The sequence below is a fragment of the Pleurodeles waltl genome, chromosome 1_2 (assembly GCF_031143425.1).
Source record: "Pleurodeles waltl isolate 20211129_DDA chromosome 1_2, aPleWal1.hap1.20221129, whole genome shotgun sequence".
NCBI classification, from domain to species: Eukaryota; Metazoa; Chordata; class Amphibia; order Caudata; family Salamandridae; genus Pleurodeles; species Pleurodeles waltl.
Window position 1 is genome coordinate 794846562 of NC_090437.1, and position 576716 is coordinate 795423277.

Here is a 576716-nt window from a genome sequence, read left to right on the forward strand (position 1 = left end):
CAGTCGCATAAGCTTTGGAAAGACCTTTTAAAGGCAATTTATTCACAGAACTCAAAGATATTTGGGGAAATTATTAGATGGGGCTATGAAGGCCCCCTAAGGAACATGGTGCTGAACATTAGTCCTCAACACTGGATAGATAATTTTACCACCTTATATCAGAGTCAAGGAGACATTGTTGCTTGAGGTAAACAACTTATCAGCCCAACACCAGGAGGTTGGAAGGTGTAATCTCAATTCAATCACAATATCTCCGCTAGAATATTGCAGCAGGAAAATTGAGTAAAGGGCAATGACGAATGAGCAGCTTGTCTCAAAACAGCACATTTTAAAACATATGCTAGATGCCACAGCTTCCACAATTCCTGGCATTTCTTTGCTTTTGGGGCAACCATACAAATTCAGTGAAATGGAAGTCTCCCAGGCGATTATGGCTCAAAACCTTAAAAGGCCACTGGCCCATTAGATGTTTTTCGTAACAATCTAACAATATGGCTACCAATCCTGACGCAATTCTACTATAATATCTGGATCTTAGATGACATACCTACATCATGTAGAAAATCAATAATTGTACCGCTACACAAAAAAGTTCCTGTGACCTTATGTCCAATTATCAGCCAATTTCCCCGCTCAGTGGTGTGAGCAACAGTTTTGGAAAACTGCTGCTATCCCGCTTGGACCAGTGGCTGGAAGAAAGAGATTTAATATCACCATACCAAGCTGGCTTCAGGAGAGGACAGAGTACAGTAGATCAAGTGCTCAGGGGAAAGTTAATCTGCTTAAAATATGGCTCTCTAAAAAATTGACCGCAATATTTGATATTTGTCGATCTCTACACAGCATTCAACAGCATTGACCGTGCCACACTATGACAAATTCTAAGGGTAATGGGAGTCCCAGAAAAGTTATTAATCCAGCTGCACTCTGGCAACACCACTAGGGTCAGATAAAGCACTATAGGTGAATATACAACAGAGATCCCAAATCAGCGAGGCAACAAGGTTGTGTCCTAGCATTGATCCTCTTCAACTGTTACTTGTATGTAAATTACATCATAAATGTCTTGAAGCATCTCATCCTCGCTTTTCCTAGGTTGCATATGTTGAGCAACAAGGGTATACCAAGATTGCTCTTTCCCAGTGATGCAGTACTGTTGGACAGAACAGAGAGATTGATGCACCATTTGCTGAAAGGTTTTGAGTTCTTTTGTACTGCAGAAGATTACCTATCAACACTGGGAAAACAAGATATATGGTTCTTAATCAAAAGCAGAAACTGCAAGCTACCTTCAAGCTTTATAATACATCTTTGGATTCAGTGCCTACATATGATTATCTGGGTACCCTTTTTGATGATACATTTTCATGTACCCCTCATTTATCCAAAAGCAACATTATCTTGACTCAGCAAGCTGGAGCAGTGCTGAGATTTGGAAAATCCTGTGGCAATCACTCAGTGGGGTCAGTAATCCTGGCCTACAAAATGAAAGCAAGGGCAACAAACAGAAATGGCACTGAGATTTGGGGGCACAAAAAGTCTTCAGTATTACAAATTACTGAAAATATCTTCATAAGACGGCTACTTCGCCTGGGCAGTGAAACACCAATGGATTCTGTGAGAATAGACTTAGACATTGCAAAAATCGAGGATTACATCATATTGTCACCACTAAAGTATTGTTTTTGCAGCTGGTCCAAGGCGGACCTTGTGTCATACTGATCTACACTAATATACATCATGAAGTCATGCAACTACTATCAAGTACTGTGGTTTGCACATTTGTCAAATGCCTTTGATAATATTGTCCTAAAAGGTTTCTGGCTTCATCCTGGAACAATAACAAAGGCCAATCTTGACTTGGCCATAAAGGTATATTGGGATCACAGAAATCAAGCGCTGTATAATCATCCAGGTCATCTGTTAAAACATTATTTTTCATGGAATCATAAGTGGGCTCCTACTGCTTTCGTTAATGACATAGACAGTAGAAAAACGATCCCTCTATTTAAAATTTCATTTGGGAACATTACCTGTGGCCTCAGTTACCAAAAGGTGGTGTTCAAATTTTGACGAGGAGTCGGATTACTGTCTGTTTTTCTGGAAGGCCACAAACATTATCTCACTTCCTCTTGTTGTGTCATCACACACTTTACCTTCCTAAGCAATACCTAAGTCCACTCTTCTTCAAGTTCAAAGTTAGAAAGTTCAACGAGGCTGAGTCTCTGTGTATTGGATCAGAGGATAGAGGCATTGTGCAAATCGTTTTATGTTACATCTATGCCGCATGGAAACAAAGAGCAGAAGTGCTCAAGATGTTACATGACGACAGTTAAAGCTGAACAGTGATGGCTTTTAAATCTTTTCAGCGGTCCGAATATCAAAGATTGATTTGTTTTTCCCAACTACATCCTCAACACGACTGCAACACTAAAATGGACTGCACCTTGGCACTTTCATAACACTTTTTTTTCATGGATTGGAAGGACCAGACTGATGGGGTGCTATCAGTGGATATGCTGTGTTTGCTGTAGTGTTACAACTTGGTTGTTTGAGATGGACGCTATGGCCTCTTTAATGCCCTATTGTGCATATAGGGTGCACCGTTAAGTAGATTCTCACTGTTGAAAACATTCTCTTCCTGTGGTTCTTTACAATGCCAGGTGGGCTAAAATTTGTTTTTTTTGGCAGCTGATGTTGGGTTGAGTTCTGGAGGGCAGGTAAACATACCAGTATTTTATGCCCACTACACACTAATTTTATGTTTTGTGTCAACTGCCTCTGGGTCCACTGTTAGACTGGCAAAATGCACTAGCACTTTAAGCTTAGCGCACTCTGGAATGACAGTCAGTCATATTTATCGGATTGTTTTTAGCTACACTTGCACTTCTTGTCTAGTGCCTTTATTAATGATAGCCAGTCATATCCTTTCACCTTTGATTGCGCCGCAAGACTATCAGCATAAATATTTAACTTGTGCTAGCCAAGACCTATTTGCCCGATCTAGGCTCAATATTTTTGTATGTTGAGCAAATGTTTGGTCACATGACAGAAAAGTGATAGTTTCTAATGAATTCTTGATAGCGCTGTGAACATTTTAATCGAGTAATTTTGAGATTTACCTGCAGTTTTTGTAATGACATTTGTTTTAAATTGTATAATGTAGTACTTTTAATTGTTATGGCCAGTTTGGTTGAAACAATAAAGATCTGATTTGGTTTTATTTGATTTGACATACGGATCTAGAGTCTATTTTGTACACTGCCATCAAATCCAATTTTGTACTTAGAATCTCATTTGAATTATAGATGATCTGACTCTTAAGGAGTTCTGGGACAGTGCACTGTGGTATAGATCCTTGAAGAATTTTTTTTAATTTATGGAGAACATAAAGCAACTATCTAACCTAAAAAGAGAGGAAGTTCAGTTAGGACTGCCCTACCTTTTTCCATGCTGAGACTCCACAGTCATAAAAATACTACTAGGAAAATACTTCAGTGATTAGCAAACAATCATGAACTTACACAAAGTTTCCCTTTGTAAATCAGGCCAATAATATCCAAATATAAAATCCTGCTTTTCATTTCCCACCCTTGAACCTGTATTGCTATTGCCGAACAGAATGTCCTAATAGATGGCGCAAAGGAGAGTTCTGCCTTCTCCACTACAGAGGAACATCACTGCTTTCAGCCTGCAAGAGACAGGGCTCCACTTCTGCGATCTTAGATGCATTTGCCTTAGCTGTGCCAGTGAGTGTGGCCATTCTCCTAGGGGAGGTACTACAGCCATCAAAGCGACTGACAAGAGGACTACTGGGGTGTGTGCTGTGGAAGCCCAAACGGCCAAATCAGCTCCTTTCCTACCTCCCAGTTGAGGTTCATGCACAAACACTAGGGCTCCAACTCTATGGTATGAGTTGTATAGAATCAACTTATTGAGACCGGCCAGGGTTTCAATTCTGCTTGAGCTTCTTCCCATTCAGGCTGCATTGTTCTATGGATTAGAATCCCTGCCCGGGTTTGAGGGGACAGCGATAGGTGTCGATGTTGCAACAAAAAGACAACACAGACCCAGCTCAGGGCAGTGCTGAGATTAGGTCCTCCAGACTATGGAAGGTGAGCTTCGCTGAAGATAGCTCTTTTTCGACTCATGTGGTTCCCAGGGCTTGACCACACTTTGCAACTAGGGTCCCTGTCAAATGACATTTGCCAGAAAACTGCTATGTTTCTAAAATATTTCCTGATTAGAGCCATTGATGGGTAGCCTCACTGTGATTTCAGTGCTTGTTGGTTTGGTACTTCAGGGCAGGATCCACTGATGTCTAGTCCATGTCTAATCATGCCTGCCATGGACTGCAATGGTCCACAAGGTTGGCCCAGACACTGTGGCTTGCTCCATCTAAAAAACTGCCAATGTGAGTTACTTTTCATAACTCAGGCATCACTGCTGAAACCTTGATATGTATGTTACTTCTCCCACATTGTCAAGTCACCAGAGCCATTATAGAATCTTAACAGGGCCAATTGGAAGACGTCATTAAACTCTAATTGCTAGTGTTGACCAGTGGTGTGTACCAACGACTTAATCAAAGCAAGCTTATGATACATATTTATTGGGAAATCTTTAATCTTGGGAAAAAGTGCAATTCATGGTCCATATCATGAATGTATTTCAGCAGGTTATCTGCATCTGTTAACTTAGGGTAGACACATATTGACCCATTGAGTGTAATATACATGCATTCACCCTCGGATATTTAAGGGTGTCACATTTCTGTTTTTGCTTGGTCTGTCCTGTGGTGATGAACTCCACTTGTCTCTGTAGGAGGGTGAACATCAACGTCTGGGGTCCATATGACTAGTTAGCTTGGAAAAATTAACCAGACAAATTACTTCCTCAAGTAAAGTCGGTCATGCACCACAACACGAAGCATGAGGAACAGCCACCAATCCGTCAATCCCACTCTGTGTATGGGCTGGATGAGCTTTTCCTTGTTGGTGTTCAATTGTGCCACAGGCTTTACAATAGGTAGTAAACTTTTTCTCAATTCTTTTAAGAACCAGTTTTGCAAACATGCCACCTCCCCAAAACCTGAAGACTTAGATTTCTCAAAGCTGCTCAGTGGGTCATGTGAACAGCACTGCCAGACCTCTAGTGGATATTGCTTATTGTTGATAATGTAAAATAATCTATTATTACTTGAACGTCCAAATTTCATTCTTGATTAAAGAAACCATTGGTAGAAAAACATTTTCAGTCATGTTTATTTTGCACCAGTCAAAGAATTTCAAGTCCAGCAGCATAATAGGAATATTCTAGGCACCCCACGTAACACCCAGAATCTAAGTCTATTTAAAGGCTCTAATCTTTTAAAGGTAAACACGTTGGCTTCCCAAAACACTTCACAGAGAACAGACAAGACCTAGTAGAATGGGGAACAATATCTTGCCTCACATCAGAAGGCTAACTTTAGTCTAGTGTATTGGAGATAGAATTACTACATCTGCTAACACTAGACCTGCCCTCAAATAGCTCTTTGGTAAAGCATGTAAAGTGTACTAATCCCATTAACATGCCCTAAAATAAAGTCCAGAATTGTTATTTTTTATCATTATCGCTCAGAGTCAAAAATTGATAATTTGTGTGCTTGCTGCTTCCCTTCGATGTGGTAGGCCAGTGCTTCCCAAACTTTTTAGATTCACGACCCAATTTTTAGAACAACAAATGTTTGCTACCCACGTACATTTAATGAACATGAGGTGTGCAATTGTTTAATTTAACTAAAGCATCATTTGGTAGACCTTTGTGATTTACAAGAAGCTCATTTTGCATTGAAAGACCCACTAAATTTGCAGAAAGATAAAGTTTTACTGACAAAACTATATTGCACACAAATGTGTCAAAATAGGGTTTCAGTGAATATTTATTATCTGTGCATCACCAAGTAAAGTGTCTTGAGTTATTCTGATCATATTAAAATCTTTGTTTCCATCACACTTCAGAATTACAAAAAAAGTGCTTCATGTGTGCTTACTTCACTGCTGAATGTGCACAGTTCATGTACAGTATTTACAATTTGTTGTGTGTTTCACACTATGAGTATAACAGCAAGATTGTCACATAATTCACTTTACTTGTCTTCCACTGACTGCAAAGTGGGAGGAGTTTGTAAACACCAGTCCCCATGCCAAAAAAAAACTAATCAGCAATTTGTCAGAACACAAAGCATGACACTTGACCTCTTTCTTTTAAGCGCAGCAAATGTGGCAAGATAAAAGCAGAATTTAAAAGCATCTTTACTTATTGCTTGGACTTTCGTAACCCACCAAAAATCTCCTCACAACCCCCTAGAAGGTCACGACCCACAGTTTGAAAAACACTGTAGTAGGCATCCCTCAGTGTTTTCAGGAATTAACCTTTAATCCCCAGTTACGCAGGATTGCCACCATCACATGATTGGCCCAAGGTTATCTAGTGTCACCACAAGGGCTGGTTAGGAGGTTAGCGTATTCTCAGGAACTCACCCTTAATCCCCAGATACCCAGGGTTACCACCATCCCATGATTAGCCCAAGGTTATCTAGTGTCACCTCAAGGGCTGGTTGGGAGGTTAGCGGTAATCATTATGTACTATTTTATAATTCTTACTTCTCCAAATAACAGATTGAGCAATCAAAAAAATATAACTGGTTCAATTGCCTCTTTGGCCTCACAAAACATTTTCCAATTGATCAATTTATGGGTCAGTGTATTTGTATACATCCTATGGGTTACATAAAGTTTGATTCATTCTGCTGCCAATGGGATCTGTTATGCCCAGGTTAAACACTACAGGAGGTGCAGCAATCCACTGAACCACCACACATTAATGAATATAGGTTGCATTTGTTTAGATTTAGATGTCAATTAAAACATCTAAATATAAATTTAGATTCTGAAAAAATGTTTTATTTGAGAAGTCAGTCAGCATTTTAAAAGTAATACACTTCTTTATGTGTCACAAAATATGTTTGTGAAAAATAAGGGCAAGTTATGGAATGCAACATGTTTGAAAACGTTATTGGGAGGACAGCGGGAGGGAGTGGGAGTAGATAAACTGTTCCTGTGTTCATCTGGAATCTAGCATGCAGTATTAGGTTTGATGTGCAAAATGACAGTACAATATTGTTACAATCCTTCTTCATATGGGTGAGAAGTCCATCTGCTGTTACAAGGTTTGATTCACAAACATATAGGAACATTACCTGAACAAATAAAGGCATTTAGAAAGTCAAAATTCCCTTCCTTTTTGAAGGAGCAATGAATGGATTATACCTTCATGAATGGAACATGCTCTTCCAGATATTTGTAAGAGTTTCTAAGCATAGGTGCACTCCAATTCTTTAATAGTTGCAGGGATCGTGACGTCTAAACCTTTGATGTGTTCCCTTTACTCCCCAACCTTTTAGCCTTAAGCTTAATTAAGATATTGGCATACACACACAGCTTTTATAGCCAAAAGCATCAATGTGGGAGCACTCAAAACAAAACTGGATCTCACCAATAGGCTAGGGAGGATGAGGGGGACCAAAAAAAAAAAAAAAATTACAAATCAAACGTACCCTTTTCCATGCCAATCCATCCGCTCTGCTCTGTCGCTCCAGGCTGCAGGCACAGGCTGCAGCAACACAGGCTGGAGAGAGCCTACTGTGCATGTGTGTTTGGCCGGCCCAAGACAGCCGGACAAACACACACGCGCTCTGAGGGGTGTGCTCTGTGCACTCCCCATAAGTGCTCGTCACCCCCCAATGCCCACCTCTTGAAAATCTTTTGCAGATGCTGCTGCTAGCAGGGGGGCAACGCTCCTCCACCCTAGCGGAGGAGTCGCCCCTGCAGCTCAGTTCAGTTTATAATCTTTAACAGTGTAATAATAAGGAAAGCGACTGTGCCTAAATTTTTCCAAAACCATTGAGTAACCAGGAAGATGATGTTCCCCAAATAAAAACCCAAGTAAAGAATATTATGCGGCAGTCATTCAAAGATGTAAGTCCATGCAAATAATTTGTGAAGAATGCTAAGACAACAACAACATAACTAATTATATCACAATGACACACCAATAAGAGCGCATTATCAAATAACACAACTATTTATGTAATAACATTTTATAATGGCTTTGGAGCACAAACACAAACAAAGCTACAGCAAGAAAATTATAAAAGAAGACGTGCAACACATAGGTACACACACATGAATGATGTGAACCAAAACTGATGTTGTCAAAATAATACAAATCAAGCACTGGTACACTCCATCAAAGAATTTAACTACGAAATCAAATGACTACATCGTGGGAGGCATGGCTTGAGGAGCCAACATGGTGGATGCAAGTTAGAAGAGCTCCGCTACATCGCCAACTTATCCTGTAACAAGCGTCTGCAACACGGGTGATAATCACCGGCATCAGCACGCATGACTTTCTGAGAGTCTGTGGCACTGGGTGCCGTCTCTTTTTCAGCAGCTGAGGAGTCCCAAAATGGCTGCAAGGCCCAGGAAACAAAATGGTGCACTAACCTAAGAGCCACCCGGAGGCTAACTTGGGCCTGCCCTGCAATCGGATGGCTGAATGGAGCCAGACAGTGTGGTGAACCAAGTGCACGGCTGTGGGGGCATATCTGACTAGTGGAGTGACGCAGTGGTGTGAATGGTGAAGCCTTCACGGAACAGGCCTCATTCATGCACGTGAGGCTGCTCAGAGACTGGGAGCGCGCTGATAATAAAGCATGGACTCCCTGATGTGTTTGGCACCAGGGGATCGGACTCTCTGGCACTTGGGGCAGTTCCAGCTGTGACCTGCTACCAAGCCTACTGCAGCGGTGCCCTGGAAGTGGAGCTGCTGGCACAGGCTGCGTTTCATGCACTTCAGGCCTGTGCCCTCCGGTACTATAGCTAGCCTGGCTTTCCCTATCGGTGGTACAATGATGGATGAGTGCGATGTCGCGGCATTGGATACCACCGTTGCAACCACTGGACATGACCCACTATGCAGAATCATTTTGCAAACTGCATGTTCTGACCTACCTGACGCCACCAATGCCATAACGCACGATCTGGTGGAGCAACGAATGTGATGGACTAGGGACACTGTGCTGCGGTAAATAGAGTGACCTCTGACACTCCTGGATGTGAGACACACCATCCCTAGTAAGTGAAGCGCATACGTGACAGGTCAGCCTACTTGTTCTGTGCCCCAGTAAGAACTATACGCTGCATTGCAAGCCACCTAGGTGCTGAACTGCTAGGCATAAGTCATCCTATCTCACTTAATTGCTCCTTCAAAAGTGATACACCGCAAGCCATGGGTTGCCAGTGAGTTCTGGGCCAGCAGACCGCATCCCAGTCTCGACTGTCTACGTCACAATCAACGACTGCTATGACCAATGCGGCACACCCCAGCATGTTGGAGGACAAATTGGATGCTATATATAACACGCATGCCTTGCTAGAGTCCAAAATAGAAACAGTTGCCTAGGATATGGGCTTGTTACATGGGGATTACAGAAAACTGACAGATAGGGTGGCACTGGTGGAACAAACTGTCGCAACACTGCAGCCCAGAACAAACAAACTGAAAGCTTCCTGGAAGCAACTAACGGACAGAGTATGAATAATGGAACAACACGCGGAGGATGCAGAGGGCATGCCGTAGAAATAATGTTCGACTGGTGGGTCTACCAGAGGGTAGTGAGGGACAGGACTTAGTGAAGTATATTGAGGATTGGCTGGGCACTGTTCTCTACCTACTTTCCCAATTTTTCTCCATCGAATGGGCACATCGGGTCCCAGCCAGGCGGCCCCCGGCAGGTGCCAACCCGCAACCAATGGTGATACGATTCCTCCATTACCGCGACAGAGATATAGTGCTAAAAGAGATGCGCTCACTAACGGATATGCAGGTGAGCAACGCCAAAGTGTTGTTCTTTCCAGACTACATGATTGCCATTCAGACACAGCATAATACCTTCCTAGCAGTGAAGTGGCGACTCCGTGAAATGGAATTTACTTTGTATAATAGCCAAAAACACCACTCATTTCTTTACCACTTCTGAGGAAGCATGGCACTAGATTGAAAACACTAATGCTCGAACTGCCCGCTCAGGGTGGCTGGAGCCAGCAAGGGAGGACAGCTCTCGGCGGACTCATAGGGTGCAACGTAGGATGAAGCGACAAATGGACAGAGACCTTTCTGCAGTCCCAGATTTGGAACAGAGAATCCAGGAGCAGCGCAACGTCCTACAACAGGCAGTCGCACTCTCGACCGCAAGGTATTGCTCCAGTCCAGACGTCCTGGGATCCCCTTCCTCAGATGAAGAGAGTTCCATTGCTACATGGCCGTCTGTGCAAAGCTCACATATCCTCCCTGACATAACCCCGCAGACATCAGACACTAATAATTGAGTACAATTATTTTTATTTCGACAATTACTCCCATGAGACTACAGCCACTGGTAGTGTATAATGCTCCTCATGTGTTCGCGAATACTGTATCCTCAGTAAGGTGGTGCACAATGTTGTCCCTCTATCGCTATATACTGTAGACCTCATCCGGTCACCCCTGCTGTAAGGCCAACTGTCTTTCTGTTTTAGTTAACACTACTTGATTTGGGGGGCCACTTGTTCTAGTGTGCTACTCTTTTGGTATTCACTATGTTACTGTTCAATCAAATCAATCAATCAATAAAGTATTTGTAAAGCGTGGCTATTCACCCGATAGGGTCGCACGGCACAGGGGGGGGGAGCAGTAAGTGAAGGTCAGAGGGGCTGAGGTGAAGAGCCAAGTTTTGAGGTCCTTTCTGAATTGTGAAAGCATGGGAGATCTTCTGAGGTGGATAGGGAGGGAGTTGCAGGTCTGTTACAATATGCTGCTTGCTGTTACCCTCCCAATAACCTATTCCCCGGTAAGCAACCCATGATGTTACTTACTACAAATCACTCTGCTCCCCCGCGCGCACCATTGGCACTGGCAGTTGTGTGGCAATTATGTGCACCACCTTCCTTCACTAACTCTGCACAAGATGGCGCACATTAACGTAATGACATGGAATATTTGGTGCATGCACACTCCAGCGTGCAGATACGCCATATATACCTATCTGAAGCGGCACAATTCTCATATCACCATATTGCAGGAGTCTCACCTAACGAGTTCAGAGGCAGACGCACTTAGAAGAAAATGGCGAGGCCAGGTATACTTCACAAATTACTCATCATATGAACGGGGTGTTGATATGGGTCCGACCAGGGGTCCCGTTTGACCTGATGGAACAGGTTGTAGACGCTGATGGCCGGTACGTGTTTATCCGAGGATGGCTAAGTGGTTGTCACATTCTCATTGGTCATATATATGCCCCTACCATAGACCAGGCTCCCTTTTTGAACGCACTCAATAGGTTACTGGCACAATGGAGTGATGTTCCTTGGTTGATTGGAGTGGATTTTAACTGTGTATTAGATACACACCTAGACAAGTCCTTGCCTCCTTTGGAGCGCACCACTGCCACCTCCAGTGCCCACTCTTTAGCAACCTGGCTACACCATTGGCAGCTGACAGACATCCTGTGCCATTATAACGCTACCACCAGGCTGTATTAATTTTATTCGGCCGCTCATGATTTACATGTCTGTCTCGATAGACTACTCTGCACGACCAGCTTGATTCCAGGGGTTGTGCAGACAGATTACCTGGGATGTACTCATTCCGACCACAACCCTCAATTCTTTAAACTTGACTAGGGTGTGACCGCCCAACCTCCTGGTCTCACATGGAGGCTGCAGCCTGCAATGCTGGAGGACTCCATGAGTCAACCAGTCAACAGATCGTTAATTACTTTGAACTTAACGCTGACACAGCTTCGTCTCGTTCAGTGGAATGGCACGCATTTAAGGCTGCCCTGCGTGGTCACTGTCTCAGGCTAAGTTTAGCATGTGCAAGCAGCTGGACAAGGAGGTGTCCGCTGTGGAAGCGGCAACTATTGCAACATGAGTCGGAGGTGGTACAGGATCCCAGTACTCTGCCTCAATTGCAGTCCATGCGTAAAACTCATTCAGAACTCCTCGAGTGATTGAGATGCCTAAATTATGCAGCACACTCAGCTAACATGCAAATGCAGACAGAGCGGGGACTCTACTTGCCTGTTTAATACGACAAGAGATTTCCCCCAGCTTGGTAATGTCTATTCGTACACAGTTGGGTGATTTGCTGTATACGCAGGATACAATTCATAAAACATTGTACACGCATTATGAGTCCTTTTACAGCGCCATCTCACATCCTTCCCTAAATGATATTTACTGATTCCTTGCAGAATTGCCTCTACCCCAAATCACGGCCGAGCAGTGTTCAGAACTCAACGGACCTCTATTACTATCCGAGATACAAGAAGCCATCCATTCCCTTGCTAATGGTAAAACATCTGGACTTGACAGGCTACCGACCGAATTCTATAAGACATACTCAACCCATCTTGCACATAAACTGCTTACTTTGTATGAGGAAGCCCTAGGTCTGGAGTGATTACTTCCTCCACTACATGAAATCACGCTGGTCTTGCTTCTAAAGCCACATTAGAGATCCCACTAGTCTACACTCCTACAGACCGTTAGCACTTCTAAACATGGATTATAAGATACTGGCCAAAGTTGTTGCAAAGCGAGTGGCCCCACTAGTGCCTGCATTAGTGAATGCAGATCAGAATGGATTTGTGTCTTGCCACACAACATCCCTTAACATACATCGTTTTTAAGGTAGACTGCGATATGCCCCCTGTCACTGGCCGTGAGTGGGTTGTCTTGTGATAGACTTAGAGAAATCGTTTGACTTACTGGCAAGGCCTTTTCTCTTTCAAGTTCTGCCAAAATGTGGTTTTCGGTTCTCATTTTGTACAGCTGGTGAAATTATTATATACGCTCCTACAGCCTGAACCTAAACCGTGCGCCTTATATCGCCCCCAATTCATATTAAGAGGGGCACACAGCAGGGATGCCCTTTGCCCCTCCTGCTTTTTGCTCTTGCAGTGGAACTGCTGGCAGTTGTGCTCCACAAGGCTAGGCATGCTTGAGGAATACCGCAGGGGGATCGAAATCATGCAGCCTCTTTATATACAGATGACTTTCTAGTGTATATTAGAGACCTAGCGGACTTCTCCAGCAATATAATACCATTGTTTAATGCACATGCGAAGGTCTCTGGTTTGCGAGTTAATTGAACCAAGTCCTTTTTTTCTGTGCCTCAACCTTTACTTCTTGTCTATGCCTCAACCTTTACTCTTGGTTTTTGGACCCCAATTGGGGTCTAATTTTCCAGGGTCTTGCCCTCCTATCCTTAGGGGCCTCCATCCCTTCTCACCCCCGTTTTCCCTCTCATGTGGCTTCTTCCCTTGTCTTCTTCTCCCTGAACCTTAGAGTCTGACTATAAAGGGACGCCCCCTCTCCTGGACACCGGAGGCCAGTAGCCTCTTGTGATAGGGTAAGAATGTCTTCCCTTTCTTATTGTCCTCCACGCAATGACGTGCCATACCATTATTCATGTGATTTAAGCCTTATGTACCCAGAACTGCTGCGTCTTGCATGAATCCTTGCACGTGTGTTGTGGATTGCTGTGTATTGCTGTGTCACCTTGTCACCCACAGTACCGGTCTGATTTGTTTTATTTTCCTTTAGGTCCTCCCCAGGTATTTCCTTGGCAAGGTAGGCCCCTCCGCCCACTCGGGTATCACCCACTTATTATTTCCTACACTATTGTTATTTAATGATTCAGCGCTCACTGAGCATGAATAGCAGGGATCCTTCGCCCTGATGAATGCCCTAAGACCTTCCTTAGCTCATTTTTTGAGGGCAGAAACATGTCGGCTTCTTCCTTTTAGATAGGCGACCCAGTGAGTCATTGCTCTCACATTGGTGTCCCAGTCTTCTTTTTAATCACGCCAAACAGAACCTCCTATTAAAAAACTCACATGGGTATCTGTTTAGGTGTTTTTATTTCTTAGTCTAGCTGGATCCCTTTTCCAGAACCAGAATTTATTTACGGACTCCCGCCTGTTCCTTTAACAGTGAGGTTGAATCCGCCCAGGTGGCATTGTCCTACCTGGGTGGGGCTAGGTGGTCATATGATGAAGCATGACACCATAGAGTGTGTGAGACCACCTAGTCCGTAAAGGAAATTCCCCTCCCAGACCATACACTACAGTCCACCCATGTCTCGCCTCTAGTTGAGGATTACGAGGGGCCTAGTGTTATAATTGATATACTATTGATTCGCCCCCGTTACAAGAACCCCGTACTCCCAGTTGTGTTTTTGTAACAACAGAAATCTCCAGCAATGACCATCCGCGACGCCCAACAGGATTCCTGCGATACAGAAACAACCATCAGCGATGCTCGGCCAGCTCCTCACGGCTCCGTCCACTGTGAACAGACATTTTTGTGCGGGATTTTAGAAGGTAACTCTTTAATCAGGACTAACCTTATCCCTGTAACGAGAACATGCTCCGTGGCAGTCAGCCTGAATTTGTGGCTTTCAACCGGTCTTGCACGACCTGATAACCACAAGTGGTACTTTGTGTTTGTAGGTGCTATTCTTACCTGAAACCTTTGAAATTGCACATCTCTGGTTTTACTGGTTGGATTTTTGTTATTTTGGTCTCAAATATTTTATCAAAGTTTACACTATTGTTCTAAATTGTTGTGGGTCGTTCTTGTGTTGTGTTTTCTCCTTATTGATTGAAGTGTTGCATAAATAGTTTACACATTGCCTCTAAGTTCAGCCTGACTGCTTTTCTGCCAAGCTACCAGGGGGTTAAGCCCAGGTGCAAGAAATTGGGTTACTGGTTGAGGGGGGTGAAACCCTACCCAAGCAGGAACCCACAATCTTTGTCAGGATGAAGTCACAAGCAAACCCTAAATTAGCCTGTGCTCAGCCCTCAGGTAGCTTGGCACAGAGCACTCAGGCTTAACTCAAAGGCAATGTGTAAAGTATTTGTGCAACACTTCAAACATTTTCATAGTGAAAACAGACCACAAAAAGAAACACCAGATTAGTTAAATAAAGTCAATTTTAATAAAAAATACAAGATGGGAAAGACAAAAATACAATCAGTAGATCCAGAGATATGCAGGTTTGAAGACTTCAGTGCAATAGCACCAAAAAGCACAAAGCACCAACTGCGGGTATCTGGAAGTACCAGACTGGGACAAAGTCCCAAGTTCAGGCTAACTGCGATGTAGTGGTGGCCAGCTACAGGAACTCGGTTAGGCAACCTGAATAAGAGTACTTTCAATCCTGCTTGCAGAGCATTGCAAGGTCCCATGTGGAGAAGGCATCATGCAGCTGAGGCGATGCAATATCTGGATTAGAGATGCATCGTGTAACGTTGGTTCTGGGGAGCAGCAATTCTTTGAGGTGAGGTCCTGCATCGTCATCAAGGAGGCCATCAATGAGGAAAGCTTTTGACACAAAGTCATGCATCGAAGATGTAATGGATGCCAACTGGTTTAGAAGTGACTGTGGGGCTTACAAGAGGCATTGCAATGGGAGAATATTGTCACCGTTAAAGAAACATATAATATATCTGTTGCAAGCCACTCACGTGAACTCCAGGTGTTTCCGATGGGACAACGATAATCCCCGAATCCCAATAAGAACTGACAGGGCAGCAATGAAGGACACACTGCAATCCTAGGATTTCCATTGGGAAGGGGGTTGAGATGAAAGAGAAAGAGTGAAATACCAGGACTTTTGTGTGTTCGGAATTCTCTACTCCGGGCACTGCTGGACTCAAGGACATCCATCTGGATTCTGGTTCTGGATTCAGGATACTGGCAATCATGATTATTCAGAAACAAGTGTCTGGACTCAAATTTCCCTGTAATGAAACCACACTTTAAAACAGGAACAACTAAACAGATCTTAGGCAATTATTTACTTCAAATCAGCTTACCAATGATTCACACTAGAAACATTCCCTAGTGTGATTCCAAAATTATCCAGGAATTATCATGAACAGGAATTATCATGTACAAGGATTTCCACAGAGAGAAAATAACTGGGTTAATCACAACAAAACTACTTCAAGTTCTTCAGTACTTCGCGAGTTTCAAGAATTCAAGGTTCATATGCAAATGTGCAATGGAAATCAGAATATAGTTCTCAATTGTCCCAAAATTCTTTAGACACCAACATCAGATTCTGATCCATTTTGATCTCGGATTGAAAAGCAACTATGAGCACAAGATCCAGGAAGGCACAGCTATTACAAGAAATATGACTTTTCTCTAAAGTCTTTTTAGTCACAAGATTGATACGAATATTATTGTTGGCTTTAGATAAGTTTCATTAATCAGCGCTGATCAAGATCCCAAATTAAACAGAAAAACCTTATTTGGTGTGACTCGTGTTTTTTTGCCAGCGAAAGAAAGCACGATGCGAGAGATGAATTGCAAGCTGCCCGCCTTTTACAGGTACTGTGGTAACTGCGGAGAAGATCGGAAATACTTGGTCGGAACTCAGGAAGCACGCCTCTGCAAGGAGAAGTCTGTCACCATGAAGGTATGGATGCCGCTGCAAAAAGAGGACTGCCACTGCAAAAGGAAGGCTGCCAAAGAGAGGAGACAGGTAAGCGTTGCTTCCAAGTTAAATGAGGCTAAGCAGGATTTAGTATGAATTGCCGGCTTCTATAACTGGCCAAAACCAGGTGCAAGGAAAGACATGGGAAAAACAGAGGAACTCGTTAGTCATTATTGTAACTGCACTTGTTTCTCAACTATCTTTTTTCCATTAGGACGATCAATTAAAGAACCAGCAGTTGTTGACAGTTGAAATGTGCTTCCTGGATTACCTGGCAGAAGCTCAGGTGGTTTAAGACAGTTGGCATGTGCTTCCTGGAAACCCTGGATGAGGCCCAAGTGTTCAGAAGTTATATTGACAGGAAGCATTGGTCTAGATCTGCTTTAAACATTGCCAATAAGTTGATAGCTGAATTGCCAAGTTACACAGGGTTTCAAAAGCATAACATGATTCAAACTGGTACTGTGATGAAAGAAATAACATCTCTGATGTCACTCATAAGGGGGGAATAAGGCATGTCTAAGACATGACTAGCCCTGCTCACAGCTGAGACCATGACAGTTGCCCCTCCCATAGGCTGAGGTTTAGTGCTGTTCAGAGCATAAAAACGTTGGATCAGATGAGGAGCTTGGACAGAGGAAGCTAGGGCCAGATGTAGCAATTTCCGAATCGCAAAATCGGATGCAGAACGGTGTCTCAGACACCGTCTGCGAAGCGCAATGGGGTCGCAAAGACCCACCTCATTAATATTAATGAGGTGGGTCGCATTTTGCGACCCCATTGCGATTCCCTGCACTCACAGGGATGGTGGCCTGCTGGAGACAGCAGACCTCCATGTCTGTGACTGCTTCTTAAATAAAGCAGTTTTTTTTTTGTATTACAGACAGTTTTCCTTAAAGGAAAACGAGTTGCAATACAAAAAAATAACGAAACCATTTGGGACACCCCTTCCTATTTGCGAGTTGCATTCCCATTTTGCGAGTCGGTACCGACTCGCAAAATGGGAATGAGCATCGCAATGCGCGTTTTGCATGGCGCAAACTGCGATTTCCGCAGTTTGCGCCATGCAAAACGCTACCTACATCTGGCCCCTAGTTCCCAAGAGCATTCAGAGGAAGGTAACCCTACCAATCAATCAAAAAATATGTTTTTCCTCGAATGCGATTTGCAGCTAAGATACAATGTACTTCATATTCTTCGGTATATCTTTTCATGTGTCTGGATGTCTTGGTTTGATTAAGAAATGTCAAACACTAAGGCGTTCATTCTGACCCTGGCGGTCGGTGATAAAGCGGCAGCCAACCCGCAAACAGGCCGGCGGTCAAAAAAATGGTATTCTAACTCTGGCGGGAACCGCCAACACAGGCCGCCACATTAACACTCCGACCGCCACAGCGGGACCGACAAACAGCGCGGCGGTCACCGCCAACAGGCAGGCGGCAGACAATGTACCGCCCACCCTATCACAACTCACCAATCCGCCACCTTTTCCGGGGCGGGAGCCCCGCCGATAAAAACACGGCGGAAACAGACTACGAACGGGAAAACGCTCACCTATACACACTCCACAAGGAAGGAGGACAGCATGGAGCCCGAATTACACATCCTACCAGCTATTGTCTACCTGCTCATCTACCAGGAGTACGAACGCCGGCGCAGACGACAACGGTGAGTACTGCACCTACGACACAGGGGAGGGGGGAGGAGAAAAGCTTACGGGCACACACATGCGCCATTCACTCACCCCCCCACCACAAATACCTACTCCCCAATGCCGAGCAACAAGTCAGAGTGACACCACACAAACCCCCCGGAATAATGCAAAGACACAATTGAAATGTTCGATAAAATATATGTATAAATAGCTCCATTGAAGGAATGGCAAATATGCCATATAAAAGATACAAAAATAAGGAATGAACATAGTCAACAAGATATCCATAAGCAAAAAGTCCGGCACATTCCGTCAAAGTTCCATAGTCCGTGGGCCAATGTGCACAAACACATGGGCAAAGCCCACACAGGAGACCAGATACCATTGGAGAGAACACTGCAGGGGCATCAGATGATAAAACTACAGGCACCTCAGGGGGAAGGGAAGGGGGGGCACCACAGCCACATGAGTCCACGACGCCAGATCCACGAGGGGCCTCCATGCCCACTGTCCCATCCTGGGGGGCGCAAAGCCACAGTCCATCAGATGGATTACCGACTCCACTGTTATTGGAGGAGGCATGGTGCCCCGAGTGCTTCCTGAAGCCCTGCTCGACACAGAACCGGCACTGTCAATGGGCCAGCAGTGCTTGAGATGAAGGGCCCAGCGGAGCGGTGCTTGAGACGGCGGGGCCCAGCGGAGCGGTGCTTGACAGGAAGGGCCCAGCGGAGCTTGACAGGAAGGGCCCAGCGGAGCGGTGCTTGAGACGGCGGGGCCCAGCGGAGCGGTGCTTGAGATGAAGGGCCCAGTGGAGCGGTGCTTGAGATGAAGGGCCCAGCGGAGCGGTGCTTCAGATGAAGGGCCCAGCGGAGCGGTGCTTGACAGGAAGGGCCCAGCGGAGCGGTGCTTGACAGGAAGGGCCCAGCGGAGCGGTGCTTGAGACGGCGGGGCCCAGCGGAGCGGTGCTTGAGATGAAGGGCCCAGTGGAGCGGTGCTTGAGATGAAGGGCCCATAGAGCGGTGCTTCAGATGAAGGGCCCAGCGGAGCGGTGCTTGACAGGAAGGGCCCAGCGGAGCGGTGCTTGACAGGAAGGGCCCAGCGGAGCGGTGCTTGAGACGACGGGGCCCAGCGGAGCGGTGCTTGACAGGAAGGGCCCAGCGGAGCGGTGCTTGACAGGAAGGGCCCAGCGGAGCGGTGCTTGAGACGGCGGGGCCCAGCGGAGCGGTGCTTGACAGGAAGGGCCCAGCGGAGCGGTGCTTGACAGGAAGGGCCCAGCGGAGCGGTGCTTGAGACGGCGGGGCCCAGCGGAGCGGTGCTTGACAGGAAGGGCCCAGTGGAGCGGTGCTTGACAGGAAGGGCCCAGTGGAGCGGTGCTTGAGATGAAGGGCCCAGTGGAGCGGTGCTTCAGATGAAGGGCCCAGCGGAGCGGTGCTTGAGATGGCGGGGCCCTGTTCAGCGGTTCTTGTCCCGGCGGCGCCCGTTCAGCGGTTCTTGCACTGGCGGGGCCCCTGTTCAGCAGTGCTCCTCCCGGCGGGGCCCGTTCAGCGGTTCTTGCCCCGGCGGGCCCCTGTTCAGCAGTGCTCCTCCCGGCGGGGCCCGTTCAGCGGTTCTTGCCCCGGCGGGGCCCTGTTCAGCGGTGCTCCTTCCGGCGGGGCCCGTTCGGCGGATCTTGCCCCGGCGGGCCCGTTCAGCGGTTCTTGTCCCGGCTGGGCCCGTTCAGCGGTGCTCCTCCCGGCGGGGCCCGTTCAGCGGTTCTTGCCCCGGCGGGCCCCTGTTCAGCGGTGCTCCTCCCAGCGGGGCCCGTTCAGCAGTTCTTGCCCCGGCGGGGCCCTGTTCAGTGGTGCTCCTCCCGGCGGGGCCCGTTCAGCGGATCTTGCCCCGGCGGGGCACGTTCAGCGGTTCTTGTCCCGGCAGGGCCTGTTCAGCGGTTCTTGTCCCGGCGGGGCCCGTTCAGCGGTTCTTGCCCCGGCGGGGCCCTGTTCAGCGGTGCTCCTCCCGGCGGGGCCCTGTTCAGCGGTGCTCCTCCCGGCGGGGCCCGTTCAGCGGTGCTTGTCCTGTGTGTCTAGGGAGCCAGACCTGGGCAAGACTTCCCGCTCATTCACCATCTGAACTTGCGGTCGCGGCGCCCTCCTGTGATGGAGTCCTGGGCCCGTGGGTGTCGTCCGTCACACCCGGGATGGGGCTGGTGGGGCCCTCCTGGGCAGCTCGCCTGCTGCCTGACTTCTCCGCCCTGCTGCCCTTGCCCTCCTTCGCTGGAGCTCTGTGGCCCTTGCCTCCCTTGGATGATGTGGCAGGTGACGGGGCAAGGCTACTGTCCTTGGTGGCAGCCGTCTCAGGCTTGTCGCGCCGGGCCTTTTTCTTCTTTGTCCTCTTCCCAGGGGGGGGGCTGGCTGTCCCCTTGCTGCTGGCTGATGTTCCTGCCCTAGGATCTGGTGGACTCCAATAGCCCTGCACTATGGTCAGGAGTAGATGCAGGGCTGGTGGTGGCTGAGGTGCTTTTTTTGGTCTTACCAGATGGAGGGGGTGGGTCGGTAATTGGAACGAGTTCAAGGTTGGAAAGGAAAAGGACTTGGGGAGGACAGGGACGGGTAGGTGTAGTGGGTTTGGGAGTGGAGGAAGAGGATGTGGTTGTAGGAGAGTCAAGTGTGCTGTCTTTGGGTGCAGGTGCTTGTGACGGAGGCTGTCGTGAGGTGGATGGCTGTTGGGTGGGTGGCTGCCTGCGTTTGTGTGCTTTGGAAGAGGGGGTGACAGACACGCTGGGAGAGGACACAGGGGACGTGTAAATGGCAGTGGGGGTGGTGACTGCACGTGTGCGGACTGTAATGGAGGGTGTGCTGGTGATGGAAGTACTGGCTGATGGTGGTGTGCATGCAGGTGTGAGTGGAGACGTCACAGGGAGGGAGGAGGGAGATGAGGAGGTGGGGGACACAGAGGTGGTAGTGACTGTTGGCATGTCTGCATCTGGATGTTGCTTGGGTGAATGCTTGTGGGATCTGTGGTGCTTATGTCTGGATGAGCTGCCCTTGGGTGTAGAGGTGTGTGCAGGCTGGTCTGATGGTGTGGATGGGATAGGCAGAGGAACAGGAGACTGGGACTGGGTGGAGGGAGTCAGAAGAGGGAGGCTGGAGACAGGGACAATGGCTGCCGTCAGTGCTGAGGCCAGAGCGTTGAACGATCGCTGATGGGCAGCCTGACCCGAATGAATGCCCTCCAGGTATGCATTGCTCCGATGCACCTCCCTTTCTACACCCTGGATGGCATTCAAGAGGGTAGACTGCCCAACAATGAGTGTCCTGAGGAGGTCAATGACCTCCTCACTGAGGGCAGCAGGGGTAACTGGGGCAGGGCCTGAGGTGCCTGGGGCGAAGGAGATGCCCGCCTTCCTGGGCGAGCGGGCACGGAGCGAAGGCTGAGGGGCTGCTGGGAGGGCGGGGCTGGTGCGCTGGGTGGTGGCTGTACCTGTTGTGGCGGTGGGCACGGATGTTACCGCCACCGCTAGGGAGCTCCCTTCCGAGGACGTGTCGGTGTCGCTGACGTCTCCACGGGTCCCCGTTGTGGAGCTCCACTCGCCCTCCGTCTCACTGGTGTACTCGGAGTCTGTCGCATGGCCCTCCGGGGCCATGTGAGATGCAGCTCCCTCGTGCTCCAATGCCACTTCTCCTCCGCCAGATGATGCTAATGCACACATGAACAGGAAGACAAAGAAAATGGAGGGGGGTGTGGAGAAACGAAGACAGGTTGAGTGCATGCATTGGCAACACCGTTGTCGGAGAGGACAGACACAGAAGCCCCCTGAACTAGGCCGCGCAATGGGGGTACACTACTCTGTTATTGTGACTAGTCCTACGGGTCTATGGACGACAAATGCACACATGGGTGAGGCCGGACCATGGGTAGCTGTACTTGGCACCCTACAGAGGTGGGAGGCGGGGGCACAGGGCCGTGTCTAAAGGAGGGGCCTAGCCTACAGAATGCGCCCTGGCCTGGAGATAGCCACAGCCCTCCTCCCCCACCCAGACACCTTCCCTGCACGCAAAGATAGCAGAATGTGCTGATACTCACCCCCTTGTGTCTGCTGTGATGTCCTCACGCGCCCATCCAAATCGGGGTAGGCCACCGCCAGGATCCGGGACATCAGGGGGGTCAATTGGCGGCTGGCACCCCTCCTACGTTGGGAGGCCATCCCCAGCAGAGACTCAGCGGTCTTTCTGGTTCCGCGGCAGATGTCCTCCCACCTCTTTCGGCAGTGGGTGCCCCGTCTGTTGTTGATCCCCAGAGCCCGGACGTCCTTGGCGATGGCACGCCAAATGTCGACCTTCTGATGGGCGCTGACCTATGTGACATGTACAGGGTGGTAAAAGAGATCGCATCAGTTTTCTGCCTGGTCAATGTGAGTGGCCCCCCCTCCCCAACCTTGCCATGTGGCACATGCTCTCATCTTTCGTGCGTTGCAGTCCTCATTCGCTCCCCTCCCCACCATCTTACATACACCCCACTCAACACAGGCATAGCCCATTCAACGTGCATCCTGTGTACTAACCTGTTGGTCTGGAGGACCGTAGAGTAGCGCATACTGGGGGAGGACCCCATCAACAAGTTCCTCCAATTCTTCGGCAGTGAAGGCAGGGGCCCTTTCCCCAGTCGCAGCAGCCATTGTATCTCCCAGACCGAGATCACAGCAGCACTTGCAGTATAGGTCCTCTCCTGTGGATGATCAGGTCTCGAGTGATTAATCAGATAGAAAATGGCGGTCACGCCCGCGGCGGTGCGTACCGCGGCGGTGCGTAACGCGACCGCCGGCGCACATCGTCATTGGCTCCTGAGACCCATAGGGTTCAATGTTAACCAATGCTGCTTTGCGCCGCGGTCTTCGACCGCCTACCGCCACGGTGTGCCACACCAGCGCAGTGACCTCACATCCCACTGTCACACTTCACAGGTCAGGCAGCCGCCATTTCAAGGGCCCACATGACATGATTTCTACTGCGTCACACAGGCCTAGGCCTTGCATAGCCACTCATACAAGCCGTTCCATGCATAGCGATTCGTGTACTGTGCAAGCTGTGTGAATTAACCTGTGGGTTGCTTGACTCTGTGCTCCATGTTGTCCTTCCTAGGCACCGTCCGCTGGGACTTGCGAGGAGAAGGATGAATCCTCCCGTGTACCGACCGCTGGTGGACCTGTCGACAATGGAAGAACGACATATCATACTTACATACCGGCTTGACAGAGCAACTATACATGAACTATGTGCCCAGCTGGAGCCAGACCTGATGTCCCCCATCCGCCAACCCACGGGGATTCCCCCTCTGGTGCAGGTTCTGTCAGTACTCCATTTTTTGGCAAGTGGGTCTTTTCAGACAACAGTGGCCATGTCATCTGGGATGTCTCAGCCTATGTTTTCTAAGGTTTTGTCCAGAGTGTTGTCTGCCCTGATGAAATACATGCGGAGCTACATTATTTTCCCTGAGGTGGGCGAATTGGCTACAGTGAAGGGTGATTTCTATGCCCTTGGACATATCCCCAACATCATTGGTGCCATTGATGGGACCCATGTGGCTTTGGTTCCCCCCAAAGACAGTGAGCAGGTGTACAGAAACAGAAAAAGTTATCATTCGATGAATGTCCAGGTGATCTGTTTGGCTGACCAGTACATCTCCCATGTAAATGCCAAGTTCCCTGGGTCAGTGCATGACGCGTATGTCATGCGAAATAGCAGCATCCCTTATGTGATGGAACAGCTACAGAGACACCGTGTGTGGCTAATTGGTGACTCTGGTTACCCCAACCTGTCGTGGCTACTGACCCCAGTGAGGAATCTCCGGACCAGGGCAGAGGAACGGTACAATGAGGCCCATGGGCGATCTAGGAGGATCATAGAAAGGACCTTCGGGGTCCTGAAGGCCAGGTTTAGGTGCCTGCATATGACAGGGGGATCCCTCATGTACTCACCAAAGAAGGTGTGCCAGATCATCGTGGCCTGCTGTATGCTTCACAATCTTGCATTGCGACGTCAGGTGCCTTTTCTGCAGGAGGATGGTCCAGATGGTGGTGTTGTTGCAGCTGTGGAGCCTGTGGAGAGTGAAGAGGAGGAAGACGACGGGGACAACACAGACAACAGGGATACAGTCATACAACAATACTTTCAGTAGCACAGAGGTAAGGAACAGCCACCCCAATTTACATTTACTTGAGGCCTCATGCGTCTCCACTGTCTGTGTTTCCCCCCAGTTCCTGTTCACTGATTTGTGACTTTCCCTTCCCTTTTCAGAGCTGTATGACCCACTGCCTGACATCAGCTTTGTTTGCCCATGGACTAAAGCTTATTGAAATTGGTATGTTGTCATCACAAAGTAACTGGACATTATTGCACTGTTATGTGTAATACATTTGTTAAGAATACAAGCAGACTCCTGTTTTTTTAAGTGGAATAAGTGATTTATTTTAAGTGCTACATATAGGTAAATGATTGGGAAGCGGGGATGGGTGTGGGTGGAGTAATGTCCATGGCAGAGTCCAGTTCTCAGTCGCACAGGTGCATTGTCCATATGCCTGTGGAAGGATGGAGCAAGGGCAGTTCAAGGTTGGACAGGGTGACAATGTGGGACAGTGGGATGACATCAGGGGGTATCTTAGGCTGGCGGGGGTCTTGCAATCCTACTCTGTCTTCTTGTGAGATCTCAGGTTCCGCTTGCGGGGTGGTTCTTCTTCTGCAGGAGGTGGGATTCTGGTGGCCTGTCGTTGTGTGGGGGCCTCCTGTCCACTAGCGCCGGCGGAGGTGGTAGGCTGTTCCTGGCCTGGGCTAGTGACAGGGGCCCTTTGGGGTGCCACATGGTCCCGCAATGTGGTGACGATCTGGGTAAGGGCCAGGGCGATGGTCCCCATTGCGGAACTGATGTTCCTCAGTTCCTCCCTGAACCCCATGTACCGTTCCTCCTGCAGTTCCTGGATCTCCTAGAACCGGGGCAGTACCGTCGCCATCGTCTCCTGGGAGAGGTGGTATGCTCCCATGATGGTGGAGAGGGCCTCTTGGAGAGTCGGTTCCCCGAGCCTGTCCCCCCGTCGCAGAGCAGCCCTCCCAGTTCCCCTGTGTTCCTGGGCCTCTGACCCCTGGACGGTGTGTCCACTACCACTGCCCCCAGGTCCCTGTTGTTGTTGGGGTGGTGGGTCAACCTGGGTGCCCTGTAGTGGTGGACACACCGCTGATTTATGTGTCCTGGAGACAGAGGCATGGGCCCGCTGGGTGGGAGCTGTGCTGGTGTTCCCAGAGGGGGTTGGGTCTGGTGTAGCCTGTGGCTGTCTGTGGGGAACCGACTGTCCATAGGTCCCCGATGGGCCGGGCTGGTCGTCTGGCTCCAGGGAGACAGAGCTGCTGTCATCGCTGAGGGCCTCTTCTGGGGGTGGGATGGACATCTCTGGACCCTCCGTGGCGGTGTGGTGGCGTTCGGGTATAAAGGTATGGTTATTGCTTCTGTGTGTGGCATTTTGTGTGATGGGTGGGTGTCCGTGTACCCATGTGCAGGCATTTCCTTGTGGGGGCTTTTGTGAGGGTGGCTTGTGGGGGTGATGTGTGTGTGCAGTGGGCATGCTTTGGTGATGGGTGTCCATGCTTTGTGGTCGCATGCAGGGCTTGGTGTTGGGATGGGTGGGTTGTGATGGTGAGCCTTTTGCTAGGGGTTGGTGTGATGGGGGAGGGGGCGAGGGTGGGGGTATGATTTGGCATGCAGGTGGGGTGGGGGTGGGAAGCAGTAGTGAAGATTTACCTTACCAGAGTCCATTCCTCCGCCTACTCCTGCGAGGCCCTCAGGATGCAGGATGTGCAAGACTTCCTCCTCCCACGCGGTAAATTCTGGGGGAGTAGGTGGGGGTCCGCCGCCAGTCTTCTGCACCGCAATGTTGTGCCTTGATACCATGGAACGCACCTTCCCCCGTAGGTCGTTCCATCTCTTCCTGATGTCCTCCCGATTGCGTGGATGCTGTCCCACCGCGTTAACCCTGTCCACTATCCTTTGCCATAGCTCCATCTTCCTGGCAATTGTGGTGTGCTGCACCTGTGCCCCGAAGAGCTGGGGCTCTACACGGACTATTTCCTCCACCATGACCCTGAGTTCGGCGTCACTGAACCTGGGGTGTCTTTGGGGTGCCATGGGGTGGTGTGGTTGAGGTGTGGGGTGGCGTTTGTGGTGCTGGGTGTGGTGCGTGTGGTGGTGTGTGGTGTTTGGTGCGTGGATTCTGTGTGGGTGATGGTGTTGTGTGCCTCTGTGTTGTGGGATTCTCTATTCTGTGCTCTGTCTCTCGCCTTCATCAATGTTTCGGGTTGTAGGGGCTTGTGGGTGATGTGGGTGTGTGCTTTATGTTGTGTTGGGTGTGTGGGAGTGGTATTAGTATGTGTATCAGGTGTGCGTATTCTGAACTGACCAATGTTGCTGAGTTTTCTATGTGTGTGTGTATTTTGACCGCGGCGGTGTGTACCGCCAATGGAATACCGCGTTTGAAAGACCGCCGCGTGGATTTGTGGGTCGGAATGGTATGGGCGTTTTTCTGTTGGCGTGACGGTGGAGGTTTGGTCAGCGCCATTTTTTCGCTGTCCTTTGGTGTGGCGGATTTTTGTGGATGTCGGGTTTTTGGCGGTTTGCCAGTTGCGGGTCAGAATGACCGTGGCGGTTTACCGCGGCCGCAGCGGTGTTATGGTGGCCTTCTGGCCGGCGGTAAGCGCCTTTTCCCGCCGAGGTCAGAATGACCCCCTAAATGTATAGCATAATCATCTGGCAAGTGTTAATGTACTGTGACAGGTGTCAGAATATCATAATCGGAAAAGGACGTATGAATTATGGTTGATGTTTCCTTGGCCCCTCAAGTTTGATGTTGTGAGTGGATAACCACACCATGTTTCCTTTCTTATATTTAGGTTCAGGAGTTCTATGTTTATTGGCCTGTGCTTTCATGGTTAGTTTGCTTTGGGCTAAACATTTATGGGCTTGTCTTGTGTGTCTTGTAATGTCAGAAACCTTTCAGAGACTGAATGCATTAGCTCTAGTGTGTATATGAGAACTCGGCCAGTGGTAGGGCCTGGTCCCATTGACTAGTAAGAGTGGAGGCTAAACACCTAAGGGTCTGTTCTAAAGACCCTTTCTATTTGACGATCTGTTTGGGGATGATAGGATGTTGAAAGAGTCAACTCAATTCCTAATGTAGCACATAGGACTTTCTAGAATTTTGATGTGAACTGTGAACAAAGATATGAAATAATCTTGGTTGGTAATCCAAGTAACCTAACAATTTGTTGTAAGAATATATCACTAAAGTCCACTGCTGCGGGTATCTTTCAGAGAGGAATGAAGTGGGCCATTTAGGATAATATATCTATCACTACTAGAATAGTGGTACATTTGTTACATTCTGGTAAATCAGTGACAAAATCCAAACTGATTGTATGTCTAGGAGCTGATGGAATGGGTAATGGCTTTAGAAGACCCCAGGGTGCTATGTGTTGAGTCTTATCACAAGCACATAAAGGGCAAGAATTTATGTAAGTCTGAACCTCTTTTCGAATTCATTTTCCCACCAGAAATGTCTTGAGATTTTCTTCTCAAGGGTGTTCTGGATACCTGGGTGCCCAGCTAAGGCTGAGTCATGGTGCCATTCTAGAAATTTTGTGTCTCCATTCTCCTTGTGGTATGAAAATCTTTTGGTCATGAAAAATGTAACCTTCTTTTATCCTGTGTTTTGGGTTTAGCAACCAATCCTGGGTCGTAACTGTTTTCCCTTATTGTGAGGCCATTTTAGTGATGTTTGCGGGCATGTTATTTTAGCAACTAGACTGCTGCCTCTGCCCTTTAGCTTAGTAACCTTTCATTTTATTTCATTTATATTATTTTAGAAATGATCACATTTGTGGTGATATTTGTTTTCCTCTTTCTTGCTGTCCTTTCAGTTAAGAAAGCATTTACCTTACTTAGAACACCATTCTTTCACTCTGTGCTTTCTTCAAGGCTGCGATAAGATCGGATTGCCGGCACAAGTAGTCCACCACGTCTCTAACATTTCACAGAAACCTATGTATTTCACATGGGGACACTTTTCTCAGAAAACTATCTTTTTCTTTAATAAAAAATATCTTGCTTTTCCCTGCATGTTAGAGGAAGGTTCCAGCCAGATGACTGCCACTGCATGCTGTCTGACTTCGCTACAGATGCTTGCTGAGACCACCAGTTCCCTGGCCTATATGGGGATGGTGTCTTAATAGACAATAGGCTCTTTCAATACTGTCATACTCAGGTATGGTGGATGATGTCTTCCCGGGGGGTCCTGAAGGGCAGATTAGGGCTTATCCCGCTGTGCTTTAACATAGAAAATTAGTGGTATAGGTATGACTCACACAACCTCTATAGTGACAGTATGGTTAGACTTTTCTTGTGTTTCAATTTTCTTGTCACCATTCTGCTTCTAGTATGTTTCATCATCTTACTCATTGCATTTCATGTAATTATATCTAGGAAACAGCTGATTCAATAAATCTTATTGAACCATTCACTGCTTCTGTTTGTCTTTACATGTGTGAGACAAATGTAACTGAGAAAAAGGATGAGATCTGATTCACCTTGATTTCCCTGAGAAGTCACAATGTCATGCGCCCAGTTGTCACAAAGCATCCCTGCTCTTGGGCAGAGGTGAGGCTCAGCTAGCTGACCAGAAACGGATTAGGCCGACAGTTGTCTCAAGGTGTGGGATCGAACTCAGTTCCCGACAATTCATGTGATGCTGCCAGCTAAATCCAGCAGCCTCATTAGTATAACAAGAGCCAACACAACATAGCCCTGCCAACGTTCGGTCAGGCACTGATTTTCAGATCCTCCTGAGTATCTCTGTCTCACTACGTGCTAAAGGCACCTCAATATTATATATATATGGCGGCGTCTGTGGTATTGAGGATTTCCTCCTCAGTAAGATAGGCAGTACCTATTTGATGCTGTAGGTTGTTTAAGCTTGAGTCTTAACAGGATCAATCCCCATTAGGTGTCCTTATCTCTGAACAGGTACATTAACCATGGCAAACCCACAACAGGCGGTAATTGTAGTAAACATGCTACCTCCCCTCACTACTCATTTATTGGCTAATGGCCTTACAACCCACGGGGGTCCTGTTACCTTTGTCGCTGAGGCTCATCCAGCCTATAGAACAGAAACAATTATGGCCCATATTTATGAAAAAGGAAGCACAACTGAGCTAGGGCAGTTGTGCATCCGTTTTTTTAACGCAAGCTAGCGTCATACCTTAGTGTCATCCATGAGTCATATTTAAGAAATAACGCATGATGCCCTAAGGAATGGTTAACGTAAAAACATAACGTTAACCATTGCGTCATGCCGTAAGGAAATATGACGCTAATGCTGCAAAAGTGGTGCTAGACTGTTTTGCTGCACATGTATATGTCACAAAACGGTTAAAACCATTTTTTTACCGCATTAGCATCAAAACAAAATGCACAAGAAGGAAAAGGTGCAAATTGAAGAGAAGATGGAGTTTTCAGGCCAGGAGAGACCCCGAGGACACCCCGATCACCCAAGTACAAGCCAGGAGGGACCAGAAAAGTCCCAGGAGAAGGAGAAGAGAAAGTGCAAGTGTTGCTTTACTGAGGAGGAGCATGACATCCTGGTCAGAGAGGTGACAGAGCACCAATACCAGCTCTTCATCACATCTAAATTGCCAGCTGGTAGTAGAGACGTAATATGGCAGCAAATAGTAGACAAAGTCAACAGAGGTGAAGAGGACTGTCACTGAGTGCAAGAAGCGCTGGTACAATTGCAATCCACGACTAAGGAGAAACTGACCAGGAAGCGAAAGGCGGCACTACAGACTGGAGGTGGAAGTCCCGCACCACAGGAGGACCTGGATGAGCTGGAGGGGATGATTGCAGCCGTCATCCTGGAGGAGCTCCTCACTGGAATTGCAGGGCAGTGCAGACTACCAAGAACCACCACAAATGGAGGGTAAGTTGCAGGTGGGGACTATCTGGAATTTGGTGCAGGGAGAACAAATCTGTGCAGGCGCAGGGGGATTGCAGGACTGTACCCTATTCAAGTAAATATGGCACATCCCTGCATATCTAAACTGCTGAAGTGTACTGCAACACATATTGTAGCTGGCCTGAGCCGTGCCGCATGAGAAAAATCTGCCCTAAAGCTTGCAACCTGTGGAACACAACACATACAGGGTGAACCCACAACAACTGAGAGACAACCACATGCGCCATATGGAAATGGCCACAAAATAAAACACATACAACACATGGAGCATGTCTGTGAACATCATGTGTGCAACTGTATAAGTGACTGCAATCTCACCATCTGGCAAGAAAGAGGCCCAGATCAAACAGAAAATGATGGTGGGTGCTGCCACGGTAAATTAGCTTCCTGCAAAACAACAAACGTAAATGGCAATTTTCTCTTTCTATGTGTGCTGCAAAAGCAAAAAATCTAGTAGAAATATAAGCATTGCTCCAAGTTTTGCCATGCTAACGCCACCCCTGTGCTGGTGTTAGATTTTGGCACGGCCTCTGGTTTATGAGAAGTCGTAAATCTGAGGCAGTAGCAAAACGCAATGGGTGATGCTGTGGCATGCCCACAGCAATACCCATTGCACACACCTTCCACGCAAAGTGATGCGTGTGAAGGGGCCATACATACAAGGTGGTGTTAAGGCACAAAAAGTAGCTTTATGCCACCTTATAATTATGGTGCAGGGCATTGCGCCACCGGACCCTCACCAAACATGACACTCAGGTGGTGGTCAGGGCACCTAAATATGCCCCAAAATACCTTGTGAGCTTGACCCATGTGTGATGCACAATGCAACACATGAGTAGAACTACAACCTTGGGTCAGTAATATGTCACTGAGACTCCACTGGCAAATAAATGATGTACAATGTCAACAGCCAAAACAATCTAAGATTGATTTTACACTATCTCATTGCAGAGGATGATGGCTTAGCTCCTGCCGAGCATCCTGTTCCGGATTTTACAGATGACATGGATGACCAGCTACCAACCACCAAAGAACAGACTCTCCAGGATGTCTTAGGATCCCTCCAAATACCACCTCAAGTCACAGAGAGGACCCAAATTGTTAGAGGGTCTCCACGTGAACCGCCCAGCTACCAACACACACCACCAGCCAGTTGTCACACAGCCCTGGACTCGGAGGACCCAGAGACCACCTTTCAGAGGACAGTAATAGGAGTTCAGCGGGAGCTGGTCAAGCAGGTGAGGATGGAGACCATGTCAGGCAGCCTAGAGGGAGTGCGGACATGCCTCAGTCCAAATAAGGACAACTGAGCTGCCATCAGAGGCATCCACTCCCCGCTACTTAGACTTCAGCAGTCTCTGGCTGACATAGCTGCTGTCAAGAGACAGAGGCTACAACAATTGCCCTCCCAAACTGGCAGCAGCATGATAGACAACAGGCTGGGGGCTATGCAGAATACCGTGGAGTCCATACAGCGGGAAGTGGTCTCCCTCATGGTAAACATGGCTGCCTACCACGTGATGTTGCTGTGGTGTTAAAAAATCAGCAATTCCTATTTGCTGCAGTGATGCCTTATGTGTTCCCACAAATGGCAACTGCTAGGACCTTTAACTCCACATACCTATCCCCTGAAGTGGGTGTGGCCCCCTCTATCTCTACAAGAGCACCAGCCATGGTACAGGAGGTACTACACACTTAAGAGGATGAAGATGTGGAAGGAATAACATTCACAAGGAAAAGCTCCCAGTGACACCAGTCTGTGCCACATGCACAGTTTCTCCTTAGTTCTGGGCTTAAGATCATGTCAGTGTTGTGACAGTAGGAAATGTGCCTTCTTCATGCAACACCTGTTGAATTGTCTGCTGTGTACTGTCATTGTCTCTTTCTTACCAATTGGCAATTTTTTAAACTCCTCACTAATGCACACTACTCCTAACCATGTCTCATGACATGTCCCTCAACCCTGAACTCTGATTGTGCTACATATGACTTACATTCACTCATGGGGTCAGTGAACTGGACATTGTAAAGAATTCATAAATACACTTGCACCTGTAAATAAAGCATCTTGTATATATGTAGCATTTCAACATTTACTGTGCCCCATCTGCCTAGCTAAATGATTGCATTGTGTGAATCCATGTCAATGAGTACAGAATATCAGTATATGAGTACATGACTGTCAGACACAAAGCCACTCACTTGGATCATAACATGAGAAACGTGAATGATGGTGTTGTTGGCTACAACCAACTTACTGAGTATTGTCTAAAAATAATGAACTGATATCCTTTGAAGATGACATACGGCATGTATGGCTCTGAACCAAGTCAATGGTACAAGAGAAGCTAACTGTATTAGTGACAGACACCTGTTAGTGTTTCAGGATACAGTTCCAATTTTGCCTGTTGTCAGATGTCCCACACTCGCCAACCATGAAAATGCAGGGCCCCACCAATAACAGTTGAAGTTCAATGCTTACCTGTCCAAGATAAATTATACATACACATTGTGAATGGCTGGAACAATGGGGGGAACATGTATGGACTAGTTGACGTTATTTAGTAGCCAATCTGACTGCTCCTTGGTCATAGGGGATGCACATGGTAATCCATGGAAATCAAGACAGTAAGCTTACCCTAGGCCATTCCTCCAACTTGGACAGTGGACTCATGAGAACCCCCAGACACTCAATAAAAACAAATAGTCTAATAGGAACTGGGTTTATTGTAAAATTTCTAACAATCATATACCTAATACTAACCTGAAAACTAACCTATACTAAACTAACCTATATTAACGTAACTTAAGTAACAACTACACCTATCTAACCTATTCTAAACTTATCTTACACATGTAATAACACACTACAAACATTGTTCCCCCCACCTCGCTTAAGAGACAAGATACAAGTAGGGCAACTTAAACTATGACTACATATATACTAACCTAACCTATGGCCTAAACAAATATATATATATATATATATATTAATTATACGCAAATACCCCATGACCCCCCACCAATAAAAAAATGCAGGAAAACCCACCCCCAACTATACTTATACTAACCTATGCATACCCTACACTAACCTAATACTACCCATCTAAATCCCAATCTAATACTATGTACAACAGTAAAGGGGAGGGAAAGGAACTGGGAGGCTGTTGAACAAGCACATTTCATTTCTTAATTTTTTCGTTTTTTTCTTTATGTACTTCAACATCTTCCTGTTGTCCTCCTCCAATTTGTCCAGTCTGGCTATTATCTTGGCCATGTCCCATTTCATTTCAATTTCAAATTGGTTACTTACTACTGCAGCAAGTGGCTAAACCAGTGCCTGGCTCCTAATTGGTGCAGCTAACGTGGAGGAGCTTGGGCCTTCAGAGGCCCCCTGCACCCCTGATGTTTTCCCAATACTGTCCTTCTTTTGCTGCGGCTGCTGTGGAGGTCCCTATGAGCAAAAGCATGCCATTCCCCAGTTGTCTTTTCCTTGTGGAACCTCCTTTGCATCCTGCGGTATCCACCTCCATAATGTGCCGGTAGCGTTCCGCCCTTTTGTGAAATGCATGCCTTTGGTCAGGTGTCATTTTGGCAGCTGAAAAATGAGGAGAATCCAGCATCACATTCAGCATTGTGTGGATCTTGAACATACATATAATGTACACTGTAACTGCCGATGACACACACAGTCCACCACACATTCCTCAGTAATGACTTACTCCTCATCTATGGCTGTTTCCTACCAGCTATCTATGGTCTCATGTACATGTCACTGGGATGATGGCTATCCATTGTTGACCATCAAGGCCCAGAAATGAGTGGACTAAATTGTCCATGATTAACATTTGTGTCATCAAAGTCTGAATTTCCTGTGCCCTTGTCCATAAGGCCACAGGAAATCCACCTGTGCATGCAATCCACCTCCTTGACACACCAGGTGAAACATCAAGGCTTGTCCAGCCATCATGGATGCAAGGTGTGGACCATATGATGGGGGTCTGTAAACTTCCCACCAGCTATTATAAGGTTTGATAAATTCATTTGTCCTGGTGTAAGACCTAGCCTGAGCATACATTACAAGGGAGCACACCATTGCCCATGATGTGCCCACATGTACAACTAATCAATGTCCCCAGAATGTTTGGCCAAAGCCTGACCTGCACATCAAATATGTCTACACATTACAGAACTAAGTCCCCCTACCCTGTGCTATGTTGTGCTACATGTGTAAAACGGCACACATATGGTGGCTGTATGGGTGCCCTTAGACCCACAGTGAGTTTGGCACTGCACTGGGTGTTGCAACAGTATCCTGACATATTGAACATCATGTGCACGTGCATGTCAGACATCATCAAAGTACTAGGAATGCACTCAGCATCACTCACAAATATCATGCTGGCTGGACCATGTTGTGAATACTTCTGATATCTGGCTTGGGAAAATGTATAGACTTTTCCCATAGCCATCTGGAGCTGAGTTGTCTCCTAATTGTGTACACTACTGACTGCTGCCCAGCACAACATGGGTCCTTGCAGTACTACAGCCTCAATATATAACTGAAGGGTAGTGGGGCACCTGTGGTACATGCGTCTCCTACATAAGCCCCCTATAGACCTCTATCCTGTGTACCGTTTTGTGAGTAAGTGTAAGCTATGTGTGGCACACAGTGCTGTCAATAGTGCTGTGACAAAGTAGTTGTCAACAGGTATGCCATTTACATAAACATCTGCTCTAACACCTATCATGATAGAAATCAATAAATATGTGGCCAGCCATTCCATTTCTAATACCCACAATTCCATGCCACCACACTTTGTCCCTTGTGCTACAAGCAAGCCATTCTCAATGCTCCAACAGACATGATGTCACAATCCATACTCCAATGATATCATATAATTGGTCAGGCAAAACCATTATTCATTGCATTCCACACATCAGACTGACTCACACCAAACCCTGGATTGGCATCCATGACGCACAAGATGACACCTACTGGCTTCTTTGGGGTCTTCAAATCGGGCCACCTCCACAACGGTGTAGGGTAGAGGTTCACCTGCAACACATGAATGGAAAACATTGCTTAGTGAAATCTGTACATATTTTTTAATGGACGACATTGTTCCCGATCAACTTGTTAGGCTGAGTGAGCAAGTCATCCTAGTGGTAGATTAGAGCAACTGCCAAAACATCTATGATCAGTCAATCACAAACAGTCTCAGATAATGGAGACCTACGCACCTACAAACAATCACTTTCCCAGACACTTCTGGGGTGTTTTTCACTGCACCATTTATACATGACATTATCATGCAGGTGTTTGTTAGCTCTACACATCCACTACCACATGGGACTGCATGACATTGTATACTGCATTTGAGGGCCATGCAATGGTTGTTGCAGTAGCTATCCCATTGTGACACCAATAGCATTTGAGCCTGCCCCATATGTTGTAGACATCTACCTCATTGTCTCGGCAAACTGACAAACAACTGCCCATGGGTTATGTGGGTATTCCGAAGTGTTGAGGAATGCCATGATACATCCTTGTGTGAAGTAACTAATATGTGTCGCCATCACAAGGCACACACACAAGCAATAATGAAATGGAAGTTTAATCATGTGAAAATAGTTGTACCGACCTGCACATTGACTGATTGAAATTATGGATGTATTGCCAATAGTGTGTGGCAAGCCATTGTTGGCACGGTATACAATTATTTGTCAAGGGAGGGATAAGAACATGCGCATAGACATATGCCTCAACAGAGAAACACTTGCTCTGTAGTCAAAGGATGAATCTGTTGGTGCAGGTTACTGAGTAATGTGCCTGTGATGGAGCAGATGCAGGGCAGTCCCATGCTGTCAGTAAGATGCGGCAGGCCTGTGGAACTAAATCAGCACATGTGTGTGTGGTAATAGACATAGGTTAGGGTGTATGTGATACAGAATGTACAGGAAGAGGAAAGTGCTAGTGGTCTGGACCCAGTGCATAGTCAAGCTCCCTTACATGGCCTTGGCCATTGACACAAAGGGGGAGATTGAATGACAGTGGTGCAGTACCAAGTGCCTCACTGCAGTCCTTGTGGCCCTTAGTGCGCCCCTTACCCCCCCATGTGTGCGCCTCATGAAAATTAGGGCACATCATGATGCAGGTAGGGTCCAACTGCATCTATTTATGTGTAGGTAAATGCTGTACTCAGCAGGAGTTGCAACACAACAGATCATCATAACTTTGCTTATGAGTACATTGCGGCCCATCAAATATATTTATATGCCACCATATAACAGCAGCTATTCAAAGTGCATGAAATATGGAATGTAGGTATTTCTCATTTTCCCAGAGGCTTTTACATTTGCCCCCCAAACAGGTTTTGGGCCCCTCTCCCTTACACGATGCATGGTGCAGGCCTCATGCTGTACTGCTCAAAACCAAGTTGCCCTATGCATGCATCACAATACTTTGTAATGGTTGTTCAGGGAAGATGGGACATCTGCTGTGCTTCGGCCTCATTATTGTACATTGGAATGGCAGCCCCAAGGTGGTGCTGGGGCTCTTCATACAGGTAGTATACGACCTGTCCCAATCCATAACCATGACATGCTGCTCTCAACCATATCAGCACCTTTCATGCACATGCAAATAATGGACTTTGTATGAAAATGGGATACTTACCAACTGCACCACCAATCTCGATGCCCTGGTGATCTAGCAGATATTGCTCCCTTGTGATGAGGTCAGCCCACCAGTGTTTTAATTGGTGGTCATTTCTTCCTGTGGCAAAAACTCTTGTCAGGTGGTGGAGCACCTAGCCCCACCGCAGCTTCCTAGCTTCTGTGGGGTAGCCCTGTATGATATGGCCACCCAGTACCAGCATGATGGGGAGGTAATGCTAGAACAGCCATATGAAGCTCCCCAGCTAATTGGCCGACATCCTGGCCATCCTCCCTTTCCCTGACATAATGAACTGCAAGTGCAGTTGACCCAAAAGAAAATATCCCTAAGACTACCTCAACTACCCCAAATACCCAAACAACTTTACTACCCCAGACAAACACCCCACAACACAGTGACAGATACAGACCACTTACAATGCAAAAGACAGATTAAATGACAAATAAAACACAGCAGCTACAGGACACAGCACAAAGAACATTCCAAATACTCCAGATCTCCAGCAGCACCACACACATCCTCACACAGTCTCAGAAAATACTGTAAGACTATTAAGTGAAAGTGAAAGTGGACTCAGTACCATGTATGCAGGCAGGATGTCCTGTTTCATCACTTCCTGGGCCTGTGTGTCACATTTCCAGTCATGCATCTTTTTTTTGATGCATGACAGCCATGAGTCTATTTTTTTCCATTGTGCATGAAAAGGTTTGTGGACGTGTGATAGAAGTTCAGAGTCTAGGCATCTTTTAGCTTAGGGGAAAAATATGGTATATGCATATGGCTCTAAACCTTTGACGAATGATGGTCATGCATCGAATTTTTCCTCATTGTGCGTGAAAAGTCCTATGGATGTGCAATAGAAACTCAGGGTCCAGGCGTCTTTTACCTGTGGAGAAAAGTATGAGATTTAGGCGTTTGCTCCTAAATGTTTAACGCACGATGGTCATGCGTCAATTTTTCACTATGGTGCGTGAATAGGCCTGTGAACATGTGGTAGACGCTCATGGGCCAGGCGTCATTTGTCTGACATTGCAGAGTGTAAATTTGAGCCGTTTGCATATTTTTTTTTTACACATGATGGGACTGCATGGAATTTTGCAATATAGGCTTTGAGTGCACCCAGATTCACTTACCATGTCACATCGGCTATGCAACAATTTTGTAATTAAGGTATGGCTACATGTGTGTAACTATGCAGTCATATCTTTACAGTGACATTGGCATGTTGAACCTATAGGTTTGTTTATGAGTCTGCTGCATGTAATTACTCATACCTTGTGCATATGTGCATGTGTAGCTACACTGTCATACATGTTAGCACATGTGTACTATGAGGGTACATATGTGTTTTAATACAATTTTTTGGGAATACTGCATTGTTATTTCTGATATACAAATGTACACATACCAACAACGCAAAAAATATGATGGCCTACGTCCAACACATGGTAAAGCATGTGACAACCATGGCAATTTGTACTCAGAGTATGCAGTGGACTAGGACTATGTTGACATCACATTACCCCTGCCATTTTGCGTGTGCATGTGTGTCCATTCTGTGGTGTGTTGGTTTTGCCTTCATGATGCTCTGCTACACGTGTAACATATAGCTCCCCATGTATCTTAGTAGCAGGAGATGGTATGTACACATATGTCACTGAAGGTTGGTATATTCAGTGTGTGTAAAGAAATGTGTAGTGTCATTTCAGTAACATATGACCACAGTGGTGTGTTCAGGGGATGTGAAACCTCACATTACTATCTTCCTGCATGGACACATGTTGGAGTTTGACAAATGCATGTGTATCATATCAGTGCCACTGATATTTCTGTATGTCGGAACACATGTGAAGGTCATCTCTTCTAGTCACTGATCTTGTGATACACATGCCCTTACTTTTGTGCTAGGTTGCCTTTTGTTCAGAATCCTATACACATTACCATGCATGAGCCATTGCAGTGGTACATGTGTGCTGAGATATCTGGTATATGTATGCATGCCACCAACTAGGCACTCACATTTGTCCACACCATGTTTGTAATGACTGTCACATACAATGGCATACCACTGTGTAGCAGTGTTGTAGTCTTGCATACATGGCAGCCTCCTCCTCATCACTACTGTGGGAGTTTGTATGGCAACACAAAACCATGGTTGCATGTGAAGTGGCAGGTTTACGGAACTCCAGTTTACTCAGCCCACTGTACACATGCATCGGGCCCCTGACAATGTCATACATTTATGTAGCCAGAACAGTGGTGTTAGGGTGTTTTGAGTGGGGTCCTAGACTCTTCATGATTGCTACTCAGCAGAACAATGCACACTCCCCTGCAGACAGGCACATGCTCAATTATGATCACACAAACCAGGATATCACATTTCCCTTTGTGGTACTTGATATCAGCCTTCCCCTTTCATATAAAGAGGACTGGGTACTTCCACGTGTAGGACATGTCTCATTACTTGATGTCCTTGGTAATTTCCATGGGCAGCTTGGTTAGGAGTTGTATATCTGTTGTGACTTCTATTTTGGGAACGTGCCAGGGTACAGATGGTATTGTCTTTCACTGCCTCCTGTTGTGTTACCATGCGATGGGCAACTACTGGGTTACGTAGTAGCAAACATGACTGGGTTAAGTACTGACCTGACCACCTCTCTGTGCATATGTTGAATGTTGACATGTGGACATTGATGTGTTACACAGTCAGTATTGGTCTATGTGTGTTCCTCCTCCATGTTTTCCTGCATCACTTGTAAGGTATGTATTGTCTCCTACATTGCTCCCATTCTTTAAGCTGCTTGCACTTTGTACACATCTTCTATAGCAACTATGTCTGGTCATAAATGGTCAGGATGCAACATGTGACTTGTGTAAATTATAGATGTACACATCTTCTACTACTGGATACATGATAGTTAACGTCCCATTGAGGGTATTTGTGATATATAATAAGTGTCACTCACACATGACATTACACGTGCCACAGCCCTTGTGTTGTTCCCAAGGGACTTCCCATGTTATATTTGCAAGTATCTGTGGGTATCTCTCAGCTGTTCATCCACATCCTCCGTTGAACATGGGTATGCATTTCTTCCAACATTCCACAACCTAGGTAACTCTTACCATGACTGAATGATGTTGAGGTGTGAAATCATTTCAGTGCTGTTTTTTTTCATTTTCCAATTTCAACATATATGGGCTTCTACTCCCATTCATTTTTTTGATGAGTCTCTTACATTTTTGAACATATATGGGCTTCTACTCCCATTCATTTTTTTGATGAGTCTCTTACATTTTTTAACATTGCTGGACATAGTTGCACATCCCACACCTGATTGCCATGTTGGAGCCCAAAACATGTATGGAATAATTTGTAACTGTTGTTACCTTGCACTTTTTCTGGCATGTGAGTGACAATGAGCGGTGTGTATTGCTATGTGCTGGGTGATGTTGTTATATAGAGCATACTAGGTAACCATGCTGAGACATGTAATGCATTGTTGGTACTAGCAAACCCTTTGCTACCTAGGACGTACACCGGCACATCAGTCTTCACATGTTTATTTGGAATTGCTGTAGGCATCTGTCAAGACAGCAGATTTGTGTGAAGAGTGTGCCACTTATGTACATATGGAGAGTGTAACACACTCTGCCTAAGTTCCACCCAGACAATTATTTGGTGGTACATTGTCCCACTTAATTATCAGATCCTGGCAATGGGTCATGTGTTTGGATAGTGATTCAGCACCCAAAGCAGCTTAATTTGTCTGGCAACCCATAGCACACTCCACAACCAACGTGTGTGTGCCATAAGTGAGGTACAGTCTACCATATGTAAGGGTTGTGCCCAATGGCAGTGCCAGGACGTAATCCCATGAATACACTGTGGAGGCTCTGCCTCTAACATTGGTTACAATCCCTGTACAGTTACTGAAGGTCCATAGTTACCAATGATTCCCCCCCCTCATTGTCACACATGCACCGTGCAGGCAGAGCAGCATTCACCCTGAGATGTGACAGTGTTCAGTTCCTACATTACTTAAACACGATTTGATCATAACCTCTACCTTATGTGTGCCCCCTTGCATGCATCCTGGTATGCATGGTGTTGATGTTGGGAAAGGGCTAGGAATTATCACCTTGCCCTCTTGACGGGGCAATATATGTAGTGGTGCATGGATTCAGGCCTTCAGGAGTCAAATGCCCATGAACTGCGTGTCACTGATATGTGAAAAGGAGGCAGTAGATCCTCTTACATCACAAATAATGTTGCTGCCATACTTGTAACTATTGTGTTTCTTACCTGCTCCCTGAGTTTTGAGTTACACTCCAGTGGTATATGTAGTGGAAAATGAGTAGACCAATGAGATTTCGGGGCAGAGTATTTTATTTGTGCTATTTACAATGTGATGATGATAGTCCAGTCACTATGTATAAAAGTTCTCTACTATGTGGAGTCTCCTGCAAACGCTTGCAGCAGTGTTCTGTTGTTGCCCCTCCAAATTAGATGCTCAATCATCATCTTCCTCCTCGTTGGAGATGTTCTTATACATATGTTGTTGAGGATTACACATGCCAGTATGATTTTGCATACCAGTGGTGGAGCATATAACAGGCTTCCTCTGTCAGTGCCAGGCACCTGAACCTTGACTTCAGAAGCCCAAATGTCCTCTACACCACATTGAGTGTTCTTCTGTGCCCATCATTGTATGCACACTCTTCCACTGCTGTGGGGTTTTCAAATGAAGTCATTGCCCATGGCTGTATGCTGTAACCTTGATCAGCTGCAAAGGAATGAGAAGATGTGTCAATAAAGCTTGATAGTGGTTTGGAGTATACAATGGCAGTTGTTAGTTGTAGGTGGAGTGGTGGCTCTGACTTGCTTGTGGCACAGTGTATGTTCCAGTTCTTGTGAAATGGTTTCCTAGGTCTGCGTTGACAGACATAACAATCTTGGGTAGTGGCTCAGGGACCTGGGAATTTTCATATTGATTCCAAACTGATGGTTATACCATGGCAAAAATGTGTTGTGTAGTCCATATTTGAGGCAGTGTCCTATTGTTGGATGGAACCTACCACCTCCTTGCACCACAATGATGTCAGATGTAGAGACACCATGGTAGCCCTACAAAGCCAAACTGTGCCGTCCATCTTACCATGTGGCACTACGCATGCAGTGCGACACTTAGTTACTCTTTGTGGCAGATTATGTTGTGTCAGCCATCAGGTGTATGAGTGTGTATATCACACATTTGTAGGATGATCTAATTTGGGGCAGAAGTATCTACTAGCTTCTAATATATGATTTATCACAGATACTTTTAACACATGCACAGTGCAGGCTTTGGTAGAGGGCACACCTATTTTTCACATTGGTCCCTATGTACGGTGCATGTAAGGTCAGGTATGTTCTCTATACTCCTGCCAAGTCCTACTATGGCATCCATGATCTTTACAGTTTTGCACAAACTCTGCACCATGGTGGACCGTTTCTAGTATGCGGAACAGACATGGTGGTGTTAGGGAGCGCTAAAGGGTGCATGTGAGGTGGCACTGGAGCAGGTGCTGCCCCATTTCTCATGATTCTGACCCATGGTCGTTCATGGCAGGTTGATTTCTATTCATATGTGTGCGACACAATGAGGCAGACAGGTGTATGTGCACACTACATGTATGTCTTATATGTAGTTGGTAATGGCACCACTTGGGTGGCATTGGTATAGGTGCTGTCAAAGGATTGCACACCATGGTTTACGTGGGGCTGTGCCTATATGTGACTTTCTTTGAAAGGCCATGGCCTATGCCATTGACATAGCTGACCTATTCTCTGTTTGGTGCGATGTGTGTGGGATCTGGATTTAGTTGTCAATCTGTGGACACTTGTAGTGGTTTGTGGGCATCTTCTGTATGCAAAGGGGACATTGCTCCACCTGTCCATACGTGGTGTGCCAGTCAGGATGTGGCTGTTTTCTGTACATGTGGGTGTATGTGTTTGTGATGTGCAATGATTGGGGTGCAGTATGGTATGTTGCATATGTGTTGTTGCCTATACATTTGTGTTCCCCTGCCCATGTGTATTTTGTGTAGTGTATGTCTTGTTTGTCCTACATGGTTGGTGTGTTGTGTATGTAATGATTGGTATTGTGGCTTACCTACGAGTAGGCCATTGCCATATTGCCCATCCTGGAACTGCTCAATGATAGTGGAATGGCAGAATATGTAGGCACCATGAACGCTTCTGGGATATTTTGCTAGGATGTTAGTGAAGAGCCCACCGTGATCCACAATTGCCTGCACATTGATTGAATGGGTGTGCTTGTGGTTCCTATATAGATGTACGGTTGCTGCTGGTGGCACCAGTTGCACATAGGTGCAGTCCATTGCACCCAGCACATGCGGGAACCCATCAATTTGGTAGAAACCTTGCTTGGTCTCCTGCTGCAGCTGCTGGGTGTTTTTGATGCAGATGTGGTGAGGTGTGAAGCGTATGATTGCGTCCAGGGACTTAGGTAGGTGGACAGGGAAGGATGGCGGGGACATACCAGCAACTTGTGTGCCCATTATCTGAAAACATCCAGTGATCTTCATATGAAGGACAACAAGGAGTTTTGTCATACATTAATAAAATAATGTACAAAAATCCAAATGACAAATTAGTGTAAAACACTAACAGCAGTTAATCTAGATATACCAAAATCTCGAAAACAACACTATAACAATTCTTAAAAAAGGACTTACATGTTCCAACGAACATCAGCACCTTACTGCAACCTGGTTCTGGGAAGATTGACTCAAAATAACACAAATAGATTACAAAATAGAAGAAAACAGTAAAAAAGTGGCTGCTAAATGAAGCTAAAGAAAAGACTCTCCTCTCATAGAAATGAATTGGAAATAATATACAAATGTTTGATAGATAATTAACCCCTTAGCTGCTGCCGCCTCACCCCCAGAGTGCTGAGCCCTTTTTTGGCTATTTGGGGTAGTTCACACTTAGGCCTTCATAACTTTTTGTCCACATAAGCTATCCCCACCAAATTTGTGTCCTTTTTTTCCAACATCCTAGGGTTCTAGAGGTACCCACAGTTTGTGGGTTTCCCTGGAGGAGACCAAGAAATTAACTAAAATACAGCAAAAACTTAGTTTACAAATTTTTTTTAAAAAGGGCTGCTGAAGAAGGCTTGTGGTTTTTTCCCTAAAAATGGCATCAACAAAGGGTTTGTGAAGCTAAAAATTCCATCTTCCCAGCTTTCAGGATCTAGCAGACTTGAATCAGAAAACCACATTTTTCAACACAATGTTGGCATTTTACTGGGACATACCCCATTTTTACTATTTTTCGTGCTGTCAGTCTCTTTTCAGTTAGTGACAGGAATGGGTGTGAAACCAATGCTGGATCCCAGAAAGCTAACATTTATGAAAAGTAGATAAAATTCTGAATTCACCAGGGGGTCATTTGTGTAGATCCTACACGGTTTTCCTACAGAAAATAACAGCTGAAATAAAAAATATTGAAATTGAGCTAAAAAAACAACCTTTTTTCTCCATGTTTTACTCTGTAACTTTTTCCTGCGATGTCAGATTTTTTAAAAACAATATACTGTTACGTCTGCTGGTCTCTTCTGGTTGCGGGGATATATAGGGCTTGTAGGTTCATCAAGATCCCTAGGTACCCAGAGCCAATAAATGAGCTTCACCTTGCAATGGGTTTTCATTCTATACTGGGTATACAGCAATTAATTTGCTGAAATATAAAGAGTGAAAAATAGGTATCAAGAAAACCTTTGTATTTCTAAAATGGGCACAAGATAAGGTGTTAAGAAGCAGTGGTTGTTTGCACATCTCTGAATTCCGGGGTGCCCATACTAGCATGTGAATTACAGGGCATTTTTCAAATACACGTCTTTTTTACAAACTGGCTTACATTTGGAAGAAAAAAATGTAGAGAAAGACCAGGGGCAATAACACTTGTTCTGCTATTCTGTCTTCCCCCGAGTCTCCCCATACAAATGGTACCTCACTTGCGTGGAGAGGCCTAAATCACACGACAGGAAACGCAACATGGACACATCACATTTTTACATTGAAAACCGACGTGTTTTTTGGAAAGTGCCTAGCTGTGGATTTTGGCCTCTAGCTCAGCCGGCACCTAAGAAAACCTGCCAAACCTGTGCATTTTTTAAAACTAGACACCTAGGGGAATCTAAGATGGGATGACTTGTGGGGCTCTCACCAGGTTCTGTTACCCAGAATCCTTTGCAAACCTCAATATTTGGCAAAATAAAACACCTTTTCCTCACATTTCGATGACAGAAAGTTCTGGAATCTGAGAGGCGCCACGAATTTCCTTCCACCCAGCATTCCCCCAAGCCTCCCAATAAAAATGGTGCCTCACTTGTGTGGGTAGGCATAGTGCCCGCAACAGGAAATGCCCCAAAACACAACATGGACACATCACATTTTCCCAAAGACAACAGCTGTTTTTTGCAAAGTGCCTAGCTGTGGATTTTGGCCTCTAGCTCATCCGGCACCTAAGGAAACCTACCAAACCTGTACATTTTTGAAAACTTGACACCTAGTGGAATCCAAGATGGGGTGACTTGTGGGGCTCGCACCAGCTTCTGTTACCCAGAATCCTTTGCAAACCTCAATATTTGGCAAAAAAAAACTTTTTCCTCACATAGGTGCCTGCCTTACAAAACCATTTTGTTTTGTGATTGATAATTTTGAGGTCTCCACAATACGAATTGGGCGGTGAAATTTGGGGCTGAACTAAATTGGGGACTTTCCAAAAGAGCACTCTCTTTGTGCTTGCCATCGCATGCACCTGTTCTCTGGGTTGGGCTAACCCGCTATTGTTCGGTTGCACAGACTGTGCTTGCGAAGGGACAGCAGGACTGTCCTTATCACCTCCCTCATAATCACTGGAAGAGGAGTTATCGAATGGGACTCCTCCGACTGAAAAATCACTTCCAGAGTCTGCACCATTGTCCTATCCTTCAGATTCTGTCTCGGTATCTGCTGTCTCAGTCTCTAATTCTACTTCATAGCTGTCCTCTATAACCAGAGTGAGGGCTTGAGCAGCAGTCATTCAATGAGATGCCATCTCTGCTACTGGCTAAACTGTTGCTATAAAACACTAGCTTACGTAGACTGCCAAAAAATTGCTGGTGGGTGTGTGTGTTTGATACGTGCAACAGTAGAGGTCACCTTACCTTTGCTTCGTCCCTCAATCAGCATGTTCCTTCAAGACACTAAAAAAAAGACACACTATTACTTCACCTTGTCACATACCAATCGTCACAGTCTTTAACACCTCTAGCGCCCAGTCCAACCATCATTATTGGGACTCCCACTCCCATGACCTCCTCCTCGGATTCCCTCACTACCACCCAGCAAAAGTGCCATTCATCTCTCCATAGCCCCCCGCACATACATTTCATTTGTATTATAGCATAGGTAATGGCTGACATTACTAATGTACTCAGTTATTTACATAAAATACAGATTTGATCTTTGCAGTAGGCATATAAACCTTTTGCGCTACTTTATGGCATCAAAACTGCCACTAGACAAACGTCTGATCCTTTTGTAGCAGAAACATAATCACAAGACTTACTTGACTTTTTTATTGCTGCCTAAAAGCTACAGCAGTTGAAACGCGTCAGTTGAAGTATGTGCATTGCTTTGAAGACGCTAACTGCAACTGCAAGACAACTGGTGGTGACTATATATAGATACATGTGTGTATATATATATATATATATATATATATATATATATATATATATACATATATATATATATATATATATATATATATATATATATATATATATATAGGTAAACAAGGAGGTGGCAATGCACTCCATCAAGATGTTCAAAGTCCTTGTTTTATTCCATTTCAGAACTGCAAACAAACAAACGACGCGTTTCGACCTTGCGGTCTTTTTCGAGTTCATGCGTCCATATTCTCATTCCACATTTTTATAGTCGTCAGGATATAACTACAATACCAATGCATGCTGGGATCTATAGTTCATGTTGCAATAAAAATACGATCATTATAAACCACTAATAATCGGTGGGACTGTCTAAGGTAAAGTACAATTACTTTTAACCACAGTGTATTATTTCATGGGGGATAACACACACGTACATGAACAACATTTTTCTATGTTATGCCCGTCTTTACATCACAAAATATTTCCACCAATTTAATTGAAACAGTGAGGTCGCTTATATAATCAACCTCAACACTTTTTCAAGCTGAAACTCAAATATCATTTTTCACTTCTCTAATTAATGAGTATCAATACAACCGCAATGCATACTGGGTTTTGTAGTACATATGTACAAATATACAATTTTGACATCGTTAGACCCAAATGTTGTGCGTAGGATTACATAAAACTAAGTTACCTTACAAACACTTGCCAAATGGTCGCAAAGTGCAAATATATGAGGAATTATCAAAATATCTAAAGAATAAAAAATATAAAATATATAATGCCCAATACATACTGTAAACAGAATTATCCTATATATCAATTCATTATTCAGAAAAATAGACAGTTTTGTCATTTAGTCCATATATCTTATATCCATTACCCATAAAAATCCTCTGCTCAAGCTCATGATGTCATAATATGTTCCTTCTAAAAAATCATCTACTCATATTATTACTCACTCACAAAGACAACACATATGCAACAGCCAGACATTTACAGACACATACAATGAATGACTGGAGAACCTTGAGATACTATGGTATTGATCACATTCCAGATCATGAGAGGGGAGGTGATTGAGTTAAAAGGTTAAGACAACTTGAATCAAAATATATAATTCAGATGAAAACTAAGGCCCCATTAGGGATGAACAATGATGAAGAACTTTATGTGCACCTATAGGTATAAAATATCTGCCTAGAGATGGTAAATAATGTTAACCTGAGTAATAATATTATGAGTAGACGATTCTTTTATATGTATACATAAGGGGAGCAGCCCCTTGGGCAAGGGCCGCTCCCCAGGGGGGCAAATAAGTTTACGGCAGTTTCTGCCCCCCCCTGGGGGCAGATCGGCCTAGCCTAAAATTATTAGGCCGATCTGCCCCCAGGGGGGGCAGAAATCCACTAGACACCAGGGAAAATGTTCTTTATTGGGTTTTTTTTAAAAATGTTTGGGAAGCGACCTCTTGGGCAAGGGTCGCTACAGGGGGGGGCAAATTATTATTAGGCCATTTCTTCCCCACTAGACACCAGGGAATATATATTTTTGTGGGCTATTTGAAGTAAGGGGAGCAGCCCCTTGGGCAAGGGCTGCTCCTCGGGGGGACAAATTATTTCTAGGCCATTTCTGCCCCCCCGGGGGCATATTGGCCTAATATCATTAGGCCGATCTGCCCCCGGGGGGCAGAAATCTACTAGACACCAGAAATACGTTTTTTTTATTGTTTTGTTTATTTTTTTATGTTTGGGGAGCGACCCCTTAGGCAAGGGTCGCTCCCAGGGGGGGAAATATTTTTAGGCCTTTTCTGCCCCCCCCCCCCCCCGGAGGCAGAAACCTCTAGACACCAGGGATATATATATTTTTTTATTTACTTTATGTTTTTATGTATGGGGAGCGACCCCTTAGGCAAGGGTCGCTCCCCTAGGGGACACATTGTACTTAGGCCATTTCTGCCCCCCTTGGGGGCAGATCAGCCTATTTGTGTTAGGCCAATCTGCCCCCAAAGGGGGCAGAAACCTCTAGACACCATGGATTGGTGTGTGTGTATGTGTGTGTTTTGTTTGGAGGGTCAGCCCCTTGGGCAAGGGTCCCTCCCCATGGGGGCACATTACTGTTGGCCATAACTGCCCCCCATGGGGGCAGACTGGCCTCTTTTGGAAGGCCCATCTGCCCCCAAGGGGGGCAGAAAGCCCACCAGAGACCAGGGAAGATTTTTTTTTCAAAATAAGAGGTTGGGGGTATGGCCATACCCCCACCCCAAATAAATGGGGCCAAAGTTGTTCTGCCCACCAGTGGGCAGATTGGGCAATTACCCCCGATCCACAACCCCGAGGGGACAGAAAGTCTACTAGATGCCAGGGAATACAAAAAATAAAAGAAAATAGTGGGGTGGTGGCCACCAACCAGTATGAGCCTGGTTATGCCCCCTCCCGAACTGAAGGGGCTAACAGTCTTTCAGCTCTCCCCCGCACACTAAAACATCTTATCCCATGGCAAGCAAGAGGACATTTGATTATTTTGGGTTTTTGTTTTACATTTGGGCCATGAGAGCTTGGTAACTCTCAAAATCGTCCCACTTGAAATGGTGAGGGCTGCACTTTTTTTCACTTTGGGGCGCTGCCATGTACAAAAATCCACAAGACCTAGACACATCTGAAAACTAAACATCTAGTTGATTCCAGGGTGGTGTGCCTGACATGCACCCCGCACCATTTCCTTACCCAAAATGCCTTGCAAACCTGCAACTTTGCTGGAAAGCACACATTTTTCCCACCTTTTTGTGATGGAACCTTCCGGAATCTGCAGTAATCCACAAAATTCCTACCACCCAGCATTGTCTCATCTATACCGATAAAATTTCTGCTGCACTTGTCAGCCTAAAAATGTATTTTTTCAAACTGCCCTTTTGGACCCACTTTGGTTCCCCCTCAATTTTGACGTGTTTTGGCTCTTCCCTGTCACAAACACTTGTCCCACCTACACAAGTGAGGTATCATTTTTACCGGGAGACTGAGAGGAACGTTGGGTGGTAGAAAATCTGTCCCAGTGCAGTGATCCCACACAGAAATGTGGGAAAAATTTGATTTTTTTAGCGGTTTGCTGAGGATTCTGGGTAAGAAAATATTGGGGGATCCACGCAAGTCACACCTCCCTGGACTCCCTCGAGTGTCTAGTTTTCAGAAATGTCTGGGTTTGGTAGGTTTCCCTAGATGGCTGCTGAGCCCAGGACCAAAAACGCAGGTGCCCCCCGCAAAAACAGGTAGTTTTCTATTTGCTAATTTCGATGTGTCCAGATAGTGTTTTGGGGCACTTCCTGTTGCAAGCACAAGGCCTAACCAAACAATTGATGTACCATTTTTATTGGGAGACTTGGGGGAACGCTGGGTTGAAGGAAATTTGTGGCTCCTCTCAGATTTCAAAACTTTCTTTCACCGAAATGTGAGGAAAAAGTGTATTTTTAGCCACATTTTCAGGTTTGCAAAGAATTCTGGTTAACAGAACCTGGTGAGAGCCCGACAAGTCACCCCGTCTTGGATTCCCTAGGTCTCTAGTTTTCAAAAATGCACAGGTTTGGTAGGTTTCCCTAGGTGGCAGCTGAGCTAGAGGCCAAAATCCACAGGTAGGCACTTTGCAAAAAACACCTCTGTTTTCTTTGAGAAAATGTGATGTGTCCGCTTTGTGTTTTGGGGCATTTCCTGTCGCGGGCACTAGGCCTACCCACACAAGTGAGGTACCATTTTTATCGGAAGACTTGGGGGAACACTGGGTGGAAGGACATTTGTGGCTCCCTTCAGATTTCAAAACTTTCTTTCACCGAAATGTGAGGAAAAAGTGTATTTTTAACCACATTTTCAGGTTTGCAAAGAATTCTGGTTAACAGAACCTGGTGAGAGCCCGACAAGTCACCCCGTCTTGGATTCCCTAGGTCTCTAGTTTTAAAAAATGCACAGGTTTGGTAGGTTTCCCTAGGTGGCAGCTGAGCTAGAGGCCAAAATCCACAGGTAGGCACTTTGCAAAAAACACCTCTGTGTTCTGTAGAAAAATGTGATGTGTCCACGTTGTGTTTTGGAGCAGTTCCTGTCGCGGGCACTAGGTCTACCCACACAAGTGAGGTACCATTTTTATCGGAAGACTTGGGGGAACACTGGGTGGAAGGACATTTGTGGCTCCCTTCAGATTCCAGAACTTTCTGTCACAGAAATGTGAGTAAAAGGTGTTTTTTAGCCAAATTTTGAGGTTTGCAAAGGATTCTGGGTAACAGAACCTGGTGAGAGCCCCACAAGTCACCCCGTCTTGGATTCCCCTAGGTCGCTAGTTTTCAAAAATGTGCAGGTTTGGTAGATTTCCCTAGGTGCCGGCTGAGCTAGAGGCCAAAATCCACAGGTAGGCACTTTGCAAAAAACACCTCTGTGTTCTGTAGAAAAATGTGATGTGTCCACGTTGTGTTTTGGAGCATTTCCTGTCGCGGTCACTATGCCTACCCACACAAGTGAGGTACCATTTTTATCGGGAGACTGGGGGGAACGTTGGGTGGAAGGAAATTTGTGGCTCCTCTCAGATTCCAGAACTCTCTGTCACCGAAATGTGAGGAAAAAATGTTTTTTTAGCCAAATTTTGAGGTTTGCAAAGGATTCTGGGTAACAGAACCTGGTGAGAGCCCCACAAATCACCCCGTCTTGGATTTCCCTAGGTCTCTAGTTTTAAAAAATGTGCAGGTTTGGTAGGTTTCCCTAGGTGCCGGCTGAGCTAGAGGCCAAAATCCACAGGTAGGCACTTTGCAAAAAACACCTCTGTTTTCTTTGAGAAAATTTGATGTGTCCACTTTGTGTTTTGGGGCGTTTCCTGTCGCGGGCACTAAGCCTACCCACACAAGTGAGGTACCATTTGTATCGGGAGACTTCGGGGAACATAGAATAACAAGTGTAATTGCCCCTTGTCTTTCTCTACATTTTTTCCTTCCAAATATAAGACAGTGTGTAAAAAAGACGTCTATTTGAGAAATGCCCTGTAATTCACATGCTAGTATGGGCACCCCAGAATTCATAGATGTGCAAATAACCACTGCTCCTCAACATCTTATCTTGTGCCCATTTTGGAAATACAAAGGTTTTCTTGATACCTATTTTTGACTCTTTATATTTCAGCAAATGAATTGCTGTATACCCGGTATAGAATGAAAACCCACTGCAAGGTGCAGCTCATTTATTGGCTCTGGGTGCCTAGGGTTCTTCATGAACTTACACGCCCTATATATCCCCGCAACCAGAATAGTCCAGCGGATGTAACAGTATATTGCTTTCAAAAATCTGACATTGCAGGAAAAGGTTACAGAGTAAAACGTAGAGAAAAATGGCTGTTTTTTTCACCTCAATTTCAATATTTTTTTATTTCAGTTGTTATTTTCTGCAGGAAACTCTTGTAGGATCTACACAAATTACCCATTGCTGGATTCAGAATTTTGTCTACTTTTCAGAAATGCTTAGGTTTCTGGGATCCAGCATTGGTTTCACACTGATGTCTGTCACTGACTGGAAGGAGGCTGAAAGCACAAAAAATCATAAAAATGGGGTATGTCCCAGTAAAATGCCGAAATTGTGTTGAAAAATTGGGTTTTCTGATTCAAGTCTGCCTGTTCCTGAAAGCTGGGAAGCTAGTGATTTTAGCACCTCAAACCCTTTGTTGATGCCATTTTCAGGGAAAAAAACACAAGCCTTCTTCTCCAGCCCTTTTTCCCATTTCTTTTTTAAAAACAAAATTTTCACTGTATTCTGCCTACTTTCTTGGCCTCCTTCAGGGGAACCCACAAAGTCTGGGTACCTCTAGAATCCCTAGGATGTTGGAAAGAAAGGACGCAAATTTGGCGTGGGTAGCTTATGTGGACAAAAAGTTATGAGGGCCTAAGCGAGAACTATTCCAAATAGGCAAAAAAATGCCTGGCACAGGAGGGCGAAAAGGCCTGGCAGCGAAGGGGTTAAATGATTAGAAATGTAAATAATCTCAAACAATGTTATTAAAAGTTATGAAAACATTGTAAAGTATAAATTTAAAAATAGTACAAAATATATACACATATCTAATATATACTAATAAAATATATGTTGAAATAATGTTAAAATCATGTATATAAAAAGTTAAGGCATGTAAAAAAATAATTGTTAACAATGGAAAATAATAGCTGAAAATCATCATACAAATGTGTATAAAATATGATTTCCATTTTGTATTATTAAAAACCAATGTTAAATCTCCCCACCTTTATCCCCTAAAAACCCTATATCCCGCTACAAAAAAAAACACACGGGCCAATAGAAGTGGGCAACAACCCTGGCAAAGATCTTGTTTCCCCCACATGTCCTGTCAGGGGGATATAATGAAACAACCCCAGTAGGATACTCCTATTACACTGAGGGGCCACCCTGGGCCCACCTTTCCCAGGTCCAGAAACCTTAGACTCACTGTAAAAGAGGTAATTCTCCCAGTAGATAAGGTAATTTCCAGAGGTATCACTTGCTTCCTAGCCTTAGAGAGCCTTAGTGGGGCACTCTTTCTGTGCCTTGCAGAAATCCTCCTTGGTAGGCCTGCCCTCAACTTGACATCCAGCAAGTTCAGGCAGGTCACCCACAGCGGCAATGTTCTACCCAGTAGACTCAGGAGCATTCTCCTCAGGACCCTTGGTAACTGCAAGAACATCAGGGGCTGGTTTCCTATGCCCCTTACCTTTACTGTTCTTGCCAGCTGACTGGGCCATTTTCTCAGACTCCCTTGACTCCCTTCTTGGGCATCCATGGACCTTGTGATCATACAGACCCGTACAGGCAATCCCAACATCTCCAAGTGTGACCAGAGTTCTGCTTCTATACAGATAGTATATTGAAAGTTATTGCCAACAGATATTTTACAAGCATGGCAGGGTTCACAATTATTTTTAGAGAACCTGAGACACCCCGACCCACTCATAGGGTACAAAGGCCCGCATTTGGTGACTCTTGCAGTTGTCTGCAACTATGACTTGGTAGAATGTGTTAGGGAGGACCGCTCTGAGGTCACCAGCTGATACCTCACAGTAGTCATGCTGGCCCCTGTGTCCCTCAAAGCCTCCACTTGTTGGCCATTGATGGTGACCAACTGCCTATACTTAGAAGTATTGATGGGGTATATGGGATTTTGGCACCATCTTCTTACCTCCCTCTGTCTGTTCCCCAAGACTAACTGGGGCCTCCTCTTCCCCTAAGCACTCACTGACCCAGGTGTCTGCCCACCGGTGGGAGGCTGTGCCCTTTCGGGACATTTGGTGTCTACCTTGGAGTGCCCATACTTGCACTACTCAGGACAACCTCTGTGGCTCCCTTTCTTCTTTGGCTCAGGTGGGGACTGGTCACTACTGTTCTCTTAGGAATTATTTTGGGGGCTCTAATTTCTCTATTGTGTGTGGCTGTCTAGGAGAAATACACAAAGACCAACTGCCAATTACACCCAGTCATGTGACCAAAAGACAGCCTGCAAGCACTAAAAGCTAAGCCAGGAAAAAGGCAACTTTCTAAAAGTGACATTTTCAAAATTGTAATCGATAATCTGATGTCACAAAAAAAACACATTTTTCATTGCATTTCCAAAGACACCAAACACAAACTGTTTACCTGTTCCCATTTCTAAGATACAGCTTCTTAAATGTAAAAAAGTAATTCCAATATTATCCCATGGGAAAGGTAGGCCTTGCAATAGTGAAACATGAATGTAAGTGTTTTTCACTATCAGGGCATGTAAAACTGTGTCCTACTTTTTAAACACATTACACCCTGCACTATGGCCTTTTTAGAGTCTACACTAAGGATGCCTTAAATGTAATAAAAAATAAGGTTTTGGCCTGGCCAAAGGTTCATTTTGCAAGGTTGAAAGGGGAGTTTAAAACTGCACACAGTGGCTGCAATGGCAGATCTGAGACATGTTTAAAGAGCTACTTAAGTGGGTGGCACAATCAGTGCTGCAGGCCCACTAATAACATTTAATTTCCTGGCCCTGGGCACATGTGTCACCACTTTATTAGGAACTAATAAGTAAATTAAATATGGCAGTTGGAAGCATGCAAATGGTACCATGGTGGTCATTGTGAACACAGTGGTAAAGACCGCCACACCAGCAGTGGTGGTCATTACCGCAAACAGCATGGCGGTTCAGACAGTTGCAGCCAGTTCACTACTACCTACTGCCAGGCCAGATTCGACCTCCGGGCTGATGGTAGGCACTTTCGACCCGGCAGTGGAGTCCAGCCCAGAATGTGGGATAATCATCCCATTTCCACCAGGGATTTCCTGGTGGGAGACCCCACCAGGTAATCCCTGGCAGAAAGCATACGGGTGACAGGAATTCTCATTCCTGTCACTTGTATGTGACACGCCAGCCCCCCCTTGTCACAACCCCCACCCAACCTCCAAAGACTATAGAACCACCGCCACCCCCCCCGAACCCTGAAAAGCAACCTCACCATCCCTCCACCCTCCAATTTCCCTGTAGGCCTCCCAAAACCCCCTCTCACCATCTCCCACCCCCCACCTCCATACAGGTCCCCCCAAACCCCCACCCTCCACATCCACATGCACCCATATCCTTACATCCACACACGCATTAATACATGCAGTCACACATCCCCCTTCACAAACACACACCCACATGCACTCACACACTCAACATGCACACACCCACCTCCCTTTCCTTCCCTTCCGGACAGCACTTACCTGTTCCGTGGTGCTGCTCTGGGAGGGAACGGGCTTCTTGGATGCTGCTCCACCTGCATTGCCGCGCCTCCACACACCGCCACGCCTATGACTGCATCATTATAGGTGTTGTGGTGTCTGGACTGATGTGGCGGTGAGGGTGGAGCAGCATCCACCCGACACCATGGCGCATGGCAAGCCTCACCGTCATCAATGGCGGTGAGGCTCCATCGTCAGAATATGGCGGGATTCCTGCTACCGCCACTGGCAGTCTTCCGTCGACCGCCAGCATGGTCAGCGGGGGGCTATCCCGCCATGTTCGTATTGAGTGCCCATGTTTTAAGGAGGGAGCACACACACAGTGCTTAGAGTCCTAAGGACAGCAAAAACAAGATCAGCAGAAATGGAGGGGAAAGGCAATATGTTTGGGGAAGAACACCATAATGCTGACAGTGGGGTTTGCTTGCGTATCACCCTGACAAGAATTGTGGTTGCTGCTTTAGTAGGGTTTCCCTCCCCTCACCCCCCCAAACCAGTAACTCAACTTCCTACACTACGTTTTTTTCGATGTGATTGCGATTTGATCTCATGGTGTATATCAGTCTACTTTCTAATGGTGCAATAAAAAATGAATGAACCTGTGCTTCTCAGCCTCTGGAAATATACTCTTGGAACAACACACCAACTTTATTAGCTGATTAGTTCACTGATCTCTTTACAAATTAACGTGAAATAAATACATGTAATTCACAACATCTGCATGTTCTTTCTGCTGCTTATGTAGCATCCCAGCAGTCAGCTGGCTGCTTCAGAGAGCTGACAAACACAAACCATCACTAATCTCGAATACCATCTCAGAACCCCTGACATTAACTGCATGACTTTGAAACATACATTATAACAACACCAATGCAAACATTCTTAAATTAATTTCTTCATTCCTTAATTTGTGTTACATCATTCCTTGATAGGTGTACCCGTGCTCATTATATGCGCTTTACATTATCCTACTTAAATATTTTTTTATAAACGCACACATTATATTTTAAATATATGCTCATATCTTGCCTCACACCGTAACTGCTGTGCAGTGACAAGACAATCAAAAGCATACATTTGAAAGTGCTACTTACATAGGAAAACAGCACTGTTACTTTAGGACTTTTTTAGCTTGAGAAGTCCACATAGGTACACGTTTGAACCTAGCAATGACGTTTAAAAGTAACTTGTAATTACAAGAGGGCAAGTCTAAATAAGTGACTTCACTTGTTCAGGTTTGTGTGTGGGCATGAGTGTGCATATGTGTGTGTGCGCAAACGCATGCTTGTTTGTATCTGTGTGTATGCGCATCATTAATATGCGCACAAGGAAGGGGTCACAAGGAACACTTGGGCATTTTTAGCTAAGTAGCAAATACTCTAGGGCCTGCCTTAGCCAGGGATGTCCATTGTCAGTCCATGAATAAAACACCAATGCCAGATTGTTAAAATATCCATGTTGCATAATCTTACATGCAATGAGTTGCTGTGGCATATTTTGGCTCATCTCAAAATCTGGCACGATATAATATTGGACCTCTCTGCTGTATGTGAACTCTGATTTAGGGAACCCCTATTTCCCTTTTCTAATTCACTGCAGCTCAAATTCGAACTATAAATGCACACTTACGCACCTTTTGTGATGACCTGTAGTTTTCCAATACCTGCACAAACTCCTATGTGCACAGGGATTATAATTACCAGTTTTACTGTAATTACCGCACCCCCTGCATTTTTTCCAGGAAAATGTCACAGGCGAAAGCTGCCGTAATCTACCAGGGGAAATGTCCAGTAAAGACTGGGAACGTTAAATGTTGGTGTGCATACCGGAAAAGTCCACATGCTTGCCACGGACTTGTAACAGAATGTTCTTATTTCATCTGTCAAATTCAGATCCCAGCTGTATCGAATTTTAAAAGGTTCGATAATTATCACATCTTCCATATCCCCTTCGTAATGAAGCCATTAGAACAACCACAGTATTCATCCTTAGAAATGTATCTTTCAAATACATAGCACTGATCGCTGCTGTGAATTTTACAAAAAAGTGAAATTAGAATCCTTTATATATGTTTAAATAAAAGGTTTTCATTTTTAATGAGCTCTGTAGATTTTATTTAAACTAATGTTCTACATAACTGTTTAATGATTGAAAGTAAAATGAAAATTAATTTAGAAAAAAAGGTCAGTCCTGTTCCTTCAGTAACTTTCCTGTGCTAATTAAACACACACAATACATTGAAAAGCCATTATCTCCAGAGACTTTGATTAATGAAAACGTTAGTTTCTCATCGGTTTCATGTGCATAAGAAATTGAGTAGTTGTGCAGAAACCAAGTCATGATTGTTTTAGTTAAGAGTTTTAAAAAGGCTTTTTTCTAAAGTTAAATGTAATGCTTCTTTTTCGTCCTCCTGCAAACTGCTATTTTTCCCGTCAAAGTATATGGAAGAGTTTACAACCTTGCTGGACATTCTGGGGCTTATTCACAAGGGTAAAATAGGTAACAAGTCTACATTATGATGGAATCATATCAGTTTTACACCTCCCAGGAATCCTCAAAGATTTTTCTCATAGACATAGGGACTGATTATGAGTTTGGCGAACAGGAACATCCGTCCGCCAAACTCCCGATGGGGTGGTTGCCGCCATCCTGGTGACCTCTCCGCCGGCTCCATTAGCACTTTCCCACTGGGCTGACCAAGGTTTCTGCCGGTCAGCCCAGTGGGAAAGCAGCGACAGCATTGTCATTTCAGGGGTGCTGGGCAGGGGGGCCCCCTGCACTTGCTGCCATGAAAAGGCTGGCAGAGAACACAGTTGTAATCAGCAGGGCGGCGCTGAGTTCACCACCACCCTGGCTAATTGCAACCTGCATTACCATCAGCTCCTCATGATCCATGATCGTGGCGGGGACAGAAGTAGGTTGGCGGCTATGCCCACCAACCTTGTAATGTGGTGGTCGGACTGCCACAAACATGGCAGTCTGACAGCCACCACAGCATTGGTGGTCCTGAGACCACCAGTGTCATAATCTGGCCCATAATCCCATTTACAAAGGTAGAGCTCTTTGCCAAGAGTTAAAGAGTGGAAGTCTCAAGGTTTGCTTTGAAAGTTTAAGATCAATCACAAATGTACATTTGTGAGCATACCCAAACTACAATCCATCCTCTTTCCACACTGTAAAGGGCCATAACTTTACTAAAGTATGGGGCTGGTGCAGTTGCTCTTTCACTTAAAGCAGGGGATCAGAGCACCCTCAGATTTGCTAGCACTGCACGGGAAGAGTTTTCTCAATGGGGAAAAATCTTTCCCCATTGAGATATAACATGTGTGCAAACATGCAGGATCCTATTTCCACTGTGTGGAGTTCTCTACTACTTATCACTTGATAAATCAGGACTAGGAGCCCATATGGAAAGTGACAGGTCAGTTTCCAGACATGCTACTGGGAATGTTTTTGTAAACAGAAAAAATGGAAAAGTACTTTCAGACAGTGTGTATTTTTCCTACTTATTAGGTATATCAGGCCCTCTTTTGGGAACACCTGACTAGTTGGTAAGAAAGGGATTCTTGGAATGTACAAGGAGTGAAGACAGAGGCCCTCATTACAACCCTGGTGGTAAATGCCGCCTACCGCCGTGCTGACGGCCGCCAACATACTGTGACCACAGCAGTAATCCGCCACGGGCATTATGATCCACACATAGAATACCGCCACAATACAGACACCCACTCAAGTCCGCCAGACCAAAGGTCAGTGATAAACTGACTATAGCAAACCCCACACCGTACGCCAACAGGAATATGCCTACAGTATCACGACCCACGACTGAAAGCGGCGGTCTTTTAACCGCGGTTAACCATAGGCGGTACACACCGCTGCGCTCAAAATACACACACCCAAACAAAACCACACCACATTGGACAATTCAAACTATACACACATGACACACATACACACACCACACCCACACACTCACACCACTATAAAAAACACACCCACATTACCCACAACCCCTTGCAACAAAAAAAAAAGATAGCCAACTGAGAGAGAGACAAGCCAGGAGCGCCCACTATATCAGAGGCACAGACCACCATCACCCATACACCATTCATGCACATCACAGCATACACCACAACACATCACCCCACACATCACCTACACAGCCTCACACATATCACTCACACCACATCCATGGCACCCCAAAGACACCCCAGGTTTTCTGAGGAGGAGCTAAGGGTCATGGTGGAGGAAATCATCTGGGTAGTGCCACAGCTATTCGGATCACAGGTGCAGCAGACCTTCATTGCTAGGAAGATGGAGCTATGGTGGAGAATCGTGGACAGGGTCAACGTCGTGGGATAGCACCCAAGGACCAGGGATGACATCAGGAAGAGATGGAACAAATTATGAGGGAAGGTGTGTTCCGTGGTTTCAAGACACCAGATTGCTGTACAGAGGACTGGCGGTGGACCCCCACCTCCACCCCCACAACTAACAACATGGGAGGAGCAAGTCTTGGCAATCATGCATCCTGAGGGCCTCGCAGGATTAGCAGGAGGACTGGTCTCTGGTAAGTCAAATCTTTACTATTATATCCCCCACCCTACCTGCATGCCATCACAAACTCCTACCCCTACCCTCCCCCCATCACTCCACCAACTCACACATACCCCACCCATCACAATACCAAGCCCTGCATGCAACAACAATGCATGGACACCCATCCCAAACCTGCATGGGCACCCATCACCCCTGCATGCCCAATGGAGAGAATCACCCAGCCCACAAAATCACCACTCACACAAGGCCAAGCCGACAGGGAAAGCAGAATCATAGAGGGAAACACACCCATGCACAAGATGGCACACACAGACATATTAACAATGCATTTGCATCCCAACAGGACCCCTACCCAACGTCACCGGAGTGAAGGTGCCAGCTAAATTCAGCCCCCCGAAGAGGCCCACAGTGTTGACAGCAGCTCTGCACACCTGGAACTGGATGACCAACCTGGCCCATCAGGGAACTCTGGACAGTCGGTTGCCCTGCCACAGTCCCAACCCACTACAGACCCTCCCCCCTCAGGAAACACCAGCACAGCACCCACCCAGCGGGCCCAAACCACTGTACCCAGGACACGTCAATCAGCACTGTGTCCACCAATACAGGGACCCCAGGCAACCCCACAAACACAGGACGACCAAGGACCTGGGGTCAGTGGCAGTGGGCACACGGTTCAGGGGACAGAGGCACAGCACAACAGGGAAGCTGGGAGGACTGCTGTGAGACAGGGGGAGGACAGGCCAAGGGAACCGACCCTCCACGAGGCACTATCAAAGATCCTGGGAGCATACCACCATTCCCATGAGACCATGGGCCAAGTACTGGCCAAGTTGCAGGAGATCCAGCAGAGGGACAGTACCTGGTGATCAGGGAGGACCTAACCAAAATCTTCACCATCCTGGTCACCATTGCAGGGATGTTAGCTGACATGGGCAAGACCATGAGGGAGGCAGTGGCACATCACCGGGCCCCTGACACTAGCCACACCAAGGAACAGCCTTCCACCTCCGCCGGAGCAAGTGGACAGGAGGCCCCACCACAGGAACAATAGGCCACCCGCACCCCACCCCCTGCAGAAGGAGAACCACCCCTCAAATGGTCCCTGCGATCCAGGTTGAAGACAGAGAACATTGCCAACACCCCCGCCAGGAAATAAAACTGTCCTGATTGTCACCCTTCTGTCCCCCTCTGGCACCATGTCCACCTTGAACTGCCATTATTCCCATTCCTATGCCCCATTGGACAATGCACCTGTGATACCAAGACACTGGACTCTAACTGGACAATCCTCCACCATCACACCAGCCCTTGCACATACCCCCATACTTATTGGCACAAAAATAAACACCCTTTAAACAAATACCATACTGGAGTCAGTGTAATGATTCAAAAAATGTGTTAGTACAACATTATCAAAGCATTGCAACATATATGTTCAGTGAAATATACTACAGGATGACCTTTGGTGGGCAGCAGTACATATAGCAGGAGCCAAATGGGGCACACATATCTGAAAATAGAGAATCCAAAGGGTACAGTCAGTGTCCATAGACAGAAGGTAAGAGGCTGCCATGTACAATGTCCAAAAGATTACTGAAAAGTAAAGTTGAGTTACAGTCTCCTACCTGTGTGTCACTGGAAGTACTGCTGTATAATGTTTGTTCTGTTGTCCACATCTTTTTCATCTGCCTCCTCTTCCTCACTGTCCACAGGCTCCACTGCTGCCACAATACCATCTCCAGGCTCATCCTCCTGCAGAAAAAGGCACCTGACATCTCAAGGCCAGGTTATGCAACATACAGCATGCCACGATGATCTGGAAAACCTTCTTCGGTGAGTAGTACAGGCTGTCAGATGGAGGCACCGAAACCTGGCCTTCAAGAGGCCGAAGGTCCTTTCAATAATCCTCCTTGTGTGCCCATGTGCCTCATTGTAACATTCCTCTGCCCTTGTCCTGGCATTCCTCACTGGGTCAGGAGCCATGAGAGGTTGGGGTAACCTGAGTCACCTGTAAATATCGAGGGACAACTGTTAGACACACACTAACCCTTAGGGACAACCCCATACCCAGACACCTACTGGGTGGGGACCTTGGGCTCACCTAATAGCCATACCCGGTGCCTCTGGAGTTGGCCTATCACATAAGGGATGCTGCTATTCCTCAAGATATAGGCATCATGCACAGAGCCAGGGTATTTGGCATTCACATGGGAGATGTACTGGTCCGCCAAACACACCATCTGCACATTCATGGAGTCATAACTTTTTCTATTCCTGTAAACCTGTTCATTTCTCCGGGGGGAAACAAATGCCACATGTGTACCATCAATGGCACCAATGACGTTGGGGATATGTCCCAGGGCATAGAAGTCAGCTTTCAATGTGGCCAAATCATCCACCTGGGGGAACACGATGTAGCTGCGCATGTGTTTCAGCAGGGCAGACAACACTCTGGACAACACGCTGGAGAACATTTACTGAGACATTCCTGATGCCATAGCCACTGTCGTTTGAAAGGGACCGCTTGCCAAGAAATGCAGCACTGACAGAACCTGCACTAGAGGGGGCATTCCTGTGGGCTGGCGGATAGCTGACATCAGGTCTGGCTCCAATTGGGCACACAGTTCTTGAATTGTGCCATTACCAAGTCTGTATGTGGTGATAATGGGGGTCATTCTGACCCTGGCGGCCGGTGGCCGCCAGGGCCACCGACCACAGGAGCACCGCCAACAGGCTGGCGGTGCTCCCACGAGCATTCTGACCGCGGCGGTTCAGCCGCGGTCAGAAGCGGAAAGTCGGCGGTCTCCCGACGACTTTCTGCTGCTCGGGGGAATCCTCCATGGCGGCGGAGCGCGCTCCGCCGCCATGAGGATTCAGACACCCCCTACCGCCATCCTGTTCATGGCGGGAAACCCGCCATGAACAGGATGGCGGTAGGGGGTGCCGCGGGGCCCCTGGGGGCCCCTGCAGTGCCCATGCCAATGGCATGGGCACTGCAAGGGGCCCCCGTAAGAGGGCCCCAAAAAGTATTTCAGTGTCTGCTTTGCAGACACTGAAATACGCGACAGGTGCAACTGCACCCGTCGCACCCCTGCAACTACGCCGGCTCAATTCTGAGCCGGCGTCCTCGTTGCAGGGGCATTTCCTCTGGGCCGGCGGGCGCTCTTTTGGAGAGCGCCCGCCGGCCCAGAGGAAATGTGTGAATGGCCGCCGCGGTCTTTTGACCGCGGTGCGGTCATTTGGCGGCGGGACTATGGCGGACGGCCTCCGCCGTCCGCCATAGTCAGAATCAGGCCCAATGTGTCTGTCCTCCCTTGTCGACAGGTCCACCAGGGGTCTGCACACTGGAGGGTGCCGCCATCTCATCATCTGCCTCAGCGGTTGTAGCCTATGGAGGAGAACGGTGAGCAGAAGGTCATATTTCCACATAGAATGCACAACTGTTGCTGAATTTAGGTCACACAAGCAGTATGTGAAGTCTGTGGTAGGCGGTCGATGACCGCCGTGCAGATTCGCATTGGTTATGATTGGACCCTATGGGTTCTAGGAGCCAATGGCGATGTATGCCGGTGGTGACGGTACGCACCGCCGGCGTACATCACTATTTTCTAACTATTCACTCAGTTGCTACCTGACCATCAACAGGAGAGGACCTACACTGCAAGTGCTGCTGTGACCTGAGTCTGGAAGTGACAATGGCAAGAGTGTCTGGGGAAAGGGCCCCTGCCTTCACTGTGGAGGAGTTGAAGAAACTGGTGGATGATGTCCTACCACAGTACACGTTACTCTACGGTCCTCCAGACAAACAGGTGAGTACACTGTGAGCATGATGTGTGGGCAATGCATGTTTGGAGTGGTGTGTATGTAAGCCACATGTTGGAGGGAGCTGATGCGTCCTGGCCTGAGTGCTGCATGAGAGGTGGTCAGTGTATGTGCATTAGGGCATGGGTGGGAACTGGGGGGCAATGAGTATGTCGGTCCGGACGGGTGAGTAATTTCCTTTTCTGCTGTACTTTTCTTCTAGGTCAGCGCCCACCAGAAAAAGGGTATTTGGTGTGCCATCGCCAAGGAGGTGCGGACCCTGGGGGTCTGCCATAGGCGGTGCACCCACTGCTGCAAGAGATGGGAGGACCTGCACCGCTAGACCAAGAAAACAGCGGAGGCCCAGCTGGGGCTGGCCCCCCAATGTGGAAGGGGTGCCCGTCGCACCATGACCCCCCTGATGTTCCGCATCATGGCGGTGGCCTATCCGGAGTTGGATGCTCGCTTGAGGGCATCACAGCAGCCACAGGGGGTGAGTACAGATTCTAAATCCTGACTTTGCACGCTTTATTAGCTAGCTGGGTGGGGGATGTGGGCTGTAGGCCAGGGCGGACATGGCAGGGTAGGTCCCTTGTGTGCAGCCTCTAAAGCACTGCATACCCAATGGTCTTAGTGGGCATCTACTACTGGGCAGGGTCCTGTGGGTGTCAGGTGTGCAGATGCTGGCGTTAGACATTGTACCCCATGGGCTTGTGACTACCTTAGTGACTGGTTGGGCATGGCCTAGTGCATAGGGCAGCTCTCTCTGTGTTGTGTACGCCAACGGTGGTGTTGTTGCTGGCATTGACCAGGTGTATCCTCCATCTCTCCCCCCACTTTTTGTTTTGTCACCCTGTCCTTGTGTGCACAATCATCATCTGGTGAAGGAGCAGAGGCACCGGAGACAGAGGGAGCTCCATCCCACCTGGCCCATGAGGCTGAATCCACTGAGGATGAAGGCACCAGTGGGACGGAGGGCGAGGGAAGCACCTCGACAGGGACAGGAGGGAAGACCAGTGACAGCAGCTCCTCCTCCGATGAAAGCTCTCTGGCAGTGGCGGACACCTCTGTGGCCACCCCAACAACAGGTACAGCTGCCACCCCCCCACCAAGCACCGCCCTCCCAGCAGCCCCTCAGCATGGAGGGTGGGCATCTCCTTCGTCCCAGGCACCTCAGGCCCTGCCCCAGTCAGCCCTGCTGCCCTCAGTTAGGAGGCTATTGACCTCCTGAGATCCCTCACTGTTGGGCAGTCAACCATTCTGAATGCCATCCAGGGTGTCGAGAGGCATTAGCAACAAACAAATGCATACCTGGAGGGCATTCATTCTGGCGTGGCGGCCCAACAGAGAACATTTCAGGCTCTGGCCTCAGCACTGATGGCAGCCATTGTCCCTGTGTCTAGCCTTTTTCCTCCAACTTCCTCCACCCAGTCCCAATCCCCTCAAACCCAGCCTATCCCAAGCACACCCTGAGACCAGCATGCACCCAAATCAATACACAGAAGTGGTTCAGGCAAACACTAGAACCACACTTCATCACACAGGCACTCACACAAGCAGCATCCCCATGCAGACACACCAACATCCACTGCCTCCACTGTCCACCTCCTCCTCCTCGTCCACCCCCTCCCAGTATCGTCTCCACTCACACCTGCATGCACTACATCTTTATCCACTACATCCATCACCAGCTCGCCCATCACAAGACAGCCCTCACTAGCAGTTACCACCCCCACAACCATGCACATGTCCCCTGTGTCCTCTCCCAGTGTGTCTGTGACCCCTCCTCTCAAAGTACACAAACGCAAGCACCCACCCACCCAACAGCCATCCACCTCACAACAGCATCCAGCCCATGCACCTTCACCCAAACTCAGCAGACGTACACCTCCTACAACCACTCCCACTTCCTCCACTCCCAAACCCTCTCCATCTTCCAATCCTAGTGGGTCAAAAAACGTTTCCAGGCAAACATTGACCTCTTCCCTACGCTTCCCCCCCATCCTTCCCCTTGGGCCAGGGTGTCAAGATCCCAGGCCAGCACCTCAGCCACCAAGTCGGCGTCCGCTTTCACCAAAAAGTCCCAGAAGATTAAAGGGCACACCCGTCATGGCTGCCAGTGTGCCACCGACCACTGCAAAGGACCAACCCATTCCACCACCTGCAAAGTTGAAGAAGGTACCAGCATGCAGCACGGCCAAGAAGCACGACCCACTCAGCAAGGCCTCCTCCAAAACTGCATCTGCCAGTGCCAAGGTCCCAGCAGCGTCTGCTGAGGTTGGGAGGGGAAGAAAACCCAAGGAAAGGCACTTCAGGCCTCAGAGCCTCCAGGTGAGGGACTGGCGCCCACCATCAGTACAGACAGCCCAGCAACCTGTACCGCGGAAAGCACCGCCGCAGGCACCCCCACCTGCACCGCCATCTGCACTGCCACCTGCACCTCTCCCTGCACCGCCACTGCCACAACAGCAGCATCATCCCCACTGCGCAGCCGTCCGAGGCTGCAGGAGATGGCCTGGTGTCTCCCTCCACTACTACCAGCACCTGCACCACGGCCAGCACCGGCAGTATCTCCGCCGCAGACACTGCAGCAAGCACTACCACCTGCACCGCCATCTGCACCGCCACATGCCCAGTCTGTGCCACTAAATCTGTCATCAGCAGCATCCCCAGTGGGCAGCCATCCGGGGATGCAGGAGGCGGCCTGGACCCTCCACCCACCACTTGAAGTACCACCACCAGCACCGGAAATACCAGCATTTTGGAGCCTTAGTCTCCGCAGGATGGAGTCTGCCTCTGCCTCCATGGAGTATCATGCTACCTGTTTCCTGCACATCTCGCGCCTCAGACACCCAGCTGCCGGAATGGGAACTGCCACACCCCAGGTGCAGCATCACTGGGCACAAGGCCCCCTCCAGAACCAGTAGAGATATGCATCCACTATCACTTTCCTTGACAGGATGAAGCACACTGGGTACAAGGCCCCCTCCAGAACCAGTGGAAGAAGGCATCCATTTGAGAGACTGTGGCTTTGCACTCCCCAGGAGCAAGCAGTGGGCAAACCAGCCACTTGAGAGACTTGAGAGACTGGGGCTTTGCACTCCCCAGGAGCAAGCAGTGGGCAAACCACCCACTTGAGAGACTTGAGAGACTTGAGAGACTGTGACTTTGCACTCCCCAGGAGCAAGCAGTGGGAAAACCACCCACTTGAGAGACTTGAGAGACTGTGGCTTTGCACTCCCCAGGAGCAAGCAGTGGGCAAACCACCCACTTGAGAGACTTGAGAGACTGTGGCCTTGCACTCCCCAAGACCAAGCAGTAGGCATGTTGCCCCCTCCAGGAGCTGTGGCATAGTACCATTTTCCGGCTGAGGTGCCCCCCCCCCTTCCCCCTGAGGTGCCTGTGTGTTTTCGACCTGATGCCCCTGCAGTGTTCTCTCCGTTTTGAGGCAGGAGTCAAGTGTGGGCTTTGTCCATGTTTTTTCCCCACTGGGCCATGAACTTTTACAAAGGACAGTGTACGGTCTTCTGTACATATTGTAAAAATTTGTATATACTGTTGTTTACAATCGTTAACTTTATCTGCATATTTCTAAATGTCACTATTTGCACTCAATTCCTTTTGTCCTTGCGTTCTTCCTGGGGGTTATGGGGTGTAAATGAACTGTTTCTGCATGTGTTTGTGTGTATGGTGTTGTGGGTGAGGGTGGGGGTGGGGGTGTTGTGCGTGTGTGTCACTCTCTTTTTCCTCCCCCCCTCCCCTGTGTGCTAGGTGCAGTACTCACCGTGGTCGTTGCCACCGCCTTCTTTGGTGTTCCTGGTGTATTAGCAGATTCACCAGCATCTGTAGTTCGGGCTCCATGGCGTCCTGGTTCTTCGTTGCGTGTCGAAAGGTGAGTGGTTCCCCGTCCGGGTACTGTTTCCGCCATGCTTTTAATGGGTGGGCGGTACATTGTCTTCCGCCTGTCTGTTGGCGGTTACCGCCGAGGTGTTTGTTGCTACCGCCATGGTGGTCAGAGTGTTAAAGTGGCTGTCTGTGTTGCCAGTTTCCACTGTGGTCGTGATCCCATTTGTTTTACCGCTGGCCTGTTGGCGGTATTACCACCGCTTTATCACCGACCCCCAGGGTTGTAATGAGGGCCAGAGTGTCTCTGTTCTCATTTGATGTAGCAAACAAAACCAAAATGTCCCTCTGATATAGGTGTAGACAGTAACTAGGATAACCTTTTAACAAAAGGTAAAACCCCCATGAGAAGGCATATTTTTGTGAGCCAACTAACTTGGTCATAGACTGCTGTCTCACCACTTTCTCAAACTAAACTCCACAAAAAGTATGTTTTTCTCCTTTGTACACCTCCTTCTATGTCTCATAGTCTGGACTGGATTTCGGTGCTCTTGTCTGTGAGGATAATTTCTACACAAGTCAACCTCTTTAAATGCACACTAAACCTCAAACATTTGGTAAAAGAAGCTCAATGTTAACTTTCATATTTTATTTATTTATTTAAAGTATATATTTTCGGGCAGTCCTGCCCACAGGACAGTTGAGTTGAGAGCTTTAAAAATAACAGTGAATTTAGCAGTTATGAAAGAAACTGGGAGGGATTAGCATTGCAAATACAGAGGGTGGAGTATATTTCTTAGACCTGACATTCTTGGTGTGGTATGCCCCAAACGTTTGCCTTCACTCCCTAATTTGTGCTGAATTTTTTTATGTTGGCTTTAGGACTTTACCATTGCTAACCAATAGTGAGGTGCTTGTGTTCTCTTCTTCAAAAATTGTAAAATTGGGCTACACCTAATTGGAATGTTTAATTTACACCTAATTCCCTATTAAATGGAACTACACATACCCAGGGCCTGTAAATTAAATGCTACTAGTGGAAAGCAGAACTCATTGTGCCACCCACCCAAGTAGCCTTTTAAAACATGTCTGCTATTTCGGCCCAGCCAAGTAAATCTTTGCCTAGGACTAAACCTTCCTTTTTAATGTTTATAAGTCACGCCTAGGGTTGGCCCTAAGCTCACAGGGTGCTTGGTATTTAAAAAGCAGGACATGTGTGCTTAAGTTTTACATGTCCTGAAAGTAAACGCTCCTAAACTTGTTTTTCACTGTTGTAAGGTCTATCTCTCCTATAGGATAACATTGGGTTATCATACTATTATATTTAATAAGTGCTAACTTCAGGATGAGGTCAGATAAAGAAATTATGTTTACACTCAAAGGGATTGTAATTTAAAATCCTCTTTAATGGTAAAATCGGATTTTAGATTATAATTTTGAAAATTAAATTTTTAGAAAGTTGTCATTTTCTTGTCTGAAGTTTCTGAGGCTTTCCCAGAGGTTCCAGCTGTCTCAGCCTGTAAATTCTGCCCCCATCGAGGATGTGTATTGGGACTGGACAGTGAACAATGGGACCAGGGTACAACTGTGAGGATAGCTAAGAAAAAGCTGTAACCCTGCCTGATTATATTTCAATTTGATTTTGCCCGCAGCACACACAAAGGAACCTGACACCAGGCCTGCCCTTGCCCTTGGCCCCCTAGACATTTTGTAGCCAGGGCTAGGGGAAGGGGAACAACTGATCAAGATCTGTTTTGGGGGTAGGTCAGGGAATTCCCTGACACAAAGGATGGCAATAGGTATAAAAAGAGGATGTTCAGACCACTCATCAGAACACTCCTGGACCTGTGGTAGATAGAAGGCCTGTCAGAACGGCTGCCTTGCTTCCTGAAGGAGTGCCTTGCTGTCTGAATGAAGATTAGACCTGTTTGCCTTCCTCCCAGGCTACCAAGAGCGACTCCAAGGGTCAGTTGTTTGCCCTGTGTGACCACAATAAGTTTCCAGAGGCCTCCCTGAAACTGCCCAGCTAACCAGCTGCAGCTTGACTTGCCTGAGCCCTGCTGCTGATCTCTTTTGGTATGAGTCCTGAAGGGGTACTTCCAAGGTCCTGGATTCTTGGCTGGCATCAGTGAGAGCTCATCATTAAGAAAAAGGTGAATATCTTGAAGTTTGGGCTTCCCACAACTGCAAATGAGCCAGTTCGCACCAAGACTTTGCGGCCCACGATGACTGCAATTGTAAAGTTCCAGTGAGACCTGCTCATCCTGCAGACATTAACCATCCACAGCAACAAGCAACATAAGACATAAACTTTGAACTGACTGCAAGCGTTAGAGATGATCTACCATCAGGAAGCTCCAGTGACAATCAGGTCTTTGGGCTAAAGTTAAGACACGTTGTTGAGCTCAACCTGATCTTCATGCCTAAAATGTCAGACTTAAGAAAGGAACTGTCCACCAAAACTAACCTGGTCCCTACTTCAGGCTCACACTCCAGAACTTGTGATAGTACCCCAGGTCCAGCATAACCAGATAACCATGTGTAATGCTTTCTACCTTTTGATGCAATTTTCTGTAAAAACCTTGAAATTGAATATCTCTGGTTCTACTGATTGGATCTTTGGTGTTTTGGTATCATTTTCTTTATTAAAATATACTCTATTGTTCTAAATATAATTGGTATTTTTTTGTTCTGCTTTCACTTTATTACTGTTTGAGTGCTGCATCAGTATATTACACATTGCCTCTTAGTTAAGCCTGACTGCTTTTGAGCCAAGCTACTAGCGGGTTAAGCACAGGTTAATTAGTGACTTTTTGGATCACCCAGATGAGGACTGTGATTGTTGACTTAGTAGAGCTTCCACTCTCTCAATGAACAACCCTTTTTCTTACTATCATGATTTACATTAACAGTAAACAGCCCTGGCAGGAATTATCCTCGAATCAATCAAGGAAATATGTGGCCAGATGTATCAAAGTATTCTGCATTCTCAAATGGAGCAAATCACAAAATTCCACTGTTCGCAAACGCAAAATAGCCTTTCTGAATGTATGAAAGGCATTGGCAGTCCCATTTTAGGGAATCACAATTTTTTGCGATTCCCTAAAATTGCGACTCCAATTAGTGAATCGCAATTTGTGATTGCTAAATATGAAATCGCAAATAGGGATTACCTATTTGCGGTTTCATAAGCACATGTATCAAGCATTTCCAAAATGCAAAATGGACATTTAGGAAATGCTATTACCATCAACTGCAAGTTGATGGTAACCATATGCAGTTTTTAAAGTGCCATGTAGCGCACACGTGACCCTAGGACATGTGTGCATTTCACATGTGCACAATTAATTTATGGGGTGCATTAAAGGGATCCTTAGGCCCTTGGCACCCTTGGTTTTGCATTTCCTAATTAGCGATTCCCTAATAAGAAATCGCAAATTAGGAAATGCAAAACCATTCACACTTATGGGACTCAAAGCCCATAGGAACGAATCGAGTTGCATTTCTTAATAGCGATTCCCTAATAGAGATTGCGACTCTGTAGGAATCGCTATTAGGGAATCACTATTTTGTTACATTCCATTTTGCATTTCCTAAATAGTGATTACTTAAAATTCACTATTTAGGAAATGCAAAATGGAACTTTGATACATCTCGCCCATAGTCTGAACAGAAGTGGTTTCAGTTTTTCAGTATCAGCAGCCGCTTTATTCGGATATAAAACCATGAACAAATAAATATAAAATAGGATGTAACAATTCAATACAGACTAACAACATCATTAAAATACTACAATAAACATTAAAATCAATAAATAGATATATCTTTCACCGTGGGACCCTTCAACAAACTTACAGAAACTTACAATTGACATGTGTATATACACATGAGAGATTATAAATTAGGAACAGAACATACTTTCTGAATAATAATAGCGAGAGAAACAAATCGGCTCATCAAAACACAGACCAAAGGGGAGTCAAGCATCTTTAAATATAGAGATGCCGATCTACATTGAACAAAGTTAGCTCTTTTTAAAACAGGAATAAGATATTTTCTTCATGGATGCCATATAAATTTAACAGAAAAACATACATTGCATAATATATTGTGTAGGTACATTGTCACAGGGACAGGGAATATCCTAAGAAGTTCGGCCCAGAGGGAAGAACAACTAATAGAGCTCTATCTCAAACCCAAACTGTATTAACTTATAAAAGTCCCAATTATCATATACATTTAACAGGCACAGTTCTAATGTACATGTCACTTTTACCATTAGATGTGAATTGACCATAGGTTTGGTCAGCTCATGGTTTTCTTTGCCCTTTCAAATTAATTGTAGAACAGTTTCCTTTGCCCAGAGCTTATCCTTGTTAGTTAATAACTCTGGCGAGTTAAACAAATCATATCTACCTAAGTAGATAGTGCATAATAGAGGACGGCTTAAAAGGAGTGGGCAAATTATCTCTTTTTGCTTCTTTACAGCTCCTTCCATGACAAGCGACTGTCAAATGCCAGGCCTAAGTAAGAGAAGGCCTTAACCTTTTCAAGATGATAACCATTTATCATAAAATCTCTAGACTTTACCAGCTTATTTCCACACACCATGATGAATGTCTTGTTAAGGTTTTAAGGGTTGTGCTGAGATCCATTTTGTCCCTATAAGAGACCATCAGGAAGCTTGTAAGAGCATTGACTGTCCTACCCAATAAAACAGCGTCATATGCATATAATAAAATTGGCAAGAGACGGCCACTGATTTGGGACAAATCTTCATACCTAGATGCTAGAAGACATTCTAAGTATACATATTTATATATAAAATTAATAATATTGCAGATAAAACACACAATTGTCTGACTCCATGAGCTAATTTAAATGAATCAGTATAATTTTATTTGGTGTTGTATAAGACTTTTGCCTTCAGGTCACAGTGTAAATGTTGCAAAAAGGATATTATGCTACAGTCAACCCCCATATTGGCAAGCGCTAACCACAGCTTTGGCCTGTTGACACAATGCCAAATGTAATGAGATACTATGAACAACAGTATACTTCTCAAGTAAAAGAAGAAGGTTAAGGCACTCTCAACAGTGCCCAAACTGGATGTAAAGCCATAATGAGCTTCACATATTACTCCCTTTCCCGCTGCTCATCTAGTGATATGTTCCATTATAACCCTGCCTGCATTCTTTGCAACAGAGTTAGTCAACAATATTGGGTGATAGCAACGAGGAGCTCCTCTGTGGCCCTTTAAAAAACTGGGACAATGATTGGTTGTGCAAAGGAATCCGGAACCCCTCAAGCACATGCAGTATTCAGCACCCGAGTTACCTGTGGCACCAGGATCTAAACATTGTGTTTAAATAAATCCAAGGGGATACCAACTGGGCCAGGAGCCTTCCTGGACAGCTGTTAATAATGACACCTATAACTTCTAAATAAGTAAGGCCCTGAGTAAGAGTACAGCGGTCTTAGAACCACTGTACCCACTATGGCAGTCCAATCGCTGCATCCTTGGCGGTCCGACCGCCAGATTATGATGGCGGTTGGACTGCTACAAGACCACTGCCACTGCCAGGATCATGGATTCCAATGCATTGGCGGTGGGGATAGCTGTGGTCAAGCATGGTGGTGCCTATGTCAGCACCACCATGCTGATCAAGACTTGCCTTTCCACCAGCCTTTTCATGGTGGGGACAGTGCCATGAAAAGGCCGGTGGGAAGGCAGAGTTGGGGCCACCATCTTTCCCTGTATAGTTTCCTGCAGTTTGCCACTTGAAACATTGAGAAGATCCTATCTCAGGTTTCTATTAGTCTTTAACTCAGTGGATAAACTATAGTTCTGGCTTAGCATAGAGTTAAATGAACTAGTAATCCTGCTTTAAGAGTCAAGAGCTAGGTCATCATTGAGTTTATGAAAATCCAAACAGTTATAAAAATAATTCCTACTAGACACAACTACACAATTTAATATTTCACTAGAATTGATCTTGTCCCATTTTAATAGGTGATCACCATCTTGAATATTCGCTTCCAAAGGAACTAGATCAGATACCTGAGCAGGTCCATCAGGTAGTTACAGTGACAACAGAAGTGGATTGGGGTCACTAAAAGGCATAGATTTCACATGAGGTCAGGCATATCTATCTTAAAGATTATTTGATATAAAAATATAGTCAATCATAGACAGGTGGCCTGCCCAATAAATGTAGTGATTGTCATAAATGTGCTAAACATGGGTCCATGAACATCCACAGGAGTCCACTCAGTATGATAGTTTAAAATAATATTCCCCTGCTTCTTAAAACAACCAGAAGTAATTGGAAAGCTCCTCTGGAAGTGCCTAACAGGATAGCAATCATCCCCCACACTGATTCACGTCCATTTTAACATTAAAGACTCCTGAAATAATTAACTGATCGCTGGCATGCAAGATATTGGGCTCACAGTTTATGTAAGTGTTTACCTGTTTAAAGAGGATAGATACGTTCTCAGTGTACTTATTATTGAAAATATTATTGTATAAATTGTAAATAATAACACTGAGACTGTCCTTTAAAATTACACCTTGTGAAGTCTATATCAAGACGCCTGTCATTGCAATTCAGCATTGTGTTCACCTAGGTAATCAAACCCCAGTCTGCTCTACCTGACCTTGAAGATACAGCCAGGTAAAGAACATCATATTGCCATCTATATGAAGAGGGGCTGTAGACCAAGGGCCTTATCTACAAGGCCCAGTGGTGCAGGGCGGTGCAGAAAGTGCTGCACCACCCTGCGTCACTGGGAAAGGGCAGAAATGCGCCAAATCTACATGATATGGCGCATTCTGACCTCTCCCCCTGTGCTGGTGCAGAAATTGCTGCCATGCGCCAGCGCAGGCACCCTTGTACCATGGTTCAAGGGTGCCTGCGTTTTGGGGATGATTGTTTTTGTGCAGGCAGGCATACCTTCCAACATAAAAACAATCAATGGAGGCATTTTCCTCCTTCTGTGTGCGTCATAATTCATCACACATAGAAAGTGTAAAAAAGGGGGAAAAATAAAGATATTTCTTCCCGTTGTGTCACCCTAACGCCACCCGTAGGGTGGTGTAGGCTTTTGACACATTCACAGGTTTCCAAATCTTTGAAAATATGGGAATGTGTCAAATTCCATGGATGTTGGATGGGAACATACATGCAACACCCATGGAAATGCCTCCCTGACGCAAAGTAAGGCAACACAGCAGCTTGCAATGTGTTGCCCTACTCTATATCTACAAGGCCATAAAAAGCCATGCATAGTGTCTTTACGTGGCCTTCTAGATGTGAGTCAGGAGCCTGCGCCGCCGATGCATCACTAAAAGTGATACACCGGCAGTGCAGGATGCTTGTAAATATGGGCCCAAGTATCCTGCATAAGGATAACATTACAATTATTTTTAAAATCCACCTAACCAGGTTCAGATAACTTCAGGAATAGCTCAGCAATATTCCATGACAGAATATTAATATTTTAATGAAATGGACAGATAATTGAAAAGGTTCAACACATGGAAGGTAAGGGTCCTTGTCTCAGATTTCCCTCTCAGTCCTACAATTATCAAGAAGAATTGAATCATGATCCAATCCTGTTAACAATGGTGGCTCCCTTGCTTTATATTCATTATTTATAGATGTGTTGGTGCAAATGCGGTCTGTAGCAGCATAGTTCTGATAGAATAAACATTGACCAGTCAAGTCTAATGTGTCCATACCTTATAAAGGAGAAAAGTGATTCTGAGAAAGTCTTCTTTTTGGCTCTGATCACCCCAATGTTTTGACTGATACTGGTGTTTACTGACTATGACTGAGCCCTGGGCTCTGCTGGCCAGGGCCAGGGCCAGTGCTCTGTTCAAAGGGTATATTGTAATTAGGTGTAATTATAATTGGCTCTGACAAAATACTTGTGAGTCCCTAGAATATGGTAGGGTATGTAGGTTTATGGGCTCCAGTGGAGTTAAGGCACCTATAGGTGCACTGATGTGGTGTCTGAGGTCATTTTAAAGGCAGCCCTCACTTGCTGGCTACTTTGAAAATAAAATTAAGCCAAAATTCGACTTTAGAATTAAAGTACTTCCAAAGTCTTAAACTACCTTTTGTTTACATAAAAGTCACACCTAAGGTCTACCCTAGATGCCCCAAGGGTAGGGTACAGTGTAAATATTAGCAGGGATATTATAAAAGTTATTTTATAAGCCCTGGTGTGGGGAAAAACTACAAATTTCGGTTTTTCCCATTGTAGTCATTAGATCCTTAGGCTAACATGGGAGAGCTTCATTTTAAATTAATAAAGTCTTACTTTTGATAGGAGTGAGCTAGAAATATCATTCAAGATATTAAATTAATAGTTAGAATAAATCCAACATCTTGCCATTGTCAAATTTAGTATAACTATCACTGTTGTGTTTGGCTCTCATTATACTAAATCAGACTTAGATTTGGGAGGCAGCAGCACTAGGCTGTGGAGAACTGAGTCCAATTCCACACCATGTGAAAACTGTCAGCCTAACCCTTCTAGGCAGCTAGCAGTACCTCACTAGCACCTAAAAGTGGTGGTGTTTGTGGAAGCAGTGCGCATGACATTCTGATTCCTCAGGGAAATCATGGTGCAACAGATCTCATCCTTTTCTCTCAGTTACATTAGTCTCACACATGCAAAGACAAACAGAAGCAGAAATCTGTTTAATATATTTTATTGAATCAACCGCATTCTAGATATAACAGCATGTACTGCAAGAATTAGGATGATAAACAGAATAATAGTAATATGGAAAGGGAAACACAAGAAAAGTCCCACCATAGCATCAGAGTGTTAAGTGTCAGGATTCCTACCTATGCCACTATGTACTACTAGGGCACAGCACTGTTCACCCTAATCCGCCCTTCAGGTTCCCTAGAAAGACACCATCCTCCATAGCTAAATATGATAGTATTGAAGAGATCTGTTGGTCTACTGAGAGTCCACTCTCATGTGAATGTAAAGACGAGAAGTCTAAGCAGACAGCTGCAGTGAAGCTCCAGCATGCAGTGGCAATTTTCTGGCTGGAACTCTCCCTCTAACATATAGGGGCAGAGGTGTGTTTTATAATAAAACAGCTGGTGTTCTGAGAAACTTGCCCTAATGTAAGAACATGTATGTTTCTCGTGAAGTGACAAAGATTACGGTGTTCCACTTTGCACTGACAACATATTGGAGACAACCCTGAGCAAAGCACAGAACAAGAATGTCTCAGTAAAAGAAAAAATGTCTGTGCTAAAAGCATATGAGATAAAAGAAAATAAAACTCACCACAGAAGAGATCGTCTGCTCAGAAAATTAAATTAATTGTTACTAGGCTAAAGGGCACAAGCTGCGGGCCTATGGCTAAAATAATGTGCTCATAAAAGCTACTAAAATAACCTCATGACACCTTCCCCTTGTCAGTTCAAAGTGCTAGAGAAAGACTCAATCTAAAGTACCTTAAAATGACTTTAAAATATATATATATATATATATATATATATCAAACCAAAACCCTTTCAGGGATAGAGCGACGCATAAATTATGCAAAAAACAAAGGAGAACTCTGGGAAGTTCCCAATTTTAGGTGGAGAGCTGCTCTAGTAAGAAGCACCCTGCAACACCAGCGACACTCTAGATTTGCTCACCTCAAATGTCTGCTTATCTAGCAAAGTCTTTAAGCATAGGATCAGCACAGTGCTATCCTCGCCGAGCTAGATAGTGACAAAGTCTTTTGCCATTTGTACAGCAAAATCTTTAAGCATAGGATTGACATAGTGTCATCCTTGCCGAGCTGTAAAATGACAAAGTTTTTTGCATATATATATATATATATATATATATATATATATATATATATATATATATATATATGTCCAAGTTGACAAGCAAGCATACTCAAAACAGGCCATATAAAAAAAATGGTCAGTTTCAAATATAATAATGTTATTATAAGCCAAATCTCATCTTTAAAAGTCATTGTCATTTTGAAAAGTGCCAATTATATCCAGGACAATCGAATCAAGGAACGATCCCACTTCGGCAGGTGTTAAAGCAACCAAATCGGTGCCAAGGAAAACCAAAGAGTACCTGTGTTCCAAAACCTTAGCTCCAGCCGAGGTGGCAGTATTCCGTGCAGTGCCAGATGTTGAAGTGCCAAGAGTCACTTGACCCACAAAGGGAGGCTCATAGGAAGCTTCCCGTGGCAAATGCACCCTCAATCAACATGTCTGGTAATGAGCCCTCATCGAGAACATCAACAGATCAGCATCCAGTGAAAGTAAGAGCCATGTAGAAAGACACAGTTGTAGTGCACATTCGAAAAGGCACCAAAGGCAACAAAACACAGGCTGCACACAGTTCAGTACCAGTCTGAATGACAAAGACCATTTGCACTCCAGTTCCTTAAGGAGTGGTGCTCAAAATACTGCATCATGCATTCACGATACAGTTGTGCTGCTGGAAGAGCGATCAGTTCTCCTTGTTGAGATGGGGCAGCCATTGTGAATTAAAAACATCAACAGCAAAATGCACTCAATTAAGGCCAAAGTAATTGGGAATCCCCCAAAAAGCCCAAAAATATTGAGCGTATGTCTGACGGCATTATGCCAAATATAGATGAAAAGGTGCTGACAAACTCAGAACCAACAGCCTTAAAAAAGTGGGCAATCCCAGCTTTATTGGACACATAAATATTTGTCCCACAAGTTCATCAAAGTGTCTTTGAAAGTTTGTATTTAAAAGGGACTGTATTTCCACGAATGACCTGGCTACTTGGAGTGTGTAGGTCTTGCCTGCAGATGTCAGTGCTACATGTTTCTGAAACAATAGAGCTTTTAGTCACTCAGCCTGTCAAAGTTTACATTAGAAGTAGCAATATGAGGTCAGATGTCTGCTACTTTCGTCTGCTGCGTAGAGGGAAAAAGGGCGTTATCACAACAATTTACAATTTGGGAGATCAAAACTATGTAGTCAATTTCGGCTGGCATTCCACAACAGCTCTCACTGTTTAGAAGTACATAAGTTCCATTTGAGAATACCTGAAACTCCTGGTCGAATTAAGGGGACAGTAATGCCCTTCAAACAACAGGCGAAATTCTCTGCTGAAGAATTTCATGCTCCATGCAAAGAAAGCTGTTTACAAACCACTGAATGGCTTACAGAAGTCTCACATTCGCATCCGCAAAGAAATACCTTTTTCATGCCATTGTATGAAAAGGGACACCTCATGAATGTAACTATCTCACAGCCTTTCATACCTGCCTACAGGAATGTGTTTCAAGCAGGATGTGAATTGAAGTTTTGAAATAGGAAGATTGAAAACCCCATTAATTAGTCGATGTTCAGCATAATATAAGCAGTCTCTTTCTTAGCCATTATTTGTTGTTGTCCTGTCAAATTAAATGCTGCAATTGGGTCCTTAACCTTGACATAATGCCACGGAACATGAACATTTTTCAATGTTTGTAGTGTCCAACCTAACTGCATAAGGGACCTAAGCTGATTCTGTCCATGTTGTAGAGATGACATGTAAGTTTGCATAATGTCAATTGCAGAAGAAATTATGTTGTTGAGAGTGTAGATGTGGCCAGACAAGTGTTAATCCCATTATATACAACAACCAATGCTTTCTCTAAGTTTTCTTGCTCTATTTGCCTTAACCGGGCTGCGGCTTCCTGGTAGTAAAGTTTCCAAATTTCATTGTAAATTGCATATAAGAGGCGCTTTTTACGTTGTCTTCTGGGGCCCAACAGAAAGTCTTGTAAGTCTGTGTTCTTAGACAGGAGACTGGGGTGTTCTTTTACAGCATCTAGTAAGGAACTTTTCAACTATTGCTGGCATAATTTTCCCACACTGTATGCTGTCACAATGCTAGAATGTTCTGATGACACATAGGACCTCATTACAACCTTGGCGGGCGGCCACCGCTGCCCGCCAAGGTTTAACCGCTGTGCGGCCCCCTATGCGGGCACACTCCCGCTGTGCCCATTTTGACATACCCCCTGGGCCGACGGGGATGTCGGGCACAACATAGGAGCCGGCTCCTAATGGAGCCGGCGGTGTTGCGGCCGTGCGACGGGTGCAGTTGCACCCGTCGTGCTTTTCACTGTCTGCTATGCAGACAGTGAAAAGCAGTATGGGGCTGTGCCTGGGGGCCTATGCACTGCCCATGCCAAGTGCATGGCCAGTGCAGGGGCCCCTAGGGGCCCCGCAACTCCCAGTCCCCCCAGCCTTTCCATGGCGGTCTCTACTGCCATGGACAGGCTGGCGGGAAAGGGACTCGTAATCCCCTGGGCAGCGCTGCAAGCAGCACTGCCCTGGCGGATTAAAACCGCCGGGAAAACCATGGCGGTAAACCGCCGGTCCCCGCGGTGTGACCACGGTTATTGCACCGCGGTCGTAATCCGCGAGATTGTACCGCCAGCCTGTTGGCGGTACAATCTCCAAAACAGCCCTGGCGGTCTTTGACCGCCAGAGTTGTAACGAGGCCCTAAGTGAGGATCTGGTTTGTTCGCTCTAAAACCCCTAGTGGAGTTTACAAAATGCACATGACAACCATTTCTGTCCATTGGCCACAATAACCACCCACCAGGACGTGAAAGTGTTGTGTTGAAAGTTCCATTTCGGACCCACTCATCAAGCTGTTCTTCTGTTGCATTAAGGTAATTTTGCCATTTGTAAAATGTTGCGGGGGTAGGGATACTCTGCACATTCAATTCTTGAATTTTCACCAACCCTAAACAACTTGTCTGCTGCACTGTGTCATTTAAAAATATAATTTGTATAGGTATTGGGCATGCTCTAAATAAAGCTTCCCTTCCATGTATTTGCCAACGTTTAGTTCCTCAAACACTCTTTAGGTCAATCAGTGTCTTCCAATATACACAGCCTTCTATAGCCAACTGGGAAACAAAGGAATAAGAATAGATACATTTTTGTATCAGTCAAGAATACATTGTGCATTTCCATTGCAGCTAATTTAAAGTAATAGGACACAGCATCTTTAACATTATGCCCAGAAAAATATGTAAACTTATTCATATATTCTTTAAAACTCCCTATTGGCGGGGAAGGATAATGTTTCCGTTGTGTATAATTAAAAATAGTATTTCTGGCACTTGCTCTATGAATGAAATGATGTCCAGAATATTTGTAACAGAACATATAGCCATGATTTTCTTTTGTTTGGTAAATGACTTCACTTTCAAATACAGTAAAGTACTCTAATCCAGATAACTTTGAATCAACAGCTTTTACCTCTGAGTCCTCAGAAACAAGTCCAGATATTACAACATAATTTAAAGAAGGTTTAAAAACATATGGTAATTGCAGAACTTCATTGGACCAAATATATAAAATTATATTTTTTCCCAAACAATCCCATCAGGAATTGGTATAGCTAGGGACAAGTCTTGACGGGCCTTATGAGAAGAAAAATGTGGTTTTACGACCTTATCCCCCAGTTTGACTGCAGAGTGTTCAAGAAAGTAATCAGCATGTATCAGTAAGAAAAAGATGATGACAAACCCAATCCAAATAAGAAAAGCAAGTACAGTTAATCAATGACAAAGCTAGCTCATGGATGAATAAAATAATTTTGTTTAAGCCAATTTATCAGCTTTCATGTTCTTGACGATGGTTTCGCAGAAGAAGTGGATGAGTCAAAAGAGGAATCATCTTGATCGGCAAAATATCCAGAAGGAGTAAGTGCAATAGCTGGAGCCATGTTCGGAAGTGGAGAACTAAGAGAAGTCTCCCTCTGTGGTTTGTAGTAGATGATGCCATCCGTTTTTAGTTGCATTTGAGTAGTAGCCCTCATTATCTCTGTTGTTTCTTGTTGCAGATAAAGATAGTGGTACTACTAAAAGATAATTTTCCACCCTCCCCAAGCTTAGGGAAGTGTCAGCATTGCTGCTCAAAACCTGTAGCAGAACATCCTAGTCTGAAGTGAGTGTGATTTGGGAACTACCCAGAAGTCCTTTAAGTCTGCTGTGGAGGATGGGCCATATGGTGTAGATTGACATTATCAATGGAGACAAAGGGGGTCATTCTGACCCTGGCGGTCGGTGATAAAGCGGCGGCCAACCCGCCAACAGGCCGGCGGTCAAAAAAATGCAATTCTGACCCTGGCGGGAACCGCCAACACAGCCCGCCGCATTAACACTCCGACCGCCACGGCGGAACAAACAAACAGCGCGGCGGTCACCGCCAACAGCCAGGCGGCAGACAATGTACCGCCCACCCTATCACGACCCACCAATGCGCCACCTTTTCCGGGGCGGGAGCACCGCCGATAAAAACACGGCGGAAACAGACATTTCCAATGGAAAACGCTCACCATGAGACACTCCACGCGGAATCCGGACAGCATGGAACCCGAATTGAACATCATACCTGCTCTTGTCTACCTGCTCATCTACCACGAGTACGAACTCCGGCGCAGACGTCAACGGTGAGTACTGCACCTACGACACACGGGAGGGGGGAGGAAGAAAGGTTATGGGCATACACATATGCGACCCCCCCAATATGTACACACCAATGCAGAGCAGGAATTCACAGTGACACCACACAAAGACCCTTTAAAAATACAATGACACAACCAAATTTGGAATAAATTTTCATGTACAAAAAAAGCACCTGGAAATAATTGAGCAACCGTGAAAAATATTTACAAAAACCAAAAAGATATACACATCAGTGTATCACTGAAGTAACAAGTCCTGCACATCCTACGAATCTAACATGTCCGTGGGCCAAGGTTCTGCGAAACAAGGGCAAAGCCCACACACGAGACCTGAGTCCTTTGGAGAGAACACTGCAGGGGCATGCGATGTCAAAACTACAGGCACCTCAGGGGGAAGGGAAGGGGGGGCCACCACAGCCACATGAGTCCACGACGCCAGATCCACGAGGAGCCACCATGCCCACTGTACCATCCTGGGGAGTGCAAAGCCACAGTCTCTCAAGTCTCTGCAGTGGGTGGCTTGCCCACTGGACCATCCTGGGGAGTGCAAAGCCACAGTCTCTCAATGTCTCTACAGTGGGTGGGTTGCCCACTGTACCATCCTGGGGAGTGCAAAGCCACAGTCTCTCAAGTCTCTGCAGTGGGTGGGTTGCCCACTGGACCATTCTGGGGAGTGCAAAGCCACAGTCTCTCAATGTCTCTACAGTGGGTGGGTTGCCCACTGTACCATCCTGGGGAGTGCAAAGCCACAGTCTCTCAAGTCCCTGCAGTGGGTGGGTTGCCCACTGTACCATCCTGGGGAGTGCAAAGCCACAGTCTCTCAGGTGGATTACAGAGTCCACTGGTCAAGGAGGAGGCATGGTGGGCACAGTGAACCATAAACAGTGCCTGAGACGGCGGGACCCAGCGCAGCGGTGCATGACATGGCGATGTCCAGCGGAGCGGTGCTTGACAGGAAGGGTCCAGCGGAGCGGTGCTTGACAGGAAGGGCCCAGCGGAGCGGTGCTTGACAGGAAGGGCCCAGCGGAGCGGTGCTTGACAGGAAGGGCCCAGCGGAGCGGTGCTTGACAGGAAGGGTCCAGCGGAGCGGTGCTTGACAGGAAGGGCCCAGCGGAGCGGTGCTTGACAGGAAGGGTCCAGCGGAGCGGTGCTTGACAGGAAGGGCCCAGCGGAGCGGTGCTTGACAGGAAGGGTCCAGCGGAGCGGTGCTTGACAGGAAGGGCCCAGCGGAGCGGTGCTTGACAGGAAGGGCACAGCGGAGCGGTGCTTGACAGGAAGGGCCCAGCGGAGCGGTGCTTGACAGGAAGGGTCCAGCGGAGCGGTGCTTGACAGGAAGGGCCCAGCGGAGCGGTGCTTGACAGGAAGGGTCCAGCGGAGCGGTGCTTGACAGGAAGGGCCCAGCGGAGCGGTGCTTGACAGGAAGGGTCCAGCGGAGCGGTGCTTGACAGGAAGGGCCCAGCGGAGCGGTGCTTGACAGGAAGGGCCCAGCGGAGCGGTGCTTGAGACGGCGGGGCCCTGTTCAGCGGTACCTGTCTTCACGGCGGGGCCCTGTTCAGCGGTGCTCTTCTGCACGGCGGGGCCCTGTTCAGCGGTGCTCTTCTGCACGGCGGGGCCCTGTCAGCGGTGCTCTTCTGCACGGCGGGGCCCTGTTCAGCGGTACCTGTCTTCACGGCGGGGCCCTGTTCAGCGGTGCTCTTCTGCACGGCGGGGCCCTGTTCAGCGGTGCTCTTCTGCACGGCGGGGCCCTGTTCAGCGGTACCTGTCTTCACGGCGGGGCCCTGTTCAGCGGTACCTGTCTTCACGGCGGGGCCCTGTTCAGCGGTGCTCTTGCAGTATGTCAAGGGAGTCATACCTGGCCTGGACACCCTGCTCAGTCGCCCTCCGACCGTGCTGTGTCAGGCCCCTTCGGGGAGTGAGTCCTGGGCCCTTTGGTGTCGTCCCTTGCAGCCGGGATGGGGCTTGTGGGGCCAAATCTCCTCCGCCTGATGATGCTAAAACACAAGAAGACAAAGATTTAGGGTGGGGGGAGAAATTAAACAAAGTTGAGTGCATGCCTTAGCAATACCCTTTGCGGAGAGGACAGACACAGGTGCCTCGTGCACTAAGTCGCGAACTTGGGGTACACTACTCAGTACTTCTGACTAGGCAAACAGGTCTAGGGACAACACACGCGCACATGTGTGATGCTGGAGCATGGGTAGCTGCACTTGGCACCCTACAGAGGTGGGGGGCGGGGGCACAGGGCCATGCCTAAGGGAGCGGACTACACTACAGAGAGCGCCCTGGCCTAATGTCACCCACAGCCCTCCTCCCCCACCCAGACGCCTCCAATGCGCATACAGATAGGAGAATGTGCGGATACTCACCCCCTTGTGTCTGCTGTGCTGTCCTCAAGCGCCCATCCAAATTAGGGTAGGCCACCACCAGGATCCGGGACATCAGGGGGGTCATGGTGCGACTGGCACCCCTCCTAGGTCGGGAGGCCATCCCCAGCAGTGTTTCTGCGGTCTTCCTCGTTCCGCGGCGGATGTCCTCCCACCTCTTGCGGCAGTGGGTGCCCCGTCTGTTGTGGACCCCCAAGTTCCGGACTTCCTCGGCGATGGCACGCCAAATATCGATTTTCTGGTGGGCGCTCACCTGTTTGACATGTACAGGGTGGGAAAGAGAAACCGTCACATATCTGCATGTTTGGAGTACATGCCCCCCCTCCCCAACCTTGTCATGGTTCCCATTCTCTCATCTGTCGTGCGTTGCACTCCCCATTCCCTCCACACCCCACCAACTTACATCCCCCCCCTCCACACAGGCATAACCCATTCAATGTGCACTGAGTGTACTCACCTGTTGGTCTGGAGGACCGTAGAGTTGCGCATACTGGGGGAGGACCCCGTCCACGAGCTTCTCCAACTCTTCTGAACTGAAGGCGGGGGCCCTTTCACCAGTAGCAGCATCCATTGTCACTTCCAGACCGAGTTCACAGCAGCACTTGCAGTATAGGTCCTCTCCTGTGGATGATCAGGTCTCGAATGATTGAGCAGATAGAAAATGGCGGTCACGCCCGCGGCGGTGCGTACCGCGGCGGTGCGTCCCGCGACCGCCGGCGCACATCGTCATTGGCTCCTGAAACCCATAGGCTTCAATGTTAACCAATGCGTCTTCGCACAGCGGTCTTTGACCGCCTACCGCCACGGTGTGCCCCGCCAGCGCAGTGACCTCACATCCCATTGTCCCACTTCACAGGTCAGGCATCGGCCATTTCAAGGGCCCACATGGCTTAATTTCGAATGCGTCACACAGGCCTAGGCCTTGCAATGGCACACATACAAACATATCAAACCATACATTTACCTGTACTGTGCAAGCTGTGTTGTACGTACCTGTGAGTGGATTGACTCTGTACTCCATATTCTCCTTCCTAGGCACCGTCCGCTGGGACTAGCAATGAGAAGGAGGAATCCTCGCGTGTACCTGCCGCTGGTGGACCTGTCCACAATGGAAGAACGCAACATAATACTACGATACCGACTTGACCGAGCCTCCATCCATGAACTGTGTGCCCAGCTGGAGCCAGCCCTGATGTCCCCCATCCGCCAACCCACAGGAATTCCCCCTCTAGTGCAGGTTCTGTCTGTCCTCCATTTCTTTGCAACTGGCTCATTCCAGACAACAGTGGCCATGTCAACTGGGATGTCTCAGCCTATGTTTTCCAAGATCTTATCCAGAGTGTTGTCTGCCCTGATGAAACTCATGCGGAGCTACATCATTTTCCCAGAGGAGGGTGATTTGCCTACAGTGAAAGCTGATTTCTATGCCCTTGGACACATCCCCAACATCATTGGTGCAATTGATGGGACCCATGTGGCTTTAGTCCCCCCAAATGACGATGAACAGGTGTACAGGAACAGGAAGAATTACCATTCAATGAATATCCAGGTGGTCTGTTTGGCTGACCAGTACATCTCCCATGTAAATGCCAAGTTCCCAGGGTCAGTGCATGACGCGTATGTTATGCGAAATAGCAGCATTCCCTATGTGATGGAACAGCTACAGAGACAGCGTGTGTGGCTAATAGGTGACTCTGGTTACCCCAACCTGCCGTGGCTATTGACCCCAGTGAGGAATCCCAGGACCAGGGCAGAGGAACGGTACAATGAGGCCCATGGGCGTACTAGGAGGGTGATTGAGAGAACCTTTGGGCTCCTGAAGGCCAGGTTTAGGTGCCTGCATATGACAGGTGGATCCCTAATGTACTCACCAAAGAAGGTGTGCCATATCATCGTGGCGTGCTGTATGCTCCACAACCTGGCTTTGCGACGCCAGGTGCCTTTCCTGCAGGAGGATGGTCCAGATGGTGGTGTTGTAGAAGCCGTGGAGCCTGTGGAGAGTGAAGAGGAGGAAGACTCTGAGGACGATACAGACAATAGGGACAGAGTGATACAACAGTATTTCCAGTGACACACAGGTAAGAATCACCCACGCCATTTCACAATTGCTTATAGCCTCCTGCATCTGTACTTTCTGTAGTTCCCCACAGATGTTTTACATTAATTTTTGTCTTTCCCTTCCCTTCTCAGTGCTGTCTGACTCAGTACCTGACTTCTGCTTGGTTCGCCCATGAAATACAGCGTATTGACATTGGTATGTTGTCATGACTAATTGACAGAACAGAAATTGAACAGTAATATGTAATACATTTGTTAATAATACAGCATGACTCAAAACAGATTTGTGTGCAAAATGTGATTTATTTACAGTGCTAGATATCGGTACATGTGATTCTAAGGGTGATGGGTGGGGGTGGAGGAATATCCATGGCAGAGTCCAGTTCTCAGTCTCACAGGTGCATTGTCCTTTTGCCTGTGGAAGGATGGAGCATAGGCAGTTCATGGTTGGACAGGGTGGCTATGTGGGACAGTGGGAAGACTTGAGGGGGTATGTCCTGCTGGCGGGGGTCTTGACATCCTACTCTGTCTTTTTTTTTGGTCTCAGGCTCCTCTTACGGGGTGGTTGTTCTTCAGCAGGAGGTGGGGTTCTGGGGGGCTGTCGAGGTGTTGGGACCTCCTGTCCACTAGCGCCGGCGGAGGTGGTAGGCTGTTCCTGGTCCGGGCTAGTGACAGGGGCCCTGTGTGGTGCACCATGGTCCCGCAACGCGTCCTCTATCCTGTGGAGGGCCAGGACGATGGTCCCCATTGCGGTCCCGATGATTCTCAGCTCCTCCCTGAACCCCATGTAGCGTTCCTCCTGCTGTGCCTGGATCTCAGTGAACCTGGCCAGTACCGTCGCCATCGTTTCTTGGGAGTGGTGGTATGCCCCCATGAGGGTGGTGAGGGCCTCTTGGAGAGTGGGTTCCCTGGGCCTCTCCTCCCCCCCCTGTCGCACAGCAGCCCTCTGAGCTGCCCGGTTTCCCCCGGCCTCTGTCCCCTGGACGGTGTGCCTGCTACCACTGCCCCCAGGTCCCTGTTGGTGTTGGGGTGTTGGGTTAGCCTGGGTGCCCTGTAGTGGCAGACACACCGCTGATTGAGCTGTCCTAGAGACAGAGGCATGGGCCCGCTGGGTGGGAGCTGTGCTGGTGTTGGCAGAGGGGGCCGGGTCTGGTGTGGCCTGTGGCTGCCTGAGGGGAACCGACTGCCCAGAGGTCCCCGATGGTCCGGGCTGGTCATCAGGTTCACTGTCGACAGAGCTGCTATCCTCAGTGTGGGCCTGTTCCGGTGGTGGGATGGACACTTCTGGACCCTCCTGGCTGGTGTGTTGTCGTTCGGGTCCTGCATGGGGTAAGAGAGTTTGGTTATTGTTTCTGTGTGTGCAATAGCGTGCGTGTTATGGGTGCCCTTGTCCCCCAGTGCAGGCATTCCCTTGAGGGAGGTGTTGTGAGGGTAGTTAGGGGGGGGGGGGTTAGTGCAGTGGTCATGCTTAGGTGATGGGTGCCCATGATTTGTGTTGGCATGCAGGAGTTGGTGTTGGGATGGGTGGGTTGTGCTGGTGAGACATTGTCAGGGAGGATGTGTGCTGGGGGGTTGGGGGTGAGGGTGGGGGTGTGTGTTGGCATGCTGGTATTGTGGGGGGGATCTAGTAGTTGAGATTGGACTTACCAGAGTCCATTCCTCTGGCTACTCCTGCGAGGCCCTGAGGATGCAGGATGTTCAAGACGTCTTGCTCCCACGATGTGAATTCGGGAGGGGTGGGTGGGGGTCCGCCGCCAGTCTTCTGGACCGCGATGTTGTGCCTGGAGACCATCGATCGGACCTTCCCCCGTAGGTCGTTCCATCTTTTGCGTATGTCCTCCCTATTCCTGGGATGCTGTCCCACCGCGTTGACCCTGTGTACGATCCGCTGCCATAGCTCCGCCTTCCTAGCTATACTGGTGTGCTGCACCTGCGAGCCGAAGAGCTGGGGTTCCACTCTTAGGATTTCCTCCACCATGACCCGGAGTTCTTGGTCCGAAAAGCGTGGGTGCCTTTGGGGTGCCATGGGGTGGTGTGGGTGAGGTGTGGGGTGGTGTATGTGATGATAAGTATGTTGGTGAGTGGTGCTTTGTGCTACTATGTGGTGTGTGTGATGGTGTAGTGTGCCTCAGTGTGTCTTGCTTTGGATTGTCTGCTGTGTCTCTCTCTCCTTCTCTCAGTAATTATGGTCGCAGGGGTTTGTGGGTGATGTGGGTGTGTGTTTTATAGTTGGTTGATTGTGTGGGAGTGGTGTGTGTATGTGTATCAGGTGTGTGTATTTCAAATTGTCCAATGTGGCTGTGTTTTGGTGATGTGTGTGTATTCTGACCGCGGCGGTGTGTAGCGCCAATGGAATACCGCGTTTGAATGACCGCCGTGTGGATTCGTGGGTCGTAATGGCATGGGCGTATTTCTGTTGGCGTGACGGTGGAGGTTTGGTCATCTCCAGTTTATCGCTGCCCGCTGATGTGGCGGCCTGCAGTGGAGGACGGAATTTTGGAGGTTTGGCCGTTGTGGGCCAGAATGACCGTGGCGGTTAACCGCGGCCGCGGCGGTGTTATGGCGGTCTTCTGACCGGCGGTAAGGGCCTTTTACCGCCGAGGTCAGAATAACCCCCAAAGTGTTTTTCTTTTGATCCAGGCAGCGGTGGTAGAATAAAAGTTCAGGTACTGTGTATTCCCAGGACTGGAACCGGTGCACAATATGATGGACTAAACTCCTTCTTCACAGCAATCTTTTCTCGTACTAGATCCCCAACTTTCAGAATCCAGCCAGTAGATGTTATTGGTGCATCCCTTAGCCCCAAGGAGGCGGCACAGGCAGATGCTTTTTCGTCCAGAACTGTTGTAATTCCTGCAAGACAGTGACATGTTCGTTTATGTCAAAAGGTGTGTCTGCCTCCTCCGCGTCAGAGCCATCAAGAACATCTGTATCCCAAATAGCATCTCATATGAGGTGCGCCCTCCCATGGACCTTCTGGGCAGATTATTAAGTGCTTTCTGGACTCCATACTGGTGACTAGGTCAACTATCACCCGTGCCTAATACTCTCTCTGTTAAAGATTGCTTTAAGTCTTGATTCTTCCACTCCACTCCACTGTTACCCTTGGGTTAGTAGGGATATGAATAATGTAGTTGGACCCCTAACAAAACCATGGAGTACCTAATGGCCTTGAGGAGAAAGCAAGGCCCTGGTTCAAGTAGAAAGCCACAACTGCATGTGTACCGATAAAGACTTGCAAATCTTTAATAACAGTTTGAGCATCAGCTGATTGTTGTGACCAGACCCATAGAAATCTGGAGTACTTTTATGCACCATCAGGTGTCAGGGGACCACAATGGTCCAGGTACACACATTGTAATGGTTTGTATGAAATTAGAAGGGGTGTCTGTGGTGAGCATTTAAGGGTGGACCCTTTTATTTGCTAGCAAATGTCACAGCAAAGGACATGTTGTTTTGTCCGTTTGTATAGACTTGGCCACCAATAGTATTTCTGCAGTAAGGAAATAGTAGCAGCCACACCTGCATGGGCAGAAGCAACTCCCTCATGTGCCACTTTTATCAACTCAGATCTTTGATCTTGGTTGGGGATCGCACAATCACACACCCTTGGTATTATTACTAGGGCAGTGTTTAGGCTAGTTATGTGATAGGAATATTTGGCAGGATATGCCTTTGGTAATGGTTTGTCATTAGCCAAAGCTTTCACAGCAGCAAGTATTTCATCATCCAACCTCATTTGTGAACGAGTTATTGCAGCAACAGAAGCCATAGCTACTGCTTACTTGGCAGCTTCATCAACCAAGGTATTTCCCGCAACGTGTACTCCTACACATTGATGTCCCAATGTATGCACTACATGGGCATTGGGTAGCGTTTCCTTCAGGTTCTCTACTTTTCCCCACAGTGACCTATGTTTTATGGTGTTGCCTTTAGAATCTCAGAACCCATTCTGACGCCAGTAATGCAGATATTTATTAAAGGACTGGACACAGTAATATGAATCACAGACTATCAGCATAAGCTGTTCTCGATCCCTGTGTTCCAGTGCCATGACCAGAGCCTTGAGCTCTTCTAGTTGTGCAGTGCAGCCCCCTAAGGTCCTCATGTAAGTGTTTTGTGGATGGAATTCACCATCTTTCATGTAGCCACTCACAGCCGCAAAAGTGGTGGAATATTGATTGTTTTTTGTACCTATAGCTGGTTGGGCTGATCCATCAGTGTAAATAATCATTTGATATTGGTCAATTGGCAAAGTGTTTGCCGGAATTGGATATTTAATTTCGTAATGAAGGAATGCTTGAGTTTGTAATTTTGGATCAAAGATGTAGTCTACATCAGTGACTGTCAGAGACGTTGCCAATTGAATCCAAAATGGATGTAATGCTTTTGCAATAGGAACGCTAATCTTTGTGACAGCTTTGTGGGCTGGGATCGGAGAGACAACAGTAATGCGTTTCCCCTGAGCCAGAGGTCTCTCTTTAATGACCGCCATACGAACAGCAGTCAGAATCGTTTCTCTGGGAGAAAAGCATTGTTCAGCTGTGGAGTACAAGTGTGATTTGTATGCAATGGGGATGTTATCACCCTCATTAAATGTTACATAGGTGAAACCGATGCCACAATTACTCTGATGACCAAATGTGTCTTGTTGTCCCCTGTGTGTAACTGTTTTTCTGCAAGTATGTCTTGTTGTAATGCCCTGAGAACACGTGTGTGTTCGACTGTCCAATATTTACTTGAAAAGTTGGGGTGTATTACATCATGTAATGGTTTAATGCGTTGTGCACAATCTGGAATGTAAGTTCTGCCAACGTTTAAAAAACCCAATAAAGACAGGAGCTTTTTTATGGTGGTTGCAATTGTGAGAACAGTTTTAAAAAGTGGGGTTCTAGGCTCTTGCCTTCATTTGACAACTCATATCCCAAAAATAGGACACTGATATTTTTGTTTTCTTAAAATTGAATTTGTAGCCGCTTTGGCAAATCCCACAACAATGCGGGCCACCCACTTCAGGTGGTGATTGAGATCATCATCTGTTAGGTAGATGTCATCAATATAGCAAAACGCCTCAGTGTCAATATCATATAAAATAGAAATTACACGAGCTGAAACCAGCCCAGGACTGTTTTTATACCCCTGTGGAAGCCTTGAATTTTTTTTTCTGCAAGCCTAAAACGCTAAATGCTGTTAGATTCCTCATTTCAGGTGCTACATTCTGGCAGAAGAAGCCATTGTAAATATCCATCATCATTTTGTATTTTTTGCTCACTACATTGTTAATGGGCACTGTGCTGTGTGAGTTTTGAATAGCAAATGTGTGTGTATGACTGTTTAAATGTCTATAGTCTAAGACTATTCTATATGAATGGTCCAGTTTGGCAAAAGAAACTAAAGGATTGTACATTGGTGAGACACAGGGCTCAATTACAACCTGGTACTCTAGCAGTGAGAGAATCTCTCTCACAGTAGCTTTAGCATCATGCTTAATATTGAGGTTAATGGTGTGGTTGGGACCTCATTGGTATTATGTGGTAGGGAGAATCTTTATCCCACCCAACATGGTTGTGTTACAGTGTGGTGGCCTTTGCCAATGCCCTATTGAATAAGTATGACTCAACTAATTCTCTAGGAACTACGGGCGAGAAGGAAGGCTTAATGATCTTTTCCCCTCGCTGGACTTCACAAACAAATTCTGGCGGCCAATCCTTTTCGGCCAGAAAAATGTCACAAATGGTAGTTAATCATTTCCAAAATATTATATCAATTGCAAGCTCAATGTCTCCCTCTAATTGTATTTTCATCTTATACACCCTATTGGGGGGGAGAGACCATGTTCGCAGTCTTGACTTCAATTAAGTCACCAGTTGCTTTCACCTCAAGATGCTCAAGATTAATCTGGCGAACTATTGTGGCCTCTGCTGCTCTGTCTAGCAGAGCCAATGCCCAGTTCCTGTTCTTCAATAAAACTCTCATCCTTCATAGCATATTGTGCAGAAATAGCTGCCACCTTTCTCTTTTTGAATTGGGGCTTTTGTTGTGGAAGTTTCTCTTCTTTTTAAACTGAAAATTCTGCTGAGTGTTGTGAATCTTTTTTCAGGTTGACGTACTCCGCTTGTTGTTCTGATTGCCCACCTCTCTCACTATATGTATCCAGCGAGTCCAGAACGGAACATGATTGGCATGTATCAGTATATTGATATTGATCAGGAGTTTTCATCTTATCCCTATTTCTTAAATTGTAACATTTCTCAGTGGTCTCCGATTGTGGAGATTCTCCCCTGCCTTTTTTAAATGTTTGTGTTTGTTTATCCCTGTGTTTTTTAGAACCCCCAATTGCTTGCATGATAGAATTTACCTTGGAACTGTGGTTTACTTGGTCTGACTCCCAAAACTATCCTGACCTATACTTGAATAGGTTTCAGCAATAATTTTAGGCAGCTATCATTTTTGTGGTCTTGAAAAGATGGAAGTATCTCTATGTATGCTCTGTATTGTGCAGGTGCAGTAGCATGTGTATAATGATGAAATGTATTAGTGTTCCCATCAACTGCTGGAAAATTGACCCAAGAGTTTAAAAAAATCTGTTTTATAGGCAGGATGAGCCTCTACCACAAATGCGACAGCACCCCCTTGGGCTGTAAACGTATAATTTAATACATGATTAGTGAGGGAGGCCTCATATGTACTGCAATTACCACCTGTTGCGGGTTTGCCATGGTAAATATAATGGTCCAGAGATAAGGACACCAATTGAGGACTAATCCTTTTAAGATTCAAGCTTGAATAACATTCTGGCGGTCATTCCAATCTTGGCGGGCGGCGGGAGCCGCCCCCCAAGCGGGAACCGCCAGAAGACCGTACCGCGGTCAAAAGACTGTGGCGGTCATTCTGAGTTTCTCGCTGGGCTGGCGGGTGAATCGCCAGAAGGCCGCCCGCCCGCCCAGCGGGAAACCCCCTTCCACGGCTATGCAGACACTGAAAATCTTTGTGGGGCCCTGTTAGGGGGCCCCTGCAGTGCCCATGCCATTGGCATGGGCACTGCAGGGGCCCCCAGGGGCCCCATGACACCCGTTCCCTCCAGCCAGGTTCTGGCGGTCAAAACCGCCAGAACCAGGCTGGCGGGAATGGGGTCGGAATCCCCATGGCGGCGCTGCCTGCAGCGCCGCCATGGAGGATTCTTCAGGCCAGGGGAAAACCAGCGGGAAACCGCCGGTTTCCCTTTTCTGACCGCGGCTTTACCGCCGCGGTCAGAATTGGCCTGGATGCACCGCAAGCCTGTTGGCGGTGCATCCGCGGTCCCCGGCCCTGGCGGTCTATGACCGCCAGGGTCGGAATGACCCCCTCTGTCTAAAATAGGTGCTACCTAGCTAGCTGAGGAGGAAATCCTCAATACCACGGACATCTCTTTATACAGTATTTGAATGCCTTTAGCACATAGTGAGGTAGAGCTACTCAGGGAGCACTTTTGAAAAAAAGCTCATAATGTGACCGATCTGTCGTCAAGAGTCAAGCCATTGACTTCGAACGGTGGCCCGGCCTGAATTTTTGGGTTCATCCTACTGAAGCTTTGGAGCTTTTTCCCATTAGTGAGACCTCTAGGACTTCATCAGGGCATCGCACTGCGCCGAGCCACTGCCATCGAATCACAAGCTGGCCTGAAGAGGAGACCTGCTCAACAGCAAGGCAAAAAGCTCTGAAATGAAGATTAAGGGCCTCATTACACTCACGGTGGCAGTCGGACCGCCACACTCCAGGCGGTCTGACCGTCAGATTACAACCCTGGTGGGCAGACCCACCTAAAGACTGCCATCCCCACCAGGAACATGGTTTCCAACATGGTGGTGGCAGCCTGAGGTGTACTCAACCAGGGCAGCGCTGAACTCAGCACCGCTTGGTTGATTACAACTCAGCTTTCCGCCAGCCTTTCCAAGGCAGGGACCCCACCATGGAAAGGCTGGCAGAAAGCCAGTGCCGAGGTACACAGGGGGCCAATGCACTGCTCAGCACCATCGGAATGCACATTGTCTGCTTTGCAGAAGGTGCGCATTCCGATGGTGCTGGAGTGCTACAATATTGGCTTTGGCTCACTTAAGGGAGCCAAGACCAATATCATAGAACTATTTCTGCCAGGCAGCAGGAACCACGTACTACATTGTTCCCAGGGGGAACATTGTAATATGCTCGGGGAGGATGTCACCGCCATGGCGGTGGCATCCTTCCCAGGGCTTTCATGGTCCCACGGTGGGACCGCCAAACTCATAATGAGGCCCTTAGTCTGAAGGTAAAATTTTGACCAAGGCCTACCACAGAGTGCATCCAACTTAGGATCCACAGGGGTGCATCTCAAACTTTGACTTTGACCCGGTCAGGCACGACTAGATGTCCCAGTTTATGCTTTTTGCTTTTAAACACTAGAAATCACATTTAAAAATGTATATCTCTGGTTCCCTACATTGAATTATTGTTGTTTTGGTGTCATTTTAAAGATAGAAATATTTTCTACTTTCATATTTTTGTGTGTTGTGTCTTTCTTACTTACTGTTTTGTTGCTATTAAATGCTTTACACACCTCTCTCCTAAGTTAAGCCTAACTGCTCGTGGGCCAAGCTACCAAGGGTTGAACAACAATTAATTTATTAAGACGTTGACTGGATCTTATTTGTGATTGTGGCCTTATTACTAAGTGCAGGTCCTTTCCTGCCCTTACTAATAAGCTACATTCCAACAGTGGTTAAAGGTTGGAACTGATGACCACATATTCTCAGAAACAGTCCCATTATTCAGATTAGGTCTACTAGATTCTAGTAAAAGCAAAAACAGTGGAACCACCATAATGGTATTTCCCATGTAATTAGTGTGCTCCAAATTTTTGAATAACACAAACACCATTGGAGGAGCACAAAAATGAATTATTACAGAGAACCCCAGACTTTTGTTGGTAGATCCCCATATCTAGCAAGCCCTTCTTACTAACACAATTTCATTTGCAAGATTTTAATGTACCCCCAATTTCCTCTGAGGCCAATGGAGTGCCTAATGTCTCAACTGCTCATGTGATTCGGTTTTGCCAGTGTTAAAACTAAGGGCATTAATTAAAACCATAACAAAGGGGGTTGCTTCTGGAAGGAGATTCAGGGTCACCAGTGATCTATTATTTACCTGCGTGGCTGGGGGTAAAGTATTACTGGTTGATGTGGAAACATGCAAAAGCGTTACCCCTTCTGAGCAACAATTATCTTATATAACTACATGATCTGCACTAGATTTGCCAGTGTGATTTTTATGATTACATATAGACGCATGTAGTGCAGCAGCTCCTGACAGAGGTTCACAATTACTTTCAGCATCAGAAACTATCCTATTGGATTTCAACATAAGAGTAGGTTTACTAAGAACTTCGCTGTTGGCTTCAATACAGTCTAGACACACAGACATAACCAATTAAACATGGGTTCTAGAACAGCAATAATCTTTGGAGTTTAAATGGCAAACATTCCCTTGTTGGGCATTAGAATGTAAGCGAGGTTCCTGTGGGTATTCGTATTCAGGATATGTTTGTTAGTGATTTTTGTGTAGACTTCGGTTATCATGCCACCCCTTTGCAGCATGCCTCTATCCAATTCTCCTGAGTCAATTGTTCGATGATCATCAGAAACCCAGGAAAAACAAGCAATTATGCTCTTCTTGCTGGCCAAACAATCCATTTTAATTATCTTCCCATAAAGTGCAGTGGGAATTACATATACAATTTATCTGGATGATCATTTAGAATGTTTTCTTTCTCTGGAATGCAAGCCTCAAGTACCACAACTGCTTGAGTAAAATAATTATCAATTGAGTTCAAGGAACATGTTTTTTACTACTACTGTCATCAGACGAATTACATACAGCTTTCCTTTTGCACATGGCAGGGAACCTTTGCCACCAGATCTCAAGTGGAAGGTCAAGAGAGGTGGTCCAGTCCAGCCTTTTCCAGGCTTTGACGGGTGTAGACAGGTCGGTTCTTGGCCTGGTCTTCACCTGGTCACCACCCAGATGTACCCTGTGCTCCGGGGTTGTGTTGGATCCTTTTTAGTGCTGAGAAAGCAGCCCCCCTCCCTCCTGGAGCAAGGGATCACTAGCTATGCAGTCCCAAGGACCATCTGCATCATAGTGTCCCTCACTGTGGAGTTGCGTTGGTGCCTTTGTAGGTAGAGAAATCATCCCCCCTCACCTCCAGGAGTAAAGGGAACATGGACTGTATTATCCCAAGAACCAACTGCTTTAAAGCATACCACACTGCAGGGTCGCTTTGGTGCCTTTGTAGTGCAGAGAAAGCAGCCCCTGTCGCTCATGGTGCAAGGGATCATGGACTATGAAGAATAAAAGGGCCAGCTGCTTCAAAGTATCAAGTCACTAATGAAGTCATAAATTAAGGCATTCCTGAAAGCAAGAAGATTAGGATTTAATATTATGTTATCTGGAATAGAAATGCTCAGACTAGGAGCTAGACAGGAGAATGCTTGTATTGAAGTTTTGGTTATCTAGTTTTTGAGGATTTCAGAAGTTAGACAATTCCTGCCTTTCATTTTTCATTAACTCACTCTCAGCTTGAATGTATTGTTCAGATAGGCAAGTAAACTTGAGTCAATTGCTTTATGTATAATGCATATAACCAAGAAATCAACTCAAGCTTCTAGAGTTATTATGTTATCTGGAATAGAAATGCTCAGACTAGGAGCTAGACAGAAGGTGGAGTTGATAGGATGCTGATTTGGTTAGCTTGGCAATGTGATTACTTAGGGAGTGGTTCTTGTCTAAGTAGTAGCAAACAGATTTTACATGTTGAGCCAGGGTTGGATAGATAGCTAAATACATGGAGTTGTCAGACATTTCTGGATGTCCAGTCAAGACTAGGAAAAGGAATTTGGGGACAGATTTACTAAAAAGTGGCACACCACGGTTCTGTGCCAAAATTGTCAGTGCTGCGCTGCGTCACTTTAGAAACGTAGGGATGTGCTGTATTTATTACAGTGTTTCCCCCTGCTCTGGCGCTAAATTGAGCTGCCTAGCGCTAATGGAGGCATCCTTGCACCCCGTCAAGGATGTCTGCGTTGAAGGGTTTGATTGTTTATATGCACATAAACAATCACTAATGGTGATTAGGCACTTCTGTGTGTGCTGCAAAATTCAGCATACACAGAAGTGCCTAAGTGTCATTGTGAAATGATTGTTTATGTGCAGGAAGGGACAATTTCAAGCACATAAACAATCATTTCTGACATTTTGTTCTTTCTATGCGTGCTGCATAATGCAGCACACATAGAAAAAGCAAAAAAACGAGGAGGAATAAAATTATTCCTCCTAGTTGCGCTGTGCTAATGCCGCCTCTGGGGTGGTGTTAGATTTTGGTACTACCTCAGATTTACATAAACTCATAAATCTGAGGCAGCATCAAAATGCAATGGGTGTTGCTGTGGCACACCCACAGCAACACCCATTGCACACCCCTTCTACGCAAAGGGCTGTGTGTGAAGGGGCCATATTTACAAGGTGGCGTTGAGCCACAAAAGTGGCTTAACGCCACCTTGTAATTAAGTCACAGGGCATTGCGCCACCTGAGCGTCACAAAAATTGATGCTCCAGTGGTGCTAGGGGCTCTTAAATGTGCCCTTTGGTCTTTAAAGGGTTCCATTTAAAGAAAGTGATTGCACCCAGTTTGTTGGATTACATAGGAAAGACTTCTAAGTTAGCATGTTTGATAGCTCAGACACTCAGATGTATAGCCCTGGTTGTCAGTATAAAGATGAATGGAAGTATAACTTATTGAAGAATTGCTGCTAGAGGTTGCATATATACGATGCATAGGTGGAGTGTTAGGAGGGATCCTTGCAGAACACTTTGGGACATTTCCTTAAGCTCATAAAAGATTCATCCCAAACTCTAACTTGTGCCACTTCCTTGAGTTTAATAATTCTAGAGGTGACCCATTCGGAACAGGGGATTTTTGTTTTTGGGGGGTGGGAGTTTGCACCACATAGAGGGTGAAATCAACAGTTTTGGCAAAGGTACTGACGTGCTCACACTCAAATAATTATTGAAGTATGGAATATCATTAACAGACAGTGGTTTACATTGGCCCATACATTTGTCAGCAGAAATAACCCCTTCTTGAGACTGTTAACATATTTTGCTGTGCATAGCTGTAAGGTGGCATGTGATCCCACTCAACCAGGTGCTGGTGCCTACCTCCTGCATACAGAGGGACCTTCCTAAAATGCCACTGCCCAAATCTGCCATTTGATGCTGCGTCTCAGTTGCAGTGGTCTCAGGTCAAACCCTGTATGATGCCACGGTTGTTACAGCAGTATGTTTTGTTTAGTTTAGAAGCTGACACATAAAAGCGCAGGTGTTTTAATGAAAATTATTAATGAGTGTTCATGTATTTTGAGTAATGGATTTGCATAGAAAATATAATAACGTAGAAAACTAATGCACGCATTTGAAATGTGATCACAATGAATGGCTACCTGTGTTCACAAAGTGTACTAATCAATGGTTTATTAATATGAAATGCTGAGCATATGTTAGATTAATGCAGTAGTGCATCATATTAAGGGTTAAGTATTATGTGTTAGTTTTATTAATTGTAGGCCTTAACTTAGCGAATGCCTTGGCCTAGTTGCCAGGCCTCATGTCAAGCTGTAATTCTTAACGTTTAATAAAATGCCTGTCCTAGAGAGTTAAACTGTGATTTTCCACTGCATTGTGTAAATGTTCTCTTCGCTGAATCTTTCTCATGAGAACCCATTGCTAGAAGATGCTGTTCTTGCTAAATGTAACAAGTGTATGTAATGTGTGTGAGACTGACTTTCCCAGGAGGAGAACAATGAAGACACTGACTGGAGTATAAGTTGCAACAACATTGTTACCTGACGAGTCAGACGATGAAGACGTCAAAGGAGAAACCAATCAAAGACATGTGAATGGAGTAATGGTAGAATTCTTAGATTTGAAGTTTTAGTTTTATTGGACAAAGTGTGAACATACGATTTCTTGACCAATGGGGATTTTGAGAGATAGTTTTAGGAGATCTAACGTAAGCCGGACTTTCGAGTTGCTTAAAGACTTTGCATTTTCTGAACTTTGATGCTGAATCCTGATGCATTGCTGACAAACTGATGTCCTGTGGATGAAGACTATCATGACTTGCAGATCCAATTGAGGAGAGGTATTACTGAACTTATGTGTGTGATATGCATATTTGCCTTTTCTTTCTAGGTACCAACTGCATTGTTTTGATAGAGCCATAGTTAGATGTTTTCCAAATTTGTGTTTCTAAATTGTTTTGCATGAAGCTCAACATGTTGATGCTAATCTGATGGTAGTTGAGGATAATCACTAATGAAAATCTTGCTAACAGGGACTAATGCTTGATGTATTTCTTTACTGAATCTAATGTATCTGATATCTTTCATGCAATTGTTTTTGTTAGTTCTCTGTATCGTAATCTTAGAATGTGTAGTAGCTCAAGTCTTGATTGGATTGCACTTCTTCCATAGATTTGGATAGCCAGTGTTGTTTCTGTACATGTATCATTTGATTTTGAGATCAATTTATGTGACCTTAGCATTGTTAATATAGGGAAATAAACATTCTTACTTTTACTGAGAGGTGTGGTAATTCATGACTGAGAGGTCATGGTGTGTGACAATTACTGAGTCCAATTGATTATTAATGCTATTGATTGTCATTGATTATTGATGTTGTTGATGGGCCATTGGTTATTGATTCACATGTTCTGGGATTATGTTGAGAACATCTTAATTGCGAGTCAAAAGGTCCATCGGCCTATTCGTGTCTCCTTGTAAGTTTACTTATCAAGATCTGACACGCTAACACACGTTTCCTCTGGCAGGGACCCACTAATAAAAGATAGACTGGTACGCAGAGACCCATAACGAGTGAATCACACAAAGGGGAAGGGTGTAGCTCCCTTTTATAGGATTATTGACAGTGTTGAATCACCCTCACATTTCACCAATAGGAAAGGACAAGAAACGAAAAGGGGATGAATTGCACAGAAAATATCCTCCCTGATTGGAACCTAATGAAAGCTGGGCAGGGCTATCTACCAATAAACCTTATATCAAATAGAGTGTACAGTGTTAGACATAGGAGTTCAAGACAGTTCTTTTAGGAATGCTCTTTATTCAATTGGGGACTAAAAATTGGGAGGACTTTTTGGATAAACTCATAGTAGGGATGGGGATATGAGGTAGTCCAAGTTGTTTTTATCATGACATTTCTCTCATCTTCTCAGGGAATTGACCTATATTAAAAGGAGCTCTTAGATGGATGACAATCTGTCAGTAAGCATGATTTCTACCTTCCATCCACTAAGGTCCATCATATAAGAGGCACATAAATCAATCTGCATGTCTCAGACTGTGCATAAAATCCACCCACTTAGTGGCTTGGCATGATATCCAGGATACTTTCTACAAGGCCTGAATAAAGATGTTAACTTAAACCTTTGTATCTCACCTACCATGAGCGATCATATGGTAACTGAAGTCATGACATTCAAAGGAGTCACTGTGGTTGGAACTTGTGGAAACAATCTCACGATCCACATAGGTTATTTGCCCCTCAACTTGGACTTGCCCAACAACGTTTCTCTGCCATATTCTTCAGATAATTAGTATTCTTAGACAGAGCTTTTCTCAGATGTGTATGTAATGTATTAAATTCTGTGTGGTTCTCTTTTATTTGCACAGTTACTTAAAACCATTGCAATAAAACACCCAACATTTAAGACTTAAATATAAAAAATATCACACTGCCTGTAAGCGTAAAATGTAAATTTTATCCTGAATAAGTTTTAAAATTTCCAGAAACACAACACATTGCATACTTTACCTGTTCATAAAATCAACTCTTAGTCGCCTCCCTAGGCCGAGGCAGAATCTATGAGCGGTGCAGAGAGTCATAGTCCGGTCAAGTGCTGTATGACAAATGGGTTTGAGGACCTTACAGGCCTAGTTAGGGTCAGGTTTGCTTGAAATAAAAAAAAAAACAAAGGTGCATATATACACATTACCTAAATCAAGTTATTGTGGTGGCCCTTGAAGCTTCCTGCTTGCAGAGTAAAATATTTTACCAACCAACAATTTAGATGTAGGTCACTAGAGGCAAAGCAGGCCAGCACAGCCTGTCTCCTTGATCGGACTCCCCTTTCATTGAATGATTTTTTCAAAAGTGATGTCCTTTCCGTTAACAGCTTTTTACAAATGCATAGTAAATGCAGTAAGTCTTCTATGTTGGTGCAACGGCGGGCGGCAGATCATGTTTGTCGGATCTCTCAGCCAGGGAGGTAGATTTAAGGCATAGGATAACAAACCCAAATGATATGCCAGAAACGTCTCTTTAATGTGTCTCCAGAAGCCCAGGCCGAGATAGGTCTGAGGTGCCAAAGCAGTGTAGGAGTTTAGTATCATCCAGGCATGGGCTCTCACTGAGAAAGTCACCTTGCCCTCTAGTAAAGATAGGAGCTGGATGGATTTCCAGACCACTTTTTTAAAGATGATGTGACTAGTGGGAGTCTCCTATAGTTGAGTAAGCCCTGTCCTAACCAGGGACTCGTTAATCATTAAGACATGCACTCGTGGGCAAGAGGTCCTTCTCCAGGAGCTCCTGCCATAGGTAGTAGTTAAGGCTGTCAGATGCTGCTGCCCTGATTTTGCTCCAAAAATTAATATAGACACCTCGTCTCGCCAGGGATTGTTTTAGCTGGCCAAATTTCAATCTAATTTGCGCAGGTGAAGTGTGTTGCAGGAGACTAAAAATGATCCTGTATGCTTTTACTACTGTACAATCTAAAAATTTCACATTCCTGCCTCTTAGGATCCCACTGCCATACATTATTGTGGGCAGAAGTTTGGCTTGTAATACCTGTAGAATAGGGATGAGTGATGGCCTGTTAGGTTGGGTTTTTAAACTTGTTATAGTGTCAACACCAGAGCAGTACGCGCTCTATTGGCGACAAAAATGCAAAAACCCAGCACTCTCAAAACAACATAATTTATGCATTGTGCTGATATGTTGTGGTTTAACCTTTTGCATTGCAGAGTTCAATCCTGAAAACTTATTTTTAATATGCTTACAAATACTGTTCCTTTGCAATGTATTGCTGCAGGTTTTCAGAGTGTGTTAGGGTGTGACCCCTTTCCAGGGCCTTCCAGAGACTTTCCCTGCAACATGCCTGGGCGTGGTTCTGGGCTGGGCCAAGACTCTATAAAAGAGAGCCAGCCCATCCCCCAGTGCTCACTATTCAGAGGTCCCGGTGCAGAGCAGCAGCTTCTTCCTGAGCTCCTGTCCCGGCGGCCTATTTGGATCTTCCAGTCTTCTGCTCTTCATCCTTCATTGGTGATCATTTTTCCAGGTGGTAAGACGGTGGTTGGACTGTTCCGACACCGTTATTGAGAATTTTCATATTCTTGGTTTCATTCTTAAATGAGTAACAGATTACTTGCGCGCTACAATTTCTTGACATTTATATGGTAGTTTACAAATAGGCAAGACGCGTGATTTGTTTCAGAAAGGTTTGACTTTGTTATTCATTGCGTGCTACCATTTCTTGACATTGGCATGGTGGCTTAAGAATCGGCAAAAGAAGCGCGATTCGTTTCATTGTACTTTGATCTTGTTATTTATTGTGAGCTGTTATTTTTTGACATTTACATCGTGTTTTACGAATCGGCAAGACGCGCGATTCGATTAATGATGATTTGACTTTGATATTCATTGCGTGCTACCATTTCTTGGTATTTTACATGGTGACACTCGAATCGGCAAGACGCACGATTCTCTCCTCGAGTTTATTTCATGTTGTTTATTGTATGCCACTATTCTAAGATATTTATTATGTAATATTCGAGTTGACAATTTATGTGAATTGTTTCCTGAATCCATATTGTCTTATTCATGGTGCACAATCCTTTTATGGTGTTTACTATATATATTTATATATATATCTGCAATATGCGCAATTTGTGTTGAAACATTTTAAGAGTACACAGAAGGCCAGAGTTTCTAGATGCAATAATGTATGGTCCTAGTATACATTCTCAAAGCAGGATTTATATGACTGGTTTAAAATTTTGTCAGAATGCTTTTTCTGATTCTCATGTAAAGGAAAGTACTTGAATAAGAAAGTTTTCATTTAATTCATCTTGATTCCCTTACAGGTATCCGATCATCTTGAAACTTAGTCATTTTAAACTTAACTCTTAGACTGCTCATGTTTTCAGAGTGACTAGGCTTAGAATCATAGTCTAGTATTGATTTCAGGAGATATAATTTTCATATTGTGTGTTCTAACCTTTTTCTTACTACAGGTCTCCTTCACAGCTGTTCCCTTCCTAATCCCCTCTTCCCCTCTTGAACTCTCTCAGTCTCTGTGATTTATCTATCAGAGTCTTGGAGCTGTTCAGTGGTGGACGTGTTGGGAATGTGCACAGACCCCGAGGATCTGATGACTCTGACATATAGATACACACCTTTCCCTGTTATTGAGCTCCTTTGTTGCACAAAATTGCCTGATTTATCAGCAATCACTCCTAGATATATGTATTCCTTAATTTGCTGAAGCCATGCCTCACCCCAGTACCATGCCTGAGGATCCTTCCTTCTGTTGTTGATTGTCATAGTGCATGTTTTATCAACATTAACGCTCAAAGCGTTTTTGTCCGAGTATTCCTGCGTCGCGTTGATAAGTAGCTGAAGGCCTACCTTGGTGTAACTAGTTAGCACTAAATCGTCCGCATTCATGAGGCTAGAAAGCGACTGGACCCTAAGCCTTGGGACCTGTGAATTGCAGGTATCCTGGCCCCCGCTAGGTCAGCTAAGTACAAATTGAACAGTGTGGGGACCAGGACGCACCCTTGCTTCAGCCCTTTGCTGGTTTTGTATCCTCCTGGAGAGGCGTGTGCCTGCTCCCAACTTTACCTGCACACAAGTATCAGTGTGGAGAGCTATTATCAGGTTCAGGAGGGGCCGAGGAAAGCCCCATAGTGATAGTTGTTTCCAGAGCTTGGCCCTCTCCACATAGTTAAAGGCTGCCCGGAGTCAAAAAAAGCACAAATGCATTGGTTATTTTGAGGCCTTCACCTTGTCAATAAGAAGTGAGGTGGCCATGATGTTGGCTGTTGTGCTGAGGTTTTTAAAAACTGGTTTGGTTGAGGGGTATCGTACCCTTTTCTACAGCCCAGGCAGACAGGTCTTCCAGTAAAGTTCCTGCAAAATACTTTGCCTCATTATCAATGAGGATGATTCAACAATAGTTTTTTGGCAAGAATTTATCCCAACTTTTAAAAATAGGTGAGATTATAGCTCACATCCAGGAGGGCGTGATTTTGCCAGTGAGGCCAATTTCGATATAAAAGGGTTCTAACGCTTCAGCCCAGAAGGCCATGTTGTGTTTAAATTTTGCAGGAGGTATACCATTTGGTCCCAGGATCCTTCTCTCGCAATCTGACATCTGATTAAATTTATCCTATGAGGGCCCAAGCTGTTTATAGTTGTTGAAGGCGGTAACTGCTGATGGATACTCTTCAAAAAGGGAGTTGTGCAAGTGTAGGAGGCTGGCCTGGCTTATAGCGGGTACCTGATGGTACTTACACCTTGTGCCAGGTCCAGTTACCCCTTATCAGTAGATTAGTAGTGTCCTAGCAGCTTAGGTTGATAGTAGTAGCTATAGCAGAGCAGCTTAGGCTGAACTAGGAGACATGCAAGCTCCTACTATACCACTTATATCATATAGCACTATATCATAAGAAACACAATACTCAGAGTTACTAAAAATAAAGGTACTTTATTTTAGTGACAATATGCCAAAAGTATCTCAGAGGATATACTACCTTAGGAGGTAAGTAAAATACACAAAATATACACACAAACCAAAATCAGGTAAGTAAAACACTTAGAAAAGTAGTGCAAACACTGTAGAACACAATGGAATGTAATAGGAGACAATAGGCCTAGGGGCAACACAAACGATATACTACAAAAGTGGAATGCGGACCACGAGTGGACCCCAGGCCTAGTGTAGTGTGTAGAGGGTCACTGGGAGTGTAAGGAAACACTAAGGGTGTCCAAGATACCCCACCCCAAGACCCTGAAAAGTAGAAGTAAATTTACCCTACTACCCCATAAAGACAGTAGAGTTGAGATAGGGGATTCTGCAAAGACAACAACTGACTGCAAAGCACTGAAAACGGATTTCTGGACCTGAGGACCTGCAAAGGAAGGGGATTAAGTCCAAGAGTCACACAAGTGTCGAAGGGGGGGGGGAAGGAGCCCACTAAACCCCAGATGAAGGTGTAAAAGGGCTGCCTCTGGGTGGAAGAAGCCAAGGATTCTGCAACAATGCAAGGTGTCAGGAACTTCTCCTTTGGTCAGAAGATGTCCCACGGTGTTCTAGAGGATGCAGAGTTGTTTCCTTGCAGAAAGACTGCAAACAAGCCTTGCTAGCTGCAAGAGTCACAGTTGAAGGTGTTGGGTGCTGCCAGGGCCCAGGAAGGACCACGAGGTCCCCCCTTGGAGTAGGAGACAGAGGGGGCACTCAGCAACACAGAGAGCCCATGCAGAAGCAGGCAACACCCGGAGAAGCACCTGAACACGCATTCAGGAAATCTAAGGAGGTGATGATGATGTCGTGCTTGCGTACCCCAAGGCTCATCACTCAGCCCGACACTCTTCAATGTCTACATGAGCCCCCTCGCCAACATCGTACGCAAGCACGACATCATCATCACCTCCTACGCCGACGACACCCAACTTATACTCTCCCTCACCAAGGACCCCGCCAGCGCCAAGACCAACCTACAAGAGGGTATGAAGGACGTCGCAGATTGGATGAGGCTCAGCCGCCTAAAGCTGAACTCTGAAAAAACGGAAGTCCTCATCCTCAGCAACACCCCGTCCGCCTGGGACAAATCCTGGTGGCCCACGGCCCTCGGCACCGCACCGACCCCCACAGTCCACGCCCGCAACCTCGGCTTCATCTTGGACCCTCTTCTCACCATGACCAAGCAAGTCAACACCGTGTCCTCCGCCTGCTTCCTCACCCTCCGCATGCTCCGCAAGATCTTCCGCTGGATCCCCGCCGACACCAGAAAAACCGTGACCCACGCCCTCGTCACGAGCCGCCTGGACTACGGCAACACCCTCTACGCCGGGACCACAGCCAAACTCCAAAATCGCCTGCAACGCATTCAAAACGCCTCGGCCCGCCTCATCCTCGACATACCCTGCAGCAGCCACATCTCCGCACACCTGAGACACCTGCACTGGCTCCCAGTCAGCAAAAGGATCACCTTCCGACTTCTCACCCACGCACACAAAGCCCTCCACGACAAGGGACCGGAATACCTCAACAGACGCCTTAGCTTCTACGTCCCCACCCGCCTCCTCCGCTCCTCTGGCCTCGCACTCGCTGCTGTCCCTCGCATCCGCCGCTCCACGGCGGGTGGGAGATCTTTCTCCTTCCTGGCGGCCAAGACCTGGAACTCCCCCCCACCAGCCTCAGGACCACCCAGGACCACTCCGCTTTCCGGAGACTCCTAAAGACCTGGCTGTTCGAGCAGCGATAACCCCTCCTTTTTCCCCTAGCGCCTTGAGACCCGCACGGGTGAGTAGCGCGCTTTATAAATGTTAACGATTTGATTTGATTTAAGCATGGCGGTCGTCTCAGCACAACAAAAGAGGGTCCCACGAAGTCGAAGATCAACTCAGCGAGTTGGGCAATGCAGGACGGAGTGCTGGGTACCTGGGCTGTGCTGTGCCTGAAGGAGGTCTTGCAAAAGGGCACAGAAGCCCTAGCAGCTGCAGATCACACAATACACAGGATTACTGTCTGGCACGGGGAGGCAAGGACTTACCTCCACCAAATTTGGACAGAAGGACCACTGGACTGTCGGGGTTACGTGGATCCAGCTCCTGTGTTCCAGGGATCACGCTTGTCAAGATGAGAAGGGACCCAGAGGACCGGTGATGCAGAAGTTTGGTGCCTGCGTTGGCAGGGGGAAGATTCCGTCGACCCACAAGAGATTTCTTCTTGGCTTCCAGTGCAGAGTGAAGGCAGACAGCCTTCAGAGCATGCACCACCAGGAAACAGTTGAGAAAGCTGGCAGGATTAGGTGCTACAATGTTGTTGGTAGTCTTCTTGCTACTTTGTTGTGGTTTTGCGGGCGTCCTGGAGCAGTCAGCGGTCGATCTTTGGCAGAAGTCGAAGAGAGAAGTGCAGAGGAACTCTGGTGAGCTCTTGCGTTCATTATCTGATGAGAAACCCACAGGAGAGATCCTAAATAGCCCTCAGAGGAGGATTGGCTACCTAACTAGGTAAGAGCCTATCAGGAGGGGTCTCTGACGTCACCTGCTAGCACTGGCCACTCATTCAAGATGGCAGAGGTCTGGGACACACTGGAGGAGCTCTGGGCACCACCCCTGGGGTTGGGATGGACAGGGTGGTGGTCACTCCCCTTTCCTTTGTCCAGTTTTGTGCCAGAACAGGGGCTGGGGGATCCCTGAACCGGTGTAGACTGGTTTATGCAAGGAGGGCACCATCTGTGCCCTTCAAAGCATTTCCAGAGGCCAGAAGAGGCCACTCCTCTCAGGCCCTTAACACCTATTTCCAAAGGGAGAGGGTGTAACACCCTCTCTCAGAGGAAATCCTTTGTTCTGCCTTCCTGAGACTGGGCTGCCCAGGCCCCAGGGGGGCAGAAACCTGTCTGAGGGTTGGCAGCATTGGTAGCTGCAGAGAAAACCCCAGAGAGCTAGTTTGGCAGTACCCGGGGTCCATGCTGGAGCCCCGGGGATGCATGGGATTGTCCCCCCAATACCAGAATGGTATTGGGGGAACAATTCCATGATCCTAGACATGTTACATGGCCATGTTCGGAGTTATCATTGTGATGCTACACATAGGTATTGACCTATATGTAGTTCACACGTGTAATGGTGTCCCCGCACTCACAAAGTCCTGGGAAATTGCCCTGAACAATGTGGGGGCACAATGGCTAGTGCCAGGGTGCCCTCACACTTAGTAGCTTTGCACCTAAGCTTCACTAAGTGAGGGTTAGACATATAGATGACATATAAGTTACTTAAGTGCAGTGTAAAATGGCTGTGAAATAACTTGGACGTTATTTCACTCAGGCTGCAGTGGCAGTCCTGTGTACGAATTGTCTGAGCTCCCTATGGGTGGCAAAAGAAATGCTGCAGCCCATAGGGATCTCCTGGAACCCCAATACCCTGGGTACCTAGGTACCATATGCTAGGGAATTATAAGGGTGTTCCAGTGTGCCAATCAGAATTGGTAAAATTAGTCACTAGCCTGCAGTGACAATTTTAAAAGCAGAGAGAGCATAAACACGGAGGTTCTGGTTAGCAGTCCCTCTAAGATACAGTTAGGCACCACCCAGGGAACACATACAGGGCACAACTTATGAGCACTGTGGTCCTGGATAGCAGGATCCCAGTGACACAGGCAAAAGCAAACACACACACAAGTAAAAATGGGGGTAACATGCCAGGCAAGATGCTACTTTCCTACATCAAGTGATTATCGATGTGATATGGAGTGGTGTTTATGCCCTAGTTCTCAAAGACTGGTCTTTCTGCATGGATTTTCTGGCGAATCTAGTTTGTCTCTCAAGTGGCCTGGGTGACTTCACTTAATGACAGTACTTCCAGGTAAATGAACTCCATTGCCAGAAGGTACAACGTACACAAACCTGCAGTGGCTGGGATGTGAGAGAGCACTGAAGGATGTTTCCCCTATTCAGAATGTCTCCCTTGCCTCTTGATTTGTAGATTGGCCTAAACATAAGGGCATTACCAAGCAGCACCTCCTGAGTTTGAGGGAACTGGGCTTCCATGCTGTCTTGTTTGAGCCTTGCTCTGTCACAGTCGATAGGATTCTGAACTTCCATACTGTCTTGCTTGACCTCAATTCTCTCGCAGTTGTAGGTATTCTGTCCATATGTTCTTATGTTAAGAAAGTTGGGTAAAGCTTGAGCATGAGAGGCCTGGACGCCCTTGCTGTCCTGCTTGGGCCTTATTCTGTCGCAGTCAACACGCTTTTTTCCATTGCCCTATGGCATAGGTGTTGGGTGCAATTTGAGTCTGGTGAAGCGCACATCCATGTGCTGGACAAAGAAGCTATCATGGACAGACTAACTGTGTGTACCTAGGGGATCTTGATTGGTCTTTGTTCTGTCGTGATTGACAATGTTCTGTCCCCTTTCCCTTATGTTGAAAGAATTGGTTGCGGTTTGAGATGTGTAACATGCCCCGTCTATGTGCTGGGGGGCCAGGAAACTGCATCGCCCATCGTGCAGTGTCCATAGGTTTGTTGGTAGTGGCTGTCTACAATTCTGCTTCTACTGTGGTGTGCGTTGTTTCCTATCTGCTAGTCGCCAGTTGGAAAATCCTGCGGCCCTGCAATGAGTTCTCTCTGTTCACTTACCATGGTAAAGGTGTCAGCACCCACTAAAGTTGGTATTCGAATTGTTGCTGAAACTGGAAGGTGGGGCGATGTGGCCATATTCCCAGATAGTGTTGCTTTACATTCTGGCTCAGTTCCTATGCTTGTTTGTTCTGTTGAAAGGTCCACTGTTGTACGAGTGTGTGGTGTGTGAGTAGAGCGGTAACACCGATGTAGATGTTGATTGAGTTTGGCTGCTGATCTCTAGTAGCTGTTTGCTCATATGGCATTCCTTCAATTTGTGGTCCCCCAGGGCCCCTGTGGCCATTGGTATTTGGCTGACCTTTATTGTTGCGGTGCCTAATTTCAGGGCAGTTACTGACCTAAAGATTGAGGCGATGTCTGCTGAGGTTTCAGGGGATTTTTTGTTCCGCCCTTTCCTCCTTTGGGCCCGTCTTTGCCTTGCATTTGTTTTTGGTTCAACAATGCCTCCTGGAGACTGCTTAATTCCAAACCTGGGGTCATTGTGGGCTCTAAGCCAACCATGACAAATGAGTTGCCCATTTGCAGACCTTGATCTCTTGCTCCTCTGTCGTGCACTGTTCTTATTGGTGCTTCTTCTGTATTTTCATCTCAGGGTTGAGAAGGATGCTTGCTCTTCTTGAGAAGATGTGCTCTGATTGTTAGGAGACATGGGAAAACTTTTTGAAATCCCAAGTTTCAGATCCTTGCATTATCCACTGAGCATGGAGAGGAGCGAAGATAATCTGTCCGTGGCTGGACCGCATCCGTAGCTGAATTGTGCGCTAAGCAAATCAGATTGTGCCTGTATGAAGAGTAGCTTCAAGTCACCTGGCTTCCTGTCAATTCCCACAACAAAGACTGGCAGGGTACTGAGTAGTGTGAGTTGAACATCCATTTTGTCTGATTGATATTGAAAAGTCTCTGCCAAAAGCTGCATAGTTTTTAACAGGGTTGCCTAGGTGCTATCCGTGTTTTATTTTTCTGAGTTTAATCAGTTCCCCCTTTCTGAGTTGTTCTCTTCTCTTCTAGCTGCACTGGGAGACTTCGCCACTCCCTTCTTCAAGCTGTTATGTTGGGCACTGAGGAGGTGTCCTGGGAGTAGGCTGTTAACATATCCTCCCACTCTTGCATGCCAAAGTACAATAGTATTCTTTCTTCTGCTTCAGGGCATCGCACTGCCTCCCGGCGCACTAACAGTGCAGACGATGAGTGGTGTGGTTTGTCACCAATTAATTGTGGGGATTGAGAAGTAAGGTTTACCTGCGATGTCCTTTTAATGGTATCTGAAGATGGTGAGTTTCCATACTCAGTGGGGAGATGCTTAGTGATTCATTGAGCTGGCAGTTCTGCGTCTTGATGTTAAGTCTTTAGCCTTTTTGAGCATCGTGTGTATCTTTGGTCCTTCCTTGCAACCCTAGTGCAGTAGAGACTGATGGATTATGGCTTTGCCCCCTCAACTGAAAGATTCTGCCCCCATGACCTGCTCATGGGTTGCGATGGCATCCACCCAGACAGTTAGCCCATGTTGTACCGGCGAGCATGTGGCCGCACCTTGGCGGATTCTTGGCCCTCCTTCTGCTGTGTCACTGAGTTGTCAATGGGGGCTTTCTATCCATGAGTAGCTGTTACTAACAGTTGTAACAGGGTCTGTAACAGGGTCTGCAGACCTTGGATCTTACTGTTACAAGAAAAAAGGACAGAGCCAGCATCTTAGAAAAAGCTGAACTTTGTACATATTTTGGGCTGGCATGCATCAGTGCAGCATTTCTTTGCTTGAGCTGTTATTTCACCTGTTCTGTTGCTTATTTTATCTTCTTTGCCTGGCTCTATGAGTAGAGGACCAGGCTAGATGTTCATGTGCTTTGCAGCTGAATAAGGGTTCCTCTTACACTTTCCTCCAACAGGCTCAATGAGGGGGGAATCTTCTTACTCTTCTAGACTTCATGGTTTCTTTCCCAGCCTTTCCCAGCTGACTGCCGGGGTTGAGACCCGTCTTACCGGGATTGGATGCTGCTTGTGTTGGAATATGATATGTCCTGGCCTTGTCCAGGTGGGTTGTACGTATGACCGGCGGTGCTGCCACACTTCCTCCCACTCTATTGCATTGCTAGTGGGTGGGGGGGCATGGGCACACTCACCAACCATCCAGGGGATATGCTTCGTAGGTTCCGTAGACTCCAGCGCTGCCATGCTCCCTCCCACTCTAGTGCATCATTAGTGGGTGGGGAGGCATGAGCATGCTTACCTGCTGTCCAAGGGGTATGCTTCGTAGGCTTCGGAGGTGACTCTGTAGGTGGGCACCTCGAGGCCCTTTTTCCAAGGCAGGCTTGTTGATTGTCCTGTAAGTAAGTACTGCACTTCCAGCTGGGTCTGCACATCCTGCAATTAGGAGTGCTTAGGCCCTGGGCACGGGCTGTTATGCAGCAGTTCAGAGGGAGGGAGAGGATGGAGACAGAGGCAAGCAAGGCTCACCAGGTCCCTGCAAGCCCCACCCTGCCCTAGCTGGGCCACTTCTGCTAGGGCCCGGGGCACACTCTTAGCAGTGAAGGCCTACAGCCACTGCACTAGCCTGCCAATGCCTTCAATGTCACAAAAACTCCAAGAGCTCTCCCTGGGGCCTAGATGCCAATTAACAGTCTGTTTGGCTGGGCAATCTATTACAGTCTCATGCTCCGGTGCTCCAGTACTTCAGTGGCTGCACTGGTTCCGGTGATTTCTGTAGCTTCAACAGCCTAGAATAGGGCCCCCACTTGTCTCACCTTGTTCCTGTCACTTTTTACCCCCACTTCTGCTTTCTGCCCTACCCCTTGTTGCCTTTCTCCTGCCTTCCTCCTGCTTGTGCCTGCTTAAACCTGGTACCTGGAGCTTGATACTTTCTTGGTGCCGCATTGTTGCTTTGTTTACCTCTTGAAATCCTACTGCTTATGATTATGCTTATGTTTCTGCTTCTAACATACTGGCATGCTACTGCCGGCATACTCCTTGTCTGGCTTGGAAAGGTCTCACCCCCCTTTCTCTGCTTGCACCTTCCTCCCTTGCACTTTCCTCCCTCTCACCTCACCTTCCTCTTGCCATGCTCTTCAACCACCGTCTCGGGCAAAGATGTGATGGCGGTGTAGTGGTGCCGAAGTTGGCATAGGTACAGGTAGTGGTGGTGGCAGGGGTGTTAGGGAGGGCAAGAGGGGGCAGTGACCAGTGCTGTAACATTCTCTAGGCTGCCCCTCTGGTGCATTCCTTCCTATTCAGGTCACTTTTCAGGTCACTTTCCAGGAATGCCCTGATGCAGTGGGGAAGCTGGTAGGAGAGCTGAGGGGAGCGATGGGGGCCCAGCCCAGCCGACTTATGGCCAACTTGTGGCCGCCAATCGCAACTGCAACCATGACTGGAGAAAGTTGTGGAGAGGCGCTCCAGAGTCCACCTCCAAGGGCCTTTGCCCAGCCCGGCCTGGCTGCTGCGTAATGGAGGATGGCGGTGGGGGAGTGGAGAGTGAGGAATGAAGGGGCAGAAGGGAACCACCGATACTCTGCCGATGAATTCCAGGCCTTGACCCCTGCACCCCTCCCACTCTTTAACCTACTTAATGGCTGTTGCTGTGCAACCACACAGCAAGCGCACCGCTGGCACGCTAAAGGCAAGCCCATTTGCGCCTGTCTGCACCTGGACTGCATCCAGCACCAGAAAACCTGGATCTCCCTCCACCCACCAATACTCTGCTGTTGAGCTCCAGGCCTTGGCCCCCAGAAGGCAAAGCAAGAACTGGGAAAACAACTGCTACATCTCCTCCTCTGGACCACGGTCAGACCCTTCACCTGACACCACTGCCACTTCACCTGCAGCACCCAAACCGACAATGCACCAGCATAGCCTCCCTCCAAGCCTGCAAAGCATCTGCAATGCCTGATGATCAATGCCTCTCACTCTGCAAACATGACACCGTATCCACGCTCCTGCTGGACCTGAGGTTCATCACCGAGACCTGGCTCACACCCGCCTCAGCACCCAACATCGCCTGTGCCACTCCGAAAGGATACAAACTGATCTACAACAAGCACGGAGGAGGCATTGAAATCAGGCATAAGAACAATCTCCTTTGCACCACCTTTGAAGGAACAACTGAACTTCAGAATCAAAACAAATGCTAGAACAGCCATCAGAGGAACGCTACTATACAGACTACCTGAACCTTGACCCACATTCTGATAAGCCATTGCTTTACTCATCGTCTCTCTAACCATCAACTCAACAGACTACACATTCCTAGGAGATTTCAACTTCCATCTGGATGGCCACAACATCACCAATCTTTTAGACAACCTAAACAACATGCGACTCAAACAACTAGTCACCATACCCACTCACACTGCAGAACACACCCTGGACCCCATCTTCACAGCCAGCAAGAAAATCAAGTTCACCCACACAAACGGAGCTTACTTGGACCGACTACCATCTGGTTCCTTTAACCAAAGCCAGCAGACCAGAACCGTCCACCACACCTCTGCCTCACCCTCTCTGCAGATGAGGCAAGGTCACAGAGGCAGGCACAATAGATGACAGCCCTCCAATCCAATGAACCCAGCATCTCTGGCAACCTCAAACAATACGCCAGCAGCCTTTCCTAATGGATCATCAACAGCGCCAACAAAATCGCCCCCGCAAGGAGCTCTGCCTTCAGAAGATCCACTCCACTAGGTGATTTAACCCCAAACTATGCGCACACAAGAGAGCATGCAAAAGACTAAAACGACAATGGCATTGCACGAGGGACCTCACAGAATGCACCACCTTCAAAGATGCACTGAACAAGTACCATCTCTGTCTCGCAGCCATAGCAGAGGTCGCTCCTTCTCCTACCTTGCTGCAAAGTCCTGGAATGACCCCCACCCCCACCTGCGCACATTGCACACCCTCCTCGACTTCAGGAAAAAGCTCAAGATATGAGTGTTTGATGAGAAGCCACCAGCGCACAACAAACCTCCCAAAGCGCCTGTTACCCCCCAGGGTGATAACCGCGCTTTACACATCTATTGATTGACTGATTAGTTGATCTAGCAAAATCAAAACAGAACAATGAAAAGCTATTAAACAGCATTTAAATAGCAGCTTTTTAAGCTCTGTGTCTTTTCTTCAGCCATGGCCACTGGCTCTGTCAAAAGGCACTGTGACATCAGAACTCAACTCTAATAATTTATTCACGTTGGACGGCTATGTCATTTCTTTATTACCAATGACTAGAAATATCACAAGTTGCCTGTCATAAGGAAATTACATGCAGGCTTTTATACAAATAATCCAGGGTCCCATAAATTATATATAGGATAAAGTACCCCCTGCCATACAATATAAGCATATCACAAGTCATTGAAGAGTTCAGCAACCATAAAACGGAACGAGGCAACAGGTCAAGTTCCTTGATAAGGTCATGAAACTTAATAATAAAATGACTCATTAATTATAGAGTTTACTATATGCTGCCATGTGCTAAACATTGTGAAAAAATGAATAATGCTTTTCAAATGCAATCATGTTAGTTCGCCACTCCTTGGCACTGAAGGGGACTGTTCTCACTGTGGATGTCAACATTCTGCTTGGGCAGAATACCATCACTCACACAAAGGGTACCATTGGCTGATGCGGGCTAACCCTTGCCCTGTCTTACATGCTGTGGTGGGCAGAAGCTAAATATGAATGACACAGGCCAATTATTAAAGCGGTCTGACTGAAAACCCCTGAATGACTGCTTTTACATGTATTTATTTTTACAATGTTATTTTTAAACATAAGGTCTATGCTAACGCCAGACATAAGAAGTGAATGCATTGTGATCACTCTCCATCCTTGTATAGATCAGACACAACGTAAAAACTTCAAATGTGTTTGCCGTGTTTCCAATGACACAAAATAATCAGTAATGCTATGATACCCCCTTGTAAACAAAGGCCGGGTGAGTAGTGCATTTCTACACAAACGTTTGGTTAGGGCGGGTAAATTTAACAATCATAGCTGAAAATTGTATTTAAGGGGCATTTTTTTCTATTTGTTACCCAGGAGGAGGCCCAAGTGCTTTTGCAGAGAGTCTTAAAAGAAGGTGCTTCTTAGTGGGATTCGAAATGATGTTGAAAAATGACTCGAGTAATTCTATAGCAACTTTATAGTGTTGTTTTTCCTTCAGCCATTTTACATTTTTATGGATTATATTTACATGTAACATGGTGTAGTACGCATTGTTTTGCACTTAGCACTTAAATCACTTTTATATTTAGAAGGGAAGAGTTGATACTCACACTTTTCAGGAAAGAGGAGGAAAAGAAAAGTGGGTGTTGTAGGTCGTATTATTATCTTTTGTTCTCTCAATACACAAGCGCTTGAAGCATTTTCTTGTTAGAAAGGAAAAGCTGTTGCTTTATTTTTTGCACTCGGGATTTTTCACAAAGCATGTGGCACTTTTCCACTAACATAACACAGGGTTAGGGTTTGGGGGGCGGGGTCTACCAGCGTGATCAGGAGCCATGTCAGGGCACCACGCTTCAGAAGGTGGGTTTGAGGAGAAGGACACAGGCTTTTCTCTTCCTCTAATGGGATTGGGGAGAAGGGAGGCAGCTTGATGGGTCCAGTGGTGGGGGCCCTCAAGGGGGGACATGTTTAGGACCACAATAACATTTAAAAAATTTCAGGTATAGACAAGAAAAGGTTGCTGCTAGGAAAAACTGGTTTAGCAATGTCTACTCTATTGGGTTAGTATTGGCAGTTTCTATTTACAGGTGTGCAGGTGAAAAGAGAAAGGTAGAGACTATGTTAGCTATATTTTTGCAAAGGTAGAGCTTAAGAATATTTCCTGCAATGCTAATGAAATTGCACATTGACAGAAATATGGGGAGATGATAAAGTGGCTTCCATCATTTAGTCCTGAAATGATCTTTTTTCAAGAAACTCATTTTAAAAGTAACAATCCCAAAGTGTATATTCCAAAGCAGTACACATTAGCGTTATGTGCATCTTCTGGGTTGGTGTTGAGGGGGTGGCAAATATTCTGAGCAACAGAATCGATTCAGTTAGAAAAGGGGTCATTAGAGATCCCAAAGGGATGTGGCTGTGGTTAAAGGTAACAGTAGAAGGAATCCCGGTAAATCTAGTAAATTATTATGGGCCTATTACTGATGAAGTGGAGTCATTAATACAGCTACATAATATAGTGATGAGTGCAGCTGGCACTTTTATTTTTGGAGGAGATTTTAATTACATTCAGGATATCTCCTTAAACACCTCAAATTGGGGAAAGAGGTAACTTAAATCTAAAATCAAGAATTTCATTAATATGAGAGTAGGCGACTTTCAGTTGATAGATCCTTGGCAAGAAGACCATCCGCGGTCACTCAATGCAGCTACTTTTCTTACTGCTATAAAACAGCTTCACAACTAGACTTTTTCTTGGTGTCCTGCGTATTGAAGCAGCATGGATCATATATTTGGAAAAACGCTTTTTCAGATCACTCAGTATTCATGGTAACAACAAAGCTCGATGCTGCTATCAAGGAGAGGCCCAGATGGCAGCTCGATAGGTCCCTACTTAATAACCAGGAGTGGATTTTAAATATGAAGGAATTAATAAAAGCATTCATTCAGGTGAACTGGAATACAGCATCCTTGTTTGTAATATGGGAGGCTTGTAAAGCTACAGCCTGTGGTCGTATTATCTCATTCAAGGTATCCCAGAAGAAGCGGGAGAGGCTTGTATAAAGGAGCTTCAATTGGCATTTGATCAGGCTACAGAGGCCTCTATTAGAGTAGAGGGCCTGGATTTTGTGCAACAAGAGCTGGAAAAGGCCAGGCAAAATCTTAAAGAATTTCTTATGTTGGAGGGAATAAATAGCGAAAGGGGATACCAACAACAGATGCATGAGGAAAATCAGCAGATAGGAAAACATCTTGCAGGCCCACTCGATTAAAACTGGGCAAACAGGCAATTCGGCAAATTGAAGATCCTGAGACAAACTCAGTGGTTCTTCGGGAAGAGGTCATCGCGCAGGTATATATGCAGCACTATGGCGGAGTATATGAGAATAATTATTCAGTTCCACTCTCTCAATACTACAGTTTTATTCCTTTACTCAAGTTGACATCAAAATATCAAGAGGCCAGAGTGGTTTTGTGGCCAATAGATTAATGTTGTCAAATACTAACTTTTTAATCTAGGCAGTGAATTTTTTGTGTCTGATGACACTTCTGCAGTAATGATAATGATGGACGCAGAGATATTTTCGATATTGTCATTTGGAATGCTCTGCTATAGAGCTTAAGGCAATTTGGATTCCCGTTACAGTTTACATCGATGATAAGAGCATTGAATCGGGGAGCCCAGGCCAAAATAGTAATCAATTCAAAAGTCAGAGGGTCAATTACACTTAGGAGCGGGACTCTGCAGGGTTGCCCTCTCTCTCCCATTTTATTTGCCCCTAAAAATCCACAACATGAAGGAGATTATGCCAGCTTTAATATGCATGCCTAAAATAAAACGCTTTGCTGATGACATTATTCTCTATCTAAAACCAGAATATTGCAATATACAAGGAGTATAGGGTCTAATCGAGTAGTTTACTAAATTATGAGGGTACAAGATGAATTAAAGTAAAACTGAGATTGTCCTATTTAATGCAATAGTGGAGAATCTTCCTGTCTGCTTAAAGCAGCAAGAAAGCTCATTCCGGACAATTAGATATTTGGGAATATTTGTTACAAAAATTATAGTCAGCTGTTTTAGTTAAATTATGTAAGGATGTTAAAAAAAAGCACAAGCACTTTTGGAAAGATGGTCGCTTCTCCCATTGACTGTGATAGGGAAGGTCTCTCTAATCAAGATGTCCATATTGTCACTGTTTCATTTTTTATTTAATAATGTCCTGATAAGAATCAACAGCTCTTACTTTAGGGAGCTGGACTCTCTGGTGCGAAATTGTATCTGGAGAAACAAGGCCTCAAGGGTGAAACTTTCAACTCTACAATTTGATAAAACCCAAGGGGGCTTGACGCTCCCTAAATTTCAAATATACTATCAGGCAACATTGCAATATATGTTAGCTCGCTATCTGGATGGTAAAGAAATGCTCGAAATGTCTTTCTTGGACAGGAAGATTGGTGAGATAGTAATAAATCTCCCAGCTTTTATCAAAACTGCAAAATTGCCTAAAAAGGTCACTGTAAATGCATTCATGTGCTCAGGAAAGAGTGTTTTTTCAGAATTCGTCAGCTACCACTAGGTTATGGCTTTCTCAAATAGCAGGAGTGAAATATTTTTGGTCTCAGCCTTTCAGGTTCATTGATAGGGCTGTGGTACACTAAAGGTTTCAGTGAGTTGAGTGATTTTTATAGTCAGAGACATACCTACATAACATGGGATGAGATGATAATACGTCTCGAGGGACTGGGACCTAGACTTTCTTGAGTTTAGTTTATGAATTGACTACAGATTTTAGGGAACAAATCTTCGAGAAAACACAATGCAGAATCACAATAGAAGATTGGCAGCTAATCTCTGAATTAGGGCATACATTCTTGATGGCAGCCAAGTACAAAAGAATGTCATTTTTGTCTCAATGGTCGGCACGTTACACTCCTGAGGTCCTACACAAAATGTTCCCATCAGTTTTGGATCAATGTTAATGCTGTCATCAGGCAGTGAAGGGGCATTAGCTACATATTTTTTAGGACTGCCCCAGATTGATTCCGTTTTGGGGAACTAATTAAGGCAATAAATAGTATCTTAAACTCAGATTGAGGTTGAGGCAAGGCTAGAGTTGTTTGGGATTTCTAAAAAAGCATGAGAATTAAGTACGTATGAGCAATATTGTATTGCTATCTCATTTAAGGTAGCACAATCTTTCATACTGCAAAATTGGAGGACCCACTTAGCTCTAAAATTTCAAAACTGGTGGAAAAAGATGTTGAGAACTAAAAGGTTTGATGAAGCATACGTAAAGAGAGTAGGGAGTGTAAAGAGGCCCACAGCCATTTGGCAGCATTTCAGAACATCTTAATTTGGGCATTGGGCAAAATACATGTTTTTATTTTAGAAATAGTTAAGTGCTTAAATGTAATAGAGAAAGAACTTATTTCATTGTATACTACATTTATATCTTCTATCACAATCCTTTTACTTTGATAAATGGGATGGGGATATGCCGCAGGGCATGGCCTATCAAGATGGATGGTGTCTTATTTGTGATCATGTTTCACTTTGAAGTATTATTTATGTGCATGTCTTGATTTTGATGTCTATACCTGTTCAATTAAAAAAAAGAAGGGAGGACATGTAAAATACTTCCAACAGAGAGAGACCTTTTTGGTTACGCAAACACCTCCACTTTAGACACATGCGTAAATAAACGATTAAAAATGATGTTACTCTGAGGTTTGGCAGGGCAGGTAGGGTATAGAAATGCCACATATTTCCTGTGGGTGTTTGGAAGGATGTTTTTCCGACACAGAAAATATTTTAGACATGGAAATTAAAAGCAACAAAATGACTTGGTAACCCAGGTATCTATTATTCTTTCTCCTCCATTTTTTGCTGCATGGATCTACTAGATGCACAGATTTCACAAACACTGCTGGAGGTTTGTGTGAATCCCCTTGAAGTCAGAAAATCACACAATCCCTACGGAGGAACTTACCATAAGGTCATGCCTGTTGTTTAATAAAGGTTATTTGTATGTATTCTGCATGGCTGTAAGGAATTTCCCATTCCCCTGAAGAGGTTTCTATTGTTGGGTGGCGTGGTCTGGCCACGGGCGAAGCTGGCCGCCTGAGAGGAGAGCTCCGCAGGACGGCGGGACTGGAGCCGGGGGGGGAGCGATGCGAGGGCCCGGGACCTTTTTGCCGACGACAGAGGAGTGAGCGGAGGACGCCGCTGCAGGGGGTACGAACCCCGGGGACGAAGCAGGTCTGTAGACCCATGAACTCCGGCACTAAAGAGTTGCGGCCTGCGGCGCAACCCCGGACCGCGGTCTCCCGCACTCAATGACCCCGGCGCCGCCCTCGAAGGGGCCTGGAGCAGAGTCAGCACTGATTTATCTGGCTGCGGCCCCCTCCCCCTTCACCGGCTTGCTACTCTGCCGTTAATACGCGGCCCACAGCGGGAGTTGGAGCGGCACCCTCCCGTATAATCTGCGCCATTTTACCTGGTGCTGCCCCAGAGTGCTTGAGGTGGGGTCAGCACTGGGAGCCACAATACTTTTGTGCCCGGTGGAGATTGCGCAGCGCGGAGAGACTGGAGGCTGGTCGCGCCACCACCTGGGGCCTCACCCTCGTCTTCCTTCACTCGTCCTCCCCTCCACTGCTGGGAGGGCTCCTTCCTTCCCCCCCTGGCAGTGACGAAGACCTTTGAGCTTCCCTGCACCACACAGGACAGGCCCGCCTGAGGAGGAGAGGGGTGGCGGCCGGGTTGAGGGGACGACCCTTCTTCTTTCTTCCCCTTCCAGCACGGAGGGGCCCATCTACTCTAATCAGAGGCAGCACGTCTGTCAAAGGGAGCACCCCTACACACCATCAGCGTTGCCATAGGGACCTTGGTCGCATGGTCCCCATCGGAGCGGGATATGACATCGGGGATAAGGGCTGAGAGTCATTATCAGGGCCAGAGCCTACTACCACGGGCGGAGAATGGTTGGCCTACTGTGAGGACACTCCCTTGTCTGACCCTCTGCCCTCCCCCATTTGCCACCTTGACCCTTGGAGGGCATGCCGGCCTTATTGGACCCCCTGCCTTTCTCCCTCCCCCCCTCACTGAGCGCAACAGGCGGAGAGGGGTGCAACAATAACAGCCAGGAATCGACCCACGACAGACTGGGCGACAAGTGAGCTCCGCCCCATGGGGTTCTCATACCCCCGAGCACAGAGGAAGGAACTCCCTTTGCCGGCATACCCCACTGAAGCAGACAGACGCATACTTTTCACCGGGTTGAAACCTATTTTTTCTCTGTGAGCACAGACTATGCTGCGCGTTCCACCTGAGATGTGACAACCACTAGGTGTCAGGCTGATAGGGCGGAGACCCTTCATCTCCTCTCCTCTTCATCTTGGTACACAGACTCTGCCCTACTTTACCCATGGAGGAGGCCAGCTTGCGTCCCTGGCTTTGTTCAACACAGCACCTAGGCTCATCGGGGGCCAAAGATGCCAGGCTGCAGGTCGTCGGCCAAGAACCCAGGCAAACCAGCGAGGCAGGTGCTCTTTTCTGAGGCCTTACTTCACTCAAAGACATCATCCCCCACCCCGGAGGCCCACAGCCAGCCCGGACCCATACCATGTTGGACTGAGCTCAGGAGTCCACCTTGGATTGTATCCTCCAGGAGATATCAGCGGTGGGTTGTAGGCTGGAGGGGATCGACAATGCAATGACCTCATTAACGGCAGAAACAAAATCCATCCGTCTGGACATTGCAGGCTCTCAGTCCCGTGTGATGGGGCTGGAACAAAGGGTGACAATGGTGGAAGCCCAAGCTGCCACCTCCCAGGACCGGGACCAGGAACTCCTATACCTTCGCAGCAAGCTGACCGACTTAGAAAACAGGAGCCGGAGAGATAACGTTCGATTCCTAGGGTTTCCTGAAGCAATTGAAGGCGAGGAAATGCACTCGTTCTTGAGGGAGATGCTGCTCAAACTCACGGGCATAACCTTCGGCCCTCCCCTGGAGTTCCAAAGGGCTCACAGGCTTGGTCCCAAGAGACCCGATGCGACCGTTCACCCCCGCCCAATCATAGCCTGCCTCCTCCGTCACATGCAAGCCCGACAGCTCATACAACGAGCACGCACACACGTGCCCTGTCAGACGGCCAGGAGATCCGGATATCAGCGGACTTCTCCAAGGAAACCAGTGAGTGCAGGAGGGCATTTTTGGCCCTCTGACCCAGGTCATGCCTGATGGAGGTGAAATATGGCCTGTTCGAACCGGCAAGAATGTGGGTTACGAAAAAGGGTGTGTCCCAAGACTTCTACGATCCGGAGGACCTATGATCTTTCCTGGATGGCCTGCTACCTGTGGACACATCTACCCCGATCCCACCTCGAGACTCACCTGTGATGGACCAGAATACACTGGCTCAAGGCCCCGTCCCAGGAGGGTCGGGGTCAGACCGCCATCGTACAGTCCCCCACCCCAGAAGACGAGGCTTGGAGCGACTCATGAACAGCCATGATGACAGAGGGCAGGTGCTACATGCGGTGGCACTCCACACACAAGTGGTGGACAGGGACAAGTCTCGCTCCCCTCTGAAGCCCCCTGCGGACACACCTTGACCTAGCTATTCTCTGCTGGACTACAGGATGGTACGGGGACGGAGGCTCCTGTCACCCCCGGACTTGGACCAACAGACTCTTCGCTGCACTGATGGCTGGATGAGTATCGATTCACTTTGCTGTATTATGATGGTTGTGTAATTGTAATTGTGCTGCAGCTCTCTTTTGTGAGCCTCATAGACACACCAAATACGTTTATAGGGTTGCTCAGTCCCAGTCGGGACAGTTGATACACTAGACCATGTGACCTCTGTGGTTTTGGCAACCCCTCAGTTTGTTAGTTAATCTGTCACCCTATATTGTATTAATAATTGGTTGCTTGTTTGATTGTTTGCCATCTACATGTACCTTTAGTGATTAAGTGATGCGTGATAATGTAGCAATGCTTATCTGGTCGTGCTATGTACTTCTCCTTTGCCTCCTCTCTACGCACGAACTTCGCTTCACTCCACCCCACCCCTTTTCCCACCCCCTGTGCGCATGCAGCGACGTTGCCGCCATAGTGGCCCTCGGCGCTCCTTTTTCCCTTCTCCCCCTTGCCCCCCCCAGGCCTGCTGGGCTCGCCGCGGTGCTATCCGACACGCTAGCCCTTCCGTGGCACCAAGCGGTACTGGCCCCTATCGGAGACTATCATGTGGAATGACTGGCCCCATGGCCCTGGGACATTTACGTTCACGGGCGGGGATGGTTCCGTGCTGTGCTCCCTCCTCCCCCGGCTGGGGTCCCGCTGGTCAGGTGTCGGGGCTCTTAGGGTTCAGGCGTAGACCCGCAGATTACAGTTTAGGACCTCTGGGGCTCTTATTTTGCTCCAACCTTTTCCTCCTCTTTCCCTTTGCCCACTTTCCTCCACTTTCCTCCACTCTCCCCCTACACTGAGACTAGCTCTGCTATTACTGTTATATTAGCTTCTTCTTGCTTGCCTCCCATCCTCTGTACTTTTTCTTCTTCTTTCCTTCCTTCTTTTTCCTCCTGCTTTTTTCCCTTTCTCTTATTCTTTGTCTCCCACCCTCTTGTTTCCCTCCTTCCTGGTGTCTTCCTAAACCTCAACCCCTTCTTCCCTTCCACCTCTGTCCCCTCTCCTTTCCTCTCTATTTCCCTCTCTCTTCTCGCCTTTCCTACTCCTCCATACTAACTCTCCCTTTCCCCTCTCTTTTCGACGGCTGGAACCCCTTGGACACTATATCCCCTTCCCGTCTCCCACCGCCTGCATCTCCCCCATCCGTTACTTCTTCGGCCTTTTAGTACATAGGTCTCAATCCCCCCCTTCATGGACCCCTCCCTTTCCTACACACCACCTACCCTTGCTGCAGTCTCTAGCTCTCCTTCATGGCTGGACACTCGCTCTCCTCCCCCACCCCGCTAAGGGTTGTCTCTTGGAACATCCACAGTCTCACCCATTTCATTAAAAGGATGAAAATACTCTCATACCTCAACACTAGGCAGGCTGACATCGCTCTCCTCCAAGAGACCCATTTGAACAGAATTGAATCAGACAAACTACTGCGGGATTGGGTGGGGACAGTGTTGTCTAGTTGTAGCCCTCCCCCACAGGATGCTGAAGGCAATGTGACACGAAAATGCGGTGTTACGATCTTTTAACGGAAAAGTCTACCTCTTACTATCATCAAATCATGGGTCGACCCGGAGGGACAATATGAGCTCTCTAAACTAAAACTGGGGAACTCTTCGATTTGTGTGGGCTCTGTGTATGCCCCAATCGGTTCGTATAGGCACTGCTTTCTCCGTCTCAACCGCATCCTGACGGAGGTAGGGGCTACCCGATACATAATTGGGGGAGACTGAAACCTAACTAGGGACGCGGTGTTAGATAGAACCGGACCTTTGAACATCATTAATAATGGAGACAGGGCCTTACAGTCTGATGTTATGCAAGATAGCGGTCTAGTAGACTTCTGGAGGCTGACACATCCGGCAGATAGGGAATATACCTTTTTATCCCCAGTCCACGGTACTCAATCCCGACTGGATTATTTTCTTATCTCACATAGCATTGTGGCACTTGCGCAGGATGCTCGCATATTAGACGGAGGTCTGTCGGACTACTCCACGATCCCTTTAGCTATCCAGATGGGCCTGATGTCCCCTGGGCGTAAGCCATGGTGATTCGCTGTCCACCGCTACCGAACCCCTCAGGGAAAGGCGCAACTGCAGGCGCACGCATCCACCTACATCCGTGACAAAATCGGCTCAGTGTCGTCCAAGAGGGTTATGTGGGCGGCGGCGAAGGCGACTATATGAGGTCACATGATGCATGATGCCGCGCTGGTGAATAAGGGCAGGAAAGCACGACAAACGACCCTAGAAACTGAGATCAGGAACCTGACGCGACAATATACAGACCACCCCTCCCTATCCATCCGTAGACAACTGAAGAGAGCCCGAATGACTTTGAATGAACTCTTTACTTCTCAGGCCGAATATGCACCGCAACACCTACGGGGTGACATTATGAGCGGGGGAAGGCTGGACGTCTGCTGACAGCCCAGCTCCGCCAGAGGGCGGCAACCCTGGCTGTACTGGCCATTAAGGCATGTACGGGGGAGATCCTTACACACCTTCAAGAGTTAGTTGACGAATTTGTGACCTTTTACCGACACCTCTACGTGCCAGAATCACAGTCCTCTCCTACCCAGATAGGGGCTTTTCTTGACAACATCGCTGTCCCCTCGCTCTCCGAGGAAGGCCGCGGATTTCTAGAGGGGGAGGTCACTCGGCAGGAGCTCTTGCAGGCTGTCTCCGATCTCCCCTATCACAAATCGCTTGGAGAGGATGGATTTCCTGCTGAGTTTTATAAATGGGTGGGGGAAGTAGCACTAGATGTCCTTCAAGAAGCGCTAACTAAGGCGTGTCAGAAGGACTCTTTAGGTGTGATCTCCAATACCGCCATCATTGCTGTTATACCCAAACCCGGCCGAGACTTATGCTTTGTGACAGCTACCAACCAATATCTCTCCTGAACAGAGACATCAAGATTCTGGAAAGTATTCTGGCGAACCGCCTGCGTAAAGTCATACCATCTCTTATACACCAGACGCAGGTGGGGTTCGTACCGGGCCGCAACTCACGTAATCATCTCTGTACCCTCTGCCATACTCTTTGGAGGGTTCAGGCCATGCTGGAGGCTGCGCTAGCATTGTCCTTAGACGCGGAAAGGGCGTTTGACCGCATAGAATGGCCGTACCTGTTTGCAACATTGAAGAAATTCGGATTGGGTGACCAATTCATATCCAAAGTCCGATTGTTGTATGAGCACCCTACGCCACGGGTCACCTGCGGGGGCTTTCTTTCGGATCCATTCCCCATCTGCAGGAGAACCTGGCACGGATGTCCTCTATCCCCCTTTTTGTTCCTCTTAGCGTTGAAGGCGCTGGCGGCTGCCATTCGCGCCTCCCCACTGATAGCGGGTCTCCCTCTGCCGAAAGGCACTTCCAAGCTCTATCTGTATGCTGACGACATCTTGCTGACACTAACCGACCTTGAACACCTCTTACCAGCCCTGATGGGGATTATAGATGGCTTTGCACCCCTCTCCGGATATCGGGTGAATTGGGCCAAAAGCGAGGCCCTCCCACTTTCGCAGGTGACAATGAAAGCAGCACTCTTCGGCTTCCCGTTCCGTTGGACCCCGAAGCACCTCCAATACCTAGGAGTCCTAGTCAATCGTGGCCTAGAACGTATGATGGCAGACAATCTGGACCCCCTCATTGCACGTATGTGACTGGACTTCGACAAATGGACCCAACTGGGCCTACCCATGTGGGGCAGGTTGCAGGCGGTACGGATGGTCACAGTGCTGCGATTCACCTATGTTCTGGGTCTTCTGCCCCTTCAGATACCTCTCACCATTTTGAGATCGATTGATGCTGCAATCAGATCCTTTGTATGGGGCTCCATGTGCCCACGGCTGGCGCCAGCCAAGCTAATACCACTCAGATCCCATAGTGGAATGGGGCTCCCCTCGGTGGAGCATTATGCCCTAGTTCTCCACCTGACCCCACTAGCTGCAACCCTACCTGGCCTCACAGAATCGCCGCTGTGGGTTCCAGTAGAGATGGCACTACACTTCCATAATGAAGGCCTTGATGGACTTTATCACATGACCCCCGCATCCTCTAGTGACTTGAATCTGATCTTGAAGGCGACACATGTTGCATGGCAGAGGGCCCATCGTCTTCTGGGGATCCACCCCTTCCTCCACACCCAGGCCCCCTTATGGTACAATGACAGTCTACGCATAGGTGGAAAGGCTTTTCACTGGCCAGAATGGAGGGAAGCTGGTATAGACCGCCTAGCACAGGTGCTAGAGGACGGTAAGCTTAAACCCTTTGCAAGGTTACGGGAGGAATTCTGCCTTCATCCCAAACAAGAATGGAGATACCCACAACTCCAGCAATGTATGCGCCAACACACTGACACTATTCGACGGGCTGCAGCCCTCGCCCATAGTAGCTTACCTGAAGGGCTGGGGGAAACACAAAGGAGTAATGGCTGGCCTATAAGAAGTCATCACAAGCCACCTATACTCACACCCTACACTGGACACCGTGCGCCTCCAATGGCAAACCCACCTTCAGCAGGTCTTTGACGTAGAGGACTGGGCGAACATGGTGGACGCGCTGGACAGAGGTACACGAGAAGCCCGCTTAAAATTCTGTCTCTTCAAGGTACTACACAATTGGTACTGGACTCCGGCAAAACTACACAAGTCCGGCCTCCTCCCACACGCAATATGCTGGTGTTGCACAGAAACACACTGTGATCTGCTCCACGTCCTCAGTGGCTGCCCATCGGTCCCACCTATGTGGACAGTTGTAGAACACACCTTGATGGAATCCATGTTGCTCCCAACTCCCTTACCCCCCTCTCTTATCATGCTACATGACATGAACTCCGTTCGACCTTAACACGACCGCACAAAAGGCTATTACATCCAGCCCTAGCAACGGCGAAAATATGTATCCTACGGCACTGGAGATCTGTCACCTCCCCCACGCCTGAAAAATGGATAGTGGCGATGACTACCATAGCTAAACACGAAAGAATCATTTATAATCTTCAAGACCAGGCTGCCATCTTTACTCAGGTGTGGGTCCCCTTCTTCTCAAACGTCCTGGACATACCGCCACCATCACTGGTCCCCAGCTAACTCCCTGCACATTTCACTCCCTTCCTCTCCCCCATTCTGACTTTCTTCTCTTCTCTTCTCTTCTCTTCTCTTCTCTTCTCTTCTCTTCTCTTCTCTTCCTTTCTCACACCCCCTCCCCCTTTTTCCCTTTTTTTTCCCCCTTTCTCTCATCCCAGAGACACTGCAATTGCTTACCTGACCTCCTCTCCCCCATCCCCCCTCTCTCCCTCACTCTCCCCTCCCATATTTTACCCATACCCTCTTCTGTCTCCACGACGCCAGGCCCCCCATTTCCCCCCCCTCGTCTCTCCCTCTCTTCCTGTTCCTTTCTCTCACCTCTACTCCTCCCCCTCCCACTTCCCCCAACCCTTGAACAAACTGGAGACATATCACTTTTCCCTGCAGAGGCCTCCGTAGATTTTTCTCTTGGGGCAACCGAGAGTCAGCTCACTGTCTCCCCTTTCCTTTGAATATACCTAACCTGGCAGGCTCAGACATGGGATAGCTCACACTTGCTAACGTTCTGCAGAGCCTTCACCCATATAGACTCCTACCAGCGGGAGAGATGATGCACAGGAGTTCAATGGTCATGCACGGCGCGCTCATCTCAGACCGTGATCCAATCATGTGGGCTGATATACCCCCTAGCGGCAAACTGGCCTAAAGCCTGCGCTCCCTATCTGCCCTTTTTTCCCTCCCCCTCCCTACCGCTTTGATCTCTTTATCATTATTATTGCTACTATTTACCCTGCTTTTGCCACCTTCTCCCTATGTCTCCTCTGCCACCGTTCAAATGCGCTGTTGAGCATGATTATGTTTTTGTTTATCTGGATTGCCTTGGGTAGAATTCTCCAGTTTCTATGCCCTGTGGATAACAATCTGGGGAACTTGTGACCTTGCCCTTTGTTTATCTTTATCTTTATCTTTGTTTATTGCTGCTATGTAACGATATACGCGCACTGACATTCTTAAACAATAAAAAATTGCAACACAAACAAAAAAAGATGTTTCTATTGTGAAGAAGTTCTACAAACAGCAGCAATGATTTTCTGTGTCAAAGTTGGCCTCCTCTCTGAACTCAAAAGGTTATACATAGTTTAACTCTCCCTTTTCCATTTAGAGCTTTTTTACATTTAGTTTATATTTTGGTATGTCACAGATTATAGTTTCCTATTAATTTATCAGAAAAAGTTTGCATTCAACATGTTTCAATTTAAGCAATGTTTTTTAAAAAATGAAACAGAAATATGTATTTGTTCTCCATAGGTACAAGGAACAATTTTTCCAAACCCAAACTGCAACCCTCCCATGGATGCACAATTGCTTGAAGGAGCACTGCAGGGATTTGGTATGTACATTTCGTGATACTTTCAAAACGCAATTTTGTCAATTCATATTTCTAAATTGGTCCCAATGAAAAGAGTAATGAAGGGGAAAAACCCACAAGACTAATACACTACTCTATGAACATATTCAACAACACGCTTAAGAAATCATTAGCTTCTTTACACATTGGTCTGTAAAATAAAACACTAACTACTAAATTGCAGTAATGGTTGCCAAAATGCTCTTAACAATTTAACAACCCAAAGCTGTAATGTTTACGAAGGTTTGTCAAGGTTTATTGTGTATTTTTGTTTATGGCTTAAGAAACTGGCCACTTTGTCACTCTTTGAATCAGCTTCTCCTTTTGATTTCAGTTATACATTTGATCCACATGCAAACGTTTAGAAAGGACTAAGCTGGGTACATGATTTAGGACGGGATCTAAGAAAAGGCATCTTGAGGCCGTTGCGAAGGTGACTTCATCAGGGGATGCCACCTCAAAGGCCATAAAAGGCGCAACTATTGACCTATTGCCTGGAGAGGAGAAGCTACATAGTGGCCTCATTAGGAGTTTGGGGGTCATGCTGGTGGTGTCTCCCCCCAAGCGTATTACTGCTGACTGGGAGGAACATTGTATTACGTGTTCCTGCTGGACTAACCGGTGGGAACAGTGCTATGACATTGGTCTCGACTCCCTTAAGCGAGCTGATGGCAACACCTTAGCAAACCAGCACCATCTGCTAAGCAGACAGTGCGCATTCCGATGGTGCTGGGCAGTGCTGGGCTGGGCATAGGCAGTGCAGGCCCTCCCCCCCCATGGGCCCGCACTGGCTTTCCACTAGCCTTTCGATGGAGGGGACCCCGCCATGGAAAGGCTGGCGGAAAGCTGAGTTGTAATCAGCACTGCGATGCTGAATTAAGCGCCGCCGTTGCTGAGTATGACTGAGACCCCGATCAGACCATCAGGAATTAATGTCCTGGCTGGAATGGCGGTCCTCTGGCAGGTCCGCCCACCAGGGTTCTAATGTTGTGGTTGGAATGCCTCCAGTGGAGGGGTCCTTGGTCCACCACACTCGTAATAAGGCCAATAGGTCTTCAAAAACCATAACAGCGGCACTCCAACAACAAAATACAAGCGATTTTGAAATTAGACCATTGGGTGCTAATATTGTAAAGAATGAAGAAGGCACTGATTATTTATTAAGTGTTTTTAAATGTTAAAAGCTAGTGTCTGTGCGATCTCTATGGCAGAATGCCAGCTACAGCCAAGGAAGTAGCACTTCTTCGTACCTTTATCTCAAATACTCCAGTGTGACAATTTAAAAGAGAAAGTGTACAAACAAGTACAATCTGCTAAAATGTCCAATCGCATTTTGATTTAAAATGTAAAATGTTAATTTAGTAGAGTTAGAACAAATTGCTTTAATGGCAACTCCACAGGATAAAATTAAGGAGCATATTTACATATAGAGATCAGTCGTACTGAACATTCGTAAATGCGCAAAATCATAAAGCGTATCTATTACAAATAGGAATCACTATTTTCTAGAACAAAAGCGGTTGTCCCGAGTTTTTTTCTAAATTTCTACTTCTCAACAGCATTACGTCAAAATATTTACTTCACTTTTTCTACTTCTTCTAGTCTTTAGCTGATTTTTCTAGACTTTAAAACTATGATTTTTTTTTACTTCCTCTCTCTTTACTTTCAAGGTAAACCTGGTACTCTGCTTTTTCTTTTGCGTTTCGTTTTCCTTTTTTCACCTAGTTCCAACCTATTGGGGTTTTTTTTGTTGTTATTTTCCCTTTATCTTTTTGGTTTTGCAGTCTCACTACAGTCTATCGTGGACAGAATTGCATACAATTATACAGAAAGTCAACCACGTCTGATTATTATATGGTTTTCTTGTCAATTTCAGTTCCCTGTTTTTTATTGGTGACTTTCCTTCCTATTCTGTGGTTGTCCCTTCCGTGGAGCATAACTCTTTTGCACTTGCTTTTGAGTGTCTACGGTGTTGTTGCCCACTGCTAACAACATGGTACTACCTTTTCTTTCTCTTTTAACCTCATTACTTGTTTAGCACTCCATGGTTGTGGAGTGTTTTGTTGTTCTTTTCCGAGTGGCTACTTCGCAGTTCACTTCTCCCCGCCCTCCTGTCGCTCTTCATGTTGCTTCCCCTTCTCTCTCTCCCAGCTCATCCGTTTCTTCCTCCACCTATGCTCTAGTATTATTTTTATATTTTCCCTGCCTATCCCTCCAGCTTCTTTGATGCCCCCTGCTCTTTCCCGCTTGGCACACACTTCCCTGATACACCTCTCCCACTCTTTTTTGGTATCTTGGGCTTAACTTGTTTTTCTATCAGAGCATCTTTGAGGGACTAACCATTTATTTTCGGCATAGGTCCGCCTAATCACCATTCACTAACACACACAGTTCACCAAGGAGATGGGAGTGTGGCAACTGACTCTTGCAAGCCAGGAGCACTGCACTACTGGCTAAACTGCTTTCACTCACCTCTACACGTCCTGCTTATTAGCTGCTTTATGAGACCTGTTGGACTTTTTTGCTTTTGCAGGGTCATCCCCAATCTTTTTGCCTCCTGCCTCCTATTGTTTCTGACCTGTTACTGTTGGCTTTTGAATTCTGAGCACTTTACCACTGCTAACCAGTGCTAAAGTGCATATGCTCTCTGTGTAAATTTCTATGTAATTGGTTTATCCATGATTGGCATATTTGATTTACTAGTAAGTCCCTAGTAAAGTGCACTAGAGGTGCTAGGGCCTGTAAACCAAATGCTACTAGTGGGCCTGCAGCACTGGTTGTGCCACCCACACGAGCAGCTCTGTAATCATGTCTCAGACCTGCCGTTGCAGTGTCTGTGTGTGCAGGTTTAACTGTAAATTTGACTTGGCAGGTGTACCCACTTGCTAGGCCTAAACGTTCCCTTTTCTTACATGTCAGACACCCCTAAGATATGCCCTAGGTAGCCCCAAGGGCAGGGTGCAGTGTATGGTTAAGGTAGGACATATAGTAATGTTTTTTATATGTCCTGACAGTGAAATATTGCTAAATTCATTTTTCACTGTTGCAAGGCCTGTCCCTCTCGTAGGTTGACATGGGGGCTACCTTTAAATCTGATTAAAGTGTAGATTCCCATTGGGAGCGGATGGACATGTGGAGTTTGGGGCCTTTGAGCTCACAATTTAAAAAATACATCTTTTAGTAAAGTTGATTTTGAGATTGTGTGTTTGAAAATGCCACTTTTAGAAAGTGAGCATTTTATTGCTGACTCTGCCTGTTTGTGGATTCCCTGTCTCGGTTAGTTTGACAGTTGGGCAGGTTGCACCTTACACTAGACAGTGACACAAAGGGAGCTGGGGTGTAGCCTGCATATCCTGATGAGCCATCTGTGCTAGGAGGGAGGGGAGTAGTGGTCACACCTGAAAGGGCTGTGCCTGACCTCACACAATGCAGTCTCCAACCCCCTGGTGAGTGTCTGGGGCCTGGCCTGGGCAAGGCAGGATCTTGAAAACAACAGAGACTTTCCTTTGAAGTAGGCCTACTTCAAAGGCAGAAAGGGGTATAAGAAGAGCACCCCAAAACCCCTGAAAATCTGATTACTTCAGGAACCAAGAGGAACCTCTGCCCAGGGGAAGAGCTGGAGAAGTTGGAGGAGGAGTGCTGCCCCTTTGCCTGTGACTGTGCTTTGCTGGGTTGGTCTGCAGTAGCTGCTTCTACCTGAGAGCGGACAAAGACTGACTTTTGTGTGACTTTCCTCTGGTGAAGAGTCTCCAAGGGCTTGAAACTGAGCTTGCCTCCTGATTTTGAAGTCTCAGGGGCAGCAAAGACTTCTCTGTGCCAGCACTTGGGCTTTCTGCTGAGAGTCCTGCCTGCCAAGTGGTGCCCTAACCTGCCTCTGGGCCCTTGCAAGGTGCAGCTGGTGGTAAGGACAGAAATCCACACAAAGACCGCCGTGCGGGGAATCTTTTAGATGCACCACCCACTTTGCTGCTGAAAAACAACGCACCGCCGGCCTCACGGCTAATATCGACGATCCACCTGCATCGCGGCTGGGAGATCGACGCAACGTGGGTGGAGAAATGGCGCACAACACCCGCAGCGGCTGCTGTTAACGACACAAGCCCCCACGCAGCGCGGTTTCTTGACACCGTGCAACTGGATTTCAACGTAACATCGTTGGGCGCAGAAAAGCAATGCAAAGCCTGCTCGGACCCAAGGTGTCTGTCGGGTTCGACACATCACTCTCTTGCGGGAAAGAAGAAAAGATGCAAGCCGACCCAACCGGAGGAGGAACGATGCACGCTCTCTCTTGCAAGTGAGAAATCAACGCAATGCTGGCCTTTTTCAATGCACGCTCACCCGTGAGGCTTTATTTTGACACTACCCAAGTACTTTTGTACGTTAACAATGTTCTCACTTTTTTCTAAAGGATTTAAGTCTCTTTTGCTTTTTAAATTCATAACTTCACTTGTGTATGTTGGATTTTTGTTGTTTTGGTCTTGTTTTGTTTAGATACATATTATCTATTTATCTAAACCTGTGTTGTGTCATTTTGTAGCATTTTCACTGAGTTTCTGTGTGTGTTGGTACAAATACTTTACACCTTGCTTCTGAAGGTAAGCCTGCCTGTTCATGCCAAGCTACCGGGGGGAGTGGGAGTTAACTGAGAGTAATTCCCCTTTACCCTGACTAGAGTGAGGGTCCTTGCTTGGACAGGAGGTAACCTGACTGCCAACCAAAGCCCCCATTTCTAACATGGTTCATTCAATGAGGCGCTGACGACATAGGTATTGTAACCCTAAAGGAGCAAGAGAAGGGGATACCTCCAGCAGGACTCTGACTGGATGGGCATTAATAATCACAAACTCCAAGGAATCCATTAATTTCCTTCACTGATCATTAGGAGGCTGAGCAGACGGAGGCAGTGCTTTGAAATGGCCGTAATATTGAAGGGCTTATTTGAATGAGATAGGAGTCCTTCCCTGAAAATAACTGTCAGAGAATCATTGCTCCTAAATGACACAACATGTTTACATAACTGAATTAAATACTGTATAATACAGTTGTCACCTTGAAGGTATAGAAATCTTTCTTTCTCTTTGCTCTCTGTGCTTTTAACATGGGTTAATCGGCCACAGGCAAAGTTGATTGCCTTGGTCACAAACCATTGACAAGTGAGACCATTTGGCTGTGTCAATGCTTGTTCATACAGTTGTGGCGGAAATCCTACATACCCCCTTCAAAGTCTGACTACCACAGAGTTAGCTACCTGACAAAGGGCACGTCAACAAAACACATACTGCAGACAGTAAACATTGTGAGGGTGCAGATGCAACCTGTGGGCTACAGTATTGCCGCCGGCTCGATTACGAGTCAGAGACAATGCTGTAGCCTGTTGTCTGCTAGGCCAGCGGCCAGACACTGAAGTATCTGCCCGCCAACCTAGCGGGAAAGTCCTAATAGGTCCAGCGGGATGGTCACCACTTCGACAAAGGCCACCCTGTTGGGAGTTTGGTGGACGGGCTTTCCTGTCCACCAAACTCAAAATGAGGGCCATAGTCTTTGACTCTACCTCTGTCTGGAAGGATAAGGCGGCTCAACAATAAATGTTGATCAGCCCAGATGAGGAGTTGGATGGTCAAATAGTTCAGTGTCAAGTGTGAGAACCAAACTTAATATGTGGCCTTTAAAATGTTCATCTGTTGTTGGATCTCCATTTACCCACAGATTTGGGGAAGAAGGAGCTAGCTGATGCTTCACTGAGAACCAAGGCATTTAAACATGACATACATTTGCTTCGGTGAAGCTGCAGTGATTACGCTTTTTTTTGTATGGCAATGAAAAAGCTGCCAGTTTCTTCTTAATAGCCCCTGCCCAGCTGTATATTACTACATCAGCAAATTGGTGCTATACCAGTCAAAGACAACGGGTGGATAAGTACCTTGAACTAAGTTATGGGTCTGTTGGCGCACTTCAAATTTAAACCATATTATTATCACTGAATATAAAGCAAAAATGAATGTCCTGAAACTCTCTAGATGCCAATGTTCTGGGAAGATGTTGAGGGGAATCAGTGTCCCACTGAATGGATAATCCAGGTTTGTTTTCTGGTGCATCAAATCAGCAAGATAGAGGAAGGAAGAAACTCAACTGATGTAGCAATAGTGCATCAGAGGCAAGGAAACTTAGACACAGGGGTGGAAGTAGGAAAGTAGGGAGGATGAGAGGCAAGAAGAAGCAAAATGAAAAGGATGGGCAGAAGAGGAGGGTAGATGCTGCAGAATGACAAGGATCAATACTGAATGACCGCTGGAAGTCATAGAATACTCTTACAGAGATAATTGGGTACACAGATGAAACCCCTGTCTCCTCAAACTCCCAAAAGAGCTATAATAAAGCCTTTCATGCAGCTTATCTGATATACCAGTGGTACAGCAGCTGGGAAGAGAGACATCTTCTTGGCGCTCCCTCTTGATTTCCCTAGGAGCTCAGGCTTCTGGAAAGACTGAAGCTTCTTGGTTCCATGGGGATGTGATCATCTGGACTGCATTTGAGTTGCAGTATAAAACCATAGAAAGAAAACATTCCAGGCCATGCAGGTCTTCGCACTATGGGCCTCATTATGACCCTAACGGTCATGACACCGCCAGGGCTGAAATGGTGGTCGGACCACTACCAAAGCAGCGGTCTGGCCTCTACATTACGACCATCGCAGAGCCGCCATGGTCGGACTGCTGACACCGCCAGGTTGCCAGCAGCCGATAGCCCGGCGGTCTCAGCAGTCTCAATCCGCCAGGACAGCACTGCTTGGAGGCGCTCCCCTGGGGAGTCCCCTTTCTGCCAGCCTTACATGGCAGTAGACCAGCCATGCATAAGCTGGCGGAAAAGGGCGTGCCGGGATCCCCATGGGGGCCCCTGCACTGCCCATGCACTTAGCATGGGCCCCATGGACAGACCCGTTGCGCTTTCTACTGCCCGAATTACAAGCAGTGGAATGCCCGACTGGTGCTGCTGCACCTGCCGCACCGACACATTGCCACCGGCATGATTACGAGCCAGCTTCAAAGGCCCTGCGGTGAACTCAATAATAGGGCCGGCGGTGTTCTAACCGCACTGGTGGTCAGGTGGTGGTACCAGTTTGGCAAGCGGCCTTCGGCACCTGACAAACTCGTAATGAGGGTCTATATTTGTGATCAATCTCGAGATTTTTCCAAAATATAGTTACTGTCAGTGTTTGCAGTTTGCAGTGCACGCCGGGACAGAAAAGTGACTGCTGGTAACTTAACAAGCAGCTTCCACCCCCTTCCGGACCGAAGGAAACGATATTAGCATACTCACAATAACCATAATCATGTTTTCAATCGGAACCATTTCTGTTTTCACACCCAGATGAGTAAATACATTGTTTGCATGCTTCATACAACACGTGTGAGGAATTATTATGTTCTCACCCAGATGATGATCTCTCCACTGCCCCGTGAAAAACTCATCAAGATATTGTTAGAGCGATTTTCAGGAACAGCTGCACCGAACAGCTGTATATGTTACTAACAACAGGAAATTAAAGAGTGGTCTTGTAAAAAGAACTGCTTCACCTCGTGCAGGGATTTGCCCCAGGGCATATAATCCTGTCGGAGTACGTCATTAAGAGCTTCAGAGCCTTGTTCTCTCCTAAGAAAGCTCGATTTTAAGCTTTGAATTGGCACAACTAGAGGCCACCGTGCTTTAGGTGCTACCCAGTTCTCTGGAATGGTCATTCTGGAGCTACATTAACCTCTTTCAAAGTTTCTAATAAAACGTGTGTTCCTGGACAGATCATTACTTGATGGTGCTGAAATTCGACTTCAGACAGTTGTTTCCTCAGTTTCATTATTTGCAAGGCAACATTGTTCATAAATGTCTTTATTCCATTTATTCTCTCGTCTTTTTTTGGACAAAAGTGTGTTTCGCATACGTCTGCTATCAAACGCTCTGTGAGAAGCATGTTTCTGCGGATACGGCCTCTATATATGTCCTCTGTTCCATTTGTAGTATTGGTTGTAGGATGAGTGGCGACTGAACTTTGCAATAATGAAATTCTGAAGTTCGTGTGAAAGAGACAGCAGTCCTCATGGACTGGCAGACAGGCATCTGTTTCGATTTTAGTGCTCAGAAGCACGTTTCTTAAATGCATTCATAGATTTTATGTTTTCTCGCTCCAACGCTGTATATGCTGTTCACTTTTCTATTGACACAATATCCGTTGCTGACTGGCTTGTATGAAGGAAACATCCTTGTTAGTTATTAGCATGCGAGAAAATAAAAATCATACATTGTCCATGATTCAGTACCAACCCTCTGGCTAATGATGCGTTTGGCAGGAAGAGAGGGCACTCTCTAACTTTTCTAACGGATCACGTATTCTAGGTCACCTTAACTCTCCACCTTCATAGAGGCTTCCCTGTGCACTAACCTACTCAATACTAGAAAACAACCTATAAATAATACAATCACCTTGCAATAAGGAAGCAAAGAATGTGGCAGTGAAAGAAATGATCTCTTGCATTTACATAAACTTTCAGATACATAGGTGGGCAAATATTAATTTCAGAAAAACATGGTCCACCAATTGATTACAGCGAATGGATAGAAAAGGCTCCAAACATCTTGGACAGTCCTAGATCCTTGAACATTGTGATAAACATGTCCAGATAGCCCAAATCCAAAACCTGGGTCTTAGAAGATTTTCTGCCAAAAAGTGCTCTGAAAACCGGGGGAAGGCTAGGACCTAACTGCTTGCTGATCTGCCCAGCTGGTCAGCCTGACTTTGTGGCAGCTCCTGCTATGTTCTTTTCCGGAGCTATGTCCCACTGGAGATTTTCATCTTCCACAAAAGAGACTAGTCTGAATGTTGAAATCTTCACTGCAAGTTCGTCCAGCAGATTCCTGAAGACGCCTCCTCCTCGGACACCCTTGGTTGACTTGCCCCATGCACGTTATCTTCTCAGACGTTTTTCTTCAGAATTTTTTTTAAGACTGTGGATGTGAGAAAACTGGGCTGATTGCAGAAGCCCCGTAAATGTTTGCCCCCATTTTTCACTTTTTGCTTATGTTTTCCTGACTCAGATGGCACCCTGGATACTGCTAACCTCTGATTAAAATGAGTATGCAAATGTATCAACCTACCTATAAGTCCCTAGTGTGTGGTAGGACATCTAGGTTTAAGGACCCCAGCATAGGTAGTGCCCCCATAGGTACACTGCTGAGGTGCTCAGGGTCATTTTAAAGGCAGATCTGTTACATGCAAAATCGACTATGGAATTAAAAGTACTTTCAAAGTCTTAAACTACCCTATTTTTACATATGTCACCCCTAAGATGTGCCCTAGGTGCCCCCAGAAGTGGGTGCAGTGTAAATATAAGTAGGGACCTTATAAAATATGTTTGATAAGCCCTCGTGCAGAAAAATAGCCGAATTTGTTTTACCTCATTGTGGTGAATAGGCTCCATAGGCTGAAATGGTGACATTTTATTCTAATTAATAAAGTCTCTAAAGGAGCCAGACCTGTCAAGTTTGGTATCAAACTTAATGTTATAATAAATATAACACCTCACCACTTTTGAATGTAATATAACTTTCACCTAGAAAGAGTTTTGGAACTCTACCTAAAAGTCACCAGTTTTAGCTCTGCAGTGCCATTCTCTAATGGCCAGCCACTGGTGGGATGTTGCCTGGGCTGAACACAAAGAATGTGCCAGGTGGAGGAAATCTGCCTCAGCAGATGGTGAAACACAATAGGGGGAGAGCAGCCAAACTGGTCTTCAAAGGAGGGAAGGATATTTGGAGCAGCTCAGGACCTCCCCCATTTCCTGGAAACTAAGACAAACAGGTGCCCTCTTGATTAGATTAGGAGAGGGCAGGAGAGTGGTGTGTTAAGGATTTTTAGCCACACCCGTGGGTGGCCTCAGCCACACCTAACCTCCAAAGTTCAGTTTCTGATATTTTAGGTTTTTAAGGAATCTTGCTCTCTAGGATTGATTTTTGCCACACTTCACAGGAAGTGGTCATCCAAGAGGGTAGTGGCCTGCCTGTGATGGGAAGTTGCCCCCCCTGCTTTTCAGCCTAGGAGCAAGGATAAATTGGGCAGAGTTGCACCCACACCTCAGATCCCTATAAGGAACAACAACAAAAGAAGAAGGACTGCCCTGATCGACCCCTGGCCTGCACCTGGACACTGCACTCTGAAGAACTGCACCAGTTGCACATTTCACCACTAAAAGGACTTTGTCTATCTTCAACTACTTCAAGAAGGGACTCCCTGCTTGCTACAGGTGGAAAATAGTGAACCAGAGTCCCCTGCATCAAACCCTGAAGGAACTGACCAGCTGACCAGTGGCTAGTGGTCATTTTTGGATTTGAACCAGGTGCATTCTGGAGTTAGAGTCCTAAACCTCACAGAGCAACTCAGAGCTTCTGGAACCTTGGGGTGGGCTGTGGACTCCTAAACGACCTTCAAAGACCTTGTGGAAGAAAATCCTGAAGTTTGTAGAAGTTTAGAGAACTATTGGAAAAAAAGGCTCCATAAAGGGAGTGACCCGCCGTGGTGAGCCATGCTGGCTTACCTCAACCACAACCTGGCCTGACTTGCAGGTTCATCCTGTTGAAAATATCTGGAGCTCCAGACTTCCAGAATTTCACCAGGGGCTCCTGGAAAGGTTATCCGATGACCTCTCTTCGGCATCAGCTTCCTGTCGGAAGGAAAAAGCTCCAAAAAAGTGATAAAGTCTGAACATGAAAAGTTAACCCAGGGCTTCCCGCACAGCATATCCGAGGGAGGCTCCAGGGACATCAGATCAGGATTCAGCTTTGGCCTGGATAAAGATTTCCATCCTAAAAAATCATCTAAGTCAGAAGGTAGAACTCTTCACTGAGGTCTTCTGCGAAGCGTATCCGAAGAGGGCTCCAGGGAGATCCAATCAGATTGGTGACTTCATCCCACTCAAGAAAAAGACTAAGGCCCTCATTATGAACACAGCAGGAAAGACCGCAACGCCAGTGGTGGCGGTAACTACCGCTAACAGGCTGGTGGTCTGGACCGTCAAATAATGAAGCCCATGAAAAACAGGCAGCATGAAAACTACTCACTGCCGGCAGAGGAGTGCCGACAACGACAGAAGAGGCCGCCCACAGGCTGAAGGAAAGGCCCTACCCACCCAACAAATAATGAAGCACAAGACCACCGTCAGTTCCGGGGCGGGAACCACCGCCACTCACAGCCTGGTTGAAACAAACCAAATAAAAGGAAACACTCACCAGAGGCACACACAACACGCCGAAGCAGACATGGAGAGAGAATTGGAAATCATGCCAGTGCTGCTCCTTGCCATATACCTCCGCAACCGTGACCGCCGACGAAGACGACGACGGTAAGTACCGCAACCTACCAAACATGGGAAGAAAGGGCACAGTTACATACCCACTCACTCCACCCACCCCGCAATGCACCCACAACCCCTCACAACATCACAAGGCATACACATTTGAGCAAGAGGTACTTACCCGACACAAGGCCAAGACAACCTGCCCAAAGTACACACTTGTGTACAACATCCCCCCCACAATGAAATGATTAACCACGTATCCAGAGTGTGCCAGATGTAGAAATAGCAGATTGTCCAAATTAGGCCATTGGCTAGTCCAACACAAAAAGGCTGATGGGCCCAAATGGCCCAAACTTGACTCCCACATGTGTACATGGTACTCCACCATAAAAGGACATCAATGGGGCAGCCAGAGCACTTCAGAGAACAGGGGCAGACTTACATCTGGGAGGGGAGGGCTTGGGCTTACGTTTGGGAGGTGGAGGGGGTTTGGGTTTGGGTTTAGCCTTGGAAGGTGGGGAAGCGGGCTTGGACCGGGGGTGGCAGATGGACCAGGGCCAGCACGTGGGTTCTTGCTCACTGGAGAAGGAGCACAGGAATGGGAAGGGCAGACAGGGGAGGACCTGGATGTGGAAGGAGTGGACAGGGCAAGGAGGTGGGCACGTTTATGGACGAGACAGGTTGGGCCAGTGGGTTCAAAAAAGTCAACACAGGACAGGAAAGGTTTTTTAGGGGCAGTCGGGGTGGACGTGGAGGAAGGTGTGGAGGGAGAGGGAGTGGTTGTAACAGGTGTAGGTGTGCGTGACATGGATGCAGGTGCTTGTACAGTATGCTGACGTGTGGCAGATGTGTGTTGGTTGGGTGTCTGGGAACATTTGAGTGTCTTGGGAGGACGGGGTGGACACAGTGGGACAAGAAAGGCTGCCAGTGTAAATGGATGTTGTCTGGGTGTCTGCACGTTTGGTGAGTGTGCTGCAAGTGTCACTCAAAGTCGTTGTGGTGAGTGGAGGTGTGGTGTCTGGGAAGCATGACTGGATGTCTGATGTTGTGGTGACTGCAATAATGGGGACAGCAGCAGTGACTGAGGGTGCAGTGCTTGTGAGTGTGCATGTAGAAGTGACAGACAAGGATTCAGGAGAGGTGGACACACTGGGGAAGTGGATGTTGTTGTGTGCCTTTGTATGTTGGCTTTGTGTATGCCTGTGGTGGGAAGTGTGGTGCTTGTGTTTCTCTGTATGTTTTTTGTATGTTGAGGTGTATGCATGGCTGTCTGAACGTGTGCTTGGGATGGGTGAAGGGAGTGGGGTGCTGGAAGGGGTAGAGGTGGTTGGACGGGGGACGGAAAGACCAGGGACACTGGCTGCCATCAAAGAGTAGGCCAGAGACTGAAAAGATCTTTTTAGGCCAGACATGGCACCGTGAATTCCTTTCAGGTATGCATTGCACTGCTGCATCTGGGATGCTAGCCCCTGGATGGCATTCACAATGGTTCTCTGCTCTCCAGAGATGATCCTCAGGAGGTCAATAGCCTCCTCAGTGAGGGCAGCAGGGCTGACTTGGGCCGGGGATGAGGTACCTGGTGTGAAGGAAACGCCCACCCTTCTGAGTGAGCGGGCACAGGCAACTGGGTGGGAAGCAACTGGGAAGGCGGTGATGGTATGGGGGTGGCGGAAGATGTCAAAGATTGGGTGGGCCCACTAGGGTCCGCCACCACCAGGGAGCTCCCATCAGAGGAGGTATCAGAGTCACTACCTCCAGTGGTAGTAGCCTCCCCAGTGATATTCCCCTCGCCCTCCAACCCACTGGTCCCCTTTACATCGGTAGACTCTGCCTCCTTGGAACCGTGGGCTGCTGCATCCCCACGCGCTGGTGCCACTGCTCCCTCGCCAGATGATGATGCTGATATACACAGACAACACAAGAGTACAGAGGTGGGGAGACAGAACAGGAGAGAAATATGTTAACACCTGAATGGATGTACACATACTCCCACCTAGCTAATACACCAACATGCAGCACCTACAGCTATGGACATGCTTATTCCCCTGACTAGTGGCCACAACCCTAGCATACAACCATCTCACACATTACAGAAGGACCTGAGGAACTGCAGACCTGCCCCTAATCATCTAATTGCCCATGGGGGCCATATTGCTGTAAGACACCAGTCAGAGTCCCTGCCACTAGACAGTATACATACTACAGCACCCTCAGACATCCATCAAGGAGGCAGAAGATGGTCTCGGTACTCACCCCTTGTGTCTGCTGTGCAGCCTTCAAGCGCCCATCCAAGTCTGGACATGCCACCACCAGAATGCGGTGCATTAGGGGGGTCAGGGCCCGACGGGCACCCCTTCCTCGTTAGGAGGACTTCCCTAGCTGGGCATAGCAGGTCTTCCTGGCCCAGTGCCACAGGTCCTCCTACTGCTTCCTGGAGTGGGTGCTCCGCCAGTTGTAGACCCCCAGGGTCCGCACTTCCCTGGCGATGGCCTGCTAGAGTCCCCTCTTCTGATGGATGCTGACCTGTAGGGGACACACAGAAAAGTAACACACTTAACAACACCATTCTACCACCTCACTCACGCTGATTGTCAAACATTCAACGCCTGTGCAGTTACAAATCATGCACACGTGCATACAGGCATCCACCATCATCACACACATCCATGCACTCCATCTGCCTCCTCACCTGCACCTCTGGTTGCCCATATAAATTGGCATACAAGGGTAGGACCCCATCCACCAGCTTCACCTGCTCCTCCATGGTGAAGGTCGGCGTCCTTTCCCATGTGACTCATGCCATTTGAGTAACCAGAGACAGGACACAGCAGCACACTCAGTGGAGTACTTCCATGCATGGAATCCAGGAGTCAAGTGACGAAATGGCGTATGCTCCGCGGCGGTGTGCACCATCACGATCATGATAGGCCCATATTCCCCATTGACAACCATGTTAACCATGTTAACCAATGAATGGGTGCACAGCAGTGAACATCGCCTTACGCCATTACAAGAACCGCTAGCGGTATGAGGTCACTTCCACTGCTACATATCTGGATGCAGGGGGCTGCCATTTTGCAAGTACTACGCAGATATTTCATGTTCATGGGCACCATGCAGGCCCTATGGACGCCAGCCCTCATTTGCATACCCAAATGACAATTTACTTTCCACAACAGTCCAGACGTATCAGTTAAAACATGTCACTCCAGTTGTACATCCTACAATGCTTACGTGTAACCTACATATTAGACAGCAGTGTTTTATACACAACAGGTTGTGCAAATGAATGTGTTCCCTCACATGTGTTCTCCACTCCTCCTAGGTACAGATCCATGTGGCGAGGAAAGGCCTCATCTGTGGACAGACCTCTTGTTGATTTGGAGACCATGGTGGAATGTCACATCATTATCAAATACAGACTCACTCATGCTACTATCCATGAACTTTGTGCATTACTGGATCCTGTACTGAGACCGACAAATTGGAATCAGCATGCCATCCCTACTTAAGTGCAAGTGCTCTCTGTACACATTTCCTGGCCACGGGCTCATTTCAGGTGACAGTGGGCATGGGTGCAGGGTTCTCACAGCCAGTGTTTTGCCTTATCCTGTCCAAATTCCTGGATGCATTTGTACAACACCTGCAGACATATGTGAAGTTTCCCCAAAGTGCTGAACTCCCTGCCATCAAGTCAGACTTTTATGCCTTTGCCAACATTCCCCAAGTGATAGGTGCCATCGATGGCACCCACATAGCTCTCATCCCCCCAAGAGTAAGTGAACAGGTGTACAGAAACAGGAAGAACTTCCACTCAATGAACATACAATTTGTGTGTACAGCAGACCAGTACATTTCACATGTGAGTGCCATGTTCCCTGGATCAGTCCATGATTCATTTGTCCTGAGGAACAGCAGTGTGCCACACATGATGGAACAACTACAAGAGGACAGAGGATGGATCGTAGGTGAGTGTGTTTGACACTTTTTCTGTACATAGCTGACAGCCAGGCTGTCTGCAACTGATGGTAGTTTTTTACAGTCCTATTTTGCCCACTTTTGCAGGTGCTTCTGGCTACCCCAACATGCATTGGCTCTTGACACCAGTGAGGAATCCTAGGTACAATGCAGAGAGGAATTACAATGAGACCCATGGACATACTAGGAGGGTGATAGAGCACGCTATAGGTCTCCTGAAGGTTAGATTCTGTTGCTTCCATCTCTCTGGGGCATCCCTGTGCTATGGCCCTGAGAAGGTGTGTAGAATAGTGCTGGCCTGCTGCATGCTGCACAACGTGGCTGTGAGGAAATGTATCCCCCTACTGGAGGAGGAGGGTGCTGTACATCTGTATATACCAGAATGAGGAATCACCATAGTACACAGAAGTTCCATCAGGATCCCCACCAACACCAACGACACCCTGGATGCCGCAGAGCACCTACACTTTCAGATACACATCAATGCCAACACCACCTTGAGAGGATCCCTCGTCTACAGACCGCCTGGCCCCCACCCCCAATTCTGTGACGCCATCGCCGACACTATCAGCTCCCACGCCCTCACCTCCCCGGACCACCTGCTCCTCGGTGACTTAAATTTTCACCCGGAGAGCACCAGCGACTGCAACTCTACTGCCCTGCTGGACAACCTCGCAAACCTCAGCCTCAAGCAACTGGTCACCTCGCCCACCCTCTCAGCCAGACACACGCTTGACGCCATATTCTCCTCCAGCAGCCACACCACCTTCACTCAGACCACCGAACTCCATTGGACTGACCACCACTGCGTTCACTTCTCCTTCCTGAAGCCCACCACCCACCACCAATAACATCCGATCCCTCACTGTAAGTGGAACAAGATCTCCAAGGAACAGCTGATCTCCAACCTCGCCCAATCTACTCCATCCATAACCAACGACCCCAACACCGCCGCCCTTAACCTCAAACAATGGCTCAGCGACTGCACAAACACCCTCGTTCCACTAAAAAAAAACATCAACACCCGCATCAACAAGATAGCTCCCTGGTTCTCCACAGAACTCCAGGCTTCCAAACGAGAATGCCGGAAAACTGAGAAAGCCTGGCGCCAAGAACAATCAGTGAGCAACTTCACCACCCTCAAATCAGCCATGCGCAAACACCACCAGCTCATCAGGACCACCAAAAGAACCTTCTACAAAGAGCGAATAGACAACTAGGCACACAACAGCAAGGAACTATTCAACATCATCAAGGAACTCACCAAACCCAAATCCTGCGCCATTGACCCTCCCCACTCGTAAGACCTCTGCGACTCCCTCTCCAGCTACTTCCACTGCAAGATTGCAGACATACATGAAAGCTTCATAACGCTGTCCCCCACCACCACCGACAAGGTCAACCCCACCTCACCCTGCTGCACCAACGTACTGAGCTCCTGGACCCCCGCCAAAGATGAAGAAACCACCAAACCCATGAGCACCATCCACTCAGACTCTCCAACAGACCCCTGTTTCCACCACATCTTCAACAAGGCCAGCCAAATCATCTCTCCCCAGCTCCGGTCCGTCATCAACAGCTCCCTCGAGACCGCCACCTTTCCGGATATTTGGAAACACACCGAAGTCAAAGCCTTGCTCAAAAAACCCAAAGCAGGCCCGAAGACCTCACAAACTACCGACCTATCTCCCTACTCCCTTTCCCCACCAAGGTCATAGAGAAGATAGTCAACAACCAACTTTCCCGCTTCTTGGAGGACAACAACATACTCAATGTCTCCCAGTCTGGATTCCGCAAAAACCACAGCACCGAGACCGCCCTCATCACCTGCACCGACGACATCAGGACCAGACTTGACAAGGGTGAAACCGTTGCCCTCATCCTTCTCGACCTTTTCGCAGCCTTCGACACCGTATGCCACCAAACCGTTCGCACACGCCTCTTCAACGCCGGAATTTGCCACAAAGCCCTGGACTGAAAGAACCCAAAGAGTTTGCCTCCCTCCATTCTGGTCTAAAGCCACCAAGACCATATGTGGAGTCCCCCAGGGATCCTTACTCATCCCCACCCTCTTCAATATCTACATGGCTCAGCTCGCCAGCATCGTCCAACCCCCACGGCCTCAACATCTTTACCTACGCCGACGACACCCAGCTCATCCTCTCCCTCACGAAGAACCCCTCAACTGCCAAGAACAACCTCCACACCGGACTTCTCGCCATCGCTAATTGGATGACACCAAGCCACCTCAAGCTGAACTCAGGAAAAACCGAGATCATCATCTTCGGACTCAACAAGTCAGCATGGAAAGACTCATGGTGGCCGGCCACCCTGGGACCACCCCGACACCCACTACCCACGCACGCAATCTCGGCTTCATACTAGACTTGTTTCTCTCCATGACCCAGCAAGTCAACGCCATATCGTCCTCATGCTCCGCAAGACCTTCAAGTGGATTCCAGTAGAAACCAGAAGAACAGTCACCCACGCCCTCGTCAGCAGCAGACTGGACTACAACAACGCCTTCCATGGGGGGACCATGGCCAAGCTCCATAGATAACTCCAGCGCATCCAGAACGCCTCAGCACGTCTCATCCTCAGCCTCCCTCGCCACGAGCACATCTCCACCCACCTCAGAACCCTACACTGGCTACCCATCAACAAAAGGATCATCTTCAAAATCCTATTCCACGCTCACAAAGCCCTCCACGACACCGGACCGCCCTACCTCAACGAGCGACTGAATTTCCACATCCCGACATGCCAGCTCTGCTCCGCTGACCTCGCCCTCGCAACAGTCCCTTGCATTCAACGCACCACATCCGGCGGCAGGTCTTTCTCCCACCTCGCTGCCAAAACCTGGAACTCCCTCCCCACCAACCTATGCAAGACTGAGGACCTCCTAGCCTTCAGAAAGCTCCTCAAAACATGGCTTTTCGAGCAGTAGCACCCACTCCCCACCCAGACCCTAACGGGTGAGTAGCGCACTTAACAAATTATTGATTGATTGATTGATTGTATATCTAGACCTGCTTCCTCTAAGAGAGAATGAGAGTGAAGGTGATGATGAAGAGGGGGAAGATGCTTACTCCAGGAACCAGCTGATCCAACTATACTTCCTATGGGGGCGTGGGGTCTGTAGTCATTGACACTGTTACATGAATTTCAGGTGCCATGTGCCATGATAACCAGCATGGTGTACATTTCTGTTTACTCCACACAATGTTGTGCGTGGGGTGCCATTCCTGCAATAAAGGTCTGATTTTTAATTTAACTGCAAATGCATTCACACTTACAATTGATTCAACATGATGACAGGGGACATAGAAATTGGTGTACATGTGTTTTAATTGTTGTCAGGGATGCATTGATGCTCTTTACAGTGATAGGGAGTGGGCTGATGGTGGATGTCCATACTGGCTACATGGTCTCAGCGATTGGTGTCAGTGGGTATAGGTCCATCTGTACCTTGCAAGTTGTTGATTTGCTATTGGCCGGTGAGGATGGTAGCACAGTAGCACACTTGGGAGACTGTTTGTGTCAAAGTCACTTCTTTGAGGGTGCCTTGGTCTTGGCAGGTGTTCCAGTGCCATACCTGGGTCTGAGGGACCATTTGAGTGTCTGGTGCTGGGCTGTACGGGTAGGGGTGCTGGTCTCCTGTGTGTCCTTAGACAGTGACACCAGTCCAGTTGCTGCTGCTGATGTTGATGGCTGGTCTGTGTCGTGGTCAGAGGTAGTGGCTTCCTGGTTTGTGGGGGTCTCAGGTTGGGTTGGGTTGTGGTGCTGCAGCACCCCTGCAATAGTGGCCATGGTGGCATTGAGTTGTTTCCACTGCTCAATGGTCTCTAGATATCGGGCTATCTGTAGCCTTTGGCTCCAGGGTGGCCAGGATCTGGCCTATCCTGTTTTGGGTATGGTGGTATGCTCCCAGGACCTCAGGATCACCACCTGGGCTGCAGAACCATCCTTTGCACCCCCCCCGGGCCACTGATACCCTCCCACTGGGCCTAGCCCCCTGTGCCTGTGTCCCCTGCACAGGTCTGTCGGTACCACTTGTACTGGGGCCATCGGCATCCTGCCTGGTGGTAGGTGGAGATTGTGGCCTCTGTAGTTGTTTTCCACCAGTCTGTGGCCTGGATACACTGGTGTGGGGTCGTTTGGCATGTGCAGATGTTGGTGGCTGGGTGGTAGGAGTGTCAGTGGTATCCTGGGTGGGGCTGCTTGAGGATGACAGTCCAGGACTGTGTGACAGACCAGGGTATTCCTTAGTGTCCACAGTTCCCTCTGCAGTGTCCTGAGTGGTGCCTCTGTCTCCACATGGGGCGCTGGCACTCCTTGTCCTTTCCGTCAGGGTGGCATGGGTTGTGGTGCCTGTGGGGGGGAATGGACATGTAAGTTACATTTACTAATTCGGATGAGGGTGCACAGCTCTGGCCTATTTTGTGCAGTTTCTTCCCCTGTTGGGCCACGCAAGGACCTTTTGTGGGGTTACAATTGCATTTTGCATGGGATGTGGTGGTGCATTGTGGGTGGGGTAGTGCCATTGTGATACCTTGCAGAGGTGGGTGGCTGTGCACAGGGGGAGGGATCAAATCAAATCATAAACATTTATAAAGCGCGCTACTCACCCGTGCGGGTCTCAAGGCGCTAGGGGGAAGGGGTTACTGCTGCTCGAAGAGCCAGGTCTTGAGTTGCCTCCGGAATGCGGAGTGGTCCTGGGTGGTCCTGAGGTTGGTGAGGAGGGAATTCCATGTTTTGGCCGCCAGGTAGGAGAAGGATTTACCACCTGCCGTGGTGCGGCAGATGCGAGGGACGGCGGCGAGAGCGAGGTTGGCGGAGCGAAGTTGACGGGTGGGTGTGTAGAAACTGAGGTGACGGTTGAGGTATTCGGGTCCCTTGTTGTGGAGAGCTTTGTGTGCGTGGGTGAGGAGTCGGAAGGTGATCCTTATGTTGACGGGAAGCCAGTGCAGGTGTCTCAGGTGGGCGGAGATGTGGCTGTTGCGGGGTATGTCGAGGATGAGGCGGGTGGAGGCGTTTTGAATTCGTTGAAGACGTTTCTGTGGTTTAGCAGTGGTTCTTGCGTATAGGGTGTTGCCGTAGTCCAGGCGGCTCGTGACGAGGGCGTGGGTCACGGTCTTTCTGGTGTCGGCGGGGATCCAACGGAAGATCTTTCAGAGCATGCGGAGGGTGAGGAAGGAGGAGGATGATACGGCGTTGACTTGTTTGGTCATGGTGAGAAGTGGGTCTAGGATGAAACCGAGGTTGCGTGCGTGGTCTGATGGGGTTGGTGCGGTGCCAAGGGCCGTGGGCCACCAGGAGACGTCCCAGGCGGTCGGGGTGTTTCCGAGGATGAGGACTTCCGTTTTGTCTGAGTTCAGTTTCAAACGGCTGAGTTTCATCCAATCTGCGACGTCTTTCATTCCATCTTGCAGGTTGGTCTTGGCACTGGTGGGGTCCTTGGTGAGGGAAAGTATCAGCTGAGTGTCGTCGGCGTAGGAGGTGATGATGATGTTGTGTTTGCATACGATGTCGGCGAGGGGGCTCATGTAGACATTGAAGAGAGTCGGGCTGAGCGAGGAGCCTTGTGGGACGCCGCAGATGATCTCGGTGGGGTCTGAGCGGAGGGGTGGGAGGTAGACTCTTTGGGAGCGGTTGGAGAGGAAGGAAGTGATCCAGTCCAGGGCCAGTCCTTGGATCCCAGTGGAGCGGAGGCCGGATATTAGGGTTCGGTGGCAGACGGTGTCGAAGGCAGCCGAGAGGTCGAGGAGGATGAGGGCGACTGTTTCTCCGTTGTCCATCAAATTTCTGATGTCGTCAGTGACTGAGATGAGGGCGGTTTCTGTGCTGTGGTTGGCTCGGAATCCGGACTGCGAGGGGTCGAGAAGGTTGTTGTCTTCAAGGAAGTTGGTAAGTTGATTGTTGACGGTCTTCTCTATGACTTTGGCAGGGAAGGAGCGAGATGGGGCGGAAGTTCTTCAGGTCCCTGGGGTCCGCCGTAGGTTTCTTCAGTAGGGCGTTGACTTCAGCGTGTTTCCAGCTCTCGGGGAAGGTGGCAGAAGAAAACGAGCTGTTGATGATGGTCTGGAGATGCGGGGCGATGATGTCGTCGGCTTTGTTGAAGATGAAGTGTGGGCAGGGGTCCGATGGGGCACCGGAGTGGATGGAGTTCATGGTGGCTTTGGTCTCTTCCGTGTTGATGTGAGTCCAGGCGTTGAGATTGATGGCTGGGGTTGTAGGTTCTGTGGTGGTTGGCTGGGTCTGGTGTCCGAAGCTGTCGTGTAGGTCGGTGATCTTACGATGGAGAAAGGTGGCGAGGGAGTTGCAGACGTCTTGTGAGGGCGTGATGGCGTTGGTGTTGGCGTCGGGGTTGGAGAGCTCTTTGACGATGTTGAAGAGTTCTTTGCTGTTGTGAGTGTTTTTGTCCAGTCTGTCTGTGAAGAAATTTCTTTTGGTGGCGCATATCAGTTGGTGGTGATCGCGGGTAGCGTTCTTGAGGGCAGTCAAGTTATCTGCGGTGTGGTCCTTGCGCCAGGCTTTCTCGAGGGTGCAGCAGTTTTTTTTTTATTCCTTGAGGGTATCAGTGAACCAGAGAGGTTTTTTGGTGTTTGTCTGACTTGGGAGGCGTCTGAGGGGAGCGAGGTTGTCTGCGCAGTTGGTGATCCAATGCGTGAGGCTGAGGGCTGCGTCGTTGGGGTCGGTGGAGAAGGTGGGTTGGTTGTCGCTGAGAGTGGAGAGAAGCTGTTCCGCAGGGATTTTGTTCCAATGTCGGCGTGGGATGGGTAGAGTGCGGAGGTGGCGAGTCTCGCGTCTGAAGGTGAAGTGGACACATCTGTGGTCTATCCAGTATATAGTGGAGGAGTGGCTGAAGGTTACGTGGTTGCTGGCGGAGAAGATGGGGTCGAGTGTGTGTCCGGCGATGTGGGTGGGGGTGATCACCAGTTGCTTGAGACCGAGGTTGGCGAGGTTGTCGAGCAGGGCGGTGGTGTTGGGGTCATTGTTCTGCTCCAGGTGGAAGTTGAGGTCACCGAGGAGGATGTAGTCCGGCGAGGCAAGGGCGTGCAGGGAGATGAAGTCAGTGATAGAGTCGCTGAAGAGGGCGCGTGGTCCAGGGGGTCTGTAGATGAGAGTTCCTCTGAGGGTGGTCCTGAGGTCGGTTTGGATCTGGAAGTGCAGGTGTTCGGTGGCGAGGGGGGTGTCTTCGGTGGAGGTGGTGACGTTGATGGAGTCCTTGAAGACGATGGCGATTCCTCCCCCTACTTGGTTGGTGCGGTCTCTCCTGGAAATCTTGGAGCCGTTGGGGATGGCTATGGCGATGTCGGGGGCCGAGGAGGCATTCATCCAGGTCTCAGTGATGAAGGCGACGTCCGGTGCGGTGGAGTCCAGGAGGCCCCAAAGTTCAACGGCGTGCTTGTGGACGGAGCGTGCGTTGATCAGGATGCATTTGAGGTGGTTGTTGGCGCGTGGGCTGGCGGGCGTGGTGGTTTCGTGGTGGAAGGTGAGTTTGCAGGTGTGACATACGAAGGGTCCGTGGGTACGTTTCGGGTTGGCTTGGAAGCAGGTGCTGGAGCGCCCCGGGTTGAGGGCATGGAGGGTGATGGGGTCGTAGCGGTGCTGCAGGGTTTGGGAGTGCTGGGGGCCAGGGGTCGTGGCGTGGCCGCACAGCGGCCGCCATAAGAGGGAGGAGGGGGGGAGGAGGGGTCAGCTGGGAGCGGGGGGCAGGAGGGGGGCGACGAATGGGAGCAGGGGGGGTGGGGGCGAGCAGGAGGTGGCGGCGGGAAAACGGAGGGTGGGGGGTCAGGTAGAGGGGATGGGAGAAAAGATAGGGAAGGGGGGGTTAAAGGTGGAGGGGAGTAAGGAAGAAAGATAGGAAGATAGGGGAGGGGGGGTTACAGAGGTGGAGGGGAGTAAGGAAGGACAGAGAGAAGAGCCAGGAGCAGAAGAACAGAGGAGAGAAGAGCCAAGAAGAAGGTAAAGAAGAAGAGGAGCGAGGAGTCAGGAACAGAAGACACAGAAGAAGAACACAGATGAAGTACACAGAAGAAGAACACAGAAGAAGGACAAAGAAGAAGAGAGAACACGCAGGACGGGGTGCAGGGAAGAAAGAAGAACACAGATGAAGAACACAGATGAAGAAAGAAGAAAGAACACGCAGGACGGGGTGCAGGGAAGAAAGAAGAACACAGATGAAGAATACAGATGAAGAACACAGAAGAAGACCAAAGATGGGGAAAGAAGCAGGAAGAGAACGCGGTGAGGAAGAGGAGCGGGGCAGAGGAAGAGCAGAACACGCAGCAAGAGGGCTGCAGAAGAGGAGCAGAGAGCGAAGGGAAGAAGGACGGCGGAGGAGCGGAGAGAGGTAGGAGGGGAGAGCGGAAGGCAGAAGACAGAGGCACAGGAGAAGAGGTGAGTAGCGCGGGGCAGGGCGAGGGGCTGGGCAGGGGGGAGTACTTACTGTATTTTCGCAGGACTTGCTTGGAGGTTTCAGGAGCCTGGGCCGGTGGAGCTGCAGCGGCAGGGGGAGCGACCTACCCTTGGGTCTGTTGGTGGGTTTGAGGGCATGCAAGGTGGCTGGATGTGGTTACTGAGGCCAGGGTGGGGTGTGATCCAGGTGGTAGTTGGAGGGGTGAGCTGGTGCATGCATTACAGGTGTGATGGATGAAGTAATTGTAGATGACTTACCCGAGTCCATTCCTCCAGTGAGTCCAGTGAGGCCCTCATGGTGCAGGATGGCCAGTACCTTTTCCTCCCTGTCGGTGTATTTGGGGGGTGTAGGTGGGAGACCTCCCCCAGTCTTCTGTACTGCAATGTGGTGCCTGGATGCCATGCATGTCACCTTCCCACGCAGGTTGTTCCATCTCTTGCGGATGTCGTCCCTCATGTGTGGATGGTTTCCCACTGCGTTGACAATGTTCACTATTGTCTGCCATAACTCATCTTCCTGGCGATGGGTGTGTGCTGGACCTGTGCCCCAAAGATTTGTGGCTCGACCTTGAGTATCTCATCCACCATTGTTCTTAGCTCCCTTTCTGTGAAGCATGGGTGCTTAGGGGGTGCCATGCTGTGTGTTGTGGATGCTGTGTTGTGTGGATATTGGGGAGGGAGCTGTTGTGTGGTTGGGTGTGTGAGGTGTGTGATTTTGCGTTCAGTGTCTACGTGTAGTGTTGTCAGTCTGGCTTATCCTATTGGCGATGCAAAGGATTGTGGGGTGAGTCTGTGCGCGTTTTATAGTGTTGTGGATGTGTGTGTTTCAAACTTGCCAATGTGTGCTTTTCTTGCTGTTGGGTACCATTGCTGGCCGTGGCGGTCTATACCGCCAATGGTTGTTCGGCATCTACTAACCGCCATGGTGATTTGTGCATCATTATTTGGAGGGCAGGGGATTTGTGTGCTTTGCAGTGGCGGGGTGGGATGTGCAGCCTTTCCGCCGACAAGGCCCTGGTGGTGGCTGGTGGTAGCAGAAATTTTGGCGGATTCTGTTTTTGGCATATTTATATGGCGGGTTTCTGTTCACCGCCAATGGCGGTCTTCTGTTCACCGTCGCCACGGCGGCCGACAATGTTTACCACCATGTTCATAATGACCCCCTAAGTCTGAAGGTAAACTTTTGACGAAGGCCTCCCACTTGCTGTAGCCAAGAAGGGCTCCATCGCGGTCAGCCTCAAGCTTTGACTTTGCTCTGGTCTAGTGTGACCAGATGACCAGATTGGCGCTTTTAGTTTTTTTGTGCTAGAAAATACTAATTCTTTAAAAATTCATCTCCTTATCCGATTTTAATTGTTTTGGTGTCATTTTAAAGATAAAAATATAGGGGGTCATTCTGACCTCGGCGGTAAAAGGCGCCTACCGCCGGTCAGAAATCCTCCATAATCCCGCCGCGGTCGCGGAAACCCGCCACGGTCATTCTGACCCGCAGAAGGCAAACCTCCGAAAATCCGACCGCCACAACAGACCGCCAGACCAGCGGTCGGCGGAAAGGTGGAGGTGACCAAACCTCCACCGCCACGCCAACAGAAATACGCCCATCCCATTACGACCCACGAATCCACGCGGCGGTCATTCAAACGCGGTATTCCATTGGCGGGACACACCGCCGCGGTCAGAATACACACAAACGAACAAAACTCAGCCACATTGGACGATTTGAATCCCACACACCTGATACACATACACACACCACTCCCACACACACAATACAATATAAAACACACACCCACATCACCCACAAACCCCTACGCTAAAAAATTCGTCAAGAAGGCAAGAGCGAGACACCAGCATCCAAAAAATAACAGCCACAGCCACTCAACACCATCACCCACACACTATCCACACACAAAACAACACACACCACCACACTCAACTCACTTAAATACACATACTCCACCCCACACATCATACACACCACCCCATGGCACCCCAAAGACAACCCCGCTTCACAGACGAAGAACTCAGGGTCATGGTGGAGGAAATCGTTCGGGTAGAGCCCTAGCTGTTCGGCACACAGATACAATACACCAGCATTGCCCGGAGGACGGAGCTATGGCAGAGGATTGTCGACAGGGTGAACGCAGTGGGACAGCACCCCAGAAATCGGGAAGACATCAGGAAGCGATGGAACGACCTACGGGGGAAGGTGCGTTCCATGGTATCCAGGCACAACATCGCCGTGCAGAAGACTGGCGGAGGACCCCCACCTCAACCCCCACAATTCACATCATGGGAGGAGGAAGTCTTGAACATCCTGCATCCTGACGGCCTCGCAGGAGTCGGCGGAGGAATGGATACTGGTAAGTTGAAGCTTCAATACTGCTTCCCCCCCACCTGCATGCCAAATCATACCCCAACCCTCACCCCCATCCTCGAACCCCACCCTCACCCCCATCCTCGAACCCCACCCTCACCCCCACCCCCACCACCATCCTCACCCCCACCACCATCCTCACCCCCACCCCCAGCACACCTATTCCCCGCCAATGTCTCACCATCACAACCCACACATCCCAAAACCTAGGCCTGCATGCGTCCACTAAGCATGGACACCCATCACCAAAGCATGCCCAATGCATATACACATCCCCCCCACAAGCCACCCTCACCAAAGCCCCCACACACGAATGCCAGCACTTGGGGACACGAGAACCCACAGATACACCCATATGCGACACATTGAAACTATAACCATACCTCTATACCCCTGCAGGACCCGACCGTCAACACACCGCGGCGGAGGGGCCAGAATTCTCCACACCCCCCACCCAAGAGGCCGTCAGCGATGAAAGCAGCTCTGTCGACCTGGACACCGATGACCAGCCCGGACCATCGGGGACCTCTGGACAGTCGGTTCCCCTCACACAGGCCCAGGCCACTACAGACCCAAACCCCTCTGGGAACACCAGCACAGCTCCCACCCAGCGGGTCCATGCCTCTGTCTCCAGGGCGCGTCAATCTGCGGTGTGTCTACCACTACAGGGCACCCAGGATAACCCACCACCCCAACAACAACAGGGACCTGGGGGCAGTGGTAGTGGGCACACCGGCCAGGGGGCAGAGGCCCAGGGAAACAGGGGAACTCGGAGGGCAGCTGTGCGACAGGGGGGGGAGGAGAGGCCCAGGGAACCCACTCTCCACGAGGTCCTCACCACCATCATGGGAGCATACAACCGCTCCCAGGAGACGATGGCGACGGTACTGGCCCGGTTCCAGGAGATCCAGGTGCTGCAGGAGGAACACTATCGGGGGTACAGGGAGGACATCAGAGCCATCAACACCACCCTGGTTACCATGGTAGGGCTGCTGCAGGACCTCGTCAACAACAGGGCGGACACTGAACAACACCCAAGGGCCCCTGCCACTAGCCTGGACCAAGAACAGCCAACCACCTCCGCCGGCGCTAGTGGACAGGAGGCCCCCGCACAGCAGCAGCCCACCAGACCCCCACCTCCTGCAGGAGAAGAACCACCCCGCAAGAGGGCCCTGAGATCTCGCAAGAAGACAGAGTAGGATGTCAAGACCCCCGCAGCAAAGGATACCACCTGATGTCATCCCACTGTCCCACATTGTCACCCTGTCCATCCTTGAACTGCCCATGCTCCATCTCTCCACAGGCCTCTGGACAATGCACCTGTGTGACTGTTACTCTGGACTCTGCCATGGACATTCCTTCACCATAGCCCCCACCCACTTGAAACCACCCATCCCATTTTGAGCACTTAAATAAACACCTATTTTGCACCAAAATATCAGGAGTCTGGCTGTGATTTCCATAGATTGTAATTGACATGACAGTGCAAATATGTCCTTGTACATGGTGAAGTCAACAAACAGCTGCCACAAAGCTGTAGTCCATGGGGAAACGAAGCACAGGACTCGTAGTGGGGACCCCAGATCTGAAATAGGGAGGGAAAAGCCAAAACTCAGTCATCATACACTGGGGCAAATAGACAGGCAGCAGAGATGCTGGAGAGTAGTTAACATTTACTAAATTATCTTTGAAATGTTACCTGTGTCCTATTGGAAGTACTGTTCAATGATTCTGTCCCTGTTGTCTGTTTCAGCCCCGTCGTCTTCCTCCTCGTCACTCTCCTCAGGTTCCACCGCTGCCACAACACCACCGTCTCGACCATCCTCCTGCAGGAAAGGCACCTGGCGGCGCAAAGCCAGGTTGTGAAGTATGCAGCAGGCCACGATGATGTGACACACCTTCTTAGGTGAGTACATTAGGGATCCACCTGTCATATGCAGGCAGCGAAACCTGGCCTTTAGGAGGCCAAAGGTGCGTTCGATCACCCTCCTAGTACGCCCATGGGCCTCATTGTACCGTTCCTCTGCCCTGGTCCGGGGATTCCTTACTGGGGTCAGTAGCCACGACAGGTTGGGGTACCCAGAGTCCCCCACTAGCCATACACGGTGTCTCTGTAGCTGTTCCATCACGTAAGGGATGCTGCTATTCCTGAGGATGTAGGCGTCATGCACTGACCCTGGGAATTTGGCATTTACATGCGAGATGTACTGGTCAGCCAAACACACCACCTGGATGTTCATTGAATGGTAATTTTTTCTGTTCCTGTACACCTGCTCCCTGTCTCTTGGGGGAACCAAAGCCACATGGGTCCCATCAATGGCACCAATTACGTTGGGAATATGTCCAAGGGCGTAGAAATCACCCTTCACTGTAGCCAATTCGCCCACCTCAGGGAAAATGATGTAGTTCCTCACGGATTTCATCAGGGCAGACAACACTCTGGATAACACCTTCGAAAACATGGGCTGAGACATCCCGGAAGCAATTCCCACGGTTGTCTGAAATGACCCACTTGCCAAGAAATGGAGTACTGACATGACCTGCACCAGAGGGGGAATCCCTGTGGGTTGGCGGATGGGGGACATCAGGTCGGGCTCCAGCTGGGCACACAGTTCATGGATAGTGGCACGGTTAAGACGGTAGGTCAGGATAATGTGGCGTTCTTCCATTGTCGACAGGTCCACCAGCGGTCGGTACACGGGAGGATTCATCCGTCTCCTCGCCCAACCCAGCGGACGGTGCCTAGGAAGGACAACATGGAGCACACAGTCAAGCAACCCACAGGTACGTACTCACAGCTAGCACAGTATACGATTCTCTATGCAGTGAATGGCGTGTCTGAGTGGCTATGCAAGGCCTAGGCCTGTGTGACGCAGTTGAAATTGAGCCATGTGGGCCCTGGAAATGGCGGCTGCCTGACCTGTGAAGTGTGACAATGGGATGTGAGGTCAATGCGCTGGCGTGGCACACCGCGGCGGGCGGCGGGCGAAGACCGCGGCGCGAAGCCGCATTGGTTAACATTGAAGCCTATGGGTTTCAGGAGCCAATGGCGAAGGGCGCCGGCGGTGGCGGGACGCACCGCCGCGGTACGCACCGCCGCGGACGTGACCGCCATTTTCTATCTACTTATCCACTTGCGACTTGAACTTTCACAGGAGAGGACCTATACTGCAAGTGTTGCTGTGACCTCGGTCTGGAAGGGACAATGGCTGCTGCGACTGGGGAAAGGGCCCCTGCCTTCACTGGAGAGGAGTTGGAGAAACTTGTGGATGGGGTCCTCCCCCAGTATGCGCTACTCTACGGTCCTCCAGACCAACAAGTGAGTTTAATTCAATATGGATCATACACTGGGGCAAATAGACAGGCAGCAGAGATGCTGGAGAGTAGTTAACATTTACTAAATTATCTTTGAAATGTTACCTGTGTCCTATTGGAAGTACTGTTCAATGATTCTGTCCCTGTTGTCTGTTTCAGCCCCGTCGTCTTCCTCCTCGTCACTCTCCTCAGGTTCCACCGCTGCCACAACACCACCGTCTCGACCATCCTCCTGCAGGAAAGGCACCTGGCGGCGCAAAGCCAGGTTGTGAAGTATGCAGCAGGCCACGATGATGTGACACACCTTCTTAGGTGAGTACATTAGGGATCCACCTGTCATATGCAGGCAGCGAAACCTGGCCTTTAGGAGGCCAAAGGTGCGTTCGATCACCCTCCTAGTACGCCCATGGGCCTCATTGTACCGTTCCTCTGCCCTGGTCCGGGGATTCCTTACTGGGGTCAGTAGCCACGACAGGTTGGGGTACCCAGAGTCCCCCACTAGCCATACACGGTGTCTCTGTAGCTGTTCCATCACGTAAGGGATGCTGCTATTCCTGAGGATGTAGGCGTCATGCACTGACCCTGGGAATTTGGCATTTACATGCGAGATGTACTGGTCAGCCAAACACACCACCTGGATGTTCATTGAATGGTAATTTTTTCTGTTCCTGTACACCTGCTCCCTGTCTCTTGGGGGAACCAAAGCCACATGGGTCCCATCAATGGCACCAATTACGTTGGGAATATGTCCAAGGGCGTAGAAATCACCCTTCACTGTAGCCAATTCGCCCACCTCAGGGAAAATGATGTAGTTCCTCACGGATTTCATCAGGGCAGACAACACTCTGGATAACACCTTCGAAAACATGGGCTGAGACATCCCGGAAGCAATTCCCACGGTTGTCTGAAATGACCCACTTGCCAAGAAATGGAGTACTGACATGACCTGCACCAGAGGGGGAATCCCTGTGGGTTGGCGGATGGGGGACATCAGGTCGGGCTCCAGCTGGGCACACAGTTCATGGATAGTGGCACGGTTAAGACGGTAGGTCAGGATAATGTGGCGTTCTTCCATTGTCGACAGGTCCACCAGCGGTCGGTACACGGGAGGATTCATCCGTCTCCTCGCCCAACCCAGCGGACGGTGCCTAGGAAGGACAACATGGAGCACACAGTCAAGCAACCCACAGGTACGTACTCACAGCTAGCACAGTATACGATTCTCTATGCAGTGAATGGCGTGTCTGAGTGGCTATGCAAGGCCTAGGCCTGTGTGACGCAGTTGAAATTGAGCCATGTGGGCCCTGGAAATGGCGGCTGCCTGACCTGTGAAGTGTGACAATGGGATGTGAGGTCAATGCGCTGGCGTGGCACACCGCGGCGGGCGGCGGGCGAAGACCGCGGCGCGAAGCCGCATTGGTTAACATTGAAGCCTATGGGTTTCAGGAGCCAATGGCGAAGGGCGCCGGCGGTGGCGGGACGCACCGCCGCGGTACGCACCGCCGCGGACGTGACCGCCATTTTCTATCTACTTATCCACTTGCGACTTGAACTTTCACAGGAGAGGACCTATACTGCAAGTGTTGCTGTGACCTCGGTCTGGAAGGGACAATGGCTGCTGCGACTGGGGAAAGGGCCCCTGCCTTCACTGGAGAGGAGTTGGAGAAACTTGTGGATGGGGTCCTCCCCCAGTATGCGCTACTCTACGGTCCTCCAGACCAACAAGTGAGTTTAATTCAATATGGATCATACACTGGGGCAAATAGACAGGCAGCAGAGATGCTGGAGAGTAGTTAACATTTACTAAATTATCTTTGAAATGTTACCTGTGTCCTATTGGAAGTACTGTTCAATGATTCTGTCCCTGTTGTCTGTTTCAGCCCCGTCGTCTTCCTCCTCGTCACTCTCCTCAGGTTCCACCGCTGCCACAACACCACCGTCTCGACCATCCTCCTGCAGGAAAGGCACCTGGCGGCGCAAAGCCAGGTTGTGAAGTATGCAGCAGGCCACGATGATGTGACACACCTTCTTAGGTGAGTACATTAGGGATCCACCTGTCATATGCAGGCAGCGAAACCTGGCCTTTAGGAGGCCAAAGGTGCGTTCGATCACCCTCCTAGTACGCCCATGGGCCTCATTGTACCGTTCCTCTGCCCTGGTCCGGGGATTCCTTACTGGGGTCAGTAGCCACGACAGGTTGGGGTACCCAGAGTCCCCCACTAGCCATACACGGTGTCTCTGTAGCTGTTCCATCACGTAAGGGATGCTGCTATTCCTGAGGATGTAGGCGTCATGCACTGACCCTGGGAATTTGGCATTTACATGCGAGATGTACTGGTCAGCCAAACACACCACCTGGATGTTCATTGAATGGTAATTTTTTCTGTTCCTGTACACCTGCTCCCTGTCTCTTGGGGGAACCAAAGCCACATGGGTCCCATCAATGGCACCAATTACGTTGGGAATATGTCCAAGGGCGTAGAAATCACCCTTCACTGTAGCCAATTCGCCCACCTCAGGGAAAATGATGTAGTTCCTCACGGATTTCATCAGGGCAGACAACACTCTGGATAACACCTTCGAAAACATGGGCTGAGACATCCCGGAAGCAATTCCCACGGTTGTCTGAAATGACCCACTTGCCAAGAAATGGAGTACTGACATGACCTGCACCAGAGGGGGAATCCCTGTGGGTTGGCGGATGGGGGACATCAGGTCGGGCTCCAGCTGGGCACACAGTTCATGGATAGTGGCACGGTTAAGACGGTAGGTCAGGATAATGTGGCGTTCTTCCATTGTCGACAGGTCCACCAGCGGTCGGTACACGGGAGGATTCATCCGTCTCCTCGCCCAACCCAGCGGACGGTGCCTAGGAAGGACAACATGGAGCACACAGTCAAGCAACCCACAGGTACGTACTCACAGCTAGCACAGTATACGATTCTCTATGCAGTGAATGGCGTGTCTGAGTGGCTATGCAAGGCCTAGGCCTGTGTGACGCAGTTGAAATTGAGCCATGTGGGCCCTGGAAATGGCGGCTGCCTGACCTGTGAAGTGTGACAATGGGATGTGAGGTCAATGCGCTGGCGTGGCACACCGCGGCGGGCGGCGGGCGAAGACCGCGGCGCGAAGCCGCATTGGTTAACATTGAAGCCTATGGGTTTCAGGAGCCAATGGCGAAGGGCGCCGGCGGTGGCGGGACGCACCGCCGCGGTACGCACCGCCGCGGACGTGACCGCCATTTTCTATCTACTTATCCACTTGCGACTTGAACTTTCACAGGAGAGGACCTATACTGCAAGTGTTGCTGTGACCTCGGTCTGGAAGGGACAATGGCTGCTGCGACTGGGGAAAGGGCCCCTGCCTTCACTGGAGAGGAGTTGGAGAAACTTGTGGATGGGGTCCTCCCCCAGTATGCGCTACTCTACGGTCCTCCAGACCAACAAGTGAGTTTAATTCAATATGGATTTGGGGCCACTGGCTGGCTTGGGGGCCTGGCGGGGATGGGGGGCATGTTGGGGCTGGCGGGGGGCCTGGCGGGGATGGGGGGCATGTTGGGCATGGCGGGGGCATGGCGGGGGGCCTGGCGGGGATGGGGGGCATGTTGGGCATGGCGGGGGGCCTGGCAGGGATGGGGGGCATGTTGGGCCTGGCGGGGGGCCTGGCGGGGATGGGGGGCATGTTGGGCATGGCGGGGGGCCTGGCGGGGATGGGGGGCATGTTGGGCATGGCGGGGGGCATGGCGGGGATGGGGGGCATGTTGGGGCTGGCGGGGGGCCTGGCGGGGGGCCTGGCGGGGATGGGGGGCATGTTGGGCATGGCGGGGGGGCATGGCGGGGGGCCTGGCGGGGATGGGGGGCATGTTGGGCATGGCGGGGGGCCTGGCGGGGATGGGGGGCATGTTGGGCCTGGCGGGGGGCCTGGCGGGGATGGGGGGCATGTTGGGCATGGGGGGGGCATGGCGGGGGGCCTGGCGGGGATGGGGGGCATATTGGGCATGGCAGGGGGCCTGGCGGGGATGGGGGGCATGTTGGGCATGGCGGGGGCATGGCGGGGATGGGGGGCATGTTGGGCATGGCGGGGGGCATGGCGGGGGGCCTGGCGGGGATGGGGGGCATGTTGGGCATGGTGGGGGGCCTAGCAGGGATGGGGGGCATGTTGGGCCTGGCGGGGGGCCTGGCGGGGATGGGGGGCATGTTGGGCATGGCGGGGGGCATGGCGGGGGTCCTGGCGGGGATGGGGGGCATGTTGGGCATGGCGGGGGGCATGGCGGGGATGGGGGGCATGTTGGGGCTGGCGGGGGGCCTGGCGGGGATGGGGGGCATGTTGGGCATGGCGGGGGGGCATGGCGGGGGGCCTGGCGGGGATGGGGGGCATGTTGGGCCTGGCGGGGGGCCTGGCGGGGATGGGGGGCATGTTGGGCATGGCGGGGGCATGGCGGGGGGCCTGGCGGGGATGGGGGGCATGTTGGGCATGGCGGGGGGCCTGGCGGGGATGGGGGGCATGTTGGGCATGGCGGGGGCATGGCGGGGATGGGGGGCATGTTGGGCATGGCGGGGGGCATGGCGGGGGGCCTGGCGGGGATGGGGGGCATGTTGGGCATGGTGGGGGGCATGGCGGGGATGGGGGGCATGTTGGGCATGGCGGGGGGCATGGCGGGGGGCCTGGCGGGGATGGGGGGCGTTGGGCCACTGGAAAGGAAAATGCTGAGACACTTGAACGTGGTATTTCTCCCTCCCTGTACGTGTCACATAGGTCCGCGCCCATGAGAAGATCGGGATTTGGCGTGCCATCGCCAAGGAAGTCCGGGCCCTGGGGGTCCACCATCGACGGGGCACCCACTGCCGCAAGAGGTGGGAGGACATCCGCCGCGGGACCAAGAAGACCGCCGAGTCTCTGCTGGGGATGGCCTCCCAACGTAGGCGGGGTGCCTGCCGTCAACTGAGCCCCCTGATGTTCCGGATCCTGGCGGTGGCCTACCCTGAATTGGATGGGCGCGTGAGGGCAGCACAGCAGACACAAGGGGGTGAGTACAAGCATTATCTACTCTGTTGTCGCGCAGTGGAGGTGTCTGGGTGGGGGAGGAGGGCTGGGGGTCCCCCTAGGCCAGGGCAATATCTGTAGGCTGGGCACCCCCGTAAGCCCCTGTGTCCCCAGCCACCACCCTCAGTAGTTTGTCAGTACAGCCATCCCTGGGCCGTGTCATCCATGGGTGCAGTTGTCAACTCTAGGTGTGTAGGGCATGTTCCACGGAATGCGTAGCGTACCCCAAGTGCGCAACTTAGTGCAGGGGGCATCTGTGTCTGTCATGTCCGCTAACTGTACCGGAGATCCATGTACTCAATATCCCTTTATTTCTCTCTCCCCCCCCTTTTTGTTTGTCTTTCTGTGCTTGTGTGCATCAGCATCATCAGGCGGAGGAGAAGTGGCATCGGGGCAGGAGGGAGCTGCATCTCACATGGCCCAGGAGGGCCATGCCACAGAGTCAGACTGGACCAGTGAGACGGAGGGCGAGGGGAGCTCCACGACGGGGACGACTGGACCCTGCAGCGACACGGACACGTCCTCGGAAGGGGGCTCCCTTGCGGGGGTGGCACCATCCGTGCCCCCCGCCATTACAGGTACAGCCGCCACCCAGCGCACCATCTCCGCCCTCCCAGCAGCCCCTCAGCGTTCGCCCCGTGCCCGCTCTGCCAGGAAGCCGGGCATCTCCTTCGCCCCAGGCACCTCAGGCCCTGCCCCTGTTACCCCCGCTGCCCTCAGTGAGGAGATCATTGACCTCCTCCGAACGCTCATTGTTGGGCAGACTACCCTTTTGAATGCCATCCAGGGGGTGGAGAGGGAGGTTCATCGCAGCAATGCGTACCTGGAGGGCATTCATTCGGGTCAGGCTGCCCATCAGCGATCGTTCCAGGCTCTGGCCTCAGCACTGACGGCAGCCATTGTCCCTGTCTCCTGCCTGCCTCTACTAACTCCCTCCTCCCAGTCTCCTGTTCCTCTGCCTGTCCCACCCACACCATCAGACCAGCCTGCACACACCTCAACACCCAAGAGAAGCTCATCCAAACATAAGCACCACAGATCACGCAGACATTCACACACGCAACATTCCGATGCAGACATGCCAACAGTCACTACCACCTCTGTGACCCCCACCTCCTCGTCTCCCTCCTCCCTCCCTGTGACGTCTACACTCACACCTCCATTCACCTCACCATCAGCCAATGTTTCCATCACCAGCACACCCTCCACTCCAGTCCGCACACGTGCAGTCACCACCCCCACTGCCATTTACACGTCCCCTGTGTCCTCTCCCACTGTGTCTGTCACCCCCTCTTCCACACCACACAAACGCAGCCACCCACCCACCCAACAGCCATCCACCTCACGACAGCCTATCCCTCCTGCACCTGCACCCAAAGACAGCAAACGTGACTCACCTACAACCACATCCTCTCCCTCCACTCCCATTCCCACTGTACCTACCACTCTCCATTGTCCCAAGAAGCTCTTCCTCGCCACTACTAACTTCTTTCCTGACCCTGAGGCCCCCCTCCTTCTCGTCGGGGTAAGAAGAGCACCTCAGCCACCACCAGCCCTGCAGCCCCCTTGACAAGGGTGCAGGGGTATTGGAGCCCGCCAGCCCGCATGTCTGGATCTTCGCCCAGCAGCAAGGGGACAGCCAGCCCACCCCCTGGGAAGAGGAGCAGAAGGCGGAAGGGTCGCCGCAGGAGCCCGCCTTCTACATCCCCCCCGGACACCACCCAGAGACAGTCACCAGCCACAGCTCCAAAGGGAGGAAAGGGCCACAGGCCCACGACTAAGGAGGGCAAGGGCAGCAAGTCGGAGAGGTCAGGCAGCAGGCCTGCTGCCCAGGAGGAGCCCACAACCCCCATAGCCGCTGCCCCGGGAGGAACCGGCACAGCTGCCCCGGGAGAGCCCACCACCCCCATAGCCGCTGCCCAGGGAGGACCCAGCCCAGCTGGCCAGGAGGGCCCCACCACCCACAGCCCAGGTGGGCAGTGAAGGAGCACCATCCCCGCTGCCCAGGAGGGCACCACCAGGCAATTAGCAGTTGGCCATAGACCGGCCGCCGTCTCAAGAACCGCTGAACTGGGCCCCGCCGTCTCAAGAACCGCTGAACTGGGCCCTTCAGGGCAAGAACCGCTGAACTGGGCCCCGCCGTTTCAAGAACCGCTGAACTGGGCCCCGCCGTCTCAAGAACCGCTGAACTGGGCCCCGCTGTCTCAAGAACCGCTGAACTGGGCCCTTCAGGGCAAGAACCGCTGAACTGGGCCCCGCCGTCTCAAGAACCGCTGAACTGGGCCCTTCAAGGCAAGGAGCGCTGAACTGGGCCCCGCCGTCTCAAGAACCGCTGAACTGGGCCCTTCAGGGCAAGAACCGCTGAACTGGGCCCCGCCGTCTCAAGAACCGCTGAACTGGGCCCTTCAGGGCAAGAACCGCTGAACTGGGCCCCGCCGTCTCAAGAACCGCTGAACTGGGCCCTTCAGGGCAAGGAGCGCTGAACTGGGCCCCGCCGTCTCAAGAACCGCTGAACTGGGCCCCGCCGTCTCAAGAACCGCTGAACTGGGCCCTTCAGGGCAAGAACCGCTGAACTGGGCCCCGCCGTCTCAAGAACCGCTGAACTGGGCCCTTCAGGGCAAGGACCGCTGAACTGGGCCCTACAAGGCAAGGAGCGCTGAACTGGGCCCTTCAAGGCAAGGAGCGCTGAACTGGGCCCCGCCGTCTCAAGAACCGCTGAACTGGGCCCTTCAGGGCAAGAACCGCTGGCCCTTTGGCAGACGTGGCAGGGCAGGATCTATCTCGGGCAGGGCTGCAGGATGTCCTCTGGCCAACTTGCCTCCTCCAGTGGCAGTGGGGTCTGTTATGGACTGTATGGACTGTGGCTTTGCTCTCCCCAGGATGGCCCAGTGGGCAGGCCACCCACTGTATGGACTGTATGGACTGTGGCTTTGCTCTCCCCAGGATGGCCCAGTGGGCAGGCCACCCACTGTATGGACTGTATGGACTGTGGCTTTGCTCTCCCCAGGATGGCCCAGTGGGCAGGCCACCCACTGTATGGACTGTTTGGACTGTGGCTTTGCTCTCCCCAGGATGGCCCAGTGGGCAGGCCACCCACTGTATGGACTGTATGGACTGTGGCTTTGCTCTCCCCAGGATGGCCCAGTGGGCAGGCCACCCACTGTATGGACTGTATGGACTGTGGCTTTGCTCTCCCCAGGATGGCCCAGTGGGCAGGCCACCCACTGTATGGACTGTATGGACTGTGGCTTTGCTCTCCCCAGGATGGCCCAGTGGGCAGGCCACCCACTGTATGGACTGTTTGGACTGTGGCTTTGCTCTCCCCAGGATGGCCCAGTGGGCAGGCCACCCACTGTATGGACTATTTGGACTGTGGCTTTGCTCTCCCCAGGATGGGCCAGTGGTCATGGAGTCCCCTCGTGGATCTGGCGTCGTGTACTCAAGTGGCTGAGGTGCCCCCCCTTCCCTTCCCCCTGAGGTGCCTGTCCTATTTTCTTTCTGATGCCCCTGCAGTGTTCTCTCCGTGGAGTTCTTGTCGTGGGACTGGGCCTTGCCCCTTTGCACAGGACCCCTGTGATCCACGGACAGTGGTTGGACTACATTTAGTAGCTGTATATATTTTGTACATAGTTTATTTATTTATTGGGATTACTGGTGTACATATTTCAATATATCTGCCCGTTTATGATCTCTTCTTTTGGTCTTTGCATTATTTCGGAGGGGGGTGGTTTGTGGGTTGTGACAGTGATCTGTGGGAATGCATTGATGTGTGTGTTGTAGTGGGTGTGGGTGGGTGGGTGTGTGCCGCTAATCTTTTCCCTCCCCTGTGTCGTAGGTGCCGTACTCACCGATGTCTTCCGCGCCGCCGGGCGTGCTCCTGGTATATGAGCAGGAATAGGAGTGCGGGGATGACCTGCAACTCTGGCTCCATACTGCCGGAATCTCGCGTGGAGTGCGTAGAGGTGAGCGTTTTCCCGTTCGTAGTCTGTTTCCGCCGTGTTCTTATCGGCGGTGCTCCCGCCCCGGAAAAGGTGGCAGATTGGTGGGTCGTAATAGGGTGGGCGGTACTTTGTCTGCCGCCGGGCTGTTGGCGGGAACCGCCGCGCTGTTTGTTTGTACCGCTGTGGCGGTCGGAGTGTTAAGTTGGCGGGCTGTGTTGGCGGTTCCCGCCAGGGTCAGAATTGCATATTTTAGACCGCCGGCCTGTTGGCGGCTTGGCCGCCGCTTTATCACCGACCGCCAGGGTCAGAATGAGGGCCATAATCTATTTTTATAAATCATTTTTTTATTGTGTTTTGTGTTTTACTTATTTACTGTTTTGTGATTTTTAAATGCTTTACACACTTGTTCCCTAATTAAGCCCTGTCACTAGTTGCCAAGCTACCAAGGGTTAAGCGGAGATTAATTTATTAATACCTGATTGGACCTAGTGGTGGTTAGTGGCCTTTTGCTAAGTGTAGGTAATTGCCTGCCCTTACCAATAATCCACTTTGCAACATTGGGTAATTGGAGATCAGGCCCAATCCACTTCATGTATCCCAACCGTGCTTCAATCACGGTCAGCCACAACTTTCCACTTTGCCCTGGTCTCATGCAAATAGATGTCTGCAGTTGGCACTGTGATCTTTTAGGTGCTATTTTTCATTTCAAACTTTGAAAATCCATAACTTCTGTTATACTGATTGGATTTTTGTAGGCATGGTGTCAAATAATTTATTAAAATTTACTCTATTTTCCAATTTTTGTGGGCCTTTTCTTGGGTTGTGTATTCACATTATTACTATTTTAGTGTTGCTTGAAAACTTTACAGAGTGTCTCTAAGTTAAGCTCGACTGCTTTTGTGCCAGGCTTCTAGATGGTTATGTACAGGTGAATTTACTGTTTCACCCTGACAAGTATTGTGGCTGTTGCTTGAGTAGCGATTCATCCCGACCAACAAATCAACTTCTGACATCTAACAAATCTCTGCATTCCTCACCACCAGATGCAATCTTATGTATACTGCTTTGGTATATCAATTCTTCATTGTTTCATCAAAATTGATGTACAATTACATTAAAAAAACACATTAAAATGAAATGTTAGGCTATTGCTATTGGTGGAAGAAGACACATTTCCAGTTCCTCTGTCTCCTTCTACTCCTATCACTAAGGAAAGCATAACCTTTCCCTCGGTCAGACTGGCCATTTATGTGAGCATTTTCAGAGGGGGTAATCGTCAATTTAGAGACACTGGAGAACAATTTTCACATATCTGTCACTCTCACCCACTCCCAGGGTTTTTTTGTTGCAGTGGGTGCAATTGGCTGTATGCAAAAAGAGATAGGCAGGTGTTAGAAATGGGGTGTTTGGTTGGCAGTCAGGTTACCCCCTGTCCAAGCAAGGACCCTCACTCTAGTCAGGGTAAAGGAGAATCACCCTCAGTTTATCCCCGCTCACCCCCTTGGTAGCTTTGTACGGGCAGACATGCTTAACTTCAGAAGCAAGGTGTAAAGTATAGTAACTCAGTGAAAACAGTACAAAATGACACAACACAGGTTTAAAAAAATAGATAATATTTATCTAAACAAAACAAGGCCAAAATGACAAAAATCAAACACACACAAGTCAAATTCTGAATTTTCAAAGAATAAGAGTCTTAAATCCTTTAGAAAACAGTGAGAATGTTGTTAGTGTACAAAAGTAGCTAGGTAGCGTCAAAATAACACCGCACGGGCAAGTGTGTGTCGGAAAAAAGGACAGTGATGCGTTGATTTCTCACTCGCAATCGAGACCGTGAGTCGTTCCTCCTGCAGTCGGGTCGGCATGTGTCGTTTCTCCTCTCCAGGAAGAGAGAGATGCATCGATCCGGGCAAGCACCTCGGGTCTGGGCAGGCTTTGCAATGTTTTTTTGCACCCAGAGATGTTGCATTGAAAATCCGGTTGCACGGTATCACAAAACCGATCTGCGTGTTGTTTGGGTCATTATCAGCCTCCGTTATCGGGTGTTACGTGTTGTTTCCCCAGCCGCATTGCGTCAATCTTGCAGCCACGATGCAGGTGGAGCGTTGATTTCAGCCACGAAGCCAGCGGCGCATCGTTTATCAGTTGAGTCACAGAAGGTGTGTCGAAAATGTCCCCGCACGGCGGTCTGTGCGTGGATTTTCAGTTTTTTTCTGCCAGCTTCCCCTTTCAAGGGTCCAGGAACTGGATAGGGCACCACTTGGCAGGGCAGGAGTCTCAGGCAGGGGAAGTCTTTGATGGCTCTGAGACTTCAATAACAGGAGGCAAGCTCAGTTCAAGCCCTTGGAGATTCTTCACAAGCAGGAATGCACAAGAAAGTCCAGTCTTTGTCCACTTTCACAGGCAGAAGCAGCAACTGCAGGATAGCTCCACAAAGCACAGTCACAGGCAGGGTATCACTTCTCCTCAGCTCTTCAGCTCTTCTCCTTGGCAGAGGTTCCTCTTGATTCCGGAAGTGATCTGATTTTGAGGGGTCTTGGGTGCTCTTCTTATACTCCTTTCTGCCTTTGAAGTAGGCCTACTTCAAAGGAAAGTCTCTGTTGTTCTCAAGATCCTGCCTTGCCCAGGCCAGGCCCCAGACACACACCAGGGGGTTGGAGACTGCACTGTGAAGTGACCACTCCTCCTCTCCCCTCAGCCCAGATGGCCCATCAGGATATGCAGGCTACACCCCAGCTCCCATTGTGTCACTGTCTAGTGGAGAGGTGCGAACAGCCCAACTGTCAAACTGACAAAGACAGGGAATCCACAAACAAGCAGAGCCACAGTTTAAGCAAGAAAACGCCTACTTTCTAAAAGTGGCATTTTCAAACACACAATCTAAAAACCAACCTCACTAAAAGATGTATTTTTAAATTGTGAGTTCAGAGACCCCAAACTCCACATGTCCATCTGCTCCCAAAGGGAATCTGCACTTTAATCATATTTAAAGGCAGCCCCAATGTTAACCTATGAGAGAGATAAGCCTTGCAACAGTGAAAAACGAATTTGGTAGTATTTCACTGTCAGGACATGTAAAACACATAAGTACATGTCTCACATCATACACTGCACCCTGCCCATGGGGCTACCTAGGGCGTACCTTAGGGATGCCTTACATGTATTAAAAGGGAAGGTTTAGGCCTGGCAAATGGGTACACTTGCCAAGGTGAATTGGCAGCTTAAAACTACACTCACAGACACTGCAATGGCAGGTCTGAGTCATGTTTATAGGGCTACTAATGTGGGTGGCACAACCAGTGCTCCAGGCCCACTAATAGCATTTGATTTACAGGCCCTGGGCACCTCTAGTGCACTTTACTAGGGACTTACTGGTAAATCAAATATGCCAATCATGGATAGCCAATGTACACATATAATTTATACAGGGAACACTTACACTTTAGCACTGGTCAGCAGTGGCAAATTGTCCAGAGCAAACAAAACAGCAAAAACAGAGTCCGGCACACAGAATCAACCTGGGAAGTAGAGGCAAAAAGTTAGGGGAGACCATGCCAATGATGCCAAATCTAACAGCAGGAAAGACATATATAGGTGTGGGGAAAAGACCACTAGTAACAGGAGAAATAGTCTAATGAGCTCATAGAAAGAAGGAGAACAGAGAGAGAGAAGAAGAGATAGATGATGCCTATATTGAGAGAGAAAGATTGGGGGGATAAGAATGGTGTGGGTTTGAACCAGAGTTTCTTTTGGTACCCAGCTAGACCCTGCCTTTTTGCTACAAAGCAGTGACTGTTCTCTTATCCAGACCTTCAGATTTGCAGTGGTTTGTTCTGGTTTTATCCTCAAATCATTCTGAGTGTTATAAATTGTTTAGCTCTGCTTGATCCTTTGTAATACTTTTACTATCTTGACCTCAGATGTTCAACACTTTCCTTGCTAAGCAGCTGCCTATTGTTATGAAATGAAAATGTCCTATTTCACTGTAGAAAGTTAAATGGTAAGCAATCAATATTGTTCTCCCACCTTATTCCAAGCCACACAACTGTACCACCTTTCTAGTATTAATTTTACACACAATGACAAACTTAATCCATCTGAAGTGTATGAATCCATAGTATACATACATCCTTGACTCAGGCTGTAAGAGAGATCAATAAAGCTACATGAAAGTTTCTACCTGGCTCACACTGATATCTCCGTAGGTTGTAAAAATCCAAACATGATTTTTGACTGCTCTTCCTAAGACTGCAGGCACACACAAACAGATCAATCTGTGTTCAATTATTTTAATACAAGGGGCAGCAACATGAAGAGCTGTGCTGGCTCAGAGCTAAAAGTCTGCTTTTCACATTTGACATAGAAGTTGAAATTTCTCTGAGTTATTACATGAAACGTAGACAGCACACATTTAATACAGTGTGCAGGGATTGCCTTTCTCTGTTTCCAAGTTGTGCTGTCTTAGGTTTGTGCATTATCTCAGAGAAATTCAGAGTTATATGTTTGAACTTAACACTTCTCATTCCAAAAAGCAGATGCTTGGCCCTCCACTGTGCCACTGCATGGGTTCATGATACGGATCGCTGACATATCAATGCTTTGAAATCACATAGATATTAGAAATTATATAGCAATAACAAAAATATTGACTTTCCCTATTTAACTAGTAAAATGAAAAATACCGAGAACCCAAATATCATTGTGGAAAATACCAACATTTACCTATTTTGAAAACAGTAATATTGGAGACAAAATTGTCTTTACTTTAGATAAACCTATAATATATCAAAAATAATGATTCATACTATATCAACTACAATATTATCACCAACATATTTAAATACTCATTAATAAATATAAAAAATCACTTTTCACATAAAACAATTATTGGAAATAAACCTAAAACATTTAAAACAGATGTTTAAATTAAATTAAAATATATTACATCAACAAAATCTTTACCATCACCCAAATAACTTATATACGAGCCCAAAACAATATAACCATTAGCTCCATTCTTTATACATAACCTAAAAAATATATGTATATATATATATATATATAGATATATATATGTACATTTATATTCAATACAATCAAACTATATCAAACTATATATCATACATTAAAATAAAACCTAAACTAGCATTTACCATAAAAGTACATAACTCATAAAACATCTAACTAAAACTAAATCAACCAATAAAAAAGTATAAACAAGTTTAACAAATAAAATCAAACAGTTAAATCAACAATATAACAGGCACACACATTTAAACAACTAAGGGCCCAATTAGGAATTTGGCGGTCTGATTGATGGACCTCCGGAAACAGTGCAGTGGCATTGGCTTCAGCTTTCATGGGTGTCACCAGCACACTCCAATGTGCACTGTCTGCCATGGCAAACAGTATGCATTCCGAGTGTGCTGACAGAGGGGCCTCTGCAATGCCCACAGCATGGGCAGTGGTGCCCCCCCCCCGTTTCCCCATCTCTGCCTTTCCGCAGGCCTTTTCATGGCAGGGTCCCCACCATGGAAAGGCCGGCAGAAAGGCAAGTTGTGATCAGCATTGGCATCACCGTGCTTGACCACAACTTGCACCGCCGCCACTCCGTTGGGATCCATGATCCTGGCAGTGGTCTTGTGGTGGTCCAACTGCCAGCATCCTAATCTGGAACCGCCAAGGATGCAGTGGTTGGACTGCCACTGCGGGTACAGCGGTCCCTGGGCCACCCTACTCGTAATCAGGCCCCAAATATTTCAAAAACAGCAAACTCTTCAAGATGAGGAAATTCTGACAGATTCTCTCACCAAACCATTAACCGAAAAATATCTACATCCCAACATCTACCTAACCAAGTAAGTAAAACTTAAATTTAAACTAAAAGGTACTTATTAGTAAACTTAAAAACATAAAACAACAAATAATGAATAAAACACTCTCAAACTTTTATCACTTTACCCAGATTTCCTAAAATACAAAACTATGACTTAAAAAGCAATAAACTGCCAGAAAAGACACACTTACCAAGAAACAGTAAAAATATATAAGAAAGTAAGTATACATAAATAATTAAAAAACAATAAACACAACCAAATAGTGAGCTAAAATAAACCTAAGGACTGCAGTCTCTACAAACTGAGCAATTGACACTTAAAATGACTTCATTTTATCCAGCTGATAATAAACCACATGCTCCACATTAGAGCAACCCAACAGAAAATCAAAATCATGTGAAAAATATCATGTAGGTTTACAGAATATAGGTAGTTGCATATTTTTACATGTAAATAACAAACATACAATCTTTAAAATATCATATATATTTATACAATTACACTCCTTTCAGGTACAATGACAGAGGCAGAAAAGTACATGCCTAGACATGAAGGAAAGTACTAAGGGCCTCATTAAGAATTTGGCGGTCCCACCACAGGACTGCCAAAATCGTGGGGAGGAATGCCATCAAGGATGCCACCGCCATCCGTCTGACTGGCGAGAACATTGAAATAGAGCATTCCCGCTGGTCAGACTCACAGGAACAGTGCTACGAGATAGCACTTGGCTCCCTTAAAGGAGCCGAGGTCTATCTCACAGCGCGGATGGAGCCGATTAGCACCCTTGGAATGCGCACTGTCTGCAGTGCGCATTCCGAGGGTGCTGGGCATGGGGGTCCCCTGCACTGCTCATGCATTGTGCATTGTGCATTGTGCATGGGCAATGCAGGGCCTATCCTGCGTACCCCCAGCACACCCTCACTGCAAGTCTTTCCATGGCGGTCACACCGCCATGGAAAGGCTGGCAGTGAGGGGAGTCGTAATCAGTCACGCGGCACTGAGTTCAGCGCCGCCCTTGCTGAGTACAACTCTGACCGCCATCATGGCGTCGGGAACCATGTTCCCGCTGGAGACGGCAGTCCCCTGGCGGGTTGTAATTGGGCAGTCAGACAGCCTGCAGTGTGGTGGTCTAACCGTCAATGCGAGTGTGGCAGTCCTCGGACAAAAAGTACAACAACAGAAAATCTAAATTGGAAATATACCAAATATTCTTCTAATACAAATATAGTTTATGACTGTTCTTCTTAAGAAAGAAGGCACACACAAAAGATGATGGACATAAGAGAGGCAAGCACTACCTCTCAGGAACCCACAACCAAAATCCTTAAAGAAATACTGCTTAAAGTCCCCAAACACAAAACAGGCTAAATACCACTTATAACCACTTTAAAACATTTAATTGCACAACTAAAAAAGCCATTGGTGATATTCTTCCTGCTCCTAGAATATACCAAGACATACAAATACCTGAACATCTAACAATGACACATAAACAAGAACCTAACATTTTACATAACAACCTAAGTAATGAGAAATCAATCCTAATATTCTCTACAGCAAATGAAGTACTAAAACGTAGCCAATGTCAAATGTGGATAATGGATGAGTCCTTTAAAATGTGTCCCAAACCATTCACTCAGACATACACTATATATGGTGAATATCAAAATACAAATATCTCTTTTATATATGTCCTACTACCAAATAAACAAAGCAGCCCTTACAACGACCTCTTAAACCACATTTAACATAAAACAAATAACTACTACTTACAAAAAATGATGAAAGACTTTAAGCAAGCAATGATTCATGTAATTTTAAAAATGTACCCCCCTCCCACATAGCCATTCAGGCTATTACTATCATTTCAATCAAATCATATGGAGACACCTCCAACAATCTGCACTTAGGGCCTGAATATGAGTTTGTCAGTCTGACTGCCTGAACTCCAATACGGCAGTGGAGAGGTGGGCATCAAGCCAGTGGCCTCCCCACCATCGTATCACAAAGTTTCCGCCTTGCTGACTGGCGGAAACAGTGTTGCGGCATTGGCCTCAGCTCCCTCCTGGAGCCGAGGCCAATGCTGATGCACAGGGCATGATGCCATACCAGACAGTACACATTCTGAGGGTGCTGACAGGGGGGCCCTTGCACTGCCCATGGCATGTTTGTGGGCAGTGCAGGGTGCCTCCTGTGACCCCAACTGTGCTTTTCCAGCAGCCTTTTCATGGCGGGGAGCCTGCCATGAAAAGGCTGGCAGAACGGAAAGTCGGGATCAGCACAGTGGTGCTAAATTCACTGAACTTTCACCGCCCCCAACCTGTCAGGATCACTGATCCTGGCAGTTGTGGCGGTCTCCGGGCGGTCGAACTGACAGGATCATAGTCTGGTGGTCAGACTGCCAGGATTGTGGCGGTCAAACTGTCACAACAAGTTTGGCAGTTCTATGACTGTGGAACTCATAATCAGGCCCTAAGTGTAGAATATTCCACAAACAGCCAATTTCCATTTGAAATAGAAAAAAAAATTATAACACTAGCCTATGTCACTGTCAACGAAGTAGCCAACCACTACAATTTACTAATAGAAAGCCCTTCCTACCAACAAAATGAAGACAAATCAAGGGCCTAATTACGAGTTTGGTGGTGGGAACACCCGTCCGCCAAACTCCCGACAGAGTGGCCGCCACTATAGTGGCGACCTCCCTGCCAGAACTATATTGACTTTCCCACTGGGTTGATGGATGAAAACCAAGGTTTCCGCTGATCAGCACAGCAGGAAAGTGACAGGAGCATTGTCGCAGGCTAGTAATTGAGCTGGTGGCAGTGCTGCTGCCGGCAGGAGGCACCAGTCCCCTCATGATGCACACTTTCTGCACAGCAGACAGTGCGCATTACGAGGGTGCTGGGCAGGGGGACATGCCATGGGTCTCCCTGTGGTCCGCTGCACCTGTTCTTTGACAGCCCTTTCATGATGGTGAAACTGCCATGAAAAGGCTGGTGGTGAACAAGGTTGTAATCAGCAGGGTGGCCCTGGCTGATTGCACCCTGCACTTGATCATCAGTACCCTGAGGGTCGGACCACTAGGATCGTAATGTGGCGGTTGGACCACCACAGTAGTGTCCGTTCAGACTGCCACCGCGAGTCTGGCAGACTAGTGACTGTCAAACTTGTAATTGGGCCCTAAGTCTCCTAATGGATTATTTCAAGGACACCTGGGTTGGCACACTGGATCACTCCGGACACATACACCAACCCAAATTCTAACTACCATGGTGGAATGTCTATGACAGGACCTTGGCGCAACAAGCCAAAACAAACAATGCAGTGGAAGGATGGCACAATGCCTACCAATCCACACCAGGCAGAACTCAACCCACATTCTACAAATTTTATAGAAGCATTACAACAAGAACAAAGCTTAGTGAATAAATGAAAAGAATGTATGACATTCTACCATTTAAAGTCAAACTCTTCATAAATAACAAAGGAGCACATTACTTAATAAATGTCAGCCAAAAACATGTTATAAAATAAATAATAACCTACCAAAGCTCTAATAAATTATCAAAAAAATCTAAACCACCATAACAAATCATTTATTTTTATAAATAATACATATCATATTTTTTAACATCAGTCAAAAAATTTAATAAAAATCCAATGTTAATGCAGACTGATAGGCCAATTCTGTCTTTGGCAGGCACTATTCCGCTGTCGAGTTTTGCCGTCTCCTTGTGGTCTTGCCGCCCAATTAGGAATATGGCAGTGGCACCACCTCAGGGCCGCCACCACCCCTGACATTACTGCTACCGCTGCGGCAGTGGTGGTAGCAGAGGCAGTCAATGGAGGCGGGCCCCCAACATCAGCCGCCAGGCTGATAAGGACCTGTCTTTCCACATGACGAGGTTCTTACCAGGGGACAGTCAGTGGAAAGGCAGGAAAAGGGCCACAACAATGGCCCTAGGGCATATATGCCCTCCTCAAATGTGAGCTGTAGCTCACTGGATGCCCCCCCAATGCTTGATGGTCAGGCGCACGTACTGAGTCAATTCCTGGGGACACAGTGCGCCCAACAGGCTCTTACTTACTGCGGCACCAACACACTGCCATCCCCATAGTGAACTCCGAATTTGGTGGTCGGGAAGGAGCGGGCTTTGCGGCCTCTTTCTGACCGTTGCAGGCTGGCAGTGTCCCCACCAAAGTCAGAATCAGCCCCTGAGATAATAAAAATATATATGTTATTTAAATAAAAAATATTTTAAATGTCACAAGCAAAAAACTAAAAGAAACTCAATCCATCATATAAATTAATTACAACACATAAACCACACAATTCCAAATAACAATCACATATTTGCACAAAGAATAAAATATCACATTTTCCACCCAAAAGAAATAAAATAAATAAAGCTTACTGTTCTATCACTGCAGATCTGCCTCTGTATCTGCGTAGTCAAAAAAAGTAATCCATTAATAATGCGAAAAACATTGTTCAAAAAGCCCAGAAAGCAAATGCAAAAAAAAAAGGAATCCTATAGAGATCCCTCAAACCAATTGAAAGTATGTAGGAACCATTAAAAACTTGTAAAAGTGTTTTAAAAAAAGACAAACTCCAGACGATCCAAAAAAGGAAATCAAAGTAAAAAAGTATTGGTTTATTATAAACCAAAAACAACGGCCTATTTGTGAATTTGTCAGTCTTGCGACTGCAAAACTCACAGTGGCTGTCAGACTGCTGCACTCCTGGCCATCTGCTCGACCAGATTATGATCCTGGGGATCTGACCACCAGGAGACCGTTGCCCTCGCCAGGATCATAGATTCCGACATGGGTGACTGCGGTCAAAGTCATGGTCAGCCACGGCAGTGCTGAGTTCCGCACCACCGTGCTGATCATGACTTCACTTTCCCCGCCATGAAAAGGCTTTTGGAAAGCCAGTGCTGGGGGTCACATGTGCTGGTGTGCGATGGCACTGGCCTCGGCTCCCTTAGGGAGACAATGTCAATGCCGCTGCACTGTTTCTGCCGGACTGTCTCACTGAAATGTCATAATATGATGTTTCCGCTGGTCAGCCCGGTGGAAACATCGTAATACGACGGGGTGAGGCAGTTGGTATGACAACAGCCTCATCCCCAAGAGTTTGGCAGTCCGACAGTCAGGCCACCAAACTCATAATCATCCTATAACTTCCTCTAAAAATAAGAGAAACTCCAATGCCCATAGGACAGGTTTGTAGACAACCTGCTGTAAAGTAAATTACAAAACCCACTAGTAAACCACATTACTCTCACAGAAATACATATACATCACAACATCACACTTAACCATCAAAATATAAGTAACATAACACAATTTAAAATGATATAACAATACATTCCTAAAATACTGTGTGACAACCTAATACTGCAAACTAATGAAAAACACTACTGATAATTTGTCTCAATTTACAATAAAAGCCACAAACAACACTAACTAACTTGCAGACTGCCCCTCTTAACCCCTCACTCTCAGAAACTTAAACAAATTCCTTAAAAAGGACTGACAGTTTCGACAAACTGCAGCATCTTACACAAACAGATTACAACTATACAAGGTAGTGGTAACAAAATGGCTGCTAAATGAAACTAAAAAAAGACTATCTCCCCACAGAAATGAACTGGAATGAGCTAAAAATGTTGAATAAAAGACTGTAAAGAATTATTAACAACAAACGTTGTTAAACATGTTAAAAAGTTGAATAATAGTTTAACAAATATACAAATATTTATAATATACTAAAAATACCTTAAAATGATGTTGAAATATGTTTATAAAATAATGTAAGACCTGTTAAAAAAGGAAAAAAGTGGATATTATACATATACAACAGTAATTAAAAATAATTTACTTTTTTACATTAAAAATAAATAAATATTTACTTTATATCACTGTTTATTTTTAAGTTTAAATATATGTGCTTAAAAATGTTAAGTTCTGCAATAAATTAAAAACTTTGAAAATATACGTAAAATAGGAAAAATGTGTCTGATTTCTTTATTCTATGAAAATATAATTAATGATATGATTGTCTTTAATCATACACCTAACTATTTTTTCATTATATTTCTAAACAGCAAGAATACTAATACAGTAACACAAACTATTTCTACAACATGCAAATACAATCATAATAAAGGATTTCAGACTACATTATACAATTAAATAATCACCCTGTGACATAAACCGTTATCAGAAAGTGTTAGGCACTAAAAGAGTGTCATTTACTATTCCAACCCCAATCCAACTATGTTGGGGGAAGTGATGGATCCTGAACGGGTGACATTGACTATTCACACTCCAAAGTAAACCAATCTGGGGAAGGCTGTGGACACTAAAGGGATGACATTTACTATTCCCACTCCAATCTAACAATATTGGGGGAAGGTGGTGGACACTAAAGTGGTGACATTTACTATTTCCCCTCCAGTCTAACCATATTGGGAGAAGGTGTTGGACATTACAAATATTACATTTATTATTCCCACTCTGATCTAAGGCTATTTGAAGACGGTGTTAAGAAGGGAATACAAATTAAACTTGGCATATATGTAATCAATACACCATACTAGCATACAATTTAATTTTCTAACTACAAAATAAAATATATAAAAACACACTATATGGGAGGCTGGCCTGGTTTGTAGTGATTACCAAAGGTACTTACACTTTTTACCAGGTCCAGTTATCCCTTATTTATGAAATGTAGTCAGTGTCTAGAAGCTAGACTGTCTAGGGGTAGCTGTAGCTGAGCAGCCAAGGCCGATCTAGGAGACATGCAAAGCTCTTGCAATACCACTGTAGTCAAACAGTACACACACACATGAAAGAAAATATTCAGTGTTACAAAGATAAAGGTGCTTTATTTTTAGTGACACAATGCCAAAAATACCTTAGAGACTATACTCCCTTAGGAGGTAAGTAATATACACAATATATACACTAGTGTCCAAAACAGGTAAGTAAACAGTTAGAAAACAGTGCAAATAGTGAAAATCATAATAGGTTGCAATGGGCCTAGGGGGAACACAAACCATATACTAAAATAGTGGAATGCGAAAGTGATTTCCCACCTAGGCGAGTGTAGTGTGAAGGGGGGTGCTGGGAGTATAAGAAAACACCAAAGGTAAGTATTAGAACCTACCCAGAGCCCAGGAAAGCAGGAGTAAATCACAGTAAGTTTCCTAGAACACACAAGAAGTCGTGATGGAATATTAGAACCAGAAGAGAGTGCAAGACACCAATGATGGATTCCTGGACCTGAAGACATGTGGAAGAAGGGGACCAAGTCCAAGAAGCACTGAAGAGTCTAGGGAGAACAGGAGCCCCTGCTTACCCAGCTGATGGTGCAAAAGAAGAACCACCAGTGAGAAGACAAAGAAGACAGATGCGGGTTCCTGGTTGGTGCAGAAGATGTCCCACGTTGGATGGATGATTGCAGTCTGGTTTACATCACTGGATTCTGCCAACAAGCCTTGGCACATGCAAAGTTCATGGTTAGTGGAAAATGGTGCTTCCCGGGACCAGGAGGGACCTGGTGGACTCTAACATGGAAGGGGAGACAGAGGGGGCTCTGAGCAACTCAGAGAGCCCTCAGAATACCAGGCAGCATGCACAGGAGCCTCACAACATTGGGACAAAGAAGGTGCAAATGGAGGCCCATGCAGCATGACACAAAGGGATCCCACGCCAACCAGAGAACCACTCTGGAAGCTGGGAATCACAGGACAGAGTGTTGGGGGCCTAAGCTGTGCTGTGCATCAATAACTTTCTGGAAGGTCACATACAAGCCTTGGCAATTGCAAGTCACGTGGTGGATGGGGGTACTGTCTTGCCTGGGGAGGCAAGCTCTTACCTCCACCAAAGTTGGACAGCTGGACCTTTGGACTGTCGGGGTCACTTTAGTCCACTACCTATGTTGCTGGATCCACGCTTGTCGTTTGGAGAGGGGACCCACCCCACTGGTCGTCAATGCAGAGAGGTGCATGCTGAAGCATGGAAGTGACTCCGTCACTCCACGGTTCTTCTGGTGCAAGCTGAAGGCAGGCAGTCCTCGGAGGATACATGACCTGGAAACAGTTACAGTTGCTCTCAGGAGCTGAAGATACAATGTTGCAGAAGTCCTGTTTGCTTCTTTGTTGCAGTTTGTAAAGTTCCTGGAGGGTTCAGCTGCTGTTCTGTCGGTAGAAGATGAAGTAAAGGATGCAGAGGATTCCTGCTGGAGTCTTGCAATCTGAATCTGAGGAAACACCCAGAGGAGATACCCTACATAGCCATAAAAGATGGATTGGTCAGCTACACAGGTAAGCACCTATCAGGGGACGGCTCTGATTTCACCTGCTGGCATTGGCCACTCAGATGCTCCAAGAGTGCCCCACCACCTTGGAATCCAAGGTGGCAAAACCCAGGGACACTCTGGAGGAGCTCTGGGCACCAACCCTGGGGTGGTGATGGACAGGGGAGTGGTCACTCCCCTTTCCTTTGTCCAGTTTCACACCAGAGCAGGGACTGGGGTCCCTGAACCGGTGTAGACTGGATTATGCAAGGAGGGCACCATCTGTGCCCTTCAAAGCTTTTCCAGAGGCTCTCGGAGGGTACCCCTCCCATCCCTGTAACACCTATGTCCAAAGGGAGAGGGTGTAACACCCCTCTCCCAAAGGAAATCCTTTGTTCTGCCTTCCTGGGCTTGAGCTGCTCAAACAACAGGAGGGCAGAAACCTGCCTGTGAGGTGGCGGCAGCTGGGGCTGCTTGGAAAACCTCAGAAGGCTGGTATGGCAGTATTGTGGGTCCATAGTGGAATAGTGATTGTTGGACACCTTACATGGCCATATTTGGAGTTACCATTGTGAAGCTGGACATAGGTATTGGCCTATGTCCAGTGCATGCGTAAAATGGCATCCCGCACTCACGAAGTCTGGGAAAATGGTCCTGGATGATGTGGGGGCACCCCTGCTAGTGCAGGGGTGCCCTCACACACAGGTACGATTCACCCAGCTTTCAGGGTTGGAAGGCCTGACATATAGGTGACTTATCAGTGACCTGGTGCAGTGTAAATGGCTGTGAAATGGTGCATGCAACATTTCACACAGGCTGCAATGGCAGTCCTGTAGAAGCCTTTGCATGGGCTCCCTATGGGTGGCAAAAGTGATGATGCAGCTCGTAGGGATCCCCTGGAACCCCAATGCCCTGGTACCTAAGTACCATATACTAGGGACTTATAAGGGGGCACCAGTATGCCAATTTGGGATAAAATACTGGGTTACCAGTATGTAGTGACAAATTGGGATCCGAGAGAGCATAAGCACTGGGGTCCTGGTTAGAAGGATCCTAGTGACACAGTCAAGCATTCTGACAAAACAGTCAAGCATACTGACAACCAGGCCACAAACCATAAGCACTGGGGTCCTGATTAGCAGGATCCCAGTGACAAAGTCAAATACACTGAAAACAGGCCAAAAATGGGGTACCTATGCTAGAAAGACGATACTTTCTCACACTGTCTAACTCTCCAAACCTATTTTAACATTTTGAAACATAAAATATTTTTTAAAAATGTATAATTAATAATTAATATAATTATAAAAATATTTACTATCATTCCTAAACATTATACCATTAAACAAAATCATCCAAAACTAATCATCATGAAATTAAAGATATACTAAAACATTTTTATTGTAAAACATAAAAATGTAAACACCTTTACATGCCACAAGTATGGCAAATTACTGCAGGTGCAAGTAGAATTACTATACAGCCTTAAACGTGTATACTGTAACTCGCGCCCTCGCCAAGCACAGATTTTTCATAAAATGTTTTACTGCAAATATTACAGTGATTTTATCAATGATGTTATCAAAGAGGTCATGAGTGCCATAATTTGTGTGGTAAATAGCAGTGCATGGCGAGGGCACAAGTTATAGTTACCTTAGGGCACGAGTTATAGTTACTTGAAATAACTCTAAATATAACTGGTGAATTTCTGTGGTTTTGTAAGTTTCAAATGTGAGTCTAATTATAACGTCCTTGTAATCATGTTTTTTTGAGTGAATTTCTATGTTTTTTTAAAATTCTATTTCCTATCAATAGCGTCCCTGTAATCTTTGTTTTTTTCAGTGGATTTCTATGTTTTTTTAACAAAGATTAATTTTCATTACTGCATGTTAACCCAACCACCACCACACACGGTTGGCAGTTAGCCACAGGGTCTGGCCTATGGCCAGGCTCTAAGGTCAAACCCCTATAAGCACCCAACCTTGCACTGTGCACGGCCTTCGCCCGTGCGTGGCAGGGGTTACCCACAAGACCTGGCCTGGAGCCAGACCCTGCAGCCAAGCCCCCCAACCCCACACTGTGCATGGCCCTTTGGCCATTCCCGGCAGGAGTTGACCACAGCCTGTCTCTCTGGTTGTGAGAATAGGTATAAGAGGGTGTATTTTTGGATGAGAGTAGCTGTTAGAGTCTCTCTCTGGGGGGGGAGTGCATGCATCAGTGTCTTAGTGGGTGTGTCAGTGTTTACGCAGGTCTGTGAGTGGGTGCATGAGGGTGTCAGTGGGTGTGTGAGTGGGTGTGTGAGTGTCTGAATGGGTGTATGAGTAAGTGTGTGAGTGTCTGAGTGGGTCTGTGAGTGGGTGTGTGAGCCTCTGAGTGGGACTCTGGGTGGGTGCACAAGGGTTTGAGTGGGTCAAGGAGTGGGTGCATGAGTTTCTGAGTGGGTCTGTGTAAGGGACTAAGTGGGTGTGTGAGTGGGAGAAAGAGATTGAAAAAGAAAGAAAGCGAGTGAGAGAGAGAGAAAGAAAGTTTTTTGGGCTTTGATGGATGATATATTTAGAAAGAGATACGTCTGGACAAATTGAAAAGAAAAAAGTATTTGTCAACTAAAAAGAGTAAGATCACCTTTCAGTATAAGCCTTAAACATTTTCACTTGAAAAAAAAATAATGGAGGAAAATGACAAGGGATAAACTTGGACTCAAACCGTTAGCTTTCAGTGTGACAGTCTATGACCTTCACTCTTGAGCCACTGATAATGTTTTCTTGTGCTAATTTTTTGTTGCCCTTTACGGGCTATCGGGGCCTTCGGGGGAGCCTCAAAGCCTCCCCTGTGGTCCCACCCCATTCTTTTTTTATTTTTTGTTGCCCTTTAAGGGCTATCTGGGACTGAGGGGGAAGCCTTAAGGCTGCCCCCACGGTCCCATTGTTCCAGCAAACAGGCAGCAGCTTTTACCAGCAGCTCTCTAGTTGTTAGAGCAATGTTTTCATCAGTCTTCCCTGCATGCATATCTGCGTGCAGGTGAGACAGATGGAAACTCTGCTTTCTGACAGCAGGACCTGCTTGACAGGTCCCACTGTCAGAAAGTGGAGTGTGTGCTGTGACTTGGCTGCAGCCAGTCAGTGGCTCCAAAACGGGGGCCGTGCAGTTCCCCTCCAACAAGACCCTCAGAGAGGTGGAGGTCCCTTGGCCTAAGGGGATCCAACTGGACCCCAGGGGGAGGTGGTGGTCCCCGGTGCTACAGCGGGGCCATGAGGCCCTCTGCATCCCAATAAGTTGAAGCTCTGGGGAAGTGGTGGACCCCGGGGCTGTGGGGGAGTCCGACAGGCCTCCCTCACAGGATTGAATCATTTTCCACCATTGAGGTGGTGGTCCCCATGGAACGGAGGGGCTGCGCAGCCAACGCACATATTTTCAGTATCACCCGAGGAGGTGGTGGTGCCCAGAGCTGTGGGGGAGATTGATGGGCCTCCCCCACAGAATAAAAACATTTTGCCCCAGGGAGGTGGTGGCCCCCAGGGTGTGGGGGGGATGGCCCGCACATATTTTCATCATTGCCCCAGGGAGGTGGTGGTCCCCTGGGCTACAGGGAGGGCCTCACGGCCCTCCATTACTTTAAAACGATATCCCCAGGACTTGGCTAACCTGGGGGCTTCAAAAAAACAAAGCGCAAAAGCCTTTGCTTTTTTTTTTTTTTTTAATTTAGGCGGATTTACGGATCCACCGTGACTCCCTCTGGAAATTTTTAAAAACTGCTTATTTATCCCAGGGGGGATTCACTTTGGGGCCCCAACACGAAAGCTAAGGGGTCAATATGTCGGTACCCTGGCCCCTTTTCCTTTTTTTTTTTTACTTTTTTTTCTGGGACTCAGCCCGAGCTGAGTCCCAACATGGCTGCCAACACTTCCTTGTTGAAGTGTTGACAGCCAATCAGATCTCAACATGAGATCAGAAGGGGTCACAAATCCTTTGTGTCCCTATATATACAAATTTGGATTTACTTTAATTTCTCAAAAACTACTGAACAGATTTATACCAAGTAACAGAAAGTGTTCTTTCTGGACCAAGAACTACCTTTCTGCTAAATTTGGTATAATTCCATTCAGTGGTTTTGGCGCTATGGCAGTTCAATCCTTCTTACTAGAATTATCATTGGAAACACTCTAAATTTCACCTCCCCTTTATCTAGGACCCTGCACACGGATCACCCCAAAACTTTCCAGACAGCAGCTCATATGACAGGCACATTTTGGGGGGAAATTTTCCTGAAGATTTGTCAAGCGACGCTAAAGATATTCCCAAGCAAAAAACAGCCTTTTCTATAGAAACTAGCTCCTAACTGTAACTACCCAGTGGCGACTGCCACTAGGTATTTTACATATACAAATATATAGATATATATATATAGAGAGAGAGAGAGAGACAGACAGATAGATAGATAGATAGATAGATAGATAGATAGATAGATAGATAGATAGATAGATAGATAGATAGATAGATAGATAGATAGATAGATATGTGTGTGTGGGGGGGGAATATATATTGAAATTCACCCTTCGTATCTTTTGCACAATTTATAGATGGAGTTTAATTTGTTAAAATAATTCAATGAACTGCATGAGGAAGACAGCTACGGAACCATTTTTTGAATGCTTGATGCCACCTCATCGCATAGTTGGACTATATGTGTATATATATATATATATATCGAAGGAAAGTCCTCGTTTTTGCCCTGGTCACTTCCAAACATGTTGGACAGATACTGCTGTTTACTGACTCTTGGTTGTGCCCTGGGTACTGCTTACCAGTCCCAGGGCCAGTGGTCTGTGTAAAGTGAATATGCAAATTAGGCGAATCATAATTAGCAGTATCAATCTACCTATAAGTCACTAAAATATGGTAGGGCATGTAGGTTTAGGTACCCCAGCATAGGCACTGCTGAGGTGTCCAGTGTCATTTTAAAGGCATGCCTGCCTTGCTGGCTGATTTTAAACTAAAGTTACATGCAAAATCGACTTTGTAATTAAAAGTACTTCAAAAGTCTTAAACTACCTTATTTTTACATAAGTCACCCCAAGGTGTTCCCTATGTGCCCCTACGGTTGGGTGCCATGTAACTATAAGCAGGGACCTTATAAATATTGTTTAATAAGCCCTGGTGAGATAAAATAGTCAAATTCATTGTTCCCTCACTGTAGTGAATAGCCTCCATAGGCTAAAATGGGGATACTTTATTTTAATTAACAAAGACCCCCCATAAGTGCCAGATACTTTGAGTTTGGTATCAAATTAATTGTTATAATAAATCCCACAACTTGCCATTGTTGGGTTTAATATAGCTAGTTCAGGTAAAGAGTTTTAAAACTCTACCTGAAAGTTGCCAACTTCAGCTCTGTAGTGCCCTTCTCTGATTGGCCAGCCTCTGGCAGCCTGGCCAGGCTGCCTTGATGAGGTGTGATGTGGCCTGGGCAGAACATAAAGGATGTGCCTGGGGGAGGAGATCTGCCTCAGCAGATGGTGAAACAGGATGGGGAAGAGCAGCCAAAATAGTCTTCAAAGGCAGGAATGTACATTTGGAGCAGCTCACGACCTCCCCGTTTCCTACAACCCCAGACAATTTTAGATTAGGAGAGGGCAGGAGGATTTTTAGCCACACCAATTGGGGGCTCAGCTCAGTTTGAGTCCTAGCCCTCGCGGAGCAACTCAGAGCTTCTTGAACTTTGGGGTGAGCTGTGGACTCCTAAAGGGCCTTCAAAGGGCCTTTGGAAAACATTTGGAAAAAAGCTCCATAAAAGGACCGGCCAACCGTGGTGAGTCAAACTGGCTTATCTCAACCGCTACCCGGCCTGACTTGCAAGTTCGTACTGCTAAAAATCTCCAGAGCCCCAGACTTCCAGCATTTCACCAGGGGCTCCTGAAAGGTGATCCGATAAGCTTGCGTTGAAGGGTCAACCCCTGTTGGAGGGAAAAAGCTCCAAAAATGTGACACAGTCTGAATGTAAAAAGTTGACCAGGACTTCCCGCGCAGTGCATCCGAGGAGGGCTCCAGGGACAGTGGATCAAGATTCAGCTCTGGCCAGGATGAAGATTTACATCCTGAAAAGTCATCTAAATTCAAAGGTAGAATTCTCCTCCGAGGCCTCCTGTGACGCATATCCAAAGAGTGCTCCAGGAAGGTCGGATCGGATTGGTGACTTAGTCAAGAAAATCTTAAAGAAAAAAGGCTAAGTCCGAAGGTAAACTTTTGACCGAGGCCTCCCACTTGCTGTAGCCGAGTAGGACTCCATCGCGGTCAGCTTCAAACTTTGACTTTGCCCCGGTCTAGTGCGCCAAATGACCAGATTTGTGCTTTTAGTTTCTATGTGCTACAAAACATTAATTCTTTAAAAATTCATATACTGTTTTGGGATTTTTAAATGCTTTACACACTTGTCTCTAAAATTAAGCCTTGTCGCTCGTTGCCAAGCTACCAAGGGTTGAGCTGGGTTTAATTTATTGAGACCTAACTGGACCTAGTGGGGGTTAGTGGCCTATTGCTAAGTGTAGGCACCTACCTGCCCTTACCAATAATCCACTATCCAACAGTGAACAAACCTTAGGTAAACCTGTAGACAAAGTAGCCTTAAGTACATGCGCAGTGATGTAAATGCAATCCAAAAAGGTCCACTGGTAATCATATCTGGGCCTGGAGCTTTCACAGTGGGATAGCTACTGGTGGCATCTATCACGTCATGTATGTCAATCTCAAGGTTACAGGTTGTTGATTTGTGTCTGATGGAACAGCAGATGTTCTTGTCTGAATCTTGCTTGGAGCCTGTCTCTCTTGGGGGACAGGACTCAAGTATATTTGAGAGCAAGTGCCTGGCCCAGGTCTCCAGAGGAATCACTGTGTCAAGCCCAGTTTCTGATGAGTGCTCTGGAAAGTTGTGATTTACTGTTTGCCAGAAAAGCTTAATATAATTAAGGTTGAGTGCCTTTACTATGTCCTGGTAAGCTTCCTCTCTCAGTATCCTTTTCTGGGCCATTAAAGCAGCCTTATACCCCTTTCTATAGGTACATACCCTTCCTGGATCTCTTGGCACTGCTTTAAGTGCTGACAGGACCCATTTATGGGCTTTGGTGCAAGTCCTTGATCTCTTCAAGGCATATCATAAAATTGCAATACATTGCAGCAACTAATTTGAGAGAAAAGAGTCCTGGTCCCCCAACTCATAATATCCCCCTTGTTAGGTGAGAAAGACAGTGATGTCGAGTTAACCACCGCCTACTGCTTTTCAAACAAGCCATCACTTATCGTAGTAGCTAAGAGACTATGGTCGTTCTGAGGGGAGTCACAGCCACATAATCACCCACCCATGCCCTCTATGACATTAGCAGAAAATCAAATTAGCTGAATCAATCATGCCCCACAAATGTAGGAGTAGCAACTAGGCTGCTGATTGAGGAATCAAACAGCAGCAGATTGAGTTTGTCTCCATATGGGCTATATCAAAAGTGTGTGATGGGCTCGCTTTCAGTATTCAACAGGCCACATGACATTGCTGGGGACACTGAACAGTGTTTGGCATTGAAATCTCTAAGCCACAAGATCACATAGCTACCACTGGAGTTGCTCAGATACAGCTCTCTATTCTCCTGCAAAGATTTCACTATGGCAGAGTTACCAGCATCAAAAACATTGTTATAAAAATTGACCAAAAATATATGCACTCTTTTGCATTAGTATGATCTGATCAGAGGGTGAGGCCAAATTTGTTCTTGTGATCCATCCCAGGAAAGTAAGGGGCACCAATGTACCAGACCTCCTTTGGCCTTGCCAATAGTTTTTGGTGTTGCAGGAGTAGAATAAGTCACAAACCTATTAATACAACAGGTTCTAATGACATATTTCTAGAAGACGGAGACAGCATAGAGTTTAATAAAGTTTAACCAGTCCAAAGTCTCAAGTTTTGTGCCCAGTCCTGCTACATTCCAAAATGCAAATCTTATACCTCTGCCTCCTTAATTACCAGGACCCAAAGTAACAAGGTATTCCTTCATTGGAATGGGAAGACCAATCGCTCTCACCTGGGGAACAGCCATGATTGAGTCTGCATCCCTGATCACAAAGATCTTAGAGTCGAGTCAGTTGGCTTGTTTGTGATTGAACACAGTTGGACTAACTCTTAAAGGTAGAAATCTGTTCATGGTAGTGACAGGGTTTGTGATGCTGGGAATGGGCAAACATGTCAAAACTGGCTATACTCCTAATTGCCATATTTACCTTACCTTGGTATAGGGTATAAAAGTGTTCCTAGGGCCTGTAAGTTAAATATCACTAGTGGATTGCAGCATGTGTTCTGCTGCCACTAAACTGACAATGAAAATCTTGTCTCCAGGCCTTCCCCTGCAGCTTAACCTGGCAAAAAAACCTTTTGCCCAGCCTGAACCTTCCTTTTTAATACTTATACATCATCCTTTAAGGATTAACGTGTAAGAAGTGGCCTGAAGAGGTAGCTGAAGACTTTGAAGAGTTTGGAGGGCTGTTGGGGATGGTGTTATAGGTGCTATAGGCTGATCCTCTCTCAGCGCAAATATTTGAGCCGCATTGCCACCTGAAACCTATAGGAGGCTGGCCTGGTTTGTAGTGGGTACCTTGGGTACTTACACCTCATACCAGGTCCAGTTATCCCTTATTAGTGAAATGTAGTAGTGTTCTAGCAGCTTAGGCTGATAGAGGTAGCTATAGCAGAGCAGTTTAGGCTGAACTAAGAGACATGCAAAGCTCATGCAATACCACTTATAGTTACACATTACACAAGTAAAGACAATACTCAGTGTTACCAAAAATAAAGGTATTTATTTGGGTGACACAGTACCAGAAATATCTTAGAGACAATACTCCTTCTGGAGGCAAGTATTATACACAATATATAAACTAGACACCAAAATTAGACAAGTAAATAGTCATACAACAATGCAACCAGTAGGAAATCCTATATAATGCAATGGGAGAAAATAGGTCTAGAGGCAACACAAACCATATACTAAAAAAGTGGAATGTGAATCATGCATTCCCCCCTAGACAAGTGTAGTGTGTGCAGAATTGCTGGGAGAGTAAGAATACAGTAAAGGTAAGTCAATTTCCCCACCCCAGAGTCCAGAAAAGTAGGAGTAAAGTACTGCAAGTTTCCTTAGGACACACTACACCTCGTTTTTGGAATTTTGCAGCAGCCAACCTAGTCTGCAAAGAACAACTGCTGAATTATTGGACCTGAAGACCTGCAAAGGAAGGGGACCAAATCCAGAAGTCGAAAGAAGTTCCAGGAAGGACCGGAGCCCCTGCCAACCCAGAAGAGGATGCAAAAGAAGAGTTCCAGTTAGTCAAAGACTGCAGAAATGCACCCTAGGAAGATGCCAGTGGGTTCCTGCATGATGCAAAAGATGTCCCATGGCGTGAAGATCGTTACAGATGAGATTTCATGATGGAAGGCGCCAACAAGCCTTGGCTAGGTCAAAAGAGCATTTGGCATCAGAATGCCACTGGATGGACCCAGGAGGGACCTGGGGGCCTCAGCTCTCTGTGAGGAGGAAGAGGGGTCTCTCAGCACTTTAGAGAGCCCTCAGGATGCCAGCCAGCACCCCCAGAAGCAGCAGGATCCAGGTTCAAAGGAGGTACAAAATGTGGTTGATGCAGCACAACAAAGGAAGGTCCCACGCTGCCGGAGAACAACTCAGTGAGTTGAGCATCGCAGGGTGGAGTGCTGGGGACCTGGGCCAGGCTGTGCACAAAGGAATTTTGCAAATAGTGCACAGAGGCCTCAGGAGGCGAGGAAGACACAATACACAGGGGTCCCATCGTTCTCGGGGAAGGCAAAGTCTTACCTTCTCCAAATTGCTTCAGCAGGACCTCAGGACAGTCTATGTTGATGATGTCCACCCTCTGTGTCCTTAGGAGCACGCTTGTTGCTGTGAAAGGAGTCCCAGGGTACCGGTAGTCACCTTGGAAGGTGCCTGCTTGGAGCAGGGGAGTGACTCCGTCACTTCACAGGAGATTTCTTCGGTCTTTCTGGTGCAGGATGAAGACAGGGTGTCCCCAGAGCATGCACACCATGGAAATTGTTGCAGTTGCTGACTTGGATCTGAGGTTGCTGAAGAAAAGTGTCTCTTGTAGACACTTTGTTGCAGTTACAGCATTTCTTGGAGCAGGCTGCGGTTGATCCGAGGTCAGAAGAGTCTGAAGCTGTTGCAGAGGATTCCTGAAGGAAACTTGCAAGCAGAATCTTAAAAGAACACACAGGAGATACCCTAAATGGCCCTGAGAGGGGGATTGGCTACCTTATCAGCTAAGAACCTATCAGGAGGGCTCTCTGATGTCACCTGCTGGCACTTGCCACTCAGAGCCCTCCAGAGTGCCCTCACACCTTGCAAAGCAAGATGGCTGAAGTCTGGAACACACTGGAGGAGCTCTGGACACCATCCCTGGGGTGGTGATGGACAGGGGAGTGGTCACTCCCCTTTCCTTTGTCCAGTTTCCCGCCAGAGCAGGAGAGAAGGGGTCCCTGAACCGGTGTAGACTGGTTTATGCAAGGAGGGCACCATCTGTGCCCTTGAAAGCATTTCCAGAGGCTGGGGAGGCTACCCCTTCACAGCCTGTAACACCTATTTCCAAAGGGAGAAGGTGTAACACCCTGCCCAGACCCCAGGAGGGCAGAACCCTGTCTGTGAGATGGCAGCAGCTGTAGCTGCAGTGCAAGCCTCAAAGAGCTGGTTTGGCAGTGCTGGGGGTCCATGGTGGAGCCCCCAGGATGCATGGAAGTTGCTCCCCAATACCAGATCTGGAGTGGGGGGACAATTCCATGATCTTAGACATGTTAAATGGCCATATTCTGAGTTACAATTGTGAAGCTACATATAGGTATTGACCTATATGTAGTGCACGCGTGTAATGGCGTCACCGCACTCACAAAGTCTGGGGAAATGGCCCTGAACTATGTGGGGGGACCTTTGCTAGTGCAAGGGTGCCCTCACACTTAGTAACTTTGCACCTAACCTTCAGCACGTGAAGGTTAGACATATAGGTGACTTATAAGTTACTTAAGTGCAGTGAAAATGGCTGTGAAATAGTGTGTGCACTATTTCATGCAGGCTGCAATGGCAGTCCTGTGGAAGGGTTTGTCTGAGCTCCCTATGGGTGGCAAAAGAATTGCTGCAGCCCATATGGATCTTCTGGAACCCCAATGCCCTGGGTACCTAGGTACCATATACTAGGGACTTATAAGGGGGGTCCAGTATGGCAAATGAAATTGGTAAATGTAGTCACTGGCCTACAGTGACAAATTTAAAAGCAGAGAGAGCATAAGCACTGAGGTTCTGATTAGCAGAGCCTCAGTGACACAGTTAGGCACTACATAGGCATACACATTAGGCCACAAACTATGAGCACTAGGGTCCTAGCTAGCAGGATCCCAGTGAGACAGGCAAAACACACTGACATATAGGTTTTTATCTATGAGCACTGGGGTCCTGGATAGCAGGATCCTAGTGACACAGTAAAAAACACACTGACACACACTCACAAACAGGCCAAAAGTGGAGGTAGCCATGCTAGAAAGAGGCTACTTTCTCACAAAACCACCTTGCAGCTGCCCTCTATGCCATGAAACTCCTGAACTGGACGAGGGCGCTATAAATCAACCGCATTTGCAGAGAGAATCGAGAGGGAACTGAACAGTCCCTCTGCTATATTCGAGGACCCCTATGCATTCTGGTATCTGTGCTTACAGCCCTGAATAGGAGCCTAGCTGGGTAGCCAGTGCATTTGGAGCCCTGCAAACAAGCCTTCAAAGAATTCAGTCTACCCATCACAGCAGAAATAAAGTTTGTTAATTTAGATTCCATGCATGTGGTTTTGCTAGTTATATCCATGGCAAGATCCAGGGGCCCTGTTGTGGATAGTGCAGTCCCTTCGGCTGTCAGCTGGGCATCCTGTATGGCCTTCCCTTTCCTGTGCTGAGGGTGCTTCTTCCTAGCCAGAGGCGATGATCAATATGAATCAGGTGAAATTGGTGAGACAAGCATATTGAGTGCAGCATCTAAAATAATCATTTCATCTGGGATATTTGCTGCGCGTAAATTTCCTACTCTAGTGCTGTTGGAGAGCACTGGAATTACAGCTGACATTAATTGGCTCACTAGACCCTTCATGACAGAGCACAACTTCTCTTCAACTGAGCCAGTCTCCTGCTCCAGAGCAGCCAAATCCTTTGTGAGATAGGATACAATATTGCCTGGTTGTGGGTTCTCCCTTACAGAGGTGGACTTTCTCTTCATGTCACTGCAGCCCACACTCTGGTTTAGTAAATTTGCTTATGAAGAGGGGAACAAAAAGAGCTGCCAAAGAACTTACTGCATAGTGGTCACAGGTCTTGGGCCTTACAGGGGTGGCACAGCCCAGCCTCTTTCAGGCACTGACAGGCATAGGACGGCCCACCCTTAGCCCAGGCTTTGCCCAGGCATGGCCAGTGCACATGCCTCCCTGCAGGAGAAATGTCATCACGATATGCCCTGTAGGGGCTCCAACCCCTGGTCTCTGGCAGAGCGCCTCCTGGCACAATCTCAGGTGAGAAGTGGTGTCCTGCACCACCAGCAAGCAGCGGACCCACGCTGTGGGAGGAGTTTTAGCACGATATGCGCTGTACGGGCTCTTCCACCTGGTCTCTGGTGGAGCACCTCTTGGCACTATGTCAGACGGACATGGACTCCAGCAAGCAGCAGTTTCTTCCTGCTAACTTTAGTGATCTACCTCCAAATTTAGGAGAAGCACTGAGTTTGACCGGTAAATGGAAAAGTGAGAGACATTATGGGGCTTTCCATAGGAAAGTAGCCTCTTTCTATCTTGGTTACCCCCACTTTTGGCTTGTTTGTCAGTGTGTTTGACTGTCTCTACTGGGATCCTGCTAAACAGGACCACAGTACTTATGCTTGCTCCCTTAAATTATGGTTATTGCATACTGGTAACCCAATATTTCACCCAAGATTGGCATACTGGTGCCCCCTTATAAGTCCCTAGTATATGGTACCCAGGGAATCCCTATAGGCTGCAGCATATCTTTTGCCACCCATAAGGAGCCCATGCAAAGGCTTCTACAGGACTCCCATTGCAGCCTGTGTGAAAGGGTGCATGCACCCTGTCACTGCCATTTACACTGCACCAGGTAACTTATAAGTCACCCCTATAGCAGGCCCTCCAGCCCTGAGGGCAAGGTGCAGAGCATCTGTGTGTGAGAGCACCCCTGCACTAGCAGAGGTGCCCCCACAACCTCCACAACCATTTTCCAGGACTTCATGAGTGCGGGACGCCATTTTACACGTGTACTGGACATAGGTCACTACCTATGTACAGCTACATAATGGTAACTCTGAACATAGGTATGTATGGTATTAACCATGTTGGAATCATACCCCAATGCTTTTGCAAGCATTGGTTGCCTGATTCCATGCACTCTTGGAGCTCCTCAGAGGACCCTCAGGATTGCCACTCCAGCCTTCTGAGGTTTTCCAGGCATCCCCAGCTGCTGCCAGCTCTCACACAGATGTCTGCCCTCCTGTTGCTTGAGCAGCTTAATCCCAGGAAGGCAGAACAAAGGATTTCCTGTGGTAGAGGGGTGTTACACCCTCTCCCTTTGGAAATAGGTGTTACAAGCTTGGTAGGGGTAGCCTCCCCAAGCCACTGGAAATGCTTTGAAGGGCACATTTGGTGCCCTTCTTGCATAATCCAGTGTACACCGGTTCAGGGATCCCCCAGTCCCTGCTCTGGAGCGAAACTGGACAAAGGAAAGGGGAGTGAACACTCCCCTGTCCATCACCACCCCAGGGTTGGTGCTCAGAGCTCCTACAGAGGATCCCTAGGTTTTGCCATCTTGGATTCCAAGTTGGAAGGGAACTCTGGGAGCATCTGATTGGCCTGTGCCAGCAGGTGACGTCAGAGCCCTCCCCTGATAGGTGCTTACCTGTGCAGCTGACCAATTCCCCCTTTCAGGGCTATTTAGGGTCTCTCTCATGGCTGGTTCTTCAGATTTGGATTGCAAGACTCCAACAGGAATCCTCTGCATCCTTTACTTCATCTTCTCACTGAAGAAACTGCATCTGGACCCTCCAGGAACTCTACAAACTACAACAAAGAAGCAAAGACGACTTCTGCAACATTGTATCTTCAGCTCCTGCCAGCAACTGCAACTTTTTACCGGTCGTGCATCCTCAGAGGACAGCCTGTCTTCAGCCCGCACCAGAAGAACGAAGGAATCTCCCTTGGAGTGGAGAAGCCACTCCCCTGGTTCAGCAGGCACCTCTCTGCAACGACGACCGGTGGCATGGGACCCCTTCCCTGATAAGTTGCATGGATCCTGTCTCAGAGGTGGTAGACTGAACTGGTCCCGATGGTCCGGACGTCCTACTGTTCAACTTTGAATCAATCAATCAATGCTTATAAAGCACGGCTACTCACCCATGAGGGTCTCAAGGTGCTGGGGGAGGGGAGGGGCCTCAACCGAAGAGCCACCATGGTTCCTGGTGGTGGGCACGGTCCAGACACGGATGGCCGCAGACGGGTTTGCCCTTGGCGCGCCAGCAGCCATGCGGTGGCCACCATTAAGAAGGGGAGAGGGCAGGGGGAGCAGTCGGTGGGAAAGGTGCTTCGCGGGGGTTAAGGGGGCAGAGGAGAGTGAAGAGAAAGAAAAAATAAATAGAGAAAAATGAGGGATGATAGAAGAAAAAGCCAGAAAATGTAAGAGTGAAAGAGCGACAGAGAGAAAGAACAGAAAAGGAAATACAGTGATGGCCACTAGAACCACCAGGGATGAGGCGCAGGGACAATCCTGTGGGTGGAGATGGACCCTCAAACTGGGAGTCAGAAGATTCCCAGTTTGTCCCAGTAAAGCAGAGGCAGCAGCAGCCAGAGGAGCTGGGGAGGGCAGCAGACACTGACCAGGAGGTCAGTGCAGCTGCACTCTACTTTGGTGGAGGAAAGAGCATGCCTCACTACGCAAGACAGTACCTTGTGCACCGCATGTTTTGCAGTTGCCAAGGCTTGTTGGCATTCTTCAATGAAGTTCTTCATGTACTGTGCAGCTACGGCCCCCAGAACTCTATCCTGCGATGCATAGCTTCCTGCGTGGTTCTCCGGCAGCGTGGACCCTTTGTTGTAGTGCTGCATGGGCCTCCTTTTGCACCTTCTTTGTCCCCATGCTCTGGGACTCCTGTGCACGTTGCCTGGTCTTCTGGCACTTTCTGAGTTGCTGAGAGCCCCCTCTGACTCCTCCTCCGGGGTAGAGTGCACCAGGTCCCTCCTGGTGCAGGGCACTGCCATTTTTCGCTAACTGCAAGCTTTGCATGTGCCAGAATCCAGCAACGCAAACCAGACTGCAATCATCCATCCGGCGTGGGACATCATCTGCACCAACCAGGAACCTGCATCCATCTTCTTGGGTGCAGTACTGACTGTTGTTCTTCACTGGTGGTTCTTCTTTTGCACCTTCATCCAGGTTAGCAAGGGCTCCTGTTCTCCCTGGACTCTTTTGTGCATCTTGGACTTGGTCCCCTTCTTCCACAGGTCTTCAGGTCCAGTAATCCACTGTTGTTGTCTTGCATTATCTTCTTTCTTGTGTTCTTGAGTATTCTAGGAAAGTTACTGTGATTTACTCCTGCTTTCCTAGGCTCTGGGGTGGCTTCTATTACTTACCTTTGCTGTTTTCTAATACTCCCAGCGCCCCTCTATATACTGCACTTGCCTAGGTGGGAAACCGACATTCGCACTATTTTTTAACAGTTTTTACAGCTATTTCTGCATACTAGTGTATATAATTTGTGTATTACTTACCTCCTAAGGGAGTATACAGGGAGTGCAGAATTATTAGGCAAGTTGTATTTTTGAGGATTAATTTTATTATTGAACAACAACCATGTTCTCAATGAACCCAAAAAACTCATTAATATCAAAGCTGAATATTTTTGGAAGTAGTTTTTAGTTTGTTTTTAGTTTTTGCTATGTTAGGGGGATATCTGTGTGTGCAGGTGACTATTACTGTGCATAATTATTAGGCAACTTAACAAAAAAAAATATATACCCATTTCCATTATTTATTATTACCAGTGAAACCAATATAACATCTCAACATTCACAAATATACATTTCTGACATTCAAAAACAAAACAAAAACAAATCAGTGACCAATATAGCCACCTTTCTTTGCAAGGACACTCAAAAGCCTGCCATCCATGGATTCTGTCAGTGTTTTGATCTGTTCACCATCAACATTGCGTGCAGCAGCAACCACAGCCTCCCAGACACTGTTCAGAGAGGTGTACTGTTTTCCCTCCTTGTAAATCTCACATTTGATGATGGACCACAGGTTCTCAATGGGGTTCAGATCAGGTGAACAAGGAGGCCATGTCATTAGATTTCCTTCTTTTATACCCTTTCTTGCCAGCCACGCTGTGGAGTACTTGGACGCGTGTGATGGAGCATTGTCCTGCATGAAAATCATGTTTTTCTTGAAGGATGCAGACTTCTTCCTGTACCACTGCTTGAAGAAGGTGTCTTCCAGGAACTGGCAGTAGGACTGGGAGTTGAGCTTGACTCCATCCTCAACCCGAAAAGGCCCCACAAGCTCATCTTTGATGATACCAGCCCAAACCAGTACTCCACCTCCACCTTGCTGGCGTCTGAGTCGGACTGGAGCTCGCTGCCCTTTACCAATCCAGCCACGGGCCCATCCATCTGGCCCATCAAGACTCACTCTCATTTCATCAGTCCATAAAACCTTAGAAAAATCAGTCTTGAGATATTTCTTGGCCCAGTCTTGACGTTTCAGCTTGTGAGTCTTGTTCAGTGGTGGTCGTCTTTCAGCCTTTCTTACCATGTCTCTGAGTATTGCACACCTTGTGCTTTTGGGCACTCCAGTGATGTTGCAGCTCTGAAATATGGCCAAACTGGTGGCAAGTGGCATCGTGGCAGCTGCATGTTTGACTTTTCTCAGTTCATGGGCAGTTATTTAGCGCCTTGGTTTTTCCACACGCTTCTTGCGACCCTGTTGACTATTTTGAATGAAACGCTTGATTGTACGATGATCACGCTTCAGAAGCTTTGCAATTTTAAGAGTGCTGCATCCCTCTGCAAGATATCTCACTATTTTTGACTTTTCTGAGCCTGTCAAGTCCTTCTTTTGTCCCATTTTGCCAAAGGAAAGGAAGTTGCCTAATAATTATGCACACCTGATATAGGGTGTTGATGTCATTAGACCACACCCCTTCTCATTACAGAGATGCACATCACCTAATATGCTTAATTGGTAGTAGGCTTTCGAGCCTATACAGCTTGGAGTAAGACAACATGCATAAAGAGGATGATGTGGTCAAAATACTCATTTGCCTAATAATTCTGCACTCCCTGTAGTCTCTATGGTATTTTTGGCATTTTTGTCACCAAAATAAAGTTCTATTTTTGTAAAACTGAGTATTTTCTTTCATGTGTGTGAATACTGTGTGACGACAGTGGTATTGCATGAGCTTTGCATGACTCCTCGATAAGCTTTGGTTGCTCAGCTACAGCTACCCCTAGAGAGCCTGGCTTCTAGACACTGCCTACATTTCACCAATAAGGAAAAACTGGACATGGTATAAGGTGTAAGTACCATAGGTACCCACCACAAATCAGGCCAGCCTCCTACACTTTCCCACTGATTGCTTTCCAAATCCCTCATAGAACTTTGAACTGGATGTGGTGATACTTGGATAGCCAAGTCAGTTGAGATCTCTTAGCAGATAGAGAATCATGTTCCTTCAGCACACGAATGATGAGGATGGCTCTGTTTTGTGTAAACTGTAGCTTCTGAACAGACTTGTTTGGGAGACTTATGTATGAGAACATTTATCATTTTAATCACGACATCACTATTGCCCGTGTTAGTAATTTGTGGTGCTCATGCTCGTAGCATGAGACAAATTTCTGATAAAGCAAATAGGTGGAAACTGGAAGATTTCACTGGGACTTTTATCTGTGGGTCACAGATAAACTGCGAGTGGAAGTAAACTCCCAGAGACCCTCCCACTTCCATCAACGTAGGAGGCTGGACAAACTGAGAGAGCCAATAACACATCCTATGATCAAGGACTTGGTTTTATCACTTTAAACACTGGCCATTCCAAGCAATCAATCATTACACTTGTTCCTTAGAGTAACTCTTTAGGTCACCCAGAAACTAGATGTCATCAGCATACATGTAACATCAGAGCCTTGATTTTTAATTAGGTAGCATATCTATGTTAAAGAGAGAGATGTCATTCTAGTGTGATAGGATCTCTAGTGTATTGGCACAATTCAATCTGCTGTCCTCATTCATTTAGGAAGGACCTAAACCATTCTCACCCTTTCTCTGAAATGTTCTACCATTTGTTAGGTGATTTAGTATTATCTTGTGGTCAATGATAGCAAAAGCTTCCGTGAAGTCCAGAAGGATTGGTGCTAACGGCTACTCTTATTGCCTTAAATCCTATGCCTTTTCATGACGTTGTAATCTTGCCCAGGTAAATTAAGAAGAGACACCCTAAATCTTGTAAACTCGTAACACAATTTTAATTAAACTTCTTTTTCAGAGATAGCCCTGGTCAGTCCCTCAAAACTCATATTCAAAGGATTTGCTGTTTCTGCTCATCTAGTTTCCAAAACATCTTTCTTTCAGTCTTTTAAAGCCTCTTTCCCCAAAAGCCTTTCTTTAAGTTTTTAGAGTCTGTTTTCCCAAAAGTCTTTCTATATAGCACAAGAGGCTTGATAACCAGTAATGTCCATACTCTTCCCAGTAGAAGGAAGAACAGACTATTCAACACAACATGCCATCAGGGGAACAGCCTCTCTTCCAAAACATCCTCTACTCTAATTCCCTTCTCACCTGTAAAGAACAGGCCAGTCACCACTACATGCTATCAGTTGAATTGCTCCTTCTTGGTGCTTGGATAAGAATGTTTTAGGGTCTTCCCCTGTAGCTCCTCCCCCTTGAGCCCTGCCCCTGCATCCAAAGTGGTTATCAGCCCTGAGGACCTTCCTCGACAGCTGTGATTGGACATAAGTTGCGGTGTGGGACCTAAAATAAGGAAGACCCTGACCCTCATGATCACGTTAAGCCACAATAGTGCTTCTTTGGCCATTAATGTTTCTCTACAAGTAAGGGGGTCCTAATGACAAAGAAAAAGGTTTGTGCTGTAGGGCCTGCACTACTATTTCTGTGGGTTTTTGCTCTGAATCATCACCCATCTTCGTGGATATTACAGGTAGGTGCATGCTGAGATAGTGTGACAGAAGACCCCACTGTCAGTATGAACCACGTAACTTGGCTGCCTGCTCAGACGTATTAGCTATGCTACCCACGTGCACAGAGCTTCACAGATGCCGATGATGGTTGTCTCAGTCTCTCGAGTGGTGCGGAAGCTTGGATAGGCTTGCATATTTATAGTGCTTAGAGATTCCAGATTCATTGTGAAGCACCATTTAAAACAGGAAACTAGCCTGAACACTAGATGACTGACCAGAACAATGTAGCAAGGACCTCATGTAGAATTGACACATAATGGGTCTGGTGTTTTTCTCCTCTTGTATCTGAGCCCAGGATCTTCCCTTCGTTCCTCCATAAATGTGACAAGTGGCCTTCCTATGAGGCCCTCCGCTTGTGGTGAGGAAATCTTAGTTATAGTGGGAAGATTCACTAGCTGACTTTCTTGTTTTGTTGACTTCATTAACTATGAGTCAGGCGATTCTTTGTCAAGTAGAAAAATTATTTTGGCAACACTAAACAGCAGTATCAATGCACATTCCCATAGTATTCCTAAATGTGTATTATGGTTGAAGGTGCTCATACACTAAAACACATCGTTGAAATGATGTGCTTCCCGGATTTTCTAAAGAGAACAGGTAACAAATAATCCCAATTTTTTTTTTTGCGGAGCACACCAATTATTCTTGAAAAACAAATCGTAAAAAGACAATAGTGGCTATATAGCTGATGATAGAAAATCCAAAATGTATTTATACTCCTATATTGTCATTAGCCTCAATGATGTAGGTTCTCTTGTTAGCGTACAATGACAACATTTATTTCAAAACATATATAGAAACTTATTTCTTATTGACAATAATACATAACATACAATACAAGACATCAACTAATACAATGAAAATCCACTGTTACGTGGCTAATGCAAAAATAAACTTTCTGTCAGTGGGACTGGATGGTGTATGTTGAGCCCACAAGTGGCATCAGCCTTATTGACAAAAATGTATAACATATAATAGAAATCATAACATGACACAAACTGATACAATGAGAATCCACTGTCGAATGACTGTCACAAAAGTAAACTTTAGGTCAGTGGGACTGGATTGTGTATGTTGAGCCCACATGTAGCATCAGCCAAAAAAAAAAAAAAATTGATTCTTTGTCAAGTGTCTTCCCTCTCCTTTCTCATTCTCCTCTACTCCCTTCATGGATACCCTTGTTCCTTTTAATCCTTGTCCTTCAACAAAGGAACCATTCTGTGCCTCTGCCTGTCTCTGAATATACGTTTAGGTGGGTGGCAGCTGGGCGCTTGTGAATTCCTTTTAGACAGTCACACATAAAAGAATCTAAGGTGTGCCATTTACATCCTGATGGCCCATCACCAGGCTGATGGGTCTTTCTGGGCATGATGGGAGGGAGGTGCTGACACTTGCACCAGAATAGAGCTGTGCCTGTCTCCACACAAAGAGCTGCATAACCCCCACTTCAAAGACACAACTGGGTATAAGTACTCAACCCCAAACCCTACCAAATTAGTATACTTCTGGACCTAAGGACATTCTGCCAGGAAGAAAGGCTACTGTGCTGCAAAATGGACTATCTTTGTGCTGGAACTTTGCTGGAGTTTGGTGGACTCCTGATTTGCTGTGCCTGCCCTCCTGCCTGCTGCCCTCCTTGCCTGTTAATGAGACGGAATGGACCTGCATCTCTACATCCCCAGAACCAAAGTGACTCCAAGGGCTTGCTGGCTTGCCTCCTGTTATGAAGTCTCAGGAACATCATAGACTTCACTCACCCCTGCCACAGCTTCTGGACTCTGACAACTGTGAGTCCTACCCTGCCAAGTGGCGCCAATCCAGTCCTGGGCCGTTGGAAGTGGGTTCTGCAGCTATGTTCTTCAGAACTCCACGCATCACTGTCACTATGCTGATTGGAACCTATGCACTTCTCCTTGACGCTGATGCATCACCACTGAGAATGAGAACTTCGCATCACCAACTGTGCTGTTCCAGATCAACGTATCACCATCAGCCCCAGTGCATCACCTTCACATCACCAGCTGCGCTGCTTGACAATGCATCACCTTCATTGCAAAGGGTTCGATGCCACACCTCGAAGACATCACATCAATGACTGGGCAGCTCAACAATAATGCATCCCTGACTGCACGGATCAGAACAGATGCATCACCCTCGCTTCTGTCCTCCTGCTTATCGCATTGGATCTTTAACACCAATGCAACCCCACAAATACTTTACACATTGCAGTAAGGCCTTCCTGCTCTCTGCCAAGATACCAGACGGTGATCACAGGTTAATTTATGGTGTGTAACTGACTTATCCTGATTAGGATTGTGGTCCGTGCTTGGATAGAGTGCATACCTCTGCCATCCAGAAACTCAATTTCTAATACTCTCTTTATGGGAAGTTCTGCCTTGATAAATATATGCGATTTGATGCTAAAGCTTCATGCTTTACCCTCTTGATTTAGAGCTATTTATGGGTTCTAACTGATGCTTTTCTCTCATTTTTCAAGCTTAGAAAAGGGACTTTTCTTTTATGGAATGTGCTTTATGAATTTGTGCTAATAATCAACTTGGGCACACTTTGGGCAAGTGCCATGGTCTTAGGAGCAATCAAGTTTAGCGTCACAGTCTATTCAGGCACAATGTGAGCACATGCTGTGGGCTAAACACTTTATAGTCCATTCACACACTCTTCAGGAAAGTGCTAAAGGCCTTCCAAATTGGATACAATACAAGCAAAAGCAATAGTTGGTTTAGTGGTGTGATTCACTCAGACTCCCACCTTTATATACAAACACCAGACAGGGTATATGAATTCTCTGTCTTCACTTTCAGAACTGGTTTGGGTCAGTTCTTCTTTCATGTGTCCTTCTCAGGCAGTTTGTCTTCCAAACAGAATGTGTGTACATGGGCTACCCTATATGTTAAAACCAGAGTAGGGCAGTTGAACTATAATAAACATATTTGTCCAGTGGGATTTATCCATAGATACATATCAACCAATTAGGGAACCACCCAGAACAACGACTCCTAAACCACAAAGTCGTGAAAAACGAAAGCAAAACAACGCTTTCGATTTCCACGACTTCCTGGTTTTGGTACCTTAACCACGCATGTCTGAACAACGTACATGCATGGTTAAGGTACAGAAGAAGGGAGTCGGAGTCGAGGTGAAGGAGGAGGTAAATTGGGTTGCGACTGGGGCTGTTTTTGGGGGGGTGGGAGGTGGTGGGGGGCTCGGGTGATTAGAGTTTAGGGGGCAGGGTTTAGGTTTAAGGGGTGGGTTGGGGGTTTAGGTTTTAGGGGCGGGGTGGGGACTCGGGGGATTTTTTAGTTTTTGGGTTGGGGTGGGGGTCTGGGTGTGATTAGGGTTTAGGGAGGGGGGAGGGGGGGAAGCATGCTGGAACCGTGCATGCTGATCACTAATGCCTTTACCAGGAATGCGTTTACAACGGTAAAATAGTTGTAAACGCATTAGTGGAAAAGGCATTAGTGGTTAGAACGAGGTCGTTGTTCCGACCTCGTTGTTGAGCCACGGGTGGTTGAAGCACCTGTGGTTCTAACATATAACCAACCAATTATGCCTAAAAAGATTATTACCATAATCTTTCTGTTAACAAGCCCAAGCAATGTTTAAGTAGAAAACATGAGGCCACTCCATTCAACACATATTCTATATATTCAATAAATACATAAACATAGTGCAGACAGTGTAGTCTTGAATGTGATGTGTTTATTTCTACGTTGCCATAAACCACATAAGAATCATATGGTGTAGGTCTAAGAAGAAGGTGAGTAAACAGTTCCCTTGCTATACATATATATATATATGTATATATATATATATATATATATATATATATATATATATATATATATATATATATATATACACATATATATATGTTTGTGTGAGTGTGTGTGTGTGTGTGTATATATATATATATATATATATATATATATATATATATAGACATTGCTCAAGTCACCTTCAATTTGCAACCCTGTTCATTCACCTTTGTGTAATTACACATTGCTGTAGTAGTAACCCAAAAAGAGACAATATCAGTCTGACAATTTTTTAAAGATAACTCTGTCTCGCTATATTCTTGTAAAAATATTCATGTATGTTTATAGTATATCACATTCAAAAGGTTTTTCTTTAAAAACAAATAACATCTTTTCACCACTACTATCCAAAATCAAAATCAAATATTATTTTCAAAAAAATATATAAAAAAAAATTCAAAACTGTCAATGGGGTGTTTCGGTTCTTTTTCATGTTGGTCTACATCACCTTCATCAGGGCTTACACATATAGATCACAAAGAGTTCTACATTAAATCCTTCCTACGGAGTTGAAGGTACTGCACAAAAACAGGACTTCATCCATTTTTTTCACTAATATTCATATTTTTAGGGTTTGAGTCTACAAAGTTTGTTCCAGCATTCTTTCCTTTTTCATTGCTTCATGTGCACATCGGGTTTGCAGTGTTTCACTAAATGTTTCTGGTGAAACTATTTTCTAGATTTCATTCCTTTATAAATGTATTAATCAAAACACCTCAGTCCTCCATCTTTTGGCCTTTTATGTTCAAGGGGCCGGTGGTGGTCTATACAATTGCTGTATACTTCGTAGTTTAAACACACATCTATTGATGCCCTCCGTTCACCTCATAGGAAAAAGCAAATTCTTTTTCTCTCTCTTTCCTGTGAGGAGAATGAAGGTCACCAACAGAAAAAGGTGTGTGTGTTGGAGCTGTATATATATATATATATATATATATATATATATATATATATATCTATACACTCATATGTATATACATATATATCATAGGATGTATATTTCGGCTATCTCTCACCGTTGTGACGGAGTTACCTGTGTAAATCAGGCCTTAAGTGATGGTTCCATACCTTAGTATGGCGAATCCAAAATGTCCTTAATTTTGGGATAAATATTCCTCCTGGTCATGACAGGGCAAACATCCTTTGTATTCACACATTTATAAAGGGGTTGAGCCCAGATTTTATTCCGTCTTCCTTAACCATGGGCACATCCTCTTCATAAGTGTGATTCGGAAAGGTAGGGCGGAAGGGGGTTAATACGGGAGATTTACAGTGGCACTCACGGTGTCTGGAGGAGAATGCATGGCTTAACCCCTCCCATGCCGGGGACGAGCTTGTCTCGTCCAGGCACACGGTTGCCTTTTGCCTGGGACGAGCCCAGCTAGTCCTGCACCCGGCCCACTGGAGGAGCACTGGCGCTCCCCCGTTGGCCTCCCTCCCACACCCCACAGTCGAGGATGGAAGGGGAATCGCTTCCCCTTCCCCCCTCTAACCCCTCCTGCCCCTCCAGTGACCTCTGATGACGTGACCTCATCAGAGGTCACCTCGGATCGATACCGGAAGAGAAATGCTTTTGCAGAAAGTCTACTAGATGCCAGGGAATAAAAAAAAAAGAAATAGTGGGGTGGTGGCTACCAACCAGTATGGGCCTGGTTATGCCCCCACCCCAACTGAAGGGGGTATCAGTCTTTCAGCTCTCCCCCGCACACTAAAACATCTTATCCCACGGCAAGCAAGAGGACAGTTGATTATTTTGAGTTTTGGTTTTACTATTGGCCATGAGAGCTTGGCAACTCTCAAAATCATCCCAGTAGGTATGGTGAAGGATGTCCTTTTTTGGCTTTGGGACGCTGCCATGTAGAAAAATCCACAAGACCTAGACACATCTGAAAACTAAACATCTGGTTGATTCCAGGGTGGTGTGCTTCACATGCACCCCGCACTATTTTCTTACCCACAATGTCCTGCAAACCTCCAACTTTGCTGGAAATCGCACATTTCCCCCACATTTTTGTAATGGAACCTTCCGGAATCTGCAGGAATCCACTAAATTCCTACCACCCAACATTGTCTCATCTATACCGATAAGTATTCTGCTGCACTTGTCAGCCTAAATTTTTTTTTTTTTCAAACTGCTCTTTTGAACCCGCTTTGGTTCCCCCTCAATTTCAACATGTTTTTGGCTCTTCCCTGTCACAAGAACTTGGGCCACCTACACAAGTGAGGTATCATTTTTACCAGAAGACTGAGGGGAACGTTGGGTGGTAGGAAATTTGTCCCGGTGTTGATCCCACACAGAAATGTGGGAAAAAGTGATTTTTTAGCTAAATTTGAGGTTTGCTGAGGATTCTGGGTAAGAAAACATTGGAGGAGCCACGCAAGTGACACCTCCCTGGACTTCCTCAGGTGTCTAGTTTTCAGAAATGTCTGGGTTTGGTAGTTTTCCCTAGATGGCAGCTGAGCCCAGGACCAAAAACGCTGGTGCCCACCCCCGCAAAAACGGGTAGTTTTGTATTTGATCATTTTGATGTATCCAGATAGTGTTTTGGGGTATTTCCTTTTGCGAGTACTAGGCCTAACCACAAAAGTGAGGTACCATTTTTATCGGGAGACTTGGGGGAATGCTGGGTAGAAGGAAATTTGTGGCTCCTCTTAGATTTCAGAACTTTCTGTCACCGAAATGAGAGGAAAAAGTGTTTTTTGGGCCACATTTTGAGGCGTGCAAAGGATTTTGGGTAACAGAACCTGGAGAGAGCCCCACAGGTCACCCCATCTTGGATTCCCCTAGTGTCTAGTTTTAAAGAATGTGCAGGTTTGCTAGGTTTGCCTAGGTGCCGGCTGAGCTAGAGGCCAAAATCCACAGCTGGGCACTTTGCAAAAAACAGCTTTGTTTTCTTTGGGAAAATGTGATGTGTCCACGTTGTGTTTTGGGGCATTTCCTGTTGCGGGCGCTGAGCCTACCCACACAAGTGAGGTACCATTTTTATCGGGAGACTTGGGAGAATGCTGGGTGGAAGGAAATTTGTGGCTCCTCTCAGATTCCAGAACTTTCTGTCACCGAAATGAGAGGAAAAGGTACTTTTTTGGCCAAATTCTGAGGTCTGCAAAGGATTCTGGGTAACAGAACCTGGTGGGAGCCCCACAAGTCATCCCATGTTGGATTCCCCTAGGTGTCTAGTTTTCAAAAATGCGCAGGTTTTCTAGGTTTCCCTAGGTGCCGGCTGAGCTTGAGGCCAAAATCCACAGCTCCGCACTTTGCAAAAAACAGCTCTGTTTTATTTGGGAGAGTGTGATTTATCCACGTTGTGTTTTGCGGTATTTACTGTCGCAGGCGCTAGGCCTACCCACACAAGTGAGGTACCATTTTTATTGGGAGACTTGAGGGAATGCTGGGCGGAAGGAAATTTGTGGCTCCTCTCAGAGTCCAGAATTGTCTGTCACTGAAATGAGAGGAAAAAGTGTTTTTTTGGCAAAATTTTGAGGTTTGCAAAGAATTCTAGGTAACAGAACCTGGAGAGAGCCCCACAAGTCACCCCATCTTGGATTCCCCTAGGTGTCTAGTGTTAAAAAATGAGCAGGTTTGGTAGGTTTCCCTAGGTGCCGCCTGAGCTAGAAGCCAAAATCCACAGCTAAGCCCTTTGCAAAAAACAGCTCTGTTTTCTTTGGGAAAATGTGATGTGTCCACGTTGTGTTTTGGAGTATTTCCTGTCACAGGCGCTATGCCTACCCACACAAATGAGGTACCATTTTTATCGGGAGACTTGAGGGAATGCTGGGTGGAAGGAAATTTGTGGCACCTCTCAGATTCCAGAACTTTCTGTCACCAAAATCAGAGGAAAAAGTGTTTTTTTGGCCACATTTTGAGGTTTGCAAAGGATTCTGGGTAACAGAACCTGGTGAGAGCCCCACAAGTCACCCCATTTTGGATTCCCCTAGGTGTCTAGTTTAAAAAAATGCACGGGTTTGGTAGGATTCCTGTTATGAATGTAACCAGTCTCCACTTCTTTAAAAGGCTCCTTCATTTAGTGATGAACAAGTTCTGAACAAAGCGGCCCAACCACACGGCAGTCTGCCCTCACCGGTCCAGTGTCTCTCTCCAACTGCCTTTGTTCCACCTCCACCCCAAGATTCCAGAACTCCACATTCCAGAATACAACAAATCCTCCCCTTTACAACAAAGACAAAAAAAAACTATATATATAAAAAAACATTATAGATAACCTGTGAGGAAGGAAAAGTGGGAACAAGTAACCAAACACAACCATTGGAAAAACGAAATGATAAATTACACATAATCTTGAAGATAGGCTGGGCTCTGTGTCTTCCTGGTGGACTTCCTCAGCAACGTTTTATTCATTACCTTTCTGTCTCTGGAGTTGTCTCCAACTTTGGTCGAGTTTCCAATTAACACCTTTTCTCTAACATTGTCTGTAGATTTGGTAGAGTTTTCACAGTCATCTTAATGTTCCTGTATAGCTCCACCTTTATATAGAACAACTCTATTTAGATTTCATACCCAATGATCACAGGTTTTGACAGCATTGGTGAAAATCTTGATAACTCTCAACGGTTTGGTCAGTTTACAACCAGCAAGAGACATACCAGGGCATTTTATCATGACCAAATCTCCAACATTTACTTTAGTCACCTTGACAGCATGATTGCGATCAAACCGGGTTTTGCTTTTCCTTACCTTGGATAGATCTCTCTCTCTTACATAACTGTCCTTATTAACACGAAACTGCATTATCCAAGAATTGGTTTACCCAGCCAAGTTCTAGTATAGAGTTCAGACATCACCCATGAAACAAAACAAACGGAGATACCCCTGTGGTTGTGTGTGGCGTCAATCTATACATTCCAACTCTCTTAACTACTTCCTCTTTCCAGTCCTTGTTGTCATTCTTGGCTAATGCTATGGTTTCTTTTAACGTCCTATTAAACCTCTCAACCATACCATTGGCTTCTGGATGGTATAAGGCGCATTTTTTGTGCTTAATTCCACACATCTGGAGAAAGTCTTCCATTTCTCTAGAAACCAATTGAAGGCCGTTGTCTGTAAGAAGAGTTTCGGGTAAACCCTCCCTTGAGAATAGATCTTTGAGAAAGCGTATCACGCACACAGTTTCAATACCTCTAGAGAAGTGAATTTCTGGCCACCGACAAAACATGTCAATAACGACAATGATAAACAACTGATGACCACTCCCATGTACAGGACCAAGTATATCTAAAGCAATGTCCTTCCAAAGCTTTTCAGGCCGATTTCTCACCAACATGGGTTGAACTCTTGGTTCCATACTCTTCTCACTCACAGAACACTGTACGCACTCTCTCACTATCCGTTCAACTTGGATGTCTAAGCCAGGCCACCAGTAACTAGATCTCAATCTTTCTTTTGTCTTTGAAATCCCAGAGTGTCCTTCATGAGCTAAGTCCAATAGCTTTTTTCTCAATTTGGTAGGGGGTACGAGTCTAGTACCTCATAGCAGTAGCCCATCCCTGGTTTCTAACTGGTCCTTTACGAGCCAATAATCCTTGCACATGTCCCCACCTTGATGTTTATGTTTCCACCCAACTGTGATGAGGTTAATTAATTTTTGTAGGGTAGAGTCTTCTTCTAATTCATGACGCCATCTCTTTTCTGAGATTGCCACCTGATTGATCTCACACACCAAATCTAGACCCTCCTCGCAAACTCCCTCCTTACGTGAATTTGAGGTGTCTTCAGTAACCAATCTGGATAGGGTATCTGCTATCACATTCTCAACACCAGGAATATATTTTACCTCAAAGTTGAATTCTTGGAGATCAATCACCCACCTGGATATTCTAGAGGAAATGGAATCTACCCCTTTCTTATTGAAGACTTCACATAAAGGTTTATGGTCTGTCCTGACAACGAATATGGATCCCCACAACAAGTTCCTAAATTTTTTTATGGCCCAGTGGACTGCAAGCGCTTCCCTCTCTATCACCGAATACTTGCTTTCAGCATCTTTTAGACTCCTCGATAAAAACATAATAGTGTTCTGAGTACTGCATCCTCCCTGTTGTAACACTGCTCCCAACCCCTTTAAGCTAGTATCAGTTGTGATAATGGAACTCTTGTTGGGATCAAAGTTTCTGAGACAAGGAGCCAACGATAATTTTTCTTTGATTAAGTTGAATTCCTTTTCGCACACCTCATTCCATACAAAATCAACTCCTTTTCTGAGAAGGCCTCTCATATTATAGGTGATTTCAGCAAAATTCTTCATAAATTTATGGTAGTATTCAACCATTCCTAAAAACCTCAAAAGCTCTTCTTTCGTGGAGGGAGAAACCATTGCCTGAATTGTGTTAACGAGATCAGCTTTTGGGGCAACCCCTTCACCTGTTATGGTGTGTCCTAAGTACTCGATTGTGTTGGTGCCAAATTTACATTTTCTAATTTGACTGTCAAATTGTGATGATCTATTCTCCTTAGGACTTGTTTGACTCTGTAATTATGTTCAGCATGGTCTTTCCCATAAACAAGCACATCATCCTGATACACGCAAACCCGTTCTGAACCTCTCAGGATTTTCTCTATAACCCTCTGGAACACGGATGCCGCCGAGATCAGACCAAAAGGAAGTCTTGTGTATCTAAAAGTGCCATAGGGTGTTATGAATGCTGTGAGATCCATGGACGCTTCAGTGAGTTGGATTTGATGATAGGCTGAAGCCAGATCAATAGTGCTAAACACTTTGGCATCCCTTATCATCGTTAACAATTGATCAATATTTGGTAAGGGATACCTGTCTACAATGACACGTTTGTTTAGCTGTCTGAGGTCAACACATAGCCTGATAGACCCATTGGATTTCTTAACCATAACTACTGGGGCCAACCAGGAAGTGCCTTCCACGTCCTCAATGATGCCTTGTGACTTTAATTTATTTAATTCATTTAGCATCTCCTCTTTGGCATTGACTGGATCATCCCTAACTTTGCTAAAGAAGGGAATGGAATCTGGAGCAATTTTAATGTCATGGCGATAATCTCTTAAGCAACCCAACTCACTTCTGAACACCCTCGGGAATTCTTGAAACAGAAGACAGCACCACAGCAGAGTTCTGAGGTGACGCAGATTCAACATGGCAGATGTCTCTCAATATAATGGGATCAGCACTATTGGGATCCAACATGACTCCAAGGTCTTTCTGGTGCCACAAGCAAATGATGCTATCACCCTTTTTAGAGACGTAAATCTTGCCTGACGTGAAACGCCCTTTGAATTCAATTAGACCTCTGAAGCAACCAAGTAAAGGGATCACTTCACCCCCATAGGCACATGGTTTGATATCAGGTTTAAGAAGAGCGACCTTCCCTTTCAAACAGCGAGAGAAAAAATCACAGGAGACAATGGCGATTTTTGCCCCAGAATCAAACAAAACTTGTGTCTGCATTCCTTCCACTGTAATCAAATCAAGGGGACCTCTATTCTTTCCTACCTGAAGGACAATTTGTCCACAATCAAAGTCTCTAAAATCAAGGTTTTCATCACTACCAGTGTGAACCTCACATACTTTCGATTTGGCCTTACGTAACCTGCAGACGGAAAAGAAATGTCCCTGCTTTTTACAAAATGAACAAATTGATCTGAGAGCTGGACATTTCTTATCGTTAGCAAGGTGACCCTGTTTGTCACATCGAAAACACCATTTGTCTCTCATCATAGAGGAAGATTCTAGCACTTTCTTTTGTGTATTGACGTTTTTCTTACTATTCTCAGTTATAGTACAAACCACCCCCAAGGATTCTCCACTAGAAGAAACTTTCTTAATTACATCCACACACTTTAAAGAGTGTTGAATCCGTTTTGCAACTGTCAGGACATCATCCAAGGAGGGTTCATCCTTAAGCCACAGTTCTTCCAGAACCTTTTCAATATTACAACCCAACATGAATTGGTCCCTTATTCTCTCATCTGTGAGCGAGCCAAATTTACATGAGGAAGAGAGACGTCTAAGATCTGTAATGTAGTTCTCAACAGATTCACCCTTTATTGTAGTCTTTTCCCAAAATAATAACGTTCTAATATAGTGCTGACTCTAGGAAGGTAGTGGATGTCCAATTTCTGTATGCAAATTTCAAATTCATTCAGATTTATTGCTTCACTCTCTGGAATATCTGGAAGATGATCAAATACTTCTTAGCCTTCAGATCCTAAACAGTGAAGTAATAAAACAGTGTGTCGTTCAGCACTTAGGGGGTCATTCTGACCCTGGCGGTCGGTGATAAAGCGGCGGCCAACCCGCCAACAGGCTGGCGGTCCAAAAAATGGAATTCTGACCCTGGCGGGAACCGCAAACAGAGCCCGCCACTTTAACACTCCGACCGCCACGGCGGGACACACAAACAGCGCGGCGGTCACCGCCAACAGGCAGGCGGCAGACAATGTACCGCCCACCCTATCACAACTCACCAATCCGCCACCTTTTCCGGGGCGGGAGCACCGCCGATAAAAACACGGCGGAAACAGACTACGAAGAGGAAAACGCTCACCTCTATACACTCCACGAGGACGGAGGACAGCATGGAGCCCGAATTGAACATCCTACCTGCTCTCGTCTACCTGCTCATCTACCACGAGTACGAACTCCGGCGCAGACGACAACGGTGAGTACCGCACCTACGACACAGGGGAGGGGGGAGGAGGAAGGGTGACGGGCACACACATACGCAAAACACCCACCCCCCAACTATCTACACACCAATGCAGAGCACCAAGTCAAAGTGACCCCACCCAAACCCCCCGGAATAATGAAAAGATATAATCAAAGTGAGAAACTAAATTTATGTATAAAATAGGTTCATTGAAGTCATGGTAAAATAGGAAAATGAATAAAAAAAATCAAGTTTAAACATTGCGTAACCGATAAATAGAGGCAATAAGTCCAGCACAGTCACTGAAATTTCAACTGTCCGTGGGCCAAAGTGTATCAACACATGGGCAAAGCCCACACAGGAGACCTGAGTCCGTTGGAGAGAACACTGCAGGGGCATCCGATGATAAAACTACAGGCACCTCAGGGGGAAGGGAAGGGGGGGCACCACAGCCACATGAGTCCACGACGCCAGATCCAAGAAGGGGCCACCATGCCCACTGTTCAATCCTGGGCAGTGCAAAGCCACAGTCTCTCAAGTCTCTACAGTGGGTGGCTTGCCCACTGTCATATCCTGGGGAGTGCAAAGCCACAGTCTCTCAAGTCTCTACAGTGGGTGGCTTGCCCACTGTCATATCCTGGGGAGTGCAAAGCCACAGTCTCTCAAGTCTCTACAGTGCGTGGCTTGCCCACTGTCATATCCTGGGGAGTGCAAAGCCACAGTCTATCAAGTGGATAACAGTCTCCACAGGCAATGGAGGAGGCAGGGTGGCCCGAGTGCAGCGTGAACAGTAGCTCGACACAGAACCGGCAGTGTCATTGGGCCAGCGGTGCTTGAGACGGCGGGGCCCAGTGGAGCGGTGCTTGAGACGGCGGGGCCCAGCGGAGCGGTGCTTGAGATGAAGGGCCCAGCGGAGCGGTGCTTGAGACGGCGGGGCCCAGTGGAGCGGTGCTTGACAGGAAGGGCCCAGCGGAGCGGTGCTTGAGATGAAGGGCCCAGCAGAGCGGTGCTTGAGACGGCGGGGCCCAGCAGAGCGGTGCTTGACAGGAAGGGCCCAGCGGAGCGGTGCTTGAGACGGCGGGGCCCAGCGGAGCGGTGCTTGAGATGAAGGGCCCAGCGGAGCGGTGCTTGAGACGGCGGGGCCCAGCGGAGCAGTGCTTGACAGGAAGGGCCCAGCGGAGCGGTGCTTGAGATGGCGGGGCCCAGCGGAGCGGTGCTTGACAGGAAGGGCCCAGCGGAGCGGTGCTTGAGATGAAGGGCCCAGCGGAGCGGTGCTTGAGACGGCGGGGCCCAGCGGAGCGGTGCTTGACAGGAAGGGCCCAGCGGAGCGGTGCTTGAGATGAAGGGCCCAGCGGAGCGGTGCTTGAGACGGCGGGGCCCAGCGGAGCGGTGCTTGAGACGGCGGGGCCCAGCGGAGCGGTGCTTGAAACGGCGGGGCCCAGCGGAGCGGTGCTTGACAGGAAGGGCCCAGCGGAGCGGTGCTTGAGACGGCGGGGCCCAGCGGAGCGGTGCTTGAGATGAAGGGCCCAGCGGAGCGGTGCTTGAGACGGCGGGGCCCAGCAGAGCGGTGCTTGAGACGGCGGGGCCCAGCGGAGCGGTGCTTGACAGGAAGGGCCCAGCGGAGCGGTGCTTGAGACGGCGGGGCCCAGCGGAGCGGTGCTTGACAGGAAGGGCCCAGCGGAGCGGTGCTTGAGACGGCCGGCCCAGCGGAGCGGTGCTTGAGACGGCGGGGCCCAGCGGAGCGGTGCTTGAGATGAAGGGCCCAGCGGAGCGGTGCTTGAGACGGCGGGGCCCAGCGGAGCGGTGCTTGAGATGAAGGTCCCAGCGGAGCGGTGCTTGAGACGGCGGGGCCCAGCGGAGCGGTGCTTGACAGGAAGGGCCCAGCGGAGCGGTGCTTGAGTGGCGGGGCCCAGCGGAGCGGTGCTTGAGATGAAGGGCCCAGCGGAGTGGTGCTTGAGACGGCGGGGCCCAGCGGAGCGGTGCTTGAGACGGCGGGGCCCAGCAGAGCGGTGCTTGAGATGAAGGGCCCAGCGGAGCGGTGCGGGGCCCTGTTCAGCGGTGCCTTTCTGGACAGCGGGGCCCTGTTCAGCGGTGCCTTTCTGCACGGCGGGGCCCTGTTCAGCTATGCCTTTCTGGACGGCGGGGCCCTGTTCAGCGGTGCCTTTCAGGACGGCGGGGCCCTGTTCAGCGGTGCCTTTCTGGACGGCGGGGCCCTGTTCAGCGGTGCCTTTCTGGATGGCGGGGCCCTCTTCAGCGGTGCCTTTCTGCACGGCGGGGCCCTGTTCAGCGGTGCCTTTCTGGACGGCGGGGCCCTGTTCAGCGGTGCCTTTCTGCACGGCGGGTCCCTGTTCAGCGGTGCTTGTTCTGTAAGTCAAGGGAGTCAGACCTGGCCAGGACTCCCTGCTCAGTCGCCCTCCGACCGTGCAGTTGCTGGACCCTTCGGTGACGGTGTCCTGGGCCCTTGGGTGTCCTCCCTCACACCCGGGATGGGGCTTGTGGGGCCCTCCTAGTCCGCGCTCCTGCTGGCTGACTTCTCCGCCCTGCTGCCCTTGCCCTCCTTCGATGTGGCTCTCTGGGCCTTGCCTCCCCTGGATGTTGTGGCAGGTGAAGTGGCAGAACTTTGGTCCTTGGGGGCAACCGTGTCAGTCTTCTTGTGGCGGGCCCTTACTTTACGGGTCCTCTTTCCGGGGGGGGGCTGGCTGTCCCCTTGTTGCTGACCGATGTATCACTGCTGGCAAAGGGGGGACTCCAAAATCCATGCACTACGGTGACCCTTGAAGCCGGGCTGGTGGTGGCTGAGCCGCTCTTGGGACTCTTAGCAGATGGAGGGGGTGGGTCAGGTGAGGGAAAGAGGTCAAGAGTGGAGAGCTAAAGTTTTTTAGGACCAAGGTAAAGGGTAGGTGTAGTGGTTATGGGAGTGGAGGAAGAGGAGGTGGTTGTAGGAGAGTCAGGTGTGCTGTCCTTGGGTGAAGGTGCATGGGCTGGAGGCTGTCGTGAGGTGGTTGACTGTTGGGTGGGTGGCTGCCTGCGTTTGTGTGTCTTGGAAGAGGGGGTGACAGACACAGTGGGAGAGGACACAGGGGACGTGTAAATGGCAGTGGGGGTGATGACTGCACGTGTGCGGACTGTACTGGAGGGTGTGCTGGTGATGGAAGTACTGGCTGTTGGTGGTGTGCATGCAGGTGTGGGTAGAGACGTCACAGGGAGGGAGGAGGGAGACGAGGAGGTGGGGGACACAGAGGTGGTAGTGGCTGTTGGCATGTCTGCATCTGGGTGTTGCTTGGGTGAATGTTTGTGTGATCTGTGGTGCTTATGTCTGGATGAGCTGCCCTTGGGTGTTGAGGTGTGTGCAGGCTGGTCTGATGGTGTGGATGGGATAGGCTGAGGCACAGGAGACAGAGACAGGGTGGAGGCAGTTAGAAGAGGGAGGCTGGAAACAGGGACAATGGCTGCCGTCAGTGCTGAGGCCAGAGCATTGAACGATCGTTGATGGGCAGCCTGACCCGAATGAATGCCCTCCAGGTATGCATTGCTATGATGCACCTCCCTCTCTACCCCCTGGATGGCATTCAAAAGGGTAGACTACCCAACAATGATGGTCTGTAGGAGGTCAATGACCTCCTCACTGAGGGCAGCAGGGGTAACAGGGGCAGGGCCTGAGGTGCCTGGGGCGAAGGAGACGCCCGCCTTCTTGGGCGAGCGGGCACGGAGCAAAGGCTGAGGGGCTGCTGGGAGGGCGGAGCTGGTGCGCTGGGTGGCGGCTGTACCTGTAGAGGCGGGGGGCACGGATGTTGCCGCCACCGCTAGGGAGCTCCCATTCGAGGACGTGTCGGTGTCGCTGGTGTCACCACGGCTCCCCGTTGTGAAGCTTCCCTCGCCCTCCGTATCACTGGTGGCCTCGGTGTCTGTGGCATGGCCCACCGGGGCATTGTGAGTTGCAGCTCCCTCGTGCTCCGGTGCCAATTCTCCTCCGCCTGATGATGCTAATGCACACATGCACAAGAAGATAAAGAAAAAGGGTGGGGAGAGAAATAAAAACAGGTTGAGTGCATGCATTGTCAACACCGTTGGCGGAGAGGACAGACACAGGAGCCTCATGCACTAAGCCGCGCAATCGGGGTACACTACTCAGTACTTGTGACTAGGCCAACAGGTCTAGGGACAACAAACGCGCACATGGGTGATGCAGGACCATGGATAGCTGTACTTGTCACCCTACAGAGGTGGGGGGCGGGGGCACAGGGACATGGCTAAAGGAGAGGACTACACTACAGAAAGCGCCCTGGCCTAATGTCACCCACAGCCCTCCTCCCCCACCCAGGCACCTCCACTGCGCGTAAAGATAGCTGAATGTGCTGGTACTCACCCCCTTGTATCTGCTGTGATGTCCTCACGCGTCCATACAAATCGGGGTAGGCCACCGCCAGGATCCGGGACATGAGGGGGGTCAGGGTACGACTGGCACCCCTCCTAGGTTGGGAGGCCATCCCCAGCAGTGACTCGGCGGTCTTCCTGGTCCCGCAGCGGATGTCCTCCCACCTCTTGCGGCAGTGGGTGCCCCGTCTGTTGTGGACCCCCAGGTTCCGGACTTCCTTGGCGATGGCACGCCAAATGTCGACTTTCTGATGGGCGCTGACCTATTTGACATGTACAGGGTGGAATTGGAAATATCATCAATTTTCCACATGATAGATGTGATTGGCCCCCCCTCCCCAACCTTGCCATGTGGCCCATGCTCTCATCTGTCGTGCCTTGCACTCGTCATTGTCTCCCCACCCCACCATCTAATATCCACCCCACTCAACACAGGCATAGCCCATTCAACGTGCACACAGTGTACTTACCTGTTGGTCTGGAGGACCGTAGAGTAACGCATACTGGGGCAGGACCCCATCCACAAGTTTCTCCAACTCTTCTGTAGTGAAGGCAGGGGCCCTTTCCCCAGTTGCAGCAGCCATTGTCTCTTCCAGACCGAGTTCACAGCAGCACTTGCAGTATAGGTCCTCTCCTGTGGATGATCAGGTCTCGAGTGATTAATCAGATAGAAAATGGCGGTCACGCCCGCGGCGGTGCATACCACTGTGGTGCGTACCGCGACCGCCGGCGCACCTAGTCATTGGCTCGTGAAACCCATAGGGGTCGATGTTAACCAATGCGGCTTGGCGGCGCGGTCTTCGACCGCCTACCGCCACAGTGTGTCACGCCAGCGCATTGACCTCACATCCCACTGTCACACTTCTCAGGTCAGGCAGCCGCCATTTCAAGGGCCCACATGGCTTAATTTCTACTGCGTCACACAGGCCTAGGCCTTGCATTGCCACTCATACAAGCCATTCAATGCATAGCGATTCGTGTACTGTGCAAGCTGTAGTTACGTACCTGTGGGTTGCTTGACTCTGTACTCCATGTTCTCCTTCCTAGGCACCGTCCGCTGGGACTTGCGAGGAGAAGGATGAATCCTCCCGTGTACCGACCGCTGGTGGACCTGTCGACAATGGAGGAACGTCATATAATACTTCGATACCGACTTGACCGAGCCACTATACATGAACTGTGTGCCCAGCTGGAGCCAGCACTGATGTCCCCCATCCGCCAACCCACAGGAATTCCCCCTCTGGTGCAGGTTCTGTCAGTCCTCCATTTTTTGGCAAGTGGGTCTTTTCAGACAACAGTGGCCATGTCATCAGGGATGTCTCAGCCTATGTTTTCTAAGATTTTGTCCAGAGTGTTGTCTGCCCTGACGAAATACATGCGGAGCTACATTGTTTTCCCTGAGGAGTGTGATTTGGCCACTGTGAAGGGTGACTTCTATGCCCTTGGACATATCCCCAACATCATTGGTGCCATTGATGGGACCCATGTGGCCTTAGTACCCCCAAAAGAAGATGAGCAGGTGTACAGAAACAGGAAAAATTACCATTCTATTTATGTGCAGGTGGTCTGTTTGGCTGACCAGTACATCTCCCATGTAAATGCCAAGTTCCCTGGGTCAGTGCATGACGCGTATGTTATGCGAAATAGCAGCATCCCCTATGTGATGGAACAGCTACAGAGACAACGTGTGTGGCTAATAGGTGACTCTGGTTACCCCAACCTGCCGTGGCTACTGACCCCAGTGAGGAATCCCCGGACCAGGGCAGAGGAACGGTACAATGAGGCCCATGGGCGATCTAGGAGGATCATAGAAAGGACCTTCGGCCTCCTGAAGGCCAGGTTTAGGTGCCTGCATATGACAGGGGGATCCCTAATGTACTCACCAAAGAAGGTGTGCCAGATCATCGTGGCCTGCTGTATGCTTCACAATCTTGCATTGCGACGCCAGGTGCCTTTCCTGCAGGAGGATGGTCCAGATGGTGGTGTTGTAGCAGCTGTGGAGCCTGTGGAGAGTGAAGAGGAGGAAGACGACGGGGACGACACGGACAACAGCGACACAGTCATACAACAGTATTTTCAGTAGCACACAGGTAAGAATCCCCCACGCCATTTTACATTTACTTCTGGCCTCCTGCATCTCTACTTTCTGTGTTTCCCCCCAGTTCCTTTCAACTGAATTGTGACTTTCCCTTCCCTTTTCAGAGCTGTATGACCCACTGCGTGACTTCTCCTTTGTTCGCCCATGGAGTAAAGCACATTGACATTGGTATGTTGTCATCACAATGTAACTGAACATTTTTGAACCGTTATGTGTAATACATTTGTTAAGAATACAAGCAGACTCCTGAGTGTTTTAAGTGCAATTAGTGATTTATTTAAAGTGCTACATATAGGTCCATGATAGTAAAACGGTGATGGGTGGGGGTGGAGTGATGTCCATGGCAGAGTCCAGTTCTCAGTCGCACAGGTGCATTGTCCATATGCCTGTGGAAGGATGGAGCAGGGGCAGTTCAAGGTTGGACAGGGTGACAATGTGGGACAGTGGAATTACATCAGGGGGTATCTTATGCTGGCGGGGGTCTTGGCATCCTACTCTGTCTTCCTTTGTGATCTCAGGTTCCTCTTGCGGGGTGGTTGATCTTCAGCAGGAGGTAGGGTTCTGGTGGCCTGTTGTTGTGTGGGGGCCTCCTGTCCACTAGCGCCGGCGGAGGTGGTAGGCTGTTCCTGGTCCAGGCTGGTGACAGGAGCCCTTTGGGGTGCCACATGGTCCCGCAATGTGGTGACTATTTGGTTCAGGGCCAGGACGATGTTCCTGAGCTCCTCTCTGTACCCCATGTACCGTTCCTCCTGCTGTGCCTGGATCTCCTGGAACCTGGCCAGTACCGTCGCCATCGTCTCCTGGGAGCGGTGGTATGCTCCCATGATGGTGGTGAGGGCCTCTTGGAGAGTCGGTTCCCTGGGCCTGTCCTCCCCCCCGTCGCACTGCAGCCCTCCCAGTTGCCCTGTTTCCCCGGGCCTCTGTCCCCTGGACGGTGTGCCCACTACCACTGCCCCCAGGTCCCTGTTGTTGTTGGGGTGTTGGGTCAGCCTGGGTGCCCTGTAGTGGCGGACACACCGCTGATTGACCTGTCCTGGAGACAGAGGCATGGGCCCGCTGGGTGGGAGCTGTGCTGATATCCCCAGAGGGGTTTAGGTCTGCTGTGGCCTGTGTCTGTGTGTGGGGAACCGACTGTCCAGAGGTCCCCGATGGTCCGGGCTGGTCATCAGGTTCTAGGTCGACAGAGTTGCTGTCCTCACTGGGGGCCTGTTCTGGGGGTGGGATGGACATATCTGGACCCTCCTGGCCGGTGTGTTGGCGTTCGGGCCCTGCAGGGGTGAAAGAGTATGGTTATTGCTTCTGTGTGTTCCATGGCATGCGATTTGTGGGTACCCTTGTCCCCCAGTGCTGGCATTCCCTTGTGGGAGGAGTAGTGAGGGTGGTTTGTGGGGGGGATGGGTATCTGCAGTGGTCATGCATAGGTGATGGGTGTCCATGGTTTGGGTTGGCATTCAGGGTTTGGTTTTGGGTTGGGTGGGTTGTGCTGGTGAGACATTGGCAGGGAGGATGAGTGCTGGGGGATTGGGGGTGAGGGTGGGGGTGTGGGTTGGCATGCTGGTGGTTGGGGGGGGAGTAGTTGAGATTAGACTTACCAGAGTCCATTCCTCCGCCTACTCCAGCGAGGCCCGCAGGATGCAGGATGTTCAACACCTCTTGCTCCCATGCAGTGAATTCGGGAGGTGTGGGTGGTGGTCCGCCGCCAGTCTTCTGCACAGCGATGTTGTGTCTTGAGACCATCGACCATACCTTCCCCCGTAGGTCGTTCCAGCGCTTTCGGATGTCTTCCCGGTTTCTGGGATGCTGTCCCACAGCGTTGACCCTGTCGACGATCCTTTGCCATAGCTCCGCCTTCCTGGCTATTGTGGTGTGTTGCACCTGTGTGCTGAAGAGCTGGGGCTCTACCCTTATTATTTCCTCCACCATGACCCTGAGTTCTTGGTCCGAAAACCTGGGGTGTCTTTGGGGTGCCATGGGGTGGTGTGGATGAGGTGTGGGGTGGTGTTTGTGGTGATGTGAATGGTGGTGTGTGGTGATGTGTGCGTAGATGTGGTGTGGTTGATGATGTTGGGTTCCTGTGTGTGTTGGGGTTTTCGATTGCTGTGCTCTCTCTCTCTCTCTCTATCGCCTTCTCTCCGATTTTCTAGTAGTGGGGGTTTGTGGGTGATGTGGGTGTGTGTTTTATAGTTGCTTGGATGTGTGGGAGTGGTGTTTGTATGTGTATCAGGTGTGTGTATTTCAAATTGTCCAATGTGGCTGTGTTTTGGAGCTGGGTGTGTATTTTGACCGCGGCGGTGTGTACCGCCAATGGAATACCGCGGTTGAATGACCGCCGCGTGGATTTGTGGGTCGTAATGGCACGGGCGTGTTTGTGTTGGCGTGGCGGTGGAGGTTTGGTCATCTCCAGTTTATCGCTGCCCGCTGATGAGGCGGCCTTCCGTGGATGTCGGGTTTTTGGCGGCTTGGCAGTTGTGGGTCAGAATGACCGTGGCGGTTTACCGCGGCGGTAGAATGGCGGTCTTCTGACCGGCGGTAAGAGCCTTTTACCGCCGAGGTCAGAATTACCCCCTTAGTGATGTACCACAAACTTTGCCATACCTCTCTAAAACCCTCTTCCATTTTGACCATTTAATGGGAGGTTCCCCCGGAGAAGACAGAAAAAATGGAAGTGCTGTTACGTTTTGCATTTTGACCACTCCGTAACACAACCTCACTCAACCCAAGTACAACCTATATATTCAAAGTTGAAGTTGAACACCGTACATTAGTACAAATATGTGGTGAAAATCCAAGAAGTAGACACAAAATTTGGGCACTTTCTTCAGTAGAGCTGTGTGTATCAGCGTAGTATTAACTGGACAGATACACGAACTGAAAAAAACAGCAGAATGTTCCACCGTTGAGATAAAGACGTTGTACAGTTATAAGGCAACTCCAGTAGAAATAAGCGTCAGCAGGCAAGCAGACAGAAGAGAAGCGCTGAGGAAATGTAGGGGCACCACACAGCGAAAGATTCTTGCGCTTTGTGATTGGAGTGTGGGCGTTGGCGCCGTTGTCATGTAGGCATGGCAACAACACCAGCTGGAATCTTGTAACTCCGAACTCTGTTGCCAGGAAACAGTACAAAAAGGGTGGGGCGCACACTGCCATCTAGGAAAGATGCCTTCTGTTGCTCTGGTAGAGGGACAACATAGAGCGCGCGGGTGGTGCGCACGCTGCCGTACGGGCAGAACGCTCGCTGTTGCTTAGAAACCAAGCAACAAATGTAGGGCGCGTGCTGGCGCGTGCGCATTCGCAGGACGCTCACTGTTGCTATGGAAACAAGCAACAATGTGGAGAGCGCGCTGGCGCAAGCTAAACACACACTCTTGCGCACCCTTTCAAAACCATCAGGTGGTGCGCGAGCTACGCCAGAGCGAAACAATGCCCCCCAAAAAACCAACAAACAATAAAATGCCTTGCTTGAAGTCTCACCACCGAAGAAAATCCAAAGGAAGAGCGTGTCGCCACACCACTGAAGGAATGCAGAAGCAGGAAAGCCGTTAGCCACGTACGGAAGTTGAATGTGTTGGGCCAAGGAACTGTCTCATCCCACCCTCGTCGCCAGTGTTATGAATGTAACCAGTCTCCACTTCTTTAAAAGGCTCCTTTATTTAGTGATGAGCAAGTTCTGAACAAAGCAGCCTAACCAGTCTGCCCTCACCGGTCCAGTGTCTCTCTCCAACTGCCCTTGTTCCACCTCCACCCCAGGACTCCAGAACTCCACATTCCTGAATACAACAATTCCCTAGGTGTCGGTTGAGCTAGAGGCCAAAATCTACAGCTAGGCACTTTGCAAAAAACATGTCAGATTTCAATGTTAAAATGTGGTTTCCATGTTGTGTTTTCTGTTGCGAGCATTAGGTCTACCCACGCAAATGAGGTACCATTCTTATCGGGAGACTTGGGGGAACACAGAATAGCAAAACAAGTGTTATTGCCCCTTGTCTTTCTCAAACTTTTTTCCTTCCAAATGTAAGACAGTGTGTAAAAAAGACGTGTATTTGAGAAATGCCCTGCAATTCACATGCTAGTATGGGCACCCCAGAATTCAGAGATGTTCAAATAACCACTGCTTCTCAACACCTTATCTTGTGCCCATTTTGGAAATACAAAGGTTTTCTTGATACCTATTTTTCACTCTTTATACTTCAGCAAATTAAATGCTGTATACCCGGTATAGAGGGAAAACCCACTCCAAGGTGCAGCTCACTTATTGGCCCTGGGTACGTAGGGTTCTTGATGAACCTACAAGCCCTATATATCCCCACAACCAGAAGAGTCCAGCAGGCGTAACAGTATATTGCTTTCAAAAATCTGACATTGCAGTTACAGCGTAAAACGTGGAGAAAAATGGCTGTTTTTTTCACCTCAATTTCAATCTTTTTTTAAGCTGTTATTTTCTGTAGGAACCCTTGTAGGATCTACACAAATTACCCATTGCTGAATTCAGAATTCAGTCTAATTTTCAGAAATGTTTAGCTTTCTGGGATCCAGGATTGGTTTCACATCCATTTCTGTCACTAACTGGAAGGAGGCTGAAAGCACAAAAAATCGTAAAACTGAAATATGTCCCAGTAAAATGCCAATATTGTGTTGAAAAATTGGGTTTTCTGATTCAAGGCTGCCTGTTCCTGAAATCTGGGAAGATGCTGATTTTAGCACCACAAACCCTTTGTTGATGCCATTTTCAAGAAAAAACCACAAGCCTTCTTCTGCAGCCCTTATTCCCCATTGTTTTTTAACAACAAAGTTTTCGCTTTATTTTGGCTAATGTCTTGGTCTCCTTCAGGGGAACCCACAAACTCTGGGTACCTCTAGAATCCCTAGGATGTTGGAAAAAAAGGACGCAAATTTGGCATGGGTAGCTTATGTGGCCAAAAAATTGTGAGGGCCTAAGCGCGAACTGCCCCAAATAGCCAAAAAAAGGCCTGGCACCTGAGGGGGAAAAGGACTGGCAGCGAAGGGGTTAAAGGAGTCATGGGCCATGTGATGTGTTGTTTATTATTCTGAGTCGGCAGGCCCTCAACGCTGTTGTTTATTTTTTCCTTTGGGTCTCCCATGGTCTGCCCACTGCTGTATTGAGTCATGGGCAAATCATGTGTAAGGGCAAGTTCAATGCCTAGCAATGAAGTGATGTAGTACTCTAAAGGTCAATTTTGCAGAACATAGTACCCATAGGATTGTCAAATATTAATATGAAAATGATTCACATGCTCACAAGCTTTTCATCATTTAGAAATTATACTTAAATTCAGTGCTTAATGTGTTATATAGGGTGCTATTAAATGTCCCACATCGATTACCAAGCCTGGGTAGTCATGAGTCCACCTCGTGCATCTCCAAACCACTGCCAGACACCACCTGCCCCTCCTTTATATCATTCTTGCGTGCTCCTGCTGTCTCCCCTGTTGACATATGTTTTCGTCTTTTCTTCCTTCTTTCCCGTTTTGTGTTTTCCCCTCTCTTGCTCTCGGGGAATTGATGATAAGGAAAACTAAGCGCTGATGGGTCCCACCTGCCCCATAAATGAGGGCTAGTGGGCCCTACTGTCCTAAGCAAGGCATTTATATTTTTTTCAATTTGTTGTACCAGTTTTAAACTGCAGCACTTGTTTCATAACCCTATCTTTGCAACTAATGACGTCCAAATTCAGGTACTCGGACCAATTCAGAGCGCAATATTCCCTTGCTACCGACCTAGTCTGTGAATTCGAATAATGCATTTTTATCAACAAAACAATGCTAGAAGCAATGTGTGTTTAATTACTTAAGAGCTTAAAGCTTTACCTTACTGCAATTCATCACCCTTAACTCGCAAGTGTTACGATGGACTGCATGGGAATAATGGAAGTGCATCCCAGAAATAACGGTAGACATTGATCGCTGCTTTTGTATCGAAAACAGGGTATTGTGGACACACTACTAATTGATCGCTGTGTTTTGTTGCAGGCTGTGACAAAGACGTGTTGATTGACATTCTAACGCAGCGAAGCAATGCACAAAGACTCATGATTGCTGAGGCTTACAGAAGCATGTATGGCAGGGTATGTTGCGTTAATTCTACATAAATTCTGCAAGGTTACCTTACAAGGCAAATCCTCTGGACTCAGGTAGGCCTCTGGCACACTAATTTAACATTCTCAGAATATAGCTATTGCGATAGCTTCTGATTGTCCTTCTGAGAATTTATTTTCAATACACATAGCACACACAGTAACACCCCCAAAACCTGAACTGGCACGCAAGCCAACTCACCTAATGTGACTATGGTCACTTCCCTTCAGCGCTATTCTGTCCAACACTGAGAGGAGAGTAACATATGCTACGCTTGTTCTGGGATGTTAAATGCCACTTTAATTGGGTGGTGGTTGGGCTTACGTCTTTACATCCTTCGGCTGAGCAGCAAAATCTAGCTGCCTTAAACAACACACTAAGAATTGCCACTAACCCTTCCCCCCACCCTCTAAACAATTTCCCACAGACAAAGCTCCAACCCCATTTTCTAATCAACTATAAACTCCTAACCAACACTATCTCCTATGACCCTCTTGTATTCTCACTCCTATGTTCTGCCACATTACTTTGTTTGACTAGCCTGACCACCCTAGTACCAGACCTACATCTTGGCTCTCCTTTCTCTACTTCTCCCATTCTTCCTTATACTGCTTCTCCAAATCTTCATTCACATTCTTTGAGCTCTCTCTCCACTTGCTCCCAGTGGCACCATAGAATGATACACACCTTGCCAACTCACAACCAATAGTTCTATGCCATGTTTCATGGCAGGAGGTGTGATGTTGTGTGTGCTGGAACAATGATATTGCTGCATCCTTGTGTTATGTTGGACTGTTGGCTCCCATGCCATCATCTCATATCACCTTGTCCCTACTCCCAGACTCCTGTGGCAAAGAGAGTGCTTCCTTCCCCTCCATCCACAGTCCTCTCTGAGAGGCAAATAACATATGCTGCTCGTGTACTGCATTGTAAAAGTCTGCTTTAATTAAGAGCAAGTTGGACTCACCTCTTTTGCATCCTTCTGCTGAGCCGCACAGTATAGCATGCCCTAAACAACACACCAACAATTACTACTAATCCTTCCACACCTTCTAAAGAACTTCCCTTCCATACAGCTCCCGCCCATACCTTATCAACAATAAACCTTTAACTAATGTTATATTCTACAGCCCCACAGTACTCTCACAACTATACCCTGAAGTTTCACTTTGAATGTCTAGCTTGCCAGCCCTAGGAACAAATCTATCTTTGGCTAATTTTTCTCATCTCTCCTTCTTTACTTCGCAAGTTCTTCCACATACTGCTTTTTCTAATTTCCGTTCCTTGAGCAACTTCATCCTCAGTTTACCACCATTTAAGCATAACTTGTCCATATCGCAACCCCTCAGACCATATCTTGGCACCAACAATTGTCTGGAATCCATTCATAGATGTTGACTAAAGCACTGGTGCCTTGCGTCTTCTCCTGCCCATTTCACAATAGAATTACAACAAATCGATCTAATCTTGTTCCTACACTTTAAGACACCAGACCTGCAGGCAAAAGCAAATTTTTTAGGTCCTACCTTACCAGCTATCCCCACCTAAAGATAACCCCACATGTAGCCACTCTTTCACCTGCCCCTGGGCCTGATTTAGATCATGGCAGATGGGATACTCCTTCACAAATATGGTGTATATCCTGTCCACTGTATTACTAGAGCCATAGGATATAATTGTAAGTGAAATTATAATTGCATTAATATAGCTCTTACTACCCCTGATGAGGTGTTGAAATGTTTTTCGGCAAGTAGCACATTACTCCAGAACCCAAAAATAATTAGTGGTGGATTAGGATGGCCAAATATTAGTTCATTTCAACTGTGCCTGTTAGCTGGATTGAATAGGATAATGGAGGGCTAGAAGAGGGAAGAGTCTAGAAAGTGTTATTTGGGAGATCATAGTAGTAAGATGAGGTCTGTCATGAGTAAAGGAGAGATGTAGGAGGGAAGAGTCTCTCGAAATGGATTATGGAGATCATACTAGTAAAATGAGGTTTGGGATGGGTCAAAGGAGGGATATAGGAGGGAAAAATGTACAAAGGGTTGCTTTGGGAGATCGCAGCAGTAAAACGATTAGTACCTTTTTTAGCTTTTTTGATTGCTGAGTTGTATATTCTGTTACGTTTGTGTAGGTGATGTTTGTCTTGATTGCTGTTTGTTTTGAGCCAAGTGTGTTGAGCTTTGTAATTTGTTGTTTTATCTTTTTTGCCCTGCAGTGCTCCAAGGTGCTTGTTTTCTTTTATCCTGTTTCGCTGTTCTTAGTGGTATAAGAATATCAAAAGCTTCCTGTAGCCACTTATAGGGCGTTTGAATGGAATTTATTGTGTCTAGATCTGTTTTCAATGTTAGTTGTTTTTCTAAGTATTTAATAATGAATTTGCTCCACGGTCAATAGGTAGATGCATGTAGGCTGGCCTTGGGTGTGTTGATTTGTGGTTTTTATGTTGGAAAGCTCATAAATGGTGGTCTGACCATGTGACTGAAGTAAACCTTTTAAAGGTAACTTGTTCTGGATTAGGAAACATGACATCTAGGATGTGTCCAGCAATGTGTGTGGATTTGTGTTTGATATGACATAGGCTCATTGTGACTAGGAAAGTGATGATGATTTTTGGAAAGGGCATAGTGGATTTGTCAAACCAAAAGTTTAGGTCACCAAGAATGCATAGTTTGGAATGTAGTGTTATAAGGTTTGAACCTGTGTCTAGAAATGTGGCTGAGACTTTCATTGCTAGGTGGTGATCGGTAAAGGAGACGAAAATTACAGGAGGAAATTGGTGTAGGGTTGCATCTGGTGATGAGGGTGTCACAACCTTATATGTGTATGTTCTGTTGTTGTGGGGTAGTGAGGGGAGATATTGATGTAGCAGCTTTCTGAGAAGGATTTGTATGTAAAGTACTGTTAGTGCATGGAAGTCGAATGGCAAAGGGGGTCGTGATGTGTTTTGGAAAAAAGTGTATGTGGTGTGTGAGAGGAGATGGACAAGAGTTGTGAGTGTTTGTGTGGTGGATTAGAGTATAAGGATTTGTAGTACGTTCTTGGTAAAAAAAAAAAAAGGAGGAGGGTGTCAGTCAATGATGTGATGGAGGGTTCAGTGTAGAAAGGGGTCTGTTAGGAGCAAGAAGCCAGTTGTCAGGATACTTCAATTCGATTTCCTCAGAAGCAGAAGATAACTCCTCACTCCCGACCCGAGCTACTCACAACGAATATTAATCCTTCGTGCTGAGTACCCCGGAGGGGGAAAGGGGAATGGGATGGTAGAGAGACTGCCACAGAGATGATGAACGCCAGTACTCAGTCTGCCTCTTCACATCTAAGATTGGATACAGCACCTGCAAGAGTCACAGTCACAATTACTAGGGACATACAACATCAGTTTTTCACTTTCTACTCTCAACACTTAATTCTCTTTAATTCTATTATTTCTTCACTCACCCTGAGTTCTCTGTAGCCTTGCTTCTCTCTATAAATGATAGCTCTTCTTAAAAAAATGCTTATTACTGATTCTGGAAGAACTTCTCAACCTTTGTTAGAGATTGGTTTTATGTTGCTATATATATATATATATAGTTGGTGATAATGCGTTCTTCAAATCAGCGGATGTTCTTTAATTTCTCCTGTCTTATTGTGACTTCTGTCAATACTTGTATTTGTAAATGCTTGTTTATTAAAGTTCGTTTCTCCTTTCTTAATTCGACATTTGTTGCTAACTTGTATTTGTAAATGCTTGTTTATTACAGTTAGTTTCTCCTTCCTTACTTCGACATCTGTCGATAACTTGTAGTTGTAAATGCTTGTTTATTTAAGTTTGTTTCTCTTTTAAACTCTATTTTGGTTTATTACCATTGAATTTGTAAATGCTTATTTGTTAACAGTTCGTTTCTCCTTTAAACTTGGCCTTTGTTTATAACCTTGACATTTGTAGATACTTGCTCTTTTAAAGTTCGTTTTTTCTTTGACTTTAATATCTTAAACAAGAACCTTGTAAACATAAGGTTAATTCATACATTAACTCTGTAGCCTTGCCGACTTCCACGGGAACGGTCTACTATCAAACTCTTCGAATAAACCTTGACAATATTTATCCGTTTTCTGTAATATAATCTTCAAATGTAATGTTACCTCACAGGAGTTTCTGTTCTGAAGTGCGCTCTCTCTCCACACAGCTGATTCCTGTCAGACCTCAGTTGAAGTGCAAGGCTTCCAGCTGGAGAGCTCGTAACCTAGCAACCAACCGATTGCAAGACTAGAACTGTAACTAACCTTCAGGACTCACAGCTGCCATCTTGGGTCTTCTCTTCTTGATTCTTCCTTTGAAATAAGCGCAAGATTACTCTGCAAACCTTCTTCCAGTTTGGGCTTTGCTGTCTCCACTGAGGATATCTCTTGGCTTTTCTCATGCACTTCTTTGATTTGACTTGGCAAGTTTGTGTGGTCATGACAGTACTCCCCCTCAAGGAACAGTTCTCCAATTTAGGTTTGCTTAGGTAGGTTCTATGAAAGTTTCTCACTATTCTTGAAGCATGTACATACTCGTGCGGCTCCCAGGATCGTTCCTCTGGACCATAACCTTTCCAATCAATTAGATAATAAAGCTGGCCATTACGGATTTTGGAATCTAAGATTTGATTGACCTCATACTCTTCTGCAGAGCTAATCTGGATAGGAATTGGAGGGGAGTTTTGACGTAAATTTGGAGGACTGTTCTTTAACAAGGAGACATGGAAAACAGGATGTATCTTTAGATGAGCTGGCAACTGCAATTTAACTGCCACTGGATTGATCATCTTGTCAACTTTGAATGGGCCTATAAATCGTGGCTGAAATTTGCGATTTCCTTTGAGACGTAAATGACGAGTGGATAACCAAACTTTGTCTCCTTTCGAAGAAATGGGGCTCTCTCTTCTTTTTCTATCAGCCTAGTCTTATATGAGTCTTTTGCTTGAATGATGTTTTTTCTAGCCCTAACTAACGTGGTCTGCAAATCCCTCACCATCTCTTCTACTGCAGGCACTGAATCATCTTCTTTACCCAACATTACATTAGGATGTCTACCATGGTTCAGATAAAAGGGTGTGAACCCAGTGGTGGAATGAACAGCATTATTGTAAGCAAATTCAGCTGCCCACATCAACTCGGGCCATTCCTTCTCTTTATCGAATAAATTGAGTCTTAAATACTGTTCTAACTCTTGATTCACTCTCTCTGTTTGCCCATCGGTTTCAGGATGGTAACTGGTAGAGTAACGAGAATCATTTCCTAATCTTTTACTAAAGGCCTTCCAAAAGCGAGAAACAAATTGGGACCCCCTGTCTGAAACTAGAATTTTTGGGATACCATGGGCGCGTTCTATGTGTTGTGTAAACAATTGTGCAACCTGTGAGGCTCAAGGGATTTCTTTCAAAGGAATGAAATGCGCCATTTTAGTGAAAGTGTCTACAAAAACTAGGATAGTGTTAAAACCTTGGCTACTAGGGAAGTCCACTATAAGATCCATAGTAACAGTATGCCAGGCATGGGGTGCATTGGGCAAAGGTCTTAACAGACCTTGTGAAGCTGTTCTATTTGATTTCCCTCTTTGACATTTGTCACAAGTTGACACATATTGTCTTATCTGAGTTTTCATTTTTGGCCACCAAAATTCTCATTGTATTAGATTTTGAGTCTTTTGAATTTCTTTGTGTCCAGCCAATTGATCGTCATGATAAGCCTGAAGAATTCTTTCTTGCAGCTCCACAGTCGGAACATACAGTGCACCTTTAAAGTATGGCAAACCTTTTTTGATTTCTCTTCCTTGGCCTTCTTTGGACCACTTCAGCATTCCTTCGAATGTTAAGTTTTCTTGAATTTCTTTGGTTAAATTTTCATACAATATGGCAGATATGAACTTCTCTTGTGGAATAATCAATTATTTTTCTGGAGGCTCTTTAACTGCACCGGTATCAATTCGAGATAGAGCATCTGCCTTCCCATTTACTTTTCCTGGTCTGAAAGTGATAACAAAATCAAAGTCTGCAAAATATAGGGACCAACGCAGTTGTCTAGCTGTTAGAGTTCGAGTTGATTTTAAAAACTGTAAATTTCGGTGGTCCGTGTAAACGGTCACTTTATGATTAGCTCCCAAAATGTAATGCCTCCACTCACGAAAAGTTTCTTTGACTGCCAATAGCTCCTTATCCGCAATTGAATAATTTATCTCTGGTGGTGTTAATTTTCGAGAGAAATAGGCCACTGGATGTAATTGACCTGTATCTTTATGACGCTGGGAAAGGATACCTCCTATGGCAACATCTGAAGCATCTGCCTCCACATAATATGGCTCGTCTGGATTGGGGTGGAGCAAGATTGGAGCTGAGACGAAGGAATTCTTCAAAAAATTAAAAGCATTTTCAGCTTCTTTTGTCCACTCAAACTTCACTCCTTTCTTCAACAATCGAGTAATGGGTGTAACTGTTTGAGAAAAATTGGATATGAATCTTCGATAAAAATTAGCGAACCCCAAGAAACTCTGGATCTCTTTGACATTGCAAGGAGAAGGCCAATGTTGCACTGTCTTTATCTTGGCAGGATCCATACTAACTCCTTCTGGTGACAAAATGAATCCTAAGAACTCAACTCGTTCCACATGAAATGCACACTTCTCCAATTTTACATAGAGATGGTTTTCTTGCAACCTTGTGAGGATGGATCGAACATGGGAAATGTGCTCCTGTAGATTGTCGGAAAAAATTAAAATGTCATCTATATAAACCACGGCAATCCGGTCGAGGAATTCTCGTAATATATCATTAACGAAATGCTGGAAGGCAGCGGGAGCATTGCATAACCCATAAGGCATCACTTGATATTCAAATAATCCGTATCGAGTCCGAAAAGTGGTTTTCCATTCATCCCCTGAAGCCACTCGAATCAAATGATATGCTCCTCGCAGGTCCAATTTGGTGTAGATTCTAGCATTCTTTACTTGATCTAATAAAACTGACACTAAAGGCAGTGGGTATCGATTCTTGATGGTAACCTGATTGAGGGCTCGATAATCAATGCAAGTTCGAAGACTCCCATCCTTCTTTGGTATGAAAAATAGTGGGGATGACACTGGAGATTCAGAAGGACGAATAAAACCATTAGCAAGATATTGATCCAAATACTCTTTTAAATGTTGATTCTCTGCTTCGGTCAATGCGTATATTCTGCTACATGGCAATATCGCACCTGGCTCCAGTTAAATTTTGCATTCGTAGGGTCGATGTGGTGGCAATTTCTCAGCCTCCTTTTCATCAAAAACGGCGACTAAATCCTCATATTCTTTTGGGATTTCTGCTGTCTTTAGTGCACAGATCATTGAAGAGTGTGATGATAAACAGGCCGCTTGGGACTTGGTGGACACTTCCACTCCATCATGAAAGCAATTCTCTTTGCAGTAAGAGGAATTCATCTTGATCGTTCTTTTGCTCCAATCAATTTGTGGATTATGTTCTGTAAGCCAGGGCAGACCCAAAATTAGTTGAAATTGTGGAGCATCTATCAAATTAAAGATTATCTGCTCCTGATGTTCACCAAAACCTTGCATCTGAATTGGTTTGGTCTCATGGGAAATGGGTCCTGAAGAAAGATTGGTTCCATCCACAGCTCTTACTACTTCCAAAGTAGATTTCTTGATAAATCGAATACCCATTTTATGAGCGTATTTGATATCACAGAAGTTGCCCGTAGCTCCAGAGTCTATCATAACTGAGATCCCTTGAATTTCCTTCTCAAGGGTCTTAACTGATACTGTTTGTACCAAATGTGGCGCTGTGGTTTGTAAGGTATTCGCCACTCGTTGATCTAAAGGAGTTGTCTTGGGTTCTGCTTTCATCAGGGCAACTCCCTCTACTGATGAAGCTGGCCTTTTCCCGACTGAAGAGCTTTGGGTTTCTTGGGACAGTTTTTAACAAAATGCCCAGATGCACCGCAATATAAACATAGTTGATTCACTCTTCTTTTCTCTTTTTCTTCCTTAGATAAAGGTCCTCGGATGGAACCAATTTGCATTGGTTCTTCTATCGTTATTCCTTCTCCGGCTCTCGTATGATCATTTCTTACACGATCAATTCTCAGGGGAAATGGTCGATACTCTCTTCTCTTTTCTGCTCTTCGTTCAGTTAACCGGTGGTCAATCTGTAACACAAGATCAATTAACTCCGAAATTTCAGTGGGTCTATTTGGAACTTGTGCTAAGGCATCTTTCAATTCATCTCTCAGTCCACGATAAAATATGGCAGCTCTTTTTGACTCCGGCCAGGCAGTCTCTACAATGAGTTTACTGAAATGAGCCAGATAGGCTTCTAGATCTTTATTACCTTGCCTGATTTCCAGTAGTTCATTGTCAGTGGCTTGAGCTGCAGTTTGCCGATCAAATATTCTTAAGAACTCTTCCTTGAAATTTTGGAAATTATATAAAACAGGATAATTTCTGGAAATTATTGGCATGGACCATGCGGCCGCATCTCCTGTCAGATAAGACAATATAAATGCCACTTCGGACTGGTCTTCGGAAAAAATGACTGGTCTACATAAAAAATGCAATGAGCATTGGGTCAGAAAAATCTGCGCCTTATTTGGATCCCCACCGAAGCGCTCGGGTTGAGCCAAAGGAATAATAGGGGAAACCGCATGAATTACTTGAGTGGATATACCTGCAGACTGTGAAGGGCTAGGGATTTGTGAAAACACAGATTCATTTGATTTAGCGGTGTTCCCTAACTCATTTATTCGCTGTTTTATTTGGACTGTTTCTTCTATGGTGTTATTTAATTGTTTCTGTAACCCTTCCATAACGGTGGCTAATGCTTTTATATCAATTCCTTCTGCCATTCTGCTCAGGAGGAAATCTGTTTTTTCCCTAAAATTAGGGTGATGGCACTTCAATCTGTCAGGATACTTCAATTCGATTTCCTCAGAAGCAGAAGATAACTCCTCAGTCCCGATCCGAGCTACTCACAACGAATATTAATCCTTCGTGCTGAGTACCCCGGAGGGGGAAAGGGGAATGGGATGGTAGAGAGACTGCCACAGAGATGATGAACGCCAGTACTCAGTCTGCCTCTTCACATCTAAGATTGGATACAGCACCTGCAAGAGTCACAGTCGCAATTACTAGGGACATACAACATCAGTTTTTCACTTTCTACTCTCAACACTTAATTCTCTTTAATTCTATTATTTCTTCACTCACCCTGAGTTCTCTGTAGCCTTGCTTCTCTCTTTAAATGATAGCTCTTCTTAAAAAAATGCTTATTACTGATTCTGGAAGAACTTCTCAACCTTTGCTAGAGATTGGTTTTATGTTGCTATACATATATATACAGTATATAGTTGGTGATAATGCGTTCTTCAAATCAGCTGATGTTATTTAATTCCTCCTGTCTTATTGTGACTTCTTCAATACTTGTATTTGTAAATGCTTGTTTATTAAAGTTCGTTTCTCCTTTCTTACTTCGACATTTGTTGCTAACTTGTATTTGTAAATGCTTGTTTATTACAGTTAGTTTCTCCTTCCTTACTTCGACATCTGTCGATAACTTGTAGTTGTAAATGCTTGTTTATTTAAGTTCGTTTCTCTTTTAAACTCTATTTTGGTTTATTACCATTGAATTTGTAAATGCTTATTTGTTAACAGTTCGTTTCTTCTTTAAACTTGCCCTTTGTTTATAACCTTGACATTTGTAGATACTTGCTCTTTTAAAGTTCGTTTTTTCTTTGACTTTAATATCTTAAACAAGAACCTTGTAAACATAAGGTTAATTCATACATTAACTCTGTAGCCTTGCCAACTTCCACGGGAACGGTTTACTATCAAACTCTTCGAATAAACCTTGACAATATTTATCCGTTTTCTGTAATATAATCTTCAAATGTAATTTTACCTCACAGGAGTTTCTGTTCTGAAGCACGCTCTCTCTCCACACAGCTGATTCCTGTCAGACCTCAGTTGAAGTGCAAGGCTTCCAGCTGGAGAGCTCGTAACCTAGCAACCAACCGATTGCAAGACTAGAACTGTAACTAACCTTCAGGACTCACAGCGGCCATCTTGGATCTTCTCTTCTTGATTCTTCCTTTGAAATAAGCGCAAGATTACTCTGCAAACCTTCTTTCAGTTTGGGCTTTGCTGTCTCCACTGAGGATATCTCCTTGCTTTTCTCATGCACTTCTTTGATTTGACTTGGCAAGTTTGTGTGGTCATGACACCAGTAGAGCTGGTGATTTGTGTGAACCTGGAGTGTGTGCCTGGATTGATTGAAGTTTATATGTAATGAGGCTTTGTGATGTATTGGGGATGTTAGGATTTGTCAATGGTATAGGACAGAGTGCCATTGTATAGGTGTGGTTTGTGAGGTATCGTAGTGGTTGTTGAGACATTGAAGTGTAGATGTGGCTTAGTTGTAGAAAATGAGTGCATTTGCTGAGAATGTGTTATTATGTTTCAAGGTCTTGAGTTAAAGTGGTGGTTGGTGAGGGGAAAAAATGGCAGCATTTTTGGCCCTAGGCCGAACTGCCCCAACAGGCAACTGCCCATGTCCTCTCTGTCCTTAGCCTCAATGCTCGGACTGAGACCCAATGAACTCTAAAGTTAATTAGTGATAGTTCTGGTGACACCTTTGCCCACTGGGAACCCTAGCCCTAAGCCAAAGGACCAACGGGAGACTTGGTCCTAAGCCTTAGGGACAATGATAGACCTGCCTCTTTCAACCTATCACAGTCCAAGCAACCTACCCAAAGCTAAACCCTTAGTCCTATGTCCAATAGAAACGCTAGCTCTTGGAACCAATCAGAACCCCAGACCTATTAGCCAATCCAAGCTCTGACCCTAAGCCTTCAGTCCAATAGAAACGCTAGCCCTAGGAACCAATAAGAATCCCAGGTCTATCTGCCAATCAAAACTCCATCCCTAAACCCTAAGTCCAAAAGAAACCCTAGTCCTAGGAACCAATCACAGCACAGATGCAACAACCAGTAAGAAACATATATAAAAGGCATGTGACCTTAAGCACAGGCTGCTGGGCAGGGAGCTGCTGCTCAAGTCAGAATCTCCTTGGATACAGTAAGGCTCAATCCACACTTTGCAGGTCCTGTTCGGCCTTGCAGGTAAGGCCCAAATCTAAAGCCACTACAAATACTGTTTTTTGTGCACTTACACCAATCACTTTTTCTAGCCTAAAACAAGTGCTACAAACACTTTTCACACACAGTTTAACCATAAAGAAGATTAAGCAGTCTCTTAAACACACTCTGCTGAGCCTCTGAGATTTGGCATAGTAAAGGGGAAAACTAGGAGATAATTTTAAACAGTCACTGGTAGAAAAAAACACTGGTTTTAAAAGTACAAACTGTACAGAAACCAATAGTTCAATTTAAACAGTCACTGGTAGAGAAAAGAGAAGTTTTAAAGTTTCAAGAATACGCAGCACAAGTCTGTGTTCTTACCACCTTCTTTGTCTTTTTGCTCACTGGCCTGTTTAGGGCACAGAGAAGCTGTGGCTACAAAATGGAGGTGGCTGTCTTGGGCTTCTTTCCACAAACTTTAAGGTCCATTATAGGTGTGAGAGGAGGACTCAGGGTTGCTTGGGATATAGAGGACCAATCAGGAAAGCACAGGCTGGTGGGCCATGGGCAGGTAGTTGCTGCTCAAGTCAGAATCTCCTTGGATACAGACAGGCTCAATCCACACTTGGCAGGTCCTGTTCAACCTTGCAAGTAAGGCCAAAATCTTAAGCCACTACAAATACAGCTTTTCACGCACTCAAAGCAACCACTTTTTCTAGCAAAAAACGAGTGCTACATACAAATTCCAAACACAGTTTAAACCATAAAGCTGATTAAGCAGTCACTTAATTCCACTCAGCTTAGCATCTCAGATTTGACACAGTACAGGGGAAATCTAGGAGAGAAATCTCAACATTCACAGGTAGAAACAACTGCAGTTTTAAAAGTACAAATTGCACAGAAACCAAGAGTTCAATTTAAACAGTCAGGGGTCGAGGAAAAAGCTATTTTAAAGTTTCAGGAATGCACAGCACAAGTCTGTGTTCTTCCCACCTTCTTTGTCTTTTTGCTCAGTGGCCTGTTTAGGGCACATAGAAGCAGGAGCCAGAGGGTTAGGAACAGGAAAATCAAGGATATAGATAAGCCAAAGGAGCAGGACAGAAGGACTGATGGACAAGACTTAGGGTAAGGGGAAGGAAAAGGTTCAGGACCAGGGGACTCTGAGCCAGGAGACTCAGGATACAAAGGACTACATCCAGGAGTGCATGGGAATGATGGCCAGGAAGTTCTATGTCTAGAATGAACCAGATGTCAATCAACATCAGAACTTGGAAAGGTTAGAATGATCTGTAGTGGGCCAGGACACATTGTTGTAGAACCAGCGGAGCAAGGAACAGGAGTAGTAGGGCCAGGATAATCAGGACCAGGATGAGGAAGACTATGAAGATGGGGGCATTGAGGGTAATGGCCAATATGACCAGGCTCAAGAGGACCCGAACAAGGAGAACCTGGATCGAGAGTCAGGATCAGTGGCTACAGTACCAGTAGGACTGAGAGGACTGGGAACAGATCTAGGAGAACCGGAACAACCCAAACCAGGAGGACAAAGACTAAGAGGTCCAGGACATGAGAGGATAGATGGACCACAACCTGTGGTTCCAGGGCTAAGAGGTTCACGGTGAGGAGAACCAGGACAAGGTGACCAGGGCCAAGTGAACCAGAAAGGATCATAGCCAGATAGGCAGTGGCTGGCAGGGGCAGGATGGTCAAAAGGCTAGGATTAGGAAAATGGGCCCAACAGGACAAGAAGGACCAGGGCCAAGGAGATTAAGGTTAGGATTGTATGTGAATCATGTGCATGAGAACTATGCCCACTGGAACCAAACTCAAATGACCAGGATCAGGGTCAATGGGCACATAATCTTGAGAATGACAAGAACTATGAAAAAAAGAATAGCACAACTATGTCCAGGAGTTGCAGGGAGGTGACACCAGGAACACAGGCACCAGAGCCAGAAGGAAAGGTTCTAAGAGGACCAAGAAACAAAGGACAAGAGAGACCAGGAATATCAGGGCAAAGAAGATCAGACCTCTGAGAACAGGACAAGGAGAGTCAGGAGAAGAAAGAGGATCAGAACCAGGGATAATAGGACGGAGTGATCACACCCAGATGTCTAGACCACAAGGCTAGTAACAAGATGGCCAAGAATGTGAGGGACAGGTTGGCTAGGCCCAAGATGACCATAGCGAGGAGGACCATGATCAGTTGATGTAGAAGGATGAAGACAAAGTAAAGGAGGATCAGGAACAGATCATGTAAGACAAGGAAGATTAGGAGCATGAGGATTATGTTCAATTGGGTCAGGAGACTGGACTAAGCAAAGAAGATGAGTGGGGCAGTACCAAGGATACCAGTAGGACCAGAGCCAGGGGAACCACAACCATACAAAGAGGAGGATTAATATGATCAACACTAAAGTCCTAGGGGTGCCAGGGAGACCATGGTGTACCATGTGGAGCAGAACAATCATCACCTGGGAATAGCAGAACCAGAACCAGGAGGATCAGGAGGACCAGAACAGCCGGATTCAGGAGACTAAAACAAGTGGATCTGGATGTCCAGGAGGACCAGGATGAAAATGATGAGGCTCAGAATGACCCTGACAAAGAGAACCAAACTATTGGGTACAGTGCAGAAGGACCAAGAAGGATCAAGGCACAGGGTCAAGAGGACCAGGATGATCCAACACAGGAAGTAAAGAGCTTAAAGGGCAAGGCCTAAGACAACCTGGACACAAGAATCCAGGTGGACCGAGGAGACAAGCAGGACCAGGAGCTGATGTATTAGGAATCCGATGAGAAGGGTGAGAGGGATCAGAATGACTAAGTCAAGGGGATGAGGGCCAAAAGGATCAGGAAACCCAGGGAGAGAACATAAAATGTGAGGTCCAAGAATAAGAAGACCAGTGCTCGGTGAACTAGAAGGATAGTCAGAAAGTCTAGGCGACAGGACCTGGAAAATCATAAGGAAATGGACAGGCAATCAGAGCCAGCAGGACAAGAGCTAAAAAGACTGGTGCGAAGAGGACCAATAGGACTACACCAAGAAGAAAAGGAAGATCAAGTCACAGAGATCCAGGAGAATCAGGACATAGAATACCAGAACAAGTAGGAACAGGACAAGTGAGAAAAGGAGTTCCAGGACAAGGAAGACCACGCTGGGTGGCTAAGAACAGGATGTCCTGAACACAGAGTATCAAGAGTCAGAGGACAAGTTAGTGCAGAATCATGATGGCAATGAGCAGGAGGACCAGAGGCAAGAGTTTCATGACAAGTTGGAGGAGGACCTGGAGATGGAGTAATGGCAGGTGGACTAGGGGCCTTGAGACCAGGGACCAGATGGAGGAGCATTAGGTAGTTTAGAAAGATCAAAATAAGCAGGGGCTAGGAGGACCAGAGGGGTCTCAACCAAGGGGGCCAGGAGTTGAAGTACCAAGTGGAACAGGTGAACTAGGAAAAGGGGTATCAGGACCAAGCTGATGAGGATTAGTGAGACTAGTAGAAACAGAGGCACAAGGACCAATGAAACCAGACCAGGGCCAACATGAACAGGCCCAGCCCATGAGGACCTAATAAGGAAGGCCATGCCCAATGGATACAGCATCGGACGCACAACAAAGACAGGGACCAGAGCAAGAAAAAAATCCAGATGACCCAAACCAGCAAGACTAGGAATGACAGATCTGAGAGAACTATGACAACAAGGGTAGGTGGAGAACTACCCAGCAGGACTAGGGTGAGAATCAGTAGTACCCGGGTTGGGATGCCCAAGAAGAGCTATTAAAAAGGAGGGCCAGGGGTATGGCCAGGAAGATGAGGTACAGGAAGAACTATAACCAGGAGTGTCTGATTCAAGAAGTAAGTATCAGAGTGACCAGAACTAGCTGGACCAGGGCCAGGATCATGATGAGGAGGATTAAAGCATTGCAGAAAAGGAGCACTTAGAAGAGGAGCTGGAGGAGGTTCAAACCAGAAGGACCTGAAGGATAAGGAAGAAGACAGGGAGAAGGTGTCCACCTATGTGATCCTACCCCACATGCATCAGAATTAAGCCTAGGTATAGAAATGGTAATTGTTTGTTGCAGAGCATGCATAGGGAATAAAAACCCAGGACTTTTACAAGCTGGAATCTGAGTGATAGCAGACACTGTCTGATGCTGGCACAGTAGTCTAAGTATAGATCGGGTGGCAGAAGCCTGAAACATGGCAGAGGGATCTAGAGGTGGATGGGTAAAAGTGTGAAAATTAGTGTGATCTCTTAAGAATGGAAGAAAGGGTCTCAGAAACTCAGATGGTTGAAGTCAGCAAAATAATTAATGGCTATCAAAGGGGGTCAAAGGGCTGGCCACCAGCAAAGGAACACTCATTAGAAGGCTCAGATGAGCAGAAGAGTGGGTGAGAGAAACTCAAGATTGATCTAAAAGCTTGGCTCAGAGGGTGATTTTCAATAAATCGCAGCAAGGTAGCTGCTCTGCTACTTACAAAACCCTGACCCAGAATGAAGTTGTCCATAAATGATTTAGCACCAGGTGCCCCATGAACATGCGGTGCACCAAGGGTGATGGTTTTGGTTCCTTTCTGTCCACACTCCGATCCCCAAGCAATCGGCTTTATGTACCGGCCCACAGGCCGGCTATCCCAGGCCAACTGAGACTTCACAGCACTGCGGTATCAATGTAGTTTAGAGTTGGATTCTGACATTAAGTTGTGATAGCACAGACAATAGCTTCACCTTATTGACTCCTCAGCCAAGCACATGTTAACCCAAATGTCTTAATTAGAAATTATTAATGAATGTTTATGTATTTTGAATAATGAAAATGATAGCAAATAAATTAACATAGAAAAATAATGTGCACGTTTGAAATTGTGACCTCGGAGATTGGCCACCAGAATTCACAAAATGTACTAAAATATAATCAGTTCACTTGAAGTATTGAAAGTGTATTAGAAATCTGTAGTAATGTGTCATATTAAGAGGTATAACCTATGTCTTGCTATAATTGTAAGCCTTAACTTAGTGAATGTCTTGGCCTAGTTTTACCAGGCCTCATGCAGAAAGCTGAATTTCTTAACGTCTAATGGAAAATGCTGATAAATGAACTGACCGTGAACTGCTCATTGTTTAATAAAATTTGCTTAGCTAAAGCCTCCAGGTGAATCGACGGACACGAGATGGTGGAACTAGAAATGTAACGATTGATGTGTAAAGCGCACTGGGTGTACTTTCCCAAGACTCGAACAATGAAGACACTGACTGGAGATGAAGATGCAACATTTTCGATGCCTGACGAGTCGGATGATGAGGACATCATAAAGAAGACCAATCAACAACATATGAACTGTGAAATATTAGAATACATAGATTTAGAATAACACAACTATTAAGTAGAGTCATAACTGGTGATTAATTGACCAATTAGGAATTGGGGGATAGTCTGGGTAACTTCGATATAACAACATGACATAGGGGATACAGCAGCAGACGTAGCTGATTTGAGTAGGTGTTAGGGGAGCGAGACTGTGAGATCACAGAGGCGATTCGAGATACTGTCATTGGGCTCATACTCTCTGACTGAGAGCCGGATGTGATGCTGATCGACTGATGACCTGAGGACGAAGACTGACTCTGTTGCTGATCCTCACCGAAGATAGGTAGATATGACAATGTGACTGAATCACATGTTGTGCCTTTTCTTCTAGGTACCAACTGTGCTGTTTAGTAGTTTTCTTATCTAGATGTTTTAAGTTCTTGTTCCTAAATTGTTTTACATGAAGTCCCACATACTGATGCTAATCTGGGTCAGGTGAGGATTTTTCTTCCATGACGGTTGACAGGTTATAGAGACAAATGGATTGATGGACTATATTGCTGAACTCCATGACGAAATTTGACATATTGCTTTTGATTCATCTGTTGATCTATGCAAATGCTTTAGAACGTACTCTGATGCAAGTTTTGATTAGGTTATGTTTTTGGCACCTTCTAATGAATTATTGCGGACTTTGTTTGAATTGAATTAAGTTTGAACTAATCTCATGACTTAGTATTGTAACTAATAGGGAAATAAAATCACTAAAATGTATAACAAGTTGTGGTTATTCATGAATGAAAGGTCATGATGTGATGCTTATTGATTAATGAATTGTGTAATGATTATTGAATTTGTGTATTGATTTTTGGGAAACATTGGCCACATCATAGCTAGGATACTCCATACGAATCAAAAGGTTCATCGACCTATGCGCGTCCCCTTGTAAGTTTACTAATTAAGGATCAGGCGCGCTAACAAACACATACAGCAACTGTCTGAACCTGTGGTTCCTCTCATACTGAGCTGGATTACTATTACAACAACAAATCATCAGTGAGGTAAAACTGATCTGTCTCACAACGGTCTAATGCCAGCTCACATTCCCTATTAGTGGGGGAACAATCCAACATTTGGTGAATTCTGCTTCACAATGATAGGAAGTCCCAACAACGAAGGATCAAAAAGCGTTATCTTCATGAATGCTTGGCCGCCTTAAGCCAGTTATACCTGTGGTAACTTTTCTGACACCTCCTTCATGAAACCAAAAAAGTCAGAAAGCACATGAGGCCACACTTTCACAGTTTGCAGTCATACTAAAAATCAAGATCCAGCAAGCATTTGCCCTTCTGCTCCACTGGAGCTTTCTGTCCTCCCTGAGCTTGCCTTAGAACACACATGTTAACATATGACAGGGTGTACCACCCCAGTCAAACTCCCCACATGCCACTGTCCCAGGTGCAGGTTACACCCAGCAGATGCCAGGTGCTTGGAGCCATAAGCAAGAGTCCCACAGGGCTCAGCGCCCCACTTTACTGGGTCAGTGAAAAAATAAGGTATTTCCCTAGCAGCCTAAGATGTAAGACAAGATATATAATCGTAGATGGCCAAAGGAGGAATTCTGAGTAACACAGGGCTCTGATTTCCAGCTCTGATAGCACTGGGAAGCAGGCCAGCAGTGATAACTTCACAAACCAGACTAGTGGTCTGTGAAATATTGAGTGGTAGATGAAGGCTGGTGGGGATACAGATGTGACAGAAGTGCTCGGAAGGCCAGCAAAGAGACCATGAGTGTCAAGACCAATAGAAGAGTCTGTGTGAATCACAGACCTTTGAGTTGACATCCCATATGCATGTATGCATGGTAGATATTTAGAAATCATGTAATAGTAGGACTCCCTGTGTGGTGAAAGTGCAAGTGCTTGGAACATGAAAGTGTAAGTGCATTTTACATAACTTGATGGAGAGCAGATACATCCTTCCTAGACAGTAAAAGTGTATACCACTGCATCCCTGAGGGGAGGGGAAAGGAAGACCCAGAAATTAATGGAGGGTGGATAAAAGCCTACCCACAGAAATCATGGGAGGTCCTTGTTAGCAAAGAGCTGCTGATTCGTTTTTCCTGATTGATGACAAATGTTAGGAGCGAGGGGCAGGTCAGAGGTTTTTCTTCTTAAAGATGATGGAGTGACAGTGTGTTTCACGTCTATCAAAATAACTTGAAAACATTCAAACGTTTGAGATCTTTTGCCTATCAGTAGGAGTGGGCATAACTTGAGTAATTTGCTGAGCAGCCTTTGACCTGACCCTTTTTGCAGCATCTCCACCAGATTTTTTCTTTCTTTTGCTGAACCCGTTTTTGTTGGCATTAGGCCTTTGATTACTTTTTCCATGCTAACTAGTGGTAAAGGGCTTGTGCTCTCTCCCTAAACATATGGTAGAATTGACATATATCTGATGGGTACAGTTAATTAGTTCCTAAAGGTACCAGGGCCCATAAATTAAATGCAACTAGTGGGCCTCCAGCACTCGCTGTGCCACCCACTAAAATAGACTTTTAAAACATGTCTCAAGCCGGCCACTGCTGCCTCTAGTGCAGTTTTAAACTGCTATTGTGACCGGGCAAAATAACCCTTTTGCCAGGCCTAAACCTTCCATTTTATCACATATGTCATACCTAAGGAAGGTAATAAAGACTCACAGGGAAGGGTGCATTCTATTTAAAAAGTAGGACGTCTGAGTTTAGGTTGTACATGCCATAGAAATTTTCACTGTTGCCAGGTCTATTTCTACAATTGGCAAACACTGGTTTACCTTATTACTTTTCATAAATGATGAGGTTTGATTGGGAGCAGATAGAGATATGATTTTTACACTTAAATGAATTGTAATTTAAAATGTTCTTTAATGGCAAAGTTGGATATTAAGTCACAATTCTGAAAATGCCACATTTAGAAAGTCGACATTTTCTTGGTGTTGTGTGTGTGTGGGGGGGTGGGAATGTTTGTGTGTGTGTGGATGTGGGTGTGTGTTGCGTGTTGAATGCGTGGGTGCATGTATTGAGGTGTGAGTGTGTGTATGTTGTGTTATGTTAATGCATGTCTGCGTGTATGTATGAAAGTGTGTGAGGATGTGTGTGTGAATGGATGCATGTGGAAATAGGTGCATGTATGCGTGTGTGTGTGTGTGAAGGGGTGTGAATGTATGGGGTGTGGGGGGCTTTGGAGAGGTAAGAGGGGTGGTGGGATAACTGGAGGGGGAGGAGGGAAGACCCTTATCAGTGACAGGGAAGGAATTCCCTGTCACTGATAGTGCCTACCGCCATGGTTTTCATGGCGCTAAGAAAGCCACGAAAACCATGGTGGTAGGCGGGGTCATAATCCCGCAGGCGGAACAGTGCCGGCCGCCGGCTGGAGATGGATCTCTGTAGCCCGGCGGCTGTTAGCGCCGTGGCGGTCGGAGTGGTACATTGGCAGGTTGGCCTTAGCCAACCCGCCAATGTCAGAATATGGCGGCAAGTACCACCAGACTGTTGGCAGTACTTACCGCCATATTATCGCCGACCGCCGGGGTCTTAATGACCCCCTATGTGTGGACAGGATGATTGAGGGCGGAGCTATACCCAGTTCTACTTACATTTTAAAGGGCATTGCCACCTGCACACTCAAAGGAACCAGATAATGTTCTTTTGCCCCCCTAGACCTATTGGAGCCTTGACAGGGGAAGGAACGAATTTTCCACAAGCAAATGTTGAGGTAGTATAGGGATTCCCTCACTTCAAAGGCTGGCACCAGGTATAAATATTGGACCTTCGGAGCCACTCATCAGTACACTCGTGGACCTGAGCACATTTAAGAAGAAGGACTGTCTTATTCTCCAGAGGACTGTTCTCCTGCTTAACGACTGTCTTGCTCCCCAGAAGGCGGCCCTGCTGCTACCATAGGACTGTTCTGGTGCTTGAGGACTGCCTTGTCCCCCAGAGGGCTGGCCTGACGGCTGTTTGAGGACTGCCCTGCTCTCAAGAAGGAGGACTGTGCCTGATCCCTTCTACCCAGGTTACCTGAGTGACTCCAAGGATCAGGTGGCTGACCTCCTGTCTGAACTACAGGAACAGAAAAAAGCTTGGGAGACCTGCCTGCAGTGCCCAGTTGACCTGCTGCACTGGACCTGCCTGGACCTGCAACTGGACCTGCCTGAGACCTGTTATCCTCTGTTGGAGTGCGTTCCTGATCCCCAACATGTGCCTCCCAATTTCCTGGCCCTTTGGTTGGCATCAGTTGAGCCCCTCCTGTGAAGAAAGGTGAAATATTGTAGTTTTGGACTCTTTGCAACAGAGCAGGAACATCAACAGCCACCAGGTACTTTGGTTGCCAGGTTTGATGTTCCTATGCTCCGGCTGTAGGATTTTCACCCCAAATTACTCTTATTTATGCAAGAGGATGCAATTGTGTAATTTTTGGTAATTTGGCATTGCAAGAGTAATGTGCAATTACCAAAATAGCTCTGGTGTAATAACAATTTTGCCCCAGCCTACCCATAAGTTAGTAGTTGCACCTAAGTCAGTTTTAGCACCAAGGACCTCCATTCGCAAAATCACTGGGATTGGCACCATAAAAATGCTTATCATACGCAAAAAACCCTTTTAGGAGTTAAAAATTCCTTTCAACTCGTAAAATTATTTTTGTGAATTGCAAAAAAAGAGGGATCATGGAGGGGGTTTCTGCCCTCACCTTATCATTCCATAAAGGAATTTGTTGATAGTTTACAACTGCAGTTGCTGTCACAAACTATTAATGAGCTAATGACCTCCGAGTTGGGGTGCAACTAATCTGCAAAGGGCAATAGGTCCCCTTAGGAGCATGTTCTCTCATGGAATCATGTATGCAACTTAAGGTAGAAGACATTTTACCAAACAGAAAGCTTTTCTTATAAAGCAGCACTGGTTCCTTTAACTCCTTTACAAACATCCATTTTGGGTGCTGTCATAGGGCTGCTGGTGTTCAGGCCACTATACCTGTGATTTCAGCCAATCACAAAGGGTTGCAAATTGCACCTGCCTAATGAATATCAACTAGGCAGGTCATTCTACAACCCACTGTGATTAAGTATTTTGTGAGATGGCCTAGGATTTCATAGGTTGGTTTGTAAAATACTATTCCATTCACAAAAAGGATGTGTGCACTTTACAACCACATTTTTCTGAATACAATCAATAATACATCAGAACCCTGATTTTCATAAGGAGATGGATGCCAAATATATTAATTCCTTCTTTGTAGTTCTACCTGTTGGTATGTTCCTGTGAAAATTTGTATAAGGCATGATAATGCAAAATAAAAAAAATTAAAAGTATTTGAATGGCTACTGATCAAGTTGATCATACAGTCTGCTATTTAGCAAGTCACCAGGTGAATAATGAAGTTTCTTTTTTATTTGCATGCCCACATCATTTCTGCTATTTAACCAGCAGCCAGGTAAATATTATCATGTTTTCCTACTTGCAAGACTACCAGTGAAATAGTATGTAATACCTGCTATTTAATTTAACCAGGCATCAGAAAATAATTACGTTTATTTGCTACTTTTATGACTGTTGGCCAAATTGTAAATAATGTCTGCTGTTTTGCCAGCAGCAGGGTAATGAGGTATGTTTCTTGGCTGTATGCTTGGCTGCTGGTCAAATAGTGCAAACCCTCTACTATTTTACCAGCAGACATGTACATAATAATGTTTTTCTGCTATTTCCACAGCTGTCAGCCAAACAATGCAGATTTTCTATTAATTAGCCATCGGCTGGGTAAATAGCAAAGTTTACCTGCTATTTGCAAGTCCACTGGCCAAATACTAAACAATCTATGCTATTTAGCCAGCAGCCAAGTAAATAGCAGATAAAGTGCACTATTTACCCAGTAGCAGGCATAATAGCTGTATGCATAACTGCGTTACTGTCAAGGTCAATTGAGCAATCTGGGAAGAAAACAATCTGAATCATCTTTTTTGGCCATCAATTGACCTGCTGAGATAGTCATATTCAGTGTCACACATACAACCTCACCATGAAGACTGGAAGTTTAAGTATAAGGTAAAGGATCAGGTACAATCTGGAACAATCACAAAACTGCAGGGTATCAGAGATGCCTTGTCCATGAAAAACAAATGCATCATATGCAGAGACTACCAGAAATAACATGAGATAGCATGAAATAGTAAGGAGCCAAAAGGAATAAAAAGTACTGAAATATTACAGTGAACAAATACTGAGCAAATCATGAGGCACAGACTTATAGGAGTGTAGGTGAAAGAGAAACAAAAAACTGTCATAGAGAGATTGAGGCATCACAAAGATGTTCAGGGAAGGTCAGAGGCTGATCGGAGAAGAGGCCAGGAGGGGAAGAGTAGAGACTCAAGGGACAAAGAGCCCCTAGCTGGCAGTTATGTGCACCATGCCCCAGCATGTTACGAACCATCCCTGTAGCAGTCTCCTAACACCGTTCACAACATCCTTCCTACCCCTACTTACTACTACTCTTCCACCCGGGTGTAAAGGGGTGGCCAGAACCACAGCACAGCACCCAGCACAATGCCCTGAGGCACCAGACGCCCACCTGCTGACACTGTTGTGGGCACTGCTGCAGCAGGCAACATGAACAAGGCCTGATGCAGCAGCCTAAAGTGATGACACCACCTGCCTGCATCGACCATGACAGAGGCACTGGCCCCCTGTGCTGAGCGACATCTAGGGGGTCGCCCCTCCTTGCTCCAGCAGTCCTTCCTACAGCACATGACTGCACGATTTCATTGTTGGAGGTAGATGCTCACCAATTGCCTGACTAACTCCACAGACTGGCCTACAGTGACCTATACTTGTCCCCCAACTCACCTCACACCACAGCAACACCGTGAGCAGAGGAGGGCAGCAAGGAGTCGCATGGAGCCACCTCAGCCCCCCAGTTTGCTGCCATCTCTTAGGGCCTACCTTGAGGACACATGGAGAGTCCCGGATGGCGGAGCCCAAAACCACAGCTGCCATACACCACAAAGGCATACCCAGACAGCTGTCTTACACCAGCCCTGACCAGGTGAGCATTCTGGCCCCATAAGTCCCCCACCCTGCCCAAGATACTACATCCCCCAGCAGCCCCTAGGATACAGGGTCGGGCCAGGCGCAGACCCTTTCCCTCTCCTTGCCCAAGGTGGGAGTACCACACAGTGACCAGGGGATACTCAACCTCCTGTACACCAGTGGTCAGCCTCGTAGACCCCTCCTCCTCAACGCTGTCTTCCTATGGAGTCTAACTTTGCCCTCAGCCACTGCACTGGAAATTGTAGGGCCTCACCACTGGCCCTCACTGAGGGCTAAACTCTGCATTGGATCATCGTTCACTAGTCCCCCTCTGACGTGTCAGGGCCCCCACTGTGCCAACCCTGGGCCCACCTCTCACACCCAGCAGTTCTACTTGCTGCCCTTCCTCGAGGGGGCAGAACGACCGCCACACGCAATTTGATCCTACCCCCGGCACCCATGAGAGGAGTGGAACGGACCTAGAACTTACCTATGATGACCATTCACCAACTGCTGGATGAACCCTCCTCCACCCAAAGGTACCTTTTGTTGACATATTCTTGGCACAGAGGACATCCCAGGCCCACGCCTGTAACCCTATGGGGCCCTGCATGGGGGCTGTCCCCCTCTGCCTTCCATCACCCCCATCTTCGACCTCCACCTTGGAAATGCCCTCCGGTAAACATGAAGGCAAACCCTCTCGCCAACTGCTTTTCTTGGAAGCCATCTCCCAGCACTGCACCATGACCACCCCACAAACTACCGCTGGACATGAGGTAGTGCTGGCCTCCCTTCCTGCCCCCATCAGGAATCTACCATGGACTACACTCTGCAGGAGATCACAGCTGTCGGCCGATACCTGGAAGGCATAAACTTCCAAATCACAGAGCTAGTAGCCTAAACCAAATCCATTTGCTCTGTGATCGCGGGTTTCCAGGACAGAGTGGAGGGGTAGAGCAGCGGATTGGGGACGTAGAGGACAGCCTCAACACCAGGCCGGATAGGGATCAGGAACTCATCCTCTTGAGGAACAAACTCATGGGCCTAGAGGACTGGAGCCAATGTTAACTTTTTCAGTTTCCCAGAATGGGCCAAGGTGGCAGATGTTAACGACTTTCTCAAGAGCACCATACCTATGCTCACAGGCTCCACACCCCCCCCCCCCATGGAGCTCCAATGAGCACACTGCACCCGTATGGGCCCAACGAGACAAGAAACACTGGGGCAACCTCGCCCTTTGATAGCCTGCTTCCTCTGCCATGAGCAGACACAACAGCATTTCACTGCAGCCCGGTCCCACATCTCATACAATCGTGGGACACAAAATCCACATCACGACAGACTTCTCATGGGAGACCAATAATAAAAGGAAGACAGTCCTAGCCCTCCGACCCCAAATCTGGAAACTGGACAATAAATTCGGCCTGCTCTAAGCTGCCTGTATGTGGATCAGGAAGGACGGCAGATCCAGGGACTTCCTCAACCCTGATGCCCAGCGCCATCTCTTGGAAAACCTGCCTGACAACACCATGGACCATGCCCCTCCCCCAGATCGCCAGCCTGACTCCCCCCCATATGGCCACCCTTACCACCTTGCCCAGCAGCTGCTGTCACTCTGAGGGGAGCCACAATGGGGCAGAGCCATGGAGCAACTGCCCCACTCTCATGATGACAGGGAGTTATCACCCCGATCCCTATTGAGGCCTCCCCAACCTTTAAGACTGAGACTCCCCTCCTGGTATTGTCATTCTAGCCGCACCAGACTGCATGCACTTAAATTTGCTGAACTGGACGCAATCCTCTATAACCCCTGGCTTCCTGTCCGAAGATCAGTATACCACTTGTATCTGCATGTTTATCTCCAAGGCTGCCTATGTTGTCAAATAAAACTGCATATCGAACAATGGCCACAATGTATTACAAATGTTACAAATATTGCATTATATTCTCAATTGCACTGTTCTCCCTCACTGCAAGAATGCATGCCTATGTATCACTCTGTGAAGATTGCTGATGTTTACCCCATTGGGGCTGTTCATGTTACATTGAGAGTACACTCCACGGGGTTGCACCTGCAACCCGGAGAACGCTATTAGTACTATCAACCCCCATACTTCCCCCTTCACCATTTACATAGTTACCTATGACCTACCACTACCCACCGTGTTGAGTGCCCCCCTATCTCCAACTTCCCCCAACCCACCCTGCTCTCACCACCCCTCCTAGCAGGACTGTTGTAACTGCCCGACTCAGGCAATTCTCTCACACTGGCAGAAGGCTCCCGCTCCCCCCCAAGTCACTATCGCCCATCATCACTGGCATATTATGAGGGGTACACCCCGGCCTGATGTTAACAACAAACCCCTGCATCCTGACTCATATCCTTGCATCTCAGCGAGTGTGTCTCCCTCACAACCCCTCTCTGCGTCCTCCTGGCGTGGTGGAGCTGCAAGCTTAGACTCATGGTTAACAGCTTTGAGAGTTCCCTGAGGTCTACCTCTGACCCAGAGTTGGTTCATACTCCTCACCACAGCACATGGCAGTTCTACCCGATCACATTAGAGGAACCTCCACACTGTTTCCCTCCCCTCCCCTCACCTCACCCTACCACTTCTTCCACCCTCTCTTTCCCTCTTTCTTCCCCACAGCCCTCACCCACACCACCACACTTCCTTGCATTAGAGGTCCTGTTACCCACCACCAGCCTCTGGCCCACAGCCACCCAGATGTCAGCCACCCTACACGTGCTCACCCCCTCCCTATGCACCATCTCCTGGAACACCAATGACCTAAGGCACTACATAAAGCTCAAAAGGTGCTCTCTTACTTGCAGTCCAAAAGAGAGGATGTGGTTCTACAGCAAGAGACCCATGTATTGTGTTCAGAGTCTGAAAAACTACGACGTGACTGGGTGGGACAAGCTGTCCAGAGGTGACTGCACCTGAGTTTGGCTCTCTCAGGAAATGCAGCATTACGATTTTCATTTGAAAGTCCCTGCCTGTCACTGTCCTCATGTCCTGGCCCGACCCAGGAAGTCACTATGTTTTGGGAAAACTGAAGCTCGGGGACTGGACGCTCTGTGTCTGCTCGGTCTATGCTTCCACGGGTTCCAAGCATCTATTCTTCTTACAACTGAATTGCCTCCTTCCGGATATCTGTGCCTCCCACCTTCTCATCAGGGGGAGATGCAGTGCAGGACCGCACGGGGCCCCTAGATACCAGAAAATACTCCTATACAACCCTCCTCAATGTTGTGATCTCTGACCACAACCTGGCAGATAACTGGCCGCTCCCACACTCATCAGATGCGGAATACACCTTCCTAGCCACAGCGCGCAGTACCCAATCTAGGCTTGATTACTTCTTTCCCACCGAATGGTGGCCCTTACCCAAAAATCACAGATCCTGGAGGCAGATCCTGGAGGCGGCGCTGTCCGATCACTCCCCAAACTTGCTTGCAGTGGACCTAGGCTTAGTCTCCCCAGGTCCAAAGCTGTGGGTCCTGAAAGTGGTGCGCTGCTGCACCCCTCAGGGCAAAAAACAACTGTACTCCCACATCTCTGCTTACCTGTCTGCCAACAAGGGCTCACTTTCCTCCCTCAGAGTCAGGCAGCTGTGAAGACCACCATCTGCGGACAACTCATGAGAGATGAGGCCTTGAATAGTAAGAGATGGGCAGTCCAACAAAAAGGCTTAGAGGAAGATATTGCGACCCTCACACACATCTACACCGCAAAACCCTCTTCCATCACCTGTGACCGCCTGAGAAGGCACTCATGGACCTTCATGCCCTGTTTATCACTAAAGTCGAATATGCACTTCAGAGGCTTAGGTGTAACCACTATGAACAGGGCGAGAAGGAGGGGCATCTCTTGGCAGCTCAGCTGCACCAACAGGAAGCTGCATTTGCTATCCCCGCCATCCACTCCCAGGATGGCTCATTACTCACAAGCCAGAAAGACATAGTCAACAAATTTGCTGTCTTCTACTGGATGCTATACACTCCAGAGGTGGCAGTGGACCCTACCTGCTTGGAGGCCCTTTACAAAAGCACACCCCTTCCTAGACTCAATGATTCTGACAGAGCTCTACTGGACAGGGCGATCAGCAAAACCAAGATTGTGCAAGCCATTTCTGGCCTCCCCTACCATAAGGCTCCCAGGAAAGATGGCTTCCCCGAAGAGTTTTCTAAGTCCCAGGTGGGGACGTAGTTGAGGATCGCCTTTATAATGCCTTTCACAAAGCCAAACAGTCGGACTACCTTGGCCTCATAGCTAACAAGGTGATGATAGTGGCCCTTCCCCAGCAGGAAAATGATCCACAGCTCTGTGGCAGCTACAGGCCTATATCACTTCTTAATGGAGACATCAAAGTCCTCACTGGTGTCCTCGCAGCACACCTTCACAAGGTGATCCTGACACTGGTCCACCACACACAGGAGGGCTTCATCCCCAGCCGCTCCTCAAGGAATCATTTTTGCATCCTTGTATACACTCTAAGGGCCTCTAAAGTCTTTCCAGGTGGGACGCTTGCCCTCTCCCTTGATGCAGAGAAAGCATTCAACCAGATAGACTGGGGATACCTTTTTGCGATCCTGTGATGGCTTGGCCTGGGGGAGGGGTTCATCTCCAATATCCACTGGCTCTATGATTCCCCCATGGCACAGATCAACTGTGGCGGCTTCCTGTCAGAACCATTCCCGATCTGATGCAGGACCCAACAGGGTTGTCCCCTGTAGCCCCTGCTGTTCCTTTTAGCAATGGAACCCTTTACGGCTTCCATATGCCTATCCCCCCGACTCTCGATGTCCCCATATCAAGTAGGTCCTCCAAGGTATATCTGTACGTGGATGATGTGCTACTCACCCTCACAGACCTCCCTCAGTCCCTCCGGGCCCTGCTAGACATCATTGCCAGCGTTGTGGCTTTCTCTGGGTATTGAGTAAACTGGGACAAAAGCAAAGTTCTATCTCTTTTACAAAGGACAACATGTGCAGCGATGGCTGGATACCCCTTTCACTGGAAAATGTTGTAACTTAAATACCTGGGGGTCTACATCAACAGGGGCCTGTAACTCATGATAATGTACAACCTAGACACCTTGATAACTCGCTTGAAACTCGACTTTGACAAATGGCCCCACCTTGGACTATCAATGTGGGGAGAGTACAGGCTGTCCAAATGGGGAGCTTCCTGTGGCCGACCTATGTACGGGGCATGCTGGCATTAATGGTCCGATTGAACTTGCTGAGATCCGTGAATGCCGGCATCCACTCTTTTGTTTGGGGGGGGGTCCAACTACTCTCACCTGGCCTGCTCCAAACTCCTGTGGACCGAAGTCTGAGCCTTCCCTCAGTTGAACATTACACCCTTGCCCTGCGTCTATCTCAGCTGCCTTACATGCTTCCCAAGACATCAAACCCACCCATTTGGGTTACAACACACTGTTCCCTCCTGGCCTATGGGAAAGGACTACAACCCATTAACTGGCATGGGGAGCCCCAGACACACCCCACTAACTGAATCATACAGGCGGTGCTGAATTTATGGCAATGAGTCCATTCCCTCTTTGACGTGATATCCCTCCTTCAAGAACATGCGCTACTATGGGGGAACACAGCCCTCCGCATCAGGTAAAAGGTTCTGGACTGGGGTACGTGGCTGTTAGAAATGGGGTCTCTAGTTGGCGGTCAGTTTACACCATGTCCAAGTAAGGCTACTCACTCTATTCAGAATAAGGGATTCACACACCTAGGATTGCCCTGCTCACCCCACTGATAGCTTGGCACCAGCAGTCAGGCTTATCTCAAAAGCAATGTGTGAAGTATTTGTACACACACACACAGTAACACAGTGAAAACATCACAAAAGTACTCAACACCAGTTTAGAAAAATAGCCAATATTTATCTGAGTAAAACAAGATAAAAATGACAAAAATCCAACTTACACAAAAAAAGTTATCACTTTTTAAATGCTTAAGAGTCTTACTTCTGAAAAATCAGTGGTTGTATCCCTATAACGCACAGTACCTTGAATGCAGGCTGCAAAAGAGGTGATGCATTGGAAAAGCAAGCGATTTGTTGATTATTTCCACACTTGATGGGTAATAAGTGGATTATTTTCCTGCTGGACAGGCGATGTATCGATTTCTTATTGCAGTGCAGCGTCAATGAAGAAAATGACCCCCAGGGATAATGTGTGGAAAATCAAGGTGGACGACAATGATGGGTCCCAACTGAAGCAGGCAATGCATCAATTTTGCAGCCACGAGACAGCCAATATATTGATTTTTCAGCTGCAGTGCAGGTGCTGCGTCAATATTTCTGCTGCAACAGCCTCGGTGTGTGGATTTTATCTCAGGTCACCAGCTTCCAATTCCAAGGGTCTAGGGACTGGGTTTGGCACCACTTGGCAATTCAGGACTTTCAGCAGAAGAGCCCTGGCACTGGCAGACAAAGTATTTGATGTTCTGAGATTTCACAACAGGAGGCAAGCTCATTTCAAGGCCTTGGAGAACCTTGAAAAGCAGGTTGGAGAAAGCAAAGTCCAGTCCTTTCACTCCCAGGACAGAGGCAGAGCAGCAGGTCAGCACAGCAAAGCAACCGACAGAGAGTCAGTTCCTCCTATAGCACCCAGCTCTTCCTCCTGGCAGAATGGTCTCAGTCCAGAAGTGTTCTGAAGTTGTGGGGTCAGCCGTCCAATACTTATGCTAATTTCTGCCTTTGAACTAGGCAAACCTCAAATGAGAGTCTTTGTAGTGCTCAAGACCCTGCCTCTCCCTGTCCTGGCCCCAGACACACTCCAGGGGGTTGGAGACTGCATTGTCTAAGGACAGGCACAGTCCTATTCACGAGCAAGCATTAGCTCCTCCCTCCACTCTAGTCCAGGAACACCGATCAGGATATGCAGGACACACCTCAGCTCCCTTTGTGTGACTGCCTAGAGTGAATTCACAAACAGCCCAATTGTCAGTTTGATCCAGACGTGTATTACTCAGCCTGGTAGAGGCACACAAAGGATAAGCAAGAAAATGCCCACTTTATAAAAGTGTAATTTTCAAACTTACAATCTAAAAACCAACTTCACAAAAATATGTATTTTTTAATTGTGAGTTCAGAGACCCCCAAACGCCACATCTCTATCTGTTCCCAATGGGAAACTGCACTTAAAAGATATTTCAAGGCAGTCCCCATGTTATCCTATGGGAGAGATAGGCCTTGCAATAGTGAAAACTGAAGTTAGCAGTAGTTCACTATCAGGACATGTAAAACACATCAGTACATGTCCTTCCTTTTTAATACACTGCATCCTGCCTCTGTGGCTGCATTGGGCCTACTGTAGGGGTGACTTACATGTAGTAAAAGGGAAGGTTGGGCCTGTCAAGTGGGTGCACTTGCCAGGTCGACATGGCAGATTACATCTGCATGCATAGGCACTGCATTGGCAGATATGAGACATGTTTACAGGGCAACTCATGTGGGTGGCACAATCAGTGCTGCAGGCCCACTAGTAGTATTTAATTTATAGGCCCTGGGCACCTCTGGTTTACTTTACTAGGGACTCACTAGTAAATCTAAGATGCCAATCATGGAGAAACCAATCACCAATCCAATTTAGACAGAAAATACTCACACTTTAGCACTGGTCAGCAGTGGTGAAGTGCCCAGAGTCCTAAAATCAGCAAAAATGCAAGTCAGCACAGAATCAAAAATAGGAGGTCAGAAGGAAAAAGTACAGGGGAAACCACATCAATAGCTGAGAGGTCTAACAGTGGCAATTGGTGGGCATTACTAGCCTGCATCAGGTTCTTGATGGAGGCTCTATCAAACCATTCACAATGTTTGGGAGGAATTTGGACTACCCATCAAGAAGAATGGAGATATCTCAAACTCCAGCACTGCCTCTGGCCCTGCTTGGGTCCGCAACCTTGGACCCTCCCCAGTAGTGGTCTATTTTAGGGCATGGGGCCATTCCCGCAGAATCATGTCTGCATTTTATGGTTTAATATGCCTGCATCTCTTCTCCCACCCCATACTCAATAATGTCTGTACCAAATGGCAGACCAGGCTGCAAACAGACCATAAGGAGAAAGACAGGGCTGAATTCCCAGAAGTGCTTGGCCATGGGACAAGGGAGACCTGCCTGAAGTTCTGTCTCTTCAAGATGCTGCATGACTGGCAGTGGACCCGTTGAGGCTGTGAGCTGCTGGCTTGCTACCCCACTTATCTTGCTGGCGCTGCCCAAAGGGCAGTTGCGACTTATTGCATATACTTGGTGACTGCCCCTCGATCCAGCCACTTTGGAACACGGTAGGGTCCACACTACGCAAGATGCTGCAGATCAGGACACCCCTTCCCTGCACACTGCTCTTTCTACACAACACAGAGGACATCCCAGACCTCTCCTGTCTCCAAAACCACCTCCTGCACATGGCCCTAGCCACTGCAAAAATATGCATCATCTGCCATTGGCACTCCCCCACACTCCCATCAATGAGGAATGGCTAGCGGCAATTTTCCTGATGGCCTCCCAAGAGCGAATCATCTATGCTCTCCAAGACAGAGCAGAAGTCTTTCTCTAGACATTGACACCCTTCCTCCAGGCCTCGGTCCCAGCCCCTTCCAGTTAGTCTTGTTAGCACTGCATCCTGGACCATGAGCATGATACCCCTTTCCCCTCTCCTCAGATGCCGTGACAGCCGACTACATCTTGACAGGCCCTGGGCCCTGGACAAAAGACCCACTTCGCTTGCTCCCCCCAGCACTATGCCCTCGCCTTCTCCTTATCCACAGTGACATCCTCTTCCTCACCCTGATCTTGTATGAAGTGCCCCTTAGACAAACATGTACAAAGTACAATTCACATTGCACATGCCAGATGGACTCACATCTCCTGCCTGCATTTTGTCAATGCAAATATACTGTGGTGATGCCATAGGCAATTACTTTTCGTGTCCCCTCAATGGATTCCAGGCTTTCCCTGTTTTCTGTTTTGATTCGTATTGATCTACCCTGAATTTTCAATACAGAGATATGAAACAAAAAAGAGATTAGTCAGCAGCCAGATAATATTGAAGTCTGTTTGTTGTTAACACTGTTGCTGGCCAAGTTGTACATGATCACTGCTATCTAGCCAGCGGCCCAAATAGTACATGATCTCTACCATCCAATTGGTAGGAGTGTATATAGTGAAGCTTCATTGCTGTGTGAAAGCCCACCAGCCTAATAGTATATGACATCTGCTATCTAGTTGACTGCAGGATAAATAGTAAATTTTCTTTGCTATTTGCATGGCTGCTGGCCAAATAGCACATAATCTTTGCTATCTTGTCAGTGGCTGGGTAAGTAGTGATGTTTTTTTGCTATTTCCATGGTACGGCCACCAGTCAAACAGTACATAATCTCTGCTATTTAGTCAGCAGCATGTAAATAATGATATTAAGCTGTCTATTTACACGGCAATCATTCAAATATTGCAAACTCTCTGCTATTAATCTAATAACCATGTAAATAGCAGTGGAAATTCACTATTTACCCTGGGTTCATAGCTGCACCCTTGATAATACTATGGTCCCTGTCTCTCTAGAGGTTTTAAAGGCTGTATGCATTTTGCTTATTTAGCCAGTATTGGTGATAGTTAGCCACAAAAGGTTTCCATTAATACATATTGTGAAAAATTGAGTTGCTGGGTAAGAGGGTCGTGGCCCATTCTCAAGAAACAGCCACAATTCTTGTTATGGTGGACCACAAAAGTCACTAATTTAACCAATGCTTAAACTTTTGGGAACTTGGCACAAAAGCAGACAGGCTTTACTTAAAGACAATGGGCCATATTTATACTTTTTGACGCAAAACTGCGCCAACGCAGTTTTGCGCAAAAAAATTAGCCGCCGGCGCTGCCTGGTGTGCGTGGAAAAAAACGACGTACACCAGGCAGCGCCGGCGTAGGGGGATATGGGGCTTGGGCGTCAAAAAATGGGGCAAGTCAGGTTGAGGCAAATTTTTCTCCTCAACCCGATTTGCGCCATTTTTTTTCACTCCCAACCCCCATAGAAATGACTCCTGTCTTAGCAAAGACAGGAGTCATGCCCCCTTGCCCAATGGCCATGCCCAGGGGACTTCTGTCCCCTGGGCATGGTCATTGGGCATAGTGGCATGTAGGGGGGCACAAATCAGGCCCCCCTATGCCATAAAAATAAAAAAATAAAACACTTACCTGAACTTACCTTAATGTCCCTGGGATGGGTCCCTCCAGCCTTGGGTGTCCTCCTGGGGTGGGCAAGGGTGACAGGGGGTGTCCCTGGAGGCATGGGAGGGCACCTCTGGGCTCCTTCAGAGCCCACAGGTCCCTTAACGCCTGCCTTTTGCAGGCGCTAAAAACGGCGCAAAAGCGGCCGTACGTCATTTTTTTTTACCCGCCCACTCCCGGGCGTGAATTTTGCCCGGGAGTGTAAATACGGCGCACATGCCTCAGAGTCAATTTTTTAGACGTGAACGCCTACCTTGCATCTCATTAACGCAAAGTAGGTGTCCACGCTAAAAAATTACGCAAACTCCATGGACTTTGGCGCTAGACGCGTCTAACGCCAAAGTATAAATATGGAGTTAGTTTTGCGTCGGAATTGCGTCAAAAAAACGACGCAGTTCCGGCGCAAACGGAGTATAAATATGCCCCAATGTGTGCAGCACTTAAACAGTAATAAAGTGATGACACAACACAAGAAAAATCCCACACCAATTTTGAAAAATAGAGTAAAACTGAATACAATATTTGACATCAAAACAACAAAAATCCAATCAGTAGAACCAGAGCTATGCAATTTCAAAGATATAAAGTAAGTATAGCCCTAAAAGAAAAAGTGCCACTCATGCCTATCTGGTCATGCAAGACCAAGCGAAAGACACACTTTCAGGCCGACGAAGATGGAGCACGAGCCAGATACAGGGACCTGGTTAGTCCCACTGAAAACATTACCTTCTCAAGTCCAGTGTGAAGAGTTCCATTTGCGGTGGAGGAGACCTCAAGGAGCCATCATGGATAGTCATCACTGTGACACAAAGAGAAGGCATGGGCATCACAAATGATCATCACTGTAGCACAAAGATCTGATCGAGCATTGCGGACAGTTGTTGTTGTTGGAGATTCATGTTGGCGGTCATCTTTGGCTGTTGATGCTGTAGTGCTAAGTGCAGATCCTGCATGACCAGTCATAGAGTGTGGTCACCGTAACACAAACAGTTGGTGGCCAATGTGGGTAGCAAGATCTTGGTGTGAACTCGCTCGTTCCTGATCATAAAGAGCCCAAAACTTGAAGATTTCTCTTTTTTCTAAGGAGGAGCTCAACTGATGGCACACCAAGGGTCCAGAACTGGAAGGGACCTCTTGGGAATCAGGAGCTCCCTCTAGCAGAGGACATCAGGGTTCAGTCAGGTCCAGTTGTAGGTCCAGGCAATTCCAGCTGCAGCAGGTCAGCTGGGCAGTTCCGGAATATCCTCTGGAGGTTGTTATGTCCCTGTAGCTCAGATTAGGTGGTCAGTCAGCTGACACAAAGGACAACTGCCACTGACAACTATTCATGTGATCCAGGAATAGGTTACAGGCACCAAATGGTAAGGATAAGAAAGTGGGTTGTTCAGAATTGTGACTTACAATTGGACTTAATCATTGATGAGAGTTTTCAATTACAATTCCTTAGACACCAAACATGAATTTCCTATCTGAACCCAATCAAACGTTATCACTTATTAAATGTAATAAGGTAACCAAATGTTATCCTATGTGAGAGGCAGGCCTTCCAATAATGGAAAATTTACTTGAGAGCTTTTCACTACCAGGGCATATACAATTTAAAAGTACACATCCAACTTTTTAAATACATGCACACTGACCTAGGGGCTACCATGGAATATGTATATATATATATTAAATATAACATATTAAAAATGAAGATTTAGATTGACAAAATGGCTTATTATCCACATAGAAATAGGTTAAGCAGGCTGCAATGGCAGGCCTACAACAGGCTTAGAAAGGCTACATAGGTGGGTGGCACAATGAGTGAGTAGGCCCACTAATAGCATTTACTTTACAGGCACTAGGTATACAGCACTTGTTCGAAACTGGTTTGTTCGTTGACTGGGTGTGACCCCTGGTCAGGCAACAACCACAATCCTAATCAGGGTAAAGTACAAACAAACCCCAATATATCCTGTGTTCATCGTCTGGTAGCTTGGTATAGAGCAATTAGACTTAACTCAGAGGCAATGTCTAAAGTATTTGTGCAACAATTTAAACAGTAAAACACTGAAAACACCACACAAAAAGATCCCACACAAGTTTAGGAAAAATAGAAATGGAAAATAAGCTGCATGTATAGCGTCTACACGCATAAATCACCAACTGTGTCTATCTGATCGTGCTGAACTGGGTCAAAATCAAAAGTTCAAGCTAACCGTGATGGAGAGGAAGAAGTTAGCCAGGATCAAGGAGAGCTTCACTGGAGAGTGTATGGGGGACACAAGGAGCAAGGTGGGTAGTGTGGACAGGTGGGCAGGAGCCTTCTGGGGTCAATCCATGTGGGCTGGCAATGCTTGCTGTGGGCAGAGATGACATTGCAGTGTCTCTTGCTAATTCTGCATGTGAAAAGCGTTGTTCCAGTGTGAATGGGCCCTTTCATGGTTGCAAAGAGCCCAAAAGTTTGACTTTAAGAGCTCAAGAACCACACTAAGGGCCCAGGACCAGAGAGGCGCCTCTTGGAGGTCAGGAACATGTTGACTACAGGCCAAGGAGCTGTGGGGAGCCTTTTATGTACTTGAGGCTCAGATCAGGAGGCCAGCAGAATAGCTCTTTGAGTCATTCGGGGGTGCTGGGTTCACATTCAAGGATCAGGTTGGTTCTTCATCCCCAAGCAAGAGGGCAGCAAGCAGCAGGTAAGCACAGCAGGGCAGCTCCTCCTGAAGTAGCAGTCCAGCAGAGTGGCAGTCATTTTTAGGAGCACAGCAGTCCTTCTTCTTGGCAGAGTATCCACAGGTCCAGAAGTGGACTGAAGTGGTGGTGTCTGGGGTCCAGTATTTAAATCCAGTGGTTAATTTTAAGTGGGGAGACTTCAAAAGAAATGCATTTCCCTCCTTAGACGCCTGACTAACTACAGGGGTATGCAGACCTTTGTGTGCGGACAGGACAAAACCTATTCAGATGTAAGTGAGGGTGTGCCAAGTTCATCCCTCCCATCCTACCAGTGATGGCCCATTGAGACACACCTAAGTTTCAGGTGTGTGGTTGTCTGGGAGGAATGCACAAAGCCCAATTGCTGTCTACACCCAGTCATGTGGCCAAAGGCAGGCTGCAGGTGCCAAATGGCTAAGACAAGAAAATGTCAACTTTCTAAAAAAAAAGGTAGCATTTTCAGAATTAAAATTTAAAATCCGTCTTCTCCATAATTTAGGATTTTAAAATGTGTTTCCAGAGACACCAAACGTTAATGAATGATCTCTTCCCAGTTGGAAATTACACTTCTAAAATGTAATAAGGCAACTCCAATGTTATCCTATGGGAGAGACAGGTCTTGGAGTAGTGAAAACTCATTTAAGAGTCTTTCACTACCAGGACATGTAAAACCTAAAAGTGCATGTCCTAACTTTTAAATACATTGCACCCTGTAATCTGGGATACCCTAGGCCTATCCTAGGGGTGACTTATATGTATCAAGCAGGAATGTTTAAGCCTGTCAAAAGGTTTATTTTGCCGGGTTGAAAAGGCAGGCCTGAGGCATGTTTAAAGGGCTCCTTAAGTGGGTGGCACAGTCAATGCTGTAAACCTTTAATTTACAATCCCTGAACATAAGTACTGCACTTTATTAAAGACTTATAAGTACATTAAATATGCCAATTATTGATAAGCCAATATGACCAGGTTTAAAGGAGAAAGCACAAACACTTGAGCACTGTTTAGTAGTGGTAAAGTGCACAGAGTCCTGAAAGCCAACAAAAGAGGTTCAGAAGACAGAGATGAAGGCAAAAAGGTTTGGTCGTGACCCTGCAGAGAGGTCCAAGTCCAACACAACTCAATGTCTGCTTGATATCAGGCATGTTTCAAATTCTAAATTGTTGTGTTTCTTTTGCATTCACATGGGATAGCTGTGATTGCCTGTCTCAGCTTGTTCATATCTCACATAATGCCTTTATTGCTGAACAAATGCAAACTAGGCGATCTGGAGTCCATGTTTAATTGATTTTCACTAGATAAGAATAACTAAAAGTTGTGCTTGCAATGACTACGCAATCACCTTCACTGATATTTGCTGCGTCATTCATTACAAAAGAATGGAACAGGTATGCTTATTTGCAGCTAATTTAAACAGCATGTTTTTTCACTCATATATGAGTGTGGGTGTACGTAGATGGAAGTGCTATTGTACGCTATATTTTGGCTCCCTATCCATGCTCGTATATAAGAAAGTTATGTCCTTGCTTTGGAAATTAAGTGGTTTGAAACAAAAACAATGCACACATAGTAACAGAGAATAAACAACCTCAAATCCTGATAATCAATTTGGGCATATTTATGGAAAAGTGGTGCATCATTCATGACGCACCACTTTTCTAACGTCCTATTGTGTCCCTCTAACAACACCATGTGTGCACTGTATTTATAATACAACACACCATGGCGGTTTTGTCTACATTAGCGCCATTATTAATGGCACTAATGTGGCGCTTTGCTGGATTAGCGCTATAAATTATGGTGCTAATGCAGCAAAGCACAGGGAGGCCCATTGTTTTCAATGGGAGTGTCATCTTAACACCTGCCTTAGGCAGGCATTAATAATGACACTAGAAATGGTGCAGCACCATTTTCTTGGCCCCCCTATGTGGGAACGCCCCCCTTGAATACATTATGCCTGCATTATGCCTGGCGCAGGCATAATGTGGCGCAAGGGTTTGCAAAGTGGTGCAATGCTTGCAGAGATTCACATGGTTCTGACACTACTTCAGATGCAATCCATTTGACTAATTCACAATACAAAATAACCTATGGCTTATCTAAGTCTAGTTTTGAGACCTATTAATCTCACTATTTTCGTAAACCAGCATAAAGTTACATTTATTTCAAAATAAAGCAATTGGTACACTTTAGATTTTATTGGGTAACAAGCTGTAGGACAGTGTATTAATTGTACCATAAAATACTGGAGTGCAGCAGTGAGAGCAGATCTCTTAGTGATTAACTACTGAGCAAGCAAAGGAAGCAAGCACTAGCAAAGCAATAGGTCTACCAACAACAAATATAAACAATGAACAACTTTATAGCAATGTAGTTCAATAATTTTATTTGGTCATGTAGCCTTTGGCAAGGGAATACTTAAATCAGAATTGTACTGTGCTTGAACTTGACGTTATTAAAAAGGGATGCAAGGCTTTAGTCAGTGTACAATCCATAGTCTTTTCTAGTAATGTGTTTGGAAAGCTGATAATGGTCTTCCCTGGAAAGGTTTGTGAATAAGTGGATTATTGGTTGGGGTGGATGTTAATCCACTGCACGTAACGAAGGCACTGTTCTTGATATGTACAACAGTGGTCTCAGTAAATAAAACCTGAACTCAATCCCTGGTAGCTATGACACAGAGCAAACAGATTCAGCTTAAGAAAATGTGTTAAGTATTTAGAAATAACAAAACAGTTAAAAAGCCAAAATTACAACATAATAAAAATCCTATTCCAGTTTGTAAAATTTTGAAGTATTTTAATGAACAAAGTGACACCAAAATAACAAAAAGATAATTCATGCAAGTGGAGATATGAACTTCTAAAATTTTTAATTAAAATAGCTCCAAAAAGTGCAAAGCATCAAACACGGGCAGCTCATCACCTTTGACTGGGGTAGATTCAAAATTAAGGCTAACTGCGGTTGATCGGTGGTCAGGTTCAAGAACTGGGTTTGTCCCACTTAAAGAGTTCCCTTTTGTCTTACAAACAGTTCTGCACATCAATGGATTGTCGATGGGTTAGTCGGCATTGACAGCAACAAGCAGGAGAGGTTTGGGTTTCCATTTCTTGGCAGTCTTCCGTGTTGAATCCGCACAGACAGTGGCATCATTAAAGCAGTAGGATGGACACAAAGGCCCTCATTACAACCCTGGCAGTCGGTGTTAAAGCGGCGGTAATACCGCCAACAGGCCGGCGGTAACAAAAATGGAATCATGACCACGGCGGAAACCACCAACAGATACAGCCACTTTAGCACTCCAACTGCCACGGCGGTAGCAACAAACACCGCAGCGGTAACCGCCAAAAGCCAGGCGGAAGACAATGTACGGCCCACCCCATTACAACCCACCCATCCGCCAGCTTTTCCGGGGCAGTACCAATGCCATCAAAAGCACAGTGGAACCAGTACTTTAAAGGGAAACCACTCACCTCTCGACACTCAAGGAAGAACAGGACGCCATGGAGCCCGAGCTGCATGTCTCCCCCATCCTGGTGTATCTGCTCATATACCAGGAGTACCAACGGCGGCGACGACGACCATGGTGAGTACTGCACCTAGCACATAGGGGAGGGGGGAGGAAAAAGAGAGTGACACACACACACACAACACGCAACACCCCCACCCTCACGGCCAACACCATACACACAAACACATGCAATAACATTACATATACACCCTGTAACCCTTAGGAATAAAGCAAGGACAAAAGTAATTGAGTCAAATGAGTGTTATCTTAGAAATAGTTAGAAATACGTTATTAATTCAAAAACAGTATTTACAAAATATACAATATTTACAAAAGGCGGGGACAATGTCCACTTAAAATGTCTGTGGCCCACTGGGCCAAAACACATAGGCCAAGCCCACACTTGACTCCTGCCTCAATACGGAGAGAACACTGCAGGGGCATCAGGTCGAAAACTCACAGGCACCTCAGGGGGACGGGGAAAAGGGGGGCACCTCAGCCGGAAGATGGTACAAGCCACTGCTCCTGGAGGGGACTACATGCCCACTGCTTGGTCCTGGGGAGTGTAAAGCCACAGTCTCTCAAGTCTCTCAAGTGGGTGGTTTGCCCACTGCTTGGTCCTGGGGAGTGCAAGGCCTCAGTCTCTCAAGTGGGTGGTTTGCCCACTGCTTGGTCATGGGGAGTGCAAAGCCACAGTCTCTTAAGTGGGTAGTTTGCCCACTGCTTGGTCCTTGGGAGTGCAAGGCCACAGTCTCTCAAGTGGGTGATTTGCCCACTGCTTGGTCCTGGGGAGTGCAAAGCCACAGTCTTTCAAGTGGATGGTTTGCCCACTGCTTGGTCCTGGGGAGTGCAAGGTCACAGTCTCTCAAGTGGGTGGTTTGCCCACAGCTTGGTCCTGGGGAGTGCAAAGCCACAGTCTCTCAACTGGGTGCCAGTTTTCCACTGGTTCTGGAGGGGACTTTGTGCCCAGTGTGCGTCATCCTGCCAAGGATAGGGTGAGTGGATGCCTTCTTCCACTGGTTCTGGAGGGGGCTTGGTGCCCAGTGTGCTTCATCCTGCCAAGGATAGGGTGAGTGGATGCCTTCTTCCACTGGTTCTGGAGGGGGCTTGGTGCCCAGTGTGCTTCATCCTGCCAAGGAGAGGGTGAGTGATGCAGCACATGGGGTGTGCAATGTCACAGTCACTCACCTGGGTGTCACATCCACACTTCTTTCTGTGGGTAGGATGTAGGACACACCATGGATGCATGACTACAGTCCATCCGTGACGGGGACGGCTGTACAGTGGTTGCAGTGCCAGTGCAGGTGCTGCCAGTGGTGGGGGGAGGCTCCAGCCCTTCCACTGCAGCCTCGGACGGCTGCCCACTGGGGCTGCTGTTGCTGGTGGCAGTGCTGCTTGTGGCAGTGCTTGCGAGGGTGCAGGTGGCGGTGCTGGTCGCAGTGCAGCTGACGGTGGTGGCCGTGGTGCAGGTGGCAGTGCTGCCAGTGGAGGAGGGGCACTCCAGCCCTTCCCCTGCAGCCTCGGAGAGCTGCCCACTGGGGCTGCTGCTGCTGGTGGTGGTGCTGCTGTCCGCGGTGCCGGTGGCAGTGCAGGCCGTGGGGCAGGTGGCGGTGGTAGCCGCGGTGCAGGTGGCGGTGCTGCCAGTGGAGGGGAAGGCTCCAGCCCTTCCCCTGCAGCCTCGGACTGCTGCCTACTGGGGCTGCTGCTGCTGGTGGCAGTGCTGCTGTCCGCGGTGCAGGTGTCGATGCTGGCCGCAGGGCAGGTGGCGGTGCTGCCCGCGGTGCAGGTGGTGGTGCTCACCGCGGTGCAGTTGGCGGTGCTGCCAGTGGAGGGGGGAGGCACGAGCCCTTACCCTGCAGCCTCGGATGGCTGAAGTGCCCTGGCTGGTGTTCTGTGCCCCATCCTGCCCTTGGCAGATGGTGGTGCCTCCTTGCTTCTGCCAGCAGGAGTCTTTGCCTTGGCCTTTCTGGCTGGTTTTGCCTCCTTCTCCTTGCTGGATGCTCTTCCCTTTTCGCCCTTTCCTGGTGGCGGAAACTTCTTGTCCTTGGCAGGTGTTGGTGGAACACTGGCTGGGCTGACGGGTGCCTCCTTAGAGCCTCTCAGAGCTGCAGAAACCACAGGGGACGTGGACATGGTGGCTGAGGTGCTGGGCTGGGTTCGGGCCATACTAGCCCAAGGCGAAGGATGGAGGGAGGATTAGGGAAAAGGTCAATGTCGGCAAGGAAAAGCTTCTTAGGGACACTGGGGCAGGAAGAGGGTGAAGGTTTGGGAGTGGAGGAAGAGGGAGTGAATGTAGGAGGTGTGAGTCTGCTGTGTTTTGGTGCAGGTGCATGAGCTGGATGCTGTTGTGAGGTGGATGGCTGTTGGGTGGGTGTGTGCTTGCGTTTGTGTACTTTGGGAGGAGGGGTCAGAGACACAGTGGGAGAGGACACAGGGGATGTGTCCATGGATGTGGGGGTGGTGACTGCCAGTGAGGGGTGTGTAGTGATAGGTGTGCTGGTGTTGGGGGTAGTGGATGAGGATGTAGTGCATGCAGGTGTGAGAGGAGACGCTACTGGGAGGTAGATGGACGACGACTAGAAGGGGGACACAGTGGAGGCAGTGAATGTTGATGTGTCTGCATGGGGATGATACCTGTGTGAGTGCCTGTGGGATGATGTGTGGTGCTTGTGTTTGCCTGAGTCACTTCTGTGTGTTGATTTGGGTGAATGCTGGTCTGAAGGTGTGCTTGGGATAGGTTGGGGTTGAGGGGATTGGGACTGGGTAGAGGAAGTTGGAGGGGGGAGGCTGGAGACAGGGACAATGGCTACCATCAGTGCTGAGGCCAGAGCCTGAAATGCTCTCTGTTGGGCTGCCACGCCAGAGTGACTGCCCTCCAGGTATGCATTTGTTGAAAATGCCTCTCGACACCATGGATAGTATTCAGAATGGTTGTGTGCCCGACCGTGGGCAATAGCCTCCTCACTGAGAGCAGCAGGGCTGACTGGGGCAGGACCTGAGGTTCATGAGGCGAAGGAGATGCCCACCCTCCTGGGTGAGCGGGCACGAGAAAAACGCTGAAGGGCTGCTGGAAGGGCAGTGCTGGTAGGGGGGTGGCACTGTACCTGTTGTTGGGGTGGGCACAGAGGTGTCCGCCACTGCCAGGGAGCTTCCATCAGAAGAGGAGTCGCTGTCTGTAGTACCCCTCCTGTCTCCGTCTTGGTGCTCCCCTCGCCCTTCTTCCCACTGGTGCCCTCACCGTTGGTGGATTCAGCCTCCAGGCCCATTTGGGATGCCAGTGCCTCTGCTCCTCCGCCAGATGATGCTAATACACACACGGACAGGGTGACAAAACAAAAAAGGGGGGGAGAGACAGAAGATACACTTGGTCAATGCCAGCAACAACACTACCGTTGGTGTACACAACACACAGGGATCAGCCCTATGCACTAGGCCATGCACTAAAGCTAGTCACCAGCCCATGGGGTACATTTCCTGACGCCATCAGCTGTACACCTGAAACCAACAGGACCCTGCCCAGTAGAAGATGCCCACTAACACTATTGGGGTTGGAGTGCTTCAGAGCCTGACTAACAAGGGACCTAACCCTGCTCAGTTCACCCTAGCCTAGGGTCACCTACAGCTCACATCCCCCACCCAGGTACAACCTAAACATGCGCAAAGTAATTGATCTGATTCTGTACTCACCTCCTTGTGGCTGCTGTGATGCCTTTAAGCGCCCATCCAAGGTCACCAGCAGGATGCGGAACATCAGAGGAGTCAGGGTACGACGGGCACCCCTTCCTCGTTGGGAGACCCTCCCCAGCTGGGCCTCTGCTGTCTTCCTTGCCCAGCGGCGCAGGTCCTCCCACCGTTTGCTGCAGTGGGTGCTCCGCCTGTCAAATCCCAAGGGTCCGTACGTCCATGGCGATGGCACGCCAAATACCCTTTTTCTGATGGGCGCTGACCTGCATAGAAATATGCATAGAAAAAGGGATTAGTAATACCATCTGGCCTGTTACACTCAAGTCCCACAATATCCCTCCCATCCCCTTACGCACAGACATTGACCACCAGACATGCAGCACTCTACCCAGGACCCCTCAACCCCCACACATGAGGCTTACACACACAGCACTCCATACATTCATGGACCACGCATCATGCTCACAGTGTACTCACCTGTTTGTCTGGAGGACCATAGAGTGAAGTATACTGGGGTAGGACCCCATCCACCAGTCTCTCCAACTCCTCTGAAGTGAATGCGGGGGCCCTTTCTCCAGACACTCGAGCCATTGTCGCTTCCAGACACAGGTCACAGCAGCACTTTCGGTATAGGTCCTCTCCTGTTGAAGGTCAGGTAGCAAGTGATTGAACAGATAAAAAATGGCAGTCATGTCCGCGGCTGTGCGTACCATCACCGCCAGCGTACATCGCCATTGGCTCCTGGAACCCATGGGGCCCAATGATAACCAATGCGAAGTTGCGTGGCGGTCATCGACCGCCGACAGCAACGGCGCACAACGCCAACAGAATTACCTCATTTCCACTTGTCTCTCCTCAGAGGTTAGGCAGCCACCATTTCAGGTGGGCACAGGCCATGGCACCTAACTGCGTCACAGCAGACATTGGCACATCAACTGACTTTCGAATTCACATACTGTTTCTGTAAAGGTAGAAATGCATTTTTATTGCAACATATGTGTGAATATGACCCTCTGCTCACCGTTTTCCACCCTAGAGTTCAACCACTGAGGATGAATAGGAGATGGAGACATCCCCGTGTACATACCCCTTGTGGACCTGGCGACTATGGAGGACAGGCACATAATCCTTACCTATAGACTTGATCGGGCCACAATCCAAGAACTGTGTGCCCAATTGGAGCCAGACTAGTATTCAGCTATCTGCCACCCTACGGGTATCCCACCTCTAGTGCAGGTCCTGTCAGTGCTCCATTTCCTGGCAAGTGGTTCATTCCAAACAAAAGGGCCATAGCATCATTGATGTTTCAGCCAATGTTCTCCAAAGTGTTGACCAGAGTGTTGTCTGCCCTGCTGAAACACATGCGCAGCTACATCGTATTCCCCCAGGTGGAGGATTTGGCCACAGTGAAGGCTGACTTTTATGCCCTGGGACATATCCCCAACATCACTGGTGCCATTGATGGTACTCATGTAGCATTTGCCCCCCCCCCCGGAGAAATGAACAAGTGTTCAGGAATAGAAAAAGCTATCACTCTCTGAATGTGCAGATGGTGTGTTTGGCGGACCAGTACATCTCCCATGTGAATGCCAAGTATCCTGGCTCTGTGCATGGTGCCTTTATCTTGAGGAATAGCAGCATCCCATACGTGATGGCTCAACTCCAGAGGCACCGGGTGTGCTAATAGGTGAGCCCAAAGTCCCAACCCAGTATATGTTGGTGTATGGGTATGGGGTTGTCTCTATGGGTGAGTGTGTAGCTAACAGGTATCCCTCGATATTTGCAGGTGACTCTGGTTACCCCAACCTCTCATGGCTACTGACCCCAGTGAGGAATGCCAGGACAAGGGCAGAGGAACGTTACAATGAGACACATGGGCGAACAAGGAGGATAATTGAGAGAACCTTAGGCCTCCTGATGGCCAGGTTCAGGTGCCTCCATCTGACTGGTGGATCCCTGTACTACTTACCCAAGAAGGAGTGCCAGATCATTGTTGCATGTTGCATGTTGCACAACCTGGCTCTGAAACACCAGGTGCCTTTTCTGCAGGATAATGAGCCTGGAGATGGTCTTGTGGCAGCGGTGGAGCCTGTGGACAGTGAGGAAGAGTAGGCAGAGGATGAAGATGTGGACAACAGAAGTTCTCTCATTCAGCAGTACTTCCAGTGATACACAGGTATGACACTGTAACTTCACTTTACATTGCAGTTTTGTGTTGGACATTGGACATGACAGCATGATTTCCCTATGTCTTTGGCCACTTACTGTACCCTTTGGCAGCTCTATTTTCAGATATCTGTGCCCCACTCTGGCTCCTGGTGTGTTTACTGCTGCCCATTACAGGTCATACCAATGTACATATAACTGTACATATGAATTGCAATGTTTTACAGATTGTTGAACTAATACATATTTCAATCAATTCACAGACTCTAGACTTGTATTTGTTCCAAGGGTGTTTATTTAAGTGCTAAGAGGTGGAGGGTGTGTGCAATGGGTAGGTCGCTCCCCTGCTCACGCAGCGCCACCAGTCCCCGACTGCCCTCCTCACCGTCTCTCCTCCTGTGAGTGTGTGTGAGTGTGCTCCTTCTTTAGCCGTGTACCCCGAGTGCTTGTGTTGACGGACTGACTGGAATCCTCTTTTTTCCCGTGTATCCCGTGCGTGTGCCCCTGAGTGCCCCTGAGTGCCCCTGAGTGCCGTGTGCCCCCTCCCGCCGTTCTTCCTCTCTCTCAGCCCCTCCCTTTTAGAGTTTTACCAGGCCTCCTCGCCGCTCCTTTTCCCGCCTCCAGTTCCCCCGCCCGCCCACCCACCTCCCGCCTCCCAGCTGACCCCTCCTCCCCGGCTACCCTTAAATGGCGGCCGCTGCTAGGCCACGCAGCAGATGCGCGCAGCGGGCGCGCCGCTGGCGCGCCGAAGGCACGCCTAAGGCAAGCCCGTCTGCGCCCGTCTGCGCCTGGACCGCGCCTAGCGCCACAACCCCTGGCCCCCGCGACCCCCACCTCCCCCGCCTGACCCACAACTCCGCCGTCCTCACCGCTCTCAACCCCGGCCGCACGCCGGGCTGCTGCCGCGCCACCCCGAAGCAGACCCACGGACCCTTCACCTGCCACAACTGCCATTTCACCTGCCTACGAACTCACACCACACCCAACAGGAACGACTCGCCCGGAAACAACCTCGACTGCATCCTGGTCAACACCAGATCCGTCCACAGGCACGCCATCGAACTGTGGAACCTCATCGACTCTACAAACCCGGACATCGCCTTCCTCACCGAGACCTGGATGAACCCCTCCTCGTCACCCGACATCGCCATCCCCGACGGCTACAAAATCATCAGGAAAGACCGCACCAACCGCACCGGAGGAGGCATCGCCATCGCCCACAAGAGCTCCATCCGCATCGCAACCTACACCGACAACTCACTGCCCGACGCCGAGCACCTCCACTTCTCAATCAACAGCGACCCCAAGACCACCCTCAGAGGCACCCTCATATACAGACCACCAGGACCACGCACAAAGTTCAGCGAAGACATCGCAGACTTCATCAGCCCACACGCACTCCCGTCCACCAACTACATCCTCCTAGGGGACCTCAACTTCCACCTGGAGAATCGCACCGACAACAACACCACCGCCTTATTGGACAACCTCGCCAACCTGGGACTGAAACAACTAGTCAACACCCCCACCCACTACGCCGGACACACGCTCGACCCCATCTTCTCCTCCAGCAAACACATCTCTTTCAGCCACACCACCGTACTCCCCTGGACAGACCACAGCTGTGTCCACTTCAGTTTCAAGAAGACCAACGTACACCACCACGCCCAACAACCACCAAGAAGACAGTGGAACCGAATCTCCTCGGAACAACTCGCATCGACCCTCTCTCAGAACCCACCCACCAGCACTACAGACCCCAACGAAGCCGCCAACAACCTCACGAGCTGGATCTCAGACTGCGCCAACCTCCTGGCCCCCCTGAAGACCCAAGCAAACAGAAACAGCCACAAGAAAAATTCCTGGTTTACCCCCGACCTCAAGGACTCCAAAAAAGAATGCCGCACCCTCAAGAAGACTTGGCGCCTCAACCAGACCGACGAGAACATGTCTGCCCTCAAAAACGCCACCCGCAAACACCACCAACTCCTCCGCGCAGCACGAAAATCAGCCTTCCAGAACAGACTAGACAGCAACGCCCACAACAGCAAGGAACTATTTGGCATCGTCAAAGAGCTCTCCAACCCCGACGTCGAAAAGAACGCCATCCCTCCCTCACAGGACCTCTGCGACTCCCTCGCAGCCTTCTTCCACCACAAGATCACCGACATCTACAACAGCTTCACCACAACCAACACGAGCCCTCCACCGGAACCCGCCACCGACAACACCACCATCCACACCTGGAACCCAACCTCCACTGAGGAAACCACCCGCGTCATGAACTCCATCGACTCAGGATCTCCATCCGACCCCTGCCCGCACCACATCTTCAACAAAGCCGACAACATCATCGCACCCCACCTCCGAGACGTCATCAACACATCTTTTTCCACCGCCACCTTCCCGGAGAACTGGAAGCACGCCGAACTGAACGCCCTCCTAAAGAAACCAACAGCAGACCCCACCGAACTCAAAAACTTCCGGCCCATCTCGCTCCAACCGTTCCCCGCCAAAGTGATTGAGAAAATCGTCAACGCACAACTCACCACCGCCCTGGAAACCAACGACTCACTCGACCCCTCACAGTTCGGCTTCAGAGCTAACCACAGCACCGAGACAGCCCTCATCGCAGCCACGGACGACATCAGATCCCTGACCGACAAAGGAGAAACCGTGGCCCTCATACTCCTGGACCTCTCTGCAGCATTCGACACGGTCTGCCACCGTACCCTGATACGTCGCCTCAGCAACGCCGGCATCAGAGGCAAGGCCCTGGAATGGATCACCTCCTTCCTCTCTGGAAGAACTCAGAGAGTCCGCCTCCCCCCTTCAGATCCACAGCTACGGAGATCATCTGCGGCGTCCCCCAGGGATCCTCCCTCAGCCCCACCCTCTTCAACATCTACATGACCCCCCTGGCGAACATCGCACGCAAACACGGACTCAACCTCATATCCTACGCAGACGACACCCAGCTCATCCTATCCCTCACCAACAACCCCACCTCAGCAAGAACCAGACTACACGAAGGCATGAAGGAAGTAGCGAACTGGATGACAGACAGCCGGCTTAAACTGAATACAGAGAAGACGGAGGTCCTCATCCTCGGCCCTACACCTACCGCCTGGGACGACTCCTGGTGGCCTCCCACCCTAGGCAGCACTCCCCAACCCACCGACCACGCACGCAACCTAGGTTTCATCCTGGACTCTTCCCTCTCCATGACCAGACAGGTCAACTCAGTGACCTCAGCATGCTTCAACACCCTCTGCATGCTCCGCAAGATCTTCCGCTGGATCCCCACCGACACCAGGAAGACCGTCACCCACGCCCTCGTCACCAGTCGCTTGGACTATGGGAACGCTCTGTACGCCGGCATCACCATCAAGCTGCAGAGGAAACTTCAACGAATCCAGAACGCCGCCGCACGACTCATCCTGAACATACCCCGCCACCACCACATCTCCGGACACCTGAAGAAACTCCACTGGCTCCCAGTCAACAAGAGGATCACCTTCAGACTCCTCACCCACGCACACAAAGCCCTGCACAACCTCGGACCAAAACTCATCAACCACCGCATCTCCTTCTACACTCCTCCTCGCACCCTACGCTCGACCGGACAAGCCCTGGCAGCCGTACCTCACATTCGAAAAGCCACCGCCGGAGGCAGGTCCTTCTCTTACCTAGCAGCGAAGACCTGGAACTCTCTTCCCAGCCACCTTTGCGCCATACAAGACCACCTCCACTTCAGAAGGCAGCTCAAGACCTGGCTCTTCGAGCACTGACCCCCCCCCCAGCACCTTGAGACCCTTACGGGTGAGTAGCGTGCTTTATAAATGTGATTGATTGATTGATTGATGGGGTGATGGTGGAGGAATGTCCAGTTAGAGTCCAGTCTCTTTGTATCACAGGTGTGTTGTTCAGGGGGGGCATAAGAAGGGGAGTAATGGCAGTTTAAGGTGGACAGGGTGACATAGTGGGACAGAAAGGTGACATTCAGGAGAGTCCTATTTCCTGGCAGGGGTCTTGGCAATGTTCTTTGGCTTCTGCCTGGATCGCAGGGACTGTTTGTGAGGTGGTCCTCCTTCTGCAGGTGGTGGGGTGCTGGTGGGCGGTCGTTCCAGTGGCGGGCCTCCTGTACACTATCGCCGGCGAAGGTGGAGGGCTGTTCTTCGGTGTGGCTAGTGTCAGGGGCCCGTTGGTGTGCCACTGCCTCCCTCATGGTGTTGGCCATGTCAGCCAGCACCCCTGCAATGGTAGCCAGGATGGTGTGGATGTGTTTGAGGTCCTCCCTGATCCCCAGGTACTGTCCCTCCTGCAGCCGCTGGATCTCCTGCAACTTGGCCAGTATCTGGCTTAAGGTCTCGTGAGAATGGTGGTATGCTCCCAGGATCCATGCAAGTGCCTCGTGGAGAGTGGGTTCCCTAGGCCTGTCCTTCCCCTGTCCCACAGCAGTCGTCCCAGCTTCCCTGTTGTCCTGTGCCTCTGTCCCCTGAACTGTGTGCCCACTGCCACTGACCCCAGGTCTCTGATTGTCTTGGGTTTGTGGGGTTGCCTGGGGTCCCTGTTGTGGTGGACACACTGCTGATTGACGTGTCCTGGGGACAGTGGTATGGGTCCGCTGGGTAGGTGCTGTGCTGGTGTTACCTGAGGGGGGAGAGTCTGGGGTGCTATGGCATTGTGGCAGGATAACCAACTGTCCAGAGGTCCCGAATGGGCCAGGTTGGTCATCGTGATCCAGGCGTGCAGAGCTGCTGACATCACTGAGGGCCTCTTCTGTGGGGGTACTGGATGTTGGTGGCACCTCCTCTCCCGTGACGTTGAGTGGGGGTCCTGTGGGGATGTACATGCAGTGTTATTGTATCTGCGTGTGCCATCTTGTGCATGGGTGTGCTTCCCTGTATGGTTGTGATAGCCCTGTCAGCTTTGCCTTGTGTGTGTGGTGATTCTCTCTAATGGGCATGCTTTAGTGATGGGTGTCCATGCAGGTCTGTGATGGGTGTCCATGCATTGGTGTTGCATGCAGGGCTTGGTATGGGATGGGTGGGTTGTGATAGTGGGGTATATGTGAGGTGGTGGAGTGATGGGGGTGAGGGTAGGGTACGGGTCTGTGATGGCATGCAGGTGGGGAGGGATATAGTGGTAAAGATTTGACTTACCAGAGTCCAGTCCTCCTGCCACTCCTGCGGGGCCCTCAGGATGCATGATCACCAAGACTTGCTCCTCCCATGTTGTTAGTTGTGGGGGAGAAAACCCTTTAGGCCTTTTTTCTATGAGAACATTTGTTGCATTAAACTTTTGCATGTCCTACATTTAGATCATATACCCTACCATATAGGCATTAAAGGCTTATTTATAGATGACTTATTGCTACTTCCTGGAAGTCCAAAGTTAGTAATCAATCAAGTATAAGGGTCTGTCATTCAGCGGCATGCAATTTGAAACATTCTTCATCATGCACCTTAATTCTCAAATGCTCACACGCAATTCTAAAAGCACAAGCACAGCTTTTAAACACCATACTACAGTCTATGTACTTTTGTGAGACTTGTGATCTGAAGAGCCCACCACTCCTGCCTGTAAAGATGGGTATGCCTAAAAACCAATGAGACATTTGTAAATGTGTGTAAAGAAAAACAGGGGAACGTGTTTTAGCAGTCTTACGAAAAAAGAGTACTAAAGTTCGATACAGACAGTAACGTTTTACACACGAGCAACATTTCAGGTAGGCTTTATGTCTGAAACATTAAAACTATAGGCCATAGCTTAACATTACAGAGACAGATCAGCAAATATTTAAGGAACAAAAGCAGGAGGAAATGCTTGCTTTATTAAATTCTGAAAATAATTTGATTCAGTCAGGCATCAAGGTAAACATCATGACAGGTATCTTCAGACTGGAAAGGTGAATCAGGCAGTGCACCTTAACGTTATTCAAAGCTTTATAAATTTACCCTACAAATAAATATACTCCTTAAAAATGGGATGAAATTGATATTATTTAAAATACTGTAATTCAAGTTGCATATTTAAATATTAAACAACTGTTTGTGTTAGGGATAGGACAAGGGTTATTTGTTGTAGTAGTAGTAGCAGTATCATCATCATCATTATATTGCCGATTCCTGATCTTTGTCAGTGATCTTTGCTGTTTGAAACAACCGCTAACACCTATTCTGTTCATCGGGATGTTGAAGTTCAACTCCTAAATGCACACCTGAAACCAATAAACACCATCAACTAATGTTAAACCTGGTACAAAATCAGAACCCATCACAAATGTTTTCTACTGGGTGAAAGATGCTGCTCCAGCGAATAGGTCCAGTAGAAAACATTTGTAATGTTTAATGATTTTGTACTAGATTTACCATTACTTCCGACATAATGTTCACGAAAAGCCTCACAGCAGTGACAATGCCTTTGTAAGATTTAGGGGGTCATTCTAAGTCTGGCGGGCGGCGGAGGCCGCCCGCCAGACTTCCCCCACCAAAATACCGCTCCGCGGTCGAAAGACCGCTGAGGGTATTTTGGGATTTGCCCTGGGCTGGCGGGCGACCGCCAAAAGGCCGGCCGCCAGCCCAGGGCAAATCAACCTGCCCACGAGGACGCCGGCTCAGAATTGAGCCGGCGGAGTGGGAAGGTGCGACGGGTGCAGTGGCACCCGTCGCGTATTTCAGTGTCTGCAAAGCAGACACTGAAATACAGAGTGGGGCCCCCAGGGGCCCCGCGGCACCCCCTACCGCCATCCTGTTCCTGGCAGGAGACCCGCCAGGAACAGGATGGCGGTGGGGGTGTCAGAATCCCCATGGCGGCGGAGCGCTCTCCGCCGCCATGGAGGATTCTCAAGGGCAGCGGAAAACCGACGGGAGACCGCCGGTTTTCCAAATCTGACCGCGGCCAAAGCGCCGCGGTCAGAATGCCCTGCGGGGCACCGCCGGCCTGTCAGCGGTGCTCCCACCGACCCTGGCCCCGGCGGTCTCAGACCGCCGGGGTCAGAATCAGGGCCTTAATGTTCTATTTTGAGGGGATCATTAGATTCCAGCACTATGTATAAGATAAAGCATCCCATGCCGTAAATTATTGTGCAGCGGTTTTGCTAAAAATATGTATCATTATCCTAATACAATGTGATTGACAAGAAAGCAGTTTGAAATATTTTGCTGAGAAGCCGTGTTCATTTTAACATGAATAATGTAAGCCTCTGTTTCAAAATAGTTGTTGTTGCCTGTCACATAATAGTCCTAAACAGTCACTTTTCTGTACGTTCACACTATGCATTCAGCGCACAATAGAAAATGTTTGAAACTTGATGTCATTCTCTCATGTACAACATAATGCTTCGTTCTCAAGGTTCATTCCCATGCTGTGGTGTCAAAGTGAATGTTTTCTCAAGGTCTCCCCTACTGGTACCACAGTGTGATTCTCACGGGATAGTTGGGTCTTTGTACGTTTATCCCAAAATGTAAAGCGGTCTATTGAATTTTGCCCCATCAAATGCCCTTCACCCAGAAGGTGTTCTGTTCTCTCTTGCCTAATCTTTAGCAGATGATAATCGCTCGGTTTGATCTCAGATTTATGACCTATTTACTGAACAGCATTGTAATCTGTTCTGCTAGTTCACGATTTGAATTTTATTCTGAATATTACACTTTTACATGATACAATACCTAACTGACTGACTCTTTTATATTTATTTATTAATTAAAATACTTGTCAGGCTTTGTTGTGAAGTCTAATGTGCCTTACATGTAATTCTGAAATATTACTTGATGTAGAATGTACATGATGAACAAGTCCATTTGTAGAGCAACAAAACCATTAGGAGATTAACATTACTCCCAGTTTACAAGAGGTGCTTAAGACTGAGACAAGGGTAGAAGCACTTCATAAATTATAAGGATATTGCAAGTGGCCAAGGAGTTCCTTAACCATATAGAGGAATACTTCTGAATGCTGTGTTTCTTTGAAAAGCTGTGGAACTCCAGGGTAACTTGCAACATCTTTTTAAAGTATGACCAAGGGTATTTTATTTTTTTAATACATGGTTACACCATCACACTTTCCACAAACTGCTTAAATCCTTAGTGTCTTGCTCTTTAATGTTCATTGCAGACACAAAAAACAGAATCTGTGCTGCAACATTAAACACACTAAAAACCAGTTAGTAATTTTTGCCAAAAGATTTTAGAATCAGTTTCATGTAAGTCAGATTTAAAGAAATACTTTAGTGTAATGGGCTATAGCGTAGAAAAAATATTCATGCTGCCATAAATATCTCCTTTCTGCTGAACTCTTCATTTTAGAAAGAAACATTAGAAGGAACAGGCAGCTCTTGTTTTTCTTACTTAAATCAGAGCTGTAAATATGCTATGTGATCTGAATTTCAGCCTTACTGATGAATCAGGCATTGTGACGTCAGAAATAACCTGTAATGGAAGGTGGTGATGAGGGACGCCCCCACCTGATGCTTTTCCTGGGTGAGACCATGCCCCCGCAGTATTGCAGCAGGCCACTATGGCCACTTCGGAAAGGTACAGTAGCGATGCTGGGGCCCTAGGCTCGAGTAAAATGGTGGACATATGTCACAGATCAGAAAGCAAGGTCCTGGACAAGTTCTGCCAAATGTAAAGCTTGCTGGTGAACAAGGCGAGACAGACAAGAGAATAGAGAAGGAAGATGACCTGAACCTGACCGGAGGCATAAGGGGCTGCTGCCAACCCTCACCCATTTAGCCTGGGAACACCAAAATGAGCTGCTCAGGGAGTTTGACTTTGTCTTGGATCCCAGAGTTAGGACGAGAAGGGAGGTGGCAGTTAGAGCCGTGGGGCGCTGAGCAGAGGGAGGCAAGTGCTGTATTAGAAGTGAGTGTCCCACCTAATTCTTAAGGAAGCAGAAAGAGGTTTGTAAAGTCAGAGTTTTCACTTTTGTAGGAATATCTTTATTTGAGTTGATACAACAGCAAAGGCTTGCCGAGCGTCCACTCAGTGTCTCTGTCTTCCAACTCTCCCCGCATTCCAGCAACGAACTTGGAATCACAGGCGCAAGAATTGGAATGAAAAAGACTTACAAGGAAAAACATTCTCAATACATGTACAAAGATAAAAACTACAACTACTTAACAGAAGTAAACATAACACATCTTCCCCCTTTAAATAAAAAAAAAAAAATGTATACATATATTTACACAAACACACTATGAAATAAAATCACATATATCATCTCATCATCCAACCACTTAGGTTTAGAACACACTCTGTTACCTTTGTGACCTGTACATTCCTTGTCAAAGCTCACTTTGCCCTCCAGAATATTATCCATGTCCTCCAGGACTAACTGTTCTTCCATAGGTTCAACTTCATCAATTCCTCCTTCCTTACTCACAGCAATCGCTAAAGCATCTTCCTTGTCATTTTGCATACGATTATTCCTACATAGATTCTCTCCAACCCCAAAAATATCACCAATTCTGTTCTCTTTTTCCAAACCGTCACTTACTTTATTCCTTTCCTGAGTATAATCTTCTATGGAATCATTCAAACTATGTTTTTTTGAATCACTCTGTCCTCTAAACACAGTTATCCTTTTAAGATTCCATACTTTTTCCATCACTCAAAAGAACTGCGTTGTGCAACACCTTGCTCACCTGAATTGGTTCTGTAAATTGGCTCTCCCCCTTTCTTACCTTCCATGGTTTATTTACCTTTACCCAACTGCTTTTGCAAATTTCAATATTTCTCATTGAGCCCCTCTTACTATCAAATGTTTGCTTATATCCCTGATGCTGCTTCATAACTTTATCTCTGAGCTCGTCAAAAGACATCTTGCATTCAGATGCTTCTAATAACCATTCCAGGTTGCATTTTGTCCTAGGTACTCTTCCTCTCATTAATTCAAAAGGAGACAACCCAAGAGCTTCATGATGGCTAGTTCTTTATGACCACAACGTTTTGAAAACTTGAACCTTCCAATCATCACCATTTTTACATGCAATTTGAATCCCTCAGAACTCTATTAAACCTCTCAATCATACCATTACCACTGGGATTGTACAAAGACGTGCTCCTATGCTTAACACCAATCCTTTCAAAATACTTCTTTGTTAAGTTAGACACAAACTGCACCCTTGTATCACTGATAATCTCTACTGGTAGACCTTCCTCTACAAAATTATTATCCATGAATGTCAAAACTCCTAAGGAATCTACCTTATCCATAATTTTCACCACAGGCCACCTAGAGAAAACATCAATCATGGCAATTATATACTTCCCAGGAATGCCAATGGGACACATGATATCTATTGCTACTTTATGCCATGGTTTTTTTGTGTTATGATTGGTTCACATTAGGTTTCAGTGTCCTCAATGTTTTATCCAAATTTGCACAAATTACACAATCCCTGACAATCCTTTCCACTTGAATGTCTATTCCTGGCCACCAATACAATATTTTCATTCTCTCTTTAGTTTTCACAATCCCACAATGAGTTTCATGGCACAACTTCAAAATATTATTCCTAAGTGTCTTTGGGTTAAAATCTCTATCACCTCTAAAACTGTTCCTTGAGCAACTGATAGCTCACTTCCCAAAACTGTCTTAGATTCTTTGAAATTTTAGATTTGTTAGGCCAACCATTCATCACCCATTCCATCAATATCTGTAAATCCTTATCCATGGAATACCCTTCCTTCCACATCTCCTCTTTTGCACTCAGGGCACTCTCATCATGAATGAAACTTGTAACTCCTCACCTTCATCAGCATCTCATTCCAATATCTCACTGGGCATACGGGACAGAAAATCAGCCAAAACATTACTCCTTCCTGGAACAGATTCAATTTCATACATAAAATTCTGCAAACGCAATGGCATTCTAGCAATCCTAGCAGATGCCTTTAACATCCCTTCAGTGGTCAGCAGTTTTACTAATGGTTTGTGATCCGTACATAAAATACATTTCTTCCCCCATATAAATGATCTGTAATGCTCCAGTGTCCAAATGCATGCAGGTGTTTCTTTCTCTATCACTACAATGTTTTCTTCATTCGGTGATAAAGCACCAGAAGCAAAAGCAATTATAGCTTCCTTCCCTGAAGCATCGATTTGTGTCAACACACCTCCCAATCCTTTATTGCTGGCATCCACAGTTACAACATTTATAAATTCTGGATCAAAACTACTTAATACAGGAGCCAGTACAATCGCATTCTTTATGTCCTTAAATTCGGTTTCACATTCTTGCAACCAACAAAATTTAACATAAAACTCTATCATTCCCAGAAATGATCTGACATCATCCTTACATGTGGGATGTGGAGCGTTCAGAATGGCTTCCAACTGCTTTGGTTTTGTAGCCACCCCTTCACCACACAAAACATGTCCAAGGTAGGTCACTGACTATACACCAAACTTACACTTGGAGTGCTCCACAGATAAACCTTTGTCTTCTAATATACCTAGAACCTCTTCCAATACTTTGTCATGTTCTGTCCTATTGTTGCCAAAAAGTAAAATGACATCTTGGAAACACCTTACATTGGTATGTCTTCCAAATAATTGATACATTAACCTCTGAAAAATGGCTGCTGCCAATGCTAGACCGAACAGCAATCTTTTAAATTGGAATCATCCAATTGGAGTAATAAACACTGTGTATTTCTTACTTTCTTCACTCAGTTTAATCTGATGATAAGCAGCTGATAAATCTATAGTGGAAAACCATTTTGCCCCCTTTATAAGTGTAAGCATTTCCAAAATTCTTGATAGTGGAAACTTATCCACCACTATGTTATTATTCAGGTTGCGCAAATCTATGCACAAAGAAATCTTTCCATTTGCACGTTTTGCTACCACACCAGAGAAATTCATTCGGAAGATTCAATTGGTTCAATTATGTCCACTCTAACCAATTTGTTTAATTCTTCTTCAACTTCACCTCTGATGAGTATGGGAATGTTTCTTACATTATGAATTTTCAGACTAGTATTAGACTTCAGAACGATACTATGTTCAAAACCTTCTAACATCCCAATTTTTCCACTAAAAACTTTAGAATATTTCTTTAACATTTCCTGACTATGTTTTCCTCCTCATACACTACTATAACTGGTTCAGGACTGTTCGGATCAAGGGTGATATGTAACTCTCCTTGATCTTTCCAACACAGAACTGAAGGTCCCTTCTTTGCTATTTATAACTTTCCAATAGATTTCCTGTTCTTAAAAGCAAAAACCAGTTCCATATATCCCAACACATCTTTTTTTCTCCTGAAAATGCTTCTGGGCAAATATCAGGTTCTTGCAAACTACTACCCAATTTGTTTAAAAGTTTTGACTCCCATACATCCTCATTAATAATAGTAAAAGGAGATCCAGAGTCAACATACACTTGTATGTCAACCCCTCCAATACGCATAAAGCATACTGGTTTTTTCATATTACAAAATGAACCTTCATGCACATTGAAACCAAATACTTGTTATTTTTCTTTTTGCTTGCCACAATACATAATTCTATTGACTTTACCTTCATCTCCGCTTGAACTGTCACTTGCATCTTCCACATACTTCACATTACTTCTCTTTTTTTTTCTTACACACTCTCGCAAAGTGTCCTAGGACCCCACAAGCTGCACACTTCTGCTTTAACGCCAGACAGTATTTGAAAGAAGCTAAATGTGAACTACTGTTGCAGCGATAACACCTTTGACTATCACTCTTTAATGTCTGTTGACTTTTCACGCTTTCTTTTTTAAACTTACCCTTCTCCTTATGTTTAATATGGTTAACTGTATCTTCCCCAAACTCTTTAGACTCTGTTTTAATGGCCTTCGCACTACAACCGGATAACTCAGCTTTCCTAACTATTGCTAAAATATCATTTAACTCTGCATCTCCATTTATCCACAATCTCTCCTGAATAGCCGAATCATGGGTATGCATCACTACTTTGTCCCTAATTAATTGTTCTCGTATTTGCAATCATTGGCTAATATTTTAAGTGTTGCAACATACTCATCTACTGTCTCTCCACATTCTTGCTTCCTTTGGAAAAATGTATACCTAGAAATACATATACACAGTTTAGGGGCAAAATAGTTATCAAACTCTTTTAAAACATTTTCAAATACATTAGCGTCCCCGCTCCTACTCGTTTTTGTCATCAACTTACATACTTTTAGTCCTTCTGGGCCGACAGAATGTAAGAAGATCTTTTTCTTCCTCTCTGGACTCATTTTTCCTTCCTCGTCTATGGTCTCACCTATGACTCGCCCCTGCAGACTAAAATGTCTGCGGAGGCTGAAAAGAAAATTGCCAGTGTGGTCATGCTGAGGAGTTTGGATGTTATACAGTATCCACTCTTCACCCAAAGGACTAGTTCACTGTATTATTTTTTTGAACACCATACAATCAATATACATCCACAACAACTATATGTGTTTACTTAGAACAAAAAAAACACCTTGAAACTGTTGACCATCAAAGCAGCACTATTCCATAAAATTTTAGAATAGATGCTGCTTTAGCAACTATTCTTCTCCTTTGCTGCCAACACGCCTTGTCCTATAACTAAAGCGTTCCAAAGTCTTTACCTTGATACTTTTTCGGCGCTCTTAATTTCTTTCCTTTAATCTGCTTGTGCTTCCATGATGCCTTCTTGTTTTCCAACAAACGTGCTTTGTCCGATGACAAAAGCGATCCGATTTCCTTCCTGTAATCCTTTCCTGATGCTGCTAATGTTCCTTTCTCTAATCAGTTTAAGCGCTGATGATTTCAACACGCGTACGTGGATGCGTGTGCAACGTCGTTCTGTGTTCCTCGTTACGCTCATTCCATGTAACAGACAAACGAGCTCTTCAAATAATGCCGAATGATGCAACTCCTGTCAAACGGTGAGATAGCGCACTCCAATGCCATGTAAAAATATTCTTCGAAAAGAGTACTGAGTCACTCACACAGTTGTAATTCAAAAGTAGAGATAATATTAATCCAGTATGAATCCCAGCAAGCCTTTCAAATTAAAGCATACCAATGTTGTTTAACGGAAGTTAACATAACAAGGTGGCTGGGTATGCTCTGCTCATAAACAGGTAATCAAATTATAACTGCTCTGAGCCAGCTTGATTAGAACCAGGCAAGGTCTTAGAAACCCAGTAAAAAGAGTAAAATGGCTAAAGCATCAGTGCAACTCAAGAAGGCAGATTTTTATTAAATTAACTTTGAGTTTGGAGCTAAATGAAATGCGCAGGACTGCCTGAAGCCTACCGGGGTCAAAACTAGTGCACAAACAGAGGCAGTTGGGAGCAGTCAACAGCATAAATCTGACAAAAAATCAAGCATTATCCCACCAAATGATTTAGACATCAGGGCCACCTCACAAATGGCCCTAACAAGGGGAGATCAGGCACACTAGAAGCCCAACTATTAAGCATAAGCACTAGCTCTAGCGAGGGAGCTATTTGCTGACAGATGTAACCATGCAACCAAGACAAGAAACCGAGCTGGAAGTGAGTCCAGGCAGAGATGAACACTGGAGTGGGGGCATCAATAGAAAAGCTAGTAGAGGCCAGGGAAAGGACAGCGAAGCCTCACAATCCCTTACAATTGATAATATAACAGCCCCCAGGTGTAGGTACCAAGAGTTACCCTAAGATTATTAATAAACTCTCCATACCAAGCACAAAACTGAAACAAATGGACTGGGTAGGGTACAATGCAAGAGTAGACATAGAGAAAATAAACAAAGAAATAACAGTCACTCAAAGTCAATTTAAAATCAGCCCTCAAAGTACATGCCCGTCGAAGGATGATTTATTTGGAGCATTCAGTATACCGTAACAGAAGACCTGAAGAGGTTCACTACGCTACATCACAGAAAACTACTAGGAGGACTGCATATATGCTTCAACTGATCGTAACAGAAATAGAAGAATTAAATCTAAGTCAGACAGCATTTACAAACTCACTCAGCACACAAATTCAGGGCTTGGAGAAAAAGTAGATGTCCTGATGAACTGTGTGCTTGACTTACAGCAAAGAGTTGCTCGCTGAAAGGACATGCAGAACACCATTGGAAGGCAGACCTGCTCTCAAATGAGATTTTATTGATGAAATACCGATTAAAGGAACAGGAAAACAGGTCAGGGTGCTGCAATCTGGGATTTGTAGGTATGCCACAAGTTGAGGAACAGAGTACTTCACAAAATGTGATCATGGTCATTGTGCACCTTACCTGGACTCTACTACTGCCCAAGAGAAAAAAGAAGAGCTAACACTAATAAGAGCACACATGTTCATTTCACTGCTACAACAAAAAAACTCTCAGTCAAGAATTGGCTTGCTAAATTATAGGGATTAAAGGAATTACAGGGTGAAGGAAAGAATATTAACATCATCCTTACAGAACAAGAAACATAAATGTTCCAGTGGATACAGCTTCCTTCTACCATGTTGCATTAGTCCGCCAGTAAAAGGAGAATGTTTAAACAGTTGATCCCCTCCTTTAAGTCAGTGGGGACACATGTAATAGTGTTCCAACATGTTAGATGTAAAAGTGCTTGCAAAAAGAACATTTAGAACGTATACAGATATTGACTCAGCACAACGTTTCCTTAGTGAATTAAAAAAATGAAGCAATGGAGTATATGGGATCAATGAAAGAGGGAAGGGTAAGGTGCTCAGGGTGGTTTAAAATAATTGATTGATTGTAATTGATATATGGTCCAAAATGAGACATTCAAAAGAATATTAGCATGTTTGAAGGAGCAGAAGAAAGATGTCATCATAGAATAAGGATACATGTTGGCCACAGGCACTTAAGAAATAAATAGGGTGCACCGGTCTGAAACCACACATCAGCAATCACATGATGCATATAAATGCAGAACACAAGGGAAGGGAGTGAGCCTTGGTGAGGGTAGGGTGGGAACTCACTAAGGGGAGGGGAGAGGGGATGCTAGGGTTAGGAGATAATAGGGGAATCAAAAGGGCAATAAGTCGTAGGTTCCTAAAATCTGCTCATCAAACAACAGAAAAAGGGAGGGGCTGTGAGTGGAGTGAGAGGTTCGGAATTTTTTTTCCTGGTCCTGTGTGTACTTCTCCCAACAATGTCTTAATCAATAAGATACACCCAGTTCCACACAAAGTGTCTCTGGAAACAACAGGTTACTGGGAACATTGTTTAATTTTCTCCCCCCGTTGTTCTTTTAATCATGGCAGAGGTCAGACATTCTAATAAATTACGTTTTACCTCTAGTCATTTTTAACAGTTTTTTCATACCAATCCTAGATTAGCATTTTCTGCTGACCGGCTTTCTCTCACAATAGAAGATCTCCGGCAAAGAGCCCCTTTGTGGGGCCCGTCAGGCATTGCAGCGCCGGCCTGATGAGGAGCATAGCCCTATGAGGAAGCATGTCACCGTAAGGTGAGTGAGAGCTCTTGCTCCAAATATTTTTTTATTCCTAGTAACCTGTTGTTTCCAGAGACACTTTGTGTGGAACTGTGTGTAGCTTATGATATGAGAGAGAGAATGATTATGGCTAAAATAATTCTGCTCATTAAGACAGTTAAAAAGGACAAGAAAAATACAAATACAAGATAACAACTTAACAAGATATGACCCAGCTGAAAATATCCCTTAATGTTACTGGCCTGAATAACAAGAGGAAAATGAAGGTGACATTCAGTTAGATCAAGGGATCAAAATCCAAACTGTTGTCGTAATTCAAGTAAAACCCATGTCTCCACATCTTGATCAACATATCATTCTCAGCTATCATTCACTCTTTTAGCACATTCAAATGCATCTCTTGGACATAGGACCACAGTAGGTCAGTCATATTAAGGACAAGCTGGTTTAATGGGGCTATACAGAATATAGCACAGGATTAGATGGATATTGGGCTGTAGTGGCCATAAAAACTAACCTACAGACTGTGAAAGTAGTCTCATATTAGTGTCCATCCAAAGACAACCCAAATTCATTGATGGACTAGCAGTAGCATTAGCTGACCCCCCACCTTTTTTTTTTAGTAATTAGAGGAGAGAGTAATTTTCTGTAGTCCGTGTGTTTGAACTCCTCTAGAATACATATTAAGCAGAGAAAACTAAGGTTTGCCAAAGCAATATTGAACTTAAAGAAAGATTTAGAAGTAATATACACATGGAGAACAACAGTCATTACTTTAAAGACTTACAACCCCTTTTCATGCAAACATCAGAAAGAATCACACAGACTTCTCTTTGCTGTCAGAACATTTGGGGAAATATTCTTCTTATGTTATAAAGAGCTGTTTCTCAGATCCCACTGCAGTTCAACTCAATTTAGTTTTACAACTCTCGTCCCAGGATACTCCTTCTTGGACAGAGAACTGTTTACTGATTCAGAATTTATTAGGATAATCAAGGCAGGAACAAAAATTTATTTCCAGGAAAATAGAGGCACAACCTCTGAGAAGAATACATGGAAGGCATACAAGAGATATTTAGAGTGGAACTGATACCTTTATGATCTTATCTAAAGGAAAGAGAGCTGGGATTACCAATGCGGCAGAACATATTAAAATCTACAGAGCAGGAAATAAATCTGGACACTAATAAAGATAATTATCACTGATGGGGAGTGGCTAAAGAGAAGCTTAGAGCTTTCCTTTTAAAAAGAGAAATAGTAGCTTCCAAGCAATAGAAAAACAGCTCAACAAAGAAAGGGGAAATACTGGGAAACTATTAGCTTGGAGGACCAGGGCCAGAGCAGTTGCCAATATGGTAAAAAGTGCAGCAGACAATAGTAATCAAGTCATCACTATACCAGACAACATTAACAGCCTCTTTGTGAATCATTTGCAAACAATATACAATCAACAATTTGATACTTCAGAACTGGATATCCTCCTTCTTTAAACAGATTACAAATATCTGTTTTGGGTTGGATACAGGCAGCTCAGTTAACTATCTACTTAATGCAAGAAGAGTTTGAAACAGCAATTCAAAACATGAAAGAGGTGAAGGTCTCCGAAGATGATGGCTACCTAGCAAAATATGTCAAGTATTAGTAGAAGAAGTTAAAGGGCTTGCTTATAAAATTATTTAACTACATTCTATCCAAAGTAAAAGTGCTAATCCTTTTTTAAAGGAGTACTGAGTAGTATCTAAAAAAAAGAGGGAGACACACCTTCTTAATTCCTATCATCCTACTACACTCTTTACTCAGATTATAAAATATTTCTCAAAGCAATAGCAAAAAAGTTAACAATCCATACATTCTGATCGAAATTGATTCATACTGGTCCGTTAGCTATACACCAATACCTTTATATTTAGTGAAGTTATAAACTTCTGTACTACATCCATATCAGAAGGGGCTATCATTTTTTTTCAATGCTGAAAAGGTATTTGATGTAGTTCAATGACATTCCTAAGTAGTGCTATTAAAAATGAAGTTCTCTATGCAACTGACTTAAGTCTTTTTTATTTTTTCTATTGTTTACCAAGAAAGAGCAGCAGTAATATATGCATAACGCATAAAAGCACAGAAAAACAATTGCAAGCTCATAATGAAGTGGAGCAGTGCCTTAGATGTGGATGGAAACTCAAATCAGGACCTTTACAGATATAATATATGGCATGAACAACTGCATAAATATCAGCATCATGATCTATATAAAAAACAATCAACTGCAACATTTATATAGCATAGTTAATAGACCACCACAGACCATAAAGTATCTCAAATTCTGGCTAGGGGCAGCACCTAAACTGCAAATAGCTAATCTCACCCTAGAGCCAGAAATTATACAAAAATGAATACTGATGTCAATGTGAAAACAGTATCAATCTTAAAATTCAAACAGTGCCCCTCCGCAAAAAAAAAGAATTTTCCATCAGATCATCTATAACCACAATCGAGGAGGTCCCATTGTTGGCTATTAAAGTATGAACAATGTCAATATTAAAGTGCAAACAGTGCCTGTGATGGGAACACTCTTAGCCTAAATAGCCACCTCTAGGCTGCATGAACTAAGATGTTAAAAAGCTGCCCAGATCACTTCATATTTGCTTACAGCCCCCACCCTCTTGACGAAGGCCCTTTCAAAAGCTTGAGTCCTTTTCATTTTGGTAAGCCATTGCTGAATTGACGAGGCTGCAGATGTTTTCCAATCCTGCAAAATCAGAGAGCGGGCTACACAGCTCATTCGAAAACCTAAAGAGCACTAACATTGGGGTCGGGAGAATCTCGATCTGGGCACTATACCTAATTGCACTGAAGACTTCACACCAAAATTGCTAATGGATGGGACAATCAAAGAAAACATGGATCCATCCACCAGATCCCTTAGCAGACCACATAAAGCACTGATTGGGCACCGAAGAATACATCTTGTGGAGCCTATAAAGTGTTTAGTATGTCAACCATCTTGATAGAAAAGCCATATGCATGAAATTGGATGCTTTCAAAGATCTGTACCCGGCCTTGCTAAAAGATTCCCATTCCTGACTATGAAATCTCCAATTCTTTTACTGAAAATTTTTCTGCAATAATTCAGGAAGTCATTTCTGGTTTGCATAGTGACGCAGCAGTTGGTACAAATTCCCGACGCCTGTGATTTTGGTTACATTCATGCGATATGCTATCAGCCTTGCTGCTTCGTTCATTATGACATAGTTTTTCTTTAGGAAGCTGCTAATTTGAATAAAACTGAAACAAATTAATGGCCTAGATTACCAAATTGCTGTGTCCTGTTATAGAAGACGGCAAGTGTCCTAAGTCCAAGTGTCTTCCAACCTTCTAAAACATCTTTAGATAGTAATAGGCCCCAAGCCTCACAGTCTTGAATTGGGATAAAAGCATGACAAAACAGGATATGATCTAAAACAAAGCCGATATCCAACACCACAGGACTGATACTGTCTTATATCTACTTTTCTTTGTAAGTTTGGCAGTATGTATAAAGACTGGTTGGCTAATTTGGCGTTCGTTGATCATTAAATTCAACAGAAAGTTCTGCTCCATCATAAAGTTCTTTAATCAAAGTGATCAATGACAGCGGGAATCCAAATGTCCCTAGAATGTAAAAATGCACCTGCCAGTTCACAAGATAAAATTATTTTTCAGCGTCCATCATGAACATTGCCGCCTTTTCCTTATTAACTGTAAAATAAATGATTGCTTGAATCAGAAAATAGGTATTGGCTCCCATCACTTATTAGGCAACAAAACATTTTGGGTCTCACGGATTACACGCTGCGCGCAAGTTATAAGGCATTCAGCCCATATTTTCATTAATAATTTATAATCGACGTTCAGCAGGCTTATGGAATGATAGGAACTCGGGTCTAAGGGATTTTTATCCTTTTTCCAGAAACCTACCTCTACTCTTTAAAAGTCTTTGGGCTATATTCAAACACCTTTATATCATTAAAGTATCATTAGGAATGGGAGAAGTTCTACCACCAAGGCTTTATATACGTCAGTCAGAATGCCGTCACTCCTATTAGCTTAAGCATTTGCCATACCTTTCAGAGCAGAACTTATCTCTTCAGCCACTATTTGCTTCGACAGAGCATCCTTTTGACTACTAGAGATTTGAGGTAAGTGCACTGAGGAAAAGTAGTCAAACAGTTGTTCTCAAGATTCTGCCTGATCTTCTTCATAGATCTGCCTCTAATGGTTGCAGAATATCTCCATTATTCTTATTGTACTGTCCTCAATCACCCTTGTAGCTGGATATTCTATTTCTATTAATTAACTGCCTATTTGACTGACTTTTTGTTGACCATGCCAAATACTTCCCCACAAGCTGGCTCTCTTCATAGAGCTTTTGTTGAAAAGATTTGCTCCCGCCAATTACCTCTAAGATAAAGCAGTCCCTGAGCTTTTCATTTGTTCTAATGAGCTGATCATGCACTACCTGTCTGGTCAATGCACCCATTGGCTTTGAGGCTTCTCTCACCGCAGTTTCAATGGCTGCCTGAAGATTCTGGATCTTATGCATCCAGGCCCTGGCTAAATTTTGTTTTAAAATATATTACCTGCCCTCTAAATGCTGCCTTAAATGACTCCCAGACCATGAAAATAGGGGTGGTGTGAAGATTTATCTAAAACATTCCTGGATAAACTGCTGTGTTTCATTTACCCAAATGTGGTCAGAAAGTAAAGACTTCTCAAATTGCCACTGTGGCCTCTCTACGTCCCCGCCTTCCCAAGTAACCTCCAGCTGAACCATTGAGTGGTCTGGGAAGGAATTTGCATAGGTCTCAACTTTCCCACTTTCCAACCACCTAGATAGTAAAAAAAAAAGTCTATGCAGGAGGCAGACAGAAACCTGGCAGAGTAACATGTATAGTGAGTGAATTCAGATTTTTTGAGGTGCCATGGATTTGCCAACACCATATCCTTCTTGGTTACATTCTAGATTCCAGCAGTCTTTGGCTTAAGCTGTCTATTATTTTTATTGGAGATATTTAAAGACAAGTCCTGTATGAAATTAAAGTCACCACCAAAAACTAATAATCCCTCCATCTGAAGAGCGTGATTGCATATTTGCTCCAAGGCTTCTGTCTCGTCCATAACAGGACCATAATAACTGCAATCATTCAGAGCCCTTACAGCTAATCTGACTTCTATCAAATGCCACCTCCCTATATTGTCCCTATGGAGCTCTTTTATCTCCCAATCCAATATGTTAGAGAACAGTATCACCACCCCCGCATCGCCATAGCTGCTGATTCCACAGAATGTCCGAGTATACTTGGCAAGAATAGAAACCCCTGGAGCATTTGTTTTAAAGTGTGCCTCCTGCAAGAAAATAACTTAAGGGTTAAATGAAGCAATCCATTTTAACAAGGCATCACATTTTTGTTTGTTCAAGAGGCCTTTCCCATTACAGGTGATAATTTGTATCTGCAACATTTTAACCCAAAGAGATCAGGCTTCACTCCTACATATTCTCATAAATCCTCCTTGGACCAACTATCACCCCCTCAAATGTCTTCAAACGTACACAATGACTTGCTGAAATTATCCAACTCTGCAAAACCTTGTGCAACACCTTCCTTGACCCATATTTGCCACTCTGCTCTTGCTCATTTTTGATCAGCAAACTACCCCTGCACCTCACTCCATCCCAAATCACCCCTGCTCCCCAAAACAGCCATCCCTGAACTTACACCACTAGGAAGGAGTGCCCACCTTGCTCCCTGTGCCCTCCCCACACAAGTTGGGTGTCATATGAATGCACCTGGCTGTGCTCCAAAGCTCACTTTACCCCTTCCCTGAAAATACACCTGCCACCCGGATCCGAAGACTGCCATACACACGGTACTTAATACTTCTTAAATAATAAACATATTTAGGAAAAAATAGCGAAAAGCAAGGAGAGGAGAAATTATGTGCCTTTTCTGGCATCTCCTCACCTGGTAGCCAAAGAGGATTTGAAAATTTGAGAATACAATGCATCCTAAACCATCATACAACTGCACCATCATACAACTGCACCATGTATAAATCTTTGAACCAGCTGCCTGATGCAGCAGGGATTGCGCTTCTTCCAAAGTAGAACAGACATGACATTTTCCTTTCAACAACACATTCAACTTTGACTGCTGAATGAGAGAGGTCTATGCATCAGCAGATTTCAACTGACTAATTAATCTGAAAAGTATTTCCTCCTGTGAGGTGCTGAAGCTGACATATCAGAAAAAAAATGCGGAGATGACCCATCAGCAGGTAATGCAAAGCTTCGCTTCTGAATAGCTGTGGTAAGAATTCTTTCTTTGATATGATAATTAACAAAACTCACAATAATAGCACAAGGTTATTTTGAATTGGGAGACCCTGGCTTGGACCCTGTGCTCCCACATAATTGTGAGGTCAGGAGGGGCATCCTCGAGAACATGTGTTCTTATTAAGGAATCAACCAAGCTTGAAGCACTGTCATACTTCCCCGTACCCTCTATGCCTTCAGGAACCCCAATCAAACGTAGGTTGGACCTCCAGGCTTAATTTTCCAAATCATCAACTTTGTTCTGTGAAATTGTTAGTTTTTTTTTGCAGACTTGCAAACTCCTTGTCCCAAAGAAGTGAGCTGTCCTCCAGATCAGAAACTCTCTGCTCAACTGCCAATAATCACTCAGGAATTTGCAAAAACAGCTCTTAGATCTTGTCCAGTCTCAAGTGATGTGTCACAATTTCGGCAGCATGTAAGGCTTTTAGTTCTCAAATCTCAGTTAAAATAGTTTCAAACAGAGGATGGAGCAAAACTGAATTTGCCAAAGGGCTTGGCTGATTGGCCAAAAGGGAGATAGTGCAGCTCTTAGACAGGCTGGTGTTCCCCTCCAGTTTGTACTGATGTATTAGATTGCTGCATCTGTCCAGAATACTGAACTTCGCCCAAAGATGAAATTGAAGTACCTGACAATGACAACAAGACCCCATCTGCTGGCTGTTGGAGCTGATTGGAAGCGGGCAGCGACAAAGAATGAGTGGGTACATCTATTTCTCGCGGTGACTCAGATATTGATTCTCAGTCCCCCAGTACATGTTGACCCCTCAGCCCCCCAACCCAGTTTCCAAATACTTAGCAAACAGCAGGTAATTCCTTGTCCCCTTATCCAGCTACTTGAGATTCTCTTACCATGGTGAGAATGGTATGCAAACAGGATTGACCCCCACCTACACCAACATCTTTTCCTCCTGCACACTTTTCCATTGTTCAGCTTTATCCACACATGAGGAGTCCCAAAAAGCTAATGATTGAACCGGTGTCAGTTGCAGCTGAGAATCTCAGGCCTCCATGGCCACTGTTGCCCCAGCTTATCCGTTCCAGAAAGAGCACCTCTAAAGCTAGTGCAAAGGGGAGGCTCAGGGCTCACTATTGATGCCATTTGCTGGGCACACAGTGGACTAGCCCTGGAAATTACACCTGTGTCACCCTTTTCTCTGTGGGTCACAAGGGTGTGTGCCTGCACAGCATTTAAACATGTGCGCAGACAGGGTAGAGACAGTGTGAGAGCTCCTCAGATGATGTTGCCTAATGTCGCTTGCACCCCCTCAACCCCAGTAGCTGCCAAATCCAGTTTTCAATGCTCCAGTAATTAGGGGGTGGAGGTTGGAGCCGCAGCCCTGACAAAGTTTAATCAGGACAGAATTCTCTAAAAGTTGTAGCTTTTACCCCCTATTGATCCTGATTAGTTTCAGTGCAGCTTACTCGCCTTGTTGCATAGCGTAACCATGCCGCCAAACCAGCACCTCATCCCGCCTGCCCGAGCAGAATTCACACCGGCCACCAACGGCTCGGATGGAGTTACTTTTGGTCATCTTAATCTGAGTCTGCATTTTCCTCTGCAGGCTCACCTTTCACTTTTGCCTCGTGGCTCCTGCAGTGTGGACGGAAGCCCCCGTACAGGAAGCAAAAGCTGGGGGGTCAAAGTGTCTTTGCAGGAAGGGGGCAGAGCAAGCTAGCAGTGGCTCATGTTTGCTAGCCGCCATCCCAGAATATATATGAGGGGCGATCAGCTACAGTGATAGTGAATGAATAAGTAACACAAGCAATTAAATCACTCGAGGGACGAGACAAGGTTGTCCACTGTCTAGCCTACTTTTTGCTATCTATATTAAGCCTAGAGCAATACCAATGAAATCATCTCCATATGGCTCATAATCTTGTGTGCCACTAAACTGAAAATATACTCTGAAGGTATGGGCATATATATCCATTCTAACAAACTATAACACATCACCCAAGAAATATCTGGGAATTCATGTAACAGAAAATATTGAAGAGCTATCCCAATTAAACTTTAAGTCTGCTAAACAAAAGATGCAAACGCTACTGGAAAAATTGAATAATCTTCCAGTTTCAATAATTGAGAGAAACACAATCATTGAAATGATTATCCTACCGATGTTAGTATGTTTATTCTCTACCATACTGTGGGTAATCTATGAGATTTTTTTAGATAGAGGGCAGGACATGTAGCTTACTATGGCAAAACCATATACCATGAGTTAGTCTGAGGAAATTGTGACTAAATGAAGGAGGGATTCTCTCCCTGCCAGACATGAAAAATGATTATCAGGCAGTATATCTTAAACCCTGCTATCACAGATCCCGGAATAAGATAAGATTTCTTGGTAAGAACAGGAAGAATAATCACAGGGGAAGCAGTCAAGCACCAAGTTTCATGTAACACAGGAAAGTATCAGGTCACATATAAGTAAATATGTAGTGAAATATCTGAGTTGTCTATAACAATTATCGAAATTAGGTTGGTACATATTTTTAAATAATGTACATTCCTATTAGTGATAGGATACAGGGCTTAGTATATTCAGTCATATAAGAATAATCCTATTAAACTGCAAGAAGAAGTTCTTTAAAAAGTGGCTTCAAGAAACATTAGTCACGATCAGCCCTACTATTTGGAGGGAGGCATTGAATCATAATTCAGCAGCCTAAAGAAGGATGGACTATACCAGAATGTAGATATTAAATCAATAGTGGCTGTACTATACTCATGCTTCATTTCATAAGAGAAATCGCAATATATGTGAAGATTGCCCGAGATTCTCAGGAACCGGTGGCTAGATGCACGTTTTGGTTGTGTCCTCATTTTTTTGGGAAATCTTTATTAGTTTTATGCAAACAAACACATAACAAACATTTGGATGGTGTAGGTACAATTACTGTAGAGAACAATTTCCTGTGCAAGGTTACAATACGGTTCGTGATATTGTGTCCCCGATGCATACCTCCATTAAGCGAGGCGTGTTATGGATAATCATTCACCTTCACAGGATCAAACCTGTCTTCCACAGTTGCACTTTTGTGATAGCCTGCCATGAGTGTCCACATATATAAGAGCAAAAACTGTGTGTAGTACCATAGGTGGAAAGACTAATGTGCATATCTATTGTAGGGATGTTCTTTTCTGGGGAAGATACATCGGGAGAAAAGAGGCAGCAGGGGACAGGGTGTATATGATCCCAGGTACATTTTCTAGTATTAGAGGTGTAGGGACAGGGCATCTCCAGGTAGACATGTGGGGATGGTTGTATGAAGGAACTACGCATTCCATTGCAATGCACGTCACTACTATGTCTGTGTTACAATGAGAATGGGATTGCCACGCATATACTTTGCCGCGCATGCCTTTACAACGAATTATTTTGCCATGAATATATCACTAAACTGATGGTGCCCTCCGCCCCAAGCCCAAAAACTGCCCCGCCCTAAAACCTAACCTCCTCCCTAAAACAGTAGCCTCCCAGGCCCAATCCCCCTTACCTCTCTAAGCCTGAAAAAGAACATAACACCCCACTCATTTCCTCTCCCTAAAATAGTAAAACTCACCCCCAGGCCCAATTGCCCTAAACTCACTGCTAAGGCACAGCACAGTTCATTCTGAGGAAATGGAAGGATCTTTCCATTTCCTCTAACAACGCCAATAGCCTTTACCAGCATTACCACACATAGCCCTTACCATGCATACTATTACAAGATAATTTGTGGTAATGGTATGCGTAGTAAAGGCTATATGTGGTTATGACGCATGCGTTGTAACACATGGGTGGTAAGCGCTAGTTGGGGAAACAGCCGCGTTGTAATGGCTGTTTCCCTTGGGGATACTTAGCGATAGGGTCGGACATTGTGTTGTCATTTCATATGTAATACTACAAATCCAGAAGGTGTAATATAGTCTTAGGTAACATGGTGTTCAGTGGAGTGCTCATGTGTGGATGCGGGTACCATAGCAGCCTCCACCATCTGTAAGTATGCCTGCCATTTTGGAGGTGTCTTTTGCGCTGTGTGACCTAGAGCCCCATTCACCAGTATCTGTTGCTCTGTGAGAATGGCAGTTTTCAGGTCTGATTACCACACCTGATGATGTGGGGGTGTTGCAGAATCCCAGCGCATGTTTTGCCAGCACCAGTGCGAGATTTATGAATCTATTAATTGATTTATGGGTAGCAGAGCTAGTTGTAATTCTCAATTAATAGTGTATGTTAATTTTCTGGTGTGTTCAGTGCTTCTATAAGGAAAAGTGTTATTTCATACCAGAAGATGGATATTTGAGGGCAACTCAGTACCATGTGTAGGAAGTCCACAGGGAAGTGACTGCAGCGGGGCCAGGCATAAGGTAACCCTGGATATACACAGGCAAGGAGTTTTAGAGTAAGGTTAAGTGTGGTGTAAGTAAATGAAAGGTGTTTATTTTAGGCGCGCATTTGTGAAAACTAGTTTAGGCATTTCAATGCACTGAGTCCACTGTTTGTCTGCCAGATCAGTGTTAAGTGCGGTGTCCCATTAAATGCACAATTGGATCAGTGGAGCCTCTCTACCAGACCGGGGAGAAAGCTCCGTTCCATGCAACAGGGTTTGGAATAGCCTGGAGGTCTGAGGTTTGTTGTGTGTTTTATGCCAAGTCTCATGCAGGTCTCTCATGAGAGTGGCTTACAGTAGGAAGGATCCCTGTGGGATACCGTAATCATCTACCATACTCTCAAACGTAGTCAGAATTTAATCTATGAATAAATCACTCCAAATAGTTATACTAGCTGTAGTCCATGCCATGGCCTCCGGTCGCAATTGCCCATAATGACAGTTCTGGTGCATACAGAGGGTAAGTAGTGGAGTTTGTCACATATTTGGTCCAGCATTTCTGGGCTACCCGCATGAGGGCATTGCCTTTTCTTCTGCAGACCTCCAGTTCTGACCCCAGCAGCCATTGCAACACTGGAAAGAGGGGTGTCCCCCCAAACCAGTGCCCCAACTCAACTGTGTTATCGTCATTTATCCATCGCATAGGCCACTGCAGTTGGGCAGCTGCATAGTTCAGTTCATAGTTGGGAGCCCCTAGTCCACCCCGTTCCATAGGAGCATACAATTTAATCAGTGCCAATCACCTCCTGCTGTTGCCCTATATGAGACTAACAAGAAGGGTGCGTAGGTCTGCTACAGTCATGTGGGGATCATCACCGGTAAGGTGGAAAATAAGTATAGCTGTCTAGGTAGTCATATGATTTTAGAGATTGCCACTCTTCCCATTGGAGCAAGCGGCAGTGATATCCAGAATGGGAGGGAGGATGTTGCAGCAGCAATTGCTCTGCCCACATTATCCTCTATAAGATAGGTTTCTGAGTGGTATACCCTGAACCCTAGGTATTTAATAGCCTGACAGGACCACGTCACAGGGGTGGGTGGCAGTGGCACTTGTTCGGCCTGCGACATAGCTGTTATTGGGAATATATGGGATTTGTCCCAATTCACTTTAAGTCCGGAGACTTCTCCAAAGCGTTGAAATAGTTCAATAACTTGGGTTATAATTGCATTGTCATTCTTCAAATAGACCAACTCATCATCAGCATACAATGACACTATGTCCTAGTGGCCATCCACATGAATCCCCCATGCTAAAGGTTCCATTGATAAGGTAAATATAGTAGGGGACAGTGGGCATCACTGACGAGTGCTGCGTTTTATAAATAGTTGTTAAGATATAGTGCACCACATTTTGACCTGTGCTAATGGTGCGTTGTAAGTAGAGACACCCAGGCAAGGAATTTGGGGCCTAATGGCATCTTTACCAGAACCTCCTTTAGGTAGTTTCATCCCAGGGTGTTAAAGCTTTTTCCTATGTCTAGTGAAGACACCCAGATGTTTGTATTTGTTGAGCCCACCCAGTCCATTAGCATGAACAGGCAATGTAGGTTCAGAAAGGTGTTGCGTCCGGGTATAAACCCATTTTGATCAGAATGCATTATGGTTTGCGCTATAGGGATCAGACAATTGGCCAATACCTTACCCAGTATCTTGTAATCCAAATTCAATAGGGAAAGGGGCCTATACGACCCCATTAGCAATGGGACCCTATCATGTTTGAATAGGATCACCAATAGAGCCTTGGGGAGTGTGCTAGGGAGCATTCCCTTCGAAAGGGCTGAATTGTACATTTTAAGTAGAAGAGGGGTGAGCTTAATGTTGAAGGCTGCATAAAATTCTGTGGTGTAATCACTTCTGAAATCTTGGTTTTGGTGATGGGGGTTTTGAGGTCTGCTCACAGCGAGTCTCGCAGTAGCAGCAGTTGTATTGTGTCTAGAAAAGACCCAACTTGAGGGGTGTCTGTGTGTCGGTGGTCTGTGTATAAGTCTTTATGGTAGGCATGAAATGCTGTGTTGATTTCCTTTTGCACATTGAGGAGTGTGCCCATCCTATTGCGTATTGGAGTGATTGGGGGCCTTGGTCTTTTGGAACGAAGAAGCCAGGCCAGTGCTCTACTCACCTTATCTCCCTTTGCGTGTTTGAGGGCTCCTTTTTTGCACAATTGTGTTAATGTTGTGGTATATGCAAATTGTGCACATGGTAAAGAGGCAGCTACCTACTGGTCATATGGGAGCCGCCTTTCATGTCACCTGATGTCAGATTCTAAGGTATGCAGTTTTCTACGTAGTGTCAATTTGGAGCAATTGATCAATTTAATTGGAGTGTCCTTGCAGTACAGCTTTAAAAAGGTGGTCCATTCAATGCTCAGGTCTGAGGCTGTACCCTCATTGTGTGTAAAATATGTAGTAATGTGGTTGGAGGTGTCCGTACAGAAGGAATTGTCCTTTAGGGCTTCAAATTGTAAACACTAAGTTGGTATACAAGGATGCTCTTGGCTCCACTTCAGTTGGAGTTTTAAGGAGCAATGATCCAGGTATTCACCTTTGGAAACCGAGGTGAGGGTCTCTTTGTTACAGTATATAAGGTCAATCCTGGCGTGTATGTCATGTAGCCCTGAACAATATGAATATTCCCTGAGTAAAGGATGTAGAATGTGCCATGCTTCTGTCACCTGTGCGTGTGATGCCCAACGTGTAAGGTGTTGTGTAAGCGATAGTGAGTGTGCTCTTGTCAGGGGGGGTTGGGAACGATCTTTGCCGAGATCTGGTACACAGTTGAAATCTCAGCCCCAGTAATTGAGTGTCTGTAGATTATGTAGCAGTGCTGGTGTGAGGGATTGCAAGAAACGGGCCTGATTAACATTCAGGACATGTAAGAATATAAAGGAAAGAGCAGTTCAGTCCAAAACACCCTCTAGGACTGTACATCTACCCTCAGGATCGATCGATCTTTATGTGTACTATCTCCAGGGGTGTCCCCTGGGCTTTCCAAATGAGTGTTCCCCTTGCATATCGAGAGTACATGGGGCCTCATTATGACCCTGGCGGGCGGCGGAGGCCGTCCGCCAGGATCCCGCCCTCCAAATTACCGCGCCGCGGTCAAAAGACCGCGGCGGGTATTACGAGTTTTCCCCTGGGCTGGCGGGCGGTTCCAGTAAAACCGCCCGCCAGCCCAGGGGAAAACGACCTTCCCACGAGGATGCTGGCTCGTAATCGAGCCGGCGGAGTGGGAAGGTGCGACGGGTGCAGTGGCACCCGTCGCGTATTTCAGTGTCTGCAAGGCAGACACTGAAATACTTTTCGGGGCCCTCTTACGGGGGCCCCTGCCGTGCCCATGCCATTTTCATGGGCACGGCAGGGGCCCCCAGGGGCCCCGTGACCCCCCCTACCGCCATCCTGTTCATGGCGGCTTTCCCGCCATGAACTGGATGGCGGTAGGGGGGGTCAGAATCCTCATGGCTGCGGAGCGCGCTCCGCAGCCATGGAGGATTCCAAAGAGCAGCGGAAAGTCAGCGGGAGACCGCTGACTTTCCGCTTCTGACCGCGGCTGAACCGCCGCGGTCAGAATGCTCATTGGAGCACCGCCAGCCTGTTGGCGGTGCTCCCGTGGTCGGTGGCCCTGGCGGCCACCAGCCGCCAGGGTCAGAATGACCCTCATAGTGTCCACTAGTGTACCCTTTCATCGAAGCCACATGCACACTAGGTCTAATGCTGTGAGGTACGATTCCTGTAATAACGCAACTTGAACCTTGATAGACTATGTGCTATTTCACATAGCTAGCCAGGCCCCATACATTCTATGTTGGTATTGTATATTGTGTGTTAGATCTCATTGCCAGTTGAGACAGCATCGGCCTAATGTACCCTGTATCACAAGTTCACAGCCACTTCCCATCCTGTTCCCCCGGAAGTACCAGTTCCCCCAACACCTCCCTTCACAGTCCATTGTTACCTTAGTCTTAGCAAAAGTTCGGTACCATGCATACAACAAAACCAAAGCATAATAATCAATAATGCCTCCCCTCCTCGGTCAGTGCTCCAGCGGACGTCCAACCCAATGCACTGATATGTAAATAGAAAAATGAACATTAAGGAAAGAGACACAGTCTATGACAGAATACCAGTACAAGGGTTGGCAGCGGTCAAGCAGCAGAAGAGATAAAAGATTAGGATATTTCAGTCCCCAGCCACATTACGTGATTTGACTTGTCCTGAATTCATAGTGTGGGTGACCCAGTTTTGAGATCTCAATGTCCCCTTAGTGTGAGTGGACATATACTCACAGTCATATGACAACATCAGACCTTTGGGGGATGACACTCGGATGGGCCGGGAGGAAGGAACTTCTCCAGCTGGTGCCTCTGACAGGGGGGTCCTCAGGAGTCAAAAGGTTGGGAACCACTGGTCTAGCGTGTAATCTGGGTAAATGTTGACTTGTGCATTCTCCACTGTCCATGGCCCCCATGCCCTGGTGATCTGCAGAATATGGTCTCTGTCTCCATAGTTGAAGAAGTGGGCCACCACCGGGAGCGCAGGGGATCCTGGAGGGGGAGTCATCCGGGGACCCTGTGTGCCGTTCTACCAAAAAGAAGGATTGCTCACCCCGGAGGATTGTGGTGAAGAACTATCACTCCAAGTAAAGTTTCATGCTAGGTTCTTCAATACATTCTGGCAATCCCACTATCCTCACATTGTTCCTGCGGGATCTCCCTTCCTGGTCTTCTGCGTGTTGATAGAGGTGGTTCACTTCAGCTTGTAGAGCCTTGAGATGTGCTGAGGTATCTGAGACTGTAGGTCTGATAGAGGCTAAGTTGGATTCCGCAGATTCGACCTGGTCTTTCAGTTTTCTGTGATCATCCTGCAATAGGTTCATATCAATCTGGAGTGCATCTATTTTTGGTTCAATGGTGGTTTTAATGTCTGCCACTGCACCTCATATTTGGTTAAATTTACGTGTATGGGATGCTAGTGTGTGTTCCAAAGCATCCCCTGTTGGTTGATCCATTGTGCAACGCATGGGCTTATCCTGTTTTGTGTGGCCCATAATGCGTGTGGTGTGGGAGGAAGGTGCAGCAACAAGTAGCCACTATGCCAAGAGGGTTCCGTCGCGGCACACGAAATTCCCCACCCACAGGGAAGGTGAGTTAATGTTCAAGTGGCTACACTTAGGTAGTGAGCAGGACCCTGAAGGGTTTCTTGCTAAGGGACCTCTAGTAAAGCTTGGTGGCTATGCCCTGCATTGAGCACCAGCGATGGCGCGCAGCAAAGAAGATGATGTTGTCTCAGGCACACCATGGTTTGTGCCAATCATCAGTTGGTCGAGAAACGACCTGGCAAGGCCCTTCAGTTTGCAGCATTGGCGAAGGGGGCCCACTGCTGCATGCTCTTCCACTCCCCAGGGTAGTTACTCAGTTCAGGTCCTGCTCTTATGCCCCCCACACTGTGTCACAGGTCGCTTTAGTGCCGAGCAACAGCATCTTGTTAATGAGCCCCAACTCCGTGGTAGTGCCACCGCTTTGATCTGATCCCTGGGGCTCCCTTAATTACAAGCATACACACAACTTGTACTTGGGGCACACCAATTGCCTTACATGAGTTGTATATTTACACTGCGCGCTCACCTGGGGGCATCTTTTTTTATTCCACTATTGTGCCTTCTGGGGATATAGTACCGGTTATCTGTGCTGCACTCGCCATAACTGCCTCATTCAATCTGCGGCCTTCCTCTTGCATTGCAGGTCAATGGGCAGCAGGGAGGCAGCGCCCTTTAACAGGCCTCAACTCCGTTGTAGAGCCCCTGTGCCAGTCTGAGCCCTGGGTCTCCATTTATTGTAGCCATGCTTACAGACCTTGCTTGGTCCACACCAAGTACCTCACTATGGCCACTTCTTTTCTTTCCAAGCTCATGTGGGGCAGGCTTTTCGTTGCACCTGCTGTAAATACGATGCCGCTCCAATTGAGTGGTTGGCTGTGGTGCACACACCTTAGTTGATATACGCAGACTGCTGTTCACCGAGCAGTGCCACTGCTGATGGAGTATTTAGGACACAGTGCTTGGGCTGGGCTTCAACCATGATCTAGTGGTGTCCTTGGCCACTATGCTCATGCAGAGCTAGGGCACACTCCTTCCCCATTGCTCAGGCACCCTCTGGCAGAAATTTTCCTGTGTGGCTACCAGTCACCCTGGGTGTTTGCACTCAGTCCGTGTGGGCACCTACGCTCAGCACCTCTGAGCTGCTGCCGTGGCCAGTGAGGCCCACGAACGGCCGGAGAACCGTCTGATATTGTCGGGCAGCATTTCAGATTGGAGGGGGTCCCCTTGTGTTCAGTGCGTGTTTCCATGTTGCAGGAAGCAGCCAAGAAAAACCCTTCATTCAGCAGGATCAATGTATGCAGCTGGGGGCTGCAGAGCTCCTCACAGTGACACTTACTCGGTCGCTACCTTGGCCACACCCCTCATGTCCCCACTTAAGGGAGTTCTGGGATAAGATATGCCACCGGGTAATGAAATATTTAAATATTCAAATAGATCCAAATGCAATTTCCAGGAGCGGCTTGCATGGCTGGGGCTGTGCAGGGTTGCAGGGGGTGGTGCGGTGGGCGCGGGAGAAAATTAAATAAAAAATCATTTTAAAAAAACACTTACCTGCTTGTCTCCCGCACCGCTCCCCTCCTATTGCAGCTGCAGGCACAAGCTCCCAGCCTGCCCTGCGCCAATCCTGACGCTGTTCAGAGCAGCATCAGGATTGGCTGGGAGCGCCCAGCCAGAGCGCTCGCAGGAAGACTGGGAGCCTGTGCAGGCTAGATAGCCCTGTGCGCATGTGTGTTTGGCCGGCCCAAGACAGCTGGCCAAACGCACATGCGCTCTGAGGGGAGCGCACAGTGCACTCCCCTCAGCTCGTCACCCCCAATGCCCGCCCCTTTTACACGGAAAGGATAATAAACAGAGTTTGTTATACTTTCCGTGTAAAAGGATATGCAGTGGTTGCTGCTGGCGGGGGTGATGCTCCTCCCCCATACGGAGGGGCCGCTCCTGGCAATTTCTGTTTTTTCAGGTTTTATTGCACATGTGGGACTAAGACCCAAACCAAACTGACGATGGTAGCACATCACTTGTGTAATAGTATGACGGTCAACTCCACTTTTTGAGAAGATGAAGGTGCACCCTACTCCACTGTGTCGGAAGATTTAGGCCCATATTTATACTTTTTGTAGCACCGCATTTGCGCCGCTTTTTTACACAAAATCTGCGCAAATTTACAAAATACAATTGTATTTTGTAAGTTTGCGCCGATTTTGCGTCATAAAATGACGAAATGCGGCGTAAAAAAGTATAAATATGGGCCTTAATACGGAAAGTTTATAACAAGGAAAGGATATTTGCAATACAAATCGGTGCTACGAAAAAGTTATATTTAGATATGGAAGTATTATGAGGAATACCTCTCAGTAAATCGATAATTTGCTACCGTATTGATTCGTTGTGGATTGTTTATAGAATGATTTTGCTTAAATATTGATGATGCAAAGAATGTACTGCGCACAAACCAGTCAGATTAATCTCATGTTGGTGATGGATGAAATTATGTTACTTTGTAGATGGGTTGCTATTTTGAAATAGGAACCTCAGCTAGTAAAAAATGTTTTTAAAAAAAGTACTGCTCCGTGATAACTTATTAAGTTTGAGCAGCTACGTGATTTCTCTTTTACATATGACTAGAGATGTCCGCAGTCGCCTGGGAGAAGGAAATTTGAGATGGGCTGTTATGATGGGGATTGAAGCTTCCCACATGAACACATCGTTAACACTGATGCTGTTGAATATGGCACAGAAGTAAGACTGGATGGTTTTATGTTCATGATCATTCTTATTTCCTCCTAGGATTTGATTGCTGACCTTAAGGAGAATCTTTCAGACCATTTTAAAGATGTTATGGTGGGTCTCATGTATCAGCCTGCATCCTATGACGCTCACGACCTTTGGCACGCAATGAAGGTATTTTCCTTTACGCGCTTCAGTCTTATCCATAAACACAGTTTCATCACTGCACCGTAATTTCTGTCGCAACACCACATTTATTTTTGCAATTTATCTTTTTAGCTGGTGGTAGCAAGATGATCTCTAAATTCGAATATAGCAACTGTTTGCTGTATTGTTCCCAATCAAAACTAACAACCGCAGTAGTTTAAGAATTCGTTTTAAAATGCAGAATGTGAATGTTTCACATGGTCATGTCACTGTTTAAATACAGTAGCACAAGGTGGCTCTAATCAACACTTATCAGGCATTGTCATTCCTCGTGAATTCAGAGGGTTATCAGGTGCACGTCATCCACTATTTCACAGTCCTTTTCAACAGTATTTAAAAATAACCTCAGTAACTAGAGACCAGGAACGACAACCTATGTCTGTATTGACCATTTAAATATTACAATGCAAGTGTTAAAATTCAAATGTCATCCTTAAAAAATTATTGTGTTGTAGTGAAAAATTAGACGTATTGAACTTAAGATTCAAATTTAGCATCATTCGTGTCGTGATAGTTTTGTGAATATTCTCGATTTATAACTCTGAACGTTGAAATGCGCTATTTTTTAATTATACAATGGCGCCATCTTCTGAGGAAAAACGAAAGCAAAAATGTTCTTCGTTGTGAATGTATTCATAGATTTCATTTGTGATCAGAATTATTATTATTTATTTATGATCACACAAAGAACTTGTCTTAAGTGCTGACCTCAATAGCATCAATATGTGAAATTTATTTTTATTAATTTATTTTGAAAAGTGCCCTGCCGTCAACAGGGGCTTCCTGGTTCTTGCTATTCAAAAGGCACAAATCCAATTCGGCCCAATAAGACAACAAGATCTAATGAGGTAAAATTAGCGTCTGTTTTTCTTGACGCTTTATTCGCATTTTTATAGTGGATTTTCTGCACTTGTAAGTTTAGGGATACTAGTGGGAACCAGGGTGTTCCCAGGTGAGTGCATTGACCCCTAGCAGTATAGTGAACAGACACATACTTGAAACTTTTTGGGTGTTCACCTACATTTCCAATTGATTTTTCCAACACATTCACGGACCCCAAACCCCTCCAAAAATAGTAGCATATTGGTGTGAAAAGGGGTAGGAAAACAGAACAAATCCACTAATATTTACAAGCGCTGTGCTGGTAGGAGGAATTAAACCAAAGCGAAAAATATTTTCTTATGAAGGTGGATTTTACTTCAACGAAAAAGTCTGCTGGTTTGCAGTATCCATTTAAAATCCATATATAGATCCACACAGCCAGCCCCACCCGACGAAGTCATTTTTTTTTTTACGCTAGCATACCCTTTGCACCAACTTGCACCATTCCATAAATATGGTGCCCAGCTGGTGCACAGAAATGGTGCAAGCCAGTGCTAAACATTTTGGTACAAAACTGCGTTAGTGCAGTTTTGCACCAAAAAGTATAAATCTGGGCTAGAGTGCCCACTGACTCCTCCTCTTAACATATGTGTAGCTTAAGATGACTGTGACTGGTCCTTCACAATGTGATGCGCGTACCATATAAGAGTGGGGGGTACTTCTGTAAATGAAGAGTTTCTCTATGTAAATTCAGCCCCAAAGTTCTGGAATGCTTCATATGTTTGGTAGTAGCATGAGTGTTCTGTCTCCTATTCCCTCTTCTCCACACCCGATCTTTGCAGTAGCTATTGTAAGCGAAATATAAGTGCCTGTTTTATGAACCACTTCCTATTTAGTGGAGCAGAAAGGTGGATCTTTGTGCCCATCCCTGAATCATGTCAGTTCCAACAGATCACCCTGTCGTCTGAGAAATGAGACACTTGAACAATGGACTGTGGCCAAGAGGGTGGCTATTGTAAGACACCTTTTAAGAAGGAAACAGGCTGCCTCGCTATCCCAAAAATCCTGTATGCTGGCAACAATCATTGATCGATTCGAGATGATCAGGTCCTGGTAAACATAACAGTGGACATTATGGGGATGACTGACATGCTCAAGGAAATCAGAGAGAAAGTGTAGTTTTTTGTAGCTGGCTTCCATGAAACTGCAACAAGCTTTTAGAAAAGATGACCAAGAAAATGAATGCCCCCTTGTCCCAGCCCGAAGGTTTGCAGAGAGTCTTGAATTTGAGGGTGCAGTTGGACGGAGTTTATGTGTAGAAGCTGGCCCCTTGATTCATCCTAGACTTCACCTCTTACTTGGAGAAGCTGTGAGCACTAGCATAGGGGAAGGATTAGACCAAAGGCATGAATCCTTGCTGCATCCCCAGAAGGAATAAAGAATGCACTGCGGGCCAGAGGAGAAAGACCTGTTTCTGCAGTGATATGAAAAGGAAGAAGGCAGATTTTCTGTCTTGCACAGACCCTGCCTTATTTAAGACTAGAGCTCCACGCCAGCTGCTCCATGTGTTTGCATGACGAGCTGTGAAGCTGCTGAGTTCATAGACTTGATGCTGCAGCCCAGACAAACCCAAAATTGATAATATGGAGAGCAGAGCTCTCCCCCATCACTCCATGTCCCCTTAACAGAGGTCATAACCAGAGTTACTTTCTCTGAAAGGTGAGAGCAACGGAAGTGTTACGTCGTTTCCATGGAGGATTATTGACGAAGAGCCCCTCTTTAAGCTCGCTTGTGCTTGTTTATCTCCTTTGTGTTGCACACTGGAGTCTGGTCGGTCTACAGTGGCTCCTTCATAGTATCTACCTCGACGGCATTGTTTCATGTTGGCTGCACCATCCCAACACCCTTCATCAGAGGGCTGTGCTGTGGCACTCTGTCACCACCCTGTGGACCACAAGAGTAATGGTTCCCAGACTCTACTCCAAGCTGCGACCTCTGTCTCCTTGTGAACCCCGCTGCTTAGATCCCTACTCTGTTTACAAATGCTGTGTGAGAGAGATGTGTGGTCCCTGACTGTGGCATATATGTACTTTAAGAAACAAGTACGAGTGTTGATTTGTAAGCCTGCACCCCCACCCAAAACCAACAACTGTGCTTTCATTGCGTTCTTATCTAGCAACTTTTTTACCCTTTTATTGTAAAACAAAGAAAGTGATTGTCACTCAGCAGGCCAAATTTAAGATGAATCCCAATCGAGTTCATTTGCATACAAGACTGCTAAATGATATTTAATTTACCACATCTTGTGTGTTTATGTTTTGATCAACTGCATATAAGTGAATACCACTGGTTGTGAATACCTGAAATTCATACTTTCATTTGACGAGCTTTGTTGTCTTTATGTCACATTTTACAGGGCCCAAAAATGATGTATGTAGTAAGGATAAGTAAGTAATAAATCACTTAACGAAATAGGTAAAATTGGTAGTAGTGAACACACCTTCATCAAATATCCATATATAACCATCCGTTTGGACAGTGTGGTAGCCATGTATATTATGGTTTGTCATAAACATACTTTAACTCAATATAGCTTTCAAATTTATTAAACACCCTTTATCATTTGCAGGACATGGTGGCATTTCTAACTACAAATATGATTTAAGTAAATACCAATAACTAATATGCCTAGTTAATTAAACTATGTTGTCTAGAATGACCCTGAAAACAAAATTATTGTTTTGGTCACATGACTTTATTTCTACACTTTTCTGACATATATCACTACAAGACCCCGAGATAGATTCTCGCTGAGAATTTATCTTTCATGTGTTTACTTTCTACATTGCATCTATGTTCAGTAATCAGCCTGTGATGTTTTGTAAGTAATTCATGAGCTCATTTCATTATTACAAATATCTCCTCTAAGATCTGCTAGTATATGTTCTATAGTTATATAGATATCTGAAAACTATAATACATTTTATTTTCATCAGCCCATTATCAAGTTGGCATACAGCTGTTCGCCATAGAATCTGTGTAAAATCAATTATCAATGCGTGCGCAGCAAGGGTATTTGATCAATACTACGAAAATAAGAAATAACCTTTAGTTGTTCACAGTGTTTGATACAAGTATACATCAAAGTTATTAGCAATACGTCTTCCTTACATGGTACATTTTTCAATTCAAGATAGACATCTTAAGTATTTGTACACGTCAAATTTGTAGCAAATGGTTTTAAAAATAATCGAAGTAGAAAATAAAATGGAGCAATACAGCTCAAAATAGCACACCCTTTCAATATTATATTATAATAATACGTGCAAATTAGTAGTATCACCAGGCAGCTGTCGCATTAGCTGTTACTAGTTTTTTGGATCTGTTAACATTCAACACAGACATTACTGCAGAAACTGCTGTAGTTCTGCTTGAACACTATATTAAAACATGGTTTACTGGCAATAACACTTTATCAGTTACCCCAGCCAACTTCACATTTCACAAGCCTAACACCTTAATGAGAATGGAAGTACAGTTTTGTTCTTCCAGCACGCCAGTTTTATTACTATCCTCTACCCTCAGTACCGTAATCTTCATTTTGAAACCTCTGCCATCAGCCTTTTGCGCTGCCCCTCATTGGAGCGTTGAGGTACCACCACCAAATAACTCTTCAGACAGCCTCGTACTTGACCATTTACTTAAGGTCTGCCCCAAATGAATCTACTTATTCCAATTTTTCCTGTCAGCCTTAGGATGGTCTTCCCCATCCAAACATTTTGCCTTTCTCCTCCATTTGAGCTGATCTAGATTTTGCTGGCCTTAGGACTCTGCACACTTTACCACTGGCTACTTTACCACTGGTAGCCAGTGCCAAAGGGCATGTGCTCCCTCCTTTAAACATGGTAACATTGGCTCAACCCCAATTGGCATATTTAATTTACATATAAGATCCTAGTAAAATGGTACTACATATGCCCCGGGCCTGTAAATTAAATGCTACCAGTGAGCCTGCAAAAGCAAAAAGAACAAATGAATGGAATGCTGAGCAATGCAAACATTCATCCCCCAGTCACAAATATCTGGCTTTAATCCATTGTTTTTTTTGCCCACCACACCACTCCAGTTTGGACAGAGCTATATGCAAATCAGTTTTGACTCTGTACCCCATGGGAACAGTCCAGCCCAAACTGAGTGAGCCTCCAGCACTGAATATGTGACCCACCTACATAGCCCTTTATACATATCTCAGACCTGCCATTGCAGCCTGTGTGTGCAGTTGTAAACTGCTATTTTGACCTGGCAAAGTAAACCTCTTGCCAGGTTCAACTTTTCTTTTTAATTGTAATTGTATTTATATAGAGCTTACTGTCCCTGATGAGACGTTGAAGCGCTTTTCGGTGAGTAGCATGCTACTCCGGAACCCAAAAGGATTAGAGGTGGATTAGTATAGGAAAATAAGAGTATAGTATGAGCATAGAGAAATATAAGTTAATTTGAGCAGTGGACATGTGAGTTTATTAGTTGTATTGAATAGAATATCAGAAGGATAGAAAGAGGAAGGATCCAGAAAGTGTGCATTGGGAGATCATAGTAGTAAGATGAGGTCTGGGATGGGTAAAGGAGAGATGGAGGAGGGGAGGGTATGTAGAAAGGGATTAAGGAGATCATAGTAGTAAAATGAAGTTTGGGATAAGTCAAAGGAGAGATATGAGGGAGAATTTCATAGAGTTGTTTGGGAGATCATAGTAGTAAACTGAGGTTTGGGGTGAGCCAGGAGGGCCAGAGGAGGAAAGAGTTTAGGAAGGGTTATTTTGGAGATCATAGTAGTAGAATGATGTCTGGGATGAGTCAGAGAGTGGAGATAGAGGATAGATCAATATATGTATAGGGTGAGACAGATTAGTGCATTTTTTGTACAGTAGTACTAAAGTAATAAAAATATAGATACATGATTACATAGAAAGGGAATACATGTGTGTTAGAAATGGGATCATTGGTTGTTACCACCTGTCGAAGCAACGACCCTCACTCTAGTCAGGGCAAAGGAGAAACACAACTGGTTAAACCCTGCTCACCCCCTTGGCAGCTTGGCACGAGCAGAAAGGATTAACCCAGAGACAATGTGTAAAGTATTTGTAACAACACAAACAGTAATACAGTGAAAACACTACAAAATTACTCAACACTAGGTTAGAAAAATAGCCAATATTTATCTGAACAAAACAAGACCAAAACTACAAAAATCCAACATAAACAAAGTTATGAAGTTTTAAAAGATTAAACTTCAATTTAGCGCTTAGAAACACAAATGCTTCGAATTGTTGATATCACGCGGTCGTGACGGAGTGGTTCCCAACAAGCCGACGCTAAGGGCACCGGTCACAGAGTCACACAGACTCCCAGGTAGAGTACCTTGTGGAAATGAGGAAACAAGCCGGTGCATGAAGTCGGGGATCGCGGTGTCGCTGAATCTGATTCGGCGTCGGTTCTGGTGCTGCAGAGCGAAGGAGCAGAGGCCTTGTGAAGAGGCATCGGATCGTTGCTGTGGAGGTGAGGCGGCGTTATTTGTGAAGTGCTGGATCCGCGCACTTCCGGCGGGGTCGAGATCTAGCAGTCACGGCATGGTGCAGTGAAGTCGGTGTCTCACACATCGGTGACATGACACTTCGGGACTCACAGAGTTGTGTTCTTTGGCGGGGCCCTAGATAGCCCCATGCGCATGGTGCAGTGTATGTTAAAGGTAGGACATATAGTGATGTGTTTTTACAATGCATAACAGTGAAATACTGCCAAATGCGTTTTTCACTGTCGCAAGGCCTATCTCTCTCATAGGTTAACATGGGGGCTGCCTTTAAATATTCTTAAATTTCAGTTTCTCTTTGAGAGCAGATAGACATTTGGAGTTTGGGGTTTCTGAACTCACAATTTAAAAATACAACTTTTAGTGAATGTGGGTTTTAGATTATCAGTTTGAAAATGCCACTTTTAAACATTGTGCATTATCTAGCTTAAACGATTCTGTGACTCTGCCTGTTTGTGGATTCCTTGTCTGGGTCAGACTGACAGTTGGGCTGTTTGCGCATCTCCACTAGACAGTGACACAAAGGGTACTGGGGTGGAACCTGCATTTCCTGATGGACCATCTGGGCTAGGCTAGAGGGAGGAGTGGTCACTTACACATGAAAGGGCTGTGCCTGCCCTCACACAATGCAGTCTCCAAACCCTAGTGTGCGTCTGGGGCCAGGCCTGGGCAAGGAAGGAACCTGTAAACAACAGAGACTTTTCTTAGAAGTTGGGCAGCTTCAAAGGCAAAAAGTGATATAAGTATTGGACCCAAAACCCCAAACTTCAGATCACTTCAGGGATTCAAATTGAACCTCTGCCAGGAGAAGAGCTGAAGGAGAAGTGCTGCCCCTGCCTGTGGCTGTGCTTTGTTGGGCTATCCTTTAGTTGCTTTTTCTGCCTGAGAAAGGGGGCAAAGACTGGACTTTGTGGTACATTTCTGCTTGAGAGGTATCTCCAAGGGCTTGGACTGAGATTGCCCCCTGTTCTGAAGTCTCAGGGCCATCAAAGACTTCCTCTGCCAGCACCTGGACTCTCTGCCGAGACTCCTGCCCTGCCAAGTGGTGCCCTATCCAATTCCTGGGCCCTTGAAAGGAGAAGCTGGTGGAAAATCAAGAAAAACCAAGTGTACCAACTTCGGACGACCCCGGACCGATGCTGGTGAACTTGCGGACTCCTAGGAACCCTTTGAGGGTCCTGCATGTGAACTGCCCCAAACCCCCTTTTGAGAGGACAGAAGTGACTATGCTCTTGGCAACCGATGAAGAGGTGGAGGAAGAAAGTGAGCCTCTTCCTGACCTCCTGTCTGCCATAGAGAAAGATGGTTCAGGGGATGGGGTGCGCATCAGTCTTCATGACCGCATTGAGCTCCCAGTAATCCACACAGAACCTGAATTCTGGAGTGGTACCAGGAGCAGCAGTTTTTGGTACCAAGACACCAGGACTGGCCCATGGGCTACTGGAAAACTCAATAACCCCAAGATCTAACATTTTGGATACCTCATCCTTAATGCTGGCCCTAACCTTGTCAGTCATTCTGCAAACTTTATGCTTCACTGGTGGACTGTCCCCAGTGTCCACATCAGGTGTGCACAAATGCATGACCCAAGGGATCAAGGAAAACTATGAGGAAAACTGTCCCATCACCTGGCGACAGTCCCTCTGTTGCTCTAGAGTCAGTGATGGGGAGAGGTTCATACCCTCCACTGAACCATCTTTCTCTATGGCAGACAGGAGGTCAGGAAGAGGCTCACTTTCTTCCTCCACCTCTTCATCGGTCCACCAAGACAAGGTTGAACCTGTTGCCAATGGCTGTCTTGGAATCTAGAGGCCCCATAATGTCAATATTAACCCTTTCAGAGGGGATGCTGACTACAGGAAGAGGTTGGAGGGGAGCCTTACATTTCCCCCCACTCTAGCCACTTGCCTTACAAGCTTGGCAAGACCTACAGTGCGCATCAGAGTGCCTGCGCATTTGGGGCCGTTAAAAGTGGGTGACAAGCAGATCAAAGGTCTTGTCCTGCCCCAAATGTCCAGCTAAAGGCACATCATGAGCCAAACCCAGTAGGAAGGCTCTGAAGCACTGGGATACCATAGCACATGGGCAGATCCAGGCTCAGCAACATTAGGTTCACTATATAGGAGGCCGTCCTCTCAGTAGATCAAGTGTGATCCAGACTCTGCCAGATGCCTGGTCAGCAGCCTGCTGCCGCAAACCCTACAGAGTAGGGCATGTTTTCTGTGCCTCACAGAATGCTTCCATGGTGGGTACCCCTTCCTGCTGCCACTGAGTCAGCTCGGGAACCTGCCCCAGTTCAGCCACCTGTTCCCCTGTAGGCTCTGGGGCGTCCCCCTCAGGTTCAGCCTCCTCCCAGGCCGTGTGAACATTTGGGGTAGGTTTTCCATGCCCCTTGCCTTCCTCCTTCTGGCAGGCACCTGGGCCACTCTTTCAGGCTGCCATCGACCGGGTGGACACACACACCTACCCAGGCAAACCCAACATCTTCAAGTAAAACCTGTGTTCCACCTCCTTCCAAGGGGAATCCTCCAAGTCATTGCCAAGCAGACAATCTACAGGCATGGTTGGACTCACAGCTACTCTCAAGGAACCTAAGACTCCCCCATTCAAAGGGAACCTGCGCCACTCTGCACAGGCGCGCAGAGTTGTCTACCCCAACTACTCGATGAAGTATATGGAGATCTACCTGCTCTTCAGACACCAGGTGACTTCTCACAGTAGTCACACTGGCTCCTTTGTCTCCCAGAGCCTCCACCCTCTGTCCATTGATGGTCACCCACTGCCTGTACTTTTTAGTATTCTCAGGCACAAGTGTTCTCTGGACCATCTCACTGTCCCCTAGTGAAACAAGGGTCATCTTAGCTGGCTCCTACCCACCTGGAACCAACTCCTCCCCAAGTGCTACACTGGCCAAACCCTGTGACTGAGCAGCAGTGGGTGCTGGTGTCCACTTGGAACATTTGGGATCCCCCCTCACATGACCTATCTGGTCACATGCATAACACTTATGGGGACGGCTCTCCGCAGGTTTTCCTGAAGAGACCCATGGCTTCTTTTCAATGGGGGACTGGGAATTCTTACCCTGGGAACTTGGTTGGGGCCCTTTGGGGAACTCCCCCTGTTTACCCTTACCACCCCCTCACACTTTTTCTGAGGTGGAGTCTGCCCACCCTTGGCGTGGCCTCCCCTATACTTCTTCTGGACCCTGGCGCTCTCCCAGTGGTCCACTTCCTGCACAAGCTTCCTGGGGTCAGTCAGCTTGCTGTCAATCAGGTGCTGGCACAGCTCTGAAAAATAAAGACTGTACAAGTGCTCTCAAGCAATTAAGTTGTAAAGCCCCTCATATGTTTTTACCTTACTGCCCTTCACCCTACCATCCAGTGACCTGCAGAAAGAATCAACACATTCGAAACATGTTTGGGATTCCTTCTTCTTGTAGGACCTAAACTTGTCCTTATACTGCTCAGTGGTGAGACCATACCTTGTGAGTAGGGCATCCTTCATGATAGTGTAGGTGAGACCCTGAGGATCCCCTAAGGATGTTAAGGTGTCCCTCCCTTCTAGCTCAAAGTGCTTCCACAGATCAGCCCCCCCCCCCATGTGCTTCAGGGGTCATGTTCATATAGAGAGCAGATTCATACCCCTTAAACCACAAGTAGATATCATCATACTTCTTATAATCCTTCAGCAGGTCTTCAGGAATGCGCACCCTCTTCTCAGGCTGCACTACCATACTCCTGCCACCATCTCTACTAGACTGGCTCCTCTTATCTAGTTCCCTTAAACTAAGCGCATGAGCCAGCAGTATCTTCTTCTACTCAATGGCCAGCCTCCTCTCCTCCATCTCCATTTTGAGCTTCTCCAACACAAATTGGTGCACTTCCTTTGCCTCTCTGTCCTGCAACTCTTCAAGACTCAGACCCTTAGAGGACACACTGCTACCTGCCCTGGAGAACCTCTCCCCAGGCAGTACAGGTACCTCTAGTATGCCCTCATGACAGTCTTGAATTTCTTCACCCTCAATCTCCTCCTCTGTGTGCCCCCCCCCCCAACCCCCTTGGGTGTCCCCCAGGCCGTCTCTGTCTTTTGAAGCTCCTCCTTCCTGGAAGAGCTCCTAATGGGACAGGAAAGACCCTGACTGAACTGTTTCAGTTGAGCAACTGTAGAACTCTCTATCCTCTCCAACTAAAAAACAGCTCCAGCTGGTGCATCTCCAGAATGAGACATTATGGCAAGTCAAAAGTGCAAAGTTCCAAGGCCGAACAAAGAGTCCCCAATGAGAAGTTCAAAAATAAAAAAAATTGAAGCAGATGAAGTGCAAGAAGAGAAAAAAGCAAAAACACAAAAACAAGTGGTATATGGTCACGTAACGGTATGCACTGAAGATAGTAGTGTACTATTAGTCACTGAGTGTCAAGTACAAATACAAGTTCAATCCTCACCGCTGATCACCAATGTTAGACATGGGGTCTTTGGTTGGCAGTCAGGTTATACCTGTCCAAGCAAGGACCCTCACTCTAGTCATGGCAAAGGAGAAACATACCGGGTTAACACCCGCTCACCCCTTGGTAGCTTGGCAGAAAGGCTTAACGCAAAGACAATGTGTAAAGTATTTGTACCAACACAAACAGTCATACAGTGAAATCATCACAAAATGACTCAACACCAGGTTAGAAAAATAGCCAATATTTATCTAAACAAAACAAGACCAAAACGACAAAAATCCAACATACACAAACAAAGTCATGAATTTTTAAAAGATTAAACTTCAATATAGCGCTGAGAAATACAAATGCTTCGAATTGTTAATATCACAACCTCGTGATGGAGTGGTTCCCAACAAGGGGACGATAATGGCGCCGGTCATGGAATCTGGCAGACCCCCAGGTACAGTACCTTGTGGAAATGAGGAAACAAGCGGTGCATGGAGTCGGGGATCATGGTGTCGCTTGATCCGATGTGGTGTCGGTTCTGATGCTGCTGAGTGCAGGAGTGGAGGAGTGATGAAGGGGCATTGGATCCTTGCTGTGGACGTGAGGCTGTGTCAGTTGTGAAGCCATGGATCCGCGCACTTCCGGCGGGGTCGACATCTGGTAGTCATGGCATGGTGCGGCGAAGTTGGGTGTCACAGACATCAGTGACATGACACTTCGGGACTCACAGTCACGGACTTTGGCAGGGCTGCAGCGGCATCAGTCCGGGGTCGTCCGAAGTCAGCACACTTGGTTTTCCTTGATTTTCCACCAGTTTCTCCTTTCAAGGGCCCAGGGGCAGGATAGGGCACCACTTGGCAGGGCAGGGGTCTCAGTAGAGAGACCATGTGCTGGCAGAGGAAGTCTTTGATGGCCCTGAGACTTCAGAACTGGGGGCAAGCTCAGTCCAAGCCCTTGGAGATACCTCTCAAGCAGGAATGCACCACCTAGTCCAGTCCTTGCCCCCTATATCAGGCAGAAAGAGCAACTGAAGGATAGCCCAACAAAGCACAGTCACAGGCAGAGGCAGCACTTCTCCTTCAGCTCTTCTCCTGGCAGAAGTTCCTCTTGAATCTTTGAAGTGATCTGAAGTCTGGGGTTTTGGGTCCAATACTTATACCCCTTTCTGTCTTTGAAGTTGCCCAATTCCTAAGAAAAGTCTCCATTGTTTACAGGCTCCTACCTTTCCCAGGCCTGGCCCCAGATGCACACCAGGGGGTTGGAGACTGCATTGTGCGAGGGCAGGCACAGCTCTTTCAGGTGTAAGTGACCACTCCTCCCTCACTCATCACGCCAGATGGCCCATCAGGATATGCAGGTTACACCCCAGCACCCTTTGTCTCACTGTCTAGTGGAGATGCACAAACAGCCCAACTGTTAGTCTGACCCAGACAAGGAATCCACAAATAGGCAGAGTCATAGAATGGTTTAAGCTAGAGAATGCCCAATTTTTTAAAGTGGCATTTTCAAACTGACAATCTGAAAACCACCTTCACTAAAAGGTGTATTTTTAAATTGTGAGTTCAGAAACCCCAAACTACACATTTCTATCTGCTCTCAAAGAGAAACTGTGAGAGAGATAGGCCTTGCAACAGTGAAAAACGCATTTGGCAGTATTTCACTGTTACGCATTGTAAAAACACATCACTACATGTCCTACCTTTAACATACACTTCACTCTGCCCATGGGGCTACCTAGGGTCTACCTTACATGTACAAAAAGGGAAGGTATGGACCTGGCCTGTGGGTACACGTGCCAGGTCGAATTGGCAGTTTAAAACTGCACACACAGACAATGCAGTGGCAGGTCTGAGTCATGTTTACAGGGCTACCTATGTGGGTGGCACAATCAGTGCTGCAGGCCCACTAGTTGCAATCAATTTACAGGCCCTAGGCACCCCTAGTGCACTTTACTAGGGACTCACTAGTAAATCAAATATGCCAATTATGGAAAAGCAAATTCCACATACAATTCCACATAGGGAGCACTTGCACGTTAGCACTGGTCAGCAGTGCTAAAGTGCCCAGGTTAACAAAAATAGCAAAATCAGGGTCCAGTACACAGCAACAACCTGGGAAGCAGAGGCAAAAAGTTAGGGGAGACCACGCCAAGGATGCCAGGTCTAACAATGTGTAAGGTAGATAATATAATGAGATTTAAAGTTTTATTGTATAAACACAGACTTTCAAGTGTTGCAGTATTTGAGGTTAATTTATTTATTATTTTGATCTTTTCCTCAATATTTCAGTAGTGAAATGCTTGTAGAGAGAAAATTAAGATACTATTTACCTATTGTGATAAACAAAACAGAGATTCATAAGCATCAAATTAAACAACATATAGAAAATACGCATTGACCGATGAACGTGTTAAGAGTAGAATTAAGTTATATATTTTTATATATATATTTATATATTTAACCGTAAGTAATATATGAATTTCTTATGCAGGTCTTAAGAATATGTATATATTTTAAGAAAAAAAATAGCTATTATACATATTTGTACAATAAATACACATATCTAGATATATGTATACAATCAAATTATAAATGTTTGCATACACAGGGATATGCAGTGCATTGCTGTTTGAGTATGGTGGTTATGCAGAAAAGCGCCATCTCTTGAGTAGTCTTCTGAAACTAAGATAGTTATCCATAGATATTATGTTTGGAGGTAATAAATTCCATAGTTTGGCTGCTTGAACAGAGAAAGATGCACCACCTATTGTCTTTTTCTTTTATGGTGGGGTTTTGAGGTCAGGTGCCAATCTTGAGCAGAGGTTCCTTTGTTGAAGGTATTTGGTGAATTTATTCCTGATGAAAGGCGGCCCTATTCCATGTATTGCTTTGTGGGTGATACAAAGCAGCTTGACTGTGGATCTTCTGGCAACCAGTAACCAATGTAGGGCCCTTTAGGCAGGGGAGATGTGGGCTTGTGACTTTACATGTAGGAGTAGTCTGACAACAGAATTCTGAATCAGTTGGAGTCTTTTCATAGTAGATAGAGATGATCCGTGTTAGAGGCCATTGGCGTAATACAGTATAGACAGTACAAGAGAGATAGTAGCCTGGAGCGTGTGTGGAAATCGGAGGTGGGGGAAGATATGTCTCAGAGCTTTCATGGTGATGAAGTTTGATATTGCTAAATTGTCCACTTGGACATTCATTGTTAACTTGGAGTCCATGGTAATTCCAGGGTTTCTTACTTCCTTGGACACTTTAGGGGTAATCCCAGATTGTCAGGCCAGGTGCAGGGTGGGTCATATTTTTCTCAATCGTCAGATGTAGTATTTCAGATTTGGGAGCATTCAATTTACTTCCATGTCATCTACTGATCAACAGCTCTGAGGCCACTGAAGATTAGTGAGTTTCTAATGTCTTTGATGCATTCCAGTTTAAGGAATAATTGTGTGTCATCTGTATAGTTGTAGCATGTGCGCGGAAATTCATTCATCATTGCCGGTAATGGCTTCATATAGATGTTGAAAGAATGGGTGAGATAATTGAGCCTTGAGGGAGCCCTGATTTTGTGAAGTACGGTTTGGACAACATTTGTTCTGTTTTGAAGGTAGGATGGGATCCAGTCATGAGCAAGTCCCCTCTACGCCAAGTTCGTAGAATCTTTTTATTTGGGTGTCATTGTCAACTCTGTCAAAGGCAGCAGAGAGGTCCAAAAGAAGTAGTGCAGCAACTCCATTGTGGTCTAGTATATTTTTAAGGTCATTCCAGATGGTGATGAGGGAAGATTCTGTGCCTCTTCCTGGGCCCAATACAGTTTGGCAGTCTGAAAGTATGGAGTTATCTTCAACGGGTTGTGATAGCTGGGCAAATGCTGCTCTTTCTATCAGTTCACCCAGAAAAGATCTACTTGTAATCGGTCTGTAGTTGTCATGTGGGTCCAACCTTGTTTTCTTTAATAATGGGTGTAGGTATGCCTTTTTTTAAGGTCTTCTGGAAAGATTCCCGTACTTAAAGAATTATTGATGATTCTTCTTACTGGTGTGGCAGCAGAGGTATATAAAAGAATGTTCTCCAAAATGCGTGGTCGTCAAGGGTCAGAAGGGCAGCAGGAAGGCCTGCTTGCTTTGATCAGATCCATAAATTAATTTCATGAAATTTGTTTGAAGGGATACAGAGGCTGGTTTGGCTTACTCTTGGTGGGAATTTTTGGAAACTGGATGATTGTTTTCCTTTATTTTAAATAGAAGTCCATTGTGTCTGCTTTGGTTGTGTAATGATTTGCCAGTTTGTCTGTGAATTCTTGAGACACGGGTTGAGTTTCTTCTGTGTATTTAGGTTTACAAAATTCAGTGAGAATTTTATAAAATTCTTTATTCACAGATTTAGCATTTTGAATTCTATCTGAATAGCACCTTTTTTAGCTTTTTTGATTGTTGATTTGTATATTCTGTTAAATTTTCGTAGCTGATGTTTGTCTTGATTGCTGTTTGTTTTGAGCCATGTTTATTGCAGCCTTCTGATTTTTTGGTTTATCTTTTTTGGTTCTGTATTTCTCCAAGATGCTTGTTTTCTTTTGTCCTGTTTTGTTGTTATGAGCGGTGTTAGGATATTGAAAGCTTCCTGTAGCCACACATAAAATTGTTGAACAAATGTTATTGTGTCTATATCTGTGTTGGCTGTTAGTTGTGTTTCTTGGCCAATAGGTGGATGCATGTAAGGTGGTCTTGGGTGTCTTAATTTGTGGTGTTTTATGTTGGAAAGCTATCAAATGGTGGTCTGACCATGTGACCGGTGTGATGCTCTGAAAGGTAACTAGTTCTGGATTTGCAAAAATGACATCTAGGATGTGTCAAGTGAAGTATGTGGGATTATGGATTATCTGATGTAGGTTCAAGGTGACTAGGCCTGTAATGATAGTTTTTGGATGGGGCATATTGGGGTTGTCAGACCAAATGTTTAGGTCTCCAAGAATGCATAAGCCACCCCTGGGGTAGGCCGTGGAATGCCAAGAGGGCAGGGTGCGATGTATTTAAAATGTACAGCTTGTGCTTTTAAGTGTCACATGTACTGGTAGTGAAATACCCTTAAATTTGTTTTTCACTACTGCAAGGCCTACCTCTCCCACAGGATAACATTGGAGTTACCTTATTACATTTTCTAGGAGTAATTTCCAAATGGGATTAGGTCATTAGTTCATGTTTGGTGTCTCTGGAATCCTAATTTAAAATGCTAACATATGATGAAGTTGGATTTTAAATTACAATGTTGAACATGCCACTTTCTGAAAGCTGGCATTTCCATGTCTTAGCCGTTTAGTGTCTGTAGTCTGTCTCTGGTCAGTTGGAAATTGTGTATTACTCTTAGACAGCCAAGCACAATAGGGAGCTTAAGTGTGCCTGAATGGGCAACCACTGGCAGGATAGGAGGGAGGAGCTGTGTACAGCCCAACTAACACCTGAATAGGCTGTGTCCTGTCTCCTCACAAAGGGTTGCATACCCACTGTAATTAGTCTGGAGCCAGGTCAGGGAAGGCGGGATGCCTGGGGTCTTCAAAAGGAAACCTCTAGAAGCGTCTTCCCCACTTCAAAGGCACAACTAGGTATAGATACTGGAGCTCAGACACCAAATCTTCAGTAAACTTTTGGACCTGTGGATACTCAGCCAGGATGAAGGACTGCTGTGTTGATGAAAGGACTGCCACTCTGCTGGACTGCTTCTATGAAGGAACTGCTGCCCTGTTGAGCTGCCCTGTTGCCTGATGCCCTCTTCCCTGGGTGAGAAGAGAATTGGACCTGCAACTTCACCTTTGAACCTAGGACACCAGAGTGACTCCAATGGCTGCTGTTTTTTGATCTGAGCCTCAGTGACATAAACAACTCCCCAACATCCTGCTCCAGCCCCTGGACCCAGCTGCAGTGAGTTCCTGATCCCCAAGTGGTGCTGTTCCAAGAAGTCCTGGGCTCTTGGTATGGCTTAAGGGAGATGTCTTCAAGCTTTTGGGCTCTTTGTGACCACAAACGGGCCAGTTCACACCAAGACCTCGCCACAGGCACCACAATTTAGCACGAAGCTCCAAAAGCTGGCTCTTCACATTTAAGCATTTACAAATAGAGGGGGATTACCAATGTGAAGTTCCAGCAATGCTGGCCTGCTCTTCATGCCACTCTGACAGCCTCCTGCAATGCTCTCCCTGTTTCTTGTGCCCCCCTCCATCATGAAAAGAACTCTTGGCATAGATTTAAGAAGGTAAACGTCAGCGGGCACAACCTGGTGACTATAGTCAAACTGCTGTCTGTCGCATTCTACCTCAAAGTGTAACTTTGACCTGGTCCAGCACAACCAGATAGCTGTGGTTGGTGCTTTGTGTGGTTATTTTACACTAAAATCTTTAAAAATTCAAAACTCTGGTTCTACAGATTGGATTTCTGTTGTTACAATTATTGCATTTAACTCTAATTTGTTAAACTGGTGTGGGATCCTTTTGTAATGTGTCTTCACTGTATTACATTTTGAAGTGCTGCACAAATACTTTACACATTGCCACTAAGATAAGCCTGATTGCTCAGTGCCAAGCTACCACAGGGTTAAGCACAGTTTAATTTAGGGTTGTCTTATGTCTCACCCTCACAAGGATTGAGGTTGCTGCTTGATCAGGGCTCAAACCCCGGTCAACCAACAATCCAATTTCTTACAGCAAGTATCTTTAGCTGTACGCAATTCTGGCCCCATTCGTGACCATGCACTCAACAACCCCGACATTTCACCTTGTCAGTCCCGGTAGTAGGTAAATACTGGGTCAATGAGCACTCTAAATAAGATAGGGTTCAGAATGTCTTGCAATCAGTGCTTAGGGTACCCAGTCAGCGATAGGAAATAGGGTGGCTCTTTAGGTTGATGTGGGTGAGCCGTTCACATCTTACTCAGAGTGTGTGGGATGTTGAGGTATAGTCATACACCTTAAATATATTTACAGGATAAACATAACAAGATCAAGTTGAAAGTACACAAAACACTTTACAAAACACAATACTCACTAATAGCATTCACTTTAGTTTTTCTTTTCAGCAAACTGAAGTCTATGCTACATTTTAATGGATACACAAGGGGCTAAGGGAATGGAACCAGCAACAACTGAAGACCATTATTCAAATCTACTCTGCAATTCGAAATGGCAATCCATCCCCATCAAGCTGTTTTTCTACACCTTCCTTCTGTCTTGCAGACTGTATGAGCTATCATAACCTCAGTGATTAGGTTTGGGTTCAAATAATTGTTAAAAAATGGGCTTGAGCACATGGTGCACCATTTACGCTTTCAAGGTTGCATGAGCATTGTTCACAAGCAAACTGCTGTTTCAGACAGTAAGACAGTAGTTTTTGATCGAGATTATCCACTGTCCATACAACTCAAAGTTTTAGGAGGAGACCCCTGACTCCAGAGGCTCCAGGAACAGAGACTGTTAAGACACATATGTCAGTGATAATTAAATATTCTTTTTCATTTGAGATGCCAGACTATAGATGTACTATTGTGGTTAAAGTCTGGCATCTCAACACAAGCTAACTTTGTCCAATCTATTATTTAAGAAGCATGCCCTACATGATGTTCTCCGATCATAGCCTCACTCATTTGGACCCTCGGGATTAACTCAATGCCCTGGAAGTTTATTAAGATGAATTTATGCCCTGCTGTTGCACAATGATAGACCAAACTGGTTGGTGAAGAGTTAGATCTTAACTGTGTTTTATAACTTAAGAGGATCTGTTTTACAATATAGGCAGTCTTGTGGCAACCTCATTTTTTCATCTAGTTTTCATAATTTTAGCAATTTGTTATGTTTTCCAATTGAACTACGGACCTGCAGGTAAAGTAACAAAAAACAGTAAATACAACACAAGAAGTGTGAGTTTATGTTGTGCCTTTGTTACATTTTACTATAAGCTGTAAACTTGTTTTATTGTTAATAACATACAAAGTCAATAATGTCTGTAGACTTACAGAGACTTATGAAACCTATTGGCTTAAAAGCGCCTAATACCCCTTAGAGATCTTCCACTATCCAGAGTCCCCCAGAGTGTTTGCTGATGTTAACCATCATCCAGTCACCCATCGGTTTGGGCCCCATAGTAAAAAAAAGTGATGACACAAAGCTCAGTTTTGAATGATAGAAGACTGTAACAAGAGAGTTCAGCCAAGTCTAATTTATCCAGGACCTGTGCCTTACATGGAGCCATTCTTACACTCTTAAACTCACAACACTTTAATAGCAACACTTGAATGGACAATTAAAGAAAGAAGATAACAAAACATCCTGTCTCTCTGCTACTCACGTGTTAAGTGGGAGGTGGGGAAGAGATGTATTTTGCTGGCTGCAACCAGATCAGGTTGGGCATCTTATTCGGTTGGGGAATTTCTTTCAAATCCCTCTGCCCAGGGGAAACAGATACCTTTGTACATAAATCCCCTGCCCGTACCTGTGTATTAAGGGATCCTATTGATTATGCAATGTGCTATGCCGGTTTTAAGATACCAGTCTTGAATCGTTTTGATGCCCTGGATGGGGTTGAATTACTAGAGCCAGTAGGGACCGGCCCACCCAGAACTTGTTTCTTACTAGGGAAGGATTTGGGACTTATTGAAAGTGATCAGACATTTACAAATGAAAAGGGGAGAGGTGGGGGCCCACCTTAATGCAGGGAAACAGATGCAAGATTGAAAATGCCACAATGCCAATTAAGTCTACAGCATGTGACAAAAGCGTAGCCTCAAAAGCTCTAGAAAGTGGGAAGATCGTCACCATAGACCACCAGAATTCCCAGTGGATGTATAAATACTGTCCTTATAAAGTTTTTGGGGGAGACCAAGGATATTTCTGCACAGCTGAATAACCTGGCTCAATTAGCTCCCATGTCAGGTTGTAGCAACAGTGGCCATTTTGGACTGCCTAACCCTGTAGGTTCTTGTTTAAAAAACCCTGATAATTTGTCAAAAGAAATTGTCTTGAAATGTTGCAGGATTAAGCTCTAAGCTTAATATCCCCAAATGGGCTGAATTTATTGAACAACATATCATCTGCCTTTTCCAGGAAACTTGGGCCCTCAGACCTTTGTATCAGGCTGGTTATGTTAATTTTAGTAAAGAGACTATTTCCAATGGCAGAGGAAGACCATCTGGAGGGTTGACAACCTGGGTCAACACTAGATTAGCCAGTAAGGTTAAGGAAGTTTTGATACCCTCCTCAGATATTTTATGTGTTTCTATAACTACCATGGCTAGCACTGTGTAGCTTTATAATGTATATTTAAGGCCAGGTGGTTTATCACATTAGTGGCCCTGTATTTAACTTTTATTTCTTATATTATAGCTGCTCCTGGGAATGTATTGAAGGTGGTGGGTGGCGATTTTAACTGTCTGTTTGAACCCTTGGATGATGACGGTGCAACAAATACCCATGAAGAATATAGTGTATGGGGCATCCCTAGGCTGTCAATGGTTACAGTTAAGAAATGGTCTCCCATGGCTCTGCAAATCAATGCCCTCACTATGAAATTGGGTTTTTGAGCAGTGAATAGCAGAACAAGGTTTGATTGTAAGCGGAAACATACATATAATCACCTGCTGTACTGCCATTTGATAAGTTTTGTTTTGACCAATGACTTTGTGTTTCACCACTGCGCATATTAGTTGCTCAATGTTCACCAGTAGCACATGGTATGTTTTGTTCAGTTGAGCCGCCTATTGGCTTTGACATGGCATTAGCCATTACTTTCTGTATTCAGTTTAGCCGCCTATGGGCTTTGACATTGCATTAGCCATTACATTCTGTATTCTGCCTATTGGCTTTGACATGCTGTATCCAGTCTAGCCGCCTATTGGCTTTGACATTGCATGCCTATTGACTTTGACATGATGTATTCAATTTAGCTGCCTATTGACTTTGACATGCTATTAGATATTCTGCCTATTGGCTTTGACATGATATTATATATTGCATTTTGTATTCAGCTTAACTGCCTATTGGCTTTGACATGATATTATACATTGCATTTTGTATTCAGCTCAGCTGCCTATGGGCTTTGACATGACACTAGACATTGCATTTGATATTTAGGTTAGCTGCCCATTGCCTTTAACGTGGAGTTAGACATTGCAGTTGAGAATCCAAGCTGTATTTTTCCAAGCTGTGTTTTTGCACCAGAGAACCAAGACGTTTTTCTCACAGTAGACTAGACATGATAAGAGAGAGTACATGGGTGTTGTTTTTTCTTCGCTTGAGCTTGGGAACAGGAGTAGTCTTGGAGACCTGGCCAGTCTCCAGAGGGCTTGCCCAGTTTCCCAGGTCTGAGAGGAGGGGGCACACCTTTGTAACGAATGTAACAGGCTGCAGAGAGTCAGATTCGAATCTGCCGGACCTCGTGCTGGAGCTTGGCGCAGGCTGCCAGCAATCCCGTGTGGGTAGATGAATCTCTCTTTCTCGCGGCTGACAGGGGTCATCAGCTTGCAGACCTTAGAAAGATGAAGCTGTAGATAGTTCCCACACGGTGAAGTATTTGTTTTGCTTTGCATTCAATATCTTATAAATATAACCTGCTGTGTATATTGCAAACTGATATATTTTGTTTGATTAACGCGGACTTGAAAGCTACTAATTCGTCATACATAAAATATTGTGGTTGGGGAAGAATTAACAACAATGAAAGTCTTCTTTGACCTCAGAAGTGCATTTCTGTTGTGTTATGTTAGTGCTTAGAAACTAGATAAGAGGAAAGCACTACACCTGCCTAGCACCAGTCCTATTGATTTGTATCCTACTGGATCTCAGGGTTGCCTGCAGCACCAATTATGCCACCCAAACATGTCTCAAGCCTGCCACTGCAGAGCCTGTATGTGCAGTTTAAACTGCCAATTCAATGTGGCAAGTGCACCCAGTTGCCAGACCCAAACCTTCCTTTTTATGGGAGAGCGCAAAGCGCTCTATCCATTCTGTAATATCTCTTTGGGCTTCAAACCACGCCCATGTCACGTCAGTCACTTACATTGGTTTGTGGGCTTGCCTTTTTAAAATCCGCTTGCTTTCATTTGTGAAAGGCATGCATACGTCATGCCTTTTCCGGTGCTTAGCCCACCTACACAGCACCGGTAAATTACTAAAAACATCTGAGGCTTAATGTTTTCAGCCTGAGGTCCAGACTACTTTATCTGTTTATTTTCCACGCAGCGTGATCGTGCTGCATTTTACATATCACGATCGTGCTTTACAAAGCTAATAGCTCTAACTCGAGCAAATGCGAGACCCGTTGCATTGAAAATGCTTGTTACTACATGCAAGCCACCCCTAAGGTAGACCCTATTCAGGCCCAAAGGCAGGGTGCAGTGTATTTAAAAAGTTGGACATGCACTTTTAAGTTTAACATGTCCTGAAAGTGAAAAACTCTTAAATTTGATTTTCACTATTGCAAGTTCTATCTCTCCCATATGATAGTACTGGGATTACCTTAAAACCTCTTTTAGGTTTAATTTCCAATCCGGAAGAGATAAGGATGTGGAGTTTGGTGTCTCTGCAATCACAATTTAAAATCAAAACTTATGGTGAAGTCAAATTTAAACTTGGCATTTTCTTACTTTAAATCATTCTGTGCCGTAAGCTTGTCTCTGAATACACACCTGGGTTAGGCTGGGTGACAACTACACTCTAGACAGCCACAAACACAGGACACTCAACTGCATCTGTATTCATCTGCATACTGCTGGGTCTTCCCAGTCAGAGGGAAGCGGAGGTCCGGACACTTACACTTCAATAGATGGTGCCCTCTCGCCACACAAAGGACTGATTACCCCACCAGAGGTCGCCTTGCAGACACGGCTAGGATGAATAGGACCCTTGTGCACGGAAGAGAAACCCTTTCCAGTTTCCCCCACATCAAATACCTTTTTTGGGTATAAGTACTAGGCCCCAAACCCCTGCAAACCAGTTCACTTTGTGGGCCTGATGAGACTCCGTGCCAGAGAGGAGCTGCTCTGCCAGGAGGGAATTCCACTTTGCCATTGCTTTACTGTGTTGGCCTGCTCCAAGCGGATTGTTTTGTTGCCAGGAGGGATTGCCACTCTGCACTGGGCTTTGCCGTGTTGACGTGCCGCCTGCTGCCTCTGCAGTGAGGGGAAAACCTGAGGACTTGCCTCCGGTTCTGCCAGGTGTCCCTGGGGCATTAAAGATCTTGTCACCAAGTAAGTCACCATCTGGGCTTCACACCACTAAGAAACTGAGTGCTGCACTCCCACTGTCGTCCCTGTAACCATAATGCCCTGAGGCCATGTGTTTGGCTCGAACATTCCCATTTTGCTAAAACCAGCAGGGAGTGCCCATCCCTAGGTTAACATCGCTGGGAGTTTAAGGTGGTATGAGGGCCACATTCAATTGCCTAAACACCAACAACACGCCAGGCACATACTAGCCAGTTTCTCACCCCAGAGCTGAGGGGCTGCCTGACCGACCCGACATGGCTGTGCCTCCAAGGGAGCCGCACACCAGCACAACTCGATCCAGCGGTGCAGGCTCCATGTGCAAGGCCACTGGCACTAAGGACACAAGTCATCATCCCCGCTCGCAGCCCAGGGAGCTGCATAGCAGCACAACTCAATCCACAGACAATCGCCCAGTGTGTGAGGCCCACCGCCACAGAACTTCACATAGAAGTGCACAGGTGCTTTCAACATAGCATTGAATCCCCGGTTCTGAGCCTGCTGCACTGAAATTCTGGCCCCAGTGCCTAAGCTGGCGACCTGTATTATGGATTCCTGAGGAAAGGGCTTGATCCTGAAACCTGCCTGTATTCCATACTTTAGAAGGTGCTGTGGCATTCCAGCCTCTCTACTTCTGCAAAGGAGGTGGCAAGTGTGGTGACTAGAGGATTACCGTAACCCCTGTAAAGGGGCGCCCACATGTTTGATGCTATTGGAGCACATTGCTTACACTGACTAGGACTGTGGTCCCTACTTGGACAGGGTACAGACCTCTGCCAACTAGAGACCCAATTTCTAACATTTCCTTTTTTCTCAGTGGCCCCAGAGGTGGTGTGAAAGATAAAAAAATGAAAAGAAATTATTGAGAATGTAGCACTAAGAGCATTTTATTAACAATGTAAATTTTGACTGAATTCCAGAATGTTGATGTATTTAAAGCAATGCATCCCAGTGGTCAAGTTTTAGTTAGGGTGGCAGATCTAGGTGAAGGTATCAGTGAAAAAGTAGCAGGGGTGCTTCAGGTCCTAAGTGGTACGCATATTCTTATCAGGTGAGTTCAGTCGCTGACTATGATAATGCTTAAAGACACTGCCCCAAATAATGTCCAGAATATCTAAAACCTCAGTTTCTGATAACTCACTGATGTTTTTCAGAGGTTTTCTGTGGGTAGTACAGAAAGGAGAGTCTGGGGTGAAAGGAGTTTTGTGCTGTATGCCTTCTAATGTTTTAAGGCATGAATGAAGTTGGGGATACAAACTTAGAGAGAAAAGGTGTCACTGAGACTTGCTAACCTGTTCCCTTGCCAAGTTGCTGCTTTTTAATGTCACACACAAAGGAAAAAACATCTTAACAAGGTCTATCCCTTGCTAAAGGTGAGAACTCTCTCATCTCCACAAGTCTCATTATACAATCAAATTTGATCGAGCCACAACCAAATATATATTGAATGACGTATGCAGTTTGTGAGAGATTGTACTCGAGCGTGTGCTATCCATTATTTATAATAATACAGTAGGTAACATGTCAAGTTCTGTGAAAGACTTTCTTATTGAAGAGACTGCTTTTAAAAAGAGTTTCTCTGATTCCTTTAATTGATTGTTAGATAAGTGATACTAATTGTTTATTTGTGTAGCTTCTAAAAGTTTGCTGAAATTGATAAACAGTATCGGCCCTATTGAAACAGCTTAGGGAAAAACTTTTAGTACATCAGACCCTTTATCCCTGACTTCTTACCTACAATGACTTAAACTATATAAAATACATTAATGGCTAGAAAGCAAATTGTTTGAATTTTGACACTGCTGGTACCACAGACCTGTTATATTATGTACATGTTATAAATTGGATTTTTGATTGACTGAGGTAAGAGCCCTGGTCAAGCAGCAACCACAGTCACAGTCAGGGTAAGAGTCAGGCAAACCCTGAATTAACATGTGCTTACCCTCTGGTAGCTTGGCAGAGAGAAGTCAGACTTAACTTAGGGACAATGTGTAAAGAATGTGTGCAACACATCAAACACTAAAACAGTGAAAACGCACACAAAAAGATTCAGGTTAGAAAAGTAACTCTGATTTTACTAAATAAAACAAGATCAAGATCAAAACAACAAAAATCAATCCAATAATTAGAACTTGAGTTATGAATTTTGAAAGATTAAACTGTAAAATAGCACTGAGAGGCAAGAAGCACCAAGAAGAGAATCTGGTTGCACCGGATTGGGACAAAGTCAAAAGTTTAGGCCGACCGCGATGGAGCACTGGCCTGCTTCAGAGAACCAGTTGGGCACACTGACCCAAAGTGAGTTGTGGAGCATTATGTTGGTTCTGAACCACCCAGTAGAGGTGATGCGCTGATTTTCTCCTCACAGCAGCAGCAGCAGCAATGTGTTGGTTCCAAGATGCAGTGGAGTTAGGGTAAAAGTTCCTGCTACATTGAATTTGAGGCTCTTGGTGGCAGGCTTGCAATGCAAAGACCAGTGTCAAGGATGCATTGTGCAGTCAAGCTGATGCATCGGTTTCGATAAACACAGAGGCTGCGATGCAGAGATTCAGCATAGTTGTCGAGGCTGCCATCGAGGGGCATTCGAGGGCCTTGCCCTGGGAGAAGTATCACAGTGGCAGTTCCAAAGGCAATGATCTGGTTCTGTTCCACACAACAATGGTGATGTGTCGATTTTGCTTCCGCAGCAGAGGGTGCAGTGGTTCTAGTGGAGCAAATATCATAGGATAACTTCCAAGAATCCAGCTGCAGGAGCAGGGTAGTTGGAAGTCTTGTAGGTCCCTAAGACTTCAGATCAGGAAGCTAGTCACTAGCCCTTGGAGTCACTCTGGGTTCAAATGATACAGGTCCAGTCCTTCTTGCCCAGGCAGGGGAACAGCAGGCAGCAGCACAGCAGGGCAATGCGGAAGTCCAGTAAAGCAGCAGTCCACCAGAGTGGCAGTCCTTCAGCATCACACAGTCCTTCTTCCTGGCAGAGTATTCACAGTTCCAGAAGTGTACTGAGTTGGTGGTGTCAGAGGTCCAGTACTTATACCCAGTTGGGCCTTTGAAGTGGGGGAGACTTCAAAGGCAGCCCTTTGAAGTGCACAGAGGTCCTGCTCTTCCTGCTGTAGCTCCAGAATCACTACAGGGGGTTATGAATCCCTTTGTGTTGGGACATGACATAGCCTATACATGTATTAGTGAGGCTGGGTCCAGCTCCTCCATCCCATCCTCCCAGGATGGCCCATCAAGTCACACCTAAGCTCCCATTGTGTGTGGCTGTCCAAAGGGAATACTCAAAGCCCACCTGACACCCACCTCAAACAAGTGATGAGAGACAAGCAGCAGGCACCAAATAGCTATAGTCAAAATATGTCAACTTTCTAAAAGTGGCATTTTCAGAATTACAATTTAAAATCCGACTTCACCATAAATTGTGATATTAAATTGTGATTCCAGACACACCAAACTAAAGAATTGTTACAGATTGTAAATTACACTTATAAGACTTAATAAGGCAATCCCAAGGTTATCCTATGGGGTAGATAGGCCCTCCTGTAGTGAAAAACGACTTTGGGAGTTTTTCCTTACCAGGACATGAAAAGCTAAACGGTACATGCCCTGCCTTTTAAAAACATTGCAACCTGCGCCCTGGGTTGTCTAGGGCCTACATTTTGGGTGACTAATATGTATAAAAAGGGAAGGTTTGAGCCTGGCAAAAGGGTTACTTTGCCAAGTCAACATGGCAGTCTAAAACTGCACATACAGGCTCTGCAATGTCAGGCCTGAGACATGGTTAATTTGAAAGAAGATTAAATATGCCAATTGGGAATAGGCCAATGCTACCATGTTTAGGGTAGAGAGCACTTTAGAACCGGTTAGCAGTGGAAGGTGCACAGAGTCCTAAAGCGAGGTCAGAAAAGTGGAGGAGGTAGGCAAAACAGTTGGGGGGAAGACCACCCTAAGGGCTGTCCGGTCTAACAATGCATGAAAAAAAAAATCTTTCCGATGTTGGAATTGCACTGGTGGAGTAGGAACCTTGATCCATGTCCCAAGATGGGACATTTTTCGGAACATTTGGTTGAAAATGTGCATGATGACTATGGCCTTTCTTTCCTTGGGATGCTGCTTCAAAAGGGGGCAGAATTCCACAATACTTTTTCAAATACAACTATTTCCAGTGAACAAGCTATACATGCTTCATACTGGAGGAAGGATATGGTGGCAACATTTTATGCATGCAGTGTCATGTTTGACAGTTGTTGGCAAACACCAACTTGACAGGCTAGAAAGTGAGGGTAAGGTTTTGAAACAGTGTGGGGCTGTTGTTGGCATATGTAGTGAAAAAACCCACCCAAAATACATGAAGATCTGTAAGTACATCCAGCACAACAGAGCCACATGCAACATTCTGAGGGTGAGGAAATGGTCAGTTAATAGGTTAGGAGGGGGAAATTCACTTTTATTGAAAGTGTGGGTATGGCCCTTGATGCCCATGCTGCTAATTTGGTGTTTGATCTTGCTTGGCTGTTATGGGGCTTTGTTGTTTTGGGCATAGGGTGGGTTATGGTATTTGATATTGTTTGCATACTATAAGTAATGAAAACATTGAAACCTAAGCGGAATAAAGAGGTAATTATTGGTGGTGTGTATTATGTATTGTGGATAGGATGGAAGAACTAACGGTGGACTTCTAATTAAGTTAAAATTACCTATAAAGTAGTAGGGCATGCTGTACAGATTACACAGTACCTCAAACTGCTCCACTGGGATTGCATAACGTAGTACAGCAAAGTTTAGCCGGCAGAACACAAGATGCACTGAAAAAGCAGAAGCTCCAGGATCAAAAAGGTAATTGAAATACAACAATGTCTAGATTAATGGTGCTTAAGTCAATAACTCATTGAGTTTATTTTTACAAACTATAATGAATGTTGTCTGTTGTAAGTAAAAAATGTTCCACTTAAAATGGGCAATATGAAATTAGGGCTACTTCGGCTGTGTGTGCATTACACAAAGTAAAGGAAATGTGCCTAGACTCATTTTAAGATCTGATTAAAATCTGTGCATGCTTTTCAGTTTGAGAGCCTTGAAACCCCTCTTTTCATGTTTCACCTGCACAGCGCTGTTGCAAAATCATTTGTATTTGAAAACAAAAAACTTAAAAGGCGTGTACAGCCTTCCCATTACTTACCATTGGTAGGCTTCCACGGTCACTCTCCTTTTCTTGCTTTTTGTTGGTCAGCAGCAGCTTCTGACGTCATCTGACTGCACTTTCTCTCTTCATTCCTTGGCTTCGATTATTCCCTGGAGCTTAGACCAAGTACCCTTTCCAGTTGGTGATTAGTGGGTGGAAGTCAGTGTTCTTCCACTAGCTGCACACTTATAAGATACTTTTTTCTTTAATTGATGCCTGCACTCCATATGAGTGGATGTGTTCTGTTTTTCCACTGCTCTCTACCACCTCGCCCCTCCCAATGTTGTTTCCCAAACTCCCTTGTATTTGTTTCTCAACCCCGTCCCACTGTTCATTCTTATTTTTTACCAATTTAAGATAGCCATTTCTTTTTTCTCTTTTTGTATATGCTCTCTCCAACAGTGCATGTCTGCAGTCAGTCTCCCGCCCCTCCCTCACAAATGCTTCCCTACATCTTGCTCGTGTTGCCCTCCGCCTCCCCCATCTGTTCTTGCTGCTCCCAGTGTTGTCACCCTGGCCTCTCGCGTTTTAGGGTTTGATTTTTTGTTTTGGTTCATTTATATAGCGAAATTTCTTTTAACATTCTAATGCATTCTGGGCATTGTAGGCCTTGTTCATTTAACTCATTCAAACTGAACTAACAGCAAATATTTGTTAAAAGAAACCCCAGATTTGTAGTATTGTATACTTGGTGGCATGATGTCATCTGGTAACCTTAGTAATGATTTTATGTATATAAGTTTCTAAGTTGTAAAACACAATTAATCCAGTTCTCTTTCTAAGAAGCACGTTTCCTTATGAAACTTAAAACTAGTACCAAAGTGGATTATGAGTAAGAAAAGGTTTACAGACTTCATTATAATCTAAACTGCTTCGTGGCACTGTGTGGTCTATCTCCACCCGTACTGTGCTTGAATTGTGACTTCTGCGTTGGGGCGTGGGTTGGCCGTATATTTACAGGAGCAACTGCATCTCTGTACAGCTCAGTGAGTTCGCTATGGGTAACTTTTTCCATGCCTACGTGTCCTTCACACGTGCGTTAGAGGTACCCCCAGCCTCGCGTCCAGCCATTAATTTTCATTGTGTGTTGTGTAGCTGGTGCCGAGAGCTCTTAAAACGTTCCCCCTGCGCCCCTTCTCAGTCAATTTTAACGGCCCCTTCTACAAGGCCTCAGATAGTCACATGAAGTAAAACAATGTAAAGCCACAATAGTGGGCCTCTGTTTAACTCGCGCCGCATGAAGTCGACTAGTAAATGTGAGTCTCTTACTCTCAATGTAGAAGTGTAACGTTCTGTTACAACGACGACCTACAATACATTGATTATCCACACAAAAAGGCGATTATTATTGTAACATTGAGGAGCATGCCAGACCACAGCCAGACCTTTTAAGATTTTGCCACAGCATTGCTTCCTGCTTCTGAAGACCCAATACACCACATATGCAGGACAGTAAGATCTTCTCGACTGTATCCCGCAAGTCACTGCTTCTGTTATTGGATGATCCAACTAGTGCTCCGTTTGTACATCCCTGCCTGTTTTGTAGGCTATTTATTGATTCCCCTGACAAATGATCTTTACTGTAATGGGAGAAGAATGAAGATGACAGTATTCAGAGAGGTCATAGGCTATGATACTCCATGCATCTACTGTACATGTTTAGAAACGAATAACTGCGTAGGGAATGTTGGAAGAAGGGTCCTTTCGGGAAATAATTATCTTTTCAGATGGGAGTTCTCCACCAACTTTATCACTAAGAGTGACTACTGATTCCGGAATGGTTTGGGATTGTAGCAAGGCCGAGCTTCGTGAGATGGTATTTGCGGTTTAGTCCTTTCAGAACTATAACAAAACCTCTCTTGGTGGGTTATAACAGAGCTTAAAGTTCACAGTATTAATTCAGTGGAGACCATACCGACGTGAACTGAAATTCTGCCGGTATATTCAGCAGAGAAAATGTCCCACCTAAAAGATATCAGCAACGGGTATACAAGGAAGAGATATGAAAATGGAGAACTTCTGGCCTGAGGGTGGACAGTGCCTATCAGAAAATAGGATGTAGGAAATAATGGTCCAGTAATAGTTCACGACTCAGCTTTGCATTTCTATTCCAAGTATAATCTGCACCTCCTCAAAAGTGGGGAAACTTAATGAGTTTTTTTTAAGTTTTGTGCTTCTGCAATTACTTCGTGAAGTGTCAAATTGGCAGGTCCTCTAATGTTCCTTTAGTGAAAATGTGGTGGAACAAAACTTTGTCTTTGCAATCAGGGAAAGCTTGCAAGTGGCATTGCTAGCTTTTCTCATTCAGTACATAATTTTTCAGGGTACTCTGGTTACAAAACTGGTAAACATGTTCAAAACAGCCCTTAGGTACTCGTAAGCTCGTTGTGTTTGACTAGAAGGGCTTAGTCAACTCCTAAATTCCAATATATATTTTCAGATTGTAGCGTGTGCGCCGTGGGAGCTGCTCCTGTCTTTGGTAGCTCTGTTATAGGCAAGGAAAAACACTAGACCTGGTGAAGTGAATATCTGCTTTGAGATATTTCAGTAAACAAGCTGTGCGAATGAATCCTTTTCACCTTGCTAGTTTTTGCTACAGATATGCAGGCCAGCGCACGTGTTGAGAGACACGGACAGGTGTGTGAGAGCAGAATGGAGCTGTTCGCCATGCTCTTTGCTTCTTTGTGGATCCCCTCACGTTGAATGACGGAGATTATACTTTTATTGCTGGATCTTCCCTGGGGGATTCAACCAGAGCTCTCTGTACTAATGAGGCCTTTCTGTGTTTGAAAGCAGAACTAAATAATATGAGGTTTAATTTATCTTGCCGTATCTGATTAAGATTATCATATTTCCCCAGTGCTTCTCTCGATTCTATAGGTCTCCCGGCTATTTTTGACTATAGTTTTATAAGCCTTTGAAGAAACACGTTATTTTTTTCCGTATGGCAAAACAGGCAGAATTACCTTGATCACTGTTAGCTCGGGGTTCTTCTTTCAAAAATAACTGTCCTTCAGTACTTTCCTTGCATCAAGGAAACTATTGGTTCCTTTTTGTATATAGCCTTTGTCCAGTTCATTACAGAAATGAGTGAGTGTCCCGACCAAATTTGGAACCATGTAAGGTATGGCAACAGAATTGAACTGATTCTGTAAAATACCTACCAGTAAAGCCACTGGGCATTTATGGGGAATTCCAGCACGACATTAAGAACAGGGAATTACACCCAACAGGAAAAGTTGATATCGTTTTACATCGGCTCTGGCAGGTATCACATCTTTAACTGATCTTAGTTGTGAATCTGCCATCCTAAAGTTTAAAAGCGATCTTAAATAAATACACAGATCCACCACTGGATTCACTATACAGGAGAAATGTAAATAAAATAAATGTTTTATTTAAATGAGTAAAATGGGGGACTCCATATATTTTTATATAGATTATATATAATTTTTGAAATGATAACTATGATTAAATCGGTGTATGTGACGGAAGTGTCCAGTTTGGGGATGAGTATAGTGGATTGTAAACACTTATGGAGGCACACACTCACCCTTAGTTACCGGTGGCCTAAGAATAATTCCATATTTAGATATTCTTCAGGGGCGGATGTACCAAAGATGGGTGAGCAGTTACTTTCTATACTCCTATGCGCAGATGATGTGGTTTTGCTCGTCCATACACCTAATGGTTTATAGATATTATTGGAGCACTTCACGGAGTATATGGAGGGGCTGGACTAAGTAAATTAGTCTAACTCTTACATCATTATGTGCGGGCCAATAAATACAAAAACTAATCCACTTAGTATGAGGGTATCTATACTTAAAAGGGCAAAAGATGTTAACTGTTTGGGTATTACTATTAGTTCTAATTTAGGCTGGAAAGCACACATCTAATAAAATCACAACAAATGAGAAGACATACGGAACTAATTTTCCCTTTTTTAAGGAATTTTAATCATAAATCGTTGCCAAAGAGGATCACTTTGTACAAGTGAAAATGTATTTCAGCTGTGGTTTATGGGGCTGGCTTTTGGGGATACCAGAATGTTATTGCTTTGCAGGTATTGAGAATGGCTTTGCACGCAGGTCATTGGCAGTTCCTAAAAACACTGCAAATTTTATCTGCCATGAAAAGCTGGGTTTATCCTTTGTAGAGGACCAGGTAAAAAAATGTTCCTCTTCTTTTATGGATCAAATGTTGGTTAAACCCAAAAGCAGTTCTGATGAGAGGGTGCATCTTGGAATGTTTATCTTTACAAAATGTCAATAAGATACCCTGGTTGCCATACATAAAAACAGGTTTCTGCAAAATAGGCCTTCCTGAAATATTTACACATCCCACCTCGATTAAGGGTGGCACAAAGGATATTGTGAAATCCTGCTATGCAGACTTTCGCATAAATGAAAGATTATGGAATGTGATGAATATGATATGTGTTCTTATTTCGCGGTCAAAAGTGCTGACCCTTATTTGTCTTGGTTTGAGAATCCATCCCATCGTTTTTATTTAACTCTTTTTAGATTAGCTTTTTACATTTTAAAGTCGCTTTCCCTTTTCAATGTACATTGAAACATGATCAACCCCAGATGCCACTGTAATCATGTTTCTAAGCAAAGCAGAGGTCACTTTATTTTATTTTGCTCTTTGTACTCAAGTCCCAATTCCGCTTTTCTAATTCCTTTACTGTGTTAGCCTGGTTTTAAACAGTTTTTGCCTGCTATGGAGTTTCTACAAAGGCTTCCTATGATGGACAGATGTTACACAGTCCTGAACGTCACCAAGAGCGTGTTACAACTGAGAAACCGATATGAACATATAGCCTCTATTTGTATTGTAAGTTGCGCCTCCTGTAGATTTTATATGTCAATTTAAAAAAAAATTAGGCAATTTGTTTTATGTTTTATTGTTTTTTTTTAAAGAATGAATGAAATGGTTTATTGCTATGTGTATATGGGTTTATGCTTTTATGGCAAAGTGTGCCGAACAAAGATTTTTAGCTTTCTGTCTGATGTGTTACACCTATAATATGAATTTGAAATGCTGCAAAGAGTGTGACCTGAGAGTATCTCCCCTTGTTCTCGCTGTTGAAGTTGTATGGAGACATGGTTGCAGATGTTCTGGGGCTGTTCACAAGTCAAGAACTTTTGGGGGTGATGCCAAAAGAACTGAGACATGAGCAAAGCATTGCTTTGGCTCCAACACAAGCAGCTAGATTTGCAATGGCGTGGTTTCCCTGAAGGCCAACTTTTGGAAAATTGAATACAGCATTTGCTACTTTTAGCTTTTTTGGTAGCCTGCTTATTGATCACGAGAAAATGGAGAAATGAAGCATCTCCTAAATGTTTTGAGCGGCGAAATTAAATTAAATGCTGCTTGGCCTTGAAACAGAACTTCCATTAATTAAACGTTTTGGTTGACTGGTTTAATAAACTCGTACTGAGATATTTGGATTTGATCTCAATTATTTCAATCTTCATAGCAAAGGAGTTGTAAATGGTGCCTGTTTTTAATCACTGATTTGGGTGGATCTGTTTTATTCCTTTCCTCCCTGTATTTCCTAAAAAAATCAATCTAGGATTTTGTGCAGCACTCTTCAGTGTAGTCTGTTTCCCCGGAGCTTGTGTGTCACATAGGGCCAGATGTATCATCACGGCCCTTTGCGATTCGGAAATACCGTTTTTTAGGAAATCGCTATTTCCGACTCGCAAAGTGCCATATATCACATTTGCGATTCGGTAATAGCGATTTCTTAAAAATTGCAAATGCTATTACCGAATCGTAAATTGCGATATCAGACCCATTCGCAGCTATGGGCCTATTGGTCCATATCTGCAAATGTTTTGCATTTCCAAATTGCGATTTCTGAACCAGAAATCGCAATTTTGGAAATGCAAAACCCCAGGGTGCTTGGGGCCTAAGGCGCCCTCTGCTGCACCCCAAAATTTTTTGGGGGGACATGTAAGGTGCACACATTCCAAAAGGGCATGTGTGCTTTACATGTACAATATAAAAATGCATTTTAAATGCATTTTTAAATTTTGCACATGGTTACCACCAAGCTCAACTTCGTGGTAATTGGCGATTCCTTAATGCCCAATTCGCATTAAGGAATTGCTTCATACATGTGCTTAAGAAGTCGCAAATAAGGATTCCTTATTTGTGATTTCTTATTTAGAGAATCGCAATTTGCGATTCTCTAAATGGGGTCGCAATTTTAAGGAATCGCTATTTTAGGGATTCCTTAAAATTGCACTGCGAATGCCTTTCTTACATTCAGAAAGGTGATTTTGCATTCACAAACGGACGAATTTTGCAATTCGCACCGTTTGCGAATGTAAAATTCTTTGATACATCTGGTCCTAATTCACTCTAGTGGTAGAAAGGTTGTTGTTAAAATAAAGATATGCCTATGTGACTCATTATTAGCAGCAGCAGCTCTTTCATGTACAATGGCTATCTTTCTGTGGACTGCAGGTATGCAGTCTTAGTATAATCATCACCTATTTTACATTCCACCACTAGGAAATGAGTTCAGTACCGATCTGAGGCACACACCTGCTGAAATAAAGCCCTGCCAACAAACTGCGAAAGAAGTATAAAGTAAAGACCAGAAACAGTGCTGGAGTAACCTTGATAAGGCGAGAAGGGTTGAGTTAAAGAACATATAGATGACATGCAATGGCTTCTTCCAACAGAAAATATTTAGATAATCTTCGTATTATTCTCACTTGACATATAATTCCTAAAGCCATTTTGTTGTTGTTTTTCATTTCCTAGGGACTTGGAACCGAGGAGAACTGCCTGATTGATATTCTTGCCTCAAGAACAAACGGAGAGATCTTTCAAATCAAAGAATTCTACTCAATGCGTAATTATCAGTTTATTTATCAGAAGACAGACATTCCAAACCTGCTTCTTCATAAGTCTATAGGAATTCGTACATCTATTTGCCTTCCCTTTTCTTGACCCGCCACGTGCGCTGCCTACAATAGGATGCTGTTTGATTCAGTGTCACCCAGATAACTTTCATACACTGTCTCACTTTGGCATTCTCTATGCAGGGTACGAGTCGAGGGTACACACGGGTAGAAGGGGTCTGCCTACTTTTTTCACACGGTAGACTCTGTGTACCCTGCCAAGAGTTCTGACCCCAAAGAAATGTGCTAAACTTGTCCCGGTATAATTTTCAGATGCCGGGACACTTTCAGCAGTGCCTGCGCACTGTCTGCTTTCCTTCCAAGCAGCAAAGTGCGGGCGGGGAGGGTGCTTATCAAATTCCAGCTGGACCTATATCAAAGGCCAGAATTAAGAGGCCATCAGGCCTCCTTTTGTTGGAGTGCCCTAGACACGCAGGTTATCTCTTCGCAGGTACTTAAGAGCGGCAAGCTTTTGACTTTGTTCAGTCCCTGTATATAAGATATGCATGCACTGTAAGAATGTCAGATGTATTGGTCTGTACCATTATTTACAAAAATAACAATTTAAACACCACTAATTTTTTTTTAGCTTTTAAATCGCTATAGCGCTAATCGTTCCATTGCAGGGGGTCACATCAGTTTGCATCACACATACATAGTATACATTGACAATAAATCATACGCGTGTCAATGTCCAAGATGAGTTACATAAGACAGTGAGGGTTACGAGGTGTAGGTGTCCTTCTTAGCTCAATGTGCTATTTTAGTAGAACTACAATTCATGAACTGCAAGTGACTAAAGGATCTTCGGATTGAAAGCAGTAACCCACTCACCTATTTCTATAGAACACAAATCTGTCATCTGCTTGTTACATAATGTGCTTTTCAGGGGACATATTAACCCTGTATGCTACTTTGATCCAAAAATGGGCCTAGAAAAAACACAGATCTCTCCAGCAAATGCATTAACCTCCAGAGTTATCTTACCATTACTAGTATTCTCTGAGATTTAGTTGGCACACAGAGATCTCTGCAGCAGGTACCTTAACCACATAAGATTCTTTAAAATGTAGAATTTGCAACCAATTTAGCAGAACAAATTTACTGCCACATTTCTCCTTCTTGACCATTTCTTTTTGCAGAGTTTTAAAAAAATGTAAAAATTGGGTCCCAGATTTTGAGTTAGGTTGTGTCAATTTTTTGGCACAATCCTGATGCAAAATCCTGTTTGTTAAGTATTGTAATGCGGTCAAATGTACTCATGATAGACCTGCTAAACCTATGTGTGAGCTCTTAAGGTCTGGTGTGACTTCCTGTGATGTCAGCTCCTTTGAGGTCATGTGTTGTGATTGCACTTCCTGTGATTCCACGAGCGATGGAACATGCTGTGATGTCACACACTTTGATGCTACTTGCATACCGACCCCCACCTCTTCTTTTAGTACTTGTGCGCTGTTTCTATGTGTGGTGTCCTGTTTAAAGTAGTATGTATGTGACACAAGGCAGCATGAACATGTATCCAGCTAATAACATAAGGGCTCATTATTATTCATTTGCAGGTTCGCTAGAATTTTAATTACTTTCCTTTTCAGAAAGTGTGCTAATCTCTATAGAAAGTGTCACTTTTTTCAACAGAATACAACAGTGACCTACAGGTTGACATTTCTTCTGAGACTTCAGGCCATTTCAGAGACGCTCTAATGAATCTTGTGCAGGTACAGTCAACAAGCCTAAAGTCACTTCTCATGTATATAAAAACTGAACCATTTGTTTATTAGATCATGTTAGCGAAAATTACAAGAGTCAACAACATTAAATTAAACAAGTATTGACAAAGGTATTACACCAGGCGTTTAGCGCCTGGGTGCTTTCATCCATGCAGTCATTCCTCCATCAGCCCATGCACTCAATCCCTCATCATTCATGCACTTAATCATTCTTACACTCGTGCATCTATTCATTTACCCATTGGCTCATTCTAACATTCATTCACTCGATGGTTCTGACGGCCCTGAGTGTCCTGCTTGGCTTGATACAGTCGAATTGCTCCCAAAGACGGTTGTGGATGTGTGGACTGTGTTTCTGAATATTTGGAATATAGTGTTAGATAATTGTATCACACTCTTAGTAGCCCTGATGTTGCTGCTATTAAATGTAACCATCAATCGTATCTCCGGCGGCAGTCTCGTACTCACCCGCTGTGTGATGGGCCTGTTTTTCTCGTCACTGCAATGTTATGTTTTATAAAATGGATAAATTAAAATAAAACAATTCAAAATAAAAACATTCATTCACTCGTCTATCCACAACACCACACACACAACAAAGGGGGACTTTCCTCAATATCACACACACAACAAAGAGGGATTTTTATTAATCAACAAGACAAATTTCCTTTTGTTTCTGCCTTGTGAAGCGGGGTGAGTGCATCCAGTAGAGTGTGAGTGCTAGCCTGTGAAGTTTGTGAGCACGCTTCCAGTAGATTTTGCCTTGTATTCTATGAGGAATGTGAAAGTGTTTGTGGTAGTGTATAACTGCTAGTCTGCAAGGGGTGTGAGAGTGATGTTTGGCAGTGAGACTGATAATCAGCAGGAGATGTGAGAGTGCTGAAATACAGCTAAGACAACAGCACTCACAAACACATACAGTTATAAGCACAAAAGTAACATCTGATTTAAGAGGTCCGACAGTGAAGAATGGAGTAGTCCTTTTTGTTTATGTTCCAGTAGAGAGTTTATTCAGGCCAACAGATATTCTCTGTAGTTGGAGCAATCATAGGCCACATATAGTGGTAGCCTTTGGCATATATCTATATTAAAAACACAGATAACACGTGTTTCTTCACACAGTGACTTTTTCAAGGCTGTAGAAGACATAGCATACATAAGTACATTAGTTATTAGTACAAGTAAATGGAAAAATAAGCAAGACAATACCATACATAGTGAGACGATATAAAAATAAGATGTACTTATAAGTATAAGAGGACTCAGACATGGCAAAGGTGACCAAAAGTTTAGTCTTTAGGTGGTTATGTCTAGAAAAAAGTGTGAGATGTAGTATATGTGCATCAAAAAGGAGAGAGTCAGGGAGTGGAATAACGTCTGACTACCTGCATGCTAAGACCAAAACACCCATAGTGTGAGCAAGGGCAGCAATAAACGTGAGCTGGAAGTTGTAAGAATCATACTGTAGTTCAACACTAAGAATCCTTGTAGAAGATAAGGAGAGAGAGAGACACCCGACAGATAAATCATACCTAGATTGTATATGAAGTAGAATAATATCAAACTAGACATATGGTACGGAACAACTGAAACGGAAATAGGAAAAAAGACCAAATGAGGATCTAAATTTGAGATAACAGTGATTCTGGTAAGACTCAGAGAAATCGATAACTCCTGGTATAAGTACCTGTTTCACAATTTATGCAGCCACGGAAGTGTGATGTATACGTAGTCAGGGAAACAAATGTAATAGTAGATACGTAAACCTGTTTGGGATATAGAGAGTCATCGAAGAAGAGAAGAAAAGAAATCAAAGGACCCTGGTAAATCCTAAAGTGAAAAACAAAAGGGGGTGGGGTGAGAGTTAGTACTGGGGAAATGCTATCAGGGAAATAGGAATACACAGGTCTGGGCTACAGAGTTGCCATGATAATAAGTGAAGTTCGACATGAAGTGATCTAGGTACTCTAAAATTCAGGATAAATACAGTGGGAAGTTTGGGCGCTAAGCCGGCACACCAAGGAAAGCTATTAAGTAGTCCCGTACCTGCGATACTCCGAAACTTAGGATAAATGTAATCCTACGTAGAAGGACCCAGGGTCAAAATAATAAGGCATGGTTAAATGTCAGTCAAACTAATACAACTAGTTCAAATCTACTGTAACTAAGCACCAGTGGGTGGGCTCAACCAGATGTAACCTCCAAAAATCAGTTTCACCCCATGATGGATTTTTGAAGAATGTTGCTCCCCGGGACTGATTTTTGCCACACTTCCCAGGAAGTGGCCATCACAGGGTTAAGGCCCCTGCATCTGATTGGAGAACCAGGACCCTCTGTTTTTCCCCCTGGAGCAAGGATAAATATGGCAGAGCTGCACCCACACCTCAGATCCCTACAAGAATGAACATCAGAAGAAGAAGGACTGCCCTGCTGGACCCCTGACCTGCACCTGGACACTGCACTCTTAAGGACTGCACCAGCCACACACTTGGGCTTCACCACAAGAAGGACTTTGCTTGGTTTCAACTGGTTCAAGGAGGAACTCCCTGTTTGCTACAAGTGAATAATTGCTAACCAAAGTCTCCTGCATCAACTCCTGAAGAAACTGACCAGCTAACCACTGTCCAGTGGCCAATTTGGAGTCTGCTCCAGGTGCTTTCTGGGAGTTGTAGTCCGCACACTCACTGACCAAGTCAGAGCTTCTGGAACCTTGGGGTGAGCTGTGGACTTCTAAAATAGCTTTAAAAACATTCTGGAAAAAGATCCAGAAGTTTGGAGAACTTTTTGGAAAAAGCTCCAAATAGAGACAGACCCGCTGCCGCAACTCTAGCCAGCTTGCCTCAACCGCGACCCGACCTGACTTGCAGGTTCGTCCCGCTGAAGAAAATTTTAGAAAAAGAGACTAAGGTGATCATTACAACCTCTGCAGTCTTGAGGGACCGCTGTGCGGAAGACCGGCAGTAGTGGCGGTTTGCCGCTGGGCGTATTATGACCGTTGGCTGCCCTCCGTCGTTTTTCCAACGGAGAGCCACCAACAGCCATACTTGCGGGCGGCGGGGAAGTGGAGGTTGCTCCACCTCCACCGCCACGCCAACAGAACACCGCCCAGCTAATCATGTCCTGTGATTCTGCGCGGCGGTGTTCTGTTGGCGGTGTGGTGTCAGCGGAGCTGCCCCCATGGCTCCCGTCCCCTCCCGGCAGATCGACGGAACAGGTAAGTCGATCGTCCGTTAGGGGAGGGGGAAAGGGGGGTGTTGTGTGGGTGCATGGGGGTGTGCGTCTGTGTATGTAGAGGGGGGTGTGAGTGCGTGGATGCTTGCGGGTGTGTTGCGTGTGTTGGGAATGAGTGCGTGTATGTCTGTATGTATGTATGGATGTGTGCGTGTATGTCTGTATATGGGTGTGCGTGTCTGACTGAGTGTGTGGATGTAGACATGTATGTTGGTGTGTGTGCGTGTATGTGTGTTGGTGGTGCCTGCGTGCGTGTCGTGTGTGTGTGAGTTATGTGATGTTGGGAGTCGGGGTGGGGAGGGGGGCCCTGCCACCTTTGGGGGGTGGCAGGGGTGGTGGGGGGTGTAGGGGAGGGAGTCGGGTGGGGGTGGGGGGTGGGGGAGACCCCTATCAGTGCCAGGGAAGGAATTCCCTGGCACTGATAGGGCTTACCGCCATAGATTTCATGGCGGTTCCCACCGCTGGAAATCCATGGCAGTAAGCCGGGTCGAAATACCGGCTGCGGTATTGTGACGGCCGCCGGGCTGGAGACCCAGGTCTCCAGCCCAGCGGGCAGAACGGTGAAGCAGCGGATGACCATGGCGGTAACCGCCATGGTCATAATACTAAAAAAAAGACCGCCAGCCTGTTGGCGGTCTTACCGCCGCTTTAACACCATCCGCCAGGGTTGTAATGACCCCCTAAGTCCGAACGTAGAAAGTTGACCAGGACCTCCCTCACAATGTATCCAAAGAGGGCTCCAGGAACATCGGATCAAGATTCAGGTTTGCCCTGGTCGAAGGATTTTCAGCTCGAAAAATCAGTCCGAACATAGAAATCTTCACTGAGGGCTCCCGTGACACATGTCCGAGAAAGGGGTCCAGGGAGGTCGGATCGGACTGGCGACTTCGTCCTGCTGAAGACAATCTTCAAGAAAACGACTAAGTCCGAAGGTAAACTTTTGACCAAGGCTTCCCGCTTGCTGTAGCCGAGCAGGGCTCCATTGCGGTTTGCCTTAAACGTTGACCTTACCCTGGTTGAGGTGCGACCGGATGACCAGATTGTCGCTATTTGTTTCTAAGTGATAAAAAACACAAATTCTTTAAAAATTCATATCTCCGGTTCCCCTTATCCTATTTTATTAGTTTTGGTGTCACTTTAAAGCTAAAAATACTTCCTATTTTTATAAATTGGTTTTGGATTTTTGATTTTTTACCTGTTTCCTGTGTTTTATTTAATTACTGTTTTTTGATACTTGAATGCTTTACACTTTGTCTCCTAAGTTAAGCCATGTCGCACGTTGCCAAGCTACCAAGGGTTGAGCTGGGGTTAATTTATTGAGACCCAATTGAACCTAGTAGGGGTTAGTGGCCTATTGCTAAGTGTAAGTACTTACCTGCCCTTACCAATAATCCACTTTACAACATTTGTGGTGCGCAGCGGTGGGATCCAGTACTTGTGTTCAGTATCACGTTACAGTTTTAAGTAAAGCAAATTTAAAATTCTTTAAATTGTCCTAGTGCAAAAAAAAAAAAATTTTTATTTGGATTCATTTCAATTATTGAATTTTTGTGATTTTTCTAATTTCTTGTTTGCAATTTTTGCAAAAAGTTTTTGTTGACACAAATCTAGGGAACCATGGAGCTTGATCTGGCTAGCATACCCACAGTGAAAGTAGTCCAGCTTAAGGGGTTGTGTACTGAGAGGGGGCTGCCTGCAGCCACTAACCTCAGGAAGAATGTTTTGATTAAATCCCTGACAACCTGGACTGAGGCCCAAGATGTAGGCACAGAGGAAGCTCCAGGGGAGGAAGAAGACGGGGAGGATGCTAGCTCCAACCACTCAGGGGAGAGAGGGCTTCTGAGCCTAGGTGAGGAGGAGGAAGACGGTCCTCACTGCACACAGTTACCAGGGCCATACCCAAAGCTAGTTGGGAGAAGGGGTTCCCTTCAGAAGGAGATAAGCTGTCACTCAGGGAAAGAGAGCTGGAAGGCCAGCTAGCATATATAGCTTTGGAGGAGGAGAAGCTGGCCCTAGAAAATAAAAAGTGGTCAAGGGAAGAGAAAGGAGATGGTGGCAGCGACAGAGAAGCTGAGATGTCCATGGGTGTTTTTTTTTGCCCCAGATTGCCCAAGGGAGTGGTTCCTGCCTATGTAGAGGGGGATGATATAGACAAGTGGCTGGGGGCCTTTGAGAGAGCCCTCCAGATGAGGAAAGTTAAGCATCAGTACTGTGGTTCACTCTAATGAGAGTTGGTTCCCAACTCTGGGAGGAATAGACTTCTGACCCTAAAAGGGGGGAGGCAGATTCATACCCTAGTATGAAGAGGTGCTTAGTTAAAAAGTTTGGTCTGACTACAGAGCAGTATAGGCTCATGTTTAGGGACACCCAGAAGACAAGCACCCAGTCCTGGGTTGATTTTCTGGACATCTCAGTTAAGGCACTAGAGGGTTGGATACAGGGAAACAAGGTAAGTACCTTTGAGGGGCTTTACAGTTTGATTTGAGGGAGCACCTTCTAATTGTGCCCCAAAAAAGCTCTGCCAGTATCTAGTTGACTCTAAGTTGACCAAACCCAGAGTGCTGGGGGAGGCAGCAGATGACTGGTTAAAACCTAGGGTTAACTAGAAACCCATAGGGGGTGACCAGAAAAAGGGAGGACATGGTTCTTCTCAGGGGAAGAACCAAGGGAAAGATGACAAGAAGTCTAAAGAGTCCTCACAAGAGTCCCCAAAAACTTCTCAGGGTGGGGGAGCCCCAAACCATGCCACTTCTAAGAGGAAAGTGTATCACTGGATTGTGATCCTGTTAATGCAGGACAGTTTCAGGAGCTTGCTAAGGCCGGCAAGTGTTTTGAGTGTCATTAACCTGGACACAAAAGAGAACATGCTATCTGCTCCAAGAAGCCCCCCACTGTTGGGCAGTCGCATGGGATTGCTAATGTAGGTATGGGGATGGAGGTTGGCCCAAGGCTGGGATCAGGGTACACAGAGGTCACCTTAGTGTCTGTGAGTGGGGTGGACATTGCAACTATGGCCACCTTACCTCCCAGCATGGAGAGGTATAGGCAGAGGCCTAAAGTCAATGGGACTGAGGTGGAAGCTCTGGAAGATACAGGAGCCAGTGTGACAATGGTCACAGAGAAGCTGGTTTCTCCAGAGCAGGTCTTACCTGGTGTCTTCCACCAAGTAACATACGAAGATAGCAGAACCAAACTCCATCTCATCGCCATGGTGAGCCTGGAATGGGGAGATGTAACTGGCCCTAAGAAGGTAGCTGTAGCTCGTACCCTCCCAGTACAATGTCTCCTAGGAAATGATCTGGAAGCATCTGAATGGTCAGAGGTGGAAAGAAGGGTCAATGCACAGATGCTAGACCTCCCTGAATGAGTGTGTGCTGTGACCAGGTCAAGGGCAGCACAACAGGGAAGTGCTGGACACTTAGACCCTGGAACAATGGGACAATACTCCAAGAAGAAGAGGAAGGGTACTGGTTCTGGCTTGCCAGCCCCAACAAGTACAGAGAGTCAGGAGGAATCCAAACCTGAGGGGGAGGATCTGACCTCTGAGGGATGGCCCCTTCCCCTGCAAGCCCTGCCTGACTTGGCAGGACTGTAAGGGGTAGGTGGGCCCACCAGAGAAGAATGGTTCCAGGAACAAAGAGAGTGTCCTACTCTTGAGGGTCTAAGGCAGACTGCTGCCAAGCTTGAACAAGGGGATACTGGTGAGACCCACACGGTTTACTGGGAGGATGGAGTTCTCTACACAGAGGCAAAGGACCCCAAACCAGGGGTAACCTGGAGAGTGGTGGTCCCCCAGGAGTATAGAGAATTCCTCCTGACCTTAAGCCATGATATTATCTTAGCTGGACATGTAGAAAAGACCAAGACCTGGAGCAGGCTGGTCAACCATTTCTATTGACCCAAAATGTCAGAGAAAGTCAAGGAGTTTTGCAGCTCCTGTGTCACCTGCCAGGCCAGTGTTAAGACACGGGGCAAACCAAAGGCTCCCTTGATACCACTGCCAGTGGTTGGGACTCCCTTTGAGAGGATAAGATTGACATTGTTGGTCCCTGGACCCACCAACTGCCTCAGGCAATAAGTACATTTTGGTGGTTGTGGATCATACCACCAGGTACCCTGAGGCAATACCCCTCAGAACAGTCACTTCTCCCACTGTGGATAGGGCCCTACTTGGTGTGGTCACCAGAGTGGGCTTCCCAAAGGAGGTGGTCTCAGATATGGGCACACATTTTATGTCAGCCTATCTGAAAGCAATGTGGGATGACCGTGGTGATACTTATAAATTCACCACCCCTGTTATCCCCAGACCAGTGGTCTGGTGGAAAGATTTAACAAGACCCTAAAGAGCATGATCATGGGTTATTCTGACAAACTCAGGAGGAGATGGGATGTTCTCCTCCCCCATGCCTGCTGTTTGCATACAGAGAGGTGCCACAGAAAGGGGTTGGATTCAGCCCCCTTATGTAACTGTTTGGGCACCCTGTAAGAGGCCCATTATGCTTGGTGAGAGAGTCTTGGGAGATGCCTCTCAAAGAAGCCAAGGAGAATGTGCCAGACTATGTGCTGGGCCTGCGGTCACGCATGGCAGAGTACATGAAAATGCAAGCAGCAACCTGGAGGCCAGCCAAGAACTCATGAAGCTCTGGCATGACCAGAAGGCTACAATGCCTGAGTTTCACCCAGGTCAGCTGGTGTGGGTTTTGGAGCCTTTGGCTCCCAGGGCACTTCAGGTCAAATGGACTGGGCCCTATCCAATTTTGGAGAAAAAGGGTGAGGTCACCTACCTGGTGGACCTTGACACCCCCAGGAATCCTCATTGGATCCTGCACGTAAACAGACTGAAACCCCACCAGGACAGGGCAGACATTATCATGCTAATGGTCGTTCACAGATGAAGGGAAGGAGGAGGAGAGTGAACCTCTGCCAGACCTCCTTTCTACAAATGCACAAGATGGGTCAGTGGAGGGAGTGGTGCTCTCTCCCACGTTGACAGCCCAGCGGCAGAAAGACTGCAAACAAGTTTTGAAGCAGTTTGCTGGTCTGTTTTCTTTGACCCCTGAACTCACCAATTAGTGTGTCCATGATATTGACACTGGTGACAGCTTACCTGTCAAGAACAATCTGTACAGGATGTCTGACCAGGTCAAGGCTAACATCAAAGCTGAAGTGGCTAAGATATTGGATCTCAAGGTAATTGTGCCCTCTGATAGTCCTTGGGCCAGTCCAGTGGTACTGGTACCCAAACCCAATTCCCAAGGTGGGAAAAAGTAACTAAGATTCTCTGTAGACTACAGAGGTGTAAATGCAGTCACCAAGACTGATTCGAACCCCATACCTAGAGCGGATTAGCTCATAGATAGGTTGGGGGCTGCCAAGTTCATGAGTACATTTGATCTGACCTCAGGATACTGGCAGATTGTCTTAATCCAGGAGCTAAGGAGAGGTCAGCATTTTCCACACCAGAGGGTCACTTTCAGTTCAAAGTGATGCCCTTTGGCCTGAAAAATGCTCCTGCCACCTTCCAACGGTTGGTGAATAGAGTCCTGTCTGAGTTGGAATCTTTCAGTGCAGCTTATCTGGGTGATTTAGCTGTATTCAGTTCCACTTAGGAAGTGAAGGAAGTGCTTCAGGCCCTGCTTCAAGCAGGCCTGACTATCAAGGCAAGCAAGTGCCAGATAGGGCAAAGTTCAGTTGTGCACCTGGGCCACCTTGTTGGTGGAGGCCGTGTACAGCCTCTTCAGCCCAAGATCCAGACTATCCTGGATTGGGAGGCTCCTAAAACCCAGACTCAGGTCAGGGCCTTTCTTGGCCTGACTGGGTATTACAGGAGGTTTGTTCAAAACTATGGGACCATAATGGCTCCTCTGACAGAACCCAAGAAAGTAATTTGGACCCCAGGGTGTCAAAAAGCCTTTGACTCTCTGAAACAGGCTATGTGTTCAGCACAAGTGTTACTGGCCCCTGACTATAGCAAAGAGTTTATAGTGTAAACAGATGCCCCAGAATAAGGGATTGAGGCAGTGTCAGCACAAGTTAATGAAGAGGGCCAAGATCAGCATGTTGCCTGCATCAGCAGGCGACTACTCCTCAGAGAGAAAAGATGGAGAGCCATTGAGAGGGAGGCCTTTGCTGTGGTCTGGTCCCTGAAGAAGTTGGGGCCATACCTGTTTGGCACTCACTTCTGTGTACAAACTGACCACAGACCTCTCAGATGATTGATGCAAATGAGGGGGGAAGAACACCAAACTGTTAAGGTGGTCCATTTCCCTACAGGGGATGGACTTCACAGTGGAACAGAGACCTGGGAGTGCCCATGCCAATGCAGATGCCCTTTCCTAATTTTTCCACTTAGCTGATGAGGACTACAAGGGTGTAGGTTAGTACCCATCACCTTTCATCTGGGGGCAGCAGTGTAGGAAAGTCCTCATTTTTGCCATGGTCACCCCCAAACCTTTTGCACACTGGTGGCTCCTGACTCTTAGCTGTGCCCTAGGTACTGCCTACCAGTCCCAGGTCCAGTGCTCTGTGTAAAATAAATATGCAAATTAGGCTAATTATAATTGGCAGTATTAACCTACATATAAGTACCTAGTATATGGTAGGGCATGTAGGTTTATGGACCCATAGGTGCACTGCTGAGGTGCCCAGTGTCATTTTAGAGGCAGCCCTGCCCTGCTGGCTGCTTTTAAACTAAACTAATATGCAAATTCGACTTTGGAATTAAAAGTACGTCCAAAGTCTCAAACTACCTTATTTTTACATATGTCACCCCTAAGGTGTGCCCTATGTGCTCCTAGGGATGGGTGCCTCGTAACTATACGAATGGGCCTTATAACAATTGTTTTATAAGCCCTGATGAGGTAAAATAGCCAAATTTGTTTTTCCTTCACTGTAGTGAATGGCCTCCATAGGCTAAAATGGGGAGATCATTTTAATTAACAAAGCCCCCCTAAGTGTCAGATACCTCAAGTAAGGTATCAAATTAATTGTTATAATAAATCACACAACTTACAATTGTTGGATTTAATATCACTAGTTCAGGTAAAACATTTTAAACTCTACCTGAAAAGTTGCCAACTTCAGCTCTCTAGTGCCCTTCTCTGATTGGCCAGCCTCTGGCAGCCTGGCCAGGCTGCATTGGTGAGATGTGAAGTGGCCTGGGCTGAATACAAAGAATATGCCTGGGGGAGGAGAACTACCTCAGCAGATGGGGAAGCTGGAAGGGTGGGAGCTCCCAAACTGGTTTTCAAAGGCAGGGAAGGATATTTGGAGCAACCCACCACCCCTCTCACATCCTGCAACCCCAGCCAATTAGGTGTCCTCTTGATTAGATATAGGAGAGAGCAAGAAAGGGGTGTGTTTAGGACTTTTAGCTACACCAGTGGGTGGGCTCAGCAAGATGTAACCTCCAAAAATCATTTTCAGCCCTGATGGATTTTTGAAGAATGTTGCTCCCAGGGATTGGTTTTTGCCACACTTCCCAGGAAGTGGTCATCACAAGGGAAAGGACCCTGCATTTGATTAGAGAACCAGGACACCCATGTTTTTCAGCCAGGAGCAAGGATACATATGGCAGAGCTGCACCCACACCTAACATCTCTACAAGGAAAAACATCATAAGAAGAAGGACTGCCCTGCTGGACTCCTTGTTTGCTACAGGTGAAAAATTGCTAACCAGAGTCCCTGCACGAACTCCTGAAGAAACTGACCAGCTTACCATTGTCCACTGTCCAGAGCGCCAGGTGCATTCTGGGAGTTGTAGTCTGCACACTCAAGGAGCAACTCAGAGCTTCTGGAACCTTGGGGTGAGCTGTGGACTCCTAAAAGACCTCAGAAGACCTTCTGGAAGAGGATCCAGTTTGGAGAACTTTGGAGAACTTTTTGGAAAAAGCTCCATAAAGGGACCGACCTGCCGCGGCAACTCTAGCCGGGTTGCCTGAACCATGACCTGTCCTGACTTTCAGGTTTGTCCCACTGAAGAAAATCTCAGAAAAAGAGACTAAGTCAGAACGTAGAAAGTTGACCGGGACCTCCCGCACAGTGTATTTAAAGAGGGATCTAGAAACGTCGTTTCAAGATTCAGGTTTGCCCCAGTCGAAGTATTTTCATCTCGAAAAATCGTCTAATTCCGAAAGTAGAAATCTTCACCGAGGGCTCCCGTGGTATCTGAGGAAGGGGTCCAGGGAGGTCGGATAGGACTGGCGACTTCGTCCCACTGAAAAAAATCTTCAAGAAAACGACTGATTCTGAATGTAAACTTTTGACCAAGGGCTCCCGCTTGCTGTAGCCGAGCAGGGCTCCATCGCGGTCAGCCTTAAAGTTTGACTTTGTCCTGGTCGAGGTGCGACCTGATTGGCACTATTCGTTTCTAAGCACTAAAAAACACAAATTCTTTAAAAATTCATATCTCTGGTTCCCCTTATCTGATGTTATTAGTTTCGGTGTCATTTTAAAGCTAATAATAGTTCCTATTTTCCTAAATTGGTTTTGGAGTTTTAACCTGTTTCCTGTGTTTTACTTAATTACTGTTTTGTGATACTTCATTGCTTTACACTTTGTCTCCTAAGTTAAGCCTAGTCACTCGTTGCCAACCTACCAAGGGTTGAGCTGGGGTTAATTTATTGGGACCCAACTGAACCTAGTCAGCGTTAGTGGCCTATTGCTAAGTGTGGGTACTTACCTGCCCTTACCAATAATCCTCCTTGTTGCAAAGCAGTTCTTTTGATATCAAGTATCATGCTGGAAAGTAAATAGATAAAAAAGATTTTGTGTCGATTTGTGCCACTTCTGTGATTCAAACACAGTGCAAAGTCTTGGTAAATATATCCTTCAGTGTTTTATTTTCACATTGTAAAGAAACCTTCCCATTGTATTGGTCAGATAGAGCACACAATGAAAAACCCATTCTTTCTGTGTTTTTTTCGTGAGGTTACACTGTGCAAGGCTCTTTCCTAATGTATTTGACAAGGGTACTGGGTTAATAATGTCTGTCAATTTTCAGCAGTGATATTACTTCCCAGGTGTGCTAATAAAATGTATTCCCTATTGTGTGACCATGAAGATTAACTTATAGAAAGAGCCTTAGGCCCTCTCTCTGTACTGTTTTTAAAAACTTTTTGATGAATATATGATTACTGGCAGACAGCACAAAATCTCTCAACTGGACCTCAAACACACACATGCACACATCTATACTCAAATTAAGGAAAAGGTTTGAAATTTAAATTTAGCCTATATTTTTTCGGGGGGGGGAGGGTCTTTTCAAAACAGAGATCTAATATTAATGTTCCCTTGCAAAGAATTCTCACCACAAGCTGCCTGTATCCCTCTGACCCCAGAACATGTTTATTTAATATTGCAACAACTGCATCTATAGCTTTCACATGTATTTCAACAATTTAATTTACAAGGAGGGAAAGATACGCACGGTGTAGAGCTGGATCACGACCTGTTATGGTAATCGCAAAGCTGTGCATTTGTTGAGGATTGCAGTGGGGTAGTGTGTCATAGCATGCATGAGAAAAATTGTGTATACAATTAATATTTTGAAACGTTAGAAATGTTTCTTTTTGTCCTGGAAATCCTCATTGCATTGTATCAAATTCTTCAGAATTACAGTCTTGTGAACCTATCCTGGGAAACAGGGAGCGTAGCGCTAGCCCATTAAATTTAATATACATTTTTGTTGAGTGTCCTTACCTTAAAGATACCCCTAAATGACCACTTACCAGGAAATCACTGCCTTCAGAAGTAAAGGAGAACTTCCAACCACAAATGGCATTGTACAAATTGATGATAAGGGGGATAATTGACTCTGACCAACAATTCTTGCACAACCGCCTATTGATTTGATATGATCCATCATAAGTTGAAAGTTCAACCATGATTTAAATGTGAGTGATGGAGATAACTGGTGGTGTTCATATGTAAAACGCAATACGGACGACTGGAGGTTCATTTTGTGTGTATATCAGTAATAAAAAATCTATTATGTTGCCCTACGTGTTTTTGTTTTACAGGGAATCAGGGAGGAGGGATACAGTGACCCTGGCATGGCGGCTCAGGATGCAGCAGTAAGTGTCTCGAGCTGCACGTGTTATGAAAAAATAGATCATTATTTATTTTCAAGGTCTGCCTTTAACCGTCGGTATATTTATAACCTTTCACACGTTCCTGCTCTTGTGATGCCCTAGGTGCTGTGGGATGCCTGCCAAAGAAGAACAGGAGAACACAAAAATATGTTGCAGATGATCCTCTGCAACAAGAGCTACCAGCAGCTGTGGATGGGTAATTCCTGAAAAACTACAAACACAAAGACAGTCTATCAAAGTACATTTATGGAATTAAAAAAGCTCGAAATGAAAAAGAACATGTATTTTGTTAACAAGAAAAGATTTCACCACTCATGATTGTAATTTCACAGGTCTGTCTCCTCTAATGTTTTAGCAACCGCCAAACATTAGAATCGATGATGTAATGTTAGGATCTTCAAACAGGATCTAAATAATGCAGAGGTATAATGGTGGTTCAAGTTGTTGGGAGATGAAAGCTTCGCTCAGGGAATATATAACGTTTTACGAAGACGATCTGCACGCCAAAAATAAGCCATTATCGGTGGCAGTACTAATGTGCACTAATCACAATTTCTGCGTCTTTGAAGTGTTTCAGGAGTTTCAGAACATCTCCGGGCAAGACCTAGTGAACGCCATGAGTGAATGCTACGACGGATACTTTCAACAGCTCATGGTTGCAATAGGTAAATGAATACATGTGATCAGTGCGCATATTTTACGTACGTATTAAAATATTTTGACAAATGTAAAGTTGCTTTAGTACAAAATTATTGATATGCCACTACTCTCTCCCATTCTCGAATAATGAAAAATGAGCAGGGGGGCCGCGCAGCCCTCCGCACCCAGGGGACCACCACCACCAGGGGCAAAAATACTTTTATAACTTCGGGGAGTCCAGATGGCCTCCTCCACAGCCCCGGGGACCACCACCTCCCTCGGGCTATAATGAAATATGAGTGCTCGGGGGTGCGTGGCCCTCCAGCGCCTGGGGACCACCACCTCCTGGGCATTCGCAGACCTTCACACTGAGCACTCAGGGTTCGAGTCCAGCCAGACTCGCTTCCCTATTTTTTTTTAAAGTACAATTTTTTTTTAATTTTAAAAAATAACAGATACTTTTTCAAATTGTACAGAAATATTACATTCTAAGTATATCATACATCAAAGCCTAAAAAATCTCTCTCCCTCTCACTTTTGTTCTCTTTCTCTCTGTCTCTCTTTCAATATCTCCCACTCACAGACCTACTCAGACACTCACGCACCCACTCACAGACTCAGTCAGTGTTGTGCACCCACTCAGAGCCCCTGTCAGACCCTCACGCACCCACTCACAGACACTCAGACAGTTACACATCCCCTTACAGACCCACTCAGACTCTCAGATGCCCCCTCACAGATGCACTGACTCACAGACCCGTGCACACACTAATGCACCTACTAAAACAATGATGTACCCACTCTGGCACCCAGACAGACTCTCTCACACTCACTCTTACCCCCAGATACACCCTCTCACACCTATTTCCACACCCAGAGAGTGTGCGGCCAACTTTTACCATGCACGGCCAAACAGATGTGCACAGCATGGTTTTAGGTGGTTAGGGGGAGTTCACCTCAGGGTTTGGCAGCAGGCCAGCTCTTGCGGGCAACCTCTGCTGCGCATGGGCGGAGGCCGTGCATGGTGCAAAGTTGGGTGGTTATACGGGGTTGGGCTCACGGCCTGGGCACAGGCCAGGCCCTGTGGCCAGCCGTCACCTCACACAGCCAAATGTTGTGCGCAGCAGTGGTTGGATTAACGTATAGTACTGAACATTACTATGCGTTAAACAAACATATAAATTCACATAAAAAAACAAAGGTTACAGGGACGTTATAGATAGGAAACAGAATTTTAAAAAACATAGAAATTCACCCTTTATAGTTAGAGTTATCTCAAGTAACTATAACTCGAGCCCCAAGGTACCTATAACTAGCACTCTCACCATGCACTGCTAATTGCCTCACAAATTAAGGCACTCATGACATCTTTTATAATATAATTGATAATATCAATGTATTATTTGCAGTAACATTTTTGATGATTAAACTGTGCATGGCGGGGGCACGAGTTATAGTTTCCTTAGGGCATGAGTTATAGTTACTTGCAATAACTCTAACTATAACTGGTGAATTTCTATAGTTTAGTACATTTGAAATGTGAGCCTATCCATAACATTCATGTAACCTTTGGTTTTTAAAGAGAATTTCTATGTTTAAAAAAAATTATATTTCTTAAATATAATGTTATATATATATATCCTAGTGGCAGCTATAGTTAGGACCTAGTTTCTATAGAATAAGCGTTTTGTGACTTGCTATACCTTTGGCACAGCTTGATGAATATTCACAAAATGTTCCCAAACATTTTACAGTCAAGTCAGCTGCTGTCTGGAAAGTTTTGATGTGATCCTTCAAGGAGGGGCTGAGAAAAAGGGGGTCAAATAAGGTGCCTTTCCAATGTTAATTCCCATAGGGATTTTGAACAGGTCTACAGCCCAAACCACTGGACCAATTTACACCACATTTGGCAGAAGGGTCGCTTTTGGTCCAGGAAGCACCTGTTATGTTATTTGGTGTAAATCTGTTCAGTATTTTTCAAAATAGTAAATAAAAAACAAATTTGTATACATAGGGACGTGAAGGTCCTGCAAACTCCTCCGATCTTGTGCTGAGATCTGATTGGCTGCAAACACTTCAGCAAGAAAGTGTTGGCAGCCATGTTGGGACTCGGCTTCAGCCAAGTCCTTGAAAAAAAGATTTTAAAAAAAGAAAAGGGGCCAAGGTATGGACACCCTGGCACCTTAGTTCTGGTGCCGGGATCCCAAAGAGATCCCCCCAGCTGAGCACAAAAGCATTAAAAAAAAAATTGTAAGGAGCCACGTACGATCCGCAAAACAAGTGCTTCTTTTAGTGAAGCCCCTGGGTGGGCCACGTCCAGGAGGCATTACAATTTTGAATGCGGGGGGCTATCCAGCTCCACCTCCTCAGGGCACATTGTTTAATAAAATTCAAGGGGTCAGGTGGCCCCCTCCCAGACCAGGGGAGTGCCTCCTCCCAGGGCTACAACTAAAGAGAATGTGGGGCCCCGGGGGCGCCATCTCCCCAGGGCTACAACTAAAGAGAATGCAGGGGGCTGCAAACCCCCCTGCAGCCCCGGGTGCCGCCACCTCCCCAAGGCACATTGTTTAATAAAATACTGAGGGGCCTCTTGCCCCCCCCCAAAGCCACGGGGACCACCACCTCCCCAGGGCTACAATTAAAGAGAATGCAGTGCGCTGCCAGTCCCCACAGCCCCGGGGACCACCACCTCCCTGGGGCTTCAAGTAAATGCAATGCGGGGGACCACCCAGAGTCCCAGGGGCTGCCACCTCCCCAGGGCACATTGTTTATTAAAATGCAGGGTACACAGATCCGGGGACTGCCACCGTCTTGGGGCTCAATTTTAAATATTAAAGGGTGTCCATTCGCGGGCCGCAGACACCACCACCTCTTCGGGGCTATTCAATGGAGGGCTGGCTCCTGCTATGTCCTAGGGTGCTTACCCCCGGGACATAGCTGTTTGCTGTGACTTGACGGGAGCTTTGACAACATTTTATTTAGGTTCAACCTTCCTGTGTGCTAACTTGATTTGTGCTTGTTTTAGGAATCAGTTCAGTTTAACACTGCTACAAGTGCTAAAGTGCTTGTGTTCTCTCCCTGGTACATGGTCGAATTGGTGTATACCTAATTGGCATATTTAATTTACTTTGTAAGGCCCTAGTAAACTGAAACTACCTATACCCAGGGCCTGTAAATAAAATGCTACTAGTGGGCCTGCAGCACAGATTGTGCCACCCACTTGAGTAGCACTTTAAACATGCTCAGGGCTGCCATTGCAGCATCCATGGGCAGCTTTTAAACTGCCATTTTGACCTGACAAAAAAACATTTTTGCCAGGCCCAAACCTTCCTTTTTAATATGTAAAAGTCACCCCTAGGGTAGGCCCTGGACAACCCAAAGGGCACGGTGCAAGGTATTTAAAGAGTAGGACATACCTTTAAGATTTACATGTCCTGGTAGAGAAAAACTCTAAAATTAGTTTTCCAGTGCTGCACGACCTACATCTTCCATAGGCTAACATTCGGGTTACCTCATTACATTTAATAATTGATCATTTTCAAATGAAAGCAGTTAACCAGTTCATGTTTGGTGTCTTTGGCACTGTAATGAAAAATCCTCCTTCTAGATGAAGTCAGATTGTAAATGACAATTTTGAAAATTCCACTTTTAGAAAGTTGGCATTTTCCTGAGTTAGCCATTTAATGCCTGCAACCTGTGCATGAGTCTCATGACTGGGTGTAGCTGATACTAGGGCTTTGTGTATTCCCCTTAGACAGCCGCACACAATAGAAAGCTTGGGTGTGCCTAGATGGGCCATTATTGGCAGGATGGGAGGGCACAGCTGGCCACAGCCCTTCTTACACTTGAATAGGCTGTTTCCTTCCTCCACTCTAAGGACTGCATACCCTCTAGGGAAAGGGAAGACAGGAAGCCTGTGCACTTCAAAGAGAATTTCCAGAAGCTCTTCCCACCTTTCAGAGGACAGGCAGCAGGTATAAATATTGGACGTCAAACACCAGCTCTTCACTTCACTTCTGGACCTGTGGATACTCTGCCAGAAATGAGGACTGCTATGCTGCTGAAAGGACTGCCACTCTGCTGTACTGCCGCTCTGAAGGACTGCTGCCCTGCTGTGCTTGCCTGCTGCCCTCCTGCATGGGTGAGAAGGTCTGGACCTGCATCTCTTGAACCCAGGACCACCAGTGTGACTCCAAGAGCTAGTTGGCTGGCCTCCTGAAATGAGCCTCAGAGACAGAAGGTTCCAAGAACTTTGACCCTAGCATATGGACTCTGCCATCTATGAGTCTACCCTGCCAAGTGGTGCCACCGCAGTCTTGGACTCTTGAAAGTGGGCCTAACGTGCTCTGCCAACTTCTAGGGGTCCAGCTTCACCAATTCATCTCCTCTGTTGTGCCCTTCATCCCCGAGCAGAACTGATGCATCAAAACTGCTGTGTGGATCTTCCCCGTCCCAAAAACCAGCATCGCCTTCACAGCCTCTTTGGAACCACCACTCCATGAAACATCCTGGGTGCAGGCCCTTGCATCCCTCATTGAGGGCAACCTCGATGATGACACCGGACTCTGCATCACAGCCTCGCAATTCGCAGCCTCGCAGCTCCTATGAACTGATGCATCTCCCGATTGTGCAACACATCCTTGATGACGGACTTCGCATTGCAAGCCCTCATCATCGAAATCCTCAATGAGGCCCGAGCACTGCAGCCTCATAGCATCTCAGAATGAACACTTTGCTTTGGCTGTGTGATGCATCTTAGGCACGGACCCTCACAGCATTCTGCAAACCAGGAGTTAAGGTACTTTGTTCAGCAGGACAAACTGGGTCCCTGTAGTTAGCCCATGCTCCATCGCAATTGGCCTGAACTTATGACTTTGTCCTGGTCCGGTGCGACCAGAAACCTACAGTTAGCAGTTTTTGGTGCCATTTTCACTGAGGAGAAATTGCTTACCTGTAATCCTTTCTATATTCTATGGGAATTCTCACCAAAGTCATAAGCACTGAATAGTCCTGCCCTCGCATGGGGACCCCAGAGCACTTCTTAAATGTAATATATGTATATATATCTATCTATATATATATGTATATATATATATAGATAGATAGATAGATAGATAGATAGATAGATAGATAGATAGATAGATAGATAGATAGATATAGCTATATAGCTATATATAGATATATAGCTATATATATAGATATGTAGAAACATGTAGTACATAGTACTTTACCTACCGATTTATATATATATATATATATCCGCCTATGAATAAGATAGAAAATGTCCAGATTACCTTTACTTTTTCATTTAAAACAAACAGGACTCAATACATGTTAATAAAGAAGAGCAGGCCATATGAAGCCTTGCAGACCCATCTTTATTCAAAAGTAAAAATGAAAGGAATATGGGACATTGTCACCCAATAGGCTGCTACTGCAATAAAATGCATAAAACTAGCATTGTGCCTTTAAGAATCTCACAGCACCCCCTGTAATCCATCATGTCCTATAGGTGACAGTTAGGTCAGGTCATTTTTATGGATAAATAACAAAAGAACCCTGTATACAGAACTTGTTTAGAACTGTAATAGCTTCCATCCAAGGAGGTGAGTGGGTTGATTATGACTTTGATGAGGATTTCCCTGGAGGAGAACTAGGATTACAGGTAAGCAATTTATCCTTCTCTTCCAGGGGATCCTCGTCGATAGTCACTAGCACTGAATAGAATAGCAAGCCCTTCCCACAAGAAGTGGACTTAGAAGACTAAAAACAGTTCCATCATTTAATCAAACAGATTTCTCAATGAACCATGGCATACTTGAGTATCTGCTTTAGCATCTGAATCTAAACAATAATGTCTAGTAAACATATCAGCAGACTTCCAGGTAGCAGCTTTACAAATTTCAGTAACTGCGACATTTCTCAAGAGAACTGCAGTATCAGCCTTTCCTCTTGTAGAATGCACTCTAGGGTTAACAGGTAACAACTTGTTAGCTGGCTGATCTGACAATGAAATACAAAAAACAATTTACCTACAAATAGACTGTTTAGATGAGTCTATGCCCGTTCTTACCAGATCATAGTTTATAAACAGATGTGTCAATTTTCTAATACTCTTGGTCTTATCTAAATTACATTTTAACACTCTTTTGACATCTAGTGAATATAGAGACCTTTCAGCTGGATTAGAAGGATTTGGAAAGAAAGTAGGTAGCAATATGTTCCGATTGATGCGAAAGTCTGATACTACATCCGGGAGAAAGCTAGGGCGAATCCTCATAGCAACTTTATTGGAATGAAATACAGTGTAATGTGACTCTCAACATAGAGCTTGAATTACAAGTACCCTATGGGCAGAGTAATAGCCACCAAAAATGTCGCTTTCCAGTTGAGATGTTGTAAAGAGGCCTTATGTAGTGGCACAACTGGAGGGCCCATCAACTTGGAAAGTACACTGTTTAGTTCCCATGGAGGGGAAGGATCCCTAACTGGGGGAACACTTTTTTAAGATGTTCAAGGAAATCTTTCACTGCTGGGGTTTGGAAGAAGGATGTTTGAGATGGGGATTTCCTGTAAGCCGTGATGGCTGCAACATGTACTCTGACTGAAGAAACTTATAAACCTGATTTAGCTAAGTATAGTAGATATGGAATAATTACATCTAACTGACATTAAATAGGATTGTAACTATTCTGTAAACACTGCATGTAGAATCTTTTCCATTTGAAAGCATATGATCTTCTAGTGGAAGGATGCCTAGCCTCCCCGAGAATGTGCATTCATTCTTTAGAGAGCCCTATATATCCTTATTGGAGGAATTCAGGAGCCATGCTGTCAAGTTCAGGGACGGTAGATTGGCATGTAGTATCTGTCCTCCTGAGTTGAACAGAAGATCCTGACGGCATGGGCATCTCTTGTGGGGCCTCTCTGACAGATGTAGAAGGTTCGTGAACCACCACTGACAAGGTAATTCTGGGACTATGAATATCATTCTGATTTGAGATTGGTAGAGTTTTAGGATCATGATAGAAACAATCAGGAACAAAGACACACAAGTTTTAACAAATAGTTCAATTTCAATAATTGTATTTGAGTCAGGTGAGGTATCAAATGGTTCTATGTTCTTTTATTCCAGATGAGAGAGAGGCAGCTGGCACGTGTTTCGTCTAAGACGACTTTCTCAAGGCTGCAAGGTCAACATCAAAAAACCAAAGAAGATAAGCATTAAAATGTATATGCATGAAATAACAAGAAAAAGCCATAATGTGTTGTCCAAGGTGTGTAGGATACATAGAACATCCCAAATCAGTGAACATTTACACAAATTAAGCAAGCCGGTAGCAACCTAAGTGGAAATGAGAAACAGGCCAATGTGATCCCAAGTAGGAAAAATTAAGACAGGAGCGCGTTTCCAAAATTCAAACATGTGCATTGTCAAGCTAGAGAAAACCATATGGAATGTGGGGGAGCGGAGAGACATAGATAAAAGGGAGCAAAAACTGCGCCAGCCATGTTGGACTTGAGGGGACTGAAAATATGAGAAGGAGAAGACTACGAAATTAGAGAAAATCACCTGTATGTAAAATAAGTAAATATTTAGAAGGATCAGCAATGTGAAAGGACAGGTGCAGTGTCAGCCTTGTAGATGCTGTAAATCTGGCAATCTTTCTACAATTACAGATACTTATTAATGTTACTTTCCACCTGATCATTTTATTGACCTTTACTCTGGGTTTTTCTCAATGCATGATCCCCTTTTCCATGTACAGGTTTCTGGAGGCATTACTTGGCCTCTCCTGTGATTTTTTGACACAATCTTTTCTAGTCCATGCTAGAGCCTTTTGGTGGGCCGTTTACTCCATTACCAGATTCTTATGAACCATACTTCCCATCATTAGCCTACAGTTGTTATTACGACTTCCACTGCTACATTTTCTGACTGTCACTTTTTATTTTTATTATTCCTATCCCGTGCCAGATTTACAATGTCTACAAGGGTGACACTGCATCTATCCTTCTACATCGCTGATCCTTCTAAATATTTACTTATTTTATATACAGATGATTTTCTCTCATTTCAGTCTTCACCTTCTCAACATATTTTCGGTCCCCTCACGTTCAACATGGCTAGTGCTGTGTTTGCTCCCTTTTATCTACGTCTGTCCGCTCTCCCACATTTAATATGGTTTTCTCTAGCTTGATAATGCACATGTGTGTGAACTTTGGAATCGCGCTCCTGTCTTAATTTTTCATACTTGGTTTCACAATGGCCTGTTTCTCATTTCCACTTAGATTGCTACCGGATTGCACAGTTTGTCTAACTGTTCACTGGTTTGGGGTGTTCTATGTATCCCACACACCTCGGGACAACACGGTATTTTTTTTTTGTTTTTATTTTACACGTCTACATTTTAATGCTTATCTTCTTTGTTTTTTTGATGTTGCCTTGCAGCCTTGAGAAAGCTGTCTTAGACAAAATACGTATCGGCTGCCTCTCTCATCTGAAATAAAAGAATGTTAGAACCATTTGATACCTCACCTGACTCGGACACAATTATTGACATTGGACTACTTGTTAAAACTTGTGCATCTCTGTTCATGATAGTTTTTATTATGTTTGTCTATGTAGGGGTTCCCCTGCATATTTGACACTGTTCGGTGGTTCAGTGTTGCTATCTGTTGAGCTTCCTTTTCCTTGAACGTAACTTTATTCTGGCCATCTCTTCATCAGCATGTGAACTAAAAAGAGTGTCACTTGAGAAAGGAAGGTTCAGAATCCGATTATGAGTCTCCAGCTTCAGACACAACCATGATGATCTTCTAACACCTCTGCCATGTGCACAACCATGTGCTGCCAAATCGGAGGTATCTGCAGCAGCACTTATATAAATTGATTCCATACTAGGCCCCCTTCATTAATCAACTCCAAGAATGCTGCCTACCTTCTTTAAGCACTTTTTCAGGAAATCTGGATAATGAATCCCAGAGAGACCTATCAGAGCACCTCAAGAGAGCAAAATAACTAGTTGGAGTTAGAAACAATTGCATGGCAGGTTCCAGAAGGCCAGGGACCAAAGGCAAGAGTGGTCTAGAGGGTGTTTTGTGTTGTAGTGTCTCAAAAATCAAAAGATGATGTCACAGTCAGAATGTCAATATTACGTTTTGGAACACCTCCTTAGCACAAGGTATAGTTACCTTAGGGCATATGTTATAGTTACTTGAGATAACTGTAACTAGAGCTGTTGAATTTCTATGGTTTTGTACATTTGAAATGTGAGCCTAACTATAAAGTCCCTGGAACCTTTGTTTTTTAAGTGAAACTATAAATTAAAAAAAAATATATATATATATATATATATATATATATATCTTCACTGCTTGATTTCGGCGATACTGTGAAGCACCAAATTGCCGGTGGTGCTCTCTTGCTGCGTCGCCACTTCGACTTGTATGAACCTCTTTCTCCCCACACTATAGAAAGAAGGACAGCACTCTGGATGCAAAAAACAGAGTTTTTAATCCTGGAGCATGGTAGAGGAATGCATTTCGGCAACAAATGCCTTTCTCAACCTATGAGGCACCATATTGCATCTCCCCTTTGTTTATCACATGTCAACAATCTCCACCAATCACCGCTGTGTTTCCGAATTTTCTAAAATGGTATCTCTGTTACCTAATCCCTGATTGGTTACATCATAGTCACATGTTTTCAGGACATAGTAGAAATAGTAAAAATACTATGGCCCATATTTATACTTTTTGACGCTAAACTGCGCTAACGCAGTTTAGCGTCAAAAAGTTTTGCGCCGTCTAACGCCATTCTGAAGCGCCATGCGGGCGCCGTATTTATGGAATGGCGTTAGACGGCGCAATCAGACCGGCGCTGCCTGGTTTGCGTGGGAAAAAACCACGTAGACCAGACAGCGCCGGCGTAGGGGGAAAATGGCGCATGGGCGTCTTAAAATGGGGCAAGTCAGGTTACGTCGAAAAAATCGTCTTAACCCGACTTGCGCCATTTATTTTCGACGCCCATCCCCCATCAACATGACTCCTATCATTGTAAAGATAGGAGTCATGCCCCCTTGCCCAATGGCCATGCCCAGGGGACTTCTGTCCCCTGGGCATGGTCATTGGGCATAGTGGCATGTAGGGGGGCACAAATAAGGCCCCCCTATGCCACCAAAAAAAAATATAAAAAATAAAAAATTATACTTACCTGAACTTACCTGAATGTCCCTGGGGTGGGTCCCTCCATCCTTGGGGGTCCTCCTGGGGTGGGCAAGGGTGGCAGGGGGGGTCCCTGGGGGCATGGGAGGGCACCTGTGGGCTCATTTTGAGCCCACAGGACCCTTAACGCCTGCCCTGAGCAGGCGTTAAAAAGTGGCGCAAATGCGCCGTTTTTAGCCACGCCAACTCCCGGGCGTCTCTTTTGCCCGGGAGTATAAATACCACGTAAAGGCCTGGGAGTCATTTTTTAGACGGGAACGCCTCCCTTGCATATCATTAACGCAAGGAAGGGGTTCACGCTAAAAAATGACGCACATTCCGGGAACTTTGGCGCTATTCGCCTCTAACGCCATAGTATAAATATGGCGTTAGTTGGCGTTAGTTTTGCGTCGAAATTGCGTCAAAAAAAACGACGCAATTTCGGCGCAAACGGAGTATAAATATGGCCCTAGATTATCTTTACATCTCACATTAATCATAGTTATTTCACCTATGTTGTTGCCCCAAATACTCAATTCATTTATATGTACTTCTCTGTAGGAGCTTTCCTTTGACAATTCAATAATACACGATAAGATAATATCTGACCCTTTAGCCAACAAAATCCATTTTGCAATTACTTCATCCATTCTTACACATTGATACTATACAAATCAGGCATTTGGCTCATTTTTAACAATCTTAGGAAATATATGGGTGCTTCTATAATCATGTCCCAGTGGGCGAAGTATCTTAGCTTCTTTGATTCACCCATCTCAGATCTTTTTGTGGGGAGAAAGTACGTATATGTATATGTATGTATGTATGTGTGTATGTATCTATATATATATATATGTATATATATATATATATATATATATATATATATATATATATATATATATATATATATATATATGATTTAAGAAGTACTCCCCACCCAGGCAGGACTATTCAGAGCTTATCACTTATGAGGATCCCCTGGATAAAACATCATACCTCTGATTGGATTCTGTCATTGTGGTCTTGCTTTATTGCATAAAAATGATTCTATTTGTCTAATCTGGTTTGGGATTCTTTTTTGTGGTGTTGTCACGTTATTACTGTTTGAAGTGTTGCACAAATAATTTACACATTGCCTCTAAGTTAAGCCGGACAGCTCTATGCCCAGCTACCAGTGGTTGAGCCCAGGTTACTTTAGAAGTGGCATGTGCCTCACCCTGACAAGGATTGTGGTCGCTTCTTGAGCAGGTCTCACACCTAATCAACCAAGAAACAATTTCAACCTGGCATTTTGATGTAACTATAAGATCTCTTAAACCTTTGTTTTTTTCAATTAATTTTTAAGGTTTTGTAATGCATAGTAAGATATTATTTAAATTACTAACTATAAAGTCACATTCACTTTTGTTTTTTCACTGAATTTCAATTTTTGTTAACATAAAATAAGATATCCATCACTGAAAGCAGCATGGAGTTAGGCTTTAGCTCAGACTGCTTCACAAAAATAAGGTAAGCACTCCTGGGGTCATGGATACAATGACCCAGGGGACTTACTGTGTTTTTAAATGTTGCTGGGCGTGCTGCTACACGCCCTGCAGCCCTTACACAATATTAGAATAAGTGGCTGGTGGTGCCCCTGCCATTTTGATAGATTTTTTACTGTGGGAGCCCTGGTGCATACTTGGCGGTACCCACATTTTTTAATGGGGGACTGTGGGCCTATGCAGCTCCTGACAGCTTCCCAGCCACCGCCCATAGTTGGCTGTCTTGTCAAACACTTAAATCCCAAAGTCACCCCACCTCCCTTTTTTACTACCCAGCCCTAAACCCTAAAAACACCCTTTCCTTCTTTACCTAAACCCACATCTTTACCTCATATTTTTTAAATAACATTAAACATGATGTTATTTAAAAAATATACCTATGTGGTAAAGTACTGCATGGTAAAGGATGCATACTAAAAGTAAAAACCTCGTACTTGCATGCATGGTACTTACCTTCAATGTACCATCCGGAATTGTTCAAGATGTGTGTTAGATGTTCAATACCAGATAAATAGGATTTAAATGGTCTTAGAATACATTGGAAAGTCTGCTTTGTGCACACAAGTCTATCTCTGCGCTGTTTGAGTTTGAAGATTTAGAAAGGAAAAGTTTACATAAGAATTGTAATGCTGCAGAATATGGAAAAGTATAAACAGTCTGTCGGTGTGAAGAAAGACTGGGGTCAAAGACAATAGAGAACTTACAGTACAAATCAATGTGGCAGGAAGAAGACAGATAAAAGGAAATATTCACCTTCTAATTTTCACACATTTTTGTGCTTCATAGTGACTGTGGAGTTTGGAGAAACTTTATTAGGCTTCTCTGTCTTGCAAGCTCCTTTGAACAAAGCTGTGGATGACTTTATAAACTGGTTTGCAATAAGGTGGCTCACAAGGGCAATAGTGGGATTTACAAAAGGGGTGCATATGGTTACTGTTAGACTTGGCATCATTGGCATGGTCTCCCCTAACTTTTTGACTCTACTTCCCAGGTTGTTTTTGTGTGCTGGACTATGTTTCTGGTGTTTTGTTTGCTCTGGACACTTTACCACAGCTGACCAGAGCTAAAGTGTAAGTGTTCCCTGTATAAATTGTATGTGTACATTGGCTTATCCATGATTGGCATATCTGATTTACTAGTAAGTACCTAGTAAAGTGCACTAGAGGTGCCCAGGCCTGTAAATCAAATGCTACTAGTGGGCCTGCAGCACTGGTTGTGCCACTCACATTAGTAGCCCTGTAAACATGGCTCAGACCTGCTACTGCAGTGTCTGTGAGTGCAGTTTTAAACTTTCAATGTGACTTGGCAAGTGTACCAACTTGCCAGACCTAAACCTTCCCTTTTTGTACAAGTAAGGCACCCCTAAGGCAGGCCCTAGGTAGCCCCATGGCCAGGGTTCACTGTATGTTGCAGGTGGGACATGTACTTATGTGTTTTAAATGTCCTGACAATGAAAGACTGCCAAATTCTTTTTTACTGTTGCAAGGCCTATCTCTCTCATAGGTTAACACGGGGACTGCCTTTAAATATTATTAAAGCGCAGATCCCCTTTGGGAGCAGATAGACATTTGTAGTCTGGGGTCTCTGAACTCACAATTAAAAAACACATCTTTAAGTGAAGTTGGTTTTTTAGATCGCATATTTGAAAATCCCACTTTTAGAAAGTAGGCATTTTCTTGCTTAAACCATTCTGTGACTTTGCTTGTTTGTGGATTCCCTGTCTGGGTCAGTTTGACAGTTGGGCTCTCCTCTAGACAATGGCACAAAGGGAGCTGGGGTGTAGCCTGCATATCCTGATGGGCCATCTGGGCTGAGTGGAGGGGAGGAGTGGTCACTTACACCTGAAAGGGCTGTACCTGCCCTCACACAATGTAGTCTCCAACCCCCTGGTGTGTGTCTGGGGCCTGGCCTGGGCAAGGCAGGATCTTGAAAACAACAGCGACTCCTCTTTGAAGTAGGCCTACTTCAAAGGCAGAAAGAGGTATAAGAAGAGAACCCAAAACCCCTGAAAATCAGATTACTTCTGGAAACCAAGAGGAACTTCTGCCAAGGAGAAGAGCTGGAAGCTGGAGGATGAGTACTGCCCCTTTGCCTGTGACTGTGTTTTACTGGGTTGGCCTGCAATAGCTGCTTCTACCTGAGAGAAGACAAAGACTGACTTTTGTGTGACTTCCCACTGGTGAAGAATCTCCAAAGGCTTGAACTGAGCTTGCCTTCTGTTGTTGAAGTCTCAGGGACAACAAAGACTTCTCTCTGCCAGCATTTGGGCTTTCTGCTGAGAGTCCTGCCTGCCAAGGAGTGCCCTAACGTGTCTCATGGCTGGGAGATTGATGTAGCACAGCTGGAGAAACTACGTGTGACACCCGCAGCGGCTGCTGTTAACGACGCAAGCCCCCACGCAGCACGGTTTCTTGACACCGTGCAATTGGATTTCGACGCAACTTCGCTGGATGTGGAAAATCAACGCAAAGCCTGCCAGACCCGAGGTGCCCAGTGGATCGACGCATCGTTCTCTTGCGGGAGAGAAGAAACAACGCACGCTGACCCAACCGGAGGAGGAACAACACACGTTCTCACTTGCGAGTAAGAAATTCACTCATTGCTGGCCTTTTCTGATGCACGCTCCCCCGTGCAGCTTTTTTTTTACGCTACCCAGGTACTTTTGCACACTAACAGCATTCTCACTGTTTTCTAAGGATTTTAGACTTGTATTCTCTTTTAAATTCCTTTCTTGACTTGTGTATGTTGGATTTTTGTCATTTTGGCATTGTTTTGTTTAGATAAATAATACATGTTTTTCTAAACCTGTGTTGTGTCATTTTGTAGTGGTGCACTGAGTTACTGTGTGTGTTGGTGCAAATACTTTACACATTGCTTCTGAAGTTAAGCCTGCCTGCTCGTGCCAAGCTACCAAGGGGATGAGCGGGGGTTAACTGAGGGTGATTATCCTTTACCCGGACTAGAGTGAGGATCCTTGCTTGGACAGGGGGTAACCTGACTACCAACCAAAGATGCCATTTCTAACAGTTACTGAACACAGTCCTTCAGAATGGGAATGGGTGGGAACAAAGTACTTGATTACAGTGAGGGAATTTAGATAGAGGAAGGCTGTTGGACCAATGAGCAGTACAGCTGAGGAAGGACCATATAAAAGGGGAAACAGCAGGTCAGAAATCTAAAGACAGTTCAAACTATTACAGAATGTCTGTGTCAGGATTGAGGTACACTTTAAGCAATAATGTTTTTTTTTTACTGCCACTTCCAGGAAAACTCAAGGAAATACCCTGCTGGTGCTTAAAGTCTCCAGAAGCATGCTAAAGGCCTGGTCGCAGATTGTTGCTTTCTGGTGTTCAGACCCACCACATCATATACATGTGTTTGCTCTATACTAGCATGTGGCTTTGGAGTCAGAGCTCCCCTTTTCTAGTACAATCCACTAATTAACATATCAGCTATTGGATTCCATTTTAAGGATTCATGAGGTGGAGAGCTATCTAAGGCATCCATTCTTCATTGTGGGATTGTGAGATTGACTACGATGGCAGAATGAAGAGATAGAAGATTGTTAGAGATCAGTGAAAGCTTTGTGATTTCTGAAGTTGTAGTTGAGTGCTTGAGCTTGTGGGTATGGTCGAACTGGTCCACAAAATAGGCCCAGGCACCATAATAAAAGTCCCCCCCTTAGGAAAAAATATAGGAAAAATTGTAATGTTAAAGAAATCAACAGTAGAAACTGGCCCATCTAGCCATACAACCGGGTCACAAACTTTAACAAAGTGGCCCACAAACTGATCTGTCAGACCAGTCCGACACTTCTTGTGGGCCTGTGGAGAACATATATACGTGAAGAGGTCAGCTGATGAGCAACTGCATGATGCTGATTCATCTATATAATCAGTGCTGCTTTCCTACTTTACACCTATCAAATAACTACTACCTGAATTTCATAACGATTTGGAAACGAGCTGCTGCCATCACTTTTGCCCCTAACCCTACTGGCTAAGGTGGGAATCTTAGGGATTTTTTAGCCACCTTTATGGGAGCTGCTATGTGTGTAAGTTCTGGTGTCAGAGTTTGGTGACTTACCTTGCTCGGTTGGTCCCACTACTCGGCTACTCTCATCACACCCCTTCCTTATTGCTGGTGCTGCCCACACCTTACTACAGCTTGCACTGGACCCTTAGCTGTCTTGGAGCTGAAGTTGGAGGTGTGCATGCCTTGGTGATGGTCCATATCGCCTCTTTGGCAATTGGTCTCATTGCCACAACAACAATGTTCTGTGCAGTAACTATACACATGAAGAAGCATCTCCCTACTCCATATAGTCTGCCCTTCTGTGTAAAATTCACAAGTGTACTAACCTTCCATTATGGGATGGGAGAGGTCTGAAAACCATTGATCCATGCCACCACCTCATCACTGATTCAACAAGGCATCATACACATGTGTTACTATTTCTTCAATCATCAGTTTTAGTGAAAATGTACCAGTGGGGCTGACATGAGAAACTTAATTTTCTGGAGATTTCCTCTGATTTCATTCAAAAGCAGTGGTTAACAATGTATTTTTGCAATTTGTTTTGTTCTTAAGATAGTGGTTTATTTGTATTATTCCATAAATTATATTTTTACTTTCTTTCATAATGTAGTTTACTATGCAATATTTATGTTTGTTCTAATGGATGAAATTGTAACAGCAATTTTTATGTCACCACAATCTCATTAATTCCTGTTAAACAGCCTGCTGTACTTGCTACAGCAGAGAGACATTGACTATCCAAATTATCAATAACTATTAAGGGTGACCCCCGCCTTCAAGTACTTCTTGATATCTTAGAGGTGTTTGACAATATTGAACACTTAGGACCTGATCTACAGTTTGGCGGATGGGTTAATCTGTCACAAACGTGACAGACATCCCATCCACCATATTAGGATCTCCGTAGGCTATTATGGGATTGTAATATGGTAGACAGGATATCCGTCCTGTTTGTGACGGAGGCCCTAAGTCAGTTTCTGTAATCCAATTGCAATCTGGATGGATATAGCTCAAGTAGTCCTCATTTAGTTCATGTAGGAAATTAGATTATTAGTTAAGAGGGCGATGTTGAACCACTGTAAGAAATTAGGTTTTGGTTGACTAGGATGTGAGCCTTGGTCAAGCAGCACAAGCCAACCCTAATTTAACCTGTGTTCAATCTTCTGGTAGCTTAGCACAAAGCAGTCAGGCTTATCTTAAAGGCAATGAGAAATCTGATGCAGCATGCAGTCTGCACAATGGATCTGTTCCAAGCAACTGCAAGGCTGTGATGGGGAGTCCAGCATCATCATCGAGGCTGCCACTGATGAGGGGTGCAAGGACCTGTGCCAAGGATGCATTGTGCAGTGGCAGTTTCAATGGCCTGTAGTGCAATGATTGTTTTTCCAACAGGTCCAATCCACACAGATATATAGATGCATCAGTTTTGCTTGGGTTTGCGCCTCACAGAAGATGAGATGAATTGGTCCCGCTAGATCCACAGAGGCTGGCTAAGCATCTTAAACCCACTTCCAAGGGTCTAGGATTGGGGTGACACCACTTGGTAGGGTAGACTCAGATGGTAGAGTCCAGGTGCTATGTTCAAGGTTGTCGGAAGACTATTGTGTCTCTGAGACTTCAGATTAGGAGGCCAGTCAACTTACCCTTGGAGTCACCCTGGGGTCTGGGGTCAAGGGATGCAAGACCAGTCCTTCTCACCCAGACAAGAGGGTAGCAAGACGCAGGGCAGCACAGCACTCCTTGTAAATGTTAATATTAGTGCATCTAAACCTTGTAATTCCGTTCCTCTTGGAGCTAGAGGAATGTAAATTCCTACTTGGCTCATACTACCTAAACTTGCAGATAAGATAGTCTGAGCCAACGTTATACAATGCTTTGAAAGCAATGCATAGTGCCTTGAACTGGATTTGTTGCCTGGTATGGTGTCTGGATAGCTAAAGAAGCAGACCTAAACTTAGGAATCCCAGAAATAGTCGCTCTGCAGCATTTTGCAATGTTTGATGTGTATTTAGGTGTTGCAGATGCATACCAAGATAGATGCCATTACAATAATTCACTTTTGAGAGCACCAAATCAGTAACCACCATTTTTTGGACCTCAAAGGACAGAAAGGTGAGATTTGTTTTAAGCAACCTCAACGTGTAAAAGGAGGACGAGTTGACTGGTCTCCGAAGGTGAGCCTGTTGTCCATGATTACTCCCAAATTCTTTGCCTTACTCACTGGTGTAGGGAGTGCTCCCAGATCCTGAGGTCACCACTGAGGAGTCCAAAAGGAGGCCCTATTCACAAAGAGAATATCCTCTGTTTCATCAGAATTAAGCTTTAGCCATTTTTTGTCCATCCACTGACTGACTGCAATTATGCAGTCATGGAACCTCAATCCTATATTGATGTCTATTTGCCAAGGACACAGCAATTTGTGTGTCATCAGCACAGGATGCTAAAGAAAAAACAGAGGATCTAATCCAGGTGGCCAAGGCTACTAAGTAAACATTGAACAGAGGGACCTCACATGGTAGTGACAAAAGTTCAGACACAAATTGATCAAGAGCCGTCATTTGCTTCTACTCTGTGAGAAATGATCTTAGAAGAGCAAGTGCAGTCTGGCTGATCCCAATCTCCTAGAGCAAGTCAATCAACAACTCATGATTGACAGGTTGAGTAAGACGCGGGCTGCACTTCCTTCTCCATCCAGGACGACTCTTACTTCCCCTGTTGCCTTTATCAATGCTGTCTCAGTGCTTTGCCAAGAATGAAAAACTAATTGAGTTGAGTCTAATATTTGATTGCTCTGAATAAAGCATGAGAGCTACTGATTCATGGCTTTTTCAATAATCTTTATGGGTAAAGGGAGGTGAGAAATAGGCTGATAATTGCTAGTGTCAGCTGAATTTAAACAGGGTTTCTTTAATAGTGGTAGAATAAAGACCAACTTCCATTGTTTGGGAAAATATCCTGTCCTGAACATCGAATTAAAAATAGTTATGAGACTAGAAGCCATGGTATATGATGCTAATTTGATTACAGATGGATGGCAGGGATCAAGAGGAGATCCTGATTTAACCAGAAGAATTTGCTTTGTTATATGCTCTGTGGAAAGTAGAGAAAATATGGACTGTTCTAAACCGTGACTTACCTGCTTGTTATTTTCCCTCACTGTATCTTTACTGCCATCATGCTTATGATAGACCTGTATGACCTTATCTTGAAAAAAACTTGCAAAAGAGTTGCAGAACTCTTGATTGGAGTTTATCTGATTTTTACAAGGAGCTGATGACAGTTTCACTAACTGAAATAACTCTTCAGATGAGTTCTTGGAAGATTCAATTTGTTGAGAAAAATACAATGATTTCTCTTTGATCAGCAAGGATTTGTATTCCACCAGGCACCGTTTGTATTTTTCTTTTTCTTCCCTCATATAGCCTTCTCTCTATTTGCATTCTTGTTGTTTACAACATTATTTCTGTACTCTTGATGCGTCCGTGTACCACAGTGCTGAAGGTTCACTTGTATGTGAACGACACTTCTTAATTGGCACTATGCTAGAAACCACCATGTTAATCCCATGAAAGTAATTAGGATTGGCTTGATCTAAGCCTTCTGAGGAAGAGGACTGAGTCTTTAGCAACTTCAAATGAAAATCCTCAGGGCTAATCTTATTCAATGCATGTGTCCTAAGAGAGTTGTGTGCATGAGTAGCATGGGGAGTTTTGCGATTTAGCAGTATCTCAAATAACACAACATGGTGGTCAGACCAGGTCAAGGGCAGGGATTCTGTTTCTTTTAACTGAGAACTAATGGTAAAAATACCATCCAGCGTATGAACGGCAGAGTGCGTGAGGCCACAAACTTTCTGAAAAGGCCAAACTAAGGAAGTCTATCAGAGCTTCTGTATCTTTATCTTATCCCATCTCTAAATATAAATTAAAATCTCCCAAAACAGTGAAGTCTCTATCACATATACCGTTTTCTACTAAAGAGCCTATCATTTGGGTAAAATGATTTCTCGGGCCTGGTGGGCGATAAATTAACATACCCTTGAATGATTGTGGTTCAGCAAGTTCTGTATTAAATGAGAGTGTTTTGCAGCATTAAAAAGAGGCTGGGGAAAAACTGGCCTGAAAATAATCCCTATAAATCCTTCAGAGGAGCAGTCCAGCAGAGTGGCAGTCCATTTAGCAGCACAGCAATCCTTCTTCCTGGGAGAGTATCCACAGGTCCAGAAGTGTACTAAAGAGTTGGTACCTGAGTTCTAATATTTATAACCATTTGTCCCTTTGAAGTGGGAGAAGCTTCTAGAGGCACACCTTTGAATTGCACAGGTTCCCTGCCTTCTTGGCACTGGTTCCAGACTAACTACAAGGGGTATGCAGTCCTTTGTGTGGAGACAGGACACAGCCTGTTCAAGTGTAAGTGGGGCTGGGTTCAGCTCCTCCCTCCCATCCTGCAAGTGATGGCCCATTCAGTCACACATCTAAGCTCCCCACTGTGTGTGGCTGTCTAGGAGGAATACACAAAGCCTTACTGTCAACTACACCCATGCATGTGACTGAGAGATAGCCTGCAGGCACTAAATAGCTATGGTAGTAATATGCCAACTTTCTAAAAGTGGCATTTTCAAAATTGTCATTTAAAATCCAACTTCACCATAAGTTAGGATTTGTCATTACAGTTCCAAAGACACCAAATATGAACTGGTGACCTGTTCCCATTTGGAAATTACACATATTAAATGTAATAAGGTAGCTCCAATGTTGTTCTATGGGGGAGGTAGACCTTACAGTGGTGAAAAAAGAACTTGAGAGTTTTTCACTACCAGGATGTGTTAAACTTAAAAGCTCGAGTCCTACTTTTAAGGTTCATTGCACCCTGCCCTATAAGCTGTCCAGGGCATACACTAATGGTGACTTATATGTAGTAAATAAAAAGATTAGTGCCTGGCAAAAGGTTTACTTTGCCAGGCCAAAATGACAGTTTAAAACTGCACACACACAGGTTGAAATGGCAGGCCTGAGATATGTTTAAAGTGCTACTTAATTGGAAAGCACAATAAGTGCTGCAGGCCCACTAGTAGCATTGCATTTACAGGCCCAGGGCACTGGTAGTGCCACTTTACTTATTGGGGACTTACAAGTAAATTAAACATGCCAATTGGGTATAAGCCAATCTTACATGTTTTAAGGAGAGAGCACAAACACTTTAGCACTGGTTAGAAGTGGTATAGTGTGCACAGTCATAAAGCTGTCAAAACTGAAGTCAGCAAAAACTGGAGGCCGGAAGGCAAAATGTCAGGGGGAAAACCACACCAAGGATACCAGGCCTAACACACACCTTAAACAATAACCAAAATCCTTGTTAGGGTGAATCACTAAAGTAACTAAATTATACTGAGTTCACCTCCTTGGTAGCTCTGGCACAGAGCAGACTACCTTAACCTAGAGGCATTGTGTAAAGTATTTATGCAAAATAGTAATAAAGTCAAACTCAACAAAGGAAAAATCCCAAACTAGTTTAGAAACGTTTTAACAAATAAAATGACACCAAACAAGAAAAATCCAATAAATGAAAGCATAAATATTTATTTTTAAAGTTTGGAATTAAAAATAGCACCAAAATGTGTTAAGCGCCAATGGCAGTCAACTGGTTGCAGTAGACTACGACTGAGGTGCCATTTAAGGACAGCTACAAAACCCAGGTTTGGCCAGGTTAGAAGTTTAACCTTTGGATTTTGTCACTGAAATGGAAGTCAAAAATCATCAGTGGGGCAAGGCGGTAGGCAGTGGAAGAGAAGGGCTCCATGATGTCGGATAGCAGTTGGATAAAGTCCCTGTGAAGCCTTTATGTTTTGGCAGGAAAGCAAGTGGGAGAAATTTGAATTTTGCTCCCAAGGAAGGTCACTTGCCAGCCTGATACTCTTCTCAGTGAAGATTTCTACATTCCAACTCAGTCACTTTTTTGAGCTCGGATTCCTCCGGGTGGGCATGGCTGCAGGTTGTATCATAAGAAGGCTCCATGAGGCCAGATACCTTCTCTGCGAGGTCCAGCTGAATCAGATTTACTGCTGGGAAAATCTGCAAGCAGGGATGTCTGAATATTTAGCCCAGCAGCAAAGCACCTTCCTCACATCATATGCTATGTTTGTACCGGTCCTCCAGAGTTCTTTAGAGCAAGTTCCTAAGCCCCAGGTTTGTGAGGAGATTAGGAAGAGTGCCCTTTAACACAGCCCGGGGTGCCTCAGGAACAGCACTTGGTGGGGGCATGACTCGCTCCAGCAGACGCCACCTGCAGTGTTCAGGGGAGGTCCAGTTGGTGTTACTATAGCTTGCACAGGAGATCAGGCTCATGAGACTCTAGGAGTCCTTTGACCTGGGTACAAGAGGGTATAAGAGGGAGAGCAGGTCCAGGTATTTAGGGACAGTGGGAAGGACTTCAAGTTATTTATAAAATACATGGATTTCTACCACAAGAACTTGACACCTATTTGGCACCAGGCCAATAGCGTAATTGAACATGTTATGGGAACTGTAAAATAAAGTACCTGCAAATGTCCATATGCAATATACTCTGCCACACATTGCAGAATTACAGAAATACTCAATCACAAAGTCACCTGCTGAACTACGACATGGCAGACAACTAAAAAGTGGAATACCACAGGTTGAATAATCACTGTCTGCCACATATGTGGCATTTCAACAGTGTGAGAGGGGAGATTAGGTCCTAAGACGACCAGAAGAGAAGAGCCCAAACAGTAAGTTGCTGTCAAGTGAAGTAGGTACTGGCTAAAGTGAATGGGTTGGCAAAAACTGACCCTTCTTTTGCTGTTGACCAATATTTATCACAGAAATCCAAGGATGAATGCTCATGGTGTGGATGATAACAAGTCACAGAGCTCCTCTTTATTTTGACTACTTAATGGAGATCGTTGTCAGAGGGCCTTTCCACCAGACTCCTCTGTGTTGAACCAGCTATCACCTGACCTTGCCTTAATGTCAGGCTACCTGAAAGACTAATCACTACAGTGGACTTAGAGATCTCCTTGTTACTGCTTACGTTTATGATACAGGGTAGCATTATCATTTAGGGTATGAGCAGTTTCTGTCATGCAGGCCAAAAGTACGGGGATAGGGTGAAATAGAGTTCGGGTCAACAAGGAAAGGAACAACATATCTAGAGGTGCTATTGCCACCACATTTGTGTCCTAGTGGATCATTTGCTTTGTATGTTGCCATTGGTTGGTCCACAAAGCATGCATTTGAGAAGCTAAGCATTGTCTTTGGTCCATATACATTACAACCAGTTTTTTAGTATTATGGATACAATGATTTCTAGTTACCAAACTTAATTTTTTGGCAATGGTTGAGCTGTTTAGTCTAATTTGTGGGATAGAGGCTTCAGAAGGAGGCACGGAAGGTTTGCACACCTGAGAAAATTTGCTGCGTGGTTGAAATTAAATTTGCATGAACATTATATCAGACACATTCCCTACTTCTATGTGTAAACAAAATTTAAAAAAAGAAAAAAATGACCGTGCCATTCATGAAGGTTACCGGTAAGTAATCGGGCATCACCTTTCATATCTCCTGCCACAAAGGAGAAAAATAGAAATGCCTCTCAGAAACATAAAAAGTGGAAATATTTGCTTAGTATGCACTACCACTATCTCCTTTATTTTTTGTGTTTCCCACAGTTCTGTGCGTCCGTGACAAAGCCGCCTATTTTGCATACAGGCTTCACAGTGCATTCCACGTAAGTAATGGCCTTTCAAAATGCAGTTTTTGACTTGATGTTGCTAATATTTCTTCTTTTCAACAATATTTTGGAGTAGTCTGCTTTGCCTAATACAGAGCAAGTGATTATTGAGGTTTTTTTGTATTATTTTACGTGATTACTGTTGATTTTCTATTTTAATTCCAGTCCTTGACTGTGATAAAATATTTGTTTGTGAGCGTTGCTTAGTTGAGGCTATATGGTCAGGTCAGTGCTGCCAATTCTTAAAAAAACTTTTTTTAAATTATTTTTTTTTCCAATTATTTCCTTCAAGGAATGACCACCATTTCCTTCAAGGAATGACCACCAATCAGAATGAGTCGCAATTTGTGACTTACTACATGATTAGTAATTCAGTAGGTCAGATTACGACCCACTCCAAAGGGGAATTTTGCTAACTGCCGGTTAGCAAATTTCTATTCTGTTTGCAAAAGGTCGGTGTGTCAAATTGCAATCCCGATTTGCGAATGGAACATTAGCATATAAGTCCCTAAATTAGGTCTCAACTAAAGCCGATCTATTTGCGATGGGGTGGGGTCTAATAAGCTGGCAAGGTAGAGCCCGCATTTTGTAGAGCCCGGATGGGTCATTACATCCCTTCCCATGTTAGTTCATTGCTGGCCTGAACTGGACTGCAAGCCACACACACAGTCTCTGAATTTCTAGCTTGGAGAAGGGTTGGACTGCATGTCGTACCAGTGGATTCTTGTCGATCTTTGGGGTATCCCCACTTGAGAAGCTTCTGCTGAAGCAGTTTTTTTCAGATGGTGGAGAATTGTACTGAAGACCTGGAGCTTGGCCAGGTGGTGGAGGTTTATTTTATGGGCAGTTCCCATGGCATCTTCTTGGGCTTCCTGACTCAGGATGCTTTGGCCTTCATAGCTAGCCTAAAAGTCTTCTTCTCCCTTCCTACTGGCCACTGGCCAGCTGGGATTGGGCTGTAATTCATTTGTCTGGTCACCTTGTCCTTGCACCGACAGGCTGTTCTTGTCTGCCTGCAGCCACTCCAATGGATGGCGTTGTGTAGGAACGTCTTCCCCTCTCCCAGGAGTAACATCTCAAGAGTCTTCTAAGGGGCACCATTTCTTTTGGGGCCAGATGTAGCATTTTCCGATTCGCAAAATCGGATGCAGAACGGTGTCTCAGGCACCGTCTGCGAGTCGCTATGGGATCACAAAGACCCACCTCATTAATATTAATGAGGTGAGTCACATTTTGCGACCCCATAGCGAGCCCCTGCACTCACAGGGATGGTGGCCTGCTGAAGACAGCAGACCTCCATGTCTGTGACTGCTTTTTAAATAAAGCAGTTTTTTTTATTGATTTTGCAGCCCGTTTTCCTTAAAGGAAAACGAGTTGCAAAATAAAAAAAATAACGAAACCATTTGGTTTCGGTTTTTCAGAGCAGGCAGTGGTCCATTGGACCACTGCCTGCTCTGAAAAACCCTTTTTGGCAACATTCACAAAGGGGAAGGGGTCCCATGGGGACCCCTTCCCTTTTGCGAATGGGTTACCACCAGTGTGACACTGGTGGTAACTGCGAATTGCTTTGCGACCACATTTAGGAGGAACGCAACCGTACTTAGCTCCCTATATATATAACCAAAAAACACACAAAGAAGTACGGGGTTCTATAATGGAAAGACGTCAGGGGTACGATTTGTGCCCTTGGTTATTCGTTTTCCTATTTGGAAAGGTGAGGTCAGTGAGTAGTTGTGAAAACAGGGCTGATTGCAGAGGCCCCCTAACTTTTTGTCTCCATTTTTTACTTTTTGCTGATGTTTTCCTGACTCTGATTCTGACTTGGATACTGCTAACCAGTCCCGGTGTCTGTGCTCTGTATAAAATGTGTATGCAAATTAGGCTAATTATAATTGGCTATGTCAACCTACCTATAAGTCCCTAGTATATGGTAGGGCATGTAGGTTTAGGGACCCCACCATAGGTAGTGCCCGCATAGATGCACTGCTGAGGTGCCCAGTGTCATTTTAAAGGCAGGCCTGCCTTGCTGGCTGCTTTTAAACTAAAGGTATATGCAAATTCGACATTGGAATTAAAAGTACTTCCAAAGTCTTAAACTACTTTATTTTACATATAAGTCACCCCTAAGGTGTGCCCTACGTGCCCCTAGAGTTGGGTGCCATGTAACTATAAGCAGGGCCCTTATAAAAATCGTGTTATAAGCCCTGGTGAGGTAAAATAGCCAAATTTGTTTGTCCCTCACTGTAGTGTATGGCCTCCATAGGCTAAAAAGGGGAGACTTTATTTTAATTAACAAAGTCCCCTTAAGTGTCAGATACCTTGAGTTTGGTATCAAATTAATTGTTATACTAAATCCCACAACTTACAATTGTTTGATTTAATATAAATAGTTCAGGTAAAGAGTTTTAAAACTCTGCCTAAAAGTTGCCAACTTTCCCTATGTAGTGCCCTTCTGTGATTGACCAGCCTCTGGCAGCCTGGACAGGCTGCCTTGATGAGGTGTGGCCTGGGGAGGATATCTGCCTCAGCAGATGGTGAAGCAGGAAGGGGAAGAGTGAGAAAACCGGTCTTCAAAGGCAGGGAAGGACATCTGGAGCAGCTCAGCACCTCCCTCAAATCCTGCAACCCCAGACAATTAGGTGCCCTCTTGATTAAATTAGGAGAGGGCAGGAGAGGGGTGTGTTTAGGATTTTTAGCCACACCAGTGGGTGGGCACAGCCAGATCTAATCTCCAAAAATCACTTTCAGCCATGTTGGATTTTTGAAGAATGTTGCTCCCTGGGATTGATTTTTGCCACACTTCCCAAGAAGTGGTCATCAAAGGGGGAAGGAGCCTGCCTGTGATTGGATACCCAGGACCCCCCTGTTTTCCATCCAGGAACAAGGATAAATATGGCAGAGCTGCACCCACACCTCAGATTCCTACAAGTGACAAGACAAAGAAGAAGATTGACTTCCCTGCTGAACCCCTGACCTGCCCCTGGATACTGCACTCTGAAGGACTACACCAGCTGCACTCTTGGGCTTCACAACCAAAAGGACTTTGCCTGTCTTCTACTGCTTCAAGAAGGGACTCCCTGTTTGCTACAGGTACAAAGGAGCTGCCCAGAGTCCCCTGCATCACGTCCTGCAAGCAGAGCCCAGCTGACCAGCGTCCAGTGGCCATTTGAGGATTCTGTCCAGGTGCATTCTGGGAATTGTAGTCCCAACTCCCAAGGAGCAACTTAGAGTTTCTGGAACCTTTGATCAAGTTGGGGATGCTTCAAGGATCCAAAAAGGATCTCTGGAAGAAGATCCAGAAGTTTGGAGATGTTTGGAGATGTTTGGAGCAACTCCATAAGTTGAAGAGGTGCATTGTGGGAGTTGTAGTCCCAGACCCCAAGAGGCAAACCAAAGCCTCTGAACCATTGGCTGGTGCTGTGGACCACTTTCCTGAATCAAGAGACACTTCTGAGAGTAAGTGTGACAGTGTTACCTTGTGGGTGGCCTAAACTCTGAACTTTGTCCCTTTCCAGTGTGACCTTTTATAACCCTTTGAGCGCTAGTTGCTTCTATGCGCTAGAAAACATTAATTCTTTTAAAAATCATATCTCCAGTTCCCCTTATCTGATGTTAGTCATTTTGGTGTCATTTTAAAGATAGAAATATAATCCAGTTTTATAAATTGGTTTTGGATTTGTATTGTGTTTTGTGTTTTACTTATTTACTGTTTGTGATTTTTAAATGCTTTACACACTTGTCTCCTAAGATAAGCCTTGTCGCTCATTGCCAAGCTACCAAGGGTTGAGCTGGGTTTAACTTATTGACACCTAACTGGACCTAAGTGGGGGTTAGTGGCCTATTGCTAGGTGTAGGTACTTACCTGCCCTTACCAATAATCCCCTTTCCAACAGAACCCACATTCCCGGCTCCCTTTCCAAAAACTGCATCCAGCCCCACTGGGGCTGGCATTAAAGATCAGCTCTGTGACATCCAAAGGAATCAAAGTAGGCCATAGTAGTATTGTTCAGCAAGGCTTGCTTGATGTTCTCAAAAGCAGCTTTTTTTGGAGACCCAGTCACATTTGTCAGTGATTTTGGTCAGAGCCCTCAGTGATCCTGAGAGGGTTTCAAGGTTTGGGATGAACCAAACACAGTTTGTAGCCCATGCTGCAGGAACTCTGTTTCTCTGACGCACTTTGCGAGTAAGGGCCTGTTTGATGGTTTCAGGTCTACTTTCATCCTTCCTCCAAGAATACATACATGAAGAATTCTATTTGTGGTTTGAGGAACAAACAGTTTTCTCTGTTTAGAGTGAGACCATGCTCACTGATCCGTTGTAAGGTGGCCAGCAGGTGTCAGTTGTGTTCCTCTAGTGTGGATGCATAAATAAGAATATCACTGGTAATGTTCAGGACTCTTTGTTGCCCTCAGAGGGTCTTCCCGTATGGTGTTTTGGAACACTTCAGCTAATCCTGATATTCCCAATGCTTAGCCTTTCATATTGTCTCAGTCCTAGAAGTGTTGGGAAGGTCATTATTTTGCGACTCTCCGAATCCAACAGCAGTTGTTGGTACTCCATGTTGAGATCTAACTTTGAGAACCACTGGTCCCCTTTAAGGTCGGCAATAATGTAGTCCATCATTGGTGTTTTTTGTTGTTCTCTTTTGATTGCCTTGTTAGGGAGGCACATGTCAGTGCGGACCTTGATGGCTCCAAGATGCTTGGATTTTCAGAAATGACCATAGGTGACACCAACAGAGTGGAGCCAGGCACCCTCTCAATTACATCCATATGCTCCAGCTTTTTTTCCAACTCTTGATAAACAAGGGGCCATAGGTGAAAAGGTAAGTGCCAGTGTGCCATAGGGTTGACTGTTCTGTCAGTATGTCACTTGATTGGCTCCTCCTTGAAGCATCCAAGGCATTAGAAAAGGCAGGGAAACTGCTCTAGAATGTTGACCACTCACAGGTGGTGTATGGAGCATGCGAAGAACACTAGCCCTAGGTCTTCCATGGTATAGCAGACTGCTAGAGTCCTTTCATCCACTGTCGCAACGTGAAATTTGATTGGGTCATCTATTACTCTATCTCATACCATCATATCGATCACACCTGCCACCTGCAGTTTATACCAATTACTGTTCAAGACTCATATCATTCACTGATGCTCAAGTATTAATTAAAGCCTTGACTGTGGTGCCAGTCACTCTGACCTCAGACAGTGGCTAGAGTTGGCAGTTGCCTTTGGCTGTTGATGCACATGATATGAGGAATGAGTTAGGACCATCAAATAGCCATCTGTTGGGATTCCCTTGCGTATATGGGTGTTCTTTGTTGATAGTGAGCTTTCAAATAGCTAGCAGGGCTGTACCTCTTCCTTTGGGCTTACACCCTCTGTCTCCACTCCAGTTTGCACAGGCAAAATGGTTTGTCCTGCAGCAGCTGGAACAGGTCTTCCCCTATTTGGGGCATTTGTCTAATGGTTGGTTCTCCAGGCCACAATTTCTGCAGGGCCGGATGGCTCATGGTCAGCTTTTCCCACTGTTTCGGAGCTGATCGACTGCGTATGGCACTCACTGATTCTGTCTTTATAGGTGCTGTCCTCCCTTTGTGCTGCAACCCAGTCTCCTTGGTTAGCTCCATTTCCATTTCCTCAGCATGGGTGCCCAACAAGTCGGAAGATGTGGGCAATTAAGATGTCTTCAAGCTTGATTCCTCCAGCTGTCTCAGGATTAAGCACCCCAGCACTGTCAACTGACATCCTTGTAGGAATTCTGACCTTCCTGGCCTGGTCTTCATGGATGCACCTGCTTGATAATTCTTGTTGAAGGGTACAGAAGTTGACGATTGACTACCCTCCTTCTTAAGTTTAAAAAGGTTGAATCTGGATTTAGCTGGAGCTCAAAGTGTGCCATGATGGTATCATCAAGTCATAATCCATACCTGTCCCTGGGAGGTGTTTGAACAGTTTCAGGTGTCTTCTCCGACATAGTGAAGTAGCAGTGACCTTTTAATAGTGCCATCTGTCTCACAGGTAGCCCAGAAGTGCCATTACAGGTGACGTACCCAGGTCTTCCATCTAGGGCTTTAGTGCCTGGATCAACCAGCTTACTCAATGGTGGGAGCGTTGGGTGGCTAGTAGGGGATGGCAGATGATCTGCTTTTGGCACCTTTTGAGCATTGTGGGTGTCATCTGCCATGTCTGCTTGCAGTAGGCAGTATCTTAACCCTCTCCAGGGGTCTCCGAAGAAGGGCTGATTATTGTTAACACTTTAAGCAACATGAGTGTCACTGTCCGGAGCACAAAGGGAGAAGAAGAGGTCTGGTTCTCCTATGTCCCCCTTGTTAGGCAGGCCATTACAACATTTTGTTAGTCCTTAGAAATTCAAAGCCAGAGATGCAGATTCAGGCAGACACCATATCACCATCAGCTAGATGCATACAACGGAATGTCACTGATGAGTGCAGTGTTTGCAGGCTGCCAATAGATGGTGCGCTCAACACAGTTCTCCCAGTCCTCGATGTACCAAGGGTTTGGAGTAGGGATCTACATCTGACATTGTGGGGGTTATTCTAACTTTGGAGGAGGTGTTAATCCATCCCAAAAGTGACGGAAAAGTGACGGATTTACCACCAGCCGTATTACGAGTCCATTATATCCTATGGAACTCGTAATACGGCTGGTGGTATATCCGTCACTTTACCGTCACTTTTGGGGCGGATTAACACTCCTCCAAAGTTAGAATAACCCCCTGTGTCTCTGTTCCCGCCTGTCTGCTTGTTGCAGGCCTCTCTCCACCTCCCACCGCCAACAAGGCACAGGGAGCTGCAGGACAAGAATGAGAGAGCATGTAGGTGTGGCCACAGCCACACCTGGTGACCTCCAAGTAATTCAGTGAACCATCTTCCAGTCTCCAACTCCTCCTGCCTCACCATGATAGTTAATCTAACACCAGCTCTAACACTACTTGGAAGTCAAAATTTCAGGCCTCTCAGAGGTAGAGAATCCACATTGTCCAATATCAGAGAGGACCTCATCTTGTCACTGGATAAGCCCAGATCTTGTTAGACCTGTCATTAGAATATGACACAATCATGTATGTCACTGTACTAGACCCCATGAAAAAAGGGTGTGGCTTCTTTTTATAGACCTTACAAGTGCTCAGGCCCTTCCCATAAGAGTCTAGGTAACAGTTCAGAAACACTACCATCTCACTAGTATCATTCAAAAACTGTCACCCATTGTGTTCAACAAGATTCTGTACCATTGCAGCAACTTTTCAAGTTTTGCATGTCGCCCTTGGCAAAGGTTATCATCAAATATATTTGCAAATGTTTTTCAATGATACATGGATCCACTAGCAACTGGGGAATAAGCCAGACATAAGTGGATTAATGACCATCATGTATGTCTGAATGGTACTAAAAGTCCTGATGACTGGAGCTCCACTTACAGCATCACTTGCATTCCCTTGGCATATGCAACAAGGGTCAACCTCCTTCTCCTTTTCTTTGGTTGGATGCAGATGATTCCATCTCACAACAAGTCTCAACCACAACCAGCATCATCAATTATCTTTAAGAGTGGAAGATATATGTTTTGGAATTCAGTTGCACACATAATCTGTGCTTATCTTAGCATACTACGTCTGTAAGGATCTTGGGACGTAGTTAGGAAGAGAGGGTATCCGAACAATTCATTCACCGGTTTTAGGTAAAAGTATTTTTCTTCATGAAAAGCCCTATGGGAGTACAGTCAAACAAGCTTATTTCCTGATTGTTTTTCATTTTCCATGGAATATCCTATCCAGCCTTTTATTATTACTGTACACAAAAAAACAGAAAAGTAAAAAATATAAGAGAATAACTGAAAGAGTTAAATGGAATGGTATTTTGACCTAATGAAGATTTTGAAAAAATATAATTCCATGCAAATGCTAAAGGGGAATTTAAAAAATAGTCTGGTGGAGGTTGTCTTCCAATAGTATAAACAGACATAGTTCTAGGTCTTTTTAATTATTTAGTTTGTTTTTATCCAATATTGATATTTTGAAGTACTAGGAAATGCAGACTCCCATTAGAGTCCTTTCTCTGACATATAATTCTAAGGTGCCTCCCACAGAATCAAGGCCAGCTGGTTCACCCCAGAACTACAGGAATCCAAAAGGCTATGTCGCTAAATGGAAAAAACCTGGCACCTTGACCCTACCAACTCCAACCACATGACTTTCAAGGATGCCCTACACAAACATCACCAACTGATCTGCACCACCAAAAGGACCCACTTCAAAAACCGCATCAACGCCAACGCTCACAACAGTAAAGAGCTCTTCTGCATCATCAATGAGCTCTCCACCCCCAGGATCTGCTCCAACGAACCCCCGCCATCACAGGAGCAACCCACTTCCGTCGAAAGATAGAAGAAATCCAAAATAGCTTCAAACACCAGACCCACCAGCTGACTACAAACACCCAAGAACCCAACGCTCCAAGCAACACACATCTCCTCCACACCTGGACCCCCGTCAACATAGAGGACACCACCACCACCATGGCCTCCATCCACTCCGGATCCCCATCGGACCCCTGCCCACACCATATCTTCAATAAGGCAAACATCATCGCCCCCATCTCTGCAAAACCATCAACAGCTCCTTCGAGTCAGCCACCTTCCCAGAAAGATGGAAGCACGCAGAAATCAACACCCTGCTGAAGAAACCAAAGGCAGACCAAGACGACCCCAAGAACTACCGGCCAATCTCCCTCCTCCCCTTCCCAGCCAAGGTCATCGAAAAAAAGCCAACTATCCCGGTTCCTGGAATACAGCAAGGTACTCAACACCTCCCAATCCTGTATCCGCAGAAACCACAGCACCGAGACTGCACTCATTGTTGCCACAGACAACATTAGGACCATGCTCGACGAAGGAGAAACAGCAGCACTCATCCTCCTGGACCTCTCCGCAGCTTTCAACACGGTATGTCATCACACTCTCCGCACACGCCTCCACAACGCTGGAATCCACGACAAGGCACTCGACTGGATCTCATCATTTCTCTCAGGCAGAACCCAGAGAGTCCGCCTCCCACCGTTCCTGTCAGAAGCCTCCAGAATCATCTGTGGTGTTCCCCAAGGATCCTCGCTCATCCCCACACTCTTCAACGTTTACACGGCCCCCCTCGCCAACATCGCACAAACCCACCACATCAACATAGTTTCCTACGTAGACGACACTCAGCTCATCCTCTCCCTCACGAAAGACCCTACAACTGCAAAGAACAACCTCCACAATGGACTTCACGCCATTGCCAGCTGGATGGAATCAAGCCACCTCAAGTTAAACATAGACAAGACAGAAATCCTCATCTTTGGCAGCAACCCCTCAGCTTAGAATGACACCCGGTGGCCCACCTCCCTAGGAACCGCTCCCTCACCCATCACCCACGCACGCAACCTAGGCTTCATCTTGGACTCCACACTCAGCATGACTCAGTAGGTCAATGCCATCTCCTCTTCCTGCTCCTCTCCACATGCTCCGCAAAATCTTCAAGTGGATTCCCGTCGAAACCAGGAAAACTGTCACCCATGCCCTGGTCAGCAGCCGACTGGACTACGGAATCGCCCTATATGCAGGAATAACAAACAAACTCCTAACAAAGCTGCAAAGAATCCAGAACGCATTCGCCCGTCTCATTCTGGACATCCCATGCCGCGACCACATTTCTCCCCACCTCAGAGACCTTCACTTGCTACCAGTATCAAAGAGGGTCACCTTCAAACTCCTCATCCACGCACATAAGGCCCTCCACGACACAGGCCCAGCCTACCTCAATGACAGACTCACCTTCCACACCCCCACCCGCAATCTTCGCTCCACCAGCCTTGCCCTCGCCTCCATCCCCCACATCCGCCGCACCACCCGGAGGAAGATCCTTCTCTCCCCTAGCCGCCAAGACCTGGAACTCCCTACCGCTCCACCTTCGCTAGACCCAAGACCTCTTGACATTCAGGAAACGCCTTAAGACATGGCTCTACAACCAGTAGCTCCCCCGCCCAGCCCCTTGAGACCCTAACGGGTGATTACTGCGCTCTATAAATCCTTGATTGATTGATTGATTGATTGATATATCCCGTGTTGTATCACAGACTGGCAGACCCCAGATCAGTGTTTGAAGCCTGTACATTTTTCGGTTCTCCTTAATTACCCAGGGTTTTTTTATAACAGTTTGCATGGCCTCTGGCTTCTTCAAGGACCACCAATTGTATCTGATTTTGAGAGTGATTTTACATGAGAGCCTCATTTAAAAATTTGGCTGACAGACCACCAAACTGCTGGGAAATTGAAGATCCGTTCCCGAATGCCAAGTGGAAACCAGCCAAAATTCTGGATATACAGAAAAAAAGCACCAAAGAATAGGTTTGTTTATGTAAACTAGCAAAGCAATAGCTCTGACATTGCGTTTCCTTACAAAATGTTGCCTAATGTCCAGCAATGGTACCCCCGCTACACCCCAGCACGTGGGGATACTTTTTGCTTTTTTTCAGTTTGCAACAATCATGCCTTTCTTTGTGCTCACAAACAGGAAAACAGCGTCGGATTACTCGTCCTAAACAGAGTGAGTCTTCTGCTACTGCTATTCATCATTCCTACAGAAAGTGGAACACTGGCAAATGGGTTACTTTGGCAGAGTAAGATGAGTCTAGGATTCCAAATGGTTGCACCTGTACTAAATGAGACAGGGGTACCATGAAGTGGGCAGTCAGGGCAGCTTATTTCCCTTCACTGTTTTGCTGATTTCAGGTGGTAACTCTACAAACATATATCAAATAATCACACTATGTTTATATGTGATAAATACGGTACAATCATTCTTAATTAATAATTCAAGTAAAGCATCAGCATAGGTAGCTAACATTCTAATAGGTCAGACAATAAGCTTGATCTTCCAGGCATCTCAACCTTATTACAACTTTTTCTTTTATCAACAATTAAATTACGCCATCACTCTTTAAACCAAATTACTTTCATATTTTGCAAAGCATTTTTAGAACACAATTTCTCAAAGCATAACAATGTTCCAATGTTCCTATGTGAACCATATTTTTGAATTCAAAGTATAAATTTTAGGGGGTGATATCTCTTTTTCCATCTTTGTGTTATCAAAAAGCTATCTAATAATAGGGCATATAAATAGTGATTTTCTATCACTTTCTTCAAGCCCATGCCAGCCCAGCATACTAGCCTATGAGCTGGGTTCAATATAGACTGACGTGGCCTCTTTATTCTTTTGTAAGCTAGGTCAGGCCCCTATCAAATGCCTCCAGTAGTCTATGGTATATTTTACAGCACTTATGGCATATATCTGGGATTGTACTATTGAATCTAGGCAAACGTACAGACATACTACAGCATTTAATTTGAGCACAAGTGTATGCATCTTAAATTGGCACTACAAAGTCATTTAAAAGTGAGATGACCAAACCGGATGTGGGTAGCCTAGTCTGGTGTACCTTTTGGCCGAAATGTTAAGCAGATTTTAAAACATGTATACTATTAGCAATTACCAGAAGAGTTGATCTTGTTTTTTGAAAGGTTTCTGCGTCGGTTTGGCAGGATCTGATACCCCCCGCATATAAAGGCATTCAATGGTGAATGAAATATTAAATTTGAATATCATTGAGTACGTTTACCCTAGTCCATCATTTTATCTAACAGTACAAATTGTTTATTCGATCCTCTCAGCTCTTTCACAAATTGTTAGCGACGTTTCATCTACCAGGACAGCTAGTTCATGACATTATCTTAAACATGCCTGTGCATGTGTTAAAAGAATGTCATATGATTTAAAAAATGCTGTTTTCCTTTCAAAGCATCTATTTAAATCTTATATCTGACATTTTTCTGATTATGAGAGAGTTTGAGAAAGCAATACAGTTGAATATTTAAGTCACACAGTATTAAAAGCAGCAATACATGAAGCAACAATGCATTATATAAATATTCCTTACTGGTTCACAACGAAAACTGGTAGAACCCTTCTGCTGGATCATCTTCAGTGTTAGACCTGGCAGCTCTTAGCATGCTGCCCCGTCTTTTCACTTCTGACCTCCTGTTTTAGATCCTTTGTTTTTGCTGGTTTTAGGACTCTGGGCACTCTACCACTGCTGACCAGTGCTAGAGTGCCAGTGCTCCCTGTCTAAATTGTATTGGTGATCAGTATGTCCATGATTGGCTTATTTGATGTACTAGTCAGCCCCTACTATAGTGCACCAAGTGTGCCCAGGGCCTGTAAATCAAATGCTACTGGTGAGCCTGCAGCACTGAGTGAGCCACCCCTATGAGTGGCCCTGCAACCATGTCTGCACTGCCTGTGTGTGCAGTTTTAAACTGCCATTTGACCTGGAAAGCGCACCCACTTGCCAGGCCCAAGCCCTCCCTTTTGGTACATGTAACTCACCCCTAAAGTAGGCCCAAGGCAGCCCATTGGTAGGAGTAGGCCGCAGTGTATTTAAAAGGCAGGACATGTTCTGGTGTGTCTTACATGTCCCGATAGTGAAATACTGCTAAATTCGTTTTTAACTATTGCAAGGCCTGTCTCTCCCATAGGGTAACATAGGGATTGCCTTGAGATATCTTTGAAGTGTACTTTCCCATTGGGAGCAGATAGAAATGTAGAGTTCAGTGTCTCTGAACTCACAGTTTAAAAATACATCTTTTGGTGAAGTTGTTTTTTGCCAAATTCCAGACCCAGCGCCCACGAAGTGCAAGCTGGTGATCTGAAGGAGAAAATCCATGCATCAATGCGCCACAAGGATAGCCACAGCACCTGTCTCGCAGCTGTAGAATCAACACAGTGCCTGGCCCACTGCTTGGGAATTGACGCAGCACCTGCCTTGCAGCTGCAGCATCAACTCAGCACCTGTTTCACTGCAGTCCAATTAACACAGTTCGTCTGGATTTTCCAAGCATCGTCTATGGGCGCCAATTGTTTATTGATCCTGCACCGCAGTAATGAACCGTGGCCGCAAGTCTGAAAATCAACACATCACCTTTCCTGTGAGGAAAGAATTGACGCATTGCCTCCCCTGCCAGTAAGGAATGGATGCATCATCTCACCTGCAAGGAAAGAAACAACACATCACCTCCCATGAGCAGTAAGGAACCAACGCATCGCTTTGCTTTTCCTGTGCCTCAACTCCCCTGTTGCCTGCATTGTCTTTGTTTTTGATGTATTCAAGGTACTTTGTGTTAAAGAGATACATCCATTGATTCCTATGGATTAAGGCTTGCTTACACTTTTGAAAAGAGATATTTAGGCGGTCATTCTGACCTCGGCGGTAAAAGGCGCTTACCGCCGGTCAGAAAACCGCCATAACACCGCCGCGGCCGCGGTAAACCGCCACGGTCATTCTGACCCGCAACTTGCAAACCTCCAAAAACCCGACATCCACAAAAGTCCGCCATACCAAAGGTCAGCGAAAAGATGGCGATGACCAAACCTCCACCGTCACGCCAACAGAAATACGCCCACACTATCATGACACACGAATCCACGCGGCGGTCTTTCAAACGTGGTTTTCCATTGGCGGTACACACCGCTGCGGTCAAAATACACACACACATAGAAAACTCAGCCACATTGGTCATTTTGAAACACACACACCTGATACACATACTGACACCACTCCCACACACCCAACACAATATAAAACACACCCCCACATCACCCACAAACCTCTACGACCCAAAATTATTGACGAAGGCTAGAGAGAGAGCACAGAATAGACAAACCCACAACACAAAGGCACACAACACCATCACCCACACAGAATCCACGCACCAAACACCACACACCACTACACGCACCACACTCATCACCACAAACGCCACCCCACACCTCATCCACACCACCCCATGGCACCCCAAAGACACCCCAGGTTCACTGACGCAGAACTCAGGGTAATGGTGGAGGAAATAGTCCGTGTCGAGCCCCAGCTCTTCGGGGCACAGGTGCAGCATACCACAATTGCCAGGAAGATTGAGCTATGGCAAAGGATAGTGGACAGGGTCAACGCGGTGGGACAGCATCCACGCAATCGGGATGACATAAGGAAGCGCTGGAACGACCTACGGGGGAAGGTGTGTACCATGGTATCAAGGCACAACATTGCGGTGCAGAAGACTGGCGGCGGACCCCCGCCTACTCCCCCAGAATTCACAGCATGGGAGGAGGAAGTCTTGCACATCCTGCATCCTGAGGGCCTCGCAGGAGTAGGCGGAGGAATGGACTCTGGTAAGTCAAATCTCCACTACTTCATTCCCCCCACCCCACCTACATGCCAAATCATACCCCCACCCTCACCCCCACCCCCATCACACCAACTCCTTGCAAATGGCTCACCATCACAACCCACCCATCCCAACACCTGGGAGGGAAGGCATCAGACCCCAAGTGAGGAAGAGGAGGAACGGTCCTCACTGGATACAGTCACTAGGGGCAGACCCAAAGCTAGTGGTAGGAAGAGGGTCCTTTCAGGAGGAGAGAACCCATCCATCAGGGAAAGAGAGCTGGAAGCCCAGCTAGCCTACATAGCTTTGGAAGCAGAGAAGCTGGCCCTAGAAAAGAAAAAGTGGGCATACAAAGAGAAAAGAGATGGAAGCAGCGATAGAGAAGCTGAGGTGTCCATGGGTGGGGGAGTTTGCCCCAGATTACCCAAGGGGGTGGTTCCTGCTTATGTAGAGGGGGATGACATAGATAAGTGGCTAGGGGCCTTTGAGAGGGCACTCCAAATGAGAAGGGTTAAGCCTCAATACTGGGGTTCCCTTTTGTGGGAGTTGGTCCCCAACTCAGGGAGGGATAGGCTTCTGACCTTAAGGGGGGAGGAGGCAGATTCATACCCTAGTATGAAAAGGTGCTTAGCCAAGAAGTTTGGTCTGACCCCAGAGCAATATAGAATGACGTTCAGGGACACCCAGAAGGTCAGTACCCAGTCTTGGGTTGACTTTGTGGACACCTCACTAAAGGCACTAGAGGGCTGGATTATTGGCAACAAAGTAAATACTTATGAGGGGTTATACAATCTGATCATGAGAGAGCACATCTTGACCAATTGTATCCAAGAAAGGTTACGCCAGCATCTAGTGGACTCTAAGCAGACCAACCCTAGAGAGCTAGGGGAGGCAGCTGATGAGTGGTTGAGAACCAGGGTGGTTGTCAAGTCCCAGGGGGGAGACTCCAAGAAGGGGGGGTCAGGTCCCCAAAAACCTAAGGAGGGAGGTGGTAAGCCCACCACAGAGACTCCCTCTGTACCCCAGAACCCTAAGAAGGAGGAGAGTAAATCCCACTCCCACTCTGACATGCAGAGACAGGGAGACCCAGGGTTAAAAAAGCTCTTGGACAGTAGGGCTTGCTTTGACTGTCAGCAGACAGGTCACTTCAGAGGAGATGCAGCCTGTCCAAAGAAGGTGGTTAGCACTGGGCTGTCCAGTGTAGCCATAGAGGAGGATTCCTCAGATGATGAAGTCCTCCTAGCATTGTGCTGGGAGACAGGACCAGATGGTAAGCTGGTGATCCCTGAGGGTGGGAGTAGGCACTTCCACCACATTCAAGTGAATGGGATCCCTGCCACTGGCCTGAGAGACACCTGTGCCAGTCACACTGTAGTGAGTGACCGGTTAGTGACCCCAGACATGTATGTCCCAGGAAAGACAAAGAAAGTCAGGATAGCCACAGGGGAGGTCACCTCCAAACCTGTAGCCATAGTGCCCCTAGAGAGGGAGGGTATCCTTGACTGGATTAGGGTGGTAGTCAGTGCTGACCTTCCCCTAGATTGTATCCTGGGCAATGACCTCCCAGAGGTGAGTCTGGTCACAGATGGGGTGGTCGCCCAGGGCGCCCCCCCAACCCAAAGTCCTGGGGAGTCAGTCCCTACAGTTAGGAGACAGGGGTCCCCAAGAAAAGGAAAGAAGAAAAGGAAGGGTAGGCCACTCTTAAAGAGAGTTCCAGGGAGCCAAAGGCCTTCTGCCCCAGTAGGGGGGGAGCCCAGAGTTGGCACTGGTGAGGCCTCACCTGACCCCAAGGAAGTCCTGAGTAGTCAGGCAGCTGTCCAGATGCAAGGTGTTGCCCCTGCACTGACAGAAGGGAGAGTGGAAGGAGGGTGTCTGCCACAGGAGGTGGTAGCCCCCCACTCAAGACAGCAAGAGGGGTGCCAGGACCCCAAAGATGCCCCTAAAGCAGCTCAGCCACCTGTCAGTGGAGAGCTTAGGGTGTGGTTCTGGGTACTGACAGCTGTCAGTAGCCTCTGCTGGGTGCTAGCCTTCCTGGCAGCACTGTACTTGGCCTGGGAGGCAGACCCCAGGGCCAATAGCAAAGTAGGCCCCCTGACCCTATTGGTCATGGTGGGGTTGCTCAAGTGTTGGGTGACCTCTTTGGGTAAGCTAGGTGTTGCCCTAGCAAAGTTTGGAGTAGGGGAGGTGGGCACCTCACTACCCAAGTTGGCAGAGAGAGAGGAGGAAAACCCCCCTAGAGGGAAGTTTCAGTTTGAGTTGGGTCCTTTTACTGTTGGGATGGCTTCACTACCCAGAGGGAGTGACCCTGACAGGAGGATATAAGGCAGAGTAGGCCCTGCAAAGGGACAGCCAGTTTTCTTCACTGTCTTCCTCGCCTAACAAGCCAGGAAGACTCTCCCAGGGTTGGGCTGAGTCTCCTGGGCGTGTGGGCTGGGGGGGGGGTTGTGTGAGAAACTGGGGCTGATTGCAGAGGCCCCCTAACTTTTTGCCCCCATTTTCCACTTTATGCTGGTGTTTTCCTGACTCTGCTGGTGCCCTGGGTACTGCTAACCAGTCCCAGGGCCTGTGCTCTGTGTAAAATGGATATGCAAATTAGGCTAATTATAATTGGCTAAGTTAACCTACCTATAAGTCCCTAGTATATGGTAGGGCATGTAGGTTTAGGGACCACAGCATAGGTGGTGCACACCTAGGTGCATTGCTGAGGTGCCCAGTGTCATTTTAAAAGCAAGTCTGCCTTGCTGGCTGCTTTTAAATTAAAGTTATATGCAAATTCGACTTTGGAATTAAAGGTACTTCCAAAGTCTTAAACTACCTTATTTTTACATATAAGTCACCCCTAAGGTGTGCCCTATGTGCCCCTAGGGCTGGGTGCCATGTAACTATAAGCAGGGACTTTATAAAAATAGATTTATAAGCCCTGGTGAGGTAAAAACAGCCAAATTCGTTTTTCTCTCATTGAAGTAAATGGCCTTCATAGGCTAGAATGGGCAGACTTTATTTTAAATTTTAAAGTCTCCTTAAATGTTACATACCAAGAATTTGGTATCAAATTGATTGTTATAATAAATCCCACAACTTCCAGTTGTTGGATTTAATATAACTAGTGCAGGTAAAAAGTTTAGACTTTACCTAAAAAGTTGCCAATTTCAGCTCTGCATTGTTTTTGCTCCTGTGCTCTGATTGGCCAGCCTGCAGCAGCTTCTGCCAGGCTACTTTAATGAGGTGTGAAGTGGCCTGACTTCACACAAAGGAATGTGCTTGGGGGAGAGAATCTCCCCTCAGCAGATGGTGAGGCAGGAAGGGGGAGGGCTGCCAAACTGGTCTTCAAAGGCAGAGAAGGACATCTGGAGCACCCAGCAACACCCCCACATCCTGCAACCCCAGACAGCTAGGTGCCCCCTTGATTAGATTAGGAGAGGGCAGGAGAGGGGTGTGTTTATGATTTTTAGCCACACCAGTGGGTGGGCTCAGCCAGATCTCTCCTCCAAAAATCAGATTCATCCATTTTGGATTTTTAGAGACTGTTGCCTTCTGGGATGGATTTTTGCCACACTTCCCAGGAAGTGGTCATCACAGGGGGACGACCCTGTCCCTGATTGGAGAACCAGGGCCCCCCTGCTTTTCACCCAGGAGCAAGGATAAAACTGGCAGACCTGCACCCACGCCTCAGATCCCCACCAAATTTCAAGAAGAAAGAACTACAAGGAGAAGAAGGACTGCCCTGCTGGACCCCTGGCCTGCACCTGGACCCTGCACTCAGAAAGACTGCACCAGCTGCACACTTGGGCTTCACCACAAGAAGGACTTTGCCTGGCTTCCACTGGTTCAAGGAGGGACTCCCTGTTTGCTACAGGTGAAAAATTGCTAACCAGAGTCCCCTGCACCAACTCCTGAAAAAGTGACCAGCTGACCACTGTCCAGTGGCCAAAAAGGAGTTTGCGCCAGGTGCATTCTGGGAGTTGAAGTCCGCACTTCCCAAGGACCATCACAGAACTTCTGGACCCTTGGGGTGAGCTGTGGACCCCAAAAGAACCTTAAAAGAACATCTGGGTGAAGCCCCAGAAGTTTGGAAAAGATTGGAGAAATTTTGGAAAAAAGCTCCATAAAGTGACCGACCCGACGCGGAAATTCTAGCCGGCTTGCCTCAACCGCGACCCGGCCTGACTTCGTGGTTCGTCCCGGTAAAGAAAAACATCCAAAAAAGAGACTAAGTCCGAACGTAAAAAGTTGACCGGGACCTTCCAGCCATCGTATCCGAGAAGGGCTCCACGGACGTCGGATCAAGATCCAGGTTTACCCCGGTCGAAGGATTTTCATCTCGAAAAAACGACTAAGTCCGAAGGTAAAAATCACCACCGAGGAAACCGACTTCGCGTATCCGGACAAGGGCTCCAGGAGGTCGGATCCAACTGGCAGGTTCGTCCCGGTGAAGAAAAACTTCAAAATAAAGACTAAGTCAGAAGGTAACTTTTTAACCGAGGCTTCCCGCGACCTGTAGCCGAGCAGGGCTCCATCGCGGTCGGCCTGAAAGTTTGACTTTGTCCCGGTCCTGGTGCAACCAGATGACCCGATTGGCGCTTTTTGTTTCTATGCGCTAGAAAATAATAATACTTTAAAAATTCATATCTCCGGTTCCCCTGAACCGATTTTAATCGTTTTTGTGTCATTTTTGTGTCATTTTAAAGATAAAAATATAAGCTATTTTTATAAATTGGTTTTGGATTTTTAAACTGTTTCCTGTGTTTTATTTAATTACTGTTGTGTGATATTTGAATGCTTTACACTTTGTCTCCTAAGTTAAGCCTTGACGCTCGATGCCAAGCTACCAAGGGTAGAGCTGGGATTAATTTACTGAGACCTAACTGTACTTTTGTGGAGGTTTGTGGCTTGTTGCTAGGTGTAGGTACCTACCTGCCCTACCAATAACCCATTTTCCAACAGGTTTCAAAAATATTCCTATACTTTCTTCCAACTGTTTCATTTGATTGTAGTATCTTCTCTGACTCTTCTCAAATTCAATTTCTTCTCCATTCCTCCTCACTACTTTCCTTGTCTATACTCTCCTGTACACCCTAAAGGTCACAACCAAGAATATCACACACAAGGCAATGATCACGAAGGGTCTCACAACAGAGCCTACTATTCCACTTTTTAGATTTCCAAACCACCTGCCAATTGCAGAAAACCCATTTCCAATTGCTACCCACACACTTGTTGCTTCTAACTCCTTCAAAATGTCTTTCAATCCTGAAATGTTCCTAATATAAGCCTTCAAATCATTACGCCTGTCAGAGTCGTAGGTGCAACACTGTGGAACCCTTATCTTCAGACAGACTCCGCCCTCCTTGGCAAGAAGAATGTCTAACGCAAGACAATTCTGCAAAACCATAGATTTTGTAGCTACCATTTCAGTGTCTACGACCAATAAGGCTCCAGCTGTACTAGTAGACAACTTATCCACTATGGTAGACAACTTTCAAATTTTTATGCCATTCAGCATTACACCTGCAAATGGAATCATTGCACCAAAGACATCTCCCACTACTCCTCCAGCACTGCCACGTCATTTAGGCCTAAGATTCCTTTCCCAACATCAAAATGCTCCAGATGATAAATTTTGGGGAAAATAACACTTAAATAACATGTACTGTAACATCCCTTAGGCAGCTTAAAATATGCATGTTTTCCACAAATAAAGTAAACTCCAGAAAAACAGGATAATCTCGATCCAAAAATAACCTCCAGTTTCCTCTCACTTCAAAAGTATAATCACATTCACTCCTTCCCACAAATCAAGTATCCACTGTAGATTTATCTCTAAATATACAGTCTTCCCTTACGTTTCCAATCCAGCATCAAAGCAGCAAAATTTCCTGATACTTGATGTTCAATTTCTTTTCCAATTCACTTATGCTGACTCCTAAGATCCTTTTCTGATTTTGACCTAGCTTCCAAATCTATCCTCCTGCCTTCAACTAAATGTAGAAAGTTCTTCTCAACATCTGTTCGAACACAGGTCAAATTGTGACAATATGCATAGACAATATCTAATGCTGTAATGGGTCTAAAGAATCTTGCAATGGTTTGTAACTCCTTAGGAGCAGGTTGATAATTCAAATGCTCATCATAGTTTGAAAAATAATACTGAAAATGTCTTGTCCCATAAAACTAACCCTACAAAAGGCTTCATGTAACTCCATAAGTCAGAGGAATTTGGTGATAAGTAACCCCTTCTGCTGCTGATGCAGGTAATTGCCTACAAACGTAGGTGTCAATTTACTCATACATTTAAAATAAGCATTTAAAGAAAATTCTCCTCTACATGTGTCTATGTGTAATTCCTTCTCACTATGTGAATAATACCTACTCTCATCACCAGGATGTGGAGGTGTAGAGATAGTTTTAGGTTTGTCTTCTACTGCACTAGATGGGGGTAAGTATGACCCTATAGGCAAAACTAATAATACTACAACTATTAATGTGACTATCAATATGTATCTACATCTATTAGGTTTATTAGTCTCCATGACTTGTCTAAAAGCAGATGTTGGGTGGAATATAGCAGCAACAGAGCCTTCGCTGTCAAACAGCAAAACAAAATACAATAAATGTGATGCTTTATTTTATTTACAGAATCTTTGTGAGACTTCATTAACCCCTGTTCTTCTAAATAGACACCCTACGCTCCTTCAAATTTGCTTCTGGCCTTGGTACTCTTCTTTCTGCCCTACTAAAGTCATCACAAATGTCTCTAAAATATGCACAGTTCAAATTCACTAATAATTACACCCAGAGTGAAATGTCTAAGCCTATCCAACAATAAAGGAAACTCAAAGTAGAACTCGAGCAAAATGCGTAATTCAAGGAGGTTCAGCTGGATCTAGAGAGTTTTCCCAAACCTTCCAGAAATCTTGCTCTCTGCCATTGGCAACAACATTTGGTCATTGAGGTGAGGGGTACCTTCAACAGAGCACTCTTACCCTTTTGCCCTCCTTAGTGCAGGTCCCTCATCCTCACTGTCACTCAGCCAAAATCTTCAGTCTCCTCTGGAATAGCTTGAGGTGCACATCTTTGAGGAAAAAGCAGTCTTTCTCTCTTGGCCAGCAGTCTCCAGCTCCCACTTACCTTCTCCCAGCACTAATTCCTTCGTCAGGGTCTGAATCAGACTCACCACCAACACAGAAAGAGCCTCTCTTGTCTCAAACTTGACTGTTGACTCATCCAGACTCCCCTCAGACTAAATAGGTGCTGTTTCAGACTCAGCTTGGTCCCCGACAGCTTGTTTGACCTCCTTCCTCTGTCTCTCAGCTAGAACTGTTGCTTTTAGGAGAGATGCTATCACATCCTCAAGGGGACAGTCAGCTCTGCGAGTATGGGATGTGTGAATCTTGTTGTGGAGACCTCCACATTTAACAGTTGTCGTGGTCACCAAGATAATTTGAACAGCCCACGCCAACAAGGTTGCAGGCTTAACTCTCTCATGTGTTTTTTTTTACCAGGACCCAGTCATCAGGACTAAGGTTGTGGCACTGCTCCTGATGCAGTGGGGCTGTGGCTTCTCTGATCTGATGAGACGTAGAATGGACCACATCAGCCAGTCCTTTGCAATAGTCAAGAATCAAATCATCTGTAATGTTCACAAGCACATTTGCAGGCACAGCTGGTTGTCTCATTGCTCTGCTCCCCCATGGAGGAGACAATCCTGTCCTCTAATCAGGAATGCTGCACAAACGCATCAATGCAAGAGGCAAAGCATCAGCCTATTTCAAAGATGATGAAGCACACACTTTAGCTAATTTGAATTTCTGTTAATTTGTTTCACAATGCCAGACTTCTCCACACGATAGCTGCAATATAGTCTCTGCTCCACCTGCAATGCTGCACACAACAATTTCAAGACTTCATTGTTGAAATGGGTCCTGTGATCTAATTCCAGAGAAGGCAGGAAAATAAACCTCTGGATGAGCTCCCGTAACAACAGCGTAACTATTATGAGACTGTCATTTTTTCTGGTTGGGTAAGCTTCAACCCAACGCAAGAAGATGCACATAACTACCAGGATATATCACAGCCCATTTACACACAAGCATCTCAATAAAGTCCAACTGCATCCTGTTAAAAGGACCACCTGATCTTCCTAACACCACTGCAGTTCTGCTCCCTACTTTCATCTTTTGAAACACCACACATCTGTGACACAATCCTTCAGCCATCAGTCTGAATCTTGGGTTGAACCAGGTCTGCTAAAACAAAGGGATCATTGCGTCTTTCCCAACATGGGCAGGGCCACGAAAATGTCTAACCATAGGGGACAACAGACTATCTGGCACTACATGTCTTCCATCTCCCAAAACCCAAATGTCATCCTCTCTTCCAACACAACCTGTTCTAATCCAACCTTTCTGTTTCACCACTGTTACTTACTCCTTCATCCTTTTAACTGCTTCACAAGTACCAGCTCTATTTAACAAGAAGTTGGAACTGGTCTCATCTGTTGACTCATTACAATATTCTCCATTAGAAAGTACACGCTCTATGAGCACAATACTTGGCAACCTCATCTACATATTTGCTACCCACTGTTACATAGCCATCTCCACTGTGATAAACATGGCACTTTACAACAGCAACTTGTGAGGTAATTGTAGGGCATTCAGCAGATTGTGGGCAAAATGCTCTCCATTCCAAATGGGAGGTCCAGAGGAGGTTGTGAAACCTTGCTGTGACCATAATGTCCAAAGTCATGGACCACACCAAAGCCATACTATGAGTGACAATCGTCACTCTTGGTTGCTCAGAAACACTACATGCTCTGGTAAGGGCAATTATTTCAGCCACTTGTGCGGAGGGAACTCCACAAAGCCAAGAGCTTCAACTATGTCTGAAACTACAGTATAGACTGTGTAGGCAGCTCTCAGATTTTCTCCATGGTCTCTCAATCAAGACTCATCCACAAAAAATATGAAATCGCACTCTGGTAGTGGCTCATATTGAATGTCTGGCCTTGGCATGGTGCATAGTTCAGTGGCATCTAGACAGTTATGCTCGACAATACCCTCTTCTCCCTCAGCTTCATGAAAGGGCAACAACCTAGCAAGATTTGGTGCGGTACAACGCTTGACCTTCTCATTTTCGGCGGCCAATATTATCTGTTCATAACGTGTCAACCTGGTATTTGTCTAATGTTGAATGTGGGTACGGGTCAACAGCTCAACAGAATGGGCACAAAAACAATAAGAAAATAACCCATCATGATCCTTTTACATTTCCCGATGCTGGGTTCGGCCGCCGCCATGGAGTTAAGACATCCGGGCAGTGCTGCTGCTACTGGGTCAAGTGTAGCTGAGAACTAGGCCACAGACCTCCTTTCATTACCTTGCAATTGTGTAAGCAGTGAGAGAGCACAACCTCCCCTCTCACTTCAAGAGAGAACAAAAACTCTTATTGTAACAGACATTCCCAGTGCTCGGGCACAACAGGGGCTTTCTCTCAGTTCTAGGAAGGCAACCAAGCAATCATTGCCCTAAGGTAATGAATCAGACACATCCGTGTGTGCCAGCCTCTGTAAAGGCTTTGCCACCAGGGAAAAGTTGGGTATCCACTGGTGACAGTAGCCAACCATTCTCTAAAACACTCTGATTTCTCTCTGAGTAGTTGGCAAATTCATCTTTAGGATTGCTTAAATCCTTTCTTGTGACACCCCCCCTTGCTCCTTCTTTGACATTCCAGCCTCGAATGGCCCAACTTATTGCAATAGTGACAAGCATTTGTCTTCTTCAAAGTAGCCACATCAATTCCAGTACTCGAGTCAGTTGGAACACCACGTCCTGTACCCTGCTGCGCAAACCCATTTCAAATTTACATCATTGCTGTTCCCTGCTGATACACTCCTTGCATAGGACCAACATTACCTACAAAATGTTGACTCAGAACTCCTCTCTTTGCTGCTTTCTTCTGTGCCATCTCCATTTCATCACTGCAGAATTTCACATACCCCAATGCCTCATCAACTGACTTATTCATTCAACAAATCAAGTGCTGTTGAATCATCAAGCTAATCTCTGGTCTCAATCCCATCACAAATCTAGACACAAAAGTTTCCATATATTTAGGTTCCAGAGTCTCCAATCCACTATGCTGTGTAAACTTCTACAACAGTCTCTTAAAAGGAGTTCACTGACTCTTTGGGCTCCTGGGTCATTCTTTCAGTCTTAAGCCAATGTATATCCTTTGGTGTGATTTTTCCTTTCAAAAAGGTCATTGTTTGATGATACTTCTTCCTCACTAAAGTTGAAGGGGCATTTGTGATCAGATTTCTGATAGGCTCCTTCTCTAGCCACTCCACAGACACTTTGCATTCCCCCCATAAATCATCGGTACCACAATGTCAAAGGACGTAATAAAATTTACCCACAAATCCTGTGAGATCTTTTGAAACTCCTCAACCTGTTTATAACATTCCACAGGTTTTTCTCTTAATTTGGGGAAATCATTAGTGAATGATGCAAGATCACCTCTACTCCAAGGTACATGGATGAAGCCTCCACCAGACACCTCCCTCAACCGAAAGGCCGAAGTACCCTCCCTGTCCTCTAAAGGCAGAGGCAGTTCTCCCTTCAGTTTCTTTTATTCTTTCTTTTTCTTCCATCTACTCTACCATCTGTCTAATTCACTCCGCTTAAAATGCTCTTAACTAACACTCTAATTTGCATTTTCATTCCTGTTGTTTTCATGCTACAACTGTAATTCTCATCAAAATATACATGATAGCTTTTCTGCAGTTACTTGGCTTGATTCAAATCTATCTCATAAGTTTGAGCCAATTCTGACAATTTATCATGAGCTGGTCCTGCACATTTGGTATCCTCTTTACCAATGAATACAAGTTCATTTTCTTGATAGGCATCTAGATGAGAGAGAACAAGCTTTCCTGAAATCATCTCATCCAATTCTAACTTCAGCCTGACTACATCCACTGCATTTTCCCACAAAGGAGCCTGAACTCATTCTCTGCTTGTTCCTGAACTTTCAACTTTACCTGGGGACTCATTAAATAATCTAATCAGATCATCTAAAGCTTGTGAATTACTTTCACTCTGTACCATAGGAGTGCTAGGTACAACACTCCTTTCACAATGTCCACAAACCGCACCATGAAGTGGTCTCCAGTGAGACAGATCAATGTTTGACAATCCCAGAGTAGAACCTTCAACAGAGGTAAGCCCTGCCAGATTTGCTGTTGACCTTGGTGAGATAGCATGTGGTGTATCTATCTGGGTTGGTAGTGAAGGAGTTCCCCCAGTAGGTAATGTCAAAGCATGTGTTACAGTGCCTGATAATTTGGGTCTGCACAATGGGACTGTAGGATCAATAGTGACTGGGACAGTAATCACATCTGGAGCATTCTGGACTTTAGAATTAGCAGGGGTATTAATCCCTGAACTCCTTCCCATTGATATTGGACTCACATTAACTCCTGTACTTGCTGGTGCATAAGGCACTGCTAAGTGCTCATGGAGATCAGAACCACTCACTCCTCTTAACTGAGGTTCATTGTAAGGGGGTGGTCATGCTGATCACAGCATATTCAATATGTTAAGACTGGAATCACTATTACCACTTTCATCTATCTTCTCACTATCTTTTACCTTCTCCCCTTTCGGTTTTCTTGAATGTCCTTTCTCCCTGTCTGTCTCCTCACTCATTAGTGCTGGGTACAATGTAGCTCCTTCTATAATGTCACTTCTCCATCTTGTCTGCTGTGCATCCCACCTAGAATCGGCACAAGTATGCAGTGCCTTTTGGACTCTTCCCTGAAATTTTTCTCTCTGCTTAGCTTGAGCTGCTCACTCACAAGCATTGTTTCATAATGTACACACCTTCGTCATGGTTTAGCCTCATACAGTATCCCCCTTAGATTTTTAATGATTCTTAAATTAAATGTGCTATATTTGGAAAACCTCAATCTACCTTCTTTCTCACTGGTCTAATGCCATTGGTTTAGCTACATGTATGAAGACTTATCATTATAGCCATATAATGACCTGGCATATCTTTGTTGGTGCCTCTTCCCCTACTCAACAGGTATTTCTACATCTCCTCTAAATAAGTCTCATAAAGTCCTAAAATATTAAATTTTTTCAACTAATTTCCATCAATCACCATTTTAAAATCCTGTAGCTTCCAATACCAGCGACACTCTATGACGTGGATGAACAATACCAGCACGACTTAACACCAACCGGCCAATACCAGAGCCACACACTGTGACGTCAACCTCACTCCTTGCAACGGCTCACTCTCCTTAACAATTTTCACAAACACACTCATCTCAAAGCTAAACACATGCACACATGAAATTGCAAAGCAAATTCAACAAACAATTTTGCTGCACTAAAGAAATTAAAGTAATCAATCACATACGAAACAGTTTGGAAAAGCACTTTCTGACTCAATCTGACACACTCTGGAATGAAACCTCAGCCTGCAGGGAATCACCCAAATTGGTGTAGTGCTTCCCCGTGCACTGGGGATTCACCACAGCAACCAAACCTTACTTTCACGCAAAGATAATATCCCTATCATCATTGTGCCATCGACAACCTCTGATGACAAGCACCATCAAACTTAGCAGAACATTACAATATAGTGTCTTCTATACTTTTTATTACTATTCCAGGATCTTAGACCACGTCAGACCCAATAACAACTTAAACGTTTCAGCATCAAGTGCCACGCGCACACAACTGCTCAATACTCCGCTGTTACAATCCTCTCCTGAATGGCTGGAACACCAACAATCGTCTGACTCGAACCATGGGCTTTAGGGTTTGGACTGGGCTTGGGCAAATCTGGAATGGGCACTCAAGCTCTCTGTTGCATCAATTGAACCCTCCACTAATGCTACCACGTTGCTGGAGTGCACATGGAAGCGATGGTCAGTTCTCTTCTAGATCTCTTTGATGTTTGATTTGCTGAAGGTTGATTATGAGGTCATCTGGGACTGCTGGCAAGATTTCCCTTACCATGTCCCACGAAGCTGGTGCTGGTGCGTGTATGGAGGCGATGGTCAGTTCCTTTCTGGATCTTTTCAGAGTGTTGGGAAGCAAGGAATTAAGCATTAAATTCAAATTTACAATTCTGTGAGGCCCATTTAGTTACACAAAAAGGACCGGGAATCAGTATTAAAGTTTGCTAGATTTATTTCAAATTAGTAATCGTTCTATAATATGAGCATATCAAAATCAGGTTATAGATATACAAAATCAAAATCGGCAAACTGTTATACGGAAACAGATTCAGTCTTTCCAGTACAAAGGCATGTAAAGGTTAGTCACAGAAGAGCAGAAACTAAGATATAAGAACTGACATTCTGTAAAAGAATTTAAGTTCCTTCTATGCAGCACAAATTGGAACAAGGACACCTGTTTGGATTCCATCCTAAATAGAGCTAAATTCAAGGGTCTGGGACAAAGGAATGTAGGTGTTAGCATTGAAAAGACTCCACTATAAGCCTTCAGAAAGTATAGAATCCAGTATTAGCATAAAGCTATGTACTGCACCCCTCAAAGTCTAAAAGAGATGTGCTGAAATTCTAACAGTGTGAACACTAAATTTATGTGGAAAGTTCCAGGAGCATTTGTATCTTCTGAAAATGTCATCAGAAATCCAATTAATTCTCCTTCTCATGGAGTACACCTGCAAAATAGAGAGATTCTTCCATCCCACGGAACACTAATGAACAGGTCGGCCTTGAGCTTCTTCTTCCCAGATAGTGAATGAATGGGAGGTACACCAAGCCTTCTAGTCCACACCCAGTTCTTCTTGCTCGGGCTTTCTATCTCTAATACACACTAGTCTTTTCACTAGTTAACAAAACAAGAATGGGCACCTTCAAAGGAAAAATACATGTAGCACAAAAAAAGCATTTTATACATTAAAATTAAGGCCTACACAGGCTAACTTAGCAAAGCACCATTAATAAGCATGGTTGAACATTTGATTATAACTGTAGGCATAATATCAGAATAAATGTAAAACACGAGCAATTAATATGTAGTTACATATGCAATGCGCTTTTAAATAAATTCAGCATGTCATTAGACAAACGTATATATGAATGGGAAGTACGAATTTCATGTTAAGGCTAAATATTAGAACTCAGACGTACACATAAAACCTTTAATTTCTTCAGTGAAATCACCTTTAATCAAATAGTTTGATGCTTCACTTTACACTAATAAGATTAAGGCACACAGTATATATGATGTTGATTACATCGTCAAGTTACTTTTGTAACGCATAGGGGTGGAGGCAGAATTACGCTGCTCTACATGCCAATAGTGTCCCAGGAGGCAGCTGGAGTTCACAGACAATAAGGTAAGGCTGGTGAAGGAGAACAATTGTTCGGCAAATATCTCTATGAATTTGACTCTCTCTCTGGCAGGAATGTGTTGGAGATGAGCCTGCTGGTATAGGCCTCGACCACTAGACTCTCTGATGTGAGGTGTTGCAGGAGAAAGGGTGGGTGTCCAGGAGCAGGCTGGTGTGTCTTGGCTATCTGTCTATTAATTGTTTGACCCAGCTGTCCTGCAGGGAGTCAGTTAAGTACTCAATAAAAGGCAGGAGGGGTTCCTTTGAGGTCTGCCTGGGATGCCGAACCTCCTGAACTAATTGGTGCATAGTTGTAGGCTAGTGTCAGGAGAGGGATCTAGGCCATTGGCATCTTGAAGGTGAGGAGGTTGTGAATTTTATGAGGTCAGTTCTGTGTCTGAAAGGACTATTGGCTCCTCATCCAGCCGGGGTGGCATCAGTGCCAGCACTAGCGTTCAGGGTTATGGTGGCAGACCTGCCACGGTAAGGGGTGTCAGGCTTGTACCAGCTCCAGAATTGTGTGGACCCAAAATTGAAGTCAAGGGGCACATACAACATTGGACACAAATCCACCAATGATTGTCCGACAGGAAACCCCTTCGGATCTTTAGGCCCTAAAAGCCCTCAAGTCTCTGGTGCTCCTCTCCTCCTTTTAGGGCACATAAGTACTTCTCCCTTCTGGTCCTCAGGAGAGTTAAGAGGCCAGCCTCACTGGCCCTTGGAGAGGCCCACTGGTCGTAGGATCAGTGGGGGTAGAGTCCATAGACCTTGAGGGAATCAGGGGGTTTGTCCTTCCAGTTGTCCATGGCTGTGGCTGTCGTTGCAGTCCCACTGAAAAGCACAACAGAAAAAGCACCCTCTCTCCCTCTTGCAAGAGTTTTTAAATAGAGTTGGAAGGTTCTAGAAGCAAGGTATCCCCTGTCCAATTCTAGGGTGCTACATCGCCTCTCCACCCCTGTCCAAAACCTCCTGCACAGCATGCTAAGACAATTCAATTTGAATTCAGTGGTCCAAAAGTCACTGGTCACGTCTCCTCTAGGAGCCTCAGCTCCGTTCCTCGCTGACATCACTACCAGGACCTTTCCATCCAAAATGTCACAGAGGAGCCCCCTCCGGAGATGGCTCCGTTTGTCTGGGCACCTTCTTCAGTGGGCTGGGCTGTCCCCAGTCCTGGTACAGTGTGACAGCTAATCAACAGATGCACATTTTCTGATCCTCAGTCCTCGAGTTGAGGGAAGCACTGTTAATTACTTCTTTTTTGTGTGGAGGTCTTTGTTCCCTCCGCCGAGGAGAAATGTAATTAACTTGGCCTAGCAAGGTGACAAACGCCCTGGACTCTAATCCTTAGCTAACCTAGGGAAATATGAAAATGCTGGATGACCCATAATGTGTATATGTATGAACTTGGGACCTGTGTAAATGAATTGGGTGCACACTCTCCACCCCAGTTTAATACTTCACTGGACTTTTTTAGGCTTAAGGTAGGTGAAACTGGACTCTAAGGCACATATTCCCCTATGTACATAATAAAGTGTCACTGAAGACAAAGCACCAAGCCATACTGACTTCACCTATGAGTTCCCACTAATAATATAAGGCCTATCCCATGTCATTTTCTAATCCGGCAGACTCCCCACTGCACCAGGCTACCTGTGCACAGTTACTGTGCTGCACACAACAGTAGTCTCACATGTGCAGCCTGTATGTTGTATTCACATGCGCACTTGTGTTCACATGTAAGAAGCCAAGTCCCCCTTACCCTAACTCCGTCACAGCAGCCTTATTTTAAAAGGCAGACACTGGCAGTAAACATGCACAGTCCATTACATTTGAAAGGGCACCAGAGGCACTGAAACACGGACTGCATACAATCCAACACTGGTCTAAATGACAAAGACCGATTGCACTCCAGTTCTTCCAGGGGTGGTGTTCCGAAATACTGCATCATGCGTTCACAACACAGTTGCGCTGGTGGAAGCACCATCAGTCCTCCTTGTTGCGATGGGACAGCCATAGTGAATAAAAAAACAGCAACAGCAAGATGGCACTTATTATAGGCAAAGTAATTGGAAATCCCCCCAAAAATTGGTGATGAAACTATAACCAACATTCTTAAAGAAATGTACAGTCCCTGAACCATTAGACATGTTAAAAATTCATCCCACAAGTTCACCAAAGTGTCTCAGAAAGTTTGTACTTAAAAGGGACTTAATTTTTGCAGATGACCTCCAACTTGAAGCGCATAGGTCTAGCACACAGATGTAAGCACCACGTGTTTTTGAAACAATAAAGCCTTGAGTCTGCTCATCTTGTCAATCTTCACATTTGAAGTAGCAATGTGAGGGCAAGTATCTGCTACTTTCCTCTGTTGTGTAGAGGGAAAAAGGACATTGCCGCAACAGGTGACAATTTGGGAGACCGAAACGACATAAGCTATTCTGGCTCGCATTCCACAATGGCTCTCACTGCTTCCATTCGAGAGCACCTGGAACGCAAGTCTAATCAAGCGGACTGGAACTCCCTTTAGACAGTGAGCTAAATTTGCTGCCAAAGCATTGCACACCCCGTGCAAGGACAGCTGCCTACAAACCATTGAATGGGTCACAGAAGTCTTGAATTCACTGCAGCTAAGAAAAACCTCTTTCATGCCATTGAGATATTTGTGCGAAAAGGGTAGCTCCCACACCTCCTGGATGTAACTATCTCCTAGCCTTTCATATCTGCCCACTGAAATGCGCTTCAAGCAGGATGTGACTTGCAGTGTTGAAATAGGAAGATAACCCCGTTTATTAACCATTCAGCAGGTAGTATTTCAGCCACAGTAAAAGGCAACTTTTCTTATTTTTCGATGTTTAACATAACATAGGTTGCTTCTTTCTTAGCCATTATTTGTTGCTGTAGCGTCAAGTTCAATACTGAAAAATTGTCCCTCGCATTGACATGTTGCCAGGGAATGCAACCAGATTTCGATGTTTGTACTGTCCAACCTAACTGCATAATGGAACTAAGTTGGCTTTGTCCATGTTGTAAAAGTGACATGTCACTTTGCACAATGTCTATTGCAGATGAGATTCTGTTGTTTAAGGTGTATTTGCAGTCGGACAAGGTGATAATTCCATTATCTACAAAGGCTAATGCTTTCTGTAAATTTTCCTGATCTATTCGCCTTAACTGGACAACAGCTTCTTGTTGGGAAAGTATCCTAATTTCATTATAAACTACATATAAGAAGCACTTTTTACATTGTCTTTTGGGGCCTAACAGAAAATCCTGCAAGTCTGTGTTGTTAGAAAGGAGACTGAGGTGCTCTTTAACAGCATCTAGTGAGAAACTTTCTAACCAATGCTGCATAATTTCCCTACACTGTATGTTGTTAAAATACCAGAATGTTCTGATGATACATAGTGAGGGTCTGGTCTATTCATTCTTTGTGGATTTTACAAAACATGCATGACAACCATTTGCATCCAGCGCCCACAATAACCACCCACCAGGACGTGAAAGTGAGGTGTGAAATGTTCCATTTTGAACTCACTTATCGAGCTGACCTTCAGTTGCATTATTTATTTGCCAAGCCTAAACAACTTATCTGTTGTACAGTTTCATTAAAAAATATAATTTAAACAGGTATCAGGCATGCTCTAAATAAAGCTTCCTTTCCCCTTTGTTGCCAATTTTTAGTTCCCCATACACTCTTTAAGTCAATCGACAGCCAATATTCACAGCCTTCTGTAGCCAACCAGAAAAGAAAGGAATCAGAATAAATCAATTTTGTATCGGTCAATAAAATATGGTGAATTTCCATTATTGGCAATTTAAGATAATACGACTCAGCATTTTTAAGATTGTGCCCAGAAAAATATACAAACTTTTCAGAGCATGTTCTAGAACTGGCGGAGTAGGACAATGTGTGTAATTAAAGATAGTCTTTGGGGTACTTGCTCTATGAATGAAATTATATCCATAATAATTGTAACAGAACATGTCTCCATTATTTTTCTTTTGATTGATAAACATCTTCACTTTCAAACACTTTCAAACACACTAAAATACTCTATTTCAGATAACATAGAATCAACTGTTTTTACAGTTCCAGGTGTTATTACATCATTCATAGAAAGTTTAAATGCAAATTGAATTCGAATAACCTCTGTCAGGCCATATATATCAAAAGATACTTTATCCCAAACGATCCCATCAGGAATTGTTATAACTGAAATGTTCACTAAGGACAAGTCTCTGTGGGTCTTCTGGGAGGAAAAATGTGGTTTCAACACCTCATCCACCAGTTCAACTGTAGAGCATTCAGGAAGGTAACGACCATGTATTAATAAGAAAAAGGCGATGACAAACCCAATTGTCACAGTGCCCTTTCCTCTGGATCTGCACGCTGCTGACCAAAAGGCCCACCTCCCGGCGTCACCAACTCAGAAAGCTATCAGAGTGCAGAGTATTGATGAAGCCAGGCGGGGGAAGGGAATTAGGGTAGGAAACTGCAGGGAGAGAGATCTGAAAAGAAGATGGTTAGGACAAATATGCATATACGCTTTCATAACAGTATAAACTCACCAATAGACTCTGGAACAAAGGCGTCTCCGTGATATCGGATTGAGACCCTTTGTGAACTGGGCATAGCCCCTTCTTTGAATCGTGGAACAAGAACGAATTGCAATCTCTGTACCTAAAGATGGCAAGAGCTTTGGACTATGATCATACTCTGAATATTAACCATGTAACAATTATGCTTTCATAACATAAACGTTTGATCTCAGCCTAGAAATGCACAAAGATTTAAATATGTATCTCACATATTGTACTTCCCAAAAAACAATGAAACTATAGCTTGCTTTTCTCAAGCGCTTTCACATTTGCAACTGAGGCCTGAAAAGTTTTACTAATTGAAGTTGAAGTGCTTTGATCGTCATGCATGAAGCGCTTTACTCATTATGCCAGGGGCGCTTCTACTTGTTTTGCCTGAAGCGCTTTGCTCGTTGTGTCAAGGGGCGCTTTACTTGTTTTGTCTGAAGCACTTTGATCGTCAGTGCCAAGGGAACTTTACTCATGTGGCCTGAAGCACTATGATTGTCGTGCCAAGGGCGCTTTAGTCGTGTGGCCTGAAGCGCTTTGATTATCGTGCCAAAGGCGCTTTACTCGTTTAGCCTGAAGCGCTTTGATTGTCGTGCCAAGGGTGCTTTACTCGTTTAGCCGGAAGCTCTTTGCTCATTGTGCTAAGGGGGCGCTTCACTCATGTGGCCTGAAGCGCTTTGATTGTCGTGCCAAGGGCGCTTTACTCGTTTGGCCTGAAGCGCTTTGATCGTCGTGCCAGGAGCGCTTTACTTTTGGTCTAAAGCGTTTTGCTTGTTTTGCTGAGGGGCGCTTTACTTTTGGGAGTAAATAACCCTCTTCAAAATTTACTCATCAAGACCTTACCGATACGTGTACGACCTACTCGTTTTTTAATTCACCATGGAAACAAGGATACTCTGACATGCTGCCACTCTGCCATGCAGGAAATCCGCTTTCTTCAGAAGAACTCCCCTTGAGGTCCGACTGCACCAAAGTCTTCAAAATAGTGAGCAATGTGCTTGGGTGTGGCTGGGCTTTATAGGCCTGCCACACCCCAAGATGGCCTCTGCTTCTAAAAACTTGGGAGTTGTAGTCCATTCATAGAATGGCATTGATAAGTGCATCTTGTACACCAATGTCCTGACCCTGCAGCTACATGATCTTTACCACAGGGCAGGCGACGCTGATGACCACTTCTGGAGCAAGCGGGGATGACAAGCGGCGCACATGATGTGCCGCAAAGATGCGAAGCAGAGGTCAAGGCGGGTCCTGGACCGCGCACAGCCTTATTCCTGACACCAATCTAAAGAAGAAAGCAAGTATAGTTAATAAGAGCCACAGATAAATCCATGTATGAATGAAATCGTTTATTTTGAGACAATGTATCAGCTTACGTGCTCTTGACAGTCTTGTTGCAGAAGATGAGTCGGTGAAAGAGTCATTGGCGTTGGCAAAATATCCAGAAGCAGTTTGTGCAAAAACTGGGGCCATGTTTGGAACAGGAGAACTGCCAGCAGTCCCCTTTGGGGGTTCATAGTAAACAATTCCATCCGTTTGTGTTGCATTTGACTAAAATTGCTCATCATTGTTGATGTTGCTTGTTGCAAAAAAGTTAGTGGAATTAATGAAAGATCCTTTTCAAAACTCCCCAAGCTTGGAGAGGTGTTGCTGCTCAAAATCTGTAGAGGAACATTCTGGTCTGTAGTGAGAGGGAGTCGGAGACTACCCAGGAGTCATCTAGGTCTGCTGTGCAGGATAGGCTGTATGTTTTAGCTTGACATTGTCGATGGAGACAAAGCAGTTTTTCTTAGAACCAGGCAGCAGTGGCAGAATAACAGTTCTGGTATCGTATATTCCCAGGACTGGAACTAGTGCACGATTAGAAGGCCGAACTCCTTTTTTACACCAATCTGTTCACACACTAGATCCCTAACTTTTGGAAATCCAGCCAGTAGGTGTTATTGGGGGATCCCTTATTCCGAAGGAGGGCGCACTGGCAGATGCACTGTCATCACAAAACTGTTGTAAGTCCTGCAATACAGTGGCATGTATATTTATGTCAAAAGGTGTATCTTCCGCCTACGCGCCAGGACCATCAAGATCTGGAATGTACATTTGTGTTCCAAAAAGGCATTCACATGGGGTATGCCCTTCCAGAGAACTTCTAGGCATATTATTAAGAGTTCTCTAGACTCCATACAGGTGATTATGCCAACTACGTTGTGTGCCTAATACTCTAGCTGTTAAGCATTGCTTGAAGTCCTGGTTTCTTCACTCCACAACACTGTTTCCCGAGGGATGATACAGAGAAAACTAATACAGTTGGACCCGTAATGAAGCCATGGTGTCCCCGAATGCCCTTGAGGCGAAAGCAGGGCCCTGGTCTGAGTAGAAATCCAGAACTGCATATGTGAATATAAAGACTTGCAAATCTTTAATAACAGTTCGAACGGCAGCTAAGCATTGTGGCCATACCCATAGAAATCTGAAGCATGAGTTGACAGTGACTAAGATGTATTTGTATGCACCACCAGAGTTCAAGGGACCGCAATGGTCCAGGTACAGAAATTGAGGATGTATGTTGGAAATTAGGAGGTCTGTCTGCGGTAGGCATTTGACAGTGGACTCTTATTTGCTGACAGATGTCACAACAAAGGACATACTGCTTGGTCTGTTTGTATAGACCTGGCCAGCAATAACTTGCTTGTAATAATGAAATAGTAGCCACCACACCAGCATGGGCAGAAGCAACTCCCTCATGCACTGTTTTAATCAACTCAGGCCTTTGGTATTGGTTGGGGGTCACAAGATCACCCACCCCTGGTATTGTTACTAGGGCAGTATTTAGGCCAGATCTGAGCTAGGAATACTTGGATATGCCTTTGGCATGGGCTTGCTTTCAGCCGAAGCTTTCACAGCAGCCAATGTTTCATCATCCAACGTCGTCCGTGAATGAGTTATTGCAGCAACAGAAGCCACAGCTACTGTTGACTTGGTCACTTCATAAGCCAAGGTATTACCTGTAATGTGCATTTCAACACGTTGGTGTCCCAATGTATGAACTACATGGACATTGGGTAGCATTTGTTTCAGATCCGCTACATTCACCCACAGAAGTCTGTGTTTGATGGTGTTGCCTTTTGAATCTCTGAACCCATTCTGGTGCCAGTAATGCAGATATTCATTGAGGATTAATGTTAACTGTCATGGATCCATGTGTTTCAGTGCCATCAACAGAGCTTTGAGCTCTGCTAATTGTGCAGTGCAGTCTCCTAAGGTCTACGTGTAAGTATGTTGTGGATGGAATTCACCATCCTTCATGTAGCCACTCACAACCACTCAGGCAGCAGAGATTCAAAGTTTGGTGCCTACTGCTGGTTGGGCTGAGCCATCAGTGTACAGAATTGTTTGATATTGTTCAATAGGCAAAGTGTTTGCTGAAACTGAGTATTCTAGTTCATATTGGAGAAATTCTTGAGTTTGTAATTTAGGGTCAAAAACATAATCGACATCAGTGGCCGTCGGATTGAATCCAACGTGGATATTGTGCCTTGTCATTAGGTACCCTGGCTTTTGTGACTGCCTAAAGGGCTGGGATCAGGGATACGACAATAATATGTTTCCCCTGGGCCAAAGGTCTCTCTTTGATGACAGCCATCTGAACAGCAGTCAGGTTTTTTTCTGTGGGTGCAAAGCGTTGTTCAGCTGTGGAATACAGGTGTTTTTTGTATGCAATGGGAATGGTATCACCCTCTTTGAACAGCAGTTTACTCTGATAGCCAAATGCATTTTGTTGTCTCTTGTGTGCAAGTGTTTAGCTGCAAGCATGTCTTGTTGCAATGCTCTGAGAATGCATGTGAGTTTGACTGTCCAATATTTACTTGAAAAGTCAGGACATAGTAGGTCATATAATGGTTTAATGCATTGTGCATAATCTGGAATGTAAGTTCTGCCAACATTTAAAAAGCTCAATAATGACTGGAGCTTTTTGATGGTGTTTGGTGTTTGTAACTGTGCACACTTTTCTAGAAATTCGAGCACTAGGGTCTTGCCTTCATCTGATAATTTATATCCCAAAAATAGGACACTAAGGAAGGCTATTTTTGTTTTTCCGAAATTAAATTTGTAGCCTAGTTCGGCAAATCCCACAACAATGCAGCTCACCTGTCTTGTATGTTGTACGAGATCATTAACCATAAAGTAGATATCATCTACATAGGACAATGTCTCAAGGTGAATGTTGGGTAAAATTGAAGTAACACAAGATGAAAACAATCCTGGACTGTTTCTATACCCCTGTAGGAGTCTGCACATTTTTTTTGCGAGTCTGAAGCTCTAAAACTTGTTAAATCTTAACCTTCAGGCGCTATATTTTGGCAGAAAAAAACAATAGAAATATCCAAGGTTATTTTGTATTTTTTGCGCACTATGGGCCATATGTACGAAAGCTTTTTCCCATAGACACAGAATGGGTAAAATCCTTTCGTACATCTGGCCCTATATTGTCAATGAGTGCAGTGCTGTGTGCATTTTGAATAGCAAATGTGCTTGTGTGACTATTTAAATGTCTGCAGTCTAAGACTATACTAGATGAATGGTTTGGTTTAGCTACAAGGAACAATGGGCTGTTCATTAGTGAGACACAGGGTTCGATTATGCCCTGGTACTCTAAATGCATGAGGATTTCTCACACTGGTGGACTTGCTTCATGCTTCATTGGATATTGTGGTTGAGGTTGTGGTTGGGATCTAATTGATATTATATGATAGGGAGAATATTTATCCTGCCCTGCAAGGTTGTGATACAATGCGGGTGCCTGCACCTTCGCCCAGTCACTTGCGCAAGACTCCCTGACTTCTCTTGGAACAAGGGGTGAGAAAAAGGGTTCAATTACCTCTTCGCCATATGGGACATTATGGACAAATTCTGGTGCCCAATCTTTTTAGGCCAATAAAATATCATAAATGGTAACTACGCGATCCCAAAACATAGGCCCTCATTACAACCCTGGCGGACGGGGGAGAAGTGGCGGTAATACTGCCAACAGGCCAGCGGAAAAAAAAATGGAATTATGACCATGGCGGTTACCGCCATGGTCATCCGCCACTTCCCCACTCCGACCGCCAGGGCGGTGATGACCGCTGGGCTGGAGACTTCGGTCTCCAACCCAGCGGCCATCACCAGACTGCCGGCAGTATCAGGACCCTGCATACCGCCATCGATTTCGGGTGGTTTGGAACCGCCACGAAATCCATGGCGGTAGGTACTATCAGTGCCTGGGAATTCCATCCCTGGCACTGATAGGGGTCTCCCCCAACCCCCTCCCTCACCCCGAGTCCTCCCCCCACATCCCACACCCCCTACTACCCCCAAAGGTGGCAGGACCCCCCCACCCCATCCGCAACATGCACATACACACACACCCACACGCACACATACACTACAACACATACCCGCACACATACAAACAGACATGCACACAGACCGACCCGCACACATTTCCCATACACACAACACACTCCCAGCATGCATACACGCACTCACACACCTCCTCTACATACTCACACGCACACTCCCATGCACGCACACAACGTGGCGGTGTAGGTGGAGCAGCCTCCACTTCCCCGCCGACCGCCAGTCATAATACGCCGCGCGGAAAACCGTCTGCACTGGCGGTCTTCAGCACAGCGGTACCTTGCGGTCTTTACAAAAGACCACCAAGGTCGAAATGAGGGCCATAGTGTCTGGTATGCACTCAATGTCTCCTTCTAATGGTATTTTTAGTTTATGCACCCTATTGTGTGTGGAGACATGCATGTCTGCAGTCTCGATTTGTAAAACGTTGTTGCTTTCACCTCCAGCTGCTTTTGAAGATTCCTGCAAACTATTGTGACCTCTGCCCCAATGTCGAGCAGAGTCAGTGCCTATTTCCTGTTCTTCAGTAAAAACTCTCATCCTGAGTGGCATTTCATATAAAAATCACTGCCACTTTCTTGCTTTTGAATTAAGGTTTTTGTTGGGGAAGTTTCTCTTCTTTCTTAACAGAAACTTCTAACGAGCGTTGTGACTCCTTTCTTAGTTTCACGTACTCTGTTCACTGATCTGACTGCCCACCTCTCTCACTGTGTTTATCCGGTGAGTCCTGAAACCAACAAGATTGGTGTGTATCAGTATATTGATATCTATCAGGAGTTTTTATATTATCTCTATTTCTAAGATTATATTGGTTTTGAGGGGCCGCCGAGCGCAGAGATTTTCACCTTTCTTTTTTAGGTGTTTGTTTTTGTTTATCCTAGGGATTTTTAGAACCTTCAGGTGCGTGCTTGGTAGAATTCTTACTGGATTTACCCTGAAATTGTAGTTTACTAGGTTTGGCTCACAGACTATCTTGACAAATACTAGAGTAGGTCTCGGCAATAATCTTTGACAGCTTGCGTTCTTGATCCTGTACAGGAACGTCCCGGAGCTGCATGCTCACTGTTAGTGCCACTGCTTTCCCTTTGAGATGACTTAATATTATGGAAGACACAGTGGCAACATCTCCCATTAATTGCATCCCCAAATCCAGGGTCGGGGCATCCCATTATTCACCTTGATTTGGTTTTAATGCTTCCAGAAGATTGGCAAGTGTTGATGTACCGTGTGTGGTAGTTTAGAGCATGTCAAATACCATGCCACAAGTTTTGCAGTTATCTACTCTGGAAACCACCCCAAACGGCAAGCACATAGGGAGAATTCTGTGTTTATCTTGAGGTCCTGTACGGGGAAATACTGCTTCCAGCGCATTTAATTTTTGAGCTAACCAAAACGGAATTTCTTCCCACTTGGCGGGTACCTTACCCATGATCAAATGTACTTTAGCAGGGTTAATGCCTGATGTGACTGCATGTGGTTGCGCTGGGGCAGCTCATACTAGGTTATTGATTAATGTTTGCATTACAAACTGTACCAAGAGTCTATATATTGTGGTGAGTTCAGAGTATAAGCAGCAAACCTCAGCTACCACAAAGTGCCTGCATCACGTTGTGGAGTATATGTGGCCAATAAAGGCCAGGTAGGACCATTATTGCTCCGAGGACCTAACCTAACATTTAGTATTGTGTGGGGTAGGATGCCGTCAAGACACTTATGATGGTCTTGAAAAGGTAGGGGTATATCTAGTTATGCATATGCACTGTATTGTGCAGGTATATTAGCAGATGTGTAATGATGAAATGTATTAGTGTTCTCATTGACTGCTGGAAAGTTAACCCACGAACAAAACGTTTCTGTTCTATTGGCTGAATGAGCCTCGACTACAAATGTAACAGGATCCCCCCTCGGCTGTAAGGGCATGAGCTAATAAATGAGCAGTGAGGGGAGGTTGCATGTTTATGTCAATTACCACCTGTTGCAGGTTCGACATGGTAGATACACCTGTTCAGAGATAAGGACACCAGATGGGGATCATTCCTTTTAAGGTTCAAGTTTGAACGTCCTATAGCGTTGAATATGTACTACCTATCTGGTTGAGGAGGAAATCCTTAATACCATGGACATCTCCGTATATATGCCTTTAGCACGTAGTGAGACAGATATACTCAGGAGGAACTGCAAATCAGTGCCTGCCCAAACACTGGTGGTGCCATGTCACGTTGGCTCTCATTTTACTAATGAGGCTGCTGGATATGGGCAGCAGTATCACCTAAATTGTGGGGAACTGAGTTCAATCCCACACCATATGACAACTGTTGGCCTAATCCATTTCCCTTCAGCTTTCAGCACCTCATCTCTGCCCAAGAGCAGGGATGATTTGTGGCAACCGGGTGCATGACATTGTTACTTCTCAGGGAAATCGTGGTGGATCAGATCTCATCCTTTTCTCTTAGTTACATTAGTCTCACACATGCAAAGACAAACAGAGGTAGGAAATGGTTCACAAAGATGTATTGAATCAGATGTGTCTTGGATAAAATAACATGAAATGCAATAATTAGAATGATGAAATATACTCAAAGCAAAATGGAGACAAGAAAAGTGAAACACAGTAAAAGTCCCACCATACTGTCATTATGCATGATATATGTAATTCCTACCTAAGCTCTGTTAGAGCACAGCAGGATAAGCCTCAATCCGCCTCACAGGATTCCCTCCTGGGAAGACATCATCCCCTACACCTGAGAATGACAGTAGTAAAGAAGCCAATTATCTATAGAGACACAACCCCCATGTGGGCCAGGGAACCCCTGGTCTCAGAGAACAGCTGTAACAAAGTCAGACAGCCTGCTGTCATGGTCATCTGGCTGGAACCTCCCTCTACCGTGCATGGGACAGGGAAATGTTTTTATAATAAAACAACTGATGTTCTGAAAAAGTGTCCTCACATAAAAATACGTAAGTTTCTGTGAATGTTAGAGACACAGTGTACCACTTGTGCCGACAATCCTATCTCAATGATGGCTTGAGGAAAGCACAGAGTGAAAGAATGTCGCACAAAGAAATGTAATGCTTTCCTAGGCGAAAGGACAACAAGATAAAGGAAAATAAAACACCACCACAAATCTGCCTGATTCTAAAAGAATAAAATTAAACATTACTAGGCTAAAGGGGACAACCAGCAGACCTAGTTGCTAAAATAACATGCCAAGATGCATCACTAAAATGGCTCCACAACAAGTGTTGGCAACCATCTTGGGACTCAGCTTGAGCTGAGTCCCAGAAAAAAATATAAAAAAAGAAAATGGGGCAGGGTATGGTCACCCTGACACCTTAGCTCTGGTGGTGGAGTCCCAGAGGGACCCGCTCAAGGCTAAAAAACATTTTTTTACATTTTTGCCCAGGGTTGCGGCAGATCCGCGTATCAGGTGAAAAGTTTTTAAAAAAGAAGCACAGCTCCCATGCTTCGTCTGTTTTAAGCCCCCAGGTGGGCCAAGTCCCATGGCCATTATTTTATTGGAATGTGTGGGGTGCCTAACCCCCCGTAGCCCAGGGGACAACCACCTCCCTGGGGCAAAGTAGAAATTATGTGCGGGCCGCATGCCCCCCGCACCACGGAGAACGCCACCTCCCTGGGGCTAAATTAATTACTGGCGTGGGGAAGGCTCATCTGCCTCCCCTACATCCCCAGGGACCACCACCTCCCCCAGGGCAAAGTAGAAATTATGTGCGGAGAGGTCGCACAGACTCCCCCCGCACGCTGAGGATCACCACCGCCCTGGGGCTAAATTAATTACTGGCATGGGGGAGGCCTGTCAGCCTCCCCACAGCGCTGGGGACCACCACCTCCCAGTGGCTGTATTTTAATAGTGTGCAAGGGGCTGCACGGCCCCCCATAGACCCTTTGGATCATCATCTCCCTGGGGCTATATTACAAATAATTATAAGACGTCTGTTTCTGACCTCCTTAGCCCCGGGGACCACCACCTCCCCGGGGCTTCTTCTAAGTTGGAGGGGGGCCACGCGCCCACCCACATGGAGCCACTGATGGCCATGGGGACCGCCACCACCCAGGGCTGGCTCCTGCTATTTACCAGGGTGCCCACCCCCAGGACATAGCTGTTTGCTGTGGCTTGGCTGCAGCTTTGAAGCTGCCGCCAAGTCACAGCAAACACTCCACTTTTTGACAGCGGGACCTGTCAAACAGGTCCTGCAGTCAAAAAGTGGAGAATTACTCCTGCCCAAAGGTAACTATAACTCGCGCCCTCACCATGCACTGCTAATTACCCCACAAATGTTGGCACTCATGACATCTTTGGTAACATCATTGATGATATCACTGTAATATTTGCAGTAACATTTTTGATGAAAAAACTGTGCATGGCCAGGGCGCGAGTTATAGTTACCTTAGGGCACGAGTTAAAGTTACTTGAGATAACTCTAACTATAACTGGTGACTTTCTATGGTTTTGTAAGTTTAAAATTTGAGGCTAAGTATAACGTCCCTGCAACCTCTGTTTTTTTAAGATAATATACATATGTGTGCATATATACATGTGTGTATATATATATATATATATGTATATATATATATATATACGTATATATATATATATGTATATACATACACGCACACACACACATTATTCCTGCAATCAAGAAGGTCATGAAGTTACATAAATTAAGAAAGGCCACGCTCAGCGGGGTTGTTGGCTGCTTGCCATGGGGTTAGGTGCAGGGCCTGGCTGGAGTGTGAACCTGTGGAATTGGTCGCAATCGACACCAAGGTTTGTGTCTCACTGTATTTGAAACCAGAAGTATTTATAGAGGAATACAAATGTAAGTTAAAGCAAAATATAACAAAAATTAAAAAAAACTGTTAGGATGCATAAACAAAGGTACAGATATCTCCTAAACTGTGTTAGTGATATTGATAGCATAATGACATAGATATGGTGTATTGTGCTGTTGTGTTCAATGACAGGACCTGTGTGTTGCCCTGCCACACCAGGAAGTATCCATGCCCCAGAATGACCTATGAGTATATTAATCATGAATATATCAGAGGAAGGAAGAAGAAAAAGGATTTACTATAAACAATATCTTATTTAAAGGATGTATATTTTAAAGGCTGTGTTTGAGGGAAATGTATGTAATGACTGCATAACAGTGCAGGGTTGGGGAAGGCAGAGTTGCGAGATAGGTTGTAATATAACTTTAAGGGTAGAGAAGTGGATTACTTTAATTGGCATTACATTAGGGTGGTCTACAGCAGAAAGCCCATATTGCGGGCAAGGGTGCATTGCGGGGAGGACAGACTCCTTGAGGAGGTTGACACAGAGAAGGGATCCAGGTGCACCTCCAGGAACCGGTGTCAAGTTGTGGATCACGTTTTTAGTATTTTCCTATTCCCTTCCATTTGGCCTAGATGGTGGTTGTGTTCTTTTTTGTGGCAGAGGTCTTCAACTCTGTTTCTACTCCGACAGCAGACATGTCCACCAAGCAGGTGGAACATAAAATATGGTTGCAAAGTTAATAATTACCATCATAGAAAGCTCCACTTCTTCATTTGAGAAATGGAGATACGTAAATTCACACCTAGATATAAACCTCTGCATGGAAATGGTGAATAGCAAAACATTGAGTTACATCTATGTACAGTAGTAAATATATATGTGAGTAAATGTACATGTGTATATTGACCGTTGTGTATTGGGTGTGATGGAGGGAGCCACAAAAGTCAAAGCTAAGAAAATGCAGGGTAAAAGTCCTATTGAAGGCTGATTTTTTGTGATTTGCATACAAACATTCAAGGCTGGTGGTGACACCCGAGACAGAAGAGATGGAGCTGCATGAAAAATACAGCACATTAACGCTGGACTAAGAACCACCAGGGGAATGTGCTGCTAAATTAAACATTTAGAGAGTTGATATCCATTCTGTTGAATAATTATGGTTTTAGCAGTGGTGAATGGGTCTCTAAACTGATTGTTTTAAGAACTTGTTTTACTTAGTATAAATTGATCGTGGATCTCTATTTAATTTTAAGTGTATAGTGTATTTGATGATGCAAGAATGTTTTACAATGCCTTGTGCATATTTTCACTGCTTTCAAATAACCAATTGTAAGGAAATGTCTCCTTGGCATGGTTACCCCCTGACTTTTTGCCTTTTTTGCTGATGCCAGTTATGATTGAAAGTATGCTAAGACCCTGCTAACCAGGCCCCAGCACCAGTGTTCTTTCCCTAAACTGTACCTTTGTTCCCATAATTGGCACAGCCCTGACACCCAGATAAGTCCCTTGTAAATGGTACCCCTGGTACCAAGGGCTCTGATGCCAGGGAAGGTCTCTAAGGGCTGCAGCATGTCTTATGCCACCCTGGGGACCTCTCACTCAGCACATGTACACTGCCTTGCAGCTTGTGTGTGCTGGTGGGGAGAAAATGACTAAGTCGACATGACACGCCCCTCAGAGTGCCATGCCAACCTCACACTGCCTGTGGCATAGGTAAGTCACCCCTCTAGCAGGCCTTACAGCCCTAAGGCAGGGTGCACTATACTACAGGTGAGGACATATGTGCATGAGCACTATGTCCTTACAGTGTCTAAGCAAAACCTTAGACATTGTAAGTGCAGGGTAGCCATAAGAGTATATGGTCTGGGAGTTTGTCAAACACAAACTCCACAGTTCCATAATGGTTACACTGAAATCTGGGAAGTTTGGTATCAAACGTTTCAGCACAATAAATGCACACTTATGCCAGTGGGGAATTTATTGTAAAATGCACCCAGAGGGCATCTTAGAGATGCCACATGAATACCAATCCAACTTCTAGTGTTGGGCTGACCAGTTTCTGCCAGCCTGCCACAACCAGATGAGTTGCTGGCTACATGGGGAGAGTGCCTTTGTCACTCTGTGGCAGGAACAAAGCCTGTACCTGGCGGTAAGCCTCAAAGACTCACCCCTTTTGTTACAGCGCCACAGGGCATCCCAGCTAGTGGAGATGCCCGCCCCTCCAGCCACTGCCACCACTTTTGGTGGCAAAGCTGGAGGAGATAATAAGAAAAACACGGAGGAGTCACCTACCAGTCAGGACATCCCCTAAGGTGTCCTGAGCTGAGGTGACCCCTACCTTTAGAAATCCTCCATCTTAAGTTTGGGGGATTCCCCCAAAAGGATTAGGGATGTGCCCCCCTCCCCTCAGGGAGGAGGCACAAAGAGGGTGTAGCCACCCTCCAGGACAGTAGCCATTGGGTACTGCCCTCCCAGACCTAAACACACCCCTAAAGTTAGTATTTAGGGGCACCCCAGAACCCAGGAAATCAGATTCCTGCAACCTGAACTAAGAAGAAGGACTGCTGACCTGAAAGCCCTGCAGAGATGACGGAGATGACAACTGCTTTGGCCCCAGCCCTATCGGCCTGTCTCCTGACTCAAAAACCTGCAACAGCGACGCATCCAACAGGAACCAGCGACCTCTGAAGCCTCAGAGGACTGCCCTGGACCTAAGGACCAAGAAACTCCTGTGAGCAGTGGCTCTGCTCAACAACAAGCAACAACTTCTATAGACTTCACTCTTCCCGCCGGAAGCGTGAGACTTCACCCTCTGCACCCAACGCCCCCGTCTCGAGCTCCAGAGAACTAACACCACAGGGAGGACTCCCAGGTGACTGTGACCTTGTGTGTAGCCCGAGACGACCCCCTTGGACCCCCACAGCGATGCATGCAGAGAGAACCCAGAGGCTCCCCCTGACCGCGACTGCCTGTAACAAGGGACCCAACGCCTGGACCAAGCACTGCACCCGCAGCCCCCAGGACCAGAAGGAACCGAACCTCAGTGCAGGAGTAACCACCAGGCGACCCTCTGCCTAGCCCAGTCAGTGGCTGGCCTGAGAAGCCCCCCTGTGCCCTGCCTGCACCCCAGAGTGATCCCCGGGTCCCTTCATTGAACCCAATACAAAACCCGACGCCTGCTTTGCACACTGCACCTGGCCGCCCCTGTGCCACTGAAGGTGTGTTTTGTGTGCCTACTTGTGTCCCCCCCAGTGCTCTGAAAAAAAACCCTGGTCTGCCCCCTGAGGACGCGGGTTCTTACGTGCTGGCAGACTGGAACCAGAGCACCCCTGTTCTCCATAGGCACCTATGTGTTTTGGGCACTTCTTTGACCTCTACATCTGACCGGCCCTGAGCTGCTGGTGTGGTAACTTTGGGGTTACCTTGAACCCCCAATGATGGGCTGTCTATGCCCAGGAACTGAGACTTGTAAGTGTCTTACTTACCTCACAATCTAACCAATACTTATCTCCCACAGGAAATGTTGATTTTTGCACTGTACTTTTAACAAAAACTGTATACAATATTGCTCTAATTCAAAGTTCCTAACTTACCTGAGTCGAGTACCTTGCATTTTATGTATTTACTTCAAATCTTGAACTTGTGGTTCTAAAAATAAATTAAGAAAATATATTTTTCTACATAAAAACTATTGGCCTGGAGTTAAGTCTTTGAGTGTGTGTTCCTCATTTATTGCCTGTGTGTGTACAACAAATGCCTAACACTACCCTCTAATAAGCCTACTGCTCGACCATACTACCACAAAATAGAACATTAGAATTATCTAATTTTGCCACTATCTTACCTCTAAGGGGAACCCTTGGACTCGGTGCACACTATCTCTCACTTTGAGATAGTATATACAGAGCCAACTTCCTACACCAATAAAGGGCGTGATTTAAGAACTTGGAGGACAGGTTACTCCATCAGCCGAAAACTAAATCCCATTCTATCCTGTAGGATTTAGATTTCAGTGGACTGGATATCTGTCATCATTGTAACGGATTAACCCGGCTGCCGAGTTCTATATCAGGCCCAAAATGGCAAAGTCCAAAATGAAAGGTCTTTATGGGCTTTAGCTGATTATGTCCGTAAATTATATCAGTTAATATTTGTTTGCTGTTCTTTTGTCATTGCTTACAACTAACAAACACCATGTAACTATTTCAAACTTTCAACATCAACTGACATGTCATGGTTCTCCTCATGCAGGACTTCGGTTTTCATAACAAGACAGTGATAAGGATCCTGATATCCCGTAGTGAAATAGATCTGATGAACATAAGAAAACGCTACAAGGAGAGATATGGAAAGTCTCTTTTTCATGACATTAAGGTATGTTTCCAGCTCCCAATCCCCAATTTTCAGGTTTAGACTACTGCCTTGGTCTGCTGACAAAAAATTATATCCAATATAGATGTTGTTGGTTGATCGTTTTCTGAGCCCTGGTCAAGCAGCAACCACAATTCTTTTCAGGGTAAGGCACAAGCAAACCCCAAATTAACCTGTTCTCAAACCTTTGGCAGTTTGGCACAGCACAGTCAGGCTTAACTTAGAGACAATGCATAAAGTATCTGTGCAACACTTTAAGGAGTAACACACTGAAAACACACCACAAAAGGAGCCCTCAACAGAGTTAGTGACAAAATCCCAATTAGTAGAACCAGAGATATTAGATTTCAAAGGTTTAGGTAAAAATAGTGCCAAAAGACATAAAGCAGCAACTTTGGCTATTTGGTCATGCCAGACAGGGACAAAGTCAGAAGTTCAGGCCAACTGCATTGGAGCACAGGCCAGCTTCAATGACCTAGTTAGGCCAGCTGATCAAAAGTACCTTCAATCCTGGTTTGTGGTGCACTGCATGATCTGCGTCTAGGATGCATGGTGCAGCCAAGGTGATGTGTTGGTTCCGAGATATGATGAGGTGCAAAGCCCTGTTGCATCAATGTTGAGGATCCCATTGATGAGTTAAGGCTGCCATCGTCAAGAGATTCGAGGGCCTACAGTGGTTCCAAAGGCGATGCAGGTTGCAGCGGTGATGCAAGTCTCTGCGACGGGTCAAATCCATGCATCGACGGTGATGTATCTGTTCTGTTTGGGTTTGCAGTGCTCAGCAGAGGAGAGACATTGGTTCCACTGGACCCACAGGCTGGTGGAGCACCTTAGCTCCACTTCTAAGGGTCAAGGATTGAAGTGACACCATTTGGCAGGGCAAACTCACAAATGGCTGTGCTGTGACTGTAGGAAGGAGATATCAGTCACAGATGTGCATGAGGTGTGCCTGTGATGTCTGGGCACCAGCACAATTTGAAGTTGCAAGACAAGTGTAGACTAAAGCACCCAAAACTAATTTGAGATACAAAAGAAGTTGAATATTTTTGTACCCAAGAAGAAGTTGTCACGCAGGCTACTCCAAGCCTCAGAACTGGTCCCAGACAGGGGGCTGTTCCTACGACTGCACCCATTCTCACTAACAATCCAAGTTTAAGGGCAAGCATATCAAAGTCAAGCGGGACTCAACCCCATCCTTCCACTCTGACTCCAAAAAGAAGGAGCAAGCTGCACTCCCTTCAGTTTACCAGCCACAGAACTGATTCCTTGGTTAGTGCCAACATGTCCTGAATTCTCTAGCTCACCTTTGACCCTGAAGAAGATTAGGGTCATGCTGCTAAACTCCACTATGCTTCTGAATGTCTCTGACGTGTCTTCAGGCCCCCCGGAAGAGTAGGGGATTCTCCAGCGCTGTCTGTCCTTGTGGGGCCTGTTACATGGACCCTACTAATACCAGTACATATTTCCACTCTGGCCCGAGATCCATGTCCATCCAACACTAATACCAATTGAATTGTCACCGATTGATGATCCAGGGCTGGCAACCAAGCCAGACCCTGAGTCACCATCAGACAGAGCTTAACCGGTGTCATGCTATGAAATTACAAAAGCCCATCAGTTTTCAATCAGCCTGATTAAAATCCAGTGCCTCTACCATGATGCAACTTTCAGCAGAGACTCCATTTTCATTGTGGGTATGACTCTGATCCTGTGACAGAATAGGGTGCACCTCAGGATACTTATGCTGATGGTGAGGGGATAGCTTGCACCCTCCTTATTATACCGATAAAGCCTTATACTTTGATTTGAAAAATTCTAGTGGACTTGGTACCTCCCTTCAAACAGAGTTTGACATGGGCCACCAATGAAAGAAAGTGCCTTATTTGAAATGATGGTTTGGAGGGCACCTGAGGTACCAGAATTACAGCTGCCGTTCATTAAGACTAAAGCCAATGTCTTGACAGAAATTGTGCAGCTTGGGCCAGCAACATCAGAGCCCTCCTTTCCATTTAATGACACCCTCTCACATACTTTGATGGCTGTCTGGCCAGAAACCATGTTCCTGTCTGCGTGTTAGTCTGCAGGTGACCAGATGACATAGGCCAGCACCGGGTGACACAGATTTTGTAACCAAGCACCCAGATTCTGTAAAGTGTCACTGTACAGGCTTTGACCAGTAAGGTGAATTCTAATTGATTTCTGACCAATCTCCCAAATAGAGAATCCGAAACGATTGATGCCTTTGCCAAGAAAATGCTTTCCTTCTGCCAGTCTGGCACAGAGATCCCTAAATGCAATATGCCTAGTAGATCAATAGACACATACCCTTTTCTGGGACATGGCCAGCAAGATCTTGTCAATGGTCTTAAAGGACAGTAGGATCTCTTTGACTCAGACAATCCATAATGGACAAGAGATAGCACAGTACATTAACCGCTTGGACTTGGATACCACAGACAGCTGGAGGAGATCAACCAGATTTTTCGGTGATACAAAGTTGTCACTAATGGATGTGCCCTTTGATGGGTCTTGGGGTCTTTGATCCTTGGAAAGCAATTTCCTCACCAGTTCTGCAAATGAAGGCCCTCCATGGGACTGGCATATAGACAGGTACAACCTTTCCAGCCAGTGATGCAGCAGACAGTCCAGTCCTTCTGGGACAGCAGACACAGAGCCAGAAGACAATGCACAGGACTGCAGCCTTCCAAATCCTCTTCCCCTGCTACGACAAACAACAAATCAATGTAGGTTACCCTCATGCCTAGCCAGTGGAGGCAGGATTCTACATTTAATTGTAGGGTGATAATACATCACTTCAGACAGATTGGTATTGCAAAAGGGCTACACCATACCTTTTCTCTCCTCCAAACCAAATATTCCTCTGGCGCCAACATCTGTTCATCCTGCTGAAGAAGGTATGAATGTTGCTCTCCACGGGTGCCCTAGAATGGGTCCAGGATTCGGAAAAAGGCAAGGTTTATTCTTAATGTTATTTCCACAGAAGGGGACCTTAGGCCTATCTTGGCACGTCCACATCTGAATGCCTTCCTGTGGAAAAACAAATTCACAATGCTCACATTGATTCAGCTCTTCTCTATCCTGGCCCCATGACATTAGATGGTGCCCATGGACTTGCAGGACAAGTAATTTGATATACCCATTCTGCAGTGTGATAGGTGTTACCTATTGTTCAAGGTACGCCAGGAGCAGTTTCAGTCTGCCTCAGTTCCTTACCTGACAGCGCCCATCAGTTGTTCACAAAAGTGATGGTGGTACTCACTGTCCACCCTCAAAGTTCAGAAGTTCCTGTAATGTTGTATCTCTACAACAAAGTACTAAAGGTGGGCTCACCATAGTCAGTCATAGACTACCTTATGACAACAGTGGAACACCTAATAGAGGGGTTGTATGAAACTGGGTTACTTGTGAGGGGAGAAGCGATTGTACTCAAATAGAAGCAACAATCCTTGTTACAGTGAAGTCACAAGCAAATCCTAAATTAACCTGTGCTCAACCCTCGTTTAGCTTGGCACAGGGCAGTCAGGCTTAACTCAGAGGCAAAGTGTAAAGAATTTGTGCAACACTTCATACAGTAAAAGAGTCAAAACATGCCTCAAAAGGGCTCCACACCAGATTAGGAAAAGAGAGTCATAATAAATAAAACAAGACCAAGACAACAAAAATCCAATCAGGAGAACTAGAGATATACAATTTTAAAGATCTGAATGAAAATAGTGCCAAAAAGGACAAATCGCTAACTGTCAATATTTGATCGTGCTTGGCCAGGACAAAGTCACAAGTTTAGGCCAACCATGATGACCCAGATATGCCTGCTGAGCTAGAGTATGTTACATTCTGGTTGCAAAGAGTAGTGGGGTCCCACATAGAGGAAGTGCTGCACGGGCAAAGTGATGCCTTCTTTATGGGGAGTTGCAAGTCTGCATTGCGAGGTCCTGTGTCATCATCAAGGGTCCCGTCAATGAGGAATTGAGATGCAAAGTCCGGCATCAAGGGTTTGTTGTGCAGATGAGGTGATACAATGGTCCTGAGGAGCTTTAAGCCTGCGATATAAGGTTCTGCGCCATCATCGAGGATCTTGTCAGCAAGAGGTTTGCAATGTGAGTAGAGTGGCAGTCCTTTTAGCACCACAGAAGTCCTTTTTTGGTTTGTGGCAGCCACATTAGTAGCCATGTAAACATGGCTCAGACCTGCCACTGCAGTGCCTGTAGGTGCAGTTTTAAAATACCAATTCGACCTGGCAAGTGTACCCACTTGCAAGGCCTAAACCTTCCCTTTTTATATATATGAGGCACCCCTAAGGTAGGCCCTAGGTAGCCCCATGGGCAGGGTGCAGTGTATGTTAAAGGTGGGACTGGTGTGTTTTACATGTCCTAACAGTGAAATACTGCTAAATTCTGTTTTCACTGTTGCAAGGACTATCTCTCTCATAGGATAACATGGGGGCTGCCTTTAAATATTATTAAAATGTAGATTCCCTTTGAGAGCAGATAGACATGTGGAGTTTGGGGTCTCTGAACTCACAATTTAAAAATACAACTTTTAGTGAAGTTGTTTTGTATATTTTTAGTCTGAAAATGCCACTTTTAGAAAGTAGGCATTTTCCTGCTTAAACCATTCTGTGACTCTGCCTGTTTGTGGATTCCCTGTCTGGGTCAGTTTGACAGTTGGGCTGTTTGTGAATCCCCTCTGGACAGGGAGACAAAGGGAGCTGGGGTGTAGACTGCATATCCTAGAGTGGAGGTAGGAGTGGTCACTTACACCTGAATGGGCTGTGCCTGCCCTCTCACAATGCAGTCTCCAACCCCCTGGGGAGAAAGGGGTGTAAGTATTGGGCTCAAAACCCCAGACCTTTAGATCACTTCTGGATTCAAGAGGAACCTCTGCCAAGGAGAAGAGCTGGGTAGCAGTGCTGCCCCTGCCTGTGACTGTGCTTAGTTCGGCTATCTTGCAGTTGCTGCTTCTGCCTGTGAAAGGGGACAAAGATTGGACTTTGTTGTGCATTCCTGTTTGGGAAGAATCTCCAAGGGCTTGAACTGAGCTTGCCACCTGTTTATAAGTCTCAGGGCCATCAAAGACTTCCTCTGTCAGCACCTGGACTCTCTGCTGAGACTCCTGGCCTGCCAAGTGGTATCCTATCCAGTCCCTGGGCTATTGAAAGGTGACGTTGGCAGAACAAGAAATCCATGCACAGAACGTCGTGCGGAGTAATTTTTGACGCACCCTCACCAACACCACTGATAAACGACGCACCACTGGCTTTACAGCTGAAATCGACGCTCTACCTGCATCGCGGCTGGGACATCAACACATTGCGGCTGGAGAAACAATGCGCAACACACGCTTGCAGGTGCTGATAATGACGCAAACCCCACACAGTGTGGTTTCTAACACCGTGCAACCGGATTTTCCACGCATCATCCCTGGCCGTCAAAGTCATCCCGACTGTGCGGACTCGAAGTGCCCCGTCCACAAAACAACACATAGGCGACTTGACCCAAGAAGAAACAACGCACGGCCTCCCTTGCGAGCAAGGAATCGGCGCATTGCTGACTTTTACGAAGCACGCACGCTTGCCTGTGTGACTTTATTTTTGACACAAACCAGGTACTTTGTGCAAAATCATCATTTCCATTGTTTTCAATGGAGCAAGACTCTTATTCTTTTGAAAATTCATATCTTAACTTGTGTATGTTAGATTTTTGTTGTTTTGGTCTTGTTTGATTTACACAAATATTGTCTATCTTTCAGAACTGGTGTGGTGTCCATTTTGTATTGTTTTAAGTGTATTACTGTGTGTGTGGGTACAAATACTTTACACATTGCTTCTAGGATAAGCCTGCCTGCTTGTGCCAAGCTACCAAGGGAGTGAGCGGGGTTAACTAGGTGTGTTTCTCCTTTGCCCTGACTAGAGTGAGGGTCCTTGCTTGGACAGGGGGTAACCTGACTGCCAACCAAAGACCCCATTTCTAACAGCAGGACACAACTTTTTCATGTGTAAGTAGGGTTGCCCTTCCATCTTGCCAGTCACGGCCCATCCAGACACACTTAACCTCTCTATTGTGTGTGGTTGTTTAGAAGGAGTACACAAAGACCAACTGCCAACTACACTCAGTCATGTGACCCAGAGACAGGCTGCAGGCACTGAATGGCTAGGACAGTAAACCCACGATCTGATCCAGCGCTCCAGGAAATCGATCGCCTGGCTCGCCTCCGCTCCCTCCGGGAATCCCACAAAACGCAGGTTATTATGCCTGGAGCGGTTTTCGGCGTCTTCTGCGCTATGGTGTAGTTCACCTGTGTGAGTCTGCAGCTGAGCAACTTTGGCCTTGAGTTCCGCAATCTCACCCTCCGCCTGGGAGACCTGGTCTTCAGCTTCTTTGACCAACTGCTGTCCGCAGAGCCAGTCGCAACAGGCCCACATCCTCCCTTACTTCACCGACCTTGGTCTCCACCTCCAACTGCGAGGATTGGATGGCCTGAAGGATCATATTCACCCCCTCCGCCGCGGAGGTCTCTGGTCCCGGATCACCTGCCGCCCGAGAGGCCGCATGCTTGGAGAATTGATCAATACGCTGCTGCGACGCCGGCAGCTGCTTACTTGCTGTGTCCTTCCCCATGGCAGTCACCAGTCTGGGCAGCACAGACGCCACCAGGGCCCCCTCCAACGATCCAGTCACCAAAAGGGCAGGTGGAGGACCGGCAGCAGCCACACTCTAGATGCCCCAGGATCACCCTCCGGTGGGCAAGCGAGGGCCCGGAGTCCAATGGTCCCGTCCTCTGCAGAACCCGAGCCTACTCCGGCTCCTTCATGCAATGACACTTGGGCCGGGTCCTGCCCATGGTCCACCACTAACCGGGTCTCGCCGGCTGCCTGTAGGTCCCCCCTTCAGGTGCCTTCTGTCCCGGTCTTCGTTCTCCTCCTGGGGCCGGTCACCCCAGCACAGGCTGCTCCGCTCCTTGAAGGCCCGCGGTCACTGAGTCCAAGGCTCCGCACTGCTGGTTACCTCAGGGCTGCCACCGGTGACCGTGCACGGTTCCAGCAGGGGGGGGGGTCAGTGGCCCACCCACCTCCAAAGTCCATTGGCACTCCTCTCAGGGTGTGTCCGGTCCCTATCGGAACACACAGTCCAGGCCCTCCGAGGCCCCAGCCGGGACCAACCAACACCGCCTCACCACCGGATGTCACCAGCTGCTCTGACTCCTGCTGCCAGGCGGGGCCCACTCCCACCAACAGCTGTCATGGGCCCCGCCGGGCCCCGGGCCCAGGCCGCTCCTGCTGCGTCAGGCCAGCACAGGCCCCCTTCGGCACCACTGAAATCTCGCCCCACGCCCCGGACCGCAGTTCGAGACCCAGGCCGTGGCCCGGGAGGGCAGGGCACCTCTCGTCCTCTTCACCGCCACCCACGGCAAGAACACTGGCCGGGGCAGGCAACGTCCCCAGCCTCAGGCTCGCCGCCACTGGTGCAACGCGCCACCCTCAAAGGCCGCCACGGCCCACCCCGCTCGACCGGGCCCCCGGGTAGGTCGCAATTGCTGGCCTCATTCAGCGGAGCCCATCCCAGGCCCGCCGCAAGTTCAGGAAAAGCCCCAGGCCGCGGCCTGGAGGGCCGGACACTTCTTGTCCTCCTCGCCTCCACCTGCGGCAATAACACGGTCTCAGGTGCGCCACCACAGCTCACCGGCGGCCTGCCCCGCTCGACTGGGCCTCAGGGTAGGCCGCAAGTGCTGCACTTGTGAATTCAGGAACAACCTGGCCCAAGCGAGGGGAAGATGAGCACGGGATCGGCAGGGCTCCTCAAGGCGGATGAAGGAGGGGTCCGGAGCACTCTTAGAGTACGACGGCCATCTTGACACCCATAGCCACGCCCCCGGATACATTCTTTTAAAGCTTATTTAGGAGCCATTGACGGTCATAAGTTCAGACCTGAAAGGAAGAAAAGTTTAATGTATTACTATTTGGGAGTTGAGGGACAAAACATCTTTGATCACTTGCCAGCTTATGAGATGGGCGAAGAATAAGAATTGGATGAGTTTGAAATGGCAATTGGGCAATTGGACAAGTATTTTATTAAAACAAAGAACATCGTTGTACACAGATATAAATTCTTCACCAGGTCACAAAATCCCAATGAGAGTATTGATAAGTTTATTACAGCACTGAAAGTTCTACCAGCTAAGTGTGAATTTGAGAATTTCACATCTCAGCTTATTAGAGGTCAACTAGGTGTCATTCTAAAAGAATTCAAGAAAAATTGCTAACATGTAAAGATCCATCATTAGACAAAGCTATTGGCATAGCGAAAAGCATTGAATGTTCATTAGAAGATGCTAAACAGTTAGGAGTATCTTTGTCTAATACTACAATTTCTGGAGCAGTGACCAGTGTGCATAGTAGTGATAACAGAAAACATTTGAGTTCTGAAAAAAAACAAGGGGTAGTTTCTGGTTTGAGAAGCGCTAATTATTTCAAGAACAATCAGAAGATTAGTTGCTACAGGTGTGGTTCTTCGGCTCATGTTTCTTCATTTAAGAACTGTCAAGCAGCAAATCAACTGTGTAGAAACTGTGGTAAAATGGGACATTTCTAAAAAGTTTGTAGGAGTGCTAAGAAAAATAATGTCCGTTGTGTGCTCAGTGAGGATGTGGATAACAGTCTTGCAGATCACGATAACAATGAATACGTGTTAGTGGTCAAAGAAACAACAACACCGACGAACAAAGTAGTGGTAGATCCTGACATTGATGTGACGATAGAAGGTGTAATGGGAAACTTTTTGGTAGATACAAGAGCTCGCATCACCATTGTCTCACAAGAAAAGTTTTATGAATTTTGGACTTCTAAAACTCTTCTTCCTCCTGATGTTTCTACTGTTGCTTCTGAAGGAAGCAAAATTGATTTGATTGGTTATGTTTGGGCATCATTGGGTATTCTGGATGAAATTATTCAGGGAAAAGTTTATGTAGAAAAAAGCGGTATCAATGTTTTAGGTTTAGTTCATCAATCTGAATTTAACTTGATCATCAAGCATGGAAGGGACCAACCTGTTTCCATTGAGAAAAAGTAATGCAAATTTGATCCTAACTGCACCAACAATATGTAGTTTTAGGAAAGATAACTAATTTCACACACATGATAAACCTGAAGCAAAATGCGGTTCCTGTGAAACACAAATTAAGAAATGTACCTCTGAGTATAAGAACAGACTTATCCAAGCTATTGAAGGACGTGTGCCAACAGGGCATAATTGAGAAGGTGGAAGCAACTTTATAGTTGTCTCCTATTGTTCTAGTTGAGAAAAGAACAGGAGACCTAAGAATGTGTGTGGATTTAAGAAGTTTAAATGAGGCAATTTGGATGGATAGTTTACCCTTACCAAGAATTGATGACTTGATCACAAAAGTTGGTTCATCTAGTTGGTTTACAAAACTCGACTTAAAGTCTGCCTATCATCAAGTAGAATTGGATGTTGATTCCAAATAATTAATGGCTTTTGTCACCCCCGATGGAACTTTTCAGTTTTACAGACTACCCTTCGGCCTAGCGTCAGTGGCTACAGTTTTTCAGAGACTCATGTCTGACATGTTGCTTGACGATCCTAATGTGGTAGTTTTTCAGGATGACATTTTGTTTTTTTCGGATTGTGAAGAAGCACATGATAAGATTCTGGAAGGTGTTCTTAGCACATTAGAAAAGAGAGATGTGACTTTAAGAAAAGATAAATGTATTTTCAAATCTAGGGAAATCGAATATATAGGTCAAGTTTTCTCAAAACAGTGCATTAAACCGAGGCCAGGTTTGGTAAGATGCATTTTGGAAGCTCCCTCTCCAAAAACTAGAGAACAATTATTGTCTTTTCTTGATTTATGTGAATTTTATGCCAAATTTTTAAGAGACTTCGCAAAGAACACTGAATGGTCAGATGAGTGTAACAGGATATTTGATCTAATCAAGCAAGAAATTGTCAAAGCTCCAGCTTTACAGCCTTTTTCAGAGGAAAAGAGCACTATTGTGACAGTGGATGCACTTGAGTATGGTTTATGTGCTGTGTTGTCACAAATGTCGGATGAAGGAAGTAAGAGCACTGTTGGGTTTGCTTCAAGAACTTTGCTGCAGGTTGAAAGTAAGTACTCAGTGATTAAAAAATAACTTTTAGCTTGTGTGTGGAGTGTAGAAAAGTTTAAACAATATCTATAAGGTAGACATTTTGTTTTGAAAACATATCATCGTTCACTTGTAGAAATCCTATCAGGTAGGAAAATGAAACGGTCTACGGCTCGCATTGCAAGATTGTCAGCTAAGCTTTTAGAAATAAATTTGTCTGTTGAGTACATTCCTTGTGGGAAAAACTGAAGAGCTGATTACTTGTTTAGATAGCCCATTGATGATGAAGAACAAGAGTGGGAAACAGAGATTGAGGAATATTTTGTTGGTGTGTTACAGAGAGTGAAGTGATTGTGGATGAAGAGAAATGGACTGATTTATTAAAAAAACATAAATTGTTATGTGAAGTGATGTGCTTGGTTAAGTCTGGTTGACCGAAGGAGAAGAGTTTGTCACTAGAGTTGCAATTGTTTTAGAGTTGCAATCGTTTTGGAAAGAGTCTGATGAGTTATCCATTGAAGGAGATAAATTAGTTAGAGGTAACAAGCGTATTCCTCCTGTGTTTCAGGAAAGATTTGATTGTTAAGGTTCATTCTGGACATTTGGGTGCCACTATTACCAAAAGGAAATTGAGATCCGATTTTTGGTGGCCCAGAATGGATAAAGAAGTTGATGAGTATGTTAGAAATTGCACAAGATGCAGTAGTAGTGATAAGGTTTTAATCACTGAGGGTGTCGCAGACTTGTTTGTTTCTACGCCAGCTAGAGCTTGGCAAAAAATCGGTCTTGATTTTCTTGGTCCATATCATATATTACCACCTAACATGAGATATTTTGTGGTGATCACTGATCATTTGTCGAGATGGGTTGAGGTAGAACCTGTAAGGTTTCCAACCACTCAAAGTGTAATTCAGTGTTTAAAGAGAATTTTTATCTAAGAAGGGTTTCCGAAACAGATATTACCTGACAATGGAGTCCAATTTGTTTCAGCAGAAATGCTTCAGATTTTGGTCAAATGTGGTGTTAAACATATTAGGACATCTCTTTATCATCCACAAAGTAATAGAATTGTGGAACAATTCAATCACGTGATAGTAGATTGTATTCAAGCCACGTATAGAAATAATATGCCTGTGGACCGTGCTATCAATGAACTTATTTGGTCTTATCATACCACTCCACATGTGGCTACAGGCAAAAGACCTTTTGAACTTATGAGAGGGAGGATAGCATCCACTGAGTTATGTCCTTTTTGAATGATTAAATTATTTCATTAAGGGTGTAATTTGAAAGAAATCTGGCAAGAGGCAGAAAACAAGTCTAATAATGTGAGCAAAAGGAAGCTAAGTGGGGTTTGCGACGATAGTGGAAGGTTGAAGGTGGGTGATTGGGTGAGAGTGAAGAACCCTGTATTGGTAAGGAAAGGCTTGTCCAAGTTCAAGGATTCACAACAAGTTTGTGATGTGCGTAAGAATGCCGTGAAATTGTCAGATGGGAGTTGGTGGAGCACTTCCCGCATAGCTTAGGATCCGAGTGTACACAGTCAGCTAACTCTCGACCTGTCAAGAAAACCCTCAGAGATTCTGATGAAAATGGGAAGTACAAATATAGGAGAAGCACAAGAGTATACTTTAAACAAAAACAAATTCAAGATTATGTTATGTCTTAGATATGCTTATATTTTATTTTATCCTTTTATGTTTTCTCTATGGTATTTCACATAAAGAGTTACAGTTTTTGAAGCAGCGGAGCTTGCCGAGCCGAAAGATGGCCGCACCTTAGCGGAGCTCCGCCGGCTACCGCACAATCCTACATTATCCTGTGGACTACGCCCATATTTTCGAACCCACTGGGGAAGCAACCGATGCCTGATCACTGGGGGAGATAAGTTGGCCGTGCTGGGACGCCGGTGGGGCTCGAAGAAGAAAGCAAGAGAGGAGAGAGGAGGATCGGTCCGCGCGGGCAGAGGCCTAGGAGTGGTGAGGCAGCGCTGGATCCAGCCCAAAGATATAGGAAAGAAAGCCCCCGTGGCACAGCCGCGCCGGGAACGGTGTTGGAATCACACCGGAGTGTGGCCCCGGCAGGCTAGTCGTCCGCGGAGGTCCTGGGGCGACACGGGAGACACGCGGTAGAGCGCTCCTTACAAGCAGTAAATAAATTAACCAGACTACACGAATTTGAAGGAGCCGCGGTTTGTCCGGGAGTGGCTCCTTAAGGCGATGGATGCGGCCTACAGGGCGAACAAACAACAAACGTAAGACGACTGCTGTGGGCACTGATTGTGGCGCGCTGGCAGACACCGGGCTAGGACTGGACCGGGAAGCGCCAGGGGGCCAGCAAGGCGGCGCGGCCAGGGAGGAGAGACACGTAGTAGCGCGCTCCTTACAAGTGGTATACTTTGCACTGATCCTGGGAAACGCAGCGAGGGCCGGCTAGACCCACTGCCACGGCGAACAAAGTAAATTAACCAGACTACACGAATTGGAAGGGGTCGCGGTTTGACCAGGAGTGGCTCCTTAAGGTGATGGAAGCGGCCTACAGGGCGAACAAACAACAAATGTAAGAAGAATGCTGTGGGCACTGATTGTGGCTCGCTGGCCGACACCGGGCTGGGACTGGACCGGGAAGCGCCAGGAGGCCAGCAAGGCGGCGCGGTCAGGGAGAAGACGCGCCCCAGCAGAACGAAATATCAGCCAAACTACAAACGAGCTGCCATGACTCCTTGTAAGGGCCCCGGGCGAGAAGTGACCAGGGGGTTGCAATTACTGGAATCCGCAATACTCACAAGTGCAGTTACGAAGAGCTGACCACGCGGTAAAAAACAATTCTCCTATCAACATGGGAAAACATGACAAAACCCAACCTAAAATACAATTAGAGAGACGTAAAACTATGAGTTAAACTGGGGAGGGCGCGGAAGCAAGAATAGAGGAGCCCCCTAAGATCCCACCCCAAGATGAGCCTGCACTACGACATATCCTAGCAGCGATGCAACAAAGCCTAGCCCAAACAGATGGCTAAATAGACTCTCTATCATATCGTGTGGCTAGAATGTCGGAATAACTAGATAAGCAAACGGAACGCGTGGACCTGGTGGAAAGGCGCCTATCGTCAGTGGAGGATGGTCAAACTGCCTTGGCGTCTGGACAACTGAAAGCGAATACGGAACCAGATATCCTCGAACACAAAATGGACGACTTGGAGTCACGTTCACGGAGAAACAATCTTCACATTGTGGGACTTGCAGAGTCTACTTCGATTGTAAATATGGAAAAATTTGTTGAGAGCCTATTGATAAAGTTATTGGGACAAGACACCTTCTAAACTTTCTTTGTTGTCGAGCAAGCGCACAGGTCACTGGCAGCTCGACCACCGCCGGGGGCCCCACCTCGCCCGGTGATAGTGAGACTATTGAACTACAGGGACCGAGATGCTGCTTTGAAGCGGGCACGTGAGTTGAAAACATTGCGGTATGAGGGAATGACGCTCTCGCTGTACCCTGACTTTACATTTCAGGTGCAGGAAGCAAGGAAACAGTTTCTGCCGGGGAAAAAACAATTAAGAACCCTACAGCTGGACTATAGAATGTTATACCCAGCTAAGCTGAGAGTAGATGTAGAGGGCAACACAATATTCTTCACTGACCATAAAAAATTGGAACAATTTGTGAACACCAAGTTGGCAGATAAAAGAAACGCACCTAGTACTGAACCAATGAATGTCTAGTCAAAGTTCTATTGCCTATTATTACAACCCTTTTTATAGAAATTTGTACAGATTACCAGAATGTAGAAGGTTATTCGAACCACAGTCAGAATCATCGATATGTGAATATCACCCACAGTGGGGAAGTTCGGGTCTTCTAGACCCAGAGGTAAACTATCCGAGTAGTACATAACTAGTAGGATTTGCCCAGAGATATAGGGACGGTCCTTTTGGAAGAAAAAGAAAAAAAGGTACATTTGTAGCCAAGTTAACATACTTATTGTTAAGGCGAAGCAACATCCGCCTTCGTGTGTGTTCCACTTTCGGAAATGTTGGGGTTCGTATTAAGTAGGGTAGACCGTGGGAGGATTGCAAAAGTTACTAACAGATGGGCAGGTTGGGATTTAGCCTATCGTTGGAGGGAGGGATGTAGTCGCAGTTACTGTGTGTTGGAAAAATTGGATAAAGCAGAACAGACAAGTATTGTATACAAACAATGGTTGGAAACCATCCTAGAAAAATAGTTAGCCCCGGTATGTATGACCACTGACACACAAAGTAACCACCACAAGCTTAGGTTGATCACCTGGAATGTGAGAGGTCTCAATGACAAACGCAAAACCTGAGGTGTTGTGGCATATTTACTCAGACATAAAGTTGATATTGCAGTGTTGCAGGAGACGCACCTGGTCCCAAATAGCCCCATGCTTAACCCTCGCAGAATGAAAGGCCAGTTTTTGGCGGCGGGTTTTACGTCCCACTCGAGGGAAGTATTATTGTGGGCGTCCAAGGCTTCGGCCATTGAGTTTGAGTGTGTAATAGCTGATCCCAGGGGACGATACGTAATAGCAAAATGTAAGAGAAGGGACCTCACTTTTATGATAATAGGAATATATGGACCGAACTACGATGACCCACAGCTTTACAGAGATATAGCGGAGCGAGCAAGGAGGTGGAAGGATGTTCCACAACTCTGGTGTGGAGTCTTTAATTGTACATTGTCTCCAGCATTGGATAGATCAAAAGGCAGGACCAGAGGTCCAGCTGCTGCAGCATGCGCGATACTAGACATAATGATAGCCTCCGGTTTGGTAGACGTTTGGAGGAACAGGCATCCAGAAAAAGGAGGTTATACCCATTACTCATCAGCACATGACCTGTACACCAGCACTGATTTTTGGCTAGTTTCTAGTAGCATATCTCATAGGGTGACACCGGAAGTGCCTTGGCCACGTACTTATTCCGATCACTCACCGGTTCCGATATTACTGACAATGGGTCATGTTCCACTTCCACCGTTCACCTGGCGATTCCCACCATATTCACTAACAGACACGGTGTTCAGGGAGGAGCTATCTAATGCAATTAAAGAATACTTCCAACTAAATAAAGGATCAGTAGACAAGGTGGGTACAATCTGGGAGACATTTAAAGTATACATAAGAGGAATCACCATGTCAAAACATGCAGGAGTACTCCGATCAATACGCGGGCGACTACAAACAGTAGAAGGGGAACTATCCCAGTTGGAGCAGGAACATTGTGCAACTGCAGAAACAAGTACACTGGGTCATATCCGAGTTAAGGTGCAGGAGTTTCAGGAGACAGCATTATCTGAAATCCGCCACATGGGGAAGTATGCCGTAGCCCGGACGTATGGTGAGGGGGATAGACCTGGTAGGGTCCTAGCTAACTTGATCCGCCCCAGTCGCAGCGCCAATTTAATTAATACAGCGACAGCAACAGATGGCAGAATACTAAATAATCCTGAAGATATAGCTGTGAGATTTCACAAATATTATCAAACACTCTACACCGCAAAGGGTGACTCAGAACCTAACTCCATACAAGACTATCTAACCCACATAGTGATGCTGAAGCTCTCTGAGAGTGACAGAGAGGCCCTGGAGGCACCGCTGACGCTGAGATAGCAAGTGCGTTGGATGGCATGGCTGAGGGTAAAGCCCCGGGACCTGATGGCTTAACTGTATACTTTTACAAAGCATATAAAACACTAATATTTCCACATCTGAAAGAGGTGTTCGAGGAGATGATCGTAGAAGGCTGCATGCCCCCATCAATGAGGGAAGCCATGATAGTTACACTGCTTAAACCGGGGAAACCAAAAGAACAATGCTCCTCATATAGACCACTATTGTTACTAAATGTGGATGTAAAAAAATATGCCAAAATCTTAGCGAAATGACTGACTAGAGTGCTACCCCTACTGGTGAAACCTGAACAGGCAGGATTTGTCCCAGGCCGTAATTTAACCACGAACCTACGCACATTATTTGGCACAATACAAAACATAAACCCCGACATACAAGCTGTAGCAGTATTCTTAGACGTGGAAAAAGCATTTGATTCAGTGGAGTGGGATTTTCTCTGGGCAACACTATGACAATTTGGATTCGGGTACACTTTCCTGCGATTGATGGCTATACTATATAGGGACCCCCTGGCCAGAGCACGGATCAACAATACCGTGACAAAGACATTAACCATCACCAGAGGCACTAGACAGGGCTGCCCACTTTCCCCCTTACTGTATGCACTGGTTGCAGAGCCACTGACGTGCGCTCTGAGGCAATATCATGGGCATCGGGCCTTGAATTCAAGTACTACAAGGTGGTAATCTCAGCATATGCAGACAATACTTTACTATATATCAAAAATCCAAAACATAATGCAGCACAGATGCTACAGGAAATAGTACGATACGTAACCTTCTCCGGCCTTAAAGTTAGTTGGGGTAAGTCCTTAATGTTCCCACTAACTCCCTCCTCAAAACAGGCAGAGGTAGGTTTCCCACTTAGATGGGAGATGGGGTCAGTTAGATATCTGGGCACTAAAGTGCATACTGATCCTAACATTATTGTGGTGAATAATTATGACACAGCGATAACTAAATTAGCTACAGATGTTGAGAGATGGATACGTCTCCCACTATCCCTATTGTGTAGAATAGCACTGATGAAGATGGTGGTGCTACCATGCTTCCTTTTCATATTTCAAAATATCCCATTGGTACTACCCAAGAAAATTTTGCCAGGTTGAGATCACTCCTCATAAAATTAGCCTGGGCAGGTAAACAGCCCCGAGTGAAGTGGAGTGTGCTGAATTTGCCATATGAGCTTGGTGGCCTAGGCGCGCCTGATTTGGAGACCTATAGCATGGTGACTCGGGCTGCGGTGGCGCAGACTTGGCTCCATGGCTCAGAAGATACCCCATTCCTTAAGATAGAGAGGGAATTAGCATTGCCTGCTCCGTTGCAGAGTAGACTGCACCTGGCCCCTGGTAGGCAATGTAAAAAGCTGGCATCTCTGGACTCGGTGGCGGGGGCATTGCACGAGATCAAGGACAAACTGAAGCTGGCCACGCTATACTCACCACAAATCCCAATACATTGCTGTGCCTGGTTCCCACTGTGGCACGACGGTAGACTGATAAATACCCTAAGTGAACTAGGAATCAACACAATAGGAGACCTCTTTGAAAACATCAAATTGAATGGCTGGGACAGACTAAGGGAAGGAACCAACGTGACTACACCACTACACCAGTTTTAATATCATAGGGTAAAACATGCATTAACACAAATACTGGGTAACGATTTGCAAGAGCAAGAACCCCCTGAGATCACATCGCTTACTATGGTCCTACAGGGAGACTGTACGAAACGATTGGTGTCCCGTTTATATGCATCGATTCAGGAGGCTAGAGCCCAGGAACTTTCAAGAGCCCGCGTGGAATGGCAAAGAGATTTAGATGTACAGATCACTGACGGACAATGGCATTACTGCTGTGAAAGGACACGATCTATCTCACTAAATGGCAGACATCGTCTCATTCACTTTAAATTCTTAATAGAATATACTACACCCCAACCCGGCTACACAGATATGGTTTGCGTGAAAACTCAGACTGCCCCAGATGTGGGGTAGAACGAGCCGATTTTTTGCATATGGCATGGGAGTGTGGAAGTGTGCAAACTTTCTGGAAAGCAATATTTGACGAGCTGACAGCCATAACTACTACACAAATAGACGCTGAGCCACTTTTGGCACTCGCAGGCTGGGATGCACATTTGCCAAAAACGATTCGAAAATTGGTGGCGATGGGTCTGCTATTGGCTAAGCGTAGAATTACAATGAGGTGGGACCGGGGACTGATCCCTAAGATAGGGGAATGGCAAAGAGATATGACTTATTGCACCACACAAACAGACAATTATAACGAATTACTCCCTCCCACAATCAAGCCAGCAAAATATTGGGAAATATACAAACAGTACCTTATACGGAAGGAAACGGGGGAGGCGGAGGACGAGACTACTGATGGATAAGCAAAGTGTGATCATAAATGGAGGAGTGGTTCGTGACCACTGGGGACCTGTAACCATAACAACAAAACTCAGTGCTGAAGCACTTCAGAAAGAGAAAAGGTCTACAGACAAAATGTAGTATGATGCTTGAACTGTATTAGTATGCAAATATATAATCTTACTGTACTGCTTTATTTGTATATGTAAAAGCATAATAAAAATAAATGTAAATTTTTTGTATGAATATTTTGTTAGCATAGGGTAGGATATTTTGTTAATTTCATGGTTGTATGCATAATTCAGTGTTATTTTCTGTAGTTCATTTTCTTGTTTTAAGGAAGGGGGAATTGTTACTAGGTGGTACTGATGGGAGCTGTATGGAACTTCATGACATTGTGTGTTTATGATGTCATGGAGTTCCATGTATCATCGCAGTCAGTTATTTTCTCTGTGCCCCTTTACATGGAAGCTGTCGTCAATGCTGAATTAAACACACAGAAATAATCCTCCTGAGTATTCGTCTTTTCAGAGTGCTATCTTCTTACATTAACTGTTCAATTTACTGATAAGGGGAAAACACATACTGGTATGGACACTAATATACCGGTCTTGCAAGAATGAAAATGGCCAGATTGCACCCCTAGCCAGAGAATGTGTGCAACTTCAGTAACATGACCAGGCCTCTTCTCAGAGGCAGTGGACGGTACAAAACATAGCTAGAATGTTGAATGTATTGTACATCATGTGGGTGATTGTGATGGCTGTCAAAGCCTAGCACAATTGTGCCTTGTACAGGGACCTTGCTTTGCTAAATGTCTCCAGGAAAGGGGCAGGGATTTTACAATTAATGTACATGTTCCTTATTGTCTCTCTAATTTTGTTATTTTTTTTTATTATATGTGTTGCTTAAAATACCACTAGCCAAACTATCAGTTGAGTACCTAGAAGTGTATTTTGTGGGGAGGGGGGGTACTTTAGGCCACAGATATATATATATATATGTATATATATATATATATAGGCCTCTATATATAACCCAGCTCCAAATGCTCCTCACAATAAAGAAACAGAGCCATTCCCAGCACATTTGCTTTACTCCGATTTATTTTTTTAGGTTGAAGCCAACCAACGTATTCAGTCCTCACAGGACCTTTGTGTGTGTGTGTGTGGGGGGGGGTGTGGGTGTGTGTGTGTGTGTGTGTGTGTGTGTATATATATATATATATATATATATATATATATATATATTTATCTATATGACCTACTGACCTACTGGGGCTTGCCAGTAGGTAGTTATTGTTAGGACCTAGATTCCATAAGAATAGAGTTCTTTGACTTATAACTTTTGCGCCGTTTGATGCATGTTCATGAAATCTTTCAAGAAAAGTATCAAGTTGGGTCTCGTTGTGCATGGAAAGTTGTTTTCCAGTGATCCGTCAAGCGGGGACCAAGAAAAGGGGAGGGAGTAAAAAAAAGTGAGTTTCCTATGTTAATTCCCATAGAGATTTTAGACATGACTATAGCCCAAAATCCATATATATATATATATATATATACATACATTTTTAGCTGATACTGGTGTTTTCTGATTCTGACTGTGCCCTGGGCACTGCTAACCAGTCCCAGTCCCAGGCCCAGTCCTCTGTTTAAAATGGCATATGCAACTTATGCCTAATTATAATTGGGTCTGGCAACCTACATATGAGTCTCTAGTATATGGTAGGGCAAGTATGTTTTGGGACCCCAAGGTAGATAGGGCACCCCTAGGTGCACTGCTGTGGTCTCTGGTGTCATTGTAAAGGTAGGCGTACCTTGCTGGCTGCTTTTAAGTTAAAACTAATCTCAAATTTGACTTTGGAATTAAAAGTACTTCCCAAGTCTCAAACTACCTTATTTTTGCATTTGTCACCTCTATGGTCTGTCCTAGGTGCCCCCAGGGCTGGGTGCAGTGTAAATATAAGTACGGACTTTACACAAGATATTTTATAAGCCCAGGGAAAAACTGCCAGGTTAGGTTTACCCCATTGTAGTCAATGGGCTCCATAGGCTAACATTGAGATACTTTATTTTAACATAATAAAGTCTTATTTCCAATGGAGATGAGCTAAATATAGCAAGTTTGGTACCAAATGAAATGGTATAATAAATCCAACAACTTACCAATGTTGTACAATGTTTTAGCACAGGGAAAGAGTTTTAGAACTCCTTCTGAAAGTCACCGAATTCAGCCCTGTAGTGCCCTTGCCTGATTGGTCAGCCTATAGCAGCCTGAGCCAGGCTACCTTTATAAGGTGTGAAGTGGCCAGGGCTGAGACAAAGGAAGCATCTGGTGGGTGGAGACCTGCTGCAGCAGATGGCAGAGCAGGATGGAGGAAGAGTAGCCAAACTGGTCTTCAAAGGAGGGAAAGCCACTTGGGACAGAACCTGGACCTACCCAATTTCCTGCTCCCCCAGACAGATGGGAGCCCCACTAATTAGATTACGAGAGGGGCAGAAAGGGGTGTGTTAAGGGAGACTTAGCCACACCAGTGGGTGCACTAAGCCAGATCTCATCTCCAGGGATGCATTTTTGCCATCTTGGATTTTTAGAGAATGTTGCTTTCTGGGAATGATTTTTGCCACACTTCACAGGAAACATCACCCCAGAGGGTGGTGGCCTGCACCCTAGTGGACAGTAGCAAGGATAAATATGGCAGAGCTGCCCCACAATCTAGATCCCTGCTGGTAGAAGATACTGGAGAAGAAGGACTGCCCTGTTGGACCCCTGACCTGCACCTGAAGAACTGCACTCATAAGGACTACACCAGCTGCACACTTTGGGCTTCCCAAAGAAAAGGACTTTGGTGGTCATTACGAGTCTGGCGGTCACATGACCGCCAGACTCGCAGTGGCGGCCCCCCCACCAACAGGCTGGCGGTGGGACCACCACATTATGACCGTGGCGGACCACCAAAACCGCCAGGCTGCTGCAAGCCAGCAGCCTGGCGGTCCCGTTGGTTTCTCATCCTCTAGGGCAGCGCTGCTTGCAGCACCACCCTGGGGATTAGGAGTCCCCATCCACCAGCCTTTCCATAGTGGTTTACACCGCCATGGAAAGGCTGGTGGAATGGGGGACTCGGGGGCCTTGAGGACCCCAGCACTGCCCATGCAATTGGCATGGGCAGTGTAGGGGCCCCCATGCACTGCCCCATCGCGCATTCCACTGTCTGAATTATGAGCAGTGGAATGCACAACGGGTGCTGCTGCACCCGCTGCATCACCACATTGACGCCGGCTCCATTAGGAGCAGGCATCAATGTTAAGGCCCTGTTCACCGCAGGGCCGGCGGGCGGAAAGACTGTTTCCGCCGGCTGGCCCTGCGGTGAAGTCCTATTAGGGCCTATGGGGTTCAGGTCGCACAGGCTGTCTGAGGGCGGGAAGAGTTTGGCAGGCGGCCTCCGCCACCCGCCACACTCTTAATGAACACCTTTGTCTTGGTTCTGTAACTCCCGGTGTGGGGTCTATGTAAACTACAGGTACAAAGGACCTGCCCAGAGTCCCCTGCATTATGTCCTGCAAGAAAAGCCCAGCTGACTAGTGGCCCAAGGATTCTGATCAGGTGCAGTCTGGGAATTGTAGTCCCATCTCCCAAGGAGCAACTCAGAGCTCCTGGAACCTTGGATTAAGTTTGTGGACACTTCAAGAACCTAAAAGGACCTCTGGAAGAAGATCCAAAAGTTTGGAGAAGTTTGGAGCAACTGTAAAAAGCTCCTTAAATTGAAGAGGTGCATTGTGTGAACTGTAGTCCCAGTCCCCAAGAGGAAAGCCAGAGCCCCTGAACCCTTGGCTGGTGCTGTGGACCACTTCCTTGAATCAAGAAACACTTCTGAAAGTAATTGTAACAGTGTTACATTGTGGGTGGCTTTAAGTCGCTGGTGTTTTACTTATTTGCTGTTTTGTTGACATTAAATGCTGTACACACCAGTCTCCTAAATTAAGCCTAACTGCTTGTAGGCCAAGCTATCAATGGTTGAGCAAGGATTAAATTATTGAGACCTTGACTACTGGATCTAATGGGGGATTGAGGCCTAGTGAAAAGTGTAGGTACCTACCTGCCCTTACCAATAATCAATTTTCCGACACATACACACACACACACACACACACACCTACATATATATTTCATATATCTACTTAAAAAACAAAGGTTACAGGGATGTAATAGTTAGGATCTGAATTCAATCGCACAAAACCATAGCAATTCAGCAGTTAAAGTTATGGTTAGCTCAAGTAACTATAAGACGTGCCCAAAGGTAACTATAACTCACCTCCCCACTAAGCACAGTTTTCTACTAATTAATTTTACTGCAAATTTTACACTGATATTATCAACGGTGTTATCAAAGATATCATGAGTAATGTAATATGTGGGGTAATTAGCAGAGGACCTTAAGGCACGATGTAGTATTGTATGTGTCAACTTAGGTTATATTTTATTGTAAAGCATATTTCATACTCAGAACTTCTGTTCATTTATATCAAATATTGTAGTTGGTATGGTCTGGTTACCCCTGCACCAGCTCTTGTATTATCTGGAATGTTCCAGGGTTCGATCCTGTTGGAGCAAGAGAAGCTGTGTGCAGGTGTGGTTGGAGTTTCTGTTACCTTCATCTCTGCAAAATAAAGAAGAACTTTCTACAACTATTCAGACTGCAATTTCTTCTATCTCTAAAACGAATCACTACACACGAGTTATAGTTACTTGAGCTAACCACAACTTTGTGGATTGACAGCAGGTGTTGTCAATCCACACACCCATGTTTTTACAACATGCATCGGTAATGGGTGCAACCCAGGATGTCTGCCCACACATGAGGATCCCAGAGGTGGGGATGGTTTCCCACAACTAGAACCCCCATCTTATCTCCATTTAATATTAAGGAGTTTTTCCTTTCATGATTGTCCTGCAAAGATAAGGATACCACAATTTGGGTGTTATCTGCATAGGAAAACAGGGTAAGCCCATTTTTTTGTTTGTTGGTGAAGCATCATAATACGATGAGTTGGAAAAACCCTATCCCATCAACAGTACATTTGTGGGCACGTACAGCCACTCTTGTTTGAATGCCAGGAGTGCTAACCTCAACAGAGAGGAAAGAACAGGCTTTTGCAGACGTTCCATTGCTCAAGCCTGGGACACCGTGGTGGAGGCATCCACACAAACCATCAAAGATGACACACATCACTCCAAATGGGACTTACTTTAAGATACTGCCTGCCACTGAGCAAAAAAAAAAAAAAAACATGTCTAATGTCATTACCCCGAATTGATACTACAAATGGGAACAATTTATTGGACAATGCAACCTGTTTCACTGTTATGTATGCCAATAAAAGGATATATTTTAAAAAAATGGTATATTATCAATTACAGATTGTGAATTGTTGGAGCTATAATTAAGGGGTTGGGGTTTAATTTGCTGTAAATTATGTTTAATGAAAAGGAATAGTCCATCTTAGTGCAGAGGTCAGCTAAATGATGTCCTCTCTGTCTGTTGAGCAAAAGCATGTTTCAGAATGAGTGCCCAAGTTTAATGTATAATTTCCTGACATTTCTTGTCCTTTCCCTTGCAAGTGTTATTCACCCTCTTGTGATTAAAGTCCTAAGCTCCTTGGGTGAAGCATGCGCCATTCTTTTTCTACACTACTTCTATTAGTGCTATATATGTTTCACTTACTCCTTAAATGCTGATGTCTGGTTTCTGGGCATTTGTATTTTGAAACTCTCTAGTGCTTGCCTGTGCCATTATTTTCATCAAACCACAACATCACTGTGTTGGGCAAGTTTTGTGGAAATACATATTTTCTGTTGTTGTCAGAAATCCTTTCATAGGGCCACAGGCCAAGCAGGCGTTACTGGGCCAAAACATGGGAGCTGTGATCTTTTATTCCTGATATCCCGGGACCTGACCTACCCTGGGTCCTGAGTAACTAGGCCAAGTAAGATAATTGTCCTTTCCAATACTCATCTTTAGTGTAAAAAGCAATATGTATATACACACTAAACACAGGACACTAAATAGATCACACAAGTAGTCTCTCAGTGATAGAGCTCTAGTGCTATCAATACAGTGCTCCCCATGGCGGTTCTGTCGCTCCCTCCTTGCCTCCTCCATGATACAGTCTGTGCCTCTTGTGAATTCTAGGAGGTGACCCCAGGTACAACCTGCACTAGTGATGCACATCAAAGTCTGTCTTTGGCCTTGAAAGTCTTTCAGCTTTTCAGGAGGTCGAGCTACTAAAAGTCTCAGATGGGTCTATGGCCTTCATAGGAGTCCAAGAGCCAGGGCACTTCTCATGTTCCACACAGCTCGTGCGATGCTCTTCCTCCAGTTGACGGGATCGGTGCAGTGTGGTTGTCACTTATGGGGACTGCTTCCTGCTGCAGCTGAACTGTCTTCACGGTTCCTGCTGGTAAGTCAATGAGACAGAGGTGTTCCTGCATGTGGCTTCTGGACGTGCTCCCAAGTCACTCCATTGGTCGTGGGGATTTCTCTGACACGGTTATGGCCCCCGTTGTTATAGTTGCCCTCTCTTTGCATACGGGGTGGGGGGCACAGATACATGCAGCAGTATCGTTCAGGTCAGATCCTCCAGGCAAACCCCCCAACAGTCTCAGTGGTCTTCTCCTGGCACAAAAGGGGTCACAGACACTAGCGACGGCCCACAGTCTGAGTTGTACGGTGGGACATGCGGCAGCCCCAGCAGTCCCAGCGGCCCATACTCTTGGCACATGGGGCCCCCGACACTGACAACAGCCCAACATGATCGGTACTACCAGGCAACGGCCCACAACTTCATACAGCCGAAAAAGGGGTTGTTGCTTTCTACTAGAAGGCAGACAGCTCTTTTGTAACATTGGTCCTGATTGGACTGGGCATCTCAGACCCTGCTCATTGGTATCCATGCACTAGGATTCCCACTAGGCTTTGCTACTTCCAGGCTCTCCCCTCCTCAATTGGCACACTGGTCTTTGCATGTAGCCAGAAACCTAGTGCTCCAGACACACTGCAAGTTTTCTTGGGGCCTGGGTGATGGCCCCTCACTTAGATGGGAGACTGGCAGACTATGGTGCCCACTCCTTTTTCTTGCTGCAAGAACTCTTGGTGATCTTCCCTCTCCTGGTAAGATTGGCTTTATGGCTGCACAGTGACAAGCCCTGTAACCAGCCACAAATGAATACAGCCCTCTGTTGTACATAGGAGTGACTGATTGCAGAGTATGGGCAAAAGTCAACCGGCCCAACTGTCTTGAGCAAAGACTTTGTGCAGCTGGTACTTACTGCTCATAGGGGATTGAGCTTTGGCCTAGTCAAATGCCAGATCATTTGCCCAACTCCCACTTCACACATCCAGGGCTGTATATTGGCCATGCTATTGTCTGGGCTCTTCCTTGTCAACCTTCCCAAGGCCAAGCAATGATCGCCTTCCTTCTCAGAAAAAAACAAATAAACCCAATACAACCTGCTTACTCTGAGCAGCTGACTTAGTGTTGCTCAATCACAAACACTTTGGGGTACAACATACATTGAATACCCAAGGACACCATGGGCCATGGTGCAAACAAGGAAAATAGCCCCTTTGACTGCTGCTGGGGTAGTAAAATATAGAAATCATGAAGATGTAATGTGCCCCCTTGCCACTGCACCTGCTGCATCAATAATGGCTACGGCCCTGCTCAAAACAATCATATTGTTAATTTAGAGAAAAGAAAAATACTACTCCTTTAGGAGACAGAATCTAAAGAAAGCTGAGCTCATTTGACAACTGAATGTTTTTTTCAGAATGTGTCCTGGCATGGAAATATTTGAGTTTCATATTTATGTTTAACTTAAGATGGAAACAATATTTTATTTCTCTTAAGATTTGATGTCTGTTCTTAAATGCCAGAAAGTAGAGGTTTGAGCATACACATGGTAGTAACTTTATGACTCCTCTTTTTGAAGCTTTTTCAGAGACGTAGTGTCAATAGGATTTTATAGCTGAATTATTCATCCTGGATGAAAGAGCCCGATGTGAACACTGAAACGTCGTTGCCTAAAATGCCTTTTCAATTCCCAATCGGGGTCCGTGATTCAACATCAGGCATACGGGCCTTGACATTTTTCTATCACTTAGCGCTGACTCCCTGGAGAAGAGATCTCTTATCTGTTCACATAATCTAACAATGGAAAATTACGCTGGGTGTGTGCTTTTATTAATTGGATTCACTCTATAAAAAACCTTCACAAAGAATGTGTCAGTCACTTCCTCATGTCCTGTACAGTAGGTCAGGCAGCTGCCATTTAGGGCTCATACATGTATGATGAAGTTATGAAAGTTGCGTCATTTGCTGAAAACTCGCATCTATGACAATGTGTTAAGTGCTGGTTTCCTGGTTACAAGTATCAATGTGCATGTCATTAGTAGAAGAAGTGAAATGAGGTATTTTGGGTTATGTACATGAACAGTGTTGTCACCATACAAACAACAATCTGAAGATAATATAGGTGCAACAAATATGTGTTACATGTCAACTAGGTTGATGTTACTTTTACTGTCATTGACATGTATCTCCATTTAGAGAACATGCAAGGGTTTAGGGGATTTGAATACAGTACACTTTCATATTTTGCATAGCTATGTGCTGAAATCCACATATTCACTGTTTCATGTGACATGATTTATATATATATGTAACACTTATGTGATCATACTTATGATGTATAGATTGAGTCATTCACATACATTCTGGTGTTGTCCCACATAGTTACCCTGGCCTTAGTAGAACAAGACAACCTCCAGTGTACCGTCCACTAGCAGACCTGCAGACCATGGAGGAGCGGCATGTAATCCAAATATATTGCCTAGATAGACATACAATTATGGATCTATGTCGTCAGTTGGAGCCAGATCTGATGCGTGCCATTCACAATCCCAATGTCATACCTCCATCATTCAAGTCATGTCAGTGCTACACTTCCTGGTCATTGGGTCCTTTCAGAATACAGTGGCCCTAACTGAAGGGATATATCAGCCCATGTTCAGTCTGGTTTTGAAGGCTGTACTGTCTGCATTATTGAAAAACCTGGACAGTTACATTAGATCTCCCCAGCGTGAGGATTTGGCCCTATGCTTTAGGACACATTCCACATGTGGTTGGAGCCATAGATGGCACCCATGTAGCCTTGGTTCCAAGAACAGGTATATAAGAACAGAATAAACTTTCACTCCATCAACGTCTAAGTGGTCTGTTTGACTGACCTATACATTTCACAAGTTTGTGTAAAGGTATCCAGGATCAGTCCATGATTCCTTCATCATGCGGAACAGCAATATCCCACTGCTGATGATACGACTATACAGAGAGAGGGTCTGACTGGTTGGTAAGTCACATATGTCATGTGTGTATGTACCTTTTTCCCTGCTACCATATATGTTGATGTCCAAGAATAAAGTTTGGATTGGTGTAACTATACCTTACAGGGGACTCTGGCTACCCAAACCGTCCTTGGTTATTGACACCAGTGAGGTACCCAACCACGCCAGAGGACGTCCACTTCAATGAGGCCCACAGAAGGACTGGGCGTGTCTTGGAGTGGACCTTTGGGCTCCTGATGGCAAGATTTTGAAGCACAGACAAGTCTGGAGGAGCCCTCTTCTACTCACCCTACAAGGTATGTCAAATAATTATTGCCTACTGCATGCTCCATAACCTTGCCCTGAGCCATCAGATACCATTCATACCAGATGAGGGGGAGCCAAGAGAAGATGAGCATGATGAGGATGAAGCTGGAGACATCTGGGCACATGTCATCAATCAGTACTTCAACCGACTCCAGGTATGTGATGTGATGTTACAAATCTGATTCCTTGGAGTATTGTTTAGCTTATGCATGCCAGGTAATGTTCTATTTACCACCATAGTGGAGTCTTAAGAGACTCCAAAGCCCATGACTCAGATATGCATGCAGATTGTTACTTGGAGTTGTGTACAGAACTGTTATGTACACAGTCTATTGTTTTGTAAATGCACAAAGTCACATTTGTAGTTATGCATCGTAGTAGGCTGGACTGGCTTATAGTGGGTACCTGATGGTACTTACAGCTTGTGCTAGGTCCAGTTATCCCTTATTAGTAGATTAGTAGTGTTCTAGCAGCATAGGCTGAATGAGGTAGCTATAGCAGAGCAGCTTAGGCTGAACTAGGAGACATGCAAAGCTCCTACTATACCACTTATATCATATAGCACTATATCATAAGAATCGCAATACTCAGTTACTAAAAATAAAGGTACTTTATTTTAGTGACAATGTGGCAAAAATATCTCAAAGGATATACTCCCTTAGGAGGTAAGTAAAATACACACAATCCAAAATCAGGTAAGTAAACAGTTAGAAAAGTAGTGCCAACACTGTAAATACAATAGGATGCAATAGGCCTAGGGGCAACGCAAACCATATACTAAGAAAGTGGAATGCACACCACTTAGGGACCCCTGGCATACTGTAGTGTGTAGAGGGTCACTGGGAGTGTAAGAAAACACTAAGGGTGTCCAAGATACCCCACCCCAAGACCCTGAAAAGTAGGAGTAAAGTGACCTTACTTCCCCAGAAACACACTAAAGTTGTGATAGGAGATTCTACAAAGACAACAGACTGCAAAGCACTGAAGACAGATACCTGTAAAGGAAGGGGACCAATTCCAAGAGTCACAAAAGTGTCCAGAGGGGGGCAGGCACCCACTAAACCCCAGATGGAGGTGCAAAATGGCTGCCTTCTGGTGGAAGAAGCTGAAGATTCTGCAACAACGGAAGATGCCAGGAACTTCTCCTTTGCACAGAAGATGTCCCACAGAATGCTGGAGGAAGAAGAGTTGTTTCTTTGGAGAAAGACTGCAAACAAGCCTTACTAGCTGCAAAGGTCGCAGTTAAAGAAAATGGGCGCTGCCTGGGCCCAGGAAGGACCAGGAGGTCGCCACTTGGAAGAGGACACAGATGGGGTCCTCAGCAACACAGATAGCCCACGCAGAAGAAGGCAGCACCCACAGAAGTACTTGAACATGGGTTCAAGAAAACTGTGTTCAGCGGTCGTCTCAACACTACAAAAGAGGGTCCCACGAAGCCGGTGGTCAAATCAGCGAGTTGAGCAATGCAGGATGGAGTGCTGGGTACCTGAGCTAGGCTTTGCAAGAAGGATTCCTTGCAAAACTGCACAGAAGCCCTAGCAGCTGCAGTTCACTCAGTACACAGGATTACTCTCTGGCGGGGGAGGCAAGGACTTACCTCCTCCAATTTTGGACAGATGGACCACTGGACTGTCGGGGTCACTTGAATCCAACACCTGTTTTCCAGGGACCACGCTCATCACGATGAGAGGGGACCCAGAGGACCGGTGAAGCTGAAGTTTGGTGCCTGCGTTAGCAGGGGGAAGATTGTGTCGATCCTCAGGAGATTTCTTCTTGGCTTCCAGTGCAGGGTGAAGGCAGACAGCCCCCAGAGCATGCACCACCAGGAAATAGTTGAGAAAGCTGGCAGGATTAGGCGCTACAATGTCGCTGGTAGTCTTTTTGCTACTTTTTTGCAGTTTTGCCGGCGTCCTGGAGCAGTCAGCGGTCGATCCTTGGCAGAAGTCGAAGAGGGAGATGCAGAGGAACTCTGGTGAGTTCTTGCAAATCGTTATCTGAGGAAAAGCCCACAGGAGAGACCCTAAATAGCCCTCAGAGGAGGATTGGCCACCTAGTCAGGTAAGCACCTATCAGGAGGGGTCTCTGACGTCACCTGCTGGCACTAGCCACTCAGAGGCCTCCACTGTGCCCTCACACCTCTGGATTCAAGATAGCAGAGGTCTGGGACACACTGGAGGAGCTCTGGGCACCACCCCTGGGGTGGTGATGGACAGTGGTTACTCCCCTTTCCTTTGTCCAGTTTCGCACCAGAGCAGGGGCTGGGGGTTTCCTGAACTGGTTTAGACTGGTTTATGCAAGGAGGGCACCATCTGTGCCCTTCAAAGCATTTCCAGAGGCCTGGAGAGGCTACTCCTCTCAGGCCCTTAACACCTATTTCCAAAGGGAGAGGGAGTAACACCCTCTCTCAGAGGAAATCCCTTGTTCTGCCTTCCTGGGACTGAGCTGCCCAGACCCCAGGAGGGCAGAAGCCTGTCTGTGGGTTGGCAGCAGCGGTAGCTGCAGTGAAAACCCCAGAGGGCTGGTTTGGCAGTACACGGGGTCCATGCTGGAGCCCCGGGGATGCATAGGATTGGCACCCCAATACCAGATTTGGCATGGGGGGACAATTCAATGATCTTAGACATGTTACATGGCCATATTCGGACTTACCATTGTGAAGCTACATATAGGTATTGACCTATATGTAGTGCACGCGTGTAATGGTGTCCCAGCACTCACAAAGTCTGGGGAAATTGACCTGAACGATGTGGGGGCACCTTGGCTAGTGCCAGGGTGCCCTCACACTTAGTAACTTTGTACCTAACCTTCACCAAGTGAGGGTTACACATATAGGTGACTTATAAGTTACTTAAGTGCAGTGTAAAATGGCTGTGAAATAACGTGGACATTATTTCACTCAGGCTGCAGTGGCAGTCCTGTGTAAGAATTGTCTGAGCTCCCTATGGGTGGCAAAAGAAATGCTGCAGCCCATAGGGATCTCCTGGAACCCCAATACCCTGGATGCCTAGGTACCACATACTAGGGAATTATAAGGGTTTCCAGTGTACCAATTAGAATTGGTGAAAATGGTCACTAGCCTATAGTGGCAATTTTAAAGGCAGAGAGATCATAAGAACTGAGGTTCTGATTAGCAGAGCCTCAGTGACACAGTTAGTCACTACACAGGGACACACATTCAGGCCACAAACTATGAGCACTGGGGTCCTGGCTAGCAGGATCCCAGTGAGACAGGCAAAAACAAACTGACATACAAGTAAAAATGGGGTTAACATGCCAGGCAAGATGGTACTTTCCTACATGCATTGACAATGTGATGTATGTGTTCTGCTCTAGCCTATACCAATCTTTGTCAATCAAACATTTGCAGATTGGCTCACCCTCATTTGGCAATCTCAGACAGTGTCACGGGCAGATGGGATTTGCAGGCTGGCACGAGAAGTGGACATGGATTACACCAGGTGCTGCTTTGCATGAGATTTGTGGCGTGTGTGTTCTATGCCCAGACTATCAGGACAGTGTGCTGGAAGTGTCCTTTTCCACAAAAATTACATGTTTGTTATTGCAGGCGGCTCAAATGGTGCCATGTTTGTGTCCATTTGTGTCATAATGTGGTACCCTGACCCTCAAACATCATTATGGTTTGTTTTGTATGTGTACTAACTTGTGCATAGCTGTCAGTGTGTTTCCTCATTGGAGACCAATGTGCATGTGTCTGAAGACTGACATGTGTCAAGCCTACAGAAACCTGACCATGGTAACAGGAAGGTTCCATTACTGGGGATATTAGACTGACCTCTGTCTGTTTCATGGGCTATGGTTATTTGGAAGCTAAGGTATAAGTATATGATAAGGTTTTATCTGATGATACATGGAACCCATCTGTCTGCCTCCTAGGATGGTAAAAGATTGACATGTCTCTAACTTCTGTATTCTGTGGGTTGGTAGTGAATGACATCTAAGCCAAAACACTGAAGTCCACAGCAGTACTTCACTATGTGTGATTGCCAGTCTCCAAATAAATATGTGGAGATCTACAATAAGGGTGATTTGCATCATGTCTATGTTACAATCCCAATGCAATATCTATCCTGGTTATCAGTACATGTGTGATGACCAAGACAAAGGTTTAACAGTAGAGAGGACCATTTTGCTACAATAGTTATCATACATGACAGTTGTATATGGCTGACACATCACACTTACACAGGATCTGTGGTTAAGTGGTATATATTGGGGAGTGCACAACAAAATGAGTGATTAGAAACAGAAATAACACAAAGTTAACAGTGAAGGGATCAGTCGTGGTGGACGAAATCATCAGGGTAGCAGCTACACGATTTGGAAACACAGGTCCAGTGTCCTTGCACCATAGGAAAATAGAGTTAGGTATCATACCAGTCAACAGGGCATTTCAGTGACACACAAGGGGAATCAATCAGGAAAGGTTCACTTCCTGGCAGTGGGTTTTGTCTTGGCATCGGCTCTTCCTGGATGTCTGGGTGAATGTCCACATTTGCGGAGGGGTTCTTCTGCTACAGAAGGTAAGGGGTCTGAGGCATTCCCTTCCCCTGGCAGGATCTCAATTCCACTAGCAGCCATAGATATAGAGGGGCCTGATGTCTCATTACTAGTGGAAGAGGCCGGATGTTGGGTGCCAAACCTACTCAGGTTAGTGTTCATGTCCCTCAACAATGAAGCCAGGATGGTATTTTGGGCCTGACACTGCTGCATGGCGTCCTGGTGGTTTTCCCTCTGCAGCTGTTGGATCTCCCCATCATGGTCAGTACCTGGCCCATCATGCCTTGGGAACTTTGGTAGGCTCCCAAGACCTGGGAGATGGTCTCCTGGTCAGCTGTGTCCCTTGGAGCCTCCATCCTCTGGCCAACACCATCCCTCCCACACACCCTACCCCCACATACCTGTGTCCATGGGCACTGTGTGCCCACTCACACTGGTGGCAGGACCATCATTTTCAGGGGTGACATTAGGAGACTTAGGTACCTGTACTGGGGACACACAATGGAAGAGACCATCCTTGGGACACAGGGTTGGGGGTGAATGGTTGCCTGTGATATAGTTGCAACAGGGCTGGGAGGAATCGCTGTGGGCAGGGTGAGGCTGACAGTTGTTGATTGACCATGTGTCCCAGATGCGCCAGCTTCGTCATCAGTGTCCAGACATCCAGGTGTGTTTTTCTCACTGGGGCCTTCATCCAGAGTGGTAGTGTCAGTCTCTGGTATCCTCTACATGTTGGGGATGGCAAGGTTACCTGTAGGAGAAGTGATACACACAGTTGCTGTAAGTGATGCAACAAGTGATGTATAAATTAAACAAGTAAACATGGTATATAAGATGCACACAGTGCCTTTACATGATCACCTAAAATTACAATGATAGCTGCTACTAAATCTGGGTTAGTGCAATATAGGATACAGAGATTTGCAATTACATACAGCAGGCTCCAAGCTCTTGGAGTATGTTGATATTCAGATGTCTGCTGATACCCTCACATCTTGCCTGAGTAAAGACATGACAATGTACATTTCTGTCCTAGTAAGGTGTATGGCATCCTTGAGTCAACTAGAAGCTGAACAATGCACAATGTCAGAGCTGACACATAATATAGGAGTTACAATTTGACATGAGCCTCTGTCTGCATGTACTGCAAGTGCATCCAGTTTTCTATTTGGCTGTCCTGCCCAGTTGAGTATATGAAATTATTAGGGAGGTTTTCTCAGAGGCCAGTTTGGTATGGGACACAGCTGTAGCTGTGATTTGATTGTAATGGTACTGGTATTGTGCCATTGCATAGCTGCCATTGCCATGAACTATTCAATGGTGGACCATTCACAATGGATTACTTTGACTTTTCCTTTTACATGTAATTTCAAATGTAATGTACTGTTCTGGTTTTGTTAATGGTGGAACAGTGTCTTCTGGGAGTTGTAGTGCTGTCAGTTCCCAGGATTTCACATGCCCTTTCCAAACACTGTGGGCCAAGGGGGGTTTATTTGACATGTGGCATGGCAGAGAGGGGTATCTGCAGATTTGGACAGAGGGGCGTGGGTGTTTTGGTCATTGGGGTGGAGAAAAGTGATCAGTGAGCATGCAAGAACTTCTCCTCCCATGATGTGAACTATGGGGGGACGGGGGTCCACCACCAGTCTTGAGGACCGCCAGCTGGTGTCTGGATGCCATGGAACGTACCTTCGCCCTGAGGTCGTTCCACCTCTTCCTCATGTCCTCCCTTGTGCATGGGTAACTGCCTACAGCATTCCTCCTATCACCTATCCTTGTCTACAACTCCATTTTTCTGGCTATTGGTGTTTGCTGGACCTGTGATCCGAATAAATATGGCTCTATCCTGATAATTTTGTCCATCATGACCCTCAACTCATCATCAGTGAAACATGGATGTTTTGTGGGGACATGGTAATAGTAGTAAAGATGGTGAGGTAGAGAAAAAAAGAATGAAACATTTTAGTGATGACGTGTGGTTGCTGTGATGTGAGTGGGTGACAGTTGTGTATTGTGTGGTTTGGAAAATTGTGTGTTGTGTATGTTGTGCAAGTGTGGGATGAGTACTAAGTGAAATGTGTAGGGGTGCCTATTGTTAGTTTTTTGCTGTTAGTGGTGTTCTGGTTGCAAAGGATTGTGGGTTGTGTGGGGGTGTGTTTTATAGTGCAGTGTGTAGGTGTGTCAGGTCTGTGAATGTGTGTCAGGTGTGGGGTATTCAAACTATCCAATGTGGTGTAGTGTTCTTTTTTTATTTCACAATTATTTATTGATGAAAATCACAAATGACAGTGTACCACAGATGCCCAGAGAAGGACATTTGTTACTGCTTTTGAAGGAACAGCAACTACACAGTAGGTGGTTATTGATGGACAATCACATAGGATATGGAGGAGATCACAGTGGACGTGGAGACAGCGCCAACATTTTGTATGAGGCAGAAGGCCTGCCATCTTCAATTTGACAGGCATCCAATACCAGTTGTGGAGCATTTTAAATAGGCAGAACTTCATCCTGGCCTCCCTAGCTCCACGGTCGCAGGCTTCTATAATGTCTGCCCAATCTTCCTGGTCAAATTCCATTTGGAACTTTAACTGTCAGGAGGTGCGGAGGTTACGAAGAAGGACTATAGAGTAAAGGTGTTAGATTAAGAGGGCATGTATGCTGGACATCACACCACTTTAGTGACCCCATGTGCGAAGATAAAAGGCCATCGGGGAGGGTGGCAGAAACCAGAGGCGCGGACCCAGGCTACCAGCAAAGCAGTGATGAAGTTGAATATAATCGGCAAGCTTGCTGGGCAGGGAGATTTAATTCCTCTCGTAGCCTAGTAAATGACTTCTAGTCTCCATCTGTCAGGACCTGTCCTATGTGTATGATGCCTGCCATTCGCCTCATACTCCAGTTGAACGTCCTCCCTCTGATTGTCAGCTTTGTGTTACCCCACTGCGGGGCATGTTTGTGGATATAAACTTCGATGCCAAATAAAAGGAATGTATCATTGCTTGCACCATGGGGTTGCAGGGATGTGTTCCAGACGTCCCATCCTCATAAAGGGGACTGGTTCCCCTCGGACAGTGGAACACGGCCTCTTCCGTTTGCACCCATTGTGGTGGGGTTTTCATCCCAGGAAGCATATACGTCAATAGGGAGAGGTGCAGCAAAAACGTGTACATCTCTGAGGGTAGGCCTACCCCACCACAAGAGCAGCAGGCCAATAGTTTGGCTTTGTTTAGACAGGGACGAGCAGATCCCCAGATGAAGGAACGGATGGCTTTGTCTACCATACACAGGAAAGGTAGAGGTGTCTGCAAAGGCAGCATACCCAGATCATAGGTGAAGCAGGTATGTTACCATGTGCACCGCCTGACCCCTCCCCCACAGGGAGAGGCCAAGATGGGACCAGTTGGCAAAATCTAATACCGTTTGAGCTTGCAGTGGTTCGAGATTATCTGAGACCATGTGTTCAAGACCTCTGCTGATAAAGATCCCCAAATACTTAAAACGGGATGGTGTCCAGCGTATCAGTAGGCATGCAATGGCCAACTTGGTGGTGACTGGGGAGATTGGCAATGCCCTGCTTTTGTCCCAGTTTTTTTATAGCCTGGTAGGGCTGCAAATTCCATAAGGATACCCGGTAGGCTTGGGAGAGAACGTGGAAAATTTATGAGAGCAAGGAGGATGTCGTCCGCATATAAATATACTGTACAAACACTGCCTGGTATTGGGGTTCCCGATACCTCTGGATTTCGATGGATTGTGGTGGCTAAGGGTTCCATGGCCAGAAGGAATAATAAGGGCGACAGTGGGCAGCCTTGACGGGCCCCATGGTTGATGGGAAACAGATCCGATAGGAAGCCCCCACAGTTCACCTGTGCAGTGGGGTAGTCATAGAGCTACCTGACCTCGGCAATAAAGTCATCTTCCAGGCCGAAGCGTTTGAGGACTTTGAACAGGTACCACCATTCAATCCAATCGCACACTTTTTCTGCGTCCAAGGATAGGGCGAGGGCCTCTTCCTGGAGATCCCTGGCTGATCATAAGGTGTGGGCCAAGGTGCAGAGGTGATCACAGGATGAACGGCCGGGCACAAATCCCACTTGTGTGTAATGGATAAGAGAGGGGATGACTTTGCGTAACTGAGCCACCAGTACCCCTGCCAGAATCTTGATGTCCCATTCAAGAGGGAGATGGGCCCATAGCTTCCGCAGAGCAGGAGAACTTTCCCCTGTTTTGGGAGCACGATTATGGATGCTTTGTTGGAAATGGGATGCAAGGTACCAGTGTGCGTCATATCCTTGAAGGCTTCATAGAGGGATTTGACTATATCTTCTCTTGCCCATTCATAGAATTCCACAGGAAATTCATCTATTCTCGGGGCTATAGGGTAGGATAACCTAGAGATCACCTGGGCAATCTCGTCCCTGCTTATTTCACTCACCAACAAGCTCCTGCAGTCGTCATTAAGACTGGGGAGGGAGAGATCAGATAAGAAGGCGGATAAGTGTGCAGGATCTACTGCGGTTTCGGGGAAGACTGCAAATTCATTAACAATTTCCTGTCAGTCGCATAGCATATGGCCGGTATGGCTAGAGAGGCCTCTTGTTGATGCAGTTGGGCTGCCAAAAGGCCTCTCGCTTTCTCCCCTTGTTCGTAATAACGGCTGTTAGAAATGCAGTCTTTGGTTAGCAGTCAGGTTACCCCCTGTCCAAGCAAGGACCCTCACTCTAGTCAGGGTAAGTCACACACAGTCCACATTATCTTAGAAGGCAATGTGTAAAGTATTTGTGCAATAAATCATGCAATAACACAGTAGAACACCACAAAAATACACCACACAGTGTTTAGAAAACTATGTATTATTTATCTGGTAAGATGCAGGTCAAAAATGATCAAGATGCAATAAGTATATGTTGCAATATCACTGTAAAAATGATATAGAGTGCCTTTAGTCTCTTAAAAAGCAACAAGTGTCCCTTGCAAGCACAAAGTACCTGGTTTGCTTTCAAATTCTCCGCAAGGGACCGCAGAGGAGGAGATGCGTGGAAAACGGCGAGGTGTGCGTAGATTTTCCGGCGCACACAGACGATGCATTGTTGATTTTTCACGCAGGGAAGGCTTTGCATTGATTTCCGGCATGTGGACTTGGATACTCTTCAGGTTGCGGGGTTTACAGACGCCCCGGGGACGATGCATTGAAATCTGGTGCTTGCAGGACGAAGTCACAGGGGCTGCGTCGATCCAGTGGGCGATGCGTGGAAATCTCCACCACATAGCAGGCGCTGCGTTGATTCCTCTCAGGAAGTTGGGCTGCGTCGTTCCAGCTCAGCTTTGCGCTGATCCAGTGGGCCGTGCGTCGAATTTCCACTTACAATGCTGGCGCTGCGTCGATCTTCTCCTTGCAAAGTCGGGCTGCGTTGTTCTGGTTCGGCGTGCAGTGATTTTCTCACCGCTATGCAGGCTGTGCGTCATTTCTTGCAGGCCTTGCGTCTATTTTTCCTTTGGGCAGCTAGGCAGTTCTTCTTGGTAGGTTGCAGGTTCTGTGTAGGAAGTTGGCTCTGTATATACTATTTCAAAGTAAGAAATAGTGTGCACAGAGTCCAAGGGTTCCCCTTAGAGGTAAGATAATGGCAAAAAGAGGTAATTCTAATGCTCTATTTTGTGGTAGTGTGGTCGAGCAGTAGACTTATCAGAGGGTAGTGTTAAGCATTTGTTGTAAACACACAGGCAATAAATGAGGAACACACACTCAAAGACAATTCTAGGCCAAAAGGTTTTTATATAGAAAAATATATTTTCCTAGTTTATTTTAAGAACCACAGGTTCAAGATTTATAAACAATACTTTAAATTAAAGGTATTTCACTCAGGTATCGTAGGAACTTTGAATTATCACAATAGCATGTACAGTCTTGGCAAAAATGGCAATAAGCTATTTTAAAAGTGGACACTGAAAAAATCAACAGTTCTGTGGGAGGTAAGTAAATGTTAAGTTCACAGGTAAGTAAAACACTTACAGGGTTCAAAGTTGGGTCCAAGGTAGCCCACCGTATGGGGTTCAAGGCAACCCCAAAGTTACCACACCAGCAGCTCAGGCCGGTCAGGTGCAGAGGTCAAAGTGGTGCCCAAAACAAATAGGCTTCAATGGAAATAGGGGTGCCCCAGTTCCAGTCTGCCAGCAGGTAAGTATTCCGCGACTTCGGAGGGCAGACCAGGGGGGTTTTGTAGGTCACCGGGGGGGGACACAAGCAGGCACTCAAAGTACACCCTCAGCGGCACAGGGGCGGCCGGGTGTAGAGTGCAAACAGGCGTCGGGTTTTCAATAGGAATCAATGGGGAGACCCGGGGGTCTCTTCAACGATGCAGGCAGGCACAGGGGGGGCTCCTTGGGGTAGCCACCACCTGGGCTAGGCAAAGGGTCGCCTGGGGGTCGCTCCTGCACTGGAGTTCGGTTCCTTCAGGTCCTGGGGGCTGCGGGTGCAGTGGGGTTTCCAGGCGTCGGGTTCCTTGAAGCAGGCAGTCGCAGTCAGGGGAAGCCTCTGGATTTCCTCTGCAGGCGTCGCTGTGGAGGGTTAGGGGGGGGGTCAACTCTTGCTACTCACATGCTCGCAATCGCCGGGGAGTCCTCCCTGTAGTGTTAGTTTTCCGCAGGTCGAGCCGGGGGCGTCGGGTGCAGAGTGGAAAGTCTCACGCTTCCGGCGGGAAACGTGTGGTCTTTAAAAGTTGCTTCTTTGTTTAAAAAAGTTGCAGTTTCTTGAACAGGGCCGCTGTTTTCGGGAACTTCTTGGTCCTTTCGATGCAGGGTAGTCCTCTGAGGCTTCAGAGGTTGCTGGACCCTGTTGGATGCGTAGCTGTTTCAGTTTTCTTCGAAGTAGGGAGACAGGCCGGTGGGGCTGGGGCCAAATCAGATGTCGTCTCCGTCTTCACTGCAGGGCTTCAGGTCAGCAGTCCTTCTTCTTCTTTAGGTTGCAGGAATCTATCTTCCTCGGTTCTGGGAGCCCCTAAATACTCAATTTAGGGGGGTGTTTAGGTCTGGGAGGGCAGTAGTCAATGGCTACTGGCCCGAGGGTGGCTACACCCTCTTTGTGCCTCCTCCCTGTGGGGAGAGGGGCACATCCCTAATCCTATTGGGGGAATCCTCCATCTGCAAGATAGAGGATTTCTAAAAGTAAGAGTCACCGCAGCTCAGGACACCTTAGGGGCTGTCCTGACTGGGGAGTGACTCTTCCTTGTTTTTCTCATTATCTCCTCTAGCCTTGCTGCCAAAATTGGGGGCAGTGGCCGGAGGGGCTGGCATCTCCACTAGCTGGGATGCCCTGTGGTGCTGTAACAAAGGGGGTGAGCCTTTGAGGCTCACCGCCAGGTGTTACAGTTCCTGCAGGGGGAGGTGAGAAGCACCTCCACCCAGTACGGGCTTTGTTCCTGGCCACAGAGTGACAAAGGCACTCTCCCCATGTGGCCAGCAACGTGTCTGGTGTGTGGCAGGCTGGCAAAAACTAGTCAGCCCACACTGGAAGTCAGGTATGTTTTCAGGGTGCATCTCTAAGATCATGCACCTCTGCCCTCACCTGTGGTATAGTGCACCCTGCCTTAGGGCTGTAAGGCCTGCTAGAGGGGTGACTTATCTCTGCCATAGGCAGTGTGAGGTTGGCATGGCACTCTGAGGGGAGTGCCATGTCGACTTAGTCATTTTCTCCCCACCAGCACACACAAGCTGGCAAGAATTGTGTATGTGCTGAGTGAGGGGTCCCCAGGTTGGTATAAGACATGCTGCAGCCCTTAGAGACCTTCCCTGGCATCAGGGCCCTTGGTACCTGAGGTACCAGTCACAAGGGACTTACCTGAGTGCCTGCATTGTGTCAATTGTGGAGACAAACCCAAGTACAGTTTAGGGAAAGATCACTGGTGCTGGGGCCTGGTTAGCAGGTCCCAGCACACTTTCAAATCATAACTTGGCATCAGCAAAGGCAAAATGTCAGGGGGTAACCATGCCAAGGAGGCATTTCCTTACATTCTGGTTCAGGGTTTCTTCTACAGGAAGTGTCTGATGAAGTAGAAGTGTCTACCTCAGAAGTGTCTAAGTTGGTAGGGTCAGAAAACCTGCTTAAATACCCAAATGTCCCTTTGAAGTGGGGGAGACTTCAAAGAGTGGCTTAGAAATGTACGAGGTCCACTTTCAGTTCCATCCTGTCTGCCAGGGTTCCAGTAGGGGATGTGCCAGTCCTTTGTGTGAGGGCAGGCTACTGTCCTTTGACATGTAAGTGTCAAGCCCTCCACCCTCCCAGCCCAGGAAGACCCATTCAATATGCAGATGTGTGCAAGTGTGACTGAGCATCCTGTGTTTGGGGTTTGTCTGAGTGAATGCACAAGGGAGCTGTCAACTAAACCTAGCCAGACGTGGACTGCAAGGCATAGAAGGATTTAAGTGTATAGAAATGCTCACTTTCTAAAAGTAGCATTTCTAAAATAGTAATATAAAATCCAATTTCACCATTAAGCAGGATTTTGTATCACCATTCTGGCCATACTAAATATGACCAGACTACTCCTTTCCGATCAGGATCTACCACTCAAACAGTATATGAGGGTAGCCCTAATGCTATCCTATGAAAGAAGCAGGCCTCACAGCAGTGTAAAACTAATTTAGGATTTTTACACTACCAGGACATACAGAACACACATGTTCATGTCCTGCCTTTTACCTACATAGTACCCTTCCCCATGGGCTACCTAAGGCCTACCTTAGGGGTGACTTATGTAGAAAAAAGAGAGTTTTAAGGCTTGGCAAATACATTTAAATGCTAAGTCGAAGTGACAGTGAAACTGCACACACAGGCCCTGCAATGGCATGCCTGAGACATGGTTAGGGGCCTACTTATGTGGGTTGCACAACCAGTGCTGAAGCCCACTAGTAGCATTTAATTTACAGGCCCTGAGCACATGTAATGCACTTGACTAGGGACTTACAAGTAAATTAAATAAGCCAATTGGGTATGAGCCAATGTCACCATGTTTTAAGGAGAGAGCATATGCATTTTAACACTGATTAGCAGTGGTAAAGTGCGCAGAGTCCTAAAGCCAGCAAAAATGAGGTCAGAAAAAGAGAAGGAGGGAGGAAAAAAGTTTGGGGGTGACCCTGCAGAAAGGCCATTTCCAACAACGGGCCTTCATTCTGCTGAGGGCATACTCTGCCTTGGAGGTAAAGAAGGCATTGAGTTCTATTTTAGCCCTTTTGAGTCAACAGTGTAGGGTGGGGGAGGGAGTCAGAGTATATTGCTGTGTGAGGGTCAATATCGCCGTCTCGAAGCCTGTTTGTTGAGAGCATCTTTTGGCATTTGATACGGCCGCATCTTTTCATCAAGTGGACCCTTCCTGAGGTGACTGAACCTCTATTGTGTTCCAAATTGGTGGCGAAGTGAGTTCTAAGTTGTTCTTAGCCCTGAGGAGTGGGGTAGCGCGAGATATTAAGACGCCAAGGCTTGCGCCGGGTTGGGGGTGAGGAGGATGGACGAGTGGTCGGAGAGTGCAGCTGCCAATATACGGGAGTCCGTGACGAGGACCACTGTCCCTTGAGTTATCAGAAAATAGTTGAGTCGAGAATGTATGTCATGTACCAGAGACAGAAAGGTATAGTCTCACTCTGCTGGGTGTGCAATGTGCCAATGATCTGTCAATCCATGATCCAGAATGATATCATTCATTAGGGCCCTGTCAGCTGCGTTACAACGGTCTAAGGGACCTTTAAGATCCATGGTTGGGTCACGCACCACATTCTAGTCACCTCCCAGTAGGAAATGCACAGCCCCAATCTCCGTAAGGAGATGATTGAACACCCGGAAGAAGGACCTGTTAGTCCTTACTAGGGCATAAACAGACCGACACATAGTACATGATCACCAATCCTTAGTTTAGCGAGCACGTAACGGCCATAAGGACCTGCGTATATGGATCGCTATGCCTCATTTCCAGGACAAGCCTGAGTTTGGGATCAAAGTGGTGGAGCAGCTGCTATGTATTACCCGGCCTACCCTGTCACGTAGTAGCTTTTCTGATTCAGAAGAGGAAAGGTGGGTTTCTTGTGGAAGGGCTACGTCAACCTTCTGGGATTGCACATAGTTAAGTACTTTTTTCCATTTGATGTAGTGGGTAAGGCCATTCACATTCCAACATATCAAAGACATTGTGTACATGGTCGGATACTGTTGGGCGTATGCCCCTAGTTGTGAGTATGCGTGAACCAGGGACGGCAATGAGGGATGCCCAAACAAAGACACAGTGAGAGAGAGGGAGGGAAAGAGGTGGGGGGTAGGTCGTCACAGAAAAAAGGGGGGCCGTTGGTCACCAGGGGTACTGACATCTACTAGGGTTGAGTGCAAGAGGAAAAAACCTCAAAAAAGCAGCTGGTGGGCAGGTTTACCACTGAGTTTATCCAAGGGCATGACAGCTCCAGATCTCACCCTCATCCGTGGGAAATCAAGTCTGCTCGAGGGCCTTGCTGCTCGCAATCTATGGGCTATCTACTTTGTGCGATTAACGGACTGCTCCTAAGGAGTGGGCAAATGTAGCCTTGCAGGCATGTATCCAGATGAACCGAGACAGCGATTATCCTTAGAACAAGAAGGGGACCAGGCTCAGGATTCCTTTAGGGGCACTCGTCACTCCATTAATCATTGCTTCTTGAACAGTGTCAGTACAGTATCTGCAGAAGCCGAAGAGGCTGAAATAGTTGAGCCATGGGGTTACGTGACTCGTAACCCCCCTAAGGCACCCAGTGGAAAAGTGGGTCCTCTTCCGGGTCCCCAAGGCAGTGTTCTAAATGTCCTGTGTTGAACACAGTAATTCCCCTATGGGAGCACCAGGGCCTGTTCAATGTGCATTGCCTCTAGCTTGACTATGAGAGGGTGCGTGCCGCAAGTGAACCCAATGTTCTTTTAGCACCACTGAGGCCAGTGCAGAGAAGAATTTTACTAGAGCCCGCAGTGACAACCAAATGTCACGCAAACCACAGTTTCCTTGGTGGTGGGTCCATGTGTGGCAACAGGTTTTCCCTCAGGCCAGTCTATCACTCTGCATCACCTACCCATAAGCATGCCCGTCCTCTGTCCCCACGGACACGGAGGGCGTCAAGTCTGTCCTTCAAGCCAGGGGGTATAGTGCCTCTACGCCGTGAGTGCTCTCGCACCCACTCTGAGGAAGGGACACCCAGAGGGCCCCACTCGTCCCCCTCTCTGGTTAGGTCAAGCTCGTCCCCCGTGAGCAGTGTGCAGAAGTCCTTATGTTGCCTGAGTATGCAGGCCCCTGAGTCCCCACTCACTGTCTGAGAGCCAGGCAACGTGGGGTTGGTGGTGGCAATTTACCCGCCACTGCACTGTCTTCTGGGGATGGTCCCGTTCCGTGGGTCCAGGGAGGCTCAGCTCCTGTAGAGAGGCAGGGGGAGTTACGAGACTGTCCTGTCACTTCCCATGTCCCTCATGATATATGCATGTGTGGCGAGAGGGGTTAATGTCCGGTGAGCCCTTTTCTGCCTGTGACGGCCGCTGAACACTCCCGCCGTCACACGCCTGTCCGGTCGGCTCCACACGTGCCTGGGGCTTCACAATGCCTTATAGGCCGCGATCTGGGGCCTCTACCTGGGTCGCGGATCGTTGCAGCTCTGCTCTTCTCATTGTGGGGGTGCCCGGATCACCTCCGCTGCCCCAGGAGAGGTTAGAACGCCCTTCCTGTAGTTCCGCCACCATCCCTTCTTTGCCCTCCGGTGTGCAGAGCCCCTTTAGCAAGGGGCCAGACCATGCCACCAGTGGTTTAGAGCTCTGACTGATGTGAGTTCAGATCACCACGGTGCGCACCACCAATGATTTTCTGCCATGGAAGAACCGCTATTGTGATTTGTGGATCGTAATTAGATTGGTTGATTATTGTCGGGCTGGCGGCGTTGGTGGTTGAACCGCCCTTTTCCGTCTGCCAGTGTCCTGGCGGTTTTGGAAAAGTGGCTGTTTTTTTGCGGTCTGAGCTGTGTAACTCTTAATAAGGCTGCCGTATGACTGCCAACATGGTGGTGTTTTGGCGGATGCCACCACAGCGGTCTTACCATCAGAACGCCAAAGTCGTAATGAGGCCCTTAGTGTTCTCTGGCTTAGCAGGTGAGTGGAATAATTTAAGCATGAATTCCTGCTATGAGAAACAGTAACAGCAACACAATAGTTATTAAAATGCTTAATAGTTTAGCGTTGTACAGTGATGTATGGCAAGTGTTGCATGGGGACAGCAAATGTCTTAAAGCAGAAACTGCAAGCTTGCCTTCTTCCAGGGTAAACACAGGATGAGGGTGACCTGCACAGAGTCTTGGTTTTAGAAGCGAAATACTGGTCTGGAGGTCAAAGGGCACGAGTTTAGATCTGCACACATATATTTAACTTTTTCACTTACTGTAGGCACAGTCGTGTTAGTTGTTTATCTTCCAAACGATGACATTTTGCAATTTGATTGATGGAAATGTAGGAATGTTATCTGATGCATTTAATTGTTTCTTGTTTTTAAATCAAAGGTGTTTATATGTATGTCCGTCTTTTATATCACATGGTCTTACTTTCCCATGTCTGCAGTAAACTTGCTTGTGAGAAAGGAATATATTGGTGTAGCAGTAGGACTAGGAAAATATTTGTGCTCGTTGAGACCAGTCTATTAAAATCACCAGGAATTTTCCTACATCTTGTTTATATAGTCATTTGTTTTTTAAAACTTTGATCGGCAAACACATCAAATAAACATATATATATTTTTTTTTTAAAGGCTATGTAACTGTTACAAAGGGGCAGGCACACATTGTGGGTTCAATGAAGTTTATTCTAGGTAAGCTACAGAAATAAAATATCACAAATACAACTAGAGAGAAATCCTTTCCCCTTCTAACCGATCTCCCCAGCTACAACATATCACATTCTAGATGACCTCACACAACTGAGATTCCACTTCCCTTGTTCCACCTACAAGCATTTAGCCTATGGCACAACTTCTACCCTTAAAACACAAAACTAATCCAACGGACAAAAACATAAACATCACTATGCAAAACACCCAACACCAAAACATAAAAGGATCAAACACCAAAAAGCCTACCATACAAAGACACAAGCACCACAACCCACAACAATTGACAACAAAGCACCACAGAGCCAAACATCATATAAAAATATGTCCCATAGAGCACAACACCATAGACACCAGTACTCCATGATAAAATCCTTGTATTTACTTGGCAAAAACACAGAACCTCCAACATCAAGTCTCACTGTGTCTTCCACACACACTTTCATCGAGCTGACACAAAATATTATGACTCACCGGAACATGCAACAATGACTCTTTGAACTGACTTCTCATCTGACCATTCAGAAACTCAAACAGTGACCCTGCAATGAAATAGCTTAAAAATTAGTGCTACCTCTCATGTCACAAAAGTCATCAAATAGAAAAACTAACATAGATAGCTGCACTGACATGCATTTTAAATGTGCTAGTGCTTGTATTTCAGAGTTCAACTTAAGTGCTTTTTGATTTAAATCACGTTAGAAGAATATATTTGGTGTTAAAATGTCATTTAGACTCTAGACTACCAGTGCAAATAGAAACGATATGGAATTTCTTGTGATTAATGAAAGATTAATGAGTTTGAAAATGCGTGCAAATGAGAGAAAGGCACTTCTCTGTTATACTTAATAGAATGCAACAACAAAGCTTTTTTGTTTGAAATGAAAAGTATTACTTATACTGATAAAATATTATTAATGTTGAATTTATAAGTTTGCATATTATATGTGTTTTACTAAAAGGTATTAATTTAATGCATTTTATATTCTGTCTTTGTGTTACCATAAATTAGGTCTGCATAGCTGTAATTTACAGTCATGTAAAAGTGTGAATTATTTTTTCATCACTTGGAGTCTTCTTTCAGATTTCATTCCAATGAGAAGCAAAGTCCTTTCATAATAGACCAGTTGTTTAAACGTGGAAAGATCCAATTCTTTATCCTTGAGAAGGAGAACATTGCAGGAACATGGACTGAGATTGTATACATTTGTTCCAAACCTGCTTGGAGTCACACGGAAAGGAAATGTTTCCATGACAGACTTGGAAAGTCAAATTGATTTGTGTAATTTGAAATACCGATGGACATTCAAACTTTGTTCAGTCTTGGTCAGTCTGCAGAAATTTTCCTGAGGAGGCCTATGCAGACCCAGATGCTTTCAGTTGCCTTGCTGATGAATATTCTCTGAATGCTATATCACTTGGAGAGGTAGCTTCCTCTCTGCCATTTTCTCTTACCCCTGAAGTGCCTTTTTAGATTTAGCAACCCTTTTTTTGCCCTTCAGAAGACTTTGTCTAAGCTTCTGATATGCTGATGCTTTCTCTTTTTACCTATTGTTTGCCAAACTTAGTGATCTGCAGTCCAAGATTATCTTTTTTCAAATAATTTTTGCCCTTTTTGTACTTTTTGTATTTTGCCTGCATATGTTTCTTCCCACACATGTATTTCCTTGATCTGGTTAGCTTTAGGGTTGATCTGTGCCCAGCCAAAGTTTACTGACTGGCTAAATTTGAATTGACTAATGATTGTCAATACTGAGCAGCGAATCATATCTGTGTCTCATATATTCTTATTAATGTTATGTATTATTTTACTTGAATGCTTAATCTTATTAATCTTAGTACGCCTGAATTATTTTGCAGGGCCTTCTTGAAAAACAATTTGGATTTTTCTATGATTGAATGACAACTCCGTTAAACAATCAACCACCACTAGGGTCTATGATTCAGCGCACATCAGAGTAGCAAATGGGTCTATAATATCAATTGCCAATTTATCGCATGGAGCAGAGGGAACTTCAACTGTTACAGTGGGTACTGTAACAGTTGAAGCCTGTGACACCTGTTAGATGTTAGAACATTAAGGAAACCAACATAGCAAAATATTACACCCACATGAAAATATTGCACCCTCATACCTTTTATTAATATTTGGACCCTGGGAAAGGGGTCCCTGGGCTTAATTAGGCCAGGGTGGGAGGGGGGACAACACATCAGGCCTGTGGGACCAGGGTATCCCTACCTTGCCCCCATGTCCTTTTCTGTATGTTTTTAGGTCTCAGAACAGAGTCCTGAGTTCTAAAATGGCTGCCACCACTTCCTGATTGATGTGGTGGCAGCCAATCAGATCTCAGCAGGAGATCTGCTGGATTCACTGAGCCTCTGTTTCCCTAGTTTTACAACGTTTTTGAACACTGATTGCTCAAAACCTATTGAATGCAGTTTGGGCTGTAGTTGTGTCTAACTTTCCCATGGAAACATGAATAGGGAAAACATGTTTTGGGACCCTCCCCTTTTTCCCAGCCCCAGCTTGATGGATCACCCCAAAACTTTCCATGAGCAAAAGTTTTGTGGAGATTCATCAAACAGTCCCAACGTTATCAGCAACTGGCATCTCCTATGGAAACATGATCCTAACTATAACTACCCCATGGCAACTATAAATAGATAGATCTATAGATAGATAGATAGATAGATAGATAGATAGATAGATAGATAGATAGACACAAGTCACTAAAGTAGCCTCTGCTTAAACCTCTGGTACCTTCACACAAAGCAGTCAGGCTTAACTTAGAGGCACAGTGTAATTATTTATGCACCACACAAACATTACTAAAGTGGAAGCATCACACAAGGAAAAATCCCAAACCAATTTAGAAAAATAAAGAGCATTTTAATAAGTAAAATGATACCAGAATAACAAAAATCCAATTAGTAGAACTGGAGATATTCATTTTCATTTTTTTAGGCAGATCTAGTGCCTAAATGCACAAAGCGCCACTCACAGTCATCTGCTGGGGCCAGACCAATGGAAAGTCACAAGTTCAGACTGACTGCACTGGTGCTTGGGTTCAATACAGGGAACAGGACAGTCTGTCTGAAAAAGTTACATTTTCATAGTTAGGACTTATAAGTAAATTATGTGCCAATCAGGTGTAAGCCAATTGTACCATGTTTCAAGGAGTGCACACAAGCTCTTCAACACTGGTTAGCAGTGGCAAAGTGCACAGGTATTAATGCCGACAAAAGCGTAATTCAGAAAACAGGAAGGGTGAAGACAAAGAGAGGGCCAAGTCCAACAAGTCTTCTCTAATGCAAGATCAGGTTTTGACTTAACTGCCCTTTTGCATATTTTACCTGACACAAGAATTTTGATTGTTAATTCTGTATCTTCAATGTACCACGGTCTTTTTTTGTCAAACCTATCTCCAATAATTGTGTCACATCTTACAGTCTGGCGCTACTTGACTGTGCAGAAATAAACATAATATCCATGCTCTTTAATTGAATGTAAAAAAATAACAATCATGACTTCAGCGTAGGAAGCTGATCCAAAAGACATGTTTCAAAGTCAAGCTACATTGAGCCACCTACCGTTACAAGGCAATAACAAAGATCATATTCCATACAATGCATCTTCAGAACAAGAATCTGCATTACCAGGATATGACACAAATTACCAGCCCTATACCAGCAGTAGGAGATAGGTACAGACCTTGCACAGGAACCAGCATCATATCCAACACAAGCACCCGTTTAGAGCTTGTATAAAAATGTATTGTTCTTGCTTAGGCAGAACTTCTGAAAGAATAGGGAAACCTGAGAACTGTAAGGACGATATACTGAGTACCTTCTGAGAAAAACATGATTTTTTTCTTATGCAGATTTCCTATTCATCCAAGAAACATAAGAATAGATGTTCTTCCTGATATGAAAGAAATCTATTGGCAGAGGAACTTTCAATTCAGCGGGCTAGTATTCCAGGATATAGTGGTTCAATCCTTGTTGGGAGCTATGCACAGGGCCAGCTGCAAGCCGGTGTGACCAGCGCCACCGTCCGGACGGGTGGGGGCACTGTGTTAAAACGTATATCATAGTTTTACAAACACCTGCTGCTGCTGTTCCTTCCGTCCAGTAATTTCCAGGCAACAATCAAAATGTCAAGATCACTACGGTGATTAATGTTCTTCCTATAGACAGGTGAGTTTATCTAGTGGAAGTTTTGACTCATCATAAGGTAGAGCAGAGGGTCAATATACCTGCTGCAAAGAACGTCTACCATGCAGATCACAAAATGCATGTAATGTAAATAGGTCACTGGCTTAATGCTTTTGTCAGAGAGATCCTTTTGTTCCTTGCAGTTTCTAAGTTAAAATTCTAATGTAGAACAGTGAGCCACTAATTGACATCAAAGGGCTGCATGCAAACTGCAAGGTAAAGATTGGAGCGTTATGATATTTCCTCAGTCTTTTATTATCCTAAAGTTGCAAAAAAGGTTCATTTAGATAGAAATTGTTGGAAAATGGGTTCTTGGTAGGGCAGGTAGGTACCTACACCTAGCAACAAGCCACTAACCTCAACGTAGGTACAGTTAGGTCTCAGTAAATTAATCCCAGCTCAACCCTTGGTAGCTTGGCAACGAGCGTCAAGGCTTAACTTAGGAGACAAAGTGTAAAGCATTCAAATATCACAAAACAGTAATTAAATAAAACACAGGTAACAGTTTAAAAATCCAAAACCAATTTATAAAAATAGTTTATATTTTTATCTTTAAAATGACACAAAAACGATTAAAATCGGTTCAGGGGAACCGGAGATATGAATTTTTAAAGAATTATTACTTTTCTAGCGCTTAGAAACAAAAAGCGCCAATCGGGTCATCTGGTTGCACCTCGACCGGGGCAAAGTCAAACTTTCAGGCCGACCGCAATGGAGCCCTGCTCGGCTACAAGTCGCGGGAGGCCTCGGTTGAAAAGTTACCTTCTGACTTAGTCTTTATTTTGAAGTTTTTCTTCACCGGGACGAACCTGCCAGTTGAATCCGACCTCCTGGAGCCCTTGTCCGGATACGCGATGTGGGTTTCCTCGGTGGAGACTTTTACCTTCGGACTTAGTCGTTTTTTCGAGATGAAAATCCTTCGACCGGGGTAAACCTGGATCTTGATCCGACGTCCATGGAGCCCTTCTCGGATACGATGGCTGGGAGGTCCCGGTCAACTTTTTACGTTCGGACTTAGTCTCTTTTTTGGATGTTTTTCTTTACCGGGACGAACCACGAAGTCAGGCCGGGTCGCGGTTGAGGCAAGCCGGCTAGAATTTCCGCGGCGGGTCGGTCCCTCTCTGGAGCTTTTTTCCAAAAATTCTCAAATCTTTTCCAAACTTCTGGGGCTTCACCCAGATGTTCTTTTAAGGTTCTTTTGGGGTCCACAGCTCACCCCAAGGGTCCAGAAGTTCTGTGATGGTCCTTGGGGGGTGCGGACTTCAACTCCCAGAATGCACCTGGCGCAAACTCCTTTTTGGCCACTGGACAGTGGTCAGCTGGTCGCTTTCTTTAGGAGTTGGTGCAGGGGACTCTGGTTTAGCAATTTTTCACCTGTAGCAAACAGGGAGCCCCTCCTTGAACCAGTTGAAGCCAGGCAAAGTCCTTCTTGTGGTGAAGCCCAAGTGTGCAGCTGGTGCAGTCCTTCTGAGTGCAGGGTCCAGGTGCAGGCCAGGGGTCCAGCAGGGCAGTCCTTCTTCTTCTTTAGTTCCTTTCTTGTTGATTTCTGGAGGGGATCTGAGGTGTGGGTGCAGGTCTGCCAGTTTTATCCTTGCTCCTGGGTGAAAAGCAGGGGGGCCCTGGTTCTCCAATCAGGGACAGGGTCGTCCCCCTGTGATGACCACTTCCTGGGAAGTGTGGCAAAAATCCATCCCAGAAGGCAACAGTCTCTAAAAATCCAACATGGATGAATCTGATTTTTGGAGGTTACATCTGGCTGAGCCCACCCACTGGTGTGGCTAAAAATCATAAACACACCCCTCTCCTGCCCTCTCCTAATCTAATCAAGGGGGCACCTAGCTGTCTGGGGTTGCAGGATGTGGGGGTGTTGCTGGGTGCTGCAAATGTCCTTCTCTGACTTTGAAGACCAGTTTGGCAGCCCTCCCCCTTCCTGCCTCACCATCTGCTGAGGGGAGATTCTCTCCCCCAAGCACATTCCTTTGTGTGAAGCCTGGCCACTTCACACCTCATCAAGGCAGCCTGGCAGAAGCTGCTGCAGGCTGGCCAATCAGAGCACAGCAGCAAAAACAATGCAGAGCTGAAATTGGCAACTTTTTAGGTAAAGTCTAAACTTTTTACCTGAACTAGTTATATTAAATCCAACAACCGGAAGTTGTAGGATTTATTACAACAATTAATTTGATACCAAATTCTTGGTATGCAACATTTAAGGAGACTTTAAAATTTAAAATAAAGTCTGCCCATTCTAGCCTATGAAGGCCATTTACTTCAATGAGGGAAAAACGAATTTGGCTGTTTTTACCTCACCAGGGCTTATAAATCTATTTGTATAAAGTCCCTGCTTATAGTTACATGGCACCCAGCCCTAGGGGCACATAGGGCACACCTTAGGGGTGACTTATATGTAAAAATAAGGTAGTTTAAGACTTTGGAAGTACCTTTAATTCCAAAGTCGAATTTGCATATAACTTTAATTTAAAAGCAGCCAGCAAGGCAGGCTTGCTTTTAAAATGACACTGGGCACCTCAGCAATGCACCTAGGTGTGCACCACCTATGCTGTGGTCCCTAAACCTACATGCCCTACCATATACTAGGGACTTATAGGTAGGTTAACTTAGCCACTTATAATTAGCCTAATTTGCATATCCATTTTACACAGAGCACAGGCCCTGGGACTGGTTAGCAGTACCCAGGGCACCTTTAAAGTCAGGAAAACACCAGCAAAAAGTGGAAAATGGGGGCAAAAAGTTATGGGGCCTCTGCAATCAGCCCTGTTTTCTCACAGAAATCAATTCTCATTACTAAAGAGAACCTCCAACCATTTTGTTATGTTTTAAATTTTGAGTTTTGCCTCTTCAGACCAAGCACTCTTAAACTATACTGCCTGCCAGTAATGATGACATCTGACTCCTACACCTTTTAGTCCTCTGTCTTGTGTAACATTTTCTATACAATAATTTACATATGATTGATTGTCTCCTTGTAATGTATGAGTGGTGCTATAAAAACGAATGAATCTGAGAGTGGTTATGGAGACTTGAGGAGCACTGTAAAAGGGCGGTAGTGAGGGAATCCGTGGCGGGTGTGGTCATTGGCGGTGCGCCAGCAAACATTGTTGCCTTGGGCGCCACCAGCTCGGAAGCCCGCCCTGGCTATGCACGTTACAACTGGATGACAGAGACTATGTCGTACTGTGTAGCTTATTGACATGCCAAGAACCTCTTTGGGCTGATTTTTAGGGGTGGCGAAGGTAAGCAGTCAAGAATTAGGACCTCATTTAGAGTTTGTCAGGACATTAGCACAGGCTTAAACTGTCAGTGCCCCTGCCCTGCCATAATCTTGATTGGACAGACTCTTTAAGAGTCAGGGGAAATGTAGGGTTTTTAACAGTAGAGTCTCGGCTGGCCTTTGATCACTAAGCTACCAGCTTGCAGCGGAAGTCACCAAATCCTATTTAGACGGAGCAATCATCCCTGCCCAGGTGTGCCATGCTGTTAGGTAAAAGTTAGAAGAAATTATTAAATGGTTCCTCTGCCTCTTTAAAATGGCTGAAAGAAAGACAGAAAACTATTACAATTATTGCAGCAAGCATGCGGAGCAACGGGTTCTGAACTGTGTATGTTCACATTCAAGGTTAACTTACCTTCTCCATATATGACTGCCCGTTCGGTGGGCGTTATAGAAGATGGAACAATATCTCTGTACAGAACAGAAATAGCCCGTATTCTTACACAAAATAGTACCTTGGTCTTAACATTTTTTTTAATTGGAGAAATACATCATTTCATTTGTTGAAGTTGCACACCTAGTTTATTGTGGGCATTTATTTGAGAATAAGTTGCTATTTCAAAATATTCCATGTGTTTCTGTTTCTCAGTTACTTTACTATTTAGAATGATACTGTCTTTCTATTTACTTTAAAATGTGAACAAAACTCTTCCCGTGGCTAATCATTGAAAAACACACAAAATAATGAACCCGTCCTTCTGAGTGCCTGTATTATTTTTGATTTCCTCTGAGTGACACCAATGTCTGATTGAATGAAAATATGTCATAATTCTACATTAAAGTATCCTTTCTCTTGCAGCATTTTACTTCCGGACACTACAAGCAAGCTTTGCTCGCCATCTGTGCGGGTGACACCGAAGACTGCTGAGGAAAGAAGATTCAAAAGCAAACCCACATTCATAGACGTTCAGTTGTTTTGATTTTTTCTTACGTTTAGAACATCTTTCATGACCTAACTGTAAACGGTATGGTGTTTATAAATAATATGATTGCGTGCTATTTGCATCGTTTCAACCACGCAGAAATCGGTACCATTAAAGGATTTCAAACACACGTACATAACTGACTGTTTCTGTCACTCCAAGACTTGCTGCTCTCCCATTTGACCTCTTGCACAGAAACAGAATCATCATCTTCCGTTCAAAGGACCATGTGCTTGGGCCGGACTCCCTGAAGTAAAATGCTGTTTGACATATAATAAAAGGCTGTCAGTAGTCGGTCCCAGGGAAGGGATTCACTCACAGCTTCAGAAGGGCATGTGCCGGGGAAGCCCTCACTGTCAAGACATCTTGCACAGGGGTGGCAAACGGGTGCAGGGAAGTATTTCCCTGCAGCCGCGACTAGTGAGGTAGTGTCCTGCTGGACACATTCTAGTGTTTCCACCAGCCACTGTGCTGAGGGCTGGCTTCCACACTCACCCCACATCCATCAATCACAGGCGTCACCAGTCAGGTGATTCTGCAAATAATAGAGGTGACCCTGCATATAAAAGAGGCCAGGTGCACGTTCCTTGGGCCAGTTCTACCAACTGCCGCCATGTGTGCATGTCATGCCCATAGTAGCGTGAGGGCCTAGGGCCCCCAACAAAATAGGTGCGGCCTCCGACTTTGGCTCACAAATTGGTCGGCAGCATCTGCTCATCACTGCTTGGAGAGGTGGTGTTAGGAGGCCCCAGGAGCTAGGTTCTGCCGTGCATGGGGTACTTCCTGAGGTACAAGTCAAAAGCCCACACAGCCCTTCTTTGTCTAATCGAGTTGCACTGTTGGCACTTTGTTAGTGTAGCGTGAAGTGCTGCTCAGTCACACATAATGCTTCCTTTCCTGAACAGACCAAGCTGTCAGCCAAGGAAGCACTTTGCTGGGGCAGAGTGAATCTCTGCTCAAGGCTCTAGGACGGGCTTCTCCTGCAGCAGGACAGCCACAGGTAGTCAAAGGTTGTGAAAGGAAGTCTTTAGACAGCACACTGCTGACGGACTCAGGAGGCATCAGTCCAACGGCAGAGGTACTTGGGGCAATCCTTGATGATCTTGGATTGCCAAACAAGGGGCAACCCAACACGCCCTTGGGAACAGTTTAGGGACACAAAGCAGGCAGGCCAGCTCATCAATTCCAATGCAAAAGTGGTAGTCTCTCCTGCAGAACCATCAGTAAGTAAGCAGCAAGCCAACACAGGTACGCAGAGATCTATAATGGTGGTTTCTCATGGCAGCACAACAGTGTCTAGTTAGAACAGAGCCAGGAAGCAGCTGGCAGCACAGCAACAAACCGAAAAGTAACCCAGTGAGTCCTTTAGGCACAATTAGAAGACAGAAGGCAACAGCAGAAGAGCAGTGCAGATGAGTCCTTCAGACAGGGCAAAAGTCTTTCTGACAGAGGTTCAGTTGCAGATCCCAAAAAGGCCCTGAAAATATGGGGTCAGAGCCCCTGTGCACATATTCATAAATGCCTTTCATGTAGGGGTGACTTCAAAGGAACCCTTCCACGTGTACAACAACCTCTTTCAACGCAGCCCTTGCTCCAGACATCAATAGGGGGTAAATCAGCCCTTTGTGTGAGAGCAGGACCCACCCTATCGACATGTAAGGTGTGAATGACCTCTCCCTCTCCCAGCCCAGGCAGACTATCAGTATTCAGAATGCAGAAGTATCCCCTGTCACTTCCTGTGTTGTGGCTGTCTGGAAAGTATGCACCAAATGTAGCTGTCACTCAATCCTAGACGTGAATTGGAGTCAGGCTGCAAAACACAGAGTTATGAACACAGAGAAATACCCACTTTCTAAAAGTGGAGTTTCTAAAATAGTAATACAAATTCCAACTACACCAGTAAGCAGGATTTCTCATTACAATTCCGAACATACCAAACGTGATAATATAATCCTTTCAGATCAGGCATTATCACTTAAAAGTATATAAGGGAATTCCCAATGTTAACCTATAAGAGGAGCAGCCCTCATGCTAGTGAAAAACTAAATAGGCTGTTTGTCATTACTCTGAAATGCAAAACATGAGAGAACATGTCCTGCCTTTTACTTACAGAGCACCCTGCGCATAGGGCTAGCTAGGACCTATCTTAGGGGCGACTTAGGTGTAATAAAAGGGAGTTTAAGCCCTGGTAAGTAGTTTAAAATGCCAAGTCAAGGTGGCATAAACTGCGCACAAAGGCACTGCAGGGACAGGCCTGAAACAGGTTTGAAAGACTACTTCTGTGGGTGGCGCAACCAGTGCTGCAGGCCCACTAATAGTATTTAAAAATATACAGGGTATATTGATTATCACTTTACAAGGGGCTTACAAGTAAATCAAATGTGCCAAACAAGTGTAAATCAATCATACCATGTTTTAGAGGAGAGAACACGTGGTCTTTAGCACTGATTAGCAGTGGTGAAGTAACCAGAGTCCTAAAGTCAACAAAAAGAGTGTAAAAAAAAATAGGAGGAGGAAGGCAAAAGGTTTAGAGGTAACCCTGCAAAAAGGGCCAAGTATAACATTGGTGCACTCAATGCGTCCTTTAACAATGGTTCCATTCAATTTTATAACAGTTGTCTATATTATGGCTAAACAAATATCACAAGTGGAAGAAACTAGTGTATTCTTGTGAAGAAATACGAAGCATGGCATATGCACCGCTACAGGGGGCAGATCCTTCAGTTTAACTATGGCCCGTCCATAGACAAGTTGACAGCCCAGATTGAGGGATGGATTTGGCTACTACTCTTCATGGCTGGTCAGATCGCCATCATCCATATGATAGTTCCCCCCATTTTTTGTATTTTTTTCTAAATATACCTGTCCCTTTCCACCACCACCTTTTTTTTACTACATAGAGGAGCCTGCTCCTTCGTTTAATCCGGGCGGGTCTTGGGCTGCGTGTGGGCTGGGACACCCTGGTGCTCCCTTATAAGCGTGGGGGTTCAAGGTACCGCATCTTCAACTCTATTAGCTGCAAGCACAATGTCAATATGCCTACCATTGGTACCACAGGGACGTGCAGCCCGTATGACAAACCTGAACGAGATCAGGCGGGAGAGGTGCCATTGCACTTCTTCCTGCCACGAGGATTCCTTTTGGACCCACTGATATACAAACCCTTTCTACAACTTGCTGGGGATGGCGCAAACTTCTCAGGGTACTTGGGGGTGAACTTCTATACTCTCGCTCCTTGCCACTTGCAGATAACTAATGGCCACCTCCTGCATTAGAAGCACTCGTCAAACATACATTGTCACAACATACACTGCACGTTTGGGGACCTCTTCCCGGCTTGCCACACTCTTTCACAAGCTGTCAACATACGGTTTGCTGCTGCGACCCCCATGGACCACTTTGTTTTGTGCCATGTCCACAGTGCGCTTCTTGAGCTGGTCCCCTCTTACCCGTTCACTCCTGCTGAGCTCACTCCTGCTGAATTCACAGCATTGACCGTGGTAATAGTAGACCCTGACGGGATGCACTTGGGTTCAACAGTTTATCACACTACTGTGGCCATGCTGTCGACTCGGGACAGACGTCTTGGGGAGATATGGGAACGGAAGCTGCAATACAACCTGCTGAATAAAATCTATTATTATTGCTACAGACACACAAATTTCATTTCCCCAAATCACGGACATAAGCGACTACACTTTAAATTACTAAGGAACATGTACACTACGTCTAGGGTCCTGAACAAAATCGATCCCAGTTGGAGCTCTAGCTGCCCTAAGTGCCATGTAGAAGGTGCCGATTTTGTCCACCTGGACTTGAACTCAATTGGGGGATTCTGGACTGCAGTCTTCTCACAAATCTCCTTGATGGAAGGGAAGACTTTAGTGCCTAACCCACTTCTTTCTCTCCTGGGTTATGTGCGCAATGTACCAAGAGGGCTCCCTATGTTTACAGCAATGTCGCTGTTGTTTTAAAACGTAAAATTGCTTTGCACTAGTGTAGTAAATGAAGCCCGACTGTTCCTGATTGGGTTAAGAGTCTGACCTTTTGAACTACCAATAGCGAGATCTATGCTACACTGGAGGCCCCCACTGCCAGACCAAAGGTCATTTGCCAACCATTCCAAGACTGTCTACTGCAACACGAATATCAGGAGCCAGATTGAGCATTTTGCAGCCATAGCTCGGTGCCTTTCATCTGGTATCTCTTCCTGCTGGGTATAGGTATCTCTCGCATTGTTTATATCATCCTGTTGTTCTCTATATCAACACGTGTGCTCTGTATCATGCTGTAACTTGTGTTCTGATTCTTTTCACTTTGGATGGCCCTTCCAATACTGTCGCTTTTATTTACCGAACATGCTCCTTCACTCACGGAGTGGGCTGTTTGTATGGTTTGAACGTACTCGAAAATGATAAATGAATTAAAAAAAAAAACACAGAAATACAAAGCATGCTTTTAATACAGTACAACAGTTAAAGTGCTTGCTGATAATCACTATACATGGGCAAAGCATGCACCCTCGCCCTTCTTCCTTAATCTACAAAGACGTTTTCAAATTCTAGACATCCACGTGTGGTTCAAATAATGTTTACCAACTATAACCTATTCCTTCCCAACCAATTGCAAGAGAGCGGTTTCTCTGCATCACAGCATGTCTCCTTATGCCTCTTACCTGATACCACTAGGACAAGAGGAAAAGGGTGGGTGCCTGGGTACTGGGTACCTGTGAAACAGAATAGATCTCTGGACAAAATTCCTTATTGTAGGGTTTACTTTATGGGACAATAATAGCCTCTGAACATAAAATAATACACTGCTAGATTACTTACACGTTCTAAACTATAGCTGTTCATTATACAATTCATGAATATATGCAGAATCACAGAACATAACTTACTATACATGTAAACATAATCATCAGATAAACATTCTACCAAAAGAGTAAAAAGCACTTCTCAAAAATGTGTGCTGAGTCCCAGCATAGCAATATGCCTTTCCCTTGTTAGAGAGAGCAGCAGGTGTCTTGTTCAGGAACCTAGCTTAACATGTGTTGTGCTTCTCTTAGTTCACTGCTCTCCATCTCCCAGAATATCGTGTCCCACCAGAAATGCAAGGTGCTTACAAAGAGTCTCTGCTATTGTTATTTATTTGCAACTCATTGCTTACCTCAAATGTTTGAATGGATGTATCTAGCAGATGTGCAGAAGAAATTTGGACAGTATTGGTTACAAAGGATGCATAAATGTATCTGATAAGACTGCAGAGGAAACTTTGAACACAATTGGTCAGAAACTTTAGACTTCAGATGAATGTATTCAGTTAGACTGCAAATAAAACCCAATACAACAAGATTTTTTTCATTCACAAGCAAGGAACTGCTAATCAGGTCATTCATTTGCAAACTGTGTTGAGAAAAGATAAACATGCTGTTTTTCAAGGCCATATGTCTATACATTGTATTCTTGAAATGAAAACATGGCAACTCATCTTAGCTTCAGGATGCATCATTACATTATAAAACGTGTACACCAAAAAATCAAGTGAACGTGGAGATAAATAGAAGGTTTCAAAAAATAGGTGAGCCGTGTGGCAAAGGTAGGTACTATGAAAGACCAATGAAAAATGTATCAAAATTGTAATAATTTTCAAAGAGGTGAAGCACTTGAATAGAAAAAACCAGCCCTCAAACAAGGGGTGGACGATAACTCCACTACGGAGAATTTTGGCTACTCCGCGTTACTCTTGTAACGCGGAGTTCCAGCCAAATTCTGCCATATGGCATAGTTTTTCTAGTGTGCGACTTGCCTACGGTAAGTTGGTGAGCGCAAGCAAAATTTTGCATCCCCTAGCACAAGGTTCAGTCACTAGGAGGGTACCTGGTGAGATTTCTGCAACACAGGTGGTTGCCTCCATTCGCAGTCAGGAAGCTGCCACACGAGTAGAAAATCTACTTGAGTGCCAGCAAACCAAACTCAAAAAGCAGCACCCTGTGGCGCACCGTGTGGTGCTATTCGTGCTGATTTCTGGAACAAGCTCACAGTGCTAGAAGTCAGCACAAGCAGTGAGGCATGCCTATTTCCGCCAGTCCGTGGAACTCCAGGGAATCTCGCAGAGTTTTAATGTAACTCCGGGTAACTCTGCAGAGTAAACCCTGCAAATGTTTGGGCAAGGGCATTACTCTTCTAATCTTGATCCAATCACCTGTGAAGTTCCACAAAGATTTTTGCTTGTATCTATGTTATTTATTTTCTTTTTGGAACCACTGCTAATCCTAATGGAAGAGGCAGGTGCTGCTATTCCCTAATATGCAAATGATAGGCAAACATATCTATAGACTATCCTCCTTTCAAAACACATGCATTCTAAGAGAATTTCTAGAGACAATGAGACCAAAAGTAACTTGTTTTTATATAGCGTGCCATATCACACTTCCAATGATTGTAAGAGTTGTAACAGTTACAGTTAACTAATTTATGATACTTAATCGACTGACCTCAGAAGGATGAAGAACAAGTTACTTACCTTCAGTAACACTTTTTCTGGTGGATACAGTAGCTACCTGTGGATTCCTCACCTTATGAATTCTTCCAATGCGCCAGCATTCAACTGAAATTTTCTTCCCAGCTCTTCACATCGACAAGGACGTCACAATTGTACGGCTCCGCATGCGACTCCGTCTGACATCATTGTGGCAATAAGAACTCCTTGCCGGCGTGCGGACGTCAGTTTCACCATTTTTTACGTGCCTTCGAGGCGAACAGATGAATACCGACCTCACAAATATAGACCACAATATCTGCTTATATTGAAACACCAAAAACATATATTTACATTTATAATAATAATAAAATAAGTTGTGGTATGACCAGACAGGCAACAGTGAGACAAATCTTTATGTTAAGAATAACCCACCTGGAAATTGTTCTCTTGTGGACGGCTTTGCCCTTCATCTTGCCCACATATCCAACGAAGAGTTGATCATCAATACGAAAGTCTTTTGTCCTTTCAATGTAAAAACTCAAAGCCCTTCTTGGATCTAGGTGAAGAGGTTGTTCCCTCCTCCTTTGAAGGATGAGGAGGAGGGTAGACGGGAAGATAGTGTTATAGATTGCCCCCATATGAAAAGGAGTGACAACCTTAGGAAGGAAAGCCACCCTGGTTCTCAGCACCACCTGGTCAGCATGAAACGATGTAAAAGGAGGTTTCAAACTAAGAGCCTGGTGCTCACTCACCCGCCTAGCAGACGTGATAGCTGTGAGGAAAATTGTTTTCAAAACTAAAAATATAAATGGGCAAGAATACAAAGGCTCAAACGGTGAACCCATTAAAAAAGTGAGAATCAAATTCAAATTCCACTGAGGCATGAAAAACGGAGTGCGAGGAAACCTATTAGTCAGGCCTCTCAAGAACCTACTAACTATAGGAGACTTAAATAAGGAAGGCTGATCACGAAGGCACAGAAAGGCCAACAGCGCCGGTAAATAACCCTTCACAGTCACAACTGCACATCCCTTCTGTGCCAAGGAAAGGGCAAAAAGCGAAACATCAGACAAATGGGCCTTCAAGGGATCAATTTGCTTCTCTCCACACCAAGCAACAAATTTTGCCCATCTGTTGGCATAGACAGTCTTGGTGGAGTGTCGCTGGCTGATAAGATAACATCCACCACTTCTGGAGGGAGAGAAAGGGAACTCAGATTGCTCCATTCAATCTCCAGGCATGTAGGTGCAGGCTCTGGAGGTGGGGGTGTCGAACCTGCCCCTGCGACTGCGAGAGGAGGTCTGCCCTGTGAGGGAGATGGACCGGAGGGCACAGTGAGAGTTGGAGAAGGTCTGTGTACCACACCCTTCTTGGCCAATCTGGAGCTATCAAAAAGACTGAGCCCGATTTTGACGAATATTCCTCAGAACCCGAGGAATCAAGGGTATGTGGGGAAATGCATAAGGCAACTTGTTGCACCAATACATCTGAAACGCGTCCCCCAACGTTCCCTGCACCGGATACTGGAGGCTGCAGGCAATGCACATTCTCCCGAGTGGCAAACAGATCAATCTGTGGAAATCCCCATTTCCGGGAGATGTGAAGACCCATGTCTGGATGGAGACGCCACTGGTGATCCGCCAAGAAATGCCGGCTGAGACTGTCCGCACGTACGTTGAAAACTCCGCCCAGATGGTTTGCTACTATGCAAATCCGATGGTCCTGTGCCCAGGACCAGAGCCGCAGAGCCTCTCTGCAGAGAAGGTACGACCCTACTCCTCCCTGCTTGTTGATGTACCACTTTGCAGTAGTGTTGTCCGTCAAGACTTGACTTGACAGACCGCGAAGGGATGGGAGAAAGGCCTTGAGAGTCAGACGTATTGCCCGTAATTCCAACAGATTGATGTGAAACATCTGTTCTACTGGAGACGAACAGCCTTTGATCTCCAGGTCCACCAGATGAGCTACCCACCCTAGAGTGGAAGCATCCGTTATGATCGTAGCCACCGGAGGTAGGAGGAAAAACAGCCTTCCTTGCACCTCCTGCTGAAGCAATAGGATATGATCTTCAGAGCAAAACGAATGACTGGGAGGGTTGGAAGGGGGAAACTCCTGAAAAGGAAGGACATAACCTTTTCCCACAATATTTAGCACCCAAGAGTCCGATGTGACTAACTCCCACTCGTGGAGAAAATGAAATAGCCTGCCCCCTAAGGGAGAAGCATGATCCAAGATGGAGAGAAAACTAGGGTTGCTTTCCTTGTTGGATGCCCCCAGAGGAATAGGATGATGCAGGAGGCTGCTGGGTGGCTCCTTGTGTACTAACCCTCCCCACCCTCTAAAAGACCTCTAGAGAGGGTTGATAGGCTGCTGCATGCTGGACTGGGGCCTTCCACGAAAAGAGGACCCAGGGCCAAACCCCCTGAAACTCAGAAAAGATCTACAGGGTGTGGACGCTGAAGCCTGTAGCTCCACGGATCTTGCAGTAGCCCTGCTGTCTTTAAAACGTTCCAAAGCAGAGTCGGCCTTGGAACCAAACAACTTCCCGCCATCAAACTGAAGGTCCAACAAAGTTGTTTGAACGTCTGTGGAAAAGCCAGAAGACCTAAGCCAAGCGTGCCTCCTGGTCGCCACCGAAGTGCCATTGCGCTGGCCACTGAATCAGCTGTATCCAAACCCGACTGGATAATCTGCGTGGCCACCGCTTGAGTGGTCAAAAAGATCTCATCAAACTGCCCCTGCACATCCGGAGGCAAGCTGGGCACCATAGCTCTAGCCGTGTCCATCAGGGAATGAACATACCTCCCCAGCACACAGGTAGCATTGACCGACTTTAAGGCCATACTACATGAGGAGAAAACTTTCTTGGCTGCTTGCTCCATCCTCTTAGACTCCCGATCCAATGGAGTAGCAGGAAACGAGCCAGGTGCAGATTGGGCAGAACAAGATGCTTGAACCACCAAGCTCTCAGGAGTTGGATGTTGAGACAAAAATTGAGGATCCCCAGGAGCAACTCTGTACCTCTTAGCCACAGTCCTGGAAACCGCTGGAGTTGTGACAGGTTTCCTCCAAATGTCTAAAATAGGCTCAGTAAGGGCATCATTAAAAGGGAGTAGGGGCTCCGCAAACGTAGAGGAAGGATGCAACACCTCAGTCAAGATGTTTGTCTTCACCTCCGATGCTGGTAACGGAAGTTCCAAGAATTCAGCAGCCTTCCTTATAACACTGTGATAAAATGCTGCTTCCTCTAAGAATTTGCCCGGGATGAAAGATCCCACTCAGGGGATGTATCTAGTCCACTTGCAGAGTCCAGACCCTGGATTCATAGGCTCAGGAATCTCCCCTTCGTCTAACAGCTGTTGCTGATATTCCTGCTCCTCCAAGAGCCTCAGGGCTCTCCCCGTGACCTCAGTCTGGCCTCCAATCTCGGCGTCGACAGAGAATTAGCTGACATCGCAGGTTTCAAGGCAGATGGACGCTCTGGCGGAGGAGATGGAGGAGATATACGGTGTCCCGATCGGGATCCATCCGGCACGGGCATCGACTTCATCGGCACCGTCGGCAACATCATCTGGAGCGAAGTCATCGGCACCGAACCAGCACCTTCACCTGGATAGAAGAGTACAAACAGAGCCTGTTTGAACGGCGCCGCCGAACCCAAAAAGAAAGCGAATGGACCCGTGGGACCAGCCGGTGCACCAGCAGGGGCCATAGCCATATTGAAAATGCTAAACATAGCATTAAGGAACGCCGCTGGATCCCGGAGTTGGGAAGGCAGGAAACCTCTGCTCATCTTGAGGGGCTTGGGGCGGATCCGAAACTTGCACCACGGCCTCCTGAGCTAACACAGGTGAAAAGTGAATCAAATGACTCGCTGGGGACTCGACGACCTCAATCAACGACGGCGCCGGAGAAGCCTGTGGACTCTGAGGCTGAGGAGTGATCATTGGACTATGGCGTTGTCTCGGAGGGGACCGAGACCGATCTCTGGAAGAACGACATTGAGAATCATGCCTGCGCAGTTTCTCATGAGATCTCGAGGATTTACGTGACGAAGAGTCCCTTGCCTTCGATCTTCGATGGCCCTTGTGCCCCCTCTTAGCTTTTGCCAAGAAGAGCTTAGCCTCTCTCTCTTTTAAGGCCTTCGAGTTCATCCGCTGGCAGACACGCACCCCTCCACGTCGTGGTCTGAGCTTAGGCACCACAAGCAGTCCTCATGAGGATCTGTGACTGACATTCGACCCCGCACTCATGACAAGGCTTAAAACCAGATTTCTTTGGTGGAGACATTGTAACTAGTACAACTAGAACACCTTCGAAACAGTATCTGTTCGAGAGCCAGGAAAAAAACATTAGCGTTGAAGGCGCGGAAAAAAGGGAACTGATGTCAGCACGCCAACGAGGACTTCTTATTGCCACGATGACGTCAGATGGAGTCGCTTGTGGAGCCGTGCAATTTCCATTGAATGCTGGCGCATTGGGAGAATGTATAAGGTGACGAATACACAGATAGTTGTATCCATTAGAAAGGCTGAGTTTGTCTTGCTGGGGTATGAACTTGAGGCGAATTTATCAGTGGCAAACATGCATCTCACTAAAGCATCTTCATGGCTAACACCATGAAATTAAATCCATATTTAATGAGTATGGGCCTGATTCACAAACGGCATTTTGTAGTAAATAAAGTAGAACTACAGTGGTCCTACTTACTTACTACAAAATGCAACTCACAAAACTACAACTGCAAATCTTCCCTTCCACCTCTTCTACTTTTTCTATGGGGGGGTCTCATATATGTAAGTTTACTACTTAGTAGTAAATGTAGAAGTGACCAGGGGGTGGCTGTAAATATGGCAACACTTACTACTAAATGGAAGGGGTTTAGGGAGGAGTAAATAGGGTTTAGGGATTCCCAAGGAGGAACTCACCCTTAAAAGAGTAAACCCATTGCTACTCACAAGCTGCACTTTTAAAGTTACTACACCCACAAAGTACCCAAAACAGTAGAAAATGTACTCCAGCTCAAACCTGAAGTACGCCCATTGAGACACATATCAAACCACTAGTACTACAACATCCCCCATAGAAAATAATGAAGATACGGACTTCAAATAGAACCCCACAGGACATAATATTTTCTTTAGTTCAACTTTTTTTTTAACATATGTATACATTTAATTTAATATCAAACAAATTATCTGATGATAAATGCAATCTTTGATATTTAAAAAAATTTGAAAAAGCTTTTACACAGGATCAGGTCGTTGTTCCTCAACAGAGCATGAGGAAATAGCACTCACCCCAACACCAACACCCTAATAAGTCAAAACATTAGGGAATTAGGACTCCAGAAACAAGGATTCCAAAGACTTTGCAGCAACTTTAGGAAGCCATGAATGTTTATTAAAATATTAATGTGCAATACAGAATAAGTTAGTCTTAATATAAGCAAAGATTCATAAGAAATTACCCATCACATGCAGCAGGAGGTCTGATATAAGATTAGTCTCAGAGAAAATCTCAAATAATTCTGAGTCTAGAATGTGAGATAAACAAGTAAATGTTTAGATTCTGAGATTCTGAGCATAGACTGACTTACCTCCAAAAACAGCAGCTTTTGTAATAAATTCACAGCAAAAATACCATATGATCAGCATAAAATAAGCAACATCAGTCGAGCACCAACCAATTAGAATACTGAATATTGCAATATTACCTAACACCATTCTCTAAATAAACACAATATTGAATACACTTGCAGGTGGGCATGGGCTGAGGAGTGCCCTTTATCTTTGATTTTCGACCAATGTTTGACTGGAGCAGGAGCCAAGGTGTTTGGGAGTGCTTATGCCCTCGTTGGTGGTTGTGACAGAGACAGGCCAGTATTAGAACTCACTCCACCTGCCTGTTAACTGTTAATAGCTACTACTGTCTGCTGCTGCCTGAACGGCCCTAGTCTCAGTCCCTTACCTATGGCCTCTTGTTTCCACGCTGTGCACTGTGCCTTATCTGTTTCTTGTTGAAGCTAGTGTCACTGGAGAGGCAGTAGTATCTAGCTGTTTGGCTGAGTAGTCAGGCAACTACTAGTGTTTGAAGGTCCTAGCTGGGCCATACTAACCTAGTTAGAGGTTTGTTGGTTAAGACAGGATTACGGTTCCCTCTGTAGCAAGAACATGTGTGGTGTCGTCCTTTGCTTGTTATGGAATCTGAGTAGATTCCATAACGGAATGTTGATGTGTGAATGAGAGATCGATCTGGAGGTGAAGTGATGTGTTGGTCGGGAGTGCCAGTGGCCGGGGTCCTTTGTAACTTGGATACCAATAAAAATCATCAGAAGTTCCATATGGAGTCCGGCTAATGATTTGTCTTTGATGACCTTCTGTCACACTTGGCGACGAGTTCCTGAAGAACCCATAACAGGACCCTAACACCTAAAGACTTCGTTGTTTATCCTGCATTCCGTCTTCAAGGATGTAAGTACGCTGTTTTCAATTATTACTTCATTTGGAATATCTTTCATTTGCGCACCATCATAATCGTGTAAACAAACCAGCAGAGTTGTTTTATTCAACTCCAACCGCCGCCTGCAGTCTCGCGCTCTCTCTCTTGGGTTCACTCGTGTGATCAAAAACCCGCTCGAGAGGAGCCTCGAGAAGACTCTGTTAACTGTATATATATATATGTCAAGTCTCACGCGCATCTTACCTACTGCGCATCAGAAGTTCCTGAATCGTGGATACCGCGCTTTTTACTTATAGCGCATTGTAACTATTGTAAACTTTGGACGGTCCGGTGTGCTTCCCGACTACATGCACACAAAAAGAGGAAACTAACAAAGGACTGCACTACCTCTGTCAGTAGCTAGTAAGCTGACCTCAGGTGCAGTTTGGAACGTTCTGGCTGACATGTTTTTTTTTCTTTGTTTTTCTTCTTCCTTCAGGCATCTTATTACAGTTTGAATATTCTGAGAATTAATCTAGATTTACCAAGTCTAGATTAACCTGTGCTAAGGATATCATATTTGTTTTGTTTTTTTGTTTTTTTAAAAGAGAGAGAAAAAGGGAAAAGATTAAGGAAAACAAATACATTTTTGTTTGTTTTCTTCAATATTTTCTATTGTTTTTTTTTCTCTCTGGTTTGAAATGCAGAATGTACCAGCACCAGCGTTTTTCTTATCTTCCCCAGGAGAACCACCAAGTCCGTGGGTGAAGTGGAAGAAAGTTTTCTCGCATTATGCCAGGGTTTGTGGAACATCATTAAGTGCTGAAAGAAAAACCTCCCTTTTAATGCACTGTTTAGGGTCGGAAGGACAGGACATTTTTGAACATCTTCCAGACCTTCAAGATCAAGAGGCAACAAACTTGAACGAATTTGAAATTTGTATTAAGAAATTGGACTTACACTATCTGCCAAAAGTTAGTACTGTGCTTGAAAGGTTTCACTTTGGGCGACGCGTTCAACGTTCAGGTGAAACAATTGAACTATTACAGAATTGCGCAAGTTGGCTTCAACATGTAATTTTGGGGCATCTTTAGAGGAAAGACTGAGAGATCAGTTGATGCTGGGTAGTAGTAATGAAAAGGCCTGGGAAGGCATGTTGCACAAAGACAATCCATCTCTACAAGACGTGTTGATAACTGCAAAGAATTTTGAACATTCAAAAGCCTGTGCTGACGTTTTAAAGAAAGAAATGCCATTTGCAACTAATAATCTTGAAGGAAGAAGAGTAGATTTTGTACATAGTGTACAAAAGACTATGGGGGTCATTACAACTCTGGCAGTCGGTGTTAAAGCGGCGGTAAAACCACCAACAGGCCGGCGGTAAAAAAAATGGAATCACGACCATGGTGGAAACTGCCAACATAGACAGCCACTTTAACACTCAGACCGCCACGGCGGTACAAACAAACACTGCGGCGGTAAACGCCAACACACAGGTGGAAGACAAGGTTCCACCCACTGTATTCCAACAGTCCAATCTGCCACCTTTTCCGGGGCGGATTCACCGCGACCAAAAACATGGCAGAAACAGGACTTGGAAGGGAAAACGCTCATCTCTACACACCCCACGAGGAACCAGGACGCCATGGAACCCGAGCTCCAGATACTCCCAGCCTTTATCTTCCTGCTCCTCTACCAGGAACAACAAAGACGGCGGCGAAGACCACGGTGAATACTGCACCTACGACAGAGGGGAGAGGGGGAGTGAAAAAAGTGACACACACACGCAACATGCAACACTCCCTCCCCCACTACAACACACACACAAGTACATGTTGATACATTACATTAACAACGCCCCTGGAAGAATGCAAGGACAAAACGAAATGAGTTGAACGTCTGTAATCTATTCAAATACAGTAATCAAAAATACATATATATATTTACATTATAAACAAATATATACACCAAGAATACAAGTCCAAGGTATTCCACCATCATAGTCCGTGGACCTCTGGGCCCAAAATGCATGGGCGAGGCCCACACTCAATACCCGATCAAAACGGAGAGAAAACTGCTTGGGCATCAGATAGAAATACAACAGGCACCTCAGGGGGAAGGAAAGGGGGGCACCTCAGCCGGATGAGTGCACAACGCCAGATCCACGAGGGGGCTCCATGCCCACTGCTGTATCCTGGAGAGTGAAAAGCCACAGTCTCACAAGTCTTTCCAGTGGGTGGGTTGCCCACTGCTGCATCCTGGGGAGCGCAAAGCCACAGTCTCACAAGTCTCTCCAGTGGGTGGGTTGCCAACTGCTGCATCCTGGGGAGCGCAAAGCCACAGTCTCTCAAGTCTTTCCAGTGGGTGGGTTGCCCACTGCTGCATCCTGGGGAGCGCAAAGCCACAGTCTCACAAGTCTCTCCAGTGGGTGGGTTGCCCACTGCTGCATCCTGGGGAGCGCAAAGCCACAGTCTCACAAGTCTCTCCAGTGGGTGGGTTGCCCACTGCTGCATCCTGGGGAGGGCAAAGCCACAGTCTCTCAAGTCTTTCCAGTGGGTGGGTTGCCCACTGCTGTATCCTGGGGAGCGCAAAGCAACAGTCTCACAAGTCTTTCCAGTGGGTGGGTTGCCCACTGCTGCATCCTGGGGAGCGCAAAGCCACAGTCTCACAAGTCTCTCCAGTGGGTGGGTTGCCCACTGCTGCATCCTGGGGAGGGCAAAGCCACAGTCTCTCAAGTCTTTCCAGTGGGTGGGTTGCCCACTGCTGCATCCTGGGGAGTGCAAAGCCACAGTCTCACAAGTCTCTCCAATGGGTGGGTTGCCCACTGCTGCATCCTGGGGAGTGCAAAGCCACAGTCTCACAAGTCTTTCCAGTGGGTGGGTTGCCCACTGCTGCATCATGGGGAGGAGTGCAAAGCCACAGTCTCTCAAGTGGATAACAGTCTCCACTGATTCTGGAGGGGGCTTTGTGCCCAGAGTGCTTCATCCTGCCAAGGACAGAGGTACTGGATGCCTTACTCCACTGGTTCTGGAGGGGGCCTTGTGCCCAGAGTGCTTCATCCTGCCAAGAACTGAGGTAGTGGATGCCTTACTCCACTGGTTCTGGAGGGGGCTTTGTGCCCAGAGTGCTTCATCCTGCCAAGGACTGAGGTAGTGGATGTAAATCTCCACTGGTTCTGGAGGGGGCTTTTGTGCCCAGAGTGCTTCATCCTGCCAAGGACTGAGGTAGTGGATGTAAATCTCCACTGGTTCTGGAGGGGGCTTTTGTGCCCAGAGTGCTTCATCCTGCCAAGGAGAGAGGTAGTGGAGGCCTTACTCCACTGGTTCTGGAGGGGGCCTTGTGCCCAGAGTGATTCATCCTGCTTGTGGCGGCCTCAGTAGCGTCGGAAGCTTTGGCGCTCATTGGCCTGCGGTGCTGGTGGCGGCGGTGTCCGGTTCAGCGGTGCTGGTGGCGGCCATGTCCTTGGCAGCGGTGCTTGTGGCGGCGGTGTCCTTGGCAGCGGCGCCTGTGGCAGCGGTGTCCTGTTCAGCGGTGCTGTTGGCGGCGGTGTCCTTGGCAGTGGTGCTTGTGGAGGCGATGTCCTGTTCAGCAGGGAGTGGTGGTGGGTGTGCTGGTGATGGGGGTAGTGGCTGAAGATGTAGTACATGCAGGTGTGAGTGGAGACGAGACTGGGAGGGAGGAGGGAGACGAGGAGGAGGGGGACACAGTGGAGCCAGTGGCTGTTGGTATATCTGCATGTGCATGATGCTTCTGTGAGTGCCTGTGGGATGTGTGGTGCTTATGTTTGCCTGAGCTTCTCTTGTGTGTTGACGTGTGTGCATGCTGGTCTGATGGTGTGCTTGGGATAGGCTGAGGTACAGGGGTTTGAGTCTGGGTGGAGGAAGTTGGAGGGGGGAGGCTAGAGACAGGGACAATGGCTGCCATCAGTGCTGAGGCCAGAGTCTGAAAAGCTCGCTGTTGGGCTGCCTGACCAGAATGAATGCCCTCCAGGTACGCATTGGTCTGTTGCAACTGCCACTCTACACCCTGGATGGTATTCAAAATGGTAGACTGCCCAACAGTGAGGGACCTGAGGAGGTCAATGGCCTCCTCACTGAGGGCAGCAGGGCTGACTGGGGCAGGGGCTGAGGTGCCTGGGGCGAAGGAGATGCCCACCCTCCTTGGTGAGCGGCCACGGGGCACACGCTGGGAGGCTGCTGGGAGGGCGGTGCTGGTAGGGGGGGTGCGGCTGTACCTGTTGATGCGGGGGGCACAGAGGGGCCCACCACCGCAAGGGAGCTCCCATCAGAGGAGGAGTCCGTCTCACTTGTCTCAGCTCCTGTCCCCGCCGTGAAGCTCCCCTCGCCCTCTATCCCACTGGTGGCTTCTGACTCCGTTGGGTCGCTCTCCAGGGCCATGTGGGATGCAGCTCCCTCCTGCTCCGGTGCCACTGCTCCTCCGCCTGATGATGCTAATGCACACAAGAACAGGGAGACCATAAAAAGGGGGGGAAGACAGAAGAAAGACATGTTGAGTGCATCCAATACCACTACAGACGGCCACTACAGACACAGAAGCCCCCTACACTACGCTGTGCACTTAGAGTTCCCTAATTAATCACAGGGACGTGGGTTACAAGGCCTATGCCCGATTGCTGCACACATGGAAGTCACAGGAGCCTGACTAGGTGTAGCTGGCTCTGAACACAGGTGGGGTGGGGTGCCACAGGGCCTGCCGTAAGAAGGGACCTTGCATACTAAACTCGCCCTGGCCTAGGGGAAGCCACAGCCCACCTCCCCCACCCAGACACCTACAATGTGCGCTGAATCAGCAGAATGAGAGTGTACTCACCCCCTTGTGGCTGCTGTGATGCCCTCAAGCACCCATCCAACTCCGGATACACCACCGCCAGGATCTGGAATATCAGGGGAGTCATGGTGCGACGAGCACCCCTCCCACGTTGGGAGGCCATCCCCAGCTGGGCCTCCGCCATCTTCTTGCTCCAGCGGCGAATGTCCTACCATCTTTTCCGGCAGTGGGTGCTCCATCTGTGGTGGACCCCCAGGATCCGGACTTCCTTGGCGATGGCACACCAAATATCCTTCTTCTGGTGGTGCTGACCTACAGGAATAGTACAGGGGAAAAGGAGAAGATATAACCGTCCGCACCGTCACAGTCATTGGCCCGCATCCCTACACTTGCCATGACGCACATGCACTCACTGTCGTATCATGCACGCCTCATTCTCCCCCCCGATCTTTCATCAACACCACTCCAAACAGGCATTGCCCATACAGCATGCCCACAGTGTACTCACCTGTTTGTCTGGAGGACCATAGAGTAGCGTGTACTGGGGGAGGACCCCATCCACTAGTTTCTCCAACTCCTCTGTGCTGAAGGCAGGGGCCCTTTCCCCAGACACACGAGCCATTGTCTCTTCCAGACTGAGGTCACAGCAGCACTTGCAGTGTAGATCCTCTCCTGCCGAAGATCAGGTATCAAGTGATTGAACAGACAGAAAATGGCGGTGACGTCCGCAGCGGTGCGTACCGTCACCGCCGGCGTACATCGTTATTGGCTCCTGGGACCCATAGGGTTCAATGTTAACCAATGCAGGATTGTGCCGCGGTCTTCGACCGCCTACCTCGACGGTGTACAACGCCAGCGCAGTTACCTCATATCCCCTTGTCCCACATTACAGGTCAGGCAGCTGCCATTTCAGGGGGCCACATGGCATTAATTTTGACTGCGTCACTCATATCTAGGCCTTGCTTAAAAACTAATACAGCCATATGTTGATTTTCAAACATTTTCCTATTAAGTTGTGTTTACGTACCTCAGTGTTGGCTGATCCTCTGATCGCTGTTCTCATCCATAGAGCACGTCCGTGGGGCAGGCGAGGAGATGGCAGCATCCTCCGGTGTACAGACTGCTGGTGGACCTGTCGACAATGGAGGAGCGACATGTAATTGTGACCTACAGACTTGATCGTACCACAATCCTGGAACTGTGTGCCCAGTTGGAGCCAGACCGGATGTCAGCTATCCGCCATCCCACAGGAATCCGCCATCCCACAGGAACCCCCCCCTCTAATGCAGGTCCTGTCATTACTCCATTTCCTAGCAAGTGGGTCTTTTCAAACAACAGTGGCCATTGCTTCAGGGATGTCCCAGCCTATGTTCTCCAACGTGTGGTCCAGAGTGTTGTCTGCCCTGCTGAAACACATGCGCAGCTACATCGTTTTCCCTCAGGTGGAGGATTTGCCTACAGTGAAAGGTGACTTCTATGCCCTGGGACATATCCTCAACATCATAGGTGCCAGTGATGGGACTCATGTAGCCTTGGTCCCCCCACGCAGGAATGAACAGGTGTACAGAAACCAGAAGAGTTACCATTCTATGAATGTGCAGATGGTGTGTTTGGCTGACTAGTACATCTCCCATGTAAATGCCAAGTTTCCTGGCTCAGTGCATGACGCTTACATTCTGCGGAATAGCAGCATCCCTTATGTGATGGGGCAACTCAAGAGGCACCGTGTGTGGCTATTAGGTGAGGACATGGACCCAATACAGTGTGACTAGGTGTCTGGGTCTGGGGATGTCCCTAAGAGTTAGTTGTGTCTAACAGTTGTCCCTCAACATTTGCAGGTGACTCTGGTTACCCCAACCTGTCATGGCTACTGTCCCCAGTGAGGAATCTCAGGACAAGGGCAGAGGAACACTACAATGAGGCCCATGGGCGAACTAGGAGGATTATAGAGAGGACCTTCGGCCTCCTGGAGGCCAGGTTCCGGTGCCTCCATGTGACAGTGGTTCCCTATTCTACTCACCAAAGAAGGTGTGCCAGATCATCGTGGCCTGCTGTATGCTTCACAACTTGGCTTTGCGACAACAGGTGCCTTTTCTGCAGGAGGATGGTAAAAATTGAGGTTTTGTGGCAGCTGTGGAGCCTGTGGACAGTGAAGACGAGGAAGCAGAAGAAGAGGACATAAACAACAGGAACACGGTGATCCAACAATACTTCCAGTGAGACACAGGTAAGAAGACAACACTGCCTGCTACATCTGATTTAATTCTTCTACCTTTCATCTCTCTGTCATTTTCACCCAGTGTATGGACACTCAGTTGTCACTTTCCCTTTCGATTTCACAGATGTGGGTCCCACTGTGTGACCTCTGCTTTGTTTCCGCATGGACTAGAGCTGTGTGACATAGGTATGGTGACATTACATTGGATATAGCATTTTTCCACAGTTATTGCAAATAAAAAAAAATTGAAAGCACAGACTGACTCCAGATTGCTTTGTGATTTAAGGGTGTTTATTTAATGTGCCAAATAGTGGAGGGGGTTGAAAAATGGTCAGGGGTGATGGTGGAGGAATGTCCATGGCAGAGTCCAGTCTATTAGTCTCCCAGGTGCATTGTCCAAAGGGGCATAGGAAGTGGAGCTAGGGCAGTTTAATTATGGACAGGGTGACAAAGTGGGACAGAAGGATGACAATCAGGGTGGTCTCATTTCTTGGCGGGGGTCTTAGCATTGTTCTCTGTCTTTGTCCTGGATCTCAGGGACCGCTTGCGGGGTGGTTCTCCATCTGCTGGTGTTGTGGTCCTGTGGCGGTGCCTCCTATCCACTAGCGCCGGTGGAGGTGGTGGGCAGTTCATCGTCCAGGCTAGTGTCAAGGGCCCCTTCTTGGGCCACAGTGTCCCTCCTGGTGTTGACGAGTTCCTTCAGCACCCCTACAATGGTGCCCAGGGTGGAATTGATGGATTTGAGTTCCTCCCTGAACCCCAAATACTGTTCCTCCTGCAGCCGCTGGGTCTCCTGAAACTTGGCCTGTACCGTTGCTATCATCTCCTGGGAATGGTGGTAGGTTCCCATGATGTTGGAGAGGGCCTCGTGGAGAGTGGGTTCCCTGGGCCTGCCCTCCCCGTCGCACAGCAGCTCTCCCAGTTCCCCTGTTTTCCTAGACCTCTGTCCCCTGAACCGTGTGCCCACTACCACTGCCCCCAGGTCCCTGGTGTTGTTGGGGTGGTGGGTTAGCCTGGGTTCCCTGTAGTGGTGAACACACTGCTGTTTGACGTGTCCTGGGGACAGAGATATGGGCCCGCTGGGTGGGTGCTGTGCTGGTGTTTCCAGAGGGGGGAAGCTCTGTAGTGGCCTGTGCCAGTGTGAGGGGAACCGACTGTCCCGAGGTCCCAGATGGGCCGGACTGGTCATCTAGATCAAGTTGGACAGAGCTGCTGTCATCACTGTGGGCCTCTTCTGTGGGTGGAGTGGACATGTCTGGACCCTCCTGTCTGGTGATGTTGGGTAGGGGTCCTGCGGGGTGTAAAGGCATGATTATTGCATCTGTATGTGCTATGGTGTGCAATGGGTGGGTGACCCTGTACCCCAGTGCTTCCATTCTTGTGTGGGACCTTCTGTGATAATGGTTTAGGGGGGTGTATGGGTATGTGCATTGGACATGCTTTGGTGATGGGTGTCCATGCTTTGGTGTTGCATGCAGGGCTTGGGATGTGTGGTTTGTGATAGTGGGACATGTGTGAGGAGTTGGAGTGATAGGGGTGAGGGCGAGGGTGGGGGTAGGTGATAGCATGCAGGTAGGGTGGGGGATTTGGTAGTTTAAGGCTTGACTTACCAGAGTCCATTCCTCCAGCTACTCCTGCGAGGCCCTCAGGATGCAGTATAGCCAAGACCTGCTCCTCCCATGTTGTAAGTTCTGGGGGAGGAGGTGGGAATCCACCGCCAGTCCTCTGAACCGCAATCTGGTGTCTTGAGACCACGGAACGCACCTTCCCCAGTAGTTCATTCCACCTCTTCCTGATGTCATCCCTAGTTCTTGGGTGCTGTCCCACTGCGTTGACCCTCTCCATGATTCTTCGCCATAGCTCCATCTTCCTAGCTATGGTGGTGTGCTGCACCTGTGATCCGAATAGCTGTGGCTCTACCCGGATGATTTCCTCCACCATGACCCTGAGCTACTCCTCAGAAAACCTGGGGTGTCTTTGCGGTGCCATGGGGTGGTGTGGGTGATGTGTGGGGTGGTGTGTGTTGTGATGTGTGGGGTGATATTTAGAGGGGTGTTGTGTGAGGTACGTGGATGTTGTGTGAGTGATGGTGTTGAGTGCCTGTGGATGCTAGTGTTGTTTCTGGTGGTGTCTCTCTCTGGCCTTCTGTCGCAATTGTTGTCGTAGGGGTTTGTGGGTGATGTTGGTGTGTGTTTTATATTGTATTGGGTGTGTGGGAGTGGTGTGTGTATGTGTATCAGGTGTGTGTATTTTGATTTGTCCAATGTGGATGTGTTTTGTAAATGTGTGTGTTTTTTGAGCGCGGCAGTGTGTACCGCCGCGTGGATTCATGGGTCGTGATAGTGTGGGCGTATTCCTTTGGCGTGACGGTGGAGGTTTTGTTATTGCCACTTTATCACTGACCTTTGGTGTGGCGGACTTGTGTGGGCGTCTAGATTTTGGTGAATTCCGAGCTGTGGGTCATAATGGCTGTGGCAGAATTCCGCAGCCGCGGCAGTGTGTTGGCGGTCTTCTGCACAACGGTAAGCGGCTTTTACCGCCAATGTTGTAATGACCCCCTAAATTTGTTAATGAAAAGAACAACATCTTTCAAGTCAAAGGATTTTCTCCAACTGGTCCAGTGGAACATGTCAAGATCAATGGGAGTGTAGTTAAAATGCTCTTTGATTCAGGAGCTAAGATAACTTTGATTCCGAAAACGTTTTATGAACAGGAGTTGGCCAGGCGTGTTCAAATCTTTAAGCCAGATATCAAACCCAGAGGTTATGGAGGTGTTCCTATATGTCTGTTGGGATATTTTTGGGAAACCATTGAGTTTTGTGACATAATTATTCTGGGAAAGATATATGTTTCCATGAAGGGTGATTCACTGATAAGCTGGTTACACCAGTGTGATCTTAATGTGTTCTTCGATCCGAATGCTGATTTCCCTGTATGCAGAATGTATGAGTGACCGTGCTTTTGTTGATTCAGTAAATGTGCAGGAGGAATGTAAACCAAGTATTGGTATTGGTCTTGAAAGCAGTGTAAGATGGACGAAAGAGTTTCCGGAAGTATTTACAAAGAAGATTGGATGTCTCAAGAATTATTTACATCTAATAAAACTAAAACCCAATGCAAATCCAAGGGTAGCTAAGGTTAGAGGTGTACCTTTGTCAGTTCGTGACAGCATGAAGAAGGAATTGGATAGATTGGTCAAGGAAGGAATTATTCAGGAGGTGGAAGCTACAGAGTGGTTGTCTCCGGTTGTTATAGCACGTAAGGCAAATGGCGGAGTGAGATTATGTGTGGACTTGAGAGAGCTGAACAAAATGGTGATTGTGGATCACTACCCTCTGCCTAATATTTGCGAGTTATTGTGCTAAGATTACACCCGGAATGCCAAGAGTTAACTGCTTTTGTTACGCCGTTTGGTACGTTTAAGTATGCCGTTTGGGTTGATTTCTGTGGCTGCAGTGTTTCAGAGGATCATGGAACGTGTGCTCAGTGGTCTAGAAGGTGTAAGTGTATATCAGGATGATGTGTTGATTGTTGGGTCGTCTGCAAATGAACATGATACGAGGGTGAGAGCGGTATTATCGAGACTGAGAGATGCGGGTTTGACCCTGAAAACAGAGAAGTGTAAATTTGATGTAGGAGAAATTGAGTACTTGGGTCATGTTATAAGCAGCACAGGTATTCGACCAAAAGAAGACCTAGTTAATACCATTAACAGTCTGAGAGCTCCTCAAAGTAAGGAGGAAGTGTTGAAGTTCTTAGGCATGACTGAGTTTTACAGTAGGTTTATTTCTAATATGGCTCAAAGAACTACAGCCATGAGAGAACTATTACAAAAAAGAAAGGAGTTTCTTTGGACGACAAATGTGAGGAAGAATTTTGTTTTTTGAAACAATGTCTGAATTCTGCTCCAAATCTAGGTAGCTTTGATAGTAGGGATGAAACCTGGGTAGTGGCTGATGCAAGTTCGAAAGGTTTGGGAGCAGTCTTAATGCAAAAGAAAAATGGGGTGGAACGGACAATTTTATTTATTTCACGTGCATTGAAAGGAGCAGAGTACAACTATTCTATTCTGTGGTAGAAAAGGAAGCGCGTGCGGTGTATTGGTCAATACGTAAGTTGAGAAAGTTTTTGTGGGGAAGGAAGTTTTTTATTAAAACGGATCACAAACCACTGAAGGAAGTGTTTGGTAAGAAAGGGATTGATTTAGTGTCACACAGGATACGAAAATGGGTGGTGGCATTGCAGGAATTTAATTTTGAAGTAATGTATATTCCTTGTGTAGGTAATGTGTTGGCAGATTGCCTTTCAAGGATGGTGGAGGTCGAAAGCAAGTTGGGTGAGGATAGTCTAGACTATGAAAAAGAAATTAAAGTTTGTGAGATTTCGGAAGGAATTATCTCTGAGGAACAGTGGAAAGATGAGTTGAAGAAAGATTAAGTTTTGATAAAGGTAATCTCCAGTGTTTATGATGCTTGGTGTGAGAAGGATAAGTGTGAGGAATGTATGAGCGGATTTTGGCAAGTCAGGAATGAATTATCAGTGATGGATGGACTACTCATGAGGGGCACGAAGTTAGTTCCACCTGTTGGTGTGAGGGATGTGTTGATGAAGCATGCACATGCCAGTCATATGGGCATAACCAAAACTAAAGAAAGAATGAGAGAAGGATATTCGTGGCCTGCCATGGACATAGAGATTGAAAGATTGGTTAGGAATTGTGTGGAGTGTTCTCGGAGTGATAAAGGCTTGAAGTGTAGGATGCAACCGATGGTCTTGAGAGAGCAAGCTAGTGGTCCGTGGACAAACATAGCAGTTGACATTTTGGGACCCGTCAAAATTAACTCTTTTGACAGGTATGTGTTGGTGTGCGTTGACATGTATTCACATTGTCCAGAGGTAAAAATTGTGAATTCAGTTGAATCTAGAGTGGTCATTGGATTTTTGGAAAGTTTATTTGAGAAGGAAGGGTTTCCTGTTTCAGTTCTATCGGACAATGGGGTACAATTTACTTCGAATGAGATGGAGAAATTTCTTCAAGACAGAGGAATAAGACATAAAAGGGCTGCTCTACACCATCCCGAGACTAATGGCGTGGATGAAAGACTCATTAAGGTCTTGAAGGAAAGTATACAGTTGGCATTATCTTCAAGTAGTAATTGGGAGAGTGCCATGAGTGAAAAGGTGAAAGAGTATCGCTTTACTCCACATTCATCCACTGGGATTTCTCTGTTTCATTTGTTCAGAGGAAGGAGACCTAATACTCACATTATGCCCTCATGGGTTGCTGAGAAGAGGTTTGTAGTGGACAAGCAGGTTCATGAAACAGGAGAATGGAAAGAGAGAGAGAAAGAGAAGATGTTACGTAGACAGGTATTGTTTGATGAGAGAAAGGCGGTTAAAGAAACAGCAGTGAGAGTGGGAGATTTGGTGAAAATAAAGTCACCTATGAAACTAGGTTCATCCAAACTTAGTCAACCTTTCAGGGTGATCAAAGTATTTAGGAATGCAGTGAAGCTGGATAATCATAGAGTGTGGAACTTGAACAGAGTGGCAAAATGTATTCCCGTCAGTGAGGATGAATTGGAATTGAGGTCATCAAGAGGTATTTCTTCAAGCAATTCTGTGCCAGATAGCATACCCCAACATATTTGAAAAAGTCCTTCTTACATGAAGGTTTATGTTTTGTAAAGTATTGGTGTTATATGCATATGTTTTACTTTTCTATACAATATGTTAGTTGCTAGTTAAGTTAGTATTTCAATTTAAGGATGAGATTGTATTTAATAAATGTAGATTAACTTATGCTATGGTTAAGTGAGGGAGGTGGTGTGGTGTCCTATGCTTGTTATGGAATCTGAGTAGATTCCATAACAGAATGTTGATGTGTGAATGAGAGATCGAGCTGGAGGTGAAGTGAAGTGTCGGTTGGGAGTGCCGGTGGCTGGGGTCCTTTGTAACTTGGATACCAATAAAAATCATCAGAAGTTCCGTAAGGAGTCCGACTAATGGTTTGTCTTCGATGACCATCTGTCACAACGTGGCTCCCAGGCACTTTACTGTAGATGCTCTTTTGTATCCTGGCCTATGTATTGATTTGGGCATACTGTTGCCAGAACTTTTAAATTAACAGAGGCTCCAGGTCCCACGATACTGCTCAAATGAGGAGGAGGAGAGAAGGCCCCCTCCATCTCTGTGCCTGTCTACGCCCAGAGGAGGATGAGCTGGGCTCCTCCTCTTGCCTGAAGAATCTGACATTATGGGGAATATTAAGGCCTTTTCCTTTCATGGCACCCTCAATTGCTAAATTTTTGTCTAGTGTGATGGGAGCCATAAACAAAGAGATTAGTTCCTTGGAGGAGAGGGTGGGGCTAGTACAAAGCACATTGACATTATCCACTGCTGTATCTACTGTATATGCCGATTGAGACTACAACTAACTTGAACCCTGCACAGACTGAGACAAACCCTTGTGTAATTAATATCTTTCTCCTAATAAACTCTGCATCAGGGCTGCCCTCCCCCCATGCCTACCCTCAGGCAAAAAAGAGAGGCAGCACCCAGAATAAGCTACCATCAAAGCCTGTTCTGGCTAATCATGTACCTTCAAAAATGGTCCCCACATTTTTGGAAATGTGTAATATTAGTCATATGGCCAATACTCTATATGGCCCATGTTTATCTAATATTTGTTTGAAGATGGAATCCATCATGAACAATTGTGTCTGTCCACTCTAAGCTACCACACAGAGCTTCTTTCGGCCAAACTCACTGAAGTGATCTCTGAATTGAAGATCAAGGAAGATGTGGGGGTGCCAAGTATTACGACTGGGACCATGGGTGGGAGTAGTACATAGCAGGGAGTTTGTAAGTGAAGAGTGGTCCGAAGATAAACTGCTTAAGGTAAGTTTATTCTTACATAGGAGCAATCCCTCTGCTGATCCCTCCAGCCTCACACCCTTGACTCCATCCATGTCCTCCCATGCCTCGCTCCACCTCACCCCCGACATTCCATCCCATTGTCATCCACCTCGCACCCAGACAATCCACCCCATCATCATACCTACCCACCATAAAACACAACAGTAAGGACTGTGAGGCAGGAAGTAACATTTTTCTCCATACTAGTGTTACTGCGCAAGGTTCTTCAAATGAATGGGGATAGGATAGCCAAATTATCCAGCAACATTTACAACTCTGCCCCAGTCTCCCAACCCCATGCAACCCTTTATTTTTAATTCCCCCAGCTAAGATACAATCAAATTGAAGACGGGTATGTTTGAAGGAATAAAATCTTTCTTTAGTTGGTAAATTTAATTATGACACCGTCATTATGGCCTGGTGAATAGCCTGAACAGGCAAGGGCTGCAAGGAAAGGGAAAGGGATTGTGTTGCTGTGAACTTTAAAGAGCCCACTATTGTTCAACATTTCTAATGTTGAAGCAGATATGTTAATTAGAGATTATTAATGAATGTTTATGCGTTTTGATTAACAAGAAAATGTTAGAAAAATAACATAGAGAAATAATGTGCACGTTTGAAAAATGTGCCCACGAAGAGTGATTACCAGAGTTCACTAATTGTACTGAAATGATTATAAATTTATGAAATATGAATAAGGTGCAATAACAATGTAGTAATATGTCATATTAAGATGTATAATCTATGTTTTGCATTATATTGTAGAGCTAACTTAGCCAAAGTTGTGGTCTACTTTTACCAGGCCTCATGCAGAAGCTGAATAATCGTGCAATGTAGAAAAGATGATGAGCTGAACTGACCCTGACCACTTATGTTAATAAAATCTGCTTAGCTAGAAGATTCTGCAATAAACCGACGGACAGGAGATGGGGGAATCAAATTTGTATCAAACCCGGTGAAAAACAGACGAGATGTACTTTCCCCGGACTCGAACAATAGAGACACTGTCTGGAGAAGAATATGCAACATTTTCGATACCTGATGAGCCGGATGATGAGGACATCGTACGGTGAACCGATCAACGAACTGAGAACGGCGTAATATTAGAACCTATAGATTTGTAAAAAAAAAAAAGCATTATTGGTTAGGGTAATAACTGGTGATTGACTGACCAATTAGGAATTAGGGGATAGACTGGGCAACTTTAATATAATGTCGTGACAAGGGGCAAAAACTTCAGAACTGTAGGGGAGACGTTAGAGGCAGATGATTGGGGAGAGACCTTGCCGAATTTGATGTGAGATTCTGTCATTGGGCTCATGCTCTTGAGAGACTGATGCGTTGCTGATCGATTGATGACCTGAAGACAAAGACTGACTTTGTTGCTGATCCATTCTGTGGATAGGTAGCTATGACAATGTGACTGTTAACTTTGTCCCTTTCTTTCTAGGTACCACCTGCAGTGTTTAAATAGTTTTTCTTTTAGCTAGATGTTTTCTAAATTCATGTTCTAAATTGTTTTTCGCATGAAGTCCCACATGCTAATGCTAATCTGGGTTAGGTAGGGTTCCTAAGAGTAACGCTGATGGTGACAAATGATTGACAAACTGATTGCTGAACTCTGCTATTAATGTTGTTATATTCATCTTTGTTGGCTTATGCTGAAGCATTCGAGCATCTGTTTTCTCAAGTTCTAATTAGATTATGTTATTGGTGGTCACTAATGAATTAGGCCCTCATTACAACCCTGGCGGTCGGTGATAAAGCAGTGGTAATACCGCCAACAAGCTGGAAGTAAAAAAAATGGAATTATGACCACAGCGGAAACCGCCACACAGACAGCCACTTTAACACACCGACCACCACGGCAGTAGCAACAAGCACCGCGGCGGTAACCGCTAACAGCCAGGCAGAAGACAATGTACCACCCACAGTATTACAAGAGGCCTATCTGCCACCTTTTCCGGGGCAGTAACAACGACATCAAAAGCACAGCAGAAACAGTACACAGAAGGCAAAGGACTCACCTATAGAGACTCAGGGAAGAACCACAACACCATGGAGCCCGAACTGCAGGTGTTCCCCATGCCGGTCTACCTCCTCCTACACCAGGAATACCAACGGCAGCGACGACGACCACGGTGAGTACTGCCGCCTAGCACACAGGGGAGGGGGGAGGAAAAAGAGAGTAACAGACGCACGCAACACGCAACACCCCCACCCCCAACAGCATACACACAAACAGATGCAACAACATTACACATCCACCCCGTACCTCTCAGGAAAAATGCAAGGACAAAAGGAATTGATTGAATCGAGTGTAATAAGATAGAATAGTATAAATACTTCCTCAAAAACAAAACAGTATTTACATACATACAAATGGAGGGACACTGCCCAGTCCATAATGTCCTGGCCCACAGGGCCACATCACATAGGCCAAGGCCCCATCTTATTCCTGCATCAACACGGAGAGAACACTGCCCAGCGTCTCAGGTCCTCCCACCGTTTGCAACAGTGGGTGCTCCGCCTGCCATAGACCCCCCAGGGTCCAGACATCTTTGGCAATGGCACGCCATATACCCTTTTTCTGATGGGCACTGACCTGCAGAGGAAATTCACATAGAAAAAGGGCATCAGTCATACCGTCCGGCCTATTACAGTAATGGCCCACCATATCTTTCCCATCCCCTTACGCATATACATTGCCCATCATACATGCAGCACGCTGCCCAGGACCCTTCAACCACACCCCCCTTACACAAGGTCCTCAAATACAGCACTCCATGCATTGATGCCCCACAGTGTACTCACCTGTTGATCTGGAGGCCCATACAGCATTCGGTACTGGGGTAGGACCCCATCCACCAGTCTCTCCAACTACACAGCAGTGAAGGCAGGGGCCCTTTCCCCAGTGACACGAGCCATGGTCGGTTCCAGACACAGGTCACAGCAGCAAATGCATTGTAGGTCCTCTCCTGTTGAAGGTCAGGTAGTAAGTGAGAGAACAGATAGAAAATGGCAGTCACGTCCGTAGCGGTGCGAACCGTCGGAGTACATCACCATTGGCTACTGTAACCCATAGGGCCCAATGACAAGCAATGAGGAGTTGCACGGCGGTACTCGACCGCCTCCCGCAACAGCGCACAATGTCAGCTGCATTACCTCATTTCCACATGTCCATACACACAGGACAGGCAGACACCATTTCAGGGGGGGGGGGGGGGCAGGCCATGGCACCTAACTGCGTCACAGCACACATAGGCACCATTTGGGCTTATACAACAACATACTGTTTCTGTCACAACATGCAATGCACTGTACATTTTGGAAATGTTTAATACTGACCAGCTGTTCACCATTTTGCCCCATAGATTGGAACCGCTGCAGATGAATATGAGATCCCCCTGTGTACAGACCCCTGGTGGACTTTGCAACAATGGAAGACAGGCACATTATCCTCACCTACAGACTTGACAGGGCCACAATCCAAGAACTGTGTGCCCAATTGGAGCCAGACCTGATCTCTGCTATCCGTCACCCCACTGGGATCCCCTCTCTTGTGCAGGTCCTATCTGTGCTCCATTTCTTGGCAAGTGGCTCCTTCCAAGTGACAGTGGGCTTGGCAGCAGGAATGTCTCAGCCAATGTTCTCAAAAGTGCTGACCAGAATGTTGTCTGCCCTGATGAAACACATGCACAGCTACATTGTTTTCCCCCAGGTGGAGGATTTGGCCACAGTGAAAGCTGACATCTATGCAATGGGACATATCCCCAACATCATTGGGGCAATTGATGGTACACATATTGCATTTGCCCATCCCCCCTGCAGAAATGAACAGGTGTTCAGAAATCGAAAGAGCTTTTACTAGATGATTATACAGATAGTGTACCTGGCGGACCAGTACATCTCCCATGTCAATGCAAAGTATCCTGGGTCTGTGGATGATGCCTTTATCCTGAGGAATATCAGCATCCCATATGTGATGGCTTAACTCCAGAGGCACAGAGTGTGGCTAATAGGTGAGCCCATGGTCCCCACCCAGTATATGTTGGTGTATGGGGTTGGCCATAAGGGTTAGTGTCTTGCTAACAGGTATCCCTCAGTATTTTCAGGTGACTCTGGTTACCCCAGCCTCTCATGGCTACTGAACCCAGTGAGGAATCCCAGGACAAGGGCAGAGGAACGTTACATTGAGGCACATGGGTGAACAAGAAGAATTATAGAGCGAACTGAAGGCCATGTTTCGGTGCCTCCATCTAACAGGTGGTTCCCTGTACTACTCACCCAAGGTGTGCCAGATCATCGTGGCATGTTGCATGTTGCACAACCTTGCCTTACGTCGCCAGGTGCCTTTTTTGCAGGAGGATGAGGCCGCTGATGGGCGTGTGGCAGCGGTGGAGCCTGTGGACAGTGACAAAGATGAGGCAGAGGATGAGGATGTGGACAATAAAACATCAACCATACAACAGTACTTCCAGTGACACACAGGTAAGACACTGTAACTTCACCTATGATTGCATTTTTGTATTGTAACTTTTTACTGGCAGGCTGATATTCCCACTATTATGGCTACTTACTATACCCTTTGACATGTCTATTTACAGATATCTGTGCCCCACTCTGGCTCCTGGTGTATTGACTGCAGCCAACTACAGGTCATACCTATGTATACATTACTGTACAGTTGAACTGCAATGTCTACAGATTGTTAAACAAAAACATAGTTCAATCACTTGACAGACTCAATACTTTTTTACAAGGATGTTTATTTATGTGCTAATAATTGGATGGGGTATTGCTATAGGCTGGGGGGGGGGTGGAGGAGAGTCCAGGTAAGAGTTCCAGTCTATTTGTATCACAGGTGCATTGTCCATGGGGGCATAGGAAGGGACGCAACGGCAGTTGAAGATGGACAGGGTGACAGAGTGGGACACAAGGGTGACAATCAGGAGAGTCTTATTTCCTGGTGGGGTCTGGCAATGTTCTCTGGCTTCTGCCTGGATCGCAGGGACCGTTTGCGGGGTGGTTCTCCTTCGGCGGGGGAGGGGTGCTGATGGCCTGTTGCTCCTGTGGCGGGGCCTCCTGTCCACTAGCGTAAGCAGAGGTGGAGGGCTGTTGATCGTTTTGGCTAGTGTCAGGGGGCTGTTGGTGTGCCACTGCCTCCCTCATGGTGTTGGCCATGTCTGCCAGCACCCCTGCAATGGTGACCAGGGTGGTGGGGATCTCCCTCAGGTCCTCCCTGATCCCCAAATACTGTCCCTCCTGCAGACGCTGGGTCTCCTGCAACTTGGCTAGTATCTGGCCCATTGTCTCCTGGGAATAGTGGTATGCTCCCAGGATGTTGGAGAGTGCCTTGTGGAGTGTCAGTTCCCTGGGCCTGTCCTCCCCCTGTCGCACAGCAGTCCTCCCAGCTTCCCTGTTGTCCTGTGCCTCTGTCCCCTGAACCGTGAGCCCACTGCCACTGACCCAAGGTCCCTGATCGTCCTGTGTTTGTGGTGTGGCCTGGGGTCCCTGTAGTGGTGGACACACTGCTGATTGACGTGTCCTGGGGAAAGAGGTATGGGTTCACTGGGTGGGTACTGTGGTGGTGTTTCCTGAGGGGGGAGGCTCTGTGGTTGTCTGTGACTGTGCCTGGGTAACCGACTGTCAGGAGGTCCCTGATGGGCCAGGTTGGTCATCCTGATCCAGGCGTGTAGAGCTGCTGTCATCACTGTGGGCCTCTTCTGTGGGGGGACTGGATGTTGCTGGGACCTCCTCTCCGATGACGTTGTGTGGGGGACCTGTGGGGATGTAAATGTAGTGTTATTGTTTCTGCGTGTGCCATCTTGTGCATGGGTGTGTTGCTTTGTATGGTTGTGATTGCCCTGGCAGCTTAGGCTTATGTGAGTGGTGATTTGATTGGATAGGTGATTGGCTCAAGTGTGCATGCTTTGGTGATGGGTGTCCATGCAAGTCTGTGATGGGTGTCCATGCATTGGTGCTGCATGCAGGGCTTGGTAGTGGGAGGGGTGGGTTGTGATGGTGGGCTGTATGTGAGGTGGTGGAGTGATGGGAGAGAGGGTGAGGGTGGGGGTATGTGATGGCATGTAGGTGGGGTGGGGGATGTAGTAGTAACGATTTGACTTACCAGAGTCCAGTCCTCCTGCTACTCCTGCGAGGCCCTCAGGATGCATGATTGCCAAGACTTGCTCATCCCATGTTGTTAGTTGTGGGGGAGGAGGTGGAGGTCCACCGCCAGTCCTCTGTACTCCTACCTGGTGTCTGGATACCACGGAACTCAGCTTCCCCCGTAGGTCGTTCCACCTCTTCCTGATGTCATCCCGTGTTCTGGGGTGCCGTCTCACTGCGTTGACCCTGTCAACGATTCTCCGCCATAGCTCCATCTTCCCAGCAATGGATGTCTGCTGCACCTGTGATCCGAAAAGCTGTGGCTCTACCCGGATGATTTCCTCTACCATAACCCTGAGGTGCCATAATGTGGTGTGGGTGATGTGTGAGGTGCTGTTTGTTGTGCTGTGTGATGTGTTGTGTTGGTGTGTGTTCTTTGAGGTGCGTGGATGTTGTATGAGTGATGGTGTTGTGTGCCTGTGGATGCCGGTGTTGTGTTTGCTATTCTCTCTCTCTCTGCTTTTTGAAAAAATGTTGTTGTAAGGGGTTGTGGGTAATGGGGGTGTGTGTTTTATAGTGGTGTGAGAGTGTGGGTGTGGTGTGTGTATTTTGAATTGTCCAATGTGGTTGTGTTTTGTAAATGTGTGTGTATTTTGCGCGCGGCGGTGTGTACCGCCAATGGATTACCACGGTTGAAAAACCGCTGCGTTGATTCGTGGGTCATGATAGTGTGGGCGTATTACTGTTGGCGTGACGGTGTAGGTTTTGCTATCACGAGTTTATCACTGACCTTTGGTGTGGCGGACTTGTGTGGGTGTCTGTATTGTGGCGGATTACGAGATGTGGGTCATAATACCTGTAGCGGATTTCCGCCGCGGCCACGGTATGTTGGCGGTCTTCAGCATGGCAGTAAGCGGGATTTACCGTCAGGGTTGTAATGAGGGCCTTTGTCTCCTAAGTTAAGCCTTGTTGCTCGTTGCCAAGCTTCCAAGGGTTAATTTATTGAGACCTAACTGAACCTAATGGGGGTTGGTGGCCTATTGCTAAGTGTGGGTACATACCTGCCCTTACCAATAATCCACTTTCCAACAGTAATCACACTGCACCTAAAAGAGGATCGAGTTGTAATGTGCCCAACATTCTATATTGTGCTAAAAGAGCCCTCCCCACCACTTTGGCTGTTGAATCTAGGAGGGAAATAGGTCTAAAACACAATAGGTCCATTCTGTCCCCTTTTAAGAAAAATTGAGACAGTGACTGAATGACACCAGGACCCAAGAGGTTTGGATACTGCTGCTGCGTGAAGCACATTTGTAATTAGAAGAGCCCATTAATCCAGATTATCAATACAAATGTCAACTGGGATCCCATCCGGGTCTGGCACCATCCTCTTAGAGGTCTTTGCAATTGCAGAAGTGACATGGGTAGTTTAAACAAGATTGAAATACCTGGCCTTTCCCTGAACTCTTCCGGTATAGTGTTGAGTGGCTTATTAAAAACATATAGGGCCTGATTATGACCCTGGCGGACGGCGGAGGCCGTCCGCCAAGGTACCGCCGCTGAATGACCGCGGCCATTTAGACATTTCCTCTGGGCCGGCGGGCGCTCTCCAAAAGAGCGCCCGCCGGCCCAGAGGAAATGCCCCTGCAACGAGGACGCCGGCTCAGAATTGAGCCGGCGGAGTTGCAGGGGTGCGACGGGTGCAGTTGCACCCGTCGCGTATTTCAGTGTCTGCTTAGCAGACACTGAAATACTTTGCGGGGCCCTCTTACGGGGGCCCCTGCCGTGCCCATGCCATTGGCATGGGCACGGCAGGGGCCCCCAGGGGCCCCGCGGCACCCCCTACCGCCATCCTGTTCCTGGCGGGCGAACCGCCAGGAACAGGATGGTGGTAGGGGGTGTCAGAATCCCCCATGGCGGCGCAGCAAGCTGCGCCGCCATGGGGGATTCTAAGGGCAGCGGTAAACCGGCGGGAGACCGCCGGTTTGCCTCTTCTGACCGCAGCCGAACCGCCGCGGTCAGAATGCCCTGCGGGGCACCGCCGGCCTGTCGGCGGTGCTCCCGCCGACCCTGGCCCCGGCGGTCTTAGACCGCCGGGGTCAGAATGACCCCCATAAACTACCAAAATATTCTTCCTATCTAGATGTGGAAATCACCATCAAAACAGATAGTGAATTATTATTTTTTCTAAGATAAGGTGCACTGATCGCCTGGTAGAACCCACAAAAGCTGTGTAACATGCATGCACGCTGTAAGGTAGCCCATGTTTCTTCCCTGATGATTGATTTTCTTTTTAGTAGAGCTTTCTTATATTCTGCCCTCAAAAACAGATATCACCAGGGGATCTTGTTTTGTGTTTTAGAGCCACGTATTTTGGCTCACATTTCGTGGGTAGTGGTACAAGTCTTGTCAAAGCATTGGCATCGAAAGCACTTGGAATGCTTGCTGGATCACTCGGCTCCTCCAGACATACTAATAAATGGTCTATTATAAGCTGGCACAGAGTACAGATAATGTTAGAGTGGCAAGATTGGCCAGTTTACATGTGACACCTTTATGTTTTAGAATTGTCAAACGCATAGGCTCAATAGGTTGAGCCCCATTAGACCCAGTATATTTAATGGAGAGAACAAATGGTTTGTGGTCACTAACACAATGAGCACAGAGCTTATAGTCCAAAACAAGGCGGTGCTGGTCCTCAGAGAGTACCATAAAGTCAGTGCACATGGAAAAACCTCTCCCCGTGAAGGCAGGAACCCCCACACACTTAACGTTATGCACGTCAGAGTCAAAGAGCATGTTTTATTGCATGATAATGTCATTTAGTGCGTCACTATAGGAAGTTGGCTCTGTATATACTATCTCAAAGTGAGAGATAGTGTGCACAGGTTGATAGTGTCAAAATTAAATAATTCTAATGCTCTATTTTGTGGTAGTGTGGTCGAGCAGTAAGCTTTTCAGAGGGCAGTGTTAAGCATTTGTTGTACACACACGGGCTATAAATGAGGAACACACACTCAAAGACTTAACTCCAGGCCAATAGTTTTTATATAGAAAAATATATTTTCTTAATTTATTTTAGAACCACAAGATTCAAGATTTGAAGTAAGTACATAAAATGCAAGGTACTCCACACAGGTAAGTAAGAAACTTTGAATTAAAGCAGTAGTACACACAGTAAAGGTTAAAATGGCAATAAGCTATTTTAAAAGTGGACACTGCAAAAATCAACAGTTCCTGGGGGAGGTTAAGTTTCTGAGGTAAGTAAAGCACTCACAAGTTCAGTCTCCTGGGCATAGGTAACCCACCGTTGGGGGTTCAAGGCAACCCCAAAGTCACCGCACCAGCAACACAGGACCGGTCAGGTGCAGAGGTCAAAGGAGGGCCCAACCACATAGGCGCCTATGGAGAACAGGGGTGCTCCGGTTCCAGTCTGCCGGCAGGTAAGTACTAGGGGAGCAGACCAGAGGGGTTGTGTAGAGCACTGGGGGCGACACAAACAGGCACATAAAACACACCCTCAGCGGCACAGGTGTGGCCGGGTGCAGTGTGCAAAGTTGGCATTGTGTGTGCTATTGAAAGCAATGGAGGGACCTGGGGGTTACTTTAGGCGATGCAGGCAGGGCACAGGGGAGCTTCTCGGGCCAGCCACCGACTGGGCTAGGAAGAGGGCCACCTGCTGGTCACTCCTGCGCTGGAGGTTGGTTCCTTTCGGTCCTGGGGGCTGTGCAGTGCTTGGTCCAGGCATCGGGTTCTTTGTTACCAGGCAGTCGGGGTCAGGGGGAGCCTCTGGATCCTCTCTGCAGGCGTCGCTGCGGGGGTGCAGGGGGCTCGTCTCAGGTTACTCACATAGTTGCAGTAGCCTAAGAGTCCTCTCTGCAGTGCTGGTTCTCTGGGGCTCGAGCCCCCATCACTCCAACACCTCACATATGCCCCACCATCACAACCCACCCATCCCAATACCAAGCCCTGAATGCAACACCTATGCATGGACCCCATCACCAAAGCATGTCCAGTACAGATACCCACCCAGACACCAACATCACTAATCACACAAGGGCAAACACATTAATGCAAGCACAGGAGTAGAGGGTAACTCACCCATTGTACAAGATGGCACAAACAGATACAATAACTGTGCATTTACACCCCAACAGGACCCACACCCAACGTCACCGGACAGGAGATGCCAGACAAATCCAGTCCCCCAACAGAAGAGGCCCACAGTGATGACAGCAGCTCTGCACGCCTGTATCAAGATGACCAGCCCGGCCCATCAGGGACCTCAGGACTGTCGGTTCCCCTGACACTGGCACAAGCCGGCACTGAACCTCCCCCCTTAGAAAACACCAGCACAGCACCCACCCAGCGGGCCCATCCCTCTGTCCCCAGGACACGTCAATCAGCAGTGTGTCCACCGCTACAGGGACACCAGGCAAACCCACCAACCCAAGACAATCAGGGACCTGGGGTCAGTGGCAGTGGGCACACGGTTCAGGGGACAGAGGCACAGAATAACAGGGAAACTGGTAGGACTCCTGTGTGACAGGGGGAGGACAGGCCCAGGGAACCCACTCTCCACGAGGCACTCTCCAACATCATGGGAGCATACCATCATTCCCAGGAGACCATGGGCACGCTACTGACCAAGTTTCAGGAGACCCAGCGGCTGCAGGAGGAACACTACCTGGGGATCAGGGAGGACTTGAAGTCCATCAACACCACCCTGGTCACCCCTGCAGGGGTGCTGGCAGACATGGCCAACACCATGAGGGACACAGTGGCACACAAACAGGCCCCTAACACTAGCCTGAACGATGACCAGCTCTCCGCCTCTGCCGGCGCTAGTGGACAGGAGGTCCTGCCACAGGACCAACAGGCCACCATCACCCCAACCCCTGCAGAAGTAGAACCAGCCCGCAAACGGTCCCTGAGATCCAGGAACAAGACAGAGAACATTGGCAAGACCCTCGCCAGGGAATAACACTCTCCTGATTGTCACCCTTTTGTCCCACTTTGTCACCCTGACAACTTTGAACTGCCATTACTCCACTTCCTATGCCCCCTTGGACAATGCACCTGTGATACCAAGAGACTGGACTCTACCATGGACATTCCTCCACCATCACCCCAGCATATTGCACAGCCCCTCCAATTATTAGCACAGAAATAAACACCCTTGAATCACAACTCAATCTGGAGCCAGTCTGTACTTTCACAAATGTGTAATTGCAACCTCTCAGAAATATAGCAATGTCAATGTTCATGTTCACATACGAATGTTCAACAGTTGTTGGGCATCAGTAAACATAGCAGAAGGCTGAAATTGTGACCCAGATCTGTGAAATGGAAAGCCAAAGTGACATGTCAGGGTCCATACACAGAGGTAAAAAGGCAGATTCAGGCAATGTCCAACAGTAGTATGATCTGAGCGGAGCCGTGCCAGTCTCTTACCTGTGTCTCACTGGAAGTATTGCATGATGATGTTGTTTCAGTTGTCTATATCTTCTTCTTCTGCCTCCTCTTCTTCACTGTCCACAGGCTCCACAGCTGCCACAAGACCAACATCAGGCCCATCCTCCTGCAAAAAAGGCACCTGGCATCGCAAAGCCAGGATGTGCAACATACAGCATGCCACGATGATCTGGCACACCTTCTTGGGTGAGTAGTATAGGGAGATGGAGGCTCAGGAATCTGGCCTTCAGGAGGCCGAAGATGCGCTCCATTATCCTCCTAGTTCGCCCATGTGCCTCATTGTAGCGTTCCTCTGCCTTTGTCCTGGGATTCCTTACTGGGGTCAGTTGCCATGACAGGTTGGGGTAACCAGAGACACCTGCAAATATCGAGGGACAACTGTCAGACATCCTCCAAACCTTAGGGACTCTCCCATACCCAGACATCTATGTCAACTGTGTTGGGACCTTGGGCTCACCTATTAGCCACACACGGTGCCTCTGGAGTTGCCCCATCACTTAAGGGGTGCTGCTATTCCTCAAAATGTAAGCGTCATGCACTGAGCCAGGATACTTTGCATTCACATGGGAGATGTACTGGTCTGCCAAACACACCATCTGCACATTCATAGAATGGTAGCTTTTGCGGTTTCTGTACACCTGTTCATTCTTGCCGGGGGGACAAATGCCACATGTGTATCATCAATGGCACCAATGATGTTGGGGATATGTCCCAGGGCATAGAAGTCACCTTTCACTGTGGGCAAATCCTCCACCTGAGGGAAAACGATGTAGCTGCACATGTGTATCAGCAGCACAGACAACACTATGAACAACACGTTAGAGAACATTGGCTGTGACATCCCTGCCATGGCCACTGTTGTTTGAAAGGACCCACTGGCCAGGAAATGGAGTACTGACAGGACCTGCACTAGAGGAGGGATTCCTGTGGGATGGTGGATAGCTGACATCAGGTCTGGCTCCAACTGGGCACACAGTTCATGGATTGTGGCTCGATCAAGTCTGTAGGTGATAATGATGTGTCTGTCTTCCATTGTCGACAGGTCCACCAGGGGTCTGTATACCGGAGGATGACGCCATCTCATCACCTGCCCCAGCGGAAGTGCCCTATGGAGGAGAAGGGTGAGCAGAGGATCATACACCACATAGGTTTCACAAGGGTATTTAGAACAATTGTGGTGTAATCGGTGTGTGGCACTGTCTGTCCGTATTTCTGCCTAAAAGTGCTGTGACGCAGTTAGTTGCCCTGCTATGTGCCCCATCTGAAATGGCGACTGCCTGACCTGTAAGGAGGGACAAGGGAAAATGAGGTAACTGCGCTGGCATTGTGCGGCGTTGCGGTAGGCGGTCAAAGACCATGGCGCAAATCAGCATTGGTTATCATTGGGACCTATGGGTTCCAGGAGCCAATGACGATGTACGCCTCTAGGTCAGCACCCACCAGAAGAAAGGGATTTGGCGTGCCATCGCCAAGGAAGTGCGGACCCTGGGGGTCTACCACAAACGGAGCACCAACTGCAGGAAAAGATGGGAGGACCTGAGCCGCTGGACCAAGAAGACGGCAGAGGCCCAGCTGGGGATGGCCTCCCAACGTGGAAGGGGTGCCCGTCACACCATGATCCCCCTGATGTACCAGATCCTAGCGGTGGCATATCCTGAGTTGGAAGGGCGCTTGAGGGCATCACAGTACAATCTCAGTCAGCTGACTCTGCGCACTTTATGAGGTTTCTGGGTGGGGGAAGTGGGCTGTGGGTTCCCCTAGGCCAAGGCAGACGCGCCAAGGTAGATGCATTGTTTGGCAGGCTCAGTGGCACTCCAAACCCAAAAGTGGTAGTGGCCCTCTACACCTAGTCAGGCTCCTGTGAGTTCCAGCTGTGCATCAAATGGGTCTAAGCAGAGTCCCCCATGGGCATGTGATTTTCCCCTGAAATGTTAGTGCATGACTTAGTGCATAGGGCTGCTCCCTGTGTGTTGTGTCCACCAACGGTAGTGGTGTTGCAGGCATTGACCATTTGTCTCTTCTGTCTTTCCTCCCCTTTTTGTTTTGTCACCCTGTCCTTGTGTGCATTAGCATCATCTGGCGGAGGAGCATTGGCACCGGGGCAGGAGGGAGCTGCAACCCACATGGCCCTGGAGGGTTAATTTACGGAGTCTGAAGGCACCAGTGGGACGGAGGGCAAGCGGGGCTCCACGACGGGGACAGGAGGAGACACCAGCGACAGCGACTCCTCCTCTGATGGGAGCTCCCTTGCGGGTGGGGAAGGTGGGGAAGGGACACAAAGCTAAAGGGAAGTCAGCTCAGGGCACGGAGCCTCAGGCTGAGGGACTGGTGCCAAACAGAACAGCAACCTGAACGGCGGTGGACACCGCCACAACCACTGCCACCTGCACCACCACCTGCACGTCTGCTGCCTCAGCAACAGTCCCCAGCATCATCCACAGTGGGCAGCCGTCAGAGGCTGCAGAAGACATCCTGTTGTCTCCCTCCACAGGTGCTGACACATGCACCACCGGCAGCATCTCCGCCACAGACACCGCTGCAACCACCGCCACCTGCCCCGCGACGTTCACAGAAAGTGCCACTACAGCCGACATAAACAACATTCCCAGTGGGCAGCAGTCCGAGGCTGCAGGAGACGTCCTGGACCCTGGACAGACTACATGAAGCACCACAACCAGCAGTTGGCAGGCAAAGTCGCAGCAGGGTGGAGTGTGTCTCTGACTCCATGAAGTATCATGCTACCTGTTTCCAGGAAATCTCGTGGCACACATACCCAGGTAAGGGAATGGGAACTGCCACACCCCAGGTGCAGCATTCTGGGCACCATGCCCCCTCCAGAACCAGTGGAGAGATACATCCACTCACCCAGTTCTTGGCAGGATGAAGCACTCTGGGCACAAAGCCCCCTCCAGAACCAGTGGAGAACAGCATCCACTACCCCAGTCCTTGGCAGGATGAAGCCCTCTGGGCACCATGCCCGCTCCAGAACCAGTGGAGAGATACATCCACTACCCCAGTCCTTGGCAGGATGAAGCACTCTGGGCACTAATCCCCCTCCAGAACCAGTGGAAAAGCAGAAAAGCATCCACTACCCCAGTCCATGGCAGGATGAAGTACTCTGGGCACAAAGCCCCCTCCAGAACCAGTGGAGAACAGCATCCATTACCCCATTCCTTGGCAGGATGAAGCACTCTGGGCACAAAGCCCCCTCCAGAACCAGTGGAGAACAGCATCCATTACCCCAGTCCTTGGCAGGATGAGGCACTCTGGGCAACAAGCCCCCTCCAGAACCAGTGGAGAAAAGCATCCACTACCCCAGTCCTTGGCAGGATGAAGCACTCTGGGCACAAAGCCCCCTCCAGAACCAGTGGAGAACGGCATCCACAACCCCAGTCCTTGGCAGGATGAAGCACTCTGGGCACAAAACCTCCTCCAGAATCATTCCATAATCATATTGTTCTACATATGAACTTGGCCTCGGTATGCCATTTATCATGGGCAAATAATGATTCTGTGATACTAAGAACTGGCCTGCCTGTGCTATCATGGGGCAAGGGTTTAGCTAAATAGTTACTACATTAAGATGATGGGTAAGACCTTCCAAAAATACCTCAACGTAATACCCCTTTTTCCAAATCTGGGTGAGACCTTTTTTGCCATGCTTTTTTCATTTTTGATATCTCTTCCATTATCTCTTGTTTTTCTGTCAGGACTTGTAGGACTTCTGGGGTGGTGTCAAATCTAGTTGTGTTAAGTAGTGCAGTAACAGGACTAACATGAGTTGGTTGTAGCTGTGCTCTCATTCTGCATAAAAATAGGTGCAGGAGCCAATGTGTAATGTTTGGGGATACCTCTTTAGGGAGATGCAATTTATCTACTCCAGCAGCATGGGAGATGAGAGAGCATACATAACAACTGGTGTTGGACGTGGATGTGCCTATACTATGCATGTGCTGGTACCACATATTATCAAACAAAGCAGTATGGAGAGGGTGATGGTCAATATCATTATCAACAGTTCTACCTATGCGTGTAATAATTGATATAGGATCAAAAAAATAAAAATATCCAAGGGCTAAAAACATCAATATCAGTGCACCGAGGAGGAAAAACAAACATAAAATACATAACTGGTAAGAAGATTGGAGCTTTAGAGGGAGGCTTTACTCCGGTTGCTTCTCCTGTTCTACCCCCTCTTTTTCCTGCTCGGTGTCCAAAGGGATGAATGGCATGCTCGGGGCCAGGCGGATGTCCTGGAGGTGGTACCATGGTTTGTGGCCTTGGACTTTCACTGCTGTAGTCGTGCTGTCTGCCACTGGGAAGAGTCCATTGAATTTGCAGTCCTTCCACTTCCGTACAAAATTGCGCATATATACTAAAGTTACCAAAGGTAATGGTGTTTGTTGATCCTTTACAGGAGATGTGTGGGCGTGCTTATTGGCTAACGTGTAATCTGTTTAGAGAAGAGCTTTGCAACTTTGGTTAGCTCAGACATGTGTTCATTCATTTCAGTTTGTACAACTTCAGGTGCACTCTCAGTCTCCAACTTATGTCTAGTTGATGGCACAAATGTGCTCATTGTTCTACCTGTCACTATTTGATGAGGAGCCAAATGGTGATCTGATCCTGGGGTATTTCTCAAAGCAAAGAGTGCTAATGGGAGACAGTACAACCATTTATTTTTCAATGTCACACATAGTTTACTTATTTTGTTCTTAAGGAGGCCATTAAGACATTCCACAATTCCATTGCTTTGCAGATGATAAACTGAGGACAATTTGTGTGTTATTCCTAACAAGGTGGTGAGGTGAGAAAAGATATTATTGACGAAGTGGGCGCCATTGTCGGATCTGATCCCCTCAGGGACACCCCACTGCGGTATTACCTCACGGATCAGAAAATTTGCTGCAGACTTGGCATCACAGTGAACACAAGGTCCTGCTTGAATCCACCTTGAGAATGGGCAGACTACAACTATAAGGTAGCGATAAAGATTGCATCTGTCAATCATATCAATGTAGCCAATGTGCAGTTCCTTAAAGGGACCTTGTGGACGAGGTATTGTGGAAGCTATTACCTTAAAGGTGGGACTTGGTGAATACTGCTGGCACACTGTGCAGGTGTGTATGTACATTGTAATCATCTCATGTAAGTTAGGGACAAACCAATCCTGACGTATTTGGAGGGACATATTGTCTCTAGCAGTATGTGAAGGAAGATGTTGTGATGTTGTGTGTATGGGAAATGTGTGCGTATATGTCTGTGTGCATGTGTGTGTGTATTTGTGCATGTATGTCTGTGTGTATGTGTATTAGTTGTGTAAGCGTGCGTGTAGGGGGTTTGGGTGTGTGTGTCAATGCTTTTGTGGGGGATGGGGCGGGGTGGGGAGGGGGTCCTGCCTTATAGGGTGGTAGGGGGGTCATGGGTTTGGGGAGAGGACTCTGGGGAGGGCAGGTGGGAGGGGGAGACCCCTGTCAGTGCCAGGGAACGAATTCCCTGGCACTGATAGTGCCTACCACCATAGATTTTGTGGCGTACAAAACCACACGAAATCCATGGCGGTCTGCGGGGTCCTGATATCGCAGGCGGTCTAGAGACGGTCGCCGGGCTGGAGACTGAAGTCTCCAGCCCAACGGTTGTTAGCACCCTGGCGGTCGGAGTGTAGAAGTGGCGGTTTGGCATGGCGATAATCACCATGCCTGTAATTCCATTTTTTTTCTGCCGGCCTGTTGGCGGTATTACCGCCACTTCTACACTGACCGCCAGGGTTGTAATGAGGGCCTTAATCTTTTGTACTATATGGTTTACACTCTAAATGAACTTCTATTTACTTCCGGGGGTATTTCCAGACTTCACATAAACTGTTACTAGGCTGTGAAGGTGAACATCAGATATATATATCCCTAATCTCTGAAAGGCTTCATTCATTTATATATGTATGTTAGGTAGGTGCATTTATATGTGGCCTAAGTGGTTTGTTTTCCTGACACAACAAACAATAATGTTATTGTAATATCTATACACATGTTTATAAATTACTCATATCCTAAATTCCACACAGGGAGGACCCTAATAAATGCATACAGTAGGAGGTCTAATGCTAAATATGAGTCTGTTATTATTGCAGGGAATTCACATGACTGTTGCCCATGGTTCCACTGAAAAATTGCAGTGACTTCAATAGATTCACTTTCTGGCCACAAGGTGGAACCAGTGTCAAACATGAAAAATTAAACAGAATATTTTAGAGGCCTTCAAAGGGGTGCCTCACTCTTGGAAAGACAACTGCAACAGGTTTTGTAGATTTCAAAACAAACTCTTATTCTATATATGTGAAGGTCCTGATCTCAACTATCTGAAAGATAGTTAAATATATTTGCATGTATAGTAGCTGATAATTCTTCTTCTATTTGTAAACCCTCAAGATATGTGTATATGTCCCAGTCTATACTGTTTGATAATTCATCTAGCATCCAATCTTGAGGCTCTATAGTTTCATAATGGGGATAATAGTAGTGTCAGTATTTGTTATGGGGTTCATGAGGCTACAACAATACATTTAACTTGGAGAACAATGTTCTTGTATTAGTTCTTTGAATAATTATTTATAATTGTCTAATTGGCATTTTTCTTATGTCAATGTAGGTTGTTTTAAGGCCTAGATGTGATATTCTATAAATACCTAGGCATTCATAAACTTCTGACTTAAAAAAAAATGATTCTATGGTATTGATATTGCTGATCTACTAAGGTGAGTTCTGTTGCAGGGGGCGACAGCCTGACCGTTATAAAAATTAATAATTAATTCAGGGATGTGGAATTAATTAGTTGACTTTTTTGGGACAGTTGCCCAATCCAGTCAATTACTTTACTTTTGAGTATACTGTTATAACTTAACCTTTATAAGAATAGAAGGTCTGATACTTATTCCTAAATTATACACTAAATAACAAACTTATATATTGACATTATTATGAGCCACATTTCTATCTATACATGCATATACATACACAGTAATTCTTAATTTCATACTAGGGCAAACAAAATACTACGGGTCACTTCCCTCCGGATTCATAGAGGGGACAACTTTTCACTATTTGCAACTACAAATTGTGATTTCCAGACTTATGGTCTGGGTTAGGTTGACTTGAGTGTTCTTTAGAACGTACAGTGATTGCTCAGCCCCAAGTCCAACACTACTCTTGACCACTTTTGACTACTTAGTCAAGTTCCCTGTATCTTCCGGACTTACCAGAGGGATCCCTTAATATTGTATCAATTCATACACAATCTTGCATGCAAACACCAAAATTATATACATTACAGTGTCAAAATTGTAAATGTCTTTATAAAATAAAAGGAACAAACCTCGTACTTTGTCCACCTTAATGCCAAACACCTGAGTCCCGTCCGTCCCCACAAAACCAGAGATTTTTACTTAAATGTTGCCATCTCCCTTACCTCTTTAAAAAGTGCGCAAATCACCTCGTGCAGACAGGCAGGGCCCCCAGTCGAGCAGTTGGTGAGATCAAAGTAGAGCTCCTAGCTTAGCTGGCCAATATGTTAGAAGGAAATCTGTTAATAAAATAAGACAGATCAATTTGACAAAGTAATATAGGTTTAATTGATTTTCAGCTGTGAACAACAGGCAGTCTCAACATAGAGGCCATGACTAAAGTTCAAAGTTCTAGCTCACAAGCAGTGGTATTTATACTGTAAAAACCACAAACAACTACAGCCACAAGTTCAGCATTGACGTAAGCAAGAACAAGCGGCACAGATAAGAGAATAGGGGAGAGGTACCTCTTGAAAAGAACATGTGCACGAATATTGATTGCCTCATGGGTAGGTAAGTAACATTGACGTCATTCAACATCTCTATCTTTCTGCACAACAAGTGATTATATGTTACATCATGTCCACGGAAGCCCTGCCTTGTGCAAATGCTTATCTGACCCTTACACAGTTCCCCTCACCAAGATATGAATGACTTGTGGTTTTTAGGACCCTTGCACTAAGGCAGGATATAACCTTTTGTTCCACCATGTACGTGCTAAGTGAAGATTTTGAAAGCAACAGTTGGTGTAGCTCCAAAGAAAAACTCTCATTCTAATGTGGCTTGGGCCTCTTGTGTGTTTCAGCACAGCTAACTTAACAATGCAGCATGTGTATAAGTTTCCTAAGTAATAAGTGTTTGTTTGTCCTAAATATGACCTGCCTTTTCTATTGAAGCCACAGTCTGTCTTTTTTAGCATGTTATATATTAACCGGTTCTGTGCCGTGGACGTAATGGTTACGTCCTGCGGCACAGTGCTGCTGTGCCGAGGACGTAACCATTACGTCCTCGGCACACAGCCCAGAGGGAGCGCTCTCGCTGTTAAAGAGGCGGTAATACTGCCAACAGGCCGGCAGTTAAAAAAATGGAATCACGACCATGGCGGAAACCGGCAACATAGACAGCCACTTTAACACTCCGACCGCCACGGCGGTAGAAACAAACACCACGGCGGTAACCACCAACAGACAGGCGGAAGACAAGGTTCCGCCCACTGTATTACAAGAGGCCTATCCGCCACCTTTTCCGAGGCGGTACCAATGACATCAAAAGCACGGCTGAAACAGTGTTCTGAAGGGAAACGACTCACCTCTCGACACTCAAGGAAGAACAGGACACCATGGAGCCGAGTTACAGGACCTGCCCATGTTGCTTTACCTCCTCTTGTATCAGGAGCAGCAAAGACGCCGGCGACGACCACGGTGAGTATTGCACCCATGTTGCTTTACCTCCTCTTGTATCAGGAGCAGCAAAGACGCCGGCGACGACCACGGTGAGTATTGCACCTAGCACACAGGGGAGGGGGGGAGGGAAAAGAGTGACACACACACGCAACACGCAACACTCTTACCCCCACCCTCACCCACAACACCATACACACAAATACATGCAGCAACATTAAATATACACCAGTCACCCCCTGGAAGAACGCAAGGACAATAGGAAAGGATTGTAATAAGTGTAATCATTGAAAAATCCGATAGGCCAAATTGAAATATCAGTATATAAAAATATGTACACCAACTACACAAGTCCGGATATGAATGAAATCATTGTCCGTGGATCAGTGTCCCAAAATGCATGGGCGAAGCCCACACAAAATACCTGACTCGAAAGGGACAGAACACTGCAGGGGCATCAGATGGGAAATAAACAGGCACCTCAGGGAGAGGGGGACGGGGGCACCTCAGCCGGATGAACAGACGACGCCACTGCTTCACGAGGGGGCTCTATGCCCACTGATTGATCCTGGAGAGTGCAAAGGCACAGTCTCACAAGCCTCTCCAGTGGGTGGTTTGCCCACTGCTTTATCCTGGGGAGTGCAAAGCCACAGTCTCTCAAGTAGGTGGTTTGCCCACTGCTTTATCCTGGCGAATGCAAAGCCACAGTCTCACAAGTCTCTCCAGTGGGTGGTTTGCCCACTGCTTTATCCTGGGGAGTGCAAAGCCACAGTCTCTCAAGAGGGTGGTTTGCCCACTGCTTTATCCTGGGGAGTGCAAAGCCACAGTCTCTCAAGTCTCTCAAGTGGGTGGTTTGCCCACTGCATTATCCTGGGGAGTGAAAAGGCACAGTCTCACAAGTCTCTCCAGTGGGTGGTTTGCCCACTGCTTTATCCTGGGGAGTGCAAAGCCACAGTCTCTCAAGTGGGTGGTTTGCCCACTGCTTTATCCTGGGGAGTGCAAAGCCGCAGTCTCTCAAGTGGATGTGATTCTCCACTGGTTCTGGAGGGGGCATTGTGCCCAGAGTGCCAAGGACTGAGGTAGTGGATGTGATTCTCCACTGGATGTGGATGTGATCCTCCACTGGTTCTGGAGGGGGCTTAGTGCCCAGAGTGCTTCATCCTGCCAAGGACTGAGACAGTGGATGTGATTCTCCACTGGTTCTGGAGGGGCATTGTGCCCAGAGTGCTTCATCCTGCCAAGGACTGAGGTAGTGGATGTGATTCTCCACTGGTTCTAGAGGGGGCATTGTGCCCAGAGTGCTTCATCCTGCCAATGACTGAGGTAGTGGATGTGATTCTCCACTGGTTCTGGAGGGGGCATTGTGCCCAGAGTGCTTCACATGCAGTGTGGCACATCCCATTCCCTCACCTGGGTGTGTGTGTCACGAGATTGCCTGGAGAAAGGTAGCAACACACTCTACCCTGGTGCGACTTCGCCTGCCACATACAGGTACAAACAGTGCTGGGTGTTGTGCCTCATGTACGCTGTGCAGGGTCAAGGACATCTCCTGCAGCCTCGGACGTCTGGCCACTGGGGATGATAGCCATATCAGCTGTGGTGGCACTGTCTGCGCACGTCACAGGGCTGGTGGCGGTGGTTGCGGCAGTGTTGCGGAGGTGCTGGCGGTGATGCATGTGTCTGCACCTGTGGAGGGACTCAGCAGGACGTCTCCTGCAGTCTCGGACGGCTGTCCACTGGGGATGATGCTGGAGACTGTTGGTGAGGCAGCAGACGTGCAGGTGGCGGTGTACACCGCTGTACAGGTTGATGTTCTGGTTGACAGAAGGGGTGACTCTGGTCCCTCATTTGCAGCAAACAAATGCATACCTGGAGGGCATTCATTCTGGCGTGGCGGCCCAACAGAGAGCATTTCAGGCTCTGGCTTCAGCGGTGATGGCAGCCATTGTCCCTGTGTCCGGCCTCCCCCTCCAGCTTCCTTTGCCCAGACCCATTCCCCTGTACGGGGTGACTCTGGTCCCTCAGCCAGAGCCTCCGTGCCCTGTCCTGACCTGCTCTTCACCTTGTGTCCCTTCCCCACCTTTGATGTCGCTGCTGGTCCCTTGGCACCGTCCCCTTTTGGCTTGGAGGAGCCCTTACTTGGTGCGGCTTCTCCCTCCGGCATGTGGGCACCTTCTTCACCTTGGCAGGTGGCGGAATGGCCTGTTCCTTGGCCTCGCTAGGTGGCACACTGGCAGCCCTGATGGGTGCCGCGTGTGATGTGACCGGACTTGCTGAGACCACTGTACTGGATGATTTGGTGGCTGAGGTACTGGGCTGGGACCTGGACAGCCTGGCCCTAGGGGAAGGACGGGGGGGAGGTGTAGGGAAGGGGTCAATGTTAGCCAGGAAGAGACACACTGGGACTGGAAGATGGAGGGGGTTTGGGAGTGGAGGAAGAGGTAGTGGTTGTAAGAGGTGTACGTCTGCTGAATTTGGGTGATGGTGCATGCGCCGGAGGCTGTTGTGAGGTGGATGACTGTTGGGTGGGTGGGTGTGTGCCTGCGTTTGTGTACTTTGGGAGGAGGGCTCACAGACACACTGGTAGAGGACACAGGGGATGTGTGCATGGTAGTGGGGGTGGTGAGTGCACGTGAGCGGTGTGTGGTGATGGGTGTGCTGGTGATGGCGGTAGTGGCTAAGGATGTAGTGCATGCAGGTGTGAGTGGAGACGAGACAGGGAGGGAGTAGGAGGAGGGGGACACAGTGGAGGCAGTGGATGTTGGTGTGTCTACATGGGGATGGTGCTTGTGTGAGTGCCTGTGGGATGTGTGGTGCTTATGTTTGCCATGTCCACTCTTGTGTGTTGATGAGTGTGCATGCTGGTCTGATGGTGTGCTTGGGATAGGCTGAGGTACAGGGGATTGGGTCTGGGCAAAGGAAGATGGAGGGGGGAGGCTGGACACAGGGACAATGGCTGCCATCAGCGCTGAAGCCAGAGCCTGAAATGCTCTCTGTTGGGCCGCCACGCCAGAATGAATGCCCTCCATGTATGAATTTGTTTGCTGTAAATGCCTCTCAACAACCTGGATGGCATTCAAAATGGTTGATTGCCCAACAGTGAGGGATCTCAAGAGGTCAATAGCCTAATCACTGAGGGCAGCAGGGCTGACTGGGGCAGGGCCTGAGGTGCCTGGGGCAAAGGAGATGCCCACCCTCCTGGGTGAGCGTGCACGGGAAACTCGATGAGGGGCTGCTGGGAGGGCGCTGCTGGTAGGGGGGGGTGGCGGCTGTACCTGTTGATGCGGTGGGCACAGAGGTGCCCGCCACCGCAAGGGAGCTCCCATCAGAGGAGGAGTCGCTGGTGTCTCCTCCTGTCCCCGTCGTGGAGCTCCCCTCGCCCTCCGTCCCACTGGTGCCTTCGGACTCTGTTACTTCACCCTCCAGGGCCATGTGGGATGCAGCTCCCTCCTGCTCCGGTGCCACTGCTCCTCTGCCAGATGATGCTAATGCACAGAAGGACAGGGTGACCAAACAAAAAAGGGGGGAAAGACAGAGGAGACACATGGTGAATGCCTGCAACTCCACTACCGTTGGCAGACATAACACACAGGGAGCAGCCCTATGCACTAAGCCATGCACTAACAGGGCAGGGGAAAAGCACATGCCCATGGGGGACTCTGCCTAGACCCATTTCATGCACAGCTGGAACCCATAGGAGACTGACTAGATGTAGCGGTAAAATACCACCTTTGGGGTTGGACTGGGAATGAGGCTGCAAATCAATGGATCTATCTTTGCACGTCTGACCTGGCCTGGGGGAACCCACAGCCCACCTCCCCCACCCAGACACCTTGTCAAGCGCACAGAGTCAGCTGAATGAGAGTGTACTCACCCCCTTGTGGCTGCTGTGATGCCCTCAAGCGCCCATCCAACTCAGGAATGCCACCGCCAGCATCCGGTACATCAGGGGGGGTCATGGTACGAAGGGCACCCCTTCCACGTTGGAAGGCCATCCCTAGCTGGGCCTCCGCCGTCTTCTTGCTCCAGCGGCGCAGGTCCTCCCATCTTTTGTGGCAGTGAGTGCTCTGTCTATGGTAGACCCCCAGGTTCTGCACCTCCTTGGCGATGGCACGCCAAACACCCTTCTTCAGGTGGGCGCTGATCTAGAGGAATAGTGAAGTAAAAATGTATGTTACTCCCCCATACATTTCTTCTCACACATTGGCCACAAACCTTCCACCCTGGCCCAGAAAAAAACATACACACACCATCCTCATATGCTGGCCTGTCCCCCCCTCGTCTCGTCCATCCACGACACTCCATACAATCATGTGCCATCCACCATGTACACATGTTTACTCACCTGTTTGTCTGGAGGACCGTAGAGTTGCGTGTAGTGGGGGAGGTCCCCATCCACCAGTTTCTCCAACTCCTCCGCAGTGAAGGCAGGGGCCCTGTCCCCAGACACTGTAGCCATTGTCGCTTCCAGGCGCAGGTCACAGCAGCACTTGCAGTATAGGTCCTCTCCTGTTGAAGGTCATGTAAGTATCAAGTGAGGGAACAGATAGAAAATGGCGGTCACGTCTGCGGCGGTGCGTACCGTCACCGCCGGCGTACATCGTCATTGGCTCCTGGAACCCATAGGGCCCAATGATAACCAATGCTGAATTACGCAGCGGTCTTCGACCGCCTACCGTGACGCTGCACAACGCCAGCGCAGTTACATCATCTCCCCTTGTCCCACCTTACAGGTCAGACAGCCGCCATTTCAGGGGGCCACATGGCAGGCCAACTAACTGCGTCACACCTATTTAGGCCAGGAATACGGACAGACAAAGGCACATAGAGAAAATGTGCTAAACAGCCTTGTGGTGTATGACCGTCTGCTCGCCGTTCTCCTCCATAGGGCACGTCCGCTGGGGCAGGTGATGAGATGGCGACATCCTCCGGTGTACAGACCCCTAGTGGACCTGTCGACAATGGAAGACAGACACATCATTATCACTTACAGACTTGATTGTGCAACAATCCAGGAACTGTGTGCCCAGTTGGAGTCAGACCTTATGTCAGCTATCCGCAATCCCACAGGAATCCCCCCTCTTGTGCAGGTCCTGTCATTCCTCCATTTCCTGGCAAGTGGGTCTTTTCAAACAACAGTAGCCATGGCATCAGCTATGTCATAGCCAATGTTCTCTAACGTGCTGTCCAGAGTGTTATCTGCCCTGCTGAAACACATGTGCAGCTACATCATTTTCCCTCAGGTGGAATATCTGCCCACTGTGAAAGGTGACTTTTATGCCGTGGGACATATCCCCAACATAATTGGTGCCACTGATGGGACACATGTGGCATTTGTTCCCTCTCCCCCGCAGGAATGAACAGGTATACAGAAACCGGAAAAGCTACAATTCAATGAATGTGCAGATGGTGTGTTTGGCAGACCAGTAAATCTCCCATGTGAATGCCAAGTATCCAGGCTCTGTGCATGACACTTACATTTTGAGGAATAGCAGTATCCCTTATGTGATGAGGCAACTCCAGAGACACCGTGTGTGGCTAATAGGTGAGCCCAAGGTCCTCACACAGTTTCATTTGCTTTCTGGGTATGGGAGATTCCCTAATGTTTGGAGGATGTCTAACAGTTGTCCCTCGATATTTGCCGGTGACTCTGGTTACCCCAACCTGTCATGGCTACTGACCCCAATGAGGACTCCCAGGACAAGGGCAGAGCAACGCTACACAATGAGGCACATAGGCGACCTAGGAGGATAATAGAGCGCACCTTCGGCCTCTTGAAGGCCAGATTCCAGTGCCTCCATCTGACAGGTGGATCCCTATACTACTCACCAAAGAAGGTGTGGCAGATCGTCGTGGCCTACTGTATGTTGCACAATCTGGCTTTGCGACGCCAGGTGCCTTTTCTGCAGGAGGATGGGCCTGATGGTGGTCTTGTGGCAGCTGTGGAGCCTGTGGACAGTGAAGAAGAGGAGGCAGAAGAAAAAGATGTAGACAACCGTAACAACATCATCACGCAATACTTCCAGTGAGACACAGGTAAGAGGATGGCACTGCTTCCCACATCTCATAGTATTGTAGGACCTAGCATAAATCTGTCTTTTACCTCTGTGTATGGACCCTGTCTTGTCACTTTGGCTTTCCATTTCACAGATCTGGGTCCCACTTTGTGCCCTCTTCTATGTTTACTGCTGGCCAACAACTGTGTAACATTGGTATGTGAACAAGCACATTGACATTGCTATATTTCAGAGAAGTTGCAATTACACATTTGTGAAAGCACAGACTGACTCCAGATTGTTTTGTGATTCAAGGTTGTTTATTTCTGTGCTAATAAGTGGAGGGGGGTGTGAAATGGGCTGGGGTGATGGTGGAGGAATGTCCATGGTAGAGTCCAGTCTCTTGGTCTCACAGGTGCATTGTCCAATGGGGCATAGGAAGGGGAGCAATGGTAGTTTAAGGTGGACAGAGTGACAAAATGGGACAGTTGGGTGGCATTCTGAAGGGTCTTATTTCCTGGTGGGGGTCTTGGCAATGTTCTCCGTCTTGTTCCTGGATCTCAGGGACCGTTTGCGGGGTGGTTCTCCTTCTGCAGGGGGTGGGGTGCTTTTGGCCTGTTGTTCCTGTGGCGGTGCCTCCTGTCCACTAGCGCCGGCAGAGGTGGAGGGCTGTTCATCGTCCAGGCTAGTGTTAGGGGCCCGTTTGTGTGCCACTGTGTCCCTCTTGGTGTTGACAAGGTCTTCCTGCACCCCTGCAATGGTGACCAGGGTGGTGTTAATGGACTTCAAGTCCTTCCTGATCCCAAGGTAGTGTTCCTCGTGCAGCCGCTGAGTCTCCTGAAACTTGGCCAGTACCGTGCCCATGGTCTCCTGGGAATGGTGGTATGCTCCCATGATGTTGGAGAGTGCCTCGTGGAGTGTCGGTTCCCTGGGCCTGTCCTCCCCCTGTCGCACAGCAGTCCTCCCAGCTTCCCTGTTATCCTGTGCATCTGTCCCCTGAACCGTGTGCCCACTGCCACTGACCCCAGGTCCCCGATTGTCTTGGGTTGCTGGGTTTGCCTGGGTTCCCTCTAGTGGTGGGCACACTGCTGATTGACGTGTCCTGGGGACAGTGGCATGGGCCCGCTGGGTGGGTGCTGTTTCCTGAGGGGGAGGGTCTGTGGTGGCTTGTGATAGTGGCAGGGGAACCGACTGTCCAGAGGTCCCTGATGGGCCGGGCTGGTCATCTTGATCCAGGTGTGCAGAGCTGCTGTCATCACTGTGGGCCTCTTCTGTGGGGGGTCTGGATATGTCTGGCACCTCCTGTCCGGTGACGTTGGGTATGGGTCCTGTTGGGGTGTAAATGCATAGTTTTAGTATCTGTGTGTGCCATCTTGTGCATTGGGTGAGGTACCCTCTACTCATGTGCTTGCATTATTGTGTTTGCCCTTTTGTGATAGTTGGTTTGGGGTCTGTGTGGGTATCTGTACTAGACATGCTTTGGTGATGGGGGTCCATGCATAGGTGTTGCATGCAGGGCCTTGGTATTGGGATGTGTGGGTTGTGATAGTGGGGCATATGTGAGGTGTTGGAGTGATGGGGGTGAGGGTGAGGGTATGAGATGGCATGCAGGTGGGGTGGGGTATTTGGTAAATAAGATATGACTTACCAGAGTCCAGTCCTCCTGCGAGGCCCTCAGGATGCAGTATTGCCAAGACTTGCTCCTCCCATGTTGTTAGTTGTGGGGGAGGAGGTTGGGTGTCCACTGCCAGTCCTCTGTACAGCAATCTGGTGTCAGGATACCACTGAACGCACCTTCCCCCCTAGGTCGTTCCACCTCTTCCTGATGTCATCCTTTGTTCTTGGATGGTGTCCCACTGCGTTGACCCTGTCGAAGATTCTCCGCCATAGCTCCATCTTCCTAGCAATGGAGGTGTGCTGCACCTGTGATCCGAAAAGCTGTGGCTCTATCCGGATGATTTCCTCCACCATGACCCTGAGCTCCTCCTCTGAAAACCTGGGGTGTCTTTAAGGTGCCATGATGTTGTGTGGGTGATGTGTGAGGTGCTGTTTATTGTGCTGTGTGATGTGTTGGTGTGTGTTGTTTGAGGTGAGGTGCATGGATGTTGTATGAGTGATGGTGTTGTGTGCCTGTGGATGCTGGTGTTGTGTTTTCTATTCTCTCTCTCACAGCTTTTTCAAAAGTTTTTCGTTGTAAGGGTTTATGGGTAATGTGGGTGGGTGTTTTATAGTGTTGTGAGTGTGTGGGTGTGTGGGTGTGGTGTGTGTATGTGTATCAGGTGTGTGTATTTGGAATTGTCCAATGTGGCTGTGTTTTGTAAATGTGTGTGTATTTTGAGCGCAGCGGTGTGTACCGCCAATGGATTACCGCGGTTGTAAGACCCCCGCATTGATTCGTGTGTCGTGATAGTGTGGGCGTATTCTTGTTGGCGTGACGGTGCAGGTTTTGGTATCGCCAGTTTCTCACTGACCTTTGGTGTGGCGGACTTGTGTGGGTGTCTGTATTGTGGCGGATTCCGAGATGTGGTTCGTAATACCTGTAGCGGAATTCCGCCACCGCAATGGTATGTTGGCGGCTTTCAGCACGCCGGAAATCGGGATTTACCGCCAGGGTTGTAATGAGGGCCTTGGTCCTTCTGGAAACCGCGAATGTGACCTCCTCTGGGGAAAAAACCCTGGCATAGACATCTAATGCCCTGACATCAGACACTCTCTTGCAGGAAATAAGGCACAGTAGAATGGCTAGTTTAGCCGACAGTTCCTTCCTAGAAATGTACTGGTCATCCTGCCACAAAGATAATAAGTGTAGGACCTGATTGACATACCACAGTTCAGAGTACCTAGGCTCTGGGGGTTTAGAAAGTCTAATACCCTTAAGCAATTTGCACACCCAAGGATGCTCCCCCACTGGCCAATTGTGGAGAGGGGGATGGCCTGCCGAAATTGCTGATCTGAAGGAATTGATAGAACAATAAGAGAAACCCGATTCCGCCAACTCCTCGAGGAAATTTATGACATCTGTAATGTGGGCCACCATGGGATTGATTTGTTTTCCCAAACACCGAGCCCATCGATGCAACGTGGACTTGTAACGTTTGCAAGTTCCCGGAGCCCAGGCCTGACTGATGAGACTCTGAGCTTCCTGTGAAAGTCGGCCGTCTTCCAACGAGCCCGGAAATTTTCCACACAACTAGTGCGAGGTGACCTTGAAGGACCAGGGGATGAAACTGGCCCATAGGATCCGAGAGAATCGATGGAGAGCTCGGAAGGAGGATGGGGAAATCGCAAGAGAGTTCCAGCAGGGACGTAAACCATACCTGGGATCTCCACAATGGGGTTATCAGGACCACTGTAGCTCTCTGATGACGGACCTGGGCCGCCACTCTCGGAATCAGAATGAACGGGGGAAACACATACCCCCGAGTGATTCTCCCAATCCTGAAGGAAAGCATCCACTGCTGATGCGCCCGGGTCCAGGCGCCAACTGAAGTATATGAGCAATTGGGCATTCCATCTGGACGCAAAGAGGTCCACTGAGAGCGGTCTGCACCACTCCAGGAGTGTCTGAAAGACTACCCTGTCCAGGGGCCAGTCACTGGAGTCCCCCAGAAACCTGGAGTTCCAGTCTGCTAGGGTGTTCAGGGAGCCCGGAAGATACTCCGCTGTCACCGAAACCTGGTGTTGGTGACAAAAATGCCAAAAATCTTTCACCAATTCCGCCAGGGCCTTCGAACGCCTGCCCCCCATGAGATTTATGTACTGTACCGCAGACACATTGTCCATCCTCAGGAGGACCACACAAGAGACCCTGTCCTGATTTAAAGACCTGATTGCAAAAGAACCCGCCAGGAGTTCCAGCCAATTGATATTTAACTTGAGTTCCTGTGAGGTCCACCGTCCCCCGAAGGAGATGTTTCCGCATCGGGCTCCCCAACCCTGCCGGCTGGCATCTGATTCTATGACCAGGTCCGGGGAGGCACCGAAAATGGCCCTGCCATTTCACGCCTCCATGTGCTCCAGCCACCAATGGAGCTCCCATTTCGCCTCCTGAGTAAGGGAAATGACCTCGTAGTAGGTGAGCCCACATCTGAGGTGATGCGCCTTCAGGCGTTGAAGCGCCTGATAATGAGGAGGGCCTGGAAAAATGGCCTAGATCGATGATGAGAGCAGACCCACTACACGGGCTAGCTGTCTGAGAGAGATTCTGCCGCGTCTCAAAACCTTTAGCAGTTCCTTCTTGATCTTGGAAATCTTCGCAGCGGGAAGACTGAGGGTCGCTGACTGGGAATCTATGAAAAAACCCAGAAATATCATTGATTGATGGCAGCAGTTCTGATTTCTGCTGATTTATCACAAACCCCAGATCCTGAAGGAGTGCCATAGTCATGGTCGTGTTGGAGAAGAGTTGCAACCGAGACTGATACATAAGAAGGATATCGTCCAGGTATATTATTAGACGAATCCCCAGAGAATGAAAGTATTCCACCACTGGATTGAGCAGTTTGGTGAAACACCACGGAGCTGAAGAAAGGCCGAACAGGAGGGCCGAAAACTCGAATACCTGACCCCTCCACAGGAATTGCAGGACTCTGCGATGAGGGGAAAAAATTGGGATTGTCAGATAAGTGTCTTGAGATCCAGACGGATCATCCAGTCCCCCTGAAGGAGAAGGTCTCTGAGCATATGGATGCCCTCCATCTTGAAATGTCGGTAGACCACCCATTTGTTGAAGTCCCTGAGATTGATAACTTGGCGAAACCCTTTGTCCTTCTTCTGGACAAGAAAGGGATTGCTCAGAAAACCCCTGGGATGAAGAATAGATGGAAGGAGGGCCCCCTTCCGAAAAATATTGTGCACTTCTGCATCTATGATGGTCGATTCCGCTGCTGAGAAAATCAATGGTCTCGGAGGCCGTTCCTGGACCGGCGTTCCCCAGAACTCTATGTGGAACCCTGAAACAGTCTGCAATACCCAAGAATCCGAAGTTGTACATGCCCAAAAATGCCTGAATAGCCGAAGTCTCCCTCCTATACATTGAAGGAAAGAAAGGGTAATCCTTACGGGAAGGGCCTCCTGGGGTGTTTGCCCCTCCGTGGGTGGTTCTGCCGGCTCAGCCTTTCCCTCTACCCCGATTGGGGAAGAAGGCGCCTTGGCGGCCATCTCGCCAGCCGTTGTTCCTGAAGCCGTAGGAACTGGAGTCTTGTTGGGAGAGATGGCCGAAGGAGCTACCCCCACCTCATCTGGCCCCTCCAAAAACCTTGCATGGAAAAATCTTTTTTTATCAATGATTGCGCCTTATCCAGAGCCGAAAAGGTGGTGACAAATTTACCCAATTCCTTCACAAAAGGGTCTCCAAATAAGTTTCCCTGGGCGATCGCCCCAGCCTCTGAATTGGTCAACTCCCCCAACTTGGGGTCTATTTTTCTGAGAAGGGAGCGGCGCCTCTCCACTGAGATGGCGCAATTTGCATTACCCAGTAGACAAACCGCCCTCTGGGCCCACCCCGCCACGACATTTGTGGGGAAAGTGGTGTCAGTACGTCTGGCATGTTCTGCCAGTTGGATAATTTGCGTTAGGGGTCCTAACACATTCAGAAGCTTGTCCTGGCAAGCCCTCCACGACCGATCGATACCCTACTAAGGGACCTTGGTAAATTTGGCAAAAAAAGTGCACATTTTGGGGTCGATGTCAGGAGTGGCCGCCACCTTGTCCGGCAAAGTAGGACGCGGGCATTCAGCCTTAAGACGGGCTCTAACCTCCCTGTCTAGAGGTTGCCTGATCTTACCGGCTACATACCCAACTTCCGTTCCGGTCGCCACTCCAAGGACCTGGGGTTGTAAATGCCCTCGGGTTCGAACACATCTGAGCCGGAGTCCTCAAACTCCAGCCGATCTGGCGTGGTGGCCCCAGGGAGCCTGGGGCTACCAGAGACCTGGTCCTCCGCAGAGGAAGAGTCCCCCTCCAAATCCTCCTCCACCCGTTTAGGAGACCCCCGTTCAGGGTCCGACAACTGGTGCTCCCAGTCACCTGTCAGTCGGGGTTCCAAGTCCTCCTAGCAGGGTAGGTGCTTAGGCGTGCACGCACTCTTGGGGCAAACATCCGCGAGGCACTGGAGGCTGTCCAGGGGCCCCGCATTGCGCTTGTGCGATTTCTTGGGAGGAAAACCGCCTTGGACCGAGGTCGATCTCCCGTCTCCCCACTCATACCAGTCCTCTTAGTAACCTTTTCAGTCAATTGCACCACACTCTTCTTAATGGGACCAGGGCCTGTGCAACCGCTTGCGGAAGTAAAATATCTACCCCAGGGGGCAGAGCGCGATGTGAGGGGCCCTCCCCAGGGGACAAGGTGGGAAAAAATTCATTATCTTGGGTGGTTTGCATGATTAAGGAGGACTCAGATGACGACAGACCAAACGCCCTGCAGATATATAGGGCAGCCCTCCACTTATCTGTCACAAAAAGGGCCAAGAATAGACAGACTAACAATGGTCTAACGCGATGTCAGTAATGCGCGTACTTGGATCGGGTGAAAAACACCCTTGCCACAAAGCGGTATAATTCTGCCCCAAAAAAAGGCGTCTGCTGGAGGTTGAAGGGGTTAAAAATAAGGCGCGGCTTAAGCAAAACCCCTAACGCACACTTATTCTACGTTCAAAATCGTTAAAACTAAGAAAAACGTGCTGAAACCAAAGTGGCGCAAAAGAGCGCCCTCTGGAGGAGCCGACGGGTCACCGTGAGGTGAATCTGCGCTCGGGTGAAAAAACGCCTACTGCGCTAGTAACGCGTCTTAGCAACGACTCCGGGAGATTATAACAATAAGCACAGAGCCACAAACACGTTATAAACAGTATTAAACAGTTGAACAATTGAGAGGCAGAGCAAAGAAAAAGGCGACTTATCTTTCCACCGGAGCAGTGAAGAAAGAGGAAGTCGGGAGGCGGCAAAGGCTACTTATACCACCGTCGGAAATGATATTGATTGGACTTTGGTCGTCATGGGAACGTTGTCCCATGGGAGATGTCGTTTTTCTGTTCTTGTTGTTTTGATCTTTGAACTTGCTGCATTAATAAAGAGTGAAGAAAGACGAGCATAATCCTCGCCTCCGGTCCTGCCATAGAATTGGTTTGCCCCGCTATTTTCTAGACTCTGTTGGTTCTGATGAGGAAATCCAGTAACTTGTTTTGCCCTAAGGTCAGTTGATAACTTGCATGCTGCACAATTGGTTCTATTACTGATAATTTGGTAGTAATTCGTTTTTTTGGGTTCTAGTAATTACTACTAGTTGCCCACTGAGGGCCTTGATTGAGGATCATAACTACGTTTGATTTATTGAGGACATCTTAATTGACAGATGTTCCTACAAAGCTTTATTCTAGTAGGCTGTACCATTAGAACCCTTCTGCTGCACTACTCACTGAGTGATTAGTTTGCTGAAGCATGGAATGACTTCACAGCTTCATGGCCAAAACCCTTGCATTGGTGTACCCAGAGAACAAAAAGTGATTGGTTTATGTAAGCATTCATTGGGCTCACTATTTTTGTGACACCGATGACTATATAGATTGGTCCTGATTCCTTACTGTTCTAGGACACATTCAGTTGTTTACAAGCTTCAATTATCATCCTAATCCGAGCGTTGGTACAGCATGAGAGCCTGCATGGCAAATTCTTCCCAAATGTGATGCATGGTGTGGCAGCATATTTATATTACATTTTTGACATGTAGCGATATCTAATCTATTCCTTTTTTTTCTCTCTCTTAACCTTTTTTCTTTTCTCATTTGTTTTCTTCCCTGGCTTTTAACAGGTCTTGGTTATATAGTCAGTGACTACTTATGTGCAACTCAGGCATAATTTTTATGTCCTGATGATGGTCCCAACAATCAAATAAGGGATCAAAATGTCGTTGACATGTCGTACTTGGACTCTGTACAATGATATATGTTTTGACAGGAACAGGAGTACTGTAAAATTGTGACTTTAGCTGTGCTTTCTGTCACATGGGGTATGCCTGAGCAATTATGATTTATGGTTTCCAAGATGTTTTTGTTTTCTCACTACACAGTTTTCTTACTTTCGTTTGGAATAAATATACTGATGTATTGCATGTTTTCCATAGACTTCATTCTGATTGTAAGGAAATGCCTCCTTGGCATGGTTACCCCCTGACTTTTTGCCTTTGCTGATGCTAAGTTTTGATTTGAAAGTGTGCTGAGGCCTGCTAACCAGGCCCTAGCACCAGTGTTCTTTCCCTAACCTATACTTTTGTTTCCACAATTGGCACACCCTGGCATCCAGGTAAGTCCCTTGTAACTGGTACCCCTGGTACCAAGGGCCCTGATGCCAGGGAAGGTCTCTAAGGGCTGCAGCATGTCTTATGCCACCCTAGGGACCCCTCACTCAGCACAGACACACTGCTTGCCAGCTTGTGTGTGCTAGTGGGAATAAAAAGACTAAGTCGACATGGCACTCCCCTCAGGGTGCCATGCCAACCTCACACTGCCTATGAAGTATAGATAAGTCACCCCTCTAGCAGGCCTTACAGCCCTAAGGCAGGGTGCACTATGCCATAGGTGAGGGCATAAGTGCATGAGCACTATGCCCCTACAGTGTCTAAGCAAAACCTTAGACATTGTAAGTGCAGGGTAGCCATAAGAGTATATGGTCTGGGAGTCTGTCAAAAACGAACTCCACAGCACCATAATGGCTACACTGAAAACTGTGAAGTTTGGTATCAAACTTCTCAGCACAATAAATGCACACTGATGCCAGTGTACATTTTATTGTAACATACACCCCAGGGGGCACCTTAGAGGTGCCCCCTGAAACCTTAACCGACTATCCGTGTAGGCTGACTAGTTTTAGCAGGCTGCCACACACCAGACATATTGCTGGCCACATGGGGAGAGTGCCTTTGTCACTCTGTGGCTAGTAACAAAGCCTGTACTGGGTGGAGATGCTTATCACCTCCCCCTGCAGGAACTGTAACACCTGGCGGTGAGCCTCAAAGGCTCACCCCCTTTGTTACAGCACCCCAGGCCACTCCAGCTAGTGGAGTTGCCCGCCCCCTCCGGCCACGGCCCCACTTTTGGCGGCAAGGCCGGAGGAGATAATGAGAAAAACAAGGAGGAGTCACTGGACAGTCAGGACAGCCCCTAAGGTGTCCTGAGCTGAGGTGACTCTGACTTTTAGAAATCCTCCATCTTGCAGATGGAGGATTCCCCCAATAGGATTAGGGATGTGCCCCCCTCCCCTCAGGGAGGAGGCACAAAGAGGGTGTAGCCACCCTCAGGGCTAGTAGCCATTGGCTACTAACCCCCCAGACCTAAACACACCCCTAAATTCAATATTTAGGGGCTCCCCAGAACCTAGGAACTCAGATTCCTGCATCCTAAGAAGAAGAGGACTGCTGAACTGAAAACCTGCAGAGAAGACGGAGACACCAACTGCTTTGGCCCCAGCTCTACCGGCCTGTCTCCCCCCTTCTAAAGACACTGCTCCAGCGACGCATTCCCAGGGTCCAGCAACCTCTGAAGCCTCAGAGGACTACCCTGCATCTAGAAGGACCAAGAACTTCCAAGGACAGCGGCTCGGTTCACCAAAGACTGCAACTTTGCAACAAAGAAGCAACTTTGAAACAACACACGTTTCCCGCCGGAAGCGTGAGACTTTGCACTCTGCACCCGACGCCCCCAGCTCGACTTGTGGAGAACAAACACCACAGGGAGGACTCCCCGGCGACTACGAGACAGTGAGTAGCCATAGTTGACCCCCCTGGGCCCCCACAGCGACGCCTGCAGAGGGAATCCCGAGGCTCCCCCTGACCGCGACTGCCTGCTTCAAAGACCCGACGCCTGGTAAAGACTCTGCACCCGCAGCCCCCAGGACCTGAAGGATCCGACCTCCAGTGCAGGAGCGCCCCCCAGGTGGCCCTCTCCCTTGCCCAGGTGGTGGCCACCCCGAGGAACCCCCCCCTTGCCTGCCTGCATCGCTAAAGAGAACCCTTGGTCTCCCATTGATTACTATTACAAACCCGACGCTTGTTTGGACACTGCACCCGGCCGCCCCCGTGCCGCTGAGGGTGTACTTTCTGTGTGGACTTGTGTCCCCCCCGGTGCCCTACAAAACCCCCCTGGTCTTCCCTCCGAAGACGCGGGTACTTACCTGCTGGTAGAGGGGAACCGGGGCACCCCCTTCTCCATTGAAGCCTATGCGTTTTGGGCACCACTTTGACCTCTGCACCTGACCGGCCCTGAGCTGCTGGTGTGGTAACTTTGGGGTTGCTCTGAACCCCCAACGGTGGGCTACCTTGGACCCAAACTTGAACCCCGTAGGTGGTTTACTTACCTGCAAAAACTAACAAACACTTACCTCCCCCAGGAACTGTTGAAAATTGCACTGTGTCTAGTTTTAAAATAGCTATATGTCACTTATGTGAAAACTGTATATGCTATTTTGCTAATTCAAAGTTCCTAAAGTACCTACCTGAAATACCTTTCATTTGAGGTATTACTTGTAAATCTTGAACCTGTGGTTCTTAAAATAAACTAAGAAAATATATTTTTCTATACAAAAACCTATTGGCCTGGAATTGTCTCTGAGTGTGTGTTCCTCATTTATTGCCTGTGTATGTACAACAAATGCTTAACACTACTCCTTTGATAAGCCTACTGCTCGACCACACTACCACAAAATAGAGCATTAGAATTATCTCTTTTTGCCACTATCTTACCTCTAAGGGGAACCCTTGGACTCTGTGCATACTATTCCTTACTTTGAAATAGTGCATACAGAGCCAACTTCCTACACTGATTCTATATGATATTTAAATGTACAGTCCTTTTATCTAAGGGACCCTTGTTCCTTTATAAAATACTTTCCCCCTGCCCCTTAGAACCTGTGGGTTGTCCCTTGTGAAGGCAAAGTCCTTCTAGTGGTGAAACCCAGAGTGTGCGGTGGGTGCAGTTCTTCAGGTGCAGACCAAGGGTTCAGCAGGGCAGTCCTTCTTCTGATTTTCTTCCAGCAGATCTGAGTTGCCGGGTAGCTCTTCGATATTTATCCTTACGTGTGGGTTGACAAACTGTGGTGGGGGGCACACTTGACCAATGGGGTGCAGGGTCTCACTGTCTGGGGTGACCACGTCCTGTGAAGTGTGGCAAAAATCAATCCTAGAAAGTAACAGTCTTCGCAAATCCAAGATGGAAAAAATCTTCCTTGGAGGTTGGGTCTGGCTGAGCCTCCCCACTAGTGTGGCTAAGTTTCCCTAACATACTCCCTTCAGTCCCTCTCCTCATCTAATTACTGGGGCTCCCATCTGGCGGGGGAGCAGAAAATGGAGGCGGTCTTATTTCTGTCCCAGGGGCTTCCCTCCTTTGAGAACCAGTTTGGCCACCCTAACCCCTTCTTGCTCTGCCATCTGCTACAACAGTTTTTCTCCCATCAGATGCTTCCTTTGTTTCAGCCCAGTCCACTTCACACCTCATTAAGGTAGCATGGCTGCCAGGGGCTGACCAATCAGCAAAGGACACTACAGAGCTGATTCTGGTAACTTTCAGAAAGAGTTCTAAAACTCTTTCCCTATACTAGTTATAATAAATCTAACATTGGCAAGTTGTTGGATTTATTCTAACTTGTAATGTGACATTAAACATGGCATATTTAGCTCTTTCCTAGTGGAAATAAGACTTTATTATTTTTAAATAAAGCCTCTCAATGTTAGTCCATGGAGCTAATGTACTACAATGGGAAAACAAATTTGGCAATTTTTCCCTTACCAGGGCTTATAAAATATTTTTTATAATGTCCCTGCCTATATTTACACTGCACACAACCATTGAAGCAACTATGGCAGACTTCAGGGGTGACTTATATGTAAGAAAGAGGTTGTTTAAGATTTTGGAAGTACTTTTAATTCCAAAGTCTAATTTGGTATTCATTTTATTTTAAAAGCAGCCAGACATCCCAGTAGTGCATCCAGGGGGTTCCCTAAGTTCACTTGGGTGCCTAAACCTGCATGCCCTACCGTATACTAGGGACTAACAGGTAGGTTGTCAGAGTCAATTATAATTATGCCTAATTTGCATATCCCATTTTAATCAGAGTACAGGCCCTGGGCCAGATTAGCAGAGCCCAGGGCACAATCAAAGTTGGAAAACACCAGTATCAGTTAAAAATAAGGGGAAAAAGAGAGGGGGCTTCTGCAACAAACCCAGTTTTGTCACACAGTCTATATGATAATTATACATCAGTCTATCCTGTCAGACATCTCACCCTTCTACACCCAATCTTTTGTCTAACTGAATATCTTTAACTAGACGGTCTTTTAAAATGCGCTTTCAATACTCAGGCTCAGCGTCAAAACCCTTTAACCACATTGTGCTTAATCTTATAACATCACAACTCCACCAAGTCCACACATCTTTTCGTCTCTCAAACTGGACCGCCCGACCAGTACTGAGACCAACCATGAGTGGAACACATACCTAAAAACATACCAATATGACAACTTATGTCAGTATCTGTTCATGAGTGACTAATATAATGAACAACAGCACAAAAAAACTTCGAAAGTTCACACTTGTGTCATCTCTGTAACCTGTCTCTACAGTTCATAACAAAACAACAAACTCTTCTTTACTAACCTTAATATGCTCTCCGATAGCCCTACAATCCTTACTCGAATCTCTGGAAAAACACCACTGGGAAAGCTACCAATATGCCCCCTTAGGGCCCTATTAGTCTAGTGGAATATATTTCACAATATCATGTAATCTGAATGTTCAGTCAGAGTTAGAAAAGCTCAGTCTACGCTGGGAACTAAGCTGATTTATATCACATGTCTTGGTGGGGTTTTCATACTGTGAATATGAACTGAATTTGCATCCTGTGTCTTAAAAAATAACACACACTAGAAGCTTCTGTATGCTTCCAGTGTTGACATCTTCATGCAGCCTTTCATTCTGGTTTAACAGTGTTTACAATATCAAAGACTGAGGCCCTCATTACGAGTGTGGCTGCCTGAAGACTGCCACACTCGCGATGGTTGCCTGACCGCCACAGACAGTGCGGTCCGACCGCCCTCTTATGACTGTGGCACATGGGCCACGGTCCGACCGCCGGCACCGCCAGGTTTCTGCCTGTTAACAGCCTGGCGGTCTTGGTGGTCGCAATCCTGGGGATTAAAAGTCCTCTTTCTGCCAGCCTTTGCATGGCGGTCTCACCGCCATGCAAAGGCTGGCAGAAAAGGGGTGGGGCCCCTGCACTTGACATGGGCAGTACAGGGGCCCTAATGGACAGCCTCGTCGTGCATTTCACTGCCTGAATTACGGGCAGTGAAATGCGCGATGGGTGCTGTCGCACCCAACGCACCACAACATTGCTGCCAGCTCAATTACCAGCCGGCGGCAATGTTGTGGTGAGTTTTCCGCTGGGCCAGCGGGTGGAAACGCTGTTTTCTCCCAGTAGCCCAGCAGAAAACTACTAATAGGGCAGCCAGCATACTGGCTGCAGCAGCTTCGGCAGTCTTTTAAAAAGACAGCCGAAGCCGTAGTGAGGGCCTGAATCTTTTTCAGCATGGTTATTTTGGTACTTTCTGCACTCTGGCCTAGGGCTGGCTCTGAGAACCATAGAGAATATCCTAAGTAAAATACGGGTTACTATAGGTGAACTCAGCCAGGGGGCACTGTGCAGAAAAAAGCAGCATGTCCACTCATTTCCCCAGAACATGAAATGCAAAGACTGTCCAAGCCATAGAGAAGCTGCACAAGATGGGCAATGTGCAGTACACTTCCATATTTTATGGTAAGAGACAAGGGTTGGCGTGGCGCAGGGGAGGAGAGGGCTTCTTACACCTGTCATTATTCACTCTGCGCTTTCTTCTTTGCTTTAGTGCAGTAGTTCTTAACCTGTGGTCCGAGGACCCTTAGGTGTCCACAAAGCCTACTCAGCGGTCCGCGACTACTTGGAAAACTAAATAATATTAATACATTAATAAAGTGCGTATAAATAATGGAGCAAATTCTACAGTTGAAAATGTTAAAACGTTCTGTAAATGTGAAGGAATTTGAAACTGAAAGCTAAAAACTAAATTAGCATCCTCAGATTTGTGGGAGCAGGGCATAAAAGAGAACATAGTATGGATAAAGAGCAGCCACAATGGAATTTAGAAAAGCTCAAACCTTCTTATCAGTTTTGATATTTTTATATTTCTGTGTCAATTACAACAACAACAAAATATTTTCATGTGTATATTGGTTTGATGAATTCTTGTTTCTGTATTTTTTTTAATTTTTTTGCTGTTCAAATCGTCTAAAAATGTTATGGTCCTCGGCTTCCAGTAATGACTCAGCGGGGGTCCCCGTGCTCCAGTTATGATTAAGTGGGGGCCCAAATAAACCAAATGCTTAAAAGCAACTGCTCCAGTGTATTCCTAATTCTAGAATGCACATTCTCCTGTCTTTTTTCCTCACCCAGTCCCCCTCTGCCTACAGCTATTTTGCTTCCCTAGCACTACGCTGGTCCTGTGGCGCGCATTCAACCGGCATGGGGCTGGATTTCTCAGGGTATGTTCTTTCCTCTGTCACTGCAAAAAACATAAGACACACGGGAGTTGCAGCAAGAGAGCCGTGCCTCTGCACTGGCATTCCACACATCTCCCAGTCTGTACTCCACTGGAGACCGGGCGGAATGGAGAATGATAGTACAGGCACAACAAATGAGCTTGCTTAGTGATGCAGACAGGTGCTCCTCAGCACCATTTAAAACAAATATACTGTTGGCGGCACACTAGTGTTATGAGTTTCTACGAGCGTACACTGCGCTTCATCTGCATCTCATCTGCAGGCAGAAAAGAAAGCCGGAGGTCTGCTTCGTCTCCTGGGTCATCAAAACATCAGGTTATTCTATTTGCAAGGCTGGGTTGGCTTTGGGATGCAAAGAGTAAGTCTGTGTAAGGGAACAGCATAAACGGGTTAAGAGGCTCAGTCAGTGAACGCACTTGCTGCAGAAATAGTGAATCTGTACCCCTCCTCCTGCCTTTGCCGAGCAGAGGCATTTCTCAAGCTGAGGTCGAAATACTAGGCATCTCTAACATTTATCCTGAGGTCCTTATCCCATCTCCATTACAATGAAACAATGCACAGAAATGGAAAAAAAATCGATCGAGTACATGAGCTAGAAATACAGCTTAGAGTTCACGCACCCGCACTTTACCGTGTTTCTCATACATTCCCGACGTATATTTAACAAGTATATCAAAAGTTACAGTTTACTTGAAATGGGCCCCTCAAATGAGCGCCTCATTTCAAGACAGTCCCTGAAGGCACCCAGGCCTGTAAAAGGAGACAATGAAATGCGATGTGAGGTAGCTCTGCTGAAGTTCAAGCCGTAAGGTAGCTATGTTGGTGAATAAACTAATTGTACATAGAACTCTGGGGACTTCAGTGTCCCCTAAACTTGTTGAGTTCCACAGGGGCTTCACTGGCATACTAGGGTTGAGAACCTGCGACATGATTCAACCCTTTCTGCATGCCCTGTTGTGACCTCAGGACATCCCATTTCACCTAAACAAGACTATTGTCGTGAAATGGTGTATTTGAAACAACACGTTCACAATAACACCACCTTGCCTTAGTTACATTTTGCACAAGGCTGTTAAATGGTACCGCATGGGCGTCAGAATGCCTGAGGTAGAGGAAGTGACATCAGAGGCCTTTGACCTTAATGACATCACAGGAAGTGACATCATAGGACCCTTGATCCAGATTTTGTTTCCAAGGAACTCATGTCACATGACTCTAACCATGATGACATCACAATCATCTATTTTATATACCACCTATGCTGATTTACTCTGAAATTTCTGGGAAGCAAATCTTACCCTGTATTGTAGTGAGCAAGCAAAGCCAAAAAGCCAGGCCTCTACTAACTGGTTTCCTTCTTGCCCATGAAAACTGTGAAAAGAATGTGGCCATATAATACCCTTTAACCCCTTCGCTGCCAGGCCTTTTCCCCCTCAGGTGCCAGGCCTTTTTTTGGCTATTTGGGGCAGGGTGCGCTTAGGCACTCATAACTTTTTGTCCACATAAGCTACCCAAGCCAAATTTGCATCCTTTTTTTCCAACATCCTAGGGATTCTAGAGATATCCAGACTTTGTGGGTTCCCCTGAAGGAAGCCAAGAAATTAGCCAAAATACAGTGAAAATTTAGTTTTTTTAAAAACAAATGGGAAAAAGGGCTGCAGAAGAAGGCTTGTGGTTTTTTCCTTGAAAATGGCATCAACAAAGGGTTTGTGGTGCTAAAAATCACCAGCTTCCCAGCTTTCAGGAACAGGCAGACGTGAATCAGAATTTTTCAACACAATTTTGGCATTTTACTGGGACATACCCCATTTTTACGATTTTTTTGTGCTTTTAGCCTCCTTTCAGTCAGTGACAGAAATGGGTGTGAAACCAATGCTGGATCTTAGAAACCAAAACATTTCTGAAAAGTAGACAAAATTCTGAATTCAGCAGTGGATAGTTTGTGTAGATCCCACAAGGCTTTCCTACAGAAAATAACAATTGAAATAAACACATATTGAAATTGAGGAGAAAAAAACTGCAATTTTTCTCTACGTTTTACTCTGTAACTTTTTCCTGCGATGTCAAATCTTTGAAAGCAATATACCGTTACGTCTGCTGGACTCTTCTGGTTGCAGGGATATATAGGGCTTGCAGGTTCATCAAGCACCCTAGGTACCCAGAGCCAATAAATGAGCTGCACCTTGCAGTGGGTTTTCATTCTATACCGGGTATACAGCAATTCATTTGCTGAAAAGTAAAGAGTGAAAAATAGGTATCAAGAAAACCTTTGTATTTCCAAAATGGGCACAAGATAAGGTGTTGTGGAGCAGTGGTTATTTGCACATCTCTGAGCCCCAGGGTGCCCATACTAGCATGTGAATTACAGGGCATTTCTCAAATAGATGTCTTTTTATAAACAATCTCTTATATTTGGAAGGAAAAATTGTAGAGAAAGACAAGGGGCAATAACACTTCTTTTGCTATTCTATGTTCCCCCAAGTCTCCCGATAAAAGTGGGGTGACTTGTGGGGCTCTCACCAGGTTCTGTTACCCAGAATCCTTTGCAAACCTCTAAATTTGGCTAAAAAAAACACATTTTCCTCACATTTCGGTGACAGAAAGTTCTGGAATCTTAGAGGAGCCACAAATTTCCTTCCACCCAGCGTTCCCCCAAGTCTGCCGATAAAAATGATACCTCACTTGTGTGGGTAGGCCAGGTGCCTGCAACAGAAAAAGGCCAAAAACTTGTAGAGATTGAGGGGATAGCACAGCGAGTTGATAAGCACATATTCTTCTTTTATACATCTTTAGGCCGACTCTGCTTTGGGGGCTCACACAAGTGAGGTGTCATTTTACTTGGGAGACTGAGGGGAACGCGGGGGAGTAGGAATTTTGTGCTGGAGCGGTGATCCTACTAAGAAAAGTCAGGAAAATATGCTTTTTTAAGCACATTTTGAGGTTTGCAGAGGAGTCTGGATAAGAAAATGTTGGGGATCCACGCAAGCCACACCTCGCTGGACTCCTTGGAGTGTCTAGTTTTAAACAATGTCTGGGTTTGGTAGGTTTCCCTAGATGAAGGCCGCACCCAGGACCAAAAACATAGGTGCGCCCTCCCCCCCAAACACAGGTAGTTTTGTACTATATCACTGTGATGTGCCAAACACTAAAATTGTGACAGGAAACGCACTTAGGTTATGTGAAAAAGACCCCTCACCCACCAACCAAGTTGATGGCATGCTTCATCATCAGGGTCTCACCTGAGACACCTAGCGTGTCACAAGTGTGCTGCGACGCCTGATTACAGCGGAGCAGGTTTTGTCATTTTTACCACACATACTGGTTGGATTTGGCACAAGGGTGAGTGATGGTTCAGTAGATCAAATTTTATTAACAAGAGATTTCACAAAAGTGAAATGCACTGTTAATAACTGAAAGGCCAAAAAACTGAACCAATGACACAGCTCGTGAGCTGTAAAGCCGCGTCAAGGCACCAACCGTTTTACAGTCCATTTACACACCTTTCATACATGACATGCACAAGACCATTCACGCTGCCAGCCACGGGCCCAGCACATTACAACACTCGCATCGACAGACAGCGCCACTCAAGGGTCCATCACTTACATACGCCCACATGCCTGATACAGCAGTCACACTAGCTGATGGGAGTGTGTGGACTGACGTTTGGCTGGCACCGCCAGCCACACGCCACCCCACGCACACCACCAGCCAAGCGCCACCCCATGCACACCGCCAGCCAAGGGCCACTCCACGCACACCGCCAGCCAAGCACCACCACACGCACACCGCCATCACTTTTTTTATAAACAACAAAGAAACCACTAACTAATTATAAAATAAGTACAAAACTAGAAACACAAAAGTGCTAACTAAATACATGACAGTAATGCCAACTGTGAAACTGAACATGTGAAAATATAAAATAGGCAGTTTACGCTCACGGTATTTCCCAATAATTGTTTTTTGTGTGGTAACTTCTAAAACAGCCGGCCACACACAGCCCAGGCTTTGAAGGGCAATTGGGGCAGTACATCTGGCTCTCCCTCCAGATACCTCTTCGGGCACATACTCTACATTTCTTAGTGGGCAAGTATTTTTTGGGAGTGGGAGGAATGTGATCTGGAAAGTGTTGATCTTTCAATCTAGCCACATCCTCCACCACTGCTACTCTAGGAACTCTTGCCTGTTCCACCACAATAAGGCTCTCTATCACTGACTCCTGAAATTTAACAAATTTCTTCCTTGACTCAGGTGAACAATCCTTGAACACAATAAAAGCATTAAAAGTTGCCAAATAAAATAAATGTAGGGCCAACTTTTTATACCACACGTAAGACTTACGAAGAGCAGTGTGAGGTTCCAACCTCTGATCTACTCTATCAACATAACCCATGTGCCTATTGTAGTCCAAAATGCAGGCAGTTTTGTGCACTTTGGCAACCTGACCCCAAAAAGTCACAGGGGAAGTACTCTCATCGTGGATGGTAGATAGCATGTACACATCCCTCCTGTCTGAAAATGTCAGAGCTAGCAGCTCATTATTCCACAGGGCACTGCACTGTCCACTCTCAAGTTTTTTACAGACAAGCTCCCTTGGATAACCTTTTCCGGTTAGAACAGATTGTGCCACAAGCAACAGTGTCCACTCTAAACAACTCCTTGAACAACTGCACTCGAGTGCAAATGGTGACCTTTGATAAACAGTCATCTACCAAGTTCTCACACAATTTTTTCGCTAACTCCAAAAGTGGGCGGACAACCAGGAGGGTCAATACTGAAAACCAGTGTAGACCCAGAAATTATACACGTATCCTGTACTGCTTTCTGACAGCATATACAATTTAATTCCATACTGTGCCCTCTTACTAGGAATATACTGCTTAAAAACTAAACGCCCCTTGAAAAGGACCAAAGACTCGTCCACACTTATCTCTTTGCCTGGAACATAGACCTCTGAAAACCGATCAACAAAATGATCAAGGACAGGCCTAATCTTAAAAAGATGGTCACAATCAGGGTGATCTCGTGGCAAGGCTAAAGCATGGTCTATAAAATGCAGCATACGAAGAAGAAGCAAATAGCAATTACATGTCATAGTTGCAGGAAATATAGCCGTGGCCATCAAAGGATTAGTAGACCAATGAGAAGCCAGTGACGGCTTCCTTATCAACCCCATCAAAAAAGGCAAACCTAAAAACATTTTCATCTCTTCCAGATATGTGGCAACCCACTGAGTAGCTCTAGACTGAGGCCTAAGTCTGGCAGCGTTGTCCCTCAAATATTGCTCCGCATACAAATTAGTCTGCTCCACAATCTCTTCCAAAAATACATCGTCCATAAACAAGTGAAAGAAATTGACAGGCAAAAAGTTTTCCATATTGACTCTACACCCTGGGAGACCAGTAAATGCAGGTAACTGTGCCTGCTCCATGTTTGGGGCAATCCAGGTGTCAGGTCTTTTAATGGGAAACCCTTCAGCCCCAGGTTGCTGCACTCTTGGCACATTGATGTCCTCCTCTAAAATAGGCCCTTCATCTGCACTGAGAGTGGCTTCCTCATCAGAAGAAAACCTCTCGGACAGAAAACTCACTGCCAGAATCTCTCACTTCCTCCTCTGCCTCAGATGCAGAGTCAGTCTCGTATTCATGGTCTGAAGACGACTCAAAAAGCATGCCAACAACCTGCTGAGCGGTCACTCTGCGGCTAGTTATGATCCTCACTAACAACAAATGGATTGCCAACAACAACCAGTACTAGAATAAGTAATAAACAAAGTGTAGCTTTATCACAAAGAGTTATGTACTAAAAAACTATACCACTCACTTGCCTGAAAAAGCTACTCACCAGCAACTACTCTGCACAGACACAGCAATCACCAATGATATCCCACTAAAAAGAAAAAAGAAAAAAGAAAATTAGACATATGACAACACAAATATCATTGTGCTCAAATCTAAGGACAATTTCACACACAATACTGCATTTAGTACACCACCTACAAACATGTCATTCATGCATGTCAACAATACTCCTTTGGAGTAAATTGCTTTTACTTACCTAAAACATGCAACTAAGCAAACCGCAGGACAACTACTGCCAAAACTGCAAGGATCCACAGCAAAGGAAGCAAAAGCTTTGAACTAGAACAAAAAGAAGAAATAAACTGTTATAATCTCAAATACAAATACTTCGCCAGTTGAAAAACACCCCGCCACCAAGAACTTAGAAATTGTCCCTGGTGTCTAAGTGGCTTCTGCCCCCCCATTGGGAGAAGATGGGCTTAAAAAAAAATAGGCCGATCTGGCCCCAAGGGGGGCAGAAATGGCCATCAGTAATGTGCCCCCCTTTGGGGAGCGACGCTTGCCAAAGGAGCTGCCCCCCCACACAAAACACACACACACAAGATCCCTGGTGCCAAAGTGGATTCTGTCCCCCCTTGGGGGCAGATGGGCCTAAAAGAAATAGGCCAATCTGCCCCCAAGGGGGGCAGAAATGGCCAACAGCTCTGTGCCCCCTTCGGGGGTGACCCTTGTCAAAGGGGGCACCCCCAGCACACAAAAAAAGGGAACAAAATAAAAATCCTCTGACATCTTGGTGCCTTCTGCCCACACACACACACACACACACACGGGATCCCTGGTGCCTAAGTGGATTCTGCCCCCCTGGGGGGCAGATGGGCGTAAAAAAAAATTGGCCAGAATCTTTCCATGTATGCCAGCTATATATATTTGGTGACCCTTATTGTCAAAAATTACTTCTCTATGTCAGAGTCAGCACTTTCTCATGGTTGCCCTCCTCCTATGTGTCAGGGTGTTCTCTGTATCAAGAAATACTTCCAATGTACTAGCACCTGCATTACCTCTAGTATGCTCTAACAATTGTTTTTACATGGATGTTCGTTATCGGGTTCGACGATGGAGCTAAGAATAACCTCCCACATGCCACTGTGTTTTGTCACAGGTGTCAGTCAGGCTACGCATTGCGTCAAATATGCCAGCACCATTATTTTACCACAAGTTGTCTCTACAAGACAATAATTACCTTTGGTATGCCAGGGCTTAAAACAGACTTGCAAGCATAATACTGCGTTCTGACACTCAATTAAATTCACTCATTCATACACACTGTTGCACACATAAATACACTCTCACCCATAATCACACATAACACATGCATTTAAATGCATTTTATTTCTTACCTTATCTGCCATTAAATGTTAATTCCTGGTAATTGTTCTCCCTTTTTTATTACGCTAATAGTTAATAATGGAATATAATTCACTATTAGTATAGCAGAAATTGCATAGAAAGTAAGGAGTCCGGAATCACCCGTGTTCCTGCACCGATTTTTCACAAAAAAATTAAGATAGACACCCCCAAAACCAAATAAAGGGACGAGGTCAATTTATAATGCACAAACACAAAATTCCTATCCTTCCGATAAAACACACACACACACCTGATCCTTTTCTTATTTATATCTATAATAATATTTTCATTTATTATATGCTCATAAGAATTTTTCTCCCAATTTATTCAAAACAATCCCTAAGTACTCATAATTCTTACTTCATTGATTATTAACATAAAACGCTTGTTTACAGAACCTACTGCACAATATTCCTATTAAAAATATGAACATTTTATAACCAAAGCTACAAATACTCATACAATGTTTTTATCTGAATTACATTTTTTATATACAGAACTTTTGTTAATAAAACATATCAAATGATATATGCAGATCAAAATTACTCATATACAAGTATTTATAAAAAAAGTATTCAATTATTTATAAAAAAGTGTTGACGCGACGTTTCAGTGGTCTTTCCAATGATTCACCCCACCTCCTTCAGGACAAATAAAACTTGATGTACAACAAATCATGATTAATTGTTATTGCGGCATGTGATTTCAATTCATTTACTACCATCCATTTGCTATATTTGTTTGCTTCTTCAAAATTGTCAGTCTTTTATTTTCTTCTTTCAATTGGGGAATCTCCTTTTGGTTTAGGAATTCAAAGACCGTTTCCAGATCATGCCTTTGATCATTTTTGTCATAAGGTGGTTTATTCCTGCCATTTGTCTTCTCCGTATCCCAAGTTTCTCGTGAGATCTGTAGCATGGCGTTCTATGATTTTTTTAATGGCTTTTCCATAATTGGTACATTTGATTTATTAGTAAGTCCCTAGTACAGTGCACTAGCGGTGTCCAGGGCCTGTAAATCAAATGCTACTAGTGGGCCTGCAGCACTGGTTGTGCCACCCACATAAGTAGCCCCTTAAACAAGGCTCAGACCTGCCACTGAAGTGTCTGTGTGTGCAGTTTTTCACTGTTAATTCGACTTGGAAAGTGTACCCACTTGCCAGACCTAAACCATCCCTTTTTATACATGTAAGTGTGGCATATGGTATCTTGTTCTTATATTTGTATTTACCTGTGCTTGATTGTTTCTTACTTTGTTTCTACCTTTACTTACTTATTGTTTATATTCAAGTGAGTTAGTTCCATACCGTTGGGCAAACAGAATCTATTCTTGGGTGGGATTGCTAGACTGAACTTCAGCCTGATCAGTCATGTGTATGCCTGCCGTGGACCTTCAATAAACATCACACTTGGATAATTTCCTCTTCGTGTTTGAAGGACTCATATTTACCCTTCTACAATATACTACATCTTTTGGTACCAGGAGTGGGGTGACGATTTCGCGTTGGAGGAAAACTACAGAGCAGTTTTGGAGTTGACACGGTGTTAACGGGTCCACCGACCAGCATATGAATAGTGGCAGTGAAATTTGGCTCATCGCGATCGTCAGCGCTCTGCACGTAACGTTTGCGCAGCGTATACTCTGAACACGCCTCGTTTTGTTTCCGGCGTTTATCTTACTTGCTTTAAAGCCAGGCGCGAGGATTGTTTCCTTCTGATTCGCCACGCGTGAGTCACGAGCCTCAACAGTCTTCCTCGTCTTGTGCAACGTCGTGTAGCGTCTGTCGTCACACGCCGTTGTTTGGTTGCCTACGTGACGGCGTCACACGTTGTGATACGATTAAACGTGGTTGCCTAGGAAACAGAGACGCCCACACACGACGCGACGCTTCGGAGCCCTCGAGTCAACGTGGTCACCTGGGAGACGGAGACGCAACGCGCATAGAAACACGCATAGCATTTTATAAGTCACAACTTTTCAGAAACAAAGCGCTCGTTTAAGACGCGCGTTTTACTTGTTACATCGTGCAGGTATTTGTCGAAATGAGGAGAACATTGTTTTGAACATTGTTTTATAAAAATAAAAAAAGGGAAAAAACATATATATATATATATATATATATATATTTAAAGCGACTTCTCCAACGAGAACATTAACGTTCCTCCAACAGGAATTTTAGCGGAGTAGGTATTCTTCGCTCAAGAACTTTTTACAGTTTTATTTGTTTACACTCCTCCCACCTTGGCTTTGGGAATTTGGGACTGACCCATCTTTTTCTTTTACAAGATATTTGAGCTCCACCCTTAATTTGATTTTGTTATCATAATTATGGCGTCTAGTAATCTGGTAGTACAGTCTCCACCTTTCTTAATAAAAAGTGGAAAACCGGACATTAAGTGGATAGAGTGGATAAGGATTTTTGAAAATTATTTGGTTGCAATTGATGCTAATGACTTTCCTCCCACCAGGAAGTTGGCCCTCCTATTTAATCATCTAGGTGTGGCCGGGCAGCGAGTTTTTGACAATTTACCTATCATTCCTCCACCTAATGAAAGTGGTGGTGACACTGCAATATGGAATGTTTATATTGAAGCGAAAGAAAGAATTGGGAAGCAGTTCTCGGATGAATACAATGTTTTATTAGAAAGATTCAATTTCGCATTTGTGGCTAATTTACGTGTGCTGGCTGCGAGATGTGATTTTGGTACTCATGTAGTCATGCATGTTAGAGACCAATTTGTATTCCATTGTTATTCAAAAAAGATTCAAGAACGGTTTTTAGCATGTCGCAATCCTTTCTTAGAGGAAACATTAGACATAGCTAAAGCTGTTGAGAGATCCATTGTTACCTCTAAAGTAGTATCCGGACACACACAGAGTGTAGGGGTTAATCAGTTAATGGAAAACTCTGAGGTTAACTATATTAAGGAGAGAACTACAAAACTTAAGAACGTACAACTGTGTTATCGCTGTGGGTCACGCAATCATTTAAGCAACAATCAGTTGTGCCCAGCATTGGGCAAAAAATGCTTAAAATGTCAGAAAATTGGTCATTTTCAAGTTGTTTGCAGGCAGTCTAACCGTACTTACAAACCTAGTGGCAATAGCATGAGAGTGAAAGTTAACAATGTGTACTCTAGAGGTGAACAGACGGATGATAGAGTAGACGACTGTGCGACTAACCTATCTAATGTTGTTCTAACAGTGGATATTGCCACAGTTAGAAATATCAAGGGACCCATCTGTCAGGCAGTTATTCACTTAGTTGAAATTTCTGTCATGGCTGATTCTGGTTCACCTGTCACCATTATTGCAGAAGTCACTTATCGCAGATACTGGCCCAATACGAAAGTATTGAATGATGCCGACATTAGTCCCAAAGCCTTTGGGGATCATGACATTGAACTCTTAGGGTATTTTTTGTCCACTTTATCTATTTTAGGTAGGAGCACAGTGACTAAGATATACGTAGCAGTGGATGGTAGAGATATCATAGGATGGAAAGATCTTGCAAAGCTGGGCATAGTATTACGTCCTGGATTTGACAATCCCATAGTCTTAGGAGAAATGCCTCTAGAAATGTCAGAAATCAGTTTACCTGTTATCAACATCTCAGAGTCTTTCACAATGAAATACCCTGAGGTATTTGCCGATGTAATTGGAGTTAAGGGTTTTGAACATTGTATCAGGCTTAAGGATGGAGCTGTTCCCGTTTCACATAAGGTAAGACCCATTCCTATCTCTGTGAAAGGGCAACTCAAAGATCTGTTGGAGAAACTGGTCAAAGACGGCATCATAACCCCTACAGACTCTTCTGAGTGGGTTTCGCCCATTGTTCTCACTAAGAAGAGAAATGGGGATTTGAGGTTATGCGTGGATTTAAGATAATTGAATAAAAACATAATCATTGACTGTCATCCTCTTCCTCGTATACAAGAAATGATTGCTAGTTTGGGCACCTCAAAAATGTTCTCCACTATTGATTTACACTCTGCGTATCATCAGATTGCTCTTAGTTTAGATTCTCAGGAACTCACTACTTTTGTGACTCCTTTTGGGGCATATAAATATCTTAGACTTCCTTTTGGACTAGCCTCTGCGGCGAGCGTTTTTAAAAAATGAATGGATTCCTTGTTTGGCGATTTTGAGAATGTATGTGCCTTTCAGGACGACATTTTGATTCACACTAAAGATATGGAAGAACATACTATTATTTTAGACAAAGTGTTTTCTATACTCAAAGATTGTGGTATCCCGATTAAGAAGGAGAAGTGTAAATTTTTGGTCCAGAGTGTAGAATACTTAGGACACTATTTCTGCTGATGGCATTAAGCCTAAACAGGGAAACCTGGAAGCTATCACAAATGCGCCTTGCCCATCGAATAAAGATGAGCTATGCTCATTTCTAGGTCTATGTGAATACTATTCAAGGTTCGTAGATGGTTATGCTATGATAATTCAACCTCTTAGAAATCTGTTGAAGAAAGGCAGTAAGTTTGAATGGGGTGAGCAAGTGATGGGAGCATTTAACGCCATAAAAAAACTAGTATTGTCTGCTCCGGCCTTGAAGCCGTTTATACCCTCAGCTAAATCCTTTGTAGCGGTGGATGCTAGTATGAAAGGCTTGGGGGCGTTTTTTGGCCAATGGGTGGATGGACGAGAACAAACTATCGCATTTGCGTCAAGATCCCTCTCAGAAACTGAGATCAACTACAGTACCATTGAGAGAGAGGCCCTAGCTTGCGTCTGGGCAGTATGTAAGTTTAAGACCTATATTTGGGGTGTGGCCTGTACACTGTACACGGATCACAAGCCACTTGTATTCCTAATGGATGGGAATGACTTAGGTAAAGCCTCTTCAAGACTAGTAAGACTGTTGTCCAAGTTGCAAGAGTTCAACTTAGATGTAAGATACCTTCCTGGAGGGAAAAATGTTAGGGCGGATTGCCTTTCCAGGTTGCCTTTACCCCAGTCTGATACTGAGCATGAGGACACGGAGTGTGTGATTGGTGCATTAGACGTGGTTTCAGCTTATGAAGGTTTATTTTCTGAGCAGGATTGGATTTCTGCGATGTCAAGAGATTCTGTTTTGTCAGAAGTGATGTTTCATATTACTCATGGTTGGCCTAAAAATCAGAAATTCAGTGGGGAACTTAACACCTATCACCAACTAGCTTCCGAATTGTCGTGTGAGAACGGTGTGTGTATGAGAGGTCCTGTTTGCATTCCTCCTTGCGATTTGAGGCCTTTGCTGATAAAGGCTGCTCATGAGGGGCATTTAGGTATCTCAGCTACCTACAGAAGGTTAAAGGAAAAGTACTGGTGGCCATGTCTTGACAAACAAGTGTCGAATTTTGTGGACTAGTGCTCTTCTTGTGTGGTGTCTGATAAGCATTGGAAGTGCCATAATAAACCCTTGCACAATATTCCTTTACCCAATGGCGCTTGGGAAAGTATTGCTATAGATTTTTCAGGCCATTTTAACCTTCTGCCTAGAAATATGAGGCACATGATTGTTGCCATTATTTCTCAAAATGGATATACTACGCTTTTGTGGAACATGCTGACACAGAATCTGTTATATCATTTTTATCATCTCTAGTTTCTTTGGAAGGCCCACCGTCCAACATTGTTACTGACAATGGTGTACAATTCATCTCCAGTAAAATAGAAAACTTCTTGCTCAAATTCAACATAAAACATTCATGTGTGGCTTTGTACAGTCCACCTTCTAACGGACTGGTGGAGAGAGCCAATCGGATTCTTAAAGAGGGCATTCAAACAGCTATTGCAACCAACTGCAATGTGAAACAATTTTTAAATGAGAAATTATGGGCATATTTGAATACACCGCATTCCACCACAGGTTTTTCGCCCTTTCTGTTACTCAGAGGGAGGGAATCTAGAGCTAAATTAACACCTTCATGGATGGCCTCCCTTCACAAGTTAAAGAGTTGAAACAGAAAGTTTCTGAGAAACAGTTTGTCCAGAAGCGTGATTATGATTCTCGGAAAAATGTGAGTGAGATGATGGTTAGTGTGAATGACTGGGTATTGATTAAGAAACCGTGTAGGGTACCCAAAGGAGCATCGAAATATTCATTACCCGTTAAAGTTTTAAGAGTTTCGAAATCTGCTGTGTTACTGGAAGGCAAGGTAGGCCCTGGTAGCCCCATGGGCAGGGTGCACTGTATGATAAAGGTGGGACATGTACTTATGTGTTTTATATGTCCTGACTGTGAAATACTGGCAAATTCGTTTTTCACTGTTGCAAGGCCTATCTCTCTCTTGAGTTAACATGGGGGCTGCCTTTAAATAATATTAAAGCGCAGAATCCCTTTCGGAGCAGATAGACATATGGAGTTTGGCATCTCTGAACTCACAATTTAAAATTACATCTTTTAGTGAAGTTGGTTTTTAGATTGTGTGTTTGAAAATGTCACTTTTAGAAAGTAGGTATTTTCTTGCTTAAACAACACTGTGACTTCTGCCTGTGAAAGGGGACGAAGACTGGACTTTGTTGTGCATTCCTGCTTGAGAAGAATCTCCAATGGCTTGAACTGAGCTTGCCTCCTGTTGTTGAAGTCTCAGGGCCATCAAAGACTTCCCCTGCCAGCACCTGGACTCTCTGCTGAGACTCCTGCCCTGCCAAGTGGTGCCCTATCCAGTCCCTGGTCAGGTGAAGCTGGCAGCTAAGAACTGAAAATCCACGCAAAGACCACTGTGCGGGGAAACTTTTGACACACCATCGGCCTTGCGGCTGATAAACGACATGCTGCCAGCCTCGTGGCTAAAATCGATGCTCCACCTGCATCTCGGCTGGAAGATCGACGCAACGCGGCTAGAGAAATGACGCGCAACACCTGCAGCGGCTGCTGTTAACGATGCAAGCCCACACGCAGTGCGGTTTCTTAACACCGCGCTACCAGATTTCAACGCAACCTAGCTGGGCGCATAAAATCAACGCAGAGCCTGCCCGGACCGGAGATGCCTATCCGGATCGATGCATCGCTCTCTTGCGGGAGAGAAGAAATTACACACGCCGACCTGACTGAAGGAGGAACAACGCACATTCTCGCTTGCAGGTGAGAAGCCGACGCATCGCTGGCCTTTTTCGATGCACACTTCCCCATGCAGCTTTATTTTGATGCTACCCCTGTACTTTTGAGCACTAACAGTGTTCTCACTGTTTTCTAAGGATTAAGACTCTTTCTTATTCTTTTAAAAATTCATATCTTGACTTGTGTATGTTGGATTTTGGTAGTTTTGGTCTTGTTTTGTTTAGATAAATATTATCTATGTTTCTAAACCTCTGTTGTGTCATTTTGTAGTGTTTCCACTGAGTTACTGTGTGTGTTGGTACAAATACTTTACACATTGCTTCTGAAGTTAAGCCTGCCTGCTCGTGCTAAGCTACCAAGGGGGTGAGCTGGGGTTAACTACGGGTGATTCTCCTTTACCCTGACAAGAGTGAGGGTCCTTGCTTGGACAGGGGCTAACCTGACTGCCAACCAAAGACCCCATTTCTAACACTGGTGATCAGCGGTGAGGACTGGACTTGTATTTGTACTTGGAATACACTGATTAAGTGTACACTATTATTTTCAGTGCAGACCATTACGAGACCACATACTCTTGTTTTTGCATTTTCCCTTTTGGATTGTTTTTTCCTACTTCCATACTTTTGCTGATCTTTGATTGAGTTTCATTGGGAACTCTTTTTCTGCCTTGGAACTTGCACTTTTGTTGATTCTTCATCATGACTCAATCTGGAGATGCATCAGTTTGAGCTGCTTTTGACTTACGGAAACTAGAGAGCTATACAGTTGCTCACTTGAGGCAGTTCTGCTAAAATCTTGCCTGTCCGATTAAGGGCTCCACCAGGAAGGATGAGCTGCAAAAGGCACTGAGGGCCTGTGTGATAGCCAAGGATGCTGAGGGCTACACAGAGGAGGGTGAGGAGGTGCAATCCATACACAATGGTATAGTGGGTGGGCCGGTTATGTCCAGGGAGAGAGTCTCTAGGCAGGTAGCAGTGTGTTATCCAAGGGTCTGACTCCTGAAGAGTTACAGGACAGGCAGGCAGAGAAGGCTCACCAGCTGGAGCTGGAAACGTTTAGGATGCAAAGGGAGATGGAAGAAAGGAGGATGGCCATAGAGGAAAAGAAGATACTGCTTATGAGCTCAGCTTGAGGGAGCTGGATCAGAGGAGCCAGTCCAGTAGGGATGGTGGCAGCAATATCATAGTGCAGCCTGAGAGGAGGGTGCGCATTTATAAAGACCTTGTGAAGTCTGCTCTCCATATGAATCTGGTCCCTGAAGCTCATTGGGGGGGCATGTCTGCGGAAGCTCTTTGAAGTAGAGGGGAGGGTTAGTCAGACATCCTTAGGGCATCATCAGGGACTCACCTACTCTATTATAAAGGATGCCCTACTCACAAGGTATGGTCTCACCCCTGAGCAGTACAAGTACAAGTTTAGGTCCTATAAGAAGAAGGAATCCCAAACATGGTTGGAATGTATTGATTCTTTTTGCAGGTCACTGGATGGTTGGGTGAAGGGCAGTAAGGTAACAACGTATGAGGGGCTTTACAATTTAATTGCTTGGGAGCACTTGTACAGTTTATGTTTTCCAGAGCTGCGCCAGCACCTAATTGACAGCAAGCTGACTAACCCCAGGAAGCTTGCGCAGGAAACGGACCGCTGGGAGAGCACCAGGGTCCAGAAGAGGTATGGGGAGACCACACCAAGGGTGGGCAGGGTCCCTCTCAGAAGAAAGGGGGGATAAGGATAAACAGGGGGAGTTATCTAAAGGGCCCTACCTAGTTCCTAGGGTAAGGATTCCCAGCCCCCCAGTGAAAAGAAGCCATGGTTCTCCAAAGGAAACCTGTGGAAGGAGGTCCCCCATGTAAGTGTTATGCATGTGACCAGCTGAGTCATGTGAGAGAGGGACCCCAAAAGCCCCAAGAGTACACTGGCACCCACTGGTGCTCAGTCCTAGGGTTTGGCTAGTGTAGTGCTTGGGGAGGAGTTGGTTCCAGGTGGGTGTGAGCCAGCTGAGATGACCCTTGTATCACTAGGGGACAGTGAGATGGTCAAGAGAACCCTAGTGCCTGAGAACACTAAAACGTACAGGCAGTGGGTGACCATTAATGGACAGAGGGTGGAGGCTCTTAGAGATACAGAAGCCAGTGTGACTGTAGTGAGGCGTCACCTGGTTTCTGAAGAGCAGATAGATGCCTGTGTACTTCACCAAGTAATTGCAGTGGACAACTCAGAGCACCTGTGCAGAGTGGCACAGGTTCCCTTTGAATGGGGGAGGGGGCTCATGATGTGCCTTCAGCTAGACATTTGGGGCAGGACACGACCTTTGAACGGCTTGTCACCTACTTTTACTGGCCCCTAATGCGCAGGCACTCAGATGCTCATTGCAGTCAGGCAAGTGGCAAAAGTGGGGGGAAATGTAAGCCTCCCCTCCAACCTTTTCCAGTGGTTGGTACCTCCTTTGAAAGGGTTGGTATTGTCATTGTGGGCCTCTGGATGCCAAGACAGCCATGGGCAACAGGTTCATCCTGATCTTGGTGGACCATGCCACCGGGTACCCAGAAGCCATTCCTCTGAGGTCAATCACTTCCCCTGTGGTGGGTCGTGCACTGTTGGGGTTTTTTACCCACGTGGGGGTTCCCCAAGGAGGTGGTATCTGATAGGGGTACCAACTTCATATATATTTATATGACGTCTCTGTGGCAGGAGTGTAGGGTAGCATATAAGGTCACCACTCCTTACCACCCACAAAGCAATGGTCTTGTTGAGAGATTCAACCGCACCTTAAAAGGCATGAGCATGGGCCTGTCGGAGCCCTTGAGGCGGAAGTGGGACATCCTCTTGCTATGCCTTCTGTTCGCCTACAGGGAGGTGCCTCAAAAAGGGCTTGGATTCAGTCCTTTTGAGTTACTGTATGGCCACCCTGTTACGGGACCTTTGAGTCTGGTGAAGGAGGGCCTAGAAATAGCCCCCAGTAAACCTCCCTATGATGTATTTAGCTACATGTTGGCCTTCAGAAACCAGACTGCCCGCTTCAGAGCTCTTGCACAAGAGAACCTGGAAGCAAGCAAGGCAGACATGAAACGGTAGTATGACCAGAATGCCACTCTGGTCGAGTTTCAGTCTGAGCAAAAAGTGTGGGTAATGGCACAAGTGGAGCCCAGGGCATTCCAGGACAAGTGGACTGAGCCATTTGAGGTGGTGGAGCGCAAGAGCGAAGTCACCCACCTGGTGGACTTGCGGACTCCCAGGAACCCCTTGAGGGTCCTGCATGTGAACCGTCTCAAACCACACTTTGCGCGGACTGATTTGTCCATGCTTCTAACAACAGATCATGGGGTGGAAGAAGACAGTGAGCCTCTTCCTGACCTCCTGTCTGCTGGAGAGAAAGATTGGTCTGTGGAAGAAGTGAACCTCTCCCCTACCCTGACCTCAGAACAACGGAGGGACTGTCACCAGGTATTGGGTCAGTTTACCTCCCTGTTCTCCCTGATCCCAGGGGTCACACAATTGTGTACAAATGATGTGAACAGTGGGAACACTCCACCCATTAAACAGAAGGTTTACAGGGTGACTGATAAGGTCAGGGCCAGCATCAAAGAAAAGTTGTCTAAGATGTTAGCCCTAGGGATGATTGAGTTGTCTAGCAGTCCTTGGGACAGCCCTGTGGCCTTAGTACCAAAGGCTGCTGCTCCTGGTGCCACCCCAGAACTACGGTTCTGTGTGGACTACCGGGGTCTCAATGAGGTCACTAAAACTGACGCACACTCCATCCCCCGAGCTGATGAGCTCATAGATCGGTTGGGAGCTGTCCAATATCTCAATGCGTTTGATTTGACGACTGGGTATCGAAAGATTGCCTTAACTGAGGGGGCCAAGTAGTGGTCAGCATTTTCTATCCCAGATGGACACTTCCAGTTTAAAGTGATGCCATTTGGGATGAAAAATGCCACTGACACATTCCAGAGGTTGGTCGATCAGGTGTTAACTAGACTGGATGACTTCAGCGCAGCATACCTGGATGACACTGCAGTGTTCAGTTCCACTTGGGAGGAACACTTGCAGCACCTCTGCAGAGTGTTGGAGGCCCTGCAAAAGGCAGGCTTCACTATTAAGGCAAGCAAGTGCCAAATAAGGCAGGGTTCAGTGGTGTATTTGGGACACCAGGTAGGGAGTGGCCAGGTGCCACCCCTACAGCCAAAGATTGACACCATTCTGGCTTGGGAGCTTCCCAAAGACCCAGACTGAGGTGAGAGCGTTTTTAGGCCTCACTTCCTATTACAGGAGGTTTGTCAAGGGATATGGCACAATTGTTGCATCCTTGAATGAGTTGACTTCCAAGAAACAACCAAGGAAGGTGATCCGGACAGAGGCTTGCCAGGCCGCTTTTGATGCCCTGAAGGCCACCATGTGCACAGCACCTGTGCTGAAGGTACCTCACTAGTCGAAGGAATTTGTTGTGTAAGCAGATGCCTCAGAGCATGGTATAGGAGCAGTACTCTCACAGCTTAATGAAGAGGGCCTAGATCAATCTGTGGCCTTCATTAGCAGGAGGTTACTTCCCAGGGAAAGTAGGTGGAGTACAATCGAGCATGAAGCTTTTGCTGCGGTACGGGCACTGAAGAAGCTAAGACCGGACTTGTTTGGGACTCACTTCCGGGTTCAGACCGACCACAGGCCCCTCAAATGGTTAATGCAGATGAGGGGTGAAAATCCCAAATTGCTGATGTGGTCCATCTCCCTACACCGCCCTGGTACAGAACACGCCAATGCTGATGGTCTGTCCAGATTCTTACGCCTTAGTGATGAGAACTCCTATGAGGTTGGGAAGCTGCTCCCCACTTTCAGCTGAGGGGGGGGGCGACATGTGTTAGATTTGGCATCCTTAGCATGGTCTTCCCTAACCTTTTGCGTCTGTTTCCCATTTTGTTGATGTATGCTGGACTCTGTTTTGCTATTTTTGTTGCTCTGGGCACTTTACCACTGCTATCCAGTGGTAAAGTGCAAGTGCACCTATATAAAATGTATGTGTAAATGGCTTCCCATGATTGGCATATTTGATTTACTAATAAGTCCCTAGTACAGTGCACTAGAGGTGCCCAGGGTCTGTAAATCAAATGCTACCAGTGGGCCTGCAGCACTGGTTGTGCCACCCACATGAGCAGCTCTGTAAACAAGGCTTAGACCTGCTACTGCAGTGTCAGTGTGTGCAGTTTTAAACTGCCAACTCGATTTGGCAAGTGTACCAACTTGCCAGGCCTAAACTTTCCCTTTTTATACATGTAAAGCACCTCTAAGGTAGGCCCTAGGTAGTCCCATGGGCAGGGTGCAGTGTATGTTAAAGGTGGTACATGTACTTATGTGTTTTACATGTCCTGACAGTAAAATACTGCCATACTCAGTTTTCACTGTTGCAAGGCCTATCTCTCTCATAAGTTAACATGGGGGCTGCCTTTAAACATTATTGAAGCGCAGATTCCCCTTGGGAGCAGATAGACATGTGGAGTTTGGGGTCTCTGAACTCACAATTTAAAAATACATCTTTTAGTGACGTTGGTTTTTAGATTGTGTGTTTGAAAATGCCACTTTTAGAAAGTAGGCATTTTCTTGCTTAAACCTTTCTGTGACTCTATCTGTTTGTGGATTCCCTGTCTGGGTCAGTTTGACAGCTGTGCTGTTTGCACCTCTCTCCAGACAGTGACACAAAGGGAGCTGGGGAGTAGCCTGCATATCCTGATGAGCCATCTGTGCTGAGAGGGAGGGGTGGTCACTCACATCTGAAAGGGCTGTGCCTGCCCTCACACAATGCAGTTTCCAGCCCTCTGGTGTGTGTCTGGGGCCTGGCCTGGGCAAGGCAGGATCTTGAAAACAACAGACACTTTAGCACCCAAATCCCCTGAAAATTAGATCACTTCTGGAATCAAGAGAAACCTCTGCCAAGGAGAAGAGCTGAACAGCTGAGAAGACGTACTGTCCCTGCCTATGACTATGCTTTGTTGGGCTATCCTGCAGTTGCTGCTTCTGCCTGTGAAAGGGGACAAAGACTGGATTTTGTTGTGCATTCTTACTTGAGAAGAATCTCCAAGGGCTAGAACTGAGCTTGACTCCTGTTGTTGAAGTCTCAGGGCCATCAAAGACGTTCCCTGCCAGCACCTGGACTATATGCTGAGACTCCTGCACTGCCAAGTGGTGCCCTATACAGTCCTTGGGCCCTTGAGAGGTGAAGCAGGGAGCTAAGAACTCAAAATCAACACAAAGACCGCTGTGCGGGGAAACGTTTGATGCACCACCCGCCTCGTGGCTGATAAACGACGCTCTGCCTGCCTCGCAGCTAAAGAAAAGACGTGCAACACCTGCAGCAGCTGCTGTTAATGACGCAAGCCCCCACACAGCGCGGTTTCTTTACACCGGGTGACCGGATTTCAACGCAACATCGCTGGGCGTGGAAAATCAACACAAAGCCTGTCCGGACCTGAGGTGCCTGTCCGGATCGACGCATCTCTCTTCTGGGAGAGAAGAAACGATGCACACCGACCTGACCAAGGAAGGAACGACGCACGTTATTGCTTGCAGGTGAGAAATCGATGCATCGCTGGCCTTTTTCGATGCACACTAGTAACTGCTGCTTTATTTTGAAGCTATCCAGGTACTTTTGAGCTCTAACAGCGTTCTCACTGTTTTCTAAGGATTAAGACTCTTATTTCTTGACTTGTGTATGTTGGATTTTTGTCGTTTTGGTCTTGTTTTCTACACCTGTCCTGTGTCATTTTGTAGTGTTTCCACTGAGTTATTGTGTGTGTTGGTACAAATACTTTACACATTGCTTCTGAAGTTAAGCATGCCTGCTCGTGCCAAGCTACCAAGGGGGTGAGTGAGGGTTAACTAAGGGTAATCCTCCTTTACCCTGACTACAGTGAGGGTCTTTGCTTGGACAGGGGGTAACCTGACTGCCAACCAAAGTCCCCATTCCTAAAAGCCCAGTTGTTTTGCTTTCACCAATGACCGAGCTGACAAAAATCTCTGGAATGCACTTCTTAGTTTAAAGAAGACATTTATTATTACTTCACCACGAGATTCCTAAAAAAATGAAGATTAGTAGGTCGAAGGCACACGTTTAAAAATAGTCACAGTAATGAAAGGAAAATACATCAAAATGATTCTCAACTGCAATGTACACAGCAAATATATGTGATTATATTATAGCATAACTGCAAAGCAAAGGATAAAGTAAAAATTTATCACCGTAGGGCCTGCCAAGCTCTTCATCTTTCTCATGCCAGCAAGAAGACGACCCCTGTTCAACTGCAAGAAAGAGATCCTCACCCTCACAGGAAAATGTCTGTGTCAGGCATTCGACGTCTAATCCTGACCGAGGTCTCGGAAATTCCCTCGCTACTGAGCAGGGCCACCTCTTTTATAGTTTAAACAATCATGGAAGGAGCCTTCTGAAAGGCCCTACCCTCTCAGATGGAAATATTCAAACATGCTGGCTACTGTAGGTCAGAGTTGGAAGAAAAACGTTGAAAATCGGCCAACCTTTCAAGGCTCCCCTTCCACGGCCGACCTGTTCCCTTCACTGGAGGAAACAAAAAATATGTGCTCTCTTATCAAGAACTGTTCATGTTTGGTGAGAGAAATAAGAAACAAGCTTAGTTTACCATGTGGAAAAACACAGCTCAACTGCAATGTCTAACGCCACGATAAAGCCAATAGGCAGCTAAACTGAATACAAAATGTAATCTGCAACTGGTGAACACTGAACAACTAATATGCACAGTGGTGAAACACAAAGTCAGTGGTCAAACCTACCTATTTTCAATACACCGGTCCACTTAATTTGGAGAACGCGCGGCTCCAAAGGGCCATAACCCACACTTTTTGTCTAGGATTAAACTCAACCAGAATGCCATTCTGGTCATACTACCGTTTCATATCTTCCTGGCGTGCTTCCAGGTTCTCTTGAGCGAGCTTCCTGAAGTGGGCAGTCTGGTACCTAAAAGCCAGCATGTAACTGATTACATCTGAGGGGGGCTTACTTGAGGCTTTCTCTAAGCCTTCCCTAACCAGACTCAAAGGTCCCCTCACAGGGTGGCCATACAACAACTTGAAAGGGCTAAATCCAGGACCCTTTTGAGGCACCTCCCTGTAGGCGAACAAAAGACATGGCAAGAGGACTTCCCACTTGTGCCTCAAGGGCTTTGACAGGCTCATAATCATGCCCATCAGTTCAATTGAATCTCTCAACCAGACCGTTTCCTTGGGGGTGGTAAGGAGTGGTGAACTTATATGTCACCCCACACTCCTTCCACAGTCTTCATATATGTAGACATGAAGTTGGTACCACTATCAGATACCACCTCCCTGGGGAGGCGCATGTGGGTAAAAACCCCCATAAATGCACGTACCACCACAGGGGCAGTGATTGATCTCAAAGGAATGGCTTCCGGGTACTTGGTGGCATGGTCCACCAAGACTAGGATAAACCTGTTGCCCATGGCTATCTTGGGATCCAGAGGCCACAAAATGTCAATACCATCCGTTTCAAAGAGGGTACTGACTACAGGAAAAGGTTGGAGGGGGCCTTACATTTCCCCCCACTCTTGCCACTTGCCTGACAAGTCTGACAAGACCTATAGTGCGTATCAGAGGGCCTGCACATTTGGGTCAGTAAAGGTGGGTGACAAGCCTCTCAAAGGTCTTGTCCAGCCCCAAATGTCAAGCTAAAGGCACATCATGAACCAGACCCAGTAGGAAGGGTCTGAAGCACTGTGATACCACCATTTCTATTAGACTGGCTCCTCTGACCCAGCTCCCTTAAAATGACCTCATGAGCGAAGAGCATCTTTTTCTCTGCAATGGCCAGCCCTCTCTCTTTCATCTCCATCTCCATCTTAAGCTTCTATAGTTCAAACGTGTGCACCTTATCTGCCTGTCTGTCCTGCAACTCCTCAGGAGTCAGACCCTTAGAGGATACACTGCTACCTGCCCTGGAGACCCTTCCCCCAAGCAGAACAGGTACATCCACTACACCACCTGGATTACTTCGCACCTCCTCACCCTCCTCCTCCTCCTCTGTGTGTCCCCGAGCCTCCTTGGTTGCCACCCAGGCCCTCAATGCCTTTTGCAGCTCCTTCTTCTGACGGAGCTCTTGATTGGGCAGGCAAGATCCTTACAAAACTGCTTCAGTTGAGCCACTGTATACTCCTGCAGGTTCTGCAACTCAAAAACAGCCTTTGTAGCCACAACTGGTGCATCCCCAAGACTGAGACATGTTGGTGAGGTTCACTCAAAAATGCAAAGTTCCAGAAAGTACAGAGAGTTCCCAAGAGAAGTTCAAAATCAAAAAACATGAAAGTTGTAAAAACTCCAAAAAGAAAAAACGAAAAACAATTAGTACATGGTCACGTAATGGTCTGCACTGAAAACAGTACTGTACACTTAATCACTGAATGCCAAGTACAAAGTGAAGTTCTATCCTCATCGCTGATCCCCAATGTTAGAAATGAGGGCTCCGGTTGGCAGTCAGTTTGCACTCTGTCCAAGCAGGGACCATCACTCTAGTCAGGGCAATGGAGATACACACTTAGGATAAACACTGCTCACCCCCTTGATAGCTTGGCACAAGGAGTCAAGATTATCTCTAAGGCAACGTGTAAAGTATTTGTACCAAAACACACATAGTAATATAGTGAAAACACTACAAAATTGACACCACACCAGTTTAGAAAAATAAGCACTATTTATCTAAATCAAACAAGACCTAAATGACAAAAATCCAACGTACACAAGTCACGTTATTGATTTTTAAAGTAAAAAGAGTCTTACTCCATAGAAAACAATGGAAACGTTGTTACATGAAGTACCTGGTTTGCATAAAAAATAAAGCCTCACAGGTGAGAGTGTGTCAGAAATGCAAGCGATGTGTCGATGCCTTACTGGCAAGTGAGGCCGTGTGTCATTTTTTCTCCAGTCAGGTAGGCGATTCGTCATTTTTCTCTCTTATAAGAGAGCGATGCGTTGATTTCCAGACAGGGCACCTCGGATCCACGCAGGTTCATGGTGATTTTGACGCCCAGCGACGATGCGTGAGAAATCTGGCCTCACAATAATGGAAAATCGTGCTGCGTGTGGTTTTGGGACGATTTTAGCAGCCGCAAGTGGGTGTTGCGTTGAAAATTTCCCTGCAAGGCTTCCTGTGCATGGATTTCACTCCTTGTTCTACCCACTTCACCTTTCAAGGGCCCAGGGACTGGCAGGGCAGGAGTCTCAGCAGAGAGTCCAGATGCTGGCAGGGGAAGTCTTTGATGGCCCTGAGACTTCAAAACAGAAGGCATGCTCAATCAAAGCCTTTGGAGATTCTTCACAAGCAGGTATATACCACAAAGTCCAGTCTTTGTCCTCTTTCAAGCAGAAGCAGCAACTGCAGGTCAACCCAGCAAAGCAAAGTCACAGGCAAAGGGGCAGTACTCCTCCTTGGCAGAGGTTCCTTGTGGTTCCTGGACTAATCTGGGGTTTTGGGTCCACTACTTATAACCCTTTCTGCCTTTGAAGTAGTCAAACGTCAAAGGAAAGTCTCGGTTATCCACAAGATCCTGCCTTGCCCAGGCCAGGCTCCAGACTCACACCAGAGGGTTGGAGACTGCATTGTGTGAGGGCAGGCACAGCCCATTCAGGTGTAAGTGACCACTTCTCCCTCCACTCTAGCCCAGGTGGTCCATCAGGATATGCAGGCTACTCCCCAGCTCCCTTTGTGTCACTGTCTAGTGGAGATTCACAAACAGCCCAACTGTCATTCTGACCCAGACAGGGAAGACACAAGCAGGCAGAGTCACAGAATGGTTTAACAAAGAAAATGCCCACTTTCTAAAAGTGGCATTTTCAGACAATTTAAAAAACAACTTTACCAAAATATGTATTTTTAAATTGTGAGTTCAGAGAAACCAAACTCCACATCCCTATCTGCTCCAAAAGAGAAACTGCACAGGACACTGAAGAGTACATCTGTTTTGTAATAGACTGCACAAGACCACTTCCCATGCCTCTCTCAGAGGTAGTAAAGG

The 576716-nt window shown here is 46.3% G+C and overlaps 1 protein-coding gene across 1 annotated transcript; it reads left to right on the forward strand.

The window, feature by feature from the left end:
- Positions 1-128003: 128003 nt before the first annotated feature.
- ANXA10 (annexin A10) lies at positions 128004-483703 on the forward strand. The gene is made up of 12 exons (XM_069205838.1): positions 128004-128063; positions 129791-129872; positions 226723-226817; positions 307638-307751; positions 342828-342918; positions 344603-344682; positions 357945-357998; positions 358119-358212; positions 358586-358681; positions 382137-382195; positions 429873-429995; positions 483536-483703. The coding sequence occupies exons 1-12, from the start codon at positions 128004-128006 to the stop codon at positions 483602-483604; spliced, it is 1017 nt and encodes a 338-aa protein (XP_069061939.1). The 3' UTR covers positions 483605-483703.
- Positions 483704-576716: the final 93013 nt, after the last annotated feature.

Excerpts from the sequence above, each read along its gene's own strand:
- ANXA10 (XM_069205838.1), top strand. The coding sequence starts at position 128,004 with ATGGTGGACGCGCTGGACAGAGGTACACGAGAAGCCCGCTTAAAATTC. Across the intron at positions 344,683-357,944 it reads CTCTAATGAATCTTGTGCAG|GGAATCAGGGAGGAGGGATA; the intron begins GTACAGTCAACA and ends TTTGTTTTACAG. Across the intron at positions 358,213-358,585 it reads CTACCAGCAGCTGTGGATGG|TGTTTCAGGAGTTTCAGAAC; the intron begins GTAATTCCTGAA and ends GCGTCTTTGAAG.